This window comes from Prionailurus bengalensis, chromosome B3 (genome assembly GCF_016509475.1).
Source record: "Prionailurus bengalensis isolate Pbe53 chromosome B3, Fcat_Pben_1.1_paternal_pri, whole genome shotgun sequence".
NCBI lineage: Eukaryota > Metazoa > Chordata > Mammalia > Carnivora > Felidae > Prionailurus > Prionailurus bengalensis.
This window is the reverse complement of record NC_057355.1, coordinates 105,709,697-106,286,412: the sequence shown is the minus strand read 5'-3', so window position 1 is coordinate 106,286,412 and position 576,716 is coordinate 105,709,697. Positions and strand designations below refer to the sequence as shown.

General features: G+C 39.2%; 8 protein-coding genes, 1 long non-coding RNA gene, 2 other non-coding genes and 2 pseudogenes across 22 annotated transcripts; 6 read left to right on the top strand and 7 right to left on the bottom strand.

Moving 5' to 3' along the window:
* Nucleotides 1–30,413: 30,413 nt before the first annotated feature.
* On the bottom strand, nt 30,414–40,549 carry DACT1 (dishevelled binding antagonist of beta catenin 1). 2 transcript variants are annotated; one of them, XM_043556268.1, is made up of 4 exons: nt 39,939–40,549; nt 37,576–37,708; nt 36,674–36,829; nt 30,414–33,471 (listed from the first exon to the last, which is right to left on the bottom strand). In XM_043556268.1, exons 1-4 carry the CDS (start codon nt 40,281–40,283, stop codon nt 31,583–31,585), a joined length of 2,523 nt encoding a protein of 840 aa, XP_043412203.1. In that variant the 5' UTR covers nt 40,284–40,549; the 3' UTR covers nt 30,414–31,582. The 2 variants fall into 2 exon arrangements, with proteins under 2 accessions (XP_043412203.1, XP_043412204.1); XM_043556269.1 differs by having other exon boundaries at nt 30,414–33,360.
* Nucleotides 40,550–115,378: 74,829 nt separating this feature from the next.
* Nucleotides 115,379–228,252, bottom strand: KIAA0586 (KIAA0586 ortholog). Of its 5 annotated transcripts, none has more exons than XM_043556262.1 (31): nt 227,168–228,252; nt 226,180–226,250; nt 223,337–223,406; nt 221,416–221,485; nt 215,511–215,685; nt 214,537–214,758; nt 212,395–212,548; nt 209,818–209,985; nt 208,262–208,385; nt 202,460–202,592; nt 201,489–201,706; nt 200,995–201,067; nt 199,500–199,727; nt 198,369–198,543; nt 193,671–193,868; nt 192,029–192,216; nt 188,964–189,071; nt 187,713–187,793; nt 183,189–183,382; nt 181,628–181,746; nt 177,362–177,561; nt 173,293–173,452; nt 172,510–172,729; nt 171,719–171,975; nt 169,562–169,638; nt 164,393–164,527; nt 161,735–161,912; nt 153,961–154,010; nt 152,034–152,142; nt 123,657–123,722; nt 115,379–115,723 (listed from the first exon to the last, which is right to left on the bottom strand). In XM_043556262.1, the coding sequence occupies exons 1-31, from the start codon at nt 227,364–227,366 to the stop codon at nt 115,572–115,574; spliced, it is 4,572 nt and encodes a 1,523-aa protein (XP_043412197.1). In that variant the 5' UTR covers nt 227,367–228,252; the 3' UTR covers nt 115,379–115,571. The 5 variants fall into 5 exon arrangements, with proteins under 5 accessions (XP_043412197.1, XP_043412193.1, XP_043412194.1 ...); XM_043556258.1 differs by having other exon boundaries at nt 153,961–154,115; nt 227,168–228,248; XM_043556259.1 differs by having other exon boundaries at nt 153,961–154,115; nt 202,460–202,568; nt 227,168–228,247.
* Nucleotides 228,253–228,473: 221 nt separating this feature from the next.
* TIMM9 (translocase of inner mitochondrial membrane 9) lies at nt 228,474–244,671 on the top strand. 3 transcript variants are annotated; one of them, XM_043556266.1, is made up of 6 exons: nt 228,474–228,675; nt 231,239–231,327; nt 234,233–234,286; nt 242,059–242,123; nt 242,498–242,593; nt 243,743–244,671. In XM_043556266.1, exons 4-6 carry the CDS (start codon nt 242,085–242,087, stop codon nt 243,875–243,877), a joined length of 270 nt encoding a protein of 89 aa, XP_043412201.1. In that variant the 5' UTR covers nt 228,474–228,675; nt 231,239–231,327; nt 234,233–234,286; nt 242,059–242,084; the 3' UTR covers nt 243,878–244,671. The 3 variants fall into 3 exon arrangements, with proteins under 3 accessions (XP_043412201.1, XP_043412199.1, XP_043412198.1); XM_043556263.1 differs by lacking the exon at nt 234,233–234,286 and having other exon boundaries at nt 228,481–228,675; XM_043556264.1 differs by lacking the exons at nt 231,239–231,327; nt 234,233–234,286.
* On the bottom strand, nt 244,333–251,757 carry TOMM20L (translocase of outer mitochondrial membrane 20 like). Its single transcript, XM_043556267.1, has 5 exons — nt 251,451–251,757; nt 251,277–251,320; nt 250,318–250,399; nt 245,311–245,453; nt 244,333–244,386 (listed from the first exon to the last, which is right to left on the bottom strand). Exons 1-5 carry the CDS (start codon nt 251,584–251,586, stop codon nt 244,333–244,335), a joined length of 459 nt encoding a protein of 152 aa, XP_043412202.1. The 5' UTR covers nt 251,587–251,757.
* Nucleotides 251,758–264,759: 13,002 nt separating this feature from the next.
* Nucleotides 264,760–329,770, bottom strand: ARID4A (AT-rich interaction domain 4A). 2 transcript variants are annotated; one of them, XM_043556255.1, is made up of 24 exons: nt 329,542–329,770; nt 328,400–328,456; nt 326,302–326,412; nt 324,699–324,764; nt 323,611–323,701; nt 315,443–315,522; nt 315,259–315,353; nt 313,169–313,301; nt 309,988–310,067; nt 308,102–308,178; nt 307,534–307,700; nt 294,522–294,594; nt 293,318–293,412; nt 293,072–293,169; nt 292,300–292,531; nt 287,543–287,793; nt 284,835–285,032; nt 279,860–279,944; nt 278,825–279,026; nt 276,104–277,237; nt 275,271–275,375; nt 270,899–271,105; nt 270,142–270,288; nt 264,760–266,618 (listed from the first exon to the last, which is right to left on the bottom strand). In XM_043556255.1, exons 2-24 carry the CDS (start codon nt 328,403–328,405, stop codon nt 266,515–266,517), a joined length of 3,837 nt encoding a protein of 1,278 aa, XP_043412190.1. In that variant the 5' UTR covers nt 328,406–328,456; nt 329,542–329,770; the 3' UTR covers nt 264,760–266,514. The 2 variants fall into 2 exon arrangements, with proteins under 2 accessions (XP_043412190.1, XP_043412191.1); XM_043556256.1 differs by having other exon boundaries at nt 278,885–279,026.
* Nucleotides 275,383–276,097, bottom strand: LOC122469151 (annotated as a pseudogene).
* A 108-nt stretch (nt 329,771–329,878) lies between the features above and the next one.
* LOC122469152 lies at nt 329,879–348,766 on the top strand. Of its 2 annotated transcripts, XR_006293396.1 has the most exons (5): nt 329,879–330,387; nt 331,531–331,584; nt 334,315–334,397; nt 339,972–340,167; nt 348,418–348,766. It is a non-coding gene; the product is annotated as an uncharacterized LOC122469152 (long non-coding RNA). The 2 variants fall into 2 exon arrangements; XR_006293397.1 differs by lacking the exon at nt 339,972–340,167.
* Nucleotides 348,767–349,852: 1,086 nt separating this feature from the next.
* On the bottom strand, nt 349,853–370,777 carry PSMA3 (proteasome 20S subunit alpha 3). Of its 2 annotated transcripts, none has more exons than XM_043556257.1 (11): nt 370,641–370,777; nt 366,297–366,379; nt 363,607–363,730; nt 360,318–360,419; nt 359,927–360,000; nt 357,327–357,399; nt 355,612–355,677; nt 353,467–353,513; nt 351,487–351,554; nt 350,654–350,718; nt 349,853–350,008 (listed from the first exon to the last, which is right to left on the bottom strand). In XM_043556257.1, the coding sequence occupies exons 1-11, from the start codon at nt 370,659–370,661 to the stop codon at nt 349,964–349,966; spliced, it is 768 nt and encodes a 255-aa protein (XP_043412192.1). In that variant the 5' UTR covers nt 370,662–370,777; the 3' UTR covers nt 349,853–349,963. The 2 variants fall into 2 exon arrangements, 1 of the variants encoding a protein (XP_043412192.1); XR_006293395.1 differs by lacking the exon at nt 349,853–350,008 and adding an exon at nt 350,058–350,195 and having other exon boundaries at nt 350,437–350,718; nt 370,641–370,771.
* Nucleotides 370,778–375,069: 4,292 nt separating this feature from the next.
* TRNAK-CUU lies at nt 375,070–375,142 on the top strand. The gene has a single exon. It is a non-coding gene; the product is annotated as a tRNA-Lys (tRNA).
* Nucleotides 375,143–379,519: 4,377 nt separating this feature from the next.
* On the bottom strand, nt 379,520–406,452 carry ACTR10 (actin related protein 10). Of its 2 annotated transcripts, none has more exons than XM_043556253.1 (13): nt 406,100–406,452; nt 403,639–403,711; nt 401,087–401,169; nt 400,210–400,318; nt 396,340–396,447; nt 394,020–394,087; nt 393,302–393,381; nt 389,288–389,323; nt 387,100–387,179; nt 386,947–387,020; nt 382,905–382,986; nt 381,677–381,878; nt 379,520–380,386 (listed from the first exon to the last, which is right to left on the bottom strand). In XM_043556253.1, exons 1-13 carry the CDS (start codon nt 406,174–406,176, stop codon nt 380,205–380,207), a joined length of 1,254 nt encoding a protein of 417 aa, XP_043412188.1. In that variant the 5' UTR covers nt 406,177–406,452; the 3' UTR covers nt 379,520–380,204. The 2 variants fall into 2 exon arrangements, with proteins under 2 accessions (XP_043412188.1, XP_043412189.1); XM_043556254.1 differs by lacking the exon at nt 406,100–406,452 and adding an exon at nt 405,650–405,819.
* Nucleotides 406,453–411,828: 5,376 nt separating this feature from the next.
* Nucleotides 411,829–411,947, top strand: LOC122469653 (annotated as a pseudogene).
* Nucleotides 411,948–446,923: 34,976 nt separating this feature from the next.
* ARMH4 (armadillo like helical domain containing 4) lies at nt 446,924–575,412 on the top strand. Its single transcript, XM_043556252.1, has 8 exons — nt 446,924–447,075; nt 456,836–458,270; nt 460,767–461,021; nt 464,339–464,551; nt 487,077–487,334; nt 566,134–566,165; nt 573,746–573,880; nt 574,117–575,412. The coding sequence occupies exons 1-8, from the start codon at nt 446,932–446,934 to the stop codon at nt 574,183–574,185; spliced, it is 2,541 nt and encodes an 846-aa protein (XP_043412187.1). The 5' UTR covers nt 446,924–446,931; the 3' UTR covers nt 574,186–575,412.
* On the top strand, nt 553,227–553,333 carry LOC122469677. The gene has a single exon (XR_006293572.1). It is a non-coding gene; the product is annotated as a U6 spliceosomal RNA (small nuclear RNA).
* Nucleotides 575,413–576,716: the final 1,304 nt, after the last annotated feature.

Below are 576,716 nucleotides of genomic sequence, written 5' to 3'. Positions count from 1 at the left end.
CAAGAAAGAATATTATTGTATTCTCTCTCTAGAGAAGGGAAATGGATCTTAATTTTTAAAAAAAGAAGAAAGAAAACAAAGAGAAAACGGAAGTCCCCCATCCATTCTGCAGACTGATTTATAACACCCATTAGGTTCAGAGGAATATGAATTGCTATGTGTCCAAAGCATTTGACCAGGACTTATATTCTATTCCAAGAGTGATAATAAACGGGGTTGGGGGTCCTTATGCCTCAAAAGAAGGGAGAAACTTATAAGAGATTATGTGTGCCCAAGCTAACTTGTGAGAGTCCCATTCCCCTGATAGAATGAAGGTCTAAATCCATGCATTTAAAAATTGGAATCTTCGGGGGAAAAGAAACTAGATCTCAACCCTGAATATTTTATTTCATCTCCCTGAGCTTCTATTTCCTGTAAAATGAGAGGGTTGAACCAGATGGTCCCTGTGATTCCTTCTAGTACTTTATTTCTAGAATTCAGTGAATTTTAAATTGGATATTACAGATATCCAAGAGCCCCCTTCCCAGCCTCAGATTCTATTACAAAGAAACAGATGAAGGCCACATCTTAGTTGTGAAAGGATCAAAGCTACTTCTTTCTTTCTTTCTTTCTTTCTTTCTTTCTTTCTTTCTTTCTTTCTTTCTTTCTCTTTTTTTAAACATTCCTGAGTGGGTTTCTGATCCTTGAGTCCAAAAATTCATTTTAAACTCATCCAGTTGTTTCAAAATCCTGGTGAACAAATTTAGTTAAAAGAAATGATTTATGAGTAGCATGCCAGAGGTCACTTCATTAACATGTTCAATTAGGAAACCCACTTGGAAGAGGGAATTGAAAGTAGAAGGGTGAAAAGACACTTTGAGCAATGAGGAAACAAATCATCTACTGAGAGAAGTACTTGCGTCACAGACAACGAGTAAAGTGCGAGTAGCGGAGACATGTTTTTAAAAGCAGCAAATCAGTAAGGGAACCACACTCCAAAAGAAAAATGGGCACAAGATTACACTTTATAAGAGAGAAATGACCGATGAGCATGAAAAGATGCTCAGCATCAGGGTGCCTGCGTGGCTGGGTCGGTTAAGCTTCTGACTCTTGATTTAGGCTCAGGTCTTGGTCTCACGGTCTTGGGATCAAGCCCCGAGTCAGGCTCTGCACTGGGCATGGAGCCTGCTTAAGATTCTTTTCCTTCCCTTCGCTCCTCCCTTACATGCATGTGCACATGCTCTGTTTCTCTCAAAAAAAAAAAAAACACACTAAAATTAAAAAATATTTTCAGGGGCGCCTGGGTGGCGCAGTCGGTTAAGCGTCCGACTTCAGCCAGGTCACGATCTCGCAGTCCGGGAGTTCGAGCCCTGCGTCAGGCTCTGGGCTGATGGCTCGGAGCCTGGAGCCTGTTTCTGATTCTGTGTCTCCCTCTCTCTCTGCCCCTCCCCCGTTCAAGCTCTGTCTCTCTCTGTCTCAAAAATAAATAAATGTTGAAAAAAAAATTTTTTTTTTAATATTTTCAGAGAGATACTCAGCCTCGCTAATAATCAGGGAAATGCAGTTAAAAACAACAAAGACTATTTCATTCCTATCACTTCGGCAACAATTTAAATGACTGACAATACCAAGGGTTGGTGGGGCGCCTGGGTGGCGCAGTCGGTTAGGCGTCCGACTTCAGCCAGGTCACGATCTCGCGGTCCGTGAGTTCGAGCCCCGCGTCGGGCTCTGGGCTGATGGCTCAGAGCCTGGAGCCTGTTTCCGATTCTGTGTCTCCCTCTCTCTCTGCCCCTCCCCCGTTCATGCTCTGTCTCTCTCTGTCCCCAAAATAAATAAACGTTGAAAAAAAAAAAATTAAAAAAAAAATAAAAAATAAAAAAATAAAAAAATACCAAGGGTTGGTGAAGATGTGTAGACATAGGGATACACATGGCTGGTCATAGTATAAACAAAAACAAACATTTTAGGGGCACCTGGGTGGCTCAGTCAGTTAAGTGTCCGACTTCAGCTCAGGTCATGATCTCACACTCTGTGAGTTTGAGCCCCATGTCGGGCTCTGTGCTGACAGCTCAGAGCCTGGAGCCTGCTTCAGATTCTGTCTCCCTCTTTCTCTGCCCCTCCCCTGCTCATGCTCTGTCTCTCTCTGTCTCAAAAATAAATAAAAACATTAAAGAAATTTAAAAAAAAATTTTGGAGACAAAATCTAATGAAGTGGAAGACATACATACACTAAAGCCTAGTAATTATATTCCTAAGTATATAATTCAGGGAAACTCTAACATAATAGTTCAAGCTGATAGCTTACAAGAGTATATTTATAATTGCAAAAAATGGGTTACAATCAACATGCCTATCAAATAATGAAAAGGTAAATAAATTTGGTATAATCCTATAATGGGATATTACGCAGAAGTTAAAATAAATGAGCTTTTCAGAAACAGATCAACAAACACAAAGAACAAATTTATGGTTGCCAGAGGGAAGGGGGTAGGGTAAGAGGCAAAATGGGTGAAGGGGAGTGGGGAGCACAGAGTTCCAGTCACGGGATGAATAAGTCGTGAGAATAAAAAACACAGCATAGGGAATATAGTCAATGATAGTGTAATAGTGTTGTATGGTGACAGATGGTAGCCACACGTGTGTAGAGCATAGCATAACATGTAGAGATATAGATGGGGGCACCTGGGTGGCTCACACTGTTATCTGTCTGACTTCAGCTCATGTCATGATCTCACAGTGAGTCTGAGCCCCATATCAGACTCTCTTCCGTCAGCACAGAGCCCACTTGGGATCCTCTGTCCTTCTCTGTCGCTGCCCCTTTTAATATTTTTTTTATTAAAAAATAAAAGAGCCCCTCCCCCCAAAAAAGAATAAAAAATAAAATAAACATTAAAAAACACATAGAGATATAGGGATGTGGAGTCACTATGTTATACATCGAATATAACATTGTGTGTCAACTATTCTCAAATAAAAAATTTTAAGTAATAAGTGAAAACAAAATGAATGAGCTTTTTCAGCCACATGTACCAACAATAATTTATAAATGTCTAGTCATATGTATTTATAATATTATTTCATTTATCTAGTGCTATAAAATGTGCAAAGAACTATATTATTTATGGATACATATACATGTAGTTAATATATAAAGTCATGGACCAGAATGTATTTAGGGTTGATGTGTCTGATATCAGGAGAGTGGAAACATCTGATGAAGGAAACTAGGAAATCTGAATAAGAAAGTGTTCACAGGGCACAGGGGATTTCCATGATGTTTTGTTTATTTTAAAAAAGAGGAAAAAATGTTCTGTGGATAGAGTAGGGAAATTACCAGATGAGCCTGGAACACCTTGTGATAACAGAAAGTAAGGAAGTACTCAACAAAGATGGGGCATCTAGAAAGGATGTAGAAGTCATCTGGAAGGAGCTACCGATGGCCAAATCTAGGATACTTTGAGTGGCAAAATAATGACAGTAGTGGGACATAGCTTATAGAATAAAGCAAATTTCATGAGTCCATATTGATGTAACTAACTAACTAAATGGGAGAGAAAGCATGATGGAAATAGAAAAATCACCATTTGACAAACACCAAAGTAATAATTGTTGCATGCAGGAATCACCAATGGATGCCTAAATTGGGGCTTAAATTGGTAGGTAAAAGATATGATGAAAAAGAGAACATGTTCGGAGTCTCGATGTATTCTGCACAAGATATTTATTAATATTACTAATTACAAAGAGGAAAAGAGTAACTTCACAGGGGAGAAACCCAGAAAACATCTCCTTAGCCACGTGATCAAAGTGAACATAACCACTAGTGGAACATATCAACATTGAAAACCTGATACGACGCACTCAAAAGGACACAAAGTCACTTCTGGGTAGTCTTGCTAAAATGTATAACATGAATTTAAACATAAGAAAACAGCAGACAAATCGAAATTGAGTCAGTCCACAAAACAAATGACCAGTACTTTTCAAAAGCATAGGATCATAAAAGAAAAAAGAAGACTGAGGAACAACCCTAGATGCAACGTAGGATCTTGAACCAGAAAAAGGACTTCAGTGGGGAAAAACTGGTGACATCTGACTGAGGTCTGTGCACTAGTTAAGGGTATGGTATCAATGTTAATTTCCTGCCTTTGATCTTTGTACTATGGTTATGTAAAGTGTTAACACATTTGAGGAATCTAAGTGAAGGGTTTATATAGTCTCTGTCTTGTTTTTGGCAATATTTTAAGCCTATAATTATTTCAAAATAAAATGTTTTACAAAAGCTGAAGCAAATATGACAAAAGTTTTAATGGTAAGGAAGTATCTATTATCTATACTCTGTGTATTTAAAATATTTTATGGTAAGAAAAAAATGAAGGATGGGTAAACTTAAAATCTGACTATAAAGAATTAGAGAGTCTAAAGAGATGTTGTAATCACAGAGCAAGTTTTAAACAATGAGTCACTGTGGTGAGGGGTTTGTATCTGCCAGGAGCCTTGATAGAAAATTAGAAATTCAAACACTAATGTATTTGGTAGCCCTGGTCTTCTAACTCTCTTGTAAGCAAAATGCATGATGTTGATTTCCTGTCCCCCTGCTGGTTTTCTCTCCTGGCTCATGTTAATTTCACTGGGCCTGCTACTACTCTAATATTTTTCCTGATTTGCTTTCCATCTAATTCCTCGCCAGCCTAGAGGTCTATGGGTTAGCTTATTTTGCAGCTTTAGAAGTAATTGTCAAGTTGTAGGAAAAAAAAACATCTGAACAAAAATAGGAAAATCAAGCATACAGACTATTTGTGAGGAGATGATGAGCTGAACTTTGAAACGCTGAACTTAAATGGCTTCATCATGACCTTCAAGTGGAGAAGTTTTGCCAGCAGCTAGAAATGCAGGACTGGAATGTGGGACTGCTATTAGCAAATGACCTGGGTATTTGGGGATTATCTATAATAAGACGTGTGACCTGATAAGGTTTGTGGACTTAGAACCTTAGAGAATACCTACATTTAAAGAGCAGGGAAAAGAGCCTTTATTGGGAAGGTGGGAATGGAAACAGAATAATGCTTTATTACCAGTACTGTTAATTGATGTAAGGAGTTCAAGAAAGATGAGAACTAAGTAAAAACCAGCAAACGTGGTTATTAGGTGTGTGTGGCCTTCAAGGCATCGGATTCAGCAGGACAGTTAGGGAGGGATAGGACTGCAAAAAGCTAAGGCCAAAGTGAGTGGGAATGAAGAAAAGGAATGGATATGTGGAGGTGAGGAGGAGGAAGGTGGGGTGAGCATCAGCCTTTATGGAAAGCTGCACTAAGGGAAAGACTGTAGGGGTGCCTGGGTGGCTCAGTCGGTTAAGCAGTTAAGCGTCAGACTTCAGCTCAGGTCATGATCTCACAGCTTTTGAGTTCCAGCCCCACGTCAGGCTCTGTGCTGACAGCTCAGAGCCTGAAGCCAGCTTCTGATTCTGTCTCCCTATCTCTCTGCTCCTCCCCTGTTCACTCTCTCTCTCTCTCTCAAAAAATTAATAAACATTAAAAAAAAATTTTTTTAAAGGGAAGGACTATAGAAAAAGAAACATGGGCACACTTGTAGGAGAGAAGGAGCCAATGGAGAAGGAGGGAGAAGTACACGCTAGCAGGATGGAGGAAAGCCAGGGAGGAGCTGAGAGACAATGCAGGCCATAGATGGAGAGGTGCACCAGGAGGAAGAACTGAACCTACCATCTGCAGTGTAGCAGTGAGAGAAAGATGGAAAGTGAGGATCTGGGAGACAGAGAAGAGAGACACGGAGGAAGCCTTCACCTAGAGTCTCTGGGAGGTCAGAATCAAAGTCATTTGCTGAAGAAAGAGTACAGGGGACAAGTTGAAAAAAAGAGAGGTTGAGGGGGAAATTGCGATTTTAAATAGAAGTGAAATCGACTGCTACTCCATTTTCTCAATTGATTCTCAGGCAGCCCTGGAGTAAAAAGGATCGATTTACATAGCATTTAATAAGGCTGCTTGTGCATTTGTTTGGTAACACTATTCCAATAACTGTGTGACATGACTGGGATGGATCTCACTAATTACGTTTCGTAAATGAAGAAATCAAGGTGCTGCAGTTAAAGGCCTTCCAAGGTTGTACATCAACTCAAGGTAGAACTCTGTTCTTTTCACCTCGCTTTGTTCACACTACAATGCTTTGGAAGATTGTGCTACTTTACACAAATTACATGCAGCCAAGCAATTTTTTTAAAGCTCTCGAGAAACGCTGCCAACGTGCGCACTGTCAACAGAATCATGCCTAATAATCTTCTTAGTTGAACAAGATTCTTCACTAAATTTGTTTCATGGTTAGATGGGGGTCGGGAGCAGATGGTAGGTATCGAAAGCAGCTCCTTACAGCTAAAAGCTGTTGGCAAGAGCATTAGAATGTACAATGATGAACGACATAATATTCAATTTGGGGAAGGTAGTTGAGCCTAACAGGGTGACCCCGGGGTCAAACTCAGGCTTAGTCCTATTCATCATTTCTTGTGATTCTTTCAGCATGCATAACCAAATGTTAACAGAATCTGAAGACAATCTTAACTGATTGGTGAGAGAAATATACTAACAAGGCAGGGAAAGAAAGTAAGAGGAGGTTGATGTGGTTTAAGGTTTAAAGAAAAGAAGCGAAGGTAAGGAATTGCATCAGGTTTAAAGTGAAAACATTTTTTAGGAGACACCTGGCTCTTTATCTCAGGGTTGTAGTTCAAGCCCCATGATGGGTGTAGAGATTACTTTAAAATGTTAACTGAAGAAATGCATAAAACGTGAAAACATTTTTCACCCAAAAAAGAAATGCAATTGTATAATGTACAGAATTGTTGAATCCCTATGCTGTGCACTTGAAACTAATATGACATGGTATGTCAATTAAACTTCAGTTAAAAAGAAAAAAAAAATTGGCCAACTTTTCCCCAGAAAAGGAAGTAGTAGGGAAGAATCCCTAAACTCTTTTTTTTTAATTTTTTTTTAACGTTTATTTATTTTTGAGACAGGGAGACAGAGCATGAACAGGGGAGGGTCAGAGAGAGAGGGAGACACAGAATCTGAAACAGGCTCCAGGCTCTGAGCAGTCAGCACAGAGCCTGACACGGGGCTTGAACTCATGGACCACGAGATCGTGACCTGAGCCGAAGTGGGACGCCCAACCGACTGAGCCACACAGGTGCCCCAGAACCCCTAAACTCTTGGAAGAGGACCAAGAAGAACATAGAAGATGATCAGAAGAGAGGTAACAAGTGTTCATGCAGACAAGACAACAAACTGTCATCCAAAAGGCTCAACTGAGTCTGGAGTTAAAATTGCAACTGACATGCTATCATTTGCTTTACAAAAAAGTGGGAGAAAGCATGGATTTATGTGTTTTTGCATGTATACAATATGGACATACACACAGAATATCACTGAAAGGATAGAGAAGAAAATAATAACACTGATTACCTGCTGTGAAAGAAACGGATGGCCCACAAGCTAAATGCAGCCTACAGATTGTTGTATGTGGCCACATATTATTGAAACTTTGAATATCTTTAGGCGAAGTATAAGTGCTCCGGTTCGGCATAATGCTTGTCAGTCTCTAATTAGCCTTATATCCAGCTGATTTCACACATTTATCTGCCTGGCCCTTGGGGGAATTTAGTTGGCAGCCTCACACATGCCCACACTCACAGACACAGCCATATATGGAAACAGATAAACATAGAAACGGCCTTTACAGATATATATGGATATATTTCGAAGGGTTAGCAAGAATGATCTCTGAGTAGCTAGATTATGGGTGACTTCTATTTCTGACATGTCTAAATGTCCTGCTCTAAACAGATAGCATATTTATACAATAAATAATAAAAGAGGGTTGATCTTAAGTTCATGTTTAAATTAACATGAGTTAGCAGTCTCTAACCAATCACAATCATGGCCCTTCCAGGGAGGTATGGGACAATGAACCTGATAGATTTGGCTTTCTGTTAGCCCTTTGCTACCCCTTTGCCTATGCCTTTGTACCTGTCTTCAACACCAGCCAGGGCAGGTGAATGTATTCTATGGATAGATCATGCACATTAACAGATAAAGCACACCAGCGGGCCTGGTGTTCACCTCACAATAAAGGAAATATTTTAAGAGAAATTTTTTAAATTTTCATTTTCTTTAATTCTTTTAATGTTCATTTATTTATTTTGAGAGAAAGAGAGAGCATGAGTAGAGGAGGAACAGAGAAAGGGAGAGAGAGAGAGAGAATCCCAAGCAGGCTCTGTGCTCTCAGGGCAGAGCCCGACACGGGGTTCGAACCCACAAACCACGAGATCATGACCTGAACCAAAATCAAGAGTCAGATACTTAACTGACTGAGCCACCTAGGAGCCCCTTAATTTTCATTTTCATAGGTAATATTCTAATAGGTCATTTTTAAATTATTTAATAATAGCCCATTCCCACAATCATCCAGTTCCCTGACACAGAGGCAACCAAACTTATCAGGTTTTATACATATTATTTCAGAGGTAGCCTATGCATTAAAGTAATTATAAATATATAATCTTTGAGAAAGTGTTGCCCATGACAAGTCCATTGTTTTTTTCTGAGTATTATAAAAATATATTCAAAATGTATTTTTTAACATAATGTGAACAGAAGTCACTTTCAATCTATTGTGGAAAAACATGATGCTTGCCACAACAGGTACGTGTCTATTTCATTATCATGGTGGCCGCAGGCACCAGTGGTTTTCTCACTCTTCCCGGTGCAAGAGAAGCAACGAGACAAGCAGCTTAACCAAATATTTCAACCAAGCAAACCAACTGCCTTAGTGCTTTTAATGAGATTCCTCTAATCTGATCATTATTGCCCCATTCCTTTTCCGTTGCTGACAAAAAGCCTATAGAGAATACCTAGTCTCAAAAGTGAAATGGGCTTCATTGTGAAAATATGCAACCTTATGGTTTTAGTGACCATTTATCTTTGTCAGAGCTAAGCGAATTCGAATCCAATCCATCATATTTCTACCTCCACATCTCCTACTAAACAATCCTGAGAAGACATGGTTGTGCCTGCTTCTCCTAAGTCATTTATCATTTTTAAAAGGGGGGGGGGAGAGAGAGAGAGAGAGAGAGAGAGAGAGAGAGAGAGAGAGAGGGGTTTCGCGCATAATTAAGAATCAAGAGCTCCCCCTGAGGATGCCAGGATTCTAACTGTGGCAGGTGTCTCTGCCGAGGGAGTTGGAAAAGGGGCTGGGATGTGTGTGGACGATGGCCCAAGTGAGATAAACATCCTTTCTTTAATAATCCATGCAAAGACCACGTTCAGAAGATTAGGGGAGAGGCATTCCACTTTATCATCAGGATGTTACCGCATGACTGGTGACCTCTGTGACCTGGTCCCGACTCTGGGGGACGGAAGTGTCTAGGAAGCAGGGGCCAGCTCTCTTCTCTCTCCTGCCTCTTCCCTGCTGCAGTCTGTGGTGTGATGGAGGCCCGCTGAAAGGTGAGCCTGTCACACAAGTCTCTCCAACAGCCTGCCAGAATGTCGAGATATGACAGGAAAGGTCATGACGCCCAAACAGAAGTCTCCCTTGGGATTTTCAGCTGTCACTATGCAGGGGAGCAAGGCTGTCTTCTACTTATTCCAGAACTTGGAATGTTGACTTTCCTGACTCCTCTTCTGACCAACCCTCCCTCCCCAGCTCCAAATTGGGAGGGCATGCTATCAGCGACTTAGAACGTTTGCGTTCAACTGCGCTAGGAACCAGGCCTGAGAGGTCAGGCAGTAGGGGGTCAGTCCAACTGCTGAGGATTCCCACAGTCCTCCCTATTTCATTTTGCTTTGTCTCTGGGCTGGCTGGCTCACTCCTCACAAGCCCATAGGTGGCCCGAAAGTACACCAGCCCTACCTTTAGGAACAAATCCTTTGCTCTCCTGAAGCCATCTGACCTCATCACCCCAACACCTCTTTAACAAGATGCTCTCTCTCCTGCATTGTTCTCCCTCTCCAAGCTTCTTTCTTTAGCGAATCTAAAAACAGACGTCAGGAAGAGATTAAAGTTAAGCATATCTACTTCAGGATTCTGCCAATCACTTCCACTCACCCACCCCCACTCCTATTTCACTCTGTGTCCTCAGTGCTTACAGCCAACAGACCCTAACAGCACAGTACAGTTTAATGGTAGGACGTGAATACTGTCTCCCCTTACCAGGGGACTCAGGTAAAGCACTATTGCTTCAATGGCTACATGACATCTGCCCCCTTCGCCCTGCTGAGAGAAACACACGCACAAAAATGTGCATTTCTATTTGTTGTAAAAATGTTTACAAAGTAATCACCTTAGTTTTACTTTTTTAACCAATTAAGGGAATGTATGCCATCTAAAGTATAATGTATCGAGACAGCCTCACTTTGGGTGAGCATGTATGCTTTTCCCTCACTGAATGTGGGCAAGTCACATAGATTCATAGCACCACGGACTTACTTTACATAGGACAGGAGTTGCTTTCAAAGGACCCTTACTCTTAGATTTGGGGTGCCTAACTGAAAGCAAAGCCTAAGCATGATAAGGGAGAGGGAGAGTACCTAAGTAACTCCCAGGATGGCCTTGCACCCAAGGGATATAGGGCTGGATAAATACTGGAGACCTGGCACTCAGTTTTTGCCTTGGGCCACTTGCAAAATCTTGTCATCCAAATCTTCCTCGTCTGATGATGGGGTTACATCCCAAAAAACCTATCGTAAGTTGAAAACATAAGTTGAAAATTCATTTAATATATGCAATCAACTGATCATCATAGCTTAGCTTAGCCTACCTTAAACATGCTCAGAATCAACAGTTCTGAACCAACAGCTAACGCAAAGCCCATTCTACAATCAAGGTAATGTATTGAATGTTGTCCTGAAAGTGAAAAACAGTACAGCTGTATGGGTACAAAATGCTTGTTAGTGTACGGGTCGTTGACCCTTGTGACCCCGTGCTGACTGGGAGCTACAGCTGGCTGTGACCACCCGGAATCACAAGAGAGTATGGTGCCACATATCTCTAGACCAGGAAAAGATACAAATTCAAAATTCGAAGTATGGTTTCTAGTGAATGCGCAATCACTTTTGCACCGTCATAAAGTCAAAAAATCTTAAGTCAGATTGTAAGCTGGAAACCATTGGTACTGGGATAAAGAACATTATCATAAGAAAAACAAGAGAAGCTTGACGGTTTTAAGACTAGTGCTTGGAGATAATCTGAAATTAGTATGAAATGCCCTGTCTAATGAGAGTACCAACATTTCTAAAAAGATTTCTGGGTGAAGGCCTGTAAGGGCAGACATTGCCTGAGTAGCAGCCAGATCTCCGATGCCAACATCAGTTATTCATCCAAAAAAAAAAATGACTGTGGGGTGCCAGGGTGGCTCAGACAGTTAAGCATCCGACTTCTGCTCAGGTCGTGATCTCGCAGTTCTTGAGTTCGAGCCCCACATGGGGCTCTGTGCTGACAGCTCAGAGCCTGGAGCCTGCTTCGGATTCTCTGCCTCTTCCCAGCATGCTCTCTTGCTCTCTCTCTCTCTCTCAAAAATAAATAAACATTAAAAACAAAACAAAACAAAAAAGAATGGCTGAATTCCACTTCTGGCAGCCTCACCGTGCCCTTGACTTTTTCTCTGGCCTCTCACTGCCTGCCCACCCCAAAGGGAAGACACTTCCCTAGCCTCTTAGATCTGGGTCCACCATACACTCCTGGACCACACAAGCCATTTGCAGCAGCCCAGGCTGCCTTGACGCCTCTGCTGTCCCCTGTCATCCGACCCTTTTGGCAGCTGGTGGGTTCAAGCAGCACCCTGTCTTCAAAGATACGTCTCCCCTGAGTAATGGGTGCTGTGCAACCCTAGCACACCTCTGCACACAATTCTTGGGAATCTCACCCAAACCTAATACAGAGAAATAAAACAAAACGGGAGTAAATATAATATTGGGTCCATAACAACTTGTGCCAGATATGAAGTTTCTATCATTAAGGACTAAAATGGTGAGGAAGTCAGTAGAATGGAAAAGAAGGCATTATATAGCGTGGTTTAAATTGACGTCCATTTGGAAGCAAAACAGTCTATCGGTGTCAAAATGGGTGGTGCATACAAATTTTGTGGGTAATTATCAGAAACAGACGTTGTTTATTATTATTCTGAGGCCTTATTTTTTGTGACAGCTTCATTCTTCTAGAAAAGAATCCTGCTCACCATTAAACTACTTTCAGCTGGTCAGAGACACCAGCAGCCTAGAGAAGGACTTGCAGTTGAGAGATGAATGGGCCCGGGAGAGGAATCAAAATGTGAGGTTGAGTTTTACTCTCATGACTTTCTAGGCACTAAACAACCCATTACAACACTCCTCTTTCATTGTAATTTTTTTTTTTTTTTTTTTTTTTTTTTTTGCCATGGTGTCTTTGCCTGGGAAACATCTGAAGACATTTTTCTTGATAGTACTAGATGAAAGTTTCAAGTTTCAATGGACTTTTTGCTATCATCTGAAGGTTCCGTTGAATGCATAAGACAGCCAACATTCAAAGCTAGTTTTGAGGATTTCATCGCCAAATGTTACCCACCCCCCAACCTTCACTTTATGAGCTGAGCGGTATACTTAAATCACATGTACCTGAATAAGGTAAATGTTGAGTTTAAAGAATTAAGAGGAGGAATTATAAATCATTTTTCTTTTGCAATTGGAAGGTATATATTAATTTTATTTTAAAAATTAAATCATATGATTGAAAACAAAACAAATAAGCATTTCAGTCTCATATCTGTGAAATAGTCGCTGGATGCTCTGAAGGCAGGAAGCAGCTTGGACGTCATATTATTTAATCATTTTCTAAATAAACAGCAACATATGCCCCAAACCTAAAAGTCTAACATAAATGTACTTTGTCAGCTAGACACTGAAACTTGAGACTAATGAACAGAAGGTAGAAAATTATTTAATGGCACAATATGGTTGTAACCCTGAGAAAATACCAAAGAGCTTAAGAAGTCCCTTCAGACACTGGCCAGACAAAACAAGAGCTTCTCTGACCCAACAAACAATCTGTCCCCAAACTGAGAAGGGCTGACAGACCCTTCCAGGTCACCACCCTGCCTGAAGACAGAGCAAACATCATTCCAGAGAGACAAGAATCACCCATTTGTCCAAAGAGCTCCTCCACTTTCTCCCAAAAGCCATCAAGATGCCTGCAGCCTCCACGGCCACTACCTCCTACTTTTCATCCAGCCTGAATCCGTCTTTGCTGTGATTCAAGTCTGTTCCCTCTTGGTTTATCCTTAGTGAAGACAAAGAACAGTCAGTCTGTCGCCATCTTTTCACACTGATAATCTATCATATACTTAAGACGATTTTGCTGTCGAATTGTGGACTTTTTCTCAATGAATTATTCCCAGTCCTTTAGCCTCTCCTCTCGGACCTGTTTTTAGCTCTTCAATCGTACCTATGGCTCCCCTTCGAACAGACTTCATGCTGTCCCCTCCCAACTCGGAGTGCAGGCCTGGACACTGTATTCCACTGGTGTGCTGACAATGCCGATTAGAATAAGGTTGTTTCACAACACACCAAGCAGAAACACAGAGAGGAACAAACACTAGAGACAGAAAGGCCTAACAGGCTTCCAGTCTTTGCTTCTAGGCTAGTCCCAAGATCCCAAGGCACCTTGTCTCCTAATAATAGCTACTTTTGCTTAGGTTGACTTCACTATTTTCTGACACTTGCAAACTTTTTCTCACAAGTACAACATCTGTGTTTAACAGCTGCTTCCAAATACCACTGCTTTAAGACTGACAAGGCCCAGGTACAGGGCAAGGCAGAAAGAAGTTCTTAATAGCAAAATGCTAAAGCATTTGACCCTTTCTGGAGACTATCCCAGATATTGCCTCTTCCGTCTTTGACCCACCACCACTTAAGCTTCACGACTCCTGAGGATTTGATACTTCTAGCTAGCTCTACCTAGATGACTGGTCCATTATCTTGGATGATAACACCCAACTCAACATTCCCAATTGTACAGCCATGGCCCCTTTCCCAGCCTTTGCTAGGGTTACAACTACCTGTTCGATGCCAACATTTCACAGAAGCTGAGAAAAATATAAAGTACATCTCACTGTCTGGGCCTAAAACATCCTACCTACTTGCCTTCTGCTGATTGATCCACAACTTATCCCAAAGTCACTGGATTCCTTAGCAATATCTAAATCATCAAGGAATTTGCTATGCCAATAGTTAGCAGTGTAACCTTCAACAAAGTGCTTTATGATTCTCTAGGTCTGTTTCCTCATCTGTTTTCAGACTTTTTTTGTTTCTCTCAGCACTGGCACCTATGGACACATAGCCCAGGGGCCAATAGCCTTGACTGTCAAATCACAAGACTCCCCTTACTCCCTGATCTCAATTCCCCTTTAAAAAGCTACTTATTTTAACTCCATGACTATTAATAGACAGAATAGCTTCCAGGCAACGCACCTCCAAAAGACTGTCCCCTGGAAACATGTGGCATCTTTCTCAGTCTTTGAATTTTCCCTTACCAAAAAAATAAAAAGGATCCTTCTGAATATGCAGAATTCTACTTAACATGTGAAACCTACTCCAACTCTGGCTCTTTTACCTAAAAAACCATTTTTAGCATTTTGAAACATTTTTATTTCCATACTATGTAACAGTTATATCTGCAATTATTTCCCTTCCTCCCTTCCTTTCTTTCTTTCATTTCCCTCAAGTTTGTATCTCTGCATTAATCCCCCCTGACTTCTTCTGTTTTTATCTTCAGTTACTTCCCCAGCTTATCTAGCCTAAGGCTACCCTTACCTTTCCAAATTCCCATTCTGGGATCCTCTAAGAACTTAACCAGGTTTTATTTTCATTTAATTTCCCATCAATGATTAACACTGCTCCTGAGCAGTGAACTTCTATTTAAATAATCAGCCATATCAGGGGAGAGGTAACATGGCTTACTTGGACAATTTTGCTGTACGCATTTTGTATCCTATTTCTGGACTCCCCTCTGTAGTCTACCCACAGTTGCTGGGACACTACACCCAATCCATTATCCAGAAAATGGAAATAGTTAATTCTAAGTGATTTATTGCAGCCCCATCTCTTTCATAATGTCATAAAAATTTATAACACTTAAAAGCCAATGATCCCTGAGGTCATTTATCCTCTAGAAAGAACAAGTTTGGTCTTGTGGAGCAGAATCTATTTCAGGTGCAGTTCTCATATTATAAGACATGTCCCTCAGTGCACAACATCAGGGCAGCCTGCAAGCGCCCAGCATCCATTTGGTGCCCTGATGGTGCAAAGCCCATTAGATGGAGGCAGGTGGGCTCTTACCATTCAGAGGTAAGGACCAGCATTTCAGCAACTCACTTCAGCCTCAATGTCAGATGTGGTTTCACAGAGAGATAATGATCCCCTTCAAACAATAGGAAATCACTGAGAAAAGTTATTATGTCACTGTTAAAAAATGTACTTGATTATCCCACCCTAGCTGCTACCTAATCTGAGTTTTATTTCTAGAGGCTCCTGAGTGGGAAGACTTAAGCGCTTGCACATTCCTAGCTCATGAAGTAATTGCATTCAATGTACACCAGATATTGGTAGCAGAATGCGAGCAACTGGTGAATAAGGGGGTGAGGTAACTGAGGAATGAGGTAGCAGTCAAAGAAGGCACAAATCTACACCCAGTGCGACAGAGCTCTGACCCCCTAACGCCAGTTGGAGAAAAAGGAAGGATCCAACAAATGAGGGCTGCTTACAGAACACCAGCTGGCCTGACGTGACTTCTCCGGCACCATCTGCCTCCAAACAGGCTCTCACCTGGGCTCCAGGCTGCTTCCTGGGGGAGCCCCAGGCTATGAGCAATACTGATCCCCACTGATAGCCACCTCTCCAGAGGGCCTCCTTTGGGAGCGACCAGTTGTCCAGGTATTAGATTCAGTCTCTCACCCTCAGGCAAGCGTGAAACTAACCTTCTCTGATGACCTTCTTTCAAGCCTTCTGCTCCCTGTCTGCTCCTGTAAGTAAGCAGTTCTCTTAAATTCCTGATAAAAAGGAACACAGACATATTTCATATCACTGAAAGTTGGGCTTTCCACATTGCCCCCACAAAATATTATGTAGCCTTTTGAAATGATGATGCAGTTATACTTACTGACCAAAAAAGAGTTCACGCTAGATCGTTAAATTGAAAGTGTAGTGAACATTGATCTGACAGTATTTTTTTTTAAATAAATGTTTATGTGAATATTTTTTGAGGCATAAAAAATATTAACCGTGGTCATCTCTGGAGAGTGGAATTATAGGTTATTTTTTTCATTTTGCCCACCCATGTTTTCTAATTCTTTGATGAATGTCATTTTGCCCACCCATGTTTTCTAATTCTTTGCTGAATGTGTACCGTATGTATAATTTTTTAAATAAGTTAAGAGAAAGAAATCCAGTCTCTAAATATGTGGAACAATTTTTTTCCCCTTTTTTTTACATTAGGGACTTTTGAGACAGCAGTTGTTGAACAGGGACACTACAGTTCCCTAACTCTGGGAGAAATCTCCATTGGCCACAAGAGTTCCCTAAGAGTACTGTGCCCCACAAAGGAACAGTGGAGCCTTAGAAAGAAAATTGAGGCCTTGGAGAACCACTGATTAAACACAGCAGAATTGCAGGAGGCTTGAAGAGAGAAGTCCAAGTAACATGACTTTAAAACTTTGTTTAAAGGAAATAAAAGCACCCTTTAAATAAAATATATTGATTTTGAAACCTTGACTATGACCTTTTCTTGATGATCAAAAGCAGAATTTTACTCATAACCACCATAATTTTCGTTTTTTATTTTTACCACCACTACATAATATAAAACATCTGCTGCCCTTGGACTATCCTCCAATTTGCCCACTACCCTCCATGTATCCAGGCCCACGCCTCAACCACGATGCTGTTTTTAACTGTATTCTTTCTGTGCTTCCTATCATCTCTACAACTTGTTTGGTTTCAATAATATAAAACCTTTATGTGATTATTTAAAATTTAATGTGTATATGGCTTCATCTCCTAAGAAGATTTAAGTGTACTACCAAGAGATCTTGTGAGCTGTCCCCAAATACATTTTTTCCTTCTTCCAGAGTAAAGGACTTCCAATTTTACCTGGGGCACATAGCCAGCCATAACAAAGTCCACATTTTCTAGCCTCCTTGCTGTTAGAAGTCACAATGTGATTAAGTTCTGGCCAGTGTGAGATAAATAAAAGAGCTGTGTGCAACTTACAGGAAGTGCCTTTCAAGAAAGGAAGTGTGCTCTTCTTTTCTTTTTCTTGGAAATGTTGATGTGATGGCTGGAGCTCAAGCAGTCAGCTGGGACCCTGAAGTGAAAGTCAGATGCCAGAGAATACAGAGCAGTAAGACATGGATACACTGGGCCCTGATGATATTATGAGCCTTCCCTAACTGCCTGGGTTGTTTTCCTCTAGATTAATTTCATGTAAGAAATAGATTTCTGGGGCGCCTGGGTGGCGCAGTCGGTTAAGCGACCAACTTCAGCCAGGTCACGATCTCGTGGTCCGTGAGTTCGAGCCCCGCATCAGGCTCTGGGCTGATGGCTCAGAGCCTGGAGCCTGTTTCTGATTCTGTGTCTCCCTCTCTCTCTGCCCCTCCCCCGTTCATGCTCTGTCTCTCTCTGTCCCCAAAATAAATAAATGTTGAAAAAAAAAAATTTATAAAAAAAAAAAAAAAAAAGAAATAGATTTCCGTCCAGCTTAAGTCTTTGTTACTTAAAAGACATTTTTTTAAGCTTATTTATTTATCCTGAGAGAGACAGAGACAGCACGAGTGGGAGAGGGGCAGAGAGAAAGGGAGACAGAGAATCCCAAGTAGGCTCTGCACTGCCAGCACAGAGCCCAACATGAGGCTCGAACCCACAAAACAGTGAGATCATGTCCAGAGCTGAAACCAAGAGTTGGACCCTTAACTGACTGAGCCACCCAGGTGCCCCTCGTCTTTGTTATTTTGAAGTTTCTGTCACTCACTGATGAACCAAATCCTAACTGGTAAAAACGATGAACACATTTTTATTCAGTCCACAAGTATTTCTTGAGTACCTACTGTGTGCCAAGCACTGTCCTGGTGCTGTAATATAGCACTGAACAAAGTAGACAGAATCCCTCTCCTCTTTTCCACTCTTGGAGCCCACATTCTAGCTCAGCATCCACATAGCTCCTAACACAGTGCTATGCACATGGGAGGTACTGAAATAGCTGATGAATAATTCAACAATGAGCCCTCCTGTTTATCTTTTGGCTTAAAACTGATTTTGTGTTCATAAATCTGACAACCTTTGTACAAATAATGCTCAAGGGAAAATTCACAACTACTTTTTAAAAAGAAACGTCATTGGGGTGGCTGGGTGGCTCAGTCAGTTAAGGGTCCGGCATTGGCTCAGGTCCTGATCTCACGGTCCATAAGTTCGAGCCCCGTGTCGGGCTCTGTGCTGACAGCTCGGAGCCTGGAGCCTGCTTTGGGTTCTGTGTCTCCCTCTCTCTCTGTCCCTCCCCCACTTGCATTCTCTTTCTCTCAAAAGTAAACATTTTTAACAATTTTTTTAAAAAAGAAACAAAATTCTTTAACCAAACTTTCCTGTTACCATACTCCCCCCTCCACCAAAAATAGGCAAACACATTAACAAAGCCTATTGTTGCCTTTTGAGTTATAATAAACAATGACAGAGCCATTTTGATAGCTCAAAATAATGCACTGTAGTGTTAAACATACTCTCTATGCATCCATTTCCTTATCCATAATGAGGATATGTATATGACTGTTGTGAGAAGTAAATGAGATAATGTCTCAGAAGCAGTTAATAAATGTTAGCTATATTCAGTTGATAATAACTATTAACAGCTTTAACAATAGTCATAATCCCTAATTTAGTAATTCCCTTTCTGGGATTCTATCCTAAAAAAATAATCCTAAGTATGAGGGGAAATTTTATGAAAAAAAATTGCTCATCCCAGAGTCATTTTTAATAGGCACAAACCAGAGATTTAGTGGCCTTTCCCTGCCACCCTGACTTTTATCCAATGGAGAGCTGAGGCCTTGTGCTCTGGCCCAAGCCAAGATCTATAAACCTAGGACTAGCTGGGAAAATATAGACAGGGTTAGAAGCAAAATGAACAGAGAATTTAAGTTCAGCTTCCTGGCAAGTTAGCCTTACCAGAAGGAACAGTTCAAAATGTCAAGTACATCAGGGTAGAGCAGAGCAAGAGAGCCAAAATGAAGCTTGACCTCTGAGATCAAGCTCCTTGAGGGAACAGTCTAGAATGTGGATTCTGGAGACATGCCCTGAGAACGGGTGGGGAAAGGAAGGAAGAACATCTCAGGCACAGTTGGTGGGTGGGCCAGAGTTGCTGGGTCCCGAATAGAAATAAAATAAATTTCCATCATGGGAGGAATGGCTAAATAAACTATTGAATACAACAATAAAATATTATATATCATTTAAGTACATATATAATATATATTTAATATATAATATAAATATATATAAATATATACACACATATATACAGTATATACTTATATATAAGTTTATATATAAGCATATGTATGTATGTGTATATACATATACATATTTTTATGTATAGGATAGCAACTATGGCATATGCATAGAAAAAATACTTAGAGGAACCACATCAAAATATTAAGAATTGTTTGATTAGCAGAGTAATGTTGATTTGCCTTATTTTTGAGACAGAGACAGAGTGTAAGCAGGGGAGAGGCAGAGAGAGAGGGAGACACAGAATCCGAAGCAGGCTCTAGGCTCTGAGTGAGGCTCAAACTCATGAGCCATGAGATCATGACCTGAGCGGAAGTCAGATACTTAACTGACTGAGCCAGCCAGGCACCCTGATTTGCCTTTTTTTTTTATTTTATTTAATGTGTAGGTTTTAAATAACTTTTAACTTAAAAACTTGGGTGTGAGGACAAACAGAAAATTAGGCACAATTATCTAAATGTTACAATGCTATCTTCCACAAATTTGTTTTTTAAGAATAAAATATGTGTGTCTTAGGCAATGAGCCATATTTTCAGCCTCTTAAATCCTTTCCTCTAAATATCAACTAATGAGATTCTGGAGAAAGAATGTTTCTCCCTTGGCCTAGTTTTGGCTTTGGGGGAATAACTGTAACTCTTTCCTAACATGGGATATCATTTAGGGGACAAAGCTCAAAAAAGTCATTTATGGGATAAATGCTAGTGGCCAGCAAATCAGTGGGTCCATTCCAAAGATTCTAACTTCGTAAACCTTATTCACACATTACATAAAGAAATACAAAAGAAAGCAAAGGCTACAAATAGAAGGACTGTTACATTCTTCACATTGTATGTTCTTTTCATTCCTATTAGGAACTTCTTGGCAGAATGGGTGTCATTTCAGTCTCTGAATTCACCAGAGCACAAGTTCGTCTTTGATTTTGGTAACTCTATAGCTATGATCAGAATCAATCAATCCATACAACAGATTCACCACGTGATTATCAATTTCAACCATTAGGCCTACTAAACACTTCCCATGAATGCTCTGAATCAACTGAATTTAGGCAAATATTTAGAATAACATCCTTTTATCAAGGATTGATTTTGAATTTAATTTTTTAATTTTTTAATTTAATTAATTTATTTATTTATTTGAATTTTTAAATTTTTTTACAAGTTCCTCTAAACACTTGAGGAAATGTAAATGTGTCCTAGATATTACATATAAATGCGTTTACATGGGAAGGCAGAGACCTTTCACTTTAAAAATCAAGTGGCAAAATAGCAAGTAAAGTATGATTTCATTCTAAGAACCAAAATACATATATATGCATAATTGGCTAGGGATCTGGAAGGATATACAACAAAAGGTACATAGGAATCCTCTCTGAATAATAAAAATAGTGTTTCATATTCTTATTTTTTGCTTATTTGTATTTTTAAATTTTCTATAATACACATATACTGTATTTGTAATCATAAAAGATTATTTTCAATAAAAAAAAAACTCCGCTTACAGTTGAAAATAGATTTCTTTATTTCCTGCTTCTAGCTAAGTACAACATTCAGAATAAAATGTCAGAACCCACTAGAAAGCCAGAAATGTGGGAATAGCCTCCACTTAAGGAATATAAATTTAAAAAGAAAATCTCATGGGAAAAAGATGCTTCTGCAAGATTTCCCTGCCCAAGTTTGCCAGTTCAAAGACCTAACACATTTTGTATAAGAATTTAATAAATACATAGACTTTAGGATTGTTTACGAAAACCAAATTCTACTCTGATCATTTTGTTTCATGAAACTCTCTAGGCTGCAACTCTATATCCGCATGTCTGCTTATAGCATTTCCTTTAAAATGTAACAGCTAGAGGAACTAGTGATATATAGGACATTTTTTATATTTTGGTAAGCCTGAAATATTCATCTGTTATACTTAAATATAAAGGTAAATTATTCATTGACCACTTCAGCTGTAATGATTCTAAAGCAGCTGTTATTTACCTAGGCAACAGTCCTCATATTAAAATAATTCTCTGAATCAGCTCTTGGCTCCGTGCTGCTACTCCTTATGTTTAACAGATAGATTGTATCAGCTCCAAAAAAGCACTATGAGCCAAGGAATAAATAACCATTTTCAAAAGCATAATAATATACCATAGTTATATTATAGTTAGAGATATGATGATCAGGTAAATAATTAAAAGCGACAAGTCTAAAATCAAACAAAATGATCCCAAGGAAACAAAAGGCACTTTTATGTCACCTTTCCAGCATTATATGTACATATAAAGAATGTGTATATATATATATTTTAGCCCCAAAAGAAAAAGTAGTATAGAAATAAATTATATAGCTGCCCTCTACCTTCCAAATTAAAGGTTTCCACCTAGAAATAAGTAAAACAAAATTGACTGTGCCAATCCTAAACACCACTCTCCTCCTCAACATTGATAAAAGATTTTCTTGCTTTTAATGACTCATACAATGATATGACATTTGAAAACCAGAACACTGAAAGCCTATATATGTTTATGTGTTTTCAGAGTAGGTGGGAAATTTGGTGGGGGGGGGGGGGGGGGGGGAGGGGAGCACACATTGATGGGCTCTCTGGCAGAACTCTTCTGGGTCCTTGAATTCCATCCATATAAAGATAAACGGGTCGGGGCGCCTGGGTGGCGCAGTCGGTTAAGCGTCCGACTTCAGCCAGGTCACGATCCTGCAGTCCGTGAGTTCTAGCCCCGCATCGGGCTCTGGGCTGATGGCTCAGAGCCTGGAGCCTGCTTCCGATTCTGTGTCTCCCTCTCTCTCTGCCCCTCCCCCGTTCATGCTCTGTCTCTCTCTGTCCCAAAAATAAATAAAAAACGTTGAAAAAAATTTTAAAAAAAAAAAAAAAGATAAACGGGTCAGTGGATTCTGGTTCTGCCATGGCAGTGTGAGCCCACTATAGCCTAGCCCTCCTAATGTTTACAATTAAAAACTCTGATAAAAATATGAGAGCTGGAAGGAACTACCTGGACACTGTGAAAGTAACAAAAGCAAGTGGCTCTGGGGGTATGGGTGAGTTTTCCATTTGCTTCCTTTTCTCATGCCGCTTTATCCTGAGGACAGGACCCAGTTTCAGAGCAGTGTGTGCTATAGGCAGCTAAAAGTCCAATAGAAACGTGTCTTTTCTATCCAGAGGAACCAGGAAATGTTAAGCCTATGGGGTGGAGTGAGTGGGAAAAATTCCCAAAGAGGAATGAAGTATAGAAAGAGGTTCCCTAATTCTGTATATTGGCTCCATCTACCATCTGAGCCAAGCATGCAAGGTACAGATGTAGCAAAAGTTTTGAGAATTTTTTGTTTTAAGTAGGCTTCATGGCCCAGCATGGAGCCCAATGAGGGGTGGAGCCCAACATTGGGCTTGAACTCACCACCCTGAGAGCATAACCCGGGCTGAGATCAAGAGTCAGAGGCTTAACAGAATGAGCCACCCAGGTGCCCCAAGGCTTTGAGAATTTAAATGAGATATGAACCACCTGCACAAGTCGCAATCTAATCCCTGAACTATATACGTGCAGGACAGACACAAAGTGGTACAGCAAAAGCTTGTATGAATTAACTGAGACTTAAACCACTGCCCACAAAGGTATGAAGAACTTAGGTCAGAGCCTAAATGGGTTGATTACCTGCTAAAGCAAAACCATCAATATTCTCCTAAGGATTATAAAAAGCTCAGACAGAACCCATATAATATTACATTGACAATGTTCAGAATACAATCTGAAATTACTTGACAACCAAAAAAAAAAGGAAGATGTAATCAATTCTTAAGGGAAAAACAACTGATAGATGCCAACCTGAAGATCACCTAAATGGTGAAACTACCAAAGACTAAAGGAGCTACTATAGGGCACCCAGGTGGCTCAGTCGGTTAAGTGTCCAACTCTTGATTTCAGTTCAGGTCATCATCTCACAGTTCATGGGATTGAGACCCGCCCATGTCGGGCTCTGCACTGACAGCACAGAGCCTGCTTGGCACTCTCTCTCTCTCCTTCACACTCCCTATCCCCCACTCACATGCACACCCTCTCTCTCAAAATAAACAAACTTTAAAAAAAGAAAATAAAAAATAAAGGAGTTATTGTAACTATGCTCCATGAGGTAAAGGAAAACACATTTGAAATGAATGAAAAGACAGAGATCTCAGTAGAAAAATAGAAATTAACAACAACAAAACACTCCCATTTGGAAACTTTAGAACAGAAAAATACATTATCCAAAATTATTTAAAAATTTTTCGTTGGATAGGTCCGATAGAATGTAGATAACAAAGCAAAGTGAAGATAGAGCAAAAGCAATTACCCCAACTAAAGAACAAAGAAAAGATCGAAAAAAATGAACAGTTTCCAGATCTTTAGGATAATATCAAAGAGCCAAGGATTAGAATTCTACGAACCCATCCCTAAACAAATAAATGAAGTTAACAAGGTACACGGATCAAGGTTAATATACAGTATCAATTGTATTCTTTTATGCCACTGGCAACTGGAAAATAAAATTTACAAAACTTCCATTTATATTATCACCATGGGGCACGTGCATGGCTCAGTTCGGTAGACATCTGGCTTCAGCTCAGGTCATGATCTCACAGTCTGTGAGTTCAAGCCCCTCATCAGGCTCTGTGCTGACAGCTCAGAGCCTAGAGCTTGCTTCAGATTCTGTGTCTCCCTCTCTCTCTGCCCCACCCATGCTTACGCTCTGTGTCTCTCAAAAATGAATACACATTAAAATAAATTTATATTATCACCAAAAGTCATAAAATACATAGGAATAAATCTAGCAAAAGATGACCAGGACCTATACACTAAAAATTACAAAACCTTGCTGAAGAAAATTGAAGACTTAAATAGAAAGATACAGCATACTCATGGATTAAAAACTCATTATTTTTAATTTTTTTTAATGTTTATTTTGAGAAAGTGAGAGTGAGAGAGAATCCCAAGCAGGCTCTGGAATGTTGGTGCAGAGCCCATCCTGGGGCTTGATCTCATGAACCAGGAGATCATGACCTGAGCCAAAGTCAAGAGTCAGACGCTTAAACGACTGAGCCACCCAGGCACCCAAAAACTCATTATTTTTAAAATGGCAGTACACTTGTGCAAACTATATTCCATTTGATACCAATAACAATTTAAGCAGGGTTTTTATTTCATTTCTGTTTTGTAGAAATTGACAAACTGATTCTAAAATGTATATGACAATGCAAAGAATCTAGACCAATCAAAGGAATTAAGAAGGAGAATGAGAAAAGCGAAGTTGGAAGCCTTGCCTTACCTGATTTCAATACTATAAAGCTACAAAAATCAAGACAGTTTGGTATTAAAAAAGGCATACAGATAAATGCAACAACAGAATCCAGAAATAGATACATACATGTATCAATTGTTTGGTTGAGTGTGTGTTTACAAAAGTGTCAATTCCTAGGGGAAAGTTATTTCAACAAATAGTTACAAATTTTTATGTTTTATTGTACATTTGGGAGACAGAGAGAAACAGAGCATGAGCAGGGGAGGGTCAGAGAGAGAAAGACACACACAGAATCTGAAGCAGGCTCCAGGCTCTGAGCTGTCAGCACATAGTGCAATGGGGGGCTTAAACTCATGAACCATGAGATCATGACCTGAGCCAAAGTCGGACACCTAACCGACTGAGCCACCAGGCACTCCTCAACAATAGTTATAGATCAACTGGATATCTGTTTCGAAAAATTGAACATCTATTCTTACTTCACATCATACCCAAAAATTAACTCAAAAGAAGGTCAATGGCCTATGTGTAAACCTAAAATCATAAAACTTCTAGAAGAAAAACTTTGCAACCGTGCATTAAACAAGATTTCCTAGATGAGACACCAAAACCACAAACCATAAAAGAAAAGATAGAAAATTGGACTTGATAAAAGTGTAAAACTTTTGTTTTTATAAGGTGCCATTAAGAAAGTGAAAAGGCAAGCCACAGACTGGGAGAAAACATTCACAATATTTATCAAAGGACTTGTACATGGTACTTATAAACAACTCTTACAATTCCATATGAAGACCAATCACCCAGTTTTTTAAATGGACTATTTGAGCGAACAACTAACCGAAGATATATAGAGATGGCCAATAAGCACATGAAAAGATACTCACCATCATTAGTTATTAGGGAAATTCAAATTAAAACCACAAGGAGTTACCGTTATACATCCACTGGAGTGGCTGAAATGAAAAAGACTGAGCATGTCAAACAATAGCAAGGATGTGGAGTAAACAAAACTCTCCTACCTTCCTGGGAGGAATGTAAAATGGTACAATCAGTTTGGAATATATTTTTGTAATTTCTTAAAAAGTTAAAAATATACCTGCCCCAAGACTAAGACATTCTACTCCTGCACATTTAACCAAAAAAAACAATGACGTCTTTTCCCACAAAGACCAGTATGTGAATGTTCTTGACAGCTTTTTTTTTTATAATAGCCCCAAACTGGAAATAACCCAAATGTCCATCAACAAGTAAATAGGATAAACAAACTGTCATGTATCTACACAAAGGGATACAACCCAGCAATAAAAAAGGAATGATCTATTGAGGCATAAAATAGCATGGAAGAATCCAAAAATCATTATGTGAAATGAAAAATTCAGGCAAAAAAAGAGTACACTACATACAAAGTAATCATTAGTGACAGAAAGCAAATCAGTGGTTGCCTGGGGAAAGGTGTGGAGGGAGAGACGGGTTAGAAAACGTATAGAGGCAACTTCTGAGAATGATGGAAATGTTTGTTGCATTGATTGTAGTGGTTACATGGGTGTATATATATGTCAAAACTATTCAAATTGTGCAGTTCAGATACGTGCGTTGTACTGGACTTCAATTGCATCTCAATAAACTTGTACCAAAAATAAGAGGGGGGAGGGAAAATCCAACTTATTGACAAAGGCAACAAGTAGTTAGTTCATTGCTTCCAGCCATATGGTGAACTGGATAACCTAATCATCTCACTGCAAAACAGAAATGATTGATAAATTATTAACAAATATCCTGTGTATTAACTTCACTAAGAAGAAAGACACCCAAGTTTAGTCTACTCTGAAAGAGTTGGGAGAGAGGTTGCTGGTGCCTTAATCAAGGGGCTTTGGTTTAGACAGGCGCTCAGGGACAGGAAGTTGGCTTGGATTTCGGACTGAGACTTCCCCATAATCCTGAAAGCAATGAAGGGCTACACCCTCAGTAAAAGGTTGGTCCAGGAAAACATTCTACTTGCTAGCCCAGGATGAAAATAAGGAAGCTCTTCTGCCTTGGAAAAGGTCTTCTCTGAGAACATGCCTGTCCTCACGTGGGTTCAGGATTTGAATACATACTACCTCCACAGTCAGGTAAACCAAAGTAAAGAAATTAATCTAAAAGGTAGCCCAGGGGGCACCTGGCCAGCTCAGTGGAAAAACCATGTGACTCTTGATCTCAGGGTTGTGAATTCAAGCTCCACACTGAGTGTAGAGATTACTAAAAATAAATAAATAAACTTAAAAAATGTTTTTAAATTAAAAAAATAAAATGTGGCCCAGGCTGAAAATGTCCCTGAAGCACCTGACGGGAAAGAAACACAAAACTTCCGTGTATGGTAAAATCTTGAATCAAGCCTCACAGGATGCACCCAATAATACCCCACTGGAAGTGAGCTCACAATACAAAATAACAAAATACACTAGAAACATAGAAAGGCAGTGTGTGTGCAAAGGTATAGCCCTCGGGTTAACACTTTTGTTGCTAAAGAGTAGAATTTTTCTAAGCAGAGCAAACAAGTAGGCCATAAAATCTCGTGCCTTTTTTCTCAGCGAGGACACACTTAGAACCCCATTAAAAAGAATTAGGAAATATATCTACTATACAGGTCCATGAAATGAAGGAAGCAAGTTACAGAATAATATATAATACATATAGCTTGAGACTTCGTTTTGAAGAAAAAATATAAAGCTTATATATTTCTATGTGCATATAAGACAATATGGAAATATATACACCAAACTTGCTGGAGTAGGATTTGAGGAGGATTAACAGAGAATTTAAACACCTGTGCTTTGTTCAGATATCATTTTTTCTCTTTTGAAAATGAGCATTTGCAATTTATCTCAATAAAGGAAAATAAAGAGATTTTTGTGTGTGTGACAACAATGGCAACTATTTTTGTCACTGAAACAGACAAAACCCAATTTTCCAAGCGCAGTGCAACTGCTGGGTACAGAGAAGTCAAGCAGGAGATAGAGGAGGACAAAGCCGGGGTTCTTTGAAAATCCTGTTTTTCACGCTTCTCTTCGTTTGGCGTTCTGTCACCTAAAATGTAATTATTCAGAGGCTGGTTTTCAGAAAGCGTCTCCTTCCGAGAATAATGCTCATTGAGAACAACTTGGAAATGATTCAAGAACTGACTGCAGGTCACAGTTGCCTTACGCGATAAACTTTATAGCCTCCCCCCAAAGAGATGGGATCACAGCATTAGAAAAGATGGTGAGATCATCTCCTTGCTTGTGCTTGGCTTAAATTTAATCAGGTAGTCAAAGAAATTCTAGTCTAAGCAGAATGATTGGTTGCATATAAAATCATATGAATACTAAAAGACTAACAACATTTTGAAGAATTGAGTTGTCTGAGATGTCTTGCTAAAAAAAAATGTCTTGTTTAAAAAAAGATATCTTACCTTTATAAGCCATGGAGAATCACTTGCTATGTTCCAAAGTTAAAAACCTTCTTAGAGATAAACGGCATATAAAATATTTCCAAGACAAAATTTAAAAATCGAATAGTTAAGGAATTTTGGTAATTTGGTAATTTAGCATTGAAATTTAGTATCTGAATAATTATAATTGAGTACAATTCATAATAAACATAAGAATTATGAGATCGAGCTGATTCTAGTTTCCTGTTCACAAAATCATCCTCCGATTGGCCAAATTTGGGACATGTTGAGCATCAAAAATAAACAGTAACTATGATTGTAAGATACCCAGTGAATAAAAATCTAGGAGTCCATTGTAATATTCAAAAAAGAAAAAGGGAATGTTATAGAATGTTAGCTAATAAAGCTAGAGGGAAAGCTCTCTAGAAAACCATCATTTGGAATCCCTAAGGCAACAACTGATTCAGGCAAGGATCAGCAGTGTCAGCTAAATCCATCAAGTGGAAGGTTGTGAAGAATATCCATATAATATGGAAGAATCACCCACAAATACTAACCACTTGCAAAGAGGAAAAACACCTTTATAATGGAGAAATCTCTGCTCACCAACTTAATCAAGGGAATCACTCTTGAATTCAGTAATAGTACAGCAACCTGATAGTTTCCCACTATGAAGCAATGAAAACACACAAGCTCACTAATGAAATCCTCTTGCCAAGAATGTTTAACCTGAATCCAATCAAGCCTTACTGGGTTCATGGGAAATAGAGGGACTAGATGTTAAAAGACAGCATCAGGAAACACCCAAATCCAGAATGTGGGCCCTTCTGCAAGACAACTGTCCTGACTTTAATAGCCCAATGTCATTTTTAAGAAAGGAGGGGAGACTATTCTAGGCTAAAAAGACTAGAGATCTAAAACCAAATGCAATATACTGACTGAATCCTGACTGGCACAAAAGGGAGGAAGCTGCTGTTAAAAAATTCTGAAACAAATTGGAAAATTTGGATAGAGATTAAATATTCGATGATATTAAGAATTATTATCAGTTTTCCTTGTGTGATCATGATGTTGTAGTTATATACAGAAGAGTCTCCTTATTCTTAGGAAATACATGCATGGGGCGCCTGGGTGGCACAGTCGGTTAAGCGTCCGACTTCAGCCAGGTCACGATCTCGCGGTCCGTGAGTTCGAGCCCCGCGTCGGGCTCTGGGCTGATGGCTCGGAGCCTGGAGCCTGTTTCCGATTCTGTGTCTCCCTCTCTCTCTGCCCCTCCCCCGTTCATGCTCTGTCTCTCTCTGTCCCCAAAATAAATAAACGTTGAAAAAAAAAAATTTAAAAAAAAAAAAAAAAGGAAATACATGCTTAAGTTTTTAGATGAAATATCACAATGCCTGAAATTTACTTTAAAATAATGCAGTAGCATGGTGGAAGGAGGATTGCCAAAATCTGTCTTTGATCTTTAAAATCAGCAATATGGTTTAACCTAATATATACAGAGTTAAAGCAGTATAGCAAAACGTTAGCAACTGCTGAATTGCTACACAGGTGTTCACTGTGCTATCATTTCCACTTCTCCATGTTGGAAATTTTTTTATACTAAAAAGTTGGGGGATGGGTGAAATTCTCAAAAATTATCTTCCTTAGAAAACATCTACCAAATTTACTTCAAATTTGAAGAAGTATCTTAACTAGTTTTTTTTTTTAATGGGTATTTATTTTTATGGAGAGAGTGAGAACAGGGGAGCGGGACAGAGGGAGAGAAGAGAGAGAGAGAGAGAGAGAGAGAGGGAGAGAGGGAGAGAGAGGGAGGGAGGGAGGGAGAGAGAGAGAGAGAGAGAGAGAGATAGAGAGAGAGAGAGAGAGAGAGAGAGAATGAATGAATCCCAATTAGGCTCCACAATCAGCTCAGAGCCCAATGCACTTGATCTCAGGACCAGAAGATCACCACCTGAGCCAGTCAGTTAAGCCACCCTGGCGCCCCTACCTTAACTATTCTAAAGAAGTGGTTTGCTTTCCCTCATTTATTGACTCACCATTCATTCGAAGACTACACCTAAAACCTGCTTTAATTATTGCAAACATTCTAATGCTAGAATAGAAACAGAAATACCAAAATCATCAGCACAAGATTTAGATGCGTAACTGGTTTTATACCCAAATAACAAACTTAACAGCAGTAAAACAAATTGTTTATTACAGCATAAAATGCGTTATATTAAATTTACACAATGATATATAAAAACACATACTGTTTATATCAAACAGTAATTTAACATCAATAGAAATATAAAAAACACTTGCTACTCATGCACAAAACATGCATATATTGGTATAAAAAAAACAGCTTTACACAATACTGTTTACCAAAAAAATTTTTTTTTAAAAAAGCCCTTCCAGACAGGGTCAGTGGTCCAATCTGGACTGGATTGCACTAATATGTTCAGGCCAATGTTCAGGTGGCACAGTGTTCAGTGAGCAATTCTGGGCTTGGAGTCGCACTCAAAGGTTATGTCATTAGAAGTGAATTTTTCTGTACCCAAGGACCAAAATGTTATCCCAAAGGCAAGACCTTCCAGGAAGAAATGGCTGGATCTGCTGCAACTCAGAGAAGGGGAGAAAGGCATCAAAATGTTGGCTAATCAGCCCTAAAAGGGTAACTGTAACCAGGGCCTAGGCACCAAGTGGGGCAAAAGCTTTAGGGAATCCCTTTAAGGTTATTACCAGCCTCCCTTATCCAGGTCACCAGCTCTGGATCTAGGGTCTGGTCTTCGAGTTCTGAGTCCAGTTAACCAAACAGTTCTGGGAAGAAAACAGAATGGGGATACAGCTAAGAAAGGGAGACGATATAAAAAATTCCAGAAAACAATGACTGTCCGTCGTACCTACTTCCCACACTTGTGTGTGATGCCTCTCAACCGGAAAACTCTCGTGGAGACACTGCCCTAAAGACCCAAGAAGCAAATGTATGTCCCAAATTCCATCCACCTGACCTTCAGGTCAAAAGTAATCTGAATCTCATCGCAGTAAGACTTGAGCATCGAAACCTGCGCCTTCACCGATGCTCAGAGTATTTCGAATAAAAATCACCTGCTACCACAAAACTCGTTCACTATCACCACCAGCAAAACTCAGTATTTACTCCTAACCAGCAAAACATTCTTTACCTTCCATTAAAGGCACTAGTGTCCCTACATGATGAAGACGAGACATAATTTACCTCAACAAAAGGAAAAGCATTCCAGGGAACTGTCACACAGAAAAAGAAGCCGCCACCTTGCTCCTGGGTAACTAGACAACAGCCCATCCTCCCCCCCGCCCCCCTCCCCCCCCAATGATGTCCCTCAAACGGTCGTCATCAGTTTCAGGGAGCCGGACCGAAAGCGGAGGATCTTCTTCTTGAGGTTATGCGAAGCCTTGATTTTGACAAAGGTTTTCGTGGGGTTGCCGTGGAGGTCTGGGCCTGCGACCGCCTGGATGGGGAGAGTCTGCACGAACTGGGACCAGATGAGGCCCCCGCTCTCCTCGGAGTCACTGGAGCTCGTGCTGTCGCCCGCGAACTCCCCCTCGCTCACGCTGGACTCGCTGTCCCCGAAGCAGTTGGTGGTGTAGTTGCTGCGCTCGTCCTCGCTGGTGTCCAGCACGGTGGAGTGGAAGAGCGACTCGCACTCGGCCGAGTACTCCGAGTCGCTGGCCACGTACGCGTAGGGGCTGGCGTAGGGCAGCGGCACGGCGGCGGGGTACAGCCCCACGTGCTCGCGCCGGCCGCGCCGCGACCGCCGCAGGGCCTCTTCCAGGGACACCTCCGCGGCCGAGCGCCAGCGCCGCGAGTCGGTTCGCTTGTGCTTGGGCTTGGCCACCAGCGCCTCCCGGCCGTGGCCGTGCGCCCTGGCCGCCCCCGCCCTGTGGCCCCCAGCCAGCGGCCGGCTGGGGAGGCCCGCCTCGGGCTGGCCGCCCCCGCCCTTCCTGCCCCGCGACGAGGCCTTCCTGAGCTTCTTATTTGTATCCACGTCGTCGGGGAACCGGCACTTCTTGCCGGCCGCGCGGCTCTTCTCCCTCACGGCGGGCAGCGCGCCCTCCGGCCCGTGGAGGGCCTGGGCCCGGTGCTTCGGGCCGCAGCCCCGCGGCCCGGCCGCCGTCCGGGCGCCGCGATGGGGCCGGCCGCCGGGCTGCGGGCCCGGGCCCGACTGCGCCTTCACGGGGGGCGCTTCCTCCAGGCTCTGCGAAGAGGAGCCCTCGCTCTTGAAATCCAGCGCGGGCCGCTCCTCCACCGCGAAAGCCGCGGCCAGCAGCGCCGCGGGGGCGACAGGGGGCGCTGCCGGAGGGGCGGGCGGCAGGCCGCCTTTCTGGGGCATCTTTTTCAGCGGCTGCCCAGCTTTGCTCTCCTGCGGCGGGGCCGGGCCCCTCCCAGGGCTCTCCTTCGGAGAGGCAGCGAGGACCTGAATGCTGTCTCTGGGGGAGTCCCCCGTCACTGCGGCGGGCCCCCGAGCGTGTTCCTGCGAAGCGGGCTTGGCATTCTTGGGCAGATGCTTACTTGGAAGTTCAGCGGCAGCGCCCTCCGGCGGGGACAACCTCTTGCTTTCCAGTGGTTCTGCCTTCGAGTCTTTGGACCACTGCTTCGGCGGGGAGAACATCCCACTGTCCAAAGAAGGGCCTCCGCCAGGGGGCAAAAGCACCTGTTTAGGATTCTTAAGGTTCCCGCCGTTGCCCTGTAAGACGCCCCCGGTCACTCTGACACAAACGCTCCCGTTCCTCAGAAGCCCCTTCGTGGGGTCAGCGTTCACACTGGTTCTTGGTTTGTTGGTCCTTACGGGGTGTGTTTTTTTCTGGACCAGGCTCAGAATGTAGCCGTCCATTTTCTTACTGGACGAAGGATGGGGAGCAGACCACAAACTGCTTGGAGATGGTAAGGAAGTGGCTGTCTTGATGGCGTCCGGCTCAGATCCATCACAGATGTCACCGGCATGGTTACCAAGCCTCTCCTCTTCCCTCAGAGGGTTGCCCGTCAGGCAAAGGAGAAACATGGGGCTCTGCACGGCCACGGCGTGAAGCGGGCTGGGATAGCGATACACATCGTTCCCGTTTTTAGACACCAGATCACACTGGTACTTGGGATGCACATCTGCAATGACACCAAGGGAATTAAATTGTGATGTAGAGGGGGAACGGCAAACCGCCCCTGAGGCCTGGTCTTCGCAGCGGCCTTCTTTGTATTCCAGCCGTCCTATGAGATCTGAAAAACATTTAAAGGATACACTCTGAAGAACTGAATCGGTCAGCACCAGCTTGACTCAGGCCAATTTCTACGAAAACACACTCAGGGGGGGAGAGAGAGAATGCTAAAGAATCAACAACTATTCCTACAAGCTGTTCTAGTTCTGTTTTTTGGGTTTTTTTTTTTTTAATGTTTGTTTATTTTTGAGAGAGAGAGCGGGGGAGGGGCAGAGAGAAAGGGAGACAGAATCCGGAACAGGTTCCAAGCTCCAGGCTGTCAGCACAGAGCCCAACGGGGGGTTCCAAGTCACGAACCATGACATCATGACCTGAGCCAAAGTCAGAGGCTTAACTGACTGAGCCACCCAGGCGCCCCTTTTTTAAAAAGAATTTTTTTAATGTTTATTTATTTTTGAGAGAGAGAGAGAGAGAGCAAGCTGCTCTACAGCCCACACTACTGGATGAGGGAAACAAATATTTAACAAAGATATCTGTAACAAGATATGATACATCCTCTGAGGGAAAAATATTCAGCCATTAAAACTCCTTTCAAACTATTGAATAATATGCGGATATGCTTTAAAGGTTAATGAAAAGCATGATATAATACCAGACTATGATTACGATTTTAGCCAGACTATATATGTGAAGAAAGTCTGAGATGAAGCACCCCAAGATGCCAATAGCACTGCAGTGTAGTGAGAAAGCAAGTGAGATTTACTTTCTTCTTCATTTTCTATTTTCTAAATTTTCAGTAAGTATGCACTGCATTTATAAGTAGGAAAAAAAACCCCTTATTTTTTGAGTCATTCTTTCTCTGGGCCCTCTGTGTTCTATTCTTGTTTTCCTTTTGAAATACTGCAGATAAACTGTACTTTCTCTGAGCTTTCTCCTCATATTTTTTTTTCTTTTAGGCTCAATTCTTAATGACATGTTCGAGTATAACTGTCAGTTGAAAGGTCAAAGAAACTGATCAAATTTCACTGGAGAGTAACCAAACGTAAATAATTATCACTTTATATTTTTAAGAATGACACTAAAAAATAAGGCAATATTTTTTAATTTTTTTTTTTACATTTATTTATTTTTGAGACACAGAGAGACAGAGCACAAGTGGGAAGGCGCAGAGAGAGAAGGAGACAGAATCTGAAGCAGGCTCCAGGCTCTGAGCTGTCAGAACAGAGCCCAACGCGGGGCTCGAACTCACAAACTATGAGATCATGACCTGAGCCGAAGTTGGACGCTCAACCAACCGAGCCACCCAGGCGCCCCAATAAGGCAATATTTTTAACTGGGAAGGAATTCTTGATACGGTTTTAAGAGATTGAGCTGTTGTATTAATGAATAAATTTTCACATCTCAAAAATGTAAATGCCAAAATACAATGAACTCAAGCTTTCTTGCTGAATTAAATGATTTTGATATCTTTCCTTGGTGACTGTTGTAAATACCAAATCCCTTTAATGAACTTAGAGAAAATCAAAGTTTTTATCACTACTTAAGATATCCTGTATTATATTTATTCACTCAAATATTGAAAACTTACTATGTGCCGGATTCTATGTAAATTATTTAAGTTAACAGAAAGTTCCATGACCTTCGATGATAATTAGAAGTCCTGGGGAAAAATACAGTCTGGATCCAGTAATGATACGATTCATTCGTAAAGCAAAGATTATTATAATATAAAATGTGCTGTGTCCCTACCCCCCACCTCCACTCCCAATAGCTTATGGCAACAAGGAGAAGAAACCTTTCTAGCTAATATCGTTGCTCATCTTTCCTCCTCTACTACCATATACTCGCCCTACTTAAAGCATTGCCCTACATTTACCCACACTTTACTATTCTGTCCCTTTTCCCAACTTACAGTTAAGGAATAAGACCGACATCTCAGTCTCCAAGGCCCAGTACAACTGTCTCAATTATGTGAAGATGTGGCATTTGGGAGATCAGGAGTCTGTCTTCAAAGAAAACCTACACCAAACGCCTTTAGTGGGTTTTAAAGTTTCCCTCTGAAACCAGATCTGCAGAGTGAAGGGGAGCAATTACCAATGAACTTGAGGCCTAGACACTCTAGATAACACAGATGTGTGCTTCCCCAAATGATTGCTGCTGACAGCACAGTGTACAAACTCAAAGACACCAGCCACTTAGCAGCCTCAGTTGTTTGGCGTTATGTTTGCATTGCTTGGATCTCAAAAGTTCAGCCTTACGCCCAAGTGGAGAACACAGACAAACCAAGAGTACAGTGACTTGTGCTATAGCACCTACAGCTCTCCATCTCCTCTCTGCTCTTCTGAGGAATCACAGTAAAGCAAAACTAAGAAAGGAGTCCCAAGTTTCAGCAACAATTCTGCCATTCAGAAAATGAGGAGCCCCTAGAGAACTGTTTTATAAAACCAAATTCCTCCTCTGTTCAATGAGAAGGTTGAACACAGAAATTTCTGAATTCCTAGTGTGGTGGGAAAACATGGACCTGACAACTGGTCCTGAGCTTGAATCCTGCCTCTGCCACTCGCTAGTATATTAACCTTAAACAATGAACCTGTTAATTAACCTAACTAGACCTCATTTTTCTGACATACAAACAGGAGCTAACAAGACTTGCACACCCTGCAGAACTACTGGGAGGATTCAAAGGAGATAAATATATGCAGAGCATCCAGTACGTGTTTGACACATAGTGGAAATGCAGAAACTTCCAATACCGACAATAGCATAACTCTCTCCTGAGGTCGCTCCAAGGATAGCCCAAAGTGGAAACAATGGCACACGGCCTACAGGAATCTCATCCCACCCACCTCCTAAAAGAAAAGACAAGCTGCCATCACGCAAGACATTCTGGAGAATGTGGAGGGACCACTGCTCCCTGAAGTGCCAAGCAGCCTGACAGACATATTTAACTTACTGTAAGCTTTAGCTTTAAATGATTATAAAAAAAGAGATCCAAAGTGGCTTTCCAAAGAAATACAAACAAGTCAAACTCACAGCAAAGGCTCACAAACAGAGCTCAAGACCTGTAATATTGGGACAGGATTTCTAAAGAGAAGCTGTCTTGCTACTATCACAATATAAAGCTATGTCATGAAACGTAGCAAGTTGATGAACTTCTCTGACCTTTTGTTTTTCTGTCAGTAGAAGGGGTTAAAGCTAGACAACCGTTAAGGGCCTTTCACCTTTTCCAGCTAAAAATGTCTATCAATTCTAAAAAGTCTTACCTGCAGATTTGGGGCAACCATCTGAGATAGTCAAGGTTGCCTCCAAGGGGCTGCAAAAGCAGGTGCTGGAATGACAACTGGATAAACACTCACTGAAGACCGAGTTAGAGGAATTGGAAAGGGATCCTGAAGCCCCATCACTCAGCTCATAAAACCCTACAAATAAAAACACCATTTGGAATTAAGATCATGTCAAGCAATAGCATACATTTGTGTTTAAAAGGAAAAGGGTTAATCATCTAGAAAAGGTAGGAAGGGGACACTTTGGTGGGGTGGGGAGCGATTCTGGTTCACTGGATTTAGTGTGAATTTCAAGTTTTATTTCAAGTAATCCTTAGGAAAAGGCAAAGAGCCCATATCTATGGATACATTTCAAAGCTACTCTCACCCTCAAACTGACCTGCCTTTTTGACCCCACCTTTAAAGATGTGCAAGGAAAGAGACTTAGATCTGTCAAAGCCCCAACTTTATCATGAATGTCTCAGAAAGAATAATTTGAAGAAAAAAATCTATTTAAGGAGCCAAATGGCTTAAAAGAAGAAGAAGAAGAAGAAAAAAAAAAACTTTTGAAGTGGTCTCAGGAAGTTGAAGTGTGACTAATTTTCTAGCCCAGTTCTGACTTTCTCAAGTTTCAAAGGAGGACTGCTCTTCCAGAAATTTGAATAGAAGCTTTTATTTTTAAACTCAGGAGACTCCAGTCAGATCAATCTCATTATTAAAAATTTGGTCATCTGGTTTTATTTCCCTCTCATACAACTGAATGGCAGACTGCTTTTTTTTTTTTTTTTTATTCTCTCTGCACTAGAAACAAACTCCATTGCCTTTTGCAGGTCTGGGAAAGTTAAACAGTGGAATGAAGTAGAACTCAAGTGCAGAATTCTGTCCTAGTGTCACACACTCACCTGAGCTGGGCCGACTGTCTGTCTCCAGGTGCTCTTCAGATGTCTTTTCTACATCCAGTCTCAGGTCACTTATCTGCTTGTCAAGTTCTTGCAACTGATTCAACAAACCAGCATCTCTTCTCCTCAAACAATTCTGATTGGGGGGTGGGGGGGGGGGGCAGAAATGAACACATTTAGGTGACAAAGAATCAGAAAGTCTGCTCTAAGTACTCAAATTGCCATTTGGAAAGTTCACTAAATCTTCCAAAACCAAAATTTTTACTGGATGACCTGAAATTAAAACAACAACAACAACAACAACAAACACAAAAAACAAAACAAAACAAAAAAAACTTCAAGAATATGTCCTATGTTTCATTTCACTTTCTCACATTTTGCGGTGCTATAAAGTTTCTTCATAAAAACAGGACTTGCTTTTTGTTTCAACTTACACAAACTCACTTTGTATAGGTTAAGGATAAGAAAACACAACGAGATTCTTTTAAATCCTCTATGTACACCCAATTTCTTGCAAAACAGTGCTTCACAGCAGACTCTTTAATTTGAAGTCAGAGTGTAACAGATTCCCTACAATACACTATACCCTTACTTAGGTGAGATTTTCTGGCCAAATGTCCTGCAGAGTTTTGTCTTCTATCAGTTGCTTTGTGGGGTTTAATCAGTCTTAGGGCCTTTGAAAGTGAGAAACGAATACTAATAGCCAGTGCCAAGTATAATGTGAGCTAGCAAAATCCAAAACCCTCAAGGGAAGGTCCATCAAGATTTGAACTCAACTCAGGTTTCCAAAGATGACAGATATGTAGTGCTAACTCACACTGCCACCTAGTGCTTCCTATTGCTGGAAAAGCAAAAGGACCAAAAAGGCATCTGGTTCAAATCGCCAATGCCAAGTCTACACATGAAAATAGTACCACAAACACTGACTGGACTGAAATTCTCCTGACGTGCTGCCTTGCTCCCCTCCAGGGACAAGAGGAATGTGCCACTCACAATCTTGAGATTCGTGAAGACAAAAAGGGGCTATTGTAAAAGACAATGCAGAAAAATGTCAATGACAAGGCATCACCAGCAAGAATGGAGTCAAACCAATGTTACGTGCACATCTGGTCGGCGACCAAAGAAAAGGTAAAATGCCAAATAGGTATTGTACAAAGCAGGATACATCCTTGAAAAACAGATGTAACAGGAGTATCTATTCCTCCTGTCCGTCCTTTGATTTAAAAAGCTTGCAGACAAAAACCTTATATGCCTTTTTACTACAATGAGTTTCTTCAGGAGAAATGAACCAAAGTAAAAGTACTGTGATGCTGAGAGACAGAGAGGGAGAGACTGGAGAGAGAGAAATTATCTGAAAAGACATAATACAAGAAACCCTTTGACAAATAACCACACGGCATCACTATGTTCGCTGTTGTAGGAGGAGGGACATTATCTAGCATGCGTCTAGTTTCAGACAGTATCACATGGCCAAAAAAGATTTTTTTTTTCCCTCTGTTTTCAAAACTACATTTTTGAGGTCACCGTAACAAAGCTGCCGCCATTATTCTGAGGCGGGGTCAAAAGCTGTTCATCAATACATTAAGCGCCAAAGTTCTTTTCCTTCCCCATTAATGAAGATGGCACAGGATGGCTGGCTGAGACGCTGACGGAAATCCATTAAGATAAACGCTGTCTTAAGAGCAGGTTCTCTCTTCTTCCCCCTCCACCACCAGTCACATAAAATATGAGGGGACGGGGCACTTTCCCCAGCCAAATTTCTATCATTTGCATCTGTGTTAGCTGCTTCATACAAAGGGCTTCTATATGAAATTAAGCAGCAGCCCGGGCAAAAGCTGGCATGCGGGGGAGAGCCCTGGGAGTGGCAGGGCGCCCTACGTGCGCTTCCGCGTAATCGTAAAATTCTGCATTGGACAGTTAACCTCGCCACAAGCCCCCTCCTCGGCTTTTGTCCCTTCTCGGCGGGAGGACACGAAGCGAAGACCTCCAAAAGATAGGGTATTTTAAAGGAGGGTTTGCAAACATTCGGGGAGAGGGGCGTTGCATTCGTCGAAGTGGAGAGATTTGAAGGTTACAACCAGGCGACTCCAAGAATCCCGAAGGCAGAGCGGGAGGGGAGGGCTGCCACCCCTCCCGGCAATCCGCGCGGGGTCGCCAGCCCCTCACCTGACACAAAGCGGGGACACGCCAGGAACGCGTGGGCGACAGCGGCCCACGCGCCGCGCGCGCCCACGCAGGAATGGGGGTCCCGGAACGTGGAGCGTCTCCCCGGCCAGAGGCGCCCTCGCGCCCACCCCCAGGCCACCTGCCCGAACCCCAGTCCCCGTGCAGGGACAGCCGTGCCCCTTCCTCCAGGCACCGCTTACCAACTGCTTCCGCAGCAGCAAGATATTCTCTTCCAAGAACTTCTCCTCCAGGCGGCTGCGCTGCGCCGCCTCCCCCGGCAGCTCCCCAGCGCGGGGCGCAGCGCTCCCCGCGCCCCCGGCGCCACGCAGGGCACCCCGGACCAGCAGCTCCTGGCGCTGGCGCAGGTACTCCAGCTCCGCCAGCCCGGCCAGCGTGGCCTCCTGCCGCTCCCGGGTGCGCTGCCGCTCCGTGTCCGCCTCGCCCTTCTCCCGCCAGCGCCCCTCGGGCTCCGCCGCGCGCGGCTCGCCCCGGGCCGGCGCCTGCGGCTCCAGCTCCCTCGCCGTCCCGGCCGCACTCGGCTTCATGGCCCCCACCCCTGCAGGAGCGCCCGTCACCGCAGCCGGGCCGCCCGGGCGGAGGAGCGGGCGCTAGGGCTGCGGCCGGGGGCTCATGCCGCCCCCGAGTCGGGGCGCAGCGACGGGGCGACGGCCAGAAGCGCCCGGGACCCGCTCGCGGCCGCGGGCTGCAGCCGTCCGGGCCCGGGCGGCGCCGTCCGCTGTCGCCGCGCGTCCCTCGCCGCGGCCCCGCAGCTGATAACGCCCTGCTCGGCGCTACGTCACGCGCGGCGGCCCGGCAAACCGCCGCCTGGCGCCCGCCTCCCCGCGCCGGCCCCTCCGCTCCGAGGCCCGCTCCCCCAGGCTTCCCCCTCTCCTGTCAGGGGCGCCGCTGGCGCTCAGCGCCGGCCTCCTCCTCGCTAGGCCCTCCCCGCTCCTCCCTCTCTCCTCCCCCGCTCTTCCCGCGGGCCGCCTCGCCCCCTTTTCGGGTTTACTGCACCCAATTTTTTGCCTCGCTCCTTATTGGTTCTTTTCCCCTCGCACAAAGCAAGGGGCGAGCGCCTCGAGCCCCAGCATCCTGTTACAGTCGGCCTCGCAGGCAGGGTCGCGAAGGGACGCGGCAGTTGGGCTCCCCAGAGAACTTTCTGAAACTCGACCGAGTTGCAGCACACAATCTTAACCCTTTCCCCCCACGTCCACTGTTCACATCCACTCACACTGATTTCGCTTTCTTTCACCTTGCCGAGCAAGGTACTGAGAGTGCATTCAAAGACCATTTCTTTGGCTCCGCTTTGTAAAGACAGGCAATACCCAAAGCACAGTGCGATATCGTTCTAAAACTGCCTCAGTCTTAGTTTTGTTGCTGTTTTATCTTTTCACGAAAGGCATGTAAAATTAGGCAGGAGGATGTCGCTGTAAAGCCAGGGGTTGCATCAACTCTTTCACAAGCCTGGGGTTTAATGTGTGTGCGCGCGCGCGCCTGCGCGCTTTGGTTTTTGTTTGGGCTTTTTATTGTTGTTATTTGCTATCTTGGGCAAACACAAGAGCTCAGACTCCGAAATCAGGCTCTGTGAATGTGAATCCTGTTCCAGCCTTGACTAGCTGTGCAAACAAGTTACTTTGCCTCTCTATGCCTCTCTTTCCCCAACCGTAAAATGGATTTACTAACAGAACCTGCCTGTTCTAAGAATTACATTATATAAGTATAAGTAATGTACATTACTGTTATAAGTAATATACATTATATAATATGTATTTGTGGGGCGGGGTGAGCGTGTGCGTTTACAACGTGGCAAGCTCGTGGATAGTAAGGATTATCTGAGTTGTGGCTTCCCCGCCCCCCCACTCCAGAGAGACCTATAAACTTGCCCCCTGAAGTAGCATTTGTGGTATGGTCACCTCTGTCCCTCTTGGAACACTGGTCACAGGGAATTTCAGTGGGATAGAGAGGTCTGGAAATGCCACTAGCTGGCTTGTCTATGGAAAAGCAACGTATCTGTTCTAAAAAGCAATACATCAAAAAGCCTCATAAATTAAATCCAACAAGTTACAATCTGCTGAAGTTCAGGCAAAGTGCTGTGTGAAGGAATGCATCCTCTATCATTATTTCAGACGCGAACACCGCTGCCCAGCTGCCCCTTCTACCCTGTGTGGTCTAACCCTCCCTCCAAGATCAGTTCACTTCCCTCTTCTGCACTCTGGTTAATTGTATGAATATCTGATTCTTAGCAAATGCTATTTGTTTGGTTATTTATCTGGGTGTGTAGACACATATCTATGTATGTAGGGTTTTATGTGTATTTCTTCTCTCCAATTATGTTATAAAAATTGCCTGAAGGCAGAGATTGTTTTAATACCCTCTTAGTATTACGGTACTCAAAACAGTGCCTTGCAAGGATCCAACTGATGTTCTCTAGAGACTCAAAAAAATGGAGGTTGATTGTAAATTGTTTCTACCTTAACATACTATCTAAATTAATAGCACCCATTTAATCTCTGCGACAAGTAGAATCAACTCAATACTTACTAAAAACAAAACAAAACAAAAATACAAAAGTTCCCTTGTCACCCTCCACTGACCTCTCCGTTGCTGTCCCTCACAGACATAAAAGAAACTATAACTACAACCATGATTCATAATTAACAAGGTTGTTTATCAGGTCTAAAAACAGAATTCTGTTCAAGTGTTCATCAGCATACAAAATCACTTCTACCCTGTGTGCCAAACGCTTTTCTCGGTAACACAGGAACTAATTTTCTTCCATAACTTCAGTGAGGCGCTGAGGAATAATGACAGATCCTGCATGCCAAAGGCCACTCACCCACGTCCTCATCATTGTCTCATTCTATTAATTTCTAAGCAAGCTTCCTGCTTTCTAGCTCTGAATTAGATTCCTTTTGGCTGGGTGGAGTCTATTATTGTGGCCTGGGTTATGTCACACATCGACAACTATATTTATATAGTTGAGGGGGGAGAAAAGCTGAAACATGTTTTACACCCTACTAATAAATCTTGCTAGAGCAGACAGACAAGTCGCTGTGTCTCGGAACCTCCCCCCATCCCACCCCCTCCCCACCAAATGCCACTTGGAGCTGGCTCATTAGTCCCAAGCAAACCATTTGCCATAACAGCTTGTACATCTCCATGAAAAAGTGTTCCCAGCAAGTTTAAGTATTAAAACTAATGTATTCAAATGGTTCCACCAGTAAAATGGTCACAAATAGGAAAAAGAGGTTATGCTTTCCAAAGTATCCGTTACACATTAATAAATAATGCTGTTCATTCACATGCCAATTAAAACAAACTTGGGCCGTCAAGTGAAATTAGAAGCAAGGAGCTCAATGCTGTAGCTCTTTGTTTGTGTAGGTTGTTTTGTTTTTTTTCTGAAAACTCCCAATGTCATCAGATTAAGTGTGACTAGCTGGGTTGCCCCTATTCTCTTCTTAACAGCCAAATTTTCTCCTCTCCAGTCTAGGCCTGGCTTTTCCTTCCTCTTTGATTCTTTGTTTTGGTGGCAGGTATCCCGGAGGCAGTTGAAGGTAATCACCCACTGCTCACAGCTCCCTTCTGCTGCCAGAAGGATCTCACTTCCTCCTACTGTTTGGATTTTTCTTTCTCTACTTTTTAAAGCAGGTGCTGGGTGCTTCTTCCTCCACGGATGCTACTTTGTTATCTCCTTTCTAGTATTGGTCAGCCCTAGTTAGTTCTTTTGCTTCCACGCCCCACCCGAGCCTCAGTTTCTCAGAAAAGCTGTTAGTCCCCAGCCGGAAAGTGTGGCACTCAAGATGGAGTGGATCTGCCACCTGGGGCACCTGGGGGGTAAGATTAAAGTTGCTAACGTGGAAAAGTCTTGACTCAATATGTCGTAGTTGGGTAGTTTATGCTTCAACATATTTCCTGGGCACAGCCAGGAAGAGTCCCTCAGATCACACAGTCTGACCCTTTGCCCTTGGGCAGAACCCTCCCACCAGCACCCCCACCAAAGTCTCAGAATCCTTCTACAAATGCCTTCTCCACCAGTGAACATTCTACTGCAGCCGGGAAAAATAAGGAGCATCAATTGCACGTTTTGCTCTCCGGCAAAGCAACAAAATGATGCCTTGCAGCTTTTATGGCCAAACAAACACAAATGATGTAATTGGGAAAAGCTGTCTCCAAATAGGAGGGAGAAAAATAAAGGGCAATCCTTTGAGTTGGGGTGATGACCACCATTCGAGGGTCTGGGATCAAAGCTCCAGCCAGACATCAAAGCCCATTTGAGTCTAATGCCAAAAGAGCCACAGTGAATTAAACTTCATATATAAACTAATTATAGCTTGACCCCACAATCAGTCTTCAGTGAGCGCATAGGGGAAAGAAAGCAGACATTGAAACAAAGGATCAAGAAAAAGGAAAAGTTGGTAGCAAAACTGGGCAACATCATGGCCCTGACCACTTTAAAACTCTTTCGAGGGCAGGGGGAATCAGGGAATGGTGGTGGAAACAGCAAACTTGTGACAATGCGGGTCTTGTTTGCAAGCCCATGAAACAGCTCTTTCCACCCTCACTGACTCGTGCACAACCACACACTTCATTACTCCTGGAAGAAAAGGTTATCTGTTAACTGTTTTAGCGTCGTTATAAAGGTTCCCTGTCGCCAGGTTTCTGTTGAAGAAGCACTGGATGATTCCATGAAGTTTGAGGGTGAGTTCTTCAGGAAGCTCAGCTTCCTGATACAGCACACCGTAAGTTGCAGACTCTCACTGTGGGGGTAACGTGCATCCCCGGATGGTCTTCATCACTGATGTCTCCACCAACCTCAGACTTCAGTCCCTTAGCTCTGACATTTACAGATGGAAGTTGGTGTGTACCAAGAGTGCAAACACCCTAGAACATGGCCTTTACTAATACCGTGAAACTACTTCATTCCCAGGCAAAATTTAAAGGTGTTTCAGAGACAAGTAGTCACTTGAAACAATTCTGGTCAGTGGGTTTTGCCCTTACTCTGCTGTAGTGGGACTGGTCCCTAATTAAGTGAAATTCTCCATCTCATGAACTCAAACTATTATACATGTAATTTGATAACCCACAGAACATTTTCAATCGTATTTATTTTAGATAAGCATTAGTGATTTCTTAATTAAAGTAACAAAATCTAATTATAGCCTGAGTCGCTTTCATGAGAGAAAGACATTTTAAAGCAGGCGTTCCTATAAGATAAAAACAAATATATGCCATTATCATTGCCTTGCACCTCTTGAAGTAATCATTCATTTATTCAACAGATATGTATTTCTAATACATGACAGGCACTGGGGATACAGTTGTGAACAGATCAGACAATTCCTGCCTTCATGAAGTTTATGGTCTAGAATTTTAACTGGCACGAATTAAATAATTACGTACATATATGTATGATATATACTCAAATATATACATATTTCCACATATATTTTCAAATATATGTATTTCTAAATATATTTCCAAATGTATATACAATTCCAAATTGTGAAACTACCACTGAATCAGCAAAATAATGTTTTCAAAGCAGATATATGCTGTAATTATATCTAAAGAGTCATACTCAAGTAAAATCACAAAAAAAATTATGGCATTTATAAAAAATGTTTTTTACAGGGAAAGGGATCTTATATTTTACTTTTTATTGTCTTAAAAAAAATTTACTCCCCTAAAAGCTATACTTAAAATGTCTATAGGGAGGGCAACTGGGTAGCTTAGTTGAACGTCCGACTCTTGATTTTGGTTCAGGTCATGATCCCAGCCAGGGTCTTGGGATCAAGCCTCGTATTGGGCTCATGGAACCTGCTTAAGATTCTCTCTGGAGTGCCTGGGTGGCTCAGTCAGTTAAGCTTCCGACATCGGCTCAGGTCATGATCTCATTGTTCGTGAACTCGAGCCCCACGTCGGGCTCTGTGCAGATGGCTCAGAGCCTGGAACCTGTTCAGACTCTGTGTCTCCCTCTCTCTCTGCCCCTCCCCTGCTTGCATTCTGTCTCTTTCTCAAAAATAAAATAAAAACATTTTTAAAAAAAGATTCTCTCTCTCTTTCCCCCTGCCCTTCTCATGCTCACTCTCTCTCTCTCTCAAAAAAAAAAAAAAAAAAAAGTCTATAAGGAGATACTTGCTGTATAGCAAAATAATTCAATATTTTCATCTAAATATCATTCATTGAAAGGTAGTAACTAGCATGTACAAGTAAACGTCAAGATAATGAATTACAAATCGACTACCTTTTCCTCAGAACAATCTCAGAAAGCAGAAAGAGAAAGCATGACTCCAACCCATAGTATTATGAGCAATTTCCAGTGTGGTTTCCGGATCATTTCCACACCAGCAAAGAGAAATGACTGAGGAGCAGCAGAGCTCTAGGTTACTAACATGAAAGCAGGGGCTTTTGCTTTAGGAAAGAGACAACTGGTCCAGTTCCTTCGTTCCCTTCGCTCCTATGAACCTAGCCTCTCTGAGGCCAGGCAGAAACCGAACCAGAACTCAAAACGAGCTTCCGCACTGAGTTCTGGGCCCATGTTTCCCCCCAACACCCACAAAGCGGCTTTAATTAAGATCCCTCAGGGCCGAGGGATCCCTGTGGAAAAGCCCAGAATGCCATTATCACCCTGTGAGAGGCTGAAAGCTCTCACTGCGGGCTGAGGCTTAGGTGGCCCCACGGGGAGCCTGCTTCCTCTAATCCCATTGCACCTTTGCAGCCGCAGCGTGTGAAGAGTCGCACATCTACTTCAAACAGAAGTTGGGCCTTGGGTATGTTTGGGCTGAGGGGAAGGCTGGGGGTTGAGAAGAGCGTCAGATTCAAAGAGAAGTCAGCTGGGATGACAGGCAGTGGCTGTATGCGGCTCCAGCCCCCAGAGACTGAAGCGGCTGATAGGAGGGCTGGGGGCTCCATTTCCATCTCTCTCTGCACCTCAGGGGTCTCTCCCTCCAGAGCCAGGATCCTTTGAAGTCTGGGAGGATGGTTTTGACGACAGATGGGACAATTCACTTCTGTTCGGTTTGGTTCCTGCAGACTGAATTCAGAGTCTTGAGGGAGTTTTGCCTGATGATGAAGAAACTGACATTTTGTTAGACCCAACTCTTCCGCCTCCCAGGCCCAATGGAGGAATTTAGTTGACCCTCTCTTGCCTTTCATAGAAGCTGTTTCCACAGGACCAAGAAGCTGATTCTAACCCGGCACTTCCCGGTGTGGTGAGAGGCTAAACAGTCGGGGTCAGGCCAGCCTGAATTTGAATCCAGCTGTACCCGGCTCAGCTCCTGGGTAGCGTTAGCCAGGAACGCTCGTACTGCCAACTTTGACCCTTCTCGGCCTCGCTGTTCTCATCCGTAAAATAGGGCTCCTAGCTAACCGTGGAGAGAGGTTGTGAAATGTCTAGGAATAAATGTTGGTCCCACACAGTCCAACTTTGGGACCCCAAAGTCCCAAATGTTATACACGCCCACACAGGATGGGCATTGAAAGACACCCCGTCAGATAGAAATCATAATTAACCAGTGCTTTGGCAGTTTTCATACACTGTTTGGAAATTTCTCTTAAAGCCTGCGTGTCCTATTGTTTCAGAACACTCCATTTTGTTTTGAACTGGAAGTAGGTCCGAGAGATTTCTGAGGAGTAGCACTGTGGTTTCTTTCTTCCACCAGCACTTTGGCCTGCCCACGTAGGACCCGAGGATCTGCCCTTAGAAACCATACGGGCCACTAGAGCAACGTGGCGTATTGGAAAGAGCATAAGCTCTGACCAGGGTTCAACCCCTTAACAAAGTCCTGTGATATCTCTGAGCCTCATCTGTAAAATGGGCTCACAGTTCATTCTCGAAGAGTAAATGTGAAGGACCTGGCACGTTAGTAAACACTAGAGCAAATGTTGGCTTCCTTCTTTCTTCTCCTTCATCTTTTATCTGAGGCATTATTTAGGTTACTGAGGTTTACTTAGCTCCTTCCTTTTTTGGCATAGCCTCTTATTATGGAAAATTTCAAAACACAAAAGTAGAGAGGACAGTATAATGAGTTTGCATGAAACCGCGACCTAGATTAGCAATTATGGACAGATTATAAACAGGCCCCATTTGGAAATGCATATTTTCATAATCTGGGGACTAGCAGATATAAAACAGCGTACAGGTCAAAGCTGTATCCCCATCACTAATTTAGTGCCAAGCATATAATAGGCACTCAATAAATGCTAGATATTATTACAATCATCATTATCATTTTTTTAAACTTATCCAGACATTTTTTTACAGACCTTATATAATACACCTTTCATCCAGAGGACACAAAGCATTTCCCACAATCTTTACGGTATATCATGATGTGGGAAGATGAAGTCACCCTGAAGCAATAGCAGTGAAGTGGTTCTCCCAGCCTCCCAGGATAAGACCCCAGGGACTGGCCCCGTGGTTCTGACTGCTGCTGTGCACCAACGACGTCCTCCCCGCTCATGTCCTAACTCCCGTGCACCAGTGACGTTCTCCCTCCTGTCTCCTGTCCTGTCTCACCTACTAAGCTTGGAAGTGAGCTCCTTGAGAGCTGAATTCATGCCTGATGCGATTTTACCCTCCAGAACAAGTAGCAGGATGACCGGGGGCGGGGTGCTTACTGTTCGTTTAAAGTCATAGAGTCTGGAACAAAGTACTACTAGGAAAAGAACTAGGTAAACCAAAATACCTTGAAAATTCGTTAAAGCATCCCCAGTGTCTAAATTGCACTCCCTTTGTTTGGGTCAGAGAGATGTTTTTTCATGAACAACTAAATCCACCGGTACATAGACTAAAACTAACAGATCCTTTTGGCCGTTATGCATAGAAACACTGAAGCCAAGAATGCGACCTCAAAAACTCAGAAGTAAATCTTGGCTTAATTAGTGTTGCCTCTCTTGTTCAATTAGATTTTAAACTCCTCAAGGGCAGGGCCAAATCCTACTGCATCTCTAACTCCCTTAGAACAAAGCTGGATACAAAGCAGATACTCACTCACCAAATGCTTGCTTAATTCAATCACCTTTCAGGGTAGGTTGAGACGGAATCCCCTGCCTATGACACACCAAAAGGACTTTGGAAATTCTATGTATAGATATTTAGAAACAAAACAAAATTGGGTGCTCTTCTCGTCTTTTTTAAGTTTGTGCCTCTGGGGGAAAAAATGAGGAAACAGGAAGAAGAGAAACAGTTCCATTTCTGAAAAGATAAGAATAAAGTCTGATAAAGACAAAAGGCATTTGAGGTCAGTAGAGTTAAAACAAACTCAGATTGCTCAGCCTGTTTGAAGTTGACAAGAAACAGGGAATGGCCCATCGGTCCATTATGGAGCACAAAGCAACTTAATCAGCATTTCATCAATGAGGCAACACCAGGTAGCCCAGCCAAGCCAATTGGCCCTGTGCAAAGAGCCCCGGGGGTTTTCATCCAGAGGGCACTTCTACCTGAGGGCTTCTCTGTGTCATGTGTGCATGTGAGGATGAGGACTGGAAGGGGTTATCGCTAATTTGGGGTTTATATTTTCTCATTACTTCTGGTAGTGGAATTCCGATGAAGATTCTTGAAAAACGGTTTCATTTTTGTTTTGTCATTCATTCAGATTTACTCCTTCGTGATAATCCAGAGCACCTCCCAGAGTCCTAAGCACCTACTAGGAGTTTAACAAATGTAATTGAATTAAATAGGGGCAAGAGGTAGAAATCACTAACAAAATATTAAATGCCATTTCCACCACGGATATACTCTGGCGAGGCCCCTTCTAACTGAAAGTGGTTTCCTTCCGAAAATGGGTGCATGGGACCCCACTTCTCTGAGCACAGAAAGGTTTACACTAAAAGCTGCCCAACCTCGGGGCGCCTGGGTGGCTCAGTCGGTTGAACATCCGCTCAGGTCACGAACTCACTGCTGGTGAGTTCGAGCCCCGCTTTGGGCTCTGTGCTGACAGCTTGGAGCCTCGCGCCTGCTTCAGATGCTGTGTCTCCCTCTCTCTCTGCCCCTAACCCACTCACATTCTGTCTCTGTCTCTCTCAAAAATAAATAAACATTTAAAAAAACTTTTTTTTTAAATAAACAAAAAAACCTGTCCAACCTTGGGGCATCTGGGTGGCTCAGTCAGTTGAGCGTCTGACTTCAGCTCAGGTCATGATCCCATGGTTCGTGGGTTCCAGCCCTGCATCGGGCTCCCCTGTGTCAGCACAGAGCCCGCTTGGGATCCTCTGTCCCTGTCTCTCTCTGCCCCTCCCCCACTTATGCTCACTCTTTCTAAAATAATCGTTAAAAAGATTTTTTTTTAAACTCTTCAACCTGGAACTAATCGAACACTGTAAATTAACTGGAATTAAAATAAATACTTTAAAAAAAAACCCAAAACATTCAAACCCCAAGTCCTTCTGTTCTACTGAACATGTACCTGGCAGACCCAAATATACTCTGACTGACTGACGCTGGGCTCTTCCCAAGATTTTTCCAGGAAGCCAAGAGCTTACCTTGCCAACTGCCGGCTGCTGTGGCTGCAGCTGCTTGAGTTAGCACAAAGGGAGAGAAACCTGGTTCTGGTGCACAACGGGTGTCCCTTTATGCATCAGGCTGCCCCACGCACCTGCACCTGGGGGATTCACAGGCTTAAAAAAAAAACACGGATTTTAAAAAGCCCAGAGTTGACATGCACACCTTTTCCTTTCCCTTTTAGCTCATTTCCACATCAAAGAATTAAGTTTCCCTGTTTTCAATAGAGCTGAGCCAGTTTTCAAATTACAACACATACCACTCTGGTTATCTACACCAGTGTGCCATCTGACATTGTCCAAATCATGTTCATCCCACCCTTACCCCCTCCTTCCTCTTTAAGTATCTCCCCTCCGCTGCGGATCCTAAATAAGCAGCAGCTTGGCAATGGAAGGCCATGGAAACTAAAGCGGATCTTTGGCACAACAGAGCCTGTTGAGGAAACCCAGAAAACAGAGATCATGTGACCCCAATGCAGGCTTTGATCATTAATAACCCAAGAGGGGAAGAGTGCAGGTAACACAGAGTCTGTATTCCCAGGCATCACTAGGGACTTGCTCCAATCCTTAGTCTTTACAAAAATAATTTGTCATCCCATAAAATCTGTCTTCCAAGAAAGAATAAAATTAGCTTTTTACCTTTCCCCCATGTTATCACAAACAACAAAAACTCCAAGCCAGGTGATTATGTTCCAGTCTTCTGTGCACCCCCTTCTCCCCATGTGCTCGAACTGGGAGCCTATCAGAAGAATGTGAATAATGATGCTACCTTTCCTATTGACCTAGCTGTTTATAAACAAAGCTTTTCCTTCTAGGAAAGGCAACGACATTTAAATTGCTGGAAATTATCAGCCTCAACTCATCTGAATTTCATTGTAGTGCTACTCATTCAGGAAATGGGACCCATGAGAAGTTTCCCTTTTTTCCAAATTGCCTCCAGATGTGACACGCAGAAGAATCTTTATTAAAATATCACACGGTAGCAGTGCTTTATAATTTCTTCCTGTGTCACCGTAGTTAGAATATGAATAAAAAACCAGTGGTCATAGAAAAAAGCTCTAGGTGTTGTCTGGGATCAGCTTTAAAATTGCAACAGCCCTCACCCTGCCCTCCCTTGTTCTGTTTCCACAGTATTTAATATCTCATTACACTATATAATTTATTTACTTATTATGTTCATTGTTTATTGCCTGTCTCCCTTGCCAGAATGCATGCCCCCAGAGCAGAGATCTGTGTTTTGTTGCCTGATGTACCCCAAGAACCTAGAACTGTACCTGGCATACTATGCTTGCCCAAATAAGTATTGTTGAGTGAATGAATGAGTCAGTTTGTCAGCCTTTTATTATATAAAAATCTCTAGTCCTGACCCCCAAATTAGCACTAATGTCACATGTCCTTTTCCATATAGACCACTAAATTGTCACAAGGATTATCTCAATCTTATTTCCAGATGCTCTTCACTTTCTCTCATCCCCTCTACCCTGTCTCTCTCCCCAGAGTATCAATTTTAGTCAATGACAACACGATCAACTACTCCTGAGACTAAAATTCTTGTTCTATTACCCTTACCTCTCCTTCATCCCTTAGATCACTAATTTATCAAATCCTTAAGATGCTTTCTTCAAATATCTCTCCAGGTTGTCCCTTCCTCTCTATTCTCATATCCCCTGTCTACACAATTATCACCTCAAATAGATTCCTAATTGGCCTCCTAGCCTCTAGTCTCTCCCCCCTACAGGTTCTTTTGCATATCATAAGCATCGTTTTGAACATGTCAATCCTCTTCCAGAGCTGGCTGTGATCTGGCCCACCCAGCAAACCTGACCTCCCTGAGTGGTCAAATGGTCAGGAGTTAAATCTTGAAAAAGCAGAAAGTGTTGCATGGCAAATGAATTATGGTAGGTAGGGGTAGAGAAAGGAGCAGAGGAGAGATCATAACTGCCAGGCTAATGAATTTGAACCCCATCCCAGAAGCCAAGAAGGGCAAGCCGCCAGAAGTCACGTACATCAGGAGAATAACCAGACGGAAATGGCGTTTTCAGAAACATAGTATGGCGAGGGGGTGGAGGTGCCATTGGAAGGGAGACTGGCTGGAGCCAGAATTCATGGACTAACTAATTGCAAGATATTTCTAACTATTAATTCAAAAAGATATTTCTAACTATTAATTCAGTAATAATCTATCATGTGCACACCTTATCTCTGGGGATACAGTGGAGAGTAGTTATTTGGTGGGGTTCTGGGAACAGTTAAGGAGAAAGCACCAAAGACCAGTAATGATACCCAGTAACAAGCCACCCACAGCCTCTGTCCTGGAGTCCACCTGGCCACTTCTAGCCCCAAACAACCTCAGATTTAATGAAAATAAGCACAGCTAGCCAGGCTAGGCATCACTACGCCAACAGTCTTGCTCAGAGCTGCTGCTCCTGAAGACCTGGTCACATGTTAATTAGAAAAAGAAAGGAAATGTTTTCTGTAAGTCGGGAGTCAACAAGTTTTTTTTTTTTTGCAGATGGCCAGACGGCAAATATTTTAGGTTTGTGGACCTTATACTATCTGTCACAAGTACTCAGCTTTGTAGTTGCAGCACAAAAGCGGCCACAAATAGCACATAAACAAGTGAGCGTGCCTGTGTTCCAATAAAACTTTATTTATAAAAACAGGTGGTAGGCAGATTCGGCCCACTGGCCACAGTTCACTGACCTCTGCTCTAAGATGTTAGGATATTGTAAGTGCAACACTCAGTTTTAATTAGAGGAGTAGCGTAGAAGAATATAAAGACAATGAGTTTAAGGAGCTCAGAAAGCTGGTATAGAACCCTAAATTTACAACAAATCTTGGGGCATTAGGAAAATAAATTACAGTTTCCTAATGCATAAAATGAGACGCATGATGGCATGGTGGCCCATAAAGTCAGACTGCATGGGTTCAAATTTCAGCCTTGCCACACTCTACTTTTGTGATTCGGGGCAAGTTCCTTAATCTCTCTGAGCTTCAGTCTCAGCTGTTTTCATGGGGATAAAAAATATAACCTTCTTCATTGAAAGGATTAAGAGAGACCATGCATATTAAATACCTGGGACAAAGCAAGCACTCGAAAAACGATGAACTATCATTATTATTATTTATTATTATTATTATTGTATTACCGTGAAATTTCCCAAAGAGCAGCTATTGATACAATATGTGAGAGTATTTGTTTTCTTATTTCTAGAGATTAAAAACAGAGAGGAGTTGTTCTGTTTTTATACTTTTGTACTTCCTAAACATTTTTCACACATTACTGGAAGCTGAACTCACCTTGTAAACCAGTCTCCGCTTTTTCAGATGATTGCCTTTAAGTGGCTTTCAAATTCTGAAGATTATCATGCATAATGTATTATGCTTATGTCAAGATTAAATTTTTTTCCATTGATTTTTCTCCCGCCTCCGTCAGGGTTTTGTCAGACAGGACTTTGTGTCATGAGGAGGCTGCTCTTGCTTTCTCCGAATTGTGAGCACAAAGAGTTTCTTTCAGACTTGGTGCCTTGAAGCCAACGAATGTGATTTTTGTCTCCAGTTACAACCAAGTTAAAATGTTCCAGTACGCACTAGACTTCCCTTCCCAAGCTAGGCACGAGAGTGTCCCCATCTATCCAATGCCCTCAGGAGAAAACAGGACTGAATTGCGGGCGGCTCCTCCCAGAGCACCCTGTCCTCCTGGCTGCTGGTGCAGGCGCTGAGGAAACAAAGGCCATTCGTGACCTTCAGGAAATCTTCCGTTCCAGGGCACTGTGACCACAGTTTAATTGTAATGCACAAGTAACCTTTCAAAGTGTACAAAACAATGTATATTATCTTTCACATTGCATAGCACATATCAAGAATAACATTGCTCCATGGGGCGCCTGGGTGGCGCAGTCGGTTAAGCGTCCGACTTCAGCCAGGTCACGATCTCGCAGTCCGTGAGTTCGAGCCCCGCGTCGGGCTCTGGGCTGATGGCTCAGAGCCTGGAGCCTGTTTCCGATTCTGTGTCTCCCTCTCTCTCTGCCCCTACCCCGTTCATGCTCTGTCTCTCTCTGTCCCAAAAATAAATAAATGTTGAAAAAAAAAATTAAAAAAAAAAAAAAGAATAACATTGCTCCAAAACATGTTAAAGTGGGTCCTTCCCCCCCCCATCCGGGTGGCTCAGTCGGTTGAGCCTCCGACTTGGGCTCAGGTCATGATCTCACAGTAAGTGACTTTGAGCCCCACACTGAGCTCTCTGCCTAGTGCAGAGCCTGCTTTGGATCCTCTGTCTCCCTCCCTGTCTGCCCCTCCCTCCCTGTCTGCCCCTCCCTTGCTTGTGCTCTCTCTCTCTCTCTCTCTCTCTCTCAAAACTAAATAAACATTTAAAAAAAGCAACATGTTAAAGCAAAGATGGTCTTATTTAAGACTCTCTAGGACCGTCTTTTTCGGTTGGTCTTTATTCAAATGCACCTCAGAACTCTTTGTGGCTACTTACAGAAAGATCTCTTGAGCCAGAGGCATGGACTGTTTCCTTCTAGTCATTTCACCACTAGCAAGTAAGCACCGTGGCCTTCTCCTTGCCTGCTCAGAGGGTGACAAGCTGCATTTCAGGTTGTCTCAGACAACCCAAGCCACTGTAAACACCATGCACTTTGTTAGAAGTAATCAGCCACGGGGGCAAAGGCAGTAAACAGTAATTAATATGCAAATTTGCAAATAACTTGCCCCTTGGTGCTGAGGCTTCTTTGTTTGTTTGCACAGTCATCGTGGACAAACTGGGGTTTGTCTCCGCTGTAATTAGCAGGATAAATATAAAATTATGACATTAATGGTTAGCTGGCTTTTTAAAAATGGTAGTATACCCCTGCTGTGCCTGAGATGCTGTAGCTCAGTAGGGGGTTCCTTCGAAAATGAATTTTAGAATGCTGAAATACCCGTTTTAATTAAAAGGCAAACACTGAAATGAGTTTGTCACTTCAAATATCGTAGTCACCTGGCAACAAATCATCAATGCATATATTAACAATTAGTATTTGTTAATTATATCGGTTGACCTTACCCCAATGCAAGGAAAAGAGGATCATTCTCTTATAGTAACAATAATAATAATTAATATTTATTGAGGCATTGTGCTAAGCGCTTTTCCTGCATGATTTCACTGAATGCTTGCAGCAGCCAGACCAGGTAGTGCTTTTAATATCCACATACGGACACGGAAGCCGAAGCTTCAGGCAGGTTTTGTTAAAGACAAATTTTTCTGGGGGCATCTGGGTGGCTCAATCGGTTAAGCATCTGACTTCGGCTCAGGTCATGATCTCACAGTTTGTGAGTTCGAGCCCCGCATCAGGCTCTGTGCTGACCTCCTGGAGTCTGCTTTGGATTCTGTGTCTTCCTCTCTCAATGTCCCTCTCCCTGCCTCTCTCAAAAATAAATAAACATTAAAAAAAAAAAAGATAAATTTTTCTGGGTCGGTCTGTTCTCTAACTGTGGTGCCCTCAAGATTCTAGCTGTAGCCCTCACTTTTTTTCTGGTTCTCTCTTCCCTGAGAAGGTCACCATTTCACTGTTTTCAACTCATGGCCCAGCAGCATGTTGATGATGCTTCTACCTTATCGCTAGCTCTGACCGGTCTCCTAAGTGCTAGTCCGCAGCAGACTTGAACTCTGCCAACCAACTAAGCCCAGTTTCCACAGCCTGCTATTGAAGGCTCTGTACAGTCTGACCCAGCCACTTTCCAACTTTTATTTCCCATTTTAGTCTTTCATTATCAATTCATTATTCAGTTTCATTATTCAGCTCCCATTATTTAGTGCTAATTGGTAAAGGCACTGTATTTATCCCTCGGGTGAGGTGGGATAGGCAAGGGGGGAAAGTGACATTTTAGAAAGCATCTGTTCTCAAGGAGGTTTGGGTGAGAATTCGAAGCAACGATCAAATTCTAAACTAAAGACTTCTGATTGCCCCTGTTGTAGACAGGCAGGAATAGGAAATCACTGCATCTCTTTCCATAGCACAGCCCAGTGCCTTCAATATAGCGTAATGCCACACAGCCTTTGGTAATGGTTTTCTTCCGACATGATCCATACACCCCTGGAAGCTTCTTCCTTTCTTCCAAGTTTCAGCTCTAGGTTGCCTTCCCACCTCCACCCCAGAAAGCCTTCCCTCCTTCTCCCAAGCAGATTAGACCTCCTCCAGCTCCTCTCCTTCTCCACCTTTCCTTTGACAAATACAGTATATCACACCATGGTATATTTACGTATTCGCCTGGCCATTTCCCCACTAGACTGTGGGCAACTCGAGTTTAGCACAAGGATTCTTTCCCGGTCTGTGTCTCCCATGCCCACAACTCTGCTGTCCCCTAACTGGTGCTAGTTGCTCTCTTCAAGCAAGCAGCCAGACAGTGTCAGACCTGCTGACAAAGTTAGGATGTGCCTTCAGGGAAGAAATGAACAACTCAAAGGGGAACGGCTGCCTCCAGGCAAGACATCTCCAAACTTCCAGCTGAAGACTGAGGGCTGGGAACAGGGGAGGAAGGTCCAGTGAGATGACGTCATCAACTGTTCACTCCAGGAACTTCCAGAACAAAACACCACACACACCGCCCCGGAGGCCTGCTCTTTGAATCTGGCAACATTGGGCAGGCTTTCTTGGGAAGAAGAGAGGTAGGATTTATTCTACATTTTTAGAAGACAATGATGAGATGATGGCACCTACTACTGCCATAGTAGCCTTTTGAAGTCCATGAGACCTTGACCTCAATGGATGTTCGGATAGATATATACACCATCAGCTTGAGCGCTGTGAGGCCTCTTTCTGGCATTGTCTGTGGCTTTAGAGTGCAGTGCCAGAGACTGGTGAGGTGGGAAGGAATTGTGAGAGTAGGGGGAGAAAGCATCCCCGTGTTTTAATATGCGTTCAACCTCTCCCTCTTTCCCCCATAAGACTCTCTCCCATCAGTCACAGAAGACCACCACAGCATCAGTTATTCTCAAAGGGTAAGAGAGTGCCCCCAAACACACGCTCTCGGGGTGTAGACACAAAGTCGTGGGTTATTCTGCTAAAATTAATACTACAACGCCTTAAAATTTTTTTTTCAACGTTTTTTTTATTTATTTATTTTTGGGACAGAGAGAGACAGAACATGAACGGGGGAGGGGCAGAGAGAGAGGGAGACACAGAACCGGAAACAGGCTCTAGGCTCCGAGCCATCAGCCCAGAGCCTGACGCGGGGCTCGAACTCTCGGACCGCGAGATCGTGACCTGGCTGAAGTCGTACGCTTAACCGACTGCGCCACCCAGGCGCCCCTACAACGCCTTTAAGTTCCTAGGACTGACCTACACAGGTTTGTTCTCTAGTTTTCCACACTTCTTCTCTGGGTTTTTGTAAAGCCTTTGAGCAGGGTGCAGGGTATAATGGGGTGGGGACTGAGAAGCCAGAGAAGTCTGGCGGTAGGCACCACATGTAAAGCTTGGAGAACAGCACTGGGGCATAGTAAGTGCTTGTATTTCCTTTTACTGTCACTAGAATGTGGCCTCCAGGAGGGCAAGGATTTTGCTGTATTTTTCGTTTCTGTATCCCAAGCACCTAAAACAGTCCTGGCACATAGAAAGTACTCGATAAATCATTGTTGAATGAACTGAATGAATACATTTTGCTACCATCATTCCTCACAGGCCTGGAGGCCACCAAATAATATCACTTCCAACTGTCTTACTCACCTCACTCCTAATAATCAGATTCTGGTCCTCCAGTGTCCTGCAGCCTGTAAAGGTGGGGCCTCAATAAAGAGCATGGCTTAGGAGAAATGGCACTATAGTGAGAAGGAAGAGACAAATTCTGGGACTAGCTCTGCCCCGACTATATCTATGGCCTCAGTTTCTCTGAACTCTCAAATGCAAGGGTTGGAACTCAAAAATCCAAGCATATGAGTCAGCCAGGGCACTAACTGTTAAAGCTACCTGACCACACGCTAGATGTGAAGCTTGGTAGCTTATTTGGTAAAACTAGGTTGGCTTACAAAGTCATGCTCCCAGGAAATAATTGTCCACCCAGAATAATGTCCCTAAGAGCCACCAAAAATAATTCTAAACGTCTGTAATTCTGCTCTTGAATTACAGTATCCTGCTTCTCCATTACCACCAATTAGATGTTTTATTACAATTTTCACTCAACACTCATGAAGAAAAGAGGTACTGACCTGAATGCATGTGCTCCTTCAAAAAAGTACTCCCTGCCCCTTTGAAAACTTTGAAAACCCACACATGCCATGTGGTCATAGAATGGGATGTTCATTATTGCTGCCCCACACCTAGGAAAGAGGCAAGTTGGTGGAACAGCACATTCGAGATTCATTACTGTCAGTTCAGTTGAAATTCCATGTATCAGCACTCAGGTTAGGTTGTTTACGTATCAATTACTGTAAGAGGGGAAGGCAGGCATTCTTCAGGTGCCTGTACAGTTGATGCATGAGTAATAGAGAAGCCCACACCACATATGGTACACAAGATGAGCTTTTTATCTGGGCATCCTTGAGGACACCAAGGTGAGGCACAAATTATTATTGGTGGTAGGGCAAGCACTAGTGAACACAGGGCTAATGGAACTCTTTGTGGGACAATCTCATGTTAGTTAAGCCCAGCAAAGAATCCAGTCTCCATTCTTCCCTCGTCATAAATTCAACGTGACCTGTAGGATTAAGGTAATGATTTGCTCCAAGAAACTCTGAAACGTTCACAGCTCTGTTCTGAGGGACTTGGAATTTTCCTTCTTTAGACTGGGATCTTGGTCTTTCCTCTAAGTTACGGCACCTATGTCTAATGAGGCTTCAGATTAGTTAGCTTTTAATAATACAAAGCTACCTTCTTACCTGACGTAATCTTGGCTTACCAACATGGAAGTAGGTGTATTAGCAGCCCAAGGTTTATTCTCTGAACATAGTGAGATTTTTTTTAATTTTTATTTATTTTTGAGAGCGAGACAGAGCGCAAGTGGTAGAGGAACAGAGAGAGAGGCAGACACAAAATCTGAAGCAGGCTCCAGGCTCTGAGCTGTCAGCATAGAGCCCGTTGGGCTCGAACCCACGAACTGCAAGCTCATGACCTAAACCGAAGTCAGGTGTGCAACTGACTGAGCCACCCAGGCACCCCTGAACTTAATGAGATTTTATTGGGCATTTAAGCCTGTAAACAGTTCTGACCTAGGTTTCATCCACATTTGGAGATTATCCGTCCTTTCTTGACAGATTCCGGTTATGTGCCCGGGTTTGAGAGGAAGCCATCTTATTGCTAGCTGTTGGCTCTCTAGCCTCTCTCTGAATGTCTTTCCATCTGCTCTGCTTTCTGTCTAGACCCTCTTGAACATTCATTCTTTCATTCAGTAAACAATCACTGAGCACATGCTAGGGGTCATGCATTCTGCATGGCACGGAAAAATTTCTGGTGGCCACGACTTCTGCTGCTGTTTCTTCCCTCACCTCAAACTTGACACTTAGCAGTTCAACCTTTACCTCCTTTAGTATTTTTATTATGTTAATAATACATTCTCACTGCAAAATAGGAAATACAGATGGGAAGAAAAAATAAAGACAATTGGTGTTTGAAATCATTTGATCATGACTTGTTCTCTCCAGATAAACAGATATCATAATACCACATACAATATAAAAGGGCCAATACACTTTTGTGTGTTTAACGTTGTATTTGAAAATAATTATAAACTCACAGAAAGTTGCAGAAATTTACCTTTCACACAATTTCCTCCTATCAGCATCTTACGTAACTCTGGCGTGCTATCAGTACCAGGAAATTGCACTCATTTGTGCATGTGCGTGTGTGCGCACGTGTGTGTGTGTGTGTGTGTGTGCGTGTGTGTAGTTCTATGCAGTTTTATCACATGCAGATTCATATAACCATCAGGGAACCACCTCATGCATGCCTCACAGTTGCATCACCCTTGTCTCTAATCCCTGGCTACCATGAATATTTTCTACATAGCCATAATTTTGCCCTTTTGAGACTATTACAGAAATGGAATCATGCAGTATATGACCTATTGAGACTGGCTTTTTAAACGTGGCGTAATGCCCTTGAGAGCCTTCCTATTTGTTGCATGTATCAATAGTTCATCCCTTTCCACTGTTGAGTAGTAGTCTATGTCATGGATATACCACAGTTTGTTTAACAATTTAAGGACGGTGGGGTTGTTTCTGATTTAAGCTATTACAAATAAAGCTTCTATGAACATTTGTAGACATGTTTTTGTTTGGCCATAAGTTTTTATTCCTCTGGAATAAATGCCTGAGAGCAATTGCTAGTTTGTACAATAAATGCATTTCTAGTTTGATAAGAAATTGCCAAACTATTTTCCAGAATGGCTGTTATTAGAAATCCAGTTTCTCCACATCCTCACCAGCATTTGGTATTGGCACTATTTTTATTTTGGCTCATCCAAGCAAAGGCATTTCTAATAGCAATAGTATCTCAGAAAGCTTGGAGATGAACACAATAAAATTTAACTTTCTTACTCCTTTTTTTTTTGAAAAAAAGACTAATAATCTTCACTTCGAATATGCAAAGTTTTATCTAGTAATGTTTATATCAGATTCTATATCATTAAATATTTCTTTAGCTTTTCTTACTTGAAACAAAATAATAGAAGAGCTCAGTCTGGCATTGGCAATTAATTCACTCATCTGTCACATTGTAAAAACATTAATTGAAGATATTTTGACAAGTGTCCAGGGTTTATGGGTGAATACTAGAATATCAGGGAGCAGGATTGGGTTCTTCATCAGTAGGATATCCCTATGTCTCATTTTGCTTACAGCAGTCCTGATTTATGCTCATTGTGCAATATATCATGTGGTTTAGCTTTTTTCCCTAGATTTTTCATTCCTTAAAGAGATATAATTAGCTGCATTCAAATAAGCTGGGGTAGATCCAAGAGGCTCCCACACTTCATATTTCCAGCTTCTGTCAGGCCATATCTCACAGTATGTGAGATGCATGTTCAGTGAACAGAGTTCTCACTGAAACCCCTGGTTATATCTCAAAGACCACAAGTGACACTCTGTCTCTCTTCTCCTGATCTTTTCTTTTTTTTTTTTTTAAATTTTTTTTTCAACGTTTATTTATTTTTGGGACAGAAAGAGACAGAGCATGAACGGGGGAGGGGCAGAGAGAGAGGGAGACACAGAATCGGAAACAGGCTCCAGGCTCTGAGCCATCAGCCCAGAGCCTGACGCGGGGCTCGAACTCCCGGACCGCGAGATCGTGACCTGGCTGAAGTCGGATGCTTAACCGACTGCGCCACCCAGGCGCCCCTCTCCTGATCTTTTCCATGTGAAACGTAACTAACATCTCCCTTGAAGGATGTACACAGGGCACTGATTGATATAACAAAGGGAACTGAGACAAAAGTAACCAAGGACTTCTAACTCTTTCAGATCCTAGGGATGGCAGAAGTTTTTTGAAGTCGTTGCCCTGCTTGCCACTTGCCAGTGGTGCTACGGCCAATGTCAGAGCCAGAGAGATAGTGGGATCAACAATGAGTAACATGAAACACAGGGACACACGACTGTAACTGTGTGTGAGAGAGTCAAGAAATTAAAGTTTTAACATGGTGGTTTTGTCATTTATTGTAAATCTGCAACTATTTATTTTGATAACATGTATTTATACTGCAATAAATCCTTTTGGCAGCAATGAACTCAATAGGAGTAAATTTAATAAAAAAATAAGTACTAAAAGTCTGAGAAAGTTGTTCATGAACATGTTTTTCAGACAAAATGTTTGCTGACATTTATCATTCTTCATGGAGATCATAGTGATATCGCTGATGAGATGCCAGCCAAAACACTAAATCTGCTAAGGAAACAGTACCAATGCTTAATTGTTATATTTGTTTAAGTTTATTTATTTTGAGAGAGAGAGAGAGAGAAAGTGTGAGCAGGGGAAGGGCAGAGAGAGAGGGAGAGAGAGACAATCTCAAGCAGACTCTGCACCGTCAGCGTGTCAGGCTTGAACTCACAAACCGCGGGATCATGACCTGAGCCAAAACCAAGAGTCAGACTCTTAACCAACTGAGCTACCCAGGCACCCTGGGTAATCGTTATTTTAAGAAGAATGTGCTGGAAGAAAAGTTTACTACTAAAGCTTCAGGAGATGCTTTTACACATCACTCTGTGAAGCATGACTTTTTGTTTAAATCAAATGACAGTTCTTCTAAACGTGTTTCGATATATTTTGTATTCCAAGTCTTCTTGCATACATAAAGTAAAACAAGAGATGTTATGTGTTGTCCCCATGAACAGAATCATAGTTAAATGCCACCAGTTTTATATTAGTGTCCTCACTTACATCAAACACGACATCTTTTTTTTTAATGTTTAATTTAATTATTTTGAGAGAGAGTGAGAGAGAGCACACCAGCAGGGGAAGGGGCAGAGAGAGAGAAGAGAAAGAATTCCAAGCAGGCTCAGTGCTGTCAGCACAGAGCCCAACACGAGGCTGTATACCCCGAACCGTGAGATCATGACCTGAGCCAAAATCAAGAGTCAGATACTTAACCCACTGAGCTACCCAGGCGCCCCAAGAAATCTTTTAATTGTAATATTGGTTCAATATTTTTCATCCAATTCATGGAATCAGAGTAAAGCTTTTAGATTTTAATTCTTCCACACCTGCTATTACTGCGAATGCTATTGACAATTCCATTTAAAAGTTTGAAACTAACTGAGAACAAACTGAGGGTTGATGGGGAGTGGGAGGGAGGGGTGGGTAGGTGATGGGCATTGAAGAGGGCATCTTTTGGGATGAGCACTGGGTGTTGCATGGAAACCAATTTGACAATAAATTTCATATATTTAAAAAATTTTTCATATATTTAAAAAAATTTCATATATTTAAAAAAAAAGTTTGAAACTAAAACTAAAATTATTTTTATGATGGTAATAACACAATGGACACTTGAACAACACAGGTATGGGGCACTGACACTCTCCACAGAGTGTTACTTAACTACTAACGGCCTACTGTTGAACAGAAGCTTTATTGATAACATAAATTCAATTAACATATATTGTGTATGTTATATGTATTATATACTGTGTTCTTTCAATAAAGTAAGCTAGAGAAAAGAAAGTGTTATTAACAATATCATAAGGAAGAGAAAATACATTCATAGTACTGTACTATAAAAAAAATTTGTGTATAAATGGACCTGCACAGTTCAAGCCAATGTTATCCAAGGGTCAACTGTACAAGTTTTGGTGGGGCAGAACATCATGGTAAAAAAACAGTGTTCTCCAGTAATCGAGCAGAAATGTACTATGAATTATGATAGTGTTTATATATCTTATAGCCATATTGAAACAAACTGATTCTATCAATTCTAACAAATTAGATTCTACCAATTGAAAAAGAAGCTACAGGGGCGCCTGGGTGGCGCAGTCGGTTAAGCGTCCGACTTCAGCCAGGTCACGATCTCGCGGTCCGTGAGTTCGAGCCCCGCGTCGGGCTCTGGGCTGATGGCTCGGAGCCTGGAGCCTGTTTCCGATTCTGTGACTCCCTCTCTCTCTGCCCCTCCCCCGTTCATGCTCTGTCTCTCTCTGTCCCAAAAATAAATAAACGTTGAAAAAAAAATTTAAAAAAAAAAAAAAAAAAAAAAAAAAAAAAAAAAAAAAAAAAAAAAGAAAAAGAAGCTACAATTAACAAAATGGACAAATATGATTACATATACATAACTTTGCTGAACTACCACAAAAAGCTGATGTTGAACACTCTAAATTATGTCAGCATGGTACTACATGCATTCCTTCTTTTCTGTCTGATATTTACAAGATTTCAGAAATGCTGAAGCCTCTGAAGAAATATTTTCTGTATCAACCTATATGCCTGTCAATGACATTGAACATTTTTATAAGCAATTTTCTAAATTTGGGTTCCATTTTATTAAAAATTAGTTGGAAATATTTAATCAGAGTATTTATTGAATGGAATGCCAAATATTTCAGCTTCTGAAGTGTAATGAAATCATATTTATTGAAAACCAAAGCTTATCAATGCAAAGATTTTGAAATGTATTGTTATATAAGCAAGAGAGAAAATGAACAATTTAAGAGAGTTTAAATGATTCTCTGATATGATTTCAGATTCTATCATTGTGGTTGGGAATATTTCATTTTGTACGAAGCATCTTTTCATAAAATTCCTGTTTTTATCAGGATAAATTTATATACTGTACCAGGATGGAAAGAAATTTGAGAACATCTATAGTTTTGGAACACCTAAACTTGGCAAAACATTCAAAAGAGTCATAAATAGAGAAAACTTTATTCAGTGGGCTTTGGTTTGTAAAATTATTTGTTGAAATAGTTACTTTAGAGACAAAAAGATGGTCCATATGAAAATATTTGACTTGAAATATTCAACTGGATATTTCAGTTGAGAACAAATAAAAAATTAATTTGAAAAATATTTCATGTAGCAAAATTTACTCTGAGCTTAACAAGTGCCTCGGCATTGGTACAGTGAGTATTTTCTCAGACAAAAGTCAATTAAAGGTGTTAACAATTTTAAAGTTTATTAATTTTAAGATGCAATCTTTTTTTTAAAATTTTTTTTTCAACGTTTATTTATTTTTGGGACAGAGAGAGACAGAGCATGAACGGGGGAGGGGCAGAGAGAGAGGGAGACACAGAATCGGAAACAGTCTCCAGGCTCTGAGCCATCAGCCCAGAGCCTGACGCGGGGCTCGAACTCCCGGACCACGAGATCGTGACCTGGCTGAAGTCGGACGCTTAACCGACTGCGCCACCCAGGCGCCCCTAAGATGCAATCTTTAAGATGATTGTAATTATATGTAAAACTTTAACTTAAGACCATGTTGAGCAAAATATATTCATCAGAAAAATACCAATGGCAGAATATTAGACAGAATATTATGAAACTGATTAAAGCACATTAACATATACCAAGAATATGTCATTTTTAGAGTTCAGATAATAGATATAAATAATTAAATTTTTTATGTATGATGATACCTTTCTTCTTTCATTCTGTAGAAATAATTTCATTTTTAAAAATCGTTTGTGAACAGACTTTATAGATCTGCCATTCTAATAAAATTAACATGTAGGTCAATACATACACACTTTTAAAAATACGTAATTATTTTTAGTGCCCCTGTCATTCTTAAGTGTCTAGATTTGAAAAAACAAAAGTGTCAAGATTTAAATGATGAATTATGTGATCACTCTTTCCATAAAGAGGCATTTTCAGACTGATATGGCAAAAAGTGGACTACAGATCGTTTGGTGGCTCAGTTAGATCAGAGTTAGGTGATCCTAAGATGAGGTAATGGACGGACTACAAAACACTGACTACACCAACAATGGGCAAAATGCCTCCAACGATGTCCACCAAGTGTTCGACGGTTCCTCCGGCCTTGTGGAGAAAGAATGAAACTCAGTTTAAAAAGTGGCTCTGGCAGCCCCCAGAGAATGCTCTGTTTCTCACCGTACACAGAGCAGAAGGGGATCAGAGATGATCTTCAGTTCTATGAAGAGTTGAAGAAAGGGATCGCAAATAGTCCTTAAACCCATGAAGCCCAGCAGGGAAGGAGAGGCACAGCAGAAACTTCTTCCATGATACTCCTCATGCTTTACATGATAATCTCACTTCAATAGTCCAAACTGTTGCGTTCTAGTCGAGCCACTGAATGATTTATACCAGACTGCACCCCACTGAGATAGTCTTGGCACATTGTGGGGCTAATTTGTAATTTCACACAAACTTTCCAGGTTTAAAGAGCAGCAAGCATAGTAGAAAGAATATAAATATTGAAGTTAGATACCATTTCACCAGCTGTGTTGTCTTGAGCATCGGAAGTCCTTACCTGTACAATGAGAATGATAATAATAATACCTTATATGTAAGAGAATAATTTGCAGCGGAGAGGAGGATTTGCTATTTAAAACACAACTATTCCTACTTCCATCCCGGGGAAGGAAACAATTTTCTCTGAGTAGTTCAAGTTTTTGCCCAGCAAAATATTTTGATGGGAGCCTCAAACTCTGTCCCTGAGCATGGGCCATGGTTTGGAAAGATATCAGAGAAAAAAGGGGGAATTATAGAGAGGCTAAATTTCAGATACAAACAGCAACTTATGGGAACTATTTAATCTTAATTTCTCTTCTATGAGCTGCCATGGTCCCCAGCCCCACCCCTCTCCTGCTATTACTCTAGGCACTTTAGCAAATGTGTGGTCCATGCGACTGCCTTGTAGGAGTTGTGTTTTGGGAAATTCTAGAACAGGAGCACCTTTGTGGGTATGTGACCTGTACAGTTGCATCGCACTCCAAGCTTAGAAGGGCCCTAGGCTTGCTTTAATGCTCTCTTGTTGCCATCTTGAAATTTTAACTATTTTTGGCCAAGGGGCTCCAAATTATGTAGGTAGCCTGTTCTGTTCCAGAAAGAGGATCTATGTCTTTGTTGGGGTCTATGGGTCTGTGGGACAGATAAAGGAAGAGCTCCAAAAGGCCAGAATGAGAATTCAGTAGGCACGCTAAATCAGAGCTAACAATGACCACAAGAATCTATCCCAATCTTGGTAACAGCATTGGATTTCCACGGACTATTAGGACATTCAACCCAATTTTATAAATTTCAAAAGTAGGCAAGTCCAATGTTTTCTATATTACATTAGCAACTATATATATATATATATAGAGAGAGAGAGAGAGAGAGAGAGAGAGAGAATATTATATTAATATATGTTATGTTACATTAATATATTTTTATTATATATAATTATATAAATTAGCAATATATAGTATATATATTAGCAATATTGTATCCAACATGGCTGTTCTCTGGTTATGCTCAATACATGGCTGGTATTATTGTCATTTTAGGGTCATACTTATAGCAGTAATGAGAAAGTGTGAAGTATGAATATAATGCCTGCATGTGTGCACACATGTGTTTGGGTGCCCCTCTAATACCAGGATTTCCAGGGCCAGACCTACAATGAAAAGAAAGTGTTATAGGAAAGTAGAGGGGTACAGGCAGTGAAAGCAATTCTACTCTAAGTGTTTACAGAGAAATGTTTAAAAAATTTTTTAATGTTTATTTTATTTCTGAGAGAGAAAGAGAGAGAGAGAGAAAGAGACAGAGACAGAGACAGAGCATGAGCAGGGAAGGGGCAGAGAGAAAGGGAGATACAGAATCCAAAGCAGACTCCAGGCTCTGAGCTGTCAGCACAGAGCCCGACGCAGGGCTCGAACCCACGAACGGTGAGATCATGACCTGAGCTGAAGTCGGATGCTTAACTGACTGAGCCACCCAGACACCACTGGAGAAATGTTTTTTAACACAAATAGTAGAGCTATGGCCCAGCCTTACTGCAAACATCATGATTGGGGCATTTTCCTCTGAGGACACTAGGGAACAGAAAGAACTCAGTTTATTCCAAACATAGGAGAGGCTGAGTCCTTCCCTTGGATCTTTGGCTCTTATCAATATTCTTATCCTGAAACACCTTTGCTTTTCCAGTCGAGGTTGAAGAAAGTCCTGCTAATAGACTCGGCTTTCTTTACTCCCTAATATCCTCTGGAAAGGAACAATTCAACGTCCAGGATGACTACATGGAAAGACATTCATGTCAAAGTTGTCCAATAAGGGAAAACCTTAAACTCTTGAAACAGGGACCTTCAACTTTGGGATATGATTCAATGATGTACACAGACAACATAGGACATTTGCTTGAGCATTAATCTATGTGATACAGTCCTGAATGCATGCCAGTGGATGCTCACTAGCCTCGTTCCAGTTCTTATCCAGAAGGAGAATGTAGAATATAAGATGACCTTCAGTGCCCCACATCCTTGAGTGTCGGTGGGACCTGTAACTTGCTTCTAACCAACACAATGTGTCAAAGGTGATGGGACATCACTCCCATGATGATATTACACAGTAAAGATGAAGAGCTTTTTTTTTTTTTTCAGATGTAGTTAAGGTCTACAATCAGTTGGCTTTAAATTAATCAAAAGGCAGTGATCCTGGGTGGACCTGATTTAAGTTGGTGAGCCCTTTAAAAGAGGCTATAGTTCAGAGGTGTTGACTTGGAAGAAGCAAGCTGCTGTAGATTCTATGGTTGCAAGAAAATGAATCCTGCCCGCGATGACAGAAGTTGGACGAGGACCCCAAGCCTCAGGTGAGATCATACCCCCAGATGGCACCTTAATTTCAGCTTTGTGGGACTGTGAGCAAAGAAGCCAGCTAAGCAGGACCCAGATTCCTGACTCATGGAATTGTGAGATCATAAATGTATGCCATTTTAAGTCACTATGTTTCTGGTAATCTGCAACACAACAATAGAAACTTAATAGAGAAGAGTAGAAAATTAGGAGTGAGGGCCAAATAGGAAACCCAACCTACCAAGGAAACCATGAGCTAGATGATAATTAAAGCTAACTAGAAATGTTCAGCCACTAAGAAGCCCAGCATGGGACTGCCTGCTTGACAGGGAAACAGAAGTGAGAAAGGCAGGAATAGATTTCTTTTCAGATCTGAAATAAATACCACCACTCATCTGATTATCATCTGAAGTGCATCCATAATCATAGTTAGTTTGCTATTTAAGTCCGATTTCTTTTTGCAGAGTGAAGGGAAAACAGAAACATAATCTCAAGGTTATTGATTATGTTCAGAAGTGTTTATGTGCAGCAGTCAGCAACTCTGGCTCCTTTGCAATGTCTTTGAAAGACAACAGTATTTAGACCCTACTGCACTCCCATCCAACTCTCTAATCAGCTAGAAAATCTGAAGATACTCTTTCAGAGAGTTAAAGAGAGCAGTGTGGGAGTCCTGGGATCACTGAAAAGCACTACGTGGTCACTGATTTGCTCACATTCTGATGCTCAGCGGGAACTAGAATGAAGAGAAGGGGAGAGAATCGGGCTCCACTCATGTGTGGAAACCTGGAGAAACCTTTAGTCATGTTTAACATTGGAGCTCCCAGGCTAAAGGAAATATATGAATATATATGAAAGAGTTTACCTAGAGCAGGTTGCCTTCTTTATGCTTTAGTTCTTGAAAAGCTGTGAATCAATTTTGTCATCAGTTGAATCTCATTTTAAATGCATCAGGGAGCTCAGTATTTGGCGGAACTCTACAGTAAATCAAAGTAAAGTAAATTAGCTTTTTGTAGAGTATATACTTAGGCAACACCAAGGCTTCTGTTGTATTGATATGAATTTTTATATATCAAGCCTTTTTACAGTGGAGAACTGGGTCACCCAACGCTACGCACAAACGTTTCCTTTTTGCGAAGCGCGGTGCCCACAGAGGCCTCTGCTAATGTGGAACGGTCCCAGATGGGCCTTGTTGGAAGACAGCAATATGAACACGGTTTGATCTAGAAAAGAGAAGGTTGGAAAAGAGAAGGCTGATGGGCCATTTAAAAGCCATGTGCACCAGGAGGGCCATGGATGCCAGAGGCCTCTAGGTGGGATACGAACAAACCTCTAAATGAGGATGTTAACGAAAGAAAGCTCAGGTCTTAGGAGACAGTGTCTTACATTTTGCTGTCTGATTCCAAGGGTTCAAGTCCTGGAACCTCAGGGCACTTGCTGTGTCCCCCGGGGGGTAGTAGCACTTCTGCCATCTCTTGCCTGTAAAATGGAAATTTTTAAAAATCCCAACTTCATAAGGCCACTGCTAGGATTAAATGCAAGAACGCAACAAAGTACAGGGTGCTTTTTAAGTTTTTAATCAGTGTTAGCTGCTTCTGTTTGGAGTGATAGAGGTTCCAATTATTAAAAACATTGAGTAAACCTAAAAAAAAAAAAAAAAAAAAGATAGTGCTGAAGGAAATAAACACGCCATAGGAAAAAATGCTAGTTTCTCCAGCAGGAGAATGCCTCGGGCATTTTCAGTTCAATGACGATGTACTATTTCCAATCATTATCTCATTTAGAATTACAATGAAGAATGTTGGGAATAATTAACCCCATTCTATAGTCCCAGGAGCCTGTCATTGCAGGTAGGAAGGATTAGGTACCAGCTCTGTCAGTCTTGGCACATGAGCGTCTTTCCCCCAGTGATACGGATGTCATCCAGCCTCTTTTCTGGCAGGTTCAGTAAACTTCCCCACCCGCTGCATAGTGGCAAGGATGATGTCTTGCATTTGCCTCATGCTTGATAACACTTTATAGTTACAGAATAGCGGCAGCTCTCGAAAACACCCAGCCCTTTGAAAAGCTTAGAGATGACAACAGCAATGAGTGAGGGTCCCTTTAGAGCCCAGTGTGGTAAACCCTCTCTCCGAAGGAGCTGCCAGCCTAGAAGCCCTCTCTCTCCTTTGTTAGGAATTCCAGTCACAAAAACCTACAATAAAATGCTGCAGGCGCATCAATAAAGGATATAATGAAATCAAATGAGTCTTGTTCCTTACATTTACATGCAAAGTATATCAAAGGAGCATCCAGTTCGTCCCTGAGACCAACACAATGGATTCTTTGTGTGGGAGGAGAGAAGATATATGAAGCTGAATTAGGAAGCAATTCCAATTAAAAGGGCTGTGTTTAAAGCTCCAAAGACAATGCAGCCTTTGCTAGACAGTTAGCTATTAGGAGTGTCTGGCTGCTGAGGTGGTTTTATGGTAATTGGACGAGGGCTGGGTGGAAGGGAGCACAGTAATACCACCACGGGGTCCCAGCTCCCGGTCACACTGCCTCCCTCCCAACCCACTCCTGTGGGACCCCAAGGATGATAATACCTGCCTACCCGGGGCCGTTAGGAGGATTAAGAGAAATAAGGCATATGAACCACTTTGGGCAGTGCCAGGCACTTGCTAAGCACTCTGCCAATGTTTGCTACTTTTGTGAGGATTTCCTCGGCAAGGCCCCGCAGGGAGCTGGCCCAGGCCAGAATCACCCAGAGGACTAGTGAATGGGACCCTGGAAGGGCTGGCCCTCGGAGGCCACGTGCTACGTGGTGAAGGGAAAGTTGTCCCTTGGAACAAAGCCCTCTTGAAGTCAGTACTTTCTTTCCTAGAGATATGGAGTGCTTTGTGCCAATATTGGATACCTGGGACGCGTACCGTTTGAATTGGCGTCCCTGTTTCCGACACCTTTTGCATATTTTATAGCTTCAGGATCAGAGAGTGGGTAGACGGCACCTCAAATTATTCCCTGCAGCAGGTTGTGTGCAATTTTTTTTCCAGATTCTTCATTAATCTTAAATGGGATCCACCTTTTTGAAAGTGAGCACACGGGCTGCCTTATGCCACCTGTTTGTAGCTGAAACACAAGAGCATATTGGTCTGTGTGGAAAATTACATTTTTTCTTGCAATTCTTTAGATTTTATTTTTGAAAAAAAAAAAAACCCAACATGTATCTTATGTTTTAAAACTATATAAAACCCCCAGAAATCCAGGGCCCCTGTCCTGGGCAGTGTCAATATCCCCTAGAGTGGGGGCAGGACTCCAAGATTAAGGTAAGGGTGGATGTGGGGGAAAAGGACACACAGTTTCTCTCGGGCTGGGCTGGAGGGAGACAGGAAACAATGTCTTCCTTAAATCCGAAGGGAAAGTATACACTCTTTCCTGGGCTCACGGCTGCCCTCTCTCTCATATGGTCACAGCCTGATACAGCCTGAAAGGTCTAGGAGGTAGGTCTGAACCCAGAGCCTGGTAAGCATAGCATTCCTGCCCCTGAGATGACAGGATGATGGCCAGCTGGCAAGGGAGGACTCGCGGAGGCTGAGGCGGCCCCTGGAATCCACTTGGAAGACAATCAGGTGATTCAGCATTTGGCTATCTCCCCCTTGCTGGTTCAAGTCTATAGGTACCAGAAATTCTCAGTTTTGTAAACTTAATGTCATTCTTCATCTACCGTGTTAACAGGGTAATAATTTCAACTGGGGACATGGGTCGGAGGAAGGCTGAAGCACAAACTGAACCCTGGTGAAACTGTGGAACACAAGAGAAATTCAAAATCAAAAGAAACCACTGAAGACTGTGACAGACACGAGGTGCCTGAGGACCCTCACGTGCACTGGGAATAAGGGAGAGAATAGCACAGTCCCCACTACAATTAGTCACTCTACGAAGCAGAGGATACGTACCTGGATGCTCATTTCAAATATGGGTTTTATTATCATGAAGACGTAAATGGGCCTAAATCACAGCATCTCTCACGTGAGAAAGCCCCGAGGAATAACAGCATGAAGCTGTCACTTGTGCAGTGACATTTTAAAACCAGTTAGGAGGAAGGAAGAGGAATAGGCAAGGGGAGGCTACAAAAGGGGCTTTATTGCCATTTGTAATCTTGGATTTCTTTAAGAAAAAGGACCTAACGCAAGTATGGCAACGTGCTAGATGTCTGTTATATTTAGGTGATGAGTCACAGGTATCTGCTGTGTTTCTCTCTGCCCTTGGCTGTATGTTGAAAAGTCTTGCAAAATATTTTTAGATAATTGTGTAGATTTTGAAGGAAAGGCAACAGGGTTTTTGGCAACCAACAAGGGAGGAGTCTTTGCTAAAAAGGAATAAAAAGCTTCCTTTGAGGTAGCTTTTCAGAAGGACTCTGGACCCAGCAGTTCGTGTAAAGGGAGAACCTTTCCCTTTGATGCGGCCAAATGTGTTTTAAGTTAAAGGAGCAGAAGCCCTGGGACTGTGGCCTGTAGGAAGGGAAGCTGCCCCTGAACTCACCAGTGGCAGCCCCTGGCTTCTCTTCCCGGCTGCAGCGAGGTAAGGAAATATCATTCGCAGTAAGCGAACAAATAGGCGATCACACCAAACAATTGGTTTAGACAAAACGGTGATGAAATGGCAAGTAACTTGGGAAACGCTCTTTTCCGAAAACATCGGCGGGTATAACCAAGAAAACATGGTCGGGATACAAATTCAGAATTGGATTGTTACGTTTCTTCACGAGCAAAGAAGAAAAACGACACATCGGGACAAAGCAGAAAAACCCAGACAGAGTGAACGAATGAATTCGGCGTTCCCCCTCACCGCGACAGTGCCTCCCAGAGCCGGCTTATTCAGCAAATGTTGCCCAGGGCACCCCACACGCCATCCTCTGGTGTCAGGCCAGACTCTAAACACTTTCCCTGCTCACAAGAAGGCTGCTGTGGCGAAACTGAAATCTGAAAAACCACACAGTACTGATTGTGGGGAACCTCAAGCTGGTTGAGACCTTCATTTCCTTGTGATGAAAATTTCAGGGAATAAGTGGCAGAAAAAGAATAACATCAACAACGAACCTTGTTCACAAAACAGCCCTCTGACCAGGACTTCTCTGACACAGCAAAAGAGACTTTTTTTCTTCTAAATGTTTATTTTGAGAGAGAGAGAGAGAGAGAGAGAGAGAGAGAGAGAGAGAGAATTCCAAGCAGGCTCGGCGCTGTCACTGACACAGGGCTTGATCCCATGAACTGTGAGATCAAGACCTGAGCTGAAATCAGGAGTCGGATACTCAACTGACTGGGCCACCCTGACACCCCCAAAAGAGACCATCTGAAATTAGATTTTCTCCCCCAAATTGACCTGAGGAAGATACAGTTAAGGAAAACTTCCTCTGACGAGCCCTGCACACCCTGTCAGTTCTTAGCACCTTCTCCATAGTCGTGGCCCTGGTAGAGATTGTGAACGTAGAGATTGTGAACCGGTGGAAAATAAAACTGTTGCTCTTTGAACCCACAATCATATATTAACCTAATTTTCAACACACCGTGACTCTGAGAAGGGAACACAAATTGCGGAAGCCAAACCTGATGTACGTGTTTTCAGACAATAGAGACTAAATGTGACCCATCTCTCCAAAATTACCAAAGAGACCCACAGGAAGTGTTTTTGTTATTTTTTTCTAAGTAATTTAAGGGCTTATTTAAAACAAACATGGAGGTTGTGTTTCTTGGGATGCTTTGGGTTGCAAGTAACAGAAGTAACTTTAGTAAATGAATACACACGACAAGGATGTTTATGATACGGGGAGTCTCCCAGACCTGAAAGGCAAGAATATAGGACACCTCAGGAGGGACTAACATCAGGGAATCTTCTCCTTTCCTGTCTCTGAGTATGGCTCATTCTTCCTAGAAGAAGGCTTTCTTTGCTATTCAGTCCTCATGATAAATAAGAAATGGCCATCGATATCTTTCAAGTTCACACACTTTAAAATACCAGTCATCAGGGGTGCTTGGGTGGCTCCAGTGGTTAAGCATCCAACTTCGGCTTAGGTAATGATCTCTCACCTCATGAGTTTGAGCCCCGCGTCGGGCTCTGTGCTGACCACTCAGAGTTCCTCTCTCTCTCTCTCGCTCTCTCTCTTTCTCTCTCTCTTGAAAATAAAGATTTACAATTTTTAAAGAAAACAGCCATCCAATTACTGGCTAGCCCCTTACTCTCCCTCTTACACACAATCAACTATTGTCTTGGGTTCTCTCACTCAATTCCAAATGCATAGTTTGGGGATGCACACTGGTACAGCTTAAATCAGGTGTCTGTGGCAGTCACACAGAGGCCAAGAGAGATGCCAGCAGTGTCCGGAGAAGAGGAATGAGGCAAACTACATTCACTACACAAATGGTAACGGAGCAGAATGCCTTCACGCAAAAATATTTATGGAATACTTCCTCTGTGCCTGACACTCTTCTAGGTTCTGGGGATATAAGAGTGAACAAAAAAAAGACTAAGCTCTTACACTTGGAAAGCTTAAATTCCATTGTGGGGAGAACGGTAAGCAAATAATCAATAAAGAGCTAATGTATCAGATGGCTAATAAGTACAATAAATGGTTGTAATAGCGTTCTGGTAAATGTTAAATAACCAGCTTCCTGGAAGGTAATGGATTATTTCTGTAGTGTGAATACTTCCACCATGGTCAACTACCAATGTGATGTCACTGAACGTGTATTTGGAAAGAAACATGCAGTGGCATCCCGTTGCAGAGTAGCGTCACCACACAGGTAGATAAAAGAGACACAACCTCTAGGGTATAGACAACAGTAAAATGTAATAAAATAACCAGGAAGCGATGCGTTTTGAGGATTTGTTACCTTTTTAAAATATAATCCATTTCATTGTAAGTTGAATAATTTTTAACGATGGCTTTGTTTAATACCTGGCTCACAAGATTCCCGAGAATTGAATGATGAGCTCTCACGAGCCAGTGAGAGCCAGATCTGAGTCACTACTGGTGGTGAAGAAAATAAAAGCAGGTGGAGGGTGGGTGTTCCAGTTATCCATTTCTGTGCGACAAACCACCTCAAGACTTAGTGGTTTGGAATAAGAACTATTCTACTGCATCTCGCAATTTTGGGGGCCAGACATTTCGGCAGGGCTCAGAAATTAGGGCAGTCCTTCTAATCAGTAATATCAATTGACAACTGGTGTAGTCTTTAGGGTTCAGGATGGCTTTGTTCATGTGTCTGGTGTCCTGGTGGGGATGACTAGAAGGCTGGGCTCGGCTGGAACCGTGGACTGGAGGACCTGCAGAGGGCCACTTCAGCTTGGGTTCTCAAATAATAAAACCTAGGACAAACTGCTCAAAGAGGCAGGAAGTAGAAGCTTCCAATCCCTTAAGGCCTGGGCCTGGAAACTGTCCTGGCACCACATCTGCCTCTTCTATTGCTCAAAGCAACCACAGGACCTGTCTTTAAGTGGACAGAGACCCAGTCTCTCAACAGGAGGAGCATCAAAGACTTTGTAGCCACCTTGAATCCACCACAGATAGAGAATGGTGGTGGTAAAGGAGCTGTACTATTTAAAATATGATGGTTGGGAAAAAGCTTTTCCACTAACGTAATTTTTTTCCCCTGAAAACTGAAGGCAGTGAGAAGTGGACCATACGAAGAGATAAAATATGCTTGCAATTTTTGAGTCCAGCTTTTGGGAGCCAGTTCAGACTAAACCCTCAGACCCGAATCCGCTCTAAAGATGTCTGGATGGAAAAGTTTGAGAAATACCAGTTGGCCCAACTCCTTCATTCCCCAGGTGAAGGACACTGAAGCCCAGAGAACTCAAGCTCTTGCTCCCAGGCACCAAGCAAGGCCATGCTAGGTGATAGCACAACACGACTTGAATGCAGCTCCTCTACCCAGATCTCCTATTTAGAAGTTCAGTGCTTTTCTACTAGGTTTTTATCCAAGGGGTACAGGTGTGCTGTTTCGAAGGGACACATGCACCCTAATGTTTATAGCAGCACTATCTGCAATAGCCAAAGTATGGAAAGAGTCCAAATGTCCATCGATGGATGAATAAAGAAGATGTGGTGTGTATATATATATATATATATATATGTAATTATACACACACACACACACACACACACACACACACACACACAGAAACAATGGAGTATTACTCGGCAATCAAAAAGAACGAAATCTTGCCATTTGCAACTACGTGGTTGGAACTAGAGGGTATTATGCTAAGCGAAATTAGTCAAAGACAAATGTCATATGACTTCACTCATATGAGGACTTTAAGACCAGAACAGATGAGCATAAGGGAAAGGAAGCAAAAGTAATATAAAAACAGGGAGGGGGACAAAACAGAAGAGACTCTTAAATATGGAGAACGAACAGAGAGTTACCAGCGGGGTAGTGGGAAGGGGGATGGGCTAAATGGGTAAAGGGCATTAAGGAATCTACCCCTGAAATCACTGTTGCACTGTAGCTAACTAACTTGGATGTAAATTAAATAAATAAAAATAAAATAAAATAAAAACACACAAAAGTCCAGTGCTTTTCAAAAATAATATAAAAACAGGGAGGGGGACAAAACATAAAAGATTCTTAAATATAGAGAACAAACAGAGGATTGCTGGAGGGTCTATGGGAGGGGGGGGATGGGCTAAATGGGTAAGGGGCATTAAGGAATCTACTCCTGAAATCATTGTTGCACTATATGCTAACTAACTTGGATGTAAATTAAACAATAAATAAACTTAAAAAAAAAGAATAGAAGTATAGAGAGACCAACAAAGCTCAAATTATAAAAAAAATAAGTAATAAAAAAACAAAAGTCTAGTGCTTTTTAGAAAAAATAAATAAAATAAAGTAATAAATTAAAAAAATAGAAGTCCAGCACCTTTTTCTTATTATTACAAAACTCTTTCTAAAATCCGTGTTATCACATGATTTAGCATTTGATACTTTCTATCTTAAACGACACATGTTTTATATCATCAATTAGAATGTAAACTCCTCAAGGAGACTTACCTTCACATTTCTCTGGGGCCACTGTGTATCATCATGCAGTCTGTACTCTGCACGACTCAGACCGGCTTGGAGAGGGGTTGAATGGGACCGTGCACTGGAGCTGAGAGGTTGTGTGCTGTGGGGAGGGCTGCATTGTCCCAGAGGAACCGGCATCTTTTCTTCAGCACCTGCAAAGAAGAGGCAAGCGGTAGCCCTGTACTTCTCTTACAAAGTGCACATTGCATAATATAGTGCTAGGTACACAGAAAATGATGGAGGGGTTGGAGGGAGGGGGTGGAAGGGCCGTGGGAATGACGCCCAGATTCTTCCAAAAGCATCCTTACGGGCATGCTTTGATTATCTATTGCTGTGTAACAAATGATCTCGAACCTAGTAGGATAAAACAGCCATTTCATTGTGCTCACAGATTCTGTAGGTCAGGAATTTGGATGGGCATAGGAAGGACGAGGTCTCGTACCTCAGCTAAAAAAACATTTGGGGGCTGGAATTATCTAGAAACTTCCGTACTCCCACGGCTGGTGCCCAGGCTAAAATGACTCAAAGGCTAGCCTCTGCCGGGACTGTCAACAAGAGCACACTCGTGTGGCCTCTCTGGGTAACTTATGTTTCCCACAGCACGACAGCGGCTCGGAGGGATGTCACCTCAGGAGGATGTCCAGAGAGCACGCCTCTGAGAGAGCCACGTAGGAGTTGCATGGCTTTCTCGGCCCAACCTCAGAAGACGCAAGGCGTCACCTCCACAATATGTTATTGGCTACGAGCAAGGCACTGTGGCCAGCTTAGATTTAAGGGCAGGGTAATGAGACTCTGCCTCTTGACAGTAACATTGCAGATGATCACGTGGGATGAGAGAGGACGTGGCTATCTTTGGCGTATGCTGCCTGCCAAGGGACTCATCTCTTCGATAACCCAGTACCACAACAGAGATGAAGCAGTGAGCCTCTCGAATGTCCCCGTGATGCTCTTGGTGAAGGGCCATCTGGGGCAGGGGGCAGGGGTACTGCTTTCTGAGCACCTGAGTCCCCGTAAGCCCCCGTCTTTAAGGCTTGGTCGGGATGAGCTCAGCGCAGGAGAGGCCGGCAGCTGCTCAAACGCACCAGCTGTTTCTCACCCTTGCACTTGGTGGTGTTGCCATCAGGAAATTCTACAGACGGGCCTGACAACTTGAGGGTTTGCCTCTTTTTTCACCTTGTGGGCCACCAACTAACTGTCGAAGTTACCAGGTTCATGCCAGAGCCAGATGTTCTTAACAGATGTGCAAAGAAAGCGGTTCCCTTCTTGCATCTTTTTAAGTTGTCTGATGCTATAAGGTGCCTTTGTAGCCTAATTCAGGGTTGGACACCCCTGGCAAAGCAACTGTGGCCATTTCCTCTATTTTAGTACACATGAAATAACCAGCCGCGACCTCAAGACCTTTTCTTCTTAACTAATTGGGTGGCCTTCTGCAGCTGGACTATGGCAACCAAGGAAGTTTCAAATTAAAGATATACACACATATATAATATTATATATATGCTTATATTTATATATAATTTCTTAAGTTCTGAAATGTATTCCTCCCATCCCTGCCCATGCCTCTATCCCTCTCCGTTAACATAAGACTGACTAATTTGACACAAGTAAGAAAGCAAGGAGACATCACCATACATAATCGCAAGTACATTACAGTGACCTCATTCTATTTCTACCCCATCCACTCTACCTGGACCTCCTGCCCAGAGGATGGGGGAAAGCATAGTAGAGCTACAGAGTGTCACCAAATAGTAAATACCAAGTCTACTCTTTCCTCCCCACTCCTCGCCCTTTCTGCTGACCTGGAATTTCTCCAGCTGTGCTGTCTATGAAATGAGCTGTCACCACATCAGATCAGGAGAAGTGGGATGGAGCTGCACACTCGCAAAAGAAACCCTCCTGCTGAGCATTGGATCCCTTTCCTCGATCAGGAAAGCTAGACGCGCACACACAAACTACTTTCATTATTCAACTTCAACATAAAAGGTCACCGTTTCAAGCCTGCATTTAGCTCAGCCGCCCAATAACATCTGTTAAAACGAGGAAGCGCCCTCACGCATTCCCATTTCAACCCCCCGGCCACCAAGATGACTGTGTCTATCCAAGGTTGCAAAGAGGTGAGACTGAAATCAAGTCTGTTTAGGAAAAGAAATACTTCTGAAAGGACATGGCGGTTGCAATCAAATATCTGAAAGGAATGAGACCTTCCCCACAGCTTGGAAAAGCTTGTGCGGCACACGGTGCCACGAGAGGTCTATGTGAAGAGCTGACGGAAGACACACAGCTCTCAGTGGCTCTGACTGGGCCTGTAGCAAGGAGAGTGTGCGTGGGCCTTAGGAGCTGGTTGGAAATAAAGCATGAGAGTAACTCGGTTTTGTGACTGACACAGAAACTGCTTTCCTTGGCAACAAGGTGACCCCTGAGTATCAATGCATCCCTCCCGCCCCCTAGCCTGAAAAGATGCACAAGGCAGCAAGCCAAGGCTCTGGGCCCTTCTGACCTGGCAAGTCCTCCAGGGCTGGTGAATCCACTGAAGTTCACATCCATTAAATCCATTAGGGACAGAGGCACAGAGCAGCCAAATCTGCTTGTATCTGTGACCATGTGTCATGGCTAATTTTATGTGTCAACTTGGTTAGATCATGGTACTCAGCCTAATACTGGTCTGGAGGTTGGCTGTGAAGAAATGTTTTAGATATGATTAACATGGAAATCAGCAAACTTTTTTTAAGTTTTTCAGGTCAATTCCAGTTAACATACAGTGTCATATCAGTTTCAGGTGCATGATATAGTGATTCGACACTTCCATACATCAGCCAGAGCTCATCATGACAAGTGCACTCCTTAATCCAGATCCCCTATTTAACCCATCCCCCCACCCCCCCCCCTCTGGTAACCATCAGATTGTTCTCTATAATTAAGACTCTGTTTCTCTCTCCTCTCTCTCTCTCTCTCTCTCTGTCTCTGTCTCTCACACACACAAACATACACACACAATTTTCCCCTTTGCTTGTTTCTTTTCTTAAATTCCACGTATGAGTGAAATCATATGGCATTTGCCTTTCTCTGACTTATTTAGTAAATTAGCAAACTTTGAGTAAAGCAGACTACCCCCCCCCCCATAATATGGGTGGGCCTCATCCAATTTAGTTGAAACCCTGAAGAGAAAAGACTGAGGTCCCCCAAGGGCAATAATCCTCATATATTTAAAGTATATAATTTCATCAGTGTGCCATATGTATGGTATTCGTTGTCTATTGCTGCATAACAAGTTACCACAAACTTAGTGGCTCACAGCACACATTTAGCACCTCACAATTTCTGTGGTCCAAGAGTCCGGGCACACGGTTTAACAGGGGCCTCCGCTCAGGGTCTCCCAAAGTTTCAGTCAACATGTCTTCTGGGCTGCATTCTCATCCAGTGCCCAATTGAAGAAAAAAACACCGTCAAGCTCATTGAAGTTGTTGGCAGAATTTACTACTTTGTGGACATATGACTGAAGGCTCCAGAACACCCTCAGGCCCCAGAGACACTCACAGTTCTCAGAGGCCATCCATATTTCCTTACCACCTGGGCTTCTCCAACATGACCACTTCATCAAGCATGCAAGGAAAGTCTCTAAATTCAGTCTGCTAAGAGGGAGTGGTAAATAAGGTAATTACAGGAGTGACAACCAATCACTTTCGATAATATATTGGTCGGAAGCAAGTCACAGTTCCTGCCCATACTCAAGCATCCCTGCCCATGCACAAAGGAATGAACACAGGGAGGAGAGGTCATCGGGTCACCTCAGATTTCACTTGCCACATGTATACACCATCACTAAAATCAAGATTAAAAAATTTTTAATCACCGCCCCCCCCACCCCTGCCAAATTTCCCTGGGCTCCTTGGCAATCCATCTCTCCCTCTAAAGCAACCACTGACCTATTTTTCATCACTGTAGATTAGGTCTTTAGAATTTTATATAAATAAAGTCAGAAAGAATGTATTCTTTTTGTCTGGCTTCTTTCAGCATAATTATTTTGAGATTCAACCAGGTTGCTCTATGTATCAATAGTTCATTTATTTCCATTGCTGAGCAGCATTCCATTGTAGGGATGTGTCACAGTTTGTTATCCACTCATCTGTTGGGGGACATTTGGGTTTGCTCCAGTTTTTGAATATTACAAATAAAGCTGCTATGAATATTCACGTGCAAGTTGTTGTGTGGACATATGATTTCATTTCTCAAGTAAATGCCTAGGAGTGGAATGTCTGCCTCCTACAGTAGGTGAATGTTTAACTTTTAAAGAAGCTATCAAAGTGGTTGTATCATTTTACATTCCCACCAGTAGGGTATGGGAATTCTATGTCTTTACTAGGTTTGTATAATCAGTCTTTATAATTTTAACAAATCTAATAGTATGTCATTATGGTTTTAATTTGCATTTCCCTGATGACTAATGATGTTGAGCATTTTTCCACAAGTTTATTAGCCATTCTGGTATCTTCTTTTGTGAACTGTCTGTTCAATTCTTTTGCCAGTTTTTACTTTTTTTTAAAGTTTATTTAGCTATTTTGAGAGAGAGAGAGAGAGAGAGAGAGAGAGAGAGAGAGAGAGAAAGAGAACATGCACAGGGAAGGGGCTGAGGGAGAGAGAACCCCAAGCTGGCCCCATACTCCACACTGAACTCGTCGTGGGGCTCAACTCCACAACCCGAGATGGTAACCTCAGCTGAAATCAAGTCGGAATCCCAACCAAACGAGCCACTCAGGCACCCCCCTTTGTAATTTTTATTTATTTTTTTAAAATGTTTATTTTTGAGAAAGTGCACAAGCGGGAAAGGGGCAGAAAGAGAGGGGGTCAGAGGATCCAAAGCAGGCTCTGCGCTGACAACAGAGATCCTGAGGTGGGGCTCGAACTCACTAACCACAAGATCGTGACCTGAGCTGAGGTCAGACATTTAACAGACTGAGCCACCCAGGTGCCCCCTTTTGCCATTTTTAAATTGGATTTTGTATTATTGAGTTATAATAATTCTTTGTGTATACTGAGTAGAAGTACTTTGTCTGTACATGTGTTACAATATCCAAGATGGCTCTTTACCATGTCATGTCTGCTAATACTGGACTATCCAAGATGGCTTCTTCACTCACATGTCTGGAACCCAAGCTGGGAAGGCTGAAATAGCTAGGACTGGACAGGCACCTCTCTCTTCATGCCCTCTCCACTATGGCTCCCTTAGGTTTCCTCACAGTATGGTGATTTCAGAGTGGCTGGACATTTGATGCTGTGGTTGGATTCACCTAGAGGGAATGTTCTAGGAGACCAAGGCATGAGCTACAAGGCTTCTTGTGATGTAGCCTTGAAAGTCCAAGAACACTTCTGCTGCTGCACTCTGTTGGTCAAAGTTCAAAGTTAAGAGGATTAGACATCACCTCTCAATAGGGTATGTAACAAAGAATTTGTGGTCATAGAATCTCCCACACCTGGTATATTAGAGATCTCTACATTAGTGTAAGCTGCCAACTTATCCTCAATTGCTCAGGTAAACTCACTGAAATCATTAAATAACACCTAATAGCAAAACTGGTAGTTTCCCAAATGTTTGTATATATTTTATCTTAGGATATCCTCAGAAGAATCTTTTGAGTTAGGCAGGTATCCATTATTCTCGCCATCTTAATGAAGTTGATGAAACCAGTGATATTGATGGCTTAGTCAAGAGAAAAAAAAAAATCAAACCTAGAATCCAAGATCTTTGGCTTCTAGTGCAGTATTTTCTCCGCTATGCCACGCTGTTTCTGCGTAGGTACACATATTCTCTAATTGAACGAGTCCCTTCTTTCCTAGGAACACAAGGTTTGTGGCGGCCTCTAGTTACTAATGAATTATTTATTAACATATTTTCAGGTAGGAGGAGCTATCTATTTAAATAATTAGGTACTATTCAGCTAACTCATTTAAGAACCAAATGTTCTCTACTTGTAAGGAATGAGAATGCGTGAGGTGATTTAAAATTGCACCTCTGCTCAATGGCATTATTATACAGGTGATTAAAATATAAAGAAGTCAAAGTTTTATTTACTGACACAGAAAGAAACAATAGTCCACTGTAAGTGGGAAAAGCAAGTTGCAGAGCAGTTAAGTATGTGAATACACACACACACACACACACAAACACACAGTTACACATACACACACATACATTTGTTAGTATGTGCACAAAAATATCATCTGGGCGTTTATATAACTGCTAATAGTGTTGTATCTTAGAGATTCTGGACTATTTGAGTTTGGGTATACATTATTCTTGAAATAACCATAAAAAATATTTTTAAAATATACAATCCTTTGAGCAATACATTATAATTATCAGATTTGATGCATCTTCACAACTTTCCTACTGCTGAGTAGGTATACGTATAAACAAATGAACAAATAAATAAAACTTTAGATGGTATTATATTAAGGCAGAAATTCTACATTTGTTGATTCATTCCCCAAACAGAAGTGACTGTAAAAGTATCTTTTCAGTATCCAGCATTGGGAAATGTGTTTTTATCGTATTGTATTGTATTGTATTTATTTAATTTTTAACGTTTATTTTTGAGGGACAGACAGAGCATGCATGGGGGAGGAGCAGAGAGAGAGGAGACAGAATCCAAAGCAGGCTCCAGGCTTTGAGCTGTCGGCACAGAGCCCGATGCGGGGCTTGAACTCACAAACTGCAAGATCATGACCTGAGCCAAAGCTGGACGCTTAACTGACTGAGCCACCCAGGGATTCCTGGGAAATGTGTTTTTAAACAAAACAGTGCAAAAGTATTCTTTTTTAAAACTTTATTTTAGAGAGAGAGCACACACAAGCAGGGGAGAGGGGCAGAGAGGAGGAGAGAGAGAGAGAAAGAGAAACTTAGGCAGGCTCCATGCTCAGTGCAGAACCCCATATGAAGCCACGATGCTGGGATCACGATCCGAGCTGAAATCAAGAGTTGCTCACTTAACTGACTGAGCCATCCAGGTGCCCCAGAATATTCTTTGAGCTAAACATAATTGGCTTACGGGAACTCACTAGTTTGGAACTCAAAAGAGAAGTAATTCTTTCCAAACCAACAAGTGATCGTTTTTTGCAGATCTCAAAAGGCAAGTAAACAATGAAGGAAAAAGTAAATCAACTCAGGCATATATACACCTGCACATATATTAAATCTCACCTACAAAGAAAGCATTAAATTATTTAGAAATTCTGGGGCGCCTGGGTGGATCAGTCGGTTAAGCATCCAACTCGGTTTTGGCTCAGGTCATGATCTCACAGTATATGGGTTTGAGCCCCACATTGGGCTCTGTGCTGACAGCACAGAGCCTACCTGGAATTCCCTCTCTCCCTCTCTCTCTCTGTCTCTCAAAATAAGTAAACTTAAAATAAATAAAATAAAATACAAAAAATTCTTTAGAAATTCCAAATCAAAATGTGGCTCCTCCTGAACTGGTCAGAGGAGGATGTAGGGGATTGGATTGGATTGGACGTGGGGGATTGGCGAAGTTATGAGAGTAAAATGGAGGTAAAACTTCTTTTTTGTGTGTCTTCAATTTGGGAACAGGGTAGAAGTCCAGAGCAAAAGGCCCGGGTCTACACAGAAATGCCATCTGTGGGACAGGTGGTCCAGATCAGAGCATTCTGGATCAAGCCAGAAGGGGTGTTATCCAAATTGTTTGGAATATGAATGGCCAGGGCTGAGAACTAGAATCATTGCGTGCAGATGCCAAACATGAACTTGGTAAGAAGGACAGAAGGCCAACGATAATGATGGCATCTGCCATGTTTTGAGTGCTGGCGATGCTGGACCCTTTTCATATTTTATCTCACTCAGAGTCCACAATCTCCCTGCAAATAAGATACCATACCTCTTCCGGATGACAACACAGACTCAGAAGGGTTATATGGCACACCTAAAGCCCCAATGCTAGTAAATGACACTCAAAATTCAAGCCCAAATCCTTCTCAACACAAAATCCATGAGTTTTCTGGCATGCCAACCTACAGAAACCTAAAGGATTCAACAGAAATAGTAAAGTCAGGCACCCTGAGACTCAAGAGAGGAGAGCCAACATGCCAGATCAATCAGGTATACCTGTTCTGGACCTCCCCTATCAACAAGGCTATGCTGGGCATGTCCCTTTCATGTAATAGTTGGTGCATGCTGCAAGGTGGGTGTGATGTCTTCACAGAGTCATGGGGCAGAGAATTAAAATAAACAGGATGAAGGGTGCCTGGGTGGCTCAGTTGGTTAAGTGTCTGACTCTTGATTTCAGCTCAGACCTTGATCTCTACTGTAAAAGAAAAAAATGGGGGCGCCTAGGTGGCTTGGTCGGTTAAGTATCCGACTTCGGCTCAGGTCATGATCTCACGGTCCTTGAGTTCAAGCCCCGCGTCGGGCTCTGTGCTGACCGCTCAGAGCCTGGAGCCTGTTTCAGATTCTGTGTCTCCCTCTCTCTCTGCCCCATCCCCACTCATGCTCTGTCTCTCTCTGTCTCAAAAATAAATAAACGTTAAAAAAAATTTTTAAAAAATAAAAGAAAATAAAAGAAAAAAATGAACTTGATGGTGTTTCAAAGGCAGCCAGACCAGCTCTGCCAAGCATCAGGTTTGATGCAAAGAGAGAGAAGCGGAAGAGAGTGCCAGAGTCAGTGACTGACAAAACAAGCATTCACCACAGGCTCTGTCTGGATGCTTGTGGAGGTCCCTTTCCTAGGAGAGGATCACTCAGAAAGATGTGATGAGAACCCCTTGAACTTGACCAAGGAGGCAAACCAAGTGAGAAGTGCATTTCGAGAAGAAACTCAGTAGCCCATCAAGTACAAAAGAAAGGGTAAGCTTGAGGAGCACTGAGATTAGGCCTGGGGTTTGCCATGAGGACAACACAGATGATCTTTGACAGGACAGATCAGGGCCTCTGTGGGTATAAAACAAATTACAGTGACCCGAGGCCTGAGTGGAAAGTACTGAAATAAATGTTTGACTTTGTCCAGAAGCATGGTGACGAGAGTATACGGTAAGCAAGTCGGAGGCAGGGGACTGGTTTTGAATTAGAGAAATCGCAAAGGGAGTTATAGATGAGGGAGAAGGTGGGAGGAGATTCAAAGATGTAAGACAGAGGCGTGCATTGATTAGTGGAGCGTGGTCCCAGAAGAGTGGGGTGGGTTGAGTTTCTGTACATTGAAAGAATCTTTCCTTAAAGGGGAGGGAGGAGAAAAGTAAGAATGATGACAAAGCAGACATTTGAAGGGAGTTGTAGGCATTTCTTAATGGTGGTTAATGGATTCAGGTTTGTTTGTTTTTTTAACTATGCTAATAGCATGAAGGATAGACTTAATGCAGCAAGAGAAAGGTACACAATAGTAGACATGAGTTCAAGTTTCTAGCTTTGCCCCCTACCAGCTCTGTGACCTTGAACAAAATTTCTGAGCTTTGCTTATCTTCAAATTGGGATGATTATCCATGTCCTGCCTCCACGAGTGCACTGGAGCCAGTTGGCATCAACTATCCCAAGCCAATATGTTTTTTAAATTTTTTTAATGTTTATTGATTTTTGTGAGAGAGAGAGAGAGAGAGAGAGGGAGAGAGGGAGCATGAGCAGCAGAGGGGCAGAGAAAGAGGGAGACACAGAATCTGAAGCAGGGTCCAGGCTCCAAGCTGTCAGCACAGACCCGATGCAGGCCTCGAACTCATGAACTGTGGAATCATGACCTGAGCCCAAGTCGGATGCTTAACCGACGGAGCCACCCAGGCGCCCCCCCGCCCAAGCCAATATTTATTTCTAATTATTTAGAAATTCAGAGTGGTTAAGTCATCGGTGGTTTAAAATTGGATGTGGTGGGGGGGGTGCCTGGGTGGTTCTGTCGGTTAAGCATCCGACTTGGGCTCAGGTCATGATCTCAGGATTCTTGGGCTCGAGACCTGCATCGGGCTCTGTGCTGGCAGCCCAGAGCCTGGAACCTGCTTTGGATTCTGTGTCTCCGTGTCTCTCTGCCCCTCCCCTGCTCATGTCCTTCCTCTCTCTCTCTCTCTCTCAAAATAAATAAACACTAAAAAAAAATTAAATTGGATGTGGTGGGAGCTTTTACACCATGGAAACAGGCAAAATGTGACAAAGCAGGGCTTCCCTCTCCTTTCCCAGGGTTACCACCACACCACTGCCTGCTTCGCTGACAAGATACTGTCAGGCTAAAATGAGAGACTGGTTGTGAAAACCCTTTGCAAATAACCAAGCCCTAAATAATGTCTTTATCATTAATATTAACAAGTGTAACTTGTTACAGCGTAAGTTTTCATACATACTAATCGGAGTTTTATTTTCTGACTCCCCCTCCACCCACCTACCCTACCACCATTCCCAGCAGACTTTAGTATTTCCTTGTCTTGGCAAGTTTTACAGAGCAGAAAGCAAAGATCCTTGAAAGCAACGGCTCTTCCCGTTTCATTAAAGGACCGTACTTGCCAAAAGAGATCCTATTAAGTAGGGAGGAAAATGGAAACATCAAAAGGCTTCAAGGGGAGATTCAGAAGAAGACATTGCCAATGGACCGGGAAGGGGAGAGGTCTGTGAGTTCTATAGAAAGAAGGGCCCAGGCCTGGCTACCTCCCAGCCCCTTGGGAGGCACGAGTCCTTAGGAGATGGCTGTAGAGTGTAGGTTTTTGTAGAAAATCCACCCCCCAGTGTGTGTGTGTGTGTGTGTGTGTGTGTGTGTGTGTGTGTGTGTGTTGTGTGTTTCTTAGACTCACCTAAATATCCAGCCACACAAGACCACAGTCAGCCACACGTGGTTTCAATATACAAGACGGGAAATCCTGCCAGCAGGGGGGCAGCGGTGTTCCTTTCCCCTGGGAGTAGTCCCTGCAGCCGTCCATATGGCCATCACAGCTCTTTCCCCCAGTTTCCCAGGGTTCCAGAGCAAGAGAATGGGACCACACGAGGGGCATGTGGGATCCTCCCTAGCTGGTGACCCCTGTACCCCATAGGAGACAATATCTCTTGTAATAACTCCATGGCCACAGCTGCCAGGGTCCCCTCCAGGGACTTGTCCAGTTTCAAGAGTCTCTGCTCTCAATTAAGCCCAAAGCTGTGGCTTCCTCTGAAGTATCCAGTTCTCCCAGTCTAGAGACAATTTACCACTGACGGGTCATTTTTGCCAAAGTTACTATACCCAGTAATAACACAGCTGACACAGTGTTTCTGTCAGGTTTCCAAGGGAAACAGAAAGTTAACAGAAAGTAAAATTCTCGAGTAGAAAGGGATACAATCTTTTAAAACCTTTTATCCACAGTGGGCCCGAGAAGGCAGGACCCCAGACACAGGGACTCCTGGCCTCATCAAAGATGCCCAGGTCCCAAGCATGGCTCAGAAGCAGAGACCCTGAACATAAAACATAAAGGGCATCCTGCTGGTGAACAAACAGAAGTCTTGTCTCCCAGTCCCTGCCTATTCCACTGACTGCTAACTCAAACCCCACAAAAATTATAGTGAAAAAAAATCTCCTTACCCTCTCTATATACCTCAGGTTACAACTGCAGTAAGAATGTATTCATATCACCCTTGAGAGTGAGTCAGTTAACATTTGCAGGGCGGGCAAAAGATGAGAGATATATTAAGAGCAGAACAGGCGTGCACTGGGGGCTGCTCCGTCAGTAATCGCTAACCATTGTTTGCAAAGTATTATCTGTCCACTCCCAGTACATACAACCTCCGTGTTATAAGGGCATTCTAATCCCAAACTATCTTGTCACGGAAAACACTCCTTTTCAAGACACGGCATTATGCTGAATTGTCCTCTTAAAGGATTAATGAGACTCTCATAATTTGAAATAACTGAATGCAAGAGCCACTTTTAATATGTATTATGTAAAGGATTTTCTTTCTTTTTAGAAAAAAATATTTTAATTATAGAAGTCACACATTAGTGTAGACTCAATACAAAGAAAAATTCTGGGGTGCTTGGGTGGCTCAGTCAGGTAAGCATCTGACTTCGGTCCAGGTCAGGATCTCACGGTTTGTGGGTTCGAGCCCCGTGTTGGGCTTTGTGCTGGTGCATATGCATGTTCTTTCTCTCAAAAATAAACATTAAAAAAAATAAGGAAAATTCAGGGGCACCTGGGTGGCGCAGTCGGTTGAGCGTCCGACTTCAGCCAGGTCACGATCTCGCGGTCCGTGAGTTCGAGCCCTGCGTCAGGCTCTGGGCTGATGGCTCAGAGCCTGGAGCCTGTTTCTGATTCTGTGTCTCCCTCTCTCTCTGCCCCTCCCCTGTTCATGCTCTGTCTCTCTCTGTCCCCCCCCAAAAAATAAAAAAATAAAAAATAAAAAAAATAAGGAAAATTCAAACAATACATTTAAAGTAAAAGTCTCCCTGGCTCCCTACTCACTTAACTTCTCTCCTTGGAGGTGACCAGCGTATCAATTTGTGGTACACCCTTCTGTCCCCTTTACGCTACATTAATAATGCCTTCAAGTACTGCCTTTGGCTCTTGTAAAGTCATTATAGTGTACGTTATAGTCCATTCAGACGACTATAACAAAGTACCCTAGACTGGGGTGGCTTAAACCACAGAAATTTATTTCTCACAGTTCTGGAGGCTAGAAGTTCAATATCAAGGTGCCAGGTCGAGTTCTGGTGAGGGCCCTCTTCCAGGTTATGTTCTCACATGACCTTCCATGGGGCGAGTATATACAGAGAGAGAGAGAGAGAGAGCATGAGAAAGAGGTCTCTTGTCACCTCCTTTTTCTATAAGGGCTCTAATCCCATCATGAGGGCCCCATCTCATAGCCTAATCTAACCCTAAATATCTCACCTTTTCCTAATACCATCCTTTTGTGGATTAGGATTTCAACATATGAATTTGGGGGGATGGGATACAAACATGCAGTCCAAAAGAGTGTGCATTCCATATTCCCTTAGAAACCAGCAGATACACAGAGAACCGTCTGGAAAGTTTATCATTCTCACTCCTACCGTGCGAGGACACAAGGAGATGTTTGCAACCAGGAGAGCGCCCTCAGCTGACTGTGCTGGCACCCTGATCTTGGGCTTGCAGCGTCCAGAACTGTAAGGGATAAATTTCTGTTGTTTATTAAAAAAAAAAAAAAAAAAAGGTATCATCGGGAAATGTTAATAGCTTCAAAATTAGCTACACACCAAGAACTTGATACTTTCCCCTTAACAGGAGGTGTCTACAGTCTAGGCAAGGAACACCACCCAGTAGCTTCACTCTATAAACATTCTTAGCATCCCTGAGCCGTTCCAGCAGCCCCCGGCCCCTCCTGTGACAAGTCTGGAGAGAGCTGGCATTTCCAAGTGGTGCAGTTCAAGCTCCAGAGCGTGCAGAACAATGTATTCAGCTGAGTAGCCACGGCCACACCACTCCTCCCACCGCCTGCTCCCCGCCTGAAGTTTCCATTACCCACAGGCTTTGATCTGGTAAACAAATCTGATTCCAATCACGTGGCAGAGGGTTGCCTTCTCTCACTCTCTGTGCTTGGGAGAGTTGAACAATTAACAAATAGAAAGTGTTCTGTGACAGTTCATTATTTTGTACCTGATTTGGGGAGACTGAAAAATGGCCCTTTCAAACAATCTCTTTGGCCAATTTCCTTCCTTCCCTTCCCCCCAGACCCTAAATCCTGGGATTCCCCATAGGGGTTTTATAGAAACCAGCCCATCTGGAATAGTCTGCTGACAGAAAGTCAGTAATTGATGCCAGCCGGAGAAAGCACAACTTCTGCAACAGCTTTAATTCCAGAAAAGTCTTGCCTCTCTTGCAGCGCTCACCATAGCCAGGCCTTGCCTCATACGGCTGTGTAGCCTCAGCACCTAAACCAAATCTCCAGAATTTGGTACCCAATAGCTGTTTGTCAGACTGAATTAATTGCATTGAAGTCACTTGATCTCGCCGCATCTCACTCACCAATGGGAATAATCATACTTACTTCACAGGGTGGTTGTAAATATTGCTATTTGATCATATTGTTTGGCTCCCCACCACCCCCCAATCTGTTTGGTTTCCTGGTCCATAAAAGATAAATAGAGTACAGTTTTTTGAAGTGAAGTGTCAGAGAGGTTTTGACTTCAGTAGATGGGTGCTATGGAGGGTTACGTCATCTCTTTGAGTTCCAGTTTCTTCATCTGTAGAATTCGGGAAATGATGTCTATATTAGAGGGCTATTGTGAATGCTACATGAGAAGACCTGGAAAGCTCAGGGTACAGGCATTGTACATAGTAAGCATTCCATAAATGCTATTATTATGTGCATAGTCTGTACATTCCAGGCATGTGACTAAAACTCAGTAAACATTCGGTGAGCAAATAAACGAATGAGTGAACACAGCGGTATCAGTTACGAGTATGCTTGGTTGCATGTGATAGACGCCCTACTACACGGCGACTAAACCCAATGGATGGCTCTTCCTCTCACGTAATGAGAAGTCTGGATGTAGGCAACCCAGGGCTGAAACAATTGTTCAAGGAAGTCACTGGGGACCCAGGCCCCTTCTTAGCATGCGGTTCTCATCCTCAGATTTGCAAGACGCTCTACATCTGTGTTCCATTCAGGAAGAGGGAGGGAAAGGCTTTAGTTGCCTCATCGGTAAAATGGGAATGGGCTGGCTCTCTTTCCACTGAACAGTTCTATGACTCAGCAGGCAACTCAGGGTCAAATAAGCACCACTCGTCTGAGATAATATGCCTTTTGTGGATAGATTGTGTGTCCCAGAAATCAGTCACGTGGGTCTCAGTTCCACTCACACCTATTGCTCGAAGTGATAATTCTGAAAATATTTGGCAACATGAAGAAACATTTACAAAAATGTTAAGTGAAGAATGGGAGGAGAATTACTAAATTCTACTCCTGAAACCAATATTACACTATATGTTAACTAACTAGAATTTAAATAAAAATTTGAAGGAAAAAAAAAAGCAGCAAGTGGAAGACTGTTAACAGTACCTGCTGGCATAGGAAGTTTTCCCTAAGATATATATGTGAATAAAAGGAAGCCACAGGCAACACTTGCAGATGATCTCATTTAAAAAAATTTATAAAAAAATTGAGGTGCCTGGGTGGCTCAGTCGGTTAAGCATCCGACTTCGGCTCAGGTCATGATCTCATGGTTCATGGGTTCAAGCCCCGCATCGGTCTCTGTGTTGGCACCTTGAGAGCCTGAAGCCTGCTTTGGATTCCGTGTCTCCCTTTCTCTTTGTTCCTCCCCGACTCATGCTCTGTCTCCCTCGGTCTCTCAAAAGTAAATGAATGTTAAAAAAAAAAATAAAATAAAAATTAAAAATAAAATAAATTTAAAACTTTATAATAAAACAAAAAACTGGTTGGAATGAGTTTTACTCCCCAAATCAGGTAAAAATCAGGAGACTTTTACTGTTAGCACCACTACACTTCTATTTTTTTTACTTCTAATAGCATGTATATGTTCATATATTAGTTATCCAATAAAATTAGTCTATGTTAGGCGCCCATGGGCGGCTCAGTCGGTTAAGCTTCTGATTTCAGCTCAGGTCATGATCTCACACTCTGTGAGTTTGAGCCTCACATCGGGCTCTGTGCTGACAGCTCAGAGCCTGGAGCCTGCTTCAGATTCTGTATCTCCCTCTTTTTCTGTCCCTCTCCCACTCATACTCTGTCTCTCTCTCTCTAAAAAATAAATAAACATAAAAAATTTTTTAATTAGTCTATGTTAATTATTATACCTATGGTATAATGTAATTACATAAAATTATGTATGTACACAGTAAAACTTGGAAAGGACTCTAGGCAAATGAAAACAGTAGATGTTTCAGGCTTGTAAAATTATCGAAAAATTCCTTATTTGTGTTAATATTATGCCGCATGTGTAATAAATATTATTTCCTCCCACAAGTTGTTCACATGAGGCACAGGTAGAGTTTTATAACAATCCAAGGGGGGCATTTTTTAAAAGGTAACCATGGCTTTGCTGATTAAGAGATTAGACCAGTGCAGAGCCTCAGTTGGGACCAGTTTGGCAGAGACTATCTGCAATGGTGAAACCAAATTATTTTAGCTGACCTTGGTGATGAAAGCTCTCTCTAGTTTTGCTTTTTGTTTGTTTGTTTTTTCTTTTACCTCCAGCACCAAGAACGAAAAAACAAAGGACAAGAACTAAAATGATCAGTACTTCTCTCTCCCTGAGATCCTGACCATATGCAGCTCAGGGTGTTCTATGCTTAAATAGCATAGCTAGGCCGATCATCACTTGACAGGTGAGGAGGCTGGCCTAGGGAGGGCAGGGCCCCCCAGACCAGTTACTTAGCACGGCCCTGCCACACTGCCACATGATTTCCAAATGGGTGGACATTACCTGGATCATTAACTTTGACTCCCATATAAACCCAGCCACACTCAAAGAAGCTCAAAGCAATTTTGGGGAAGATTCCAAGTTGGACGCAGAAATGTTGGTCAGGAGGTCCCTGGGGGAATACCAAGTCCCTGCTGGAACAATTAGCAACCACTTACTGACTCATTAAGTGCCAAACACTGAGCTATCCAGTTTACATGCATGATCATCCTGTCTGTGACCTTGCAAAGTAGATATTACACACACACACACACACACACACACACACACACTCTTCATTTTACAGAAAGTCTAAATGACTTACTTGTTCAAGACCACATAGCCCATCAAATAAGAGAGCTGAAATTCAAAACCACCAACTTTGATGATTCCAAAATCTGTACTTTTAACCTGTGTTCAGTATTTTTCACATACATTTCCATTTGACAGTTTTGGTCCTTTGGAACAGAGAAATGCAGGTTTGGGGAGCATTTCTTTCGTGGTGGGAGAAAAAGACAAAAGTTCTCGCAACACTCTGAATGCTGCAAACAGATTCCATAGAAAAGTAACTAGGCTTAATTCTACCCAAGTGTGCACAACATGGCCTTTAGGCAGTTGAGTGTGTTTTTCCCCCCTCCCCCCAAGCAATTTATCACCCAAGCCACAGTAGCCTGTAATGTATGGCTTTAATATATTACCAAGGGAAAATGTTCTAATGATTTAGTGGGGTACACATCATTGGTATTATGAGGCAGCATTAATCAAAGTATGGAGTTGGCTTCTGAAAACCATTAGGTAAATCCCAAGCTCTATGCTTAATGTATTCACCTTGGACCACAGTCTGGAAGGAATGAAAAGATCTCATTGCTTTGCTTTCAAGTGCCCTCCTATTAGTAAAACTAATGTTTCTGTGTGTGTGTGTGTGTGTGTGTGTGTGTGTGTGTACATGTTACTTAAAATTTTTAAAGTGCATTTTAAGATGAACAACTGTTAAAAGGTCTCTTTACCATGTGTCTCTTTGAAGGAAGAAAGGCCAGCCCCCTAGTTGTACCTTCTGAGGAGGAAGGCTTGCCCTGGATTTCTAGCTTAATGGCCAACCACAAGAACTAGAATATGAAACCAGAAATCATTCATTTTTTTGTACTTTTTTTCATTAAGGTAGAATTTACATATAGGAAAATTCATTTTTTTAGTGAACACTTCTGTGTGTTTTGACAAACACATACAAAATTGTGTAATAACCATTACTACAGTGAAGATATAGAACAGTACCATTAGCAACCAAAATTCCTTCATGCCTTTTTTGTCTTTTTTTTAGATTAAAAAAAATTTAAAAATTTTTAAAAAGTAAAATAATTCTGACTTTTAGGGACATTGAGATGAATAGATTGTTTTACTTCTTAGGAAAATGTACTAAAGTAATGTTATTATCCATATTTGAATAATGAAATTTTCAATCCTTAGTAATGGCCAGTAGTAATTGAGCCAAAAAAGTTTTTTCTCCTTATAGCAGGAGACTACATTCACTCTCACAGAGAGTATGTTAGGTGAAGGACTGGAGTCCTTTACATTGTTAATTTTGCTTGTGCTGAGAACTATTAGGAAATATGGGGTTTTTTCTTTTTTTATGTTTATTTATTTACTTTTTTTATTTTTTATTTTTCCAACATAATACTTAATTTTATTTTTTTCAATTTATATCCAAATTAGTTAGCATCTAGTGCAACAATGACTTCAGGAGTAGATTCCTTAATGCCCCTTACCCATTTAGCCCATCCCCCCTCCCACAACCCCTCCCATAACCCTCAATTTGTTCTCCATATTTATGAGTCTCTTATGCTTTGTCCCCCTCCCTGTTTTTATATTATTTTTGTTTCCCTTCCCTTATGTGCATCTGTTTTGTTTCTTAAAGTCCTCATTTGAGTGAAGTAATATGATATTTGTCTTTCTCTGACTAATTTCACTTAGCATAGTACCCTCCAGTTCCATCTATGTAGTTGCAAATGGCAAGATTTCATTCTTTTTGATTGCCAATACTCCATTGTGTGTGTGTGTGTGTGTGTGTGTGTGTGTGTGTATACATACCACATCTTCTTTATCCATTCATCCATCAGTGGACATTTGGGCTCTTTCCATACTTTGGCTATCGTTGATAGTGCTGATAGAAAACATTGGGGTGCATGTGCCCCTTCGAAACAGCATAACTGTATCCCTTGGATAAATGCCTAGTAATGCAATTGCTGGGTCATAGGGTAGCTCTATTTTTAGTTTTTTGAGGAACCTCCATACTGTTTCCCACAGTGGTTGCACCAGTTTGCATCCCCACCAATAATGCAAAAGAGATCCTCTTTCTCTGCATCCTTGCCAACATCTGTTGTTGCCTGAGTTGTTAATGTTAGCCATTCTGACAGGTGTGAGGTGGTATCTCATTGTGGTTTTGATTTGTATTTCCCTGATGATGAGTGATGTGGAGCATTTTTTCATGTGTCGGTTGGCCATCTGGATGTCTTCTTTGGAGTAGTGTCTATTCATATCTTTTGCCCATTTCTTCACTGGATTCATTGCTTTTTGGGTGTTGAGTTTGATAAGTTCTTTATAGATTTTGGATACTAACCCTGTATCTGATATGTCATGTGCAAATATCTTCTCCCATTCTGCCGGTTGCCTTTTAGTTTTGCTGATTGTTTCCTTCGCTGTGCAGAAGATTTTTATTTTGATGAGGTCCCAGTAGTTCATTTTCACTTTTGATTCCCTTGCCTCTGGAGACATGTTGAGTAAGAAGTTGGTGAGGCCAAGATCAAAGAGGTTTTTGCCTGATTTCTCCTCGAGGATTTTGATGGCTTCCTGTCTTACATTGAGGTCTTTCATCCATTTTGAGTTCATTTTTGTGTATGATGTAAGAAAGTGGTCCAGGTTCATTCTTCTGCATGTCGCTGTCCAGTTTTCCCAGCACCACTTGCTGAAGAGACTGTCTTTATTCCATTGGATATTCTTTCCTGCTTGTCAAAGATTAGTTGGCCATACGTTTGTGGGTCCATTTCTGGGTCCTCTATTCTATTCCAGTGATCTGAGTGTCTGTTCTTGTGCCAGTACCATACTGTCTTGATGATTACAGCTTTGTAGTATAGCTTGAAGTCTGGGATTGTGATGCCTCTTGCTTTGGTTTTCTTTTTCAAGATTGCTTTGGCTATTTGGGTCTTTTTCTTGTTCCATACAAATTTTAGGATTATTTATTCTAACTGTGAAGAATGCTGGTGTTATTTTGATAGGGATTGCATTGAACATGTAGATTGCTCTGGGTAGTATTGACATTTTAACAATATTTGTTCTTCCTATCCAGGAGCATGGAATCTTTTTCCATTTTTTTTGTGTCTTCTTCAATTTCTTTCATAAGCTTTCTATGGTTTTCAGTGTATAGATTTTTCACCTCTTTGGTTAGATTTATTCCTAGGTATTTTATGCTTTTTGTGGAACTGTAAATGGGATCGATTCCTTGATTTCTTGTTCTGTTGCTTCATTGTTGGTGTATAGGAATGCAACCGATTTCTGTGCATTGATTTTATATCCTGCAACTTTGCTGAATTCATGAATCAGTTCTAGCAGTTTTTTGGTGGAATCTTTTGGGTTTTCCATATAGAGTATCATGTCATCTGCGAAGAGTGAAAGTTTGACCTCCTCCTGGCCAATCTGGATGCTTTTTATTTCTTTGTGTTGTGTGAGTGTAGAGGCTGAGACTTCCAATACTACGTTGAATAACAGTGGTGAGAGTGGACATCCCTGTCTTGTTCCTGACCTTAGGGGGAAAGCTCTCAGTTTTTCCCCATTGAGGATGATATTAGCGGTGGGTCATTCATATATGGCTTTTATGATCTCGAGGTATGCTCCTTCTATCCTTACTTTCTTGAGGGTTTTTATCAAGAAGGGATGCTGTATTTTGTGAAATGCTTTCTCTGCATCTATGGAGAGGATCATATGGTTCTTGTCCTTTCTTTTATTGATGTGATGAATCACATTAATTGTTTTGCAGATATTGAACCAGCCCTGCATCCCAGGTATAAATCCCACGTGGTCGTGGTGAATATTTTTTTTAATGTATTTTTGGATCCAGTTGGCTAGTATCTTGTTGAGGATTTTTGCATCCATGTTCATCAGGGAAATTGGTCTATAGGTCTCCTTTTTAGTGGGGTCTCTGTCTGGTTTTGGAATCAAGGTAATTCTGGCTTCATAGAAAGAGTTTGGAAGTTTTCCTTCCATTTCTATTTTTTTGAACAGCCTCAAGAGAATAGTGTTAACTCTTCCTTAAATGTTTGGTAGAATTCCCCTGGAAAGCCATCTGGCCCTGGACTCTTGTTTTTTGGGAGCAATCATTCACTTTTTAAAAATAGTTTGACATCACTTGTTAGAGGGATAGTTTATGAATACAAAGCTGCTGAAAAGCAAACTGTGATGAAGGAAGTTGCAGAATGGGGACCCATGGACACCAGATTGAGAACACGATTGAGGGCGCATGCTCTGTTTCTTCTCTGTGACACTGTCTCCTTGTTGACTATCCTGTTACACACACACACACATACACACAGTCTGGTTTTTCTGGAATGGAGAGAGCAGCCTGGCAAGAGTTGTCAGCGCTGAAAAGAAAGAGAAGAGGCCCCAGTATAAAGACCAAATGCTGGCACTCATTGTCTAAATTTTCTTTTTTCAAACGTACCACCCGGCTCTGGTCCAATGTAAGAATGCATTTCTTTGCAACTTGAAATACGCTCTTACTAGCAAAAATTGACCAAGCAAAATACAAAAGATGTTTCCGAGAGCTGAGCTCCCACTTCTAGATTTGCTCAGAGAACTTCCCTATGCTAAGGAAGACAAGAAGCAGTATCTTCAGAGCTCAAAGGGTCAGTATTTCCCGACTTCTTTCATGCTGCTGAGTGCCTACGTGTACCCAAGCAAGCCATCGAACCCTGTGCCCTGGGACAGATATGACGTGGCGAGTGGGTGGCCGAGCACGGGGAGTTGTTGATGAGAGAGACAGTGGACAATATCCTTTCCAAGGAAATGCCTTTCAAAGGTGAAGAAAAAAGCAAGAAAAGAGGTCAAATGTGATGGTAGGCCTGGGCAGCATTCAAATCTGATAGATAAAGGTCCCTGCACTCTTGAAGCTAAGTGGATGAGCAGACATTGATCAGATAAAAACATAAATAAAATGTTAATTGTCAGATAGCCTGCAGCCTCTGTACTAATCACCATTTCCTTCAAAAGACTCCCTAGACTGCATTGGGAAATGACGCTTCTCCAGAGCTTTGCAGAGTTTTGTTAGTCTCTTTCCTCCTCCTGCACAAACACCCTTATCTTTATTTACAATTTATTTTACTAGTTTACATTCTTCAAGACCAGATGCTCCACCTGACCTGAGATAAGCTCTACTCACCAGGAGAGTGTCGCTATTACGGACCGATTGCCTTGTCGTGTGCGAAGGAAATCTACTTCATAAACAGATCAGTAACTGGATAATTTAGAATTTAACACATCATTAAAAAAAAAAACTACCAGTGATCTCAGAAAGTGTCGGTGCATGTTCACGTGAGACTTTATTAACATGGCATTGTGCCTACCACCAACAGCTCTACACGCCATGTCCCTTCTACTGTATAAAAATAGTCCTATTGGGGCGCCTGGGTGGCACAGTCGGTTAAGCGTCCGACTTCAGCCAGGTCACGATCTCGCGGTCCGTGAGTTCGAGCCCCGCGTCGGGCTCTGGGCTGATGGCTCAGAGCCTGGAGCCTGTTTCCGATTCTGTGTCTCCCTCTCTCTCTGCCCCTCCCCCGTTCATGCTCTGTCTCTCTCTGTCCCAAAAATAAATAAACGTTGAAAAAAAAATTAAAAAAAAAATAGTCCTATTAATTTGACTTCTACACTCCTACCCACAGGTGAGGAAACATACCTGCATCCTGGACAAAGCAACATTTGACATACAGTCTGTGAAACTTGAAGAATCTGCATATTTCCCTTTCATTTTCATGTGCACTACATTCTCTAATGACATTTTCAGCTGCTCTCGAAATCATTTACGTGATTGTTTATTTACCCAAATGCACTTCAGGAGCAGAAAATATCTATGTCAGACAGGGGAAGAGGCATGTCGAACATCTTCTTTTACAAAGCTATTTCCCAATTCTCTCTGGTTTGTTGATTGAGCAGAATTGACTTGTAGGTGGTAAATTAAAAAAAAAAAACAAACCTATATTCTTTTTAAAAAATCTTTTTTAATGTTTATTTATTTTTGAGAGAGTGAGAGAGAGTGCACGTGTGTGAGCGGGGGAGGGGCAGAGAGGGAGGGAGACAAGATCTGATCAGACTCTGCACTGACAGCAGAGAGTCTGATGCAGGGGCTCCAACTCACTTACTGTGAGATCATGACCTGAGCTCAAGTTGGGCGCTTAACCAACTGAGCCACCAGGCGCCCCAGAGAAAAACCTATATTGTTGTTGGAAGCCCCATACGAGCCCACTGAGGCTACTAGTTTCTTGCCCCCTGGATAAAATCTTAAGTGGGCCCATAGGCTTATCCACTCACTCTTTGATAATAACTAATATAATCACATTGTTACTTCATACATTCTCATGAATTCTTAGATGGTAGTAAAATCGTGAGGAATATAGGCAGGCCCCGCAGCTATCCACTCAGTCCTAGTTAAGAAAATTCCTCTGATCACTTACAATCACAAAGAAATCACAAAAAGGGAAATGCTCTGTCTTACCTTGAGAATTCTGAGCTGCACTGAAAGTCGAAACCTCTCCCCTCCCAGAGATCACAGCTCTGCAGTAGGAAGACCTATAGTGGGAAGATTCTTCTGTTTCTTTGTTTCTATTTCTACCCTCCCCAGCTCACTAGCTTCCCCTGCTAGAAAGGTTGGAAGGTGGGGAGGCTAAGAGGAAAGAAGCATAAAAGATCTTACTTGACTGACACCAGTCTCACCTGGTGCTCCCTAAATTGGGTGAAAGGTTAAAGCTGACCACCCTGCTTGTGATGTGTTTCTGGGTTCTTCAGAGCTTGCAGCTGCAACATTAGACTATAACTCTCTTAACGTATGACATGCATTTCCTGCTGGCTGGTTGTTTTATTTCTTCCCTCAGCCCCAGGGAATTTAGAGTCCAGCCCCCTCTGGAGGTCACGTCACCCCTCTAGGTAGCCCTCTTGGGGGGATGTAAAATGTTTTCAGCAGGGCTCTCTCCCACACTGCCCACCTCTGATCCAAGGAAGAACACTCACAGATCCTTGCACCTTCCCCTCCCCCTCGGTGGCTTGTATAGGGAGCTCCCAACTTCGAGTATAGGACAGTTGCTCTCCCTCCTCTGCTGCCTGAGGGTAAATGCCATGACCTCTCACCTTGAGATTCCTAAGACAGCAGTTCTCTGGGCTCCCCCAAACTCCCAGGACACAACAAGCTCTCCAACTGGTCTCCTTGAAGCTTTTTGCATTGGGTTGGACCCACGAAACTACCACCATCCCAAAACAATCCTAAGAAGTTCTCCTGAATAGCCGGCATCAGCCTTTTACAATAATGAGATAGGTGTTGGGCTCTAGGTGATCACTACCCTCTCTGCACGTGCTCTGTTAGTCGGGTAGCACCTCACTTTAGAATGGAGGCATACTTACCGCCCGATATCTAGCCTTAGACTGGGAGAGTTCTTTTTATCTACTTGATACAGAAGGACTGATTCTCTCCACAGTTAGCAACTCAGCCCTCCCAGACATTGTCAGTGTAGCTGCCATACCAAACCTGAGTCCCAGAATGCCTCATTACACTGCCTGCACCCTGTGTGTTGAGTGTTGGGAACCATGTAGACCAAAGGGAACCATGATAAAATCACAGCATAACCGAGTTTCTTCGGGAACAAGACTCACTTTCTTGGCCTTTCTCAAACAGACTTCAAAAGATACCCATGGATTGTCTTGAGGGGTTGACAAACCAACGTTCACACAGGCAGAGCCCTATCCACGGGCTCACCCCCAAAACAGACACACAAAGAGGCTACCCTGCTCTCCTCTCTTAGGCTTCCTCCAGCCAGTTTAATGACTTTTATTTTGGTAGAACTGCTCTATACCAATTAAAAGTCCCAGCCAATGTCCTGGGCCAATTTTGGTCACTGAGCACCAGTCATTAGAGTCTAACTTTTATGGAAAGAAGACCTCTGAGGCCAGGTGAGCTTTAATTGCACCTCTTTTGTTAGTTCAGAGCTTCATGTTATGCCAAGAGAGCATTAGCCTCATACCTTGTTTATACTAGAGAAGAATGAATGGAACAGAATTGCTCCTTTCCCCCCATTGCTAAATCACCCTTTTCTTAATAGGTCAAAGCTAACTTCTTATAAAACCTTAACAATGAAACATCACGCTTGAAAGAAAGTCTCAGGTTCTTGGCACTGAGCATTGCCAACGCTTCACGGTTGGATTTTCCCCTCTCAGCTAGCTGTTCCCCTTCCAGCAGGAATGCTTTCTGGTTTTTATAGCCAAACGGGATGAGAGGAGCAAAAGAGCAAGAGGTATTCACGTAGTCGTGTTCCATTAAACTTCTCTAACACGCGCTTACTTACAGAATACCGTTGTGTATACATTTCGGATTTCAGTCCTCTAACGCAGGCCTGCTCGCAAGAAAGAGCAGATTAAAGAACCGATGTCTCTACGGGGAAGAGAAATAACATGTCAATTGTGTTTATTTGTTGGGTTACATGATTTATGCTTTCTCATGTGAAGATGGAACAGAGGGAAGAGGACACGTGACATTGTTTAGATAATCCCCAAAGAAAGTTGGAGTTCCTCCTTCAGGAAAAGGGTTGCCTTTCACTTAACATATAAATGGTACTGACAGCTCATGGGGAAGAGAAAGATTTCTTATGTTCTAAGAAATGAATTCAAGATGCACCTAATTTCGTCTCCAGAGCGAAGGATATTTAGCATTCTAAGGGAGAAAGAAAAAAAAAAAATGGGGGCGGGGAGAAATTCAGGAAGAATCCCATAAAAACAGGGAATTTAGGGACCCTTTTGTGAAGCTTTATGTTCATATAGATGTGAAAGGGATCAATGTAATTTGAGTTTAAAGTACATGTTTAAACGTCTTTAGTTGCCCCAAGCACATTTCAGCCTCACTTTGCTTCTCTTCCTAATTAACCCTTTGTCCTATCTGGGTGATTAAGTCAAATAAAACAATAATGCTGTGAAAAAACTTTAGAAAACTCTGACATGGAAAAATAAATATGTTGATAAAGTTTCTAAATAGATATTCTTTTTTACCTAGCTGTTCTTTTTTTTTTTTTAATGCTTATTTATCTTTGAGAGAGAAAGAGAGAGAGAAAGGAAGACAAAGTATCCCAAGTAGGCTCTGCACTGTCAATGCAGAGCCCTACACGGGGCTCAAACCCATGAACTGTGAGATCATGACCTGAGCTGAAACCAAGAGTTGGATGCTCAATTGACTGAGCCACCCAGGTGCCCTTCTTCTTCAATTGGGAAAACAGGTGGCCAAGAAGTGCCAATTCGAGCTCTGCTTGTATAATCCATGATTTCACAAGGCTCCAAATTGGTGCATATAATTATTATGAAAAAGTACCAAAACCTTTTGTGTATTAAAGGACTATGGTCTTGTGCTAGGTGTTACATTTATTTTTTCCTTAAAATCATCATCGCTGCTTTGCAGGAAGTTGCATTCTAAGAGAGAAGATCCAGATGTGAATGTGTAGCAAGAAAAGGAGAACCAACCCAAAACAAAACTATGCTTTACTGACTGCGCTTCAGAGGAGAAACATCACAACCTGTACATGCACTTCTCATCACTGATTAGTGTTACTGCAACAACGCATGCAGTGAAAGTGAAGATACAGCTATGTACCTCCCAGAAACCTATTGGGGGACAACTTACACCATGTTAGCACTTAGAGAATGGGAACCACATCCTGTCGTCCCCATAGAAACCCTCCTGTGGATGGTCTCCCTGTTCTAAACCAAAGTCCTCGAAAGCAATCACAGAATGAGGCTATCAATTCATGGTGAAACACACGTCCCTTTTCTTATTGGAAGTTTAAAGTCCCTGAGCCTTGACGTGCATTCATCTCACAAGCAAGAGCTTTGTTTACAACATTTAATAGCAAAGGGGTCTTAGGTTAATGCCAAGAACCAGATTATTACCTCTTAAAAACTTATCCTCCCAAAGGACAAAGACTCTTATTAGGAGGGGAAGATTTCAAAGTTGCTTTAGAACTGTACCTCTGGGTGTTATTTTTCAGGCATCATAAAGCATTTGGATTCAGCTGCTTTTTGATCCAAGTAAAACACTTCTAAAGATAAGTGAGGTTTGCTTCCTCAGTTAAGGATATCTTTAAGTGACAGATGCCGGATAATAAAAGGCCCTTTTCAGGAGCACATAAACTGGAACAAGGACAAACAAATTTCAAGACTGTTGAGAGATTGAGAAACCTAACAGGACACTTCACATTTAACACATTCTCAACGGACTTCAGACTTCCTGGCGGTTCCTGAACTATTTCCCATGAAGCAAGGCATCATATATCAGTGTCAAAACACACTCTGGCTGATACTTTCCATAGCACTAGGACAAGTCCTCAATAATGCAGGATACATGAGAACCAGCCTGCGGAAGAGGAGGCAAGTTTCACTTGTGTGAGTGATCTCACCGTTACCAGTTGTGCATATGCATTCATTCACTTGTTCATTCAAGAAGCATTTTCAGGTCTCTGTCCTGTGGTAATGGTTCCCAATCCTGGCTAACCATCGCAATCACTTGGGCTCTTCCACCAGCTCTTGATTCGGTAAGCGTGGCGGAGGCCTGTGCGTGGTAGTTTTTAAGTGGTCCAAAGCCAGAATTAGAATGACTCTTTGAGTATTTTAGGATATCATTGGTGAGAGAGGGAGTGAGAGTGCAGTGGGAGATCATCTTTTTTCTCCAAATTCTCGCTAGGGCCAGTGGTGGAAAGATCGATGACAGAGGAAAGAGAAGGAAGGAGAAGGCTAAAAAAGGAACGTGTGGCTACCCTTCCCTCACCACTTTACTGAGGCTCCTATTCCAGCTTCCAGTAATGTTAAAGTATCTCATAACAGACTAACTCTCTGGCCAGTGACAATTATAAAATCTGGCCAAAATACAAAAAAGCAATCATTGGAAGGCACTGAAGAGTGATCACCAGCAGGCAGGAGCTGGAGAACATTCGTACCTTGAAAGAAAGAAAACACACTTGTTGAGATCCGTATTTACCTGGCCACTTCCCAGTGCCCATGACCATGGAGGATACACTCAAGCAAAAGGGGCAGTCTGGCTGGGCTTGAAAGTCAGAATCAGAGTTCAGGGCTCTCAGAAAGGCTGAAAATTGAGCAGCAAAGATTTCCATAAAGAAGGGAATAGATGTGGAGGAGATGTGAAGAGCCTCAGTATTTGCATACAAATTCTCAAACCCTTAGCTGATCCTTGAAGTGCACATGTGCTGGGTGAAAATCTAAGAACACAGTGGAAAGCAACAGCTGGAAGCCTGAAGGAGCTGGGTTGAGATGTCAACAGTTGCCTGATCCTGGGAAGACAGTTTAGGATTCATGCACCTCCAACTTAGAGGCGCTTGGTAAACAATTTGAGCATTCCACTGAAAACCTCAAAGGGTCATAGCTTAAGAATAAAGACCGCACCCAAAGGTTAAGGGCTATGCTTACGAACGCTAACCCTATCAAGATTCAAAGAGATCCTTATGGACTCCTGCCTAAATTGCCCAAGACTTACTCAAAACTGAAGAGATCTCAGGTTCAATCCCTTTTTGATTTTTTGGTTGCTTGTTTGTTTTAGAACATGGGCTACTTCTGCTTGTATCAGTCCTTGCAATGCTCACATTGCTAAGAAATAAACCTAGTGGAAAATGATTTGAGACCTCAGATCAGTCAATACAATTATGATTCTTTTTTTTTTGTTTAATTTTTTTTTTTCAACGTTTACCTATTTTTGGGACAGAGAGAGACCGTGCATGAACGGGGGAGGGGCAGAGAGAGAGGGAGACACAGAATCAGAAACAGGCTCCAGGCTCTGAGCCATCAGCCCAGAGCCCGACACGGGGCTTGAACTCCCGGACCGCGAGATCCTGACCTGGCTGAAGTCGGACGCTTAACCGACTGCGCCACCCAGGCGCCCCATATGATTCTTAAATGTATGATATTCCTACAAAATACGATCTTGTCCTCCACGAGTAAATATTTGATGGCAGAGGATATATAGGTAGCCTTCTTTAGTAACCAGAAGTTAAGGAGAATTGGTACTTGCTTGCTTCATATACAAAAATCATGGGACTTGAGGACATATAGAATTATACTCATGTTTTTCTCAGTGTCCAAAACCAAATAAGTGAGCTTAATTTGAGTTTTCCATGAGAATCCACTCTAACACATCAGGTAGATATTAATTGCTGTGTTCTACTAATCTAAGTGGTTCACAGGATAGGATGACTTCAAATATCTCTTACTACAATAGGCAGAAGAGGGACATAAAATATCTAGAGAAAAGTTACAACTGGGCATAATTTTGACTTAAATAATTGGAAAATTGTAACTACATAATTGACACAATAACTACAAAATTCGAAACTAAATAATTTTGGTCATGAACTGTTCATAGGTAGACACTCCCTGTCTTCCAAACTAAAAATACTCCCTTATAGTCAAGACCCCAACTCAAAGACAACTGAGAGTATTTTCAGGATTACCCTTAGAAGAGCTTACCAAGACACGAGTTCAGAAGCATTCCCACGGGATGCTAAGGTAGAACTCTATACTTCGAATATCCCTAACTGTGACCCTTCCTCTCCGATTGTTCAGGAAAGACAAGATTGCCTGATGGGGAGTGTTAATTGGGCAGAGGTTCACACCAGAAGTTTATTCCCTATCTGAACAAATCTCTTGATCTGGTAGCTACAATATACCCATCCTGTATGGGTATACAATATACCCATATGGGGGCAGCAGTGACTAACTGACCAAAGCCTCTACACTAGGCTGATTAATGCTGACTTCTACACAAACTCCACATTCCACCTGCCAAGCAATCCCTGATACTTCTAGGCAACACTCAGGTTTTCTCTGTCAGCTAATTATGTCATACTGACTATGAAATCTTTCTATTACCCACTTTGCACACCTCAATTTAACACCATTCACATTTTAATCCCACCACTTACTACCCCTTCTAGATGAAAAGGAAACCATGACTTTTAATGGTACCTTCAGCATAAAGAATGCCTAGGTCCTATTAAAGCTAAACACATGCCTGCCCTATTACCCAGAAATATACCCAAAAGAAATTAGTGCATCTGTCCACCAAAATAAATATACAATAATATTCAGAGCAGCTTTGTTCATCGCAAAGAGTAGCAACAACCCAGATGTCCATCAACAGCAGAATGAATAAATAGACTGAGGAATATTTATACAATGGAATCCCACATGGCAATAAAAAATTAAACAAACTATTGATACATGCAAAAACATGTACGGATCTCACAGACATTATATTTCACACAAGAAGCCAGTAAGAAATTAGTATATACTATATGATTCCACTTACATTCAAAAATAAGCAGAACTAACTGATGGTGATAAAAGTCAGAATGGTGGGGGGCATCTGGGTGGCTCAGCTGGTTAAGCGTCCGACTCTTGATTTCAGCGCAGGTCATGATCTCACGGTTCGTGAGTTCGAGGCCTGTATCGGGCCCTACGCTGAGAACACGGAGCCTGCTTGGGATTCTCTCCCTCTCTCTCTGCCCCTCCCCTGCTCACACTTGCTTGCTCTCTCAAAATAAATAAATAAACTTTTTTTTTTTTTTAAGTCAGAATGGTGGTTACCTCTGGATGAGGAGGGGTGTGTTTTGACTGGGAAGGGGGCAGAAAGGAACCTTCTGAGGTGCTAGGAAATGTTCTGTCTCTATGCAGAGGTATATATACACACATGAAAATTAAATGAGCTCTCACCACTAGTACTTTTCTGTATAAATTATATACTTTGGCAAAAAGTAAGAACTATACACACAGAATGGCCAGGTCAAATCCTAATCCTGATTTAGTACTATTTGTAGACGGCTCTTATCTTAAAAATGACAAAGGCATTTCCTGTGCAAGATACGCTGTCACCACTGAACATGCAGCTACCAAAGCTGCTCCCTTGCTTAATGTTCCATCTGCCCAAGTAGATGAACTAACTACTACAACTTGACTTTGCACTATGGCAAAAGAAGAAATGGTAAACATTAAACGTAGAGTAGATATGAATTTTGAATCACTCATAGCTTTGGGAGGTTATGGAAACAAGGTGTACTTATTTTTACTCCTTAAGGTACCTTGATCAAAAATGGTAAAGATATTAACGATTCATTACATCTATTCAATATTTAAAAAAATACATCGTTAGGGTAGACACAGCAACATATTATCCCAGAAACTAAGGAACACCCTTATTAATTCATGTGCTAAATGAGCAGCTTTTATTATCCCAACTATACTTTCCACTAAACTTGCAAAGAAAATTGGCTCATTTTAGACAGACTATAAGTGACTCATAACAATCAACCCAACCTTTTCTGCAAAGCAATATTGGCAATTACGAGGACATATTCTCCATAAAGATAGGTTCTGGCAATCTCCAAACAGCTGCTCAGGAGGACCACGACCCATCTATGGAGGCTAATTAAATTGCCCCATGATTGTTTGCATAATGAGAGAATCTAATGAAGTTCCACAGTAAATACCTAACAAAATACGTTCTTCAAAATTTCACCAGGAATTGGCAGACTCATGTCTTACCTATAACTAATATAACCCAGGTAAGCCTGAAAAGGCAAAACAAAATACAGAAACTCCTCAAGACCCTGTGAGCATTATCAGTGGATTTTATACAACTACCCAGTTTTCAGGCAATAAATATATATCATCAATAGTCTGTACATTTTCAGGATGAATAAAACCCATTCCTTGAAAAGCTACTGATATTACAGAAGGGAAATAATGCTAGACTTTGTGTTCTGAACACAGGGAATTCCTACTCTCCTATCCAGTGGGTGAGGAACTCATTTCACTGTAACAGTAATACAGGAACTCTGCAGGATTTCTCTCCTAACACAAAAACTTTACTCTCCATTCACCAATGATAAAAAGAACAAATGAGATACTGAAGCTAAAACTTGCCTCAATCTGGAATTGACTAGCTACTGACTATGGGATAAATCTGACCTGCATACTGTTTTCATATGGTCCGTGAGCAAAAAATAAAAAATAAAATAAAAATAAATAAAAGTTTTTGCATGTTTTAAAAGTTTCTTTAAAAAAAAAACACAAAGAAGAGGGGCGCCTGGGTGGCTCAGTGGGTTAAGCGTCTATCTGACTTCGGCTCGGGTCACAATCTCCTGGTTTGTGGGTTCGAGCCCTGCGTCGGGCTCTGTGTTGCCAGCTCAGAGCCTGGAGCCTGCTTCAGATTCTGTGTCTGCCTCTCTCTTTGCCCCTCCCCTCGCACTCTCTTTCTCTCTCTCTCTCGAAATAAGTAAACGTTAAAAAAAAATTAAAAGCAAAGAAGAAAAAAGAACATGTGACAGCAACCACATGTGGCCTGCAAAGCCTATATGATGTTAACTAACCTGGCCCATTACTGAGAAAACTTGCTGACACCAGTTCTAAACTATCAAAAATTCTTAATCTGGCTTAGCCTAATGTTCTGTCACTAGTGTTAATGGCCACACAATCATCTCCCCGGGGACAAGATGCCCTAAGCGATTGAGAACTCCACCCGTTACTGTCTTTTGCTGCAGGCAGACTTAGCTAAATATTGTCAGCAGCTTATCTGGAATATCATCGTATCCTCAACATGTACAAGCCACCTTTTTGAAAGAGACATCACCTAAATCTTTATATTACTTCTAGCACAGTGGCCAGGTCTGCTAGAAAAGACATCAGTGTGCGTTAAATTGCAAAAATGGCCACAAATTCTTCCCACATGTATGCTCCTTTATCTGTGACTGTGCAGATCTTCCTAGGGAGAGACAGAGAGACAGACAGAGTCTATTTCTCTACTCTCTGAGTCTGGGCTTGGACATGTGACTTGCTTGGCCAACAGGGCATTAACACCATGATGTAAGCAGAGGCTTGCAAACTGCTTGCACATCTGAACTCACCCTCTCTTGCTGCTCTTAGGAACCCTCACACCAACACCGTGTGAATGAGCTCAGGCTAGCCTGCTATATGATGAGACACATGGCCCAGATACCTGCGTTGCCTTGCCAACGGCCAGCGACCACCAGGCATGAGAGTGAGGCCATCAACTACTAACAGAGTGTAAATGCATGTGTGCGACCTGACAGCATCAAGAGGAGCCAGGCCAATCTGTCCCCACTGAGCTCAACCAAATTGCTCATCCGCAGAGTTATGAATATATAAATGGTTGCTTTAAGCCACCTAGTTTTGGGGTGGTTTGTTTTGCAAACACAGTGATGCAGATGCAAAAATGCTTTAGAACATTACCAGAAGGAGGCGTTTTAGGCCCTATTGACAACAGTTGGAACAGTCCACTCGGGGGTTAATATGTCATAATGAAAATGAACTTCCAGGGGCGCCTGGGTGGATCAGTCGGTTAAGCGTCCAACTTCAGCTCAGGTCATGATCTCGCGGTCTGTGGGTTCGAACCCCGCGTCAGGCTCTGTGCTGACAGCTCAGAGCCTGGAGCCTGTTTCAGATTCTGTGTCTCCCTCTCTCTCTCTCTGACTCTCCCCCGTTCATGTTCTGTCTCTCTCTGTCTCAAAAATAAGTAAACATGAAAAAAATTTAAAAAAAAAAAAAAGAAAGAAAATGAACTTCCAACTCAGACCGACGGACTTCCACTCCCATGAGTGACTGCAAGTTGAGGTTAACCGGAAAAACTTCCCAAGGCAGATGGCTTCAAGGCACAAACAGCTTACGTGAGACCTTCAGATCAAGGAGATGACTTTGGAAGTGCCAATTCCACCCACGACAATGAAACAAAAACAGAACTTTTTTTTTTATGCCCAATTAAAGTGACTGACTTCCTTGTAAGATTATTAATGTGTAACTATGGGCTACTGCTTTCCTTTTCTATATTCTCTATAACTCTGCTTTTCTTCATTTCCTTTACCTTGTTTCTGAGAATGATCAAACCACGGCCTCCTCTGCTAAACTGACCTCTTACTGAACCTGTTACCCATTTTGAACTAGAGGTCACTCAAATCATGGGGACACCTCTGCTTTAATGCTGGCAAACAACCCCACCAAGGATAAGATCTGAACATCATCTCTATACTTTAGAACATACAGCAAATATTTCCAGACCCAGACACTCAGGCTGGTTGCTCTATAGAATTACACACAGCCAATATTTTATCCAAAGAGCAAAATCAATCAGCTCTTCAAATAATCCTGGGTGTCTATGGTACTTTCAGGACCCATGCAACTGTTGGAGAAAATGACCAAAGGAAATAAAAATACACAGCAAGCTCACCGAGAAATCCCATACAACAACAGTCGAAATACCTCCTATATTACAACTTACATACTTACTCTTAAGGTAACACCTTGTGAAACATAGAAAGGAAAAATGCCCTTGTTCAGAAAAAGTATGCTACAAAGTGTCGACTGAAAGAGTTACCACTGTCATCATAATTCAGGGGGAAAAGACATACACTTTCAACTCTATGTATAGATCATATCAATTATGTAGCCCCAGGCCTGCTCTTTATCTGTGACTTCTGTGTATACTGTTCTTGGGATTTCTTACTGGCTACTACGAAGTTTTTTTTTTTGTTTTTTTTTTTTTTTTTCAACATTTACTTATTTTTGGGACAGAGAGAGACAGAGCATGAACGGGGGAGGGGCAGAGAGAGAGGGAGACACACAATCAGAAACAGGCTCCAGGCTCTGAGCCATCAGCCCAGAGCCCGACGCGGGGCTCGAACTCACGGACCGCGAGATCGTGACCTGGCTGAAGTCGGACGCTTAACCGACTGCGCCACCCAGGCGCCCCATGGCTACTACGAAGTTTTAAATCCTGTTTAGTCCCGACCATCTGGGTCTTTTCAGAGGTCTCAAAGGAGTGACCTTCCAGAAGTTAGAGGAGTTTGAGGGGATTCTACCTTGGTTAGGGCTCCCTGAATTCGAGAGATGCATCAGGGACTTATCCTTCACAATGGCTGAAATTAAAAATGAGACCATACACATCACAGAGACCCGGGAAAAGAGCTTTGATTTGCTTGCTCCCTTGGCAATTAATGGACCATTACACAGTTTTACAATATTTATTGGCCTCACAACGGGGGGCATCTGCACTCTGGCTATATTTCCTATTGTTTCTAGGTAAACACTTCAGGACAAGAAAAAAAATGTCTTTAGAAAAGACAGACACATGCTGATTATTCTCAAAGGTTTGACAGTCTGAGACTTGGAATCTATTCTCCCAGCATGGGCGAGGCCACATGAAAAAAACTGGCCTTCTGAACTTTTCTACAACTATAATGATGGGATTTCTCATAATAATAATCCTGTTTGTCTTTCTCCAATGCATTTTCAAGATAGTCTTTAAGAGGGCAACGGAAGTGTGATGACTAAATGATGATTCTATATTAGAAGAGACAGAATTCCTTGTGTTCAACCTTCATACCCTAGGATGACAAATCCTTATATGGCTGCCCAGCCTGGTCCATAAGTATCGTTACCACACTGCATGCCCAATGCTCTTCATAGTTAATTTTTGTTAAACAGCACACATAGGAACATATGGTAGAAAGCAGTATTTCCGTGGGATTTCTCAGCAATATCACAGAAATACTAAGGATTCGGCTCCCACTATTGTTCAAGTTACTCATCTATTAGGAAATACCAGAACATCAGGGCAATTTTTTAAAAGATAAAAATGTTTCAACAGCAGAATTATTCTTGGATTAGGGATGGTAATCCACCATGAACTATTTCATTAATTTGATAGAAAAACATTTTGAGTTTTTCATAGAAAAGCCATAAAACTGATCTAAATACATGTTTAGCATTTAAAAAGCAAAATTAAGAGACCAGGACTAGGCAAGTGATAAGAAATACACTGAGCTAATCATCTTTTGAAAATCAAAACATTTATGTACGATTCTATTAGTGTGCACAAAAAGCAAATTTATTTTAGGATGTATACCAAGGGAACATTTTGAATGCCTGCTATCCTGGTGTTAAGGCACGTAAGCCCAGCAATATTCACAGCCTTGATCTTGACAGAGTCTGCCTCTTAGTAGCAAGTCTCCTGAAACGTTCATTCTAGAAGTTGGAAATTATAAAGTGAAGTTTTTCAAAGCTTAGAATATCAAAAATGCTATTTAATTTACTTTACACACATAGGTTATTCCAAAAGGTTTGAGGTGGTGGGAGAGGAATATACAGAGTAACACTAGCCAGAAATAATCCCACAAAAAAAAAAATACTGATGAGCAGACATGAAACTTGAACTTTTTTACTTGAAAAGTTCACGTAAACAAGGAATGGAATAAATAAAAGATTATACCTCTACCCTAAAATTTAGAAAAGCCGAGTTTCCTACAGTTAGAGGGGGAAAACTACCAACACCTTTAAAAAATGCTTTTGCTAAAATTCAAAAACATCCTTCTGAAAAAGAAGCTGTAAAAAACCAGAAACCGGGGGGTAATGTTTAAAATTAAGTAGTGTTCACCCTATCCAGAGATTTGTAGATGAATATCAAATATGAATTATGATCCAGAGAATAGCATTTTTCTTCTATTTGTTTAATGGGAACCATTACAAGCAGAACTGTCCAAAAGGTTATTCCAAAGAAAAATAGGTTCTAAAGTGAAACCTAAAAAGCATTTCAGTAACCAAATATCTGAGAGAAGCTTGAGGACCTGACATAAGAAACGTGTGCGGGGGTGCCCGGGTGGCTCAGTCAGTTGAGCATCCGACTTTGGCTCAGGTCATGATCTCGCGGTTCGTGAGTTCGAGCCCTGCATCAGGCTGGAGCCTGGAGCCTGCTTCAGATTCTGTGTCTTCCTCCCTCTCTCTCTGCCCCATCCCCACTCATGCTCTGTCTCTCTCTGTCTTAAAAATAAATAAAAAATTTAAAAAAAAAAAAAGAAAGAAAAGAAACATGTGCGGAAGGCTGACCCATTTCCATGCGTTCTTGCAGCTTCTGTCTTCATTGAGAAGAAATCCTCCAACTCTTCCTAAATTCCCCAGGCAGTGGACCCTACTAGAAGATTAAGGAATTTTTTATTGTTCTTGAGTAGTTCTTAACCTTGAATATACATTTTAATCACCTGGGAAGGTCTTTTTTATTTTTGAATACCAATGCCCAGGCTCTATCCCAGATCAATGAGATCAGAATCCCTGAGAACACAACGCAGGCAATTTTAAAGCTCCCAGAGGCTCTAATGTGTAGCCCAGGCTGAGACCCACTAAGTAACCTACAAAAATGCTGAGGAAAGTCAAGGATGACCATGCTTACCATGTGTTTGACCTTCAGTTGTGAAAGAAAAAAAAATGTTCAGGGAGACGAGTTTTCTTTTTTGCTAATCCTAGGCAACCCCTCTTATTGAGCTTACCCTCTAGTGCAAGATGCTTAAATTCCTCCAGATAATGACACCTACCATGACTGAGCTCTTATCTGGTGCCAGGCACTGTGCTGAGCACCACTCCCCACATTATCGATAATCCCCATTATCCTGCAACACAAGTATAAAGCCCATTTACCCGGGCAGCCATGAAGAGGGGCTAAGGTGTCCCTATCATAGAGCATGAAGAAAGCCGAACTGGGACCTGTGCTTTTGCTTTCTTTTAATTTTATAGATTAAAAAATTTGCCCTTTTGCTTTCTTTTAATTTTATAGATTTGTGCTTTGAAAGGTAATCTAATCACATGTCACAGGTTTAAAAAGTAGAAAGGTTTATAAGGTATATAAAAAGTAAACCTCACTCATATTTTTTTCCTGTCACAACTGAAGTTCAAATACACAGAGGCTTCAGTCATCCTCGACTCCATCAATGAGCTTATCACCCGGCTACTCAATCCCTGTCCCTGGAGACAAACCGCAGTTTCTCATGTATTCTTCCAAGGATATTTAATGCATACATAAGCAAATATATGTATGTGAGTTTATGTGTGTGTACACACCATCTATTTGGATTCTTCCCCACCCCATTTTGAACGACAGTAACTATTGTGTACACGGGTTTTTTTTTCATTTTAACAATATTTCTCAGAGACAATTCCACATCGACACATACACATTTTATGATTCTTTTTTGTACTACATAGTAAGTATTCCATTGTATAGATTTGCCATCACTTTTTTAGTTAGGCTCTTATTGATAGGCATTAGATTGCTGCCAATTATTTGTGGTTATTAAAACATTGGTATGAACAGCCTTGAGTAACATCATTTCATAATTAGAGATAATTATACCCACAGAATAAATCCTTAGATGTCAAGTCATGTTCTTTCCACTATTCCATGCTGCCTCAGGATTCTAAGAAACAACTCAGACTCACAATGATTCATATTTTAAATTACTTTATTTAAAAATTTTACCGAAGTACCCAAATTACGCTTTTTACTTTAACAAAAAATTAGAAATCATTTTTCAGAATATGCTCAAAAACCAAAATAGTCGGAGACATGGTTTTACGCCAGAGAAAAATGACTTCAAAACCAGTGGCACAAGTATTGTGCTGGTTCTCACTTCCCTTTCAGAAGGTATCTGCTCCTGAGGACTCCGTGTCCCCCTGGACGTTGCTAACGCTCAGAGACTGAGAGCAGTCCTCTGGCTTCACCGCGGGCAGCATCACAGACATCTTGGCAGGTGACGTCTGTGAAGTGAAAAGTGGGACTGTTTTACCACCTGTAAAAAAGGAGAAACTCATTCAGCTAAATAAGCATGTCCTGAGCATTTATGTGTTTTAAACTTTCTTAAATAATATGGGGGGATCAAAACAAGGATTGCATATGAGGTCATTTCTTTTCTCAAGGAGCTCAGAACTTGTCCGAAATGAACCACACCTTCCTTCTTTCCGCTCCCACCCCTAGACAATTATAGACAACATTTTAAAAGTATGTTACAATCTCAACTTTTATGCCCTCCCCCGCAACATTCATATGGTGAAATGTTAATGCCTGACGTGACTACACTATAGTCATAGTATTAGGAGGTGGGGGCTTGGGAGGTACTTAGGTCATGAAGGTGCAGCCCTCACAAATGGGATTTATAAAAGAGAGCCTGTTAGCCCCTTCCACCATGAGAAGGCAATCACTATGAACCAGGAAGAGGCGACTTGATTTTGGACCCCTGGCCTCCAGAACCGTGAGAAATAAAATTTCTGTTGTTTATAAGCCACCTGGTTGGTAGTGTTTTGTTATGGCAGCCAGAGTGGACTAAGACAGTACCCAAATGCCAAAAGTTGTGGTACACATGACAGATGCCAGGCAAGACCAAGTAGGGTGAGAGCCTAGACTTACCCTCTTACTGACTGAGTAACCTTGGCAAAATGTTTCAGCACTCAGAATTTCAGTTCTCCTATGTTAATAGTACCGACCTTGCAGCGTGTAATGAGGATAGAATAGTCTCAGTAAAGAGCTTGACAACAGAGCTCGGCACTTAGTAAGTGCTCAAAAACTAAGAGTTACCAGCACCACTGGATGGTACTATTTAATACAGTACTATCACTACTATTACCATCAAGTAAACAGCGAAGCCCAATTCAAAAACACATTGGACCAGCCCTAAAATAAGGGTTTGCTATTAAAGTTACAAAAAGAACGTGATTTTTTTTTTTTAAGCCATGACGTGAACCATCTGAAAACCATCTGAAGTCAAAGGTTTCCAAGGCACTTCACTCTTTTTCCTACTCCTAAAAAATGGACACTCAACTCATGTCATTAATGCTCATTTCTGAGGGTCTAAGAGTGCTGTGCTATTAGCTAACAGAACTGATAGAAGGAAAGCGACGTCAAAAGAAAAAATAATAAAGTGATCATTCAAATATCATTGACATTTGACTTTGGAAAGCATTTTTCCTTGTAAAATCGACTTTTCTTCATTATCTCTACATTTAGCCAAATATAGAAAAAAGCTTCCACCCCATGGATTGAGACTAGCGGGAGGCAATATAGAAGCTAGCTGGTGGCAGAGGAGACCAAGTCGGGGATGAAGAATTCATTAGTATGTTAAAAAAAAAAAAAAGTCCAGATTTGACTGTAAATGTCGTCTATCTGCCTATACCCTAATTCACTTCTTTACGTTTAAAGCACACTGCCTAAGAATATGAAGAATGCCAACTTGGTATTATTTAAGACCACAAAGATCCTCATTTCAAATTTTATGGTCTTACCATATATACCTAAGAATAATAAGTGTCTTAAAAACAAATTATCTTTAACAATCTTAGAGAAATCTGTGAGTCAAGAGTCGTAGTCATTTTTCTAAAGCTCCTTTATATTTTTCAAGTAGTTTTCACAGTAGTAAAGTGGATTCTCTGTTACATTTTTATAGGGACCACAGTAAAAGTAGACAGTTCTGGAGATTTCAATGATGACTCAATCACAGCTGTCCAAGAAAATCGGAATACTTGTAAAAGCCAAATTCCTTTCATTTTAGGAAGTCTTATAAAGGCTTTTAATATTATACCATTCCTTTTTGTTACTTGTGTCGAATTCATTTTTTTTTAATAAAAGAGGGTAGGGTAATAAGATTTGGCATCATTATAGCAACATCATAAACTGTAATACCATAGTATAATCTTTTAAGAAGAAAACAATTTTGATGTCAACTTAAATAGAATAAATTTTTACATAAAAAAAGACTTTTTGAAATTTAGCTTTGTCGGGATATGATAAAAACTAAAATTAAGACACAATAAGAACGCTTTTGAAAAAGATCAAAAGGGGCACCTGGGTGGCTCAACTGGTTGATCATCTGACTCTTGGTTTTGGCTCAGGTCATGATCCCAAGGTCATGGACTTGAGCCCTGTGTCGGCCTCCACATTCAGTGTGCACAAAACCAAGAGAAGTATCTAAAATCAGAGCTTACTTCCTCAATAAAGTAAAAACTAACATAGAGCATAACTAAAGCCAAAAGCAAAATTAATTTTCAGCCCAATGTTCAATGTTATCTTCCCCCAATTAGTCAGAAAAAATCCATTCCTTCAGTTGCTTGCATACCTGTCAAAAACCACACTGATACCAGATATTCTTCTTTTCTCTGTTATCTGATGTCACAAAACTGCTTTATATGTACCTTTATTTTCTATTATGTGCAGTAAATTACTGATTAAATTGCTCAATGATGTAACAAGAGCTATAACTATTTTTTTCAGATCCTGAAGAAATTTACAAGTCTCAGAGAACATATTAAATTTGCAGCCACTAAAGTTATGCTATTTTTCATAGTTAATGCCTCATATTTACACAGCAATTCAAAATTTTACAAAGATCTTGTTCCCATCATCTTCTCTCATCCTGACAGTAATTCTGAGAGACAGACAAGGCGACTGACGCCCAGAGACATTAAAGTGGGTTGTTTCAAACCATATTCTCACTAGCTAAACATCTCTACTAGCCTATTGTATGTGTGGAGCTGAGATGGTGCTGAGAGATTCACAGATGAAAAAGAAATAGTCCTCATCCTCAAGAAGCTCATAACCTAGGAGTGGCGACAGACATGTATAGTGATACTTAGTTTAAATGAAGTCGAAGTAGCAGTTGAAGTAGGATTTAAAAGAAAAAGGAAAAGAGAACAAAATTAAGTTCATGTAAAGTCAGCATGTTAAAGGAACTCTGTTCTGCTGTCCAAGTATTGATGGGATTGGAGGAATGGTGAGAGAGGAAGGCTGTAAAGGAAGGTCAGGGTCAAGTTCTGTAAATGATGATGAGTCACAAAAGATTCTGAACAGAGAAGTAAGATGACCAGATGCAGTTTAGAAAAGAGAATTCCAACAGCTGCGTGGAAAATAAGGAGGGAGGAGAGAGATCTATGGAAACCGTCCATGTAAAAACTGATGATACTTGCCAGTGGAAAGAGGTATTTTGGAGAGAGACTCAGAACTAATGAAGAATTGAGTATGGCTCTGAAATTACAGGGTTAGTTGACTAAGGCAGGCAGTAAGAAGAACACAAACAAGCTTGAGGCTATGGTGGTATACAGAGGTGTGGAGATACTGGGATTAGTTATATACCTGACCAGTGTGGATGCCTATAAGATGTGTGAATGGACTTTTCCAGCAGGCAACTGGAATCAAAGGTGCCAAAGACTGTAAGGCAGTTTTAGAGACAGAATTAGCAGTCATCTATATAGAAAAAATAATTAGAGTAATGAGAACAGTAATCACCTAGGAGAGAAAATAGAGAAGGGAAATGAAGACAAAACTATAAGGAAGGACAAAGAAAGGTGAAAGAAGAGAAAATAAAGAAAAACAAAAGGGAATGTCAGAGAGATAAGTAGAAAGAGACCCAAGAATGAAGAGTCACACAAAGTAACAGATGGTTTTCAAAAAAAAAAAAAAGTCTACTATAATTCATCTAATTAATTCATAACTGGCAGTGTTGAGGTAACTCATTGCTTTTTGTCCTGTATCAAGTATCTTCATTACCCAAAATATATTACTTTTAAAGGTGGTTAAAATAAATCCCATTGATGTAATATGCAACGGGAGGGGCAGGCAAGGAGAGAAGCAGTGACGACGTTTCAAGCTTTCAAGTCCCTTTATGATAGGTCAAGTCTGGGGCCCAAATGAGATCTACTGTCCAGTCACTTGGGAACTGTCCCATCCAAATTGTCAGTGTGAGGCTTCTGGAATAGGGCAGAGCTGGGCTCATCCATCTATCCAGTCAACAAATATCGACTGAGCACCGACTATGTGCCAGGCACCATTCCAGATTCTGGAGATTCAGCAGTGAAGAAAACAAAAGCTCCGATCTCACTGCCACCACCTTCCAGCTGAGTGTAGGGCAAATGACAAACAAGTAAGGAAATAAACACAGAACATGTCAGGAGGTGATAAGTGCTATAAAGAAAAATAGGTGATGGCTAAGAGGGATAGTGAGTGATAACAGACTCTGGGAAAGTTATGTAACTTCTGCAAACCCTAGTTTCCTCATCTTTTATTTTATTTTATTTTATTTTATTTTAATTTTATTTTTTCAACGTTTATTTATTTTTGGGACAGAGAGAGACAGAGCATGAACGGGGGAGGGGCAGAGAGAGAGGGAGACACACAATCAGAAACAGGCTCCAGGCTCTGAGCCATCAGCCCAGAGCCTGATGCGGGGCTCGAACTCACGGACCGTGAGATCGTGACCTGGGTGAAGTCGGACGCTTAACCGACTGCGCCAGCCAGGCACCCCAGTTTCCTCATCTTTTAAAGATAAGAGTACCTTCTTCAGGAGTGGGGGGTTTATGAGGATTAAATGAGATAATGCACACGCAGTGTTCTGTATAGTGCTGGCACATAGAAAGCACTCAAAATGGATTAGCTCTTACTTTTACACAACTGGAAACAACTATCCTAAGAGGCAATGGCCCTCAGGATGGACTGAAAAAGGCAATCTGCTTTAGAGGGGATTACAAATGTTTCAGTGAAATGCACTAAGAAAAAAACCCCATAGCTCCAGAAGGCCTCCAAATAGTTATGCTATTTCAACTCTGTAATTGTGTGTTAGTCAATGAGTTGAGTCAATAAAATGCACCATTTTATCTAAAGTGTTTGTAAATGTGCATTTTGGAAAGACTTTTTGAAGTGTTCATTTACACAGGTTAAACAGTCATTTTGAACTTTAAAAGAGAACTTTTAGACGGGGAGCATTTTTAAAAATCACTTTGATGACTGTTACCAGGCAAAAGCAGTAACCTTCATATCCAGTTATGGTCCTCACAGAATTTAATTTTTTTTAAAAGAAAAAAGACATCATATCTTAATAAATCATCATTAAATCAAACATAAATTTTCTACCTATATTAAATGTAGTTTGATGCTTTTAAAGTTTGACTTTAAAAATTTCCACAGTCATGTCGTTACTCTATGACGTAATTGTTTCAACAGCTGTTTTCAGAGTTTTTTTTTTAAAGAGACTACTCCTTGATTCCATGTACGTCATTTAACTTGGCATACATTTAAGCTGGGATACCATTGAGTCAGACGGCGTATTTGAAGCTTCCTAAGACATATTTTAATATATCTTTTAGATGTTTGAAAGTCAGTTATTTTTGCTTTAATAATATTTAAAATTCATAAAGAAATTTTGTTAGATATTGGATTTCTAAGACTAAGGAACAGAAAAGTTAAAACTAATTTATTCTAAGTAATACAAGTAATAATACAGGATTTTTTAAAGTTATTTATTTATTTTGAGAGAGAGAGTGTGTGTGAGCACAAGTGGGGGAGGAAGAGAGAGAGAGAGAGAGAGAGAGAGAGAGAGAGAGAATCCCAAATAGGCTCTGCACTGTTAGCGCAGATCCAGACGCAGGGTTCGAACTCATGAACCGTTGAGATCGTGACCTGAGCTGAAATCAAGAGTCAGACGCTCAACTGACTGAGCCACCCAGGCACCCCAATAATATAGAATTTTTAATGCCCACTTAAGATTTTGCCTATGAAGTTGTGCTTTATGTGCAAAAGAAATTTTTGCCTATATGTTGTATGTATATTTCTAAAAATATGCCTAACGCTGTAAAAGCTTTTTGGGTTTAGATAATGCATTTCATCAGTAGGTTTCAGATTCTGACTCTAATCCTCAAACATTTGGCAATCCATTATTCTATCTGTGTCACTTGCAAACTGAGAGGAATCCAAACAAAGCATTCTCTCCTAACACATGAGACAAGCAGAGAAAGAAGGAAAAGTTTCTTTAACAGCTTTATAGAAGAAGAGTATAGCATCTCAAACTCTTCATTCAGATTAAGTAACACACAAGGCACAAGTGATATATACGAATCTGTGGCATTCTTCTGTGATGTGATGAATAGATAGCTGAATGACTTTAAATTGTTTGGATTTGGGTTTTTCCACATGAAAACAAAGATTGGTTTCTTATAAACTACAAATTTAAAAGTAAAATTAAAAAGGAAACAAATGTAATCGTCTTTAATCCATGTACATAAAGGATCTTAAGCATGGATGAATGACCGGGATCTGCGAATGCCCTGAAAAATTATGAAGTTATTTTCACACAAGTACAGTCTGGGAGGGACACAGATGGTCATAGCTTTCAGTGCTCTAAAGGGATCGGTGCCCCGCAAATATTTAAGAACCACTGACTTAAAGGATATTCAGGCCCCATGTGCAAGTGAATCACATTCTTTGAGCTGTTTTTCCAGCACTAGTGGTGAAATACAGGAATTCCTGTCCTGTTAATTGTGGATGCCTTATTCTCTCTGAAGATAATTTGGTAATTTGCACTTACCAAACTGCACTGTAATTATTTATGAGTCTGTCACTTGCTCTGAGTAATATACCCCTTAAGAGCATGGACTGGGACTTCTAGTCTTTGCTGTCTGACTAGGACAGTAGGTACACAGTAAGTATCCGTGGCCTTATCATCTCAATCGTTATTTGCTTGTGGGTCTGTTCCTGTTGAACATGTGCTTCAGCAGGACAGTAACTTTGTCTTATTTACCTCCGCATTCTACAAAGCTTTAGCATAATGGTAAGCACACAGCGGGCCTTGCAATGATTGCTGAACCAAACTGATCGGCTTCCACCTCAGCAGTCTGTGGTTTCTCCTTAACAGCTTGCTTACATTCGCAGCGACCAGATCCTGTCTTTAAAATCAGCCCTGAGTTCCAGCAATGCAGTTGCTTCCCAGCTGTCTGTGAAAATGTTACAGTATTTCAGCTGTATTTTATTGAGCTCTTGAAGCATTTTTCCTGTCCACCCTGGGCTCATCTACTCTCCCTTTAATTCCTTGTTTAAGCAGCTGCTAAACTATCCTGCTGTATTCAATTCTCCTCACATACTTACCCCGGCTCTACAGATTTTGCAGATTTCTATAGCTTCAGTGCTTGAGAACAAATACTACGAGTCTATATGAAGAAGGTGCCTGGTCATTTGATGTGAAGTACAGTATGTGATATCTTATTTACCTGTGCTTTCCAGAATTAGTCCCTGTTCAACACTTCTTGTCTTACTTTCATGTTTAAAAGGGTGATTTAAAATGCTGCCTCGTCTCATTCCAAAATCTGTTCTAGACATAGAAATCCTATTGCATGTTTTACGTTTACTATTGCTTCTGTTTTTAAAATGAATTGACAAATGCTTATTTTGAAATGTATAATTTAGGATACAGATAAAGCAGTTCCTATAGGAAGAATAAATGTATTGGCACCTGTAAAAACAACTCCAATTCTTTTTCCTCTAAAAAGCAATAGTTAATGTGAAAGGTTTGTTTCTTCTTATGCCAGGTTCCAGCTGCTTCACTTTGTTTAAAACTGACTTCAAAGTTTAAACACTGTCCTGTCCCAACAAATAACCTCCCCCAGATGGAATTATCTTGAGTACTATCCTTAGTGCTCTGAATACCACACCTGCAGCCTTTTAATTCAACATTTTATAAACTTTCCAAAGGGAAATGAAACATTTTTTTCTGTCCTCTAACTTATGCTTTTTGCAGGGTTGAGTTTAGCACAGGGAGTTCTATTACCGGGGGTGAGTTTACAGATATTTGAGAAGAATCTAAAAAGGTGTAATTAGTATCTCAACTGTGCTGATTATTATGAAAGAAAGCATAAGAAAATGGAAAATCTGAAGAGCTCCAAGTTCAACGACTTTTAATGTAAAAATCTTACCTGTAAATACAGATGCGAGGTACAGATTGGGCTCAATTTGTGTCCGATCCGTATCACCTGATGAAGCTACATTGAAATTTTTTTCATAAGAAAATACATTAGGCCTAGAAATAACTATGATTCCTTCCTATTCACTAAAAAGAACACAAACTATATGCACTCCCACAGTTACTCTCATAAAACCAGGTAAATAGAAGCCTGATCTAATGGCCTTAATATAAAAAAGGAAGTTAAACAGCTGAATTTTAATCATTACCAATCAAAAAAAAACCCACTTTACCTAATGATTATCTCTATGCATCAAAAACGAGGGAAAGGGGGAAACGAAGAATCATTAGAGAATTTGCAATTTGTATTAACTAAGAGAAACTCATGGACCATTTCTTCCAAGGTTAAAAGTTTTTGCACATTCTCTTACTTAGGGATTTAATGGTTACAAAAAGAAGTTTAGACTCTCCCTTCACCTGGGCCAGTCTGGGGCATCCTGCCCAACACAATCTATGTGAATCAGCCAGTAATGTTGTCAGAGAACACAGAAGACCAGTACACTGTTACACCAAAGCCGAATTTTAATATCAAAATGAAGTAGGCTGGGGAAAAACTATGGCTAGGGAATTATGAAGTCAACTTAAATAACTGAAGAAAGAAACCTGTAGCACATGTTCTCTAGCCCACAAGGCACCCTGGGCACCAAGGGCTTGTGCCCGTGTTAATGGCATGCTGTGAACCTGTGCTCTGCAACACAATAACTATCAATATTCGTTATTTCAAGCAAATCTTTAGGGCAGAATGATTTGTAAAAAATTGAAAGATGGTGTAATCAGTATTTTCTGGTTTTCTCTAAAAATCAGCATCTCTCAAGTTTCCTTTACTTCACAAAAATTTCAGTGGATTTGGAAGAAGATATTTAAATGAACATTATTTTAAGCAATGCATCATTGATTAAAGCAAGCAATAGATTCTCACTGGTGACAAACATTCATGTTAGCTATTGTAATCATCCTGTTGGCAACCTAAAAATTAAGTATGTCAAAAAATTAAATGTAATACAGAGGAATGAAGAAAAAAAGCTTACAAAGAATGGTTTTAGAAGAAAATATAGTTTTATGAAGGTAAGATTGTGGGCAAATACAAGTTATCTGTTATATTGGCAATCTCCAAATAGACCAAAATTAAACATCCAACTCTGATATTGTTTTAAAATAATCTTTACATGTATGAAAAGTGCTTATTATGATGTTACTATATAAACACTGTCTATTTTCACTTCCTACTCTGCCTCTAAGTTTCTGAGAAAGAGGGAGAGGTTACTGCTTGGCCCCTTTACAGCTACCTTTCCGATTTTACACAGCACCTATAGTACAAAGGTGGCCACAATGGTACCAATCAGTCCCACCTCAGAGGCCCCTTCCGTTGAAGAACCACTTTGTGTGTGTGTGTGTGTGTGTGTGTGTGTGTGTGTGTGTGTGTGTGTAGCAAGTAAAATTAAGTGGCAGCCTGCTCTGAAGTGATTGCTTCAAGGCCCAGAATTTAAACTTCTCTATTGTGTTATAGTAAGAAAAAGCAACGTCATCCCCTTTTATACCAAACAGAGCTGGGTAGAAACTAAGAAAAGAAAAAGGAAATCTACCATAGGTCTAGCTAGGATTCCATTAAAAATTTTTTTTATGTGTCCATCATTATTATAGGAGGTGTTGTAAAAACCACAAGGAAGAGTAAGACAGTCTTAATCCTCTTTAACCATAAAGACAAAACTACAGAGTTGACAGTAGTGAGCAAATCTTCCAATTAATGCTCCTGTTCTACCTCAACTATAAGGGATTTTAAAGACTAACAATTAATTGAGCTCTCTGCCTGTTAACATCATACCACTTCTAGCTGTTAATGTTTCCATTCTGTAACTCGAATTCTTCTTCTATTCTTGGTAACTTCTCTTTGCCTCTTCTTGTTCTAGTGCCTTCTTTTTTTTATTCTCTTTAAGAAAGTGCTATATATTGTACCTGGCTGGCTTTGGAGAAAGGAGCTGTGAAACCTCTTCTAAACAGCAATTTTCAACAGGATTGGGGTAGGGAGAAGGGAAAATCTGAATCGTTTTGGGGGCTTTTTCTAACAAGGCCTCCCTTCCATTCTGATAGCTCCACCCTCCAAAGGAGGTGTTCTCCCTCAATGGAACTTGCCGCTGCAATGAAACACCTCGAAATTCTTAACAACCTAAATGTGAATTTTATACACTGCATAGTCTTTGCAATAAAAAGGAGCATGTTTTCTAATATTCAGATTCTTTGCTTAACAAAAACATTTTCCTGAAACTTACAAAAACAACAGCTTATTTCCGCTTTATTAAAACAATGAATTTTAACTCAAAAAAGAATAACTGTTTCATTACTCCAAACCAAAGCATACTTAAGTCATTTCTTTATATCCAACAAAGCAGCGTTAGTAAAAACATCCAAATGGAAATAATATGCTAAATCTGTTATTATTTTTAAGATGTGCCTTCAGTAAGTCATTTCATAGGCTGAAGTGATTTACTGCAATGCTGGGATTTTCATAAAAGAAAAGAAAAAATAAATGGTTTGCCTCCATTATTCTTCCTTATTTTCTCTAAGATGCCTAATTCAGTCCTTTATGTATAGTTGTTCAAGAAATAGCCAGCCGACCAATGTTTCTGAAACCTTTATATCATATGGATATACTACTCTGTGATCTTTTAGAAGTCATTTTCTGGAAAAAAAAAAAAAAACGCCCATTTTATTCTATTCAGTCTACACTGTAGTATGAAAGATAAAAAAAAAAAAAAAAGTTGATGGGGCGCCTGGGTGGCGCAGTCGGTTAAGCGTCCGACTTCAGCCAGGTCACGATCTCGAGATCTGTGAGTTCGAGCCCCGCGTCGGGCTCTGGGCTGATGGCTCAGAGCCTAGAACCTGTTTCCGATTCTGTGTCTCCCTCTCTCTCTGCCCCTCCCCCGTTCATGCTCTGTCTCTCTCTGTCCCAAAAATAAATAAACGTTGAAAAAAAAAATTAAAAAAAAAAAGTTGCAAGTAACTGACAAGCAGACATGATATTCGAGAGTCAGCTGTAAGCCAGTTAGCTAAGAGCACAAACCTGGAAGCTAAACTGCCTGAATGCAAATCACCGTGGCAATGGGGGCTAGCTGTGACCCCTGGGAGAAATACCACCACTTGGTGGGATACTACCATTTTGTGCTTCAATTTCTTCTTCTATCTCATGGGTTTCTTATGATCATTAACACAGATTATATATGTAAATAACAGAGCAGTGCCGACATTTATTACTCAACAAATGGTAGTTTTATTACTTTGTGGCTTGTGATTATTTCGAAATAGTTTTGGACAGGGAGATTTTTGTTAAAGAAAAAGCAACTTTGCTGCTCATATATTACAGCAGTAGAGCTGCAAGGGATCCCCGAGATCGTCTTATCCTTGCTAAGATGGTAACCAAGATTCAGAAAGATTAACTGACAAATCAAGGTGACATATTAGTAAGAGGGACTGAGCCCAAAGCAAAACAGTTCTTTCATCACCTCCCAACTTTTTCATACTCTTCTACTAGGCTATGTCTTCAGATATTGAGACCTGTCAGAACAATCAGAAATCCTCTCTTCTACTTTTAAGAAAATTACCAAGGAAGGAAACATAGTATAATGTTTTAAGATTTAAGAGCACAGCCTTTGCTTTCAGAGTTGGACTGCATTTGATTCCCAGTTCTGTCATATATTAGCTATGTGTTCTAGGGCAAAATACGTCAAGTCTCCGAGCCTCAGGTTCCTCAGATACACAATGAGAATAGTATGATCTACCTAACCGGGTTGATGATGGCTCTTAGCAGAGTACCTCACATATAGGAAGTATACACAAGTGGTACCTACTATGTGTGGTTGATATTATAAATGTAAACAAAACTCTGCCCAAAGTGGGAGACAGTCTTGATTCCTATAATAATTTCTCCTAACAGTAAAAAATAAAATGAAATAAAATTAAAAAGCCACTATCTCAGTATCAGAGTCATCTATTGTCATCTGTCCCTTTAACAAGTAGCTACCTCATAATTCACACTTGCTGGGTGAGGGAGTTCACTGAAAAGGTGAGTATTGTGCCTTGCAGGTGAGGATTCAAACACACTGTATACCCTGGCCAACGTGATTTAAAACTGCTTCCCAAACTTGTTGTCTCTTACACTTCCTCATCCTACTGCTCAAAAGTGAAGAAACATAACACTTATTGGTATTTAAGTCAAAGGCTGAGAAGGGAAATTTTCCAAATATTTGATCTACAAATTTCTATGGAACTTAGCAGTGGATAAAGCTAAATAAAAAATTGAGTCACAAATAACCTAAGCATATAATTTATCCTTTTTCCTTTACTGCAAAAGTCAAATGTGTTAACCTTTATCTAAATGTTTAAAGATATCATGACATCAAAACAAGTGATCTGAAATGGAACCCAAGGTTGGGAAAGCAGGGACACTGCTGAAAAAGCTTTAAATGAGGACACACACTGGTTACTAGGCTATGGTAGCACTTGTATACTATGCTTCTCCCAAACACTCACCTTAGTTCAATACTTCAGCTTTTTATCTAAATGGACACTCAAAATCTTGTAGCTACATGGTGCCCACTTGAAAGGAGGCCACATTGTTATATTTCTTTTCTTTCTTTTTATTACATGTTATTGTATTTCACAAGATGGTATTTAAAAGGATAGCAACCCGGGCTTTACAATGTTTGTACTCTTGTATTTACAATTTTTTTATTATTGGCTTGAAAGTTTATCTTTTGGTTTTTAATACTATCTTTAGTAAGAATCACCGCTACAGCAATACTTAAATCTATACATTATTATTTTAGATTATGATTTTAAATAAATTCTCTATGGATTATTTAAGAAAACTGCATGGCACTATATGGCTGTTAAGGATATAAAGTTGAAGGCGTCAAATAATAAATTTTTTAGCCCACAAAGCAAGAGTTTTTAAATGGGTGCCATCCAGAATATGAAACAAAAGCTAATAAGGAGAAATCTAAAATGAATAATGTTTAGAATACCTGGATGTTGTATACCAATTTGAGTTCACTGGGGAAAAAAAGGGACCATTATTAGAGTAGTTAAAAAAATATAAAAAGAAATTAACACCTTTTAAACAAATAATCTGGCCAGATTAAGTTACTCACTGGCCGCCTATCTAATATGTATACCATTCTCTCCAATAATAGCATTTTAGAAATCATATCTTGGCAGCGTAAAAGCTTATAGTCAACTGCCAAGGAGGTGACTGGTAATTTAAAAAATAGATGACCTACCTACCTGAATGCAGACCAAGCTTTACTTGAATGACATACATTTAATTATTAAAGCTCACTAAAAACCATTTAAGTACTTGCATGTATTGCTGTGTGGTGTTATGACAGAGTTCCTACCTTTTAGGGGCAGGAATGTCTAGAGGAACATTCCAGCATTAAAATTTGGTTGAGAACTGAGAGTTAGAGTAGACAATTTTATCTACGGTGCACTTCCTGTTGGTTGACTAGCCTGTGACACAGCTACTAAAACAAATTCCTGTCAGATAATTCTTTATAAAAGCATGCCGTAATGGTTTGAAAACAAAAAGAATCTTAAAAATTACAATAGGCTTGCCTCGTGAAAGAAGCCGTACATTCTGTGTGATTTCATTTATTTACAGGAGAAAACTAAGAGGACTAGTCACAGGACGGTGGTTATCCTCGAGGGGTGGAGGCTGTAACAAAGGCAACATGAGGGGGCTGTTGGGGGGTGGGGTGCTGGCGATGTTCTGTTTCCCCGAGCTGGGTATGGATTACACAAGTGAGCTTCGTTTTGGGAAATTCTTTCAGCTGTACACTCATGCTATGTGTATTTCTCTGTGTATATACTATACTTCTGTTGAAATTGAAAAAACAAAACAAAACAAAACAAAACCCAGTAGATTAGTTTCAGCAATTGAAAGGTGATTGCTTCACAGTTTTGAACTGTTTTCCAACAATTGGAACAGCCAAATAACTAATTTTACCAGCCGTTAACACCAAGTGAATAGTTGCTAACTCACAGGCCATACTGCTAATGACCAAGACAAATTCCTTTCTGTTTCTTTTCTTAAAACCTTGAAATACCAGGGAGCTGAAATTATTCAGAAGCGGAAGGTGAATTTTGTTATTGTTGTTGCTGTAATTGGGACTCCACAGGACTTACTACTTACGGGATACTTGATGCTCTGTGACAATTAGCTACTCAATGTATTTGAAATCATAAACTAATATCATTTTACCTAATCTTGAAAACATTTCTAAAACATTAATACCTTCTGTAAAAGTCATTTAATTCTTTTTTGGTGCAAGAGTTTTGCTGTTACACTTTATGAAGCAATGTGACATCAGAGCTACATTTAAACACAACTCTTGGGGCGCCTGGGTGGCTCAGTCGGTTAAGCGTCCGACTTTGGCTCAGGTCATGATCTCGCGGTCCGTGAGTTCAAGCCCCGCATCGGACTCTGTGCTGACAGCTCAGAGCCTGGAGCCTGTTTCAGATTCTGTGTCTCCCTCTCTCTCTGCCCCTCCCCTGTTCATGCTCTGTCTCTCTCTGTCTCAAAAATAAATAACATTTATAAAAAAATAAAAAAATAAAGAAATAAAAAAAACAACTCTTATTCAACAATAACTCATACAACTTTAATGACACACAGCCACAGATTGTTACAAAAGGTCACTGTTATCCCATTCTTTTTTTTTTTTTAATTTTTTTTTTCAACGTTTATTTATTTTTGGGACAGAGAGAGACAGAGCATGAACGGGGGAGGGGCAGAGAGAGAGGGAGACACAGAATCGGAAACAGGCTCCAGGCTCTGAGCCATCAGCCCAGAGCCCGACGTGGGGCTCGAACTCACGGACTGCGAGATCGTGACCTGGCTGAAGTCGGACGCTTAACCGACTGCGCCACCCAGGCGCCCCTGTTATCCCATTCTTGTAAGTGACATCTGATGGCTAACAAAACTGGAGGCAAAGTAACTCTCTAACAGTTACTAAGCACTTTGAACCCAAGTGCTTCTACAGTTTGCATACAGAACATCTATTTCCCGAGATGGAGATCCTTCCTAAATATGAAAACTTCTCCAGGGGCACCTGGGTGGCTCAGTCGGTTGAGCGGCCAACTTCGGCTCAGGTCATGATCTCGCGGTCTGTGAGTTCGAGCCCTGCGTCAGGCTCTGTGCTGACAGCTCAGAGCCTGGAGCCTGTTTTGGATTCTGCGTCTCCCTCTCTCTGACCCTCCCCCATTCATGCTCTGTCTCTGTCTCAAAAATAAATAAACGTTAAAAAAAAAATTTAAAAAAAAAAACTTCTCCATATTACAGCCTGTGACGATCACTAAAATGACACCGTATTATCTGTGTAGATTTTATAGTAGATTTTTGCCATATCTAGCCATTCCTAACTAAATTTGGAAACAAAAATTAAATGTGACACGGTGACCAGTTTACTTCCCCAAGGCCAGGCCAGGTACCTTTTGAAAAAGAGTGAAAGAATGAAAAATGAGCTTTCAAATCCAGGAAGCCACTAGAAAATAAAAACACCACCATTCCAGATCCTAAAATTAGAGCTTTAAGGACTTTCTGTTGACTAGTAAGTTTTTGGGGGGAGGAGGTGGGGGGGAGGGTGGACTCCTGCTCACTGTACACACGACACCGATGGGAATAAGGGCCAGTCCAAGTTCTACGTTACCATCACTCTGGGTAATAGCTCCAAGCTGCGAGGCACAGCTGTATAGGCCCTGCCAGCAAGGCCATCGCAGCCGTGCTTTGATAGCGTGGGGCCCTGAAGTGTCAGGATATAGAGAAGGCAGCAGTTGTTGGCTGTGAAAACAGTCTGATACAAACCAGATGGGAACTTACTAGATGGGCAACACAAAGGAAAACAATTGGCTCATTCAACAAAGTCAGGCCCCTGCCCCAGAGAATTCACAGAAGACAATAACAGTCACCCAGAGTTGATGCAAACAAGAAACAGCCATGTGGTTACAGTTTAAAGAATTGTTTTTCCTCAGACTAAACAAAGTTTTGATTTCTAATTCTTGTATTCATTAATTGTAGTTTGGTGAACGAGCCTTTCCGTCAAAGACAAATATTTCATTTATATAATATATACTTTTGTGACACCAAGAGAAATACATGGGGGCATAGAAACTAATTTTGTGCTGTTTCCTACAAAGTGTTATGAACATAGGCTAAGCTCTCTCAAGAAACTGGAAAACCTAGAGAGTGACTGCTCGTGCTGATGCAGCGATTAGAAAATACCCAACGTAGTATTTCCATGACTTCCTAAGTCTGATTTGTTTTGATGTAGGCAGAATGACACAAAAGGCAATAATCACAAGGTTCTCAGAAGTACATTTCTACCTAAATAATTTTTTCTGACTTCATTACATGGGAAGTATTATGGCAATTATATTCACAGGGAAAAAGAGCCAGCATTCTCCCTAACCTGACTGTGTGAATCTCCTCACACTAAAAAGTGCCAGTTGACAAGTACAACCGAGAGTAACAATTAGATTTTAGGGCACCTTTTTGGCAATGACATTTCACTTAAAGACTTCTATGTGTTGCACAACAGAGTAATTTGTTCTGGTATTTGAAAACATAGTATATAGCATTCTAGCTTAAAATAATTCACAGCTGCATCCTCCCCCCCCCCCCCCCCCCCGCCACTGGAAATCCCAGCACAACTTGGGCCTCTGCATTTACCACTAATTACAAAATACACCCAAGAAAGCCTTCTACCTGTAATCATCATTCTTTGGTGATGGATAGGAGCCTATCGAGGAAGCTGAAAATAACAGTATTTTCATGCACATGTTTGAACATATCTTATAATGAAGTAATCCTGTTTTGTTTTGTACATTTATAACAAAAAATAATGAGGTTTCACAGAATTGTGAAAATTAATGTTGCACCTGAGACACAGCTCACATTTCCAATTTACATGGGCTGTATTTCCAGACTTTTCACTAACTCTTCCTGCCCTAAAAACTGAGGTCGAACACTTAGAGATAACTTTCCTGTTGCATGAGATCTTTCATCCCTGGCAAGGTAATTCTGAAGTAGACCAGAGAAACAGAAGTGGGGTAACAACTTGGTGTGTGGAGGCTGATGCCGTCGTAAGCATTTCCAGCCATATGCATTTCCCCTTGCTCTCTGCTGCAGGCACATTCACGCCTTTTTTTTTTTTTTTTTAAGGTCTAAATTAGTGTGTGGCAATCGTGCTGGATAACTGACCATTTTGACTAAATTTACTCATCAAATCCAAGAAATCGGTCTCTGCTTATATTACAAGCTGAATTCCCCTGCAAAAAGCAGGAAAGGAAAAACTAAAAAGGGTTATTTATTGAAGTGTTACATAGAGGAAATTAAGAATAAATGTGTCAGTTCTGCTAAAACTTTGTTAAAATTTTTCTCAGCACATGGAATCAACTCTCTCACATAATGATTAACAGAGGCAGTTTGTCTTGGGCTTATCAGTAAATGTATTTGTTAGACCCTGGGTTAACTTATGAAAAAAAAATAAGCTGTTACCATTTCTATTATTAGGCGTACTGATAATTATTTTCACACTTCTTCAGAATCTGCCCATTTCTACCTAATGGGATGCTTATATATATAAAGATATCAGCATAATGAATTGGCATAAATTTTCTAAGAAAAAAACAAGTAATTACATTTAATAAGTTTTACTTCATAAATAGATCTTGATATGATTTCAGAGAGTAAGACAAGGGCCAAATCATGCAGGGTCTTTTAGGTCAAAGTGAGCAGTCTGGACTTTATTCTGATGCAAAAAGAAGTCTTTGGAGGTTTCTGAGCTGGGAGTCGTGTGATCTGACTCATATTTTTAAAAGATCACTCTTGCTTTGAGTGGATAATAGACAAGAGGGGAGCAAAAATGTATACAGGAGAGAACAGTTGAGAAATTTCTCAAGATAATACTAAGGTTGAAAAATGTTATGCTTAAAAAATCAACTGCACACCTGCAGAAGGCAGAAAACTTAGCTTGATATCAAGTCACTGAAAAAAACTCTTGGTCGGTTTTATTGGAACACTGGAAACCACAGTATCGAGCAACAGTATTTAATAACGTCTGTAAACATTGAGATAATCTAAGAGAAGTGAGGTTAACCTCTCCAAACCTCTGCTTTCCCAACTGTATAATAAAAGTAACAACAATAATAAGAAAAACATCTGTACATATTCACAAGTTTGCTGTGAGAATGAGAGCTACGCTACATGAGACTTCTTTGTCATCTGTAAAGCACCTGACAAATGTTGGTTTCATTGTTGTGTGTTTGGGGAAGAAACAGATCTACCATACTTGGTGATGACTGGGTTCTGTCCCAGCAAAACTTTACACAAGATATACTGATGGGAGTATGGTCAAATTAGTAAGGAGCTTGGGAACAATATTATATAAGGAAGAGTAAAAGGAACATAACACACAGACTTTGGATTATGATTGCTACCATCAAAAACTTGAAACACTGTCCCACTGAAAGACCAAACACCCAGTAGGACAAAACTAGAACCAAGAGTGAGAAGTTATGGAGAGGTGAATGTTAACACAGAAAGAATAATTAGTGCTTTCCAGCTGTAAAATGTATAGCAAACTAGCATGTTCCCTATACTGTGGGGTGATCATCTGTTCGGTCTAATTTCCCTTTTGCTGGCTCCCTCTCATTTCTCTCTTTAAATCTTGACAGTGTCGGGATCTTAAACCTGGGATGCTTCTCTTCCCTTTCTGTACTCAGTCCTTAGGTCATCTCCTCCATACCCACAGCTTTAAATAGTGTCCACACAATCAACTCTCAGATTTACAACCCCAGGCCCAACCTCTTCCCGAGCTCAAATAACAAACTGCCAACCCGATTCTTCACTTGGAGATTTATTAGGCTTCTCAAACTTCACATGCCCTATGCAGAATGACTGGTTTTCACCTCAGTCTTCCCAGTAAATGACACCATCATTCACCCGGTAACTTTTGGAAACTTAGGAGTAATTAATCCTTGCCTGTGCTATCTACTACACTACACATCTGATCCACTTTAATAAATAATTTTTGAAATGAACTCATTCTTCAGTAATTCTATCAGGTATACCATCAATATATAGAGCCGGAACGTGACCACTGTGACACCCCCACCGGGGCCCATGCCACTACCATCTCTCGTCTTGATTACCGCAAGTCTTCCGGTTGGTCTCCCTGTTCCCAGTACTGTCTTCCTATAGTGTGTTTTCCAGCTAGCTGCCAGGGTGATCTATTTAAAAATGTAAATTAGAATTTGCCATTCTCCTGCTCAAACCTCCCACAGGAATCTCATCATACTCAGAATAAAATCCAAATTCCTTCCCAGAGACTTACAGGGCTCCATGTGATCTGCCTACATTTCGTTTCTCATTTCCTATCACTGCCCCCCTTGCACCCTCCCCTCCAGCCACGCTGGCCTTCTTGCTGGGTAAGAAACAGATCTACCATACTTAGTGATGACTGGGTTCTGTCCCAGCATAACTTTACGCAAGATATACTGACACATCAAGCTCATTCCCACCTCCAAACCTTCATTCTTCCTAATCCTTCTAGATGGAATACTCCTCCCCAGGGGTTTGCAAGATTTCTTCCTTCGGTTCATTCTCTGCAAATGCAACTCTTTCAAAAGAAACTTCTCCAACCAAATGTTTTAAAGCAGCAAACCACTCACCTTGTTCTCTTCATTATTCATGACCCTGCTTTATGACTTTTTAATTGACACTAGAAGTGCAAATCGCTATCGACGTTATTTTTTAAATAAATAAAGCAATACCTTTAAAAAATGTTTTGTTTTTATTTGGAAATAATATAAAACTTGGAGCAAAACTGCAAGAATAGTATAAAGAAAGAAAGCTCATATATCACTTACCCAGATTCACAACTGTTAACCTCTTCCCCTGTGTTTTAGGTTCGTGTGGTATTTATCCATGACTACATTCAGGTTATGCACTCTTGGGTAGAATACTACACGGAAATGTTGTGTCCTGCTCAGATATCCTACCTGGATAGCACACAGCGTTTATCTGCCCCCTATGGTAATATTAATTTTGACTGCCCAATCAATGCACTAGCTTTTGTTTTCCCTTTCAACTAATGAACCAATCTATGAGGAGATACTTAAAGACCACGCAAATATCCTTCTCCTCATTAAAACTTCCTTCTACATTTAGCATTCACTGAGGATTCTTGCCTGATCTAATCTTTACTAGGGTGGTTGCAAAACGCTGGCTTTCCAATATTAGTGCTCACTCCACATTTGTCTGTTGACACTTGGCATTCTTCTGTAAACCCTTTATTTTTTTTCACAGCATTTATTGTCATCTGAAATTTTTGTAAATTTATTTACTATTTATAGGGATTTCCACTTTTATGTTTACTACAGTATCCCAAGGTGGTGAACAGTACCTGGCACATAACAACTACTCAAGAGTGAATAAATGAATGAATGAATGAATGAATGAAGAGAAAGAGAATTGTTAAAAAAAAAAAAAAAGGCCCCTGCACTAGATGGGACAATAGAGTCAACTAATACATTTGATCCAATACACATTTACTGAGAACCTACCATATAAGGTGCTGTGCTATAGAATGTAGGTGGAGCAGGGATGAATGAAATAAGGTGACTGTGTCTAGGAAATTTCCTTCCTAGAGGAGGAGACAGGCTGTAAGAAAATACTCCTACAGAATATGACACTAATGAGGGCTAGAAGTGAAATATATGCCAAACAGTATGGGCCCTTCAAGGACACAGAATGGATCAAGAATGTCTATAGGGGATGGGGACGTTGTGTCAGAGGGCAGGGGAGGGGACAGTTCTAAGTAAAGACACAGAAAAAGGCATGGGGGTGGGGGCGGGGGTGGGGTGGGAGCTCAGAAAATACAGGGAATAGGGGGATGAGGGGCTCAGAAGGAATAGAGTGATGAGGTGTGTATGGCTACACATTACCTGAAGGATCATGAAGCCCATCCCTCATTCTGCAGATGAAAAATAAATGATCCTGCTTATTCTACACTCATTCCCTGTCCCCCTATTTGCTTCTCCCTTTTCTCACCTGAGTGCCATCCCTAACCTCTTCTTTCCCCTCCTCCCCCTTCCCTCTCCACTATCTCCTTACCCCCCTTTTCCCTTCTTCTATTCCCTCCCTTTCTTTTCTTTTCTTCTCTCAGGATGACATCTTTCCCCCTCTCCCTCTGTCAAGAGTAGAATGAGGTGGGATCGAGGTTGCAGGTGGAAGTTACCTTTATAGAGGGAAAAAAGCATAGCTCTTTCTTCAACCCCAAAGTAAAAAATATGAAAAGAAGAATTTGGGGACAGAATAGCTATAAATCTTCACATTCGAAAGAACAGACCTCAGAAAAGCAAAAGCATGCATTAAAAGAGAATTGAGGGATAAACCTGGGATTAAGGATTTGAGGTGAAGGGCTGGAATAGGTGCTATCTGGGAGTGAAGGTCAATATGAAATTAGTAAAAGAATTCCTGGGGAATGGCAAAAGTCCCACTCAAGCCCCACGGTTTGCTAACAGGCTATAATTACACAAATAGCATCATCATCCTGCAGGATTTGGTGAGCAGAGAACAAAATCAGAGACTCTTGAAAGTAGGAGGAATGCAGAGTGGGGATTAGCAGAGATCAAAGAGACATCAAGTCTTGCATGGTGATAAGACAGAACTGAAATGGGTCAACCATATAGGTCAGGCAAGATAGGAGGCCCCAGGAATAGCCAGTCAAGAGAAGTAAGACCAAGTAATTGGAGGTCCCACTACAGGTGGGAGAAAGAACACATGACCAAAGTGGTTCTGTTTAACTGAGGCACTAGCTACTTCACAGTATCTGCTCCAGTGTCCCATTATGCAAATTAGTCATGTTAGGGGAGGAAGGAAAAAAGAGGCATTAAGCTGTATAACAAATAAGACAATTATCCCTACACACTCCAAGGAGCACAGCTGCTCATTATTCCAAATATATAGGCTCATCTTTGTTTACAGTTAGATGGGGAAAGGCTAGGGCCAAAGGCAAAAATTTGGGGGCATTTTACATAAATAAAATCTTATTCTATAGAACATCAATAATAATAGTGGTAAAAAGCAAAATTATTTATGGATAAGAAACTTTATTACCTTTTCTACATAATAAAATAAATTATGTAAGTATAGGAGTGCCTGGGTGGCTCAGTCAGTTAAGCATCCGACTTTAGCTCAGATCATGATCTCACGGTTTGTGAGTTTGAGCCCTGCATCGGGCTCTGTGCTGACAGCTCGGAGCCTGGAGTTTGTTTCAGAGTCTGTGTCTCCCTCTCTCTCTCTCTCTGTCCCTCCCCCGCTCATGTTCTGTCTCTCTCAAAAACAAATAAAAATTTTTTAAAAAGTAAAATTTAAAAAAATTATGTAAGTACAATAAAAAGGAAAAAAATGTTCACAAGAACAAAAAGGAAGGTTACTAGGGGTGACAATGAAATTATGTTGCCTTTTGCCATTACAGGTGTATGGGGGGGGGGTATTTCCTAAGAAATTTAATCGTTTTCAATACCTTCATGTGTACCTGATACTGCCCCTAATCTTTTTTAATATATTTTTTTAGTTTATTTATTTATTTTGAGAGAGAGAGCACAAGCAGGGGAGGGGCAGAGAAAGAGGCCAAGAGAGAATCCTAAGCAGGCTCCACACAGTCAGCGCAGAGACCCACGTGGGGCTCAAACCCATGAACGGCGAGATCATGACCTGAGCTGAACTCAAGAGTTGGTTGCCTAACTGACTGAGCCACCACCCTGGCACCCTTGCCTCTAATCTTAATCTTTACTTTTAATCAGGATGCCACAGCTCATATATAATTGTTGAGCTCTTGAGTTATCAGTTTCTCTCTTGGATTTAAAGATGAGAGAATTGCTGACAGAATGAATTTACTAAAATACTCACTTGCCAATAGATAGGATTACAGATTGGAAATCCCCTTGGTTTAATAAGCTTCAGTATATTTAGTTGCCCAGCATGCAAGTCAATGGAAAGTTCTGTAAAATAACCCAAGATTTTATATATATCTTCAATATATTCACTGGAGAGTGAAAAATTGTGTTGAAAATCAGTTTATCTCCCTAACACTGTACAGACATGTCCCATCTATAACATTTTCTTGCAAACATCCTTAAAGCCCAGGACCAATTAGAGGTTCAATTCCTAGCTGTTAAATAAGAGCTGATTACAACATGAGTATTCCAAAAGGAGAAGCATCCTAGAGACAATCCTGCTAATCACAGCTAATATTTTCATAGCTCTTAATACGTGTCAGGTCCTATTCTAAGTGCACTGCATGACTCTACCATATCAACACACACACACACAGACATTAAGTATCTTACCCAAGGTCACCAGCTAAGGATTAGCGGAGCTAGGATTTGAACCCAAGGCAGTCTGACTCCAGAGTACAAGCTTTATGTTGTAGTGCTTCTAATTCTATAGTAGAACAGAAGTCACAAGACTATCTGGAGTCATTAAGCAGTATTTCACAAAGGGTGGTCTTCCTCCTCCTGTATCAAAATCACCAGGGATCCCAGTTAACATTCTGATTCTCAGGCCACACCTCAGGCAAACAATCAAATTCTCAGGGAGAGGTGGGGATCTAGATTGAATTCAGAGTGCCAGAGATTCCTATGTCTGTGAAGGTTTGACAACCACTGTATTAGAGACTAACAAAGAAACAATCTAGTCGTAGTTCATCCTGTAAGTATAGTAAGTCTATATTACTTCTCTATTCTAATTCATTCTGAATTGAAATAACCAAGCTTCTTTTTTTATTTAGGGTAGAAGTGGGTTAGTAGAATAATCTGTTAGTTGAAATAATCTATCTAATTTTGTTTTATTTATATAAAACTAAATTTGCCTAGGGGCGCCTGGGTGGCGCAGTCGGTTAAGCGTCCGACTTCGGCCAGGTCACGATCTTGCGGTCCGTGAGTTCGAGCCCCGCGTCGGGCTCTGGGCTGATGGCTCAGAGCCTGGAGCCTGTTTCTGATTGTGTGTCTCCCTCTCTCTCTGCCCCTCCCCCGTTCATGCTCTGTCTCTCTCTGTCCCAAAAATAAATAAACGTTGAAAAAAAAAATTTTTTTAAAACTAAATTTGCCAAAAAATTAAAAGATTATTATATTGATTAGAAGAATAGCATTTGTAACACATTAACTTAGAACTGCAATTAGTTTTCTTTGGGGAATGGCAGTGTAGTATAATAGAAATATTCAGAAATATTTCAGTAATATTCAGAAATATTACTGATCTAAGAAGATCAGACGCTACCACTAATCGGAGTTATGATCTTTGGTTCTATTGAACTGGATGGTCCCTCTGCCTTCAAGACTTATGAATCTAGGGGCGCCTGGGTGGCTCAGTCAGTTGAGCGTCCAGCTTTGGCTCCAGTCATGATCTCACAGTCCGTGAGTTTGAGCCGGGCATCAAGCTCTCTTGCTGTTGGCACACAGCCTGCCTCAGATCCTCTGTTTCCCTCTCTCTCTGCCCCTCCCCCCGTTTGCACACTCTCTCTTCTCAAAAATAAGTAAGTAAACTTAAAAAAAAAAAAAAAAAGACAAATCTACCTCACTGATAACCTACATTTACCTGTACAATTATTACTTTGGAAAATTAAATTATTCTTTAGTGGCTGATGAATAAAAAGGGCACTAAGTTAATCTATTACTTTAAATTATATTTTACATCAATTTGATTTCAATAAAAATCATAAAACCTTTAAAGTCAGGTTTCAGGAAATCTGGCTAAGGACAATGAAAGGGTTGCAGAGGTTTCTGGAATGTTGGCGAGTCTTCAAAAACAATGCTGGTGTATGCTTTTGGTGAGAGGTGTTTAACGTCAAAGACTTGAGAAAAATCTAAGCTCTCCATGTACAGTGTACAATTAATTCTACAACAGGAAAATTAAGTAATTTCCAAACTTAAAACTCTTACATAGAAAAGGAAATTACTTTTAGTGCCAACAAGTGAAAATGTTATGGAAATCCTTGAGCAGTTTTCAGTGTCTTATTTAACAGATCTTCCAGATCAATCCTTTTATATATTTTGCTCATTCTGATGGAATATCCTTAGTTACGCACATTTATCTCCATGATTACATACATGTGTGTGCGAATAAAGAATTATATATAACATATATTCTTTTACAAAGGTGTAAATCCTTTCTTGTAGGAATAAACAGCTGAAATAATCATCTGTGTTAAAAATCCATTAATGTGCCAGAAGAGTGTCTTTTCTCCCATGGGTTATGCCCCCCATCCTCCAAACATCCTCACATAAAATGGAAGAAATGTATACACATAAAGACAGTCAGCAGTGGACCTAACACGTGTTTTTTTCATCAGTGTAAGAAAAAAGTGACAATTTGACAGTACGATTACATAAAGGTGTTTCTCTTTTCATATTTAATAGCATTCTAACAAATTATTGGAAATGCAGTGATTCCAAAAATTATTCCTCTTAACCACCCTTTTCTTCTCTTTATCCCTTGAGAGTAGTTGCTTTGTCTTATTCCTCCCTCTAGGTCCGCACTGCCTTCTACAGTCCTAAACATGAAAAGCATGCTGGGAAAGGTTGACCAAAGAATGAATATACACTGGAATATTATTCAGCCATAAAGAGGAATGAAGTAATGATATGTGCTACACTATGAACGAACCCTGAAAACATGTTAAGTGAAAGAAGCCAGACACCAAAGTCACATATTGTATGATTCCGTTTATATAAAATGTACAGAGTGGGTAAATCCACAGAGACAGAAAGCATGTTAGTAGTTTCCAGGAACTGGGGGAGAGGAGAAAAGAAAAGGAATACTAACAGGTATGGGGTTTCTTTTTAGAACAAAGGAAAGGTTCCGGGATTAGATAATGGCCATGGTTCCATAACTTTAAAAAAAATACTAAAAACCACTAAATTGTACATTTTGGGGCACCTCGGTGGCTCAGTTGGTTGAGAGGCCAACTTCGGCTCAGGTCATGATCTCACAGTTTGTGAGTTCGAGCCCCGCATCAGGCTCTGTGCTGACAGCTCAGAGCCTGGAGCCTGCTTCTGTGTCTCCCTCTCTCCCCCACTAACGCTCTGTCTCTTGCTCTCTCTCGAAAATAAATAAAAACATCAAAAAGATTTTTTTACTTGTATACTTTAAAAAGGATAATTTTAAAATAAGAATTATATCTCAATTTTTAAAAACAGAATGAATGAATGATGCCATACTATTCTCTTTTCCTCTAGAGTTCAAGAAGACTGCCCACTGACTAATATGTAACCTGATTTAACTCTTCCTACCCTTGGGCAAATTCTTGGCTGCCCCCACCCTGCTCAACTAACTTGTCCTTGAAGAATAAGAAAACATTAATACTACAAAAGAAATCATACAATGTTTTAGAAAAGCAGGTAAAAATCTAAAAGCAGCCTTTAGATTATTCCACTATAGCTCACTATCTACATTAAAGGTGTCAGTAATTAGAAAACAATTGGGATGATATATTTTCTTTTCTCTCTTTTCTTCTTTCTTCTTTTTACTAAATAACAGAATTAAATGTTTGTGGTCAGTAGCAAATGATATTTAAGTTTGATTCAATAAATACTTACTGATTACTGTGCATTAAACACATTGGGAAACATCATCTCTTAAATAACAAACAAGATAACCTATCTTAAACAAACCACAGAACTATCAGTTTCTCTGACCTTCTGAATAATCAGTCTAGGCAATGTAGAGATGATAAAGGCAGTTCCTTCCAGAAAGCTGTTAAGTCACATAATAAATATGTATTAAATGCTTACTCCACAAAATGGTAGGAAACAAGGAAAAGAATATCAGCTTTGCACTCAGGTAGGTAAGGGCTAGAATTCTATATCTTCAGTTTCTAAAACTGCGCTATGGGAAAGTTAGTTATCCTTCACAAACTTTATCCTTTTTTTTATAAAAGGGGAATGGAACTACCTGCATGTCATGGTATTTTGAGGAACAAATGAGATAAAAGAGAGTACCTAGCAGGCTGATAGCAGAAATTATCAGTAAAACTATGATCATGTTCAGGGCACAAAAAAGCTGGGGTTGGAGTTAAAGATAAATAAGTCATTTGCAATCGGAGGTTCAGTAAGGACTCAGAAAAATGGAGCTAGATGTTGAAAAAGAAAGACATGCAAAGTGGGGAAAGAAGAAAATTACACATAAAAGGAAGATAACACGCAAAAACATCAAGGCTTAGAAGTGTAGTGGGGCGGGGCGCCTGGGTGGCTCCATAGTCAGCTAAGCGTCTGACTTCAGCTCAGGTCATGGTCTCACAGTTTATGGGTTGGAGCCCTGTGTCAGTATCGGTGCGGACTCTCAGAGCTTGAAGCCTGCTTCGGATTCTGTGTCTCCCTCTCCCTCTGCCCTTCCCCTGCTCATTCTCTGTCTCTCAAAAATAAGTTAACTTTAACAAAAAGTTAAAAAAAAAAAAAGTGTAGTGTGTGAGAGAACTCAGTATTTATTGAACTGGACTGGGTTAATGATACATTATATTGGATATTGGATGTGCCAGTAAAGTTTTGAGCAGACACTTCTTTCTTTTCTGAAATCTAAACATGTATTTTCAGATTAGCACATACTATCTTCTCTTCTGTTACTAGTTAGTTGCTATTAATTACAAAACTTAAATGTCCCAGGCTTCTAGCTTGAATAAAATGTATTCTCAAATAAATACCTAGAAATCCAATGTATACTATATTGAAGATACAATGTATTATAAAAGTATAGCCAACTATCTCCTCCTGAAGTGTTAAATACAGAAAAAAAAGATGTGAATAATTGTGTGTAAAATACTCAGTGTCACATTTAAACACCTTTTAACAACAAAACCTTTTATACATTCCCATGTAACAAACTTTTAACAAAAATTAACTAAGAAAATTCATAATAGAAAAGGGTCAGCAATATTTAAGTTAGCTTTACTGAAGCATAATTCATACCCAGTAAGATTTACTTTTTTTTTTTTTTTTTTTTTTTTTTTTGAGAAAGAGAGAGAGGAAAAGAAAGGTCACTAGAGAACAAGGGGTGGGGGGGGGGGAGAGAGAGAGAGAGAGAGAGAGAGAGAAAGAGAATATCCCACAAAGGACAGATAGAGAAGTGGGGCTCACCGGGGCCTCGTGTTTTACCTCAAAAGGGGCTCATGCTCACCCGATGAGGGCATGAGCTCACCCGATGTGGGACTCAAACTCACGAACTGTGAAATCATTGACTGAGCCACCCAGGTGCCCAAGATTCACTCTTGACAAACACATGGTTATATAACCACCACCACAATCCAGATCTAGAACATCTATATCACCTCCAAAGTTCCTCCTGCCATTTGTAGTCAAACCCTGCTCTCACTCCTAGAAGCCACTGATCTGTTCTCCTAATATAGATACTTTTGTTTTTTCCCAAATGTCATATAGCTGTAATTGTCACATAAATACGGTATGAAGGCTTTTGAATTTGGCTTCTTTCATTTTATAGAAAGCAATGAGACTCATCCATGCTTTTATGTATATCAGCATTTCATTCCTTTTTGTTGCTGAGTTCCATTGTATAGATGTACCATACATTGCTTATCCATTCACTTGTTGGAGGACATCTAGGTTCACTTCTTGGTAATCATAAATGAAACTGCTAAAAATTGAGTACAGGTTTTATGTGAATATAAGTTTTCAGTTCTCTTGATTAAATACCTAGTATATGGACTGCTGGGTTGTATAGTAAATTTCTATTTAATTTTAGAAGAAACTGCCAAACTGTTTTTCCAAGGTGGCTGTAGCATTTTGCACTCCACCAGCAATGTACAAGAATAAGAATTGCTCGGCCTTCTCATCAATGTGTGATGTGACCAGTTTCTTTGATTTCAGCCGACCTAATGGGTAGTTAGTGGTTTCTACTTTTTAATTTGCACCTCCCATTAGTAACTAATGATGTTTAACATCTTTCTGTGTGTTCATTTGTCATCCATATAACTTTTTTTAGTGAAGTGTCTATTCAAATCTCTAAACTCATTCTTACTACTGAGTTTTATGTTTTTAAAACATATTTTGGATTCATGTTCTTTATCAAAAAGTGGATTTGCAAATATTTTCTCCTAATCTGTAGTTTATCCTATTTCATTCTCTTAACAGTGTCTTTTGAAAAAGTTTTTATTTTCATTAAATCCAATCAATCAATATATGCTTCTAGGAACTATGACTTTTCTATAACATCTTAAAAATCTTTGCCCAACCACAGGTCACAAAGATTTTCTCCTATTTTTCTTTTAGAAGTTTTAGTGCTTTTGGCTTTACATTTAGATTTAAGATCCATTTTGAGCTAATGTTTGTATATGTTTGTGAGATATGGGTCATGGTTCATTTTTTTGCACATAGGTGACCACCTGACCCAACACAATTTGTTGAGATTATCCTTTCTTCATTCAATTCTTTGCTATTTGTGAAAAATCAATTGATTATAAATGTATGGACTATTTTTGGATTCTATTCCACTGATCTATCTACCTGTTAATCTTTATGCCAATACTACACTATCATGATTACTGTAGCTTTAGAAAATGTTTTAAAGCCATAGTGTAAATCCTCCAACCTCTTCTTTTTAAAAGTTATTTTGGCTATTCCAGGCCTTCTGCATTTCCTTATGAGCTTATCAGTATCTACCAAAACCTTATTAGAATTTTGACTGAGATTGCACTGAATCTATGGATCAATTTGGGGAGAACTGACTTCTTAATTTTGAGTCTTATCCATTTATATAGGTCTTTGATTTCTCTCATCAGATGTTTTTGTAGTTTTCAGCACACAAATCATGAAAATATTTCATTAGATTTATACCTAAATATTTCATATTTACGTTGCTATGATAAATTATAGTTTCTAATTACAATTTCCAATTTTTCATTGCTAGTTCAAAGAAATATCACTGATTTTTGTACATTGATATTGTAGCCCCTGTGAACTTGATAAACATGTTGGTTCCAGTAGGATTTTTGTAGGCCTTGTGGCACTTTATATAATCATGCATGACCAAATAGAAGTAAGTTTATTTCTTCCTTTCTAATCTGTATGCCTTTTTTCATTTTTCTTGCATCACTGCATTGGCTAGAACAGCCAGTATGATTTTGAAAAGGAGTAATGAGAGCAGACCTCATTGCTTGTTTCCAGTTTTATTAGGAAAGCATTTAGTCTTTCACCATCATGTGTGATGTTGACTATAGGTTTCTTGTAATGTCTTTCCTTTATAATGTTGAGAAAGATTCCTCTGATTCTTGGTTGAATACTGTAATCATAAAAAGATGTTGAATACTGTCAAAAGCTTTTCTAGATCTATTGAGAAAAATCACATTTTTTTTTTAGTCATATTCATATTTAGTCAAAATAGCAATGAATTACATTGCTTTTTGAATGGTGAACCAACCTTTCTTTCCTGGGATAAACCCACCTGGTCCACTTACTGTCTTTCTATATATTGTTGGATTCAATTTGCTAATATTTTATAGAGAAATTTTTTGTCTATGTTCATGAGAGATATTGGTCTATAAATTTCTTTTCCAGAAATGTCTTTGTCTGGTTTTGGTATCAGGGTATTGGTAAAAAGAGTTCTTTTCTATTTTCTGGGAGAGTTTGAGTAGAACTGGCATTATTTCTCTCTTAAATATCTGGTAGAATTCTCCAGTGAAACCATCTGAGCCTCAGGTTCTCTTTATTGGAGGATTTTAAGCTAAAAATTCACTTTTTCTTTAACAAATATAAGATTACTTAGTTTATTATCAGTTTCTTCTCAAGTTGGATAAAATTTTTCCATTTTACCAATGTTGCCAAATTTATGAGCATAAAGATACTAATATTACTTTATAATCTCTTTAATTTCCATAGGATCTGTAGTGATTTCCTCTCTCTAACTTCTCATACTAATGATTCATGTGTTTTCTTCTTTTTCCCTCATCATTCTGGCTAAGGTTTATTGATTTACCAGTCATTTCAAAGAACCAGCTTTTGGTTTCACTGGGTTTCTATTATGTTTAGGTTTTCAATTTCATTCTGTTCTTTTCCTTCCTTCTGTTTATTAGAAGTTTAATTGGCCTTCTTTTTCAGGTTTCCTCCATTAGAGGTTTAGAGCACTGATTTTAGACCTTTCTCTTCTATTATCATGTAAGCATTTATGCCATAAAATTCCCTCTAATCACTGCTTCAGCAGCATCCCATGAATTTTGGTACGTGGTGTTTCCATTTTTATTCAGTTAAAAATATTTCTTTTTTTTCTTTTAATTTTTTGAGAGACAGACACAGAGAACAAGCGGTGGGGGGTGGGAGGGAGAGTGAGGGAGACACAGAATCTGAAGCAGGCTCCAGGCTCTGAGTTGTCAGCACAGAGCCTGATGTGGGGCTCAAACCCACGAACTGTAAGATCATGACCTGAGCCGTAGCTGGATGCTCTACTGACTGAGCCACCCAGGTGCCCCAAGTTCAAAATAGTTCTAATTCCCTTTGTAATTTCCTTTTTGACCCAAGGTTTATTAAAATGTGTGCAATTTAATTTCCAAATATTTAGTAATGTTCCAGGAATCTTTGTTATTCATTTTCATTTTCATTCCACTGAAGTCAGAGAATATATTTTGTATGATTTAACTGTTTTAAATTTACTGAGGTTTGTTTCATGATACAGAATATTGTCAATCTTGGTTAATGTTTCAAGTTTACTTAGGAAGTAAAATCAGCTTTTTAAAAAAAATTTAAGTTTATCTATTTATTTTGATAGAGAGAGAAAATATCAGTGAAGGAAGGGTAGAAAGAGAGAGAATCCTAAGCAGGCTCCGCACTGTCAGCATGGAGCCTGATGCAGGGCTTGAACCCATGAACTGTGAGATTCTGACCGGAGCTGAAGTTGAGCACTTAACTGAGCCACCCAGGTGCCCCCAAATCAGCTGTTTATCAACTAGGTCCAATTGGTCAATATTGTTGCTTAGATCTTCTACATTCTTATTTATTTTATTTTTATTTTTTTATCAATTTTTTTTTTAATTTAAATTTTGGTTAGTTAACATACAGTGAAATATTGGTTTCAGGAGTAGAATTCAGTGATTTATCGTTTACATACAACACCCAGTGCTCATCACAACAGGTGCCCTCTTTAATGCCCATCACCCATCTAGCCCATCCCCCCCCCCCATCAACCCTCAGTCTGTTCTCTATTGTTAAGAGTCTTTTGTGGTGTGTTTCCCTCTCTTCTTCCCCACACCCTTCCCATATGTTCATCTGTTTTGTTTCTTAAATTCTATATATGAGTAAAATCATGTGGTATTTGTTTTTCTTTGATTGATTTATCTCGCTTAAATGCTACATTCTAGCTCCATCCACGTTGTTGCAATTGGCAAGATTTCATTCTTTTTGATAGCTGAATAATATATATATACCACATCTTCTGTATCCATTCATCAGTTGATGGACATTTGGGCTCTCTCCATATTTTGGCTATTGTTGATAATCCTGCTATAAACATTGGGATGCATGTACTCCTGAGCATCTGTATTTTTTGTATCTTCACAAAATAAAATGCTTTTGCACAGTGAAGGAAACCGTCAACAAAAACAAAAAGGTGACCTACTAAATGGGAGAAGATATTTGCAAATGATATATCCAATAAGGGGTAATATCCAAAATAAAGAAAGAACTTATATACCTCAACAATAAAAACCAATCTGATTTAAAAATAGGCAGTGGATTTAAATAAACATTTTTCTAAAAAAGACAAGTGGCCAACAGAAACATGTAAAGATGCTCAACATCCCTAATCATCAGGGAAATGCAGATCAAAGCCACAATGAGATATTACCTCACACCTGTCAGAATGACTAAAATAAAAAAGGACAAGAAATAACAAGTGTTGGCAAGGATGTAGAGAAAAAGGTACACTGTTGGTGGGAATGTATATTGGTACAGCCACTGTGGAAAATACGAGGTCCTCAAAAAATTAAAAATAGAAATATCATGTGATCCAACAATTCCACTACTGGATAGTTATCCAAATAAAACAAAAATACAAATTCAAAAAGATATTTGCACCTCTATGTTTACTGCAGCTTATTTATAACAGCCAAGACACGGAAGCAATGTAAGTCCCCATTGACAAATGGATAAGAAAGATCTCTCTCTCTCTCTCTCTCTCTCTCTCTCTCTCACACACACACACACACACACACACACACACAGGAATATTACATAGCAATAAAAAAAGGGTAAGATTGTGCTATCTGAAACAAGGATGGACCCAGAGGGTATTATGCTAAGTGAAGGAAGTCAGACTGAGAAAGACAAATATGTATGATTTCACTCTTATGTGTAATCTAAAAAAATAAAACAAGTGAATAAGCAGAATCAGACCTACAAATATAGAGAATAAACTGATGGTTGCTAGAAGGAAGGGTCGGGGGGGGAGATGGGCAAAACAGTTAATAGGGGGGAGTGGGAGAATCAGGCTTCCAGTTATGGAATGAATAAGTCATGGGAATAAAAAGCACAGCATAAGGAATATAGTCAATGATGTTGTAATAGTGTCTGTCATGTGATGACAGATCGTAGCTACCCTTGTGGTGAACACAGCATAATGTATAAACTTGTCAAATCACTATATTGTACCCAGAAAACTAGTGTAACGTTGTGTGTCAACTATACTCAAATTTTAAAAAAAGATACTAAAAAAAATAAAATAAAATAAATAAAAATAAAAAAAAGATACTGATAGAATGTAAAAAATAAAAAAATAAAGTGAACTATTTTAATACATTACTTAATAGAATTTAACTGTTCTTGGGTTTATAACAAACAAGCAGATTTAAAACTAGTCTCTTATTTATATGGAAGAAAGTCAACTTGCCCAGAAAAAGCAGTAAAAGTTAACTTGCATAGTAAAAAGGAAAAAAAATTAAATGACTCACTGAAATCACTTAAATTGTTATGTTCACTATAAACCCATTAATCAGGACTTAGAATCAGAAAATGGTATCCTGTGGTCAAAAATACAACCAATGAATTCAATACCAAATGAAAAAATTTCACTCTTAGATTCCAAAGATAACCATCTGTCAGATCAATTCAATTTCTTTTTATATTAAAAGCTGAAAGTTATAATCAAGGGGGGGGGGGCGGAAACAAGGATTTTACAGACTTGTCGGAAGCATAGTGCTGGAACTCATGTCCTACCAAATCTTCAGTCAATTTGTAATGATCACTGAAACAGCTGCTACTGCTAGTGAAGCTACTTGATTCTTTATATACACATATTAAACTAGTACACATTTCAAAGTGAAATATAGGATACTTCTTCCCAAAACAGTCATAATTTGGGGTTCAAGTATTCTTAGAAGCATTTAGCTGCCAGAAAAGATGTGGTTTTGATTCCCTTGTGATAAGGTGAATTTCCTTCATTATCTTCAAGGCCTGTATGAGAGATAGGATTGAATTCCTTCAAGGTCACCCAAAGTCCTGAGAGCCCTAGAGGATTATTTTGGCATTGTGACTCTCCTATTCTCTGAAACATTTGGCAATGTCTTAGAGTTTCATCAGAGAAAAAAATAAAACCCACAAAATTTATGGGAAAAAAAAAGTCATAACTGACTATATTTGCCAAGGCAATCACATTCATTAAAAAAGTATTCAATATGGAGATCTGTATCAGTTATAGAGTGAAACACTTGGCTTCTATTTTCAAATGTTCTATTTATAGCTCACTGGGTATTTATTTGTCTCAGTCAAAGCTGATATAGGTCTGATCCTCTAACTTCTGTATTATATATAAAATTAAATGAAAAAAAATTATATATATTAAATCTAACCATTCTAAACTCTTCTAAATAAAACTTGCTTTAACCAGCTAACACCTCCGTTTCTTTTATTCATACAATTTTTATTGACTTATTAAATGTTAATTAGACACTATTTAACAACATTGTACTTCATGACATTTTGTTGTAAGCCAACAAGAATTTATTGCCATCTTGTGGTCATTCATGTATGTGTGAAACTGAATGTCATTTTCCTGAAGAGAGACACTTACTTTAAAATCTTACCAAATTTTCCCATCACCTGAGAAAAATGATCATTTTATCACATACAATATCTCCCAAGGAGACAAAATTTACTAATAATTTTAAGACATTACAATTTTTTTAAACCTAACTTAAATATATAGTCTTTGACCGTGAATGGTAACAGTAGAAGGGCATCAAGTCAGTCCTGCCATTATCTTAGAAACATTCATTTGTTCCTATCTATATACTGTTTTGATTAATTTTTAAATACTATAAGAAGAGTTTTATAGCCAAGTTTCCATGGGATTCTAAAATACAATATTCACATTACTGTACCATGGTCAGGTTAAAAAGGTGGTCAGGAAGGCAAAGTTCTGAGAGGTGGGAGCAAGAGAGGAACAAAAAACAAAAGTAAAAATCTAAACCTCATATAGCATAATTTTAATAAATATCTTGAGTATGTCCTTGTTTTGGGTCTTTCCTGTAAAACTAAATGTATAGTTACATTTGCAATTATACTGGCATTCAGTAAATGAGATTAAAAAAAAACACAATCATAAGAGCAAAGAAAACTTCTTCCTGGATTGTGGAAATAAAGTTTTAAAACAGAAAATATCTTAATTTCTACTGCCAAATTTCAGAGTTTAGGTTATATTAAATTTAAGTGACTAAGAAGCAAGAAGGTAAATAAAGCAGAAAGCCAACAGTCTTTCAGAAACATAAAGGAACATCAAAATGCTATGATGCTGACTATAGAATTGAAGTTCAACCACACAACTGGTCATTTACATAATGTGCATTCAGTGTGAGAATCCTTTGTTTTTTTTTAAGTTGTGTTTATTGGTCAGCATCACCCACAACACTGAATAGCCTTTACAAAGAAGCACCTTTACAGCCACAGCCCCTGCCTTTTTCACATAATTTAAAATAGACAACTCTGACACAGATACAGACCTATAAACAGATAAAAAGGCAATCAACTGCATAAGAACCAAAAGATAAGATTAAAGGAAAAACACTACCTAAGAGTTTTTAAATTCATTAGAAATGGAGTTTATTGGTACAAAGAACAAATATACAGTCAAATATGATACGAGATTCTTTATCCCAATGGACTAAGAAAAAACAGAAAACTTACAGACAAGAATGTGATGTAGACAAAAATAAAGAATTTTCATCATATACTTGTTCAATATCAGGGCAAGCATCAAACTATTATATTACAAGAAAATGAATCTTACCTTGTTGCTGTGAAAGTGAAATATCAGATTTACTTCTTACACGTATTAAACGACTTTGTGCAGGCTTGTGTTCAACTTGTTTCGCATCTTGGTCATGCTTTTGTTGGTACTAAAGAATTTAAGACGTGAAGTCATAATATTGTTTTTTAAGTTACTTTAAAAAGTTTTGAGCAATTAAACTATTTAGTTGTTTCTTATATAAAATTTGAATATTATACATGTCCTCTAATTGCTAAATGGGTAATAGAGTACATATTACTAGAGAAAAGACATTGGAAATAAAATCTTTCAAAAGATTTGGATAATATATACAGATTTCAAATATTCAAATCACTTCATAATTCAAAGCTCCTTATAAATCAAACTATTCTAGATATATACACATGATGGATTTAGACAGGATAAAAACTTAATGTGGTTGTTAAGCTCTCCCATATAACCATTTTTACATAAAATGAAAATCTGCATAATGCACTGCAATTTTCAAAGAGCTTTTCTATATAGTAACATCACTTAATTCTCACAAGCATGAGTACTGTTATCCTCCTTTGACATTCAAGAAATGTGCACTCCACCACAAGCCCCATCATCTCTCTTCCTAGTACCTATAACCTAACCAAATTTGAAATTTACAATAGTCACAAATTCTTTCACAACCACACATCACAAACTGTGAAAGCCATTTTATTTCTTCCTTTTACTATTTTATGGTCCTAATTATGAATGAGTGCCTGAAAACAGCTATCAGATATACTTTGACAGGACTTTAAAAAGATAACCTCTTGATTCTTATCAGCCATGAGTTGACCCACAAGCTGAACCCAGGCAATTGGAAGCTCCTTACTCTGGTCCTGTCCTTGGAATATGCGTCCCACCTACTATTTCCATACTGGCAGTCATTAAAGGACATAGCCTTGAGAGGGGAAGGTGTTATGACACCGTCTGGACTGAATACCTGACTGAACCCAATTAAGGCTTCTATATAAACTTTTAAGATTCTGGTGGCTGGGTGCAGAGATCTACCGGTCTCACAAGTGCCCGAGACAGGTCTGGTAAGTAAGTCCCCTTGCTTATTTAAACCTGCCATCTGCCAATCTGGAGTGGTATGTGTCTTTATTCGGTCTCTCCTTGCTCTCCATGAATACGGGCCAGTTTTAAACTTCACCCAGGAAACTCCTGAGGTTGCAACCAGCAATACCAACCCCATGCAATGCTATGCAATATCATGAAATACATAGTGAATTGAATAAACTAATCTACAGTGAGAAATCCATTGCCATTACACAGATACAAAACTGTTTTTAATAACGTGAGCATTTCTTTACATGCTGGAGAGTAATTAACCTATTTTTTTAGTACAGAAGATTACATGGGCCATTGGCCTAACTCACCATGAAATTGCTTATGTAACAGCTTTTGCAAAATTTAATATAATAAATTTTTCTTGAGTACCTGCGATATGCAAATTAATGAGCTAGATATTTCATGATGACACAAAGTGTCAATAATAGCTACCTAACCAGCATTATATATATGTATATGTGTATATATATATATACACACACACACATGTATATATATACACATATATGTATATATATGTATATATGTATATGTATATATATGTATATATATGTATATATATGTATATGTGTATATATATACACATATACATATATATACATATATATATATATGCTATTTTTAATCTCTAAATAAAGAGGAGAAAACTAAGGGTTAGAAAAAGGCTATGTATTCAAGGTCATAGCTAGGGTCCAGATGAGCTAAGAGTTGTATCCAGGCTTGAATTAACAAATAAAGGAAGCATGGATTGAAACTGACTCCAAAGACTAATCTCTTGGCAGTGCATCATGCTAAGCCAATATTATTACCATTCTCATTTTAAGTAAAGTACAAGGATTATTACCTGATGATTATCTTCAACTGCTCCTGATAACTGAACATCATTTTCTTGCACTGTCAAAAGTGTTGTGGGAAGAGCAAGGTTAGAATTTGGCTGCAACTCCAATTCTCCCAAACTCATTGGACCATGACTAGCACATGAATCTTCATAAACACCACCTGTTGTCAAATATATAAACAAAAAGTTAAAATAAATTGTTTAATTTGATTTCTGCTCAGGTCATGATCTCACAGTTCATGAGTGCAAGCCCCACATTAGGCTCTGTACTGACAGTGTAGAGCCTACCTGGGACTCTCTGTCTCCCTCTCTCTCTGCCCCTCCCCCCATCACACGTGCATGCACATACTCTGTCTCTCTCAAAAATAAATAAGTAAACAAAAAATAAATATAAATATGTACTAAATAATGAAAATCTCGCAAGAAAATCTAGGGGACTATAGGTATAAACTTGTGTTAGAAGAGACCATAAAAACACAGAAAGTATAAAAGATAAAAATAACTAGGGACACCTGGGTGGCTCAATCAGTTGAGTGTCCGACTCCTGATTTCAGCTCAGGTCAAGGCCTCATGGCTGTGGAATCGAGCCCCACAATCAGGGTCTGCACTGAGCGTGAAGCCTGCTTGGGATTCTCTCTCTGCCTCTCTCTATGCCCCTTCCCTGCTCATGGTTTCTCTCTCTCTCAAAATAAATAAACATCTTAACATATACATATAGAAATAACTACATAAAAATTTTTTTAGCTATATGGCAAAGAAAGACCATAAATAATGTCAGTACAAATTTAGAAAAAGATATTTGCAATACAGATGTTAAAAAACATCAAAAATATAGAAATAGCTCTTACAAAGTTATAAGAAAAATTTAGAACCTAATAGATGGGGAAAGAATTTAAGTAGGCAATTCACAGAGAACAAATCCAAATGGCCAACAAACATGAAAAGATGCCCACAGGCAGCCAGAGACTTGTAATTTCCACAGGACTTACTGTGTAAAAACAAATGCAGGCAAGTGGGCATTCTATCTTAACTTGTAAAATAACAGTGTACACATACATAGTATGTATCCATCATGAATGTTAAACATGTGAGTGTGTCTATGGATAAAAAGAGGAAGATTACATATGAGAATCTTAACAAGAGTTAGCTGGGGTAAGGCATATGGGACAGGAGAAAACATGAGGATGAGAGGTGGATGGAAACTAATGTATGACATAATCACATTTTGTTTTATGTAAAATTATACATGGTTAATGTATGGGTATAAAGAAAAAGTAATTAAAAAGACACAAGGTAAACTTTGATAAAAGACCTAAATGTAAAAACTCAGAAGGTATATAATCAAACATCTCTTCCAAAGCATTCAAAGTGCATAATAGCTTTCAACTCCTGTAACACCCTATCATTTAACATATATTCACTGGCTATGTCCTAGGTGTTACACACTCTGCTAGACAACAGGAATGGGACAGTGAACCCTCAAGTGAGATTACAGATCAGTGTGACAAAAGCAACTTTAGGCAGGCTACAGAGAGCACATACGACAGGTATCTAACCCAGTGATAAAGGGTCACCATGACAGCCATCATAACAATGCTGAATTTGCTCAAAAACACGATGGTGTCACTTCTACAAAGTATGCTCATGGAGTATGAGTGTTTCGTCTGTATAAAGTAACTTAACCCCTTGTAACTATCATGTCACTCACATCAAATTTATCATAAGTTGGGGCACCTGGGTGGCTCAGTCGGCTGAGCATCCGACTTCGGCTCAGGTCATGATGGCGCAGTCTGTGAGTTCGAGCGCCGTGTCGGGCTCTGTGCTGACAGCTAAGAGCCTGGAGCCTGCTTTGGAATCTGTGTCTCCCTCTCTCTCTGCCCCTCCCCCGCTCATGCCCTGTCTCTCTCTCTCTCTCTCTCTCTCTCTCTCTCTCTCTCTCTCTCTGTCAAAAATAAACATTAAAAAAATTTATCATAACTTGAAATCCCTAATTTTACTCTACTAGAATCTTACTGCTAAGCAAAGGCAACCTCAGACTTAGAAACTTCAACTTTCAGAGAAGACTAAGTCAACCCAAAATTGCCAGTGCCCAGCAGCAGCTTTGGGTTTGTCATGTCTAATAGGTTTTTCCATTTGTAGGGAATGGATGCCTTTAGCATTAATTCTAATGCTTAAAACCCCACTCATCCTTATGTCCTCATAATTCTATCCTTTCTCCATATTCCTTTCTCTTAGTGAATGGAAATTCCCAGCTACCCAACCATTCTAGCCAGAAACCTGGAAATGTCTTAGATCCTTTCTTTTGCACTTCTCATATTCAAACTAAATCTTGTCCATTCCCCTCCTTAACTGTCTCTCAAATCTCCCTTTTTACATTTCCTCACTGTTAAGTAGTGTTTCACCAGCTTTACTGCAACAGCTGTCCAGTCAGCCTCCTTGCCTCCAGTCTTAATACTCTCCTCTATTCATCACACTGCACCTGAGATGATCTTGCTAAATAAAAGGCAAAGATGATCATATCAGTCATTTACTTATAATCCTTATGGATCTGTGAATATCAAAAAACATTCAGAAGTGATAGAAATTCAAAACTAAATTTTCCATGGGAATAAATATAAAGTAAGATTGGCATTTTGTGCACAAATGGATCCATATCATTTTAGAGTGAATCCAAAAACTACTTCATGTATTATCTAAGATTTTTTAGGATCTACTTTCTGCTCACTACTCCAATCTCACTGCTTCCTAAACTCTAGCTCATTAATAAAGTACTTATATTTCCTTAAGTCTTGCTATTTTTTTATTTTTTATTTTTATTTTTATTTTTTCCTCTTGTCTCATTGCATATTCTGCCTGGAAGTTCCCTCCTCATTTACTACATGGCAAACATCTATTCATCTTTGAGAATCCATTTCTTTTTTTTCAACTTTTTTTATTTATTTTTGGGACAGAGAGAGACAGAGCATGAACGGGGGAGGGGCAGAGAGAGAGGGAGACACAGAATCGGAAACAGGCTCCAGGCTCTGAGCCATCAGCCCAGAGCGCAACGCGGGGCTCGAACTCACGGACCGCGAGATCGTGACCTGGCTGAAGTCGGACGCTCAACCGACTGCGCCACCCAGGCGCCACGAGAATCCATTTCAAGTAAGCCTCCTCTGATGTTTGAAGTCTTCTTGTGATTGCCCTCTCCAGGTACAAGTGACCTATATCCCATCCTACATGAACTTCTTCAAGGTAACTATGATAATTTATTGCATGTTTGTGCCCTCTCATCTATTACTTCTACCAGAGGAAAAAAAATCATTATCGACAGGGCCTTACTAGGTTTTATATTCCTAGCTTCTAGAATGTGCATAGAGCATAGCAAGCACTCAAAAACTATTTTCTGAATGAATAAGTAAATGAACAAACTGGAATATGCTTATTATACTCCACCATTAAGATTTGATTTCACATCAGGTCTTGTGGGAAACTGTCTCTGAGGCCTCTCCTGTGGGTAGAGTCCTCCCCTGCACGCCACAGCTGTTTGTGTTGTTGTACTAACCACACAGCATTACTGTATAACCTTTCTTGTATTTCTTGTACACTATTTCTTGTATTTCTCTTACACTAGTTTGTAAACTTCCTTGAGAGCAGATATCCATCATTTCTGTATCTCAAGTGTCTAACACTGTACCAAGTGTCTACCATTGTACATAATATAGTACCAGATACATAGTAGGTATTCAATACAAGCTTTCTGAGTAAATGAGAGCTACGATTAGTAGTGTATCTCAGAGTCCTCACAAGTTGTTTAAAAATATCAGTTTACATTTTAGGGGTTGTTTTTTTTTAATTTTTTTAACGTTTATTTCTGAGAGACAGAGAGAGACACAGCATGAACAGGGTAAGGGCAGAGAGAACGGGAGACACAGAATCCAAAGCAGGCTCCAGGCCCTGAGCTGTCAGCACAGAGCCCTTCGTGGGAATCGAACCCACAAACTGTGAGATCATGACCCAAGCTGAAGTTGGATGCTTAACTGACTGAGCCACCCAGGTGCCCCTAGGCGCTTTAAGACACTTCGTCAAAGCTAATTTTGCATCTTTTGTTACTCAACCCAAACTGAGAACCTCAGGATTAGGAAGAGTGGTAGGGGGATAGAGGTTGCAAATAGGACAATTTCTGAAAAAGGTGCAGAGGTAGGGAGAGCAAAGTAAGAATAGATGAGCCTCTGTAGGTAAAGTTATTTAAAAAATCAGTATAGGGCACCTGGGTGGCTCATTAGGTTAAGCATTCAACTTCGGCTCTGGTCATGATCTCATGGCTCATGGGTTTGAGCCTCACATCAGGCTCTGTGCTGACAGCTCAGAGCCTGGAGCCTGCTTTGGATTCTGTGTCTCCCTCTCTTTCTGCCCCTTCCCCACTCACATTCTGTCTCTCTCTCTCCTTCAAAAATAATTAAACACTAAAATGTGTGTGTATATATATATATATATATATATATATATATATAAAAGGCATGAGATTAGCCGCCAACAGAAATAATGACACATGGTATTCATTCTTCTCTAGTAACCATTATGTAGCAAAATACTTGAAACAAGAGGAACAAGTGAGTTCTCAATGGGGCATAGTCCTTTTAGGCAACTGTGGATAGTTTGTTTCTATGAAGTACATGTAAGAAGGTATATTTACATACTCCAAGAATTATTAAAGAAAACAACACTTACGAATTAGTCACTGTGGTGACTACTTTATATGTGTTATCATTTACTACCCCTAATAACCTTAAGGGGTGGATACTATTTGTGGTAACCAGCCTCCAAGATGGCCCCCTGAATCCTGTCTCCTGGTATTCATAAGTTTCTGTCCTCCCCTACTATATTATTCCAGGATTGGTCTGTGTTATTGATAGGATGTGGTAGAAACGATGGCATGTCACTTCTGAGATTAGGTTATAAAAGACATTGTGGGTTACATTTTGATTGCTTACTTTCTCTCAGATCATCTGCTTTGGGAGAAGCCAGCTGCAATGTCATAGGCAGCTCTACACAAAGGTTCATGTAGTGAGGAAATGAGGCCTCTTGCCAGCAGCCATGTGAATGAGCCTGAAAAAAAGATACTCCAACCCTTGTGGAAGCCTCAGCCCCAGAAAACAGCTTGACTGCAACCTCACAGGAGATCCTGAGAATTACCCAGCTAAGACACTCCCAGATTCATGACTTTCAGAAATACGTGAGATAATAAATGCTTGCTGTCTTCTGCTGCTAAGTTTGGGGGCGATTTGTTATATAGCAATAGATAACTAATATACCAATATTATCCTCACTTGATAGATGAAGAAACTCGGGCTTGGAGATATTAAGTTACTTGTCCCAAAATACACAAAGTTGGAATTCAAACTGATATCTGAAACTCCAAAAGCCCAAATTCCTAGCCACACTCTGCCATATTGCTTCATTTATATGCTCAATCTTAATGTTAAGCCACATTACTTACTATTTTTTCCTATTAAGCAAATATCTACAGTGTACCTACTATTATAAATATACTTTACTGTACATAATATGCTAGGTGCTACCAGATGTATTAGGAGGGACATATCCAATAGGATATATCCTCATGTATTTTATTCTATAATAATTTAACAAGTACCTAGTTGTTCTCAAGTACCTAACAGCTCTCAAGAGATCTGTGAGAGCCACCTAGTGTCAATTCTGTTTAACTGCAATCTGCACAGTTAGCTGGATACAAATATAGCAAGCAAAGGGGGAAAGAAAAATAGAGGCAAACTCTTTTTCAGAAAAAGAAACAGACTCCTACTTATAGAGAACAAAGTGATGGTTACCAGAGGGGAGGTGGGTGGGTAATAGGTGAAACAGGTGATGGTGATTAAGGAGTGTACTTGTGATGAGCACTAGGTGTTGTATGGAAGTGCTGAATCTCTATATTGTACACCTGAAACTAATATTACATTGTATGTTAAGTAACTGGAATTTAAATTAAAACTTTAAAAAGTCACATTTTATGCCATTAAAAAAATTTTTACTGTTTATTTTCGAGAGAGAGAGACAGACAGCATGAGTAGGAGAGGGGCTGAGAGAAAGGGAGACACAGAATCTGAAGCAGGCTACAGGCTCTGAGCTGTCAGCACAGAGCCTGACGTGGAGCTTGAACTCATGAACCATGAGATCATGACCTGAGACAAAGTCAGATGCTTAACCAAGTAAGTCACCCAGATGCTCCTATGCCACTTTAGATCCTACTAATTTAAGAGAATGTAAAACATTTAATGCTCTCACTATGTGCACAAAATGAGAAATAACTCCAATCTTACTTCACATTTATTCTCCTGGAAAACTTAAGTCTTGAATATCTCTCAATTCTGAATGACAAAAGTGTTCACTCAATATAAAATGGAGGTTTTAAATACCCTACAACAATGTTTTTCTGACTTCATGCATTTCCTTTTCTGATTTACAGAGAAATATGCATACCTCTAGAAGTCCTTTTCATTTAAGAGAATGCAGCAGTGGGCATGGAAGAACCAGTAAATGAGAATATATTTGATCTTCATTAATCTGATGATTGCATATTTGCAAATCCATCTACCCAATAAAATTTATTTGGAACCCCAAAATCAATAGTCACAGTGCTTATGTGGTCACTCACAGATATGTGTAGACCAGTAAAAAACTTTTGCATCACCCAATATACACTTCACCTGCTAAGGTTGAACAAGGTGATGCTCTGCTTTATTTCAGCTCTTATACTGTAAACAAGTTGGTTTTTTTGTTTGGTTTTTTTTTTTTGGTTTTTTATTTTTGCTGTCTGTGTATGCTCTGTTCAGATTTTTGTGCATTTTTTTTGTTGGTGATTTGTGGTTTTAAGTGGCCCCCAGTCATACTGCTAAAGAGCTATCGGATACCCTAAGTGCACAAAAGCTGTGATGGGCATTAGAAAATGCATGGATTGGATAAGCTTTGTTCAGGCATGAGCTACAGTGTTGTGGACCCTGAGCTCAATGTTAATGCATCAACAATATATATTATAATAAGTTCATTTAAACAGAAACACAAAAACACAGATGTGGTCATTTGACAAAGATGTTATGATCAGAGGCTTGCAGGAACCTAGCCCTGTATTCTCCCCTAGGAGCAATGGGTCAGTATTTACTAATTCAGTGTTGCTGGTGAACACATAACTAATCACTGAATATGCTAGTGTTCGGTATGCTCTGTTCTATTTTTATTTCCAAAATATTATAGCAGAAAGTTTAGCTAATGAGGTTCTAAAATAGTCATGAGTGCACTGAGCAATGTGTCAGAAATTCATGCAACGTAAAGAGTGAATTTCTACAGTATCATCTAATTTAACCTGTCCTAAACAAGGCATGTTCTGTCATCAGTTTTGATGTTCTAATTATATTTGTCTAATATGTAGTATAATAAATATGACTATTAAAATTTTTTAAGTGAATGCATACTACCAAAATTACCTCATGTACCACCCTCAAATACTAACACTGACACCTGAATCACATTTGGGAAAATATTGGTATATATTCCACAAAAAGTCATTACTAAATTTTTTAATAATGGCACTTTTCATAATTTTTAATAAAAAAAATTTGCCCGCACTTAAAATAATTATTTTCTTAATTCAGATTAAGATCGCTACTGTAATTATAATACAAAACAACATAACATTCAGTATGAGAACAATACAAAAAAAGTGTGATGGGATTCAAGTGAATATTCTAATAAATGATACATCAAGAAGCAGTATTTTGATGTATACCTGTAACTGTGTCAAACTGCTGAGATAATGGGTTAGGAGCACATTTTTGATCCAATGACTCTGCATTAGTGGCAGGTGGCTGCACAGGGACGGAATGTCCCAGTAGGATGTTCTCTGCTGCTGCTGTCAGCCTGGGCCTTTGTCCTTCACTAAGTTCACCTGCACTGTATTCCAAGTCCTGTAAAAGGTAGAAACAATGGTTTCAAACCCTGTGTTAAAATCAAGTCAAGGGGCACCTGGGTGGCTCAATCAGCTGAGGGTCCCACTCTTGATTTCGGCTCAGGTCACAATCTCATGGTTTGTGGGATCGAGCTCTCCATTGGTCTCTGCACTGATAGTGCAGAGCCCCCTTGGGATTCTACCTCTCTCTGCCCCTCCCCTGTTTGCGTGTGTGCATGCAAGCTCTCTCTCTCTCAAAAAAAACAAAAACAAAAACAAAAACAAAAAACTTAAAAAAATTAATAAAATCAAGTCAAAACAACAAATCTTTGTCAAGTACAATGATCCACGCCACTTGACTGCTTGCAAGGTATTTTAGAAAGTGTTTATTATGCCACATATACACTATGGAAAAACAGGTGTAAAAATTCCTTTATTCAGGCATTTAGCAATAGGCTTTGTTGCCAAAATCTTGTTTTTTTGAAGTTAAATAACCATTACCTGCTTTTCAAACTCCAAATTAGGTAGCAAAACACATAAGAAAAAAATTATTATTTATACTAAGTATTGGCACACATTACACATTGTTCATAGAGCTTAAAATTAAAAATGATAGAAAATTTACCTCTCATTCTTTATGAATGAAAATTGTCTGAACTTGTCAGGGTAAAATCTATAGTTAAACAAGTATGATGATGAGAATATACCTTAAATGATAGAAACATTACCCCTATCCAAACAATTATATTTTTTATAAGTACACAAGTTGAAGAAGACTACTTTAACCATATGTAATAAAGTTTTTTTCCCTGGGAAAGTATACAAGTACAAACACATCTCTTTATCAAATATATGAAGTAAATTTAAATACTTAAAAGAACTGGGGCGGCTGAGTGTCTCAGTTGTTTAAGTGTATGACTTTGGCTCAAGTCTTGATCTCGTGGTTTGTGGGTTCAAGACCTGCGTCAGGCGTTGTGCTGACAGCTCAGAGCCTGGAGCCTGCTTCAGATTCTGTGTCTGTGTCTCCCTCTCTCTCTCTCTTTTTCTCTCTCCCTCCCTCTCTGCCCCTCCCCCACTTGTGCTCTGTCTCTCTCTCTCTCTCTCTCTCTCAAATATAAATAAACATTTAAAAAAACTAGAAAGAATTAATAAGACTTCTATTTTCTTTCTGGATTAAAAATGATGTATCTAATCACTACCACATTTTGTAACTCAGAAATATTCTAACTATGAGTTTGCTCATCAAGAACTGAATAAAAATTCCAAAGTCTGAAAGCTCTCATGTTTGTCATTTAAATGGGATTTAATTTCAACCAAGTGTTTTTACTAGAATATATTAAGAAATCACTGCCGAAACATCTTTGATGGCTCTATTGACTGTAAAAACAAAATCTAACTTCTTAGCTCAACATTCAAGATTTTCTACAATTTTCCCCAATTCTGGTATACCTCTACCTCCTCTAGGTCCCTAATCTGACTCTTCTTGAGCAACATCAATTACCTCAACAACCTTTAAATAGAAAAGGAGTATTCTGCAATATAAAACATTTAGAGACTCTTGGGCAAAGTATAGAATGATGGAAGATATACTTCCCCTAGAAATTAATTAGAAATATTTCACAGTGCCTATTTTACTCTGCCACTACCATATAAAATATTGTGCAATAAACAGTACCTTTTCTATTGTGAATCAATTTTCTAGGGTGCTTGTAATTGCTGAGCTATTTAACACCTTATAGTCTATGACCCGACTGAAGCCTTAGTTTGCCCACTCACAAAGTGCTCTCATACTCCTAAGTACCATTGATCTTGGCAACAACCCAGGCTGCAGATACTTGTACCCAGAGTAACATCAGGGAGCACAAAGGCCCAGCTAGGGTGAAAGGTTGCAGGCAAAATCTGGCCAGGATTCATTCCTTCACCCTCTTCCCCTCCAAACACCAGGACTGGATTATAAAACCTCCATATTCCTTAGCTTATGACCTCCTTGCCCAAAATCTCTTAATAGCCTCTACAGTAGTGCCCAAGCCTTTCCACAGCCTAAAAGGTTCTTCATGATCGTCTGGTTCAACCACGTTCTCCAGACTTATCTCTTTATCTAAAGTGCTATCACACTGAGATATTCAACACTTTCTAAATATTTTCATTAGTTACCAACTTTGATTAATCATTAATCCCTCTTCTCCCCACATGACTATAAACTTACTAAAGGTAGGGGTCCTATCTCCTTCACATATTTACTGTATGTGTCTGGCATCTAGTAAATATTCCGTAAATGGGTGAAGAAAGAGAGAAAGAATGAATGATCCTCACAAATCATTTAAAAGGGCTTCAGCTTTTTTCAACTAGAGAACAAGAGGGTTAGAACGGATAGTCTGAATTCCTTTCAACTGTAAAATTGTAGCGCTCTGACTTCAGGTCAAAGTTACAAAAGCTTTTTTTTTTCTGTATTAGGATCAAACCAAGAGGAAAAAAAAAATCACTAAGGTTAATAAGTACCTCTGAAGGGTAGACTGCTTGCTGCGAAACTAATGACTCCTGGGTCATTTTGGCAAGAAGAGAAAGAATTCCATCTGTAGGAGTCTTTTTATGGGGCATCCTAATCACTTGTCCTTCGCTGGGAGGATCATCTTCCTGAATGAAATATAAAGACAATGAATAAGGCAAAGAAACTCTATCAAGCAATTGTATTTTTCTTGATTTATGATTAATAAAACGTAGCAGTAGTTATCATGAAAATGGCCTATTAGCACATTATGGAAAGAAGGCAGACTCTATTTTCATTTAGTTCTCATTTCCATTTGACTATACTAACAACCCTCTAGTTTGCCTCAAACAGAAACACCACCATAAAGTCATTTGATTACAATTAAACTGGAGATTTATTATAATAAGCATGAAAATTGGACCCCCTGTCCCAAGGGATTGAGTTTAAATGATTCACAGATGTTTTATATAGGACCATCAAGTTTCTGGCTCACAGTTTCCTGCTTCCTATTTATGCAGCACCTGAAGCAACACCACAGTGTGGTAATGGGGGCGAAGCACCATCTTAACACTACAACCTGGACCGCAGGCGAAAATAAAAACCTGCAGAAATATGCTAAGGCGCCTATAGACCTTCGAGTGTCCCTTCCAAAAGGGCTGATCTCTGGTACTTGGCTAGGGAGCAGGTACTGAAGCCCTCCCTGGAGTACCCAGACTAGGCTTCCTGGTGCTTCAAATATGACCCATCCCAAAGATGAAGGGCAGTGTGGGCCTCAGAGTCAGAGAAACTGGATTCCTCTGTAAATACAACTATTAACAAGAGTTTTACTTCCATCAATAGTATTTTTTACTTATTTTACTATTAATGAAACAAAGTTTATTAACTCTAGATTGCCATAAGTCTTTATCCCCCAGCTGTATATAAATAAATGTCTCTTGGTGACATGACTTCAAGTTATTCTTGGTTTTTCAAGATGGTACTTCTGCATTTGACTTCATTATGAATTTGTAGACATTTATTTTAGGCTTAGCAAAAATATCAAATTAGAGTTCAGTTTCAAATGTAGAAAAAGAAAAGGTGTTTTCATTTAGCCCTGGTTTGGTTTAACCATTTACTTTAAACAAACTTAAACATGCTCTGGCACCATGATAAAGTTCTAAGAATGGATAAAAATGCCATAATGACATAGTAAGTAAGCCAAATATCAGTTTAATGCTTCTCTGAAAATAAAGACATCTCATTTATGCCTTCCCCACATATTATTTCATAAAAGTGATTTCCACTCTCTTCATAATGGACTTAATTACTTACAATAAATAATTACTGTTAGAGAAGTAACTGTTCCATTAAAATCTTACAAAAACTCTCCTTAATGTGTTATTTTACCCCCTGTACAGGGTAAATTGTTTTTAACAAATTTTATCACTTGGGTACATTAATTTCCAGATTAAGCATCTTTATATTGTAGAGATATTAAGTATTAAGTATCTTTAATAGTAGGAAGATGCTACCAAGCCCACAAAGCTGTCTGTTGGACTTGAGCAATGCCCCACCACACACACCTAGCCCCTTGTAACTTCAGCTTTAGGATTTAGAAAGCCTCTTATTAGAACTTAAAATTTACAATTATCATCTTAAAATGAAAAGGTCTCATTATATTATTTATATAATATATAATAATAAATATATAATTATAAATACATAATAAACATTAAATATAATTTATATAATAAATAATTTATATTATAAATATAAACAATAAATTGTATAATAAATATATTTTATTTATTTAATATTTTAAATATTTTAAATAATAATTATAAATATTTAATATTTATTTGATATATTTGTTTATATACTTATGTTATATATTATATGTATTATATATTTATAAATATATAATTGCACATATATATAATTATATATAGTATTTTATAGTATTATATATAATAATATATATAATGTTTACAATACAAGAATAAATATTAAATATTTATTTGTTTATATTTATTTATTATATAAATAACAGAGAGCTGTGGATCTGTCACTAAATAGCTATGTGACATGGACAAGTCATTTAACCTCAACTTCATCTGTGAAGTGAGTAGTCGCATATAACAAAGGATGCACATGAGAACACTGGGAACTTTTTCAAAATATATATGCCCACAAACATGCACACCGTACAACCCACATGACCTACCAAATCCACATATCAGAGGATGGTACCAGCAGGCATACTTTTTAAAAAGTTCCCCTGGTGATTTAATACACATTCTACCTTACATCACTTCAAGTGGTTGCTTTAAAGGAACTTCTAGCATTATGATTATAAAGGGATAGAAGGACTTTTCAAAAAATATACCAATCTCTTTGTTTTCATTATGGTCATGTATAATGACACAAATGGAAAGACAACAATGCCACCAGACTTTACTTCCAGATTTACCCAACCCCTTGAAACTACTAAAAAGTAGATGAAGTATATGAAAAATTGCATTTCAAGACATGGGACATCAGGTGGCAAAAGACAGTGATTCCTGAGAGATGGAAAACAAATCAGGAGAAACGTGCGGCTGCTCCAGATTACTGTCTGTGAAAGTTTCCAGCCTGCAGCACAAGCGGGAGAACCCTGGCAGAGCTCAGTGGCTCCTGAGCTGAGAAGACAGGACTGAAACTCCAAGGAAGCCAAGACAGCAGGGGGTTCATAAGACAGGCTACCAGAAAAGTGAAAGCTGCACAGGGAGAGAACTCTGGAGATCTGCAGAGGGTGCCCTTGGAGCACTAAATACTGATCAGCACATGCATGCAGGGTAACCACATGAGGCTGGATGAACAAACACATGAGAAACGATTGGCTCTAATAGTGCCCAGGGCGTGTACACAGGCTGGAATAACAGCCGTTCCCACCAGGCAGGCTGGGAAACTACATTTAAGGCACTGGTTGCAGTGCATAGAAGGGTCTTGCCTCCAAAGTGGGGAGTGAGTACTGCTCTGGTCTTGCCCAATGAATCTTCAAAACAAGACTCAAAGGGGTAAAAACTGTCTTTAGGTAACTTAACTATATGTTTGAGCAAAGTCCAAAGCTCTTTGCAAATTCCTGTAAAATGTAATTCCTATAAAACATGGATGCGAAAAAGTCAACACAAAATTTTAGCAGGTCAGGGGCACCTGGGTGGCTCAGTTGGTTAACCGTCTGACTTCAGCTCAGGTCATGATCTCACTGTTGGTGGGTTTGAGCCCCGAGTTGGGCTCTGTGCTGACAGCTGAGAGCCTGGAGGCTGCTTCCTGTTCTTTATCTCCCTCTCGCTCTCTGCCCCTCCCCCACTCACACTCTGTCTCTCTGTCTTTTGAAAATAAATAAATGTTAAAAAAAAAAATTAGCAGATCAAATTAAACAGCTTTTCTTAAAAAGTTTACCATACACCTACCACATTATCCATCCATTCCACTCCTAGGTATTTGCCCAAGAGAAATGAAAGCATATGTCCATACAAAACTTATACACAGATGTTTATAGTTGCTTTATTTGTGATAGTCAAAACTGGAATAAATCCAAATGTCCAGTGACAGGTAAATGGAAAAGTTGTGGTACAACCATCCAACATATTACTACTCAGCAATAAAAAGGAATGAACAATAGTTCACCCCAATAGGGGTGACTGGGTGGTTCAATCAGCTAAGCATCCGACTCATGATTTTGGCTCAGGTCACGATCTCACAGTGGTGAGACTGAGCCCTGTGCCGGGTTCTGTGCTGAGCATGGATCCTGCTTAAGATTCCCTCTCCCTCTTCCCTCTCTCACCTCACACTCTTTCTCAAAAAAGAAAAGAAAAAAGAGAAAAAAAAGGGAATGAACTATGATACACACTATAATACAGATGAATCTCAAAATAATGATACTGAGTTAAAGCAACCAGGAAAAAAGATATCCATTTCTGTTGTTTTGGAAAATGCAAACTAATCTACAGTTACAGAAAGCAGACCAACAGTTGTGGTAGACGTGGTGGATGAGAGGACTCATAGGAGATGAGGAGGAGGGATTACAAAAGGGCATGAGGCCACTTTGGGGAATGATGGATGAGGATATAGTCATTATCTTGGTTGCAGTAATGGCTTTACAGATGTATACGTATGTCCAAAATCATCAAACTTTTTTTATTTTTATTTATTTATTTTTTCAACGTTTATTTATTTTTGGGACAGAGAGAGACAGAGCATGAACGGGGGAGGGGCAGAGAGAGAAGGAGACACAGAATCGGAAACAGGCTCCAGGCTCTGAGCCATCAGCCCAGAGCCCCACGCAGGGCTCAAACTCACAGACCGCGAGATCGTGACCTGGCTGAAGTCGGACGTTTAACCGACTGCGCCACCCAGGTGCCCCCAAAATCATCAAACTTTTTTAAAAAAAAAGAGCAACAATATCAGCAATGCTTAGCAAAGGTTATAGATAAACATAGATGAGAGCTGAGTACAACTACCTGTCCTTGCTTAGATTGCTGAAAATATATATAAAAAGGAAAGATTTCTATTCCATCATAGTATTTCAAAAGAAAGTTCCTATTATCATTTCTGTATGATATTTATGTATGTGATAATTGATATTACATATAATATGAATTGATATTACACATATTATAATAATTATAATATATTTTTCAATGCCTATTTTTTATTCCATAGTGCTATGTAATAACTAGGAAGTGATGGTACCACCCACTGTGTCCTATTTCAGTTTCTTTTTCTTATGCCAATGAATTGAATTATTTTTAGCGCAAAGAATTATAATCCTGGTTAGGGGAAAATAACAAATATATTATAAGAAAGCTGGTTTAAACAGATAATATCCTGTTTGAAATATTGTAAAGGCAATATATCCATATGACAATTTGTACTGAGCTAGATTTTCATCATATAATTACATTACTTGTGTATTTTTGAACTACTGGAGCCACGGAGATTAATAGTTTTCTTTTCATTCTCACAATTATGATAATTAAATGTGCAAATATGATAATGAAATGTGCAAGAAATCTTAAATTCCTTCATGGATATTCTGTTAAATTTTATACTTATAACTCAAATATTTGAGAAAAACCCTAATCAATGGCAACAAGTGTATCAAAATACTCTTTGTGTCAGAATTCAATGGGGGGGGGGGGGCGGCGATAATTTCTTACCATTTCAAGGGCATCATGCAGAGTACTGGATAAGCTATCGTTTAGGTTTGTCAGACACAGTCGTCCATCTCCTAAAACTAGGAATTACAACATAAAAATTCAGAAAACAGAAGAAACATAAATTCAGTAAATAATCTGACCATAAAGCCATTACATTTAAACTTATACAATAAAAATACTGCTCTTAAATAATAATTCACAAGCTACTCAATCTCACCAGTTTTTTTTTTAAGTATATTTTATAACAAAGATGAGAGTTTTGTTTTACCTACCAACTGGTCATAACTTGAGACACTTGAAATTGAGAGGCACTCCTAAATACTACTGATGTAATTAAAATGGATTAAAATTAAAAACTGATTAACCTTTCAGGGCCCCTGGGTGGCTCAGTCGGTTAAGTGCACAACTCTTAATTTTGGCTCAGTTCATGATCTCATAGTTCGTGGGTTCAAGCCTCGCATCAGGCTCTGTGCTGGCAGCATAGAGCCTGCTTGGTATTTTTTCTCTCTTCGTCTCTCTCTCTCTCTCTCTCTCTCTGTCCCTTCACTGCTCACTCTATCACCATCTCAAAATAAATAAACATTAAAAACAAACAAAAAACTGAGTAACCTTTCTAAAGAGCAAGTTGGCAATGTATCAGTATTTTTTTTTTTAATGTATCAGTATTTTAAAGGTGCATACTCTGCTTTAGCAATTCCACTTCTAGGTTTGTATTCTTTTTTATTATTATTTATTTAAAAGTTTTTATTTTAATATTTGATTGATGCAGGGCTCAATCCCATGAACCGTGAAATCATGACCCGAGCTGAAATCAAGAGTCAGATGCTTGGGGCACCTGGATGGCTAAGTCAGTTAAGCATCTGACTCTTGGTTTCAGCTCAGGTCATGAGCTTCTGGTTTGTGAGTTCGAGGCCCACATCAGGCTCCATGTTGACAGTGTGGAGCCTGCTTGGGATTCTCTCTCTCTCTCTCTCTCTCTCTCTCTCTCTCTCTCCCTGCTCCTCCCCTGCTCATGCTCTCTGTTTCTCTCTCTCAAAATAAACTTAAAAAAAAAAAAAAAAGAGTTGGATGCTTAACCAACTGAGGCAGCCAGGCACCTCTAGGCATGTATTCTTTTTAAAAAAATTTATTTACTTATTTATTTTTTAACATTTATTTATTATTGAAAAACAGAGAGACACAGAGAGTGAGCAGGGGAGGGGTAGAGAGAGGGGGAGACACAGAATCTGAAGTAGGCTCCAGGCTCTGAGCTGTCAGCACAGAACCCGACATGGGGCTCCAACTCACAAACTGCGAGATCATGACCTGAGCCAAAGTCAGTCGTTCAACCAACTGAGCCACCCAGGTGCCCCTAAAAAAAATTTTTTTTAAATGTTTATTTATTTCTGAGAGAGAAAGGGAGACAGCACACAAGCGGGGGAGGTGAAGAGAGATTGGGAGGCACAGAATCCAAAGCAGGCTCCAGGCTCTGAGCTGTCAGCACAGAGCCCAACACGGGGCTTGAACTCAGGAACCATGAGATCATGACCTGAGCTGGTCCATCACTTAACCAACTGAGCCACCTAACGTGTCCCTCTAGGCATGTATTCTATGGAAATTATCAAATAGGTGTACAAAGTGTACTAAGTGTACACACATATGTGTATGTGTGTAAGAAGGGTCATCAGAGAGTTCTGTATAATATGGAAACATTGAAAACAATCTACATGCCGACCACCATGGCATTGTTTTAACAGACTACACACAACTAAAAAACTGAGGTACAGCTACATGTGTTGATATAGAAAGATGTCCACGATATATTATGTTAAAAAAAATGCAGTTTAAAAACAATTTATATAGTATGATTCTATTTTTAAAGCTAAAAATACACATACACATGTATTTAGGTATCTACATATGCAATAGAAAAGAAAAAGACTGGAGGGGTATATTTCAAACTATTAAGAGTGGTATTATTTCTGGAAGGTGAGATTTATGACCAAGATTTTACTTTCTGAAGTTAAGGCACAGAAGAGTTAACTTGCAGAGTCTATATTCTTTCTATTATACCATGTTTAACCTTGAAAATTAAGAAAAAAGACTTGACACAGAAAACTATTACTTGGGAATTATCATAATCTAACCAGTGAAATCAATTAATACAAGTTAACTTACTCTTGGGAGCCATTTTTTGACCACAGTTAAGTAAAATCTCTCCTTCAGAGAGGGGTCTATCTAAAGTCTCAGTTTCAGTGACAGTAATACTCAAGCTGCTCTCAGTTGTTGATGAATCAGAAGCTGGCATCTGTATGAGGGAAGGGACATTGGTGGCAGCAGAAAGTGGCATAAAAGGAACTGGAGGTTCTGGAGGTGCAGGCTGAGCAGGGAAATCCACACTCTCAGGTTCTTCATCCTTGGCCACAGACATTACACTAAGAAGAAAAAGACATATTGTGAACTTATTAGGTCACTGAAAGCCTATATTAATTTTTATATAAAAAACAGATTCAAAGAGCTCCGTTAGCAAAGTATTTCTATAATCTGCACTACTGTAATTACCAAGATTTATTTTTCCAAAATTGTTTTCATGCTTTAATCATAGGCCATCTTGAAAGTTGTACCATCTCTACAACAAATTTACAAGGTGATATAAAAGTTAACTGGTCATTGTAAATGAAGATTCATTCACTCTGGGGAGAAATCATTTTCTATTTTACTAACAATATTATAACAATATATACCTTTAATCTGTTTCATAAAAAGATCTTTTGAAATGATAATTGAAGGTATAAATAAATTTGGTGAATTTTTTAAAAACTTGAAGTTTATGAAACTTCTTTCTACTAAAGTATAAAGTAGCTTATGGTTTACAAAACTTCATTTATCATTTCTGATGTTTTTAATGGGTCACATATGTCAACTTAAGATGAAATGCAGTTACTGAAAGTAAATATGTTATCATTTACATAGCTTTTGGGTGAAGTTCTTCTTGAAGAGAGTTAGGATTCTCTTCTTCCAGGGGCAGGTCTCCATCACTCCATGGCTTAGGACGCCCTGGGCCTGAGATCTTCAATTTCTCAATGGAAATCTCTGACAAAGTTGGGGTAAGAGCTGCTGCAGGAGGAGGTGTAGTAGCAGGAGTAACTGCTGGAGTATTAACAAGTGTCATGGCAGACATATCATTTCCTAAAGATATTTTGTTTAAAGAGAAAGGAAAAGATAAAAGTCAATAAACACTCCATAGGAAGGCAAGATACGTTGTTTCAGGAATCTCTTAATATTTTGGCATACAAATAATGGTGATAATAATTAATAATAATAATAATAATGGCTAATAATGGGGAAATTCCCAGGTTTATTTAGTAAAGGATAAGAAAACAATCTTGAAAAGATATCACTTTTAATACTACCATGAACTTAAAAGCAGTATAAGTGTGCATTAGATCACATACTCTTTTTTAATAGTTTTTTTGGTTTGTTTTTTTTTTTTAAGTAATTTCTTTGCCCAACATGGGGCTCAAACTCACGACCTTGAGATCAAGAGTTGCATGCTCTACTGACTGAGCCAGCCAGGTACCACTAGGAAATTAAGAAACCAATTTCCTTGTCTCTTTACAAGAAAAAATGATTTACTAAAACCTAGTAAACAGTAGGTATGTACATATTAATCCACAAAACATAAAATAAACCATGAAATCTTATTTAGTAGTTATTAGATTAAAACTAAGTTATAGAAATAAGGTTTCTACCTTTTTCAGCAAATATTTCTTTCACAGGAATAGCTAAATCATGATCTGAATCATAGGGAGAAGAATCTGGAGTTTTTACCAACACACTCTCCTTAGGAGGTGATGAAGGTGAACGAGGAGGAGTTGGTTGTGGGGTAGGCACTGGGGTACACATTCTTGCCTAAAATAAAACAAGACAAATGGTGCTTATAATCACCCATATAAAGGTAATGTAAAACAATGAAATAAGCTCATTTAGAGATTTAACAGAATTTAAATGGAGGGGAAGAAATGGAGCCCTAACTTCCCTGGCTCTTGAACTTCCTCTAGCTGCTAAGTTTCAAGACTAGCCTGCAGAAAGCCTCAGGCCATTAAAATAGCTCTGACTCTGAAGTAGGCCTCAAAGAAATCAGAAGCTCGCTCTTCTAATATTGATAGGAAGACACAGCTGAATATACAGCTGAAGATCAAATGCAAACACAAGCTGGGTAGGCCATGTAACAGAAAGGAAGCATTTTAACTGACAAGATATCAAGAGAAGCTTTTTAGCACAAAAGATCACAGCCTGTAAAAAGCAATGGAAGGATAAAAAAAAAGTAGGGGGGTTGAAATGAAGACAATATGGAGATAGAAATACTGGGGAAGAAAAAAGTAAACACTTTAAAATTGATTTGTTAAATGTGTAATCATTCAAATGGGTCAGAATTCAAAAAGGTACACAAGAAAGATAATGAGTATTAAATCTCCTTTCCTAGCCATGTCCCGTCCACCTAGTTCCCTTCCCCTGAGTCATCCAACATAATCTTGACTTAAATCATGTCTACAGATTATCGACAGAACAATTTCCTAAAAGTGGGACTGCTGTTTAAAGGGTTAACTGCATTTTTTATTTGAATACATATTGCCAAATTTCCCTCTACAGGGTTATGTTATTGTACACTAATCACAAGAAGATATGAGAATTCCCATTTCCTCAAAGTTTTCTACACAATGGCATTATCAAACTTTTAGAGTTTTACCAATCTAATCAGTAAAAATGAGGTTTCAGTGATTTTTTTCTTATTACCAATGATATTGACCACCTTTTTATATGTATATGGGCCATTTGTATTTCTTTTCTGTGTGTGAACTATCTAGACATGTCTTTTACCTATTTTTTAATACACTGTCTTTTTCTCCTCGTTCTAAAACATCCTTATATAGGAGGGTAATTAGCCTTTATTCTGTACTCTGAGTTGAAAATTGATATACAATTTAGAAACCATGAAGTGTATTAAAAATTCTACAGCACTGCTGGGGCGCCTGGGTGGCGTGGTCGGTTAAGCGTCCGACTTCAGCCAGGTCACCATCTCACCGTCCGTGAGTTCGAGCCCCGCGTCGGGCTCTGGGCTGATGGCTCAGAGCCTGGAGCCTGTTTCCGATTCTGTGTCTCCCTCTCTCTCTGCCCCTCCCCCGTTCATGCTCTGTCTCTCTCTGTCCCAAAAATAAAACGTTGAAAAAAAAAAAAAAATTAAAAAAAAAATTCTACAGCACTGCTTAATAATTAGCATATTCTCAACTCTTATTTTTAAATGAAAGAAATACACTGTTTTTTTTTTTCTTCTTGGCTGCATAAAACTACAGCAACAAATGCACTGTTTTCATATATAATGCCACTTGACCATCATCATGAGAGGATCTGAAGGTATTCTACTAGTATTAGTAATGGATAATGATGATAAACAGTTATTGAGTACCAAATTCTAGACACAAGATTAAGCTATTTTCATTCATCATCTCACTATATCTTCCACAAAATCTTGGCTAAAAAGATAATAGTATGATAAAGATACAAGTCTCTCCAAATAAAACCAATCAAAACTGGATCAATTCCCATAAAAATACCAACAAAATCTTTTAAAAGCTAAATTTTAATGTATATTTGGAAGATCAAAAGGCCAAGAAAAGCCATGACAATTCTGAAGATAATGAACAATATGGCAGTGGTGGAAGGGAGCCTGCCCTCCTAGATAGTAAAAAGATTTCTGATAAAGTCTTGGTCATTTGAACTCTATGCATTTTCTTTATTATACTTGAGACTAAAGTAACAGAGCTGAGGGTTCAAATTCAGATCTTCCCAGTGCCAAAGTCCATGCTCTTAACAACTGTATATACTGCCTATTTATACTGATTTTTCTACATTTTCTCATTCAATCACCCTCATGAGAGTATATGCAGCATACGGGCAGAAAGCAAACCAGTGTAATTAGTACAGAGAAAACCATAACCCCAACAACATCTGCACTGCTTGCATTACCAATGAACTAAGAAAGCGCAAACCCAAAGTATGTACCTAATCTCGTGCATAATCACATCACATCAATTACATTATACCATCTCCATAAAATTCAAATATGTAACTTTATGCTGTTTTTTTCAAGTTTATTTTAAGAGAGAGAGAGCATGTGCATGTGTGTATGCAGGGGAGAGGCAGAGAAAGAAGGAAAGAAAGAGAATCTCAAGCAGGCTTTGCACTGTCAGTACAGAGCCCGACTCAAGGCTTGAACTCCCAAACCACAGATCGTGACCTGAGCCGAAATCAAGAGTCAGACACTTAATTGACTGAGCCACCCAGGCGCCCCTGTAACTTCATGTTTATACCTCAAATGACTTAGTTTAAATGTTTCACCTATATAAAATGATGCCCTCATGATCTATGAAATCAGAAGTGACTACAAAGTTTTAAACAGCTGATAGTAGTATAGAGTCCATATATATATAACATGTATAATTCCATGTTGCTATAATAGATTAGAAACTAACACAGTATGGCTGATGAAACAAACAACAACAAAAGAACATAAACTATATTTTATTTTAAAGATTAAAAATATCAGTTTATATAATAACCAAAAGCAACATGTGACCATTGGCTATATCTTGAATCAAAAAAAAAAAAAAATCCTGGGGCGCCTGGGTGGGGCAGTCGGTTAAGCGTCTGACTTCAGCCAGGTCACGATCTCGCGGTCCGTGAGTTCAAGCCCCGCGTCAGGCTCTGGGCTGATGGCTCAGAGCCTGGAGCCTGTTTCCGATTCTGTGTCTCCCTCTCTCTCTGCCCCTCCCCCATTCATGCTCTGTCTCTCTCTGTCCCAAAAATAAATAAATGTTGAAAAAAAAAATTAAAAAAAAAATCCTATAAAGGTTATTTTGGAACAATAGGGAGATTTGAATATGGACTCTAAATTACATAGTATTAACATTCAATGTTAAATTTCTTCAGGAGTATGATGATGGCATTTTGATTATGTAATAAAGTATCTTCTTTTTGAGATATTGCTGATGATCAGAAGTAAAGTGTCATGATACCTGCAACTTTCAAATGATTTTTAAAGAGTATGTAACATATGAAGATAGATAAAACATGTGAAAAAGTTATCAATCGGGAGCTCTTGGGTGGCTCAGTCGGTTAAGCGTCCAACACTTGATTTCAGCTCAGGTCATGATCTCATGGTTTGTGCGTTTGAGCCCCACATCTGTGCTGTCAGTACAGAGCCTGCTTGGGATTCTCTTTCTCTGCCCCTCCTCGGCTTGCTCTCTTTCTCTCAAAATAAAAAAAAGTTATCAACTGGTAACTACTAGGTAGAAAGTATACAGATTTTCATTGTATCATACTTTCAACTTTTCTATAGATTTAAAAGTTTTTAAAATAAAATGCTGGGGAAAATATTACTATAATACCATAGCAACAACAAAAAATCAATCTCCACCACAAACTATAATCTTATTACAACACCTAATTTACAATTTGTCCACAGTATTTTTTTTAATGTTTATTTACTTACTTATTTTTGAGAGAGAGAGCGTGAGCGAGCAAGCAGGGGAGGGGGAGAGAAAGAGGGAGACAGAGAATCCCAAGCAGGCTTTGTGCTGTCAGTGCAGAGCCCAACACAGGGCTCGAAGTCACGAACCATGAGATCACAACCTGAGCTGAAATCAAGAGTCAAGATCCTCAACCGACTGAGCCACACAGGCACTCCCATCTTACTGGTTTTTAAGAGATGTATCAAAAATTCCCCAGGACTCCAAGTCATGAAAGGAAAGTCACTCCTACCGGCAAGTATGTGTTGCTTGTTGAAACATCTCCAGAAACACTTGGGGCAGCAGGCCCTTGCTTTTTTGCTTCTCTATCACCCAGCATGACAGCAATGGTCTCAGCAAGAGCTTCGTTCACAAAATGGCTAATCATGTCTGAATTCACAGGAACCCCAGCATCAACAAAAAGCTGGAGGACACCATTGCTTGTTCCTTCCACTAAAAAAAAAAAAAAAAAGAAAAAGAATTTCAAAATAAGCATGTAAGAAACATACCTGCAATCCAAATCTTAATTCTTAAAATTTTAGAGATGCACACTGGGTGTTATATATAAGTGATGAATTCTACTTCTGAAACCAATATTATACTGTATGTTAACTAAAATTTAAATTAAAAAAAATTTAGAGATACAAACATCTGTGTTTAAGGGGGTAGGAGGAAGAATAAAAATGAAAATACAAAATTATTTATTACAAAAGAGAATAAGATGACAACTTACATAATGAACATCCTTTCTAAACAAATCAAAAGAGTGAGGAAAACACCCAGGTGAAAACTTTACTCACATGGCCTCTTCCCTACCACTTCAGAATTTAGTGATGGAAAGGATTTGCAGTCACTTAAATGTTCTCATCTGAAAACAACTCACATTTATTTCCAAGAGTAGGGTAACAGGAAACCCTATGACAGATCTTGGCCAAAATACAAAGACACAATGACTTTGGGGGATTTTAGAGAAACAGTAGCTGCTTTATAAATATGAAAACAAACCTTCCTTCTTTATAGTTTCAGATACATCAGTTACCAGCACTACAGACTAAACCTACTCAAACTTGTATAGTGGTTTACATGCTTGATATCAGAAGCTATATAGGTAGGTATATTAATATTCCAAATAGGTAATACTTTTCATTTGTAAAAATGTTCATAAAATGCAGTAAAAAACTTCCTTAACAGACTTTACTAGATTTAAAGTGGGTATATTTCTAAAGCTCTGTGTAGAGAACATGTAAACAATGATCTATACAATTTGATGGAGATGTCATCTCTCCAAAGAGAACTTCTTAATTAGTACAACTAAGGCAGCAATATCCAGAATTCCCTAAAAAGTGAGTACAGGTGTTTTAGGATCATTTGTTGAGGGATAAGTAACAGCAATTTACTCTATAGTTACCATATTAAAGATTATCAAATTTCAAATTTATATTTGACAGTATATGTAGATATATCTTTTCAGTTCTCATAATTTATTGTTTTAGCATGACCAGAAATCAGAACATCTCTGTTATAAAAGCCAAAAGCCCTACCCAGACGAAGGCAAAACAAAAACAAACACACATGCTTTTAAATAGAAGACAGTAGGATCTAAAAATCCAGTTTGGAAATTTTAAGATTTTCATCCAGGAAAACAAATTTCCTGGATAACTTTGTTGGTCATTTCTTTCTTCCTTCCAACAAGTGATGAAAGAAAACCTGGGGTGGTAGCAGTGGAGGAAGCATTCAAATTATACTAAACAGGAATAATTAGCCAAATGCAACAATCAGTTGTGTGGAGTGAAGTTAGAAAATTCTGTATTAATGTAAACAGAAACAAAGAGCGGGTCGGGTTAGAAAAATGAGATACATTTGGGATACGTCAAGTTTGAGATGCCAGTGGAGCATCAAGTAGAATATTCATCAACAAACCAAACTGCAAGCTCACAGCCTAGATGTGTGCCTTAGGAGTCATCAACTGACCAAGGGTAACAAATGGCAAAAAGAGACTGAAAAAAAAAAAAAAAAACAGAAAAGAAAGAAGACACAGCACAGAAACTTAGGGAAAATTTTTATTCAAGTAACAGGAAGAAAAAGATGAGGAATAAAGTCCTAGAGAAATTAAAAAGGTGGGAGGAACAAGAACAGAATAGATTCTAAGAAACCAAAACGAGGAGGACATTTTAAGAATTAGAGGCGGTCGAGAGTGCTCATGCTAGAGCCACGTAGGAAGATAAGAATTTGGAAAAAAGGTTATTCTTAACAATCAAATTCTGTGAGAGAGGAGTTTCATTAGGGGAAGGGCAGAAAGCTCTGTAAGGACTAAAGACAAAGTGGCAGTGAGAAAGTAAAAGCTGTAAATATGGACTCAAGTCTAGGGTTTAGGCAGTTAAAAGATAGTCTAGTCTATGGAGGAAGAAAAGTAGGTAATTCTGGATGGGAGAGAAGAGGGAAAAAAAGAGGTAATAATACATAGGAATGTTTAAAAAAGAAGAACAACAAAGTTGGAGAATTTACACAATCCAATTTCAAGACTTGTTTTTAAATTACAATGGGCACTGTTGGGATGAGCACCGGGTGTTGTATGGAAACAAATTTGACAAGAAATTTCATATTAATAAAAAATAATAAATTACAATAATGTGTGTTATTGACATAAAAATAGACTTGCATATCAAGGGACAGAATAGAAAGCCTAGAAACAGATTCATACATATTTAGCCAACAGATTTTCAGCAAAAGTGTCAAGGCAATTCATCAGGGAAAGGATAATCTTTTCAACAAATAATGCTAGTAACATTAGACTTCCATATGCTGAAAAAAAAAATCTTTGTATATGGTATAAAGTAGGGATCAAAATTAACTCAAAATGTACCATAGAACTAAATGTATAGTCTGAAGCCATACATCTTCTGAAAGAAAAGATAGGAGAGAAAAGCTTACTGATCTTGAGAAAGATTCATAAGTAATACACCAAAAAAACCACAAACTATAAAAGGAAAGTTGATAAATTAAAATTCATCAAAATTAACCTTTTGGTTTTCAAAAGATAATGTTGAGAAAACAAAAAGGCAAGATAAACTAGGAGAACGTATTTGCAAAATATATCCAACAAAGGACTTGTATCGAGAACAAATAAAGAACTTCTACAACTCACTAACAGGAAGAACACAAAACTCAATTTAAAAATGGGCAAAAGATTTAAAAAGACATTTCACCCAAGTGAGTATAGACATGGCAAATAAGCACATGAAACAATGTACATCATCAGTCATTAGGGAAATGCGCATAAAAATCACAATGAGCTATCTCTACATACTTACAGAATGTCCATAATTAAAAACACTAACGAGACCCAGTGGTGGTGAGGATGTGGAGTGAGTGGAGCGCTGAAACACTGCTGGTTGGGAATGCAAACTAAAACACCCTCTCTAAAGACATTTAGTAGTTTCTTACAAAGTTAAACATCTATTTGCCATATGACCAAGGGAAATTAAAAGATGTATCTAAAAAATATGCTTGGAAATATCCACATCAGAGCTTTATTTATAATAGCCCCAAACTAAAAGACTACAAATTTCCATCAACTGGTAAACTGATTAACAAATTATGTTACAGCCATATAATGTAGTATTACTACATACATAAAATGTGATTGTCAAGCATGATGCTAAATAAGGGCAGACACAAAAGACAACCTACTGTATGTTAACATACATATAAAAATCTAGAAAAGGCAAAAATACAGAAGGCAGATCAGTGGTTGTTAGGGCCCAGGAGGCATGGAAAGGAGTTAGGAATGGACTATAAAGTGGCAATGAGGGAACTTTTTGGAATGATGTGTTTTTCTACATCATGATTATGTGGCTAATGTACAGTAGTGTTCTTTTATCAAAACTCATCAAACTGTACACTCAGAATTGGTGAATTTTATGGCAAGTAAACTATACCTCAAAAAAGCTGATAGAAAACGAGGCAGAAGATCAGGGGAAGAGGGGGAGGAGGAAAAGGAAGAAGAAGGAAGGGAAGAAGACAGAAGAAAAGGAAGAGGAAGGAGAATACGAAGAAGAGAATGATATGGGTTCCATAAAGAAAGAGGCTTGTTTATCCATTTAGTGAATACCTAAAGTCTTATTAGGTGTCAGTCAGAGGCTAGGCACTAAAGGAGAAACATCGGTAATCCTGAGTAATTAATAGTCTAGTAAGTGAGGCAGATATGTACACCAATCATAATCCAATCTGATAATTCCATAACAAAGATATATACAAAGTGCTATGGGAAATAACAGAGAGATTTGGGGTGGGAGGGATGGAGGGGTGGAACAATAATAATAATAATAATCTGAATGCTGCAGTATGAAATAAGGGGATGAGAGAACCTCCACTACAGAGAACAGGGAAGGGATTATTAGAAGGAAGAGCTTATCTTTTGTCAGCTGAAGACTACTTGACCTCTAAGATACATAAATCCACAACTTGAAGGTTTTATCCTTTAATAACAAAAAAATTTTAAAGATTCCATTTCACTTACCTATGTCAGAAGTCAATGGTTCACTTGCCTCACTGACTGAAGCACTGACATTAGCTACGGACTGTTGTTGGATTGGAAAGAGCCCAGAGATAATTCTTGACATTATTTCTTGTTCTACCCTGGGGGATAAAAGTTGAGGATTCCTAAATTTGATTGAAATGTATGAAGTGTTAGAAATACCACCCTTAAAAATAAACTTTACCCATGGACACTAACATTTACATATGAAAGTAGTGATTCTGAAAGTTGAATCTGGAGAGAAGAAATAAATCAAATATGTCTCCTAGCAAAATAAACCACATGAAACAGAATCTCCATGTGGGAGATAGCTTTAAATTTGATTTAATGAACTTTCAGATTACTCTAATGAAAAGTTTAACAGACCTCCTAAAGTCATAATAAAGTTTAGGTCAAGAATTATCTGACATATCCTGTACCTAAAATGTTAGGTTCCCTACTTGGAAAGCACCCATATAAAACCACACAAGATAAGAATTAGAAAAGAAGTCCAGCTGCCCCCTCTTCAAAGAAATAAATATATAGACTGTGATACAGGTCATTTTCCTCTTTAAAAGTTAAGATAATTTATTTCCAAGATCACTTTTAGGAAGTAGAGAAAGAAGAGGAGGAAAAAGAAGGGGAACACAAGGATACTGCTTCTGTACATTTCTTTAGAGCAGCCAAGAGGCTGATATAAACTATTATTAAAGAAGTAATAGATATTCATTGTAGATAAATTAGAATATATGTAAAAGTTAAAAATAGATAAGGCTCACACATAATCTCAGATTCAGGGACAAACACAACTAACAATTTGGCATACTGTTTTTCAAATTTTTTCCTATGCACATTTATTTTTGAGGGAAGTCTTGTAATTATTAATATCTTTCAACATCACTAAATATTCTTGATTAATATCTTTCAATTTCATTAAATATTCTTCTAAATTTAATCTTGATAGCTATTACTATTCAGGTGTTTATTCCATAACTTCTTTAAGGTTTCTCACAGGTAAAAACAGGATAAAAATAGAGTTCCTAAGTTTACAGAAGTAACAAGCAGAATAATGCCTTGTTTATAGTAAACACTGTAGGTGCTAAGTAGTGTATGGTCTAGTAGCAGAACCATAATTATATCCTTAGGATAAATTTCTGGCAGTGAATCACTGGATTAAAGAATATGTACAGAGGCACCTGGCTCATTTGGTGGAGCATGTAACTCTTAATCTTGGGGCTGTAAATTGGAGCCCACACTGAGTATAAAGATTATACTTTTTAAAAAATCTTAAAAAAGAAAAAAGAATATGTACATGTTGAAGGCTTTTGTTACTTAACAATAGCCTCTTTTGCCATAGTAGAAAGCCAAAACATAAATATTCAAGAAAAGAAACAATACCTTCAACAACTAGTTAAAACCCTCACATCACATCAAAGAGTTTACAGTAACTGTAGCAAAGGAAAGTTTAATAAACAAAAGAAAACAAGGAAGATTTCCAGCCAAAACTTAATACTTTATATTTCCTACTACGATTCTGTTTACACCAACACTACTGTAAACTCACCACTGAATTAAGCTATTTTCCAATGTTTCTTTTCTCTGAATTACTTTATCCAGAATATCAGTAGTGGGCTGAACAGTAGAAACAACTGGCGGAAAAGGAGGACCATTATATTTTGTAGAAACAACTTTAACACTCCTGTTAAACTCCAGAATTGGTTCAGAGTATTCTGGAATTTCATCGGGTTTTTCCTCTTCCTGGTAATAATAATAATAAAAATAAAACCTGTAATATTTCTGTATCTGTTTAACATGTACTGGTGACAAGTACAGACAGGGAACTTAGGTCAGTGAATTAACCAGCACTTCTACATTAATCAACCGCATTTCTAATTAGGTGGTATCATATTATTTATGATATATACACATTTGTCATACAGATCAAATTGAAGACCCTTAGTTATTCAATTATTTTAAAACCGAATGTTCATTTTAAGCAGTCATAAAACAAATTAGATAACATGGTTATTCCTGCATAAAACACTTCAAAATTTCCCTCTAGAAATTTATTAATTTATTATCATAATAAAACTGATGTTTCCAAATATAACTGCTTCTTCTTTCTGAAACTAAAATTTACATTTACATATGTAGGTAGGTTATCTTACACATTATTTGTACCATCACATCATGATCAAAGGACTCACTTCTGAAATTTTTAAAATTTTCATTATGAAAATATCATATATGCTTAAAAGTACACAAAATAGTGCTTGTACACTGTATCTGTTATGTATAAATTACACATATCCCATTTATCTGTTCCCCAGCTTTAACAATTATCAACTCAGCTAAATTGTGTGATCTATACTCTCCATCTTCTTTACCCTTCACATAAAATTTTGAAATAAATCATAGATATCATTTTACCTGTAAATAATTTAATATGAGTATCAAAAAAATTAGGACTCTTTAAAAATTCTAACTAGGGGCGCCTAGATGGCTCAGTCGGTTAAGCATCCAACTTAGGCTCAGGTCACGATCTCACAGCTTATGGATTCTATCCCCGTGTCGATATTAAAAAAAATTTTTTTTAAAGAATATTAAGAGACCTGCAATGTATTAAAGTTTTTTGTTCCCTGGTATGTCTTCTCATGTGAACACCGCATGAGTGTTTCAAAGACAAGAATCTTATTTATCTTTATATGTCTAAGGCCTAGCAAAGACATTTGACAACTATTTTTTTCAATGTACAAGTTAAAGGAATAGTTTTAGAAATAGCAAATGGTTTGGAGTTCAAAGACAAGTGTCCCTACCTCGGCTTTGCCACTTAGTAGTTGTGGGCTTCATTTCCTGATGGAGGATATTTATTAAGTTACAATCTTTATTTAGTTATTTTGTTTGTTTATTTTTTAATGTTTATTTTATTTTTGAGAAAGAAAGCACGAGTGGGGGAGCGGCAGAGAGAGGGAAACACAGAACCCAAAGCAGCTCCAGGCTCTGAGCTGTCAGCACAGAGCCCAAGGTGGGGCTCCAACCCAACTTGGATCAGCTGTCCAAAGATAAGGCTGGGAAACTAACACAGATCATCCAGCAGAAGGACGTGTAGATACAAGCTCTTCACGCAAGAATTCTAGCATTGGCTTAACCAACTGAGCCACCCAGATGCCCCATGATCTCTTAATATTCTAAAACAGGGTTTGATTTAATGATGAACAAAACTGGCCTTAGTTCTGAAAGTTCTGAAAGAAATATGAACAAATGTCCTTAAATTCTATTGACATATTATTATTCAAGCAGGTTCTATGATCTTTTCCCATCCATCATAGTTCACTTCCTCCTATTTTTCCCTTTCTCCTATTTTACCCTTTCTATCATTTCTATAACTCTTCCTGTTATACGGGCTCTTCTCTTGGATTTTAGACCCCTCACAACTTTTTCCCTCAATATGAACTAACTGGTGACCTTGCCAATAATCCAGAAATCAAACAGATAAATGTAACAGAATAAAGAAAGGACAGATTGGAGGGAGGGAAGCCAAAGGAAATGGAATGGAGGAAGAAAACAGGAAGCAGGAGAGATGAGATATAGATGGGAAATAGCTGGTAATCATTAAGTTTCCTGGAGGCAGCTAGGTGATCTAGATGAAGAGAACACTGTACTATCCAATAATAACCATAATTTTAAAGTAACATATATTTATCTAAAAAGTAAAGTGAAGTTTCTCAAAGCACTGTAACATAATATTGATGGTCAAAATATACTCAAACCATCAGGAACACGGCAAGGATGTGTCCTCTCACCAGTCCTTTTCAACATTGTACTAAGTCCTTGCTAACACAAATAGACAATAAAAGGAAATAAAAGGTATTGGGAAGGAAGAAATAAAACGATCTTTGTTTGCAAAGGAAATGATTGTCTATGCAGACATTCTATTGTCTACATAGACATGTCTATATAGATTAATCTATTTAAGAACTAGAAGAAAAAACAACTCCTGGAACTAATTATTGATTATAACAAGTTTGCAGGATACAAGGTCAACATAAAAATATCAATCATTGTCCTATATGCCAACAATGAACAAGTGGAATCTGAAATTAAAAACAAATACCATTTACATAAGCATCCAAAAAAAAAAAAAAAAAGAAATACTTTAGAATAAATCTAACAAAACATGTACAAGAACTATTTGAGGGAAAGTACAAAATTCTAATGAAGGAAATCAAAGAAGAACTAAATCAATAAAGAGATATTATACTATGTTCTTAGATAGGAAGACTCAATATTGTCAGGATGTCAGTTATTCCCAACTTGATCTATATACTCAAAGCAATGCCAATAAAAATCTCAACAAGTTATTATGTGGTTATCAACTGACTCCAAAATTTATATGGAGGGGCAATAGAACTAGAATAGCCAACACAATATTGAAGGAGAAGAATAAAGTTGGAGGACTGACACTATTCAACTTTAAGATTTACTATAAATCAATAGTAATCAGGACAGTGTGGTATTGATGAAAGAACAGTCAAAGAAAAGAATGGAACAGAATAGAGAGCCCCAAAATAGAACCACATAAGTACAGTCAGCCGATCTTTGACAAAGGAGCAAAGGCAATACAATGGAGCAAGGATAGTCTTTTCAACAAATAATACTGAACAACTGGACACCTACAGGGAAAAAAAATGAATATAGACACAGACTTTATACCTTCCACAAAAATTAACTCAAAATGGATCCTAGACTAATTGTAAAACACAAAACTATAAAAGTCCTAGAAGAGAACATAGGAGAAAAATGAGATAACTGCGGGTATAGCAATGACTTTTTAGATATGCCACCAAAAGGATGATCCATGAAAGAAAAAATCAGCTGGACTTCATTCAAATTAAAAACTTCTGCTCTGTGAAAGACAACATCAAGAGAATAAGAAGACAAACTGCAAACTAGGAGAAAATATTTGCCAAAGGACAAATCTGATAAAGAACTCTTATTCAAAATATACAAAGAACTCTTAAAACTCAACAATAAGAAAACAACCCAATTTTGAAAATAGCACTCATCAAAGAAGATATGCAGATGGCAAATAAGCATATGAAAAGGTGCTCCACATCATATGTCATCAGAGAATACAACTTAAAACCACAATGAAATACCACTACATAAAATCTGGCCAAAATCCAGAATACTGACAGCATCAAATGCTGACAAGGATGTGCAGGTGCTGGTACAGGAAAATGGTACAGCTACTTTGGCAAACAGTTTAGTGGCTTCTTATAAATCTGAACATACTTTTACCATACAATCCAGCAATCATCCTCCCTAATATTTACCCAAAGGAGTTGAAAACTTATGTCCACACAAAAATCTGCACACAGATGTTTACAGCAGCTTTATGCATAACTGCCAAAACTTAGAAGCAACCAAGATGTCCTTTAGTAGGTGAATAGGTAAATAAATGTGATACATACAAACAATGGAATATTATTCAAAACTAAAAAGAAATAAGCTACTAAGTCATGAAAACATGGAGGAAGCTTACATGCATATTACCAAGTAAAAGAGGACAATCTAAAAAGGCTACACACCATATGATCCTAAGTATATGATATTCTGGGAAAGGCAAAACTATGGAGACAATAAAAGATCAGTGGTTGCCAAGGATTGGACATGAGTCAGGAAGGAAGGAACAGGTAGAACACAAAGGATTTTAGGGCAGTGAAAATACTCTGTATGATACTATAATGACAGATACATTTGTTCAAGCCCATGAATATACAAACATCATCAAGAGTAAACTCTAGGGTAAACTATGGACTTTAAGTGATTAAGATGTGTCAATGTAGGTTCATCAATTTTAACAAATGTTCCACTCTAGTGGGGGATGTTAATAGCAGGGGAGTCTATGCACGTGTGGGGGTAGAAGGTATATGGGAAATCTCTGTACTTCCCTCTTATTTTTGCAGTTTTAGTGAACCTAAAACTGCCCTAAAAAATAATAATAATAAAGCCTTTAAAGAAAAGATAATCATGTAAAAGAATGCTGGTAGAAAAATAATTTCTTATGGTTTCTAAGCTTTGTTACCTGTATGATATCAATTACTTCATCAAAGTTCGTTCCTGGAAACTTCACCTCTTCTTCATCTACCTTCATAAATTCTGAATTCTAAGAAAACATTTTTGAAAAGATTTTGTTGTGCTTAATATCTTTTTAATTCATGTATAATTTATCATATTTCTACCCACAACATAAACTTGTCATTTCATGGTCCTATTTTTAAATTTTAATGTCCTGTTTAGAATTGATTTCATTAAGTAAATGAAATTCAAGATAGTCCTCAAGCCATCAAGTTTCATCTCAATAGCTATCAAAAATTAAATATAAGTTTCTGTCAATGACTCCACCAACAATGCAATTTAAGTCAATTGATAAAGTTGATAGGATTGTAATTTCTCTCCTAGAGTTAAACAAAGTGTTTATATGTTAGATATATAAGTACACATATATACATATTCACAAAAAGACAGATACAGAATCAAATAAATTAGATAGTTATTTTACAAATTTAGCCTCTAGGCTTCACTTGATATAATCCAGTCCCCAAAACCATATTAGCTCCTTCCTGAGAGCAGAATGATAAACAGTCCAAAAAATTATTTGTAATCATATGTTTTAATAAACATCTGGTGAAAAAAATCACTGATGAAAAAATTCAATTAGGCATAATTGCCATTTAGGGTCAGTTCTACTTTACTATTTCGGATCATGAAAAATTGTTGGCGTTCTCCCTCTCCTTAAAATTGCATCCTTGATGACATTTGCTTACAATAGACGAAAGCTGGGGGAAATTACAGTATTATTTCACTGTATAGTAAAGTTAGAGCTTCATTATTCAATAGCAAATAAATACTAGGGAGAAATGCCAATTTTTGCATTGTATCAATACTATATTGAAAAAGCAACATCCCAAATCATGAACTCCAAACGTGACTATGAATTCACATTCAGGAACCTATAATTTAATTCCTTGTTTAAATCAAGTTTCTTCTCCAAAGAGATAGAAATCCTCTATTCATATATGAGAGTCTTACAACTTAAGTTACACATAAAAAGTTACACTAAGGATTATCACTTTCACAGTGTTTATAAACACAAGGATCTTAAAACCAACTTCCTTTTTCAAGTTCATCAGCAATTCCAGATTAATTTTGAATCCTTTCCTTAAAACCGAAATTATTATAATAGATTATAATTATAATGGGAGACTTTTCATGGAATAATATTAAACTCCATAGTCAGATATTACTCAAAACTATAAGATAAATTTCTGAATACCTGTATCCAGGTTTTCAGAGGAGGACGTGCTTCTTTGGGACTAGTCAGAGATGAGTCGACATCAGCACTACCATTCGAAATGCTATCAATATCCACATTGGGTAACACCTGAAACGGAACATAACATCCAGTTTATCATTTTGACTCAAATATTTGTCAATCTATACATTAATAACATACACTTTTTATTGTGAAGTCAATGCATGACAAATTTTTTGAGTTATGAAAGCATATTTTACAAAATTTAGAAAATAAAGGGGAACACACAAAATCCTACTATCTTTATTTTTTTAATGTTTATTCTTGAGAGAGAGAGAGAGCAAGCAGGAAAGGGGCAGAGAGAGAGGGAAACAGAGAATCCCAAGCAGGCTCCATGCTGTCAGCGCAGAGCTTGACATGGGGCTTGGACTCATGAACTGTATGTAAGATTACGACCTGAGCTGAAATCAAGAGTCAGATGTTTAACCGACTGAGCCACCCAGGCACCTTCAAAATCCTAACACCTTAAATTATTTTCACTCTTCCTTTTATCTTTTTACTATGTACTCATGTATGGCTAAAATCTAACACAGTTTCATTTCTTTTTTTTTTTTTAATGTTTGTTTATTTTTGAGAGAGAGGGAAAGAGCACAAGCAGGGGAGGGGCAGAGAGAGAGGGGGACAGAGGATCTGAAGCCGGCTCTGTGCTGACAGCAGAAAGCCCAATGCAGAGCTCAAATTCATGAACTGTGAAATAATGACCTGAGCCAAAAGTTGGACGCTTAACCAACTGAGCCATCCAGGTGTCCCCAAAATAATTACATTTCTGATTTCTCATTGTAATTAAAATCATAAGCACCTTTCTTGATTCCGTAGAATCTTCATAATTATATATTTTTTAAGTTCATTTATTTATTTTTGAGAGAGAAAGAGACTGCAAGCACAAGTTGGGGTGGGACTGAGAGAGAGGGAGAGAGACAATCCCAAGCAGGCTCTGCACTGTTAGTGCAGAGCCCATTGTGGGGCTCAAAACCACAAACTGTGAGATGATGACCTGAGCTAAAATCAAGAGTTGGACACTTAACTGACTGAGCCACCCAGCTCATAATTATATTTTAAATAACTGTGTATTTCAACAAATATACATGCCTTAATTATTTAACCACTTTTCTGTTGGCAAACATTTAAGATATTACTAGTATTTCCACTATTATACATATCACCATAAAAAACTTCTTCATACATACAGGGTTTTTTTACCCCTAAACTTTGAATTATTTCATTATGCTAGATAGACAGAGACTAGATTAAATTCCAAAGTCACTGACCATAAATATTTAAAAGTCTTGGTAATTAATGCCAAAATGCAACCCAAACAAGTTCTATTTAATGTCATCAAAAACAGGGGTGCCTGGGTGGCTCAGTTGGTTAAGCATCCGAGATGGCTCAGGTCTTGGCTCAAGTCATGATCTCATGGTTCGTGAGTTTGAGCCCTGCCTGGGGCTCTCTGCTGACAGCTTGAAGCCTGGAGCCTGCTTAAGATTCTGTGTCTCCCTCTCTCTCTGTGTCTCCCCTACACACATTCTGTGTCTCTTTCTCTCAAAAATAAACATTAAAAAATTAATGTCATCAAAAACATAATTATGTTTTACCGCTTTGTCCAAATTAAATAATATAATTGTTTAAGTAATAAGTTTTTAAATGGAAGTATATCATTGTTATTTTAATTTGCATTATCTTGGTGACCAGAAAGATTGAAATTACTCATTTTCTTGGTTATAAACTGTATTTCCTTTTCTGTATTTATGTTCTTTGAATATTTCCAGATTTGCAACAGCTTTCTTATTAATTTATGCAAGTTTTCAGATTTAAAAATTGATCCTTTCTAGCATATTCCTTTCATCTATTCTCACTGTAGTTTTCCTTTTTGTATCGGAATTTTTTACATTAACTTCAGTTTTAGATTTTATAGATTCAAATCTATTCTTTTATCATATGTAGGTTTTCTTTCTCATATCCAGACTTAACTTTAGCCTTGATAAAAATTCCATGCAATTATCTTCTAATTTTGTTGTTTTTATGTTTTACAGTTATACTTTCACCTATTGCCTATTTAGAATTCATGTGCCATACAGTAAGAGGGTAGAGTCTTAAACTGATCTATTTTCCACACTGTTAACTAATTATAAAATATAATATTCCGCTTACAAGAATCCTATTGCCCACTGATACATGAAGTATCTACCACATACTAGACTCTTTTTTTAATTTTTTTTAATTTTTTTAAGTTTATTTATTTATTTATTTGACGCAGGGCTAGATCCCACGAACTATGAGATCATGACCTGAGCCAAGATCAAGAGTTGGATACATATATGCTAACAAACTTGGATGTAAACTTAAAAAATAAATTAAACAAAAATTAAAAAAAAAAAAAGAGGACACATAACTGACTGAGCCACCCAGAGCCTCTCTTTTTTAAATAACCAAAGCTATTATCTGAAATACTTCGTTATACAGGTTCAAAAATCAAAATGATCCTTAAATCTTAAGTCATTAAATAGTATCAAGTCATTACATAATCATTAAGTAATATCAAATAAAATATCAAATCATTAAATAATATCAAACATCAAAATAACCCTTAAGTTCAAACTAAAAAAAACAGACAAAAAAATAAAACTCATGCCTTGTGATGGGGCTTTTTTAAATTACAATTTGACTTAAATTATACATTAACTTAGGAAGAATGGAAACTTGAATAATTAATCTTAACATATAAGTTCCCTTTCTATTCATTCAAATCTTGTATATATTTAAAGTCATACTCATTCTTTTAAAATTAATTATAATACACTCTTGAACTGTTCCCTTTGGAATATCATCATGTCACCTGGATATGAATCACTAGTTTAGAACAAGTAGCTTAAATCATGTAGAACAAGGATCGAGACATCGTGTTAATATCATAGTTTTAAAGAACAAAAGGCCCATGATGAAAGCAAATTTTTCACAAAGCAATGTAACAGATTTTAAGTGCTAAATTTTCTTCCCTTAAAATTGTCTATTCGTGCACCCTGGCATACCTGTACGGTAAGCTGAGGAGGATCCTTTTTTTCTGACTTCATTTCTATAACTGCAATGTTAGGTTTCTTTACTCCAGTTTCCGTTTTTCGAGATGATGGAGGAATAGAAGTAGTCACTGTTACAGGGTGTGGCTTGTTTACAATTACTCCAGTGGGTGGCATGGAATCACTATTACTTTGGGTTTGTCCTAAAGAGTTTGGGGCAGAGATGTGTTGACCATTTCAGAAATAAAGGGTAAAATCAAATACGTAACCTGGATGTTTATGGCTGAATTCTCATCTAAAAACCGAGTGCTAACTGCAGTCATCTCTCCTTCTATTATCATCACCGTCAACATACTCACCATGGCTTCCCTTCAGCAGTGACTCACACTTACCAGGCACCCATATGTGCCAGACACTTCACATACACTATCTGGCCCTCAAAATAAGCCTAGGAGGTGTTCATGTTATCCACATTTCACAGTTGAAGAAATAGGTTTAGAAACAACAGAATTGGTCAAAGTTCATGCCTGTTTATAAGTGACAGAGCTACGAGTAATATGTAGTGCATTACATCGGATTACTTTTATTCTCAAATCTTCATAGAGCAACCATGGACAGAAATAAAACCAACAATAAAATACTAGTGATTGACTACCAATAAATAGCTATTTGGTAGTTATCACAGCTGTCAGAAACTTAGCTTTCATTTCAAAAGTTCCACGTATTTCCTACATTTCAAAGTAAAGAGGGACAATACAGTACATTCTTTAGAAGCGTAGACTCTTTATAAAGCCAGACTGACTGGGTTTGAATCCCAGCTCCACTCAAGTTATGTGGCCTTTGACAAATTACTTAATTTCTCTGTGCCTTGGTTCCTTCATCTATAAAACTGGTATATTACCATGGGTTTTACAGGGTAGATTAAATAAATTGGTATATATAAAGTGCTTACGTCTATAGCTGGCACACAGCAAGGATTAGCTACTACATTAACAGAAGGCATGTTTGAACAGACACAGCTACCAAGGTGACATGTCACTAACCCATAATATCATAAATGAAAAATTCCCTCCTATGTTGGAAAATGTCCATATTTAAATCATTCAACAAAATTAAGAAAGAATAGCAAGGACACCAAAAGAAAAAAAACTGCTAACTATATTTTAAGAGTTAGTGTGGGAGCAAAAATGATTTGTTAAATTTTTACAGTCATGAGTCTGAGAGACCTCAGATAGGTAAATAACCAACTATTGGCCTAGGAGACACAACCACACAATTTTTACTTACCACAGCCTAGTTCAGAAGTACATAAAACTTACTTTAAAGTACTTCACCTAACACATGACACTGAACTACTTAGAATGTTTGAATTCTTTAATTATTATGAATATCTAGAACACATCTAAACATTTTATTGCCTTGTTTCATCTATAGCAATGTACTATAAAATAGCAAAGGAATGTTTCCTGTGAATGAAACTTTGGTGAGAGCCCATTATTTCAGAGACTGCTATTATACAAAATAAGACACATTCTGAGGCCCTACCCACAGATACAACACATAGATGAAAAGGTAAGGGACTATCACGTCATTTTGAAAGTTCTGCCACTGTTGATAAGAATTTAAAATTTACCCTGTGTATTTTGTTGGGACTTACCTAAAAGAATAGCCATCGGAATTAGGTGACCTTCCAGTGTACCTGAAAGAGTAGGCATTTCTCTGCTTGGGCTGAACAAGTAATGCTGATCACCAGGAGGCAGCATCATAGGAATGGAGTGTTGCGATTTAGAATCCATTTTCACAGGTTTCATTGCATAAAAGTCAGTTTGTGTTCTTATTGACTTTACTTTAGTGCCTATAATAATTATCAATGGCAGATACTTTAAAATATTGTTTGAACACCTACTATCCAGCCAGCTAGAAATACAGATCTTTACAGAAAGATCTCCTTCTATATAATAAAGTTACAAGGCTCCCAAATAGAAGTAACATATAAACCAGGGGTTGGCAAAACCTTTTTCTTAAATGGCCAGACAGTAAACATTTTAGTCTCATGAGCCATGCAGTCTCAGCTACATGTCAATTCTGCCACTACAGCATGAAAGCAGTCATAGGCAATGCACAAATAAATGTGTGGCTATTTCCAATACTATTTATAAGAACAGGCAGCTGGGGGTGCCTGGGTGGCTCAGTTGGTTAAGCGTCTGACTTTGGCTCACATCATGATCTCATGGTTCATGAGTTTTGAGTCCGTGTTGGGCTCTGTGCTGACAGCCTAGAGCCTGGAGCCTGCTTCAGATTCTGTGTCTCTCTCTCTGCCCTTCCCCAGCTCGTGCTCTGTCTCTCTCTCAAAAATAAATAAACTTAAAAAAAAACAAAAAAAAAAAGAACAGGCAGCTGACTCACAGGCCACCGTTTCTGAACCAATGAATATATGTAATAACTTCTTCAACTATTATGACAAGACAGATTCAATGACTAGGAAAAAAATGTTGAGTAAAAGATTCAGAATATTCAGACTGTATTATTTATTTAACCCATTACATATTTTCCCTTATGGGTACAAAAAAGTTAATGATCATATTTGGAATTGGATTTTTTTCATCCTCTCATTACATCTTTACCCATGACATAATTCTGAATAACCAGCCTTTAACCTTTGAAATTATGTACAGATAATCAAATTATATACCTATTAAAATCTTATAGGAGTCAATATCATTATACACTTTTTCTATTCCTATGTATGAAAATCTATAGACATTAAATCCTGAGTTCTTTTTTTTAATTTTTTTTTTTTTTTTTTTTTCAGTAATCCCTACACTCATCCTGAGGCTTGAACTCACGACCCTGAAATCATGAGTCCCATGCTGTTCCAACTGAGCCAGCCAGGCACCCCTAAATCCTGAATTCTTAAAAAATTAGAAATTTGTCTGATTTCTACAGAACCTGAGGAAAGTGAAGAAAAGTAAAAGTATAAAGGAAAATAAACTATTTTCTAAATAAACTCCTGACATTACTACCTTTTTTCTTTTTTTTTTTTTTTTAAATTTTTTTTTTCAACGTTTATTTATTTTTGGGACAGAGAGAGACAGAGCATGAACGGGGGAGGGGCAGAGAGAGAGGGAGACACAGAATCGGAAACAGGCTCCAGGTTCTGAGCCATCAGCCCAGAGCCTGACACGGGGCTCGAACTCACGGACCGCGAGATCGTGACCTGGCTGAAGTCAGACGCTTAACCGACTGCGCCACCCAGGCGCCCCTTACCTTTTTTCTTTTAATATGGGAGTAATTTTATGAATCTGGACCGTTAAGCATAGATTTATGATCCTAGGAAGAAACATTTTAGTACCACATCTGTATTTTTTTCATTCTGTTGTCTAGTATTCATTTATTCAATTAAATGAATATTTTTCTTGAATGTTCATTTAAAATTTTTTCAGCATTTTATATGTTAGGCATTGCCTCAGACACAGGAAATAGAGTAATTAATAAACCAAACGTACTCACTGAGTTTACAGTCTAGTAAGGAAAACAATCGATAAGCAAATAAAAATATAAAATCAGACATTTTCCTAAAGAAGGCATACAGGTGGCCAATAAACACATGAAAAGATGCTAATATCATCAGGGAAATGCAAATCAAAACTAGAACAAGATTATCACCTTACACCTGTGAGATGGCTAAAATAAAAACACAAGAAGTAACAAGTAAATGTGGAGAAAAAGGACCCCTCACGCACTGTTGGTGGGAATGTAAACTGGTACAGCCACTGTGGAAAACAGTATGCAGTTTTCTCAGAAATTTAAAAAATAGAAATACCATATGATCCAATAATTCCACTACTGTATATTTATCCAAAGAAAACAAAAACACTAATTCAAAAAGACAAATGCACTCTTGTATTTACTGCACCATTATTTACAATAGCCAAGATACAGAAGCAACTCAAGTGTCCATTGATAAACAAGTGGGTAAAAAAGATGTGGTGTGTGTGTGTGTGTGTGTGTGTGTGTGTGTGTGTGTATATATATATATATATATATATATATAGGAATATTATGCAGCCATAAAAAAGGATGAGTTTGTGCTATTTGAGAAAACATGGATGGACCTAGAGGGTATTGTTTTAAGTGAAGTATCTCAGAATGAGAAAGACAAATACCATATGATTTCACTCATAAGCAGAATCTAAAAACAAACACATAAACAAAAAGCAGAATCAGACACATAATAACACAGAGAATACACTGATAGTTTCCAGAGAGGAGGTGGATAGAGGGTTGGACAAAATGAGTGAAGGGGAATGGGAAATACAGTCTTCCAGTAATGGAACAAATAACTCAGGGGAATAAAAGGCAGAACATAAGGAATATAGTCAATGGTACTATAACTGAGATGTAACAGGACAGATGGTAGCTACACTTGTGAACATAGCATAATGTATACACTTGTCAAATCACCATGTTGTACACCTAAAACTAACGTAACATTGTGTGTTAGCTACACTCGGAGGAGAAGAAGGAGAAGAAGGAGAAGGAGAAGAAGAAGAAGAAGAAGAAGAAGAAGAAGAAGAAGAAGAGCAGCAGCATATAAAAAGCAAAAGGAAAAAGGGGCTCCTGGGTGGCTCAGTCGGTTGAGCATCCGACTTCATCTCAGGTCATGATCTCATGGTTCGTGAGTTCGAGCCCCGCGTCGGGCTCTGTGCTGACAGCTCAGAGCCTGGAGCCTGCTTCAGATTCTGTGTCTCCCTCTCTCTCTGCCCCTCCCCCACTTGCACTCTGTCTCTTTCTGTTTCTCAAAAATAAATAAACGTTTAAAAAATGTAAAGAAAAGATTTAAAAAAATAAAAAGAAAAAATATATATAACATCAGATTGTGAAAAGTGCAATTATGAAGAACAATAAGGCAGGGCAAGGGTACACAGAGGTACAGGAGATCGATTTTGGATAGGATGGTCAAGGTAGACCTCTCTGAAGAGCTAACCTCTCAGAGGGGAGATCCAAAGAACTGCAGGAGTAAGCCATGCACATTTCTGAGGGATAAGCTGTCCAGGTAGAGAAAATAACAGACAGCAAGACCCACAGATAAGCATGTTTCTACAGGTTCAGTCACTTCTGCCATTAAAAGGGTAACTTAATAAAATTATTTTTGGAATTTTAAGTATTTTAAGACTTCAAGTTATTTTTTGCAATGGCTTTCAAAAGCCCAAATATAAGTTAATAGCAAAGTCCCAATAAAGAAGAGGAAATAGGGTAAATATCATCCGTAAGCTATATGCTTTACTAAATCACACCAGTAGGATTTCTAGATAAACTGACACCCTATATATGATCACCTAACCTTTAGAAATGAAAGGAACAGAAAACTAAAGCAAAGCCACAGCTCCAACTTCCAGAAAGGGTAAGAAACAAAACTGAGCTGGTATCCACTAGTTATCATACTGCATATTGTTGAAGTGGCTTACTGGCTGCTAAAGTACAAGCTGAGGCACTTCAAAATGTAACCAAAGTCAACAGACTCAACGTTTATTGAAGAGTTACGTTTAAATACACTAGGGAAATGGCAGATGTGAGTCAAAACATATAGTAGTAAGTGAATTTTTTTTTAAGTTTATTTATTGTGAGACAGAAAGAGAGTGAGTGTATGAAAAGAGGCGGCAAAAGAGAGAAAGAGAGAGAGAGAGAGAGAGAGAGAGAGAGAGAATCCCAAGCAGTCTCCGCTCCGTCAGTGCAGCACAGAGCCCAACATGGGGTGTGATCCCACAAACCACGAGATCATGACCTCAGTGGAAATCAAGAGTCAGATGCTTAACTGACTGAGCCATTGAGGCACCTTTGAAGTTCTTTTTTGTGGTATACAAAAGTACTAAAACCTTTTTTTTCACCTTTACTACCTAAAGTTCTTTGAGAATAAAGAAAACTGCAAAAATGCCCATAAGCACTTTTATGATAATAGACAGCTGCTATTCTTCTTTCAGAAAGAACGGGCTAGAACAATGTCTTCAAGGAAACGTCTACTTTCCCTAGATTATAATTTAAATTGTTCAAGACATCATCTCATAAATGCAAATTTTATCATGCTTTATATGAAGCTACCACTCAATCCTGTCTTGTCCCACTTACTCCTATCTTGTGACTTGAATCTGATCTACATTTTTTCCCATTTATTTGTATTTTATGCCTTGAACTGGTCTATTTCTTCTTACTCTCTTAGAAGGAATTGTTTTCCATCCCTAAGCATTATATAATTTGAACTGTATTTAGGAATGATAAAAAAAGAAAAAACTAACTTTACGTATTAAACTGATAAAATAAAAAATGAAGTTTACCACAAAAAAATGAGGTTCCTTACCTTTAACTTGTTCTATTACTTTTGGTCTCTGGGGTTTGGACTTAGGAGATGGAGAATTAAATCGGAGATACGGTCCTTTTTTAAGAGTGCTGCGATGGCCCTGATAAATTGGTTTTCCATAAATTTGTAACATATAATCCTCATCTTGTATCACTGTGGTTGCTTTTAAAAATCCCTAAGTACACAAAGTTATTCGACTCACCAAAAAAATGGTTATCAAACACATCTCATTTTTCTAAAGCTTTCTTTTGTCACTTTCGTATTATAATAAGAATGACCAGGTCAGAAAAGTCCTCTACTTTAAATGGCTCTTAAATTCTGGGTATAGTTTTCACACTACAGCTTTAACATTTTAGGGTTTTCGAAGGCATAAAAATTAAGTATAAAAACCATCCACTCAAAAATCATAAAGGCTCTTATACTACTAAGCATATTTTCAGCACCAAAAAGTAAGGTTTAAATACATTTTATATAAGTATAAATATATATTGAATCACAATAAGATAACATAAATCATGTCTTTAAGTGATTTTCTACATTCCTAATCCTGTCTTCAATCATAATCTAAATGCCACAATAAGGTAGCATTTACTAAATTAGATCTACTAAGTGCTAAGCATTGAATTAGATGCCTTATTACTGTGCCCAACAATCCATGTTTGGCATTAAGAAAGTTACAGCCTAATTACAGCAGCCAAAAACGTTCCCTCTGTAGCACTGAATATCATACCTCACAACCACTAGGCACTAGACATATTTGTTATACTGAAAAATAAACAAAAAATATGTATATTCATATAAATACATACAAAGATGAAACCTAATTCTTAGTACCACAAACTAGAGAATCTAACGTTTGGACCAGATGATCTCTAGATATACCTGCTATAACTAAAATACTCTGATTCTAAGTGTGAGATCTAAGAAGGAGGAAACTATGTATTTTGTGCACTGCTTTTCCACATTATGAATATCCAAAATCTAAATATCAATAGTTTAAAGATAGTTTACATTTCTATAGTCTTTCATATTTTTAGTTGCATTTTAATATTTGCTTTATTATTTATAGCTTAAAGGAAATGATCAATTATAATGCAATATTCATGTCACAAAATCAGAGTAGGATCTTACTTCTTTTCTCTCTTTCTGTAAGTTTGAAGCAGGAATATTCCTCATGAGTGGATTTCTAAAATGCTCCTCTTTTTGTTTCTGAGAATGTTTTCTTTGAATTATAGAATTGTTTGCCGTTTTGTCTTGTATGTTAGTTTTAACATCTTTACTCATATTCTGAACTTTCTTGGTCCTTTGATTCTTCTGATCAAATCTCTTTTGTTCATAATCTTTTCTTGACAGTTCATCCTTAACATAACCAAAATTCAAATTACTTAAAATCTATCCAAGAAGTGGTTTCACATCTAAAGTATTAGAATTTATTTTCTATTATAAAAATATAATTTAGCAGATTTAAATGCTTTATAAATTAATTATATTGCCTTATATATGAATAAAAACTCTCTGGAAGAATAAGGAAAACCAAAAAGACTGATGCCTTATGGAGCGGGGGGATGAGAAATAGATGAGGTACAAGAGTAGCAAGGCAGCTTTTCATTACAAATCTTACATTTTTTGATGTGTGAACCATAGGAATATAGTAAATGTTCAAAGAGTTAAATTTAAAAAAATAAACTTCAAAAAAAGTAAACAACTTTGTAATACAACTCTGAAATAAGTATTTATAAACTAAAATCGCTTGAAAATTTGAACATACTTTGTAATGAATTCACAGTATTAGTATAACATATATTGCTAGCTGTCTACACAGCTAAAACTAATCTCCCAATCTTCTATTAGTTCAATTTTTTTTGTGTGCATCATATAGATAATATCATTTCTTCATAACATTAGAGATATACATTCTTAAACAACAAACTTTATAAATACATTTTAGCATTTATTGCTGTGGAAACCGAACTGACACTTCATCTTGCTACCATTGTGAGTAAGCATACACACACATCTTACAGTCAGAAAAAAACACTTTGCACCCCAAGATGAAAATAACAGGATTACCTTGTCTACTTGTGCCCCCTCAAATATTTAAAATTTTAAAAATTTCCTTTAAATTACTTAGCCTCTAATGAAAACAGCTCTGCTTGATTTTTGCAGTGCTAATGTCTGAAAATACACTGTGAGCTTTGGGAGGTGAGAAAGTAGGGCCTTTTTCATCTGGAACTGACTTCTATAAACTTAGAAACCTAAGAAATCTTGTGTAGTATTTTCCCTTTAAATAACTTTGGTGTTTTTACTTTGTCAAGTCAGTGCTTCTACATCTGCGGTCTTGAAATGTTTTTGTAAGTATACTTTTTTATTTCTAAATGCTTTTGCTAAATTTTCTTTCAAATTACTCATATTTTCGTGATTGTCCAACAATTTTCCAGATAAGAGCCATATAATTTACGAGAAAAAGCACTTGCTAATAAGTAAAATGAGACTCATTACTAAGTAAAGAGTAACAATGAAATTAAAAATTGTAAGCAGACTTATATATAAGGAATATTTTGAGAGTAAGTATGATACTTGGAAATTATCTGAGAATTCACCTAATTCTGTTTTTTCCAAAACCTACCTGAATTTCTGCAGAAATAGTCTTAATCCACTCATCTACTGTCTTTCTGATGCGGATCTTCTCTAACATCTCTCTATAAAAGAAAAAAGAATGGTCTTAAATTAGCATTTAATATTCTAAGAATAGAGCCGAGATCAGATCTCTTATCTAGTTTTGAATCTACTGTGTAGCCCAATAGGCTTCATTTGAAAAAAAAAAAAAAAAGCAACGTTATTAGTTTTCACCAAATGTTTGAAGGATGCTTGAATAGGTCCCAAAAGATATATACCAAAGAAAGAAAAAAAAGGGAAAATTTCACATCTGTAAAAAGTAATAGCAACAGGTAGATATCTAAATACCAACTTTATAATGAGTCCACATCATCAAAGGAAATAAAGAACCTTTTCAAAACACTGAAACACATTAAGCAAAATGAAATGCATAGAAAAAACTTAAGAAAGCCTAACAACTGGCAGTTTCACAAATAATCTTGGGATGCCAACACCCTGTCTTACCTGTTAGTAGATAGAGCATTGATCAATGAATACATGGCAGCTCCATCCTTTGCACGAATAATAGCTTCCAGGTTTTCTTCAAGGACTTTTTTATTGTTTTGTACTCCTCTCAAAATCTTCTCAGCATCTTTCAAGACAGATCTGTTATTGGTTGTTTGAAGCTTAATGGAATTCTGTGGAAGATCAGCAAGTCTTGACATAATCAGAGACTCTTTTGGCTTAAAGGAAAAAGGCAAACATGTTACCATATAAAGTTCATACTAATTATTTTAACGCAAGCAAGAGCTCTTGCTATAGTTGGGGCCATACACTATGCCAATACAGTCTAAGGACTCCATGTGTCAAACTCAAGAGCTATAAAACAAGTACTTGGCATAAGTAACTACACTTATGGTTAGCATTTCATAACGTCTATTTGTTGAGCCACTATATTGTACTCCTGAAACTAATATAATATTGAATGTCAACTATACTGTAATTAAAAATTAAAATTAAAAAATAAAATTGGTAATTAAGGTTTCTTTCTATTTGGAAGTATTAATGTGAATGTTAAGTGAAATAGGGCTGGTTAAGTCTATAGAAGTGCTGGGCAGTCCAGTGGCCAATAAAAGTTTTATCTGGGAAAGAAAGCAAAAACAAAGTAAGAGCAAGTTGGCACTAGGTAAGCATGGCAGACACTTTGGACCAGAAAAACAAAGGTCATTCACAGTTCTCTTTCTCCCTTTTGCCCTCTCCAACAGAAGGCGGAAAGCTAGCAGTGGCCACGTAGCATTCCTGGCAAAGGGCTATAAGTAGACATCACTTAGGGCTTCTGGAAAAGTTTTGTAAAGAGAAAAGACTGGGCTGGCCTATCTTTTTCAGTGCCTTGTCTTCATCCTTCTGCTTGCTTTCTGTCCTGATAACTTTTATATTTCTTCATAATTTTTACCTTTCTATTCCTCATCAATTTTAATATCTTGTTCCCACTTTACCTGGACTATGCCATTTGTTTCTTTCCTCTTTTGGCCAGGATCATGAAGAAAATCATCAGACCTCTGCACAGTCAATTTAGCTGCTCCTAGTTCTTCACAGGAAGGAAATCTTTGAGAGGAGAGAGTGTCAATGCTATGAAAGATTTAAAAATAGAGTTTCCTAAATTGTCATAAATTTAGCAAACATTTGAAGACATAAATCTTTGATGCATTCTTAGTTATACAGTTCCATTAAATGGTAAATGGTGTTCCATTAAATAGTAAAATGAAATTAATCAGTCAAGTGATTAAACATATGAAACACAGAAAATCACAAGACACAAAATTACTCAGACCAGACTGGTTTAGTAGGAAAAGAGCAGCAGGGTAGAGTACGAACCTCTAAAAGACCACTCCTCCATAAAAGCAAAGAGAACACAGACAAAAATGGTCAAAATCAGCTTTTTCAGAACTCTGGAAATTAAACAAAGGCTTGCAACAACTCAAGGAACATTTCATCAAGAAAACAGCTGACTCTCGGTAAGAACAGCAAGCTTTATGGCATTTTTTATGGCGTTTATGCTTCATTCTAAGACCCTTTCCTTAACCCTGTGGTAGCCTTGAAAATCAGCTTTATCACCCCTCTAGCTGTGAAAAACAACAGCCTAACCACCACTCAAAAGGGCAGAACAGGTTTGGAGCTCCTCAAAAAGTGCCATTCACAGGATTTCTCTTTATTTTCCCAGACTCAGAGCTAGTTCAGTGAGAAGCCCTAATGCCAGGTCAATTTCTGAAAATAGTAGCAACTGTTTAACATCTTAGCTGCCCGAGGTGGCTATAGCAGTTGAGGTAAACAAGGAATGACAATAGACTAAAACTCGGGGGGTATAGGATATCTATGGTGGAGCTTTGAAAAGCCCTAACTGGGGATCCAGAAGGCTATGTGCATATATAGGCCTCCATGAATGCCCAAGCACGCTCTGAGAAAAGCCTAATCTCATATGTCAGGCTGACCTTGAGACTCTGTGCCAGAGCACTTAAGGTGTGCCCCAATACCACATGTATGCATTCACACATGTTGTGTATCCATACGTGTGTGCACATGTGCATACACATACATGCACACACACACAGAGCCCCTTGATACTCAGAGGGAGACTTACAGGTTCAAGGTAGTTAAGGAAGTCTCTTTCTAATCATTAGTAGACTTAGCTCACCAAATAGAGAACCACCACACATGACAAAGACCACAAGCTTTACAGAACTCGTCACTAAACAAACTGCAATAAAAACAGCAACAACAATTGCTAGGCGATGGAAGAATCTGATTTTCAGAGTTGCCACATTGTATTATTTGAAATGTCCAATTTTCAACAAAAAGTTATGAGACACACAAAGAAACAAAAAAGTATAGCTCGTACACAGGAAAAAACATAGTTAACAGAAACTGTCCTTGAGAAATCCCAAATATTGGACTTCCTAGGCAAGGAATATATTAGCTATTACTAAAGGAAAATTATATTCAAAGAATTAAAGGGAAGTATAAGAATGAAATCTTACCAAATAAAGAATATCAATAAAGAGATAGAAACTATTTTAAACAAAGAAATAAAAACCTAAACAGAAATTCTGGAGTTGAAAAATACAATAACTAAAATGTAAAATTCACTAGAGGGACCAAACAGCATTATTTGTTTGAGTAGGCAGAAAAAGAAGTAGTGAACCTGAAGATAGGCAGAGATTATCCAATCTAAGAAACAGAGGGGGAAGAAAAAGAATGAAGAAAAATTAAGAGCCTCAGATATCTATGAGATACTATCAAGCATACCAACAAACAACATAGTCCTAAGAGAAGAGAAAGGTTATGTGTACTATTTAACTCTATAAAGAAATAATGACCAAAAAAACCCCATATTTAATAAATATTAATCCATTCATCCAAGAAGCTCAAGAAACTTCACATAGGATAAACTCAAAGAGATCCACACCAAGATACATCAGAGTCAAACTGTCACATGCCTAAGACAGAGGGAGAATCTTGAAAGCAGAAAGAGAAAAATAACTCATCATATACAGAGGTTCTTCAATAAGATTAACAGCTGACTTTGTATCAGAAACCACTGCAGTCCAGAAGGCAGAGTTGACATATTCAAAGCGCTGAAAGAAAAAGAATGTAAAGCAAAAATTCTATATCCAGCAAAACTACCCTTCAATAGTAAAGGAGAAATAAACACATGGATCAATGGAATAGAATGGAGAGCCCAGAAATAAGCCCATACTTTTATATAGTCAATTAATCTATGATAAAAGAGGTAAGAATATACAAATTGGGGAGAAGACACTTTCTTTAATAAACAGTGCTGGAAAAACTGGACAGCTGCATGCAAAAAAAAGAAAAAAGAAACTGCACCACTTTCTTATACCATGCACAAAAATAAACTCAAAATGGATTAAAGACCTAAACATGAGACCTAACACCATAAAACTCCTAAAAGAAAACACTGGCAGTAATATGGTTGATGTTGGCCTTAGCAACATTTTTTTAGGTATGTCTCCTTAGGCAAGGGAAACAAAAGCAAAAATAAACTATTGGGGCTACACTAAAATAAAAAACTTCTGCACAGTGAAGGAAACCATCAACTAAATGAAAAGGCAACCTACTGAATAGAAGATATTTGCAAATGATATATCTGATAAGTGGCTAATATCCAAAATATGTAAATAATCTATATAACTCAACACCAAAAAAACAATCTGACTAAAAAAATAAGCAGAAGACCTGAACAGACACTTTTCCAAGGAACACATACAGATAGCCAACAAACACATGAAAAGATGCTCAACATTGCTAATCATCATGAAAATGGAAACCAAAATGAGATTATTACCTTACACCAGTCAAAATGGTGAGTATCAAAAAGACAAGAAATAAAAAGTATTGGCAAGGACATGGAGAAAAAGAAACCTTTGTACACTGTTAGTGGAAATGTAAATTGGTACAATCACTATGGAAAACAATATGAAGGTTCCTTAAAAAATTAAAAGTAGAAATACCATATAGTCCAGTAATTCCACTACTGGTATTTACCAAAAGGAAAAACAACAATAACAACTCTAATTCAAAAAGATATATGTACCCCTATGTTTACTACAGTGCATAATACCCAAGATAAGGAAGCAACCTAAGTATCTATCGACAGATGAATGCATAAAGAAAATGGAATATTAGAATATTGCTCAGCCATAAAAAAGAATGAGATCTTGCCATTTGCAACAACGTGGGTGGACCTAGAAGGTATTCTTTTAAATGAAGTAAGTCAGAAAAGACAAATACCATATGATTTCATTTGTATGTGGAATCTAAAAAACAAAACAAATAAACAAAGAAGAAACAAACCCATCAATACAGGGAACACACTGGTGGTTGCCAGATGGGAGGGAGCCAGGGGAATGGGCAAAAAGGTGTAAAAGGGAGGGAAATGTACAGGCTTTCAATTATGGAATTACTAAGTCAGGGAGATGAAAGGTACAGCTTGGGGAATATTATAATATTACAATAGTATTGTAGTAGCACTGTATGACAGACCATAGTTACCCTTGTGGTTAGCACAGCATAACATATAGAGCTGCTGAATCACTATGCTGTATACCAAAAATTAATGTAATATTGTATGTCAACTGTACTGAAAAAAGTAAAGGATAAATTAAGACATTCCTAGGTAAACAAAACAGAGAATTCATCACTAGCAGATTTCCCTTTAGTATTTAGGACATACTAAAGAGTCTCTCGGGGTCAAATAAAAGGACACTAGAAACTAAGTCAAATACATATGAAGAAATAAAGAGTACTGGTAAAAGTTAACTATATAGGTAAATGTAAAAACAATATAAAATGAATTTTTGTTCCTAACTTTTTTCTATCTTATTTCAACAACTGTATAAAGCAATAATTATCAAGCTTTATAGATGGGTTTATAATGTATAAAGATGTACTATGTATTACAATAGCAGCAGAATAAAAAGAGGAAGGGAAGGAGTTATACTGGAACAAAGTTTTTGAATCCTATTGAAATTAAATTGGGGGTATTAATCCAAACTAGATTGTTTTTTGTTTGTTTTTTTTTTCAATGTTTTTTATTTATTTTTGGGACAGAGAGAGACAGAGCATGAACGGGGGAGGGGCAGAGAGAGAGGGAGACACAGAATCAGAAACAGGCTCCAGGCTCCGAGCCATCAGCCCAGAGCCTGATGCGGGGCTCGAACTCACAGACCGCGAGATCGTGACCTGGCTGAAGTCGGACGCTTAACCGACTGCGCCACCCAGGGGCCCCCAAACTAGATTGTTTTAAATTAAGATGCTAATTGTAATCCCTGGGGCAATCACTCAGAAAACAACTCAAAATGTATAGTGAAAGAAACAAGAGAATAACATTAGTATCTATTTTATATAAAGGAGGCAATAGAGAGAAATAGTAGAATAAAATAAAAAGACCTACGACATATAGAAAACACATGGCAACAAGGCAGACATAAATCTTTTATCAGTAATTACATCAAAAGCAAATGGCCTAAAACTGTACACTGTCTTCACATGAAAATACTAAAAATGTGGCTGTTTATTACTATAGTTTCCATGATACTCAAGATAAATAAAATTATCATGACCTAGATTTACTTGATTTTTTAAAAACTATTATGTCAAATTTCAGACAGACACAAAAGTACAAAGAATAGTATGATGAGCTCCATATACCCCTATCTACATTAACCATTCACTCATGGCTATCCTCATTTCATCCATACTCCCAATCCAGTTTCCTCTACCCCACAATGGATTATTTTTGAAGCAAATCTCAAATATCATTTCATCAGAAATAAATAATCTGCATTCATTAGAAATTAATCTGGGGGTAGGGGCACCTGGGTGGCTCGGTTGGTTAAGTGTCTGACTTCGGCTCAAGTCATGATCTCACAGTTCGTGAGTTCGAGCCTCCCGTCGGGCTCTGTGCTGACAGCTCGGAGCCTGAAGCCTGCTTCGGATTCTGTGACTCCCTCTCTCTGCCCCTCCCCTGCTCACACTCTGTCTCTGTCTCTCAAAAATAAATGAACATTTAAAAAAAAAACCATTAAAAAAAAAAAAAAGAAATCTGGGGGCGCCTGGATGGCTCAGTCGGTTAAGTGTCCTACTTTGGCTCAGGTCATGATCTCACAGTTCTTAAGTTTAAGCCCAGTCAGGCTCTATGCTGACAGCTGAGCCTGCTTCAGATTCTGTGTCTCCCTCTTTCTCTGTACTTCCCCTGCTTGTGTGTGCTTGCTCTCTCTCTCTCTCTCTCTCTCTCTGTGTCAAAAATAAATAAATAAACATTAAAAAAATAATCTGCATTTTGAGAAAATTAGATACATTCATTTTATACCTATAGTATAGAAAAGGGCTAGATATGATAGCAGCAGAAAATCGTAAATCTAAGATTACTTTTAAAAGCAATGCTATACAACGGGGCACCTGGGTGGCTCAGTCAGTTAGGCGTCCAGCTTCGGCCCAGGTCATGATCTCCAGGTTCGTGGGTTCGAGCCCTGTGTCGGGCTCCGTACTGACAGCTCAGAGCCTGGAGCCTGCTTAGGATTCTGTGTCTCCCTCTCTCTCTCTCTCTGCCCCTCCCCGACTTGTGCTTGCTCGCTCTCTCTCTTTCTCTCTCTCTCAAAAATAAATAAACATTAAAAAAAATTAAAAGCAATGCTATACATTTTTCAAAATTCCTAAAGACATTTTAGAAATAAACAAAGTTCTTTTCAATATAGTTTTTATTCTAATGTCTTGTTTACCTGTCTCTGCTCTCAGGATTCCATTCTGTTTTTGACCTATTTAGTAAGGTTTTATCTGAAGATTCACTTTTTCTTGTCGAAGAATCATGGTTATTCAAAATCTGTTCCAATAGTCTTACATTTCCTACAATAAGAGAAATACAGTATTATATTTAAAGTACCAATTCATTCTTTTTATATAAGAGCTCACATATGTTTGTAGGCTTTAAATACACTCATCAAGTCAAACCAAATATTTATAACTCATGAAAACTACACTGTTTAAAATTCAGGCCTGAATTTATTTCTATCACAGAAAAAAGGAATTTGAATGAGACATATCATCATCACAAAGCCCAGTAAATTGTAAGATTTTTATCAAGAGTTAAAGGGAGATTTGACTGCTTTAAAAAATTTTTTTTAATGTTTATTTATTTTTGGGAGACAGAGACAGAGCATGAATAGGGTAGGGGCAGAGAGAGGAGGACACAGAATCCGAAGCAGGCTCCACGCTCTGATCTGTCAGCACTGAGCCTGACGTGGGGCTCGAACTCACTAGCCGTGAGATCATGACCTGAGCCAAAGTCGGACACTTAACGGACAGAGCCACCCAGGCACCCCTTTGACTGTTTCTTTACAGCAACTGTTAGTTGAATCTCTCCGTTAGTCTCATCTTTAATGAGACTACATAACAACTTTTATCTTTTGGTAAAGCTGGTTTAGCAAAGATTTTAGTATCTTTAAAACTCTTTAAATGCATCCAAGACAAGGCTTGAATGCATTTAAGTGATTCCCAGAATAAAAGCTTATATTTAACATTTTTACTTACTTTTACTAGGAGGGCTTTATTTTAAGGGTCTGTAACAAATTATTATTTCAGGTCACTTATAAAAGTTCTTGTCTGGGGTGACTGATGGCTCAGTCAGTTAAGCGTCCAATTCGATTTTGGCTCAGGTCATGATGTCATGGTTCCTGAGATGGAGCCCGGCATCAGGCCCCATGCTGTCACCAGAGCCTGCGTAGATTTCTCTCATTCCCTCTCTCTCTGCACGCCCCCCCCCCAACCGCTCGTGCTGTCTCTCTCTCTGTCTCTCAAAATAAATAACCTTTAAAAAAATAAAATAAAATAAATAAAAGTTCTTGTTTGCTATTAAATAGTTAGTACCTTAACACTTTTTCCAACTGAACACAGTAATAAATGTAAATTTCTCTGAGTTTCACTACTGAAATTCACACCTAACAATATAAGAAAACATGCTCTAATGATCAGCCTTACCTTTAGTAAAGTATTATTTTTATTAATAATAAAACTTATTCATTAAAGGCTTAAGTAATAACCTGTTGAAAATAATCAGAATAATTATAAACGTGTATCTCCAACTCCTTCTACAAAGAATCTAAAGAAGCTTGATTTGCCCAGTAAGTATCATTTAAAGAGAAATACTGAAAATAGAATTCCTACTATCATTACTACTTGGTGCATAAGAGAATTATAAAATCAGGGGTGTGGAAATCTGTTTCTAATTTGAGGTAGGTCTAGATAAAGTAGTGGATGCTAGTCAAGATTGTTTTATTACCTGAATGACCTACTGTCTCCATATTTTCTTTTTCTTCCATGGGATTTCCCCTCTTTGAGATCTTATCATCCTTTGAAACCGGTATAGGAGCAAACCTTCGAGGTGCTGGTGTCTCCAATGGAGATTTCTGTTTATCAAAACCCATATCTTCAACCTCTCTAGAAGGTGCTTTAAAAGAAAGTAAAGGAAATAAATTCAATTTATTTTAAAAAGAACAACAATTTTGTAGAGTGTTACTCTTCCCCATATTTTAAAAATAAAGCAAATTATATAGGATATACAAATTACAAGTAAATAGAAATAACTCCATCCTCACTAGAAATCAAAAGAAATAAAGGCTATAAACATTTTACACTTACAGCTAATAAACAAAAAAAATAAAAAACAATATGACAACATGCAGTACTATTTAAGCTGTAGTGAAAATGGCATAGCCAGACACTGCTCCTGGCATGAAAACTAATAAAACCATCTGGCACTAAGTATAGGAAGTCTTGAAGTTTTTATACACTTTGATCTAGTAATTTTACTCTTGGGAATTTATCCTGAGGACACAACCTAAAAGAATGACATTACATATATGATGACTTCATCACAGTATTATTTATAAGGAAAAAACTCTAAAATCTGCCTGAATGTCCAATAACTGTTAAGTAAATTGTGTTTACAATAAACTATCCTTTCATCATCAAAAATTAATATTATGAAGATGATTATGTAAAACATGGGATATACTTTTGATATGCTAGTAAAAAGCAGTACAAAATTATATTTATGCTACAACTGCAGTACATAAAAATAATGTACGCCCAAGAAAAAGTATTGAAAAATAAAAAGTTTGGGCACCTGGGTGGGTCAGTCAGTTCAGCATATAATACCTCTTAATTTCTGCTCAGGTCATGATCCCAGAGTTGTGGGACCAAGCCCTGAATCAGCTCCCGCTGAGTGTGCAGCCTACTTAAGATTGTCTCTCTCTCCCTTTGTCCCTTTCCCCTACTCATGCTCTTTCTCTCTCAAAAAAAAAAAAAATAAATAATAATAATAATAATAATAATAATAATAATAATAAGTAAAGACTCCTGGGTAGCTCTGTTGGTTAAACATCTGACTTTGGCTGGGATCATGATCTCCCAATCCGGTCTGTGAGTTAGAGCCCCGCATCGGGCTCTGTGCTGACAGCTCACAGTCTGGAGCCTGTTTTGGATTCTGTCTCCCTCTTCCTCTGCCCTTCCCCCACTCATACTCGCTCTCTCTCTCTCTCAAAAATAAACATTTAAAAAAATTGAAAAAAATAAGTATATAAAATAAGTTAAAAATGTTAAAAAATAAAAATAGAAAGTTTAAGTTTACATTTACTCATTTTTTAAAATTTTTTTTACTGTCACTAAAATATACAAAGAAAGACAACCAATAAAACATGCATTTTTCCTTTAAAACTCAAGTCTAGGGGTGCCTGGGTGGTTCAGTCGGTTAAGCGTCTGACTTCGGCTCAGGTCATGATCTCACAGTTCATGAGTTCGAGCCCCGCATCGGGCTCTGTGCTGACAGCTCAGAGCCTGGAGCCTGTTTCACATTCTGTGTCTCCCTCTCTCTCTGCCCCTTCCCTGCTCATGCTGTGTCTCTCTCTGTCTCAAAAAAATAAAATAAAATAAACATTAAAAAAACTAATAAAACTCAAGTCTAAAAAAACAAAATTATGAGCCAGTAATTCTCCAGAATGGAGAATGAAATGTCCACTTCTTTTGAAAGCATGTAGCTGGTTCATCCTGAAACCTGAGTTCTGGCCAAATACACAAACTCACCCTCAAGTCAGGTGACCAGAAGCAGGCAAGTCATAACCTTTCTGTGCTTCATCTTCCTCACTTCACAACTTAAAAACTGACTCATACTACTTTCACAACAGTTTTGTAAGGACCACTTATTTGTGGAAAAATATAGAGCAGCTTACAAGTCTGAGTCTTTAATGCGCCTATAATACAACAATGGTCTAACGTATCAAATGTTGAGGATATTGTACTACATGGATCTGTGTATCATAAAAGGGATAGCCCTTGATTTCTATTAATTCATTATTCAAATATCAATAATTTATAAACATATTTATTCACTTATTTTAAATTCCAGAGCTTTAATACAAATTGGTCATGCGTTCCTTTGTTGTTACTATAAACAAAGATTTTTTATATTCTATTACTAACTGTGAAAATAATTAGAAATAGCTTATTATTGTAGTAAGGTGGTTTCTCTCCTGAAAGAATCAATAAAAAGAGTAAATATGCAGTTAGGGAATTGGAAAATTGATTACAAGCATTTGTGATACTAGACAAATGAATTTTTCTCAACTTGTAAGTGCTTCTGACAATTTATGAAGGTTATTAATTAAAAACATACAGTAGGACATGACCCCTAATTTGACTGAACAAGTTCTCAAATGACAAAAAAATTAACTCACAAGAACTAATTTTGTAGAATGAAGACTTAGTCTTCCACCACCTAGTAAACAAGTTTTTGGCTGCCATACTATAAAGAAAATTCATAGCTAACATGTTTTATTCACAGAGAACTACATATTTTTACCTTGTCTGGAAGCAAATGTGTTATGTGAAGACAGATTACTGCTACCAAGATCAGAATAGTCTGGTTGTACAGAATACTTTTCCATCACTCTGGAAGGAGGCATACTAACAGGCTGAAAACTACCGGTCTTGAGCGCAGCACTAATGAAATGGGTCTAGGAGACATAAAATTATTTGATCAATTTCAAATACCATTTAAAAGAGCTAGATGACAGACTACATTAAAACTTACTAGAGGACTTGAAAAAATGTATTAGATTTAATAAGCAATAAAAATACATATATTACAAGCAGTTACGCACTGCAGCAGTGATGTCACTGGGTTAAGCCTGGCTCTGTGGTGTGACCTTATTCATTTTATTTAATCATTCTAAACCTCAGTTTCCTCCTTTCTACTTCTGAGATGGCTCAGGAGCCACTGAGGCATGCTAGGAGATGACCAAAAGGATGGAGCCCTAGACCTCTACTTCAACCAGAGAATTTCAAACCAAAATATCTCATCTTTTATATCCTGCATGATTTTGTTTGAAGGATTAAAAAACATTGCTAGTAGGCACTCAAATTAGCAGCAGCAACAATAACGTATGCATTTAAACATAAACAGGAACTACAAGGACAGCAGTTCTCAGTACTATTTATTAAAATACCTGGAATGTGTATGTATCTTACCTAATAAAACTAATTTCAAAAGAGGGTCTCATACCAGGTAAAGGAAAACCTAACAAGACTTACAGTTTTACAGAATTCTTAAAAATGTGTAGACATCTCTCTACGTAAAACATATGGGACAGACTCAACAAATTATTTATCGAATTACTAATATACCTAGTATGTCACTAAAACTTCAACTTTCTCTGTAATTAGAAGCTTTATAAATAAGATGTCTGAATTAGAAAAGATCCCATTCTTCCAAATTAAATGCAGAAGCAATTTATTATTTATGGAAGACTAGATAAATGGCAGACAGGCATATAACGAAGACAAGTAGGACCCTTTCCTTAAGAAATCAATGTGCTTTTCAAATCTGTCATCTCATTTTACCCTGAACAAAAAAATAAATAAATAAAAGGTTTTTCTGAGTAAAGAAATCAAGGCTCAGAGAAGTGCAGTTATTTGCAGACTGAAGACCAGTCTTCTAATAGACCCACTCCTAGCTTCTCATGAGACACCATGCTGCATACACAATTTTAGTTGTGCATGTAGTACTTACTAAAACCTTACTTTGTATGGCCATAACCACTCCACTGAAAATAAAATCTCAACTACATGGAAAGCTCAAGCCAAGTTCTATTAAGAAGTTTTGAAAATTATAGCAGATTAGTGTTTACTCTGTGTTAACATACTGAGTTATAAAAAACTTATTTTTCTGTATTCTTCTGAATGTGATATTTTAATTTTTTTAAGTCTTAAACTTACACATTAATTAGACAAAAATAAAAGTAAATTAAAACCAATGCATTTATAGTGCAGGTCATTCATTCACTTAAAGAAAATGTGTGTGTATATGTATAGCGCCTGAGTGCGGGGTACTATCCCAGGACTTAGAAATTCAAAAATAAATAAGAAACTGTACTATCAGCTCCTTGTGAGGATAACTCTTCTTTTTATAATATCCCTGTGCCTCATATTCAAAAGGCAATTAACTATGTTCATTCTTTTAATTAATTAAATGCAGAAGCAATATGTATACCAGCTGGTTACTCATCTCATCAGAATCATTACAGAACTTCCTATTCCCAGGTCCCATCTCAGACCTGCTGTCTCAATCCCTGAGAGGTACAAGCATGTGTATTTTTATAAAGCATTTCAAGTGATTCTGATGCACATTCTCAGGCTAACAACCACTGATGTAAACAAGTCATGGCAATGTAATATTAGCATTGTAAAAATGGTATGAACAGAAATACCACAAAAGAAGGAAAAGCCAACTCTAAGGAAGTGTCTTACAGAACTAATGATACTTGAACTTGAATGTGCAGAGAAGTCTCCACATGGAGAGGAAGAGTGATAATAAGCAAATCATTATTTAAGAACTAAAGTTGCAACAATCTAATGAGCTATTACTGCAATCATCAACAAATATCAATTTAGGGACGCAAGTGATAAAAAACCATGAGATGTGTGCTGGCTTTATTACAGATACCTGAATATCTATTTGTTGCTGTTGTAATTTTTCAAGATGCCTAATGTGCTGTTCCATAAAAACATTCATTTGCTTTTCATGATCATGACAATGTAATTTCTCGTGTTTATTCTGAATACTTGTTTGTTGCTCTGTAACACGCTGTAACTGTTTATCAGTCTCCTGTAACTTATTGAGTAATTCTGTAACAGAATTGACTTTTGCTTCCAAATCACTCTGTACCTAAAATAATAAAATATCAAAGGATATAAAAAATACGATCAGTTACTAGAAATGTTGTTTAAAGTGATTTCTAATAAAAATGATCAAACCGGATTTTTACTCTCTAAATCTCTGATGATTTTATACCTTTATTTTTAGAATCACAGAAATAAAAGGCAAAAGATAGCTATTCTGAAGTAGATCTTTTCTCTCATTAAGAAAATAACACATTTGCAACAAAAGAATTTTTATAATTCCAGAAATAAACAGTAATTAAAAAGAAGCAAATAACACAACAAATTAGCTTTAGAAACTTCACTCATCTCAGACTGAATTAGGTCAGCAGCCTGGAATCCTAGTCTTAGATCAGCCACCTATTAGCCTGGGGACCTGTGTCACTCTGTTTCTCAGTTTTCCCATTTGCAAACTGAGGCGGGTAGCACAGACAATCTCGGGGTGCCTTTCCAAAATAAGGATGAGCAGTTGTCCCAGGTTGCCCAGGACTTGGGGGCTCCCTGGATGAGCCTGGATCGGTGCTAAATCCAGGCAGTCCTTGGTCCTTTAGCATTATCACAGCATGGCGGGGGGAAGGGGGGGTAGGTCTCAATGCCTGAGAGGTAATATACAACCACCAACAGGAAAATTCTTTCAAAGTGAGAGCAACTAGAACAACCTTAGTCTATAGTTGGATACAATCACTTGTAGAATCAGTTCCTAATAAATAATTTTACATTTCACAAAGATGTTGTGAGTATCTGGGGTAAAATATATACTTTTATCAGCGGAGCTGCTGTTGCAATGGCAGCCGCAGTTGCTGCCGCCACGGTTGTGGCTGACTCAATTCCACTGGGTGACGTTCTAGTCTCCTGAGTAACAGCGTCCTTTTCTGTGCCTGCATCTTCTAAAAGCTGTACCTTTACTTCTTTAAAAACAGGCATGTTTTGAGTTCTGTAAATAAAAAATGTATAACAATATATTCAGCAAGCTACATGGAACCATTTCAAGAAGCACCTAGAGTGGTAATCTGCTGAAGGTGGGTTTTCTAGATTTTTTAAAACATTAAATCACTTGGTTTTCCCTATAAGGATCTTACCAGTCATTTGGTTCATGAAATCTATGAAAGGTCAAGTCACTAACTAAACACTAAAGAAATAAAATAATTCCCTGAAGGCTATGATATTTCAGATAACAAGGCTTACATATATGAAAAAGACATGAGCACAATTACCAAAATACATAATCAAGAAGTATGAATTCAAATCATGTAGAAAAAGTTCTAAGAATTCAAGTACTATGTGTTACTTCCAAAGAAAGACAACCTAAGATAAATTTTTAAAACTGCTAAAAACTGTTTTTAATTCTAGCTTATTTAGGTTTAATAGATGTCACACAATTTGTTAAAACGGGGCACAAAATACAGTTTTAAGCAGCCTGGATTAAAAATGAGAGCAAATAGATACATATTTATAATGAAAGATTTAACTAAATACCAACAAAACAAAACAAAACTGGTTGATTGTGTTCTATATTTGGCCTGAAAAAAAGAGAGAGAGAGACAGACAGACAGACAGAGACAGAAAGGAACCACGGATGGGGCACCTAGGTGGCTCAGTCTGTTAAGCGACTGATTTTGGCTAGGGTTATGATCTCACGGTTCATGAGTTCAAGCCCTGTGTTGGGCTCTGTGCTGACAGCTCAGAGCCTGGAACCTGCTTCAGATTCTGTGTCTCTGCCCCTCCCCCGCTCAAACTCTGTCTCTCTCTCCCTCAAAAATAAACAAACATTTAAAAAATAAATAAATAAATAAATAAGGAACCACTGACAAAACCAGAGTCCCTAGTGAAGTCCAAATAAGATCAGAAGGAATGCACTCCATCTCTAGCTGCTGGACTTTCCAGCTGATCTCTAAGAAGACCCAGAGCAGCTCGTAAACTTACTCGCTTTGATATTTCCTCATTTTGACTAAGAGCATCTGTCTCAAAATTTTGACATTATCTTCCACTTCTCTATCTTCCACTTACCTTCTCACACCCCATGGAGTCATCAAGTTTTGTCAATTATTTCATCACAATTGCAGGAATGATGTCACAGAACTACAGAGGCAGGGGGAACCCAAAAGGCCACCGATCCTAACTTCCTAATTTTATAGATGAAACGGAGGTTCCCAGAGGTAACAGGATTTACTTGATCAAGGTCACAGAACAGTAAGGTAGGGTTGGTAAGATCCTAGAGATCTTCCCACAACATCTCACTCTCTCAGAATAGTACTTCTCCCTTCGTGCTTCTCCTTCTCTGGTAAAAACAAAAAAACAAAAAAAACAAAAAAAAACAAAAAAAACCCAACTTCATCACCTCTGGCCAACTATTTCATTCTTGCAGACTTTACTCATTTAAAAAGTCCCCAAGTACATTTCTCCACCATTCAACAATCTAAAATTATTCCTTAGAGACAAATGGGTAGGCTAATTTCTTCTGTTTGACCTTCCACACATACTATTCTCTGGCCATGCCCTCGCCTCCTATCACTTCACAGACAACTCTCAGCAGTCACACTGCTCCTCACTGGCTACACCACACCCTTCCCACAGCTGACTCCATGCTTCTCACTGATCTCTCAAGCTTCCTCCATTCAACTTTCTTTAAGATCCAACACGAGCCTTCCCCTTTTCAAAACCCTGTCCTTAAACACTTCCAATTGATCTGTCCCTTCCTAGCTCCTTTTGCTTTTACTGCCCACACTACACAATTGAAGCTTGATAAGCAGCCATCCCATGGTTTAAATGTCTATGCAGAACAGTTTCATAATCTATTAAATGCAATACTGCTTCCTATCACAGTTCTAATCACTTATTCCTCCACATACGTACATATTCTCTCCCCAACTAAGCTCTAAGCAACCTGGGGCGGAGGTGGGGGCAGAGAAGGGGGATTTCGTAAATGCCAGACAGCAAGTAAGAAAGAACTAAGCATATAGCAGGCTCTCAATATAAATCGGAGTAAGTGGCGTTGAAAAAAATATAATTCAGATATTCCTGCCTTTTACTATTCTTGTCTTAAGTCTGAATGTGTTTACCCTTTAAGATCGTTCATTCTACATGATTACATTAAATTAATCAACAAGACGGGCGCCTGGGTGGCTCAGTCGGTTAAGCGGCTGACTTCCACTCAGGTCATGATCTCACAGTTCATGAGTTAAAGCCCCACGTCGGGCTATGTGCTGACAGCTCAGGGCCCGGAGCCTGCTTTGGATTCTGTGTGTCTGTCTCTCTCTGACCCCCCCACCCACACTCTGTCTCTGTCTCAAAAGTAAATAAACATTAAAATAAATAAAGCGAAAGTAAATTAACCAACAAGAGAAATAACAAGGTAAAACTAGACATCAACTTCTTTATAGGCTTTTAAGTTTTATTTTTTCTAATTATCAAATTAAGTCCTCAACGTAACAAATGTAAATAGCTATGAAGTGTAAAAAACCAGGAAAGAAGAAATTTTTTCTTCAGTTTTTTTTCTTTTTTAGAATTTTTTTAAAGTTTATTTATTTATTTTGAGAGAGATAATCCAAAGCAGGCTCTGCACCAAGTGCAGAGCCAACATGGGGCTCAATATCATGACTCTGAGATCATGACCTGAGCCAAAATCAAGAGTCAGATGCTTAACCCATTGAGCCATTCAGGCGCCCCAGAGTCCTTTCTCAGTGAACACTACTACTGACCATGCATTTATACAAACCAAAAATCTGGGATTCATCCTTAGCTCTTTCTTCATGCTCACATCTAATTGTCAATTCCATCTCTAAGTCATCTTCCAATCCGTCTACTCTTCTCCAAACCAGCATGCCCTCACTCTACCATCCTCCAATGTATTGAGGACCAACTGAATCTCTCTCAAAGAGATGCCTACAAAATTTGTAGCCAATTGGTTTCCTGGACTGAATAGTTCAGTCCTCTTCCAATCCATCTATTTTTTTATTTTTTTTTATTTTTTTTTTTTTTAGGAGGAGGAGGGCAGAGAGAGACAGAGAGAGAGAGAGAAAGAGAGAATCCTAAGCAGGCTCTGTGCTGTCAGTGCAATGCAGAGCCCAATGCAGGCTTGAACCCACGAACCACGAGATCATGACCTAAGCTGAACCCAAGAGTCAGATGCTTAACTGATTGAGCCACCCAGGCACCCCCTGATCCATCTTTTGATGACTGCTATCTGAATGAGCCTTTTAAGAATTATATATCATAATTTAACATTTTAAGATGATTTGTCACTTCTCTTCTTTAAAGTTTATAACCTAGCCCCTTGCTTCCTCTCCAGCTACACAGTAAGGGCATTCTACCCTGTTCTAGATGCTCTGACCATACTCTTCATTCCTGGCTCCAGTCTATTACTTTTTACTAGTACAGCTTTAGAGCATATCATATCAACTGGGGCAAATTTTCCATCATTCAAGTTCCTTCCCCCCATATTAGCTATTCTCAACTATGTGTATTCCCTATGTATGTAATTATTATGTATATATATCCTCAACTGTATGTCCTTCCAGGTAAATTTTAGGATCACTTTGCCAAATTCCATCTACTATTCTCTAAAAACAATAAATTCAAGGGGCGCCTGGGTGGCTCAATTGGTTAAGCATCCAACTTCGGCTCAGGTCATGATCTCACGGTTGGTGAGTTCAAGCCCCACATATAAACTCTCTGTTGTCAGCACAGATCCTGCTTTGGGTCCTCTGTCCCCCTCTCTCTCTGCCCCTCTCCCATGTGCTCTCTCTCAAAAACAGATAAACATTTTTAAAAACCACAATAAATTCAAGTGACACTGACTACAGCAAAATCTATCTCTTGAGACATAGATTGTCTTTTAACCCAACAGGGGTCATTTTTGTATTTCTGATTCAGTTATTATTCTATACATTGCAGTCAGCTTCTCGACGCCTTTCCTAGTTTGTTTTTGCTTTCGAATTCTGTTCATTCATTCTGAATGGGAAGAGACCTACTAAGAAGTGTAGTGTTCAATTACTGTTCACTGTCTATTTGTTAATAAACAACTTCTCCCTCCCTGATCTGAGAGTTCGGAGAGATTTCAGTTCGAAGAGTTCTAACTTGAAAACAAGTTGATAAGGTCCCTACTATGGTTGCAAGCAACCTCTTCTTCTGGGGGTCAGCTGGAAGGAGTGGTAATCACTGTCCAAATGAGTCAGATGTAATCTGTGATTTTTGGTTCAACTATAGACTTTGAAAGACCATACCACAACTCATGCCCTTACTTTCACTTTTTCTTATATATTTATAAACTCCAGGATATAATTTACCATCCAAGTTCCTTTCCTAACCACTATACCACATATTGGGAATCGTTTGGTGAACAAAGGTAAAAAGGAAAAACATGATGAGGACAAACAACCAGCTATTAAACTCTGGCTGGCTCAGATCACCCCCTTGTGTTTTAGAGATAGTATTTACTTTTGTTAGTCCAATGCTTCCCAGTGCATAATATGTATGCCATGGACAACTGTAGGTGAAAAAATAATAAACTTTTAAACAGTTTTTATTTAATAGTTATAAATAGTTTATTTATTTAAATTCTATTATTGAAAACACCATACTGATTTTCCATTTACTGAATATAAAATTTCCTTTTTTAATAAAATGAGAATTCAAAATGAACTAAACATTTTTCTTATTTTCTAAGGGGCCTTCCAGACTGTACCATTTCAGGAGTAGGATACATTTAACCTAAGGATATGTATCTCATCCCATCTCCACTAATGATAATAATAATAAAAATTGCCTCCAGGGGCGCCTGGGTGGCGCAGTCGGTTAAGGGTCCGACTTCAGCCAGGTCACGATCTCGCGGTCCGTGAGTTCGAACCCCGCGTCAGGCTCTGGGCTGATGGCTCAGAGCCTGGAGCCTGTTTCCGATTCTGTGTCTCCCTCTCTCTCTGCCCCTCCCCCGTTCATGCTCTATCTCTCTCTGTCCCAAAAATAAATAAACATTGAAAAAAAAAAATTAAAAAAAAAAAATTGCCTCCAGAGTAGTGAAGACATATGCTTATCATGGTGCTGTTGTCAGGGTTGGTTTTGTATTTCATTGGTATTTAAGATAAACTTGGGAGGGAACATTTAGATGGAGTAGTAGCCGTGGTCTCCCTTCACTCCATCCAGATGCTAACCTTGTCCCTTTCTTAAATCTTGACAAGGAAAGTCTAAACGTCCTTGGATAGTAAATAGTAAGTATTACGTATTCGGAACTACTTGACCATTGCTACAAGTAGTATAGTGAAGTGATTAAGAGAGCAAATTCTAGAGGCAGACTGCCTGGGTCTGAATCCTAGCCCAGTGAATACTTCCTAAATGACCTGCGGAAAAATCAATCTCTGTGTGCTTCATCTATATGCATCTGTGTGCACATCTATGATGTGCCATCATGTTTCCTCATCTATAACATGGGGATTCTGTAAAATTGAGATGTGATGGAATATACTTCATTGGATTTTGTGAGTATTGAGTTAATGCTTAGAACAGTACTTCTTCTATACTAAAAATTGTTATAGCTGTTGAGTATTTTATGTGTCCAGCACCATAAAAAATGCTTTATACGTATTTCACACATTGAAAAATGAAACTAATCTTTGAGAACCATATAAAAACATAAGAAATGGCCCACTTAATTTTTGTAAATGAAACTTACTTTTGCTTTAAAACTGCTCTCAGAGCATCCTTCTGCCCCATGGTGTACCGAGAAATAAAGATGTCATTTGCTGCAAAATTGAGACACAAAATATACTTCAGATTCCTAAAAATTTGTTAAATTTTAATAAAGCTACCAAAAAAAAAGCTTTTTAAGAATGTTTAGGAATTCAGCAATAAGATTTCTTAATTTTAAAAAATGTGAGTAGTAGCCATGATCTACTAAATGACTACAAAATGACTGATTAATAATAGTCATAACCCGGGGCACGTGGGTGGCTAAGTCGGTTAAGCATCTGACTTCAGCTCAGGTCATGATCTTGTGGTTCATGGGTTCATCGGGCTCTGTGCTGACAGCTCGGAGCCTGGCGACTGCTTTGGATTCAGTGTCTCCCTCTCTCTCTGCTCCTCCCCTGCTCACACTCTGTGTCTCTCTCTCAAAAATAAATAAACATTAAAAAATATTTTTTTCAAAAGTCATAACCCTAGACCCTAGGGGAAAAAATATAATAAAAAACACGTGAGGCCAAAATGGAGCCATTTGCTCAAATTCAAAAACTGTGGATAAAAATAAAACTACATAGAAAATGTCACTACATTAATTTCTTCAAAGCATATTTTTAATTTTTTAATCTATTATCTTACCAGACTATTCAAAACTTAAATTCAGAATTTATAAATTTTTTTAAGTACTTAATCCCAAATTTATGCAATGGGTTAGTAATAAAAACATTACCATTACCACTGCAAACCTTTTTCTGGATTTTAAAGATTCCACTACTAGCCTAATTTGGAAGGAAAAACTAATTAAAATGAAATAATCAAAATAATAAGAAAAAAATGGGGGTGCCTGGGTGGCTCAGTCGGTTAAGTGGCTGACTTCGGCTCAGGTCATGATCTCGCGGTCCGTGAGTTCGAGCCCCGCGTCGGGCTCTGTGCTGACTGCTCAGAGCCTGGAACCTGTTTCAGATTCTGTGTCTCCCTCTTTCTGACCCTCCCCCCTTCATGCTTTGTCTCTCTCTGTCTCAAAAATAAACAAACATTAAAAAAATTTTTTTTTAATAATAATAAGAAGAAAAAAATGTAAGTTTATTTAATAAGTATCTTTTAGGGGCGCCTGGGTGGCACAGTGGGTTGGGCGTCCGACTTCAGCCAGGTCACGATCTCGCGGTCCGTGAGTTCGAGCCCCGCGTCGGGCTCTGGGCTGATGGCTCCGAGCCTGGAGCCTGTTTCCGATTCTGTGTCTCCCTCTCTCTCTGCCCTTCCCCCGTTCATGCTCTGTCTCTCTCTGTCCCAAAAATAAATAAATAAATAAATAAATAAATAATAAGTATCTTTTAAAAAAATCAATGAACATCTTAAAAGCTAAAAACCTAAAATCTTATCCTTATAAAGAAACTCCTGACACATACAACACAGATGAGCCATGAAGACCTGCTACCTGAAATAAGTCAATCATAAAACTAGAGCAGGGGGGGCGCCTGGGTGGCTCAGTCAGTTGAGCGACCGACTTCGGCTCAGGTCATGATCTTGCAGCTCATGAGTTCAAGCCCCACGTCAGGCTCTGTGCTGACACCTCGGAGCCTGGAGCGTGCTTCGGATACTGTGTCTCCCCCTCTCTGCCCCTAACCCACTCACATTCTCTCTCCGTCTCTCTCAAAAATAAATAAACATTAAAAAAAAAAAAAAAAAAAAAAAAACTAGAGCAGGGGGAAATGGAGAGTTAGTGTTTAATGAGTACAGAGTTTCAACCGGGGAAGATGAAAAAGTTCTGGAAATGGATGGTGGTGATAACTGCATAATGTGAATGTATCTAATGCCACAGAACTGTACACTTAAACAAAAGAGAGAGAAAGAGCTAGTTTCTGTCATGTGTATTTTACAAGGGGAAAAAAAAAGGAAAAGGAAATCTATCCTTTTACCTTTTTGTCTGTTGCTCTCTTCCAGTTTATCCACAGGCAACCCCTGCACTGCAACGTCTTTAGGAAAATCCTTTGGGATGTGAAAGGAAGAAATGAAAGGCTAAGATATCTTTATGATTTATTACTCATCAAGTAGCATTTACTAGCTATGTGACTACTGTGTTCTAGGAGGACAGGATCGTGTGTTTTTATAGACTTAATTCCCAGAACCACTGCAATGCTTAGGTACCTTGAAGGTACTCAAGGATCAGTTGAATGAGCAAGTAAATGAACAAGCAAGCAACTCTGGCCCTGAAATTCATACTCAAATATCCATTTGCCACTTCTAGCAGAGAGAGTCATTTAACAATTCAGTTGCTACAGTTTAATGTGAAAATCTGATTCACTGTGAGTCAAAAGGAGTACATAAGGATGGCCAACACATAAAACAACATCACAAATTAATCACAGCATTCTTTATCACTGAGCTCAAATATGGTCTCAGAAGGCTTCTCTACTGGCAACTAGCTTTCTGTTCACATGTGTAACCCTAGTCTTCATCTTTAAGATTCTATTCAGTGCTAAGACACCATGACTTTTTGAGTACTAGGTTCACTCAACATTGCTCTTCACCTTCCTTAGACACATCTCTTTTTTTTTTTCCTGCTAAAGCAGAAAAGGGTAAAGAAAAAATCATTAAAAGAAAGTGATCCCCTGACAACAGGTATTAACTTCCAAAAAAATAGTTAATGAGGGGCACCTGGGTGGCTCAGTCAGTTGAGCATTCCACTTCAGCTACTATCATGATCTCACATCTCATGGTTTTTGAGTTGGAGCCCAACATCAGGCTCACTGCTGTCAGTGTAGAGCCCGCTTTGAATCCTCTGTCCCCACCTCTCTCTCTGCCCCTCCCCTGTTCATGCTCTCTCTCTCTAAAATAAATAAAACATTAAAAAAAATAGTCAACGAGGTTAACAATACAATAGAATACAGTATCTGGGGAATTAATATAAAGGCCTCCTACAAATGAATAAGAAGCATAGCATATAAATATGTAATTCACAAAAGAAGAAGGCAATATACATGAAAAAAATTTCTCCTTCAGTAATAATAAAAGAATGCCTTCTTAACCTATCAAAATGGCAACTTTTTTTGGTCTACTTTTAATGCCCTGTATTGGTAAAGCTGGGGAAAAATAATACCACTAATTCTGCTCATGATCTTGCTGAATAATGTATATTGATACAGTCTTTCTAGAGGCAATTTAGAAACATTTCAAGAAGTGTGCATATCCTTTGATTTAATAATTTTACATCCAGAAATTAATCCTAATGAAATGACCTGAAATATACACCAGAATGTAAATCACATGGTTGTTTATATTATCAAAAATTGGGGGAAAAAACTTAATGTCAAATGACAGGAACATGAACAAATAAATTATGGTACACATACACTGAAATTCTATGAACCCATTAAAGTTTCTAGGGAAAAAAAAAAATCAATGGCATGGAAAAATATCTCTAATACTACCTAATAATAAAACAGTATGGTCCTATTTCATAAAGCATGAAGGCAACAGTTGTTGACTTCAGCTACAGAATTTCTTCTTTCCTTTTTCTCTTTGTATTTTCTACAATGAATTTTAAAGTTTTTGTTTTCTTTCTACTCATGTGCAAGGACTGGCCCAAACAGGAATAGGGATATCTCACTTTCTGGTAGTGTAGAGAAATACATATGAATAAAAGAAGATAATGAATAAGCTTATAAATATGAGCATATCAGGCACAAACTCCTTTAGTTTCCTCATTAAAATAGCTTGATCAAGTCAATCCACACTGTAATCTTAGCACTCATTTATGAAACAAAAATGTGATACAAAGACAAACTACAGTTTGTATTCAAGAAAAAATGATAATGAACTGGATTTACTTTGCAGGTGTATTTTACCTTAAGCAATCTACACAAAACAAGCTTTGAGTCCATATTAAATCTAATGGAATCCTAATCATCTTCCAAAGATCATCGATTTATTTTCAATTATATAGTAATAGCATATCCATGCATCTGGGAAATTATTTAGATGATGGAATTCAAAGACCATTAATCATTAAAAAAGGTATGCTCAAAAAAGAACCAAAGAATACCAACCCAAAGGCTAGGCATTGACTAAGGGACCAGGTGCAGCACATAATTATACGTTTTTATTGTGAGTGTTTTACAAAGTTGATAAGTAAGCAGCTTTAATTTCATTCTTACCAGGAATGAATTTCAATTTTCAAAATTATTACATTGTGAAACTCTCTTCTTTAAAGACTTGTTTAATGGGCAATTTATAGTCAACATTATGATTGGTGATCAAAATCTAATTAGATTGCATGAACAAAATATATTTATCATCAAATATTTTCAGGATTATAAAGGTAAAGATGAGAATTTCATGTTATTATTTTCTAAAGACCACTCAAAAAAACCACACATAAAACCTCACAATAGCTTGAATGATATATAATCACACCTCACTTTTTAAAAATGATGTTCCTACTGTTTCTTTACCTTTACCTAACAGTAAGTTAAGTCTCTAGTCTAGAATATGTTTTCCTTAGCTCAGAGCAGAGCTTCTTTTCAGTTACAGTATTTCTCTCAGTGTTCAACATCTTAATAACTAGTATTTTTTATTCTATGGAAGATTGTTTAATGTCTCAATGCTATTCAAGTTGCAACTGTAGTATGTAAAACATTTCTTTGTAAGTGAAATTTAAGCAAAAACAAGGCCTGTTGCTCATCAAACATAATTTAAGAATACATTACTTAACAATACTGAAAAGTTTAACATGAATGGAATTACAAATTCTTTTGCTTACGCTTTCCGACACAGTAGAATTTTCTAGTGGAGCATGCAGATAATTTCTAGCAGAAGTCAAGTCTGATGAACCTAACAAAACAAAGGAATCAATTTGAGTGATTTTAGAATCAGAACCTTTTCCTTTAAAAACTGTACAAGTATGATTCAAGAACTGTCAACTCCATATTAATGCAAAATCTATACTGGAAAGCACTTTTCATGCAAAAAAACTTAAGATGTAATTAACATATATTCTGATGAAAGTTTTACAGTTGATATTTAGGAAAATAAGGGTCAGTACTGACAATCAAGTGGGATAAATATGTTTTAAAATATATCGTTACACTGTTGGATTTGGACAAAGCATGGGTAGAATCATTAGCCAGGAATAAAATATGTACATGATATAAAAGCAAGACTTCATTATGTCATACCTTCCCTCCCCAAAAAAGCAGCATTATATAAGCATTTTTTTTGTTTTTGCACATATATTTATTAATTTGATCTTTACAATTATCAGTGAAATGGGCAAAGCATATGTCTTCTTCATTTTCACTGAACTCCAGACAGGTTAAGTGAATTGAAATACGGAAGCCATCAAGAGGCAGAAGTTAACGCTTTTCTACATGCCAAATTGAATAACACTATCCAAACAGAAGGTAGAGCATTTGGTAAAAACCCCTATTGATGAACAATAAGCACATCATACTAGTTAAGTGTGTCCACCACAGATGTGAACAAGAACAATATGCAAAAACCACACAAAGAAAAAACACAATGGGAAATGTTTCATTCATTCCACCTATTCGATGTTATATAGATTAGACCGGCTGTGCTAGCCATTTCCCCATGGAAAGGGGTCAGCTTTCAAACATCTATACAAACTAGATGTATCTTATGTTTGAGAATTTAAACATATAAAATCCTCTAAATTCTGAAACGCAAAAAACGAAATGAAAATAAAGACTAAAGATTTACAAAAGTGAGAACTATTCGGAGTCACATACCACATAACGTTCCATTCAAGCTAGCCTCGGTTCTAACAGGAAGACGTTTATTTGCAGACAACGCTGGAGGAACACAGGGCAACTCTTCTTTGAGCAAAACCGAATAATCTCCCTGATTTGGAGAAAGTACCTCACGAAGCCTCCTCGCTGGTATTTTAACCCTTTTTTTCTTTTCCAGGCTAAACTCAGATCCTTTCATATTGTGCAACAAAACTAGCCCCACAGTTCTGAATACAATTTCTTCTAGGTCCGTAAAACTTCAAAACAAAATTTTCACCGCTTTGGGGACTTTGGGGAGAAGGAACGAAGGAGGAGTAGGATAAACAAAATGTGAATTTCAAGTGATTTTAAAACATCCAGTCATCAACCTGTAAATAAATCAATGTCTAAATAGACTATACAAAAAGCTAGAAATTTCAATTTGGTATTTAATCCAGGATTAGAGACTACTAGAACACCATATTTATCCATTAATCCCACTCAGTTCCACTAATGCATACGCCAGGGAATCTGAGAGTAGGGATGATAAGAGAAAGGCCGCGTGAGCAACAATAACCATAACGACACTCCCCAAATCTATAACTGGCAGTGCAAAACCAGATAGTGTTAAGATTCGTTGGTGGGACTCAAGCAAAACTGAAATGCTTTAAAATCACCCATATAAGAAGCTTAATAGCTGTCTTCCGCCAGAGTTTTACACACTCCTCCAGATGCAACCATCGGACACCTAAATTCACCCCTCCCAGTCAGCCGAACGCTCGGCGACCGCGCAGTCACAGGTATAATCCGACAACAGCTTCAGCTGCCCGCGAGTCAACGTCCACTTCCCTTTAAGCCGGCCCCCCTGAGACTCAACACGCATGCGCGCCAAGATAATCATCCAAAACAACCAACGAAAAAGCCGAAAGCTCTCCGGTGTTCGTCCATCCCTCTCCGGGTGGAAACAAACTCCCAGTGTAAAAGGCTTAAGAACGTGTGAATTTGGTCGTTTTTGTTTTGTTTCTTGTTTCTTTTAAGACACTACACTGCCCCCACGAGATTTAAACGTTGAATAAAACTCGAAATTCCCATCGAAGGCCCGCACAGATCCCGACCTAGTTGGAAATACCACTCCTGTTGCTTAGGGACTGTTTACAGTGTAGCTCCTGGAGACCGTTAGGGACGCGGGATTAAGTAAGTAAGTTTTACAAAAACTTTCGACTGATTCGGGTTATTGTTGGCCTGGAAGTCAGGAAAAGAGAGCACTGACAAAGCATACAACTACAAAACTTAATCACCAAAGGATTTTAGAATTCACTGGGGATAGCGGCTTTCCTTCTAGAGTTCCTGCGTTATAACGAATCCGCGTCGAAAAGTCTAAGGGCTATTTGACATCGCCTCTCCCACGTGTTCTCTTCCATCCAGCGGCTGCGGCGCCCGCCCTGACCCAGACCCTCCGCCCCTAAACTGGACTGGCAGCGCAGCCCCCCAGCCTCGCACTGGTGTCGGATGCGAGCGCCTGTGCTTAAGTATGGTCTCTTTTCTCTGCCCTTAGAATCCCGGGTTCCCAGGCGGGGGGCGGGAGACTACGCTCCGGAAAGGTGGAAGGGGTCTCTGGAGGAGGCCTCCGCGTGTACTTGGGACTGTGGGGAGGAGGGGGGCGGGTTGCGGAGACTGCGTCCCCAGAGCAGGTTTGGGACCTTCCCGGGGACCTTCTCGTGCTACCGGGGTGAGGGTCGGAATTTGAGGCCCTGAGCCTCCTCCAGCCCGGGTTTGGGGAGTCAGTGTCTTGTTTTGGAACAGTGAGTTAGATTGTAAAGCCTCCACGCAGTGACCTTGAGCTGACAGGCAAGAGACCCTCTTTTTAACTGAAAAATCTTCTCTACAGACAGAATACCATGGACAAACACCCCTTATCTGATTTGCTAATTTTTGAGAACGCACTATTTAGACGTTTCCTTTTACGCATTACTAAAGGTTTTTAAAGCCATTAATCAAAGCAAGAAGTGTAATCTGTAAAAGCTAAATAGCAGAGTTTCTTTATTTTTACATCTCCGCTGTCTACTTTCATAGAAAAATCCCTAGGATTAAAGGGGACCTTAAGGGCTCAGCTTTGGAGAACCTTTTAATTATTCTTAATAAGTTTCTGTAATTATTTCAGTTACATTTCTCTCTTCATAAATGGGCTCTAAGGTACCTGTTTGTCCACAATTTGTTTTAATGTAGGTGAATTAAAAGATTGACAGTGTCAGAGACTTTGAAGATGACTTAATTCCCTTATTTTCTAGGTGAAGCTTAAATATTAAAAAGTGACCTTTCCGCTGCAGTCTACAAGGTGTGACCGTAGGCATAGAAACTTATTAAAATGACTTGGATAAATGATTTGATTTGGATCTTACAAACCCTTTTGTATCAGACCTGAAACCCAAGTAGTCTTGCCCCCATCTAGTCTAACTCATGGGCTTATGTTTCAGGCCTGGAAGCCATGCTTTAAACCCAAAAGCAATAATCTTTCAAAAGTAATTTTTGCTCTGCTTAATAATAAGTTGAGTTAGGGTTGCCAGTTAATCGGACATAACTTCCTAAACCTGCTCAGATGTGGCAGAGTCCTATTTTATACTCATCAGACAAGTTAGTTCAATTCAATTTAGACATCTGACCTATCAAAGACACCGATAGCCCTGAAACAAAAAACATGGCTCACAAGATTGTTTTCTTTCATTTCTGTTGTTTTGTTAACATCTTTACTTGCTTCTGGTTTCCCACTCTCCTAGCTCCATACATACCTATGTAAGTAGATACACCTTTTTTGCTGGTTTGTTTGTAAGTAAGTTTCAGACATGATGACCTTTAACCCTAATTTCTTCACCATATATCTCCTTAAGAACAGTCTATTACAGGGGTGCCTGGGTGGCTCAGTGGGTTAAGCCTCTGACTTCCAACTTCCCCTCAGGTCCTGATCTCACAGTTTGTGGGTTCAAGTACCCCCTTGGGCTCTCTGGGCTCTGCTGTCAGCACACGGCCGGCTGGCTTTGGATCCCCTGTCTCCCTCTCTCTCTGCCCCTCCCCCAGTTACAGTCTGTCTGTCTGTCTCTCTCTGTCTCAAAAATAAGAAAAAAAGAACAATCTGTTACATAGCCACAATAAGATTATCACACCTAATAAGGTAACATATTCAGATTTCTCCAATTATCCCAAAAATGTCTTTATTTTTAACTCAAATATTTTTTTTGATTCAAGGTCCGAAGTTCACACATTGCTTAGTTGTCATGACTCTTTAGTCACTTAATCTACAGCAGCCTTCTATTACTTTTCTTTATGGCTTTAACTTTTTGAAAAGACTAGTCTAGGTGTCTTACAAATTGTCCCACATTGTGGATTTTCCTAATTACTCCCTCATGATCAGAATCAGATCAAACATTTTTGGCAAGAATACCACACAGTTGATAATGTGTCTTTACTGGTTATGGTGGTGACTGCCAGATCTTTGCCATATAAAGGGACCATTTTTCTTTGATGAAAAGTAACTTGTGGAGATACTTTGAGACCATGGATATATCCTGTTCTCCAACTGTCACCCAGTAGTTTTATCATCCATTCTTGATCCTCACTTGAATTACAAGATTACCAATTACCAGTACCAGTCATGCAGAGACCAGGGTCAGGTATTGTGACAATGGCCGAGGACAAGGACATCAGTAGAATAACTTACTGCAAACTAAGTTTGAACAGAAGTAGAAATTTGGCTCCAGAACTGGTACAAATCTGCATAGGGTTCCAAAAAAGAAATTGCATCTCCCCTGTTAAATCCTGGTTAGTTGGGGGGGCTTTTTTGTTTGTTTTTTTTAATATTCAAAATTTTCTGGGAATTGTTTGTCTTGTGTTTACCTAAACATACTACCTGGGAAGATAAGGATCTTAAGTATTTTTAATACATCTCATAATACATCTGCCAAGGAATTATAACCTCAGAATAGATTGAGGAAACTAATTTCACTTATTGAGAATAATTTAGCCGTCAGAAGCTTACAATTCATCAAACAGAGCTTGAAGGGGCCTCAGCAGTCATACTGTAATCCCCTCATTTTTCAGGTAAGAAATCAGGCTTCATTGGAGACATTCAAGCAAAGGTTGGACAACTAATTTTCCAGAACAAAAAGGAAACTCATGCATCAGAAAAGGTTTGAATTGATGACTGATAAAATCTCTTTATTCTTAAGTTCCCTGGTTTTATTATATATTTTGACACAAAAATAACAGTATTGTGATCATTCCCAAGACCTAAGCCAGAGATTCTAGAACTCATCCCTTCCTTCTCTCTCTAGGTTTCAGAGATATAACCATAAGGTAACCTCTGATTGAATATTTGCCTCTACAATAACTAACATTTGCTGTAATAGCTGAAAATTAGGACTAAATCAAAGGGGAACCCCATTATTTCTACCTATTTTCATCATCAGGTGGTGTGTGTGGCTGTTGGACTTTGTTAATCAGCATGATTTAGGATTAAATAACTGGAAAACAGAATGCTCCAAGACATAGAAGACACCAGACTAGCAAGTAAATGTGAAAATCATCACTCCGTCATTTCCAATATTTTCTAGGAGCAAATGCCTGTAATTAAGTATATCCGTGACGACAGACACAGAAGAGCTTTGGAGATTTAGGCAGACTTGAGAAAACCAACTGTTAGCTCTTGAGTTCAGTTGTAGATCTGGGAATTGAGTAGTGGAACTATTTTTCTTTTCCAAATTCTCAAGAAATAGATTACTCATACTATGATAAACTTTATTTAAAGAGGAAATATATACTGTTAATTACTATATATTAAAAAACAATACCAAGAAAATAATTTTTAAATAAAATTCATACCAAGAACATTTGGAGCATTCCTCATGTATGCATTAGTAAAGACTTCCCAATAACAACCATCATTTGTCACCATGAGTTGTATATATACTAAGGGGCAAGTGGGGTAGAATCAGCACAGTGTTACCAGTCTCTGAAACTTAACATTTAAATATTTCAGACCTGCCACTCTTAACTCTAGTTAAAAAGTGATTATATATGAATTTTAACCTGAAGAAATAAAAGGATAGGAGTAGGAAAAAGAACTGGATTTTGACATCACAATCTGCAAACATGCAAATTTCTAAGGTTTTTATAAGTAAGGAAATCATCTGTTTTTGTTTGTGTAGAAACATCAATGTCTTGTACAGTGAGTTTACTGTACAATTCAGCAATTCAAAAGGCTCAGTCTTATTGATGTCCTTTTGTCATTTCAGCTAGAGGCCTGTTGGTAAACCAAGCTCCATAATGCATATTTTATTGCTCTTGTATTTTTTAAAGTTCTCGTAAAACAGTGGTTTCATTTAACACCTATTTTCACAAAAGTTATTTTACCAGTTCTTGGATCGTTTCAAGCTGTTTTCTGAGTGAGAAGCCAAAAGAAATTTAGCTCTGGACATTTGCTAACACTACACTGAACACTGCATCTTGCTCTTTGGCAAGGATTAGACAGCTGAGCAACCTTTTTTTTTTTTTATGTTAAACTTTTTATTTTGAGATTATTGTAGATTCACATGCAATTATAGGGGAAAATGCAGAGTTCCCTTGTGCCCTTTACCCACTTTTCCACAATAGTAACATGTTACAAAATATCACATACAATATCACACCCCAGATATTGATGATACAGTCAAGATACAGAACATTTCCATTACAGAAGTCTCTTCATCTTTTTATAGCAATACTTAATTCCCTCCTACCCCTGTCCCCGCCTTAACCCCTGGCAACCACTAATATATTCTCTATTTCTGTAAGTTTGTCATTTCATGAATGTTATATATATATAACATTGATCCTCACTTGAATTACAAGATTACCAATTACCAGTACCAGTCATGCAGAGACCAGGATTGGCTTTTTTCACTCAGCATCATTCTTTGGAGATTCCTCCAATTTGTGTGCATCAATAACTCATTCCTTTTTTGAAATCTTGCCAATTGGAACGACATGGATGGACCTAGAGTGAATTTTGCTAACTGAAGTAAGTCAGAGAAAGACAAATACCATATGATTTCACTTATGTGAATTTAAGAAACCAGATAAACATAGGGGAAGGGGGAAAGAAATAGGGAAATCTTAATAGACTCCTAACTATAGAGAACAAACTGAAGATTGCTAGAAGGGTGTTGGGTGGGAGGATGGGCCAAGTGGGGGTTGGGCATTAAGGAGTACAGCTGTTGTGATGAGCACAGGGTGTTACATGTAAGTGATGAATCACTAAATTGTACTGAAAACAGTATTATAGCCTATATTTACTAGAATTTAAGTCTGAAGAAAAAACTCATTCCTTTTTACTGCTGAGTTATTCCATGGCATTGGTGTACCAATTTAACCGTTCACTTACTGAAGAACATCTGGATGGTTTCCAGTTTTTGACTGTTACAAATAAAGTTTCCATAGCTATTCATGTAAAGGTTTTTGTGTGAATGTAAGTTTTCATTTCTCTGTGATAAATGCCAAAGAATACAATTGCTGGGTCATTTGGTAGTTGCATGTTTAATTTTCTAAAATACTGCCAAACTGTTCACTGCAGTGACATTACAATTTTACATTACCACTAAGTGAGTGATCCAGTTTTTCCACGTACTCACCAGTATTTGGTGGTGTCACTATAAATTTTAATAATTTATGTTTTATTAAGTTCCTGATCCATCTTGAGTTAATTTTTATATAACTCACACATAAGTGAGAGACTTCGAGGCTAAATTTTTTCCTATGGATATATAATTGCTCTAGCACCATTTGTTGAAAAGGCTATCCTTCACTTAATTGCTTTTGCACCTTTACTAAAAATTAGTTGGGCATATTTATGTAACCCTAATTCTGGGTTCTCTGTTCTGTTTCACTGAACTATGTCTACCTCTCCACTCATAGCACACTATACTGATTACCGTAACTCTATAATAAGTCTTAGAATCAAGTAGACCTCGTCCCATTTTATTCGTTTTTTTAATTTGTTTTACTATTTTAATCCCTTTGGTAATATAAATTTTAAAATAAATTTGTCTATATTTACAGGAAATTTCACTGGGACCTGATAGGAATTACATTAAGCCTGTATATTAATTCTGGGTAAATGGACATCCTTACTATGTTGAATCTTCCAATCCATGAATACAATATGTTCTCCATTTATTTAGGTCTTTAATTCTTTTTCATCAGCATTTTATATTTTCCAGCATACAAGTGCTATACATGCTTTGTTAGATTTACCCCTAAAATTTTTAAGGGTTTTTTTTTTTTTTAATGTTTATTTATTTTTTTTTAGAGAGAGAAGAGCACATGAGCATGAGCGGGGGAGGGGCAGATGGAGAGGAAGCAGAGGATCCAAAGCAGGTGCTGCACTGACAGCAGTGAGCTGGTTGCAGGGCTTGCAACTCATAGACAGTGAGATCATGACTTGAGCCATAGTCGGACGCTTAACAGACTGAGGCACTCAGGCACCCCACTGCTAAATTTTTCTTGAGTGACTCTTAATGGTATTATACTTTTAATTGTCAGCATATTCATTGCAAGTATATAGAGATAGTTTTAAGAGTTTCTTTATAGATCCCTTGGAATTTTCTATGTGCACAATTATCTCATCTGCAAAGAGAAACAATTTATTTTCTTCCTTTACCATCTGTATGTTTTATTTTCTTTTCTTGCTTTACTGCACTGGGTAAAACTTCCAGCAGTATATTAAGAGTAGTAAGAGCAGATCTCATGCCTTGCTCACAATCTTAGGGGAGAATATTTAGCCTTTCACTGTTACTTATAGTTTTTTGTAGATACTCATTATGAAGTTGAAGAAGTTCTCTTTTCTTATTTTTCAAAGTTTTTTTTAATCATGAATGGGTGTTGAATTTGTCAAATGGTATTTCTGCATCAATTGATATGATCTAATGATTTTTCTCTAAATCCTGAAGCAGCCTTGTATGTCTAGAGTAAACCCACTTATTCAAGGTGAATAATTCTTTCATATATTGCTGAATTACATTTGTTATTATTTTGTCACATACTTTTATGTCTATTTGATGAGGATATTTTACTGTAATTTTACGTACGGTCTTTGGTTCTGATATCAGGATAATACAAGTTTATAAATAAGTTGTTAGATTTTTTTTTTTAATTTTTTTAAATTTACATCCAAATTAGTTAGCATATAGTGCAACAATGATTTCAGGAGTAGATTCCCCCTTAGTGCCCCTTACCCATTTAGCCATCCCCCCTCCAACTCCTCCAGTAACCCTGTTTGTTCTCCCTATTTATGAGTCTCTTCTGTTTTGTCCCCCTCCCTGTTTTTATATTATTTTTGTTTCCCTTCCCTTATGTTCATCTGTTTTATCTCTTAAAGTCCTCATATGAGTGAAGTCATATGATTTTTGTCTTTCTTTAACTAATTTCACTTAGCATAATACCCTCAGTTCCATCCACGTAGTTGCAAATGGCATGATTTCATTCTTTCTGATTGCCGAGTAATACTCCATTGTATATATATACCACATCTTCTTTATCCATTCATCCTTCGATGGACATTTGGGCTTTTTCCATACTTCGGCTGTTGTTGATAGTGCTGCTATAAGCATGGGGGTGCATGTGTCCCTTCAAAACAGTGCACCTGTATCCCTTGGATAAATGCCTAGTAGTGCAATTGCTGGGTCGTAGGGTAGTTCTATTTTTAGTTTTTGAGGAACCTCCATACTGTTTTCCAGAGTGGCTGCACCAGCTTGCATTCCCAAGGTTGTTAGATTTCTGCATATGGAGTTGTTTGTAGTGCTATTACCCTTTTGATGTCTGCATGGCCTATGGTAATATATCCAGTTTCATTCCTTATCATGATAATGTGATTTTTTTATTAGCCTTGCTAGAGGCTTGTTATAATACTTGTTCAGAGAACCAGCTCGTTGTTTCTTTGATTATTATCTGTTGCACTTGTTTTCATTAATTTCTGCTCTTCATTATTTTGCTTTTCTTTTTCTAGGTGCTTGAAGTGAAAGTTTAGATTATTGATAGGGGACCTTTACTATTCTCTAGTGAATGCCTTTAGGTGCCAGTTTTCCTCGTGGCTGATTTAGCTGTGTCCCACAAATTTTGATATGTTTTGTTTTCAGTTTCATTCAGTTCAGTAATTTTTTAAAAATTTCTCTGAGACTTCTCTTTTGACCCATGTATTGTTTAGAAGCAGTTTATTTTCCAGGTGCACCTGGTGGCTCATTCAGTTGAGCATCCGACTCTTGATTTCAGCTCAGGTCGTGATCTCACAATTCGTGAGATAGAGCCCCGCATTCGGCTCTGTGCTGACAGCATGGAGCCTGCTTGGGATTCTCTCCCCGCCCCGCCCGCCCTGCTCAAAAATAAATAAACTTTTAAAAGAAGTATTTTTTTCAAATGTTTGGAGATTTTCTTTTTGTTACTAATTTCTAGTTTGATTCTTTTGTGGTCAGAGAACACATTCTGTGTGATTTCAATTCTTTTAAAATTTGTTGAGGCTGCTTTTGTGGTCCAGAATGTTTTCTGTGGTTTCAGAAATGTGGTCCTGGTCTGTGTTTCATGGCTCTTGATAAAAATATGTATCCTGTGGTGTTGGGTAAAATGTTCTATAAATGTTGACTGATTCCTGTTGATGGTGTTGTTTTTCTATATCCTTGTAAAATTTCTGTCCAGTTCTATTAATTGTTGAGAGAGGGATATTGACATCCCCAACTAGATCTGTTTCCTTTCAGTTCTATTAGTTTTCACTCTGTACATTGTGCAACTCTCTTGTTTGGTGCAAACTGCTGTGTTTTCTTGGTAGATTAATCCTGAACGTCTCTTTCTGTCTTGTAATTTCCTTTGTTCTGACACCTACTTTGTCTGATATTAACATATGCACTATTTTCTTTTGATTGTTTGTTTGACAGATCTTTTTTCATCCTTTTATTTTCAATCATTATATTGGAAGTAAGTTTCTGATAGATAACATATAGTTAGTCATGTTTTTTTAATCCATTCTACCAATCTCTTTTAATTGATTATTGCTTATATTTAATGTAATTGTTTATTAGGGCTTAAAGTTGCTATTTTATTTTTTGTTTTCTGTTTTTCTTGCCTTTCTGTGGATAACGAGTATATTTTGGAATTTCATTTTGATTTATCTATAGTATTTTTGAGTGTGTCTCCCTATGTATCTTTTTTAGTGATTGCTCTAGGTACTACATGATATATACATGTAGTATATATCAGTTTCAGTAAAGTATAGAAACTTTACCTCCTTTTACCTTCACCATTTATAATATACATTTAGAACCACATTAGACAGTCTTATAATTTTTGCTTCAAATGTGAAAAACACAATTTAGGAAACTCAAGAAGAGAAGGAAAGTGTATTGTACTTACTCACATTTGTTATTACTGTTTTTTCCTTTCTTCTTGATGTTCCAAGTCTCCTATTACCATTTCCTTTCTGTTTAGAACTTTAATCCTTCTTTTAGGGTAGGTCAGCTGGCAACAAATTTTAGTTTCTTTCATTTGAGAATGTCTTGATTTCCCCTTCAGTCCTGAGGTATATTTTTGCTAGATACAGATTTCTAGATTGACTGATGTCATCCTAATTGTTTTCCCCTGCAGGTGAAATGTCACTTTTTCACTTGCTGCTTTCAAAAATTTTTATCTTTAGTTTTTAGAAGTTTGGCTGTGACATCCTGAGGTAGACTTCTTTGCGATTATGCTCTTTGCATTCATTCGCTTCTTGAATCTATCTGTTCAGTTTATTTTGGTTATTTTATTTTTCACCTCTTGAAATTTTCATTGGGTTCTTCTAATGTCTTGTTTGTTTCAAGCATATTCATAATTGCTCATTGAGGTGTTTTTTATAATAGTTTTAAAATCTTTGTCAGATAATTCTAAATCTGTCATCTCAGGATTGGATATATACTAACTGTCTTTTTTCATTCAGTTTGAGATTTTCTTAGTTCTTGGTATGATGAGTGAATTTTTATTGTAACCTGGACATTTTACATACTGTATTATGAGGCTCCAGATCTTGTTTAAACTTTCTCTTCTAGCTGGCTCCTTTTGACACTACTCCATTAGCGGAAGTGGGGGCAGGTACTGCTAGGTGTAGAGTAGAAGTCCAGGTTTCTCACTCTGTCACTTAAGGTGTGTGGGGGCTGGTGTGCTCCTCATTACTGCCAGGGCAACTGTAGGAGTTAGGGCTCTCTAGTAGGCCTCCATTGGTATCACTCTGGCTTAGAGGGACTAGCATGTCTCATTACTGCTCCCACTGTCTCCACTGACACCAGAGGAGAGAATGTGGACTAATTACCATATGACAGTAAAGCTGGTCTTGAATCTCAAAGAGGCCTCCTTTGTTACCATCTGGAGAGGAGGGAGAGGGTACCTCATTACTGCCAATTGAGGTAGATGTCCCCACTCCTCATGTGGTTTCCACTGACACCTGTTGGGGGTGAAGGGCCCTCATTAATGCCCAGGAAGGAAAGAAGTCCTTGCTTCTAATCTCCCTTCTCTGAAGTGTAGGGGTTGGAATGCCTTATTACAGCCTAGGAAGGGTGGAAGTCTAGGCTCCCAGCTTTGGCTTAAGTTGATTGGAGGTGGGGGGAGAGGGGGGCTGGTTGGAGATGCAGGCCACAATTTTTTTTTGTTTGCCTGGAGTATAGCTATTATCGTTTAAAAGTTTTCTGTCTTGGGGCGCCTTAAGAATCCAACTTCAGCTTGGGTCATGATGATCTCAGTTTGTGGGTTCGAGCCCTGCATCAGGCTCTGTGCTGACAGCTCAGAGCCCGGAGCCTGCTTCAGATTCTGTGTCTCCCTCGCTGTCTGCCTCTCCCCCACCATGCTTTCTGTCTCTCAAAAATAAATAAACGTTCAAAAAAAAATTTTTTTTTAAGTTTTCTGTCTTATAGGCTTCCCCTTTCCTGGCCCTTTGGCTAGAGAAGACCAGCTTTGGGGTCATGGAGGGCTTTGTTCCCATTGGCATCTGCTGACTGCTGGCTTCTTCAGCTCTAACTCTTTGCAAAAAAGAGAATTCACCACTATTTTGTTTCTCAGTTCCCAAGGGCCCTGGCCAATACACTTTCTTCTCTCCACCTTTTAGTCTCAGGTTTGTCTTACATTTAATGTCCAGGGCTTTTAGTTGTATTTAGTGAGAGGAATTGGGAAAAGCACATCTCTCACTCCCATCTTCCCAGAAGCACTAGTCCTAAACTGCATTGTATGACATACTTATAGAATCCTCTGTCTCTTTGGTTAGTGGTTTTTTATAACAGCACAGTAACACCTAAAAAATTGTGACCTGCAGTAACTGTTGGTATTTTTGAGGTAGTTTATGTGGTAAAAACATATACAGTTGACCCTGAAAAACAACACGGGTGTGAACTACACAGGTCCACTTTTATGCAGATTTTTTACAGTACTGTACTATAAATGTCTTTTCCTTATGATTTTATTAACATTTTCTTTAGATTACTTTATTGTAAGAATACAGTACACATAATACATATGACATACAAAACACGTCTTAAGTGGCTATGCTATCAGTAAGGCTTCCAATCAACAGTAGCCAATCAGTAGTTAAGTTTTGGGAGAGTCAGAAGTTGCATGCGGATTTTTGACTGTGTGTCGGGTTGGTGCCCCTAACACACACATTGCTGAAGGGTCAACTGTATGTTGTTTACAAAGTGAAATAAAATAGGAATAAAGAGCATTCTTGTTAACGTTTTCAGTGTTTATGGAACGCTAGTTGCCTCATGTTGGGCTAACCTAAAACCTCTAGTGCATTATTTGTAAGGGATATAGAGGAGGTTTAATAGCAAAGATGGTCTATATCATGTTACTGCTAAGCCAAAGATTCTCTTAAGTATAGACAATTATACTTTTTATGAATCATTACTTCAAAGAAAACTATAGGCTAGAACATCTGGAGTAGACAGGTGCCTGGTTGGCTCAGTCAGTTAAGCGTCCAACTTCGGCTCAGGTCATGATCTCATGGTTCGTGGGTTTGAGCCCCGCACTGGGCTGTGTGCTGACAGCTCAGAGCCTGGAGCCTGCTTCGGATTCTCTGTCTCCTTCTCTCTCTGCCCTCCCCACTCATGCTCTGTCAGTCTCTGTCTCTCAAAAATAAATGTTAAAAAAATTATTTAAAAAAAAGAAGAGCAGGGGCACCTGGCTGGCTCAGTCGGTTACGTTTCCGACCTCAGCTCAGGTCATGATCCCCTGTTGCTTGAGTTCAATCCCCACATTGGCCTCTGTGCTGATAGATCAGAGCCTGGAGCCTGTTTCAGATTCTGTGTCTCCCTTGTTCTCTGCTCCTCTCCCACTCACACTTTGTCTTTCTCAAAAATAAACAATATAAATATCTTAAAAACCAGATAGAAAAGAATGAGTACTTTCCCTTGCATATGAAAAAAATGTCAGTAATATGAACTTAAGGGTAAGGAAAAAAGAGGAGTAAAGAATAAATGCAAAAGAGCAGCAGGTGTATACGTGGTTGGAGATGCTGCAATGGAATTACTACTGATTGTATTAATCAAAATGAAAAATTTTTTTCATGATAGTAAAGTACACTTTGTCCTGTGCTGAAATTTCCTAGTTTTATCTCCATATAAGCTTCATGAAAATTTCCTGCTTTTCACAGCCACTTTAGATATTGACAAGTCTGTAAGAATGATACACACTTTCGGTTTATCATGTTTGCATTCAGTATCAGAAAACTCAAAGCTAAATATAATGCCTAGAAGTTCTGTTAGTTTACAGTATACATGGTTAGTATTTGCTTATTCTTCCCTTTTCATGCTGTTTAATTTCTACTTTTTTTTTTTTTTTTTTTTTTTTAATTTTTTTAACGTTTATTTATTTTTGAGACAGAGAGAGACAGAGCGTGAACGGGGGAGGGTCAGAGAGAGAGGGAGACACAGAATCGGAAACTGGCTCCAGGCTCTGAGCCATCAGCCCAGAGCCCGACGTGGGGCTCGAACTCCCGGACCGCGAGATCGTGACCTGGCTGAAGTCGGACGCTCAACCGACTGCGCCACCCAGGCGCCCCTAATTTCTACTTTTAAAAAGCTTTATTTTATATAAATCTTTCATATGAGATGTTCATCTATTGTAGAACTAGCCAGAACAGAACAAGTAAGTAATGGGATACGTTGTTATATCTGGATTAACTGAGCCTGGGCTCTCCATTTAACAATGTGAAAATCCTAGTAATTCAGAAAGGCTTTTTTCACTTATCTTCACTTCTCTGTTGCCCCCAAGTTAGATCACAAGTGTCATAGGTTCAAAAGTTTCTAATAAGTCTCTGTGATTACACTTTTTGAATTGCAGAATGTACAACTCCTGTACTTCGGTTAAAGTCTTAGAAAACTGAGTATCTTTCATTACAGTTGTTGATTTATAAATGGATGGTGCTTATGAACAATTAATAGAAGCTTTGTATTTATGTAGAGATAACAGAAGGATCGTTGTTATGTTAGGTCAGAGTTACATTAGGAACCAGTGGAATAGTTATGTACTTGAAGAAGACATCAGAGATCTCTTGGTTTCCCTTAAAACTACTAGGAATGAGGCTGTGGCAAGTGACTTTGCAAGGTAGCAAAGCAAGCTGTCTTAAAACGAGATTTAGATAAACGGGGCCCACGGCCAGCATTAAAAAAATCTAATTCTAAACTATAGCGTTCCTTGTTGCCATTAATGACCTGGGAGGATGGATATAATTACATACCCCATTAGAAATTTATAAAATAAAGAAAATAATTTCAGGTAAACTTCATTTCTTTTAATAACCTGTATTTGTTTTAATACCTAACTCTTCAGTGAGCCAAAAAATATTTGTTCACAGACTAACTTTTCCTTAATTTTTAAATTAGGTGACTAATAAACATATCAAAAGAATATGGCTGCACAAATACCAGAATCTGATCAGATAAAACAGGTAAGGTATTACAATTAATGAAAAAGAATTTTGCAAAAAATTTAAGGCACTTCTGGGTGCAACCATGTCAGTCAGTGATCTCACAAAATAACTTCAAATTTCATTTCCAAAAATGGATTTTAAATCATATGAAACATTTTTTTTCAGATAATTTGACAGATAATGCAAAAAAAAATATTTAACTAGAAAATTTGACTATGTTTTATAGATCATACTCTACAGGCCATACTATACCCACCTGAGTGAAGGAAAGAATTTTTTATTTCAAGTATAACAGGGTATTTTGCCCAAATACAAAACATCAGTAATTAAAGTTTCAAAACATCTTTGTTTTAAAAAAACATATATTAAAGAATGCTCTGATTTGTTCGTAGTTTAAAGAATTTCTTGGAACCTACAATAAACTTACAGAAACCTGCTTTTTGGACTGCGTTAAAGACTTCACAACAAGAGAAGTAAAACCTGAAGAGGTATGAAAAGCACCGCCCACTAAAAACTCTGAAAGCTTGTCATAAACAATAGAAATGAGATCCCCCTCACCATTTCGCTTGTTCCTAGTTATTACAGGAATGTGGTTTTATGTTCCATTGCTCAGAGGAACTGAAGCAGTCGAGACCCATGGCCTTGAGTTAAATGATCCCAAATTTAATATGACAGTCCTACCGTACCATGGCAGATTTTGGTTTTTTAGCTAAGATGCCTGGGGCTTGCTAAATTATTGTTCCATGGCAAAGATTCTTACTAATTAGCTTTCAGTCAAGATGGCCTGGCTAGAGGGGCGCCTGGGTGGCGCAGTCGGTTAAGCGTCCGACTTCAGCCAGGTCACGACCTCGCGGTCCGTGAGTTCGAGCCCCGCGTCAGGCTCTGGGCTGATGGCTCAGAGCCTGGAGCCTGTTTCCGATTCTGTGTCTCCCTCTCTCTCTGCCCCTCCCCCGTTCATGCTCTGTCTCTCTCTGTCCCAAAAATAAATAAACGTTGAAAAAAAAAATTTTTTTTTTAAAAAGATGGCCTGGCTAGAGAAACTTGACCCTGAGAATTCAGGTTAATTTTGGAAAAAGCAGAGCTTAAATTTGGTGGCTTATATTGCATAGGTGGATTCTGAAAACTTAATCCTCTCAGAAGTCGTAACTTTTAATACCCTCATCAAAACATTTATATATTGGCTGAAAGTGATATTCATTCATGCCAAGAACATATAACTAGCAATCAGTAAATCCTTGTTAAGTAAATGACAAAGTTTGAAAAATGCTAAGTATAATATTCTTGTTAAAAAGAAGTGTTGAAATTTAAGAATATTGGGAATGGAGCTTCTCATTAAAAAGGAACAAACTACTGGGCCTATGTTTTAACAATCAGAATGAGATATGCAAAAGGCAGGAACATTACCATTGTTTTTAGTGCTTACAAACTAGTAGGCATTCAGTATATATTAATTTTAGTAAATGGATGAAACTATTCACAATTGAAAGCGATGATCACTCACTACTCAATACCACTTAGTTCTCATATATTCAAAGAAAAGAAAAGCACCCACTGGTTGTTTATGTAAAAATACATGCATTGTTTAAAAACATTAATATTTCTGTGTTGCCTCTTGGATCTTCTCTTTTTATTTCTAGACCACCTGTTCAGAACATTGCTTACAGAAATATTTAAAAATGACACAAAGAATATCCATGAGATTTCAGGAATATCATATTCAGCAGAATGAAGCCCTGGCAGCCAAAGCAGGACTCCTTGGCCAACCACGATAGAGGAGTCCTGATGGCTGGACTTTAGATGAAACACTGCCAGCAGCTGTTGTGATGGAAATGAGGATTCATCTGATGGAATCCCCTGAAAGCAGTAGCCACCATGTTAAACTGTCATGACTGTCTGGCAAGTGGGAAACAACTAGAGAAACAAAATTGCTATTTACCATGAATAATCAAAATAGAAGGTCTTATTGTTCAATCAAAATAATAAGATGCAACATTTGTTGAGGCCTTAAGATTCAACAGCTTGGTAACTTCATTAGATAAATAAACCATTGTTTCTTCAATTGTGACTGTTAATTTTAAAAGCAAAATAATGTGTTCAATCATGTATGAGATAGAAAAAATTTTTTATTACTAAAAGTAAAATAAATGGAAATATCACTGAGCAGTTGTTTATACTATATATAGTACCATAGTATTCTGACTGGACTGTGGATACGTTGAAGTGTTTTTCAATCACGATCATCCTCCAAGTATTCCTGTTCATTCATGTCTGTCTCAAATTGCTGGTAAATACATAAAATAGTTACTTGCTAATAATTTCAATGCACAATCCTTTTCTTGCCTCCCTTCTTGCATCAGGATGGGTATTACACATTCTTATCCTAGCCATATTTTCATATATCTTCAGGAAACATCCCATCTGAGATTACCTTGGGAATATTTAAGAGTTGACTATTATGCTCTGGTGAAGACTGTGTTTTGTGTTTTGTCCAAAAGCTGAGAGTCTAACAATATACAGTGTATTCTCAGCTATGTCATGTGATCAATGCAATAAAAAGTGAACCGAAGCTATAGTAGTGTCTTAGAGCTAAAGGAATCCTAAAACAAATCCAAACATCTGCAGGAAAATTCTAGTTGATGCATAAGTATACCAAGCAGTTTGGAAAATGTACATAGACTAATACCTACTAATAATTGGACTTATGAATGGATTTCATTTGATACCAATCTAAACTTGCACTTAAGAGAGTACTAATTATAATTAGCCTATATGTTTACATTATCAAAGTGGTTTCTGTTTTGTCATATTATTTGAAGCCAGAAGTATTCTGCTTTGATAAACTAAGGTTTTCTGTATTATATCTAATATTGAAGCTATTACATCATATAACTAACAATACCATTTATTTTACAGGCTTCTGTTGACATTGCAGTCACTAATTGTTGTGTCTTTGAAAGTACAAAAACAAAATATTAATGCTATCTTTAATGTTGAAACATCTAGGAGACTCAGCAAAATAAACAATTCATTATAGTTAAAGAAACATGAAAGAATATGCTTGTTTCCCTCATAAGGCAAGAAAGCAACCAAAAATTCAGAGATTTTACTCATTTAAAACCCTGGGCCATCCACACATAAACTGCTATTTTTATGTAATCAAGCCTAACATGGTTAATTTAGCAAAGACAATTAAGTACGTGCTTACCTGGCAAATAAGGGGAATTTTGTGCAACAGCATCTCAAATACCTTAGGAGGGAGTGTGTGTTTGAAAACCTTCAGAAGTTCCTCTGGTTGTCCACACACTAAAAGGGCATTGCTGAGATGTTCAACCCCCAATCGATGGTCTCCTAAAACAGATTGATAAGGTTTAAAGCAAAATTTTAACGTTCTTCAAAATATACCTTCCACAAATTACCAAGAAAACACCAAGTATTAAAATGAAAAAAGCATATCAAACTACAGACTATATAAACAAGCCTGCTTGGGATTCTCTTTCCCTTTCTTTCTCTCCCCTTCTCCCACTCTTTCTGATTCTCCCTGGTTCATGCTCTCTCAAAATAAAAAGAGTAAAGACTATAAATGGGACTATAAATGCTGAGCTGTCAATTAGATTCACTGTGATCAGAGGGGCCTGGGTGGCTCAGTCGCTTAAGCATTGACTTTGATTCAGGTCATGATCTCACAGTTTGTGGGTTTGAGCCCTGCGTCAGGCTCTATGCTGACAGTTCAGAGATGAGTCTGCTTCGGATTTTGTGTCTCCTCTCTCCCTCCCCTGCTCACGCTCTGTCTCTCTCAAAAAAAATAAACATTTAAAAAATTTTGATTCACTGTGATCAAGCTGCAAGATGAATAGTCTTATGATCCAAATTACTATTCAAAAGTGCACTCTTGGGAGTGTCTGGGTGGCTCAGTTAAGCGGCTGACTTTGGCTGAAGTCATGATCTTATGGTTTGCGAGTTGGAGCCCTGTCAGGCCCTGTGCTGACAGTGCACAGCCACGTTGGATTCTCTGTCCCCCTCTCTGCCTCTGCCCCGTTCACACTCACTGTCAAAAATAATGTTTAAAAAAAAGTGCATTCTTACTTTGCATGTTCTGCAATGTGGGTTTGCGAGAAAGGGGTGTTGAGTATTTTTTAAATGTTGTGGTCCGCTGTTACTAATAGAAGATAGGTTATCTTTAACTCTACATGTGTGACTGATGAAATATAAATGAAACACCTGATGTTCTGGCTAAATAAGAATTCAAAAACAAATCCTATTATCAATGAGTTTAAAACAGGGTTTAGGGTAACATGAATTACATATATAGGAGAAGAAAAGAGATTTATGAACTTTGACTTCTAAGTAGTTTTAAAATGAGTTTTAGGATGACTGGCTGTAAAGTAAGAATGAAAAGTTGTGTAATGTGGAAGTTAATCATAGAATTTTTTGTTAATGTTTGAGAGAGAGTGGGGGAGGGAGAGAGAGAATCCTAAGCAGGCTCTGAGTAGCGCCAAGCCTGATGCGGGGCTCAAACTCATGAATCGTGGGATCATGACCTGAGCTAAAATCAAGAGTCGGATGCTTAACCAACTAAGCCACCCAGGCGCCCCAATCATAGAATTTGTTTGAGTGAAAACATGTAAACACTTAGTCTCACTACTTCATTCTAAGAAACTGAGGCAAAGATCAGTGAAATGATTTAAAGTTTCAGAACTATTTAATGCCATAATTAGTAATAGAACCTAATTTTCTGAACCTTGAGAACACAGTGTGCTTGCCTCTCAGGTGTTTCATGATTTTCCATTTGTTGGTTGAAATACTTGGTCATCTGAAGATAAAAGTGCATGACAGAAAACAATGTTCCCAGATTTGTATGAAGTTTAAACTGAAAAACCATCAGAAGAACATGACCTAACTCAGACTCACAAAGCAAACCTTGCCTATATTACATAAGTTTTAAGAGTTAAAGGTCTTGTGTCTAGACACCTAATTTTACGTTTTCAACCTAAGAAACTTTCATTGCTGGGTTTTAAGTAACTTTGTAGGCATTTAAAGAAGGTATTTTTTAGATGGAATACTGCACTAGTATTTCACTGAAAGGTTTATTTTTAAATTAATAAAATCACAGCTTTATAGACATGACACATTAAGTCAAAATACTTTGATCGTATTGAACCTTTTAAGGAAAAAGATATAATAGTGCCTCCTCTCAAATTGATAGAGCTAATGTGACACAAAATCAATTTGGTCAACTAAGTCAACCAACCAATAAATTCAATCAAATCAGCTAATCAGAAATTTCAATCAAAATTATTGGCTCTGTGGTCCTATGTGGACACAACCATGATGAGGACTATACTACCTGACAGCGAAGGAACGAAAATTGGGGGTGGTGGCAGAAGAAAGTGGAGAAAATGGAAAAGACTACAGAAAACTAGGTGAAAAATCATATTAGAATGCTGGTCCTCAGTGTATTATAATAACCTAGGGACATTTTAAAAATATTGATGCCTGAGTCCCACCCCAGAAATTTTCATTTAATTGGTTTGGGGTTTGGTGGGATTTTAAGTAAGCAACCAAAATGAGAACTCCATTAGAAGTAAAATAGGGACATACATAACCCTTAAATAACTAACCAATTTAGGGATTTAACAGAAATATGTTATCCTTAAGAGGTAAAACTTTTAAAACATAAGTTTGCAATCTTTGTTTTAATCATCTCAATATTTGTAACATATTCACCTCTATGACATGAAGACTCTTAAACATAAAGTGAATAAAGATGTGTCATAAAGTAACTGTTTTTAATTTATAATTCCTACTTTTCTCTCCATATTTACACTATCCCAATTCAAAAAATGTTAAAACACAAAGATTCTATTTTAATTTCCCCCTATGTCCAAGCAGTATCCACATCTAGGAATTAATCCATATTTTGTGAGGCCCCTAGTTTATATATTTGGGGGGGGGGGGCTTTTCTTTTAAAAGATTTTATTTTTTTAAGTAATCTCTACCCCCAATGTGGGGTCCAAACTCATGACCCGGAGATCAAGAGTCACATGCTCTACTGAATGAACGAGCTAGGCACCCCTGGGGGCCCTTTTAAGACAAAGAATATAAAATTTTATTTTTTTTAACGTTTATTTATTTTTGAGACAGAGACAGAGCATGAACGGTCAGAGAGGGTCAGAGAGAGAGGGAGACACGGAATCTGAAATAGGCTCCAGGCTCTGGGCCGTCAGCACAGAGCCCAACGCGGGGTTTAAACTCACGGACCACGAGATCATGACTTGAGCCAAAGTCGGACACTTAACCAGCTAAGCCACCCAGGCGCCCCAAGACAAAGAATATAAAAAAGAAAAAAGGAAATAAAAAGATGATAAAATTATGAATACAAAATTGGTAGGACTCCTCCCAGAATATTCAAAAAGCCCTGTGCAAATGAAGGTCCTTAAAACTTATGTTTTACTTCCTTGTATAAAACCATTCCTGTTTAGGGGCAGCTGGGTGGCTCAGTCAGTTAAGTGTCTGACTCTGGCTCAGATAATGATAATCTCACGGTTCGTGGGTTCAAGCCCCACATCAGGCTCCATGTTGACAGTGTGGAGCCTGCTTGGGATTCTCTCTCTGTCCCTCACCTGCTCACACTTTCTCTCTCTCAAAAATCAATGAATAAAAAAAACTACTTCTGTTTATATCATTTAAGTCAGTTCTAACTATTAATTTTGTCATTAATATTTAAGATATTTTTAGCCCACTTATAAAACTTCCTAAAAGAAAAGACTAATATTGAATATTAGAATTTCAAATTATAATGATTAATATGCAATAACTCTGAATATTTTTTTCATTTCTCAAAACCTTTATCATGGTTTTAAGCCACTGAATTAAAGTAAAAATCATGAGTATTACTACTTGTTGTCCAGGATCCTGACTTTGTTTTCATAAATTCTGGAGGATGCTACCTCTTAAATGCAGGTAAAAAACAAAATTTTTTCAAAAAAGACAATCAAAAGAGCCAAAATAGGTACAGGCACTATGATGAGAGGAAATCTGCAAAACTTGAAAGAAGGATACATAAATGGGTATAATGCTCATTTATCCAGCAACATCATTCATCCCTTACATAAGAAGCCTAAAAGCAAATTACTTTCCTTCCCAGGGCTTAGCACCAGAACAAAGACATGATTACTATACACAATATTTATAAAATACTTACATCATCTACCATCATTTTACCTGACAATATTGTGAAGTCTTCTTAAATCTATGTGGAAATAGGTTGGGATAAATTATAATTCAAAATACAGTCCATGGCCATTAAGTCCAAGGTAGCCCCTACATATATCACCATATTAAACATACAAAAATGGTCATTTACAATGATTTATAATCAACAATAAGTAATTATTAGGGCATCTGGGTGCCTCCGTTGGGCATCTGACTTCAGCTCAGGTCACGATCTCATGGTCCGTGGGTCTGAGCCCCGCATCAGGCTTTGTGCCGACAGCTCAGAGCCTGGGGCCCGCTTTGGATTCTGTGTCGCCCTCTCTCCCTGCCCCTCCCCACTCAAGCTCTGTCTCTCTCCATCTCTCAAAAATGAATAAACATTTAAAAAAAAATTTTTTTTAATAATTATTGGGGTGCCTGAATGGCTTAGTTGGTTAAGCATCCAACTCTTGATTTTGGCACAGGTCATGATCTCGGGATTTATGAGATCAAGCCCCAAGTCCGGCTCTGTGCTGACAGCACAGAGTCGGCTTGGGATTCTCTGTCTCCCTCTCTTTCTGTCCCTCCCTCACTCTTTCAAATAAATGAACTTAAAAAAATAGTAATTATTTTATTAAGAATACTCTTCAAAATGCAGGAAAATTTTTATAAAACAGTTCAAACTTTTAAAAATTTTAATTCATACAACATTTAGTAATTTGGAAAGTTCATTTACTTAGAATTTTACCTGATGATAAATGATGTGTTAACTGTATTTGGCTTTGCTTCTCCATCTGTCCATTTCCTAGACTGCACCATCAACCTGAATGCTCAGTATAATATGGTAGGGATGAACAGTGGAATCAAGCAAAAATGCTGGGGCAGTTTCTCTTTAACTAAAAAGCAAGTTAGTTAACACAGCTAGCTAGTTAAGTTTTTTGACATACAAATACCAATCAAATATTTTTTGAACCTATATTATCAAAAGTAACCGCTTACAAAAAAATGTCTACATTCTCACCTCTGGATAACCAAAGTTCTCCCATTTGTACCTCTTGCAGAAAAAGTTCTTGCAATTTTTCATTCTTTGCTGGATCCCATAACTAAAAGATTCACGAAATATTTAGCCATGAGTAATGAATGTAAGGTATAGGGTTACTGATCAAAATTATTTAATTTTTATTTAAAAAAAAAAAACTGTATCTTGCACCCAGTCTCTAAATCCAAAGTATGATAAACATAGTTGTTCTTTTTAATATTTAAAACAACTCAAAATGGAGTTAACAATTTTAGGTGATTAAAAAAATACATGGCATATCGAAATTAAGTTGAGATGCTTGTAATAACTTTCATCTATATTTGACCTAGCTTCTACCTACACATAGCGGAAATCCTAGTGTAATTAACTACAGCAAACATAGCTTCGCATGTTGCCAATTTGTTTTCTTGCCTAGGGTATTAACAGTGCTTGTAGATTTGGCAATGGGCACGACGAGCGGTTGGCGGGGCAGTGGGTGGTGGTGTTCAGAGGCATGCTATGGTTTGCGTCAGCCTGGTTCATGAAGGTAACCAGCATCGCAGGATGGCGTCATCACTGGTACCAAGCCCAGGGCTGGTCTTTAAAGGTAGGTACAGTGGACAATCCTTGACCCAAAGTATCAACTCTACTGCCAGTCAACTTCAGCTCCAGTCTGGTCTATCTGGAGACTTTTTATGTTTTATGTTTGCTGTCCCCAAGAATTCTCTTTTTAGAGCGGGATGAGCTTTGTCATAACCCCAAATGGTTCTTCTTCTCTTCCTTTTCTTTCGTAAGCAATTAAAAACTACGCCCGCATGTAAGCCGGGCGCGGGCAAGCAGGCGGAAGGGCGCTCCGAAATACCCGCTCATGGACCAGACTGGGACCCTGACGCCGAGCCAGAATCTGCACGGCGGGGAGGTTACGCACTATAACTCCACCTCGGCGTCGCTAAGCACTTCACCTGGGCGCCCCGTCCCTCTGCCTTCTGGTGCTGGGCTCTTCTTTCTGCAAACACAACCGGGCACGTGCCACTCGGGAGCCATCCCGACGCCCGCGTGCGCCCCGCGAAGCCCTCACCCCGTGGGCCGGCTCGCCGCCCGCCCGGCCGCGCCACCGCCGCAGCCGTCGCACTCACTGTCCCGCAGGCGGCGCCTGAACGCGGGGTCTCCACGCCGCTTCCGGTCGAAGTACACACAGTAGCCGAGGAAGGCGACGACGCCACAGGCAGCCAGAGCCGCCAGGAGGCAGAGGACGGTGCGGACGCAGGGCATCCGGCCGCAGGCGTCCAGGAGCCGAGCGTTGGGCGCGGGCCGGCGAGGGCGGGGAGCCGGCCGCCAGGGGGCGTCGGCGCGGCACCCATCCTGGCCTCGGGGCTTCCTGGGCGTGCGGCCGCAGGCTTGCGGAGCGGCGCGTCGACGCCTCGCGCCGCGGCGGGCCGAGCGAGGAGGAGACCGGGGGCTCGAGAGGACGAGCGTGCGAGGTCTCGCGGCCAGCGAGTAGCCGAGCTCTGTTGGAAACAGGTCTGTCGCACTCCAAATTCGGAACCCCTTACCCAAACGCGCTCCCGTCCCTGTGCCGACGGCACCCACTCAGGCACATCACAGTGTGTCAGGAATCTGGGTAGCTGGAACTGGATCCTCCGTCAGGCCCCTGTTGCCTCACATGCGAATTGAAGTTGATTCACTTCGGTCAACTCCTAGCGCGCAGCGCTGCCCGCTAAGCACCTGAGCCCGTGCCCCCAACCTGGTCTGCCTTGTTCCCGAAAAAGAACTCGGCCATCCCACGTCCCCGACCACCTTAGCTCAATAGTGGGAGGAAAGAAGACTTCGGAAGCAATAATATTAGCCCGGGGTGGGGGGTGGGGGGGGGGGGTGGGGAGGGAGTGAATTTTCTGGGCTGGGCACGACAAAGGTCCCAAAGCAAAATCGGCTCTGAGAGACCCATGATACTTAACTAGCCTAGATGTGTTTCCTTCTAATATTTGTTTTATTCAAACACAGAAAAAAAATGGAGGTAAGACTAACCCCAAATACAGAGCTTTGATTTTTCTACTGAGCCAAAAGGAAGGCATAAGGACCTAAAGAACCAAAGGACCTAAAGAAGTAAATGACGTATCCTTCTTGTTAGGTTATTGAAGTGCTGTTTACAGCTTACATTATTAGTGTATGTTCGTCACTGCATGACTGCCCTCGGTCGCCAGAAGCAGCCCAGGCCCTCACAATTTAAGAGTTAGCAGGTGTAAGTCACATATAATTATTTTGTTGGGTATGGTGTGTTCCTTCCTCTGTCTTCTATTTGGGAACTTGGGCTGATGTCAAAATCTGGTTGTAATCAAACAGAAGAGAGGACGACATCAGCATCCAGTGTTACTGGTGAACTGGGAAGGGTTTTTGGTTCAGAATCTTGGAGATGGGTTTAGCTCAGCTCCAAATGATCTTTTTCCAGGCTGGCTGCTCTCAATCTTCACCAAAATCAAGATAATAATATCTATCATCTCAAAAGTTTCCTCGGGCTCCGGCTCCCTTTTTAATCTCTTCTTCTGCCCTTTGTTTCCCACTTCCCCCGCCATCTCCTGTTTTCTGTCATTATGGATTAGTTTGCATTATCTAGATCATTATATAAATGGAATCATACAATATATAATACTCTATTGTCTGCCTTCTTTCACTCAGCATAATTATTTTGAGATGCATCTATGTTGTTTTGCCAATACTTCATTTTTATTGATAAGTAGTATTCCGTTTTATGGATATACTATAATTTGTTTAACCATTCATAACCAGTCAGCTATTGATGAACATTTGGATTGTTTCCAGTGTTTGGCTATTACTGCTATAAATATTTGTATATAAGTCTTTATATGAGCACATATTTCCTGTTCTCTTAAGTAGATAGCTACAGGTGAAATGGCTAGATCGTACGGTAGGACTATGTTTAATTTTTTAAAGAAACTGCCAAACATTTTTCCAAAGTGGTTGTACCATTTTGCATTCCCACCAACAGCGTATGAGACTTTCAGTTACTTCATATCGTCACCCACATTTGGTTGGCCAGCCTTATTAATTTTACCATTCTAGAGTGCTACCACGCCAGAGTGTGGCACCACACCAGACTGCCCCATTTGTTATAACTGATAAACCTACATTTACACATCATTGTCACCCACAGTTTATAGTTTACACTAGGGTACACGCTTGATGTACCAATGTGTGTTTTGACAAATGTATAGTAATATGTATCCATTATCATGGTAATATGCAGAATAGTTTCACTGCCCTAAAAATCCTCTGTGCTCCACCTATCCATCCCTCCACCCCACTCCCCAGCCGGTGGCAACCACTGATCTTTTTACTGTATCAGCACTTTTACCTTTTCCAGGATATCATATACTTGGAATCATACAATGTGCAGCCTTTTCAGATTGACTTCTTTCACTTAGTAATATGCATTTACGCTTCCTTCATGTCTTTTCACGGCTTGATAGCTGACTTCTGTTAGTGCTACATGATTCCCACTGTTTGGATATACCAAGGTTTTTCGTTCACCCGCTGAAGGGCATCTTGATTGCTTCCAAGTTTTGGCAATTATGAATCAAGCTGTTGTCAACAACTGTGTGCAGATTTTTCAATTCCTTAGTTTTCACCGTCAGTAAATATAATACTAAGGAGCATGATTGCCAGATTATATGGTAACAGGTGTACTTTTATAAGGAGTTAGAGGCAGCTAGACTGTCTTCCCAAGGGGCTGTTCCATTTTTGCATTCCCACCAGCAACAAATGAAAAGTTTCTGTTGTTTCACATTCTTGCCAGCATTTGCTATTGTCGGTGTTTTGGACTTTTGTATACTAATAGTGTAGATATATCTAATTGTTTTAATTTGCATTTCCCTGTTAACATATGATGTGGAGCATCTTTTCATGTGGTTATTAGCCATCTGTACTTTTTTGTTTGTTTGTTTGTTTTGGCCATCTGTACGTCTTTGGTGAAGTGTCTGTTAAGGTCTTTGGCCCATTATAAAATCCAGTTTTTCTTATTGTTGAATTGGAAGAGGGTTTTTTTTGTTTATTTTGGATAATAGTCTGCTTTGATCTGAATGGTTGTGGACCCCTGAAATTCGTGTTGTTAAAATTCTAGTTTCTAATGATGTTATTAGGAGGTGGGGGTTGGTAGAGGTGATTATATCCTGAGATGGAACCCTCATGATTGAGATTAGTGCCCTCATAAAAGTGGCTCCACAGAGCAACCTAGCCTCCTTCGCCCCAAAAGGCCCCCCCAACCATGCTGGCACCTTTACTGGACTTCCCAACCTCCAGATCTGTGAGATATAAATGTTTATAAGCCACCAAATTTATGGCATTTTTGTTATAGCAGCTCAAATGTACTAAAACAGTCCTTTGTGAGATACATCTTTTATAAATATTTTCTAGTTTGTGAGTTATCTCATTTTCTGTATGAACACCGTTTACATGTGCTTTATTGGCCATTCGTATATCTTCTTTGATGAAGTGTATGTTCAAATCTTTAGTCTGTTTCTTTTAACTGCATTTTTAAACTTTATTTATTTATTTTGAGAGAGAGAGAAAGTGCACAAGCAGGGGAGGGGCAGAGAGAGAGAGAGAGAGAGAGAGAGAGAGAGAGAGAGAATCCCAAGCAGGCTTCACACTGCCAGTGCTGAACCAGACATGGGCCTCAAACTCCTAAACCATGAGATCACGACCTGAGCCAAAATCAAAGTCACATGCTTAACTGACTGAGCCACCCAGGCACCCCTTGCATTGTTTTTGTTTTTTAATTTTTTAATGTTTAAATTTATTTTATTTTTGAGAGAGAGACAGAGTACAAATTGGAGGGGCAGAGAGGGAGACACAAAATCTGAAGCAGGCTCCAGGCTCTGAGCTGTCAGCACAGAACCCAATGTGGGGCTTGAACTCACTAACCACAAGATCATGACCTGAGTCAAAGTTGGACGCTCAACTCACTGGGCCACCTAGGTGCCCCTGCATTGTTTTTTTAATTGTTGAGTTTGAGAGTTTTTTATCTATACAAGGACTTGTATAGTCCTTTTTATCTATACAAGGACTATACAAGTCCTTGTGTAGATCTTTTTATCTATAAAGGACTTTTTATCTATAAAGGACTATACAAGTCCTTTATCTGATATATGCTTTGCAAATATTTTCTCCCAGGCTATTTCTTGTCTTTATTCCTTTAACAGTCTCTTTTAAAGAGCCATAGTTTGGGGCGCCTGGGTGGCACAGTCGGTTAAGCGTCCGACTTCAGCCAGGTCACGATCCCGCGGTCCGTGAGTTCGAGCCCCGCGTCAGGCTCTGGGCTGATGGCTCAGAGCCTGGAGCCTGTTTCCGATTCTGTGTCTCCCTCTCTCTCTGCCCCTCCCCCATTCATGCTGTGTCTCTCTCTGTCCCAAAAATAAATAAACGTTGAAAAAAAATTAAAAAAAATAAAAATAAAGAGCCATAGTTTTTCATTTTGATTAAGTACATTTATCAATTTGTTCCATTTATGGATTACGCTTTTGATATTGTATCTAAGAAATCTTTTGTCAAACCCAACTAGGCATAAGGTGACAAAGATCTTCTCCTATTTTCTTTTAAACGTTTACAGTTTGGGGCACCTAGGTGGCTCAGTCAGTTGAGTATCCATCTCATAAATTCAGCTCAGGTCATGGATCCCCAGTGTCATGGGATCCAGCCCTGCATCAGGCTCCACACTGGAGCATGGAGCCTTCTTAAGATTCTCTCTCCCTCTCTCAAAAAAAAAACCCAAAAAGTTTATAGTTTTAGCTTTTGTGATCATTTGGAATTATTGTATATGGTGTGAGGTACGGTTCCAAGTTATTTTTTGTTGTTGTGTATATGGTCTTCCAGTTGTCCAGCACCATTTTCTTTAGAAGACTATCCTTTTTTTCATTATATTGTCCTCGTGCCTTTATCAAAAACCAGTTGTCCATATATATGGGGACTTATTTCTGAACTCTATTCTGTTTCATTGTTCTATTTGTTCAAAATGCTGTTCTTAATGCTGTTTGGTTCATAATAATTCTTGAAACCAGGTACTGTTAAGCCTCCAACTTAATATTAAGAGTTGTTTTGGCTATTTTGGGTCCTTTGCATTTCCATACACATTTTATAATTAGTTTGTCAATTTCTACCAAAAAAAAAAAAAAAAAACCCTGGGATTTTGATTGTGATTGTATTAAATTTGAGAAGCAAAGAAAATCTTAACATTAAGTTTTATGATTATGAGCAAGATGCATCTCCTTATTTAGACTTTCTTTGTTTGGCCTTAGCAATATTTTGTAGTTTTCAGTGTTAGAGGTCTTTCCCATCCTTTGTCAGATTTATCCCAACATATTTCATATTTTTGATGCAATTGTAAGTGGAATTTTAAAAATTTTAATTTCTCTTTATTGCTAGTACATAAAAATATGATTGATTTTTGTATATTGATCTTGCATACTGCAATCTTGCTAAACTCACCAGTTTAGATGTCTATGATCTTTTTTGTTCGTTTGTTTTTTATTTTGCCTGAATGCTCTAGCTAGAAACTTCAATACAGTGTTGAATAGAAATAGTGAAGAGTGGACATCCCTGTTTTATTCCTAATCTTAGAGAAAAGAATTCAGTCTTTCCTCATTAAGTATGTTATTAACTGTAGGTTTTTCCTTCATTGGGTTGAGGAAATTCTCTTCTGTTTGCTGAGTTTTTTTCAGGAATACATGTTGGATTTTGTCAGATGTTTTTTCTGTATCTTACGGTTTTTTGTTTCAGTTTAATATGATGAATTATGTTGATTTTTGAATATTAAACCAACCCTGCATTCTTGGGATAAACTCCACTTGACCCATGTTGTGTTTTCCTTTTAATAAGTTGTTGGATTTTACTTGCTAAAATTTTTAGACTTTTTGCATATGTATTCATGAATGGTACTGGCCTTTAGTTTTCTTTTCTTGCAATGTCTTTGTCTGGTTTTGGTGTCAAAGTCATACTGGCCTCATTGTGTGGGTTAGAAGATTCCCTCTTCTTCAATTTTTGGAGGAGTTTAAGTAGAATTAGTATCATGTCTTTCTTAAACATTTGGTAGTATTATGTCTTTCCTTAAAAGTGAAGATAGCTGGACCTAGAGTTTTCTTTGTGGGAAGGTTTTTTTGTTTATTTGTTTTGAGAGAGAGAGGGCAGGCGCAAGTGAGAGAGGGCAGGCGCAAGGGGCAGAGAGACAGAGAGAGAGAAAGAGAGAATCCCACGAGGGTCAGAGAGAGAGAGAAGGAGAGAGAGAGAGAAGCAGGGTTCACCTGGGGCTCATGTTTTACACGAAGTGAGGCTTGAGCTCACTCAGTGTGAGACTGGAACTCATGACCTGTGAGATCATGACCTGAGCTCATGTCAGATACTTAACGACTGAGCCACCCAGGCACCCTGTGGGAAGGTTTTTTTTTTTTTTTTTTTTAAATTTTTTTTTTCAACGTTTATTTTTTTGGGGGGACAGAGAGAGACAGAGCATGAACGGGGGAGGGGCAGAGAGAGAGGGAGACACAGAATCGGAAACAGGCTCCAGACTCTGAGCCATCAGCCCAGAGCCCGACGCGGGGCTCGAACTCACGGACCGCGAGATCGTGACCTGGCTGAAGTCGGACGCTTAACCGACTGCACCACCCAGGCGCCCCGGAAGGTTTTTAACTTCAATTCCATTTCTTTCACAAATATAGGATCTAAGTTGTTGAATTCATTTGGCATAAAGATGTTTGTGATAATTCCCTTTTTATTCCTTTAATAGGTATAGGTACAATAGGTAGTGATGTCATCTCTCTCATTCCTGATATTGGTAATTTGTGTCTTTTCTGTTTCCTAATCAGTCTGGCTAGAGGTTTGTCAATTTTATTGATCATCTCAAAGAACTAGATAGTTGTCTTTTGAAATCTGTTACTGTCAAATTGTATCTATTCTAAAATTCTGCTCCACTAGAGCAGTACCTATACTGAAAGCACTTTATTGATATTTGTTGAACCAATTAATGAAAAAAAAAAAAAAAAGAACCACTGATTTCTGCATGTAAAGTCATCTTAATACTACCACATTCTTTTAGATACCAGCCATTCCCTTGTCTCTTACTTATGTCAGTACCTTAGTACGGATAAGATATAACTGAGCAGTATCTCAAGGTTAGGTTAAATGCTTTGAGGATATATATGACCCAAGAGAACGCTAAAGGGAAATGAAGCTAGCAGCTAGCATCGAGGAGGGAGGGAATCTTGAGACAATAAAGAAAATACATGGAAGCTGAAGACAGTGAATCAGAGAAAGTGTGATAAAACTGCAAGTCAGGAATGGGGCGCCTGGGTGGCACAGTCGGTTAAGCGTCCGACTTCAGCCAGGTCACGATCTCGCGGTCTGTGAGTTCGAGCCCCGCGTCGGGCTCTGGGCTGATGGCTCAGAGCCTGGAGCCTGTTTCCGATTCTGTGTCTCCCTCTCTCTCTGCCCCTCCCCTGTTCATGCTCTGTCTCTCTCTGTCCCAAAAATAAATAAACGTTGAAAAAAAAAAAAAACTGCAAGTCAGGAATCGTGGGATATTAAACTAGCAACTTAGGATGAAAGAATATACCTTCTAACAAGAAATGATAGTCACATAACATGTAATCCAAGAATGATTACCCAAAGTCATTACAGTAAAAGTTTCAAGTTAATAGCATCATTTTCAAAAAGGTATTGAGAACTGCTCAGATGTTAGAGGAAAAGGGGTACATAAATTGGCTTAGGTAAATTATGAAAAATAGGGTTTCTGTTTATACTCCCCATTTAATATATTGGACTGGAGGGTACCTGGGTGGCTTAATTGGTTAAGTGTCCAACTCTTGATCAACTCGTGGTCATGGTCTCATGGTTCATGAATTTGATTCCCGCATTCAGCTCTGTGCTGACAGTGTGGAACCTGCTTGAGATTCTCTCTCTCTTCCCCTCCCTCTGCTCCCCCCCCCACTCACGTGTGTGCATAGGCACGTACGCACGCTCTATCAAAATAAATATATAAACTAAAAAAAAAAAGAACTCTGGTTAAAGGAACCAGGAAAAGGTCATGACACACATACCTAGATGGGGAAAAGAAATCTCTCATTGCTTTCACCAACCTAAAAACAAAACAACACTGACCTGTCTAGTCTCTGTACTAGCTAACCACAGTGACCTTGGGTTTACATGTTCCCTATATATTTGTTTTAGACATTGCTGGGTTTTTTTTGTCCAAACTGCACACACTTAAAATGCACTTTTATTAATTTTCACATATGTATGTATATATGTGTGTGTGTGTGTGTGTATACACACACACACACACACACACACACACCCATGAAACCATCACCACAACCAAATTAGTGAACACATCCATAACCCCCAAAAGTTTACTTGGGCCTCTTTGTAATCCCTTACTCCTACCCTATCCACTACACATTCCTTACCAGTTTCCCAGGAAACCACTGATTTGCTTTCTATCACTATAGATTATAATGTATTTTCTCAAATTTTATATAAATGGAATTATAAAGTATGTGTACTCTTTTGTCTGGCTTAAATTTCACTCAGCATAATTATGTTGAGATTATCTGTTTTGTTGCCTATACATCAGTTTGTTCCTTTTTATTGCTGGGCTGTATTCCACTTTATGGATATGCAACAATTTATCCATTCATCAATTGATGGACATTTGGGTTGTTTCAAGTCTTTGCACCTACTATGTGTGCACATGCTTTCATTTCTCTTAGCTGAGTATCAACAGGTGGAATGACTGAGTCATAAGTTTAACTTTTTAAGAAATTGCCAAAATTTTTCCCAAGTACCTGTACCATTTTGTGTTCTCACCAGTAGGGTGTGAGAATTCTAGTTCCTCCACATTGTCTCCAACTCTTTCATGGAAGACAATTTGGCAATATCTGTTGAGATTAAAGCTGCACAAATACTTTGCTCCAGTGATTCCACTCGAGGAATTTATCCTATAGGTATTCTCACATATGTGTGAAAGGACATATATATAAGGCTGTTAGCTACAGCACTGTATTAAAAATGAGAACAGAGCAAAATGTCCATCATTATGGGTGCAGATAATAAATTGTGGTATGTTGGTATCTGTGTGTTGCTGTAAAAATAATCAGGAAAGCATAGTTGTTTTTGGAAGGATAACTGATAACACCAGTTGCCTCTGGGAAGGGGAAAGTAAAGCCAAAGGTAGGAGATCGTCACATAGTCTGGTGTCCTATTTTGAACCATCTGGATGTATTACCTACTCAAACAATAGATTTAAAACTTTTTAAATGCCTCTGAAACTAAAGCAGTTATTAAAAACAATTTTAGAATCTAAACCTTTCCACTTTAGAGATAAGAAATCTGACACTTGGCAGTGATCAAGTGATTTGCCATGTTCAAATAGTTAGGTCAAATAGTTAGTTCAAATAGTCAGTTATAAATGAGTACTGATAAGTCCTATTAAGAATCCCACACCCCATAAGTTCTCATTGTAGTCATTTAAAACGATGATGTCTTTGTTAAAAATGCAACCATGATACCCAGGGAGCAGAAGCTTAAGACACGAATGTAATGGAACAAATACTGACTAGGGAACCCGAAATGGGCGGGGGTCCTAATTCTGCTATTTATTATTCCCTGGTTTCTTTGTAGTATTTCAATTGATTAGCCATAATTTATTATTTATGTTTTATTAACATTTATTTATTTTTTGAGAGACAGAGCGTGAGCGGGGAGGGGCAGAGAGAGGGAGTCACAGACTCCAAAGCAGGCTCCAGGCTCTGAGCTGTCAGCACAGAGCCCGACACGGGCTCAAACTCGCAAATCGCAAGATCATGACCTGAGCCGAAGTCGGATGCTTAACTGACTGAGCCATCCAGGCACCCTGAATTAGCCATAATTTTTTTTACCCATTCTTCTGTTAATGGACATTTAAGATGTTTGGTCAGCACAAACCATTCTGCAAAGAATAGTCTAACATAAACCTCTTGGAGCATACACCGTAGATATTCTCTAGGATATATGGAACTGTTTGGTCAAGGGGGTGTTCCCCTCATCTTTACAAACCAAAATAGATGTATTAATTTACACCTGCACACACTACATGGGAGTTCCTATTTTTTTTAAATACTTTCTAATGCTTGAGGTTGCAAGACATTAAAAAAATCTGTGTGACATCATTAATCACTAAGGAGATGCAAATTAAAAAAAAAAAGACACAATGAAATACCACTATGCACCTATTAGATGGCAAAACAAAAAACCCCAAATGAATATATCTAATGCTGACAAGGATGTAGTGCAACTGAATTCTTGTGTATCACTGCTGGGAATGCAGAATTGTAGAGTGCACATACAATCCAGCAACCTTACTTCTAGGTGTTTCCCCAAGGGAATTGAAAACCTATGTCCACGCAAAAGCCTGTATGTGTATACTACTAGTGGCTTTATTCATAATTATTAAGTGCCTTACAAAGTTTTAAATTTCAATGGATTTAGATTTAGTTTCGGTTTTTGAGAGCAGGTTTGGATCGGGATCCAAGAGAATTTCTGAGAGCAGTTACCACTTGGTGGGAAAACTGCCCCATCAAAGGAAAACCACCAGTAAAGCCTGAGTGTGTTCACAACTGTTTTGTCAAAGCTTAGCTATTATAAGGGCAGTCTTGGAGATAATGGCTACATCAAGGAAATGGTTTAATTGCCAGAATCCCTTATGGACTGCGGAGGCACATTCATCGTTTGAAACCAAGAGAAACTTCAGAGTTTGCTATCCTCCATAAAAAGGTTCGGGGACCGAGAAACAGTTCTCTAGAGTATAAATATGTCTTGGGATATAGTGGAAAAGAAATTACTTGCAGGATTTGCAGATAAAATATAGGATGCACAGTTAAATTTCAATTTCAGGTAAGTAACAACTTTTACATAGGGCATACTTACACTAAAAAATTATCTGTTGTTGGTCTGAAATTCAAACTTAGCTGTGTGTCCTGTGTTTTTATTTGCTAAATCTGGCAACCTAAACTGGTGAGACTCTTGAACCACATGGTCTTATTTAATGTAACTTAGCATTGAGAAGAAATCTAATTACTTGTGTGGAATAATCATTTATTTACGTGGAAGTTTTAAGCTTGTCGTGGAACTTTTCAAAATGAATTCTGATGATACAGATTACAAAATGAAGATAATTTCATAATTTTGTTAACTTCAAATTCTAAAATTATAAACACTGCCCTTCTTACTCTGTTTTAAAAGATATTTAAAAAGATATAATGGGTCTAATATGAATATATAAAAAGGTTGTTTGTGCTTAACAAGAAAAAACGTCATTTGGTTTTGTAACAAAATGTAAAGACCTACAAAAAAAAATGTCTCCTGTGTGAAAACACCAAGCATATGTTAGAAATTCTGCATTAGTACAGACTCCATTGTAAGAGTCCTTCAACCTTCACTAATGATGAATGCCATCACATACCGTTGTCTTCCTGTAATGGGATAAAAATCTGTGTGTAACCATGTGGAGTAATGGAAGAGGGAAGAAGACACAAGAAGGAAAAAAATTCATCAGTTTAAGAATATTTTGAGTTGAGGATTAGATGGTTTAACACGTCTCCCCTGTTCAAATGATATTTTCACATTATTCCCTTGTGAAAAGAACCACAAAGACAACTTATAGATGTCTGACTTGTACATAAGAATCACTGGTAGAAAACAGAAACAATAGCAATTCAAAAGTAATTTTTTTCAACTTAAGTAAACATAGTTTTTGACCATCTTACCGTGTATTGGATGCTGGATCAGGCATTTTGTGGGATACGAGTATGACTAGGTACTTAAGGAACTAAACATCTGGTAGGGTAGAAAAACGCATGCATAAGTAAACACAATACAAGGCAAGTTGTCAACTAAAATAATAGGTTGAAAATGCAATCAGAGCATAAAAGGCAGTGATATTCTGGTGGTGGTAAGTCAGCAAAAACGTCATTGAAAAGTGGCTCTTGAGATGGCTCTGGACAAGTAGGGACAGAGTGGTGGGGAGAACAGAGGAGCAGGAAGAGGCAGAGCTGGGCAGGTGCATTGTTTGGGTTTAAAGCAGCAAAACTGCTTTGAATACATGAAGTGGGAGGAGTTATTTATAAAATGAATGTCTCTGCGTGACCTGGCTCCTGCCTCTCTCGACTCAAGTGTTTTTGCCCTGGCTCATTACCCCCTTGCTCCATGCACGTGGAGCGCATTACTCTCCCAACCTGCATCCCTAGCCAATTCATTATCCTCACTGAGGGTCAGTTTTACTGTTGCTTTCTCTGCAAAGCTTTCTCTGACCACCTTTACCTTCAAACTAGTTGGGCTCCTATATCGTATATCATGGCACCCCATACCTTAATATGTTTGTCACACGTATAGTTAAGAAATAAACATGTATCTCATTAGATTATACATTGCCTAAAGACAAGGACCTTTTTCTGTCTTGTTCACTGTTTTAACTTCTGGGCCTTAGCACAGTCCCTGGCACACAGAAGATACCTGACAAATTGTTGATGAATGAATTATGGTAATACGTTTTATGTGTGGTTGAATATAGCTTCAAATGCTTTCACAGTGTTGACAGTTCTGTTAAATTACAGGCGTTATAAGAAAGTTATATTTTAGAATTTGTAAGAAATATATAAGCAAATTAATAGCTTAACCCGTATGGATTTCTATAACTTAAAGCAATTTCATAGAAGACAGTGTGTGTGTGTGTGTGTGTGTGTGTGCTATATACCAAAGTTCAAACATGTTTTTTTAGTGAAGGGCAGGAAAACTAGAAATACAACAAACAATAAAGGCACACAACGGAATACTGAAATAAACCTCGATAATCTTCAAATACCTTTAGTGACAGCACCTTCTATTTTAAAGAGTATCTTTATACTTTTTTAGTCACATGCAAGTGCTATCCTAAATTTAGCTAAATTCAAAATATGCCTCATATTTGAATTTAATAGTCAATATTCATTTACTTTCAGAATCCTCTCCAGCTTCAAAATAGAAGGATTTTAATAGTGCCCGTATACCCATTGAATGAATATGTAATTGTGCTCTCTGCAGCAAAGTCCCAATACTTCATTACTAGATTTATATTGATTAGAAGGGATGGCATTCAAGCTGGTAACCAGTTATCTCATTTACTGAATCGTTAGTGAAGGAAATCATTAAAATATCCCACGTATGAATCTACGGTTGCCTCCAAGTTCCAACTAGATTTGAATGACACACTTTTTTCATTTTTATAATTAAGTACTAGAAACATTTTATTGTAAAGACTGATGAATATATCGAATATGCTTTGTTTTATAAAGTCTGATTTTCCAACTGTAAGATACTGGCACTTGGGGAAAAAACAATCACTTAAATGAAAACTAAAAATATAAAGCCTATGTTTAAAACATGGCCTTTATTAATACTGCCCACTGAGCTCCATTTTTATTTTACATTGAAATACTTCTGCTTTGCAAAGAAAAGACAGGAAAGTGCATTTTACAAGAGTACTTTTTTTCTTTTTAATTCTCTGCGAAAATGGAAGGAATCTGAATCACAAGTTCACAATGTGGTAAAATGAAATTAAGAAACAATGATTTCAGTAATGCTATGCCATCACTAGTGTTTGGCTCTGACTTTGTTCTTGTAAATCAGATCCTGATATACAGTCTAGAGCATCTAGGTTATTACTCTACAGCATATTAAACACAGAAAAGGAGGTTTAAAAAAAACCCCTTTCAATGTACAAACATGAATTTAAAAACTGATTTTAAAAAATCACCTTTTTACATAATGTATATGGCAAAAATGCTTTAAATACATGATTTTGGAAGAATTATTTACAAAATGTATCAGTCTGTGGAACAATTCACAGACAAAGCATACATAGTTGCTTTACTTAGTTGTTGCATCTCAACTTTGGGAGATAAGAAATTTATTCGGCAGTACAGCAAACATAAAAACTATGACAAAGTATTGTAAGGGCAACCAAAAATTTGATCCTCGAAACAGTTTAAATACTAGGACTGCCAAAGTTTCTAAACGAGGACATACTTTAATGATGCAGATGCCCATTTAGAGTCCGTGCTGTCTGAAGGACGGAGACGCGCTCCCTTCAGCGCGGGCAGAGCTGCTGGATGCAACCTCCTGTGAAAGGGACAGCTGAGAGCTATTGTCATCCAAAGAGTGAATTAACCTAGAATTTTCTTTTTTTCCATTTTATTAATATTTTAAAAAATACATAAAAATACAACATCCAATGTCTGAATAAATATATTTAACAAGTTGCAAGATAATACCTTATTTTACACAAAATTTTCAGCTTTAGAAATCTTGTTAAATAACTTCATTGTTGTTATATATTTCATTTTTGTCTTTTTGTAACAAAATAAAAACTCTGAAATTACATAGAAAAAAGACAAAATATTTTTGTCAAGGGATAAGATAGTCCACTGAAAACTTATTCACAATTCCACTGTAAACATTAATAAACATTAAAATATTTGCATAATTGTGTGCTCAAAAATCCTATAAAAAGTGGAAGACTTATTACAACTGTAGTTTTCAGTCAACTACACTTCCTTTCACAATTTATTTTGTCCCATTTACACCTTTAAACCTGGGCACACTGCTGAACATATACTTTGGCAGTTCTAAATAGCAAGTGCTTCCACAAAAATAAAAAAACAACAGCAACAATAATTAAAAAAAAAAAAAAACACAACATAAACCCCCTACTCACCAAGTGTTCAAATACATCTTAGTGAAAGTGCAGCAGTCACTATTCAGCTGGATAATATTTTGATGTTTATCATGTGCACTTGCTTGTCTATGATTTCTATAACATTTGAAAGCTTTATTATACAAATTCAAATTTGCTAAGTGCCCTTTTTCTATCTTCACAAAAAATGAAAAATTAGGAAAAATTATGACAAATATGGCAGGCTGCCTAACCTTCAGTTATTAATCAGCTTATTGTTTGCAACAGAAAAAAAAAGAAAAGAGAGGGAATAGATACAATCCAGCCTGGAAAAGTATACAGGATATACTTAGCAATGTCAAACCAGTTGAGTGCTTTCTGTGGTTGTATTTCAGGGTTTTGGGATTTATGTCCATGGCAGCAAACTGCTGGGAAGGCAGAGAAAGCGTTCATCACCTGCATTCTACAGCAAGCACATTTTGTGGGGGAGATGATGATGATGGGCTCATTCCAGTGTCTGACGAAGCAGATGACATGGAGGCTCCTGCATGAGACACTGCGGAAGCCAAACAACTACATTAGACCCAAAACGATCAAAGATACCTAGCCACTGGCAAATTAGAAATACATTTACCATTCATTTCAATCAGTCCCCTTAAATGGTGCTAAAGGAATAACATCTCACAGAATTTCCTGTAACCAGCTAACCACTGGTTTCCTATCCTTATCCTGCCCGACAGACCTAATGGACACGACATTCCCACAGGCGACAGTAGTTATCTAGGTCAGGTATCAGAATCATAAGGATCGGGATGGAAGTGTAGTTGTGTGATTAGAAAAAAGTCCTCACGTGACTTTAACATAACGCTCCAGGAGGAAATAACACAGGTTAAGGATCACCACTCTGTGCATTTCGTACTTTGCCATTTTTTTATGTATTTTATCTTCTCTTTCTTGGCAACCCTTTCCTATCTCCAATCTGCCAATCTTTGCCTAATTGTTCCTAAATAAGAATTTAGGAAAATTAAAAATTAAAATTAAAAATTTTTGTTTAAGTAGATCTCTCTCAGTGTATACATGTACTATCACTGTGACATGTAACTTGTTATTATAAATTCTAATATGCAGAAGTCACTCAATGTCTCACTTTAATAACTCACTTCACACTAAAAAAAACTGAGAAAACAAAAAAGGGAAGGCTGTAATGAAAGAATCTTTTTTTAGTTGTGTGAAACTCCTATCACCTTTAGGAAATTTAAAGCAGGTCAGGGTGCTCTGAAGAAATTTCAATTTGTTAATTTGCTTTTCTTTTTGTGTTTAGAAGTTCTGTAAAGACTGCCTGCTATTTACAGTCTTTAAAGAAAAGGACAAACATGGAAAGCCTGATCTCCTTCCATTAGCTCCGTCTTATTTCTAGGAGTAAAGATTGCTGGACTTGGACTGGATTCAAGACCACATATAATACAACTCATCTTCTCAGAAATATATCCCCGGAGTCTCTGCATTGGCAGAAAAGTCTCAATATGGGCAAGCCTGTCAGGTAATTTACCTTTTTGTAAGAGACCACCTTCCCAAAGCCCTCCCCTCATGTACATCCTACTTCTGAAATAGTTGGCTCTCTCAGCCTGCTCTGCAGTGGTCATTCTATAGCTTTCACTCATCACCTTGGTATTTGCCTCACTGTTTTCCTAGGTAGGATTCCTTGTTTGCTGGATCTCATGTTGTCTTCTTAGCTTTCTAGTTTCTAGTTTGGCTTCTAGTTTCTAGTGCTACCATTGAGAAATCTGACACGAGAAACCTGATGCTGTTCTGAGACCCTTTTTTTAGATATTTTATTTTAATTTTATTTATTTTAGAGAGCACATGCATGAACACAGGGGAGCGGCAGAAGGAGAGAGAGAGCCAGAAGGAGAGACCATCTTAAGCAGGCTCCATGCTCAGCACAGAGCCCAACTTCGGACTCAATCCCACCATGTCATGATCATGACCTGAGCGGAAATCAAGAGTGGGTCACTCAACCAACTGAGCCACCCAGGCGCCCCTAGATATGCCTTTATATGATAAAATTTTAGGATCTTCTTGTTACACATAGGATTCTGAAATTTCACAATGTGCTTTGGTGTGATTTTTTTCCCCCGTTCTTTAGAGAGATTACGGTGAATTCTTTCAATCTCCTAATTCATATCCTTTATTTCTGGAAATTTTTCTTATAATAGTTCTTTGATGACAGTGTCCTATGTTTATTCAGTGCTTTTTCTAGAAATTCTGTGATTCAGAAGGTGTATCTCTTGGCCAGATCCTATACTTCTCTTAGTTCTTTTCCCCTATTGTCTTTTTGACCATCTACTGGCATTTCTTTAGCTTTGCTCTCTCTTCTATTACATTTTTTAAATTCCTATCATATTTTTAATTTTTGAGAGATCCTTCTTGGTCCCTGAATTGTATTACTAGTACCATATTTTCGTTTCAAGACTGCAATACCTTTCCTGCGTCTGTGTCTAGCTATAGTTTGATGTTCTGGATAGGACACTGTTTTTTCCAAGGTCCTTTTTTTACTCTCATTTTCTACTTTGGTTTCTACCTTTATGTAGAAGCCTTCCTATCTGCTCTTGTGGCTTCCATATTTAAAAGGAGGATATCAAAAAGCCAACTGGAAGCTGTGCACAAGTATGCAGAGCTTTTCAGTGATGGGCAGTATATATGTACTGATTGGCAAGGATCTTGCTTTTTGGTTCAGGAACCTCCAAATGTTGGTATCTGTGTTAGTCATTCCTCTTGGGTTGAACAGCTTCTCCAGAGGAATTCTTCAGTCTCCTCCCAAGAATGAGCATAAGGTTAGTTGTCAGCTTTCAGGAAGCCAAAAGGATAAGAGTTACAGTTGGAAAAGGGATAGGAATCTCATCATTCAGTATTGTATACTTCTGCTCAAGCTCCTTATTTCTGGTTTTGCACTTAACCCTCACCTTCAGTTAAGACTGGTGTACCTGAAGTCTACAAGCCTATTCATTCCCCTCTCCCTCCAATAAGTTAATTTCTTATTTTTCTGCTAAAGCTGCAGAAAAGGGTAGTTTGTTTCACAGCATGGGACGAAAGAATCCAATTTCTCCTTCCATTTTCAACCAATCATTTTTAATCTCACATACATCCCTGCTTTCTGGGGTGATATGATATAGACTGGCTTGCTTCTTGTTTTGTCCTAATGCAAGGATAAACAAGCTTAGGTTTTTGCATTCTGCTAGGACAGTTACAGCTATCTGTCTGCTTCTCAGCTTGTAAGAGTTAAGCTGTTGATATGTCTTGTCTACTGTGGTCTGCTGCCCCCTTATCTTGTTCTTGTGGGTACAGGGCTTTTCTTTACTCTTATTTTATAGTGGGGCTTGGGGATGGATCTGATGTGAATATACCAATGTTTAGCTATAATTCTGTGCAGTTTTAAGGTATAGGCCAGGCATTACTCTCTCTCCAAGATTAATCCAAACTAATCTCTCCTTCCACCAAGTAGTATCACTCTTGGGGCCCTCCTCACACACTCTCCCACTAGAAGTTAAGATCTTTTGAGATCAAGGTCCGTATTTCATTCATCTCTGTACTTACCACCTGGAAGAGGGCCTAGCACATAGTGTGTATGCATTAATGTTGTTGAGCTGAACTGTTTCAATGAATGTTGTTGAGCTGCTTAGGAAATAATTTATGATCCCAACAAAATAGTCTCTTTGAAGATAAGCTCATATGTCCATTAATTTTGGTGAACCTCATAATAACAGATATAGTGCCTGTTAATAGGTAGCCAATAAATGTATGCTGAACAAAGACTGAATTTCAGAGGGAGTAACTCTTCTTGAGAACCCATCACATTTAGTAAAATCACACATTTTGTAGAACAGTTCATAGTCCTTTTCAAGAATCTCATCCTGATTAATTCAGTTGTTGACTCACTCATTTCAACAATAGCACAAAGACAGCATAAGGAATCTAAAAACAACAATGTGTACTATATATATTCAAAGACTAACCTAAATCTTCAAAAATGATAGTATATATTTGAAAAACAGAAGGAAGAAAAATTACAATCAAATTACCTTCTCTGTCTTTCTTTTTTAATCTTTTTCTCCTCCTGTCTATGGTTGCCACTTCGGATTTCAAAGACATGTAATATTTTCTTATTTCTTGTAATTTTTCTTGCAGAAAAGAGATTCTCTCTGTACTGTTCATATTATCTAATTCATCTAAAAGGGAAAAAAAAAGTTAATTTGGTTTAAAAAAATTACTTAAAAGAATATGGCAGTTCTATCAAAAATCCAACTTATAAATCCTCAAAAGCTTTATGAAAACTTTTACATATTAATAGCTAAATAAGGCTCTATAAACAAGTATGACACTAATTACATTCATGAGTAAGATTTCTGTATGTAACTCAAATTTCTTGTACTAAATATATATTACTTAATGATGTATTACTTAAATGATCAGCAAATAACAAGAAAACATCAACACACAGCAACTGTGATCTATAATTATATTTATCTAAATTGTTTCTTTGTATAGATGATTTTTTTCGTTTATTACTTATTTACAATTACCAATACTAGAAAGGGTATTTCAGTTTCAATGATATATACAAATCACCATCTTATTTTGTAACTGGAGATCTTTCAGGTTAGTATTTATCAGGTTAGTATCATGAAAAGATACAGATTTATATTTAAGTGGTAATTACTGATAAGGCAACATTTGGAAACCTACATAAATGAATTTGGTAATCATTCTTTCTCATTTTGACATTTTAAGGTAAGTACCACTTTACAATATACATTCAGGTTTTCTAAAGCTTCTTACTGAGTTGAAAGCTCCATTTATATGTTCTAGGGGATGAATTTGGATGTTTATCCCTGTGTTTATCTTTTTCTCCATCTTTGATGTGAGGAGAAATCCTTGCAGGAGATCGTGCAAGCTTCTGTGGCTTAGACACACTAAGATGCTTTACTGGTGTACATTTACTTGAATTGTCCAGGACAGGAAGATCTTCACTATCACTGCTTTGTCCTATAATAAGAAAAAATTGATTCAGAGATTATAAATGATAAAAATCTCAAATATCAAAATGCAGCAGACCCAGCAATTGCATTTTTGTAATATCCTACAGAAATAAGTGTACAAATGCACAAATTTCTTTTTTTAATGTGTATTTATTTTTGAGAAAAATAAAGAGCGTGAGCGGGGGAGGGGCAGAGAGAGAGGGAGACACAGAAACCGAAGCAGGCTCCAGGCTCTGAGCTGTCAGCACAGAGCCCAACGCAGGGCCTGAACCCACGAACCGTGAGATCATGACCTGAGCCGAAGTCTGGTGCTTAACCGACTGAGCCACCCAGGTGCCCCACAAATGCACAAATTTCTTAATAGCAAAGAAATAGACATCTAAATGCCCACCAGTAGGAAAATGGTTAAAAATTATACACGGTTGATCACTGAACAACGTCGGGGTAGGAGGCACCGACCCCCATGCAGTCAAAAATCTACAATTACTTTTGACTCCTCCAAAACCTATTTACTAATAATAGCATGCTGTTGGCCAGAAGCCTTACTGATAACAAAGTTGAGTAACACACACTGGTATGTTATATACAACATTATATACTGTACTCTTATAACAAATTAATCTACAGAAAAAAATGTTAGAAAATCACAAGGAAAATACATTTACAGTACTGTAAAAAAACTGTTTATAAGTGGACCTGCACAATTTAAACTTGTGTTGTTCAAGGGTCAAATATACTACTGAATACTTTGCTAAAGTGGTTAAAAAGAATTAGCTAAAGTTTATAAGAACAAAAATGGCAAAATATCCAATATATATTATTAAATGAAAACTCAAAGTTATGACACAATATGTGTAGTATTGCCCCATTTATGTTTAAAACCAAAAACAACCCAAACTGCATAATTGAAGAAGGACAGAAACACCTGATGTATACACATCCTTTAACATATATATATGTTTGCATACATATGAATTGCATAATTGTTTGCAATTCTATCCCTCCTCACCAAATTTGTACTTAGAGATGCTTTTGCTCTTCACTTCATCATAAATTAGAATTGTTTCCTTCCCCCCCCCCCATCTTCTATATCCTACTTCCACCCTACTCTCTCTCAAAAGCCAACCTTGCCTTCTGACAAGGCAAGGTTGAGGGTTACCCACTCAATTTCCCAGCCTCTCCTCTATCTGTATCTGTCTTTATTGACTTTTGGGGGGGGGGGTGTCAAAAAGAGAGTGTTTCTGAAGACTACTCTCTTCAGCTGTACTCTTAAAACCATCCACTCCCAGCTCCCCTGGAATATCTCAACATCAATTATCCATCTTCTTTTAGCTTCAACTTCTTTTCCCAGAGTCTGCCAATATGCTTATATCTTTCCCACTCTTAGAGGAGGTAAAAAGAAAACTTCCCCTTTTAGCTGGCACCTCCTTCCTTCTCTTTTAAAGTAAAATTTCTTGAAAGAAACTTTGTTATCCTGATTTCCACATCTTCTAATCACATTCCTGTGCTCTTGTTAGGGTCCCAACATTTACAACTCAACAAATCCAATCAATGTATTTAATCTTATTGCATATCCAATAGCATTTGAAACTTTTTTATTCAAACCCACCGGCATTTACTGATTTGCATTTGTCTCAGATCAGTGCCCATACAGATATCTCACATAATTCTGTTGGTCCTTTTTCTCTTTTTACATCTCTTCCACAGGAATCGCATCTTCTTACAATCCTTTACACAACCATCTTCTAAAAACAGACTCTTCGAAGCTCCACACCCCTATTTCCCCAATACTGGGTATCTCTAACCCAACATTCCCTGAATTACTTACTCTTCCAACAGCCTGCTGCTACTCCTCTATCCCATGTGTCCATTAGCCAGTCCCTCATATGTAACTAATAATGACTGAGTCCTAATGATTTCACTTCCCATCTCTTTAGTTCATTTCTTCTTGCCAAAGATTAAGCCAGATATTCTTTCCCAAAAGTAAAACTGATGATCTCCTTTCTTCCTTTTTAATCCTTTTTACTTTTTATTTTGAGACAATCTTCAAACTTAGAAAAAAGCTGTAAGAACAGTTACCAAAAAATGTTTTTCTGACCCATTTGAAGGTTAAGTTGCCCTGCCACACTTGAGTATTTGGTGTTTATTTCTTATAAACAAGAACATTCTCCTCGTGTTATCTGCAAACTGGCCCCCAACTTAGCAGTTTATATGTCATATTTCTGAGTGTTGGAATCTGGGAGCAGCTTGGTTGAGTGATCTGGTTCAGGTAATTCTTGTGATGTGGCAGTCAAGCTTTTAGCTGAGGCTGTGGTCTCTGTAGACTTGACTAGAGCTGAAGGATATGCTTCCAAGACGGTTTACTCGCATGGCTACTACTGGCGGGAGGCCTCAGTTCCTTGCTGGCTGTTGGCAGGATAAGCTCAGTTCCTCACCATGTGGACCTCTCTATACCTGCTGTGCCGTCATGACTTGGCAGCCAACCTTCCCCAGAGCAAGTGATCCAAGGGAGAGCAAGGAGGAATCTGGAGTGCCTTTCATGACCTGTTCTCTTGAAGTCCTACTCTGTCACTTCATTTGTTACAAGTGAGTCACTAAATTCAGCCCACATGCAAGGGAAGGGAATCAGGCTTTGCCTCTTGAAGAGGGGACTATCAGCAAATTTGTAGATCTGTTTTTAAAACCACCACACTCGGGGCGCCTGGGTGGCGCAGTCGGTTGGGCGTCCGACTTCAGCCAGGTCACGATCTTGCGGTTCGTGAGTTCAAGCCCCGCGTCGGGCTCTGGGCTGATGGCTCAGAGCCTGGAGCTGTTTCCGATCCTGCGTCTCCCTCTCTCTCTGCCCCTCCCCCGTTCATGCTCTGTCTCTCTCTGTCCCAAAAATAAATAAACGTTGAAAAAAAAAATTAAAAAAAATAATAATAATAAATAAATAAATAAAACCACCACACTCTTATAGAACCACAATACAACCATCAAAATCATGAAATGAACACAAATCTATTATCATCATCCAATCTTCCTATCCCATACAAGTTTCTCTACTTGACCTGGTAATGTCTTTTGTAACAATAGGATCCAGGTGAGAATTATATGCTGCATTTAATTGTCATGTCTCCTAAGTCTCCTTTCATCTGGAACAGTTCCTCTTTCTTTGACTTTCATGACCTTGACAATTTCTCAAATTGCAGACCAGTTATTTTACAGAATACCCTTCAGTTTGAATTTGTTGATGGTTCCTCATGATTACATTCAGGTTATGCATCTTTGACAGGAATGTCACAGAGGTGCAGCTGTGTTCTTCTTGTATCCTGCCAGGTAGTACATGATTTCCTCTTGTCCCATTACTGGTGGGGTTCACTTTATGTGACAAACGTAGTATCTGCCAGGCACAATGATGTTATTCAGTTGCCCTTGGTAATTCCTACTGCCTCTCTCTTCTCATTTCCCATCGCTCTTTCTCTCTACATCTGTATTGTCCAGCCACAGGTGGCTATGGTTCAGAAATTTTCCTTTGAAATGGCTTTGATCTTGTATAAAATTATATGCTCCTTCTGTGGAATATGTATCTACTATAACCTGGAATTTTCCTTTCAGACTTGTATGAAGGCTTATTTTAGAGATAAAACTTTAATTTGTCAAAATCAACCATGTTTATTTCTATTATATTCTATGACTTAGTTTTTATTCCTTATGGTACAAAAATCTTTCTCATGTAATCTGTTGATTCATACTGATTTGTTAATTTCTTCGTTTATTTCCACATGAATTTCATTATCCCCCATTTTAAAAATACTATGATACTATTTAGGAATCAGCTTTTCTAGATTAAAGTAAACCATTCCATTCAGAAATGTAAACTTAATCTGTTTTTACCACTAGAGCAAATATTACTTTTCTATTATTCAAGATCCTCAAATACATTCCTCAGTATTAAACTGCTTTACATAAGAAATACAAACGAAGTAAACATAAAAAAATAATCACAGCTATTCCAGCTTCACATAAAATTGATCAGCCCCTTCAGATCAAAAACTAATGGGAAAACTGCTATTTTCAGAACATAATAAACCAAATTTATTTTTAAATTGACACAAATGATCAAGCCAACAAAATGCTGAAAATATTAACTAAATTTATGCTGTCTAAAGCCAGCATTGGAAAGCACCAACCTGTTCCATTCTTTTCACTTTTGGCTACAGCACTTGTTCGCTTTGGGGTACGCTTTTGCTTTTTTGCCAATAATCCACTATTTCCATCATTTGGCCTTTTCTGACCTGAAATAAGGGGGAAGAGACGACTTGAAAAATACATACATTTTGGATACCATTAGTTTATTATAAAAGACATGGAAATTATTTACAGGATGAGAGATTTCAGTGGAATGGGCAGCTTCACATGATACCATTTCAATAATAATTTATTTCAGTCTGCATATTTTCTGAGAATGTCACCCTCTCTAAGAAATAATCCTCGTCATCTAGACCTACTCTAGTGCCTCCATATTCTGAGAGAAGAACTTTACCTCCAACTTTGACGCTAAATGCTTGTTATCTCTCCACCTTTCCCTTTAGAGCCCAGTCCAACAGCTACTACTGTTGCTTGCAATACTTTTTCTTGAGAGTTTTGCAGAAGCATAATGCCTCCATTAGTTGCAGTTCTGGCTGTACTCCTTTCAACTAAAACTCGGTCAAAGGGGGAAGAAACTTTCTAAACGCCTGTCCTGCCATAACTCCGGCCGTTGCAGTTGGTCTTCTGCGCTTGAGCCACCACCACCGCCACAAGAGCAGCTGTATTATTCACCTGTCTCCTCCACATGAATTTCTCGATGTACATTTTTTTTTAAAGGCATGGGAAGGGAAAGTGGGGACGTGACGTACAAAGGAAAGAAAGAATAGGAGGCAGGGAGGGTGGGAACTTTACAGATCAAGAATGCCTAAAACTCTTAACTTACTAATTTTGGGGCTGAACGTAAAGGCTGATGTTCTCCCTAGAAAGTTCTTACCCTTCTCTCTGTTCTCTCTTTCTTGAACAATTATACTACAGGTACCAGAGGCAACACCGGCTTCAAACCCATTTGCAGATTCCCTCTCACAGAGACCTTCTTGAGATTCTTCAGCAATGCTATCAACTTCAATGGTTATGTCACTCTCACTTTTTATACTTCGAGACTCATCTTGACTGAGAGTAAGTGGTGAAGCTACTGAAAAGTGATGCTGTACAACAGGAGGTAGGGCAGGTGGAATAGAAACAAGAGAGTTAGACTCAGAGTTTTCAACTACTACATCTTCAATACTGGTCTTATCCTTCTCATCCAAATCATCCAAGTCTACTTCATGGCAAACCAAGGTCTCAGGCCCAATCAGAGGCATTGCATCCTCTTCTTCTTTTAGTGGAGTATTTACAGTTTCTTCAGCTGGACTATCAAATTTTTCACTAGTCAATTCTTGACTGCGTTGGTTGGACTCTGCGATTAATGATGGCATTTCTTCATTTTCTACTTCAAAATGTTGTTCAAAATTTAAGTTTTTCATTCCCTCAGATGCAATACAGTCACTGGTCTTTTCTTGAGATACGCTGTTTGTCATTTCCATTCCATTCTCAATTCTTGTTTTTTTCTCTGGTGATGACTGTCCCAGTAATTTCCGTTTCAACTTTTTTTCTTTTGCACACTGGTCAATTTCATCTTCAGCAGTAGAGGAAAAATTTTTACTGTCTAGTGAAGAAAATTCTAGACTCTGAGCTTCTATATGAGATTCACTTCCTGCTTCATCCTGGCTAAATGATGAAATCTTTATAATTTCTAAAGAAAGATCTTTTGTCTTGCTTCGTCTTCCCTTTCCTTTAGGAGATTTTTCAGCCTCTTTCTTAACTTCTTCTCCTTGTTCCACTTTACTTCCAAAAATCTGTACTATTTGTTCATTCTCTCCAACTTCTAACTTCAGTGTTTCTAAAGGCTGCATTTGTGTCCTTTCGTTTTCTTTTAATATATGTGCAGCAATCTTTGGATTTTCTTCATCTAGTTTATCGTCATTCAAGTGTTCATTTTTTTCTAGTTCTTTAATATCAGGAGAAAGTTCTTCATTCATCAAATTCTTTTCTAAAAGGTCTTCTGTTTCACTATCAGATGAGCAAGAGTCTGCAAGAGGAAATATTACTGTATTACAAAGGTTTCTGTCTTAATTACCAATGTAATTTTAGAATAAAAATTCTACCACTCTAAATCATACACCACTGAATACTTCCCTGTAGAAATTCCTGATAAATCATACATTTGGGCCCAAAAATGGGGGGGTGGGGGGTGGTAAGTTGCAAAAATAACTCCATGTAAAAACACATTACACTGAAAATATTACTATCTCAAGTCTATAAAAGAGCTAGTTTGGGCTATGAAAAAAATCTCAGAAATTGGGCTATGAAAAATCCTCAGAAAAAGCAAAGGACTAGTACTGAGATAGTAAGTTAATACATTAAGTGGTTTGATCTGAGGTCTAATAGATATTGATTAATAAATGTAATGGGCATTCTGTGTCTCTAGAAAGGAATATGACATTCTATTTTTTAAAATTCTGAAAAGAAGAGATGCACAAAATGAGCAGTTTGAATTCCCAAAGATTTAAATATTCTTTTGATTTAAAGACATAAAAGTATAGGCAAGCTACCTTCTTGCAAAAGAACTCATTCTCTTTAAGTTAGAGAATTTTTTAAAATAATAAAGTAGGGGTGTGAGAATGTACAGGAACTGTAAAATATAAAAATTCTGCCCACATGGTACTCCTATTGTAAAGAAGTCCAAAAAGGCAAACTCAAATAGACAAGCTTCATTTGGTGGACATCTTGCATTTGTGTGTTATGATAAACTTCCAGTAGATGGCAGTGATGAGGAGGGAGCAAGCCCTTTTCTAATTTACACACAAACACCACATGGACGAAAGGTAGTCCTAGTTCAGAACAGCTTTTTTCTTGAAGGGAGGAAAAAGTTTTGATGAGACAAGGATTTAACATTTTAAATTTCATGGGAAAACATACAAAGGTAGAAAGGTGAGAAAAAAGTTAAAAGCAAAATAAAGTATGTTCACCTATACTCATCACAAAACATGCCTATACCACGTTAGTTTCTGCGCTTTGAACACCTTGGTGTCAGCTTTGTTGAAATATCCTGCGTGAACAGCACTGAATTGTAGGAGACACTGGTGCATGCTCTGAAGGACAGTGCAGCACACAGTAGGATGCATGACTTGTCAACCCATCTTCTTTCAAAATAGAATACTCCTACAATACTGACGACAAAAGTATTCCAATTAAAGTAAGACATCACTCAGTCGTAAGTAAACATGAGAGACTAAAATATTTATCTCAGGGGCGCCTGGGTGGCTCAGTCGGTTAAGCGTCCGACTTCGGCTCAGGTCATTTTCTCACGGTCCGAGGGTTCAAGCCCCGCGTCAGGCTCTGTGCTGACAGCTCAGAGCCTGGAGCCTGTTTCAGATTCTGTGTCTCCCTCTCTCTGACCCTCCCCCGTTCATGCTCTGTCTCTCTCTGTCTCAAAAATAAATAAACGTTAAAAAAAAAATTTTTTTTTAAATAAAATATTTATCTCAAATCAAGTTTTGTAGTTTAAATTATATGAGATTAAAAACTTAGATGACTTTCTATGAATCTCTCACACAAGTAAAGTTTTATTGTATTATTGATTTTTTAAAAAATCAACGATCCTCAAAATTAGCACCTTCCATTCCATTTGACAGAGGTGAGCTGTCTGGCATACTGCTGCGAGCACTTCTGGTACCTGATTTTCCTTCACTGTTTGGAGTCTTAGACAAACCATATGGCATGTTTGATGAAAGGGTAGATTTTAAAGGAGGTCGTCCTCGTTTTGACTTCTGCCTCTCCTCATCCCTCTTTTCATCCTTTTCACTGTCTTCTTTATTCTGGGTAACAGCAACAAAACGTATGAGAAGGGCCGATGCCTTAGAAAAAAATGAACATTCTACCGACATTCTACTTCTCCAAGGAAAACCATAACTCAAAAAAGGTTATATATTTTATATGTCAACTCTTAGTTCGTGCTTATAGAAAAACCAAAAACAAGTGGTTTTCTAACATAGTTATAACTATATGAGTAAGATAGTCTATGGTTTGTAACACCGCAGTCCCACGGTGAAGGCCAGAGTCCATACATTAGAGAACTGAACGACTACTCGGCACCCCTCCTTGTTCATTATTATTCCCTGAGGACAAGAAAGAGACCTGCCATCAAACAGACAAAACCTTAGGTGAATTTCTACAGCACAGGCTGAAAATTGAGGGTAGGGATGTTGAGTACAACTAGCCAGCAGGTATGTGTTTTAGCTTTATCTAGTACTAGCTTTCAAGACAGTTGTCTGCAAAAAAAAATCCTAAAATCTGACAACCCTGAGTCTGCATCCCACAAGAGTGGTGAGTTCCATCCTCTCTTGATGAGGAATGTGTCCTCTTTTTTGTCACCATCAATCCTGTTTTACCCTTTTACTATAGAGCCCCTATAGACATTTGAGTTTGAAGCCTGTCTCCTAGGGAGTCCCTGGTTTTTATCCTTCCTTAAACAATATGGTAATGTGTTTACATTTTTTACTTTTTAGCTTCTGGGTTACCAGAGAGAAAATCACAATTACCTTAAAGAAATCAAGACGATTATTACAATGAGAAAACAAGATTTATAAAACACAGTATAATATAAATAATACCTATACTTATCATAAAGGATAGGACTCTATATACATACTTTTGCTTTTTTCTTCTGTTTTTTCTTTGGTCCACCTTTGTCCAAAGGCCAGATTATCCTGTCAGCCTTCACCCATTCATCATACCTTAAAACAGAGAAAAAAATAAAACTTCACAGTAATACCTTATTTGAAATGTATGCACCAAATGAAACAGCAGTGAGGAAACTAAAGAGTTCAGTTCTACTGTTGGCAGAAACATGAAGAGCACAGGGGCTGGTGTATTGGTAACAAGTACCAGCCTGTACGAGGTGCGTTGTAAACCTGCCACCACCAGGACAAGGCAAGAAAATTTCTTAGGGTAAATGAGCAAGAAAAACCTATGCAGATTCAAGACTGTTTAAACGGCTTTTATTTTCTGTACTGAGCTTTTGTTTCCCACAGATCTGAGCTTAACAGAATAAGTTGATGTTACACTGGCATTCATTCTATTGACCAAATAATGAATGCAGAGATAAGTGAGGTGAATTCACATTTGTAACATGATCAGTTCCAGGTTTATTTATGAAGTCCTTTTCAGCTCTCTTTTCCTCCCAGAACTCTATAGCTGCTAGTATTTTTTTTTCTTTTGATGTTTCTTTTTGAGAGAGGGAGAGACAGAGTGTGAACAGGAGAGGGGCAGAGAGAGAGGGACACACAGAATCTGAAGCAGGCTCCAGGCTCTGAGCTGTCAGCACAGAGCCCAATGTGGGGCTCGAACTCATGAACCGTGGGATCATGACCTGAGCCAAACTTGGATGCTTAACCGACTGAGCCACCCAGGCGTCCCACATAGCTGCTAATATTTCTTTTTTTTTTTTTTTTTTAACGTTTATTCATTTCTCAGAGACAGAGACAGAGCATGAGCGGGGAAGGGACAGAGAGAGAGGGAGACACAGAATCTGAAGCAGGCTCCAGGCTCTGAGCTGTCAGCACAGAGCCCGATGCGGGGCTTGAACTCACGAACTGCGAGATCATGACCTGAGCCGAAGTCGGATGCTCAACCAACTGAGCCACCCAGGCACCCCTATAGTTGCTAATATTTCTAATAAAATTTTATTCTGAACTGTTACCTCTAAGACTCTGAAAAATTTTAGGGATCTTTCATTTTTTTATTAAAAATTTTTCTAAAATGTTTGTTTTTGAGAGAGACAGAGCACAAGCAGGGGAGGGGCAGAAAGAGAGGGAGATATAGAATCCAAAGCAGGCTCCAGGCTCTGAGCTGTCAGCACAGAGCCCAATGCAGGGCTCAAACTCATGAGCTGTGAGATCACGACCTGAGCCAAAGTCAGACGCTTAACCCACTGAGCCACCCAGATGCCCCAAGATCTTTCATTTCCTTTAAGTTTTTATTCTGCTTAGCTCAAATTGAAAACTCCTCATTTCCCTTATACCTTCTTCCAAAATATTGACATCACTTTTAAATTTCAACACAGTCCACATTACTAATCAGGGCAAATAAGAAACTAAACTTTCTACAACTAAATGCCAGTTCTTACACTATGTAAATATATAGGTATTTATAGAGCTTAATCAAAATCTAAAATGTGAACACTCAGGCAAAAAACACTACAGGCAGTCCTTACTTTGAACTGCACCATGTTAATGGAAACCATACCCTCACTTTGTAACCGAGTTACCACGGAGCCGTGGGAAGGAAGGACACAGTTCCAATATCCACATATCGGTTGACATAAGACCGTGACTTACCTACACTATGGTTTGGAAAAACGATTTCCTCCTGGACTAACCCAATATATTCATTTTACCCGGCTTTATTCTTACTGTATTTCATAATAATCACTCACTTGGACATTTACTGAGGGCCTACTAGCATGCCGGGCACTGTCTGAGAATACAGTGTACACTGTAGAGAGTAGTAAGAAGACCCTGGCTGTCATGCAGCTTGCAGTCTGGTGTAAAAGGCAGACATACAGTAAAATCGAGGACAGTCTACTAAATGCAATAAGAGGGTTATTTATGTATCTGGTCCAAGGCACAAAGGAGTAACTGCCCAGTTTCAAACTTTTACGGGACCTATCACACCACTAAGAAGCACAGGTCTGATTTAGAGTACACCTCTGATTTAGAGGCCACATGGCCTGGTCACCACAGTATGTCATGCGGGTAACTCCAGTATTAATACTGCCAACCAAGGGTGGTCCCAGAATCTCTCAACTACAGACCAGCACTCCCCTCACAATTGCACATGCTACCCTGTTTTAGAAACCCAACTGGATTCTCTAGGAGCTACAGTGGCTCTGTTTCCATCAGCAGACCGCAATTATACTAGCTTTTAGGAGTACAGAAGGACAATGAAAAACCATGAACCGTATCAGTAACCAGTTAGGTAACTAGTTGGGAAGATAACCAGTGAGGAAGAACGTGAGCATATAATAAAATGACTGTTGGGGCGCCGGGGTGGCTTAGTTGGTTAAGCATCTGACTTTGGCTTAGGTCACGATCTTGCGGTTTGTGAGTTCGAGCCCCGCGTCAGGCTCTGTGTTGACAGCTCAGAGCCTGCAGCCTGCTTCGGATTCTGTGTCTCCCTCTCTCTCTGCCCCTCCCCTGCTCAGTCTCACTCTGTTTCTCAAAAATGAATAAATTTTTAAAAATAAGTAAAATGACTTGAGAAAAGTCATATAGTAAAATATTAAAAAGATGAGAGTAAAGGATAGGAAGGGGACTTTCTAGAAAGATGAGCAGACCCACACAGAGTAAGAGTGGATGGCTGGAACTGAATGGAAGCAGAGAAAATCAAAGGCTATAATGTGCTACAACTGCAAAGACAGTGACTCAGAGCTGACAAGATAGTACCCCTCTCCCCGAATTCAATATGTGCATACAAAACAACAGATCTCTAAGATCACTAAAGAGTTTGCACAGAACTGGTGAATCATGTTGTATAACTGAAACTAACAGGACAATGTATGTCAACTATAAATATTGAGTAATAAGCATGTTTTAAAAATTAAAGTTTGTGGGGCACCTGGGTGGCTCAGTAAAGCATCCAACTCTTGGTTTTGGAGCAGGTCATGATCTCTCAGTTCATTATTTCAAGCCTCGCATCGGGCTCCAGGCTACCAGTGCAGAGCCTGCTTGGGATTCTGTCTCTAATCTCCCTTTCCCTCTGCCTCCCCCTGCTCGTGCTCATATGCTCTCTCACTCTTTCTCTTCTCAAAATATATAAACAAACTTAAGTTTCTTTCTAGTGTTGGCACAAGTGTGAAGAACATAGGGACCAGTCTGAGAAATTTTAAAGTTTTATATGCTATTCATTAAACCCATACTTTTTTTTTTTCTTAAAGTTATTAGAGAGAGAGAGAGAGAGAGAGAGAGAGAGAGAATGCATGTTGGAAACAGACAAAGAGGGGGAGAGAGAATCCCAAGCAGGCTCCATGCCCAGTGCAGAGCCTGATGTGGGGCTTGATCCCATGATCATGAGATCATGACCTGAGCCTAAATCAAGATTCGGACGCTTAACTGACTGAGCCACCCAGGCACACCTAAACCCATATTCTTAAAATGATGCAAAATGAAAGAAACCTAACTCTCCCTCACTACAGAAAACAGTCAACATTTATTGAGTACTTACTGTATGCCAGGCACTGTTCTAAGCACTTTGTATGTTAATACAGGTGTTAAGCACTATTTCTCACAACATTTTATAAAGCAGGTGCTTTATCTTACCCAATTTAGAGGTGAAGGAATTGACACATAACAGCACATTTCTAGTATGTAAGGAAACCTTGAAGCACTCTGGCTCCAAGCAAATACAGGGCAAGCAGAGATATTAAACGCATAAGGCTTTCCAAAGGGGAAAGAGAAGAGTAGAGGAACTGGCCTGGTACTATCAGCTACAGAACTGATCTGGACTTAAAGCTACATGCAGTTGTTCTCCTGTTGAACATCAACAGTTTCACAGAACATCAACATCAGATAAGTCTATCCCATGACCATGACAGATCAAGACAAAAACAAGACCACTTCATAATAGTATCTAAACACAGGATAAAAAGGAATATTATCCAACCCATAAAAATGACCAACATCCTTTTATCTTGAGTGACTAACTGCTGCTTCTTTATCAATTACAATACTAACCTTGGTCTAGTCTTCTCTTCTTCTAGATAAGATTTATTAAGAAAACCAATCACACAATTATCACCACTTCTTGACCACATCCAATCTACAGCAAAACCCACTTCCTTAAACCCTCCCTAAAATCATCTAACAAGCTCAAATCTGAGTCCTAACATTTTTAAATTAATCAACTTAGAATTATAATACTTGATACAAGCTTGATTTATTTTTATTTTTAAATTTTATTTATTTATTTTAACATTTATTCATTTTTGACAGAGAGAAAGAGACAGAGTCTGAGTGGAGGAGGGGCAGAGAGAGAGGGAGACACGGAATCCGAAGCAGGCTCCAGGCTCTGAGTTGTTAACACACAGCTCGACACAGAACTCCAACCCATGAACTGTGAGATCATGACCTAAGCCAAAGTCAAGACACTTAACTGACTGAGACACCCCGGTGCCCCGATATGAGCATGATTTTGAATAAATGTAATAGACAAACCACCTGCACCATTGGGAGCTGCAGGCCTGCCTCCCTGCCCATGGTCTGCAGGATGTTTCCATAAAATCCTGGGCTACTGCTGTTTCCAGAGGCGGTGCCTTGGACTTTCATGAATTCATCTAACACTCTCTTGATGAATGCCCCATGGTATCCCTTACTGTGTTCTCCCTCACTGCAAATGAGCAATAAACCCAACCTGTTCAACTACACATAGGATCTTGGTGACCCTTGCCTGAAGTACTGACACAGCTAGTAAAGCACTGGAGATGTTAAAAGTCTTGGAAAATTCAGATAAAAGGTATGCTTTGTAACCATTTGCTTTATATATACCATTTTCTTTGGTTCTTCACAACATTAATCTTTTTGAACCATGGAAATAAATTTCAATAGTAAGAAAATACGTTTTCTGCTTACCTGACATTCCATCCATAGTAATGTACCAAGTATAAAACTTCTCCATCATCAATTTCAGTGCTTTTAATACTAGCTTCATAGATTTTCTGCGTTTTTCCTCGACCATATTTTACTTTCACTTTGGTTCCTGTTAGGCAGGGTTCCATGTCTTCCTCATCTTCCTCCCCATCAGAGTCACATTTGCTTTCAGTTTCTTCCCTGCAGCAAGTTATAACATTGATAATGCTACTAATAATTTAATGGAGAACTAATATATGCTAAAAGAATTCAACATGTAGAATAGTTAAAACCTAAGTATTACCTTAATAGCATGTCAGTGGAGGAGGAGAAGAAGGAGGAGAAGGAGAAGATTTTTATGGACTACCTACTAAGGAATTTATTTATTACGTAACGGTGCACTGTACCACAAGTAAATCCATATTTCTTAAAGGCCAATCAATAATCACAGTTGATGATGTAGTCAAATTAATCAGTTTTGATAAAGAGCCATGTGCTTTGAAAAACTCTTTAGGATTCATATTCAACTGCCACCTTATTATGTGAAAATTATCTAAAGATAGTTTCTAACTTCCTGCAACTAAATTGTCTTGAATCTACTTTACTACCACTCTGCTCAATTTAGAATGGTCTTTAGCATAACTGTTTTATTTTAGTGGGCAGAATAATGAACAAGGGCTATCTACCTCAGTAACCATATCTTTTAAACTAGTTTATATTTTAAAGGTTTTCCTACCGTAACAAAGAAACAACAGATATTTGAATATTAGGTCACTTGTTGAAACTGTGGGATAGCACCAGGAGAACAAAGCTTTGTGTATCTCATACTGATTTCTGTTGTGTTTTTACTCCTCTCCCACCAGCTTTTGTTTAAAATAATCAGGTATAAAAGAGATTGACATAGGGAGGTCTGACAATATTTCAGTATTTTTTATAAACAAAACATTTTGTATTAACCCTCCAAGGATTTAGAAGAGATCTACACCAAAGATCATCCTAATGTCATGAATGGTAAATGTTTCTTTCAGAGGAGGCATTATGCTCTAATAAACGTGGGGCATTTATCTGGGGAGCACTAGGGGAACCGACATGAAGAAGCTTTGACAACCTCATTTGCCCTGAGGAATGTTTTATCTCGAAGGACACATTCAATATTATAGTCTGATAAGGTAATTTCAAAATATTAAGAAACTACTTAAAACAGAAATGTCTACAGATAAAAAAATCTCCCGTTTCCATGATTCCTGTTATAGAATGAGAATACGAACTATGTTTGTCTATATATTCAATCTTTATTTAATAGAAGGGCATATTTTTTTTCATATTCAAGTCTGAAATTTTCTCTGAAACAATTACTTAATTCTATTTACATAGCAACTATAAAGGCTTTTAAAACCACATATTACATATATATAGATATATATATACACACATCTATATATATACATATATACACATATATACATATATATACATGTATTACATGTTTTATGTATTAAATACATATTACACATATTTTGATGCTTATTTTTAATAAAACTTCAAACTATAATTAGCCCTGATTTAAGTGGTTCACTTTTGCTTAAATTTATTGTCCAAATATTTGAAATTCTGCACTCACATCATTATATTCAACTCCAATTTTCTCCTCCCAGTTTTCCTAATCCTATTTCGATACAGAACCTTCTTTATTCACTCATCTAATTCACATGTAATTGTGATAGCTCTTGTACCTATTTGGACTGAATCATAAAATCACCTCTCCCACTCACCAATCATTCCTATTTTTACAAGTATTTTCTCAATGGTTAATTTTTAGATGGGTGTCAGCCACTAGTTGGATGCAGCAGGCTACTTTTTCCCAATTTTACTTAAACTTCTAGAAAATTTGTCATCATATAATGTAGTAATCAAAAAGTAACTATGGAGAAGAGCTCATGTTACAAGAACGTGTGTTATGCTGTTGTTGCTGAATTAAGATTCATTTTTTAGTAGCATATAAAAATTAGTAAATCCATTTGACAACACAGAAATGGCCAACTAAACACAGTCGGACATTAATTTGCTCTAGCTGGACTGCCTAATCTTTGGTAATGTTTAAGTCAGTTCAGTCCATACATGTATAATACATGGAAAAAAAATACCAACACTCAACAGCAAACAGAATGGACATTAAAAAACTGAAATTTATTGGTGTGATGTGGGGCAAGAATGTATTTTCCAAACTAGCATCAGGGGTGCATGCCACTTATTCTAATACAATAACTTGAAAAGAAAAATGTCTTAGATAAAGCTAACACACAGAAACATCTGCTAGTACTGTGCACCCATGTGTTTGTTAGCTTTCCCACATTGTACCTTTTTTAAAATGGAATTTTTGCTGTCGCTGTTTCCTCTTGTCCACTTCCTCCATTTTTCTCCAGCTCCCTTCCCTGCTGTCAACTGCAGGACCTTTCTTTTGACTGGGTGGCGCAGCCTTCTGTGAGGCCACTGTTTAGGGCACAAGTGCTATTAAAATGGTGCGACCAGTATATTCTCCAATTCCGAAAGGCGATACACATCATCTTCACAATGTGTCTCACCTTCACTAGACAAGAGGAACGGAAGTCCCAATAAGAAAACATTCCCTCAAACCTGAATCTCTAAGCAGGATCAGAGCGCTGCTGTACCCCAGACAGGTGCTTCTGGAGAACAAATATAAGATAATGTACCTCTCTTGGCTTTTTTCTTCCTCTTCATCTGAGTCTTTATCAGAATCCTCCTGCTTTTTAATTTTCTTCTCCTTTTGCTTTGGTGTATTTTTTCTCCCCAGCAGTAACTCGTTTTCTTTTCTCTCCACGGTTTCATAGTCCTCAACTACATCTTTATTCTCTGTATCATTGTCTTTCAATTTGTCTTCTGTCTTGTCTTCTTCAATTTCCTTTTTAATAGAATTTGCATCTCGAGCTATTCTCCTTCGTCCCTAGAAGGGGTAAAAGCTTTAAAATAGCTATCACTACAAATGGGGGAAAAGGCAGAAAATGTTTCTTTTTCGTAAAGCTTCACAGCAATGACTAGTCTTCTCTCAGGCTTGAGACATAACAATGACAGCCCATCAATTCCTGGGCACTTTTCCTTTCAACCCATATAAATTACTTAATTATGTCCATGTCTACTATGATCCTTGGCTACATACTACATTAGAAGTAAAAATCTCTTCCTTTGTTCACATTATTTGATCTCACTTTTGTATTTCTTGACTACAATAAAATTTTAATTGAATCAGAGTTGACATGTTAATTTCAGGTGTATAACACAGTCAATTGACAATTATATACATTATACAGTGCTCACCATGGTTAAGTATAATCACCATTGGTCACCAGACAGTTATCCCAATAGTATTGAATATATCCCTTATGCTGTACTTTTCATTCCTGTGACTTACAACTCCAAGTTTGCACCTCTGAATCCCCTATACTTACTTAGCCCATCCGCCCACTCCCTCCCTCTGGCAAACACTAGTTTATTCTCTGTATTCATCAGTCTGTTTCTCTTTTTTCGCTTATTCTTTTTTCCTTTTGAGATTCTACTTGTAAGTGAAATCATATGGGATTTGTCTTTGTCAGACTTATTTCACTTAGCATGTTTTATCCCACTTGCAATATTTCTTGGCTACAATGAATGTTCTAAAATAACTAAACATCAATGATACAGGTTAATAATAGTACTTTTAAAAGATTAACCAGCAAAAAAAAAAAAAAATATTATGGACTCTTAAAGCTCTGTGGTCTCTAATTCCACCATTTTTAAGATAATATTTACATTATCACTCTATTTCTGTGTGACTACATTTTAAAAGGATTGAATTACATCAATGGCCAACAAGCGAGCGGATTTCTTTGAATGAGTATGTAGAGAGCTCACTAGGCCGGCAGGAACTTGTCTTCCCCCAGAAGCTTTCATCTAGCCTCTTGCATGCTCGACTGACCATGAAACTGGTGAGCCATTTTATTCTGTCCTAAGTTCTCCTTCAAGTCCACTTCTACACACTGGCAGAGTTCCCCTCTACTTGGAATAAAGTGAGGACAGAAAAGGGGCCAACAACTCAGCACTAGAAAACATTATAATTATATCTCAGTATAATACATTTTCCCTAGTTCCTAACTATGTGTTATTTAAACTTCAAAGTTAGAAAATAAGTTTATTTTTTTTTATCACAAAGAACTAAAGGGTAGGTTCCATGAAGACAAGGACTCTCTTATTCACTTCTATATCCTATGCACATAGCAGGTGTTCTTTATTTTTTTAAGTAAATTTTTATTTAGTTTTATCTTTTATTTTTATAAAGTTTAGCAGGGGAGGGGCAGCAAGAGAAGGCAGGCTGTGCACTGCCAGCACAGAGCCCAGCACGGGGTTGAACTCAGGAAATTGTGAGATTGTGACCTGAGCTGAAACCAAGAATCAAACGCCTAACCATCTGAGCCACCCAGGCGCCCCAGCATATGTTCTTTAAATACTTGTAGGTAAATGAATGAAAAGAACTGTTCTCTATCAAACTTCAGGCCTGTATACCTGTGTTTCAGAAGTCTCATTTTAATTTTTAATTTTGATTAATTTATTTAAATAGTTTTTAAATAATTTTTTTAAGTTTATTTATTTTGAGAGAGAGAACAGAAGCAGGGGAGGAGCAGAGAGAGAGGGAGAGACAGAATCCCAAGAGGCTCAGGGCTGCCAGTGCAGAGCCTGACATGGGGCTTAAACTCACGAGTCATGAGATCATGACCTGAGCTGAAATCAAGAGTCAGATGCTTAAGTGACTGAGCCACCCAGGCCCCCATTTATTTATTTTGAGAGAGAGAGAGAGAGCACACACGTGACCAGGGGGAAGAGCAGAGAGAGAGAATCCCATGCAGGCTCTGTGCTGTCAACACAGAGCCCAATGAGAGGCTTGACCCCACCAGTCATGAGATCATGACCTGAGCCAAAATCAAGACTCAGACACTTAACCGACTGGGTCACCCAGGTGCCCCTATTTATTTATTTAAGTAATCTCTGCCCCCAGTGTGGGGCTTGAACACAGGACCCTGAGATCAAGAGTCACATGCTCTTCCCAGTGAGCCAGCCAGCTGCCCCAGAAATCCCATTTTTAGAAGTTTGCTGCTCATTCATTCAAACGAGGAATTTTTATAAGCACATTTATTACAGAATTTTGTAATCATAAAAAATTGGAGAAAATCTTAAGGAAGGTAAATTTATGGAATATCCATAATATGCAGTACTCTACAGGTATTTTACATAAGATGAGAAACATCTTTATGTAACATCTTTTTATGTTAAGTTTTAAATAAAACTTAAAAAAAAGATGAGGAACATCTTTATGTAATGACAAGAAAGTATGTCCAAAATACATATAATGGGAGTTATTATTCAGTCTTAAAAAGGAAGGAAATTGTGACACATACACAGATTCAACCTGCAAGACATTATACTGAGTGAAATAAGCCAGGCACAAAAGGACAAATACCGTATGATTCCACTTATATGAAGTACCCAGAATAGTCAAATCAGAGACAGAAAGTAGAATGGCTGTTGCCACAAGCTGGGGGAGAGAGGAATGGGAAGTTACTGTTTAATGATGAGTTTCAGTTTTGCAAGATGAAAAAAGTATTGGAGATGGACGGTGGTGATGACTGCACGACATGTGAATGTAGTTAATGCCACTGAACCATACACTTAGAAGTGGCTAAGATGATAAATTATATGTGTACTTACCACAGTTTTTTACAATTAAAAAAAATGAAAAAGAAATCAAACAAACCAATTTGAATGTTTCATGAAATTCACTAGAAGATTCCATTTACTGGATGATGGTCAGAAGACAGTTGTTTATTTTTTTAACGTTTGTTTATTTTTGAGAAAGAGAAAGAAAGTGCGAGTAGGGAAGGGACAGAGAGAGGGAGACAGAGGATCCAAAGCAGGCTCTTGGTGACAGCAGACCCCGACGCAAGGCTCGAACTCATGAACCATGAGATCATGACCTGAGCTTTGGACACTTAACCAAATGAGCCACCAGGCACCCCAAAATGGACAGTTTTAAAAAATGGTTTCTGAGCAACTAAAAGAGGTAAGAGGTGATTTCATCTCCTCTTTCATTAAATAGGATTTCACTGAAAAATAAGACATAATAGTAACTGAACTTCTTTGATAATGTGATAATTTTTTCTCCTAAAATTTAATAAATCCTATGTAGACATCATTTAGCAATGATCAAAATAATGGATGACAACTTCTGCAAAGGACTTAAATAATAATGGAGAAGAGCAGAGTTAGAAGATAAAAGCAGTGTGCACATGACTAGAAAATAAGATGAAGCATAATAAACTGCCACAAGAATTTTATGTGCAGTGTGCTGTGAGGTAACAGAGAATGAAAAGAACCCATCCAGTTGGAGGCACAGGAATTATAAGGAAGAGATTCATTCATTCAACAACTATTTAGTAAGTTCTTAATGTAGATGAAGTACTATTCTAGATGCCTGGGATCTGCCAATGAACAGAAAAAATACTAATCCCTGCCCTCATGGAGTGTGAATCCAGTGCAGAGTGGGGTAAAAGAAACAAATATAATAAAGAGAATATGAGTAAGTAAATTACAAGTAAAAGGAGCAACATTAGAGGGACTGCAAATGCCAAACAGACAAGGCAGATTACAATTTTAGATAAGGTGACCAGGATAGGCTTCAGTGAAGTGACTTTTTAAAAATTAAAAAAAAAATTTTTTTTCTAGAAAGCGAGTGAGAAGGACAGAGGGAGAGAGAGAATCCCAAACGGACTCCATGCTCAGCACAGAGCCCACTGTGGGACTCGATCCCACAACCCTGGGATCAAAACCCTGGCCAAAATCAAGAGTCAGACACTCAACCAACTGAGCCACTCAGCCACCCCGAGTGAGGTGACTTTTTAGCTAGACTTAAAGGAGGTGAATATTTGAGACTGACCCCAGATGAGAATGACTTAAACAGACATAAATAGAAAACAACAGGAGAAATGGTTTTTCAGGAAGAGTAACAGGCATATTTAGAAAAAAACAGGCAGGGGCGCCTGGGTGGCTCAGTCAGTTAGGCGTCTGACTTTGGCTCAGGTCATGATCTCACATTCCGTGAGTTCAAGCCCCGAGTCGGGCTCTGTGCTGACAGCTGAGAGCCTGGAGCCTGCTTCAGATTCCATGTCTCCCTCTCTCTCTCTCTCTGCTCCTCCACTGCTCACACTCTCTTCTCTCTCTCTCAAAATAAAGATTAAAAACAAAACAAAAAAAATTTTTTTTAAGGAAAAAAACAGCCAGGCTAGTCTGCCTAAAGCACAACTCAATACTAGAAAACAAACTAGGTTCACTGAAGTATTTTTGTGTATATCTTAAAATGTCCATAATGAAAAATTTTAAGTAATGTTTAAAATAAACCAGATAAAACTAATTGTTAACTACTTACCCTTGGAGATTTTAATTCTATTTCTTCTCTTTCACTTTCACTGTTTGAATCAATATTCTCCTCAGGTTCACTCTTCACTTCTACTAAAGGCATTTCTTGATCTACTTTTAGAGCCTCTTCCATTGATTCTTCTAACTCTTTTTTTTCCTCTTTTACTTTTGGTTCATGGTGGTGAACAGTTCTGAACTGAATATTTGCAGAACGGCAGTATTCCTCAAAACCATAGAGATACCTAAACAAACAATATTTCATTTTAGGAAATCTTAGTCTTTACATTAACTTGAATACTATATTATTAAACATTTTATTTTTAAAAAGTAAAACTTAAGACTTTTTTTTTTAAAGTACTTTTTTTATGGTACTGACTTCTTGGTTTTATACAGGATTATAAACAGGAATATTGATCATACAATTTCTTCCTAAAAAATCTATGCTTGTGATAACTGAACATAGCTATCATAGTTTTGATATGAAAGTTGTTCACCACAGAAGATATAGCTCTAGAACACCTATCATCATTTCAGACTGTTAACACTACCTGCATCCCTAACTCTGAAAAGGAAATTTAGGACAACATGAAAAATGGAGTAAAGCAGACTTGGTGCAATGAAATAATGTTCAATCCCAATCATCTATTAACCTGAACTTTTTTATACACTTTCTATAACTTTAATGTTCTTTGACTGATGTGTTCTTGTTTAACTGTTAACAAATTAAATGGAAAATATTCCCTGTAATATGTATTCTTTGATGAATAAACTATACTACTTACTTTCTATAAGCAGTTTTTACATTGTAGGAAGCAGCTGAATTCAAAATAGGAATGCCAAGGTCCATATAAATTTGCTTCCATACAGCACCACTATCAATCTGGAAAATTAAGTTTTTATTTGTTAACATTTACAAAGGGAAATAATCTTTACACTAACATTCTATGTTCATTAAGAAAATGTGTTTATTACCTAAGTGCAGAACAGTACATTAGATGATTTAACTTTTTCATTACGTCCTTACTTACATTGTCACATCCACCTTGATGATAAACCAGTCTAAAGAGTTTGAAGAGATTGAGATCTTTATAGCCCAAAACAGGTGGTTTGTTGATTGGAGTACCTTTTTAGTATCAGAAAGTAGAAATAAAATTTTTATTCAAATGGAAAATACTGTTACAAAGCTATCAATACAAAGCTTGCCAATTTCTCATTTCCCAAGTTTTATTAATCAGAAGCATCTATTTAAAGAACCTTTAATTATGTAAGACAACATAAAATATTCTCTATATTCTGTATGAAGTATTGTGATGCTCTTTAGATTCACTTCTATGACTAATAAGATCACCCCTCTCACAACTAATATAATCACCTGTCAGTGGACTGGGTACAAGTAAAACCTACAACTACAAGGTACAGCTAACAATGATGTTGGCTCAAGAGGCCTCTGTAAGAATATACACAATTTTACAGGTGTAATTTAGAGCATGGATCCATTTTCCCTGCTTTAACACAAATATTAAAACTGCTGGCAGTAATCTGAAGGATGATATCTGAGAGCCACAGAGTATCTAGGACAAATTTGTCTCAGGATTTTCTAGGACTAATATAATGTCAAAAAGTAGAATTTATAAAGGCTGTATTTCTTTTAACTCTATTCAAAATCCTATTCTATTTACATCGGACTTGATCTCCTAATTTGTTTCTTTTTTTGAGATCAAGGATGAGGCTAGTTTATTACTGCAAACAGCATTAGTAATTAATGGATATGTAAATTAATATTATGACTGTTCACCTTCCATTAGTGAAATATTATTATAGTATTTTTTGGTTTTATAAATCCCAAGTAGGCTAAATATAATTATATCCAAACTATTTTCCTATACATTTCTGCTCAAACTATTTTCCTATACATTTCTGCTCATTTTATTTCAAATGCTTAATTATTTTCAACTGTAACTGATTCTTAGGCTTTACTTGAAATCCAAATCCACGATTCTAACAAAAATAATGCATAAACCTAGAATGTAAAACTGTAAAAGAAATGACTAAAAGAAATGACTGCTTTTTTTTTTTTTTTTAAGGAGGCTCCTCAGTAGGTGTTCAACACAAGGCTTGAACTCACGACCCTGAGAACAAGACCTGAGCTAAGATCAAGAGTCAGACACTTCACTGACTGAGCCACCCAGATGCCCCAGAAATTACTGCTTTTAAATAATGAGCATGAAATACCTCTGTCTTCCATAAACTTATAAAGCTGTTGGAGGAAGTTGTCCCTCTCTTCAGGATCAAGTTCTTCCTCAGGCTGTAAAGGTAAAATATATAAATATATAGAATAATGAATAGAGCAAGATATATCGTCTTCTTTTTTTGTTTGTTTTATGAACCCAGTGTAAGAGGAACTTTGACGGAGCTGGAAAATATGAATTTCCTCCAAACTTTACAATGCCAGATTTTAAGTCATATTTTCATAGAGCTGATCTCATACAACTGTCAAGATACACCATCTCTACCTTTTACCCATCTATCACTCCAACCCTACCCCTGAATATAAGGACTAAGATGAGCCATGAGGAAAGGTTAGGAATTGGTTAAGAATGTTTTCACCTCATTTGTTTTGTTTTTTTAAAAAAATCCACCAAAATACCATGTGGCCCACACAAATGTATTGACAGATGAGCACAATAATTGCAAACATATTTATTATTTTAAAATAACCCACATACAAACATTAAAATTTTGTTATTGTTGAATGACTATAAACCAGAGGTTGCAAAGTCACATGGCAAAGGTTTTTTGTTTGGATAGCACAACGGTTTAAAGAAATGCATATACAACTACATTTAAATGATATTTTGTCCCAGGCCCCGCAATCCCTTCTTATATCACGTAAGTCTGCATTTTCCATTTGCCCTCTTGCATGGCCTTTTAAATAAGACTTTGCAACCCTTGAAAATAAGAAAATGAAAATTACTTCTTAGGAAAGGAAACTAGATACATAACCACAAATTAGTTCCTGGGAATGGGAAAACAATGGAAATATTCATGTAAAAAAACCTACTTCTACAAATACCAATTTAAATTTTATTTTCTTACTAATTATATAAACCTATACAATGCTGAACTTGGCTATAGTCAAATAGATTTTGATAAAATATCCCCTTTCCTGATAGACTACTTCTAAATAATATGTGGGAAAATTCTGATTTAAAATTTAGAAATACTATATGGAAAAACAAACAAAACACTAATATCTTTAGCCCAAATTAAATTATTATAATTTAATTTCAGAGTACTGTTTTTTTATGTTCTAAAAGAAAAATTTAGATTTTTGTCATTCAAAGTATATGTCTTTGCATATTCAAAGCAAAAGCAACTATCAGCCAATAAGTATTGAGCATTCACAGTCTACAGGTTCCTTAAAATGATGTATTAAGAATTTTAATCACTAATAATATAGCAGCCAGAATCAATACACATGTAGTTGGTTAAAATATATAATTTTAAAAAACCATGAGGCAATCAAGGGGAAGAGAATAAAATCTTTTAGTACATTCATTCAGAATGAGCACGGGAGTACTTTCAGTTTGAACAAATATAAAGAAACGTTAAGTCAAAGTTGTAAGCCTCACCAACGAGCAACATATAGAATTAATCAGTACAGAATTAATAGGGGTCATTACTAAATGTTCAGATCAAAAGATGGCAGCTTTTTCCCCATGTGAATTTTAAAAGTCTTGCTTTTGCAAGGTTATTAGAACAACTCCCAATGAGTTAACTCAAGAAAGAAAGAAATTCAGCAGCCCAAGAATCATTGCAGTATTATTTTTAAGGACTTTGGTATAGGGGAAAAAAGTAACACCTTATGCCAGACTGCCTCTATGCTTTGCCTGTCCTTCATAATTGCAATATTCTCTCCTCAAACCAACACCTCATTTCCAGTATTTATGATCTGGCAGAATTCAAATAAGACCATTGTATCCAGTATATGTAAAAAGTATTTTTTCAAAAGGCACTGATTTGAAATCAAAATTTCTTCCAAAAACAAGTAAACAAAATGAGCCCATCAACTGCAAATTAGGTATTAAGGTTGTAGTAAACATTTCATAAATTATTACTAAGAATATAGTTTTAAGTATATAGATAAAATTTGGTGTTTTAAATACATTTGACTTAAAAGTTAGCAAGGGTGCCTGGGTGGCTCGGTCAGCAAAGCCTCTGACTCTTGATTTTGGCTCAGGTCATGATCTCAAGGTTTTGTGAGGTTGAGCCCTGAATCACGGAGCCAGCTTGAGAGTCTGTCCCTTTTATCTGCCCCTCCTCCACTCATGCCAGTGTTCTCTCTCTCTCTCTCTCTCTCTCTCAACACCCCCAAAATAAATAAACATTTAAAAAAAAGTTAGTGGATGCCCAAGAGTGTATTAAGTACCGTGAGAAATTATGGCCATAAAATTCTAAGGTCAGGTGCAGTTATCAGATGTGAAAAGAAGACATAAATGAATAAAAAATTCTGCTTATAAATAAATACCTGCTTGAGAGGAAATTTACTTTCCACAAGAAAAGGGTAAAGTTATAAACACAGTTTTTAAATTTACCTGATGGTCTTTGCAAAAATTAAAATTGCTTCATCTCTCATAACAAGTAATTCTTCACAATCTTTTTTTTAAAAAGCTGTGTTGTCGGTCACCTTGGACTATAAACTGCGTATGCTAGAAAATGCCTCCAGCTAGAAGAATCTGCCTCTATGGCTTTTGTATGGGGTCTCATGGTATGCTCTCTCTGTTCAAGGTATTTTTTTTTTTAATGCAAAGCTTTTTTTTTTTTTTTTTTTTTAGATTTACTTATTTAAGTAATCTTTGTGCCCAGCGTGGGGCTTGAACTCGTGACCCTGAGATCAAGAGCTGCATGTTCTACTCACTGAGCCAGCCAGGTGCTCCTGGCACCTGGTATTTTCATACCTATAGCATCTCTCTCCTGGTCAATAACCAGAAGGTATTGCATTCTTCAAGGGTTTTAAAGTGGGAGGGAGAAGGTTGTAATAATGAGAGGGAAAGTCCACTAGACTGCTGATAAGCCTTCTTCCCTTCAGTCAAGCATATGAAGGGGAATTATGCACCCAGTAAAATGTCAGAATGGAGAACAGGGTTAAGGATATAGAAGAGGCACGATATAAGATCATAATTTCAAGAAATTTACAACTTTAGTTAGCATCAGTATATACTACCTAGTGTTACAAAAGGTAGTTGTGCATCTACCTATATATACTAGTAAATTATGAATTTTCTGACTTTAGAAACTTTATCTTCACATTCAATTCAGACACTTACTGATGGCTAACATGCAGGAGTCTGGGAGGGATATACAAAAGATGCTGTGATTAAAATGAGAGGAGGTAGTACTTTCTACTCTGACCCTCTGAGTCTAACAGAGGGTACAGCAATGTAAAACAAGCCAATGTGATATAATGGTAAAAATACTGCAAAATACATAAAAGAATACAAGAAGGATGAGTGGTTGGTTCAGCTGGGGATGGTGTGATGGTGGTTCTATTAGGGAAAGCCTCAAAATGTGAACAGCAAATAGCATAAACAGCAAGCAGCATAAACATGAAGCTGGCAAAGACAGGCTATGATTAAGAAAGGACTTTTTAATGATATGCTGGAGAATTGGAACATGAACCTGAGAGAGGTGAAAGGAATTATATCAGATTTGTGTTCCTGCCAAGGGGCGCCTGAGTGGCTCAACAGTTAAGCAGCCGACTCTTGATTTCTGCTTGGGTCTCAGTCTGGCAGTTCATGAGATCGAGCCCTGCACCAGGCTTCACAATGGGCATGGAAGTCTACTTGGGATTCTCTCTCTCTCTCTCTCTCTCTCTCTCTCTTTCAAGTTAAATAAACAAACAATAACTTAAATTAAATTAAATCAAATCAAATTAAAATAAAATAAAAGTTCTCTGTCAAGAATGAGTTTGATGGATTGGAAGGGAAAGGGAAGCTCTTTGATGGTGGAAAGAAGACCCTCTACTCCAAAAGGAGAAAGAGAGAGATATAAAGGCTGAGACTCTTCTTACTTAGTTGAAGGCTCAGTTATTCGTGTTTGTAATCCTCCATGTCCCCCCACGTTGTAAGTGCTAGATAAATTCTGAGGTTAGAGACATACCTATTTTACTCACAATCTTATCACCAGGGACTGGCATTTAGCTTAAGTACTCTGTTATTATGTGAATGAAAACAATGTCTCTGAAAATGAACTAGGGAGATTTTCTTCAATTATTTCACATTAGCTGAGTTTCAGAGCTAGCATTATTGGTAATATAAATGCAACAGGAGTCAGATAAAATAAAAAATAACAGCCGCTGAGGATGTTAAGTCACAGGTCGCTGTGGCACAATCACTTATTAGCATTCACTTCATTCTGTCCTTATATACATTAATCAGAAAATGATTATTCATTCAGAAATGGCATGGATTCTAGTTAAAGATGCACTTTCTTTTTAAAAATCTTTAAAATAAGATAATACCTTGTTTTTGCTGAGCTATTAACTGGGCGAAGCAACTCTCCAAAACACAAAAGTATACAGAAAGTGTCCAGATTGTCACAATATGTAGTTAAAGATGATGCATGTTACACAGATCCCCTCAAACCCATGAAACTTATACACAATTCTAAAGAGTAGGTCTGGAAAGTTTTTTATCACATAAGAGATTTGAACCACAAAAGCTGACATTTTGAGGGTGCATAAGGGTGTGACTAAATTTGATTTTTGTAGTTTCCCTGTACTGCACTGTACATGAAGTACACATCTTTTGTTGATGGGTATTCCATTGCTCACGAACCCCTACAGGCATCCTTAATAAACTATTAATGATTATACAACAGTCTTCCTTTCTTAAAAAAAATATTATATTCCAGTACACCATGCTTATTTTTCCATACCAAAATATACTGTTTTTGTGAATTAATGTTATTTTGGACAACAGCAGCTTCATACACCTACATGCTGCTGCCACAACCCCTCCCTGGTCCTCTTCACGGGCACTCACTTCCCCACCCCACCCCCACCCCCGGCACTCCACCACTAGTCTTCTCAACCCTTCAGTTCTTACCACCCCTTGATCTTCCATCCCCCACCCCACCTACTCCAAAACAAAGAGGCTCAACTCAGGAGTATTCCACAGCAGGCAGATTCTGCTGGAGAAAAGGAGGTATTAAGACGGGGCCCTGAAAGCTCTACTCTGGGGAACTAAGTACTACAAGAAGCACACCAGAAGTGGCAACTCTGAAGCCACCTCTGGCTGGAGGACTGACGTGAAAGCATCAGTGATACCAGTAGCTGCTCAGGCTTTTACCGTATAAAGTTTTAAGTGTGAAATATATTGAATAGCCTCATTTGTTTTTAAAACAGTGCAGTAAATGCTAGAACAACTTATTAGTGGGGTTAATGTATAGAACATTTATAGGTCATACTCAACCTTAACTCAGGCAGCGCTTCTATTTGTTCCCACACAGACGTCTGTTGGATTCTTTAAATCTCAGCTATTGCTTATCATTTTCTGAGTTTTTTAAACTTTCCCTTTTATTTTCCCTATTGTATTTAATACTGATAAAGGGAATGGGCAACGCAAAGGTGATACTCAATGGAATGCACCTGGCAACTCAACAAGCAGCTTCTGAGCAAAATCCCAGTGTGTGTCTATGGGCAGGTGGGGTGTTAAAAAAAAAAAAAAAAAAAAAGTTACATATTGCTGGAGAATAGTGGCAGGGAGAATAGAAAAGTGGGCATGGGTCAAATCTGGAAGGGCCAAACTTATAAAAGGCTATGATAAAAGACCTAATCCTCATCCTGTTGGTGCTGAGGCCATTAAAGGGTTTCTAGAAGGAACCATTTATGTGTTAGAAAGATGTCTTTGAAAAATGGGTTGGAGGGGAAAAGACATATCAGAAGACACCTGAAATAAGTGGGACAAGATACAAAGGAGAAGGAATATTAGTCAAGAACCTTTATTGCAAGTGACAGAAAACTATCCTAAACTAGTTTAAGCCAAAAAGAATTAATTTATAAGCTCACAAAATTATATTAGGAAATGAGACTGCCTACAGAGTGCACTGCCTAAAAAAAAAAAAGAAAGCTATTATGAAGGGAAGGTAAATTACCTTCCAAAATGAACTTTCGAGAACCTTACAACAAATCTTCCAACACTTTATTTCAAATAGCAATATGTTAGGCTAACTGCAAGGCCCACACTCATTCATTTATTCAGAAACTAATGGAGGTTTACTATAAGCCAAGCTCTGTGCTAGTTGGTGGATATTCATATTAGTGGGAAAAGGAAAAAACTACAATGAAGAAACCTGACATCCTGTTTTCATAGACCTTACAATGTAGAGGAGAGAAAAATTTTCTTACAAGTCTGTGAAAATTTCTGTAATCTCTCTATACCTCAAGTTCCTCTCTCATAAAAAAAAATACTGTTGTGAGAATTAAATAAACAATCGTACTTTAAAAACCACTAAGTCTCCAACACTAAGCTGAGAACTTTATTTGGTGTGGTCATCTTTACCTGTTTGTATCTCCTACAAAAGCTAAATATTTTTTTTAATTTTTTTAATGTTTATTCATTTTTGAGAGAGAGAGACAGAGCGTGAGCAGGGGAGGGGCAGAGAGAGGGAGACAGAATCAGAAGCAGGCTCCAGGCTCCAAGCTGTCAGCACAGAACCCGACATGGGGCTCGAACCCACAAACCGCGAGATCATGACCTGAGCCAAAGTCAGACGCTTAACCGACTGAGCCGCCCAGGTGTCCCCAAAAGCTAAATATTTTAACTGTGGTATAATGAAAGGTATCTCTTCACTGATGATGTATGTTTGCTCTGGCACAATAGAGTCAGAACACCTCAGTGAAATATAACAAATGAAAACCTAAATTTTAAAAAATACCCATAAACTGAAAACTTAAAGAAAAAAAGAAAAAGTAAGCCCCCCACAACATTAAGTTGTTAGGTAACTCTGGTGATCGATAGATCAAAATGGGTATCAGTAAAGCCTGGCTCCAAGTAGAATTCTGAAGAACTGTCCAGAAAGTTATCATATGCAAAAACTATCAGTTGACAATATAGATTTTAGAGGAAAGAAACAGAAAGCGCACAATCGTAATAGGCATAGGTCATTTAGGATAAGGGCTAAATGCCATGACAAGGCCGTATTAAAATATAATAATTAAATCTCAAGCAAATATGAAGGTAAGTAATGCCCAGTATACGACTTTTAGAAAGAGGTGACATTATTCAATATGTCTGAAGTACTGTATTTCAATGTAAAAGAATAAATACTGCAACCACTTCTGTGTCCTAAAATCAATTTATTCCAGGAGGAATCCCATTTAGATTTCTCATTTTAAAAAATCTACTAGGGAGCCTGGGTGGCTCAGTCAGTTGAGGATCCGACTTCGGCTCAGGTCATGATCTTGCAGTTTGTGAGTTCGAGCCCCACATCGGGCTCTGTGCTGACAGCTCGGAGCCTGGAGTTTGCTTCGGATTCTGTGTCTCCCTCTCTCTCTGCCCCTCCCCTGCTCATGCTCTGTCTCTCTCTGTCTCAAAAATAAATTTAAAAACATTAAAAAAAAAATCTACTTAGAGTCAGTGCCGAGAACAGACTGGAGAAGGCCAGCAAGGACATGGGAAAGTTACTATTGCATTAGTGTAGGTAAAGGAGAATAGTGGCAGAGAGTAGAAACTGAGGGAAGCAGAAAACCTGAAAGCCATCAAGTAGGCAGAAGAAAGAGGATTTGGTGTCTCATTGGTTAGAGAGGCAAGAATGGGAGGATTAAGGTGACTGCCATGTATCTGGTGTGGGTAACTGGTAGATGTGCTTCTATTCAAATAAACTAGAGACAACCACGGAAAGGACTGCTTTGTGGGCAAAAATGAAAACAGTTCTTGTACATAAAGAGTTTGAGAAATAAGAAATCCTCATTGGCAGTTTAATATGAATGTCTAGGGCTAAGAAGAGACATCTCTGATGTACATATAGATTTGGAATCATTACATCACTTAGGAAGTAAACTAGAAAAAAATGTAATGTCATGGATGTCAGGTGATTGAAGAAGGTAGGCATGTCAAAAATGCTGAAAACTGCTAAGGAGTCAAATGAGATCATGACAAAAATTTGTTGGATTTAGTACAGAAAATTTGTTGAAGGTCACTGGTGACCTTAAGTTGTTTTAGCTGTGGTGGGGGGGTATACACACTAGAGTGAATTAAGAATGAACAGGAGGTCAGGAAATAGAACAATGTATATAACTGAGCAATCTGGTCCATCAGGGTGAGGAAAGAGGGCAGTATCTGGAGGGGCTGCTAGAAGGTTGGGAGAGAGAGAAGCATGTTTTTAAAAAACTGGAGAGAAGGAACCAGAACAGAATAGGCTAGAGATCCTGGAAAGAAAAGAGACAGTTCATAGACTAAGATAAGGAAAAAGGGAATGAGATCCAGAGCATTAATTGAGGTCCTCATCATAGAAAAAGGCAATGTAACATATTATCACTTGTACTTAAGGGAAGGAGGGCAGGCAGGTGAGGTATAGTGCATGCTCTCCATCAGAAGCTCCTAGTTTCTTTTTGAAGTTGGAGTGGAGTGAGGCAGGGCCAGAGGACACAGGGATTTGATTATAGAAACTGGGAACTGACCAATTGTGTTGAAGGCCCAGCAGATGCAGTCATAAAATTTAGAGTGTACACTTAAACAGAGTATTTCAAGGATCGCATAAGAGGTCACGACATATTCATTATGTGGCAACATATTGTTTTAGAAGTTCAGAAAGCAATGTGACAACAGCCTGCCCAAAACAAATTATTAGAAGATTCTTGAATTACATCAGACTTGACTGAGACTAGTAGTAATTTTCCCCCCTCCTTGAAAAGGTACACACTTTCTACTTTTAATCATCCAACAATGGTTTGGATACTATCACATCTAAGGCTTTAAATTCACTCAACCCTCTCTCATGCTACCACAACTATGAAATACTTTGATATGAGAAGGGATTTTTTTTTTTGTAAATACATACAAATTTAGCTATAATTGTGTCTACAAATGTGCAATCCTCATTAATCTGATTAGGTGAACCAGATTTGGTTAGTCTTATGCTAATTTTGTGAGGAAAGATTTTACCAAACACATCAGGACATTTTTGTTTGCTTGCTCAATAAGCTGTATTTTAAGACTTTTGCAAATAAGTTATTAAATCTGAATGCAAGCTAAAGTCTCAATTATTGATTGGAAGTTGACTTTATAGGACCTGCTTACAAACACTTGATTGAGTTATTAGATATACCTAAAACACTAACATTACCTTGAAATTTTTCTTTAAATTTTATTGACTTAGCATAATTTTCCCGAGTTACCAAGCATTTACTCAAAATGATCTTGAAAGATCACTAACAAATGCCTTTACAAAAAGACATAAATACAAACACCACTAGATTTACATATAAGAAAAAAATTCCAGTTTCCATGAATAAAAAAACCACAAGCACTTATGATTTTTGCAATAGTGGAATGTAATTAGGTATGACTGGCATTAGATCTGACAGTAATTCCTAGAAAATTCAAAAATCGGAGAAATGGATGTCAGTACTTCTAAACAAACAAAAAAAAAGTATCTCATAAAAATGCACTAAACTCTTATTTTCATTACTAAATATGAAATTAGAAGAGATTTTTGAAAGGGCCCAACACATAAGGCTACTTATAGCAAACCAAAAGAATAAAACAGCTGCAACTAGTCAAATTCCCTTTTAATAAAAATGTCTTCACCTATTTACTTTATCCTTAGACAACTCTCCTCCATTCATCCAAAGTGAATTTAAGGAAGGAGTAAATGAATAATTGACATCATTACTTATGTTTACATGGACTTTTCAATGAATTTCAAAGCTTAAAAGGAAATCAGGAGTATCTTTTCTAATATAAAATTTTCCTAATAAAAGACATTTAAGTAATACCCACAAAAATATTCTCCAGGGCTTTTTTTGAATGTAATTACCAACAGGTTAAAATTCAGTCATCAAATATAGATAGGACCTACTTCCTGTTAGACTCGCAAGTCTTTTCCACCCAATAACAGTACAAAACATATTTCTTGCACTCCAATCCTGAATCACCAATGCTCAGGAATTCAAAATAATATTAAATAAAAAAGATGCTCTTCCACATGGTAAAGCCATGAATCTCAAATCTCCTTATTTAGACTATTTTAGGGTACTCAAAGCATCAAATATAAAAGACAATGTCCATTGCCCATTAACACTGCAGAAGTATCTAACACTTGTATGATTCTACTGCATAAAATTTACAAACATCAAATTGTAGACTAAAGTACTGTTACAGTGATTTACAGTCTGTTATAAAAGATCTTTGTGATCATTATAAAGCAACATTAAATTTTCATGACAAGCATACCATTATTATGTTTCAGGAAGAATATGATCTATAGTATAATACAACAGCCTAGCCTCACCTATGTAGTAAAGGCCTGTAATGACTAAGCCAGGTAGGCCCTGGCTTATCAGACTTTAATTCATTTTATACCATACCCACTTTTTCCCCCTTTGTTTTATGTAGATTAAACTGCTTCTCAGTTTATCAGTACATTAAATTTTTTAGAATTACTGTTCAAGACAAATTAGAATGATTCAGCAACTAAATGTTAAGTCCAAGAGCAAGAAATGCAGCTGATTTTTTTTTCTAAAGCAACCAAAATCTCACTCAAGAAATGTACCTCCATGGCCAGAAAAAAAAAAAAAAAGAGGAATTAGTTCCTGTCAAGCAATTCAATAAAGTATATGCTATGAAACTGACCATCTGGAAAATAATTTAAATTAACGGTCAGACAACTCAGTGCCTTAATACTGTAATTTTGCTTTTATTTTTCAGTAGATAAAAAGCATTCTTCACTTAATTTTAACAGGTTCATAATTTAAATAACACATTTTAAGAAAATACTATCCCTTACAAACGTCCTTACATCTTTAAATTTCTTTACTTATTACCTGCAAACAATAGGTAACAGAGCTTGCCTCTGCTCTTCATTCTTTTTTTACTAACATTTATGCACAGCTTGAATAAAACGTTATGATTTTTTGGAAATTAATAGCTGTAATAAGAGCACTATTTACTAATTACTATTTTATAGCCATCTTTTCCAACCTTACTACAGAGCTCTTTTTACTCTCTTTGTTTAAAATTTCAGGGTTTTCTTTTGGGGGGTGGGGAGTAAAGAAAATGCATTCTAAAAGGGACACCAATTAAAAGTATTAGCAAAAATAGGCCAATCTTCTTTCAATATTTGGCAATATCCAGATCCTAACTAATGCTAATTTTTTTTAAAAAGCAAAACCAGACTGCAACAGTTCACACCCTGAAAATGTGGCCTATTTACCCTGAAAACACATAATCTATAAATAAATACAGATAAAATACAAAACTCACATTTAATATTTAGACTTTAAATCCTGAATTTTGCTGAACTGTCTCATTATCATTTTCATTTCAAAATCTAATGTTTCAGAAAAATAGCCTTCATCCTCTGATATTCTAAAAATAGACTCCTACTGTCTCTTTTACAAGAAACAATTACGCTTGGTTATGAGTCCTACCATTATTAGCCACATCATCAACACCTAAAATTCTTATTTAACCCCGTTTTTGGCAATCCATATGGTAACTAAATATATTTTAGAAAAAAAATCTTACCTATATGCTGCATTTTCTTTCAAATGCAAAATGGTTAGATTCCCCTTCTACTTAATCAGTACAGTGTCTGAACATTTTTCAGTCTGACTTGCAAATATTTGCTTTCCCTCTTAGGGCATAGCATCCGCAGGGTTATACAGCACTACTTACATTCTCTTCCACATAAAAATCAGACATTACATGAAAGGAAAAGAAAGACAGCCCATTTCAAAGCATCTGGCAAACCTCCATTGGCAACCTGCCAAGCCTCTGCTAAACCTTCCTGTCTTTCCGAGCATGCTCACTTAAAACCAACAGCACGTTACTATGGCAACTCTGTAGGCAGCCTGTAAGTATGAACCGCCATTCTGATTTCAGACTGCAAAAAACCAAATACTGCAGGGGAAGTAAAAGGAAAGAAATATCGCATGCCCTTCATCACATATAAGTATACTCATTTTATTTAACAAATTCACATCTGTATATGTAAAACAGAAACAAGCATTCCACATTTTCCAAGCAAATGTTTTTCAGGCTCAAATAGGTCTTCTTTTTGGTAAACTCATTCTCTTTGTCTGCCCCTAGGTCTCTTTACCTCATAACAACCAAAAATATACTGGACAGTTAGTTTATCCCACTGCTGTATAAACAGATAACAACATTCATATAAGCAATTATGTGGTAGTCCATAAATGATTTCCTAAAATTATATATATATATATACATATATATATACACACACACACACACACACATATATATAAATATTTTTATATATATATATTTATATATGTGTGTGTGTATATACATATACACATACACACACACACACACACACATATATCCTAAATGACATGGTAATATCACACATAAAAATTAACACTTATAAAAACAATCTCTTTTCTCTGATTTATCTATCAAATTGCCAAATGAAATATTCTCTCGAGTTGGATAAGATTTTTTTAATCACCTATATCCTTCAGATACTATGAAATGTCTCAAAGAGGTGAAGTTGCCAAGTTAAGACAGACCAGATCTGAGTTCAAATTCCTGTTCTCCACATTTGAGCTGTGCAACCTTGGGAAAGTTACTTAACCTTCATGACCTTCACTTTCCTCACCTTTAAAGTAAGATAATACCAGTTATACCACATGGTAACATTTTAAATGAGTTGACACATGTAATGTTACATTTCTTTCTCTATGGTTATTTAAAAAGTTTGTACTTGTTGATTATTTAACCTGAAAAGTTCTTTGTAACCTCATATCTGCAAAAAAAAATTATTTCTCATTTACCCACTATGTTGGAATCCAAAAAACTCCCCATCCCCAAATCAATTTGGGCTAGAAAAAGACAGAAATAAATAAAGAGCATCTAAATGAGGGAAAATATACAAAGGTAGTAATTTTACTACTACTTTACTAAACACTTTAACCAACTAAGCCACAGCGCCACCCAGTAATTTTTCTTTAGAGTATTAAAATGTTTTTACATTACAAACATAAAATTTCACCTACCACCTCTTCTTCTTCTTTTTTGGTTTCCTTTTCCTTCTCTTCATCATGTTCTTCAGCTGGACCATCTTCATCATCACTACTGGATGATTCAAGGATTTCACTTATATCCATTTTCCAATTATCAGGAACAATTCTGGTTTTTAAGAAGATGCTTGCTTTCTGAAGCCCTGAATGTAAACAGTTATTATGGACTTAGCAACACAGAATAATAGAAAACATTCAGAGTCAGAAGATCTAGATTCAAATTCAGCTGTCACTTATAAAATGATATCATTAACTTGAACATACCTAAGTCATAATGTTTTATTAATGTTTATTATTACTCTAGGGAATACTGTTAAAAATATTAATGGTAAAACATGAAAAGTTAAACTTAATATTAAAAGTTAAACTAAAAACTACAAATAAAATATTTTATCCAGATATTTAAAAAATAGCCATCAAATAAGAGTAGATACTAACTCTAAACAATTAAAATGGCACCAGAGAATATTCAGCCTTGGTTTAGCCACTATTTGCCATTTAGAGCCACATCATGAAATAATGGATTGATTCATTCTTATTTTACCTGGTTTAGCAGAGAGCTCAGATTCAGGTAGATTGAGAATATCTATTTCCTTGATATCCTTTCTTGCTATAGAATAACTAATTATATGGAAGAATAAAGGGGAGAGAAACCATTATTAAATAAAAATTATGACAAATAATGTTAACACATAGAAGAATATAAGCCTCAAAATCAAAATTATTTTGCCTATAAAATATTTTTAAAAGAACATGCATATCCTTTTAAAAGAACATGCATATCAGTTAAGTGTCCAACTTTGGCTCCGGTCATGATGTCTCAGTCCATGAGTTTGAGCCCCAGACCGGGATCTGTGCTGACAGCTCAGAGCCTGGAGCCTGCTTCAGATTCTGCATCTTCCTCCTCTCTCTGCCCCTCCCCTGCTCGCACTCTCTCTCAAAAATAAAGGTTAAGGAGTGCCTGGGTGGCTCAGTCAGTTAAGCGTCTGACTTCAGCTCAGGTCATGATCTCACAGTTTGTGAGTTCAAGCCCCGTGTCAGGCTCTGTGCTGACAGCTTGGAGCCTGGAGCCTGCTTCGGATTCTGTCTCACCCTCTCTCTGCCCCTTCCCTGCTCATGCTCTGTGTCTGTCTCTCAATAGTAAATAAATGTTAAAAAAAAAAAAATTATAATAAAAAATAAAAGTTAAAAAAAAAAAACCATGCACCACACATATCCTAATCCTTAATAAAAGGCAAGACATAATATAGGCAAAGCTAGTATCCTTTTTTTAAATGTTTATTTATTTATTTAGAGAAAGAAACAGCGAGAGAGAAATCCCAAGCAGGCTCCTTGCTGTCAGCACAGAGTGGGGCTTGAACTCCCCAACCATGGGATCATGACCTGAACTCAAACCAAGGGTTGGACACTTAACTGACTGAGCCACCCAGACAACCCCAAAATTAGTACCTTAATTCTAAAGATTGACATATTCAAAATACACTAATTTGAAAGCTTCACATTTGTAATATTTCAATCTACGCAACCCTCCCACACACACGGTATGGGATACTTTGTATCAGCATATTTGCCTTATTGAAGATACAATGTCTATTTTGATCTTTACTATTTCTCTTTTTAAGTTTATTTTATTTTTGAGAGAGAGCATGAGCAAGAGCACCGAAGGGACAGAGAGGAGACAGGATCAGAAGCAAGCTCTGCACTGATAGCAGAGAGCTCGATGCAGGGTTCTAACTCACGAAACGTGAGATCATGACCTGAGCCGAAGTCAGATGCTTAATGAACTGAGCCATTCAGGCACCCCTGATCTTTGCTATTTCTTAAATTTACTATTTAGTTTAGTTAGTTAAATAAATAAATAAATAAATAAATAAATAAATAAATAAATAAAAGAATATTAAAATATTTTTATCATTGTAAGATATATTAAATTTTCCACAGTACTTCTCTCTATATATACTTATACATACAAACACATGCACTTTTTTTTTTTTTACATCCTTTGTGGGAAACAAAACAAAGCTGAGGTTAAAGAAAGTTTCTAAAAATCTGACTTAATCAGGAAAAAAGTCAAAATAATTATTTTAGTAATATTCCATGAAAAGTTCAATAGTTCATAATATGAAATAGTACACATAATAAAAGTACCAAGCTTTTACAATTAAAGAGAAAACCAATACCATGCTGTATAAAAAAAAACTCTTTAAATATTATTACACATTGTTTAGTTTTTACATAACTAAATTAAAATTAGTTATTTTAAATTAAAATTAGAAAAAAATAAACTACGTTTAAAAAGTCAAAGCATAATATGTAATGACAGTTCATGAAACGATCAGACTTTTCAAAATAAAGTGTGGACTATGGAAGGATCTATCACTGTGATCTCATTTTTTTTTTCTCCTACCATAATACTATTAAGTGACTCACAATTTAGAATCGATAAATGATCGAACTAAACACTGGTCTTTTTTCACTGTGATGTCATCATTACAGCTGGGAGATATTACCTGAAATATAAAATAAAGAACAGGATTGGTGCCTAATTTCCCTTGCTCAAAAAAATATACATTTTTAAAAAGAGTAGTTCTGGATCCCCCTCACTTCTCAAATGAATTATATTTTGTTAAGACAGAGTTTAATTATTAATAATTTCCATTATAAATGAATTACTTAAAAAAGAAGGTTGCCTTGTGATTTTTCTTTAGCATATTGGTTTTCTGGATATTTAATTTATTCAGTTATTAGATTATACAATAAATAGTTAATACAATATAAATATGACCACCACTTTAAAAAATTTGATTTCTTCTAAGCTACGTAATCATTTCTTGTCCAAAAAGTCAAACATATGATCTGTGATGAAAATGTGGCATAGTATAATTTTTAAAAATATTCTTGAATCAAGATCTATTTTGAAATCTGCTATTTGTTTAAAATAAATATCTATCTAAGTTCCCTTTCTTACCAGGGCATTACAATTTTTAGTAATGAAAGCAAATCAAAGAAAATCTAAGAACTTTTTAATTTCTTAACTTTTAAAAGTAACAAATGTCTGAACATTAGTAAATAGCTAATCTCTATATATTCTTTATGGCACTTAATATTTTTTAAAAATAAAGTCTACCAATGAATTGCTGAAATTTACCTGCTCATTATCACCCCTAACACTAGCCCCCCTCTGCTACAATCTAGCACCACCCACAGAACTTTATGCAATGATGGAAATGTTCTGTTATCTGCACTGCTAAGCACTTAAAATGTGGTAGTGCAACTGAGAGACTGAATTTTTAATTCTATTTAATTTTAATTAAATTACATGTAAATGTAAACAGTCACGTAGGACTCATGGCTATCATATTAAACAGTCTATATCCAGATAATTAAAAATTCTTGGCTGTTGTATCAGCTGCCTTAACATCAGATGGCAGTAAATATTTGTGTGTTTGTTAGACGCTGGTAATTATTAGACAAATAGTAGAGTTGTGTCTGCCCTTAAGGAGCTAATGGCACAATGAGAGGTAAACACAAAACAACACCATGGAGGATAAGTACAGAGATGAAAACACCTAGGAGGAAGACTTAACCCAATGTGGGGAAGGAAGAGGTATGGCAGCAAAGGCTTAAGATTAAGTCTTAAAGGATGAGTAGGCACAGCCCAGGGCTTAATTACCTCACCTGTGAACCACTATAATGGCCTCCAAATTGATTCCTGTCATCTCCAGTGTTTCCAACAATCCGTTCAACACACTACTGCCTCATTAACATTCCTAAACATGCAGCTCAATAATGTTACTCTTCTGCAAAATTCTATGCAGAATTATGGCCACATTCCTGGGGTGAACTTTTAAAGACTCTTCTGCCCTAGATCCAAATTATCTTCCCAGTCTTATTTCCTATTATTCCCCTATTGTTGTTTAACATTTAGCCAAAATGGATTTCCAGAGCAAATAGTTCCATGAGCAAACCCTTTGCTTTTCTGCTTTTACTGTTTTCCTCTAAGTCCTCTAGAGAAGCTCTGCTTAACTAACTTTAAATCTGTCAAGGCTCAGTTCAAAAGCACAAGCTTCATGAAGACTTTCTGGATTTCCTTCAATAAATGTAAATTTTCAGGACAAGAAGTCCTAATGTTGAACATATACTATTGTATATAAAGTTACTTGAATTATTCTCTGCATTAAAATTACAATATTAATAAAATGTGAGATTAGTGTCTTACTCATCTTTTATTTTCTACATTCCCTGGCAAATAAGTCTGGTGAGTAAATGAAGGGATTAAAAAAATCTCTTAAAAAAAATCTCTTGGCAAATTATGACCTGAATATTCTGAATCCAAACCCATTTACTTGTTTGCCTGTACAACTGAAAGACTCAAAGGATTTTCAGACTTTTTCTAGGTAAACTTACCATATATAGCAACTGAGTAATGTACTTACATGCACACAGAAACATTAAAAATTGGCCTCGGTTCACTAAAGGATTCTAATCTAATTCGGGACACATTTTGTGCCAGCACTGTTGTTAGAGATATATGTCATATCAAAACTCAGAAAAGGGGAATAGTTATGTTAGAGTAGTTAAGGGAGACTGAAGAAAACGTAGGCCTTGAGCTGAACGTTAAGACACTTAAAAGGAGAGGAGTACAAAAAGGAGAAAATGGAGACAGGTATTACCAAGTATTATTGATTCCTCTCATGAAATAATTCTCTTGCCCATCCCTTCTTCTCATTCCTTCCCCAAGTAAGCAAAGATTAGATTTCCCTACCAACCCATCCAAGACTTACTATTTGCAAAACCTAGGTGTACCCACCCTTCCTTTCCCCAATGCTCCCTTTCCTACTCCAGTGTCTGCGCCAAGTTTTAAAAATGACTATATAAACTTTAATTGCTATTTAATCTCTTAGATGTATACAACAAGGTCCTCGAGAGCAATGTGTTACAAGGTTCATAGTTTTCTCTCTTCGAAGCAACTTAGAGGTGGAACTCCCTGCACATCCTCAGTAAATACTAATTGATTTAAGGCAAAAGGGTAAAGGTTTGGAAGAGAAGTGTTTTACACAGGGAGCAGTTAAGAGAGAACCTGAGTATGAAGCTTACACTGAAAATGGGAAACTAAGAGCTAGGATAGCCTCAGAAATCCATCTAAAGAATCCAGGATTGATCCATTAGGCAGTCTGTGAAAGTTTTTTGGGGTTTTTGAGAATGGGACTACCATGATTAAATCAGTGTTTAAAAACTACTCTATAGAAGTTGCTTCTGGAAAATTTGTCTAAATTTAGCAAAAAACCCAAGAATCAAGTTAAAGGAACTTGGAAGAAATTACTATAAATCAAGTGTAAAATGGTAACAGGAATAGGATAAAAAGAGACCACTGCACACATTTTCAAGGAAGAACTGAAAGATCCCAATAAATGACTGATTATAGAAAATTAAAGGAAATAACAAAAGAAAACAGTGAAGTATGTGAGACCTAAGTAGGATTGCTCAATGTTGCAATAAAGTCCAAATTAAATTTGGGTAATACTTTCAAAATATTTTAAATGCTTTCTAAAGATCCATGTTAAACAAAATTATAAATGGTTGATTAATTCTGCAAAGAAATCTTACTTACCAAAGCAGGATACCCATCAGTCTTCTCAGATGTTGATATCACACTTACAACTTTTCCTAACAATTCGTCATTGAGACGTCGCTTATCGTCATCTTCCTCTTCACTACTTTCTTCTTCCTTTTCGTCTTCATTACTAAAAGTCAGAATAACTCTATCATGATCTTAACATAAACCACTGTTGAGACAGAGTGGTGTGAATTTAACATGTACAATTCAATTTCTAATCTGGATGACTCCAGAGTAAAAGTAGCCTCTTACTGAAACTGAAGAGATGGATTCTTCCCTAGTCCCAAAGTAGTCCTGAGCTGTCCATGGTGACTCTGAGTCCATGCCATTAGATGAATGAGGATTTGGACTTAGCTCTTATGCCAACCACCAGCTGGGACAGAAAAGCCTAATTATGTCACCATGAAGTACTTACTGTGCCAAATACATTTTTTTAAAAAGATTATCCTTCTACCTTTTATATATGCCAGATGTAACTCTATTTCTTAACAGGTTATGAAAGGATCTCATCAAAAAACATGTGAAGGTTTATTTAAATTAGCTTATCTACACAATTAAACAAGCAAACAAACCCATGGTGAGGAACAGTCTACAAAATGGGCCTGTACTCTTCAAAAATATCAATGTCAGGAAAAGACCAAAAAAAAAAAAAAAAACAAAAAAACAAAAAAACTGAAGAACTTTTCCAGATTAAAGGAGATTTAAGAACTATATAAACTAGGATGCCCAGGGGTACCTGGATGGCATAGTCAGTTGAGCGTCTGATTCTCGGTTTCAGCTTGGGTCTTAATCTCACATTTCATGAGTTCAAACCCCATGTCCGGCTCTAAGCTGACAGCACGGAGCCTGCTTGGATTTCTCTCTCCCTCTCTGCCCCTCCCCTGCTTGTGCTGTCTCTGCCTCTCTCTAAATAAGTAAATAAACTTAAAAAAAAATTATAAAAAAACAAAACCAGGGTGCCCCGGTGGCTCAGTCAGTTAAGTATCTGACTTCGGCTCAGGTCAGATCTCATGGTTCCTGAGTTCAAGTCCCGCATCAAGTAAGCTGAGCCCTACTTGGGGTAAGCCCTTGCTTCTCTCTCCCTCTGCCACTCGTGGTATTCTCTCTTTCTCTGCCCCTCGCTCTCTTGCACCCTCTCTGTCCAAAAAAAAAAAAAAAAAAAAGAACCATATAAACAAAATGTAATGCATGATCTTGGGTTAGACCCTGGATTCAGTGGATGCCTATAAAGGCTATTATTGGGACAAGTGGCAAAATTTAAAATATGGACTATACATTATTAGATAATAGCATTTTATTAATGTTGAATTTTCTGAATTTGATAATCACACTTTGGCTATATAAGAGAATTTCCTTATTCTTAAAGTATTTAAAGGTAGGTCTGATGCTTATAATATACTTTCATAAGGTTCAACCAATTAAAATTATCATTAGGGCGCCTGGGTGGCTCAGTCAGTCGAGTGTTGGACTCTTGGATTTGGCTCAGGTCATGATCTCATGGTCCGTGGGTTCGAGCCCCGAGTCAGACTCTGCACTGACAGTGTGGAGCCTGCTTAGGATTCTCTCTCTCCCTCTCTCTCTGCCTCTCCCATACTTGCGTGTGCATGCTCTCTCTCAAAAAATAAACGTTAAAAAATAGTAATAATAAAAAATAATCATTAAGTTAAAAAATAGCTACATATCCACAGAGGGAATGATAAAGCAAATGTGCCAAAAATTTTAACAATTACTGAATCTAGATGATGAGGATATGAAAGTTTATTGCACAATTTTTAAGTTTGGAATGTTTTTGAAATAAAAAGGTTAAAAAATACATATACTCACTTAAAATAGAAAAGCACATCGTATCAATTAAGAAATTTGGCAAAGTAACTCAAGACAAAAATACCCCTTTTTGAAAAAGGAGTTATGATAATTCTCAGAGTAATGGGAATAATTAAGAACAAGGTCTGCTCAAGGTAAAATGTCTAACATGATGATACAAGATACTATGGAAAAGTTACCTGAACAATTTTAGCCATCTTAGAAGACTCATTTGTTTAATGTTGTAATAACTGTAATATTACTGTATATGAAACACTCACACAGGAAGAGATGACCTCCTTCCTCTGTTCGTCTTCTTTGCAATTACAGGAGTTCCAAAATGCTCTGGATTTGTTAAGGGAAGCTGGTCAAGTGTCTAGATAAGAAACAACAGACAAATTAAATCACATCTTGCCTTGATGTTAGAAGTTATTCAACTCAAAAAGTCCATCCATGTCACCCTACCTCACTCTCGGCAAAATGTCTCTCTCCTTTTAAGCAAAGTGAAGTGCGTCTCAGTGTTCTCTCATCACCATCATCAAACACTACAAGAAGCAAGAGATATCAGAGAATTTATCCACACTAAGTAAACATGTCACTGCAGAGAACAATATTGCTGCTATTTAATTAAGGCTTAATATTTGTAAGAACCATTATTTGTGTTTTTTTTTTTTCAAAAGCTTTTAACATGTACACAGTACATTTCTCATTCTGTTGATACTGAACACAGGTTACATGGCTGCTCCCAACTGCCTAAGTGTCTCAATTCACTTAGCAACCTAATCAAAGCACCAGTGATTAAATTACCTTTAATCCTGGAAGAATGAGCAAAAAAAAAAAAAAAAAAAAAAAAAACCTGGTTTACAAAAAAAGAAGTATTATGGGTTTTGTTCAGAACAGTTATCAATGAAGTATCTCTAACTTCCAGAAACTGTTTGACTTCTAGGAATGCTTCTTGGATTATTGTACTACCTCTACTTATTTGCATGATAACTTCCTTTAATAGAAGTCTATTGGGTACCAAATTCTAAAGTCATAAGATTCAACATTTTTCTTTTGCTGGAGAAGGATTAAGAAATTTAGAATTAAAGGTTGAAACAAGGAAACATCAGAAAGATGAAATTTTCTTAAATTTCAAAAGTCAGTTATAATTGCACAGAAGCTTTCTCAGAAGTTTTTACTTTTACTACATTAAAAAAAAATTTTATAGGCTTAATTTTCCAGAAACATACTCTTATTTTAACATCTAACAGTTATCAAGTGTATTAAAAAGAAAATGCTCTCAGAAGACACCTGATTGCCCATCATTATGAAGAAATAAAATATAAAAAGGTGGAATCCTTACCTCAGATACTTATAATGCAAACACGTATCAATATATGTTTGTGTATTGTATGAAAATAGCATATACACAGGAAGGCATATACACAGAAATAGTTATTTTAAGATGTAATCCCAACTTCCATAATTCTAGATGCTTTTTCATTCTAACAGAATAAATTAATGTTAATAAAGGGAAACTCTACATTACTTTGCTTTAATAATATTTAATCATTAACTTACTTTTTTCATGCTAAGAACTTATGTAAGAGCACTCAACTTCTTCAGTATTTATCTACCTCAATCAGTTCTTTCTCCAAAAGTAACGACATCTAGTTTAAATTCTCTTACATGCAGGAGACAATGCAGAGAAAATGAAAAGTTCCTGAAGCACATATTCAGAGAACCATGTTTGCACAAAAGGAGCCGTGTTGTACAGTCAATAACGCAGAAATTAATGACCGCTGCAAACACAATGACAGGATAAAACACAATATCCTCCAACAATTACATTACTAATCTACACTTGATTAACAGTGCTCTAAACACTTGTAACAAAATTATGATTCATATGGTGTCATCAAATCTAATAAATACACCACTGTTCTTTTAAAACTTCAAGATCATGAAATTATTATACCAAACTTAAAATAATCCTTCATGTTTGTATTAATACCCATAAGTATATTAAAGAATAAAAGCTTAAAAGTTCCAATTTTCCTTAAAGGCTACAATATATAAGATGGTAACAACGGACACACACATACACACCCATGTGCACACACATTTAAGTGGAGGTGTGAGGAAGGAACATGAGAATATCAGAACAATCCATAATATCAAATTTATGCAAAATGTTTTCCACAGTGTTTCATCATTAATCAATGGCAGCCTCAAATCAAAATGTTCTGAGAAATTTCAACAATTTAAAATCTTTAATTCTTGTTTTTTTAAAATAATCACTTTAAGGGGTGCCTGGTTGGCTCAGTTAAGTGTCCAACTCTCGATTTTGGCGCAGGGCTTGATCTCACAGTTGGCGAGTTAGAGCCCCATGTCGGGCTATGTGCTGACGGTGTGGAGCCTGGTTGGGATTTTCTCTCTCTTCCTCTCTCTGTCCCTTCCACATGCTCTCGCACGTGCTCTCTCTCTCTCAAAATAAATAAATAAACTTAAAATAATCTCTGAAATAATCAGATTTTTGAAGGAAAAAATATTTTTAACGTCAACATACTTTATATCATGGATAGAAATGATGTAAGAACCAAAAAACCTTCTCAAAAGAGAACTGTGGCACCAACAACAATTTTATGATTTTATATAAGAATGCTTCCAACTTTGAGTGAACAAAGAGAAACAATTTACTTTTTTTTTTTTAATTCACGGACTATACAAAGGTATGTATTTGAGTACTTTATACAAGTCTGAAAACCTACATAACTTCTCAAGATTTTCTGAAAGACAAATAGAAACCCCAACAACACAGTAAACCTATTAATCAAGACATCCCCAATTATCAAAATCATGAAGAAGTTCCATCTAGAACAAGTTTCCTCTATAACTTCCTTGTTAGAAGTATCATCTAAAAGAACACCAAACACTCTTCAGGCACTGAAGAGTGACTCTGGCATTTTAATAAGAGTGAAATAATTAATTGGTATATATAAACTGGTGTATATAGTATATTTAGCTTTTAAGTTCAAGATGTCTATTACAGTATGCCAAGAGGAAAAAGTCTGACTATAAGGATTTAGTAATTCTATGAAATGTTTTCTACTTGACAAAAATGGTATTTAAATAGACTATTGAGTGCAAAACATACAAAAGCAGTATCTCTGTTATTATGTTAAATACAGATACAAAAACTTAATTTGAAAATGACAAAGCTAAGTCTCTCTCAATAATTGATCAGGCTAGATAAAACAATGCTAATGCAAACAAATATATGAAGCCTAACTCTACACTTGAGAATTAAAAGAAACAAAAGCAACAGGGATCTATCTAACTACTAAATACAAAAAGATCTACCCATGAAAATAGCACTGTTAGATGCTGGAGGATAGTAAGAGAACAATAGTAAATTAACTTTATCTCTCCAAAGATGTAATTGGCTATCACCTATTAAGCTTCTACCATGTCCTAATTCTCACAGCAGCCTCTGCCAAGTAGGAATCGCTATCTTTTATAAAGAAATTGAGAATCAGAAGGCTAATCAATGAGCTACAGTTTTGTTAAGGGGGAATCAAAATGCATAATAAATAAGTATGGGGCAGAGGCATAAAATGAACACAGGAGAGAAGTCAAGAATTCTGACTTTGCAAAAAGAAAATATTGTTGTATCTGTGTATACCAGTTAAAATTAATAAAATATTTATGTATACATTTATATATTAATTAAAATATTTCACATAGTGGATAAAAACTTTAAAATTACATACTCTAGGTAAAACCAATAGTTTTGTTCATAAACTCATTTGTGACATAGAAATCCCTCTGCAGCCAAGGTCCAGAACTTCAGAAATCAAGAAACTTAACAAATGTATAATGATATTGACAAAATATCATGGGAATGCTAAGTCTTTTGGAAGGCCATTTAAACAACAGGTTAAAGCACATCACAGGAAGGCATAGATTTCTTTGTTGCTTAGTACTTCCTAAATGATCTTCTAGTCCTGGTTTTGAAAACATTTGTGGTTGACTCTGATTATAAAAACACTTGTCGTAAGAGGTTCTAACTAAATTAAAAAGCCTTGGGGCACCTGGGTAGCTCAGTTGGTTAAGCATCTGACTCTAGATTTCGGCTCAGGTCATGATCTCACAGTTGGTGAGTTCACGTCCCCAGTTGAGCTCTGCACTGACAGCACGGAGCCTGCGTGGGATTCTGTCTCTCCCTGTCTCTCTGCCCTGCTTACGTGTGCTCTCTCTCAAAATAAGTAAACATTTAAAAAAAAAAAAAAAGCCTTAGTAAGCCTACAGCACATTCTACAAAAGTCAGTCCGTTCACCAGTTTAAGCTAAACCTCCTCTACTCCATGAACCATAACTTCCATGAGATCTGATACAACTGATGTACAAAACAGTAACCAGAAAGCATGAAAAAATCTTGAGTCTTAAAAAGCATTTGTCAGGGGCGCCTGGGTGGCTCAGTCGGTTGAGCGTCCGACTTCAGCTCAGGTCACGATCTCGCGGTCCGTGGGTTCGAGCCCCACGTCGGGCTCTGGGCTGATGGCTCAGAGCCTGGAGCCTGTTTCCGATTCTGTGTCTCCCTCTCTCTCTGCCCCTCCCCAGTTCATGCTCTGTCTCTCTCTGTCCCAAAAATAAATAAACGTTAAAAAAATTTTTTAAAAAAAGCATTTGTCACAAAGATATATAAATAATCAAATTTTAGTGTAAAATTTTATATATTGTACATATGAATATACATTTTGTATGTAAATTACTAAAATTAACAACAATTCTGTCCTTTACATTTTCCTTATTTTTCAAGTACAATGTGTTATTTTTATATTCCAAAAAAAGCAAAAGAAGAGCTATTTTTTTTTTTTTTTAATTTTTTTTCAACGTATATTTATTTTTGGGACAGAGAGAGACAGAGCATGAACGGGGGAGGGGCAGAGAGAGAGGGAGACACAGAATCGGAAACAGGCTCCAGGCTCTGAGCCATTAGCCCAGAGCCTGACGCGGGGCTCGAACACACGGACTGTGAGATCGTGACCTGGCTGAAGTCGGACGCTTAACCGACTGCGCCACCCAGGCGCCCCAAGAAGAGCAGTTTTAGAATGTTTTATGGACAGCTGTATTTACCAGGAGTTAATGGCAACATTCAAGTGGAGATACAAATTCCAATCCTAATTAATACCTTTGAACCACTAGAAAGGTAACCATACACTTCTATACATTACAGATTCCTTATCTTTAATGCAAAAATAAGAACTGCCAATTGAATAAACTATGCTAGGGAAGCACTGTTTTATGTTATGAAGAGGAAATATTTCCAAGGCTCAAAAAACAAACAAAAAATCCATAAACTCAGGCCACTTATTATTCAACATTAAAGAGGAAGGTAATATTAGATTTTTAAAAATTAGCTCATATTAGATCTATAGTCTCTTTCATAATTGGTTATTTAGGTATCGTAGGAAAAGTACCTATATTACGTAAGTTAATATCAGACTCATTAGGTAGCTTTTGATCACCAATGATCATAACTCTTATTTGATCTAAACCAGTAGTGTGGTATCCTCTTTTCTTTTGTTTTTAATAGTCAAATTTTGAGATCTCTTAAAATAAAAAAGTGATATGGAGATCATTAATACTTTGTATGACTTTCTGATTCTACCTATGTAACACTTCACTAGGAATTAGAAACCAAGAAGAATTTCAGAAAAGAGGAATTAAACCCAACAGGTAGTAGTCACTCAATTAATTGAAAAATATAGAAGGCTCATGACCTGTGAGAGAGGACACATTTTATTTTGCCATCTTTTAGGCTCATTATACTCTAATCATTCTTTATGTGGGCTACATGCTTCAATATCTAAATATTCTTTATAGCAGAGAGTGCTATATTGAACATACTTAAGTGAACAGTGCCTGTTAACATCTTAGATTTTTTAGGTCACTTGCCATCATTACAAAGATGCAAAAAACTTAAATATTTTGAATTTTTCTCCTGAATAAGTCTCCATTTTTTCTAAGTATGGACTACTTTACTAATGTGTAATACCTGCATTAAATTCACCCAATGTAATTATAAAAAGAAAGATTCTTGGATTGCCATCCCCAGACCTACTAAATTGAAGAGATTTGGAGTCCTCAAATCCTCATTTTTTAAACAAACACCAAGTGATTCTTATGTACACTAATGCTTGATACACGAATTACATGCAATTAAGATGCTAAGCTCTTTCAGAAAAAGAATTATACAGTTTCTTCTGTAATTACTCATCACAGAAAATCACCACAGAGAATGCTCAATAGCAACTAGCTTTTAGAAATGCTAAAATGCCATTCATGTAAAGGATAAAGATCTGCTATTCTGGAGTGCAGAAGTCCCAAATGTGAAAACATGAGAAGTATCGCTTCTGCAGAATCACAAGCATTATATCAGTAAAACTTCACAAGTACTGTGAATGCAGCCTTGATATTAAATATCAAATAGGATGCAATATTAGTATTTGAATACACATCACATAATCTTGCGTAACTCTGCACGTATCAGTGCCTGTAATTTTTTTTTTACTTTTGAGAGAGAGAAAGAGAGCATGAGCAGGGCAGGGACAGAGGGAGAAGGAGGATCCCAAGCAGGCTTCACGCTGTCAATGCACAGCTGGACGCAGGGCTCAAATTCACGAACTGGGAGATCATGACCCGAGCCAAAACCAAGAGTCGGAGGCTTGACCGACTGAGCCACCCAGGTGCCTCTCAATGCCTGTAATTGTTATCACTGCTTTAATATAATAAAATTGTATTTACTTAATCTCTAAAAGTTAACATTAAACTTAGTTTTTAAATCTCTAACAACTAGCAACAGCCACGACCAAGCTTCCTAAAAATACGTAGATCATAGTAACAGCACCATTGTGAACTGACACTGCTTTCTAAGAGGCCCAAGAAGAATAAAAATGGTTAGAAAATAGTAGTTACGTACAACAAACTGCTACTACTAATAGAAGCCACAGAGTAAGACAAGAAGTACAATTTTTAAACAAAGCACATTCTTCACAGCTTTGAGCATCACCTGAAGATGAATGATTTTTACCCAAAGCCACAAATCAAGTAAACTAAAAGTAAACCTACAGGATCATTTCCTTTCCTTCTTTAAGGAAACCACAACACCATAATTACACCACTTATACCAAGATATAAATGTAAAAACCAAACAATGCTATAGATGTTCAGTATAAAATAAAGGATGGATGTTATCCACAGGATTGTGTAGTTTGAACGTACCAAGAGATTAGGAAATCTTAATCATTACTATTCTTATCAACATAATAACAGCAACTATATAAGTAGTACATTTAAGTTTTAGTTTACATGCATTAAGACACTTGTTGCTACTCCCTAAAGTTTTTTAAAGCAAGCGTAAGCTTATGCATGGAATGTTAAGTATGCATTCTCATTAGCAGCACATGTATCTCTCCTTTTTTTATAGTGAACATTTAAAAAATTTTTTATATTTATTTTTGAGAGAAAGACAGAGCAAAGTGGGGGAGGGGCAGAGAGAAGGAGACACAGAATCCGAAGCAGGCTCTAGGCTCTGAGCTGTCGTCAGCACAGAGCCCAATGCAGGGCCGAATCCACAAACCGTGAGATCATGACCTGAGCAGAAGTCGGACGCTTAACCGACTGAGCCATCCAGGCACCCCTCTTTTTTTTTTTTTTTTTTTAATGTTTATTTATTTTTGAGAGAGAGAAAGTGTGTGTGTGAGCAGGTGAGGGGCAGAGAGAGAGGGGCACAGAGGATCTGAAACAGGCTTTGTGCTGACAGACAGGCCGATGCGGGGCTTGAACCCAAGAACCACAAGATCATAACCTGAGCCGAAGGTGGACACTTAATTGACTGAGCCACTCAGGCACCCCACAGGAGCACCTATATCTTTTCTGAAAGGTGTTGAGACTTGACTAAATGAAAAATCAAAAATTAAGCTATGATCATCTAAACTTGAATCTACTCTAGCCAGAATTTTTTTAGTCTTTAAATTTTGTGGTAACATCTGTATTATCCTTATGTAAAACAAGCAACAATACATTAAAAGATTGCAGCTGTGCAACCTTAATTGTAATTACAGGAAAAGTAAAAATGTCTGATTACTTACAATACTAACTTGTACTGACTTTCTAATGGAAGAAAAATAAGCATATAACTTAACTTTCTTGAAAAGAAATATCTAGGTAACCTAAAAAGAAGTACATTCTTTTTGTTGTTGTTGTTTTAAGTTTGTTTTGAAAGCGAGAGAGAGAGAGGGAGAGGGAGAATCCCAAGCACGCTCTGTGCTTTCAGAGCAGAACCTAACATGGGGCTCGAATTCAACAAACTATGAGATCATGACCTGAGCCAAAGTCAAGAGTCGGACTCTTAACCAACTGAGCCACCCTGGCACCCCAGGTACCTTCTTGGATCAAATAGCCACAAGTGACCAAAGAGATATTATTTTTGTTACCAGCAGCCATCATTAAAATTTCAGCCAACTATATCAAGTAAATTGACAGTAAATAATACCTATTTCTGCCAACATAATGATTCAGTGTATTTACAAAATAAAAATATATGCAACTCCAAATTAAATCCTATGTATTAAATGAACTACTTACCCACAGTATACCAACTAGCATCTGTCAACTTGCTGATAATAGCTTCCTGAAAGGATCCATCAGATGTCCTTGTTTCAACAATAGCTCCAACCTAAAACACAAAATTGAAATTTCATTATCAAATTTAAACAGACCAAATCACTCCCATGAACTATATGACCTGGGTTAAAATAAATACATTTATGATAATTCTACCTTATATACACTGACTTAGATCTTTATCATTTATAGCACTCATGTATTTATCATGCAATCTGAACCCCAAAATGCTTTGGCATTAGTAAGACAGTTGTTATTATTATCCTTATTTTACACATTGAATATTGTGGCTCGGATGAGAGGATGAGAACACAGTCTCTTAAGTATTACTTCAGAGCTTTTGTACTATATCACATTGCCTTCAAGGGAATTGTGTAATATAAGAATCAGAAAACCATAAGATAGCAAAAGTAGCTTCAATTTTCTTTCACAGAAATATTGAATACTGGATTCACCATTCATATTTAAGGGACCTTTTAGATAAAGGTTCACCTGAGGAGAGAGGGATGGACCAGTTGACCTTCTTTCAGCTTCCAGACCTTTGTCTATCAGATATTAACCGAAGTGGTACTCTGACATAACAAAGATTTATTACATAAACTTAGAAATGTTTGGCCAGAACATGGATGGAAAACACAATATAGGTACTCACTAAGCTAAATTATGAAGTCAACATACTTGGTAACTTAGAACAACAGAAGATTCAAAGTTATAATGCTAGTATATTATTTAGCAGAGATATTAAATATCTCTGACGACAATGTAAAAAAAAAAGAGGTATTCAATCTATGAATTAAAAACAAAACGTGGCCGAAAACTCATGTTTATATATACACTAAAATTACTGTCTGTAAGATGATTTACCTTTCTAAAGGATATAGCCAATGTAACATCATAACATATTAACTCTACAACATTTCATTTGTATTTTTGTTTTCTGATTAACATACTTATAAATTTTAAAACGGTCTACAAATATAAAATTTAATAATTTACTGTATGTATTTGTGATTCATGGTTTCAGATTTTAAACTGAAGAATATACGTACTCTTAAAGGACCCTTTACTTGATCGTCCTGCACCAATTGTGTAGTATTATCCTGTTTCAGGAGTACCTGGAAGACATTTTGTACAATAATTTGCATGTTAACTTTTAAAACAACATGTTTATGATGTCTTCAATCTATGCTTTCTTACCATCCTGTGGTTACTTCTGTTTTAATACTTATTACATTGTCTAATATTTACGTTTATTGTCTCTCTCACTAATTGTGAGCTCCTTGAGGGCTACAATCCTCCTTCGTCACTATAACCCCAGCAGTTAGCAAATGTCAATGAGTATTACAGGCACTTCATAAATGTTTGCTGAATTAATGAACTATACAAGATTTATAATTTGAAGTGATTGCTATAAAAGTTTAAAACTGCCTTCATTGTTCTTTATCAACAAGTTATAAAAAAACAGTATCAAACATTATTGCCCACATACAAGGTAAACAAATTAAAACCAGAACCCTGTTGGTCCTTTATAAAGTAAACTGAAATAATAATCATGATATGTATTTCACATACAAATAAGTATTCTTTTTTACTACAGATTCTCCCAAATATATACAGGGCAATCGTTCAAATAGATCAAGTACCCAAATATGAAAATTGAAATTCTATATAATGTATGTATGATAAGAGCTCCCCAATCACTGTATTGACTTTAAGTAAGTATATCTAGAGCCACAATACTAACAGAAAGTTTAAGCTCTCAAAGAAGTCCAAGTAAATATTTAGTAGTCAAATCCCATATAGCTGACATGGTAAAAATGCCAAATGAAACAAAGAAATAAATGTCAAATGATATCTTAACAATACTTGAAGAAAAATTCCACCAGATCAAAATTGAAACACAAATCTCATAATAATCACAGATAAATCTATTTCTCTACCACACAAATCATACTCTTCTAATTCACTGGTTCTCAAACGTCAACATGCAGCAGAAACACTTGAAGGGCTTATTAAAACACAATCACTGGACTCTACTGCCAGACTTTCTGACTCAGTAGGTCTGGGGTCAGGGCCTGAGAATCTGCATTTCAAACAAGTTCCCAGATGAAGCAGATGCTGCTAGTCCAGGGCCACACTTTGAAAATACCTGCTCCAGTTCATTTACCCATTCAACTATTTTTAGTGTCTACTATGTATCAAGCACTAGTCTAGGTGTGTAAGTGATCAGGTATGTAACTTTTTTCTGGTCATAAAAGGACCTTAAAAATAAAATTCTTAAATCATTTTTAACATGGTCTTTAAAACAATTCCACTAAATTATTTTTCCTAATCACTTGAAATCATCTCTACCTGAACATTATGAAAGGGGAGAAGAGAGATCACAGCCTAAGTAAGCATGCCACAACAGCAGAGAGCCAAATAAAAGGAAGTCTCATGAACGTGGTATTTTCAGAGAAGCATTTTGGAATAACTTCTCATTTCGAGTTCTTTATTTCTCAATTCTTAATGTGTTTTTCCTATAGATTTGTATATAACAGTGCTTTCACATAATAATGATTCAGGAAGTCATGATTCAGTAAAATGTTGATTTGCAGTCTCCCCCTCCCCAACTCTCCTCAATCCAGGTTGCATGAAAAAAAACAAAATTACCTTAACTTTTACCAGCCTTTTCACAGTCTTAATTTTTGCCTCACAGAAGGCACCTCGGTACTTGGCACTGACATCAGTTCCCACTGTCAGGTAGGCAGGCTCATCCGCCGCCTGATGAAAGAACACAAAATGTGAATGTCACTAGTATTTTCCCCTACACTCCAACCTTAAGCCACATTAAAAGGTTCTACATTTAAAGTGCTAAGAATATTAACAGTACTGTTTATTACTAGCATTAATAATTTGGAAAATACCCCTTAAGCAAGCACTTGCATTCCCCTACTGCATAAACTATATCCTGACAACAGAAAACGTTTAAGTTCTTAGTAACTGAGAAGTATCAGCAAGGAAATATGATAATGTTTTTTCTTCCAGATGTAAAATGTTTCAACAATTGTATAATTTAAGAAATGAACACATTAAGAAACAAACAAACAAACAAACAAACAAAAAAAAAAAAAACCGGGCACCTGGCTGGCTCAGTTGGTAGAGCATGCGACTCCTGATCTCGGGGTTGTGAGTTCAAGCCCCATGGTAGGTGTAGAGCTTACTTAACAATAATAATAAAATTAAATTAAAAATACAAAATAAAAAAACCTCCAAAACCAGAAAATGTATACTCATAGTAAGTGTCTCATAAAACTTTGAGTTATTCACTTATGGCCTCCTGGAAATTGTGTTTTAAAATTAGAAGAAATATCACTGTTAAGATTAATACTAACAAGACATGGTTAAATGTTTAATAATATAGCTACATTAAGGCAATATCTCTTTGGACACAGTATATCTGCATAGATAAGAAATGAAGCCAATCCTTTTGATAAGGAGAGCATTATCTGGGGGAATCGTTAGCTAAAAGCTACATATTAAAAAATCTAAGTCTAAATTCAGCTGATGAATGCAGAGATATGAACTGATGGCTCAAAACTTGGAGCTGTACCTAATTTATCACACTAATCTTCTTGGTGTAGAAAAAAATAAACTTTACTAAAAAATATCTACTTTTTAGCAAATGGTCATGATCAGAATGATACATTGAAAGATGTGGCAAATTTCATGCTACCATTCATCTTAATCTTGATGGTAAGAGAATGATAGCTACTCTTTGTCATTTTACCTTTTTTAAAAAGTTAAGTGTTTTCATATAGGCTCAATTCAATGGAGCTAACACTGCTAAATGCAAAGGTAACAGTGTACACTTTAGAAATGATACTTTTAAGTAGAAAATGATGTTTCCTTTTCCAATAAGTTTTTCCAAGTAACAGTAAAAGAAAGTAACATGTCATTTCCAGAAGATAGGAAAACAAGAAAGTTTAGGGGAATGCTGTATTTCAGAGCTTAATACACTGAGACAGTAAATGAGTAAGGAATCAAATACCTTTTAAAGTCAGTGCATTTACAGATAATGCAAATTGAAGAGGAACACTCTGGCAAATAAATATCTGATCTGAAACATTCAACGCCACTGCACTACACAAACCTATACCTTCCTTGCCCTTCAAACATCACATACAATGTTTGCACTACTAGCTGTCTTCAGAAGAGTATCTTTTCAGGTTGCAGTATGTTTTAAAATATTTACTACAACAATTGAACTGAAACAAAACATTATTAGCTTTAGTCCACCTTCAAATATTTTAGCTACAAAATTTCAGAGAAGAGCCGATATGATATCTCCCTTGCACAATCCACATATTCCTTCCTTAGAAAATCATGCTGGCATTGAGGAAGAAAAAAATTTCAAAAAATCCCCCAAAGAACCAAACAGGACAAAAGCTTTACTTCTGCAAAGGCTGCTGCCAACACAGGAAGTGTTTAAAAATACTAGCCCAATGGACAACAATGGAAAGGCTGCACCAGCCTTTCCAAAGTGCTAACTGCTTCAGAGAGGGGCCGGACTGACTGCATTAGACACAATGATCATTTCTCACTCTTTCAACACGTCCTCATTTTCAGAAAGCGCTGCTTAGTAGAGGAATCAATTTCAAGTAGCGAAAAAAAAAAAAAAAAAGAAAAAGAAAATGACATTCCACAGCAGCAGCCTCACGACAAGCAGTGTCCAGGGCACGAGGTTCAGAGCAGCGTTGACTCCACTTACCTTCATTTTCACTGGCGATCTGTGGGGTTCCAGCTCAGCGAGCTATCTTCTCCGTCGCTAGAATCATGGGGAGGGGAAAGACAGGCACAGAATCAGTCAACAGAGGGGAGCGACCCAAGGAAAGAAAGTAAACAAACGCCAGCGGGGAGGGGCAGAACCCTAACCAGCGAAGGGAGCCGATCCCCCGGAGGGCAGCCAGGACGCAGGAGCTGAGGAAACGGCGAGAACCCCTCGGGCGCCAAAGGGCAACCCGTTCCTCCCCGGAGTTCGCCAGCGGCCCACCGCGCCCCCGCCTCGCTCGCCACTTTGACCCGGAATGCTCAACTCGGAGCCCCAGGTCGGAGCGCTCTGGAAAAGAGCAGGGCGCCGTTTGGGCTTCTCCAGGTTCCCCCCAGGCGCGGTAGCCGAGCTTTCGCGCGGCCGCCCCCCTGATACCCCGACTTCGGCCCGCGCCCCGCCTCCGCCGCTCGGCCCCCTCGGCCCGCCCCGGGCCCGCGGTGGCGGCAGCGGAGTGTCACGGCGCCATTGCTCTCCTTCCTCCGCTCTGCACCATGTCAGAAAGGAGAAGCGCTTCTTCACCGATGGGGCAGGGGCCGCGGCCTTCAGCCCGGAGGCGCGAGAGTGAGGGGAGACCCGCGCGAGGGAGGGGGCTGGAGGGGGGGGGGCGGAGAGGAGGAGGGAGGTGGCCCGGAGAGGGTGTGGGAGGGGAGGGGAGCCGCACAGCGGCAGCCGCCGCCTCCTCCCCGCGCCCGCCTCAACTTTTTGTACAGCCCAGAGTGGTACCTGCCCCTGGCCCCTCGGGTCCAGCCACAGACTGCACAGGAGAGGACGCGCTGCGGAGTTGGGGGCCGGCTCCCCCAAGCAGCCCGCTTCTCATCGCACGGAAGCAAACTTAGCGGCGCGGCCAGCCCCACAGCCATTTTCCCAGGGAAGCAGCCGAGGAGGAGGCTGCGGCGGCGGTTCCTGCAGTTGCTGCCGCGGCTCCACGACCTGCCCCTTCCCCTGCGCTCGCCGCACCGCTTGCCCAGCACCCCCTCCCCACCTGCGAAGCTTCCAACTGCACCGGGACCCCGGGCTGCTAGCAGCACGAGCTGCTACTGCCGCTTCGTCCACTCAGTATCCCCCACTTCCCTTCTCCTCACCTACTAACTGCGGGTGAAGTGCGCGCTGTCAGCTTCCGAGTCCTCCGCCCCACTGACCCCCGTGGGCCCCCGTCCGGGCAGCACCACTCCCGGCCGCGGCGGCAGGTCCTGCGCCCGGTTCCCCACTCGCCCGATTTACTGCCACAATCCACCAAATAACAAGCTGTTGAGCAGACTCGCTTCTACACGAACTCCTATTGGCTGCTCATGACGCCGAAGAGCTTTGGATTGGAGCTCGCTACCTGCCGTCCTCATTGGATGTAGCTAAGAAACTTCACGGATTGGTGCGAAAAACAGCAGGTAGGACATCTTCCACTTATGATTGGCTGTCTCCGAAGGCTAACGTTACTGGAGAATTGGGTATTGAGTAAGCAGGTTCTGAAAAATGATTGGTTGAGACGACTCCGGATGTGCATGACTGAGCACTGATTGGTAAATTGAAGGGTCAGGAAGAGCAGTTCGGCACGAGGATTGGCGGCGAAGTGTCCCATGGAAACCGAACCCGGAGCTGCGGCCAGCATTTGCACGGGGGCGGGGCAGGGTCTTTCCAAGGCGCCTGCGCTAAACCGGCTTCTCGGCGCCATTTTGTCTGAGCGGCGGTGGTCGCAGCTCTATCGCATTTTACGTTTCTGGCGAGACGAGAGCCGACTGTGTATCCTGTAGATTCATTTTAGTGCGGCACCTATCCACGGTTCACTCCAGGACAGCACCTTGTGAAGGTCGGAGGAGTCGCGAACCTGTCAAAAGGTCGGTTGGAAGCTGTGGCTGTCCGAGTGACTAGGGGATGGCGCAGCTTTAGCGGCACCGGCACCGGAAGTGGACGGGCCGCGCGGCGGCCATGGCAAAGTAAGTTCTCCCTGCGGCGGGGTGGGGAGCAGGGGGCGGGATGAAAGGGGGCGAGGCCTCCTCTCCCGCCGCGCGCGAGAAAGGGGCGGAGGGGACGTGCACGTCTCTTTCTCCGGGCTGATCCTTGGCACCCCTCTCGAGAGATTTTCTGGATTCTCCTCTCTGATCAGTTCTTCCTCCCTTTGGAAGTGCATTTCGCGAATTTGTCATATTCCCTACCCAAGTGCCAGCTCTGTGGGCGCCTCATTAATTAACACGGGGAAGGCAAGGTGCTTAGACCTAGCTGAGTCGGGAGAGAGGTTTCCGCGTGCTCCTCGCGCGATTAAGCTTTGAGGAAGCTGCGGAAAGCAGCGGGTTGTGGAATCCACCAGCTGGCCCAGAGCCTGCTACTCTAACCTCAGGCGGCTCTGCCGCTTAGCACAAAGCGTGTGCTACTTTTTAAAAAGGAAACAGTAGTGGTTTTGTAGGGACTGAAAACACTTTAAATAAGAAGACCTCCCCGATAGGACTTTGTTCAGGGCAGCCATTGATTTTGTTCTGTTAGCAGAATCTTTGTGTTCTGTTAAAACACATTTGAAATGGTGGAAACGGAGTATTAATTGGCAAGTTCTAAAGAATGAAATAAGGAAATGTGAAATATCGTCGATAATCCACGCTACGTTTATTCAAAATTAATACCTGACTAGATTTTTGCAGTGATCACTGCAGTGATTTTTCTCAAAATTACTTACTAAGAAAATGGGAGTGTAGCTGTTTTTGAGTGACCTAGTCATGCTGGTCTAGGTAGCTGTTTAAACTTATTTTCGTTAGGGGCGCCCGGGTGGCCCAGTCGGTTAAGCCTCCGACTTTTGATTTCCGTTCAGGTTCTGATTTCACAGTTCCTGAGTTCCAGCCCCACTTGGGCTTTGCGTTGACAGCAGGGAGCCTGCTTGGGATTCTCTCTCTCCCTCTCTCTCTCCCTCTCTCTCTGTTCCTCCCCTACTTGTGCTCTCTCTCTCTCTCTCTCTCCAAATAAATAAAAACAAGCTTTAAAAAAAATTAAACTTAAGTCTTGTAGTACCTTTGTTACTGCTGCATCGGTGGGGATCCAGCCTAGAAAATGGCTGTATGATTTAATCATTTATTGTGGATTTTTTTTGGCAGGTGGTCTGAAGAAAACCAAAATCTCTCAGTGACATATCCTAAAGTATTACTGAGGTAAGTTTTAATTTCTGTGAATAATCTTTAGAATGGGTAGACTTAAAATTTTACAGACCACTGTTGTCTGCCAATAAAGCCATAAATACAAAAAGGAAGAATGGTGGTTGAAAGAAGTTTGGTTTGACCAGGGGTTTAAATGAATCTGTAGGGGCGCCTGGGTGGCTCAGTCGGTTAAGCGCCCCACCTCAGCTCTAGTCATGATCTGACCGTCCGTGAGTTTGAGCCCCGCATCGGGCTCTGTGCCGACAGCTCAGAGCCTGGAGCCTGCTTTGGATTCTGTGTCTCCCTCTCTCTCTGCCCCTCCCTTGCTCATGCTCTGTCTCTCTGTGTCTCAAAAATAAATTAAAAAAAAATAAATAAATAAATAAATAAATCTGTATAATTAGCTTCCTGATGTGATACTGTAGAATGAAATCTCAAAATTAGTACATGTTTATGAATTTACCCATTTGTGTAGTTCCCATTTCTGGATTTTTTTGAGTACTTAATATTTTTGTCATAGAATAATATGAACATTTTCATGGTTTTTTTTTTTCCTACTTAAAAATTTGGCACATAGAAAAAATATGTTAGTAAAAGTTTAGAAGTGATTGTTTTTTTTTTTCCTTAAGAAAATTATAAAATGATACAATACTGCTGAACTTCCCAGGGAGTAATCATCTATAATTCTACTACCAACTTATACTATCTGACCCAAATAATGCATGTCACTGGGCATTTGGAAATTACTAAAAAGCCTAAAGAAGAAAAGACCAGTCTCTTGTATTTCTTCCACCAAAAGGCAATTATAGTTTATGTTGTAATTCTGTGTGACACAGAGGGCTCTTTATTTTTCATCAGTGTTGTTTTATAAAGTAAAGGTCATTTTAGTCATGGTTATCTTGTCACTCATTTTTTTCTTTATAGAAAAAACTAAGAACATAGGAAATATTTTGCACTTTTCATAGTTGCATAGTCTTCTGTAAGATAGATATAATTTATATAATTGGATGATATTTTAATTTTTCTATAACAGCAGTGATAGAATTGGTATCTTGGTGCATGTTTTAGAAAAGATTTTGTCTGAGAACGGACTGTCTGTGGCTAAAATTTTTAGGCATCTAGATCTTTCTTTACATTCCTGGTTATTTGGAATAAATCCCTAGAAATGGGAATAAGCTAAAAGGATTGTGCATTTAAGGCTTTGTACCGCTGCCCATCAGAAAGCTTTGCTTTTACTGTACCTACATTTTTTGTTGTTCTTTTTCCGTTTATTTTTTCCCTCAGTTTTTGTTTTGTTGTGGATTTCTTTTTCGCTTTATTTTTTAAATTTTCTCTCGGGTCTTTTATTCAAGTAGAATTATAATTTTTAAAATAAGTTTAAGAATTTTTATGGGACCTTACAAGTGATTTTTTTAAAACTAATTTATTTTTCACTCTGAAATAGGTAGGCGTTTGTATAGTGGAACATTTTGCTGCACAGAAGTGACATTTAGAGGATACTAAAAACTACTGTTTTTATGGTATAGTTTATTTTATGTTTCCTCGAAGCCTTCCTTAAAGTTTTCCATCTTTATGGGCATTTTCTGTGTGCTTTTTTACCCTCACAGGAACCTTTATATGTCTCTCATCACATTTGCTGTGCAGTTCTTAGGCTCTTCCCTAGTTTGAGACTCCATTCCCAGAGGGCAGCAACTGAGGTTTTAGTCGCTGTTATGTTTCCCTACTTGATACATGATAGGTGTTCTGTCAGTCTTTTTTATGAACCTGTATGTGCTTTTGTAAAGTATATGAAATAAACCAGCCTAATGTTTTCTTTAACAGTAATACTCTTCTAAGAACTTGTAATGTGCCACAGATGCTGTATTAGCCTTCAAAATTGTTTTAATGATCCAAATACTTGTTTTAACATTGAATTGATTTGTAATTGCTAATACAACATAGATTTAGCGAGCCCGGTAAGAATCTTAAGGGCATTATGATCTCTTAATGGGAGGTGACTGTAGATGAATATTAACTGAAAAGTCACTAGACCATCTCGTAGGTATTAATGAGAAAAATTAATTATGATTGATTTGTTTTTTTGTAACCATTGAGTCCAAACTATTAGAATAATGTTCCTTACAAAAACAAAATCACAAAAATTTTTAAGTGTTTCTGTGATAAAAAGGTATTTTGAAGGCAGAATGTTTTATTTATTTGGGCAAGGCTTCAAACAAGGCTTTATAATTAGCTTCTTGAGGTAGTATTTTACACTGAAATCCCCAAATTAGAACATTCCAGTGGATTTGTTTACCCATTTATGTGGTTCCCATTTCTGGATTTTTAATGATGGAACACTCTGAACATATTCATGATTTTTTTGAGCCCATGTTAAAATAGGTGACAGAGGGGCGCCTGGGTGGCGCAGTCGGTTAAGCGTCCGACTTCAGCCAGGTCACGATCTCGAGGTCCGTGAGTTCGAGCCCCACGTCAGGCTCTGGGCTGATGGCTCAGAGCTTGGAGCCTGTTTCCGATTCTGTGTCTCCCTCTCTGTCTGCCCCTCCCCCGTTCATGCTCTGTCTCTCTATGTCCCAAAAATAAATAAATGTTGAAAAAAAATAAATAAATAAAATAGGTGACAGAGATCTCATCAGTGAAAGTGTTTAGAAGTGAAATTTTTGCTTCATTGTTTTTTAAGATTATTAAATAGACTATGTTCTGAGGATTGTGTCATACTCAAAACTAAAGGAAGTCTTTGTTTTTTAGAATAAACCTCATTTTGTGGGAAAATGAAGGAAGATGTTCCAGTTTTAAAAGACCTGGATCTACTGTTGAAAATTCTGTTTCTGGTATGTAGTTTTACTTGTCTTTTATTTAGTAATTAAGATCAGTAGTTAGTATGTTATATACATATGTTACATATGTGTGTATCTTGAAAAATGATAGAATTTGTTTCACTGTACAGTTTCTATAAATGTCTATGTTGAGAAGTAGAACAGATTGATTGCTGTGTTGAACATACCTGCTTTGCTAATGGTTTTGTTGTTTTTTGGAAAGTTACATAATTTGCTTTTTTGTAACTAAGCTATCTTTGCAATCCCTGTGTGGTCTTTTGCCCTATTGGTAGTCACTGCTGATTTTATGGCCGTGTGGAGGCATAGATTACTGGGTGTTTTCACCCATAATGTAGACTAGAGTGAAGGCATATTTTAGGATTTGGGTACACGCTGATCTAGGGATCTGCTTATGTTCCTACATGGCAAGGATCTATGCTAAAGGAGCTTACTATTAATAAAAGAAAGAATATAATTAAACATGTGGAAAGTTAATGGAGTTATTGCAAAAGATTCAATCAGTGCAGGAAAGTTTTTAAAGATTTAAATCATGGCTTACAAGATAATTTATCAAAGTTCAGTATACAGTTGAGATTTAATTGTTTTTTAAAATACAAATTGTTGGGGTACCTGGGTGGCTCGGTTAAGTGTCCGACTTCAGCCCAGGTCATGATCTCGCGGTTCGTGAGTTCGAGCCCCGCATCGGGCTCTGTGCTGACGACTCGGAGTCTGGAGCCTGCTTCAGATTCTGTGTGCCCCCCTCTCTCTGCCCCTCCCCTGCTCATGCCCTGTCTCTCTCTGTCTCAAAAATAATAAAAATATTTAAAAAAAATAAAATACAAATTGTTTTATAATGCAGAATGAAAAGAAATTTGTTTAGTGATCATTGAAGGTTTTTCAGGGCTAGTGAGAGATCATTTGTAAAATTAGAAGAAAGGAAGATCTCGGACTTTCTTAGTGGGTGGAAAATGGTGATTAAGAACGTAATTATATAAAGAAAGTTATGTTTGGGGAAGTGAATAAACCATTTCGGAGAGGATAAATGACTAAAGATTACATTGGAAAAATTGCATGAGGTCAGCTTGTCAACATTTCTAGAATTAGCTTCACATCGATTGTGTGGGGTGCTTGTCCTCTATACTGGTTTGGGAACCTTGTGAGGGCTTTGAAAGCTGGGATGTGAGCAGAAAATAAAGATTATTTTGTTTTAGTCTCACATCTTAACAGATCACAATGCAACTAAACCCATCTCTTTTAATCCCACTCTGATAACATTGGTTTGTTTTTTTTATTTTTTAAGTTTGTTTAATTTGAGAGAGAGCGTGAAAAGGCAAGTGGGGGAGGGGCAGAGAGAGGAGATGGTGAGAATCCCAAGCAGGCTCTATATCAGCAGCACAGAGCCTGATGGCAGAGCTCAAACTCAGAAACTTTGAGGTCATGACCTTAGCCAAAGTCAGACACTTAACCAGCTGAGCCACCCAGGTGCCCCTAACGTTAGATTTTTTAAATGTCCTTGTCCTTATGCATATTTTTCTTTATTATTAATTTTTACTTTTTTTTTGTTCCTTTAACGTTGTAATAAGCATTCAGTGTGACCACACAGTACCCATTATAATTTTGATGTGTGAAAACAATCCATCAAACTGTTTTATCTTCAGCTTCATTTTTGTATTAATTGACCATTTAGGTTTCAGGTTTTTCAGTATTCTGCATTTATCATCTATGTGCATATGATATTTTCAGTCTTTTGGACCATTGTTTCAGGATTGATTGTCACCCTCTCTGTGACATTAGCTACCTGAATTGGGTAGTATATAATTATAATCACTTTTGCTAATTTGTAAGTGCAAAATATGTCGAGCTCTCCTTTTCCTTGTGATATTTTTGTTGTTAACTAGTGAATTAGGACCTTTTTCTGCAATTTCAACTTTTTTTTTTTTGGGGGGGTGGGGGACAGAGAGAGACAGAGCATGAATGGGGGAGGGGCAGAGAGAGAGGGAGACACAGAATCGGAAACAGGCTCCAGGCTCCGAGCCATCAGCCCAGAGCCTGACGCGGGGCTCGAACTCCCGGACCGCGAGATCGTGATCTGGCTGAAGTCGGACGCTTAACCGACTGCGCCACCCAGGCGCCCCTGCAATTTCAAGTGATTCTTGGTACTAGACAAGTTCTCTCTTTAAGATCTCTGTCCATTTATGTGAGAGTCTTGATGTTTTATTTCTTTGAGTTGTTTATATAATATTTAGTAGTAATTGGCTGCAGATATTTTTCCTTATAGATTTCTTTTTCAATTTTAGTTATTTTTGTTGAGGGTTTTTGAATAGGCACAGAGGGATATGATGTACACAAAATGTACTATTTGGAAGTCACTTGGAAACAGTGTCCAGTGTGACTGAAGAAATGATACAGGAATTGGAGGTAGGGAGACAAGATATTTTTGCAATACATCTGCATGCATGAAACTAGAGTCAGACGGAGAGAGGGGAAGGAATAAGTGAGCAAGAAATTTGAGGGGAAAAAAGAGTTGACAGTATTTGATCTCTACTTGATTGTAGCAGTAAAGAAGAAAACAAAACACTCAAAATTTTAAAGAACAGGGAATAGTTCATACCATTAACAAGTTTTGTAGGTCAGAAAAAGACACTGATGTGTAAGGAAAATGAAATCAGTTTTAAACATGCTAGTTAGAGCTTGAAATGTCTGGTAAGCATTTATTCTTCTTTTATCAAAGTGCCTCGGAAGCCCTAATTGGGACAAGGCATATGATGGACCTTACATTGTTTTTTATATTTTGATTTCTAATTCCATTCTTCTATTAGATTTTAGTGGTTTTATCAAGTCTTTGTTTCTTTTTTTTTTAAGTTTGTTTTTGTTTTGAAAGAGAGCATCAGCTTGAGTGGGAGAGAGGTAGAGAGATGGGGAAAGAATCCTAAGCAGGCTCCATGTTATCAGCATGGAGCCTGATGTGGGCCTCAAACTCACGAACTGTGGGATCATGACCTGAGCCAAAATCAAGAGCCAGACACTTAACCCACTGAGCCACCCAGGCGCCCATATCAAGGCTTTCTTACTTCTGATTTTTGAAGTACAACTTGGCTGGCTCAGAAGAGCATTCAACTCTTGATCTTGGGGTGCTGAGTTTGAGCCCCACATTGGGTATAGAGATTACTTACATAAGTAAGTGAACTTTAAAAAAAAGTACAACTTGAAATGAAAAATTAAAGTGAATTAATAAGTAAAATAAGTGCAGGGAAATCAAATGATTTGCATACTAAAGGAGAAGTTCTTCATTATTGAAAAAAAATAGTTTTAAGGTAGCATCTTACAAAAATACATGTATGCTTTTAAATTTTTTTTAATGTTTATTCATTTATTTTGAGAGAGAGAACCAGGGAGAGGGAAAGAGAATCCCAAGCAGGCTCCACGCTGTCAGCACAGAGCCTGACTTGGGGCTCGATCTCAAACTGTGAGATCATGACCTGAGCCAAAATCAAGAGTCAGTTGTTTACCCAACTGAGCCATCCCAGTGTCCATTAAATTGTTCAAATATATGGGGTGAAATATTTTTCCCTCCTCTTTCCCAGTGGACTAAATTTTGTGTGTTTTCTTTTAACTTTAACAAAATACAGAGAAGTAACAGATGTGTGTGGAACATGAGTGTTTAGCCAAGATTCTTTAAATATCTAAAATCTAAGTAAAGATGTTAATTGTCTTGTTTTCGGAAACCACTTTTATTTCAAGAGATGAAATTAAAGTGCTCAGTGTAAGGAAGGGCTTTAACAATGAGAAATGTCAAAACATGTAATAGGCTAATTTTTGAGTGTTCTTCAAGAGAAAGAGCTTACTTTTATCAGTTAATCTCCCTTGGTGTCTCTGCCCTTCTTTTCTTAGGGTTTTAAAAAATGTTTTCTGCTACTTACCAAGGAAAAAGTTATTATTTTGTCTTAGAAAAAACAGGCTTTTTAAATAATAGTTCTGTATCAATCACAGTACTCAATTTTTTCCCTCTTTGTTTCTGATTAGCCTTTTTAATCAGTTTTTATAAAACTTAATCCATTTGGGATAATATATGAGGTTATGAAATTTGAGCCACTTCACTATATATATCAGGACTCTCCTTAGGGTGCCTGGGTGGCTTAGTTAGTCAAGCATCAGACTCTTGATTTTGGCTCCCGTCATGATCTCACGATTCTTGTTGGGCTTCACACTAAGAGCAGGGAGCCTGCTTGGGGTTCTCTCTCTGTCCCTGCCCCACCCCCACTTAATAAAAATAAACTTAAAAAAAAAAAGCTGTCTTTGATCTCATTTAAATAGGTATTTAAAACTCTTCCCATCATATTGCTAGCTTTGAGTTACAAGACATAATCTGTTTACAAATTGAGGAAAAAGTAATACATTTAGAAATATTTGTGCATAAGTTTTCAGCATTTTTAATTTGTAACAAATACGTGGTTTTGTGTATGTTTTCATTGCTTTTTATTAATCCCTTAACTTTGGTACCTTTTATTTTTCAAAATAAGTGATTGGAGCTACCTGCATGGGATTTAGGCCTTCACCATGTCCCCATTAGAACCATAGCTTTTAAAAGTAGTTTAGGGAGGGGTGCCTGGATGGCTCAATTGGTTAAGCATCTGACTTCAGCTCGGGTCATGATCTTGTGGTTGGTGAGTTTGAGCCCCGTGTTGGGCTCTGTGCTAACAGTTCAGAGCCTGGAGCCTGCTTCGGATTTTGTCTCTCCTTCTCTCTCTCTCTCTCTCTCTCTCTCTCTCTTTCTCACTGCCCCTCCCCCACTCATGCTCTGTCTCTCAAAAATGAATAAATGTTTAAAAAAAAATTTAAAAAGTAGTTTAGGGAAAGCAAAGAAGATACTTGCAGCATTAGAATGTGTAGCTGTTGGGGCGCCTGGGTGGCGCAGTTGGTTAAGCGTCCAACTTCAGCCAGGTCACGATCTCGCGGTCCGTGAGTTCGAGCCCCGCGTTGCGCTCTGGGCTGATGGCTCAGAGCCTGGAGCCTGTTTCCGATTCTGTGTCTCCCTCTCTCTCTGCCCCTCCCGCGTTCATGCTCTGTCTCTCTCTGTCCCAAAAATAAATAAACGTTGAAAAAAAAAAAATTTTAGAATGTGTAGCTGTGGCCAGGCTTTTTGTGAGATGGGTGGTTTAGAGCACATTTCTTAATTTCTCTGCCTCATCTGTAAAATGGGGAGGATATGAGTAGAACTGCCCTGACAGTTTAGTATTAAATGAGTTAGTACATGTAAAGTGCTAGAATAATGCCCAGTGTTTAGGAAACATTCAGATATTAGGTGGTGTTAGTGTGTATAATGCTGTTACATAGGGCCTGTCATTCTAGCAGCTTTTAAAACAATACATTATATTTCCACATACAAATAAAGCATGTAGACTCTTTGCCTCCCATTCTAGACCTTACTGAATGTCATATCAGTCTGTCTCTAAACTAATTTGCTGCAGTCACACTAAATCTTTCACGGCTCCCCTATACAAACTCTGTGTTTTCCGTGTTGTTTTTATTCATACTTTCCCCACAATCTAGAATGCCCCCCAATCAACACTAATTTTTTTTTTTTTTTAGAGAGCAAGCACATGTAGGAGAGAGAATCCCAAGCAAGCCCCACGCTCAGCATGGAGCCCGACCCGGGGCTCAATCCCACAACCCTAGGATCATAACCTGAGCCCATAATCAAGAGTCAGATGCTCAACTAATTGAGCCACCCGTGCACTCTGCAAATGCTACTTTTTGAGTGAAATTTTCCATGATCCCTCTTTAGGTAATTTGTCCCTGTGAATTTCATATATTTTCTCTTAACATGATTCCTGTCACTTTCTATATTACATTTTAGTTTCTTATTCACTCACATGTTCTTCACTAAGTTAGGACAATACCTTATCCATCTTTGTAAGTTTAGAACCTGTCATAAGTGTTGGCACTTAGGAGGCACTCATTTGTGGAGTGGAAGTTTGTAAAATATATAGCAAGCTTAGAGGTGATATTTAATGAATGAATGCATGCCAGTAAAAATGTGCTTTGTCAGTGTTTGTACACTAGGAGCCTCTTGCCTGATCAGTTACTTAAAATGAGATCGCTTGAGGTTTTAGGAATTGAGTCTGATTCAATGTAGGGAGCAGAGCACTATGGGGATTATCCACAGGTGAAGAATTTTCATTGGAATGTTTTCATGCCATTTTTAAAAGTATATCTAATGAACCACCAGAGGGACTGGGGGTGGTGTTGCTGTTGTTGTTGTTGTTTTCATGGATGTACCCACCCACCAAACTTCCTTATCACCAGTGGTCCAAATTTATTAAAAGTTTGGCCAGGACTAAGGGTACATCTGCTGCCAATAACATAATATACAAACCACCTGGCTCAGTCGGTAATCTCACTTTACAAATACATTTTTTCTTATCACCATTATGCCTCTAGGCATGAAAGTAGAAGTAGTCGGAGAATAGAAGCTGGAGAGATGTTTCTGAGGACACTGATCTTTGGTTACTATAATGTTGATAGGGTCTGGCCTCTAGCTTTAGAAGAAATGGGACTGGTGGAAATGAGTTAAGGTATCAGGCTGATATTAGGCATTCATGAAGCTAAAGTGGCAATTATGTTACTCTTAGCTCAAAAATTCTCAGAATTTCTACAGTAGTTCAGTGGGATGTTGGATTGAATACGCATCTTAATATAGGAACGCTGGATTTGAAAACCGTATGTTCTCTGTTCTAATCATAAGCATGTTCTCATTGGCTGTGACCTGGGATACATTACTCTGCTTGAGTGTCTGCTGTTAGAGATAAAGGGCACGGGCCTAGATACTTACAGCTCTTAATGTACTTAAATCCAGCACCATATTTTTCAAATAAGAATTCCTGAGCACACTTCTGATATCTGTGTCTGAAAGGTTAACTGATTGATATTTAACAACCCCTGAGAATCTGAATCATTGAGGCATTGACTCAGTAATTTTAGCACTTAACGAAGTTGCTGCTATTCCTATCTCATAGGATCAAATTCTGACAGAAGCTTTAATGTCCTACCTACCTCATTGTTGTAGTTAATAGGCATTCTCATTATTTTCATTGTTTGGCAAAACAGATATTTGAAATAATAAGGAAGATCACTAATGAATGTCATAGTGAAGTTTCTGTTTTGTCTATGTATGTGTACTGCCCACACACAAAACAAAGTACAGCATACTCCAATATTTTCTCCTGTATGTTTTTTTTAAGTCTGTTAGGACTGACAAAATTCATTTCCTGACTTACTGTGGATCTCAACCTGCTTTTTGGGTGGGAAGAATGGACTAGATAATAATCCCTTACATCCCGTGTTAAATATTCACTAGGCACTTCGATACAATGTTGTACTCCTAATTGTGATAGCTTAAAAGTTAAGATACAAATTGTTACCTGGAAATGCTTCTAGTTTCAACAGCAGCGGGATTGGGGTAGGGTGGGGAGCAGCTGAAAGACATGGTGTCATGGGGTATGGGAGCAAGGGGGAGTTTTCATTTTCTTTTCGTTGGTTTATAATATGTTTGGTAGTGTGTTTTTGAGTCTGCTGATATTAATGGCCCACTTAGGGACTTATATTTATTTGTATTTAGGGATACCTTGAATCCTCTGGAAACATAAACAAAAATCTCTTCCCCAAGTTGGTTCCTTCAAACAAAACAAGCTGTTTTTTTGTTTTTGTTTTTATTTTTTGCTTTTAGTATTTATGTTTGTTCAGTTTATGTGCTGTCATAAAACTGCCTGCAGTGTTTGTATAATTTTGGTGACTTAGATCGTGGTACACAAGACAGGGAGGGGATTTTTATATGAGAGAACACAACAAAAATAAAAGTCATCTTCCCATTTCTTATTCGTTTATGTACTATGTGATACTGTCCTTAAGACCTTTAAATTGCTGAGGGAACCTTGGTAACCAAGGTAAATTTTGTCTGTTTTCCTCTCAAATGTGAAGTTCTGCATTTTATTACACAGTCACGAAAAACTAGTCTGTTACCAGTAAGTCCGTAAACCACAGAACTTGCTCCTTCCTATATGCTGCCAAGTACTTCCTGTTTTGTCAGATTTCCATTTAGGGAAAAGAATGGATTTAAAGTAGCCTCTCCTGAGTTTTGTTTAAAGCGTCTCTCCTGAATTTCATTTTGGAGGCTGTCCAAGTATCTAGATGGGGGGTGGGGGGTGGCACATCATGTCTACAATGAAGTCATATGTCAGAAAGCTTCATTTGGCTTCATATCCTGAAACAGGGCTGCCAGGAAGGAAAAGAAACTTTTTGTTGTCAGAAATAATTAGTGCATGACTTGCCAACATTGAGGCTTGCCTTTAGGCTTTCCATGTCAAATGTGTGTCAGGTACTGAATGAATCATTATATTGCCTGTGAAGGAAGAATCTATGTTCATTTCTAGTAGACTTTTTCCTCTAGAAACACATAAAAACTTCCATTCAGCCACACATTTAATCCTTTTTCCATAGGGACAGGTTAAAGGTCAAGTGGTGATTCAAATAGAAATTGGCTACATTGTGAATATTGAATATCTTTAAGGGAAGCGTTAACAATTCTTTTGCAACTAAAATGGTAAATAGAACATTTAGCTATACATTACAAATTATCTTTTTTTATCTTATGAAATGAACTTTTAATTAGGTGTTAATAGAATGTGTTAGTGGAACATATTTTCAATGTAAACCTGAATCCCTTCCTATTGATGGTAAGGGAATCTTGTATTAAGGTTCTTTTGCAGTGGTGGGACCAAGTTCTATGAAATTTCTCTGACCAAATTAACCTGACCTGCCTTAAGTCAGAGCTGTTTCTCTTCGTTGATCCGTCAGTAAAATATGAAAGATGCTGTTTAATCCTTGAGCACTTATGCTTTGTGTCCACCCTCATATTGGAAATGTTCAGAAAACTGATGCTCAATCGTAAGATATTCAATACCATCTACTATAAGGTTTCTACCAGAAACTTCCCTTTTCATCATCTAGATACATATTCCTATTTCTGATACTTGTATTTCTTTAAAAATCCAGTGAAAGAAAAGTTTCATCAGTAACTGTCAGTCCCTATAGCTTCATCCTCCACTTTGCTCTGTAACAGAAATCTCCTCTCTTGAAACCCTTTAACTGTTTCGGTTAGTTCTTCTTTTACTAACCTGTGTCTAAATCAGTGATTCTCAAATTTTAGTGTATTCATAAGCATCACACCAGATACTTGTTGAAAATACAAATCCTGGGCCTCACTTCAGACCTCGTGAATTCAAATCTATGGAGAATTCTTAGGCATGTGTTCTTTGAACCAGATGGAGAAACTATTATCTACTCCATGCATTCCCACTGTCATCTAGATTATGTTCCTCATAATCTTATATTGGTTAGACTTTTTACTTTGTTTCGGTTAGTGGCATCTCAGAAGTTTTTTTCTGGTAACTATTGCCATCTGTAGTTCTTCTCCTAAATTCACCGATTGGAGAGTTCATCTACCAGATCTCCAGGAAACTGCCCCAGATTCTCTTTCTTGTTTGTCAGAATTTATCTTCTTCCCCCTTCCCAAAGCACACATTTGTAGTTCAGTGGATACATACAGTATATGTTACTCATACTAAAACATGCATACATATTCTGATACAATTATCTCTGCTTTTCAAAAGTCTATATCATACCACATCTCTTTTAACAAAAGACCTACATTAGTACCCATTTTTGCTACCAAAAGCCAGAAAAGACTAATACAGTTTATTTTCAGGGGCGCCTGCATGGCTCAGTCACTTAAGCGGGTCATGATCTCATGTTTCAGGGATTCAAGCCCCACGTTGGGCTCTGTGCTGACAGTTCAGAGCCTGGATCCTGCCTCAGGTTCTGTCTACCTGTCTCTCTGCCCTTCCCCTACTCAGGCTCTTATCTCCCTCTAAAAAATAAACATTAAAAAAATTTTAAAAAGAAAGGTTATTTTCAGGGTTTGGGAATGCTCAAAAATTTTTCAATGTAAATTAATGGTAATTTCTTCACTTTATGCCATTTTGGCTTATGAAAGGTTTTGTAGGAACCCTCTACTTCATACTTTTCTATATGGCAGGGGAAACTTGTACCTTGCTAATGATTTTTAAATGTGTTTTTCTTACCAGGAAAGGAATTATATCTTATTTTTAAACATTTTATATATAATCTTTCCTGGCAGTCTGATACACTTCAGGCCTCCAAATGATTGCTTGTTGCCGTCTAGTTGCTGCTCACCCAGACCAGTCTACCTACTAAAGGTGATGAGTTATCCTCTTTATACCTACAATTCTTGTATACCATTTCCCTTTCTCTAAATTATCAGTATTTTCTTGGTGCTGTTGTAAGAATAATTCTCTCTTCATACATTGGTCTTAAAGCCTTGTTGGGTTTTCGTGGTTAAAAGTTTTTAATAGTTCCCTTTCCCATATCAGTTGTATAGTTGAACTCCTTTATTTAAAAAAAATTTTTTTTTCAACGTTTATTTATTTTTGGGACAGAGAGAGACAGAGCATGAACGGGGGAGGGGCAGAGAGAGAGGGAGACACAGAATTGGAAACAGGCTCCAGGCTCTGAGCCATCAGCCCAGAGCCTGACGCGGGGCTCGAACTCCCGGACCGCGAGATCGTGACCTGGCTGAAGTCGGACGCTTAACCGACTGTGCCACCCAGGCGCCCCGAACTCCTTTATTTTTAAATGAATTTTCCTAAAATGCTATTTTGTTTCCACATAGTAAAAATTAAAAGTTCAAATCATAAATTTCAAACACAAACTCAAGCTGTATAAGGACCCCTTTACTCTTCAGCAGCCTTTATGCATTAACTACAGTACACCAGCGTTTACTTTTTAAGAGTTGGTGTTTAGGAGTAGAGATACATATAAGTAAGGTAGTTCCCTCTTAAAGGGGTGGGATAGTTTAAGAAGGAATATTAGGGGGGTTTTTTGTAGTATGAATTGTCTGTTTAAACCTTTTGTCCATTTTTAAAAACTGGGTGGTTTTCTTAATTGTTGAATTTTGAGAGTTCTTTATACATTCTGAATACACATCCACTGTCAGATGTGTGATTTGTAAATATTTTCCCCTTAAGAGTTTGTCTTTGTTTATTCATTCTCTTGGTGTTTTTAGGAGAGCAGCTTTTAATTTTGGTGAAATTGAGTTTGTCAGTTTTCATTTATACATCATTTGGTATGGTATCTAACCAAGAATTTTTTTTTAAACCAGTCTCAGAGATCTTCTGTTTTCTTCTTAGAAAGTTTTAGTTGAGTTTTGGTATATGGTCACCTTGACTTACGCATTTGGTACAAGGTATGACTTGTTTTCTGGTGATTTTGCATATAGATGTCCAGTTATTCCAGCACCACGTGTGGAAAAGCGCTGTCCTTCTCCACTGACTTCCCTTTTCCCTTTTGTCAATTGACCATATTTGTCAGTCTCTTTTAAGACTCCATTCTATTCCATTAATAATGTTTATTACATGAACTTTATATTATAGTAAGTCTTCAGATCAGGTGGTGTTGGCCTTGTCTTCTTATTCAAAATTGCTTTAGCTATTCTAATTCCTTTTCCTATATAAATTTTACAAACCACTTGATTTCCTGCCACCCCCAAAAAAGGCCTCTTGCAAATTTGATTGGGTTTTACATTGTATCTATAAATCAGGTTAGGGAGAATTGACAGTGCTGAGCCTTCTGATCAGTTTATGTAGTTCATTGTCAATGTCACCATTTTATAATTTTCAACATAAAATCTTATACAAATTAAAGTTTATACCTAAGTAAGTATTCCTGGTTTTGATGCCATTGTAAATGGTACATAATCCTTATTTTATAGATGAGGAAATTAAGTAAGTTGCCCGAGGTGACACAGTTATTAAGTGACAAAAGCCAGTTTGAAACCTACATTGGCTTATCAGCTGCTGTCCTGGTTTTAATTACAATGTTAATTTTTTACTCTGAAGCTCTTGTGATTAGTGGTAGCCGAGAGGAAGCTCTTTTTTCTTTTATCAAGAAAAATCCTGTCATTATAGTGCTTCTATATAAATAAAAAAAAAAAAAAATCCCAGGGAGTTTATATATTTTCTGAGTTTGGGGTTTCCAGATCTTTCCAAATCATAAACCATGCTCATCTTAGTTTTAAAAACCCCTGATGGATACAGTTTTGATCCAGTGTTTTTAAATAGTATGCATATCCTGCAGTTAACTATTATGAATTATTTCAATATTTTAAATATGTACCTGTAGATCAGATTAAATGAGACCAAAGAAGTGAAGGCATTTGATTCTTAGTAGATGTTCAATAAATGCTAGTTAAATCTAAACAGGTAAGTTTTGAAGTACCCATTATTTCTAATGTCATCTAATGTAATGTTATGCAGAAAAATTTGGCGTTGAAGGTAAACTTTAAATAACCCTGTACTTTCCATAGGGATACACAACTACAATCTTTTAATAAAAGTAATTCAAATGCTCAAAAAAAAAAAAAGTATCTTTAGCATTTGAATGCCTACTGTGTTGCTGCTCACACCCAGTGGATACAAAGACAGGATTTCTTGAACACCTCTCCCATGGGCTGGGATGGTGGGGAGGTACACTTAATTTATTAAAGTGAACACCTTAATAGATGCACACACAATATCAGTGGTAGAATAAAAGTTTTACTTGGTGGGGGTTAAGAGTAGTTGCACTCATACACATTTCAGTTTTGGAATTCTTTTTTTAAAAAGAAAATAGTTGGACCACTTTTATAGGACACACATAACAGGGCCAAGAGGGAGAAATCTGACAATCACTTTAGAAGGCTTTCTTTGGCAGGTGGTGGAAGTCCTTAGGAAAACCACTATTAAATAGCCTAAGCATGGCAAATACAATGTAGGACATGACAGAGTGCAGGAATGCAAAATAAAATAGGTCTGGGTTCCATTTCCAAAAATAAGGAATTCAAAATTTAGAGAATATCTGAATGTTCTACATAAGACTTGATTTTTTAATTAAAGGGTATTTAATCTTACTGTATTAAATTGTCTTGTACTTACAGTGCAACAGCTGATGATATTCACATTTCCTAAAACTTTCTATTTAAATCCAAGTTAGTTAACATATAATGTAATAATGGTTTCAGGAGTATATTTAGTGAATGATCAACTTACATATAATCCAGTGCTCATCCCAACAAGTGCCCTCCTTAATGCCCAGCACCCCTCCGGCAAAGTTGTTTGTTCTCTGTATTTAAGGGTCTCTTAAGGTTTGTCTCCCTGTTTTTGTCTTATTTTTTTCTTCCCTTCCCCTACGTTCATCTGTTGTGTTTCTTAAATTCATGTATTTCTCTTTCTCTGACTTATTTCTCTTAGCATAATACATTCTAGTTCCGTCCACATTGTTGCAAATGGCAAGATTTCATTTTTTGATCATGGAGGAATATTCCATTGTGTGTGTGTGTGTGTGTGTGTGTGTTACACACACACACACACACACACACACACTATACGTACACACACATACCCCACATCTTCTTTATCCAATCATCAGTCCGTATGGCCATTTGGGTTCTTTCCATAATGTGGCTATTGTTGATAGTGCTGCTGTAAATATAAACATTGGGGTGCATGTGCCCAAGATTTGATTTTCATTTGTGGATTTTCTCTAGTTTCTTAATAGCATTTGGGTAAGTGGGTGTTTTTACAAAATGAGAAAAAAAACATTAATTTGTAATCTTAATTTGAAGAGTAAAACATACTGGGGCACCTGGGTAGCTCAGTCAGTTGAGCGTCTGACTTTGGCTCAGGTCATGATCTCACAGTTTGTGATTCCAGTTTGTGAGCTCCAGCCCCGGATCAGGCTCTGTGCTGACAGCTCAGAGCCTGGAGCCTGCTTCGCATTCTGTGTCTCCCTCTCTCTCTGCTCCTCCCCTGCTCACATGCTGTCTCTCTCTCAAAAATAAATAGAGATTTAAAAAAATCTTTTTTTAATAAAAAAGAAAGGAAAACATACGACCTACAACTGATTTTTCTCTTTTATTTTTCAGGTCCCTTTATGAATGATGGAAATAGAAGCAAATGGATAGTCTTAATCAGATAAGTGCTTTAATAGTCTAAATATATTTTTTATAATCCCTAACCTAAAACTTGATTCTTTAAAACATTTTTGATTTCTCTTTTCAGGTGCCCATATCAAGAGAGTTTACAGTAAATAAGGTACTGGATCTTTTCTGAAAATAAATTTATAATCTTATCAAAGTAAAATGTACCAGCTTTTTTCCCCCCACAAAGGCTAATCAATATTTCAGTGGTGCAATTACAGAGTGCCTCCCACAGTTGAACCTAGATTATTAATTTTATATATAATATGTATGAAAGTCTCATAGCTGAAATAGGTATATCTGTTTATACAGTTTTCCAGTTATCTATGTTACAGTATCTATAGTTTTTAGGTGGCTTCTCTCTTCAAAGTTAGAAATTTCTTTAGAACCAGTGTCTATTCTTTTAAAGGGCTTTTTTTTAGCTATACTGATGTGAATTTTTTGTTTCAAGGAACCTCTGTATGCCCATCATGGGGCTTGAACTCCCCACCACCCCTGAGATCCAGAGTCACATGCTGTACCACCTGACCCCAGGTGCCCCTATACTGATGTGAATTCACAGCACAATAGAATAAAATGTAGCAGGTAGTTTTATTTTATATAAAAGCTGTGGTAATGATAAATAATCTTGACTTGTTTGTATAGTAGTTAGCTACTCATGTCTAATGATTTGCTATTTGAACTACAGAGATGTTCAAAGTCCAGCAGTATCCTGCTGCTAAACTCCAATGGGTACATGACCTTCTTAGGAAAGCATGACAGTTGAGAGTGATACTGGCATGAACCCAGTAAAGGGTGTGTAGACTTGGCATACTTGGCCTGAGTTACAAACTGTTTCTTCCTGCTTTGAGTACTGTTCAGGTTATGACAGTGGTTCTTACAGGCCTCAATACCAATTGTAGTCTAACTTCTTATTTAGCATAAATCTGGGTACTTTAGTTGAACTTTACAGATCAAGAAATTTTTGAAGTGACAGAATAGGGACTTTGTGGCTCCTTAAACCCACTCCTCACCGCAATAAAAGGGAAAAAAAATTCACTTTTGAGCCTAAAACCTTTCTTATGTGTCACACTTCAAGGTTAACAGTGGCTGCTGGCCAACCGTCATTTTACTAAATGTAAAACAGAGTAGCGGCATCAAATAATACCTACCGAGTTGGTAGGGACTTACTTCACAAAAAGCCCAGCGATAAATGATCTTTAGATTCTAGGCGAGTGATGAAATGGAACTCTGAATGAATGATTCCCAAGTTTCTTTTTGTAGTATTTTCACTTAAGGAATTTTTTTCAGTAAACCTAAACCAACATTTTAATGCCAAGTAAGTAAATATGTACTCGGTTACTCCCACCAATTTTGTTACACAGGTATCAAACTTCAGTCGTTACAAGACAAAAATTTAATGAAAACTGGTCAGTGGATATATAATAATCCACAGGGCTAAAGAGTTACACGGGACTGTATTAGAAATTTAAAATAGATGCTGAAGCAAATGTTACATATTATCATCATCTGATTCATCTTCTTCCTTCAGTGATTCCTGTTAAGAGAAAGATAGTGCTTAAAATCAATTTTTAATATTGTTGTAACAGCCTGAATCTAATTAAGGTTAAATAAGCACGTCGCTGAAAAATGAACACTTAGAATAACATACCCAACTAAAGAAAAGGATAATTAAGTTTATCTTGCTCTAACAGTGAACAGACTATATACTCTTGATAGAACACATGGAGGGGCGCCTGGGTGGCGGAGTCGGTTAAGCGTCCGACTTCAGCCAGGTCACGATCTCGCGGTCCGGGAGTTCGAGCCCCGCGACGGGCTCTGGGCTGATGGCTCAGAGCCTGGAGCCTGTTTCCGATTCTGTGACTCCCTCTCTCTCTGCCCCTCCCCCGTTCATGCTCTGTCTTTCTCTGTCCCAAAAATAAATAAACGTTGAAAAAAAAAATTAAAAAAAAAAAAAAAGAACACATGGAATGAAAGCATTAAATGTCCTGAAAAACCTTACGTTTTCACATGCAAAATTTTTGGAACCAGGGCAAACATATCCCCATTGAGGATAACCTAGAAAATTTTGGTCCTTGGTTCAGTTTGCCTCAAGTATTATTTAATAGAAATCAATCACGTTCCTTTATTATTCAACACTTACTTTCATACCTATAGACAGTTTTGACATGCTGCAGCTTACCTTAGCATACTTCTCTGCCTCTTCCCTTATGTCTTTTGGAACAATTTCATGTCTTCCTTTAGTTACTGCAAATTAAGCCATATAAATGAATTAGAAATGAAGCCTATGTTGTGATTTGCAATACAACGTATCCAATCCATAGGTAAGATTCATCTAATGTTAAAGTTGTTTATGGTAAAGCAGCCCTATTCATTATAGTTTTTATTTTTTTATTTATTTTTTTAGTTTATTTTAGAAAGAGAGAGACAGAGTACGAGCAGAGGAGGGGCGGAGAGAGAGGGAGACACAGAATCCGACGCAGGCTCCAGGCCCTGAGCTGTCAGCACAGATTCTGATGCAGGACCCGAGCCAAAGTTGGCACTGAGCCACCCAGGTACCCCATATTCATTATAGTTTTTAAAAACCCACTGGAAAGAGGCCAACTAACCAGCAGCAGAAGAGGAAATGAATAATTAGTGATATATTTGGACAACAGAACACTATACAGCAAGGCAAATGAATACTGTACATAACACAAATAATTTACACAAATGGAATGTTGAAGAAAATAAATCAGGGATAAAAAAATAAATATATACTGTGTAATTCCATTTACAGAAAATTGAACGACAGGCAAAACTACCTATGGGAGAAGGCAGAGGACTATGAATTCAGAGAGGCCTAAAGGGTGATCTGGGGAGCTGGTCTATTTGTTGACCAGAGAGAGCACAGTGGTTACATGAATATGTACATGTACGTCATTACCAATTTTTAAAATTAGAAAAAGGCGCCCAGTGGTAAATTAGGTTTAGTACAGATGACTGAGAGCAAATAAATGTACAAAAATAACTTACTTTCACCAACCCAGCTTAGCTCTAGTTCAAAAGCTTTATCCTTAACTTCATCATGTACTATGTAAATTCTAGAACACAAAAAAGTTTAAAATTAACATTTGGTCCTATACAAACATGCACAGTCAGCACAAATTAGATCATCTGTCCCTAATATAACCTCAAAAGAAACATTTCCTCAAATGGGAAAAGGCCAATCGTTACTTTTGCCTTTTCAGGATATTTGTTTATTCCTTTCATTAAGTGATTATTTTTTAAACTAACTTAGTAGTTTGCAGTTATTACTGGTCCCTCCAGTCTGAAGCTTCTTGGCAGGTATCTTTTTAAACCTCTTCTCCATTTTATAAGCACTATATGCCCATTAACCTGGCCTCTAAACTATAATACATAACAAATTACAACAAACAAGAAGGCACTGTCATACAACATATTAAAACTATCATATCAAAACTTTCTTTACATTTTCCAGCATCTTTACACAGTTTACTTTGGAGGATATTTTTAAAGCCTTGCTATAGTATGAGAAAGCATCTTAATTTTCTAGACTAAGTAAAAGATACATAGTGCTCCATTTTACTAAATGATAAGGGATGGCTTTCTTACACAGAACTAATTAGCATCTGCTGTTACACCTAAAAATAAAAAGGTGTGGTAAGGGCTGTTTTCCAGAAGCATTTCTCTGTGAAGGAATGGGAGTTTATCACATTTAAACTGTTGTACAGTTCAGTAAGGATTCTTTATTTTCCAGGCAGTTGTCAGGTAGTTCCCAGTGTTCCTCATGTTATTAACTGACAATCACAGAATGGGTTCTGCTTCTTAACTGGGAAGTGGAAGGGTCTCTTGGTAAAAGGGAGGAGGAAGGCAGGTGATGTGGCAGTTGGAACAGTGGTGACAGGACAAAATTATATAACACTTCCAATATTTTATTATAGCTATCAATTTAGAAGAGATTAAGGCTGTCATTTAAATATATAATAAAGCCTCTTAGATTTTTTTCCTTGCATGTATTATTAATTATAAAACCTGAGGCACTTGCACAAACTGCTGACTAGACCATGTTGATGTAGTTCTCATGTGGAAAAGAAGAGCCGTGAATCCTCTGGAATATTATGTTTATTACTTTTAAGTCTAAAAAGCTGGCTGCAACTCTTAGCATTTCATTGGATTTTCTGAAATACCACATGCTTATTATTACATTCTTTGACCTAGAAGAACCGTGAATTCTGAAGCATGCCACTCAGGACTTTGAGGTTACTTACTGCAGTCACATAAGCATTCTATTCTATGTACCTGTAATATGAACCACTTCAGGACTTCTTAAAGCTGTTTTTAAATGTATTGAAATACTGTTTTGTTTTGTTTTTTTGAGACACAGAAAGTGCCCAAGTGGGTAAGGGGCAGAGGAACAGAGACTCTTAAGCAGGCTCCACACCCAGCATGGACCCCAAGCAAGGATCAATCTCACAACCCTGAGATCATGACCTGAGCTAAAATCAAGAGTCAGACGCCACCCAGGTGCACCTGCTCTCTTCATCTTCTTAAAAAACTTTCATGATTAACGTATCTTGCCCAAAGAAACAGACTGTATAAATGAGCCAGCTTCGTGGTTCACGTGTAGAAATAATTTAGCTATAAAACCTAAAAATTTGTAAGCTAAGATGCCTATTACTGGGACCTCTGAGATTTGAAAGGGTAGAAGCTATCAAATGAAGTGCTTACAGGTCCGTTGTATCCTCCTCCTCGTGAATTCTGTCACCTAATAAGAGTTTTATATTAAAGCTATTTTTCCCCATCCCATTTGCTGAATCACGAGGTCTGTTCTGTCACTTGAAATATGGATATTTCTCCGTAATGAGACATTATTAGAATGTTACATTCACCTTAGGCACTAAATTATTTCCAAACAAAACAGACCTCTAGAATTAATGTATAAGGTAAGATCAAATGAAATACTTGTCAGTGGTAATAAAAATTTCAACTTACATTTTTGCAACTTCTTTAACGACATCACGGCAGGTCATTTCTTTCATCTATAGAAAATATTAAGTTATGAGTCGGGAGAACTTCCCACTTATATAACTATTTTCAGATTCTTTGCACAAATTTTGTCAGTACCCATGGTTTTGAACTAGAGTCTCAGACATAAAACCAAAAACATAATACACTGAATTTAAGAATACCAGTCTTACTAGGAAATACAGACCTAATATGTGGGACTGACTACAAAAGCAACTGGCATGGGCTCTTAAAAAAATAAGCACTGGGAGAAGGTGAAGACTGAAATGTGAGCCTTAATTATCATGGTTTGAAAAAGTTGCAAAATGAAACAGATTACTGAGGTGGTTTGACTACAGACTGAATACCTAATACTATCGTCTGTGTAATAATGTTATTCTACAGAGATGAATGCTGAAGCATTTAGGGATACAGCATCATGATGTCTGTAATTGTTTCAAACAGTTCAGGAAAAAAAAAATGGGTAAAAATATTAGAAAATAACTTTTCAATCTAGATGAGGAGATTTGTTGCACTATTTATCTTTCCTGTTTACATTTTTTTCATGTTAAATTGGGGGGAAGTAAATGAAAAGAATGCCTGTTTCTTTATACTTCTGCCCTTATAGGTTATAATTAGTGAATTGTACCATAATAATAAAGACAAACTTAAGTAAACATGGAAAAGCACATTTTAAGTGACAATTATATTCTTATATATGTTCATGAAATTTTTATTTTATGACATAATATTCTTAGTTAATAACATCAGAAGAACAAGCCAGAGCAATGATGTAGATCATGGGTTGGCAAACTCCTTTATAGAAATAAAGAGCCAAATAGTAAATATTTTAGACTTTATGGTACATATGGTCTTTGGTCTGTGTTCCAACTCTTAAACTCTACTACTGTACTGTGAAAGCAGCCAGTGACTAAACATGACTGTGTTCCAATAAAACTTTAGAAAGCAGACAGTGTGCCATAGTTTACTGACCTCTGATTTTAGAGTGTGTTTTTGTCATTAAGTATACACATGTTCCTCAAAGTGATATTCATTCTTAGCTCAGATTTGTTTATTACAATTTGACCTCAGAAAGACAGGATAGATGACTGCTCTGAATACTGTATTTTCAAATTTCCACATAACATTCAGGAGAGATGAAAGCAAGAGGGAAAAGAGAAGGTAGGAACTTAGCACCACACCAGAGGGGTGTGAAAGGACGTGGTCTAAGAATCATGAGGTCTGTTCATAATCGACATATACTATGACTCTAGCCAGTGTGTTTCACATAGAATTGAGCTAACCTAAAATGACCTCTGAGGTCTTTTTGTCAATTTTACTAAAATACCAAATATAAATTAGGCTTTTGTAGGCCTATAATTTGGCATAAAATTCTAAGCACTCAAAAAATGTTTTCTAGAACCTGACCTGAAGTTGAATGGTTGAGCAAGTTTCCAGTTCAGAATATTAAATATATATGAAATTTTTTTGTCATTTACCACAATACTGATAAAATCCTGTCTTTAATGGAAGTTTCTGATAAATAATAAAGAGTGGATACTGTTTCAATGTTAAGTTGAACAGTTTGACTAAAGGGAAAACCAGGACATTAAAATTTTTTTTTACACTAATAATTTATGGCTCTTGGGGGAACAGAAAAGTGGGCAGTTTTAACAGGATGGGGTTTAATGCCTTATCTAACTAGGAACAAAGGAAAGAGAAGCACCAGAACACAGACTCTAAAGACTTTCAAAGTTCTCAACCTAAGGGTCACAGAGTTCCATGAATGGACCTCAAGGATTATGAAATTATATGAAAATTTCCATGTGTATTTTTCTGGATTAAGGGGTTTATCATTAGCCATCAAAATCATAAAGGGCTCCATGACACAACTCTGTAATTATCATACATATCTATAGCACATATATCTATATATATATCGTATCTGTGTCATACCTTATCTGTATAGATAGATATGACCAGCTTTCTTATTCAGCCTATTACATTCAGAAAGCCCTGCTCAAAACAGGAAACCACACTCTATGTAATCTTAAACAGTTTCATTTGTTGTGATAAAACTTCACTACATGAGGGTAACGTCATAGGAAAATTCAAGCATTAAGTATGTATTACCTGAAGCTTTTCTATTTCCGTCTTTGCAGCTTGCCTGGCTTTGCCAATGGCACAACCCCAATAACCCTATTTAAAAAGAACACACACCAAAATATACAAACATAGTTTAATTAAATTGCTATACTATTCTGAAATCATTAGTAACTACAACTGTTCCTATTCAAAGGTTAAGAAAGAATGTTAAATGATTTTCAAAAGTAAATATGGAGAAATACAAACACATTCTAATGAACACCAAGCTGAAAAAAAAAATGTAATTCTAGAATTATCTGGATTATTTGTATTAGAGGCATATACAAAGAAAAACACACACTTCATGAATGAGACGTTTTTCAGAGTAGGAATGGAAAAATTCTTAGTATTATGACAAAAAGTTGAAATAATTACACAGTTCAGTATTCTAAACTTTCAATTTTTATTATATTGAAAATTTTTTAAAGGATTCCCATTTATACTTGTGTATCATGACAAAATACAGTTTTTATTTTTATAATTTTTTTTTTTTTATATTTATTTTTGAGAGAAAGATAGCATGAGCAGGGTAGGGGCAGAGAGAGAGAGGGAAACACAGAATCTGAAGCAGGCTCCAGGCTCTGAGCTGTCAGCACAGAGCCCAATGCAGGGCTCGAATATACGAACCATGAGATCGTGACCTGAGCCAAAGTCAGACGCTTAACTGAGCCACCCAGGCACCTATAGTCTTTTTTTTTTTAATTTTTAAAAACCATAAATACCTCAGAAGAGAGATAAGGTAATTAAAGATGCAAGAAATGACATTTAAATTTTTTTTTTTTTTTTTTTTTTTTTAAAGTTTATTTAGGGGCATCTGGGTGGCTCAGTCAGGTAAGCGTCAGACTTCAGCTCAGGTCATGACCTTGCAGTTTGTGGGCTTAAGCCCCGCATCAGGCTGGGCTCACTGCTGTTGAGCGCGGAGCCCACATCGGATCCTCTGTCCCTTTTCTCTCTCCCTGCCCAGCTCACATGTGTTCTCTCTCCCAAAAAAAAAAAAAAAGTTAAAAATTGTATTTACTTTTGAGAGAGAGTACAAGTAGGGAAGGGGCAGAGAGAGAGGGAAGCCCAAAGTAGGCTCCACACCACCAAAGCTCACTAACAATAAGATCATGAGCTGAAATCAAGAGTTGGACACTTAACTGCACCAGACTCCCCTAAAATCTTTTTTTTAAGGGAAGGTATTAGTATTGGTCTGAAGACTTGCTAATATTTGTCACAATAAAGGAAAATACCACATATTCAGATTTTTAGGTTCACTATTTAGTTTCTATGAACAGCATATTGAAAGCCATAAATCAGGGCACTTGAGTGGCTCGGTCAGCTAAGCCTCTGACTTCAACTCAGGTCATGATCTCATGGTTTGTGAGTTTGAGCACCATGTCAGGCTCTGTGCTGACAGCTCAGAGCCTAGAGCCTGCTTCAGATTCCATGTCTCCCTCTCTCTCTGCTCCTCTCCTACTCACACACACACACACACACTAGCTCTGTCGCTCTCGCTCTCTCAAAAATAAACATTAAAAAAATTTTTTAAGCCATAAATCCTTCCTTTGCCTCATATCCACAGGTTGTTATTAATAATAAACAAGAAATGGTTACTTTCCTTGAATTTTAAAAGAAATTTCATGTAATCCAAATATATGACTTACATGCTAATGAGATACCATTAAACTAGAAATAGAAATTCATGATTCAAAATTACTCACATATGAAACTCCTGATGGGTCAATCATGTAGAGCTGTGCACCATCATTCACACTGTAAGACCCTAACATGAAACTGCATGAAAGTAAGTTAGGTTTAAACCATAGTTCTTAAAATACCATAAAAATACAATAAAAACAATTATACTTTCTAAGATAAACTACTAATATACATATAAGTCCTAATAAACACTTTGATGAGGTAGTTTCAATAAAAACTAGTATATACTTGAAATTGTTCAAAATTTGTGTGGCTTTGGTTAGTATTAAACTTACTGGTGAAACTGATCTGAGAAGACAGCAGTGTAGACAAAGAAGTAATGACAGGTGAAAACTAACGAGAAGACCCAATAGGTAAAGGAATAAACATGAAAAAGCCAAGATAACAAAACTAATGGGAATACATTCAGTCTGCCTCAAACTCTTGTTCCATCCTTTATTCTTTCTTGGATATTTCCCCAATATTCCTCCAGTTATTTTTCTACAATAATCCAGACTGATGTGTTTTTATATGTGACAAAATCAGGCCATTAAATAATCATGATATTAGTGATTTTCTGAAATTGTGATTTAGTTTGCCTTAAAAGGAGAAAAGAAACCAGTCTCATCTTAAGTATCACTTCCTATACAGACTACTATGACAGCCAACTGTCCAATTCCCACCCCTACAATCATTTCCTTCCATCTTCCGTGAGACTTATCTCTCAGAATATATAACTGATTATCATAACCCTTCAACGTTTCCTTGTATGGAACATAGACTTCTGTATGATCTTGCCCGTACCTACATCTTCAGTATCCTTCCACATACCAAGTATGCTTGACTACCTCTACGTTACCTGAAATGCCCATGTAATTTCATACTAGTCCCTTTGAATGAAATATTCTTAACCATTCCACCTATATTTCACATTCTTTTCCTTGCCATCTCTTCATGAAAGTGTCCTTTCCCTAACTGATGCCCCACTATAGTCAGTGCATTTCTTCATCATATCACCTATAAAATTGTATCAATGGTAACTTACTCATTTTTGTGTCCTACCCCCTCCCACATCTACGACTGACTCATAGTATATGCTCAATAAATATTTGCTGAAAAGTTCTCTCCACTATTTTTACTTGCTTAAAAATAGAGAAATGAATTCAGAGTGCTGTTCAAAGGTTTAATAAAAGTTGAAAGGTATTAAAAGCAAAGGGTTTCAATGTAATTTAAGTGAGAACCTGAAGAACAACTAATATAAAAAATGTCCACAGGCCTATCTTATGGCTAGAATAAAGCTCAGGTTTTCTCTAACATCTGTCCTCAGTAATTTAAATATGACTGATTATAAGCAACTCAAAGGTAGGACTACAGCTAATAAACTTTCTTTCCACAACATTTTAACAGTGGAAGCAGTCGGATGTTAGTAAATGTTTTACCATGATCAAACAGAAATGCTTATTTTTTTTAAGTTATAAACTAAAGTCTTTTTAGGAAAATCTAGAGTCATGACAGGTCTCTGAGCCCTATTTAAATATTTACATGTATTCCAAGTCTCAATACAATTGAATCTCAGCTTTCCTCTCAGAATAAAAACACCAGCAGTTCATCTTAACCGAAATAAAAAATTGTGACTGAGAACTATGAAAGGCAATTTTGTGTGGACTCACTCTCGATTGCTAAAAAAAAACTCCCAATTAAGAGCATTGAACCTAACCGCTTAAAGTATATCAGATGGAAGTTAGTAAGAAAACTGCAGTGTTAGTTTAGTTGGCTACCCTAATAATGACAACAGAGGATGTAGTTAAAATCAGTTTGTTGCCTCCTGAGAATGTTGGGGTCTGACACCAGAGAATTTTTTTTTAATTTTACTGAGAAATAATTAACATGCAGCACTATACAGCATATAGCATGATGGTTTGATTTACACATATTGTGAGATGATTACGACAGGTTTAGGAACATCCATCATCTCAAAAAGATACAATGAGGGGTGCCTGGGTGGCTCAGTCGGTTAAGTGGCCCACTTCGGCTCAGGTCATGATCTCACGGTCTGTGAGTTCGAGCCCCGCGTCGGGCTCTGTGCTGACAGTTCAGAGCCTGGAGGCTGTTTCAGATTCTGTGTCTCCCTCTCTCTGACCCTCCCCTGTTCATGCTCTGTCTCTCCCTGTCTCAAAAATAAAATGTTAAAAAAAAATAAAATAAAATAAAAAGATACAATGAAGAGAAAAAAATTTTCTCCTTGTGATGAAAATTCTTAGAATGTACTCTCAACAACCTTGCCATATATCACATAGTAGTGTTAACTACAGTCATCATAATGTACACTACATCCCTAGCATTTATTTATCTTAGAGCCTTTTACCTTTTGACCACATTTCTCCAGAGAATTTATTATAATCAAATTAAAGTTCTTACTATCAGTTCTATGTTTTCTCGTCACTTCAAATTTGTGGTCTTTTTCACAATTCAAAGTTTTTATTTTGATGTACAGTTTTATTGGATCACTGTCCTAATACTTCTTGGTCATAGCTCATTTTTAAGGGTACAAAAAAAAAGGCTAAGATACCAGGGCAAACAGATACCTATAGTCCAGATCTGACTATGTCACAAAATTTCATACCTGCAGCCAAAAGGTCTAACAGCACTGTAGAGTGTATATGCATGTACATACATGGCCACTCTGTCTGCAAGATGCTATAAGGGAGAAAAACAGAAGAGCTTATCAGTAAATTTCTATTACTGTTCAAAAGGTTCCTCAACATATTAGCAACTTAACTTTTTTTTTTTTTATGTTTATTATTTGAGAGAGAGAGAGAGAGAGAGAGAGACAGAGAACAAGCAGGGGAGAGTCAGAGAGAGAGGGGGAGACACAGAATCTGAAACAGGATCCAGGCTCTGAGCTGGCAGCACAGAGCCTGACGCGGGGCTCGAACCCACAGCCTGCGAGATCACGACCTGAGCCGAAGTCAGCTGCTTAACCGACTGAGCCACCCAGGCATCCCTCAACTTACTTTTAATGGAATGTTATAGCCAAAATTAGATCTGAAGTTGGAAGCTTCTTCTCTTGCAATGTCTGCTAAAGATCGCGCATCCGCCAGCAAACCTGCTACTGCCTGAAAGAAAGTAGGTACCAATTTAGTAAATAAATACCTTCCTATCACAAACCAAGGAAAGTGTGTAATTACTGTAGGCTTACTTAATATTTTAACAAGCATCACCATTAGAAACCATTTCGCTTAAAGGTCTTTATAAGGCACTCTGGCATTTTGATGGGATGGGATGAAAAAAGAAGTATGGAATTATAGTTCAGAAATTTACCAAGTGTGACTTCATTGTTTTGTTCAATGACATTCACAAGCAGTATTTCTGTAATTAATCCTCCATGTCTCCCAATTTACCAGTCACTCTAAGCAACAAGAATAAAACTATCGATCTTGATCAGGACTGATCTCTATTTAAAGCAGTTCTATGTCAAGTTACTAAAAGTTTGGGTCTAAAAGCCCAACCTCAAATCTTTTTCAGCTTATTGACTAATAAATTGCAAGGACAAACCAAAACATGACAAACCACACATCTTCCAAGACTGGTTAACTGCAATTACCAAACCATGTGCTGAGTGAGATATGCTGGGGGCACTATAGTGAACTCAGTTGTGCAACATTTGGAATTTGGGGGGATACAGATGTTGAAGTAGCTCAGTTTCAACATTAGATCATTCATACTCCTTTTTTTTTTTTTAATGTTTATTTTTGAGAGAGAGAAACAGAGTGCAAGTTGGGGAAGGCCAGAGAAAGAGGGAGACACGGAATCTGAAGCAGGCTCCAGGCTCTGAGCTGTCAGCACAGAGTCCGACGTGGGACTCGAACTCTTGAACCATGAGACAAGATCATGACCTGAGCTGAAGTCGGACACTTAACCGACTGAGCCACCCAGGCGCCCTGAGATCATTCATATTCCTTTCAATGCCATCATACTGTTGAGCACCTGGGTTGTTGTGATAAAAAATAAGTATCATACAAAAATCCATTTGGAACAGGAAACGGGGGGGTGAGGAGAGCGCAGTTTAAACTTAAATGTAAAGTTTAAGAAGTTGTGCAGTGCATGTTAGTCATTGTTATTCTTTAAAAATAAAAATATTTTTCGGGGCGCCTGGGTGGCGCAGTCGGTTAAGCGACCGACTTCAGCCAGGTCACGATCTCGCGGTCCGTGAGTTCGAGCCCCGCGTCAGGCTCTGGGCTGATGGCTCGGAGCCTGGAGCCTGTTTCCGATTCTGTGTCTCCCTCTCTCTCTGCCCCTCCCCCGTTCATGCTCTGTCTCTCTCCGTTCCAAAAATAAATAAACGTTGAAAAAAAAAAAATTTTTAAAAAAAAAAAAAATAAAATAAAATAAAAATAAAAATATTTTTCTAAAAAAATAATATTTTTAATTGTATGTGTATTTTTTCTTTTACGGTTATTAAATTTTGGGGACATAAACACTAAGTTGTTTGTAACTAAATGCATAATCAGAACCACTGGGTGGTTCTTTTGGTGTAGGTAAACCGACAAAAAAAATTACTGAAACTCAGTACTAGGAACCAAGAAGTCCAGGAATTGCCAGCTTATTTACAGAATTTAAAAGTAAGTGATATCAAAATAATAGCCACTTTTCTACTGCTACCTACTAATAGTAGTAACGATGAAAATTCCTAAAACACAGCACTCATTTCATGCTAAGCATTTTACTTAATTTTAACATCGTAATAACTGTTAAGAGATAGGTATTACTACTGCCCTACTTTTGCAGGTGAGGAAACTGTTTACAAGAATTTCCCCAAGGTTATTCAGCCAGTAAGTTTCACCATTTAAAGAGTCTTCTGTTGCTTTGGAGAAAGCCTACTGTGAAGTCCAATAATTCTCAAACCACTGAAGGTAACTGCGGAGACGAAACATTAATCCTTTATTGTCTCCAACCCTCTTCAACATGAAATGTTTTGCCAATTTCCAGCTATAAGGAATGCCATCAGTTTCCTGGCTTTAAATTAACAAATGAGACAAATTTTAAAGTTCTAGGGCAACGTTTTCCCATCACTACCTTTAAGGACACACAACTTTTTTCAAAACGCACCTACCTAAATTTTTCTTCTACTAAGAAGAATGTATAATTCACTAGTTTCTTCCTATCAGCTAGGTTACAATCTGGGAAGTTACATCAAAACATACCAGTTTCATACTGTATGTCAACTATACCCAAATTTTAAGAATAAATAAATATAGAGGTCCACATGACAGAAGAAAAACCATTACCAGATTCACTGGCATAATAAATTTGGGAGAAAAAACATGTTCAGAAAAAATAATCATTGAAGAAGCAAAAAAATCTGTAGCTTTATAGTTTACCAGCTACATTTTACACCTTCATTGGCGACCTACGCTGCCAAGATCTCTTTTCTACACATACTTCCCACCCTTTTGTGTTTGTAACACCTATCATTTAGAAATACCAAAGGTAACCGCAGTATGAGTGGGTCCTATAGGATCTCACCCTGCAGAATGGACTCTGGAGTAACATGTAAGCCAGGCAGACCCAAGTTTGAATCCCAGATTACTTCTTTACCAGCTGTGTTTTCTTATCTATAAAAATGGGATTAATATTACTTTCACTGGGATATCAGACACAGGAAATTTATGTGAAGAGGTTCTAGCACAGTATCTGGCACACACTTGTTCTCTTTTCTTCCTTGTCTTTTCAGTAACCAAGGTTAGAATCAGTCCTTTGCTTTTTTTGCTTTTACAGTCTGACATCTATATAGAATGACTTCAGTATATACCAGTAGTGTATTTATGGCTTCACTTGCAATTATGCAGAGCAGTAACTAAATACAGCTGCAAGACATAGAACAGCGTTTATTCCTTTCATTAAACATCGTTTCTTGGTGCTCCATTTTACTACAATACAAAGATACAAAAAGCTAAAAATTCTATGCCTCTCAAGCTTATACTTTCACTGGTGATCTACACTGCCAAGATCTCCTTTCTACACATACTTTCCACCTTTCTCCCCTCATTTTCTTAAGGCAATTTTTCAAATATATCTCCAATCAGGTTACAAGAACGCTACCTTTCTTCTGGACAGTGAACTATTCACAAGCCAGTATCAGTAATCACTCTGTGATTACTTCTGTGGCTGCTCTCTGATTGGTTTCTGCCTCAGTTCTGACGTAATAAAGGAGTTCTTATAATCACAGTTTAACATATTACGGTTACTTCACAAGAAAGAAATTGGACAAGACAAAAAGGAACATTTTAAAATGTGACCTACCATTCCAACATGCCGATCAACATTAAAAAGTCGTTTGTTGGAACCTTCTTCATAAAGTTTAGAAAGGACTAACTTTTCTACCCCAAAGACAACGCCATCTTTACATCTGATTCCAATAGCTGTACTGGAACAAGTAGAAAAAAATCAATTTTTTTAACTGAAAATAAAAGGAACTTCATAAACTTTAAGTTTAAAAAAAAACCATAAAAATAGGTAACATTTTTTAAAGCATGCTAAATTTAAATTTAAAACAAATACATTTGAAAACGAGAAAGAGGACAACCTGAAGTGTGATAAATTAGGTCCATGTAAATGTACATCATGAGATGACCAAAAAAATCTAGCATATCATGACATAAAAAGATATTAATACTTGTGAGAAAAGATGCCAACAAAATAGTACAAAATGGCACAGTGTCTGACACATGATAATACACTATAATAAATGTTGACTTAGCTCATGTTCATTAAAAATGGTACATAAAAATGCATAGAAAAGACAGGTTATATACAAACCAAAAAGTAAACAGTGACTAATCTAAGTGGAAAAATTAGAGTTCTTTTCTTTTGCTCATTTGCTTCTTTTGCAACAACCAGTGTTTATAAAACTATATCAAAGAATATACATTTTAGACAACTGCTGAAAACAAAATGGATCTTAATCTCTTAAGTAAAATGTGGAGAAATTATATGCTACCACTTCAAGATGAAAATATATCATTAACTTTGTTCTTCTAATTCTTTTTTAATTTTTTTTTTAACATTTATTCATTTTTGAGAGACAGAGACAGAGCAGTAGAGGGGCAAAGAGAGAGGGAGACACAGAATCCAAAGACTCCAGGCTCTGAGCTGTCAGCACAGAGTCTGATGTGGGGCTCGAACTCACTGACCACAAGATCATGACCTGAACTGAAGTCAGACACCTAATCAACTGAGCCACCCAAGCGCCCCTTTTTTAAAAATTTTTTTAATGTCTGTTTATTTTTGAGAGTGAGAGAGAGAGAGAGAGAGGAAGAGGGAGGGGCAGAGAGAGAGGGAGACATAACGTGAAGCAGGTCACAAATGGCAAGTTCGTGAGCTGAGCAGAAGCTGGACGTTTAACCAACTGAGCCACACTGGCACCCCTTCTAATCCTTTTAATAAAAAGGGAATTCTGATGGAAAAAAACCAGATAAATGAACAGAGCCACACATAAATTTCACAAAAAATTTCAGACACTCCTTCTCTCACAGATCAGGTATCTTCAATGGTTCCCCTTTTGAGTTTAAACTCCTTGGTCCAGCTTTCAATCCTGAGAATCTACAAAGCCCATGTAGCTTATTAAATTTCCTATTATAAATCCCACACACTACTGAATTCAACTTCACTATCTTCCCTCAAACACCTTATGTTCATTTTTGCTTTTATGTGGTACTAGCAAAAAGTATTTACATGTGGACTTTACTAAAATTCTGCAAACGGGCACGTGGGTGGCTCAGTAGGTTAAGTATCCAACTCTTGATTTTGGCTCATGAGATAGAGCCCTGCCTGGCTCTGCTGACAGCACAGCCCTGCTTGGGATTTTCTCTCTCCCTCTCTCTCCCTGCCCCTCCCCTGCTCTCTCTCAAAATAAACACACTTAAAAAAAAATAAGAGTAAAATAAAATTCTGGAAACACTTCCCTACTCCACCTCTAATCCAAAAGATTTCATTATATAAATGAAAAAATTTGGCTCAAACACCAACACTATTTGTTTACCAGGCAAAAAAAAAAGTCCTTCAAGAGGACTTTTTAAGAGAATGAGACATTATTAAATAAATTATTTTTAAAAAGTCTTTTAATTCATCCCAAAGCTGCTTTAGATTCCAAGATACAATGATCATGTAAGTATAACTGACTGCACAATCTCTTCAATAAAGGACTCATAAAATGTGTCAACAAGCTAATAGTTCAACCAAGATATTACAATGGTACCAAGGAATCATTTTGGCACATTACACTAAACAATAAAAGACAGAGTGAAGGAAATGAGTCCAACAAGAAGATATCTTAGTGAGTCCCACACTTTTGGGGTGTGCCAGCAGAAAAGAATTTAAAAAAATCCTGCTGGATGTGACGAACTGCATAGGACACTTCAAACACAAGGAAATAAAAGATAAAATGACAGGGGCGCCTGGGTGGCTCAGTTGATTACGCATCTGATTCTTGATTTCAGCTCAGATCATAATTTCACAATTCATACCCCCATGTCGAGCTCAGCATAGAGCCTGCTTGAGATTCTTCCTCTCCCTCTTCCGTTCTCCCACTTGCACTATCTCTCTCTCTCTCTCTCTCAAAATTTAAAAAAAGATAAAATGACAAAGTAACAAACCTAAGAGCCAAGCAAACAATGCTATAAATCAAGAATTTTAAAAAGGAAAATGGGCTGGCAAAGATGATAAAGGAATTTGGTTATATACACTACATGTGAGACATGGTGGAATGTCTAAGTGGATAACTTGGAACCAACGGGAAATATAGGACTGAGGCTCATGGAAAGACCTGACCTAAAAAGAGACCCGGAAATGACCAGTAAGTTGAGATTATTTTAGGGCACCTATTATTTTGTACCAAAGTAACATAAAAAGCCTAATTACCAAAAATATGGAAAAGGAGATACTTGATACCTGATTAAAACATGCTAAATTTCAAGTAAAACAATGTTTCTTACCTACTATTTTCCACAGCTTTCATGGCATATTCAACTTGAAAAACTCTTCCATCAGGAGAGAATGTAGAGGCTGACAGGTCATACTGGGAAGAAAAAGGTAACAATAAGCTTAAATTATGTATCTTTTGCAATAATAACCTTATCGTCTTTATTTCTAAATGCCTTACACATCAGAAAGATGAGGGGAAGGAAGGAGTGTTAAATCTCAAAGATTTTGCTTTGAAGAGGAAAAGGCAGCATGTCAGAGCGGCAAAAGCAACTAAGAGAAAAGCTAGTTTAGATTTCTGCTCCTGAAAAGCAACAGATACAAGTCCAAGGTAAAGTCAGATGTTTTCCGCACTGAACAAAGTTGATTTTTGTACAAAATGGACATGCTCTGGGCTCCAGATCACCACAATAAAGTGAGTAAAATAAACTTTTTGGATTCCCAGTGTATATTAAAGTTATGTTTATACTGTAGTCTACTCAGTGTGCAGGAGCATTATGTCTGAGCTGTTAGTGAGTTGTAATCACTGATCACAGATCACCATAACAAACTTAGGAGTAATGAAAAGGTTTGAAATATTGCAAGAAGTACCAAAATGTGACACAGAGACATGAGGTGAACAAATGCTGTTGGAAAAAGGGCAGCAACAGACTTGCTCAAAACACAAAATGGCACCAACAGACCTGCTCAAAACACAGTTGCTACAAACCTTCAATCTGTTAAAAAGAAAAAAAAATGCAATCTGTGAAGTGTGTGCCTGTACTACGGTATGGTAGAATCAGAACTGTTGTCAGAACAGGTTAATTCATTGCTGTGGCACTAACAAACTGAAAGACCTTACAGAAAAAAATACAGCATTTAAACATTTAATGAACATCTATTATATACAGTCACTATAAGAAATTACAAAGAATTGGGGCACCTGGGTGGCTCAGTCAGTTGTATGTCTGACTTTGGCTCAGGTCATGATCTTTCTGTCCGTGAGTTCGAGCCCCACATCGGGCTCACTACTGTCAGCGCAGAGCCCACTTCAGATAGTTTGTCTCCTTCTCTCTCTGCCCCTCCCCTGCTCATATTCTCTCTCTCAAAAATAAATAACACATTTATTTTTATTTTCTTTTTTAATTTTTTTTTCAACGTTTATTTATTTTTGGGGGGACAGAGAGAGACAGAGCATGAACGGGGGAGGGGCAGAGAGAGAGGGAGACACAGAATCGGAAACAGGCTCCAGTCTCTGAGCCATCAGCCCAGAGCCTGACGCAGGGCTCGAACTCACGGACCGCGAGATCGTGACCTGGCTGAAGTCGGACACTTAACTGACTGCGCCACCCAGGGGCCCCAAATAACACATTTAAAAAGGAAAAAAAGCAATTACAAAGAATACTCACTTTTTTAAATGTTTATTTATTTATTTTGAGAGAGAGAACGAGCAGTGGAGGGGCAGAGAGAGAGGGAGAGAATCCCAAGCAGGCTCCAAGGAGTCAGCACAGAGCCCCATGAGGGGCTCAAACTCACGAACTGTGACATCATGACCTCAACTGAAATCAAGAGTCGGAGCTTAACCTACTGAGCCACCCAGCAGGCGCCCCTACTCATTCTTTTTTTTTTTTTTTTTTTTTTTTTTGAGAAAGAGAGAGAGAGTATATGTGTGGGGGGGAGAGGGGCAGAGGGGGAGAAAGAGAGAATTTTAAGCAGACTCCACGCTCAGCACAGAGCCTGATGCAGGGCTTAAACCCACGACCCTGGGATCACAACCCGAGCTGAAATCAAGAGTTGAGGGCTCAATCTACTAAGCCACCCAGGAGCCCCAAAGGATACTCATTCTTGAAGTCTTTCATTTTCAAATGAGACCACACATAAATCTATGTGCTGGAAATACAGCAGTAAACTAGAAAAAGGATTATGATGAAAATAAGACAGGGTGAAGAGACAATCTGAGTGCCTAGTGCAGACTACCTGATCAGGGAAGGCCTTGCTAGAACATATGTATATTTAGCTATTTAGGTGCAGCCAGACCTAAATGACAAGTAACTAGCCATTTAGGATATGGAGGAGCCATTGTGGCCTTTGGCATAAAAATCTTAGGGTAGAAATAAGGGTAGCACAATGTGGGAAAAGAAACAGGCCACTTGTCTTGAGCACTAAGTGGTGGAGAGAAGAATAAATCATATCAGAGGCATGTAAAGGCCAAACTATTTTGAGTCTCCTAAGGCTGATGTATGAAGTTTTTATCTTACTGTAAATGCAACAGGAAGTCACTGGAGTTGAAGCAGGGGTGGAGGGAGTGATACGATCTCATTTTTCTAAAACTTCATCTGGAACATGAACTATAGAGAGAAGGGTGGAAGCAGAGATCAAGTATTCCAAAGGTGGTGGCTTAGACTAAGGGAAAAGAGATGAAAGACTATATTTGTGAGGGCAAAGTAAAAAAAAAAAAAAACAAAAACAAAAAAAAAAAAAAAACACAACCACCTTGCTAATGGATTGGCTCTAGGAGAGAAGAAATTAAACTTGACGGGTGCCTGGGTGGCTCAGTGGTAGAAGTGTCCGACTGGATTTCAGCTCAGGTCATGATCTTGAAGGTAGTGAGATCGAGCCCCACCTCAGGCTCTGTGTCATCAGTTTCCCTCTCTCTCAAAAATAAACAAACATTTTTAAAAAATAATAAAAATAAATTAACTTGAATCATAGACTTTTTTCATTTGAGCAACTAGAACTGGACCATTCACTGAGCTGAAGATTGTAGGAGATGCAAAATGTAGGGGAGGGGAAAACCCAGAGCTCTACTTTGGACATGTAGTTTGAAATGCTTATTAAACAATCAGGTGGAGGGACGCCTGGATGGCTGGGTCAGTTAGGCATCTGACTTCGGCTCAGGTCATGATCTCACAGCTCTGAGTTCGAGCCCCGCGTGGGGCTCTGTGCTGACAGCTCAAAGCCTGGAGCCTGCTTCTCATTCTGTATCTCCCTCTCTCTCTGCCCCTCCCCCACTTGTGCTCTGTCTCTCTCAAAAATGAATAAATGTAAAAAAAAAAATTAAAACAAAAACAATCAATCAACAATCAAGATAAATGTCAAGTACACAGGTCTTCATACTTGGAGTTCTTGGAAAAAGCAAAGACCAAAGTGGTCTTCACTTCAACAGTGGTACTTCCTGAGACTCAATTTCCTGATCTATTAAACCAAGATCCTTAACTCTACTATGGTAATACCAAAATATCTCACATGTTTATATTTACCAAGTATTTTTTAAAGGGCTTTCAGAACAAAACACTATTAATTGAAGGTAATAGTAATGTAGTGGCGAAGTCAATTTGCTACAACATGCATAACTGAGCATCTACTAATCTAAAACCCTTGTCATAACTTTAGTATCTCATAACCGAATGGATTAAATCATTCCAATTATCAAACTAGGAAAACCAGTACCTGGGCTTAATGCTGAGTATCAAAATCTTGTGAACACTGGGAACTGATGAACTTAGACACCCATTAGTCTATGCCTGTAGTGCACACAACGAATAAATACTTCTAAATAAAAACTAGATTACCTATACGGAGAAATACATAAAAGGAATAAGGAAAAGGCTGCAGATGTGCGGTACGTTTAACACAGGAAAGTAGTAAACTGAACAAGTTAACAAGTCCAACTCCAAAATCCCCAAGTCTGTTAACAGAAGCGGTTAAGTACCTAGCTAATAATTTAAATGTTTACCGTACCGATACCTCAAAGTGATGTTAAGTAATTCGTACAGGAAAAGCTGGGACAAAGGCAAAACTTTTGTAAAGCCTCCTTCAGATTTCACTTTTGAGACAATGTTTCTATCAACTCTGCCCCGACAGGGGTTCCAGGGACTCCTGCAAAGCGGACGGTCAGTACACTCGAAGGCAACATGGGGAAGGCCCAGTGAGTCAGCAGCACCCTGGGAACTGCAAAGGCGGTCCATGGAAAGCTGCGTCCCAGACCTTGGAATCTAAAGCCGCCTTGCCTCGGCGGTTCTCAAGAAGCTGTCTCCCAAACGCTTCACACCCTATTACAGGCTCCACGAGTTTCCACTTTCGGTTTCCCTAAGCGGCCAAAGAAAGTGACTCAGCAATCCAAAGCGTCTCCCAATCACACTGCTGCGCCGCCCAGCCCGCCACACCTGAGCTGAAGAGCTTCAGGTCACGGTCACCCTAAATGAGGGGCCTACAAATTAGCAGGAAAGAATGCTGGGCACCAGACAAGTGGAAGCGGCCCACCTGGCCGAAGGCAGTCCCGGCGCACGCCGAGGCGGCGCACCCCAAGCGGTGTGTCCAAGTTCCCTTCAACGCTAATCTGTTGGCTACTCCATTAGGTCAAGAGGCTATAAACTCACCCCAGTCCCGATTGAGCTCATCGTGCAGAAACCTCCGGGACGCGGAGGGCTTCAAGGCCTAAAGCGCTCCCCCAATACCGCAGCCCGCAGACTAGTAACAGGCTCTCTCATTGGCTGCTCTTTCAACCAATAGCCTTGTCCTGTATGGCTGGTTCCTCTAACATCAGCCTGGGAAATAGAGGATTGTGGGAAAAGGAGGGGCTTGGCGGGCGGGCGGTGTGCGTGTACGGAAGCAAATGAGGTGGGGGGAAAGGAAGAAAGGCAGCCGGGGTTCCTTATTACTCAGTTTGTGTCCCTAGTGTCGTTGAGTCGTCAGAGTCATCGGGTAGTTTGAGGAGGTGCTTCATTCCATTTCCTAGAAATTATTATTTACCTTTAATCTTATCCCTCTTTTTCGCTACTTTATTCTTTCTTGAAGCAAAGCGGAGAGATGCTGTCACACTCTTAACAAAGACCAAAGAAAGTGGTATGGGAGAAGTCTCCCTTCACCCTTGGCATCCTGGTTCCCACCCAGTATCTTGGTAACCCTTTCACCCACCTGTTCTTACAAGAAGGAAGGAAGTTTCACTCTAAATGCACGTTTGAGCTCAGGTCGGGATTTTACAGAAGAATTACTATCTTTTCTATGAGTATGACTCTAGTAAAATTAAGGATAAGACTGATTACCTATTGAGCTCTAGCAGGTCCCAAGTACTCTGTTGAACACTGTTGATTAACCGGTGAAGGAAACAATCCCATCCCATTAAATGGGAGGAAATGGGCGTAAAAGAGGAAATAGGGAAAACAGTTGCACCTTGTACTTAAAAAGGTAAGAGACAATGGAGGCCTGGTACTTAGGGAATAACTTTCTGATTGGCTAATATTTAAACTGAAATTTAGGATTGTTATGGGAATATAAGCTTGTTATAAGAACTGCCAGGTCAGTCTGGCCTGTCACAGTTGTCATGATTCTAGCCTCCTTCAATCTGGAAAATATTTGCTTAATATTTCTTCATGTTTCACGGCATTAACATTTTTGAAGAATACAAACCATTTATATTATGGGGTATTCCTCAATTTAGGTTTGTATGATATTTTTCATGATAGGAGTCAGGTGGTAAATTTTCAGCAGGAATGCCTCAAAAGTAACCTTGCATTCATATTATAGCATTGTATTAGTAGGCACATGATGTCTGTTCTATTACTGATGATGTTAACTTGCTAAAGATTTCTCCACCATAAAGTTTCTATTTTGCTCTTTGTAATTTATAAATATCTTGTGAAGAAATACTTTGAGACTACTCTTATAAATATCCTACTAGTAGCTCCTCAATCTTTTACCAACTAATTATAGTATTCCATGATTCCTAGTTGGATGGATTAGTATGCTTGCCTAATGGTGATTTTCTAATTCCATCATTCCTTCCACATATGTTATTGCCTTTCTGTTGTCAGGTCATTAGTTTTTTAAGCAGGGGAATTATATGATCTAATTTAAGTTATTAAATTATCTCTCTTGCTTCAGTGTGAAGACTGATAGATAAGGAAGACTATTTGGAAAGCTATTGCAGTCTTTGAGCAAGAAGTAATGGAGAGTGTTTTGGACAGCGGTAGTGGCAGTGGAAGTAGAAATGTGTTGATGGATTTTCGGTATATAGGGCTTGCTGAAATACTGAATGTAAAAAAAAGGGAGAAGGAAGAGTTTCAGTTGCTTCTTTCTGCTAACGAAGCATTATAATTAATGGTTAGTTTTTATTCTTGAACAAATGGATAAAAGCTTTGAATTTATTTGGAAGACTAGCCATTTAATTTACCTATCCTTCATTGAAATATTCTAGTTGCCACCAAAACCCATAAAATATCTAGGAATAAATCTACCCAAAGGGGTGAAAAATCTATACACTGAAAACTATAGAAAGCTTATGAAAGAAATTTAAGAAGACACAAAAAAAATGGAAAAAATATCTCATGCTCCAATATTTAACAAATTGTTAAAATGTCAATGCTATCCAAAGCAATCTACATATTCAATGCAATACCTATCAAAATAATACCAGCATTCTTCACAGAGCTAGAACAAACAATTCTAAAATTTGTATGGAACCAGAAAAGACCCCGAATAGCCAAAGCAAACTTGAAAAAGAAAACCAAGCAGGAGGCATCACAATCCCAGACTTCAAGCTATACTACAAAGCTGTAATCATCAAGACAGTATATTACTGGCACAAAAACAGACACTCAGATCAATGGAACAGAATAGAGAGCCCAGAAATGGACCCACAAATGTATGGCCAGCTTATCTTTGACAAAGCAGGAAAAACGATCCAATGAAGAAAGACAGTCTCTTCAGCAAGTGGTTCTGGGAAAACTGGACAGCAACATGCAGAAAAATGAACCTGCACCACTTTCCTACACCATACACAAAAATAAACTCAAAATGGATGACCTAAATGTAAGACATGAAGCCATCAAAATCCTTGAGGAGAAAGCAGGCAAAAACCTCATTGACCTTGGCCACAGCAACTTCTTACTCAACACGTCTCTGGAGTTTGGCTCAGGTCATGATCTCACAGTTGGTGGGTTCAAGCCCCGCATTGGGCTCTGTGCTGAGCTCAGATCCTGGAGCCTGCTTCAGATTCTGGATTCTGTGTCTCCCTCTCTCTGCCCCTCCCCTGCTCATACTCTGTCTCTCAAAAATGAATAAATGTTAAAATTAAAAAAAAAAATTAAAAAAGAACCATTGATGATAAATAAGGAAAAAAAAAAAGAAATATTCTAGTTGCATTTTTTTGATGAGGGGTTTTAACAAGGGTATTTTGACCAGGGTAAGCCAATAAAGTGCTGAAGAAAACTGAAGAATATAGTCTTAGGAGGGTTCATTTTGGAGGTCAACTACAAGTACTTTAAATTGGTTAGAAGTTCAGTTAAACTTTTAACTAACTTAACTACTTGTGTACGATAAGCATTATTTGAGTGCCTAGTGCCTACTATATTTTCATTAATAATTAAGATTTTGGTGCCCTTTCTGAACTTGTCAGATGAATTGCCTATTTGGGGGCTGGACTGTTAATTTGTCTTGTATCTTGGAGGAATGCATTGAATCATGGTTCCAAGTTCTTTGAGTATTTGCCTGATTCATTAGAAAACTTAAAAGGGGTGGGTATGGATTTATTTGTTTTTATTAAATTACTCCAAATTACCTTTGGAAGTAGTGGATATAAAATTGGTATGTAATTTACACATATCTTTCTTACAGTAAGCTTTTTAAGTTTATCACAATCTGTTTTATACATCCATCTATTAGAAAACATAACACAGTGTTTTGTGTATGGTAGCCACTTAATGAATGTGTTGAAAATGCCAATAAATACAAATTCATTCCCCAGGTACATTCTGTCAACTTATAAAAAACCAAAACAAAACATAATTTGCAGTTGCAAGAATAAAAACTGTTAGTGAATAATTGTATTTTAATATTTTAGGCTTGAATTTTTAAATATTCTACTTAAATCCTAGGCATACTTTGAGTACTTAAATATATAATATTATTTTATGCCATACCTAATTATTTTCTTAATTAAGTAGCTCAGAAAAAGTGATGGCCAATGCGTTAAATTTCTAAATACTGAAATTTAAGAATTCTTTATTCTTTGTTACATACAATTAGACTTTAGGTGGCCCCCATCACAGCGATTTGCAGAGTTCCTTGTCTAAAGAAGTTCACTAATATTTCAGGATATGTATATTTCCATAGGAGATTAATCCATTGTCTCGGCTTGTCAAAATTTGATCAAAGTCCGTTCTTCTCTTTTCCTCTTAGAATTAATAATCTTTACTGTAGGATTCAGTGACTCTATAATCCTTTCCTCCCAGCTTCTGTCATTTGAATCGGATGGTAATAACAACCCCTGAGGGTCCTATGTCTCCATCGTCAGGCAGTTACCGAAAGAGACCTTATTTTAATTGAACCAGAATCCCCTTCTTCAATTTAACTTTCCTTGACTAGATCTCATTAAAGGAAAATTAGCTAAGCGCTACTGTTCTTCCGTGAAACTAACGTCATAGAGGTTGGACTTAGTTTACTAATGCTGCGCCCCAAATTGTAGGAATCCAATCTGCCATTTGATAGAAGGCAGATAGCCTTAAGTGTTTCTGTAAAAAACATAACATATTGGGCAGTAAATATTTTAAAACACTTAAAAAAGAGTCAATGATTCTAATAATACAGACTCTCGTAAGTTTTCAGTGATCTTGGGAGACACACAAAATAAAAGTATTAAATGTAAGTAAAATTAAAGAAATGTTTTTAAAGAATTCTTAAAAAGAATTCGGAATTGCATATTTAATAATGATACAAAAATTTTTATAAGTAAAAAGTAATATAGAGAAGTAAAACCAAGTGTAGTTGAACACTGATCAAGAGACAGAAAAACAGCGCTCTTTCGCAGGCGCCCGGCTAGCTCAGTCGGTAGAGCATGGGACTCTTAATCCCAGGGTCGTGGGTTCGAGCCCCACGTTGGGCGCAGAAGCTTTTGGGCTTTAATTCTATTTCCCCTTGAAATATTTTGGGGTTCCTTCAAATCATCATAACTAAGAAGAGTTCTCTAAACTGAATTAATGCTTTAAGCAAATCTATGGAAAAAAGACCATTTGGCAAACGAAACCGCTCTCGAGCTACGCTTGCACATTTGAAATCAAATGATTTTCAGCGATGCTGAACCACCTCCTTAGAGCACAGACGAAGCCGAAAGGTTACAGTTTAAAGTTGAGACTGGTTTTCCGTGTTCCTATGCATACTTGCATAGTTGTTGGTAGAGGGCGATTTTTCCTTTTATGGGAACAAAATTACGAACCCCAATTTTGGCAGCTTTCAAGAACTAAGAGATCCTACGTAAAAGCAGTTGGCGGGCGGATGGATAGGTGGGGGAGGACTTGGGAGAAAATGTCTTCCTTCACGTCTATGTTTATTTTACTTTTTCTTCCTCTCAGTATAGGGCGTGTCCTGAGGAAAGGGGCGGGGGGGGGGGGGTGCGAGCGAGGACTATCCCCTGGAGAAACAAACATGCCGTGAGAAACGTTTCTTTCCGTGTTGGCATCTACACTGACGGTGCCTCTGCAAGGTTTCTTCCATTGTTCCTGGGACTGTGCTTGGGATCCATCCATCCAATTGGGTGGAAATTAGGAAGTTAGCATTCTGTTAAAGGTGAGGCTCTTTGGGCCAGAAGCACAAAAGAACGGAGATGTGAAAATTCGGAGAGGCAGTTCGGTATCTGGGGAGGCAGGATCTCTGCCTTCTTCACTGAGACGTTTGACCGCACGCGGGCGGGACCGCCGGCAGGAGGCAGGTTCCCGGAGCTCCCGGACCCCGCCGGGAGGGGAACGAGCCGCGTTTCACGGAAGGCAACCCCATCCGGAGCACCCGGCCCCTACCTCCGCATGTTATCCACCGGTTTTCCTCCTACTAAACGACCAATTTTTCCCTCTCCCTCTCCCCCCCCCCCCGCCCCAACAAACGTGCTGTTATTTATCTTAAAACAGAGTAAAAACTGACCTAATTTTCCCGCAGGTTACCGTTCTATTTCTCTGCAGTCTTCCGTGCTCACCCTTCTTCTCCCATCTCTTAATGCTGACAATCCCCTTCAAATAATAATAATAATAAACAAAATAAATAATATTTGGCTTAATACACATTGCATGGAGGGATGTGGGGTGTCTGTTAAGAGGGTATTAGAAAGAACCTATTATAGGATCTGGGCTTTACTTGGTTAATATTGCAGGGGTGGGGAGTCCTAACAAGTGAGGGCCCCTTCTGGATTGGGTGTTCTCAAGGGCAATTCTATGTTGTTAATAAAACCTATCTATAGGGAAAGCAGACCACAGGAGAGATAAAAGCTGAAATTGACAAAGTCACTCAGGTGGCAAGAGGATGTTTGCTGTTCCCAGTTGGAGAGTGACCAATTTGTCTAAAGTGGATATTCTGTGAGATGACAAGGGTAAGTGCAGGCCTCCTGCACTTCTGACCAGGTGACCATCAGCCGGGGAGTCTCACAATCCTCCAGGTTGATTACTTCCCAGAATGGCTCACAGAACTCAGGAAAACAGTTTGCTTATTCCTGGTTTATTTTGAAGGCTACAACTCAGAACAACCATGTTGAAGAGGTGCATAAGGCAAGGTATGAATGGGAAAGCTCAGACCTTCCATACTGTCTCCCAGCTCGTCATCCTGGCAGTATGTGGATGTGTTCACCATCCTGGGAGTTCTCTGAACCCTGTAGGTTAGGGATTATTAATGGAGGTTTCATGAGGTAGGCACGATTTCCTGTCCCTCTCCTCTCCCTAGAAGACATGGTGTATTTGCATGTGTATGTGAAAATTCTAAGCTTCTAATCATGGCTTGGAGATTTCTGGTGACCAGCCCTCATCCTGAAGTGATCCCGGAGCCCTCCAAGAATTGCCTCATTAGGAAAAAAAGACACTCCTATTAACCAAAGAAATTCTTAGGCATTTGGTGTAATGCTCCTAACACCCCCATCACACAGGAAATTACAAGGGTTTTAGGATCTCTGTGTCAGCAACCATGGGCAGAGGCCTAATATAAATTTACACTTGCCTAATTTCTTTCTTCAAATAATGAATGAGCCAACCACTGTTCTCATCGGCAACTAGCCCACCACCCACTTTACCCTACATTGTTTTCCCCATAACTGCTCTTACCTTCTAACTTACTGTGTTAGTATCTGATTCTTTACTTTCTCTACCCCTTGGAACGACAGCTTTTTGTCTTTGCTCACTAATGTAACTCAAGCGCCTAAATTAGCTTCCGGCAGATGTTCAATAAATATATGCTGAACTGCTGAATTAAGTAGGGTGTATTCATTTCCTAGGGCTGCCATCCCCAACTATCACAACTGGTGGCTTAAAACGGAAATGAACCTGCTGTAGGCTTTCTGGCGTCACCAGCAACCCCTGGTGGGCCTGGACTTGTAGGGGCGGAGCTCCAATTTCTGCCTTGGTTAATACCTGTTTTCTCCTTGTGTATCTGTCTCATGGCATTTCTGGCGTCACCAGCAACCCCTGGTGGGCCTGGACTTGTAGGGGCGGAGCTCCAATTTCTGCCTTGGTTAATACCTGTTTTCTCCTTGTGTATCTGTCTCATGGCATTTCCCTCGTCTTATAAGGATACCAGTCATATGGGATTGGCGTCTACCAAAATGACATCTTAATTTGATTGCATCTGCAAAGACTCTATTTCCAAGTAAGGTCATCATATTCAGAGATACTGGAGGTTAGGACTTCAACGTTACTTTTCTGCGGCACACAATTCAACACCTAACAGGGGGCTCCATTCTTTAAACTCAACTGGTAGGTGTCTATCATTTTATAGCCAGATACCTATAAAGCTCTATTTCAGTCAGAGATCTTATTTTTCATCTTATTCAGTGTTGAAAACTTCTCGTAAATAACTCAAATTCAATAAAATTTTAAAAATTAAGTTTACTACGAAAAAGATAATGTTAATACAGTAGTGAATCCATGGGGCATGTGGGTGGCTCAGTCAGCTGAGCGTCCGATTCTTGATTTTGGCTCAGGTCACCATCTTGCAGTTTGTGGGTCCAAGCCCCGCATTGGGTTCTGCACTGTCAGCATGGAGCCTGCTTGGGATTTTCTCTCCCTGTCTCTCTGCCCCGCCCTCCCTCTCGCTGTCTTGTTAAAAAAAAAAAAAAAAAAAAAAAGAAACTTAATCAACAGCGAATCCATACTATTAACAACTAATGGTATACCTACTCCTGGCAATCCCACTGAGAGGTTTCAAAGCTAAGAAATAAAGGGGCTTTGTCTCATGAAGTTTATATTCCAGAGATGTGCTTCTGGGGAAGATGACTACTTTTGGGGAAAGGGTGCTGTGGAAGACTGGCAGGTCCAGAGGATAAAAGAATCTCACTTTTCAGAATGAATCCATTAGGAAACTGGACGGCAAAATTGATCTTTCATAGTTTTATTTGCTGCTTTTAATATGGTTTTCAACTTCTTCATGACCTCATCCTAAATTATAATTCGCAATGCCTCATCTCCATGCCAAATGTTTTAAGACTTTGTGTAGAGAATTCAGTTCACATAGACTAGAATAACTCCAGTTAAAATTCTATTCATCCTTCAGGAACAAGGGCAACAGCCTCCTCTATGAAGCTTCCTTCAACTCTCTGGTCAGGATTATCTACATCAGTAACAAGAAACCAATACCCTTATGGCTGCTAGCACATTCTGTCTGTCATCAGTTTGCACCATCCACTTCTATTAACCTGACAACCTCCTAAGGGCAAAGGCTCAGGTCTCATTATTGTAGCATTTACAGTGTCTAAAACCACTAGATGCAAAGTGGACAGACCAATAAATACTGAACGAATCTTCGTCTTCTGCTACTCAGTCTTGTGCTACTAGTCTTGTGGTGATGAAGTATAGCCAGAAGTGTTTTTAAAACACACACACACACACACACACACACACACACACACACACACTTTCCTATTCTTCATGCCAGGAACCAGCTCTTTCAAGTATCAGCTGGAGCTGGTATCTTCACACAAAAAGCATATGGCAAAACTAGGAAGCACCCAGAAAAGGACAATCAAAATGAGTAAACTATGAGTAAGAATGGACATGGGATATATAGACCAGGAAATGTATCAAGTCCTACTCTGGCTTAAGAAATATGAGTACATTCTTCAGAAATAGGTGTATACGTATTTTCACAGGCACGTGGAAAGAATAAAATAAAAATTTCAGTAAGAAGTAGTTTGTTAAAGACAAATGAAGATGAACAAACAAAGATAAAAATTAAACAATGACTCAGTACGTATTTGCAAGCACCCCTATCCTGAGAAGATAAAAAGCACAAGAGATTAAAACATTATGAATTTCACGTTTATAAAGCAGTTACATAAAAATACATAAAATGGAATGTCTTTGCATAAAAACGAAGTATCTTTCTCCTTAGAAATGTAGAATTGTTCATAAAGGAACTGTAAAGTTACAAAGTAAACATCTGCACATGTTGCTTAACCAATGTTTTAACTATGTTACTAAACATTCTCAGTCCAAAGAGTCAAATATATTCCTGCAAAAGCAGCATTGTAACATGGACACATAAATACCAAAACAAAAGAATCTGAATAGACCCAGCTTAATATTTGAAATATCTGGTAATGGTAATATTATTTATTCTTGAAATAATTGCTGAAAATAATGAAATTAATGAACTTTCCAACGCTCAGCTCAGATTATGTGAATTGTGGAGGGAAAATGTTATATTCCTTTTGAAATTAAACTGTGTAACAAACTTCCAAAATTAAACCGCTTTACTATATTTTATTGATATAAATACAACAAATTTCATTAAGCATCAGCTACCATTTTACCACTACACAAGAAAAACAAAATTCAAAAGAATCGCAATGCAAAAAGTCATTACAGAAATGTTTTCATTGCCATAAAGTCATCTCTAAGAGCATCCTATATACTTTGTACCATTTGCTTATAATCGATTAGATACTTGATATGAAGCAAAGCTGAATTTTAATCAAACTTTTATTTCTCAGTGGAAAATGCTCTCTTCATCAGAGGTGGCTGAGCTTTTCCGACATCAAACATCATCTCCAACGGAGGGTTGTTAAGAGAACACCAATCAGGTATACGGCCTGTCTGATTATAATATTCCTTTGAGACTGAACGGCTCCCAAGTATGTCTTGTAGTGCACCAAAAATAGCTCCTGTGTGGTTAAAAAAACAAAACAAAAAAATGAAAAAAACCAAAAAAAACATTTTTATTTAAGATGTAAATTTTTACCAGAAAATTTTATGTACACACACGTCCAACTCATTATTTGACGAGAGAAGTGCTGAAATTCAGCAATGCACACTCTTCAAATTAATTGCAGCTGTTTTGTATCCTATATTTTGAATAACAGGGTAAGCCACAATTCCTGTGTTGAAAGTGACTTAAATGGCCTATAGCAGACTACAGTGAAAATGCTAACAAGCATTAACTGTGTCTAAAAGCAGGTGAGGTAGAGTGGAGTGGAAAGTATTTTTAATTCTGTGTAAAAACAGTAAATAATACTTTCAGTTTTCTTTGCCACAATTCCAAGATTGTATGTCAATAAATAAAACAGCACTGTAAAACGTAATAATCACCGTTATAATGCCACCCAAGTCTCTGCTAAAGACTTTATAAAGACCCACAAGGTGGTCTTTAAAAAATAATGCAGTAACTGGGGCGCCTGGGTGCCTCAGTAGGTTAAGTGTCAGACTTTGATCTCAAGGTCTGTGAGTTCAAGCCCCATGTTGGGCTCTGTGCTGACAGCTCGGAGCCTGGAGACTGCTTCTGATTCTGTCTTCCTATCTCTCTGCTCCTCCCCTGTTTTCTCTCTCTCTCTCTCTCTCTCAAAAATTAATAAACATTAAAAATAAATAAATAATAAAATCTCAATACTTTTTCTCATGATCAGGATACCCATTAGCCGTAAATGCATCATAAAACACATAGCAGAATTATACAAGTATACACATCCATACTTGTTTTTCTCTTCAATGTACATATATATGTACTAGCTCTAGGCTATTTCCTGATTTCAACGAAACTATCATTTCCTATGAACTATCATTCAATGAACTCAGTCACAAAATAAAGTGTAATTATAAAATAAAGAGATCAATTCTCATATATGGCTCACAGGTTAGCTTTAGAAGGAACTAAAACAAATGTCTTGAGCAATGGTAGCAGCACTGGAATAAAGGCACAGCTATCACTATTATGAGAAATGATTTTCATTGGATGAAGTTTATTTAAAAAATTAAAGTGCAAACACCAAGAGAAATAGGGATATAACTCTGAAAATTAACACTTCAAGGAAAAGTCAATGTTCAAAGAAAATTATTTAATAGTTCTATTAGTTTCTTACGTGAATGATTTTTAACACTGAATCTATTACAGCCATTAATATACCATTCAGGAACCAATCACTATATAATCATCTATATTGTAAAAACTAAATTCTTACCTCCCAACCACGCCACACAATTGGCCTTTGCAGGTGGAGTATGGATTCGGAATGTCTTGGTGCCGAGTACTTTTTTATATTTTGGTTTTTCTACCAAATACCTTATTTCCGCCAGCAATCTGTGGAGAAATCCTGGCAACATCGACGTGCCACCTATGACTACCAAATTCTCTGCAAGCTGCTTTCTGGTGTCTATTGGGCACTGTTATTGAAGAGAAAGAAAAAAAAGAATTTATCCTTAGCTGTATAAATAATGCTTGACTGGATTCAAGAAAATATACAGATTATGTGTTATAAATTAAATAGGTGATCAGTACTATTACCACAGAAAAAACGCACAGCAAGGTTTCTTTAACAAGGGAGTTTTTCATGTAGCAAATATAACCACGAAAATATTGCTATATACTTACACGAACTTGAAAGATTTTAAAATCTAACAGTTTAGAATTTAAAGTTCCACAGGACACACAGTATATGTGAGTAATCTCATTTTCAAGACAGAATGACTGAGTCGAGCAAAGAATAGGAGAAGAAATAAAAGAACTTCATTACTTTTTTTAGTAAAGAAAGTATATGATAACTTCACAGTATTATATCCAGAGCCAGTTGTCAAGTGGGAAGAAAACATTCTTAGAAAAACTGTTTCCACATCAGTTCTAAGAATTAGAATGTTAAAGTCTTTCACTGATGCTACATTTTTCATAAAAGTCTCTGAGCAGAGCCCCAGAGGTAGACAGTATCTTCCAAATCGATGGTATTTCACATGGAATTCTGCGATTCCAGTCATTAAACAAAGAAGACATTATCATATACCCTATGGAATTTAAAATTCAATACTACCCAAACCTGCACTTAAGGAAACTACAAGCTGTACCAGGTACAAACCAAAAATCTGATATTGTTGCTAGGGAAAAAATACACGATAGCACTTATTATCCCTGAGTTTGAAATGCTGTTAAGTACCATCTTTCAGTGCCAAAGTCAAACTCTGAAACTGTAACATTTAGCAGAAAAGCTAACATTGTAACCAACAGCTAAAATAAAAATGCAGAAGATAACACGTAAAAATTTCCTCAGGGCACCTGGCTGGCTCAGTCCGTACAGCATGTGGCTCTGGATCTCGAAAGTGTCAATGCAAGGCCCACATTGGGTGGAGAGATTACTCAAAAACATCAGTTTCTCTAAACGGCTGTAGTTAAAATGGAAACTTTTTGCAAAATCAAAATACCTGTATAAGAGAATCCAGTATTAAAGTGGCAACTGATTTCTCTTCATTATCTTGTTCAAAAAGAATTTCCACAACCGAATCTCTAGTGAGATTAAAAACAGAGAGTGCTTTGTTGGCATCATATGATAGAAAATATATCATCGGTTCTATTTTTTAAGTACCAGTACTATGTTAACATAGAATAATTATGAAAACAGAAGGTGTTTGGGGGCACATGGGTGGCTCAGTCGGTTAAGCGTCTGACTTCGGCTCAGGTCATGATCTGACAGTTTAGAGGCTCGAGCCCCACAGCTCAGCTCTGTGCTAACAGCTCAGAGCCTGGAGCCTGCCTCGGATTCTGCGTCCTCCTCCCTCTGCTCCTCCCCCACTTGCACTCTGTCTCTCCCTCTCAAAAATAAACATTAAAAAAAAATTAAAACACGAGGTGTTTGCATTTGTAAATGAGGAGACCAGCACCTGCCTCACAGGTGTTTGAGGTGAGGATTCAATGAATCAATAGAACAGTGCCTGGTACACAGGAGGCCCTCCTTATGTATTAACTGTAACTATTATTATGTACAGATTAACAGACATTTTGTCCAGTTATACTTCCTTAAGCCTAATAACAGAAAATAAGTGATTCTATAAAAGTTAGTTAAGATTCAAGAAACAGATCTGGGGGCGCCAGGGTGGCCTAGTCAGTTAAGCATCCAACTTCGCCTCAGGTCATATGTCACAGTTCATGAGTTCGAGCCCCGCATCAGACTCTCTGCTGTCAGCATAGAGCCTGCTTCAGATCCTCTGTTCCCCTCACTCTCTGTCCCTCCCCTGCTTGTGTGCACTCTCTCTCTCTCAAAAATAAAAGTAAACATTAAAAAAAAAAAAAGATCTGTAGTGATACAAAAGATTTAAAAACAATCCCCTCCCCAAGCATTTCTCTTGTTTTTAAAAATAACGTATGGCAAAGACTGCTAGTTGCCTCATAAAATACCCAATTTCCATTTTCCTATTTGTTCTCAAAAGAACCCATTTTGGGATAGCACAAGGAAGGTCTTTGTGGTGATGGAATAGTTCTATATCTTAATTGTGGTGTGATTACAGAAATCTACGTGTGATAAAATTATACAAACTATATATACATGTTACACTGATGCCAATTTACTGGTTTTGCTATTGTACTACAGTTAAGTAAGGTGGAACCATTGGGAGAAACTGCGTGAAGAGTACATGAGGCTTTCCTATATCATCTTTGCAATATCCTGTAAATCCTGTAATTTGAAAAAAAAAGAGCTCCATTTTTAGGCTGGATATAATGCCCTCCTCCAGTTGAAACACTGTATTTACCTGCCTCCCTTGCAGTTAGATGTGTAGCTAAGGAACAGACAATGAGATGGAGGCAACTAGCTTCCTCCTAGGGCTGCTTGCTTTAAACACAGATATAGTAGCTTTAACTGTATCGACCACCCTGGTATCTAAGGACAGGGCTACCCCCAAAAGGATGAAATGAAGGATGTTTGGGTCCCTGGTGGGAGCTGTCATACCATTCCTGAACTATCTACCTCTGAGCTTCTTTTAAAAGAGAGAGACGGGGCGCCCGAGGGGCTCAGTTGGCAAAGCACCGACTATTGATGTCCGCTCCAGTCATGGTCTCACAGTTCGTGAGTTCAAGCCCCGCATGGAGCTCTGTGCTGATAGCATGGAGTCTGCTTGGGATTCTCTCCCTCCCTCCCTCTGCCCCTGCCCAGCTCACCTCCTCCTTCCCTCCCTCCCTCTCAAAAACAAACAAACAAACAAACAAAGCTGAAAAGAGAGAGACAAACTCCTATCTTGGTGAAGCCACTATTGTCAGGTTTGTGTCACTGGTGGCCAAACTAAATCCTGAGCAATGCAATACAAAACTACCCACGCATACACATATATAAACACTATTTCTTAAAAATAAGATTTAGATCAGACTATGCACACCACTCTGAAGCTTTCTTGAATCTTCTTCAAAACATAAAATTCTCTTCATGAGACTCCACCCACTCACTAGCTCCTCATGTCATCAGTAAGGTTACTGAGGCCTGCAGTATGCTGAACACTCGTAGGTAGTCAGCCACTTGCTGTAATGCCTGCAGAATTCCACTTCCACCAGTTGAGTTGAATGCTTACGGAACAATAGTTTTCTTGTTCCAAGTCTTTTATTGCCAATAGATTTGATATTGAAATTACGCAATTTTACTGTTACTTAACCCACAAAATACTAGGGGTAGAAAATAAGTTGTTTTTCTCTGTGAACTGTTGAATGCTTCGAAAAGACAATCATTTTTAAAATCTTTTTAATACAGGTAATCCAACTATAAAAGTCTAAAAAAACCACCAATAAGAATTCTGTACCAAGACGGATACACAAATAACTTTAAGTTCTCACTGCACTTAAAAATTCCAATGACCCTTCTGACTTACGAACTGTGTGTGTGGTCTGAACCGTGTCTAATTATGTTTCAATGGAACTCGATTTTTAGTAGGAAAAAACATATGAGCAGACAACTGTAAATCCATTGGGTCTGAAATGTGAGACACAGTGTTTTTTTATTCCCAAATAACCAAAAAGCTATTATGAACCAAAAAGTTGCATATTCATCTCCTTCAACATTTATTTTCTTCTTGTATTTTGGGCTCTACTATACAACCTGGAGAAAATTTAAAATAGTAACTTAAGGAGTATAACCTAAAGAAGAGGGAAAATGATAAAAGCTACTACCAAAAAGTATTACATTCTCACTCTGTTGTTCTCCTACCCTACCATCTGTAACATCTGTGTATTCATGTTCACCCTTATAGTATCTCAACCTCAGAACCAACAGGATCTTTAATATCTACATAATTCTTTTCTGTGGCATCTTCTGATCTAATATTTTACAAATGAAACTTATAAATACAAATTTAATTTTTTATTTTTTTATAAGAGCTACAAACTATTTATTTTTACTGTTATTTTAGAGAAAGTGCACATGTGACCAGGAGAGGGGGCAAAGGGAGAGAGAGAGAATCCCAAGCAAGCTCCACACTCCGTGCAGAGCCCGATGCAGGGCTCGATCCCATGACCCTGGGATCATGACCTGAGCTGAAATCAAGAGTCAGATGCTCAACCAACTGAGACACCCAGGTGCCCCTGTACATACAAATATTATAAAGCTTGTATATAAACAAAATGCTATTGTTACCAATATAATTATGTAAGTCTGTAACTTATATAGCATCATTGGATAGAATAAAGAAAATGAAAAAGTGAATTACTAACTGGTCCTTACGATTTAGCATATTTGGAAGAACGCATTCCTTCTAACATGACGTTTCAAAGCAGGTGCCAGCAAACTATGGCCTGTAAGCCAAATCCAGCCCACTTATCTTTGTAAATTGGAACACAGCCATGCTCATTCATTTACATATTGTCTTGTGGCTGATTTTGCATTCCAAATTGTAGACTTGAGTACTTGCAACAGAGACCATATGGCTCACAAACCTCTTTACAAAAAAGGTTTGCTGAACTCTGTTTTAAAGTATTGTACTTTATTCTCTACCTTGAAGAATAGTTCCATTACTTCTAAATTACTATGAAGAGCAGGAAAAAAAAATTTAAAAAAAAAAATTTTTTTTTTTCAACGTTTATTTATTTTTGGGACAGAGAGAGACAGAGCATGAACGGGGGAGGGGCAGAGAGAGAGGGAGACACAGAATCGGAAACAGGCTCCAGGCTCTGAGCCATCAGCCCAGGCCTGACGCGGGGCTCGAACTCACGGACCGCGAGATCGTGACCTGGCTGAAGTCGGACGCTTAACCGACTGCGCCACCCAGGCGCCCCAAAATTTTTTTAATTTAAATATTTTTATAGAATTTTAAAAACTTTACACAATAAAACTTTTCAAAATTAAGAAGTTGAATAAAATTAATCATGAACAGGGAGGCGTACTGAAAAACACATAAAATTGTTAAATCAGCAATATTAAAGGCTTATATATTTTTAAAAGCCAAAAATTCATTTTAGTTCATTATTTTGCTCATAAAAATTAAGGTCTACCTGATTGATCCAAGAACATGTAAAATCTTCTCTCCATCTAATGGGTAGTCAACATTTGGGGGTGGTGAGGGACGCTGAAATATAAATATCATAAGCATAAATACATAGGTTATAACCTCTGAAAAAAAGAATATACATTTATTTTTAACTTACCTCAGTATTCCCATCAATATTAAATTTTGCTGCTTGGATTTTTAATCCACGTTTCAGATCACTTACAAAGCAAGTGCGCACTTACAAGAAAGAAAAGGAGATTTTGTTATGGTTTGTGATTGAATCGATCTCTGTCCCAGTTAAAACAATTCTATTCAAGTGGACATCCTGGTCAGCTATTCCTTCAGATTTTACAAACTATCTCTGCCTTTAGTTTGGTTATGAGAATTTATTCACAAATAAAAAACTTTTTCATTCACTGAGGAATAAGATATGTTGTGTGCTCATCTTTCATAAAACCACATTAAAAATAAAACACCTCTGAGAAAACTATATTTTTTATATTCCTGGCATAAAGAGTACCATAATAAAATTTAGTATTATGAATATGTAGCTATTCTGAGTACCATGTTCCTTTGAACCACTGCTATCCCTAATCTTAAGTATCTATTTGATTCTTTTTAAAAATCTTGGTTGGCCAGGGTTGCCTGAATATCTCAGTTGGTTGAAGGTCCAACTCTTGATTTTGGCTCAGGTCATGAGCCCAGGGTCACGGATCAAACCCTGTGTCAGGCTCCATGCTCAGTGCGGAGCCTGCTTAAGATTCTCTCTCTCTTCGTCTGCCCCTCTCCCCTGTTTGCATGCACTCTTTTCTCTCTAAAAAAATAAAAAATAAAAATAAAATAAAAATCGTGGTCAGAACGAACGCAAGGCTAAATTTTGCTCTTAGCTGCAGTAAGGCTCCCTTAGTTTAGGGTTTTTTGGCGTATTATTTTCTACCTCTAGCATACCCCAACACTACCATTTTCCCTCTACTACCCCACTTTTTTTTCACTTTGAACATTTATTCTGTCAAAAGTTATTTGAGTTGCAAAGTACCTTTTATAACAAGCTGCTTCAAAATATTTTCAGAAGGTAAGGAATAAAAAATGTTTAACTAGAAACGAAATTAATGTTGAATGTGAAAAATCTAATGACTTGGTTAATTACTTGCAAAACACGTTAAATATATGTATCCTAATAAGAGTCTTTTTATTCGTTAAAACATATTGAGAATCTACAATATACTTATATGCTAATAGTAAGCTAGGTGCTCAAGTTACTCGGGTATTATCTATTTTATTCAAGTCCTCATAAATATCAAAGCAAGATAAGTATCTACATATTGTAAAACTCAGGTATTACAATAAGTGAAGAAATTTTAGGTAATTATATCACATAAATAAACAACATAATGAAGAACAAGATCCATCTTTCAGCTCCAGCTCTAACCCTACCTACAGTATTACACTGAACAAATCACTTAATATTTCAGGGCCCCAACCACACCAGATTATCTTCAGGTCTCATTTAATTCTAAAATCCATTATTGTCTGATTCTCTCTTATGAATTTTACATGACATTGTCAGTACTGAAGAATATGAAATTATATTTTAAATGCTTTTCCTTTCAGTGAATCAAAATACCAGAAAACTCAATTTAAACATTATCATAAAAATACACTCTAGCAAAGAAGTAATATATCTTTTTAAAGCAACTCCAAGGGTGCCTGCATGGTTTAGCTGGTTAAGCGTCCAACTCCGGCTCAGGTCATGATCTCACGGTTCGTGGGTTCGAGTCCCAAGTCGGGCTCTGTGCTGACAGCTCAGAGCCTGGAGCCTGCTTCAGATTCTGTGTCTCCCTCTCTCTCTGCCCCTCCCCCACTTGTGCTCGCGCACGAGCGCGCTCTCTCTCTCAAAACTAAAAATAAACATTAAAAATTAAAAAAAAAAAAGTGAATCCAATATATTTTGGCCCCAAATATAGAACTTCTAAAGTCAGTAAAATGATTAACCTTGTATATATGTATTTAAAAACTAGAGTAAAAAAAAATTCTATACAACATAAAACCAGTGGCTTTCTTAAGCAGTTTATTCATACTGTGCAAACTATTAATTCCCTGGAATTACTGTATACTCTATAATTGTAGTTTCTTCAATAAGACACCATAAATAATGGCAAAAGCTTCCATAAATCTAAAGGAAAATAAACATTTTATTTACATTATCACATAGCTTATCCTGTATATTACTTTTAGGATATTACATTATCAATTGAATATATGTTGTACATCTAAATATTTAGAAACACATGCCCTCTAAACTAATACTTAAGGATAAAAGGGACAAAAGTGGGAACTGAGTTTACCTTTAATGTCCTCTAGGACACCTTCTGGAATTGAACCTAAAACAGAAATTTTATTTAGAGAAGTTTAATAATAAGCAAAACCAGTCCATTAAATTGCACTCACATTTCCACTTTCCATTTGCACAAAATTTTTTAAAGAGCTAAGTACTGTAGCTTTTTAAAAGCCAAATAGAAACGCCACCATTTTTCAAAGCCAAGCCAAAGCACAGAAGTTGAAGCCAGATGTGCACCAAGTCCTACCAGATATTACACACTCAAAACTTGGATAAAAACAAGATCTAATAATATATTAGAATAATTGGCACCACATAGAAATTGACCACAACAATCCTTTCTGCTATAAAAAGATTTGTTGGGTATCTTGTGGTAAACTACTTAGAAGAAATAGGAGTTATTAATTTTTCTTGTACAAAAAGTGAGGTTTCAAGTTTGCTTATCCTTCTGTGATGTCGGTAATATGCTAACCTAATACTTATTTTTAGAAAGGATCAGACACAGACTCTCAACTTTTTTTCAAGGTAAAGGTGACATTTAAAAAAGTGAGCAAGAATGTATCTATTCAAAGATATCTATAATTTAGGGAGCCTCTAGAAGGTGGATGTTTGGATATATTACCATTTTTATGTGATTTTGTTGCTAAAAATCTAGTTCTCTAAGTCATACTCAGAAACAAAATTTTCTAACCTAAAATTAAAATCTTCTAAACTCAGACTTTTTAACTCATTGTTAATTACGTAAAAATATTCTGATTTATAAGAACAAATTATTTATATCAAAGAAGACAGAAATTTATAGCTGAAAATGGAATCATTATTTAATAAGGGTAATCATGCACTTCTTCCATCTGAACTTACATACCTTGTTAGCTCTATCTTTAAGTTATGGCAGCCACTAAAACTAAGTATTAATATAAATTAAACTTGAAAGCCACACCTTCAAAATATTAAGCCATAACCCTTAAAAAAATATTTTATCACGTTGTTTTGAGGAACAAAAAACTTTTAGCCCTAGTTAAGTATAACGTTAGAATTATTATTTACCATTATCTTGTCCTTCCCAAAATCTTACTTTTGTGTGTTTCATAATATAGTAATAGTGGTATACATACAACTTACAAATAAACACACATACGTATTGAAGGTATATGCTCAAAAGCTTTTTACTGATGGGGTCAGTGTGTGATCAAAAACTTTGAAGACTTCTATCCTTAAGTGTTGGAACGTACCTCACAAAAGGATAGAGATTTCCAAAAAAATTTTAATTTGGCTATGAAGAGATGAGAGAAATGTAACTATAAGTGCTAAAAACTGTAACATTCAATTAATGTTATATTTTCTTTAGGCATATTCAAATGAATTTCAAAATGTAACAAAGAAATTTTGTAACACGAGAAACAGTTTTCTTTAGGCAAAAAAAAAAAAAAAAGTAAAGCAGGCTTGAAAATAAAACCCTTATTTTAGCTGGGGGTAGATGCTAGCCCCCTATATTCTTACATAATTTGCTTTTAACTGTACACTCTTTGTTGAATCAATGTACTTGGGTTAGTCTTTATAAGTTACTTTAATGTATTTATTCTTTTTGAACTAGGTTCCAAAAACTAAATGAAAAAACTCATTCAAAGTTCATATAAGGATACCCACATATACATGAGATTTGCCTCTCCTCCTTGCTAAGAACCTTGACAAGAGATATTTTAAATGTATTTGCATTTCTGATCCTCCTACACGTGTCCTTCAGCAAACAATGATATGATTTAATTCCTCAGTCAGTAGGACTGCAAGGCTATCACAGACTCAGATTTAGGAAAATATGTCACAGAAAGATTAGAATCAGAGACCACGATGGTTGGTTAAAGGGTATCCAAGAATGTACAGTTCAGAATTGTAAGGAAATGTTATCATCACTTTTAAAGATCTTTATTAAAAATATTTCGAATGCTACATTAAACTCATTACCTTTGGATACTTTTGTCTTCATGACATACTAAAAGAGTAACAAAATTTACCTGCAACAGATAAATTAGGGGTGCCTGGGTGGCTCAGTCAGTTGAGTGTCTGACTCTTAATGTGATGACCTTGTCTGGCTTAGGTCATGATCCCAGGGTCCTGGGATCGAGCCCATGCTTAAGATTCTCTCTCTCTGGGGCACCCTGGTGGCTTAGTCGGGTAAGCGTCCGATTTCAGCTCAGGTCATGATCTCACGGTTCATGAGTTCAAGCCCTGTGCCAGGCTCTGTGCTGACAGCTCAGAGCCTGGAGCCTGCTTCAGATTCTGTGTCTCCCTCTCTCTCTTCTCCTCCCCTGCTCACATGCTGTCTCTCTCTCTCAAAAATAAATATTTTTTTAAAAATTTTAAATAAAATAAAAAAAAAGAAAAATATATAGAAGAATGCAATTATTATCTTAACTACCAAAAGAAAAACAGGAAAACAATATAAGCAAGGATAAACGTCCTAAAAACCTGTCTTTCTCTTTCCAACATTTATTTAGTGCCTAGGTAGTATACTAAGTGCTTCAGATTGAAAAACAAGTAAGACAGATCCCTAAAGTGTACTGAAGGAAATTGGTGAGTTAACAGGTAAATGAGGATGTGTCATATGTGCTGTAATAAATGCTGGTGAGGGCTTAACAGAAAGGGGAGAAATTTATTCCGCTTGGGGGAAATGCGAAAGGCTTCACAATAAAATGACACTCTGGCTGAGTCACGTAGAGGGATGAAAAACCCAACCAGGCAAAGAAAAACATCCAGGTATGAAGGCTCAGGTTTATGGGAGGACTAGTGGTGCCTGGAAAACTATACGAAATTTACTGTAGCTGAAAAAGGTGCACAGGGTTAAGTTGAATAGTTAGGGCTACAAGGTAGAAAGCCAGATTGGGAAGAAATGTGTTATCAAACAAATAATTTGGATTTTAAGCTGTGGAGCCAGCAGAAACCCTCAAGCCAAAGAGCAAGGTAATCAAGTTTGTATTGTGGAAGTTACTCCTGGCAACAGTAGAAAATAGACTGAGTATGTCCAGAGAATAGTCTCCTGAAACAATCCAAGCAAGAAACAATGAGGGTCTAGTTTACAATGTCTTTGTTTTCAGATGGTCAGTGGTATAGATGATAGAGAAAAGGAGATGAGATTAAAAAGAGATTTCTGAGGGAGAACTGAAAGGATTTTTAACTCCCAGTTTTCTAAAATGGGAGATAAGGAAGATGGCATCTTTATCTGATAACAATTTGTTGAAATAAATATGGAAGAAGAGATAATGTGTTCCCATTTTGAAGGTCTTAAATGTGAGGTACCTAAACCTGCTTAGTTTACATCTAATAATCAGTTGGAAATATGAGTATCAAGTTTAGAAAGGTCAGGCCCAATGACACATTGGAGAATCAACAGCATATTGATGTAGCTGAAGTTATGGAAACAGATGAGATCACTGTTAAAAACCAGTGGGGGGGGGAATAGAAATAAAAGAACATATCCCTAGGGAATATCAGTAGAGAAAGCAAAAACAGGGGGAACCAAAGAATACCTGGAGAAATAATAGAACATCATAAAGCAAGAGAGCTCAGCATGCCGAGGGAAGAGATAATATCAAGAGTATAGGACAGGGGCACCTGGGTGGCTCAGTTGGTTGGGCACCTGACACTTGTTTTGGCTTGGGTCATGATCTCGCAGTTTGTGATTTCGAGCCCCATGTCAAGCTCTGTGCTGGTGGCATGGAACCTGCTTGGGTTTCTGTTTCTCTCCCCACCCCCCAACTTCTCTCTCTGGCCTTCCCCCCAAAAATAAACTTAAAAAAAAAAAAGAGTATATGATAATCCACAATGCCACAAGTCTAGAAAGTATGACTAAGATTAAATTACTGAACTTGATTAAGAGGTGAAGAATAACCCTATAACTGAAGCAATGTCATTAGAGTGACGTGAGGGAAAAGAGAGTAACTATACAATGGGGCAAAAAACCAATATGAGCCGAAGAATGAAAAGGGAATATAAACCAGTATTAAATAGTTGAAAATAGTTTTACCCATCACAGAGGGAAGGCTCTGCTCTTTAGCAGCACCTGTGTCAACAGTACATTGTTCCAGTAGCTGAGTTTCCAACTCCCTGAAGGTTAAAAAAAAAAAAAAAAGGTACTGGAATTAAAATATTGCACTTGATATCTTCTCTTAATACTTTTACCACATCATAGTGGGTTATAATGCTTTACACAAAAGTGGTTTTATCCTTAAAAGATGAATACATCGGCGGGGGGGGGATGGGCTAAATGGGTAAAGGGCGTTAAGGAATCTATTCCTGAAATCATTGTTGCACTATATGCTAACTAATTTGGATATAAATTAAAAAAATAAAATTAATAAAAAAGATGAATACATTCAAGGCTAAGAGAGAATGGAATGAGTGACATTAAATGTCCATCAACCTTCTATTGATACTGTCAAAATATTAACATGTTTTGGGGCGCCTGGGTGGCGCAGTCGGCTAAGCGTCCGACTTCAGCCAGGTCACGATCTCGCGGTCCGTGAGTTCGAGCCCCACGTCGGGCTCTGGGCTAATGGCTCAGAGCCTGGAGCCTGTTTCCGATTCTGTGTCTCCCTCTCTCTCTGCCCCTCCCCCGTTCATGCTCTGTCTCTCTCTGTCCCAAAAATAAATAAACGTTGAAAAAAAAAAAAAATTAAAAAAAAAAAATTAACATGTTTTTGTGGTACAGGTGAAGCAAATGTGCTAAATCCCAAGAAACTTACTTGTGAAGAGCTTTTCCTCCTAGAGGGAGTGCTCCCCAACAATTCAGTACTGGGATCCCTTCATATATCTATAGGGTAGTCAAGGATGTAACCATTTTAGGAGATAAAATGTGGCTTCCTTGGTATTTTCCTTACCTTCTGCGTATTAAGTCAGCTTTGGTAACAGGTTCTCAATATTTTTAAGAGGTACAAAATATCAGTCTTTTTTCAAAATTTTCTCCAAAGACAAAGGTTACACACACCCACACATACACACACAGAATTCATTAGTTAGAACTGAGGTGTCTAATAAAGTAGCTACTGGCCACATGTGGCTACTGAGCACTTGAAATGTGGCCGGTTTGAATTCAGATGTGCTGTAAGAACAAACCCAATACCAAATTTAGAAGACTTAACACACACATACAGAAAGCCCTATAAAATATCTCATTATAGTTTTTATACAGCTTATGTGGAACTAATAGTTTGAATATATTGGGTTAAATACAGTAATTGCATCTTTCACTTATACTTTAAAAATGTAGCTACTAGAAAAATTTTAAATTACATATGTCTCACGTTGTATTTCTACTAGAGCTGAGAGGATAGTGGACAATACTGTACTGAAGATTTGCTACCTTATTTTCCATATTGTCTGTAAGTACAATGTTTAAAAAATATATATATTGGTAAGAGCATTGGCTTTAGAAACAAACATGGTTATATACCTTGGCTATATGCTTATATGACCTGCAGTCAACTATCCCAACTTTCCATCTTCTCATTTATATAATAAGGAGAATACTACTTGCGTGGCAGGATTGTTACAAGATATAAACACAAAATAGTTTATATTTAAAAAGCTATTACCAGGGTGCCTGGGTGGCTCAGTCAGTTAAGCAACGGATTCTCGGTTTCAGCTCAGGTCATGACCTCAGGGTTCATGTGTTGGAGCCCCGCCCCCCACAATGGACTCTGCACTGACCGTGTGGAGCCTGCTTGGGATTCTCTCCCTCTGCACCTCTCCCTGTCTTGTGCATACTCTCTCTCTCTCAAAATAAACTTAAAAAAATATTTAAAAAGTTTAAAAAAGATAAATCAAAAAGATATTACCTAACTTAGTTCTTTAGGAGCTACTGATTCTTGATTTCATGCCCACAAGCATTTCTTCTAATAAATACGTATGTAGATATCAAAACTGCTCAAGAATCATGGATTTAGAGATTTCAATCTCGTTTTCACTGGAGCCATGTGCACTGTAACATTTCTAACAGCCTTTACCTATACCCTGCTTCTAACGACAAGGAATGCACCAGCGTATTCGGTCACTAATTCCATTTTCGGACAGCATGAATTACGAGGAAGTTCTTCCCAATGGTGACTGATACAAAAACTATGGCACTTGCTGAGCAATTATTACATGCCAGATCATATGCTAAATACTTTACATACATTACCCCATTTAAGTCACACAATACCCCTCCAAGAGGTGGAAATATTTTAATTCTCATCTCATAGTTGAGAGACCTAAGGCCCAAAGAGATTACTTGACTAATATCATATAGATAGTAAGAAGCATAGCTAAGATTTACCACTTACGTATTTGATTCCAAAACCAACATCATAAACCCTACACGCTATTGCCTCTGGAATAGCCTGCAGAAATAGAAAAAGGAGAAAACATACTCATTTTCCCACAGTAAGTCCTTCAGCTATCTGAAGGCAGATTTCATGTTTTGTTTTTTTTTTTAATTTTTTTTTTCAACGTTTATTTATTTTTGGGACAGAGAGAGACAGAGCATGAACGGGGGAGGGGTAGAGAGAGAGGGAGACACAGAATCGGAAACAGGCTCCAGGCTCTGAGCCATCAGCCCAGAGCCTGACGCGGGGCTCGAACTCACGGACCGCGAGATCGTGACCTGGCTGAAGTCGGACGCTTAACCGACTGCGCCACCCAGGCGCCCCAGATTTCATGTTTTTTCTTGATTTAACTTTCTCATTTCACTTTCTCCAATTACTCCTTGTATTACCTTTTCTTAGAATGTGACTAAGATAGTCAAGTCCTATGACACATCCTAATTAGCTGATGTTCTTCTTAAAAACTGAACATGATATTCAAGAGGTCTGACCCCTGGAGTATATACTGGGACCATGTCATAATGGTAATTTCCACCAAATTTAAGTCTCATGACAATCTTGTGAATTTTTTCTACATGGGAATTCATATTTGTATATGGTAACCCAAAACAGTTTGATACCACAAACACCAATCATAATAAGCCTAATTACTGGGAAAGTAAAGTAAAAGCTGTGAAATAAGCTGCTTGACAAAAAAAGATACAGGTAACACGAGGCTCTCCCTATATCCACAATCCAGGACCATGGCCGAATTTATTCCAAGTGTCAGAAGAGCCATTAGATGACTTGGAGCAAGCAGGACAGATGGAACCTGGGAAAGAGCAAAACCAAAATAACAATTACAACAACAAAACCTGAAGTATTAGTAGTTGAAGATGCTTCCCTTATATTTCAAATATACTTGAAAAAATTCACAGTAACATTATATTTATGATAGCTTTTCAACCATTTTATGGCTGTTTGCTGATTTATCTGAATTTACATAATCTAACTATATACCTTAATAAATAAAAACACTCCTGAGGCGCCTGGGTGGCTCAGTCGGTTAAGAGTCCGACTTCAGCTCAGGTCACGATCTCGTGGTCCGTGAGTTCAAGCCCCACATTGGGCTCTTGGATTCTGTGTCTCCCTCTCTCTCTGACCCTTCCCCGTTCATGCTCTGTCTCTCTCTGTCTCAAAAATAAATAAATGTCAAAAAAAAAAATTAAAACAAAACAAAAAAAGCCATTCCTTAAATCCTTTAAGTTGTTTTTATTCCAAATGACAATTATGAAACATTTTTATTAATTCTTGCTCTCTCTCTTTTGGAGGAAAAAATGAAAGAGATAAAAGAAGAGGTACAGAAACATAAATTCTAAGGAAGATATTAAATTAAAAAAATAAAGAGATGCTTCTGTCATCAAAATGAAAATTAAGAAAAGGATTCTTTTTTATTTGTTCTATTTTAATTTAATTTAATGTTTTATTTTACATTGGCGGGGAAAGAGAGAAAGAGAGCATGCGACACGAGCAGGGGAGGGGTAGAGAGACAGAGACAGAACCTGAAGCAGCCTCCAGGCTCTGTCCCACCTGTCAGCACAGAGCCTGATGCGGGGCTCAAACTCATGAGCAATGAGATCATGAACCAAGCCAAAGTTGGATGCTTAACCGACTGAGCTACCAGGCACCCCAAGAAAAAGATTCTTGATTGTCTTTACTTACAAAGTTTGTAATATGAACTCTATCTATCTATCTATCTATCTATCTATTTTAATGCTTATCTTTATTTTTGAGACAGAGAGAGACACAGCATGAGCAGGGGAGAGGCAGAGAGAGAGGGAGACACAGAATCCAAAGCAGGCTCCAGGCTCTGAGCTGTCAGCACAGAGCCCAACGTGGGGCTCAAACTCATCAACTGCAAAATTATGACCTGAGCCGAAGTCGGACGCTCAACTGACTGAGACACCCAGGCGCCCTGTATTTATTTTTTTTAATTAATTAATTTATTTTCAGAGAAAGATAGAGAACCCAAGCACATGCATGAGCCAAGGAGGGGAAGAGAGAGGGAGAGAGAATCCCAAGCAGACTTCGCACCGTCAGCACAGAGCCTGCCACAGGGTTCGAGCTCATGAACTCTGAGATCATGACCTGAGTTGAAATCAAGAGTTGGACACTTAACTGACTGAGCTACCTGGACGACGATGAACTCTAGTTCTAAAATATAATATAGCAGTTAAAATTAAATTGAAGATCTACAAAAATCTTTGGTTCTATGTGACATTTTTCAGTGAGAATTTTCCAGATCTGGTGACACCTCAAATATTAAATATTCAATCAAAATATGAAAGTTCTCATAACTAAATGCTAAAAATAATGGCTGTAGTTCCATTATCTAAGTAGACACAGCAGGTTTCCAGCCACATACAAGATAAGGATACCAACACAAACCCACTTAAAGCTCTAAATGTAAATATACTCATCTGTTTTATTCAGATAAGTGTTGATGCTGTTCCTGTTTTGTGTTTTTTTCTAAACGGCAAACCAAATCCCTAAGTTTATGACATCAGTAAGTACAGGAGAATATGTAACCTGTTTCTCTGGGCCTGCCTTACTAAACTATAACTTAGAAATATTAACTGTTCTTTACTCATAAACGCATTGTGATTTCTGATATATTTTGAGCTCAGTAGAATATATGAAAAATAAATTGTTATGTGCTTAATTTCTTTCTTTCTTTTTTTTAATTTTTGGAGAAAGAGAGAACGCAAGCAGGGAGAATGGCAAAGAGAGAGGATCTTAAGCAGGCTCCATGCTCAGTACAGAGCCCGACACGAGACGAGATCCCACAACCCTGGAATTGTGACCTGAGCTGAAATCAAGAGTCAGATGTTCAACTGACTAAGCTACTCAGGCACCCCTGATTTCTCACCCATTATACACATTTTCTACAATCTTCTAGTCTCCCTTGTTGAAAAACCCTAAATGTGTATGGCAAAAATTTTCAAAAATTTGAATAATAAGGATTCTGGCCTAAAATGAAATATAATCATCTTAAACCATAATTTTGGTCTTTAAATAATCTTGACCCCTATACAATGAAAACTATAAGTAATATTATCACAATCAAGATTTGAGAGTCATTCCTAGCACTGCACACTTACTCTAAGGGAGACATTATTTGAATATTAGATATAATAAGATATAATACGAATTTTTTTTTATGTAATAGGAATTTCTTGGTATAGTAGGAATTTTTTTTATATGTAATAGGAATTTAAAGACTAACATGAAAGAACTAAAGAGTTTAGAGCAGTCAGAGTAACTAAACACTGGAAACCAGAAAGACCTGCAAAAAAATACATCATAAGCTCCATAGTAAAGAATGTATCTTTTAATTCTAAAAAAGTCCCCTAACATAAAAACCTATATTAAAATAAATAAATAACAGAAATACCAATAAGAGGGGCACCTGGATGGCTCAGTTGGTTAAGCATCCAACTTTGGCTCAAGTCATGATCTCACAGTTTGTGAGTTAAGCCCTATGTTGGGTTCTGTGCTGACATCTCAGAGCCTGGAGCCTGCTTTGGATTCTGTGGCTCCTTCTCTCTCTGCCCCTCTCCCTCTTGTGCACGCTCGCTCTCTCTCTCTCTCTCTCTCTCTCTCTCTCAAAAATAAACATTAAAAAAAAAAGAAAATATCAGTAAGAAGAAATCTTCAGTTTTCTAAGTATTAGATGAAATGCTGATTACATGTGAAATAACCATACAAAGAAAAGAAAATAAATGGTTAATTTAAAGTGGTTTGAGTGTATTCTCACCTGGTTTCTTAAATGGATTGTGTAGTATATACAATGAAGGAAGTTAAATGAGGATCTTTTAGTTTAAGCTTTAGTATCTACAAAAAACAACAACAGGGGCACCTGGGTGGTTCAGTCCGTTAAGTGTCTGACTTTGGCTCAGCTCATGATCTCACAGTTTGCCAGTTAGAGCTCCCCCACTGGGCTCTGTGCTGACAGCTCAGAGCCTGGAACCTGCTTTGGATTCTGTGTCTCCCTCTGTCTCTGCTCCTCCCCCACTCATGCGCTCTTTCTCCCTCAAGTAATGGGGCGCCTGGGTGTCTCAGTAGGTTAAGCATCCGACTTCAGCTCAAGTCCTAATCTCGCAGTTCGTGAGTCTGAGCCCCACATCAGGCTCTATGTTGACAGCTCAGAGGCTGGAGCTGCTTTCAGATTCTCCATCTCTCTCTGCCCCTCCCCTCCTCATACTCTGTCATTCTCTCTCTCTCTCAAAAATAAAAATAAACAATAAAAAAAATTTTTTAAGAAGGCAAAATAATGAATCTCTTTAACAACAACAACAACAACAACAACAACAACAACTGGGGTGCCTGGGTGGCTCAGTAGGTTAAGCATCCAACTCTTAATTTTGGCTCAGGTCATGATGTCACAGTTGTGGGTTCAAGCCCTCTCAGTGCAGAGCCTGCTTGGGATTCTCTCTCCCCTCTCCCGCCCTCTCTCTCCCTTCCCTGCTCTCTCTCTCAAAATAAACAAATAAACATAAAAAAAATTAAAAAGAAACAACATAAAAATAGGTACCTCAAAATACTTGAAAAGAACACGAGTGAGTGTCTCTCTGAAGTGGGAAGGACATAATACCGACTCGATAACCACAACTCGGCGGTCTCTAGGATTCACCAATAGATGCCTGGAAGGTGACAGCTTTCATTTATAAACGTAAATAAAAGTTTGTATTTATTTTGGCACATAGTGCAATTTTGTTAAGAAGAGAAAGACATCTTCATTTTATTACTTGGTAAAGATAACATTCCTGACCTCTTATTACATGCCGTGCACTGTGTCATCATCTTTGTTAACGCAATTATCTCAGAAAACAAAAGTTACAGCCTAGTCTGAATACACACTTGTGTATTTTTAGGTTACGAAAGTAATATATGCTCATAAAACTCCAAATATAATAGAAGTTTATAATTTGAAAAGTACAAATATTTTACACTTCGACTACACAGAAACTACCACTTACAGCAGTTTGTATATCTTCATTATTGTCCATGTGTATGCACGTATTTTAACAGAAATATTTATTCCATAGATGTTGTTCTGCGACTTACTTTTTTCAAATATCAATATATCTAAGACAGCTTTTATATCACTACATATACAGAACTCTTTTTTAATGGCTATAAAGTGTTTCACTATATGGATATATAGTAATTTAATTACCCAACCTCCGTTATAAATGAACATTTAATTTGCTTTCAGTATCTCTTATGCTTGCCAATCATCTAGTCTTCAAATATATTTTGGAAACGGCTGAAAATAAACAAGTAAAAATGGTAATGGAAGACAACTCTTTTTTGCATCAGATGTAACACAAGCAAATATCACTATGACTGGCCTTAGGAAAATCTAATCACAAAAGCTGAGGGGGGAAAAAACCATAACTACATCTTACCTGAAATACAGTATGTGGATGAATTCCTTTAAGTAGGAATATAATTCTTCTGTATTGATATTATATTGAACAACTTTGATAGGCTACAAAAAATTAAAATGATTTATTAATTTATAATAACAAAATAATTTCAAATTAACATATGGTTATTTATTGTACTAATCCATTTCCCAGTAATAAATCAAAAGTAATCTGTATTGAGAATAAACACAAACCCTAAATATAAATTAATCACTTAAATTAGGAATCTTTAAGAATTGACTCATCGAAGATGACAGTACTTTTGGTTTGTGGGGATAAAAGTATGTGTTCACAAGCAGAGAGCTATGCTTATTCGAATTTTTCCTCTATCTGGACTTACCATTTTGCCAGGACTGATAAAAATCAGCACTGATTAAAAAGTAAGAAAAGCCTCCTCAAACACTCCAGACTTGGTTCAGGGCCTGCAAGTCACTCTCAAAGCACCAACACTTTCCTGTTGATAAGATCACCCCACTTAATTACTCGTAAAATGTGTACCTTCCCAACAGACTACCTACTCCAAGGGCCAAGCATATGGTATTGGGCCTATGATACATCTTCCTTTAATTAACACAGTACCAGGCACAAACTACATGCTCACAAATACGTGTGGTAAAAATGAGAACATACACTATTAGCATTACAAGAGTAAAGGCAAACACTCCCAAGCCATGAGTGCTAAGTCAACACCAATACATAACAAGGACTTCAGTTATGATCCTCAGAAAGCTCTAAGTACTCTGATGCATCACTGGCAGACCTCTATTTACTCTTTTAATGACAATACCAGTAGCTCCGCTAATTTCATGATTTTATGTAGCTTAAAAAAGGTTCCAAACCATGTATGGCTGATTGGAGATTAATCTTCACAGAAATCTGTCTTTTCCAGATGAAGATAAAAGCTGAAAGAAGTGGGGCGCCTGGGGGGCTCAGTCGGTTGAGTGTCCGACTTGGCCTCAGGTCATGTTACCGTTTGTGAGTCTGAGCCCCACATCAGGCTCGCTGTTGTCAGTGCAGAGCCTGCTTCAGATCCTCTGGTCCCCCTCTCTCTACTCCTTCCCTGCTTGTGCTCTCTCTCTCTCTCTCAAAATAAACAATAATTAAAAAAAAAAAAGCTGAAAGCACTAAGAAAAGTGTCAAGGAGAATGTTAAAGTTCTTAGTCAGGAATCTATCTAGTAATTTATCAAGTATCACATTAAGATCAAGTATTATAAAGCAAAATAACATAAAAAGTGAATAGACAGGAACTTCCATCACATTTTGAATACCACACCACATATATCTATTACATTAACGCTTACCCAAGGATTTGCAGAAAATTTTGTAATCAATAAAATGATTCCCTAATCAAGCATAATTAAAAAGCTTTCTGAATCAACATATTTTGTGTTGATCTTAATGATCATCCCCATGCCAAATATAAACTAATGTACTAATCTATTCTGCTACAACATGTGTTTTATAAAACCAAATATGATCATATCCCATTGTTAAATAAGGGAATAATGTCTGCATAACATGTAATTTGTATTATGTTCGTTATTAGTTCATGTAAGGCAAGAGGAGCTAAAATTATAACAGTTATAACTCTCATCAAGAAAGAGAATTATCAACTCAGTAACCAAACAGGTAGGCATCCTTTCAGATCTATTTTTCAAAAGCTTAAATGATTTTCTGTACCAGAGGCTCCTTTTCCAAAGCAGACCCTTTCATGACTCTTCACTGGGCTGCATTTCCTCTTGGTTCCACCTTAACAATAAATAGCCCCATTGTCCCCACACCCTATCATCTGCCCAATCTCAACACCCACTGACCAAAGTTTTCAATCCATCATTTCATTTTATTTTTACTATCTCCGAGAGAGCCTCCAGTCACTCTCAGTTGCAAGCCAAAGCTATTCCAATTTTTTCCTGAGGGATCAATTATTATTTTGCAAAGTTACATGGGTTTTATATGGTCTCCCTCAGCCCTACTTTTCCCATTTGTGATCAAAGGGAAGTCCTTCAGGAATGCAAATATTAAGTTAAGGCAGGAGCATCTGTATTTGATTTTAATAGGTGAATTCTATGGCACGAAAAATTATTCTTCCAATTGTTCTATAAGTCCTAATCTGTCAAATTAGCTTTGGCAGGAAACTTTTAAAATGAAATAATGATGTAAAAATTTTTTCTTGGAATACAGTCATAAGTTATATATTTAGCACTGTTCTAATCAAACTTACTTGAAGTCACATAAAAAATACTTTACAGGGGCACATGGGTGGCTCAGTCAGTTTGGTTAAGCATTCAACTCTTGATTTTGACTCAGGTCATGATCTCACGATTGTGAGATCGAGCCCGCATTGGGCTCTGCGCTTACGGGCAAGAACCTGCTTGGGATTTTGGGATTCTTACTCTCCCTCTCTCTCTCTGTCCCTCCCCTGCTCATGTGTGCGTGCTCTCTCACTATCTCTCTCAAAATAAGTAAATAAACATTTAAAAAAAAGTTTACAGCACAGCATTTGTTTTGCTAAATTGTTAAAAAAAAATACCTTAGGCAAGCCAGCTTTTTTTATCACACTAGGAATTATGCATCTTGGACCAGTTTCTCCAGCAAATCCACACCTGCAAATAACAGAAAATTGAAACATTCAACTTATAACATTCTTTCTGTGTATTTGTCACAGAAGCAAGTTTTTCTACCTTTGTTTCAAAGCAGCGGTCACAAAAAACATATGAAAACATCTCTGATGTATTCAAAGGGGCAAAGAAACTAAAACGAAATACCATCCAATCCATTATTGTGTATTATAGGTAAAAAAAAAAATTGTTTCAAATTAGTGATATTGTAAACCAGTATACTATTTCAGAATTTCAGATCAGCCTGTACTTTTTTTTTAGTTTTAAATTTTACCTAGGGTGCCTAGGTGGTTCAGTCAGTTAGGCATCCAACTCATGATTTCAGCTCAGATTATGATTTCACAGTTCGTGTTCACAGCGTGGAACCTGCTCAGGATTCTCTCTCTCTCCTTGTCTCTGCCCCTCCCCTGCTCTCTCAAAATAAATAAACTTTTTTTAAAAAATAAATTTTACCTTAGTTTCAGGGAGCATATCTCTATAACCCTCGATTTCTACTACATTATGGGATTTTATTTCACATAATGAAATCCCATAATGTGGTAGAAATCCAGGGTTATAATTATGAGTTACACATAATTCCATCATTCTAATATTATTAGCTTCCATATTGATGTGTTTGCTTTTGGTCTATTTTTTTTTTACACTATGCATATTTGACATAATCACGCTGTTCACACATCATGAACTCACACAATAAACTTCTGCCCATATTATTATAGTCTTCACTGTTATGTATATTCAATCCTTTTATTATTTACTTATTTACAATGTTTATTTATTTTTGAGAGAAAGAACACGAGCAGGGGAGGGCAGAGAGAAAGGGAGACACAGAATCCAAAGCAGGCTCCAGGCTCTGAGCTGTCAGCACAGAGACTGACGCAGGACTCAAACCCACGAACTGTGAGATCATGACCTGAGCTGAAGTCGGACGCTTAATGGATTGAGCCACCCAGGTGCCCCCTAATTCATCCTTTATAAAAACAAACAAAAAAACCCAAAAAGGATTCTCCTGAGTATTTAGGTATTTCCATGTATGTTTCATGTTAGTACAACAAAACTTTCCAAAAAATGCTGCTAAAAATGATCACCATGTAAGTTTAGTTTTAACATTATCTCCTCCTGTCCTGTCTAGTTTTCAGTACTGCTCTCTTATCCCCAAATAGTTCTATCTTCTACTAGTCACATCATGTTTACTTACACCAGTTCTCAAATTCCCCAGGATGCAACAACCCACTGGTTGATTTCAATTCCTTTCTTTTACTTCATAAATTCATCTTATCACCCTCCTGTTGTCTTTGTCAATAATCACCTTCCTGTATAGTAGCTTTCTGCTTCTCATTTCCTCATAGCCAGAGTAATTATCTTTGTCAGTCTCAAGGTACTTATTATGGTATTAAAATAAGCCTTTAAAATAAGAAAACATAAATAAGGGAAGATTTTGCATTGAACACTAAGAGAATGTCATGGATCAAGAACTATGTTTAATCCAATTCTGAAGCACCTGAAGTCTAATTCTTAAATAGGCGGTTTTGACCCTTTACTCAACAAATAATTATTAAGCACCTACTATATATTAGGCAATGTTCAGATATATGTATAAAGATTTTCAGATGTTTCTATTTCAAATACCTATATGAGGCAATTCTGGCTGTTACTTTCCTCTCTCTTGAACCTAGTACAAGGGCTCTCAACCTGAAGTCCAAGGACCACTGTGATGGTTCTCCAAACCCTGAAACGCTGTGCAAATATTTTAAGGTTTGTGCATCTGTGGTTTTCTTTCGGTCGTCAAAGGAATCTATGCCATCCAAAAGATTGAAAACTAATACTCTAGTGTTTACAAGTTGCCTTTTAAAACGTCAAATTTCCTAATCTAAGATTTTGGGGCGGAGGGGGGGCGGTGCAACAAAGGATCTCGAGTCTTACCTATAGGGCTTCACCTCTTTGTTTATGTGTGCAGTTTCTCTCATTTGACTTCCTACTCTTGGGGAGCAATGGCTCTGTCTTGTACTCGAATTTCCAGTACCAACAGCCGCTCCACTCAATAAATTATGTCTACGTTAGTTCGGTTGCTACCTTCCCAAGCAAACAAGACCAGGATAAGGGTCTAAGTCATCGCTGTCATCCTCTGCATGGAAGACACCAGCGGAGAAGACAATTCTCTCGAAGCCTCCTGGGCCTCCCCAACAGTCAGAACCGGATCCTCGGGATTCGTATCGCTCACAGTGAAAGTAATACGGGCCGTCATTCGCGGAGGTGCGGGAGGAAAAAGTGGAGACCCGGCGACCTGCCCAGCGAGCCTGGGGGGACCCGGCCCGGGCCTCGACCACCCGCCCTCCCCCGGGGACGACCGCAGCCAGCGCCGCCGCCACTCACTTGGTAAAAGCCTCTCCTAGGTCTATCACCACTGCCGTTTTCTCCCCGCCGCTCCCCAGGCCTTCATACAGAGGCATGGTAGTACGGAGAACAGTAAGAAAGAGAGCACGGTCTTGGAACCCAACAGCTTCGGCTCTCGGAGGGGCGGGGCCGAAGCGACAGCGCGCGGGCGTGGCGACGGCGGGGACCTCAAGTGGCCGCGGCGCTCCGGGCCCGGGCTGTCACAGGCTCTGCCTCATTCCACGTCGGAACCAAATCCTCCAAGATGTCCCCGTCGCCGGTACTAAGTTAGAAGAGACACGGGCGCCGGCGGATCGGGGTGCGGGATGAGCAAAGGGCCGAAGCGATCAGGCGCGCCGGGCACCCCTAGTGGGGCGGAGTGAACCGGGTCCTTTCCACCGGCCACGCCCTCAAACAGCGCCTGGGGTGGAGGCTTCCCCCGCGCGGCTGCCGAGGCAGGGATCTCTGGTCTCCAGGTGGGGGTCATTGAACACACACAAAAAAACCCCGGACCTTGATTTGTGCTGTCTTGGGGCAAAATTTGTTGTGCCAGGTGTTTTACCTATCGTTTATGCTTCTCAGGAAATGATGAGAATAAGTGTTATCTTTTTACCTGTACGAACTGAAGCTCAAAGAGATTAAATAACTTTAAAAAGTTTTTTTTTTCCCCTGGGGTGGTCATTCCGCTGAAAGTTTTCGTTGTAATTCAAAACAACAACAACAGCAAACAAACCAGGGAAGTAGTGTCAACGAATCTCTATGCAGGAACAGACAGGGTGGTTTAATGGAAGGAACATTGAACCGAGGGTTTCTGTTTACTCAGAAACTGAGGAGCTAGCTGTGTAATCCGAGGAAAGTTAGTAAATCTGTGCCAGGACGGGCACACAATTGGAATTATATAATATGGAGTGTTTACAACTTTATTGTTTCACAGCTCTACTTTTTTTTTCTGCTGAAATTGCCCATGGAAACGGGAGTTAGTGGGGTAGGTTGCTGCCTTGTCTCTGAACGATAGGAAGAGGAATGACCCGTTCACCCCCGGTATGTCTTCCTTACCTGTGTGGATAAGGGATAAGGTCTTTTCCATAGTAAGGGTTAAGGCTGTACAATGCAAAAAGTTAGACAGTGTAATTCATGTAGAATTCACTGATCAGTGATCTTCCTGAAAGCAAATTGCCAGAGGTCAGAGGTTGAAGTTGGAATTGTGCTAGGGAAGGAAGCTTCAAAAAGACTGGGAAAGGATGAAGCATTTTGCTTCACAGGGTCAGTACTCGGGTTGAAATTCTGTTTCTTCTATCGAGTTCCTAATACATCTGATTATCTATTTTCTTATCTACAAACTTTACTGCTACTTCACAAGGTATTTGTGAAGATCGGTTGAGATATATTTAAGAAACAGTTTTGAAACTATGAAGTGTTCTCACCCATCCTGTGTTGTCCATGACTGTTCACCAACTGTGTTAGTTTCCTAGGGATGTTATAACAAAGTAGGACAAACTGGGTGGAATTTGTCCACCCAGGAGAAATTTATTCTCACAGTTCTGGGTGCTAGAAATCTTAAAGTGTTGGCAAGGTCATGCTCTCTCTCTGAAGGCTCTTGGGGAGGATCCTTCCTTGCCTCTTTCTAGCTTCTGGTGGTTGCCTTTAGTCCTTGGTGTTTCTTGCTTAATAGATGTATCACACCAATCTGTCCCTGTGGCCACCTGGCCTTCTTCCCTGTGTCTATGGTCTCCATGTAACAGTCTCTTCCCCATGTTTTCTTATTTTCCTCCTGTGCATCTCTCTGTGTCCAGATTTCCCTCTTATAGGAATACCAGTCATTGAATTAGGGTGCTAATCCTAACCCAATTTAACTTGGTTATATCTGCAAAGATCCTAATTCCAAATAAGGTTTCCAGTGGACAAGAGTTTGTGGGGGAATACTTTTCAACCCAGCACACCAGCTAAATATTGGTGTTCTCCATGGTTCTGCCCTGAGAGCCCTTCTTACTTTATACCCTCTCCTTTGACAATCTCTTTCATTCCCATACATACAGCTAGACTCATGTTTGTTGACTTCTGTTTGCTAGGTCTTTGCCCTCACAATAACTTTATGAGTTAAATATTACTTCTCCCTTTTACAAATGAGGATACTGAGGACAAGAGAGGTTAAAAATGTGCCCAAGACCTCTTAGCTGGTAAGTGGCAGAGCAGGAATTCAAACTCAGACTCCAGAGCTCAAACTGCACTGCTTAATTATAAAGTAGTTATGCATTAACTCAAATATGTATGTTATATCACAGAATTTTGAAACCTTAGTATATGAAATAACCTAGGAGGGTTTCAAGTCTAAACTCCAACCAAATGCAAGACTCTCCTATCTGTCTGTGATGAGAGTTTTCTCCCCAAATGTTTCCAGTGATGACTAGTTTCAATCTACAATGTACTGAAAATGCATTTGGTAATACGACTAGGGGTTTAAATAAAAGGAAAATGCTATAAGGATAAACATTTAAAGAAGCCCAACTCTTCCATCAGCTCGATATAATGGATCAGAGTTGAGCCCTAGCTCTATTAGCTGAGTGATTTCAGGTAACTCCATTAAACTTTACAAATTTCCTCATTTGCAAAATGAGGAAGATATATAGGCCTAATAATCGAAAGTAGGTTGAATGGAATCTGCAACCCTTGAGCTAATACTCCATAGTCTGTCTCCCCTACTCTCCCTGCTCCCTTTTCCCAAGCCAGGCATTCCTATTCTTCTAACTATTCCTATTTTTGCAGTTTTCAGGCCACTCATGAGCCCATTTACCCACTTCTGGAATTTTCCTATTTTGTTAATGTGGCCCATAAGTTATACAACACCCAAGTTACATCTGAAGAGTTCATAGTATGAGAAGGCACAACTCTCTTGCTCCAGCTTCTGTGCTTTATTAATTCATAGAGTGCGTGTCTGTGTTTTATTTTCAGTCACATCATACTATTGACTCGGTTCTCTCCAACCTTGCAAATAAAAACCTAATGTGTACCAAAACTTGGATATTTATACCTCTTTCTGTCAAATTCGATTTGGCTTGTGTGGGTCCATCTTTCCAGCCTTTCCATATCGTGAAAAAACAAAAACCCAGGTCTTTTTGAATCAAAACTCTGGCATTTGACCTACAAAATATAGTACCACTCACAAGTTTGAGAAGCATGCTTTCAAGTTTTTCAGGGCATATTATATGCTAGAACCAGAAACTAAAACAATAGGAAAGAATGGTCTACTCACAGACTATATTGGAGAGATGGACATATAAGGTAATAAATACTATTCTGGAAATATATAGACAGTATTAAAGGAGGAGGGAGGAAGGGAACCAATCAATTGCCTACAGAATAGTTGCAGCAGCTTCAGGGAGGTATCCATTCATCCATTCTTGAATTCAAGCTGATGCTCTGTTAGGCACTGGAAGTACAAATATAAAACAATATTTCTAGTCACATTTACAGACAAATAAGCAAACTTTTAAAACGATTGATAAAAGTTAATGCTTGGATGAACATGGTGCTTTAAAGGCAGAGACCAGGGAACAACTTGAAATTTTTCCATGGGAGGTGGGACACAATAAATGAACTTTAGAAGCCTAGTGGCAGTGTTCCAATTGACCTACAGAAAGGGCATTCCAGATTGAGACAACTGCATGTGGCAAGAGTTTGTAAGAAATTTGGTAAGGCTAGAGGGGTAGGTGTCAATTGGCAAAATTGCCAATTGGGTGGTGGGTCTAAATCATTAAGCCCCTTACTGATATACTGGGGACTTTGGACTTTATGCTATAGTTATTAGTCACCATTCAAAATATGTTAAGCAAGGGAAAGACGATGTCATATTTGTGTTCAATTTGATCACTTTGCATTCACTTCTATTTTTATTTTTATTTTTATTTGTTTTTTTAATTTAATTTTGTTTAAATTTACATCCAAATTACTTAACATATAGTGCAACAATGATTTTAGGAGTAGATTCCTTAGTGCCCCTTATCCATTTAGCCCATCTCCCCTCCCACAACCCCTCCTGTAACCCTCAGTTTGTTCTCCATATTTATGAGTCTCTTACATTTTGTCCCCCTCCTTCTTTTTATATTATTTTTGTTTCCCTTCCCTTATGTTCATCTGTTTTGTCTCTTAAAGTCCTCATATGAATGAAGTCATATAATATTTGTCTTTCTCTGACTGACTAATTTCATTTAGCATAATACCCTCCAGTTCCATCCATGTAGTTGCAAATGGCAAGATTTCATTCTTTTTGATTGCCGAGTAATACTCCATTGTTTATCCATCCATCCATCGATGGACATTTGGGCTCTTTCCATACTTTGGCTATTGTTGATAGTGCTGCTATAAACATTGGGGTGCATGTGTCCCTTCAAAACAGCACACCTGTATCCCTTGGATAAATACCTAGTAGTGCAATTGCTGGGTTGTAGGGTAGTTCTATTTTTAGTTTTTTGAGGAACCTCCATACTGTTTTCCAGAGTGGCTGCACCAGCTTGCATTCCCAACTTCTTTTATTTTTATTATTATTTTTAATGTTTATTTTTGAGAGAAAGAGAGAACACAGGGAAAGGGCAGAGAGGGAGGGAGACAGGATCTGAAGCAGTCTCCGGACTGTGAGCACAAAGCCCTACGTGGGACTCAAACTCACAAACCGAACTGTGAGATCACAACCTGATTCAAAGTTGGGTGCTTAACTGACTGAGCCAGCCAGACACCCCGTCTTTATTTTTTTTTAAAGTTTAGTTATTTCGAGAGAGAGTGCATGTGAGTGGGGGAGGGGCAGAGAGAGAGAGGGAGCTAGAGAACCCTAAGCAGACTCCATGCTGTCAGTATGGAGCCAGACATGGGCCTCAAACCCACAAACCATGAGATCATGACCTGAGCCAAAATCAAGAGTTGGACACTTAATGGACTGAGCCACCCAAGTGCACCTGTGTTCACTTTTTTTAAAGTGGGGTAGACTGGGGCACATGGCTGGCTCAGTCTCTAGAACATGTGACTCTTGATCTTGGGGTTGTAAATTTGAGCCCCACATTGACTGTTGAGATTACTTAGAAAAAAATAAATAAAATCTTGGGTTTTCTTTCTTTCTTTCTTTCTTTCTTTCTTTCTTTCTTTCTTTCTTTCTTTCTTTCTGAGAAAGAGAGAGGGCGCAAGTGTGTGAGGGGCAGGGAGTCTCAGAAGGGTCAGAGGGAGAGAGAAGGGGAGAAGAGGGGCTCAAGCTCACCTGATGTGGGACTCAAACTCATGAACCATGAGATCATGACCCGAGCTGAAGTCAAATGCTTAACGACTGAGCCACCCAGTGGCCCCCCAAAAGAAAAATCTTTAAAATGGGATAGACCAGAGTGAAATGGAGGGGACTGAGATTGTGGTGAGAAACCAATTTGCAAGCTATTCCAAGTGTCCATGAGAGAAATGATGACCATTAACTAGGTGATAACAATATATATGCAACAAATTACCTTTAAAATGTTCCCCTGGGGCGCCTGGGTGGCGCAGTCGGTTAAGCGTCCGACTTCAGCCAGGTCACGATCTCGCGGTCCGGGAGTTCGAGCCCCGCGTCGGGCTTTGGGCTGATGGCTCAGAGCCTGGAGCCTGTTTCCGATTCTGTGTCTCCCTCTCTCTCTGCCCCTCCCCTGTTCATGCTCTGTCTCTCTCTGTCCCAAAAATAAATAAACGTTGAAAAAAAAAATTTTTTTTAATGTTCCCCTAGCTTTGCACAGTGGCAGTATCGTAGCCAATGAGGTTTATCCGAGGCGCGATTATTGCTAATTAAAATGTTCCCCATATGGGAGAAGACCAAATTTTATATTTAGTAACAATAAAATTGCGATAAAGCATTGATCACAATTTAGAGCTGTTTTTTTCAGACACTGTTAGAAAAATATTTAATATCTGATCTAATGAACTAAGTTACATGGTCAGAAGTTCTTTATAGTTCCAGTTACACAAGTCCCTCCAAATTAGTTTTTTTTTCTAATATACAAGACTTAATCAGAATTTCAGATCTCATAAGGTAGCTTTATTTTTCAATTCCTTCTGCAGGTTATGTCCCCAAAATGAAGATAATAACTAATCCTTAAACCCATATTGAAAACTGTTCATTCTTAGTCGTCAAAATCCTCCTCAAAGCTAACAATTACTTACTGTTTCAGGAATAACTTGTCTTCTTTAAAAAAAAATTTTTTTTTAATGTTTATTTATTTTTGAGAGACAGAGACAGAGGAAAAAAAACCAACAAAACAAACAGCACAACTGCAGAAGGGCCACAGAGAGAGGGAAACATGGAATCCAAAGCAGGCTTGAGGCTCTGAGCTGTCAGCACAGAGCCCCGTAGGGAGCCTGAACCCACAAACAGTGAGATCATAACCTGAGCCCAAGTCAGGCTTAACCGACTGAGCCACCCAGGAATAACTCACCTTCTTTAACTCAGAGACCCATGTTGGGTCCAGAGTGGCTGGGAAGGTGACCCAATCTTAGGCTTCTTGAATGCACCATAAAAGCTCTTCAAAGTTTAGTCAAAGAAGAGTTTTCATTAGTACCAATGACTCAAGCAGTTGCCTTTAGAGCTAGAGATCTGGAAGTTTTCTACCCCCCTCTCATTCAATCTTTTCCTATCCCAATCAATTACAAAGTTCTATAGTATGGTAAACCTTATCTATTCCCTTCCTATTTTGCAATCAGGATTATAACAATACCTGCTTAATTGATCTCTCTGTCCCCTCCACAGTCCATTGTCTGTACTGCAGGCTGAATAAGCATTCTAAAATGCAAATGCAATCATTAACACTCTTTGCTTCAAATCTTTCAATGATATTCTGGAGTTTTAAGATAAAGCAGTAGCTATAATAACCTACCAGTAGTTTCCCAAATATATCCTGCTGCTTCACACCTCCCATATTGTGCTGAGAATGCCTTCTTTATCTAACATCTTTGTTCTTTGTCTCTCCAAACTTTGCTGAAGTATCACCTCCTCTGAAAAGCTTTCCCTGACCTCTGGTCTGTCAGTGTATTTAGATCTTTATCTGGGCCTCCATGACATCCTGTGCACATTACAGAACACTAAAATATTTTTGCCTATTTAGCTTGCTGTTGTCTCCCTCGTGCCTAACAGAGCATCTGGAGTATTGTAGGTTCTGTATAAATTATTAATGAGTAACTAACATTGATTACTGTAATCTCTTATTTACTGTGCCTTCACCCTGAGAGCAGAGATTTTGTAGACCAGAACCTACCTGGAACTGAGTATGGAATAGGCTTTGGTAGTTTTTTGAATGGATGACAATGGCATAGAAAGATGGCCAGCTACACTGCCTCCCATCTTACCTTGTAGCCAGTTGGCAAGGCAAGTGGGAAATTGCTTTAGACTTTGTATGTAGCTGCCCATCTGCATGATTGACCACAATAGTGCTCTTGAATCTGACCTCTCAAAGAATATTTCATGACACATTTCATGAATACTCATGACACGTTGTAATAAAACTTCAAAAAATGAGCCAGAGCTCACAATGAGCTGGAATTACGGTGGTGTGTCCCCTTTGAGGAAAGAGAAGTAATTCACTAGAGAGTAGAACCAGAAACTGTGTTAAGGTCAGGACATATCTGGGCTGATTTATCACACTCTTCATTCTTGTAGAACTACATAATGAAAATTTATTGCTAACTATAAGGTATGGCAAGATCTTGAACTATCAGTCACAGAATCCATTACTCACAGAATATTTAAACTTACTTGTAAAGGCAGAGAATATTGACTAAAATATTTAATAAATATTTTAATAAACCATACATTGAGCCATAAATACATTTGTTTGCTGAACTAGCATCCTATTTTATTAATATTCTATTATAAATTATTTCATGCCGTGCCTACAAATGAAAGAATAGAAATGGAAGTTTTCTGGTTTCCCCATATTCTTACCTCAGGCCAGAGTCAGGATTGGAATAGAGCCTACTGACTTGGATTTGTTTGTATTATTGCTAAAATGAGAGAATGAAGTTTTTGTTTGTTGTTTTCTCATTATTTTTTTCTATTAGTTTCAAACAGAAAGTTTGATATTTTATTCTGAAAAGATAGAGTACATAGAATGGTTGGATATAGACCTGATTTTTAAAAAATAGGTTCACAGTAGAATGACTTAATTAAGAGTGTCTATTTGTGGGGTGCCTGGGTGACTCAGTTGGTTAAGTGTCTGACTTCAGCTCAGCTCATGATCTCATGGTTCGTGAGTTTGAGCCCCGTGTCAGGCTCTGAGCTGTCAGCATAGACAGCAGGAGCCTGCTTCTGATTTTGTGTCTCCCTCTCTGTCTGCCCCTCCCCTGCTAGTGCTCTGGGTCTCTCTCTCTCTCAAAAATAATATAAATAAAAATTTAAAAAAAAGAGTGTCTATTTGTTACAGTTATGTTACTCTAAGTATTTGTTTACATTCAGGGCAGTGATGGAAGGAACATTATTCCTTAGATAACTGATCCATGCATAATAGCTTATGGTTTTGTTGAGAAATCGGTAAGATATAATAAATGCTAATGAAAAAAACTATTTGGGGGGAACTTTTGATAAATTACATGTTTTTATTATAGAAAATTCCTCTTTTATTAACAATAGCTTTGATTTTTTGATTATCTAGTACATGCAGGCACAGTGCTATATCCATTATCTCATTCGATCCTCACAAATCCTCATTAGTCACCAAATGAAAAATAATTCTTGCTCAGAGAGGGTAAGTAACTTGTATACGTTCATACCACTTGTATGTGATGAAACCTGGGATTGCTTTTTCTATCGCCCCACACTGCCTTTTGAGAAAGATGACAGCTAAATTATAAATGCGGACATCAGGCACACGGAAAGGGAAAAAAAATCCAGAGCCAAAACATTTAAATAAATGTGACAAGATGCATCTAAAATTAAACAGCGCATTGAAGGGTGTGATTTGTTCAGCTACAGAGAAACTATTCCCAGACAGTCTAGATTATGTCTCTAATCAATATGCTTGGTGAGGGAAAGCTATTCCATTTTTTGAAACAGATCCCACACATTTTAGCTGAAAATAGTTAGTCATTTCATAACCAAAGGGGGAGAGTAATCCTTTAACGTCCATATGGCATACGTTTTCTGAGCTTATTTTTGAATTTCCTTCAGTTCCTTAAACCCCAGCCTGACGGGATCACTTGGCAATGAGAAGAAACACTGCCATGTGTGTCCTATCAGGACACGCATGGAGCCCCTCTTCTCCAAGTCCTTATCTGACAGAGGTTGTTTTGCCATCTGGGCTTATTGCTTGAAGTTATAAACAAGTCACAGGAACAATGACTGGAACTTTTACATTAAGCAATCGTTGTTAAAATGTTTTAGATGTGATCGTGGTATTGTAGTTACGTTATTAAAGACTTCTCTGATAGAGTTGCATGATGAAAAATTATATGATGCTTGAGATTTGCTACCAAATAATATGAGGAGGGGCAGATTTAATTTATGGATGGGGCAGATAGGCCTTGGGTCGGAGGTTTGGGGGCCTGCGTAATGGCTGGTTGGGTTTCTTTTGAACATTGCTTTGCCTACTTTTGCATATTAAAAAAGTAAAAATTTTTAAATTTTTTTTTTTCAACGTTTATTTTATTTTTGGGACAGAGAGAGACAGAGCATGAACGGGGGAGGGGCATAGAGAGAGGGAGACACAGAATCAGAAACAGGCTCCAGGCTCTGAGCCATCAGCCCAGAGCCCGATGCGGGGCTCGAACTCACGGACCGTGAGATCGTGACCTGGCTGAAGTCGGACGCCCAACCGACTGCGCCACCCAGGCGCCCCAAAAAGTAAAAATTTTTAAAAGAAGAAATAAAAAAATACAAGATTGAATCCATTCTTGGGACGTGTGTTCATTCTGTGATAATTTTTACCTTCAAGTACAGCATTTAGGCTATCTATACATGTAGTTCTCAAAGTATATTCTGATAGGGTTGCTTGTTATCATGGGGATCGGTGCATATGGACAATATTTACATCAGGATAACATTGTTTTTCTAAATTCTTTTTTAAATCTTTTTTAAAAAAGTTTATTTATTCACTTATTGAGAGAGAGAGAGAGGGAGAGGGAGAGAGAGAGCATGAGAGCATGAGTAGGGGAGGGGCAGAGAGAGAGGGAGAGAGAGAATCCCAAGCAGGCTCCACACTGTCAGTGCAGAGCCCCATGTGGGGCTCAAACTCGCAAACCGTGACCTGAGTTGAAATCAAAGGTCAGATGCTTAACCCACTGAGCCACCCAGGTGCCCCCAGGATAAAATTTTTATTCTCATTTTGTCATTTGATACTTCGATGTAATATTCCTCATTGGATGTCCTCCCAAATAGCATCATCCTTCTCATTATTTCCTGGGACATTTACTGTGGTGGTCATCATTGTCATTGTTATTGTTTTGTGGTACTGTTGTTTTGTAGTGGCAAAAATCTGGGAGTGTGTGAGTACATTTTTGTGGAGTGTGGCAGGCACGCATCCTGTCAAAGTTGTTTGTGGTTTGGAATAGTTATGATGCATTGGGCTAGTGACTGGGTCTAATTATAATGTCTTTATCCTTTACCAATCACCAAGAAGACACTTTATCCTTCACAAAAAAAGAAAAAAAAATTGGCAAAGCCTAGCTTCACACCCTCTAGAGAAAAATAACATGACTTACTGTCTAAAGTTGTCAGTAGGCACATAGATGGCACAGAGAGAAGATTGTCAATGTATGCCTGTCATTCAGGGGCAAAGATCAAAGCAAAAGCAAAGCAGCAGGTCAACTATACTTACATTAAAAAAAAAGTAAAACTAAACCAAACCAAAATCAAAACCAATCTGAACAAGCAAAAGCAGTGACAAATATCCGTCAACTGGTGAGTAGATAAACAAAGTGTGGTATAGTGATACAATGGCATATATTCAGCAATAAAAAGGAATAACCCACTCGTACATACTGTAACAGAGATGAACCTAAAAATCATTATGCTAAGTGAAAGAAGCCAGCCAAAAACCCCCCACATATTGTATGATTTATTTTATATGAAATGTCCAGAAGTGACCAATCTATAGAGTTAAAAAAAATATGTTAGTTTTTTCCTAGGGCTGAGGTGGGAACAGGGATTAATTGTAAATGGGCAGTAGGAATTTTATTGGGGTGATGAAAATATTCTAAAACTGGACTATGGTGATAATTGCATAGTTCGAGAAATTTAATACATTTACTAAAAATCATGTAAGTGTATACTTAAAACCGGTGAATTTTATGGTATGTGAATTATACCTCCACAAAGCAGTACCGAGGACTTGGTTTTCACTGTACATTTGACATTGCTGAACATGTGAGATGCAGTAGTTATCAGAGCTGTAAAATGGGATGGCCCCTGGACAAAGTTTGCTTGTCACATGTTACAACATTACAAATGCCTACTCTCTGATTCGGAACTCCAGCACCAAGAAGTTTTGTACCAAAAATTGCTGGTGGTGTTGAATGTCTCTTAGAAATACATCTGCATGGCTTTCTTCTTATCATAGGGGAAAAGGATTCCCTTCTTTTTTTCAAAGCTAATCCCTCCAGTTGGGCTCTGTTCTTCATTCCCTACTCTTCCTCCCTGACTTTTCTTTCTCAACTACCTGTCTCCTTTTCTTTTCCATCAGCATCTTTCCAAAAAGGAACATCTTCCCTCAAACTATCTTTTCCTCTGGCAAACACCCTCTTTTCCTTTCCTTTCCTTTCCTTTCCTTTCCTTTCCTTTCCTTTCCTTTCCTTTCCTTTCTTTTCCTTTCCTTTCCTTTCCAACTAACCTTATTGAAAGACCTGTCTATTTTTTTTCATCCTCCTTACTTTCCATTGTTCCTTAATCCATTACAGTCTAGATTTTGCCACGTGACCAAAATTTCTCTTGCTTGACACATCAGTAATTTCTTAGGTTGCTGGATCCAATGGATACATCTCCCTTTTAACCTATATGACCTCTCTGTAAGTTTTCAAACTGTTTGACTCCTCTCACCTTGAAACTTTCTTTTCCCTCACCTTCTACAATAATACCCTGTTTGGGTTTATAACACTTTATGGATATTTCTTTAGAGTCTTCTAGTATTCTGTCTATCCCTTAATATATGTTAACCACCATTTTGTCCTTGGCTCACCTCTCTTCTTACCTCTGTATACTCTTCTTGAGTTATCTCATCCTTCTCCATGACTTCATTTACCGTCTTAGACTCATGGCCACTCACACACTCTCCAACAATCTATACCTCCAGCTCAGATCTATTCCCTGTGTTTAAATTTAAAAAGTTTTTAAATCTTTTAAAATTTATTTTTGAGAGAGAGAGAGACAGACAGACAGACAGACAGACAGAACGTGAGTGGGGGAGGGGCAGAGAGAGAGAGAGGGGGACACAGAATCCAAACCAGGCTTCAGGCTCTGAGCTGTCAGAACAGAGTCTCATGTGGGGCTTGAACCCATGAGCTGCAAGATCATGACTTGAACCGAAGTCAGATGCTTAATCGACTGAGACATCCAGGTGCCTGTATTCCCTGTGTTTAAAACCTACAGTTTTCAATTACTTACTGATCAGTTCTTTGTAGAAGTATCACAACTGTCTTAAATTCAACAGGTCCAAATCTTTACTACTTACAATCTGTTGAAAAGTGGCCCCATAGCCTACATTTCTTATTATTCTGAAGGACCTCTTTCCAGGAGCCCAAACTGGAAACCTAAAATAGTCATTCTCAACTCCTCCCTTTCTTTACTTCCAATATTTAATCAGACACGAAGTCCTGTGATTTCTTTTTCTTGTATATCTCAGGTCTGTTACCTCCTCTTCATCCTTACTACTACATTAGTTCAGACCTTCACCATCCTCTCTTTCACTCTCTAATCTTGCTTTTACAAGACCACAACACGGTAACCACAAGGATTCTGTGGGTTCTGTGCACTGTCACTTGGGACTTTATGATCAGTAAATCCCTGAGAGAGAAATTTGGTGAATACTGTCTTTGCAGAGTTCAGGGATCATAGAGCTGCAGGACTTAGAGATGGCATCAAAGATGGCTTCAGCAAAGTTGACCCAGTGGCAGTGAAGCTCCTAGCAAAAGTATAGCAGTTATCCACACCACTCATCAGCGGCAGTGTCTTAGACACAAGAACAGACAGAATGTCAGTTCATTTAAAAGTCAAGAGTAAGATGAACCTTAGTGAGACCCAAAACCTTGTCACCTTGCAAAGAGAGTATCACCTGGCCGGAATGAAATGCTTATTGATCTTTTTCTTCTTATAGTAGCCTCATCTCATAGGAATTAAGGTATCTTGGACAGAATGATGGTCCCACGGATGGCAGTTGGTACAACCCAGTGGGTGACAACACAGTGGTCACAAACAACTTCAGTCTGGGTTCTTGACTGCTCTGGGTCTGTTTCAGAATGGACAAGATCATCAGGGCCTAGGGGCGCCTGGGTGGCGCAGTCGGTTAAGCGTCTGACTTCAGCTCAGGTCACAATCTCACGGTCCGTGAGTTTGAGCCCCGCGTCAGCCTCTGGGCTGATGGCTCAGAGCCTGGAGCCTGTTTCCGATTCTGTGTCTCCCTCTCTCTCTGCCCCTCCCCCGTTCATGCTCTGTCTCTCTCTGTCTCAAAAATAAATAAACGTTAAAAAAAAATTTTTTTTTAATTAAAAAAAAAAAGATCATCAGGGCCTAGAAACATTGTCCTGGAAAGGAGTAAAAAAAAAAAAAAATCTCAGACTCCTTGGTAGGTGAGGAAAAGAGATCTCCTCCAGGGAAATAACCTCCATGGCCTTGAGCAGCTTGAATACCAAGTACCTCTCCTGTCTTCGGCCTCCAAGAGTCTGGCCATCACTGCCAATGGCTTCTGTAAACTGCCTCAGCCCCCTACTGGAGTCCTTCCCAGGGCTCAGGGCCCAACCAAAGGCCTGATACTCTCATCTGCCATTTTGTGTGTTTTCTAAAAACCAAAATCACTCACCATTTTTTCCCATGTATTAGAACTGCTTCTTCACTAATCTTCCGGCCTTAAACATTGTCCTGTCTCCTGTCTCTTCACATTTCTCACTTAGTTTTATTTCCTTACATTGCTACGCAAGAGATGTTTACACACCCCAACCCTGATCATATCTTCTTCCTGCTTAAAACCCAGAGCCATTAGGATGAATTCCAGATTACTTAGGATGGAAGACAAAATCCCTCAGGACCTGGTCACTGCTCATCTCTCCCTGGCCTGGTCTTCCCACCATTCCTGTCTCAGAACCATGCCAAGCATACTGAACTATGAGCAGTTCCCTAAAGATGCTATGTTTTTTTGTTTTTTGTTTTTTTCCCTTCAGTTCACGGCTATGACTTTGTACACTGCTTCCTTTCCCTATCTGGACTGCCTTCATCCTTCAGGATTTAGTTCAGACAGTCCCTTTGCCGGAAGTCTTCCCTAGCCTTCCAGGTTATACCAGGTAACCCTTCTTTGGGTTCCTTTAGCCTCCAGTACTAACGTTTTATTACACCATCTTGTAATTTTCCCTTTTTCTTCTTTATCTACCTTCGGACTGCAAAATCTTTGGGTCTGAAGATGGTGTTTTAACTTCGCATTCTCAGAGCTGGACATACAAAGTATTCAATAAATGTTTTTCTTTTTAATGAATCAATGATGCATAGAATAATGAAGGAAGGAAGGATATAATGAATAAATAAAATAGAGCCTGTAAATTTTTCTCTTCATTTGTAAGAGGTCAAGAAGGCAAGCCAACTTACCTTCAGAAAGGAGGTCCAGACTTGTTGCTCTAAATGACTACTGCATAGTATATAAAAGGTCTGCAGAGAAGGAAATTACATGAAGGTTTAACTTCTTAAACTCAAAGACAGCAAGTTCCCTTGATCCTTTATTTGTTCTGACCTTTAACGCGACTTTATTATTCATAAAAACAATTAGCATCTAGTTTTGGACTTCCAAGACATAAATACTTTGATTTGGGAATTATTACTTCCTCTTGCATATGAGAAAAGGAAATCAGCAAGAAAACTGACAAGAAGTGGGTTATTTCAGGGGTGCCTGGCTGGCTGAATTAGTGACACATATAATTCTTGATCTCTGGGGTCATAAGTTTGAGCCCCACGTTGGGTTTAGAGATTACTTGAAAATAAATAAGCAAACTAGTTAATTAATTAATTAAAAAAGAAGTGGGTTATTTCAGTGGGTATCATGTTGATGAATGCTACATATTTCTCTTTCTCTTTCTTTGTTGTTTTCTTTCTTTCTTTCTCTCGGTTTCGTTCTTTCCTTCTTTTCTCTTTCTTTCTTTCTTTCTTTCTTTCTTTCTTTCTTTCTTTCTTTCTTTCTTTCTTTCTTATGCTACCCACTTCTTTCTGTCTGCAGTCTTTCTTTTGTATTTACCCATCAATGTACACCACTCTGCAAATATGTCATTAAGCATATCATCCTGGGGCAGCACTTCTTTCCAATTATATCAGTTAATTATGATTCAGTGTTTGTTTCTAGTTCGGTAAACAGGACGTGAAAAAACGTCAAACTAAAGTGGCAGATGTTTTGCTTTTGACATAAAAAAAAACACCTTTTTTTTTCCTGGAAAACTTCAAACAGGCTTTGTAGTTTTAAACAATATGAAAGCATTTTAAGTACATAAGATAAAAACACTCCTTATTAAGTTATTTTCTTGGAGAAGCATTCATATTGTATAGAAGCATATCAATTAAAATACACATACATGTGCGTTATTTTACACAAATGTGATCATTGGTCCTAAAAGGTTTTTTTTTTCACCTCATATTTTTTTTTTAATTTTTTTTTCAACGTTTTTATTTATTTTTGGGACAGAGAGAGACAGAGCATGAACGGGGGAGGGGCAGAGAGAGAGGGAGACACAGAATCAGAAACAGGCTCCAGGCTCCAAGCCATCAGCCCAGAGCCTGATGCGGGGCTCGAACTCCTGGACCGCGAGATCGTGACCTGGCTGAAGTCGGACGCTCAACTGACTGCGCCACCCAGGCGCCCCAATTCACTTCATATATTTTTGACGTCTAAGCCTGTACCTATACTCTTACCTTTTTTTAATAGCTATAGCTTTAATCGTTTCCCATGGATGTATTTATTTATTTATTTATTTATTCATTTATTTTTATTTTTAAAATGTTTATTTTGAGGGAGCAAGAGAGCGCACACGAGCTGGGGAGGGGCAGAGCAAGAGGGAGAGAGAGAATGCCAAGCAGGCTCCAAACTGTCAGTGCAGAGCCCCACGCAGCGCTCAATCTGACCAACGGGATCGTGAGGTCATGACCTGAGCCAAAATCAAGAGTTGGGCACTTAACGAGCCCCTCAGGTGCCCCTGAATTGGGGAGTTCTATTTCCATCCAGGATGAGGCAGGTGGAAAGTATCACTTCCACCCTAACTATAATAAAATGTGAGATTAACTACAAAATCATAACATTACTTGAACCTATCAAAAAGTTTGTAATGCAGGGATGTCTGGGTGGCTTAGTCAGTTAAACATCTGACTCTTGATTTTTGCTCAGGTCATGGTTTCACAGTTTGTGGGATCGAGTCCGCTTTGGGCTCTGCACTGTCCTTTTAGGATTCTTTGTCTCCTTGTCTCTCTGCCCCTCTTTCACATGTGCTCTCTCTCTCAAAAATAAATAAATAAACAAACAAACAAACAAACAAATAAATACACACATACATACATACATACATTTTAAAAAGTAAAAAACAAACAAACAAACAAATAACTTGTGATGCAGAGCAACTAAGCAGCTTGAAGTCCAAGAAGTAAGACTCTTTCCAAAGAGATAACTTTCTTTAACCGTAACTGGGGCTAAATACCTTTTCATGTGGTTATTTGAGATTGCCTACTTATGTTCTTTGCCATTATTCCATTGAGCTGATTGCCTTTTTATTAGTGGCAACACCAGAATTCTTATATAGGAAGAACTTAAGATGAGCAACCTTGTTGGCAAGGTTAAAGCTAAGGACCTTGCCTTGAAATTGTGATTGCACAGTACTTTACATAAGATTGCGAAAAAGTCAATTGTCCTTATCAAGGAATGGAGGGCAGGTAATGGAAATAGCCTCCCATCTCCCAGTCCCTCCTCGATATTATCACTGCTTTTATTTTTATAAGAGCTCTTTGTTTATTAAATACATCTGTCTTTTATGTTATGTTCGTTGTGAATATTTTTCCTTGTTCTTCTTTCAACTCTAGGTAATGTTTACCCTTTATAATTTAAATATTTTATATGAAATATTTTATCATTTATTTATGGCTTCTGAAATAACTGTCACATGTAGAAAATACTTCCAAGATGCAGGACTATAAAAAATTTTACCCATTTTTTTCTGGTACATTTATGGTGTCATATGTTTATGCTTAAATTTCTGATCTACCTGGGATATATTTTTGGCAAGAAAAAAAATACAGAAATACAGCTTTTAAAAAAATGATTAGCTGGTTTTCTCATACAGTTATGATTTTTAAAAATGTTACTTCTAAAATTCTAGAGGGAAATAAACACATGGGCTTCCTTTTGTTGTAATTACTCAGAACTTGTTCCTACTGCTTTGCAATATTTCAATGAATACACTCTTTTCCCAGTGTTTTCCCGACGTTCCAAATACGTCTTAATGCAAATTAACTGTTGTTAAAATAAAGTGATCTCAGAAGAGAATAAAATATATATAGGGATACATAAATACATACAAATAGTTTGACATGAAGTTGACTTTATTGTCACCAACACAAGATAATTCTTTGAGAGTAATTTTTACTATTTTTTGTGTGCCTTTCAGCAACCTTGCCCCAAAGAATGTATTATCTAACTGTTAAGATAATGTGATATATTTAGGTGATTTCTTATTGGTCCGTTTAAAAATTTAAAACAACGTTGGAGTACCTGGGTGGCTCAGTCATTTAAGTGTCTGAGTTCAGCTGGGGTCATGATCTCATGCTTCATGAGTTCAAGCCCCGCATAGGGCTCTGTGCTGACATCTCAGAGCCTGGAGCCTCCTTCAGATTCTGTGTCTTCCTCTCTCTCTGCCCCTCCCTTGCTCACACTCTGTCTTTCTCTCGCTCCAAAAAAATAAATAAACATTAAAAAAATTTTAAATAATGTGTATTAAAGTATACTGTTCTTTAAAATATATATATATATATATATATATATATATATATATATATATATTTCTTTTTTTAAGAAAATTTTTTTTTCAACGTTTATTTATTTTTGGGACAGAGAGAGACAGAGCATGAACGGGGAAGGGGCAGAGAGAGAGGGAGACACAGGATCGGAAACAGGCTCCAGGCTCTGAGCCATCAGCCCAGAGCCCGACGCGGGGCTCGAACTCACGGACCGCGAGATCATGACCTGGCTGAAGTCGGACGCTTAACCGACTGCGCCACCCAGGGGCCCCAATTTCTTTAAGTAAACTCTACACGCAATGTGGAGTATAAACTCATGACTCCAAGATCAAGAGTCAAATGCTCTTCCAACTGAGCCATCCAGATGCCCCTAATGTATAGTGTTCTTTTTTTCACTAAACTTTTAAAAATGTTTTTATTTATTTTTGAGAGAGACAGACAGAGAGAGAGAGAGACAGAGCACGAGTAGGGGAGGGGCAGAGAGAGAGGGAGCCACAGAATCTGAAGCAGGCTCCAGGCTTTGAGCTGTCAACACAGAGTCTGACATGGGGCTCGAACTCAGGAACCTAAGCTGAAGTTGGAGGCTTAACCAACTGAGCCACCCAGGTGCCCCCTAAAGTATATTGTTCTTAAAGGCAGGGAATATGTTTAGTCAACATCATAGTGATACTGAATAAGTAATTTTTGAATAAATAGATGAATGTCAAGCTGTAGAATATATATCCTAAAAGGTATATTGGTGATCATTAAAATGTGAGCTGTAGACTTTAAAAAGTGAAGTAGGTTTCATCCTGTGATTGGGGATTTTTTTCTATAGGTTTTTTTTTTCTTCTTTAATTAAGGAAGAAGAAACCTAACTCATATTAATGTCCAGAGTTTATATATTGAGCATATTTTAGTTCCAAATATATCAGGAGCCAAAAGATAACATTGTACTTGGATACAAAAGAACTCAACTGGAAGAATGTTCTCATTTATTAGAAGGATCACAAGTAAAATAGATTAGTCAAGCTAGCCCCTCCTCTGCTAAGTCTTGGGAGTTAACAACCCAGAATATTAATGAATAAGTCTGTGCTTCTTTGCCTATGTCCTTGAGGCAGAGGGACGGTGACAAGGGTGTACTAAAGTGGGAGGAATGAGCTGGAAGACAACCAGTATAAAACAGTATAGAATGCCTCAGTCCTGATCACCTGAAGCTTTTGAGCTTGGCATTAGATATTCCCCATAGAATGAGGCCCTAAAATTTTATCCTACTCCCTTGGCCCTCTCCCCAACTGGAAAGATGGGGCGAGGCCATGCCTTGGTTTAGGATGCTTCATCAACACTTCATTTGAAGCCACATCTAACCCAGGGGAAAGCATGACTTGGTGATCTTCTATTTTGGGGCTTGGGGGAGGAAATTGGTTGATTGATATCATTTTTATTGTCTCTTTTTTTTAAGTGCGCGAATTTAATAAGTGCTTAATTTTGTTTGTGTGGGTGGGCTTGGGAAACTACTACAGGCTGTAATTTTTGTGTGTGTCAACCTACAGAAGTCATTCTGAACAAAAACAACCTTAGCTTCGGCAAAATGTAGGCAGTAATTAAGGTGAAGATGGGAGCTTTGTGCTTAAATTATTAACAGAGTTTCTGTGATTTTCCTTACCATTGCAGCGTTGAACTGGGAGAACAATGTGGTGAGATTTTAAAGCTCTTGGTTCCTGGAGAGAAGAAAAAGCAGCTTCTCAAGGACATAAAAACATAATCATTCTCATTTTTTTCTTTTTCTTCTTTATTTAAATTCAGGTTAATTCACATATAATGTAGTATTGGTTTCAGGAGTAGAATTTAGTGATTCATCACTTATATATGATACCCAGTGTCATCCCAACAAATGCCCTCCTTAATGTCCATCACCCAGTTAGCCATCTCCCACCCACCTCCTCTCCAGCAACACTGTTGGTTCTCTAGAGTTAAGAAAGAGTCTCTTGGGGCACCTGGGTGGCTCAGTCGGTTGAGCGTCCGACTTTGGCTCAGGTCATGATCTCAGGGTCCGTGAGTTCGAGCCCCGCGTCGGGCTCTGTGCTGACAGCTCGGAGCCTGGAGCCTGCTTCCCATTCTGTGTCTCCCTCTCTCTCTGACCCTCCCCCGTTCATGCTCTGTCTCTCTCTGTCTCAAAAAATAAATAAACATTAAAAAAAAATTAAAAAAAAAAAAGAAAGAGTCTCTTATGGTTTGCCTCTCTGTTTTTATCTTTTTTATTTTTCCTTCCCTTCCCCTATGTTCATCTGCTTTGTTTCTTAAATTCCACATATGCGTGAAATCATATGGTATTTGTCTTACTCTGACTTATTTCACTTAGCATAATACATTCTAGTTCCATCCACATAGTTGCAAATGGCAAGATTTCGTTCTTTTTGATTGCTAAGTAATATCCCATTGTATACATACCACATCTTTTAAAAAATTTTTTTAATGTTTATTTATATTGGGGTGCATGTGCCCCTTTGAATCAGCATTTTTGTATCCTATGGATAAATACCTACTAGCGCAATTGCTGGGTTGTAGGGTAGTTTTATTTTTAACTTTTTGAGGAACCTCCATACTGTTTTCCAGAGTGGCTGCACCAGTTTGTATTCCTACCAACAGTGTAAAAGTGTTCCCCTTTCTCCTCATCCTCACCAACATCTGTTGTTTCCTGAGTTGTTAATTTTAGCCATTTTGATGGTTGTGAGGTGATATCTCATTGTGGTTTTGATTTGTATTTCCCTGATGATGAATGATGTTGAACATCTTTTCAGGTGAAAAAAGAATTCTCATTAAGTGCCAACAATTGTTAAAATGTTGACATATATTTGTTGATTGTTATGTACATATGTAAAATATGTATTTTTTAATTTAAAAATGTCTTTTCTTACCATTCCGACTCTATTATCATACAATAGAAAGGTGTTCTTTTTTTTTAAGTTTATGTATTTATTTTGAGAGAGAGAGAGAGAGTGCAGAGGAAGGGTAGAGAGAGAGAGAGGGAGAGAGAGAATCCCAAGCAGGCTCCCTGCTGTCAGTGCAGAGCCTGATGCAGGGCTCGAACTCACGAACTGTGAGATCATGACCCGAACCAAAATCAAGATCAGGATGCTTAACTGACTGAGCCGCCCAGGTGCCCCAGAAAGGTATTCTTCTGCTGTTAGTTATCACCCCAAGGGGTTTTCCTTTTAATATCTTTTGTGTTTTTATTTCTAATTACAAAATTTAAAAAAAAATTTTTTAACATTTATTTATTTTTGAGACAGAGAGAGAGCATGAACAGGGGAGGGTCAGAGAAAGAGGGAGACACAGAATCTGAAACAGGCTCCAGGCTCTGAGCTGTCAGCACAGTGCCCGACGCGGGGCTTGAACCCACGGACCGCGAGATCATGACCTGAGCCGAAGTCGGACACTTAACCGACTGAGCCATCCAGGCGCCCCTCTAATTACAAAATTAATACATGCTTTCAATAAAATAAAAAAAAACAGGAATGTACAAAGTAAAATTTTAAATCCTTCTTTTCTCCATTCAGTCTATTTCTTAGAAGTACTCACTAATAAGTAGTGGGGTGTCCTTTCAGATATATTTTCTATGTGTGTAAAAAAATTTTTTCAGGACCCTGTTTGTATTGTTGAGAAGTGACAATGTTGCTTTTGGGGGGATGGTTTTTATTTTGAATCAATTCCAAACTTGTAAGAAAGTTGCAAGAATAGCATAAAAACTTTTCTTCCCTCAGATTCTCCAATTGTTAGCATTTTACCACTTTTATTATTTTCTTTATGATTTTCTTTCTGTATGCATACATACTACTTTTTTCTAAACCATTTGAAAGTAAGTTGCATTCATGATGCTCTCTTTCCCCTAAATACTTCAGTGTGTATTTCCTAAGGACACTCTCTTTCATAACCATAGTACAAGTATCAAAATCAGGAAATAAACATTGATAAAGTATACTGTTATCTACCCCATAGCCTTTATTCTATTTCTCCCATTGTCCCACAAATATTACTTTTTAAATGTATCATATTTTTTGAAAGGAGTATATTAAGAGATATGTGCCTTGGGGTCCCTGGGTGGCTCAGTTGGTTAAGCATTCAACCTCGGCTCAGGTCATGATCTCGCGGTTTGTGAGTTTGAGCCCCATATTGGGCTCTGTGTTGACAGCTCAGAGCCTGGAGCCTGCTTTGGATTCTGTCTCTCTCTCCCTCCCTCTCTCTCTCTCTCTCTCTCTGCCCTCCTGCTTGCACTCTTTCTCAAAAATAAATAAACATTAAAAGATAAATTCGGGGCACCTGGATGGCTCAGTCGGTTGAGCATCTGACTTCGGCTCAGGTCATGATCTTGCAGTTAGTTGTTTGAGCCCTGCGTCAGGTCCTGTGCTGACAACTCAGAGCCTGGAGCCTGCTTCAGATTCTATGTCTCCCTCTCTGCCCCTCCCCCGATCACGCTCTGTGTCTCTCAAAAATAAATAAACACTTAAAAATTAAAAAAAAAAAAGAGAGATGTGCCTTAAAATTTTTGTACAGTTGTTCAAATGAATGAACTGCTTGACTAACCAGAGGGGATTAGGGCACTTCTACCTTATCTCCACATTTTTCTCCTCCTCACCTCCCACCATAAACACACACATGCCCTTCTCCCCTTTCCCCTTTCTCACTGGCAAAATCCCACCCTATGGTCAGAGCCTCCTATTTGACATTTTTCCCAACCCAATTCTCATTATGTGCCCTTACTTTTGCTTTGTTTCTGTGCCCTTAGCTTTCTGCACAAGGCTGCTTTATAGCATTTCCCATTATACCATCACAGTTTAGACTTCTACCTGATAGTTACACTGGTAACTAAGCTAATGCAGATTGGGGCCCTCCAGCACCTAGTTCAGAACTCTGAAGAAAGCATCTTGAATCAAATGCTGGTTTAATTCTATGTGATCTGTAAGTCTTTTTTTCTCATGATGGGTTACACCACAATGAATGAAATACTAATTGCCTTCTTGAAAGTTGCATTCTATTTTTTATTTGACCTTAAGTGTGTCATATTGAATAAAGGGGAGAAAAATGTTATAACGTAAACACCTAGCTGAACTGAAAACTACGAAACATTGCTGACAGAGCACCTAAATAAATACAAAGACATTTGTATTTATTGTATTCACGTGCTGAAAGACTTAATACTGTCCGGATGGCAATACTACCCAAAGCTAACTATAGATTCAACACAATCTCATTAAAATGTCAACAGAGGGGGAACCTGGGTGGCTCAGTGGGTTAAGCATCCGACTTAGGCTCAGGTCATGTTCTGTACGGAGCCCACTAAAAATCCTCTGTCCCCCTCTCTCTGTGCCCCTGACCCGCTTGTGCTCTCTCTCAAAAAAATAAATAAACATGAAAAAAATAAAATTTCAACAATGTTTTCTTGAAGAAATGGAAAAGATAGTCCTCAAATCCTACGGGATTGCAAGGGGCCCTGAATAGCCAAAAACAATTCTGAAAAAGAACAAAGTTGGAATATTCCTAGTTTGAAAAACTTATTACAGAGTTATAGTAATCAAAACAGTGTTCTATTGGCATCAGGATAGACATACAGAGCAGTGGGATAGAAATGATTGTTTGGAAATAAACCCATTCCTGTGTGGACAATTGATTTTTTAAAATTGTAATAAAATACGCATCACATAAAATGTCTCATCCTAACCATTTTTAAGTATACAACAGTTCAGTGATATTAAGTCATTCACATTGTTGTGCACCCATCACAGCACCATCCATCTTCAGAACCCTTTTCATCTTGCAAATTTGAAACTCTGTACCCCTTAAAGAGTAATATATAAACTAATTTTTGACAAAGATGCCAAGTCCATTCGATGGGGAGAGAGCAGACTCTTCACCAAATGGTTCTGGGACAACTGGATTTCTACATGGGAAAAAATGAGGTTAGACCATCCTACCTCACACTGTATACAGAAATTAACTCAAGGTGGATTAGCAACTTAAATATAAAGGCATAACCCATAAAACTGATAGAAGAATACAGAGAGGTAAATCTTCATGACCTTGGATTTGGCAATGGATTCTTAACATGACCCTAAAAGCACAAGCAACAACAAAAAAAGTGGACTTCATGAAAATTAAAAACTATCAGGCACCAAAAGACATTATCAAGAAAATGAAAAGACAACTTAACAGAATGTGAGAAAATATTTGCAAATCACCTACCTAATGAGAGTTTAATATCCAGAAGATACATAGAACTCTTGTAACTCAACAACAAAATGAAGAACAACCTAATTTAAAATTGGGCAAATGAATTGAATAGACTTTTCTCCAAAGAAGGCTTACAAATGGCCGGTAACCATGTGGAAAGATGTCAACAGCATCAGTCGTTAGGGAAACGCAAATCAGCCTACAATGAGGGGCACCATCTCAGTCAGTAGAATGAGTGAGCATGTGACTCTTGGTCTCAGGGTCATGGGTTCAAGCCCCACATTGGGTTTGGAGCTTACTTAAAAAAAAATCAATAAAGTAAAATATTAAAAAACAACTTTAATGAGATGCTACTTCACACCTACTACAACGGTTATAATTTTTAAAAATGGAAAATAAAAAATATTGTTGAAGATATGGAAAAATTGGAACCATCATGCCTTGCTAGTGGGAATAATAAAATGTTGTAGCCTTTGTAAGAAACAGTTTGGCAGTTCCTTGTAAAGTTAAACACAGAATTATCATATGACCCAGAAATTTCACTCCTAGGTATATACTCAAAAGAATTGAAAAGTGTGACTCAGACAAATACTTATATACCAATGTTTATTGCAGCATTGTTCGCTATAGCCAAAAGGTGGAAACAACTGAAGTGTCAGTCATCAGACGAATGGGTAAACAAAATGTGATCTATCCATACAATGAAACTTGATTCAGCCATAAAAAGAAATTAAGTTCTGATACATGTGGCAACAGGGAGGAACCTTGAAAACATGTTAAGTGAAGGAAGCCAGTTACAAAAGGTCAATTACTGTATGATTCCACTTACATGAAATACCTAGAAATGGCAAATTCATAGAGTCAGAAAGTACCTTAGGTGTTCCCAGGGGCTGGGGGTTGGGGGGGAATGAGGAGTTACTACTTAATGGTTATAGAGTTTCTGTTAGGAGTGATAGAAAAGGAAAAAAGTGGTGATGGTTGCACAACATAATTAACAGCATTGATTTTTACACTTACAGTGGTTAAAATGGCATATTTTATATTATATATATTTTATCACAGCAAGAAAGCAACTAACTGAACCCACCTCAGTCTGAGCTCCATATGGTTATTAGAGGCTACTTTCTAGAGAGAGTGAGGGGAGAGACATCAATCCATAAATCAGAACCAAGGTGAGGAAGAATGTCTTTATAAAGGTTAGAATCTAAACTTACGGGTTTTCAATTTTATTTTGCATCGAATTCACCGGTACTAGATGTTTTGTCCTTACCCACAGAGATTCTAGTTCTTTAAGTCTGAGGTGGGCTGGAACACTGATATTATTAACAAGCTCCCCTGAGGTGAGTGTGAGGCAGAAACTGCAAAGAATTTGGCTTCTGCTGCTGCCTGGAAAGCCCCTGACTGCAAGATTCCATCCAGTCTTTGCCCTTTTAATGCCAAGGTTAGGTTCCTGCTCTCTGTCCCTCCCTGCTCACAGCGAGGGCTCTGGACTTCCCTCTGCACCCCCAGCCTGGGGACCAATCAGAGGGGCAGTGTTCTGCTGACTCAGCACCAGGTCACAGTGACTCAGCACCGGGTCTCAGCTGTTCCTCCAGATCTGATCTCGTCGTCCAGCTCCAACCTTGCTCCCATTATCTATCCCAGTTTTGATAATTGGGTCTTTGTTTTGTCACCAAACCCCTGTCCTTTTCTTACTAGTTTTGTCAGGGAAGACTATCCTGAATCTTGGTCTCAGGGCAAAGGTTTTCCTGTCTTGGCTTAGTATTTTCTTTCTTTCTTTCTTTCTTTCTTTCTTTCTTTCTTTCTTTCTTTCTTTCTTTCTTCTTTCTTTCTTTCTTTTATTATTGAAAGCACTCACTTTCAGCATCTTGTAAGCCCCAGTCCCTCCCCATTCCCAATCCTTCCCAATATGCATACTTCCCATTTAAATCCCCTTTCTTCTCCACTTTATCTCCAGGGATTTGGTGCCATCCTTAGGCACCTTTTAAATGCTAACTTATTTATTTTTCAGAGAGAGAGAGAGAGAGCAAGAGCTAGAGACAGAGAGAACACACACACACACACACACACACACACACACACACACACACAAGCAGGGGAGGGGCAGAGAGAGGGAAAGGGAGACACAGAATCTGAAGCAGGCTCTGAGCTCTGAGCTGTCAGCACAGAGCTCCACACAGGGCTCAAATCCACAAAACAAACCCTAATGAACCATTAAATCATGATCTGAGCTGCAGTTTGATGCTTAACTGACTGAGCCACCCAGGCGCCCGCCCCCCCCCCCTCAGGTCCCCACTTCTAACTCCATTTACCTTTTCATGAACATTCCATCCTGCAGGTCAATCCCAGCAAGCTGCAGTCCAGTGGAAGCCTGTCTGTGAATGCGCTGGCACCTAGCCCTGGTCTTCTTCTTCTCCAGGACTTGACTTCTCATGACTCCCTGGTCCTGGGCCCTGCCCAAATGCCTGCTGGAATACCCCATTACCTCCACTGCTTCCTGCTGCCCACTGAGGGGAAGGGAAAGCTACTTTGTAGATGGCATTCAATGTAACAGATCATTTTCACTTCTTTTTGGGGGGATTCGAGTATGTATGGCACAGAGAGGTAAGGTAACTTGCTTAAGGTGAATCCAGTTGGCAGATGGCAAGACTAGGAAGTGAACTGTGCTGGCTTTCTCTTGCAGGTCTGGACCACCCATGGGGGTGGGAGTTACAGGTGGGAGTGGCAGGGAGGTTTCAGGTCTCTGCTGCTCCCTTTCTGTCTCAGCTCACGCTCCCATGCCAGGCAATGCTGGAGGGCACCAGCTGCCTCCCCTGGTTTGTGGAGTATTTGCGGTTCCCAGGCCAGCATGAAGTGCCTTTCCTATGCTCTTTATGGTCTTGGGGGAATGGACTTCCTAGTTCCTTCTGTGGATGTAAAAGATTAAAAAGTATGTCTTTTGGGGTGCCTGGGTGGCTCAGTGGGTGAAGTGTCTGACTCTTGATTCGGCTCAGGTCATGATCTTCAGGGTTCGTGAGTTTGATCCCTGCATTGAGCTCTGTGCTGGCTGTTCAGAACCTGCTTGGGATTCTCTCTCTCTGCCCCTCCCCCACTTGTGTTTTCTCTCTCTTTCTCTCTCTCTCTCTCTCTCTCTCTCTCTCTCTCTCTCTAAATAAACTAAAAACAAAACAAAACAGTGTTGTTTTTTTTTAAAGTATGTCTTTTAGGATGGATATTCATAGTAACTAAACTCCTAAAAACCCTGAAGTATCTCAAAAAAAGCTGGGGAGTATAGAGTGATAACCTTCAATCTGTAACTATTGACCAGCACATTTTTTTTTAGAGCTTCAGCCAGTTAGACCTACTTTGATCTCATTGTCAACAGAAACCCACTTCTCACCTGCTCAATATACATATAGAGCAAGAAAGGAGCCCCAGAATTGAATATCTCAATTGTCCTATTTAAAGAGTACACCCCAGAAGGTAACTGGTTCATTGTCAAAATGCCCAAAGCATAGCTGAACTGTTTGAAATTTTCTGTAGGGAAAGGAGCCTTTCTAGGATTCTGATGATCCTGTTAACTCTTCACACTTGTCTGGCCCTCTACAAATTTTTTCCTGGATTGCTCTATGGAAAGGGCAAATGCAATTTCCATCCCAGCAGAATTTAAAGACCAGTCCTATGTATGCAACTATTTTAAGGAGGCAAATTTCAGTTCCAAACATAATTTAGTCAATTTCTATTATTAAAACTAAAATCATTCTAGACACCCAAGCACTAAACCTGCAAATGATTTTTTAATTCTCCCAAGTCTGGGGAGTCCCCCTATCCAGCTGCCTCTCCCCTTTTTCCAACCACTTGCTCAGAAAGAAGCCTTCCTCTTGCCTTGGGAGTTAAGGCCAACTTCCTTGGAGTGACATCCACGGCAGTCACAGTCTGGTCTCCACTTACTACGCCAACCTCATTTCCCACGACTCCTCCCATACAAATTATGGTGCCAGAGCATGGATGCTCTCAACCCCATGCCTAATTCATTCCATCCCCTGACCTGAATGCCCCACACTTGTAACCCTGAGCCCTAATTTTCCTGCCATGCTAGCTTGAATCTCACTTTGTGGTGAAGTTCCTGATCACATTAGCATACAGTTCTCTCTGCTTTCTCGCTTCCTCCTTTGTCACATAAATCGCATAATACTCTACTTACCACAGTGATCCCGAAATCTAGTTAAGTATTTGGCAGAGTGGATAAGAGGATAGGGTCTGGAATCAGACCATCTGAGCTGGTATCCCAGCTCTGCTTGCTGTGTGCCCTTTGACAACTTACTTAACCTCTCTGAACTTCAATTTCTTCATCTGTGAGATAAGGGCAATAACAGTACCTCATAGGGTTGTTACATATAAAGTTATTTATCCTTTTATGTAGATATTCTAGCTTTTTTACCTACTGTTTGCTTTTTGAAGGTAAGTATTGGCGACTGATGCCACTCATTTCAACTACATCAGAGTGTTCTGGTTCAGGTACAAGAATATATAATTGAGGAATACCTGATTGAGAAGAGCAGCACCATCTTGCAAATGTAAGCTGTAGGATAGTATAGATGGCAAAAAGCCCAGAAGGAGAGAAAACAATGCTTGGCCCTGGGAGAGAGGGGGGACGAGGGGGGTGGGGGGGGAAATGTCAGCAATACTCCTGGAGGAAAGAGATTTTCAGATCCTTAGAGAGGGGAGATAAGAGGATTTTGGCCAGTGGATTTGAGGCCCAGTTCATTTCCTTTGGAAAGGGAGTGCCTTCAGCCACCTGGAGGGGTCCTCTGATTCTAGAGTGCTGGAGAAACTAGCTCAGGGCCTGGGACTCTAGGAGGTAGGACTTCCTACAAGTAGGATTGATGGGTGGCTCATGATTGGCTTGAGGCTCAAGGCAGCAAAGGAGAAGAGACTACCATTTTCTTTTTGGGATGCCCAGCCCTTGGAAAGGAGAGAAAATTTCCATCTGATAATGCAGACTGTGAACTTGACTGGTGTGTTTCTTGGGCTGAAATCACTTAGGGTGCTTTGGTGTGCAGCATAGTGGTAGTGTTAGTGGTGATAGTGGGGTGTGTGTGTGTGTGTGTGTGTGTGTGTGTGTGTGTGTGACTGGATTGCTGGGGGGTTGTATATGACAGGCTGTGTGTTTGTGGAGGGCATTCAGGCTGGGGAATGGTACAAGCTGGGAGGAATACAGGCCGGGAGATCCATGTTGGGGGAGGCGAATGACCTGGGCTACAGAATGACTCAAGCTGGGGTGATCTATCTGGGGAGATTCAGCTGGGGGAAGATAGACTGAGGGGATACAAATTGGGGATCAGGCTGGGGGAGGTTGTGTTAGATTTCTAGTGCTGTGTAACAATAATCACAAATTTAGCGGTTTAAAACAACACCTGTTTATTAATTCCAGTTCTGTAGGTCAGAAGTCCAGGCCTAATATAGCTGTCTCTACTCAAGCTATCAGAAGGCTAAAATCAAGAGGTCTGCTGGGCTGTGTTCCTTTTTGGAGCTCAGGGTCCCCTTTCAAGCTCACATAATTGTTGGAATTCAGTTCCTTGTGGTTGTAGAACTGAGACCCCCATTTTCTTGCTGGCTGTTGGCAGGGGCCACTCTTAGCAACTAGAAGGCACTCTAGTTCCTTATCACATGACCCCCTCCAACTGCCCTCTCGTGCTTCACATTGCTGACTTACCTGTGTTAGCTTCCTGAACCAGATTTAAAGGGCTCATATGATCAGGCCCACCCAGGTCATCTCTCTATTTTAAAGTCAACAGATTTGGGGGCACCTGGGTGGATCAGGTGGTTAAGCGTCTGACTCTTTAATTTGGCTCAGGACATGATCTCATGATTCGTTAGATCGAGCCCCGCATTGGGCTCTGTGCTGACAGTGAGGACCTTGTTTGGGATTCTCTTTCTCTCTCTCTCTCTGATCCTCTTGCATGCATGCTCACTTGCTCTCTCTCTCTCTCTCTCAAAATAAATAAACACTTAAAGCAAACAGATTTGGGTCTTAATTACATTTGCAAAATCACTTTCCAGGAGCATCTAGATTAGAGTTTGATTGAATGTCTGGGAGAAGGTGTCTGTGCATCAGGGGCCAGGAATCTTTGGGACGGTCTTACAATTCTTCCTTTCACAAGCTGATACAGGCTGGAGGGACATACGCAGGAAGATGTGGTCTGGTGGGGAGAGATGCAAGCTAGAGTTCATTCAGGCAGGGGGGATTCAGGGAGGGATTCAGGCTGGGGTGACTAGAGCTGAGGCATGATATGGGTTGGTGGGGAGAATATGGTGGGGATGCGTAGGTTTGGGAAGATACCACCTGGAAAGTGATAGGGGCAGAACAGGGTGCAGGAGGTTAGGCTTAGTACCAGCAAAGAGACGGGGTGCCTGATAGATGGCTATTCTGAACCTGAGTGCTATGACAGGGCATGCCCAGGTGTGATGGGGGCCTGAAGAAGGACACTCAGTCCAGCCTAGGCCATCAGGATAGTTTCCTGGAGGTGATCCTCAAGGTGAGTCCTGAAGATGAATAAACATCCTTAGCCAGGCAAAGAAAGGTGAGACAAATGTTCAAGTCAGATAAAAGAACATGAGCCCAGGCACAGATGCATCAGTGTAGATTATGATGCTTAGCTGCAAAGCCAAATCTTTGATTAAGCCATTAAATACATTCTCTCCCTTCGAAACAGGATAATGCCAGGCAGCCCTCTGCAAGAGAGGAAGAGTTCCTGAGTGGGCTTTGCAATCTCTTGCAGTTTCAGTGTCTCATTTGATGAATGAGGAAATTGGAGCAGAGCTATACCTCCATAACTATAAAGTGTTTCAAGATCCCTAAATAAGATAAACATATTGAGTGTCTGTAATAGGCCAGACACTATTACAGTTTGAACCTATCTTCAGCTGTGTAAGTGAGGTAATTGCTTCCAGTTAAGTGATTTTTCATAAAATGCTAAATCAATTAAATAATAGCATAATCTTGGCAAATTACAAAATGTTTTCTGCCTGTTTAAGAACATTTCTGTTTGCAGGGGAAAAAATTCGGTATTAACAGGAACTTTCTATTACTTAAACTTGAGAGCATTATTGATTAAATTTCTTTGGTGAGATTCTAAGAAAATTCTGCAGAATTATGCGAAAAGAACCACTCTAAAATCTATTCCCAGAAAATTATCCTTTCCATCATAAACTTGAAATTTAAACAGGGGGATATCAATAGGCTCACTTCTGCTCTCAGAAACTTCCTCGAGGGAAAAAAAAATTCATTAGGCATCAACTCAGGAAATACCTGGTTTTACACCTGGAAATCAATACCTCATCACCGACTCTGCACTATGTCTCACATAATAGTATCTATGGACAACGTAATGGGTGTTAAGGACACTGTGCTAAGTATTTTCCATATTATCTCATTTAATCTTCCCAACAATCCTAGGCTATCAGAACTATTACTATCTTGTTTTGAAGCTAAAGGCACAGTCCTAGTTCCTAAGCACTTACATTCTAGAATATTTGTTTGCTCTCGTCCTAGAAAGGCCAAGAATCTTCAGGCAACCTAAGCAGGAAGTTCTCTTTCCTTCTGCAAGGCACAGGCTCAAAGGCACGGCCAGAGTCTACTATCAGGGAGAGCCACTTGGTGGTTTTTTTTTTTGTTTTTTTTTTATTAAAAAAATTTTTTTTAATGTTTATTTATTTTTGAGACAGAGAGAGACAGAGCATGAACAGGGGAGGGTCAGAGAGAGAGGGAGTCACAGAATCTGAAGCAGGCTCCAGGCTCTGAGCTGTCAGCATAGAGCCCGATGCGCGGCTCGAACCCACAAACCGTGAGATCATGACCTGAGCCGATGTCGGACGCCCAACTGACTGAGCCACCCAGGCGCCCCAGGGAGAGCCACTTTGTAAAAAAGTACCACTGGTGGACTCTGGCCTGAAATGGGCTTTTATGGGGAGAAGGTCTATCCCATATTCCCTCTCTAAATATGTCACAGTTCTGCTTCAACCAGGGATGCTATTAAAAATACTTGGAATGGCACTGAGCACTACACTAGCCAATCACAAGAGACCTCCAACTCTGCTAGACATTAATGGGCCCCCCTTTCCTTGGGGTGATGGGGAGCTGGTGGGGGGCTGAGACTGGGAAAAAAAGGGCATTGGGAGGGAGGGCTTGGGAGTAACAGCTTGTAGTAATGGATTTACACCAACTGATACGGAAATGCTTCATTATTTTAACAACCATTGTGTATAAAGTAAAACTCCACCTTGGCCTAATCCCACTGAACTTTCCAGAAGGAAGGACTTCTCTCAGACATATCACCCCGAGTCCTCAAAGTTGCAACCTTCAAGGCTTTTCTTGAAGAAGGCTGGAAGAGGAAGGAAGGATTCTGAGTCTCCTCTCTATCCCCTGACTCAAGTGCTTTGTCCCTCATTTCTCCAGTCAAAAGTGCACCTTTGGGCCTGGAGGCAGAAACGGAGAAGGAGGAAGAGGGTGGAGGTAACCATCTTGGTCTCCATTTCTTTCTCTGTGATGGGGAAAAATGTTTATATCTTCTAATATTTTTATTTCTTCCATGTCTTTATCATTTGCTTAAGATGCCCTTCATGTCTGCCACATTTCTTCCTCCCACATAGGGGGATAGAGAGAAGAGGTAAAGCTAATTGCTTGTATTTGTGCCTTGGGCAAATGAATGGGCCTATAAAAGTGCTCATGAACGCATTGTCCCACGTGGGATTGAGTTATAGTCTTCAAGGCTGCCTCAAACTCAGCAGCACACTGGAATTCAAGACTCTGAAATCAAAAAGGATAGGGCCAAAGTGTTCAGGCTAGCATCTTCAAAAAAGGGAACAATATACACCATGGAGAAGACCTTAAATTTCAAAAGCAGCAGTACAGAATCTGGGAAGCAAGAAGGATGAGGAAAGAAAACCAGAGACATAGAATTTACAGGAAAATTGGAGTCTGAGAGGGATAAAAGGTGTGTGTGTGTGTGTGTGTGTGTGTGTTTGTTTTTTATGAACCAAGCAATATCTGGTCTGAGGGAAAAGTGCTCATCCATGTAAGGTGGCTGCTGAGAACAATGTCATAAAATGAACATCAGCTGGCCATGGTAAGTGCCTTAAAATGGCTTTTACAAAAAGAGAGATGGAAGGAAAACAAAACATGTCACTATGCCTGAAAACCACTTATAGAAAGCTCCTAAAAGCAAAAAGAGAAAAGAAAGAACATTACGTGATCATCCCATTTATCTTTACTGGGAATTTTTTGGAGACAAATTCATTTCTTCTTTTGTAGTATTGCCTCACACTTTGGACCAGTCCAAAAGGAAATAATTTCCTCTGTATGAGACATATTTTCAATCATTCTGATTCTGAAGGAGATTTTTTTTGCCTTTGGCTATTTTTGTAAATAAGTTACGGAGGAATTGCTTTGAGCAGATTCTGCAAAATGCGTCTTTTATGTCTACTTTATATTGTAGGTCTTGACAAAGAATAAATAAAACAAAACACAGTGCTCCAGCTATTTCAAAGGATCTAGGCCTAGATGGAATATGAGTACTGGATTCACCTTAGAGCAGTTTTTTTTTTCTTTTTTATCTTACATGCAGGGCATTTCTTGTTCCTGAGCAACTCCTTTTTATTTAAAACAATTTTTAAAACATGTTTATTTATTTTTGAGAGAGATGGGGGGCAGGGTGGAGAGGCAGAGAGAGGGAGACAGAGGATCCGAAGCGAAGCTTGAAATCACAACCTGCTAGATCACGACCTGAGCCAAGGTCAGACGCTCATCCAACTGAACCACCCAGGTGCCCTTCATGAGCAACTCCTTTTTAAATGAATGTAAACTTTACCAATGAAAAAGACTTCATACTTGTTGTTAGAAGGAGACTTGAAATATCAGTTGGCTCAGTTCTCTGGTTTCAAACAGGACAGGTACATGCATGGGTTAACCGCGTCTCATAGGATGTAAAAAATAATTAAATCCCGAGTCTCAAAGCCCCTTACATTGGACTATATCTTCCCAATTTGTATGAGATTAATATGTTTCATTCTGAAACTTATCACACTCTATATGTTAGTAGTATTCGGTTTGTGCTTCATAGTTGTAAAATGATGAGCATTACTGTGTTTATTTTGGTAATAAGCTTATGGCCATAATTAAATAGTCGACAAATACTTTTTTGAACAGCTGCTATGTCAAGGCACTGCCGTAGTTGTTGTGGGAGATGTGAGACTATATAAAACACACTGTTTTAATTCAGAGGGCTTATAGTTTTGGGGGAGAGGAAGATGGTTACATAACACATGTACTAACTATATTAAGACGTAGACTTTCCACATAGGCTTTGTCAGAAAGTCCTCATCTGTAGTAGTATAATGAAAAAAAGATGATAAAAAATGAGTACTACTTTAGAATTAAAAAAAAAAGTTTATTTATTTTGAGAGTGACAGAGACAGCACAAGTGGTGGGCGGGGGGGCAGAGAGAGAGGGAGAGAGATAGAATCCTAAGCAGGCTCTGCACTGCCAGCACAGATCCTGACGTGGGGCTTGAACCCACGAACCCATGTGAGTTTATGACCTGAGCTGAAACCAAGCGTCAGATGCTTAACTGACTAAGCCACCCAGGTGCCCCAAAATGAGTACTACTTTTAGATTGTGAAAGAGGTGTATCAGGCAATGTTATACTATGTGTATAGTATGTGTAATATTTATGGAAAATTTAGGATGTCTAAAGAGTTGAGTTCAGTTATGTATCTCCACCTATACCACATACTTTCCACAAAACAAAAACACGTGTTGACTGATTAATCATGGAACTAAACTCTGTGCCAAAATAAAGGCATAGCCCACATTAAAGGATTTGCTGCTTATTACTTAATGACTATGAAACACAAACTCAATTCTGCTGTCATCTAAGACAGTTTGGCCAGGGGAGCCTGGGTGGCGCAGTCGGTTAAGCGTCCAACTTCAGCCAGGTCACGATCTCGTGGTCCGTGAGTTTGAGCCCCGCGTCAGGCTCTGGGCTGATGGCTCAGAGCCTGGAGCCTGTTTCCGATTCTGTGTCTCCCTCTCTCTCTGCCCCTCCCCTGTTCATGCTCTGTCTCTCTCTGTCCTAAAAATAAATAAACGTTGAAAAAAAAAATTTAAGACAGTTTGGCCAGAAGAATCAGCCAAAATGTACAGAGACAGGGACTTCAGCAGGAGGATGAATGCTATGGTGAAGGAAAGTCTTTTTTTTTCTTCTTTTTTGGCAACGATGTCCATGCCATATGAAAACTCTGGTAAACTGTCGTTCAGATTGTTGGTATTATTCGGGATTTGAGCCTCAAGTATATCTTCATTGTAATGGCATTGGTACTCTATTGAGAGTATCCTGTTCTCTGCTTTTGCTGCCAGGTGCTGCAGATTGAACTTACTTTTGTGTATTTTGAATGTGATGTTAATACCTGCAGCATATTTTCAAAAAGTAAAATAAGCAACATTTGTTGGAAGGCAGATAATAAGCAATAGTGCAGTTAGCCGCGGTAAATATATTTGGTAGTTTCCCCACACTTACAACTATTCCCGTAATTTCTTCGTTGAGTGAGCAAATGGTGGTCCAACAGAAACCCTAGCTAGAATGAAATTAAACCTTTTTAAAAACCTAGAACATGGGGTGGCTCAGTAGGTCGAGTGTCTGACTGTTAATTTTGGCTCAGGTCATAATCCCAGGGTCATGGGATCCTGTGTCGCCCTCCATGCTGAGTGTGGAGCCTTCTTAAGATTCTCTACGCCCACCCCCAGCCCTTCTCTCCCACTCGTGTGTGCTTGCTCTCTCTCTAAAAAAAAAAAAAAAAAAAAAATAGAAAGAGAGAAAGAAAAAAAAAAGAGAAACCTAGAACAACAGAGAATATACAACCTCTTTCACTAAGCTATTCCAGTCTCTAAGAACTTTCTCTGATAAGAATGCTTCTTTGGGCCTGAGCTTTGCCATTTCTAGTAAAGCCATTTTCTTTAATTCTATCCTTACTAGATGCAGAGAAGAGTAAACAATCTTTCTTTGCAACATAGGCAGTAGATAATGTATACCATTAAGTCGATAATAAATATCTCATACCCATTATTTAAGATAAGGAATCTATTAAAATCATTGATTTCTTTACCATTAGGCATACAAAAAAAGAGACAAGGATGGAGATGATTCTTTTGTCTGACATAGTGAAAGGCAATCCATAAGTTTTTCAAGAGTTATAAATGTCACTTTGAATACAGTCATTCACAATGGCCAATTCATTTAGGATTAAAGGATATATTCCATAGGAGATATTAGACCTCTGATGTTCAAATCTCTTTAAAATAATTTTTACAGTCTCATAAGGACATTATTTATGACTGCGGGAAAAAAAAGGGATGAGATTTCTTTCTTGTAAATGTTTTTCACCCTTGACTTTATCTAAAAAGTTGCTGTTTAAATGGCTGTGCTGTTAGCAATTTTGTTTTTGTACCTGCATTAGTAGTCCTTTCCTCTCTCATCATGTTTTTTCAAGGCAACAGACAAAATTTCCTTTGTTAGAATTGAATCAGAAAGTTCAGGGCCTAAAGAACTCTAACACTTAATAAGAGAATGTAGAAAATAAAAGATTTGAAAAAGAAGGGATTGTAAAGCATGTAATATCCTGCTTCTATAATGAAAACGTTTCTTGGGGAGAGTCGAGAGGCAAGAGGATTCATCTGGGTGTTTGCAAAATAAGACGTAAGTAATAAAAATAGATAAATATAGTGGGCTGTTAACAGTTAAAAGCAACGACAGCTGTTCCAAAGCTTGCTTTAAGGACAACCATTTTCTTTTCTTTTTTTTTTTTAATTTGTTGTTTAACGTTTATTTATTTTTGAGACAGGGAGAGACAGAGCATGAACGGGGGAGGATCAGAGAGAGGGAGACACGGAATCTGAAACAGGCTCCAGGCTCTGAGCTGTCAGCACAGAGCCCGACGCGGGGCTCGAACTCACGGACTGTGAGATCATGACCTGAGCTGAAGTCGGACGCTCAACCGACTGAGCCACCCAGGCACCCCAAGGACAACCATTTTCTTATTGGATTTAGTCTACTTACCAGTCTTTCTAATAAACTGCATACTAAAGACATAATTTAGTAGGAGTTAAAAATCTAAGCTCATTAGCACCGAAGTAGGTCATGTCAAGTGTTCTGAGGATTTTGGATGCAATAAAAACATCTATCAGAATTAATAAAACAGATTCTAACATCATTACCATTATTTACATCATCATCACTATAACCATCAAATATTTATTGAACACCCAGGGTAAGTAGAGTATTCTTAGCAATACTATTTTATACCCAAGTCTACTCCTAGGAATTTCAGCTTAAGAAATTAAAAGCAACCAGGAAGTCCTCAACACAATTAGGGTCAGAGAGTAGCCTGAACAGAGAACATTGGGTGGGAGATGCTGGAAAACTTGTGTTTATAAACTTTTAGGAAGGTCAGAAAGGAAAGACTATCTTTATCTTCTGTAGACTTAAATGTCCAATTTGCAAATGACTCCTACTTTGCATAGCTCCTGTCCTTCCCCTTCCATGGCTGGACCTCTTTGTTGGGTGCCTTGGCAACCTATAAGAACAAAACATCCAAGAAAGGAGTTTCGGGGAGTTCAAAAATAAAGGGAGAGAAAGTCACAGAGAAAGACAGGAATAGTTTTAAGGGGGTTCCAGGTAAACTCAGCCTTCCAGGAAGATTTTTCCTCAGATGCTTCTTTCATTTCATTTTGTCCTATTGCCTCAAATGCTTGTCACTGGTGTAATTTCAAATGCAATTTCAAACAAACTAAAACTGAAAACATCCTCAGGAAGCAGTGGTGCAGTCTGGGGAAGTCCTGCCAGCTGGGTTTCAAGAGCCCTTATGAGAGCCTTAAGTGGTACTTATCTCGTTGACGTCAGTCCCACCTGGGGTCTCCTTTTCTATTCTGCAAGACCAGAAACCCAATTTTTGTGGGCATTGAAAGTGGATTTGTTACAAACACACATAATCCAGCTCACATATATTTATTTCAGCAGTGCCTTGTGGGCATTGTACATGGAAATCAAGCTGTCAGATAGTTAATTGGTACTTGGGAATCAGAGTAAAGAGAATTCGTTAATATACTGTGAAGCATTTCTACCCAATTTGGTGACAGCCTCACCAGAGACACCATAATGCTCGAGTCTGCATTGCCAAGACTCTCTTTTCTGGATGGGGTGTGAATGGACATTGTCCATGCCTGGGGTTGGTTATCCAGTTGTTTGCTACATGCGATCAATTCCTTCCTTTCTGACACAAAGATTTTTACCAACCAGGACCAAGTAATCATCTAATACTGCAAAATTTATCAGATAAAATACAGAATGCTCAGTTAAACTTGAATTTCAGGCAAATAATATTTTTTAGTATAAATATGTTCCCAAACTGAGCAGACATTCTCTATTTTTATTTACTAAATTGGGGAACCCCAAAACTTCATTCCTGAGCTTCCTTTCTTATTACTTTGATTGGAGTTTTGGGTGTTCCCAAATTTTCTTAACACACACATACCATTTCTTTCTTTACTCATAAAAGGCTAATAACATTCATTATGAGCAGATTTATTGATTTGACTTTTAGAGTACAACCTTCCCTGATTTACAATTCGTGTGTGTGCTGGGGTGGAAGAGTGGGTCTTATTATCATTGCCATGTACCAACAGCAGCTGTTGGGACAAATTGCATTAATTAGAGTTGTTTAAAGCAATATACACCATTGGGGAAAGGGTAAAGGACTAGTATAAATGAGTTCCAATAAGATCACTTTTACCGTATAGCTGAATGATTATATTGAGGAAAAGGGAAATAAGAATTCTACTACGGGAGAAGGGTGATTTTAGAGAAGGGAAAACTTTGAGTGTAAGGCAGATCTGGGGAGTGGAGCCTTGTAGCTGGGACTAAGAGTATTATTGGTCTCAAAGGAGAACATTAGGATGTTAGGGATGCAGAGCAGAAGGCAGGAAGAAGTCTAAGAATATTTGACTATTTCACGTATGTGTATAAGGCTGGCCCTAGATGCCTGGGGAGCTGGAATCCCTTTCTTCTGTTGTCTTCTGTTCTGTTGGTCCTCTGGTCCAACCTGACTGATCAGGTTGTTATTTATTAGTACTATTCTTTATATGCATTTGGGTCAAGTAGACCCAATTTTGGGTCTAGTTGGGAATCTCACCATACTATATAACATCGTTTTTATGAGATGTGGTACACATTTCAAACAACTGAAATAAAAACAGAATGTTGGAACACAACTTGGTCAGGCTGGGGATGGCTTATCCACCTGGCGGGTATTGAATTCAGGTAGAAGGACTGGTCACAGTATAATGTATCACACTGAATATACATAAAAAACCAGATCTTATGTATTCAATTCAACTCAATTACATTACATTACATTACATTCAACAACTGTTGACAACTCTTCTGGAAATGCAAAGATAATCTCTTCTAGAGAGAGGTGGAATGGGTAAGGTAACAGTGCACATTTGACTATTGTGTTAGGTGTATGGGGTCAAAGGTAAACAAGACCTTGCTCTGTCTTGAAGGTGTTTACAAATAGTACAAAACAGGACTAAGACCACTATTATAAAGAAGGGAATGAATAAATACAAGAGATAACGTATGTGAAAAGTGTTTTTGCAAATGTCAGGTTCTGTGGGGGTTGTTCTAGAAAAGGCCTTTGGATTCCTGACCTCTCTTTTTTACCCCTAATGAGGGTTAACGGAAGTAAACTGAGTCGTTGACAGATTCAAGGATGGTCATGAATTCCTGGTGGCCACAAGACCTTTGGCAACTTACCTTCAGCCTCGGCTTTCTTCCCTGTTACATGGGGATTATCATTATTTCTTTCAGGGTTACTGAATAGATGGAGCAGGTACTGAGTGAAGCACCTAGCGTTGATCTCGGCAGGACTAAGGGCTCAATAAAGCATACTTCTTAGTCGGCGTTTGTTGTTAACTTCTCTGAGAAGCGAACACTTTGTTTGGGACTACTTTACAAGAGCCTACTTAGAGGCACTCCTAAGCCGCACAGTTCACACCAGGAATATCCTGCAGCCTGCAGCCTCCGACGTGCACCCTTTGCCCTCTCCAAGGACCAGAGAAATTCGGCTCTTCCAGCGGAAACAGAGCCCTGGCCGAAGGCACCGAGGAACTGCTGCCACAGAAGGCCAGGCTTCGAAGAGGGACAGCAGGACTGGGGGGGGGGGGGGGGAGGTGTCTCCGGAGGGGTCCCAGGAGCCCGGACCAGAGCGGGACCCAGCCCGGCCACTCGGCTCGGACCGCGAGAGCCGAGGCCGGGACGTGCGCGCCTAGGGGCGTGAGGCGTCGGCATAGGGTGTCGGTGCCAGCGGAGGCGGGGCGAGCACATCTCCCCGCCGCCCAATCCCCAGCCCTCGTCGCGGCCTCATGAATAAGCAACAAAGCGAAGCGTCCTCCTCCTGGCGTCCCAGACGGCTGAGGGAGCCGCCGCAGCTGCAGGGGCCGCGCCGGGGATGCCCAGCGCGGGCGCCGCCGCTCTCCTCCGCGCGCTGCTCGGCTGAAGGCGCACAGGTGAGCACGGGCCCGGCTCCTGCCGCTCGGGTGGCCGCGCCTGCAGACGGGGCTCCGCGCAGAGACGGAGCCGGAGCCCGGGGCGGCGCGGGGTCGCCCCGGGAGCGCTGCGGTCCGGGGAGCGCGGCAGCCCGGGGCGCTCCAGGCGTGCGCCCAGAGCCCCCACCGGAACGCTGTGCCCCGACGCGGGGTGCGTGGGGGGCAGCTCGGGGCGCGCTGGGCGCGGCGCGCAGGCCTCGGAGGACTCGCCGCACTCCTCGCTCCAGCCCAGCCTCCCGGCTCCGCACCAGCGCGCGGGCCTTTGTGCTGGCGGGGCTTGCAGGGCTGGCTGCTTTTGTGTGGGCTTTTCTTTCTTCTCTCCCTCCCCTCCCAGTCTCTCGGCGGTGGTAGAGAAGTTCCTGAAGACTCTGATCGGCTCCTTTCAGAGAGCATCGATCGCTGTGTCCCCGGTGCCAGTCAGTGTCCAGCAGCCAAGGAGCGAAAGGGGGCTGCGGTGGCCACTGAAATGTGTTCTGCTACTTTGCAGAAGACCAACAGTTGAGTGTTTAGTGCAGAAATGTCACGGAACCTCCTTGCTCAGACCCTGACCGGTCCTCCAGGACACGGCAGGAGGATGCTGCTTGGAAAGGTCGCTTAATTGGAAAGAGGGCTTGTGGGATAGACACGGAGGAGGTCAGGCTCTGCCTGAGACCACGGAATGGCTGGGAGGTGTTGCCTGGAGGTGCCTGGATATCAAATGTGCCTCCTGGTCACGGACAGAACCCGACCTGTGTAGATTCCAAATATGTAAGCCATGGCTGATGAGCTGGCTGAAGGTAGCCGGGGTGAACAAAATATAGGACTCTCAAGAGTTTGGAGTTCTCAAAGATGAGAAATCTTTGCCTTCCCGAGCCGAGCCCAAGGACCTGCCGGGATCTTAGCACCTAATTTCTGTGCAGAGGAGAGAAGACAGGATGCTTTAAAGTGTCTGCATTCTTTCTCTGGAAGTTTTAGTTCCAAACTTAAGGGGGAGCAGGAGTGGTTCACAAAACCATCCATAGAGCTCTGAAGGACTTCTCTAGGAAGCAACATGTGTGGTGAGAATTTGCCTGCCTCCCCTTCTTTTTAGTGTATTTCCTTGATCACACATGATGCTGTTGGACTCTAAGGAGTATTATTGAAGCCAAGCTTATTTAAAGTCATTGACTGATTTCTGCTCACTTGCCGGCAGAAACCCTCTGTAGCATCTATTGAAAGAAACTCAAAACTGGGGTTAGATTTCACAGTAGCGCAGCATTGCTGCTTTTACACACAGTAGTGATTTAAGAGTGATCTGACTTACACATATGCCTAAGGTAGAGCTGTTGGGTTTGTCATAATAATGAACCAAGCACTTATACAGCTGACTTGATATTGATTGTGTTTATTCACAAAATTCCCAAGACTCACCAAGTCTAAGGTAGCTACGGCAACAGAGCCAATTAGGGAAACGTGGATTTGTCTTTGTTTTCATAGGAGGCTCCTTATCTTATGTTCTGGTGTTTCCTGCTAGACTTTTTAATATCATAATTTGCTATTACAGAAATGGGTTAATGCATGGATAGAACCAAATTGGGAAGATAGGCTTACCTGTTATAGAAAATTAACACTTTTGAACCAAAGGTGTACTTATTCTTTATTTAGCAGATATTTGCCTGAAAAGTTGTGTATGGAATTGAATTTTTTGTTCGTTGAATTTTTTTTTCTTACATAAGGAAGCTGGGTTTAATCTCTGTAGAATGAAAACTCATTCTATAATTAAGATGTGTGGTCAATCCTGTTTTTCCCATATTGTGTTTACGGGTGATTGTAAGAAAAGTATCTGAATCAAGTTTCAGCTTGAAATGTGAGATATTATGTTTATTCCTTGAAATGTCTACCTGGGGATTACTTTCTCCAGTAAAATCGGGTTTACTTTCTCCATGTCAAATCGGGTCATGGAAGAGAATTGCATGATGGATGGAGAAGAGCTTGTTGACCAAGATGGATTAGGATAGGATTCTGCAACCATCAGGCAATTCCCAGGTCACTTTGTCTACGTGAGAAGCCGAAGGAGGAAGCTCCATGGAAATGTCTACAGGGAAAAAAGACACTATGGATGTTTCAAATTGCTCACATTTCGGTAGTTTGAGGGGATTGTATGCCAATATCACACTAATATATCTTAAATTGAATGATACTTAAAACTTTTTCTTCAAACTGTTTTCATGTCTGTTACCATGTTTTGTGTCTTGTCCACCCTTTGAAGAAAACAGAATGAGCATTGTTACCTCCATCTTGCAACAAGGCAGCTGAGTTTCAGTGATTTGCCCAAGGTAGAGCTGGAACTTGAAGCCAGTATTTAAATCTTCAGTTCAGCTTCTTTTCCCAGGGATAGGATGATGCACTAGGGGCCACAGGCACTGACATCTTCATTGGTCTGCAGTGCTGCATTGTGGAGAGAACAAAGCTCTTGGGCTCAGTATGTATAACCTAGTTGTGGTCTGCGGGGATGGTAAAGCACTTTGCTGGTAGTTGCCAGTGTAACCTTCTTGACCCCAGCTTACTCATCCTCTTCCCTGTCAGCACTGATGCCGCTTTGCTCCTAGGGAACCAGGCTTTTCTTTGTAGTTATTCTGTTCTCCCTTCTTCCACTGTGGCCAAACATGCTGCTGAAAGGATCCTCTGTCATTCCAGCTACTCAATTTAAAGTGAAGGATGATGAGGTCCAGATGATCTTAAAGCCAGTATATTAGGCCAATGACACTTGTCAGTAGCACAGTGAATCAGAAATGGGGTACCGTAATGCCATGTGCCACAGCTGGGTCAATAGGGTCAGAATCTTGATAAGCTTGGCTTTAGACAAATTAAATAGCATTGGCGAGAGAACCTTAAGGATTAAAAAGGTAAGACAATGACAAGTTAATTATTGAGGATCAGGGGATGTACAAAATGGAAAGATAATTAAGACACAAACAAAGAAGGGACAGAGTTTTCCTTTTCCCCTCATCAATCAAAGAGTCGCTAATTGGTTTTTATTTTTATTTTTAATTTATTTTTTAAGTTTATTTATTTACTTATTTTGAAAGTGTGTGTGAGAGGGAGTTAGAGAGAGAGAGAGCAAGAGCGAGTGGGGGAGGGACAGAGAGAGAGGATCCCAAGCAGGCTCCGTGTTGTCAGCACAGGGCTGGATGTGGGCAGGGCTGGATGTGAGGCTCCATCTCACGAGCCATGAGATCATGACCTTGAGCTGAAAAACCAAGAGTATGACGCTTAACCTACTGAGCTACCCAGACACCCCGCTAACAGATTTTTAAAAGATGAGATGATAATTGGGAAGCAAGTCGATCTGAAGCTCTGAGGCTCGTCACTTGTAAATGCTGATCTATTTTTTTAAATGAAATTAACTCTGAAAACCTAAAATATAGCAGAAGTGAGAATGCAGGTAATTATTACTATTATTAAAATGATACATGGAATAAGTAGCCAGAATTGGCCAGGTCTGAACAAAATACACATTTAGACATGGATAGACCATGCAATTTCATTGAAAATCTTACAGTATTGGGCGCCTGGGTGGCACAGTCGGTTAAGCGTCCGACTTCAGCCAGGACACGATCTCGCGGTCCGTGAGTTCGAGCCCCGCGTCAGGCTCTGGGCTGATGGCTCAGAGCCTGGAGCCTGTTTCCGATTCTGTGTCTCCCTCTCTCTCTGCCCCTCCCCCGTTCATGCACGGTCTCTCTCTGTCCCCAAAATAAATAAAAAACGTTGAAAAAAAAGTAAAAAAGAAAATCTTATAGTATAAAATGGACACTCTGAGCATTCTTTTTCACACTCTTAAACAGTTATTTACGTTCGCTTCACTGCAGCAAATATTTATTGAACACCTCTCCATGCCTACCATTATTAGTAATTATATGGCAGACAAAGGAAGCTAAAACACCAGTGTTTGCATGCAAAGGACCGAATCTCATTTGAGGTGGCAAGACTTACGGACGTGATGATTTGTGCTAGAGAAGTTGGGAGAAGGATGGGAAGAGATTGGGCTAGGCATTTTTGTGACAGCAGTTAGTAAACAGGATGTGGGGGGAAGGGGGCAGGGTTTAGATACCTGGGTAGGGAAGGAGGGAGTGTTCTGGCTAGTGCAGTGCTGTGAGCAAAACTTAGGAACCTGGAATGAGGATGGCAGGTAAGAGGGCAATATACTCGGTAGGTGATGGTTTGTAGGGGAGTTAGTGGTGTGGGTTGTCTTATAGATACGGAATTTGGCGGTTGTAAACTTCGTGACATTAAAGGATGCGTTGGGCAAAAGGGGCAACATGAAGTTTGACAGAATTCACAAGTTCAGAAACTAGCATCCTCACATAGGCAGGTTAGTTGTCCTCTGTAAACCTGTTGCTTTCTCAGCTAATAAAAAATGGAGATAATGATAGAGCCTATCTCATTAGGTTGTTGTTAGGATTAAATAAGGTAATTTACATAAGGCACTCACAACACCTGGCATGTAGCAGCCTCCAAATGGTAGCCATTTTTGATTGGTGATTGTCATTTTTATTGTTAAGAATAAGCCATCTGGATTGTATAAAATGGATTGGAGAGAAGAGAGTTTGAACAGGATCATTGGTTGAAAGGCAATTAAAATAGTAACAGTCCAGCGAGGTGATGAGAAGGCCAATTCCAAGAGACATTATGGGGGAAGGATCCACAGAAGTTGTGAAATCTAGACTATAGAGAAGAGTTCAGGATGACACCAAAGTTTAGGTGAAGAAGACGGTGCGCTTGAGGTGGTATCCAAGTTTCTTCCAGGGGACAGTGAAAATCTAAGATGAGGCAGCTTTCTTCCCCAAACTCTATACCAGCTACTTACGGTATTTGTGTTTATCCCAAGAAAAGGAAAATATCAGGCAGATTGTTACCAGCTTTTTGGCATTCTCTATAGGCCTCCTGTGTCTTGAGTACTCTTAGGGCAATGTTCATGTTCCTTACATACTACCCATGGAACTCATTTCCTTTGGCAAAAAGGAACTTTGCCAGTGATGAGAATGTTTTAACATGCTGGTTGCCTTCTGTGTCTACGTGTTGGTAACACACAAAATCAGCAGTAGACATTTCAGTTGGAAACGGTGTTGAAAAAGCATTTTAAAAAATCCTGGTTATTAAATCTAGCAAGACGGCTAAATCTGTATTTTCTTATGTTGTCTTTCATTTGTCTTTGTAACTTGACCGTGCCTCAACTTGACAAAGAAACAGGTTCTGGACTGTATCTATTTAAGATCAAAGACAATGGTTGACAGAACAGCTTATCTGCCCACTGGTGGCAGAAATGCAGTAAATTGTTCAGTGGACTGCCGAGCCATGAGGATACCCCGATAGCAAATGATAGACAAAGTGCTACTGATTTGCTCTGAAAGGCATGCTTTTCAAGCTATTATTAGAAGCCAATACCACTATCAGCATTTTGGTTAGAGTTTATTTACCTGAATTAATATGTGCATGGATGGATATAGTAGAAAGAAGGAGCAGCCATGGTGTGAAAGAAAAGTTAGAGAAATATTCTTTTGTATGTTAAATGTTCTTGAATTGAGTTCATTTAAGATAATGAAGACACATGGGGTGCCTGGGTGGCGCAGTCGGTTAAGCGTCCGACTTCAGCCAGGTCACGATCTCGCGGTCCTTGAGTTTGAGCCCCGCGTCAGGCTCTGGGCTGATGGCTCAGAGCCTGGAGCCTGTTTCCGATTCTGTGTCTCCCTCTCTCTCTGCCCCTCCCCCGTTCATGCTCTGTCTCTCTCTGTCCCAAAAATAAATAAACGTTGAAAAAAAAATTAAAAAAAAGATAATGAAGACACAGAGTACTAATTAGCAATTAAATTTCCCCACCCTCTCCTTCCCCAGAAAAGTAGGCTCTGGACATTCCTCTGTTTGTTCAGTCAATATTTACTGAGCATTCCCTCTGTGCCAGGCACTTTGCCAGGGAGGGGGTACATGTTGAGGAAAAAAAGAAAAGGCCTACAGCCTGTGATAGATGATCACAGATGATTATTTAGTTTTAGAAATATTGCCATTGCATTGACAACGGTCAGCCTTTTCTTATTTATTCTCTAACGTCATGCAGCTCTCAGTGGAGGACACCATACTCATGGGAGTGGCTGTCTGAACTTGTGCTTTGAAAGATGGAGAAAGGCCTAGAACTTGAAGGTCATTTACCAATTTATCTGAGTTGCAGGCATGTTCCCTGCTGTCATCCTTATAGGCTGTCTCCTCTGCTTCTTTTAAAGTTCGGGCATCGCTTTGAATAGTGGGGAGAAGGAACATATGGCTGCAATACACAGACATAGAATAGGCTTGCAGTTCACCCCCATTTTTTCTGTAGTTGGATTTAGAAAGCAGGTGTCTGACACTTAATTACAGAAGGAAAGTCTTTGAGAGCAATGGCAGAATTCCCTTCGCACAAATTCTAAAGCTCGAGATCTAGCTGGAAATAAAACCTTAAAGGAATATTCTGTTTGGGAAAGGCAATTGAGGCTATATTAAATCTCTATGGTTTGACTCCCCAAATCTGATTTGTTTATAAAATTCTCCTCTCAGTCTGCATGACTCTAGAACATATAAATAAAATGTGAAACATCCATCCAGTCATTAGAGTGCCTTGCCTACCTGATGGCACAGTTGTTGGAACATGAAAACATTTGCATTTTAATTCTATGCCCTATAGATAAAATATAAAAATGGATTCATGGAAGTAGAAGGGATTTATAAGATTATTTTGTTTAACTCCTCATTTTATCAAAGGAAAAACTGAGGCCATTTGCACAATATCCCATAGCAAGTTCTAGTAGCAAGAAAGCTAGGATTCAGGAATTGTTTTTCTCATTCTAGTCCATATCCCTCTAAATAATAGTCATTCATGATGGCCTGTTTTTTTCAGGTTTTTATCCAGAAGCATGGGATCATGTCGACCAAGTTTTTAGGCCACACCCTACATTGTCTGGGATGTTTAGTAAGATTTCATTGAATGGGAAAAATATTTGTTCAGAAAAGGGCAGCTCTTTGAATAGATCAGAGTGTTCTTTACTTTTACATATGTTTCATAGTTCAAGTTGTACAAAGACGTAGTTTCATCAACTGTGAACATTCTTGTTTACAGTGCTTCTATATTTTTGTCTTTTTTTTAAATTTTATTTTTTACATTTATTTATTTTTTTATTTTTTGAGAGACAAAGAGAGACAGCACAAGCGGGAGATGGGCAGAGAGAGAAGGAGACACAGAATCCAAAGCAGGCTTCAGGCTCCGAGCTGTCAGCACAGAGCCCGATGCGGGGCTTGAACTCACAAACTGTGAGATCATGACCTGAGCTGAAGTTGGACACTCAACCGACTGAACCACCCAGGCGCCCCCTATATTTTTGTCTTAAGTGAGGCAGCAAGCCAGATACTATTACTAAATGTGTTACCTGGCTACGAAGTGGGATTCTTTAGGGGTCATCTAAAGTATGATGATAACTGATGTTCAGAATGTTGACATGTCTTGGCACATGCTAGTCCCCCTTTTTCAAGTATCTTTCCCATATTCTCTCCTTTTAAAATGATGCTAGCTCCCTGTATGTCATTTAATATTTTAATAAAATTGTTGCAGGCTCTCATCCCACATAGAGGGAAACTTACCATCCCTCTCGCTATCTCTGAAGACTCTTGAAGGGGTGTAGTGACTTCTATTTCTCCTAGTCACCTCTGGCTTCAGTTTTCTTCTGTTGCTAAATTTATGATCCTTGATATATGCTGGTCCTTTTCTGCACATGGCACCTCATGACATCTTCTCATTCCTGTAGTCTCCCAAAGTACTGTGGATTCAAGATTTCTGTGTGACAAATTGTCCCTAACGTGGTGGCAATAAATGGTTATAATTTCATCCCACTTCTGTGCACAAGTTCAGACAAAGCACAAGTTCAGAGTAGCTTAGCTGGCTGGTTCTGGCTCAAGGTCTCTTAAGCAGTTATGGTCAAGATGCTGCAATTGTCTGAAGGCTTGAGTGGGGCTGGGAAGATGACTTCAAAGGTGACTCATTCGTGTGGTGCTGGTGGTTTGTCAGGAAGCCTCAGCTCCGAATCTGGGGATTCCTCTTTCTTCATGTAGAAAAATTCAGCCTTCTGTTTTCTCTTCACCTGTCTAGATCATGCTCTAAGGACTTGACCTTTTCTTGGTCTCAGAAAGACCTACAGACTAAACAGGGAAGCTTTGAGCTTCTTAAGGGGAGATGGACCAATGAAAACTTACTTTTTATACTTTATGTGTGCACATTATGTGCTTAACCCAAATAGTTTAATGATTACACATGAAAGAAAGAAAAAAATACAGCTTTTATAAAGATTACGTTTTTATTCTAGAATTTTCATTCTTAGGTTTAATTTCCTAGAACATCTACAGCATCTGAGAGATTTCTGATGATGGAAAAAGAAAGAGCCAAAACAGCAAAGTAGATAAAAAAACCCCGAAACTCATAAATTTGGGGGGGGGGGGGATTAGTAGTTTTGCTAGAGTTTTAGTTTTAATGAGAGTGTGAGTAGTTTTTTAAAAAATGCACCAAATCTTAATCTAATGATAATGTGTATTCAGGAAATGTTGCTAATTTAAAATGTATTTCATTTTCTTAAAAAGTTTTTTTTTCTTTTTTTTTATTTTTTATTATAAAATTTTTTTTTAACGTTTTATTTATTTTTGAGACAGAGAGAGACAGAGCATGAACGGGGGAGGGGCAGAGAGAGAGGGAGACACAGAATCGGAAGCAGGCTCCAGGCTCTGAGCCATCAGCCCAGAGCCTGACGCGGGGCTCGAACTCACGGACCGCGAGATCGTGACCTGAGCTGAAGTCAGACGCTTAACCGACTGAGCCACCCAGGCGCCCCAAAAAGTTTTTTTTTCTTAAAAACACCAATTTACATTAACTCTTTCACCATTTCTACTCCTTAATTTTTGAAACATCAAGGGCATCAAGGGTTTGCCTTTCATTTTTATAGTTGTTACAGAGAAAAGAAATCATTTAAGTGTTTTAAAGAGGAATTTTAAATGAAAATCATTTACATACTTAAAAAAACCTCTTTTAAAAGTTTATTTATTTATTTTGAGAGAGAGAACAAGCAGGGGAGGGGCAGAGGATCTGAAGTGGGCTCTGTGCTGACAGCAGAGAGCCTGATGAGGGGCTAGAACTCACAAACTGTGGGATCATGACCTGAGCCGTAGTCAGACGCTTAACCGACTGAGCCACCCAGGCGCCCCTACTTAAAAAACTCTTGAATGTAACTGGTATTCAGTGTTTTATGATGATGTCTTATAAGTTTTAAACCATAGTTGAAAGATCTCTGAATGTAATATAAATAAATGTAAGGTTTACTTTCTATATCTTGGACATATTGCCATTTTGGTAGTCATTTGCTTATGTGATTAATAGAAGAATTTGGGGAGACTATTGCAAATGTGACTTCAAGGGTAATTTTTTTCAAATAGGTATTAAAGAAACAACGAACTTAGTCCTTGAACTATGTGTACCTTTTCTAGAGAGCTTCAAGTTAAATCAGCTGCAAAATTCAGCAGGGAAAAATGAACTGGGTTATCCAGTTCTCAAAGGTACAAAGAAGTAGAACAGCCGTCTCTTCCATATCATCTCTGAGCACCACGCCAAGGAGATGATTTTAACTTCTGACTTGACTTAAAGGGGCTTATTTACAAAATACATTTATATGACAGTTTGATATGCTTTATTTTTCTGCAGGACTCAATTACTGGAATTGTCAACTCTGCCAATTTATGTGCACATTTCTCTTCCACTATGAGCAGACCAATTGTATTGCACATTTGTCTGGCATTCTGTGGCCTTCTACTTCTCAACGTTGCCACACAGTGCGTGGCCTTCCCCAAAATGGGAAGAAGGGAGATAGCACATGGTCTTGCAGAAACAGGGCAGCCAGAGAGGATGAACACAGATGACCCAGAAAATGACTCTGTTACTTCAAAGTGCACTCCCCAGTTGGTAGTCTCTGAAGACCCAATGATAGTGTTAGCGGGGCCATCAGCAACATCTTTAAATAAAGTATTTCCTATTAACAAAGAAGCTCATCCAGTAGGAACTGGGCTTATGCAGCCTAATAGTCCTGACATTTACACTGCTACTGAGACAGTGATTCCTGTGGAGGAGGAAGTGTTTGGGTCCAGCCAGCCAGAGAGAGTGTCTCCTGAAAGCCGACTCTCCAAGGCCATGCTAACCAACCCTACTGCTGCAACCGCACCTCTGAATATGGATGAGAAGGAGGAACTCTTCAGTAGTACCCTCATTCAGCCCATTGCGGAAGGGACCACAGAAGCAACACTGGGTTTTCTGAAGCATGTGGATCATCAGTTGTTTGCAACGGAAAGTCAGGAAAGAGTTAGTCTGGGACATTTCCCTTCCTCTGATGTGAATACTAAAGAAATGCTGACCACCAATCCAAGGACAGAGAAGTTTGAAGCCGACGCAGAACATAGGGCAACTCTTTTCCCTGGTGCTGAGCCCGCAGCAGGCATGGCACCTGGAAGCCCCATGCCTGATAGGGAGAAGCCTTTGCAGATGACAGCTGATCATACCCAGACTACCGCCACCAAGCACTGGCTCACAACCTCTGAGTACACCCTGAGTGTTGAGCCAGAAACTGACAGGCCGCTGGGAGCCCCAGGAGTCACAGTGAGTGTCAGCACTGCTGTTCCAGCTGCCTCTGTCATAAGTGATGAGTGGGATGACACTAAATTAGAGAGTGTAAGCCAGATAAAGATCCCAAAGCTTGGAGACAATGTGGAGACCCAGGTGGGAATGGAAACGTCTCAGACAGCCCGAGTAACAGATAACGATGCTATAGAAGGTATGGAAGAGGGTGAACCTTTGACAGAGGTTGCAGATGTGGCTCTGGGGCTGCCGGAAGGGGAAGCCCACATGGGGACAGCCCTGCTAATGGCACCCGGGGAGGAGCGATCATCTGCCTTCACGGATCAAAGTTCCTTTACTCCCACAAGTTTGATGGAAGATATGAAAGTCTCTGTTGTAACCCTCTTCCAAGATACTGCAGACTTCATGGAATCCACTAAGGAGAATGATGCTATGTTTTTCATAGAGACCACTGTCTCCATCTCGGAATATGAATCTGAGGCGCATCAACTATTGGGACATACATTGAAAGGTAAAAGAAAGAAAGAACAAAAATAAACTTTGGGAAGGTTTTGATTTGAATTTCTTACTTTTTAAAATTGGTATAATTGACATATAGCGTATTACTTCTAGGTCTCATTTTATGGGTTTTTTTTTTTTGAGCGAGAATTTAGAAGTTATTTAAGTTTTGATGAAAAGCAGAAGTAAACAAATACAAAATGTATTTTATGTAGAAATTACACCCAAATACAACCTCTGCATGTAGGCCATTCAACAGGAAACAATTTGTCCCCACCCCTGTCATTTGGCAATTTTGGGGACATTTTTGGTTGTCATCACAGACAGGTGCCAGGATATCTAGTGGGCCAAAGAGGCTTGTGAACATCCTGCAGCATGTAGGATAGCCCCCCAACCACAAAGACTTTTCTGATCCAGAGTGTCCGTAGTGCTGAGAAACCCTGAAATAGACTGATAGTTTTCACACATGTCATTAGGAAAACGTATAACTATTCAGGAAAATGTTGAAGAACTAGCTATATGTTTAAATGGTATAATAAACAATATAGGATATTATTTACATATAGGTGTAAAAAATACTCACATACCTGATAATTTCTTACCAAAAGCTTTCGGTAATATTTATCTTAACAGCATTAACCACCTGAGTTCTTTGATTTTGTTTTCCCAAAAAGAAATCCCTCTAGAAATAAGAAAAAACCCCAATACTGATGCATTCTCTCTGTTGGCTTAATACTGTAGTACTTCCTCTTGGCCTTTATATCTGTGACTGTTATGAGCTGATGAGCCTTACGTTTGTTGCTGACGGATAATGTTTTTCTTTTATTATGTGTAGTTGGTCAGATAAGAGCATGAGGAAGGACAGACTTAGTATACATGCATATGCTCATTCCAAATTGTTTTGGAATATGTTCATCTTGTTATATCAGCTCAGTAGCTCCATTAATGGAAATTTCAAATTAGTAGTATGTTTTGTAAAGTGTTGAGATTGAATTAAAATGGTAAGATTGAATTTTACGTGTCCAGTTCAGGTTTTAAGGACCGAAAGACTTAGTATACTGTACATTTTCATAGAAGCTTCCAGAAAATGTTTTGTAAGTTGGTTGTTAAATTCCATTGAGGGAGTTGGGTCTCCATTACCATGAAGATATTAGATGTGACTGAATAAGAAGTTTACTTCAGTTTTCCATAACAGTTTAAGATATTCCTGGAGCATTAAGTCATATAGTTCCAGATTATTCATCGCATAATTGAATCTCTGATACTTATGTATTAGAATTGCATAGCTTGTATTAATACAGCCTAAAATGTAAAATGAATTCGATGATTATATGGTTCTTATTTTGATTATTGAATATGCTCCTTAGTCATAATTGTGTCACTTAACTCACTTTCCACCTAATGTGACAGCATAGTTAGCACAGTGGTTAAGAGCACTGACTGTAGGCTTCTCTCAACCTAAATTGTTTGTAAAGTGGGTAATAATAGCTGATATATTGGAGTATGTGCTAAGTTTTATACGTGTTATCTAATTTAATCTTTCTAACAACTCTATGCGATAGGTACTGCTATTATTTCCAATTTACAGCTGAGGAAACTCAAGGCCCAGAGATGCTAAGGAATTTGTTCAAGGTCACACAGCTAGTAGAGGCCGAGCCAGAATTCAGACCCAGGCAAATTGACTCTAAAGCCTGCATTCTTGACTGCTATGATGTATGGCTTCCATGGAATGATATTAGTACCTACCTCCCCTTAGTACATTTTAGAAGATAAAATAAGATAATGCTTACAATATACTTGACAGTGCATGTATGTAGCATATAATAGAAACCCAGTAAACATTCGTTACTGTAATTATTATTCCTTTATTCAAAATGCTAACTTCTTTTTCCCCTTCAGAAGTGCAAATGTGAAAATTAATAGATATAAATGCTTCTGAGAATTTTTAAAAATTATTTTTAATCTTTATTTATTTTTGAGAGAGAGACAGTGTGTGAGCAGGGGAGGGGCAGAGAGACAGGGAGACACAGAATCCGAAGCAGGCTCCAGGCTCTGAGCTGGCAGCACAGAGCCCGATGCGGGGCTTGAACTCACGAACCGCGAGATCATGACCTGAGCCAAAGTCGGACGCTCAACCGACTGAGCCACCCAGGCGCCCCGAGAATTTTTGAATATAACTTAGTTCTGTATAATTTGTTTCTTGACAGACTGGTTATGTTGATATTCATAAAAGGGAGCTCAGCTGTTGACCTTCCTATTTTGTTTTGTATTTTATTTTATGTTTTTTATGTTACTGTATTTATCTCTGTCTCAGATTGATTCATTGCTCCTGAAAGCAGCAACACTGAAAACATTTATTTACTGGCATTTTGTATCTGAGCGATCCATTTGCTTTCCCATACCCTGAAATAGATATTTTCTTTTTTTTTTCCAGTTTATTAATTATAGAGTGACTTTTTAAGGTACAGGGAATTTGTCTATTTTAAAATGTTGTATCCCCCCTTTTAAGACATCCTCACTCAAGAGATGACAACAGTTGTTCAAGAAACAGAAGCCACTTTATCACTGGTGACACAAGAGCAGCAGGTTTCTACCCTCGAGGTTACCAGAGAAAATGGTAAGACTGAGGAAGGAGAAGAGCCCCCCTCCACCACATCTGGTGTTCCTGCCGTTACTCAGCTGTCGAGGAGATGGGAGCCTCTGGCCACGACACTTTCCACTGCGGCCACGCCTCTGTCTTTTGAAGTTACTTCTGCTCTGGAAGGTTTGTAAGGGAGGGAGAATTTTGGGTGTGGATCTTGTCTGAGTTAATAAGGAATAGAATGAGTGAGGCAGATGTACCCCCATCTGCCTGCACTCACCTAGAGAATGAACAGAAAATGCAGGTGAATGCTCTGTTGTCTGGGGAGATGTGGCAAAGCCTAAAAGGATGAGGGGTTAGTTCCCAAAGCAGAGTCTCCTGGTGGCTCATCACTGGGGCCTGTGAAGGCCAGGCTTCCTGAGAACTCTCTCCTTGTTTGACAGGCCTGGCTGCTAGGAGCCAGGGGGTGGAGTGAAAACAGTGAGGACCAGGGTTTGAATCCCAGCTTTGGCCCTCACTAGTATTGTGGCCTCAAGCAGGTTTCTTAATGTCTCTAAGCCTGGTTTGTGCATCTTTATTATTATTATTTTTTAAAATTTTTTAATGTTTATTTTTGAGAGAGAGAGCGCATGCGAGTAGAGGAAGGGAGGAGAGAGAGGGAGACACAGAATCTAAAGCAGTCTCCAAGCTGTCAGCCCAGAGCCCAACGTGGGGCTTGAACTCATGAACTGTGAGATCATGACCTGAGCCGAAGTCAGACGCTTAGCTGACTGAGCCACCCAGGTGCCCCTGGTTTGTGCATCTTTAAATAATGTCTACCTATCTTTTAAAAAAAAATTTTTTTTAATGTTTATTTATTTTTGAGAGAGAGAGAAAGAGACAGAGCATGAGCAGGGGAGGGGAAGAGTGAGAGAGGGAGACACAGTATCCAAAGCAGGCTCCAGGCTCTGAGCTGTTAGCACAGAGCCTGATGCAGGGCTTGAACTCATGGACTGTGAGATCATGACTTGAGCTGAAGTCGAACGCTTAACCAGCTGAGCCACCCAAAAGATGCCCCTGCCTATCTTTTATGTTAATTTCACTTAGTTTATTTTTGAAGCTAATTTTTCTATTTTGAGAGGGAGAGAGAGAGTGCATGTGTGCGAGTGGGGGAGAGGCAGAGAGAGACGGAAAGAGAGAATCCCAAGCAGTTTCCATGCTCAGCACAGAGACCACGACCTGAGCTGAAATCAAGAGTCAGTCACTCACCTGAGCCGCTCAGGCACCATGCCTACCTATCTTATAGGTTATTTTAAGGATTTGAAATAATGTATACAAAGTGCTTTCTATAAAGGAGGCCCTCAAATGCTCTGATATCTTAAGGACAGCAAAGTTTTCAAATCTTGGTGATTATTGGAATTGCCTGGGGATTACAAAAATTATTAGTTAATTATTTTTGGACCTCATGTCTCTATCTCATTATTTGTTGGTCTAAGTAAATAGGCTTAATTTATTAGCTGAGTTTTTTTTTTTTTAAATAATGTAATAAATATCTCCTAATCCTGTCTCTCCAAAAAACCCCGTAGGGCCTGGTTAGTAACCTACATGTAATCCTATATCTCAACTTCCTCCTCTGACTAGTAACTGTCATCCTGAATCTTGTGTTCCTCATTTCCCTGAATTCCTTTTAGTTTAGTTTTATTAAATGCATAAAATTATGCATTTAAACATTTCAGCAGTTTTTAACTTTATAAAACAGTATTGTGCTGGAGATAACCTTTTTGGGACTTACTTGTTTTACTTAATAATCTATGGCTAAAATTTACCTAATGTGGTTCTTTTGTTTTGACTGTTTATAATGTTCCATTATGAAAATAGATTGCAGTTTATGCATCTAATCTTTATCCAGTCTCTTCTAGCAATTTGCATTTGGGTCATTTCCAGGTTTGGCTGTTGTGAACACTGATTGCTGCCATATGCATATTCTCTTGCATATTCTCCATTGTACATGTACAGGAGTTTCTCTTGGTTATATTAGCAAGGAACTGAATCGCTGGGCTCTAGGTATGAATGTTTGACTTTAGGGGGCAGTGCCTAATTGTTTTCCAAAGTGGTTGCACCAATGTGTACTCTTAACAGCCATGGATGTGAGAGCCTGTGAATCCATATCCTGGGAGTTAAAAAAATAGTTTTTTGGTCTTCACCATCAAGGAGATTCTGATTCAGTAAGTTGAGATATGTGGAAAGCATGAAAATCTATTTTTAAAAAACTACCTCAGAGATCCTGATGATCTACCAGACGTGCAAAATAATACTATCCAAGGGTTTTTTATATAGGGGAAAACCTGGAGCTAAATCTGGCTGCTTTGAAATTGAGCATATTCTAGGGGCGCCTGGGTGGCGCAGTCGGTTAAGCGTCCGACTTCAGCCAGGTCACGATCTCGCGGTCCGTGAGTTCGAGCCCCGCGTCGGGCTCTGGGCTGATGACTCGGAGCCTGGAACCTGTTTCCGATTCTGTGTCTCCCTCTCTCTCTGCCCCTCCCCCGTTCATGCTCTGTCTCTCTCTGTCCCAAAAATAAATAAACGTTGAAAAAAAAAAAAGAAATTGAGCATATTCTAGACACATACTCTTACTCTTTGGCTTAATTTTTAAAAGTAGTTCTTGGCATGGGGCGCCTGGGTGGCTCAGTTGGTTGGGCGTCCGACTTCCGCTTGGGTCGTGGTCTCGCCGTCTCGCGGTCTCGCCGTCTCGCGGTCCATGGGTTCGAGCCCCGCGTTGGGCTCTGTGCTGACAGCTCAGAGACTGGAGCCTACTTCGGATTCTGTGTCTCCCTCTCTGTCTCTCTGCTCCTCCCCCATTCATGCTCTGTCTCTCTCTCTGTCTCAAAGGTAAATAATCGTTAAAAAAAATTAAAATGAAAAAGTAGTTCTTGGCATATATTTTAATAATTTTTAAAACATATTTTATTAATGTTTATTTATTTATTTATTTTTGAGAGAGAGAGAGAGAGAGAGAGAGAGAGAGTGTGAGCGAAGAAGGGGTGGAGACAGAAGAAGACAGAATCCCAAGCAGGCTCTGCGCTGTCTGCACAGAGCCCCATGCAGGGCTTGAACTCATCAACTGTGAGATCATGACTTGAGCCGAAACCAAGAGTTGGATATTTAACTGACTGAGCCACCCGGGCACCCTTAATAATTTTTTGTTAAATTTTCTATCTTTTCCATCGTTCTATCTAAAATTCTGCAAAGTCCATAGTATTGTCAATGGAATGAGTGGGATATTAAAATTTAAAAAGAAAGTTCTGATTTGAGACAATACATTTTCCTGGAAGGTAAAGTGTCTTGCCTTGCATAGCTGGATTGATGCACTATGGGAAGAGGGAGCTGGCCTAAGTGCCAAACTTACTGTATATAAGATACTGGTTTCATTAATCATTTGTTACTTAAAAAGAAAAAAATACATGTATACATTTCCCCTACTGATCATCTTTGGGTCAAGTCCTATCTCTTGTGTTTGACAGATCTAATGGACACCATCACAGGGCCAAATGAGGAATTGTTCACACCAGTTATGGGCTCTCCAGTGACTCCGCCTGGAATATTGGAGGAAGCACCCAGCATTTTCCCAGCACTTTCTGATTCTGAGGCACCCTCTGAGACAAGAACCATTGTTCCATCCATTAGCCATGTTAATACAGCTGCCTCATTTGGCCTGGAACAACTTGAATCTGAAGGTACCCATACATTGAAGAGAATCTTTTCTGTGACTGATTGAGTCACTGAGCAAATGTTGTTTTGAAGATTAAGGAGAATGTATTCCGTATGCAGTGTAGATCAGGGGTCAGTAAACTATGGCCCGGCCAAATCTGACCTGCCATCTATTTTTGTATGACCTGCAAGTTAAGAATGATCTTTACATTTTGAAGTGATTGAAAAAAAATTAAAATGAGAATAATATTTTGTGATCTGTAAAAGTTAAATAAAATTCAAATTTCAGTATTCCTGAATAAAGCTGTATTGGGACCCAGCTACACTTGTTCATTTACATATTGTCTGTGGCTACTTCTGTGCCAGATTAGCAGGGTTGAGTAGTTGTGACAGAGACTGAATGCCCACAAAGTATAAAACATTTATGATATGGCCCTTTACTGAAAAAGCTTGCTGGCCCCTGGTCTAGATCAATCGTTCTTAACTGTAGATGAACATTAGGATCACTTGGGGGAACTTTGAAAAAATCCTAATGCCTGATTCCTCCCAGTGATTCTGATTCAGTCGGTGTAGGATACGATCTGGTGTCCACATTTTGAAAGAGTGCTTTAGATGATTTAAAATCTGCCAGCTGGATTGAGGATATTTGTTTATAAGGAAAATTCAAGTTTCCCCACCAGATTTTCTTAGGTAGAAGTTTTAATGTGGGTTGTATTTTCACAGCACTGCTCTGGTTGTTAGTGCTGGGGTTTTCTTCTTTATGACCATCTCTGGGATGTTCATAGGATGTTGTACTATTTGGAGATGGGTAGTCTCTTTACCTGTTAAGACTGAGAAATTCATGCCAAATTATACTTTCCAAGACACTGGCTTTGAGCGTGAAAAAGATGCTCGGAGCACAGCTGTACATCCACAAACAAGAAGACTGGAAATATGATGAGAGGTCATTTAATTAATCAGCGTTTTGGCAGGCAAACAGCTTTTGGTTGGAAGTGCAGAATATCCAGAGATTTGTAATGCTGAGTTTCTAATCTAGAAGACAGGTAAGCTTTTGGGAACTAAATTATCTGTGGGTTTGATGCAGTAAAGACATAGGATGTGGTGTTATTTAATATTTTGTCTGCTGTATAGCAGGGAAGGTGGTTCATCCAGGTTTGCAGCAGACTCTGTCACAGACTTTCAGGGTAACACTGGCAGTTTTCTGGCAGAGAAACATGACATTTTAGGAGTAGTGTGGAGAACTCCATAGTAGAAGGCTGGTTTAAGAAATGGATCAAAGCAAGCTCAGAGGCTGATAGCTCTTGCACTCCACATTGAGATAAAAACCGTATGACTTTGAGATTAATCTCATATTAGCTGTCTGCTCTCCTTGACGCCATCTGGAAAAAGCAGGTTTCCCCAAATTAACCTGCGTTAGAGATGACAGCTTTACCCGGCAGGGCTCATTAAATCAGAGGGAAAAAAATATATTTGTGAGTAATCCATACTTGTGAAACTGCAATAATTTTCTAAATTTAGTAGATGATGGCAGTTGCGTTGAAATATGTGAGAATTTTCTTGACTTGCCTAAGATGTCCTGGAGTTTTAGTGCTTTTCTTCTACACAATTCAATTCCAGCTTCTTTTTGAGAGTATATTTTTTCGGTTTTTGATCTAAATTATGATCCTTGTCAAGGCTTATGGAAGACCCTTTTGGTTTAAAAATCCTCTGTCAGCTACATTGTTGGGCTTAAGATAGGGTTTTGAATAAGCACACCTTTTCTTCTAGAACCCAGGAAGTGCACGATGTATGTTTAATTAGTGTACATTAATAACATCACAATTAGTTTTATGTTGGTGCATCTACTTCTCTGGAAGCTGAAGTGACTACACTTATTTAAACAGATAAACCTACTAGATTTCTGTGTGTGTTGGAGGCCTGCGGTTTCAAGGCATGTTTTTCTGCCTTGTCTTTGAGACCTTTGGGTGAAGGATTTTAATTCTATCATAGGGTTATACGCAGAGGAAGATAATGTACTCTTTAAAAAAATACTTTTTAAAAAATGTTTATTTATTTTTGCGAGACAGAACGCGAGTGGGAGAGGGGCGAAGAGAGCGGGAGACACAGAATCCAAAGCAGGCTCCAGGCTGTGAGCTATCAGCACAGAGCCTGATGTGGGGCTCGAACCCATGAACTGTGAGATCATGACCTGAGCTGAAGTCACACGCTCAACTGACTGAGCTACCCAGGCACCCTGAAGATAATTTATTTTTACTAGAACAGAGGGTTGTGTGCTACATCAAGTTACCTACCTTTGAAGTTTTAATCTCTGTGATGTGTTGACAAATGACATACAGTTTTCCAGTTTAAAGATGTGTGTTTATTTAATTATATTATTAAATTTTTATATGCTATTTTAGTATCTTCTTTCCCACTAGGGGACAGAAGCATTTCTCCAGAGAATGGAGTATTTTTCTCAATGGGATATGGGCAAGACATGCCATTATTAGATACCAGACATCCAAGGATCAACAACCTTTGTGGAAATTTCTGAATGTTTATCCTTCAGGGGATAATTAGGGGCTCAGACAAACCTCAAATTGTATCTACTTGGCCCCCTGTCTTCTTTGTCTCCTCCTTTACGGCTCTACAGCATAATCACTGACTGTCTTAGTTTTCTAGGGCTGTCATAACAAAATACCACAAACTGAATGGCTTAAAACAACAAAACTTTATTCTCTTGTAGTTTTGGAGCCTGGAAGTCTGAAATCAAGGTGTAGGCAGGGTCATGTTCCTTCCAGTGCCTCTAGATGGGTAATCAGCCCTTGCTTCTTCTAGTTTCTGATGAGGCATTCCGTGGCTTATGGCAACATGATTGCAACCCCTGCCTCCATGTTCACGTGGCTGTTATACCTAAGTGTGACTGTGCCCAAATTTCCCTCATCTTACAAGGACACCAGCCACTGGATTAGGACTCACTCCAATAACTTCATCTTATGTTGATTGTATCTGCCAATAACCTATTTTCAAATAAGGTCACATTCACAAGTATGGCAGGTTTTGAATATGTGTGTGTGTGTGTGTGTGTGTGTGTGTATTTATATATTTTATATATTATATATATATATATATATTTATACACACACAGAACACATACATACACACATACACATACATATAATGGGGATGCAGTTCAGCACATATCAGGGGTCTGTTTCTGAGAAGTTCACCAGGGGGTTCTGAAGGCAGACGTGCTCTGTCTCTGCAATATCCACTTGAGAGATGCGCATTTGAGAGCAGGAGAAGTTGTGATGTGTTCTACATTTCTCAGTCTCTGAAGAGACTGCCTCTATATGTGCATTCCACCTTGTGCCTATTTTAGTAGGTTTTTTACCTTGTCAGCAAAAATAGTTTGATTTTTGAAGGGATAATGGTTTATCTGTCACCTTGCGTGACACACTTTAGTTCCTTGTTTATTTTTTTTATTTTTTTATTTTTTTATTTTAGGGAATCAATGTTTTCAGGATGGTAAAAAATGCATTATACTTGTCTCAGGCATAACTCCACTAGGGCTGCATTCATCATTTTTTAAATACAAACATGACAAAAGTGTTCTAATTTTTTATTCAAAATAGCATAATGGCAAGTTAGTTGCATATATATAACTACATAAATTAATTTTTGGATATGATCTCTGTATAGGTTGATATCCTTTTATTGTTGAATATTCATGTCTTTCTCTGCTCCAAAATAGAAACTTAACAATTTCTGATTACTTATGAAAATTTACTTGGAGTTTTTTTAATCTTTAGAATATTTAGAATATTTTAGAATATTTTAACCGTAATATTTTAACCCTAATATCAAATGGACTAGGTCTTTCAATATTTCTTACCTAGGGAAGTTTTGCTTTCTGTATTTTAGAAATCCAACTGAGGATATCCATTTACTCTGAATAAATCAGACTTACTTTAGTCTTTCTTATATTCCCACAGAAGATGGAAATTTATCTGTGCTGTAAAATTGTAACAATAATTCTGTACGGTGGAAGGTTGTTGCTTTAACAATTCAATATTCAGCAAGAAATCAATTGTGGGTTTATTTGTACCAAGAACTAGGTTTCTAAGTACATGTAGGAGGTAAGAGTACAAAAACAAAGATTTCCTAGATCTTGTGATTAGGTTTTGGTAATCCTTCCTCACCTCTCCCACCCCCAGACTTCCTCCCTTAATGTTTGGAAGTCAGTATTTGAGCCTTCCAGCTAGTGGTAAATGGGAAACTACTTGGTGCTCACCATGGTGCTGACCAGACAGACTTGGGAACAGGATGAATTAGTTTAGATTCTCCCACGATGACTCTGGGTTAGCTTACTGCTCTTCTGCAAGAGAAGAAGAAATACCAGGGTCTCTGGGCTGATCTAACTGATCCTATTTAATGTCCTTCTGTAGGCATAATAGACTGAGTGTTGGGGCTGTATGATCCAGTGCTGTTATCCCAGACAGTTCCCATTTACTATCGGCTTCATGGAACAAACTCACAGTAATTGACTTGGTAGAGAATTACCTTTTTTGTGAAACTTATAATGTATGTTATATGTACATATATAACATATTACCTTTTTTATCATATCAAGAGATTTTTAATTTTTAATATCAACAGGAACATCCCATTTAACCTTTTTTTTAACATCTTGATTTTTTAAAAGTAAGACCAAATATATGATTTAACTTTAGTTTTTTCTTTTCTGAGGCTTTTTCCTTCTTTTTGGAAGACCATTTTGGCTGCCCTTATATTTAGGTTTTTAAAAAAACTGCATTTTTGACATCTTTTGCCAGTCAGGCAGCACATGTAGGACAGAAAGCTTCCACTGTTATGTCATTTGTTGCTTAATCTATTTTGGTGACATCCATTTTCCTGCTTTTGTGAGTGGGGGGTGTGTGTGTGTGTGTGTGTGTGTGTGTGTGTGTGTGTATGTATTTAATTTCATGGATATTTTCTACATTCTTCTGAGAGCATTTCCACTATATATATGCAGCACCTTTTAATTTCCTCTGCTGAAGAGATAGTGCTGTTATCTCTCCTTTCTTATTCAGAGTTGCCAGTTCTGTCTCTGTTCTAGGATTCTCTCTACTGATAACATAGAAATTTCAGATGAAAGTGATGTTGGAAAAGTATGCCTTCACTCAGATGACTGATCGTTCTGGCAGTGTGGAGGACTCATAGTTGCTACCTAAGACAAGATGTTTTATTTTCTTTATTGGTCAGTCAGAAATGAATTGGGAAATACGTTCTTTAAGTGGCATTGTGGGAAAGTCTCAGAGATGCTTTTCTTTACTAGCTCCATTGAGGATGCTTAAAAACTCATGTAGAATTTATAGGAGAAGTGTTTGCTCTTCACATGCACTTAATTCACAAAATCAATATTTTTGATCTTCCCAGTATGCACTCCTTTTCAGAGAGTGTTTTGCTATTATTTTCTCAATTCTCATGTAACTTTTCAACTCAGAAGGCAGCTAGAATGGATGAATGAGACAGAGTATTTAAAATCTCATCCTGAGGCTGTATTTATGAACCGAAGTGGATGTGATTTGCCTTTGGGTGCTGCTCATTGGAATCTGGAAGGAAAGATCAAGTAGAGGAGTAAGTTTGAATTGTCTGTTACTTGTAATACTGCAGTGTGAGGTTAAGGATGGTCACTCTGTGTTAAGAATGGATACAAGTTTTGGCTTTTGTTCTTGGAAATGCTTTGGATTTCATTTTCATTTCGTTTTGTTTTTTTTCAGTAACAAAGCCTCTTAAATGATATGCAAATGGGAAGATGAGGAAAAGAGTATTTGATGGAAAATGCCCTTTGTTGGATTTTTATTTTTAGTGGTGAATTGATTTGGTGAATTAAATGCTGAATTCTCCCCCCTGCCCCCATGCTTGTTCTGGCAAAAATAATGGGAATTTAATAAAAAACACCAATTTTATACTATTAACCTGAACACAGGAAATGTCTAATACTATTGCCATGTACATTAGGGAAGGATGAGCTTTTTTTTTTTTTTAACTTGTTTTTGTATGTGCATCGTTTTCACATATATTACATGTCAGATTACAAAACACAGAATTGCTGGTGATTTCAGTTATCGATTGTCTCTTATACTAAGTCACTTTGTCTTGTCCTGAAGTCATCATACTTTCTCTGGTATTTATTATAGATCTCTGTTCTTAAGTACTAATATGTTGTTTAGGAATAGTATAGTAAATTACTTAGCACCCAGAATGGTCATCCCGTGTTTGCTACTACTAATGCTCATATAGCTAATGGTATTTTAGAAATCTTTAAAATCAATATTATGATGTATTACCACAAAGTTTGCTTACAAATTCTGCTGTTAAAGAAAGATAACTGACATTCATTCTGTTTTCTAGTATGCTTTCTTATCATAAGGAATTCATTTGTTGGTATAATCACAATTAAACAAACATTATTCTGGAGCTGATTTTTTCCATCCCTTTTTTTTTTTTTTTTGGACTCTTTGTTGCCCAGCACTAGAAAGTAGAAAGTTAGCACTGCTTGGTAAAGCTCTCAACCTTAGACACACATGAAATTTTACATCATGGCTCAAGATGACAAAAAGATTTAGCCCTATATTCAGAGGTTTTGTTCATTCATTTACATGCACATTTAGCAAGTATTTGTTTGGTGATTCAGATAGTAAGAACAAATGGGAGTAGATCTTACATAAATGTTAGTAGAAGAGTTAAGACAGATACCTAAATAACAGAAATAAAAGGCAGAAGGTGGGACAGTATCATACAAAAAATTACAGAAAAAAAGGACTTTGAGAATTAGGAATGAGAGAGAGCTTAGCCCCAGCTTAGAGAAATAAGAAATTGATATTTATGCTTGTGAGTCTTGTGTGTGTATGTGCATGGGATATTTGTGTGTATAGATTTGCATATATGTATATATATAGTATATATATATATACACACACACATACACACACTCATTATTCTGTTGATATTTAAAAAAAAATAAGTGATGACAAACCCCAAAATATGGAAAACATTCTAAAGGGTGGTGAATAGAAGACCACATACACCACACAATCGGTTTATAGACATGTAATCAAGCATATTTTTCTAATTTAGCTTATTGGTTTGATGAATTATTTTTTTCCTTAATGTTTGTTTATTTTAGAGACAGAGAGAGAGAGAGAGAGAGAGAGAGAGAGAGCAAGCAGGGGAGGGGCAGAGAGAGAGGGAGACACAGAATCTGAAGCAGGCTCCAGGCTCTGAGCTGTCAGCACAGAGCCCCATGTGGGGTTCATACTCACGAACCATGAGGTCTTGACATGAGCTGAGTTGGACGCTTAACCACCTGAGCCACCCAGGCGCCCTTGATGAATTATTTCTTAAGAATAGTTTTTTAATAACAGAAGCAACTGCTTTTCAATGTAGAAGAGGCAACCAGGTGCTCATTCTCAGGCTAACAAATACTTGATTTATTGGAAGCTGTACCATGTCTCTCTTGAGGAGGATTTTCAGAATCCCAAGCAAAAGGATCTGTTCTGAGTGATTCATCTGGGCTCATACTCCAGACTGACAATCCCTCTGAGGACTGGTCTGAACAGGGCTCTGCACGTGTGGTGTTTTCGTGCAGTTGTTGAAGCAAATATGTAGCCTAAAACCACATAACAGGCTGTGGAGATTTCAAAGGCATTTCAGATGTTTGCAGAAAATTAAGGCACTTTTTTAAAGGCATGATCTTTCAGTATGAGGCTAGACATAGCTATCCTTTTACTGGTGTAAACAAGATAATTTTGTTGCATTGGAGTACAGGCAACACAAACCTTAGCAATGTATAAAATAATGTAAGGATATTATCAACTACACTTTATCAGGCTGTATTCATAACCCTGAAGTTGTTTCAGCACCAGACTACCTCTTATCACTTAAGTGTATACATAACCCCAAAGGAAAAGATTAGAATAAAAATACAATGCATCAATTTGAATGGCCTTACAAGATTTTAAGAACGGTCACACTTGGCAACATTGCATTTGTCTTCAAAGATTTACATTGATTCTGCCTAAATTTACCAGTGCCTTTTCTTCTTCGGTCATACTACCTCTGTGTACATTGTTTGATATCTCTAAACAAAATAATCTATGGAAATTTCTTCTATAAAAAATGTGTAAAGAATCTCCAATTTTTTTTAAAATTTATTTTTGATTAAAAAATTTTTTTGATGTTTGTTTTTGAGAGAGAGACACACACAGAATCCGAAGCAGGTTCCAGGCTCTGAGCTGTCAGCACAGAGCCTAAGGCGGGGCTCGAACCCACAATCTGTGAGATCATGACCTGAGCTAAAGTCGGATGCTAAACCAACTGAGCCACCCAGGTGCCCCAAATCTCCAATGTTTTAATAGAAGAAGGAGATTCTCCAGGAGGGCAGAGGGTCTGATACTGCTTCCTCGATTTTCTCAAGGTATCTGCTTCACATGTTCTCTGAGGGGTCCTATTTCTATTAAAACTCTAGCTTGAGGGGCGCCTGGGTGGCTTGGTCGGTTAAGCGTCCGACTTCGGCTCAGGTCATGATCTCACGGTCCGTGAGTTCGAGCCCCGCGTCGGGCTCTGTGCTGACAGCTCAGAGCCTGGAGCCTGTTTCTGATTCTGTGTCTCCCTCTCTCTCTGCCCCTCCCCTGTTCATGCTCTGTCTCTCTCTGTCTCAAAAATAAATAAATGTTAAAAACAAAACAAAAAAAAACCTCTAGCTCGAGCATAGATGAAAACCCTCTCACTTGTTCCAACTGAAATTAGTAGAATTTTTAAAAAGACTCAGCTCAAACCTAAAGGAACATAAAATAAAAGAAACACAAAGTGAATTAGGCTCACAAGGTACAAATTTCTCTCTGATCTTACCTTAGCTAATAAGCTCCCAGGACAACCAGGCCCTGACCCATTCCACACTCTGAGAAGCTTTTTTATATTCTGTACCCAAAATACTAGAATAATTTTCAAGCACCTTGCTGGGCTTTCTGGCTACTAAGCTCTTGGCTTGTTTGCTATACAGAGGGTAGGCTTCTTTTTTTGTCTTCCTCACCCCTACCCCCACATGGAAGAGCCAAGGCCAAGATGTAAAGTTTCTCTGGGGCCCACCACCAAGTAGGGAGTCCCCAATCCCACATCCATATTATCTGTCCTGCTTTGCAGATTGAAGGACACACTTTCCATCCCTGGGCAAATGACAGCCAGACAACTGTCATGATTGACACCATCCCACCCTTACGAGGAAAGTCCATCTCTGTTAAAAGCATGGTATGATTGATGTCTAGGCAGTGCAAGACTGTTCTCAACATACAAGAAATATACCTGTATGATAATAGGCTCACTCTATCACATTCTGTAATAAATAATACTTAGTGCTATGCTACTCTGTAAACAGAATGCAATGGAGTTAAAGTTGACAGAGGACAGGAAGGAGACATAGAAACAGTTAAGCCTAAACTCATCCTCCTTAGGGGCCTCTCAGACCGCCTAGCCTACAGCGAAGAGCAGTACAGACTAGTGGATAATAGCTCTGGTTCTGGTCTTACATGGACAGTCTATGTTCAAGTCTTAGCTCCATGATGAGTGAGCGTTGTGATATTGACCAAATTGTTTAATTTCTTTAGACTTCAGTTTTCCTATCTGTGTATAGGAGGGCTATTGATGTTCCTATCTCTTGCTGTAAGAATGAAATGAGGTCTTGCATGTAGTAAATACTTACTTGACCTGGAGTAAATGCATAATAAATATGAGTATTTTACATCATTTGTCAATGAAAATTACATATCACTTATCATGCACTACTATGTATTAATTGTTACAATGAGATATTCACATCCTCTCCATGCAACCATGGGACAGGGGCCAGGTGGACATTGTAAGTAAGCAAAGAGGAAGGCACCTAAGACAGCAGGGAGTGTTGAGTGTGGTGTGGTGGGATCACACTCCCTCTGATCCAGACAGATCTTGTTTGTATTGTTGCCAGAAGTATGTGAGCTCACTGATGCCAGATCTTGGAAGTTTTTCAGGATAAGCTGAAAATTTTGATTTTTATATGAAATATTCTGATTTTTATTTTTATTTTCCTTTTTTAAATATTTTTATTTTTTTAACGTTTATTTATTTTTGAGACAGAGAAAGACAGAGCATGAATGGGGGAGGGTCAGAGAGAGAGAGGGAGACACAGAATCTGAAACAGGCTCCAGGCTCCGAGCTGTCAGCACAGAGCCTGACGCGGGGCTTGAACTCACGAACCGCGAGATCATGACCTGAGCCAAAGTCGGACGCTCAACCGACTGAGCCACCCAGGCGCCCCGAAATATTCTGATTTTTAAAGCATCAGCAATCAATTCACATGTTTACCTATCCTGTTTCATTTTTATTAGTATGCATACCCAAAAAAGAGTCTCTCTTCCTCATTGATCATCCGTTTGTGCTCTTAGATGAGTTCTTCAGACCTCCTTAAGGGCGGGTGGACAGGGTCTGATCCTTCTGTCCACATTGGCCTGTAGGTACCAGGCGTTGGGTAAATGATTAGTGATGGAGTGTATGGTTTAAGGACCATTATCTTGTTTAATTGACGTGCTTGCTACATGTCCTGCTTGTTGTTGTTATCGTTTGAAATCCAGGGCTTATTCTGGGTCTGAAGTTGAACACTTTTTATGTGAATGAAGAAGTGGTTGCCAGTTATATTCTGCTAGACATTCAGTGGGAATTTGTTTAGATTTCTGGCATCCCGTTGTGGGGTCGAACATTTTTCCTTTCCCTTCGCTGGAACGCATACCAGCATCTGCACTCAGGCAGGTAAGAGGGGATTCAATAAACTTAAATGATTCTTTAAATCCACTCTGGGAAGCCAGAGCTGGAAGTTCTTAAGTTCTCTGGGGTTCATGTCGTTAGTAAGCTTAATAATATAAATTTTGTGTATATATTCTATATATCCAGTATTGCATGATAAAATATAAAAGCAGTTAGTTGGCAGGAATATTTAAGATTTTAGCAATGTAATGGAATCCTATAAATTTTGAGTCATCTTAACATTGGGAGCTGCTGAATTTGGTGGATATTATTTCAGAAGCTGCTGGGGTTCCTCGACCCCTTACGATACCAGAGAGCCATCTGCTGGAGATTTGTTTCATATCCTCAAAACAAGTTTAAGTTTTCCTTTTCTGGCTTTTAAGTTTTCTACCCAACTTAATGCCCCAGTTAAAACATCTGGAAACTAAAAGCAGGGTCATCCAAAGTGCATCAGTCTCTCTTTTACTGTGGAAACCATTGTGTTACAGTGGCTTTTGATTATATTTGCATAGGGGTTGCCAGGAAAACACACGCCAACAAATGTTTCTTCTTTTAGAAATATCTCACTGGGATGTGTCCGAATCACTCCCTTTAAGGGGGAAGCAGGAGAAAGACTAATAGGTACTCAGCATCTGCCCAGCCAAGCCACCCCGTTCCCCCCCCACCCCCATTCTTTCTTTTCTTCCTGGGCTCTAATTTGTTTACCTTAGGATTAATGTTAAACTTTGCGAAGGAAATTAGAGGGCCGTTAAAAAGAGAAGTGTGACGCTTACAAGACGATGATTCAGACTGATGACTGCTATTTCAAAGAGGCAGAAGGTGCAGGCGAGATCCTCTTCTTCCTGTAAATCAAAGAGAGACAGTTTAGGTTGGGTAGAGTATTACTGCTGGGGTTCTTCCTACCTCCATTATTGGGGTGATGTATTCACAACCAAGGTTCTCTTTGACTCATTAGTAATACTCTGGGGATGCTAGCTACATCTCTAGCTTCTGGAAATCCAAAAATGTCTAAACTGTGACAAAGATGGAATGAGAGACACTGAGGACCTTTGGTGGCAGCTGCCTATTAAATTAATGGGGACCAGACTTTGTAGCAGAGTGAGATCACTCAGGCTGCGACCATGGGGTGACTTTTCTCCCATATGTCCTATTTGATTTCATGGAGAGTTAACCCATGGTTCTGGTCCTGAACAAAATTAAAACTCTTGGTTGTGATAACCTTAGGCAGAAGTGTTTGCAACAAATCAAACAGGCCTGACTTAGACAAAAATTCTGGGTTTAATAAAGCCGTTTGAGGCTCTGCTCCGATATTTAAGCATGCAAGGCAGTTACAACACTAGCTCTGTAGGCTGTAAGGAAAACAAAGCTTATCAGTCTTGCTTTCTGTTGAGCCAACAGTGTAAGCTTAGGGGATAATGCCTGGCAAGCATTTTGAGTCCCTCGGAAGAAAACCCCCATGTAAGTTCGAAGTATTGTTATGGGTTATAAAATAGCTGTTAAGAGAGTCTGTCAGAGAGTGGCCAGACAGATGAACTTGGCTTAGAGAGGATACTGTCTAGACAGATTTTTATTTTTTTGTCTCTGCTACTTGCAATAGGACATTTCTCTGTTGAAGTTGTGGACACACTACTTAATATCACCAGGCATCTCTTAGCCATGTGGCACTTACCTGACATCTCCGTTTAATGTTTTACAACTTTCATTTTACAGCTTCAGCTCGCCTCAAGCCCAACAATGAGAAATTGAACCAGGTCGCATCCCTGTTGTACACTGAGCTGTCTACTCTCCAAACACCTATGTTTGTTCTTTTTGGCTGACACCTGAGTCAGTGTTTCACCGTGGTTAGGTGTCACAGTTTTTGACAGTGGACATAATCAGCAAGTGACTTGATCTTAGTAAGAATACTATGGAAAAATCCATTAGCTTCATGGCAAGGCACCTCAGTCAGTGCCTGACGGTGCATCTTGAATTCAGTGGGAGACCCTGAACCGATGCTGGTTCAGCGAGAGTGAATGAGGATTTACGTAATGTGTGTCACGTGCTTGGGAGTGGGAACGGTGAGAAGTGGTGGGAGGATATTGTCTGTCACTAGAGGTGGTTACTCAGAAACCGTCATTACTGCCCCCTTGGCGGCGGTTCGCGTCACTGCGATTGTTTGGTATTACGAAGTAATCAGTGTCAAGTCAGCCTGGGATTAAGGAAGTGCCAGTTGCCAGGATGCATTTTCCGTTCCAGGTCACACAACGAGAAGAAATTCTCAGGCTGAACTCTGTGAACCTTCCCTACCTGGACTGCAGTGTTTTCTCAGGGATTCTCAGGGCGAACAGAACTTTAAGTCTTTGATCACTGTTACTGGGTATCTGTTAACATACGGTAAACCGAGAACAGTTGCTTCTTTTTAGAGGTTCATGGTTTTCTTTTTCTGTTATTTTAATAGGAATACTTGTGTGCGCATGTTTTACATTGACCTACATACTTATTTAGGATTCAGGTAAACGAAAATAAAATTTTAGGTGTAACAAAATTACAAAATTCAGAAAGTATTACCTGATAACTTTTGAATACAGCTTGGTAGTGTTATTTGAATGAGTTCTTCCTTTAGATTTCGTTCTTTGGATCAGGGATCCTGTTATTGTTTTTGGCACAGTTTTATTTGCTGAATGTTTATTTCACGTCATTGCCCTTTGCGTTCAGAGGTGTTCACGACATCCTTGTTGGTCTTGGGTGTAACTAGTTGAAGGCCTGGCTGAAATACAGATGACTGTCTCTTTAGTTTTTATGAATGGAAAATGAATGCGTAAACTGTGGTTTGCTTTGTACCTGTTCTCATATGTTCTTATATGTTGCCTTTGTGCTTGTTGCAAGATTATTCAGAGGAATGTGTTCCTGTTTATTAATTGTTACTCTGTGTATCTTTAGATCTAGGCAGTTGTTAAAAACCTGGATCTAACTCATTGTTTATGCATTCATTCATCTGTCTATCCATTCAACAAATACTTCGTGAGCATTGCTGATTGCCAAGCACTGTGCTCCTCATTGGTGCCACAACAGAGGACAAGACTATCCTTCCTTTATCCTGTGGTTTTCCACCTTTCTGCGTCAAACTGCAATAAAATACATTACTTTGGTAATATTAGGAAAGGTGATCATGCCTTTCTTTGTTACCGATTTGTAGGAGTAGTCACTGTTCCATGGGAAATTGTAGCAGGGTACCGGTGACATACTACTAAAAGTGTTTAGCAGCTACAAAAATGATTGTAGGGGCGCCTGGGTGGCTCAGTCGGTTAAGCGTCCGACTTCGGCTCAGGTCATGATCTCGCGGTCCGTGAGTTCAAGCCCCGCGTCGGGCTCTGTGCTGACAGCTCAGAGCCTGGAGCCTGTGTCAGATTCTGTGTCTCTCTCTCTCTGGCCCTCCCCCGTTCATGCTCTGTCTCTCTCTGTCTCAAAAATAAATAAACATTAAAAAAAAATGATTGTAGACTCCTACAAAATAAGAACATTGTCTGGTGGACAAAGATAACTAGGAAATAAGGTTAGACTAAAAGAGAACTCTCACTCTTGTCTTCCTCCTGTCTTCTCTGCATGCTTCCTGAAACTTCCTTTTTCTAGAGCTGTCTTGTCGGGCTTGCTACATAAGTCCTCAAGTGTGAAAAGTGACAAATAGTAAACCTTATAAGTTCCTTTGTGTTTTGAAGGGGGGGATGGGTGGTACAAGGGGAAGGCTTTCCTCCCTTATCCCCCACCGCAGTCAGGGGCCCTCTTTTTTTTTCCAGTAGAAATTGTATGCTACTCAATACTGTTTCTGGAGAGAGTATTCCTCCAAGAGAATACTCTGACGTAGAGTATACAACTCATGTCGGGCATTTCGGGACAGGAAGAAGGGGAAGGAAGGCTCTACCAGGGTGTGTGAGTGGAGGAGAGATTATGAGACACGTTGACTTAAGCAATGTCACTGAAATCACATTCTGAAGGTAGTGACCTTCTCGTCGGCCTAGACTTGCTTACATGCATCTCTCTTTTTAGGATGTGAAAGCATGGAGTAAGATGACTTTTGAGGTCCTTTTCATTATGTTTATAGCTCTGTGCTTTATTTTGTCTGACTTTGTTGAGGTATAGTTGACAGATAAAGCTCTAAGCAAGATATTTAGAGCGTATAATATGGTGATGGTACACATAACATTGTAAAGGGATTCCCACCATTGGATTGATTAACACTTCCGTCACTTCACGTGTTTACTCTTTTTGCGTGAGGACATTTAAGTTTTACTCTCTTAGCACATTTCAGTGATATAACACAGTGTTATCAACTATTGTCAGCACATTATACATTAGGCCTTTGGACCGTATTCATCTCATAGCTGAAAGTTTGTACCCTTTTACCAATATCACCCTATTTTCTTTACACTCTAGCCCCTGGCAACTACTTTTCTACTTTCTGTTTTTGTGAGTTACACTTTAAAAAAAAATTTTTAGATTCCACCTATAAGTGATACCATGTAGTATTTGTCTTTCTCTGTCTGACTTATTTTTTTTTTAAAATTTTTGATGTTTATTTATTTTTGAGGGAGAGAGAGAGAGAGAGAGAGGGAGGGAGGGAGGGGCAGAGATACAGGGAGACACAGAATCAGAAGCAAGCTCCAGGCTCTGAGTTGTCAGCACAGAGCCTGACGTGGGGCTCGAACTCATGAACCGTGAGATCATGACATGAGCAAAGTCAGATGTTTAACTGACTGAGCCACACAGATGCCCCCCTGACTTATTTCACTCAGCATAATGCCCTTCAGTTTCATCCACATGGCAAATGACAGGATTTCCTTCTTTTTAAAGGCTGAATAATTTTCTGTTATATGTGTATCACATCTTCTTTATCCATTTGTCTGTTAATGGGCACATAGGTTGTTTCCATGCCTTGGCCATTGTGAATTATGTTGCTATGAACACAGGAGTACAGATATCTCTTTAGGATAATGATTTTGTTTCCTTAGGATATATACCCGGATTTGGGATTGCTGGATCATATAGCTCTATGCTTTAAGGAGCAGGGATTAACTGAGCCCATTGAGGGCCAAGTAGAAGTTGTCCTTGGTAGGTGATAGTGGTCAGTGGTCAACAGTTCAATGATGAGAGCTGAAAACTGAGGGCTCGTTGCTCTGGTTTTGTCTTTGTGTTCCTAGGGGATTGATTTCATGTTGTCAAAATCATTCCATCAAGTACAGCTCTTTTAGGTTTGTGGAAAGGAAAGGTAGCTAAAAGTGATTTTATAGTGCTTTAAAAATAAAGAAATGTTCTTTTTGGCCTATGATCAATTTCCGTGTACAGGAGGAAGGTCAGTGAAGCCACCAAATAGTTTTGATGATCCCTGATAATTTTCTCCAAATTCCAAGGAACCCATGCTTTTTCTTTGCTTTAAAATTTTTTTAAATATTTATTTATTTTTGAGAGAGAGAGACACACAGAGACAGAGCATGAGCAAGGGAGGGGCAGAGAGAGAGGGAGACACAGAATCCAAAGCAGGCTCCAGGCTCTGAGCTGTTAGCACAGAGCCCATGCGGGGCTTGAACTCACAAACTATGAGATCATGACCTGAGCTGAAGCCAGATGCTTAACTGACCGAGTCACCCAGGCGCCTCTCCATACTTTTTCTCTATCCAATTTCTTCCTCGGCTTCTGTTTAATTAGAGTCCCTGGTCCATATTCCCCCCCCCCCCACCCCCGCCCCCTCCAGCTTTACTGGAAGTATGTGAGTTTAAGGTGTACCACATGATGATTTGATACACTTAACATGTTGCAAAATGGTTACCCAAGAAGGTTAGTTAACATTTCCATCTCTTCACATAATTAACTATTTTTTGTGGTGATATTTAAGATCTACTCATAATAATTTTCAACTATATAATACGATATTTTTTTAAAATGTTCATTTATTTTGACAGAGAGAGAGAGAGAGAGCAAGTGAGCGAGCACAAGCATGAGTCGGGGAGGAGCAGAGAGAGAGAGAGGGAGAGAGAGAATGCCAATATATTCATCATCCTTCTCATGAACTGTGAGATCTCATGAACATCATCGATCTCATGAACTGTGAGATCATGACCTGAGCCCAAATCAAGTTTAACTGGCTGAGCCACCTAGGCTCCCCTGCCGTATTGCTAATTATAGTCACCGTACTGTACATTAGATGCCCAGAACTTATTTGTGTTATTGTTGGGAGTTTGTACCTGGTCCATCTTTAGCCACTCCCTTCACACACAACCAACCATCCATCTCCTTTCCCCACCCCTCCCCCACTAAGCTCTCCTCCCCAAATCTGCTGCTCTGTTAAATCTGCCTACTCTACCCTTCCACACAGGCCTGAAGCCAAGCAACCGAACGTGGCTGGAGAAAAACACAACCGTCTTAACATGTCTCACTTTGAATTTATGATGCCGCATCTCACGTGGGCCCACAGGGCTGCCTGCCAGTCCTGCCACATTTTCCAGGGGAATTCACTGGCCCGTTTTCCACAATGACTATTTCACACTTTCAAACCACCAACATTTCTTTTTTTTTCCCTTCTTAGTTTCTCATTTGACTGAGAAAATCAAAGAAAGACGAAGGCAACTCTCACATGTTCCCGCCAGCAGATCTATCCTTCTGCCTACACCTGTGCCCACTGCGGTGGAAGGTGTGTGGGAGCCGGCCCGTGCGCTGGATCCCATCCCTTCCCAGTGTTGGCATGGAAGGCAACCTTACATAGTCGCCACCATGGGCAAGGCTTAGTTCTGAGTGCCTTAGGTGTTCACTAACACAGTCCTTACCACAGCCCTGTGAGGTGTAGGAATCACGCTGGTTTTACAGATGACCGAGCTGAGGCACAGTAACTTGTCCCGAATCCCACGGTCATGGTACGTTTGCGTGGCTCAAGTCCACATATGCAACCACGCTGCCACACCTCGTCTCCAGACATTCTTCCAGCAGCCCTCTCCCCTCCCTCCTGAGTCGTCAATATCCCCCGCTCTGCCAGATCTTACCCCGCAAGTTACAAGCAAATTCTAGCGTCTCCTATTTTAAGCTACCTTGGACCCTGCATCTCTCTCCGGCTACCCCCTTCTGTCCCTGCTCTTTTTTTCAAAAAATTTTCATGCGCTTTCTTTTCTTTTTTTTTTTTTTTAGTATTTGTTGCATCTACTGTCTTTTTTTCTAATTTTCTTTTCAACCACTCCTGTCTGGCTTTTATCCCTGTTATTCCACGCAGACACCTTGTGTCAAGTCACTAATCACCTCCAAAGTGTCAGAGCCAGAGGTAATGTCAGTGACAGAATTCTCAAATTCTTACTCAGGCCCTCAGAAATGTTTTATTCCTTTGGTTCCCTTGATACCGCACTCGTTTTGGTTTTTCTCCTACCTTGGTGGTCACTTCTTTGCTGGATCCCCCCTCTGTTGGCCAACTTCTAACTCAGGGCTTGGTCTGGATCACGTTCCCTTTTTCCTTTTGCCACACTCATTCTCTTGGCGATCTCAACCAGTCTCAAGGCTGTCAATATCATCTTTTTTTTTTTTAATTTAATTTTTAATTTTTTTTAATTTACATCCAAATTAGTTAGGATATAGTGAAACAATGATTTCAGGAGTAGATTCCTTAATGCCCCTTACCCATTTAGCCCATCCCCCCCTCCCACAACCCCTCCAGTAACCCTCAGTTTGTTCTCCATATTTATGAGTCTCTTCTGTTTTGTCCCCCTCCCTGTTTTTATATTATTTTTGTTTCCCTTCCCTTATGTTCATCTGTTTTGTCTCTTAAAGTCCTCATAGGAGTGAAGTCATATGATTTTTGTCTTTCTCTGACTAATTTCACTTAGCATAATACCTTCCAGTTCCATCCACGTAGTTGCAAATGGCAAGATTTCATTCTTTTTGATTGCCCAGTAATACTCCATTGTGTGTGTGTGTGTGTGTGTGTGTGTGTGTGTATATATATACCACATCTTCTTTATCCATTCATCCATCGATGGACATTTGGACTCTTCCCATACCTTGGCTATTGTTGATAGTGCTACCAAAAACATTGGGGTGAAATGTGCCCCTTCGAAACAGCATACCTGTATCCCTCGGATAAATGCCTAGTAGTGCAATTTCTGGGTCATAGGGTAGTTCTATTTTTAGTTTTTTGAGGGACCTTCATACTGTTTTCCAGAGTGGCTGCACCAGCTTGTATTCCCATGTCAATATCATTTCTAAATTGATGACTCCTAGATTTCTATCTCTAGCTTTGATCTTCCCAAGGCTTCTGGCGTTTCCATTTGGAAGTCATAGGCATAGCAATCACATAATTAATCTGTCTCAGATAAAATTCTTGATTTTGCTCTTTACCCTTCAGTTCCTAGCTTTAATAAAGTGAGACCTTCCTTCCACATCCCACATCGTAATTATCAGCAGGACTCTCTCTACCTTCAGACTGCCTTCACATTACATCCTAAATCTGACCATCTCTTCCAACATCCCTTGTCCAAAGCACTGTCATCTTATCCCCTGCGTTTTGAAATAGCCTCCTAATGGGTCTCTTTGCTAATTTGAAATAGCCTCCTAATTTGTTTCTTGCTCTGATATAGTCTGTTTTTCATCCTGCAGTCAGTCATTGCTCATAAATATATATCAGATCTGGCCCCTGCCTACCCCCTCACCTCATTTCCTGTCCCTTCCTGCTTCCTGGGGCCCAGTCTTTGTCATTCTTTGAACACAGCATACATCTGCCCCAAGGCTTTTGTTTTTGCTGTTCCTTCTGTTCTCTGCTACTGGGAATGCCCTTCCTGTAGATATTGACCTAAATTAAAGAGTATTAATTATTTTGGTATAATCTCTTTTCAAACATTTCCTTGATCTCCCCCTCCAAAAAAGCAGGGACTGGAACTTTCCATCTTCTTTTCATTTTTTAAAAAAAATGTTGATATATTTTTGAGAGAGGGAGAGGGAGAGAGAGAGAGAGAGAGAGAGAGAGAGAGAGAGAGACGGAGAATCCCAAACAGGCTTCTCACTGTCATTGCAGAGCCCAACGTGGGGCTCGAACTCACAAATCATGAGATCATGACCTGCGCCAAAATCAAGAGTCAGATGCTCAACTGACTGAGTCACCCAGGCACCCCTTCTTTGCAGTTTTAATCAGAGTGTAATGTTGTATTATGTATCTGTTTGCTATGTATCCCCTTGAGTGCGTATCAGCTCCATGAAGGCAGAGACATTATTGCTTTATTCCTAGTGCCTGGAACTAGGTGCTTGATAAATAGTTATTCAATTTTTGGAATAGTGAGAGGTATTAAGTCCTACAAAGATAAGGGATATATAAGAATGAAAAAGATTAGGTGTAATATTTTTTAAAAGTTAAAAAAAAAACCCTGTAAATGATAGGTGAAAAGGAATGTGCATGGAGAAAATTGTCTAGAAGTAGAAAAACAGAGCTCAGAATTGCTGGGTGTCTCTAATCTTCCCTCTTCCCTTCTCCACCATCCCGAGAGAGCTCCCTGTTGCATAACTGCCATGTCAAGAGCCAAGAGAAGAGATCAAGGGGAAGGCCTTCAGTGAAGCTTCAGGGACTTCAGGGGTGCATCCGTGGTGAGGGTGGGCCTCAGAGTATTCTTAGGAATTTAAAATTGGTGAAACAAAGTCAAATTGGGGATCTTATGTTTCCTAAACCTACTCCTCTTGAAGCATTGAATGTGACAAATTGTGAATTCAGCTCTTATGATGATGGTAACCACAGTGATTTTTTTTTTTCAAGTGGTGCTTTTCTGACTGTCTTTGATCAATATCCTATTTCCTAATCTCCTTTAAAGTTGGAATGAGAATAATTGATGCAATTGTTTCCAGCTCCTTGGGTCCCTCCTCCAACAGGAGCCAGGAGTGGTATATATACCTCTCACTTAACATGTTGTGAATTCTACTCACTGATGGGGAAGAAGAGTAGAAGGAAAATTGTGCCAAAGTAATGAATTCTTTTGTTTAGTATTATAAGATATAAAAGGATTGGAACATTCCCTTTAAACCCTGTTAGTATTTTAGTATACTTTTCTAATGGGCAAAGCTTTTCTCTTTAATTGGAGTCTGGTTGACACACAATGTTACATTAATTTTAGGTGTACAACATAGTGATGCGACAAGTTTATATGTTGTGCTGAGTTCACTACGAGTGCAGCTATCACCTGTCACCATACTACACTATTACATACCATCGGCTGTGTTTCTTCTGCTGCACCTTTTATCCTTGTGACTTATTCATTCCATAACTGGAAGCTTCTATCTTCCATTCCCTTTCACCCCTTTTGCCCACTTCCCATCCTTTTTCCTTCTGACCACTATCAGTTTGTTGTCTGTATTTATGGGTCTGTTTCTGCTTTAAGTTTGTTTGTTTATTCATTTGTTTTCGTTTTTAGATTCTACATATAAGTGAAATCATATGGTATTTGTCTTTCTCTGCTGACTTATTTCATTGTGTCTGCTGGCATAATACCCCTTAGGTCCATCCGTGTTATTACAAATGGCAAGGTCTCATTCTTTTTTATGACAAATATTCCATAGTGTGTGTGTGTGTGTGTGTGTGTGTGTGTGTGTGTATACACCCCACATCTTTATCCGTTCTTCTATCCATGGATAGATGTTTCCATATCTTGGCTATTGTAAATAATGCCGCAATAAACATAAGGGTGCATAAATCTTTTTGAATTAGTGTCTTTGTTTTCTTTGGGTAAATATCCAGTAGTGGAATCACTGGATCGTATGGTCTTTATATTTTTAACTTTTTGAGGCATCTACTTACTTTTTTTCCACAGTGGCTGCACCAATTTGCATTCCCACCAACAGTGCACAGGCTTATTTTTTCTTCACATCTTCAACACTTTTATTTAATGTTTTTTTGATTCTAGCCATTCTCACAGGTGTAAGGTGATATCTCATTGTATTTTTATTTGCACTTCCCTGATGATGAGTGATGTTGAGCATCTTTTCATGTGTCTGTTGACCATCCGTATGTCTTCTTTGGGAAAATGTCTATTCAGGTTTTCTGCCCATTTTTTAACTGGATTATTTGTCTTTTTGGTGTTGAGTTATATAAATTTTTTATATATTTTAGATATTAACCTAATGGGGAAATCTGTAATGACCTCCAGAAAACAGGGAAGGGATATTCCCTACCTTTGTACATGTAAATATGACCAATAAATATTTATATTACCTGAACTTTGACTCTAAGTAAACATGCTGCATAACAATTATCTGACATAGCTGTGATTTTGAAAGTTTAAAACATAGGTATATGGTGAGCACATAATCCTGCGGTGCTCACATCGCCCAACTTTAGCTATAAAATTTGTATTATTATTATCAACATCATTATTATTATTATTTTAGAAAGAGAACATGCAGTCAGGAGGGGAGGGAAGAGAGAAGGAGGGAGGGAGGGAGGGAGGGAGGGAGAGAGAGAGAGAGAGAGAGAGGAAGAAAGAGAGAGAGAGAGAGAAGGAGAATCTTAAGCAGATTATATGCTCAGCATGGAGCCCAACACAGGGCTTGATCCCGCAACCCTGGGATCATGACCTGAGCCAAATTCAAGAGTCAGGCGTTTAACTGACTGAGCCACCCAGGCGCTCCTAAAATTTGTTTTAAAAGGTCAAGCACAATTATTTTGTAGTGTTTGGGTCATTTCAAAAGATTCATATGTAGGCACTTACTGTATTCCTTTATGTTTCTTGTTGGTTTCTTTTTTTCTAGAGGGAGAAGAAGATGAGGATGAAGAGGATGAGGAGGAGGAAGATGAAGAAGAGGAAGATGAGGAGGAAGATGAAGAAGATAAAGATGCAGAGCCCCTGGATGAGAGCTTGGATGGTGATGCTGAGCTGCTGGGGTTTACTCTCCCTGGCGTCACGTCTCAGGAACCTGGTTTAGAACAAGGAAACCTGGGCCCTTTGGAGGGAGCCACCTACCAGGTGCCAGACGCCATCGAGTGGGAGCAGCAGAATCAGGGCCTGGGTAAGAGGCATGCATGTTTCCCTTTTCCAACTCCCTGTCCTTCTTTTATTTTTCTAAGGTGGCAGCTTGCTTTCTTGGCATCGATTATGGGGCAGAATGGATTTTCTGGTTATGTTTATGGGTGGTTCATTTCAGAAAAAGTTATCACTTTCTTTTTATAGGTTTATATTTAGTGCTGTTAAATAGCCAGGCTCCAAACAGTCTCCACTAAGAGCACAGTTACCTAATTTTTGGAGGGAGTTCCATTTCTTTCCTTCCCAGCTGGAAGACAGCTATAGGTTTTGGGAGGACTTCCAAATGGGGAGGGATGTGAGTAACCAGTGTGCTGAACAAACAGCGTGAATGGTCTGAAGTCAGAAAACAAATACGTGGGGTTACCTTCTGTCCCTGTAGAATTTGGTGCCTAGCGGAAATTCCTCCCCCACTTCTGCGTGAGCTTTCACAAGCTTGTCACTTTGCTGTATTCTTATGGCTGCATTCCGTTGTCAGACAGTCTCCGTTCAGCAGCCAGCGTCTGGACACCCATGTGGTCGCTGTCTCTTGGGTACAGCCCAAATTATCAATGAGAGGCTCTGTGAATGCAGGCTCACCTCCCGGCTGACACTGTCTTCCTGGTCAGCAGGGAAGCTCCCCTGTCTGTCTCCTCTTGGCTTTTTCTGGAGAGATGCTATAAGCTCTGGGTGATTCCTTGAGGCCTTACTCTCTTGACCTGAGGTAAGGTGGCCTCTTCTCCAAAGAAGAACCCTCTCTAAAATTTTCTTGGTCTTTAACAGCCAGCCCCGTTTGTAACCTTCAAGTGTAGCCGAGGTTAGGTTGAAAAGTCACAGAACCGGTGTTTGGCGATTTCATTGAAAATGTGGATGCTGGCCTGGAGCTTTGCTCAGGAATATCATACTAGTGTATCTTGGTGCCTCAGTTGAAATGTCCAATTTAGAATCCTATTGCATATGATTTCTTTTTTAAATATTTATTTACTGGGGCGCCTGGGTGGCTCAGTCAGTTGGGCATCCATCTTAGGTTCAGGTCATGATCTCACGGTTCGTGGGTTCAAGCCCTGCATCGGGCTCTGTGTCAACAGCTCAGAGCCTGGAGCCTGCTTTGGATTCTTTGTCTCCCTCTCTGTGCCCCTTCTCTGCTTGTGCTCTGTCTCTTTCAAAAATAAAAACATAAAAAATTTAAATATTTATTTTTGGGGGGGGGTGCGCGCCGAGAAAGAGGGAGAGCAAGAATCCCAAGCAGGGATTTGATGTAGGGCTCAATCTTATGAACCTTGAGACATGACCTCAGCCGAAATCAAGAGCTGGGTGCTTAACCGATGGAGCCACCCAGATGCCCATGCATATAATTTCTTAAAGATTGTTCTCCTCTCCCATGAAAACTCTCTTTTTTAGACTGGTGGTGAGAAAGGGTGAGTGCACTAAAATACGTGTAGAGCTGGGAAATTGCTGTGTCAGTTTATTGCATGGGTGTGTAGTTTAAAATAAGCTCTCTCTGTCTTTTTCTAAAGCTCAAATTGGACTTGTAAAATTTTGAAGGTTTGCAGGCAAAGGAGGAATGCTTTTCTTTGATGAACTGTCCTTTCCATTTGGTTAATTAGTTCATCCAACAAAACTGAATGAGCATCTACTCTGTTCCTGGTACTTTGCATGGCACTGGGGACACAGAGGAAAAACAAGAATAGTGCCTTTTTGGGATTAGAACGGAAATCATTTCATAAAGGTTTCAATGTGGGGAAGGTGAGTTCTATAGTAAAAGTAGGTTATAACAGGGCAAAGCAGAAATACTGAAGGGGGCCCTATTGTCCTCCTGTCTTGCCTCCTTATTCCAGCCTGATGCACAGCTAAGTTTTCTTAAATTAGTGATACCAGTTTAGTGATTTGTTACGGTTTGAAAAGTGATTCCCACAAGGAATTTTTTTTAATATATCAGGTTTTTCTGCTAAAAATAATAATTTACCATTTCCCTAGATGTCTCTTACCTTTTATTGTCACTTGCTTTCCTGATAAATTCATTGTATCCACATGTTTTTAGGACTGAGTTTCCTGGGAACCCAAACAAGGAACACATCTTCCAAGCTGTTTTGTTTTGTTTTGTTTTGTTTTGTTTTGTTTTGTTTTGTTTTGTTTTGTTTCTTTCCACCGTGGGAAGACTGTGTTTGAGTAGTGTCTGGGACTAAACTTTTATTTGCTCATCAGCTTTTTCTTGGAGTGACAGGAGTATCTCCTAGTCACTCATAACAGTACTAGCTTCTGGTCGACATTAATTCATACAGTTTTCTAAGTACACTCAGGTCAGATGAAACAGAGGAAAACCTCTATTTGGATTTGGAAAACCTTCTGTGATGGACTTTTGTGGTAGGTAGAATAGTGACTCCCTAAAGATGTCTATGTCCTGATCTCTGGAGCTCGTGAATTTGTTACCTTACATGGCCAAAAGGACTTCGCCGATTATTAAGTTAAGGATCTTGAGATGGGGAGGTTATTCTGGATCATCTGAGGAGGCCCAGTATAATCACAAATGCCTTTATAAGGGGGAGGTAGGAGAGTCAGAGGCAGAGAAAGAGATGTGATGAGAGAGGCAGAGGTAAGAGTGATGTGGTCATGAGCCAAGGGATGCCAGCAGCCTCCAGAAGCTCGGAAAGACAAGGAGATGAATTCTCCCCTTGAACCTCTAGAATATAACCATGTTGACACCTTGGTTTTAGGCCCTCAAGACCTATTTCAAACTTCTGACCTGCACAACTCTCAGATAATAAATTTGTGTTGTTTTGAGCCACTAAATATGAAACTAACACAGATTTCAGTAAGCGTTTCATGGAAAGCATCATTTTAGCAAGTAGAACTGCAGGGCAGCTCTAGTCAGAGTGTGAATCTTGTAAACTTAAGTATAGTTTTTTCTTCATGAATCATTAAATATGCAAAAATTGAGGGGCGCCTGAGTGGCTCAGGCAGTTAAGCGTCCAACTTGGCTCGGGTCATGATCTCGCGGTTCATGGATGTGAGCCCTGTGTCCAGCTCTGTTCTGAGAGCTTGGAGCCTGGAGCCTGCTTTGGATTCTGTGTGTGTGTGTGTGTGTGTGTCTCACTGCCCCTCCTCTGCTCGTTTGCTCTCTCTCTCAAAAATAAATCAACATCAAATAAATTTTAAAAATGCAAAAATTGAGACCTTTTAAAAAGAATTCTATTTAATATAATACCATTCTAGTTGACCTTCTTCATTTTTGCTTTCAGGCGGGTTATTTTATTTATAGATTATCACATCCTATTTTACAATATGAATGGTGTTCCAAAGCAAATGCTAAAACCCATATAAACCTTTAAAAATGAACAGATTGAAGTGGGTAGCTGGGATTGGCTAAAAATAACACAAACTCTTTGAATAGATTATAATTTCATTTCCTGTGAAATAACATGAGCAGAAAACTTAGATGACTTTCTAAGGCAAAGCAGTAGATTCATGGCCTCAAATTCTCAGAACTTCTGTTTTCTGCATTGCCACATACACATCACCTCTAAAGCTTTGGAGGGAGAGAGCTCAGCTTCTTGATCTTGCTGTTGGGAGGTGTGAGTGGAATGAACTGTATGTCACTGAGATAGAATTAAGAGTGAAAATCCCCTGTTATAGCAGAGGTGGATCAATTGATTGGTATATAGGAAGTTCTTTTTTTTTTTTTTAATGTTTATTTATTTTTGAGAGAGAGACACACACAGTACAAGCAGGGGAGGGGCAGAGAGAGAGGGAGACACAGAATGGGAAGCAGGCTCCAGGCTCCCAGCTGTCAGCACAGAGCCCAACGCAGGGCTCAAACTCACGGACTGTGAGATCATGACCTGAGCCGAAATTGGATGCTTAACCGACTGAGCCACCCAGGCGCCCCATATGCAGAAACAATTTCTTCTCTTATCTAACAAGTTCATTTTCAAATTTATTGGCAAGGACCCGCACAGAGTAGACACTATGACTCACACCACTTCTAATCCTGTTATGTATTATAGTATGTCATACAATTCTGCTTAAAAAAAATTTTTTTTAATGTTTACTTATTTTTGAGAGAGAGAGAGAGAGAGAGAAAGAGCATGAGTAGGAGAGGGGCAGAGAGAGAGGAAGACACAGAATCTGAAACAGGCTCCAGGCTCTGAGCTGTCAGCATAGAACCTGACGCAGGGCTCGAACTCACGAACCCTGAGATCACAACCTGAGCTGAAGTTGGACCAGACCAGCCTGCTTCGGATTCTGTATCTCCCTCTCTTTCTGCCCCTCCCCTGCTTGTGCTCTGTCTCTCTCTCTCAAAAATTTAAAATCCGTATGATCCAAGTTGAGTCAGCATATCCATTTTATTTATTTATTTATTTATTTATTTATTTATTTAAAAAGTTTACTTCTTTATTTTGAGAGAGAGGTGAGAGAGATAAAGAGAAAGAATGAGCGGGGGAGGAGGAGAAAGAGGGAGAGAGAGAGAATCCCAAACAGGTTCCACACTGTCAGTGAAGAGCCTGACCGGGGGCTCCATCCCACGAACTGTGAGGTCATGACCTGAGCCGAAACCAAGAATCAGTCGCTTAACCACCTGAGCCAGCCAGGTGCCCTGACATATCCATTATAATGTTTAAACATTTCCGGTGCAATTAGTACCTGCGGATTCTTCCCTTTTTGCATTCTGTATCTGCCAGGATGCCTTTAGCTATCGGTAGCAGGGACCGTAACTTAAATTGGTTTAAAGAAAAAAGAAATGTATTTTCTCCAAAACAAGAAGTCCAGAGACAGAGCTCTTGGGTCAGTTGACTCAGTAGCTCTGCTGTCATCAGTGACCCAAATTTGCCCACCTTGCTGCACTGTCCTGCTTGGGGTGCTGACTTTGCCCCTGGACTGGCCTCCTTACAGCCGTTGGGATGGCTGCAACAGCTTCACGTGTCACACCGAGAAAAGACACTGTCCAGGGAAACCAGGAGGCTATCTTTTCACCGTATTTCTTTCTTCAGAGACAGGAAGCTTTCCAAGAATCCCCCAGTAGAATTCTTGCCTCCAGTTGGCTGGGGTTAGGTCACATGCCCATTTCTAAATGGTCGTTGCAAGGGGAGTGTGGTCACGTGGCTGGTGGAATGGGTGGAGGTGAGTGTCAGTCACCAGGCCTATCAGCCAGGGTTCATGTGTTTTTCTGTTCACTTCCTTGTAGCTGATACTATCCACGTCCCTTCTATCCTCTAAGAATCCCATGACCAATCTTGTTAAAATAATACCTTCATTTTCAATATGTTTCAAATTCATAAGTTCTGGATGAGAGCCTGAGGGTGGCGTTGTTCCATTTTCTTCCTCAGGAGATCATTTTGGCCGCTTCAGTTTGGTTGATGTTCTGGATGGACCGTGCTTTCAAAACCATCAAGTAGTTAAGTGCAGGAGTATTATAGCTACCTTCCCTTTCATTTCAAAGCCTACATCTAACATTGGAACGGGCTTTTGATTTAGGAAGTGGAATATTTTCCCCTAGAGGTCTTTAAAAATCATGATAAATATTCAGTTAATAACCTGGGGATGTTTGTGGAAAGCAGAACAATGAAGGGCTCTCATGTATCTATTTTTTTTGTCAGACATTTGGTGAGTACCTACTACATGTGTGCTATGTGCTGTGGGAATACCGAGAGGCTAACATATGAAGAGGGAACTTAGCATGGGTCCAGAGAGTGGTCCCATAGATGTGAGGTCAGTGGCTGAGCAATTCCGCAATGCAGGACTAAATCATCACTTACAACCAGGGGCTGCTTTGAGTAGCAGCCATCTGGGAAGTGTGACTTCAAGGGAGCTTTGCATGATCTCCTAATTTATTTCACCCTCTCTGCCTTAACATGATGCCTACTTTTCTTTCCTTTTTTTTTTTAATTTTTTTTTAATGTTTATTTGTTTTTGAGAGAGACAGAGACAGAATGCGAGTGGGTTAGGGGCAGAGAAGAGAGGGAGACAGAGAATCTGAAGCAGGCTCCAGGCTCTGAGCTGTCAGCACAGAGCCCGATGCGGGGCTCGAACTCACAAACCGTGAGATTATGACCTGAGCCGAAGTCGGATGCTCAACCGACTGAGCCACCCAGGCACCCCTACGTGATGCCTACTTTTCAATACTAGAGCCTTACCTGGGATTGAGATTATGTATCTTGAGAAGGCCTTAGAAAAAAATGCAGATCTGTCTGGGCAGGGTACCTCATTAGGATATTATCATTTATATTTTATTATTAATTTATCAGGTTCATTAGCAGGTGATGTAGGATGATTTTAAGATAAAAGAGAGAGGAATACAGGACAAATGTGTTTTGAATTGGTGGGAAGGTAGAATGAATTGTAGGCAAAGGTGTGGGGGTTAGGCCCTATAGAAACAGCACTTGGGGCACACAAGTGGCTCAGTTAAGCGTCCGACTCTTGATTGTGGCTTGGGTCATGATCTTAGGTTCCGTGAGCGTGAGCCCTACATTCGGCTCTGCACTGACAACGTGGAGTCTACTTAGAATTCTCTCTCTCTCTCTCTCTCTCTCTCTCTGCCCCTCATAAAGTGCAACATAGGCTATGGCAGCAAGGGAAAATGCTCCACGCAAGTAGTGGGAACTGTGAGATTTCAAACATCTATGTATTTTGATGTATAACATGTTAAACTGTGGATTAAAAGGTTGCTCAGGAAGCTGCCAGGGCCAACATAAGTAAATATGTGTATGGAAGGGGAGGGAGGAGCAAAATTTTGTCCAATGTAACCAGCACAAAGTGAATGGCAGATTGGCTAAAGCCTCCAGACCAGTGGCTCTGGATCTTGGCTGCACATTGGAATTACCTAGAGAGCTGTACAACACACTGAAGCCTGGGTCTTACTCAAGAGGACAACTGCCCCATACTGATCGACTGCTTGTTGTTCCCTTGGGGTAAGGCGGCTTCTGTTCATACAGGAGAATGGAGAAAGGGGATTTTAAGAAGTGTTTGTGTATTCTATGAATAGAATCCCCATTGGTAGAGATTTACAGTGCTTTTAGTGATCTTTTGTGTATTGTATTAGCGTGTCTTACGGAAAAAAAAAACAGCCAGCTTTATACGGTGACAGAGAGATCAAACTTAAATTCAATACCTATGTTTTAATTTTCCCAGAAAGCCCTTGGTCACATTACAGACTCCTAAATCTGCACTGGAGACGTTTGTCCCCAGACACCTGCATCTGGGAAGACTGAGCATCTTCCGACATGAGTTTCCTTGGTGGGCACGTGCCAGTTGCCTGGGGTTTCTTTGTGTCCCGAGTTGGTAGCCAGGGTTTCTGGATTTGAGGCTCATGCCATTCGCCCTTCCTTTGGGAAGGACTGAATTGTTTTATTTTTCCTAGACAAAAGGAGCGGAAGACTTGGGACCTCCTTTTTCACATAGGCAAGGCACCCTGGTGCCCAAGTTTAAAATAGAGATTGTGATCCCTCCCTCTCTCTGCTTCACGAGGATGAGCCCCTAAGAGAAATTAGGTCTGCAGAGGAGGACATCTTCCAAGGGCAAGATATTATTTCTTCATAGATCTTTCCATTTGAACTGTTGATTACTTGCAGATTAGTACTAGTTGGGGATTCTAGGGGAGAAAAATCTGTCCACACGCCTATGGTGAAAGATTCAACAAACTCATGATTTCCGTAGGTTTTAAAAACACTTATTTCCTGAAGTTTCCATTTACTTATTTTTATCCCTTTGTATTGGAGGTGTTTTTGTCAGAAGCCTTAAATCCTCTTTTTAGCACGAGGAAGGTTATAAATAGGTTAAATTCATAAAAACGAATAGACATCCTTCCCGCTGACCCTTTCCAACTGTGCTCACAAATGTCTGCCAAGGACCACAAAACAGAAATTCGTATGAACCAAGTAGAAAGGTGAGCTGGCCAAGCCAATGGAAAATCAGATGCTGGCCTAAAAACAATTTAATGTACTCTTGTCTCTTTCTTTCATTTTGATGTTCATGACACTTCTGAAGAGCAGTTATGCGTATTGACTACAGTCAAGCTTTTGTGTTCCTTTAACACAGGAAATGTTAAGCTGTTTGGAAAGGGGGAAAGATTGATGGCAGGGATAATTTTGTGGATTGTGCTAATTTTTTTTTAAGACAATGATTTTTCAAGGCTGTTTTTGCACCAATGATCTCAGACTGAACTGAGGCTTCGGGAGTTCATTAATTCCAAGAGTTCTAGGCAGAGCTCATACTGTTAACACACGCACATACACACATATGCACACTCACAGTTCGGTTTGTGCAAGTCAGCTGTGGGACACTGCACGTTCCCTTCTCCTCCTAAGTTTTCTTTTGAGAAAATGAGCTGGGGAAACCCATAAGATAGGGTTAGTAGAGACTGTCTCTCTAGCACAGAGGCAGCGGCGACTACCTGTGTGTGCAATTTTCTATGTCCAGAGCAGCTAACTCCCTTAGACATAAAGCCTCTCTGGGCATATTCCTGTGTTGCGGAAGGGAAATCAGTCTTGGTGGTTAAAATAAAAACCTTTGCACCAGCTGAGTCTTTCCGGTAATATAGTAGTAAGTTCTGTGTGATCTCAAAGAACTGCCAGCCTCTCAGGCTGGCCTCAGGAAGCCAAAGCTATTTTCGAAATTCAAAGGATTAGTGGTGCAAAGCAAAAATACAACACGGCGAAAGTGAAGGAGGGAGTAAATGTTAAAACAAGGACTCAGAGATTTAGATCAGGTAACTTGGAGATTCAACAGTTTGTGGATCGGAGGCATTTCTTAACATGTATTTGTCTCTTTTATATACCACTGGTATATTCAAGGACCTCCATGATCTCTCTGGGGTCTACGTTCCACTTCACTTTTCCTGACCTCTGCCTTCATCAGGCTGTAGTCACTGTCACCAGAACATGCATTTCTGCAGACATGCATTTGTCTGCATGCAGCTCTTGCAGAAGCCTTCCTGGCAACCCTAAGTCATGATGAGTCCTCCTTTCTGAAACTCCTCCAGCATTTATTGTCAATATTGCTCAGTTTCTATACACTGCACTGTCTCGTTTTGCTTATTATTTTTGGAGAGCCTCACAACATCTAGCACTTGGCAGTGAGTACTGTTGGTTGCTTAAAAGGGGTTGCTTAAAAGCTCTTCCAGCTGGTAACCATTCTGGGCCTGAAACTTTCCAGCACAATTGGGAGGAGGGGTGGGCATGCTTTATTGCACTCGGCCAGTTAAACAGTAGTCCCATATGTAACTATCCTGAGTAGCAATATGGGGCTGAGGTGTGGTTTTCAAATGGAATTCAGCTCAGGTCACCTGGGTGTTTCAGTTGATTAAGTGTCCGACTGTTGATTTTGACTCAGGTCATGATCTCATGGTTTGTGAGACCGAGCCCCTCCTCGGGCTCTGTGGTGACAGTGTGGAGCCTGCTTGGGATTCTCTCTCTCTCTCTCTCTCTCTCTCTCTCTCTGCCCCTCTCCCACTCATAATCTCTCTCCCTCTCTCCCTCTCAAACTAAATAAATAAACTTAACAAAATAAAATGGAATTCAGCTCAATTAATGGAAAAAGCATTAGCTCGATTCATGGAATAAATGGTAACTGATCAGGTACTGAGGGCTTTCCATAATGCTTAAAACTGACATTAAGCTTAAATATCACATGGCAGGTAGAGCTTCATCTGATAATAACTTTTTTCTTGTTCTCTCTACTTACTCCAGAGTAGTTTTTACATCTATTTACAAAGCCTTTAGCAATGAACTAAATATAGCATGCCTTTGGGTCCCATAGAGAGCATAGATAGCATTTTGAAGGCCAGGTTTTCTGGAACACAATCTAACATTTTATTTTACTTCTCTAGCTTTAGTGAGATGTCATTGACATATAGCATTGTGTAAGTTTAAGGTGTATAACGTGTTGTATTGATATACTTATATATTGCAAAATGATTACCAACATACTGTTAGCTAACACCTCCATCATATCACATAACTACCATTTCTTTCTTTCTTTCTTTCTTTTTTTTTTTGGTGAGTAATTTAACATTTTAGAATATTTTTTCAGAATGAACTTTGAGTGATTCTACACTGTAGAACTGATCAGACCTTGGAAACATTGGGCCAGTTACCTCATTGTCTTAGCATCTGAATCACATAGAATCAGAAGACTGCATTCCCACAGTGAACTATCATTTAGAAAATTTCCAAATAGTGAATTAGGTGGCTTGATGGAGATAAGGCCTTTGATAGCTTCTACCAAAGAATATAAACAGTCATAGTATCAGCTAGATGAAAGTGAGAAATTAATTGAACCTGATTCTCTTGGCTACTGGATCATAGCTTCCCCAAGTCAGAGAATCTGATGGTCTTTTTTTTTTTTTCAGTTTATTTTGGAAGAGAGGGATAAAGCACATGAATGGGGTAAGGGGAAAGAGAGAGGGAGAGAGAGAGAGAGTTCTAAGCAGGCTCTGTGCTGTCAGCACAGAGCTGGATGCCAGTCTCGATCTCACAAACTGTGAGGTCATGACCTGAGCTGAAATCAAGAGTTGGATGCTTAACCCACTCAGCTACCCAGGCACCCCTTGGTTGTCTTTTTGTATCTCGCTTCTGGCTGCAGGAAAATTATAATTATAATTATAGTATTTTAAATGCTTTAGGGTACTTCTTTGAAAAAAATGTTCTCTTTTCATGTCTTTAATGCCCTGTACGAGGTCCTAGATATTGGGTTCTTGTATCAAAGTTTCCCTAAAAATAAATTTGGACTGTTGATTATGGAGATCCTTCTGGAAACCTACACTCAAATATCTCAGCTCCAAATTACTCATCTTTATTTATTCAGTGATCTGTATGAGATAATAAATAGACTTAATGCTTTACAGAAGCTGAAGCCCTTATCTGAATTTTTGTAATTAAATTTCATTGAATTGGAGAATTAGGAGAAAAAAAAATCACATTTCTTTCATTAGGAATGAATTTCTTATGTGAAAACTCAGCAGTCACTTTTCCTTTGGAGAGCTAGAGATGGAGTCTTGGAACTAAGCCAGAAGATAATCTCTTCATCAGCTACAGTTAATAAAAACATTAATAAGGCACGTTACATCTGAGGAGAGTGCTGTGAACTGAATCCTTTGTAATCAGAATGCACTTGTAGACTCAGTTGGGGAATTATTAACATGTAAAAACATCTAGTAGGCTCTCCTGAGAATTAAACAAGAAGAAATACTGAGAGAATTGGGAAAATTTTCAGAAAGGAAGAAATTAAGTATAAATTGCCCTCTTCGAAAAATACAGAGGGAGTGAACAAAGGTGATGTTAAAAAGCTTCCAATTGTGCTAAACCAAAATTGCGAAAGTGGTGGAAACTGTGTCCTTATTTCCTGATTTGCAGTTACATGCTGCTAAATTAAGTTGAATTACTTCATCAAATGCTATTGGTGCGCTGTATTAAGAATCAGACTATTTGGAGTCTCTCAGACAATATTTGTTTTACTTCCTCTGGATCAGCAAAAGAATGCATTTAACTTTTGCATTTCAGAAAATAGAGCAATTTGGTAGTTTTTCCCTGTCTCCAACCGAGACCATAAAAGAAGGATGCTAAAGCCTCAAAGCCAAGCTTAGTGGTCAGGGGAGGTTGAAGTCAGCTGGTGAACTTGTTCATTTCATTTTGGCGTTTGAGAATTAATAACCACAGGGTGCTGCCTTTCCAACTCAGAACTATTCTGCTTTTCTGTTGGACAAAAAGATTCTTTCACAGAACCTGGCACAAAATATAGATATATGGTCAACAAGGGGTCCCAGTTTCAATTCATGTGGAGAATCTTTAAAGTAAACTTCACAAACATACAGATTATCAAGACCCAGGGAAGGAATTTAAAATGAAGGAGTGCTCACAGTGGAGGGGATTTTGATTTACATCTTCCATCTCTAAGTTCTCCTGCAGGGCTGAAATATTTCTGAAATAATGGGATTTGATTTTTAAGCTGCTTCTTTTGAAAGAAGACAACAGCTGTTCAGAGCAGGATGGATTTGATGGATCCTTGGGGATAAATACCCAAAGTAATGTTGGGTATTTCCAACTGCATAAGGTCTGATGTGAGATCAGCCATAGGCACCTGGTGAACGACTACCTGGGTTTGTTTATCGCAAGCCTGATAAAGTTTTGCACATCCTGCAGGACCAAGACCTTGGGTTTTTGAGCCCTGCCACAGGCAAGGAAGCAGATAGGTAGGGGAGGCCACTCACAGAGTGTTAAGGTGAAGAGTTATTGCCAAGTAGACCTTACTACTCAGGGCTCAGCCATTGAAACCACAGAGACGACTTATTGACTTAACCCACTAATAGAAAAGGGGTGGGGGCAAGCCATGGGAAAACTATGATGCACGGGAGTTTGTTTTCAGAGGACTCTTGTGGGCTTTTCCTCATCCATCTCCCTGGTCACCATGTCATCATCCTCACTTTGCAGTCTTCCTCTGAGCTCAGGTGATGGCGCCGTAGGACCTCCCTGGGATTCAGAGTGGCTTCAGTCACTTAATCCCTACCACTGTATCAAACGCTGTTTCTCTAAGACCTTGGTTTTAAGACTTTTTGAAGGACCATCAATAATTCATAGTTGTTAAAAGATACATTTTAAAATTAGGATTAATCATGATTCTCATTGAGATATAAAATGAAAATGTCAAAGATTTTTAAAATCTCATTAATTAATAAAGGAACCAGGCAGATGCCTCAACCAGTTCAAAGCACAGATCAAAGAGTCACAAATTTACATGGAGTCAAGGTCTGTTAAAATGAATTTAGAAATGGATACAGGGCTGGGTGCCTGGGTGGCTCAGTCGGTTAGGTGGCTGGCTTTTGATTTCAACTCAGGGCATGATCTTGCAATTGTGGGATCAAGCCCCACATTGAGCTCTGCTCTCTGTGTGGAGCCTGCTTGGGGTTCTCTGTCTCTGTCTCTCTCTCTCTCTCTCTCCCTCTGCCTCTGCCTCTCCCTGGCTTGTGCTGTCTCTCTCTAAAAAGGAAAAAAAAAGGGATGCAGGCCAACTTTTTCCAGTATTTTCCCTTGAGAAGAATTATTTGTATTGCTATGCGCTATCTACGATTTAAAGATTTGTAAAATAGTCCAAAGCCAGTGCAGAGCCCTAATGGAATCACATAATTTTCAGGGGCTCTAGCACTCCATTACAAGATATTCAATAATCTCCTCCTTATTCTAAAGATTACATTTTTTTTCCCTTACACACTAAAGTAAGAATACCTTGTAACCCTAATTTGTTTGGAAACATTTATATCGTGAAAGAGTAGTTGTTAACTCAAAGAGCTAAATGGTGGACATTGGATAAGTGGGAGTGTATCTGTCAGGGAGGGCCAGTTGCTGTAACAAACAATTCCCATCTCAGTGACTAACCACAATAGATTTATTACTTGCTCTTCTCACAGTTCCCATAGTCACTCAATTATACTTCCATCACGTGTCTCCACATCTTTTTTGGGCCTAAGCAGCTTCACTGGATCCTCTGTATCTAGGCAGAAGGCAGGAAAAAGAGAGAACTTGGGGAAGTGGGCTGGGAACTCTTTAGCTTGGAATGGACTTACTTTTCTTTCACTCAGATTCTGTTGGTGAGAATTGGTCACATGACCCCATGGGCCAGATGGTCATGGCAGTGATAAATGTGGCTTAGCTGAAGCAAAAGCAGCTTGGTGAGCCCTTTGCGTTTTCAGGGGTCTGCTTCTGTGTGTAATTCTCCTCCTTCAAAGACAATCCCCAGAAAACGGTTTGCTATTTATAAATTATTGCTAGGTCATTAGTGATGAGCAGAATAGTGTCTGCTCTCCAGAAGCATGTGATTCATCGGGAAGAAAAGTCTGTAGTATGAGGCAGGATGTGATCTATGCTGTGGGAAAAAAATGCTCTGAGTGTACCAAAGGGTGAAAGAGTAATCTCGACCAGGAGGAACCATGGAAAGCATTAGAAATAACACTAATGCTTGGCAGTGGAGAGCCTAGAATTTGGAGTCAGGAAATCCTAAATTCAAGCCTTTGTTTAATCACTATTGACCCTGGATGAGTTTTTAACTTCTCTGAGCCTTGGTTTTCCTAACTCTAAAAAAGGGCATAGTAACACTTAGTGCCTAGAAGTTTTGTAACATTACATGAGTAAGTATACGTGTGCAAAATGAAGCAAAAGCTCATTTATATGAGATCTTAAATGTTAGGTTGATTTCAACAGACAGCAAAGGGCAAGAGGTCTGCTGAAATAAAGGCCCGTGGGTTCCAATCCTTTCCTGCCTCCCTCCTCATGGAGCTTTTATATGTTGGGAATTACTAATACGATGTTTTTGAGAAGAGGGAGTCCACTACCAAAAAGACATTTGAAAACCTAGATATTTTTGAGAGTATAATAATTGAACTCTTTAAAAATCTGACAAGGATTTCTAGAGGTCTTTGCTGATCTATTTTTTTCCTCCCCGACAGTGGTCTGCCCAACACGCCGTTAACTGTTTAACCACTGTAGTGTAAAGCAATTGTCTGCCTTAGAGACGGCATAAATAATTATTAGAGTTTTCACCTTTCAAATATTATTTTTTCCAGCTATAGGTAAGGTTTCGGTTTCTTTTTCCCACATTTTTGCCTGTAAGGTAAACATGGAGGATAATTATATAATGCTGTTAGGAAAGAAAAAGAAATCACAACATGACTACCTTCAGAACATTTAGCATAAAGGCAGTAGCATTAGGATATGAACTTGAAAATTGAGTGTTTTATACTACTTAGTTCATATAAGTCACATTCAACTTCTCCACACTGTGAATGTCTTAATATTTTTATATAGCTGAGCATAAAAAAAAAAGGCAGTGAACATTAACATACATACAAATTACTTGGGGATCCTGATACAGTGTGGGTTTTTTTTTAATGTTTATTATTTTATTTTATTATTTTTTTTTCAACGTTTACTTATTTTTGAGACAGAGAGAGACAGAGCATGAACGGGGGTGGGGCAGAGAGAGAGGGAGACACAGAATCGGAAACAGGCTCCAGGCTCTGAGCCATCAGCCCAGAGCCCGACGCGGGGCTCGAACTCACAGACCGCGAGATCGTGACCTGGCTGAAGTCGGACACTCAACCGACTGCGCCACCCAGGCGCCCCTGAACTATGCCACTCTCAACTAATATGTTTAATCTTACTGACCAATCTTACCATGAACCCAGCTACCCCAGATAAATCACTTCCATGGTTATTATTTTTGCTTATAGGAAGTGTGGAATTTTAGGACTTCCCTGTGGCTGCTTAGAGTGTCATGCCAAGGAAGCCAGCACCCGGCTCCCTTCGGCTAAGGGTCGCAGGCTGAATCCTAAAAAGAAGCCACATGAATGTGCTGTTTATCACAGGAGAGTCCCCGTCAGAGCAGATTGGAACAGAACGAGTCTAGCCTTGCTCTAGAGAGAAAAATATCCAAGTATGGACTTCCAAGTACATGTTTCTTCAGAATTTTTATTGAACACCTGCCTTTTACATAGCATTTTTATGGGCACATAAATATAGAGTAAAACTAGCAGTAGTAGCTCTCATTAACTAGATGCTTGCTCTACATCCATCCTGCTAAGCACCGGATTTACTTTACATAATTCAGGTTTCATAGTTACGTGTTACTATTCTCTGTTTACAATTAAGGGAACCACAGGATGTGCCTCAGATCAAAATGGCTCCCAAATTTCCATGGTCTCAAAATAGCTATGGTAATTCCAGGCATCACATCCCAATATGATGATATCCAGCAGAAAAGAGGGATCATCTCTTTTTCACCGTCTTTTTTTTTTTTTTTTTAATTAAAAAAAATTTTTTTTTTCAACGTTTATTTATTTTTGGGACAGAGAGAGACAGAGCATGAACGGGGGAGGGGCAGAGAGAGAGGGAGACACAGAATCGGAAACAGGCTCCAGGCTCTGAGCCATCAGCCCAGAGCCTGACGCGGGGCTTGAACTCACGGACTGCAAGATCGTGACCTGGCTGAAGTCGGACGCTTAACCGACTGCGCCACCCAGGCGCCCCTTTCACCGTCTTTTTAAGGAAGAAAGACTCCCAGGAGCTGCTCACAGATCTTTGTTTATCTCGTATTGGCCATGGTTGTATCATATGCCCATGTGCAAACCAATCACTAGCAAAATAAATGGAACTACATTGGTCCTGGTGAATTAGCCAGGCGTCAACAGAGTACAGCCTTTGGGCCAAATCTGGGCTGATGACTGTTTCTATAAATTTTTTTTTTTAATTTTTTTTTCAACGTTTATTTATTTTTGGGACAGAGAGAGACAGAGCATGAACGGGGGAGGGGCAGAGAGAGAGGGAGACACAGAATTGGAAACAGGCTCCAGGCTCTGAGCCATCAGCCCAGAGCCTGACGTGGGGCTCGAACTCACAGACCGCGAGATCGTGACCTGGCTGAAGTCGGACGCTTAACCGACTGCGCCACCCAGGCGCCCCTCTATAAATTTTTATTGGCACACAGCCATGCCATTTGTTTACCTATTTTCTGTGGCTGCTTTCACTGTACAACGTCAGAGTTGAGTGGTTGCAACAGAGATCTTACAGCCTGCAAAGTAAAAAATACTTACTATCTGACTCTTTCCAGAAAATGTTTGCTGACTGCTGGCATAGGCCAGTCAGGAGCCATTTCTTGCACTAAGGAGGGGGCCACATAGAATTAGGGTTCTGTTAAGAAGGAAGGAGTAAGTGGCCGTTGGATAGGCAACCAGCAGTGAATGCTACTGAAGGGGAACCTTTCTTCCAGTGAAGCAGATGTGCTTTGAAGGACATTTGTGTGGGAAGGTAGCTGTAAGGTGACAGTACAGTATCTTAGATTGAGGCCAAGTGGAATATATTTGGTGAAAGTTAAAAGTAGAAGGAAACAGGAGTGATGTCCCTTAGGTCTTGACATGTGAGGAATAATGAACAATTCTTCCAAAACCAGATCACTAAACTAGTGCAGGATCTTATGTCGTTCCCAGGGGTCATATGTGACAAGGGAGCACCAACAGTGGAACAGAGCTGTCCCTGAGCTTTTGCCTTGCCCAGATGATAGTGTTAACTTCTGAAGACAAAGGAAACAAGAGGAAGTGCGAATATGATCAAGGCAGCACTGAGTCGTAGCTGAAATGTAAGCGGCAATGCCCATTTGATGTTAGAATAGGAGAGAATGCTGGGCTTACTTAGCCACACCTCGGGATTCCAGCAAAGCAAAAAGAAAGCCAAGAGAAAAATATTGTTTCTATTCATTAAGTTTATTTTATTTTTTTAATGTTTTTATTTATTTTTGAGAGAGGGAGAGAGACAGAGTGTGAGCAGGGGAGCGGCAGAGAGAGAGAGGGAGACGGGCTCTGAAGCAGGCCCCAGGCTCTGAGCTGTCAGCACAGAGCCTGAGGTGGGGCTCAAACTCATGGACTGCAAGATCATGACCTGAGCTGAAGTCAGACACTTAAACGACTGAGCTACCCATGCGCCCCATCTTTCCATTCACTTTAAATGTGTACATAACTCACGAGTGATAGTAGTTTCTAAAAATTTCTGTTCTGAGAGTACAACTGAAAATGAACTTTATGAGGAAGCTAAAGGTGGAATTAAAAAAATGTGGTTTCAGGAGGAATTTGGGTTTCAGAAAAAGGAGACAGTATACGTATGTGGGAGCGGTGGAGTCAGAATGATGTAGATTATATCACTTGCTAGCTCTGGGAACTTGAAAACATTAGTTAACCCCTCTGAGCCTCAGTTTCCCTATTTGTAAATTAGAAAAATAATATTAAACCATACAGAGTATTCCTGGAGGCCAGTGCATCCACCCTTGCTCTTGACCTCATTGTTTTTTCACTTTGAGATATTGTTGTTTCTATCAGTTTTCACTCTTTAAAATCTTTTGATCTTACAAAACCTTTTATAATTGGTGTGTCGTTAATGACTTTTAGCTTGTCGGGGCTTTTAGATTGTTTCCTTCAGCCTCCCCATCCCACCTGCTCACCAAATACATACAACCTCCACGTCTGTGGCCCCTTCACTGGGCTTTGAATGGGCTGGGACATTGGCTGTGGTGTGGAGGGTCCACTGGGGTATTCTGAAGGGACTAAGCAAGATTACAGCATGGCCAGACATCACTGCTGCTGGCTAGGCAGGGAGTGAGACCTTGGTGCAGACAAAACAAGGTCCTGGTAGGTGACCACCAACAGGAGAAGTGAGTGACTTCAAGCCTGGCTTCAGCAGGGATCCTTGGCAAGGCAGCTGGTCTGCAGGAGTCGGTAGACATTCAGGTGAGTCCTGGGCACTCGGGTAATGCTCTTTCAAGTCCCCCCTTGCCAGGTCTGCTCATTTTGGGTGGTGGCGCTGTTCCCTTCTTGCTCAGCTTCTAGAGGACCGCCTTTCAAACCTCCACGGTCCTGTTTGTTAACCCTCTTCCTTTCCAGCCTTTCTTGCTTTCAGCTTCAATACTCACTTTTATCCTTCTTCTTTCTATCTTCTGAAAGTTTGTTCTCGTTTCCTTCCTTCCTTCCTTCCTTCCTTCCTTCCTTCCTTCCTTCCTTTCTTTTCTTTCTTCCTTCTTTTCTTTTCTTTTCTTTTCTTTTCTTTTCTTTTCTTTTCTTTTCTTTCTTTCTTCTTTCTTTCTTTCTTTCTTTCTTTCTTTCTTTCTTTCTTTCTTTCTTTCTTTCTTAAACAGCCTTATTGAAATAAACTTTACATATCATAAAATTCACTTGTTAAAAAATATACAATTCAGTGTGCTTGAGTATATTCGTGAAGTTGTAAAAATATCAGCAAAATCAAATTTTAGAACCTTTTCGTCACCCCAGAGTCACCCTGAACCCATACTAGTACTTACTCTCCCTCCTGCCCTCAACCACCGCTGCCCCCAGCCCTACACAACCAGTAATCTACTTTCTGTCTATAGATTTGCTTATTTTGGACATTTCTTATGATATGAGGTCATTTGTGACTGGCTTCTTTCATCTAGCATAGTTTTTTTTGAAGTTCATCCATGTTGTAGCATATGTTAGTACTTCATTCCTTTTTATTGTTGAATGATATTCTGTTGTGTTGATATACCATATTTTGTTTTTCCATTCTTCTGTTGAGGAACATTTAAGTTGTATCTACTGTTTGGCAATGATGAATAGTGCTGCTAAGAACATTCATGTACAAGCTTTTCTGTGGACAGATTTTTAAATTTTTCTTACATAGATTCCTAGGAGTGAAATTGCTGGGTCATGTGGTAACTCTGTTTACATGTTGGGGAACTGCTGAAACTCCTTTCTAGAACATTTGCACCGTTTTGCATTCCAGCCAACAATACATGACGGTTCCAATTTTTCCGCATCTTCACCAATACTTATTATTGTCTTTTTGATTGTAGCTATTCTCACGGGTGTGAAGTGACATCATTGTGTGAAATGACATCATTGTCTCTCTTTATAGAGATATAATTTATATTCTGTACAATTCACTCATTTAAAGTATGCAATTGAATGTTTTTTTTTTAGTAAATTACAGATATGTGCAACCCTCACCATAGTCAACTTTAGAACATTTTCATCACTTCAAAAAGAAACTTTGTTCAGATTGTAGCTTTGATTTGCACTTTCCCAATGACTAATGATGTTGAACATTTTTTCATGTGCTTATTGGCCATTCACATATCTTCTTTGGAGGAATGTATTTTCAAATCTTATGCCCATTTTGAAATTGGGTTGTCTTTTTTTTTTAATGTTTATTTATTTATTTTTTTGAGAGAGAGCACGCACAAGTGGGGGAGAGGTAGTGAGAGAGGAAGAGAATCCCATGTGGGCTCTGCGTGGGGGCTCAGTCCCATGAACTGTGAGATCATGACTTGAGCCGAGATCAAGAGTTCCACGCTCAACTGATTGAGTCACTCAGGTGCCCCTGGGTTTTCTTCTCATTATTGAGTTGTAGGTTTTTACTTTCTTGATGGTGTCATTTGAAGCACTGAAGCTGTTAATTTTGAGGAAGTCCAATTTATCTTCTTTTCCTTTGTGCTTGTGGTGTTGTGTCTAGAAAATCATTATTAAGGTCATGGAGCTTTCTCCTATTGTAGTTTTCGCTCAAAAAATCCATTTTGAGTTCAAATTTGCATATGATGTGAGGTAGTCCAAATATGTTCTTTTATATGTAGATACCCAATTATCCCAGCACCATTTGTTGAGGACTTATTTTCTTTTTCTTAAACCCATTTTTAGGAGCAGATTGGAGTAATGTTAGCAAATGGCAAAAAGAAAGCAGAACTTTACAATGCTGTTTTGCTTTTGTCTTTTTATCAAGGAATATAGTCTTCACACGATGAGGAAGAGCAATTATTTAAATCCTAAGTAGGTGAAGAGACAGTAAGACATTAACTATTTTAAATGGGTTGTAAATATTGTAGATAAATTATATCCCAGGATAGTATCTAAATGTAGGCTGTGGCTGCTTAACCGCTAGCCTTAATGTTTGTGGAGTAGGGGTAAATGGGCAAGGCACTTACAGCCTGAAGACAGTCAAACAAGATTTCAATTTGCATCAACAGAGAATGGTAGGCTCTGGAAAGTACACACAGGAAAGCTTGGGATATTAATCCCCACAAAATTGTCTGTATCCATGGAAAGGATAGTGTTCATTGGAAGCCTGAATAGGTTCACTCTGAATAAGTAACACCAAACTAACCTCAATTTGTTTGTTTCATGGGACTGATAGACAATAATATAGAAACCGTGTACCTAAACTTGAGCAAAGCTATTGCGTATCTCACAGGTATCCCTAGAGACAAAATGGAGAAATATACTCCGCGTAACAGTGAAGTTAGCTGGATTTGATGATGGTAGCCCAGATAGTACATGAAGTAACATCACTTGGAGAAAGCCATGAGCCTCCCTGTTAGAACTTGACCTGTTCAGACCTTTTACTAATATTGGATGAAAATACAGAGGGTATGATAAACAGCTAGAAGGAATACATTGGATGACAAGGGTCAAAACTAACAAATAACTCAAAAGACTGGCCGAACCTAATAAGGTGAAAGATATGGGAAATAAAATGTGAAGTCTCATACTTAGATTACTCAAGCTCCGAATAGAGACTTCATTTAATAAAAAGTATTTCAAGGGGGAAAAAGTCTTAAGTGTCAGAGTTGACAGCATCTCATACTGAATTAACAATGTGAGTTGCCTGCAAAGAGAATGCATCATTTACTGCAGTCTACTATTTGGAAAAAAGAAAGTTGGACTCTAACTTCATAGTGCCCGCTATTGCCAGTCTTCATGTGCCAGACTCTGGCTAGGGTTGAAGACCCAGTGAAGGTTGTTAGTTTGTAGGAGTTTTTTCTCTTGGTTCTGAAAACAGGGGTACAAATCAGAGTTTCAGGTCGAAATAAAAGACATTCAGTCCTTTTCTGTCACTGAGCAACTTATGAAGGGAGGAAAAGTTGGTTAGATTCCTTCCTTCCTTCCTTCTCTCTTCTTCCTTCCTTCCTTTTTTCTTTCTTTCTCTCTCTTTCTTTCTTTCTTTCTTTCTTTCTTTCTTTCTTTCTTTCTTTCTCTTTTTCTTTCTTTCTCTTCCTTCCTTCCTTCTCTTTCTTTCTTCCTTTTCTTTCTTTCTTTCTTTCTTTCTTTCTTTCTTTCTTTCTTTCTTTCTTTCTTTCTTTTCCTTCCTTCCTTCCTTCCTTCCTTCCTTCCTTCCTTCCTTCCTTCCTTCCCCAGATTCCTTTAAATGACCCTAGACAGCAGTGATTCTTAGGAAAAGAAAGGATAATGACTCAAATATCTAAGGGGTCATTCTCCCCTGGCTTCTTTGCCAAGTGCTTTCCATGCCTATGGGCATCTCTTCCATTTCCATACGCTTTGAGACCTGGAAGCACATTACACTGCTTGATGATGAGGACATTCTTCAACGACAAAATGATAACATGCACTTCCTCTTACATGTTTTATATGTACCAGGTATTGGCTTTGATGATAACATAGAAAACCTGATTTAATCCTCACAGTAACCCTAGGAGTTAGATAGTAATATTTTCTCCATTTTACCTATGAAGAATTTGAAGATCAAGGCCATATATCCAGTATGTGGCAGAGCCAGGAATTAAACCCACATCCATTTAGTTGTGAACGTGCTTTTCTTAATATATAAACCCAAATGCCCCTCACAGTTTTGTGAATCCTTTCCAGTACCATACTGGAGCTAGCTCATAAAAAGCAATTGTTCAAGTTTCAGGGATTTTGTAAGCCAATTGTTAAACCCATCCATTATTATTATTTTTTAAATTTTTTAATGTTTATTTTTGAGAGAGAGAGGCACATACAGAGTGTGAGCAGGGGAGGGGCAGAGAGAGAGGGAGACACAGAATCCGAAGCAGGCTCCAGGCTCTGAGCTGTCATCACAGAGCCCGACACGGGGCTCGAACTCACAAACCGCGAGATGGTGACCTGAACCAAAGGTGGCCACTTAACCCACTGAGCCACCCAGGTACCCCTAAACCAATCCATTATTAAAAATCAAATTATATAAACTTACATAAGTTGTAGTAAAATGTAGGTAAACATACGGAAAACTCTTCACTTCCTAATTATTTTACTGCATTTTCTGTCTGTGCTCTTGAGGTTATTTCCATCACTTTGGTGGAAATACTATGTAATAGTGTGCTGCTGTGCATCTTTTTTCCAATTTACATTCAGTGCTGTCCTATTGGTAGCTTGAAATTGGCTATGGTCGGGGTGCCTGGGTGGCTCAGTTGGTTAAGCATCCGACTTCGGCTCAGGTCATAATCTCACGGTTTGTGAGTTCGAGCCCCATGTCGGGCTCTGTGCTGGCAGCTCAGAGCCTGGAGCCTGCTTTGGATTCTGTGTCTCCCTCTCTCTCTGTTTCTCCCCCAATCTCACTCTGTCTGTCTGTCTGTCTCTCTCTCTCTCTCAAAAATAGATTAAAAAAGGGGCGCCTGGGTGGCACAGTCGGTTAAGCGTCCGACTTCAGCCAGGTCACGATCTCGCGGTCCGTGAGTTCGAGACCCGCATAGGCTCTGGGCTGATGGCGCAGAGCCTGGAGCCTGTTTCCGATTCTGTGTCTCCCTCTCTCTCTGCCCCTCCCCCGTTCATGCTCTGTCTCTCTCTGTCCCAAAAATAAATAAATGTTGAAAAAAAAAATAAAAAAAAAAAAAAATAGATTAAAAAAAAAAGAAATTGGCTATAGTGAATATTTGTATCACAGAAGTGAGTAAGTGTTACAGATCGAGGCTTGATTTACTGTTTTGTTGACTGTTTAGAACGAAAAGTGATGGAGAAAATGTTAATAATGCAGATTGCACTTTAAAAAGTGTGTTGAATCTAGTGTCAGAGCTGAGGGTAGCTTCAGCTCAGTAAATATAATTTGTACCAGGGTGAGGAATAGTTGAGCAGTAGATCCCACATCAGACTTAATGGCAGTAAATTCATTGGGAGAAGAGTTAGTGGAAGGGGATGCAACTTCCCGTGTCATCCCAGAGATGAACTACAACCTTAGGCCGGTTGCAGGTAGACTAATTTGGCAAAAACCAATGAAAGCATTCTTTGAGAACCAACTGGCTGTGTAGCATTTACCCTAAAGAACATTATGCCTGTTTTTGTTACTTGCACATGGTGTGCTGTGCATCCTTTCTATCAGTAAAATTTATAATAAACACACACATGCCTTTTCTCAGGAGAGCTCGTTGTTAGGCATCAACCGATGTCACTGCCACCTTCACATCTCTGGTCTGCAGTGGAAATGAAGAACTTGTACAACCATGCCCCTATGTTGTTCTTCCACAATTTTCTGTTCTCTGGAACAGAATAATCTGTGATTCATTGGTCTTTTCCTATGGGTTTTTTTTTTTTTTTCAACGTTTATTTATTTTTGGGACAGAGAGAGACAGAGCATGAACGGGGGAGGGGCAGAGAGAGAGGGAGACACAGAATCGGAAAGAGGCTCCAGGCTCTGAGCCATCAGCCCAGAGCCCGACGCGGGGCTCGAACTCCCGGACCGCGAGATCGTGACCTGGCTGAAGTCGGACGCTTAACCGACTGCGCCACCCAGGCGCCCCTCCTATGGGTTTTATTTTCCAGGTTTCCTTCGAGCAGCATGAAATCAGGCAGAAACCTCTCTTTACTGGAGGTGTGCAGAACTAGGCACGTGATAGTGTTCTAGAAAGAAGATTACTCGTGCTGGGTGGGAGACCTGCCTCACTGGGGACCTCGAATGAGCATGAGCTGGCAATCAGGAGGCCTGGCTTCCTGCAGAAGGTTGTCCCCATGAGTTATCTTAAGCAAAAACTGGTGCAGCCATTCTGGAGAACAGTGTGGAGCTTCCTCAAAAAGTTAAAAACAGAACTACCCTACGACCCAGCAATTGCACTCTTACGTATTTACCCAGAGGATACAAAAACACATATCTGAAGTTGTACATGCACTCTAACATTTATAGCAGCGTTACTAACAATAGCCAAACTATGAGTCCATTGGAGTCAAATGTCCGTTGACAAATGAAGTTATTTTATTCTTTTTTTTTTAAGTTTATGAATGTATTTTGAAAGAAAGAGCACAAGCAGGGGAGGGGCAGAAAGAGAGAGGGAGAGAGATAATCCTAAGGGGGTTCTGCACTGTCAGGTGTGGGGCTCAATCTCACCAACCCTGAGATCATGATCTGAGCCAAAACCAAGAGTTGGATGCTTAACTGACTGAGCCACCCAGGTGCCCCGAAAAGTTATTTCACTCTTCAGCAAAAGTTTGAGTTAAGGTGAATTTGACAGTTCTTTGTAAGTTTAAACTCTGCATTTCAATGGCTGCTTCTTGAACTTAGGCTATTAAGTATTGGACTTCTTGGTTTATCAAGAGACATGCAAATATAGTAGAATTTCCTCAGTGATTCACTTTAGAGATTTAAGAAGTAATAGTTCTGTAAATTTGTGTGATACTCTTATAGTTTACTAAATGTTTTAACACATATTACCTTGTTTGTCCAAACAGTGAGATAAATGGGGAGCTATTAACACCCCCATTTTACTGCCGGGAAAGAAGGGGCTCAGGGTGGTTCATAACTTGTTCCTAGCGCATAGGTACTTGGCAGAGAAGCTAGGTCTGGGGCTGCCACGTCATTTTCTCCATCTCCAATGTCCTTTCCCTTCCATCTGCTTAAACATAAAATTCCATTGAACCTGTAATGAGCATGTCTTGATATGTTTTCTAAGCACAAGTTGAAAAAAAAAGTGTTTAAAGATAAATTATAGCTTTTAACGTTTTTCTGAAGACATCCATAAATCCAGGCTTTCTTTCATTTTTAAGTTTATTTATTTATTTTGAAAGGGAGAGTGTGAGCAGGGGAAGGACAGAGAGAAAGAGGGAGAGAGAATCCTAAGCAGAGCCCCATGTGAAGCTCAATCCCATGAATCGTGAGATCATGACCTGAGCAGAAATCAAGAGTCAGACGCTCAACTGATTGAGGCACCCAGTGCCCCTAAATCCATCCTTTCTGAGATCAAGCAAAGAGGTGAAGAGGACGTAACAGTGGGTTGCTTGCTAGGATGATAATCACTTTAGACCTCGAAGGCATTGAGTTGCGTGAGTGTGCACACACCAGAGTGGGTGTCAGTTGACAGAATGACCTGATGAGGGGACAGCTGCTCAGGGAGGGTGGTATTTGACATTTTATTTCACGCAAGAAACACAGTCCTGTGTAAAATTTGGGGTTCTGTAAGCATTTTGATTGCATGAGTTGGGGTATGTTTGTCTATAATCATAGGCAATGCCCGCCTCTAATATTTTTTTTTACACTTTTTATTTTTTTTTACACTTTTTATAGCAGTTTGGCTTTAGTGATGAGGCTAACACAGAGTGACTTCTTTTTTAAAAATATTTATTTATTTTTGAGAGAGAAAGAGACAGACTGCAAGTGGGGGAGGTCAGCAGAGAGACAGGGAGACACAGAATCCAAAGCAGGCTCTGGGCTCTGAGTCAGCACAGAACCTGACGCGGGGCTCGAACTCACGAACCGTGAGATCATGACCTGAGCCGAAGTCTGATGCTTAACTGACTGAGCCACCCAGGAGACCCTGCAGAGTGACTTCTTAAGTGAACAATGGCACTGGAAAAATAACAGGGTTAAATTATTTTGGCAACATGACATAAGGATGTTTCTTTAATTTTTTTTTTTTCAACGTTTTTTATTTATTTTTGGGACAGAGAGAGACAGAGCCTGAACGGGGGAAGGGCAGAGAGAGAGGGAGACACAGAATCGGAAACAGGCTCCAAGCCATCAGCCCAGAGCCCGACGCAGGGCTCGAACTCACGGACCGCAAGATCGTGACCTGGCTGAAGTCGGACGCTTAACCGACTGCGCCACCCAGGCGCCCCGACATAAGGATGTTTCTTATACTCTTTTAGGTTTCCTGATTTTTTTCCCTCCCTACTCATTTAGTTTGGAGTTGCCATATTTTTATGGGCCAGATTCCCAAAGAGGTAGCAATTTGTCAAGGCCAAATGTAGATATAGAGGTGGTATTCAGATAAAGAGGAGTTTATACTAGCAATGCATTTCCTCTAGCGAGGGATTTCTGCAATAATCATCCCCCTTCATCATTCAGCAAGGTTCCAGTGAGAGGCACTATAGCCAGGAGTTGGGATTAAGGGCTCTGTCCCTGATTTGCTCTGGGATATGTTAATGAATATACACTCAAGTTTCCTGTTTGTAAAGTGGAGATAACAGTCTGTAAGACTCATTATGCAGGATGATGGGGTGACACCTGGACGCCCTGGGGTCTTCTCTCAGCCACCACCTGCAATCAGCAAGTGGAAAGATGCATCTTCCTGCATCTCAGCAGTAGATGTCGCTGCAGTCAACTAAAACTACAGGAAAGCTCTGGCCGAAGGATTCTAGTAGAGGAAAAAGGAAAGGAACGCTAATCGCCATTAAAATTAACAGAGCATCTAGCATTCTTCCTCACCCCCAAACTCAAATCCTTTGCAGTATACTACTGTTCATTATTTTTAACAGCCCAATAATGCTCAGGTCTTTTCAGAAAAAAGTTGATTCAGAAAACCATTTCATTCCATCTTTCACTTATTTACCAATTCATTCATTCAAGAAGTACTTCGTAGGCCCCTACAATGTGTGAGGCTCTGGGCTTACAATGATGAACAGTACAGACAATCTGGCTTTATGGAGCTTCCTGCCTGGTGGGAAAGATAGGCAATCAAGGAGGTGATACACCAGGCGCCTGGGTGGCTCAGTCAGTTGAGTGTCTGACTTCGGCTCGGGTCATGATCTCGCGGTTTGTGTGTTTGAGCCCTGTGTCGGGGTCTGTGCTAACAGCTCAGAGCCTGGAACCTGCTTCAGGTTCTGTGTCTTCCTCTCTCTCTCTGCGCCCCCGCCCCCACTCACACTCTGTCTCTCTCTCCTTCAAAAATAAATAAACGTTAAAAAAAAATTAAAAGAGGTGATACTAAAAAAATGAGAAGTAATTATAGTACAGAGAGATTAACGTAATCATAGGGCATGTGCTAGATGAAAAGAAGCAAATGACAAGGGGACTTGGCTGAGTTTAGGGGTCAGGGATGGTCCTGGGATAAAATGGTGTTTCAGAAGATGCTCATATCATGCATCAAGGCACCAATTAGAAAGCCAGCATCTGGCATGGATTCTCATTCTGGTTCATTTTACTTCCTTTATCACCAGCACCATCTGAAATGCATAAAAATTGCCTTCCTTCCTAATTTTACTTAGGTAATTTGGAAGGTCTAAAAAACTAACCATGATTTGTATTACTGCCATGACCTCTCCACCGAGATATTAAAAACTGCTTCATGTCTTTTATATGTCAGACACTTTGACAGATAGTCTTGATTATTTTATTAGTGTATGATATATGGAAGTTAAAACTGAATGTTGAAGCAGTCTGTCTTCCCTTGTTTCTATATTCATTCCTCACTGGGGTGTTTGGATTAAACAAAAGCTTCATGTCCCATCAGGATGTTGAAGTTAGCCTAAAACATAACTGTGGGCCCAGCTTTGGTTACGCTCACATGACCTGGCTAGAGGGAGGGGCTGGACATGCATTAGAACTTGGACATTTTAAGCAGATAGTAAAAAAAGAAATATTGATAAGAAACATGAAGTTATTCTGTTTAGTAGTTGCTATATCTCTAGCAACTTATGAGTTATATTTTGAAAGCCTAAATTCAATTTATTGCATCCCAAATATTGACTTTTGGATGAATAAAAACAAGTTAGCAAATCTGAATGCCTTATTTTTAGAAGAGTAAAAAATTTGTAGTGTAAAGACAGCAGAAATGTATTCTGATGGATCAGCAAAAACTTTTCTTGCCTCCTTTTCAATTAAGATTTGGCAAAACTAAGTTTGTTTTTTTAAAAACTTAACTCTGAGGTCTGCACTCAACTGCATTTAATTCATTCAAAAAACATTTACACTCAGGAAACAACAGATGTTGGTGAGGATGTGGAGAAAGAGGAACCCTCTTGCACTGTTGATGGGAATGCAAATTGGTGCAGCCTCTCTGGAAAACAGTATGGAGATTCCTCAAAAAATTAAAAACAGAACTACCCTGTGACCCAGCAATTGCACTACTAGGTATTTACCCAAGGGATACAGGTATGCTGTTTCTAAGGGGCACATGCACCCCAGTGTTTATAGCTGCACTATTGACAGTAGCCAAAGAATGGAAAGAGCCCAAATGTCCATTGACTGATGAATGGATAAAGAAGATGTGCAATGGGATATTACTCAGCAATCAAAAAGAATGAAATCTTGCCATTTGTAACACCATGGGTGGAACCAGAGTGTATTATGTTAAGTGAAATAAGTCACTCAGAGAAAGACAAATATCGTATGATTTCACTCCTGTGTTGAATTTAAGAAACAAAACAGATGAACGTAGGGGAAGGGAAGGGAAAATGAAATAAGATAAAAACAGAGAGGGAGGAAAACCATAAGAGACTCTTAAATGCAGAGAACAAACAAGGTTGCTGGTGGGGTGTTGGGTGGGGGGATGGTCTAAATGGGTGATGGGCATTAAGGAGGACACTTGTTGGGAGATGAGCACTGGGTGTTATATGTAAGTGATGAATCACTAAATTCTACCCCTGTAAAAATTATACATATATGTATTAAAGTTTATTTTGAGAGAGAGAGAGAGAGAGAGAGTGCACGTGAGAGCTTGTGTGCATGAGTGCGGCGGGCGGTGGGGGGGCAGAAAGAGAGGGAGAGAGAGAATCCCAAGCAGGCTCCAAGCTGTCAGTGCAGAGCCCGACTCAAGGCTTGATTCCGCAAACCATGAGATTATGACCTGAGCTGAAATCAAAAGTTGGATGCTTAACCAACTGAGCCACCCAGGCACCCCACTTAATTCTACTCCTGAAACCGATACTCATGATATGTTAACTAACATAAATTTAAATTAAAAAAAAATTGTTACATTACAAAAACCAGGGCCTCAGGGTTAGTATGACTCCATCTATTGATCTTTCCCACTATTTTCCTTAGAATAAAGACAACAAATGTTCCAGGGTACCAGGTTACAAAATAAATTGGTAAGAGCTGAATGTTCAGAACGGCAGAAGGCCTAGCTGTATATGATTTTGCTTAATTTACAAACATGTCTTCTCTTCTATTTCCATGCTCAGGAAGTTCAAGTATTTGATGCTGTCTTGATTTATATAAGGAAACATTAAATTATCATGGGAGGAGCCCTGGGGAAACTTCTTGTGTTGCTCTATTCTTCTAATGTATAGTGTCGTCTTTGGCAGCTCTTTTGATGGCTCTCAGCTGTGTTTTTTTTCATTTACATAAAGGGGCTTTGGATGGATCTGAGGTCACTGTGTAGAAGCCCCTTTAATTTTCCTTTGTGCTCCCTTCTTTTTGACTCAAAAAAAAGAGGCAACTCACCCCCTGCCCAAGTCTAGCCCTTCCAGCTGTGATCTGGATCCTGTCAACTTCTGCCTCCCCTTTGAGCTGATAGGGGTTCTGAGCCATTTGGCAACGCTCTTTGTTAAGTTATAAACCAGAGTGTCATCTCGAATTCCCCTCTATTCACTCAGTTCCCACATCCAGTCAGCAGCAGAGTCCAATTAATTCTGTCTCCTAAGTTGCTGGTGAACTCACCCTTGCTGCCCATAGGGCCTTCCTTCGGCCAGCATTGTCTTTTGCCCAGACTATTGCAGGAGCCTCTTTACCCATCTTTATTGTGGTGTCTTCCACCTTCCAGTTCATTCTCTGCACTGTTTTCAGTGATACTTTTCTGAAACACAAATCTGATTGTCTGTTGAGCAGCAACTACCCACTAAACAAATATTTATATTGTGAAAGGGTGTTGTGCTAGGTTCTAAGAGACCATCAAATTGAATAAGACAGCACAGTCCTATTTATTTATTTACTTATAGCTAGAGCAGGGGAGAGGGTCAGAAGGAGAGAGAGAGTCTTAAGCAGGCTCCTCACTCAGCACAGAGCCCGATGCGTGGCTTGATCCCACAATCCTGGGGTCATGGATTTGAACTGAAATAAGGAGTCAAACACTTAACTGACTGAGTCACCCAGCTGCCCAGCACAGTCCTGTTTAAATGAAAACCTTGTGTTGGCTACCTCATTTACCTATGGGATAAATTGAGTTTCCTTTGTATGGCCTCTGAGGCTGTGCACATTTTGGCTTTAAATCTGCCTTCTTAGAAACTTCTCTTCTGCTATGTTGCTTCTTGATATGTGTGTACTTCAACTTCACATTCTTGCCACACTGAACTCCTCTTATCCTGAGCATGCAATGTTCTTCATGTTTCTAAGATTTTGCATACCAAGGTCTCTGTCTGGAATTCCTTTTCCTGCTTCTCTCGTGTCTGTCTGTGGAATGCCTACTCAGTCTGTAATACCTGATGCAAATGTCATCTCACTTGGGAGAATTCTCGTGAATTGATTACTTCCTTGTTTCTACTTCTACAGACCTTTGCTGACAGTGTTATATTGTATTTGTTAATGTCTGCCTTCTTCATAAGATTGTGAGCTACTTGAAGACAGGGAATCAAGCTTTATTCACTGTTGTATTCCCTGCACCCTATCTTAGTGTATAACACGTGTCAGTGGCTCCACATGCAGTTATTGGTTGACTAAAATAATTGAGTGAATGCCTTTGCATACACACGTGGGTAGGAGAGGTTACTGCAAGCATTTCTCATCTCAGTGGAAATGTGAGTAACTGTGGAAAGAAGAAACTTAGAAGTTACAACTGGCTGTTGATCTTCTAGGTAAGGTTCTTTTTTTAAAGTTTGTTTTTTTATTTTGAGAGAGAGAGAGAGACAGTGTGAATGGTGGAGGGGTAGAGAGAAAGAGGGGGAGAGAGAGAGAGAGAGAGAGAGAGAGAGAGAGAGAGGATCCCAAGCAAGCTCTGCACTGTCAGTTCAGAGCCTGACGTGGGGCTTGAACTTACGAAACCATGAGATCATGACCCGAGCCGAAATCAAGAGTCAGATGCTTAACTGATTGAGCCACTCAGGCACCCCTAGGTAAGGTTCTGATATCTGCAGATGGCCAGGGGATCTTTGGACTCGATCTTTAGAGTCCTCTTTAAGCTGTTAGAGTTGATGACTTTATTTTGGCTCTATCACTTCAAATCCAAGAGTCAAAACACTTTCCTTGTAATACTTTTGCCTGCTGGCTGAGAAACAAGGGTAATTTGCTCAACGTAAGCTGTCACTATCTCTTTTCTTAGATCTCTGAAATCTACCTTGTGTCCTTTAATGACAAAACATTAGGCTCATTCCCAAATGAATTGGTTGTCAGGTTGTCATCATGAAGGCTAGTGAAATGTCTCAGTTTCAGCTGAGCAAGGCAAATACGATGCTGTCTTATCATGACAGGCATGATGACGGGATGTTCCAAAAGCGAAGAACATCTTTCAAGGCTACAACACTTCATGTGTAGGCAATTACTCTAGTCAGTGAATAGTGATCAATATGTAAAGCTTAAGGCGGGAACATTAATACTTCCTTTAATGCAAAAGCATCAGCAACTAAAGGGATTTTTTTGAGGAGGTTAGGGACTGAATCCACCACATCATTTCCAAATGTGGAAAGTTGATTTTTATAGTCAATATGCAGACATATCCATTAAGGGATGTGAATAATAAAAAAGAACTAAAAGCTTTTTGAAGGTCCCTTTTCAGCATCTGCTCGTCTTATATTCTTGCTTCCTGTTAGTCCTTTAGCACCTATGTCACATCCATTATCATCCTGAAAAGAAAAATCATTCAGGCCACTTCAATGTTTCAATGACATATAGTCCATTAGAATTCAGAAAAAGCCAGCACTTTCCAAAGAGAAATATGACACTCTCTTTCACTTATTCTTTCTCTCTTTTTTTTTCTTGAAGTGAAATTTCAGCTTCTCTTGGGATTTCTTATTTTATATATTCATAAGGTGATTATTTTAGCAGAAAAGGACCTGTCACTCCTAAAACCACCTGCTTGGTTGGCTAATGGGAGTAAGGCAGGAGTTAATATTAGTCCATTTCCCCATTTTTGTTTGTTTATTTTGATTATGAAGCAGTAGATGCTCAAAGCAAAAATTTTGGGTAAAATATATAACTTTGGCATTATGCCCAGAAACAGCTGGGTTAGGCTTCTGGCTCTGTCCACCACCTGAAAGAACACTGATTTACAACAGATCACAAAATTGCTCAGAGGCCAGGGGGTGGTGCAAGTGTTTTGCTACCATTTCCCTCTGGTGGCCTTTCAGGCTGTTATGACTTTCCTTATATGAGTGGTCAGAAGTCCCTCTTTCTTGGTCTCCTCTCTTATTCTTTATCACTCTCCTACTGGGGCTCCAGCTTCACCCTGTGGTTTTGATTGGATGCTCCATAATCAAAGACTTTTCAGACTCACAGTCGTCTCCCTGGTGTCTAGAACAATGCCTACCACGTAATAGGCCCTGGATACATTTTTGTTGACTAAATGAAGTTTTCAGAGAGAAGTACTGACCCTGAAAAACAAACATCTCTATTGCCATCATTTTCATCTCTTATTGTGTCGTGTTGGTGCCTGAGGCCAGAGGGCCCTCTTCCTACCAGGAGAAGATGGGAAGGCACAATCTGATGAACGGTGAAGAAATCCTTTTATGTCACTTTTTAAGTGTTTAAAGAAGATGGGAAAACTCACCCATGATTCCTCTACTCAGAGGAAGTAAATTGTCTTCCAGTCCAGGAATTGTCTATTTTCCAGTCCACGCATTTTTTCCATAGTTGATATTATAATTTTTCCACTTTATATCCATGCATTCTAAGTTACATTATAGGTTCATCAAGTAAAATATATCTGCTGAAATTAGTAGTTGCTGTGTTTATTTTATTTGTGATAGTGTTTTCCTTTGAGTCTAGTGATTTTTTTTTGCATTTGAATGCTTCCAAAATCATGGATAAGTCTTACAGTCAATGTGTATCTTGAATGTCAATGGTAAGTCTTATCATCAATGACCTTTTAGGATCCATGAACATAGTATCTAGAAGTAGTATGTGTAGTAAGTTGCTTTTGGTTTTTTCCTTTTGGGAAAGTGACCAGACTGAACTTTTATGTTTCAAAATTATTTCTCTGAACCCTTCAAAGCCTTCTTAGTCCCTACTTATCTCTAGTTACTCTTTTTTCCTTTGTATCAAAAAAATTTTGCTTTATTGTGGCAAAATTCACATAGCATAGAATAACTACTAACCATTTTAAAGTGTACAATTCAGTGGCATTTAATACATTCGCAATGTTACATAACCATTACCTCTCTTTACTTCCAAGACATTTTCATCACCCCAAAAGGAAACCCTGTACCCATTAGGCAGCTACTCCCCCATTTCTCTCTTCTCCTAGCCCTGGCAACCTCTAGGTTGCTTTCTGTCTCTATTAGATTTATCTATTTTGTATTCCCTATTTACTCTAGAAGGCAACTATGAAGAACAGGATTAGGTTTGTCATCTGGTGTGTAGAGGCACAGGATGCATGGGCATGACTGTGGCACATTATAACGTGTATACAGACCAAGATATTAGTATCAGGATTGACCACAAAATGTGCATGTTGTTGACAGTTGTTGAATTATATTGGAATTTCTGAAGATCAGTGGGCATTTTTGTGAAAATAAACAAGGCTACTAGCAAGCAAGGCTATGGAGATGAGGTAACGTTAGGAGGAAGGCACAGCTTAGCTGGGTCCTCTGCTGTAGGATCTCCACTGTAAGGTGTCAGCTGAGACTGGCCTCATCCCAAGGCCTGACCGGAGAAAGATCTGCCTCCAAGCTTACATGGTGGTTGGCAGAATTCAATTTCTTGTGAGTGGTAGGACTGAGGACTTGGGTTTTTGTTGGCTGGAGACTGGAGGCTTACCCTCAGTTCCTTGCCATGTGGGCCTTCCCACAGGGCAGCTCACAACATAGCAGCTTGCCTTAAGAAAGCTAACAAGAAAGAAAGTCTGCTGGTAAGGCAGACATTACAGTCTTATGTAACATAATCATAGAAGTGACATCCCATCACCTTTACCATATTCTGTTGGTTAAAAGCAAATCATGGTTTCTGCCCACACTCAGATGGAGTATCAGGACACTCAAGGACATGAGTATTAGAAAGTGGGGATAACATGGAAGCATATTGCTATATAAATGGGTCATCCAGTCACTCACATCTATCGGCAGAGCTGGTTTCTACCCATCCTCCCTTGAAGAGTAAATTAGGTAAGGAAATGGGTTATTCGAAAGGACAGTGTGGGCACGAGAGGAAGCTCTGTGAGAGTATGCTGTGTATTTGCAGTGATGCATAGAAATCACAACGACTCACCATTTGTATAGATCTTTCAAAGGGAACTGGAAAAAATAAGTCCCCGGAGAAGGTCTTAAATGATGGTGATGTCTGCTGGGCTCAGCTGGATGTCTGATTTGAGTCTTGAGGCTTGAGGGGACAGAATGGCTTCAATCACACAATAAGGCAATGCAGATAGATTCTCAGAAATCAATGGCATTGTTTGCTAAAAAGTTATCCTCCAAGGTCCAGTGTCAGCCAGACTTATTCTGAAGAAATTCTGAAACCATCTAAAGGGCTCTATTTTGATGCAGAAAGCTTGAACTGTACTTTGCCTGGCAGTGTACTTTTTGCGAAATGTTTTTGATCTAAATGGAATTACCTTGCTTGATCAATAATATCAGGTGTTTGACTTTGCTCTGAACTGCTCTTGAATCTTTAAAAAAAATCAATGACACCTAGCACAATATCACATATGTGGCAAGCACTAAATAAGAATTTACTAAATTAACAAAGGAATTATGAAGAATATTTTATACACTCTGGTGGCATTATAGGAAAGAAGTCTTTCAAAAAGTTTTGAGTAATAATTGACATTATTGAAAAAAATATTGTGCTTATTTAAGAGCACTCTTGTTCCCTGATAATGTTGATGTCTTCTGCTCCAGCAGGGAGGTATTATTTTTTACTTTGAATACCGCAGTGAATACAGTGGTTGCGAATCTCAAGAGCAAAAGTAGTGAGAATCACAAATGTCTCACAGCTTTAGACATCGTTTGACAGCTCCTACCTGCTCCTTCTTTATAGTGTATACTTTAAAATTTTTATTTATTTTGAGAGAGAGAAAGAGACAGAGAAAGAGCAGAGGAGGGGCAGAGAGAGAGGGAGAGAGAGAATCCCAAGCAGGCTCCACGCTCAGCAGAGAGCCAGACAAGGGGCTCAGTCCCACGAACTGTGAGATCATGACCTGAGCCAAGAGTCACACATTAAACTGACTGAGCCACCCAGGTTCCCCCCGATAGGTATTTTTAATCAGAATTTTTGCTAAATTTCCATGCTTACGATGCTATGACAAACTAATCAGGAAGGAACAGATAATAATTAAACACTTTGGGAAAAAGTAATGAACACATAAATGTTATAAGTGGTAATTTCTTTAACATGATAACTAATACTCTGCTGGAATTATTTAAGTAAAATTTTAATGCCAATGTTTTAGGTATCAATCTGTTATTGATATTTTAAGTCTAGCTAATTCTTAGTTTAAAGTAGTGGATTATCTGCACTGATAATTTACTCCCAGATTGGTTTTTGTTGCTAATCTAACTTTTTAAATTTTAGTTTATTTTGAGAGAGACAGAGACAGCACAAGTGAGAGAGGAGCAGAGCCAGAGGGAGAGAGAGAATCCCGAGCAGTCTCTGTGCTCTGAGTGCAGAGACTGACGTGGGGCCCAAAGTCACCAAACAGTGAGATTATGAACTGAACCCAAATCAAGAGTCAGATGTTTAACCAACTGAGCCACCCAGGCACCCCAGTCTAACTATTTTTTAAATGTTTATTTATTTTTGGTTGGGGGGAGGGGCAGAGAGAGAGAGGAAGACAGGCTCCAAAGTGGGCTCTGTGCTGACAGCAGAGAGCCTGATGCAGGGCTCGAACTCACGAATCATGAGATCATGACCTGAACCAAAGTCGGATGCTTGCTTAACTGACTGAGCCACCCAGGTGCTCCCAATATAGCTATTTCTAGGCTACTTTCTTGGACTGCTTCTTCCATTTGATCTAAACTGAGGGATTACAAACTATTTTTAAGAATTGTCTGGGGGCGCCTGGGTGGTGCAGTCGGTTAAGCGTCCGACTTCAGCCAGGTCACGATCTCGCGGTCCGTGAGTTCGAGCCCCGCGTCAGGCTCTGGGCTGATGGCTCAGAGCCTGGAGCCTGTTTCCGATTCTGTGTCTCCCTCTGTCTCTGCCCCTCCCCCGTTCATGCTCTGTCTCTCTCTGTCCCAAAAATAAATAAAACGTTGAAAAAAAAATTAAAAAAAAAAAGAATTGTCTGAAAATTTTTCAATTAAAAAAAAACGATCAAATTCTAGCCAGGTGGAAAGTTTTTGTTAGTTTCAGTGTTTACACAACTGCTTGCCTCTGTCAGTGTGTGTGATTGAGAATTAACCATGCAGCTTGACACAGGCATCGATTCTACATTCTTATTGATCAGGGGAGACATGAGCTAGCGAGGTTGTGATAGATGGATAGTACCAGAATGTTCCCGGCAAAAGCTGTGAGACTGTGTCCTTCTCCGACTCATTAAATCAAAGCAGAATACTAAAAATGATATGCCAGGCATGGCAAGCCTTTCTTAGGATGCAGATAGTCAGATTTTCTCCTCATTTGGAAAGAACCATGACTTGACTACTGATATTTAATTAAGTGCTATTTTATTTATTTAGTTTTTAAATGTTTATTTATTTATTTTGGTAGAGAGAGAGAGAGAGCATAGTGGGGTAAGGGCAGAGAGAGAGAGAGAGACAGAGAGACAGAGAATCCCAAATGGGCTCTGCACTTTCAGCGTGGAGCCTGATGCGGGGCTCAAAATCATGAACTGTGAGATCATGACCTGAGCCGAAACCAAGAGTTGGATGCTTAACTGACTGAGCCACCCAGGCGCCCCACAAAAATGTTATTATTTTTTTTTTTTCAAAGTTTTTTTTTTTTTGGGGGGGGGACAGAGAGAGACAGAGCATGAATGGGGGAGGGGCAGAGAGAGAGGGAGACACAGAATCGGAAACAGGCTCCAGGCTCTGAGCCATCAGCCCAGAGCCTGACGCGGGGCTCGAACTCACGGACCGCGAGATCGTGACCTGGCTGAAGTCGAACGCTTAACCGACTGCGCCACCCAGGCGCCCCAAAAATGTTATTTTAAAAGAGCATATAGATTATCTTTACCATTTTTATCTTTGAAAACCCTCCTTTTGGACTACTGGCTCTGGGGTCATGGGTTGAATTGTATCCTCCTCCCCCAGATAGATATGTTGAAGTCCTAACCCCCAAGACCTCTGAATATGACATTTGGAAATAGGGTCTTTGCAGATTTAATCAAGATGAGGTCACTAGGAAGGGCCTTTAATCCATTGTGACTGATGTCCTATTAGAAGAGGGAAATTTGGGCACAGACACATGAGGAGAAGGCCATAGAGACAAACACACACAGAGAAAGCGCCATGTGAAATTGCACTGATGCTGCCACCAGCCGGGGAACACGTGGGCCTACCAGAGACTGGAAGAGGCAGACTGGAAGAAGAGACTGGAAGAGACTTCTTTAGAGTCTCTGTTGGGAGCATGGCCCTTTCAACTTCCTTCCTTCCTTCCTTCCTTCCTTCCTTCCTTCCTTCCTTCCTTCATTCCTTCCTTCCTTCCTTCCATCTTTCCCAGTGTAGTTAACCTACAGTGTTACATTAGTTTCAGTGTACAACATAGTGATTCAGCACTTCCGTATATTTACTTAGCGCTCATCAAGATAAGTGTACTTCCAAGCCTCACCACCTGTTTCACCCATCCCCCCACCCAACTCCCCTCTGGTCACCATCTGTTTGTTCTCTATAGTAAAGAGTCTGTTTTTTGGTTTGCCTCTCTCTCTCTGTTTCTTTTTTCTTTTCTTTTTTTTTTTTTTTTTTTTTTTGTTTCTAAAATTCCACATATGAGTGAAATCATTCAGTATTTGTCTTTCTCTGACTGGCTTATTTTGCTTAGCATTATGCTTTCTAGCTCCATCCATACATACCACATCTTTATTCATTCGGCTCTCGATGATGGACACTTGGGCTGTTGTAAATAATGTTGCTATAAACATTAGGGTGCATGTATCCCTTGGGATTAGGGTTTTCGTATTCTTTGGGTAAATAGTCAGTAGTGCGATTGCGGGATCATAGGGTAGTTCTGCTTTTAATTTTTTGAGGAACCTCCATACTGTCTTCCACAGTGGCTGCACCAGTTTGCATTCCCAGCAACACAGGGGTTCCTTTTTCTCCACATCCTTGCCAACACTTGTTTCTTGAGTGTTTAATTTTAGCCATTCTGACAGGTGTAAGGTGGTATCTCATTGTGGTTTTTATTTGCATTTCCCTGACGATGAGTGATGTTAAGCATTTTTCATGTGTCTGTTGGCCATCTGTATGTCTTCTTTTGAGAAATGTCTGTTTATGGCTTCTGCCCATTTTTTAACTAGATTATTTGTTTTTGGGTGTTGAGTTTGATAAGTTCTTAATAGATATTAGATACTAACCCTTTATTGGATATGTCTTTTGCAAATATTTTCTCCCATTCAGTAGGTTGTCTCTTAGTTTTGTCGGTTGTTTCATTTGCTGTGCAGAAGCTTTTTATTTTGGTGTAGTCCTGATAGTTTATTCTGCTGTTGTTTCCCTTGACTCAGAAGACAAGAAAGATGTTGCTTTATGTCTAGAAACAGATGCTATGTATCTAGAAAGATGTTGCTATAACCAATGAAATGGTCCAATGAATTTACTACTTGTGTTCTCTTCTAGGATTTTTACGGTTTCACATCTCATATTTAGGTCCTTATTCCATTTTGAGTTTATTTTTGAGCATGGTGTAAGACAGTGGTCCATTTCATTCTTTTGCATGTAGCCGTCCAATTTCCCCAACACCATTTGTTGAAGACACTGTCTTTTTCCCATTGCATATTCTTTGCTGCTTTGTTGAAGATTAATTGACCATATAATTGTGGGTTTATTTCTGGGCTTTCTATCTGTTCCGTGGATATATGTATCTATTTTTGTGCCAGGACCATACTGTTTTGATTACTACAGCTTTGTAATATAACTTGAAGTCTGGAATTGTGATACCTCCAGTTTTGTTTTTCTTTTTCAAGGTTGCTTTGGCTACTTGAGGTCTTTTGTGGTTCCATACAAATTTTAGGACTGTTTGCTCTAGTTCTGTGAAAAATGCTATTGGTATGTTGATAAGGATTGCATTAAATCTATAGATTGCTTTGGGTAGTATAGACATTTTAGTAATATTTGTTTTTTCACTCCATGAGCATGGAACGTCTTTCCATTTCTTTTTCTTCTTTAATTTCTTTCATCAATGTTTTATAATTTTTAGAGTACAGGTCTTTCACTTCTTTGGTTACGTTTATTCCAAGGTATTTTATTATTTTTGGTTATTTAGACGTTTTAACAGTATTTGTTTTTCCACTCCATGAACATGGAACGTCTTTCCATTTCTTTGTCTTCTTTAATTTCTTTCATCAATGTTTTATAATTTTTACAGTACAGGTCTTTCACTTTTCTTTGGCTAAGTTTATTCCTAGGTATTTTATTATTTTGGTGCAATTGTAAATTAGATTGTTTTCTTAATTTCTCTTTCTGCTGCTTCATTATTAGTGTATAGAAATGCAGTGGATTTCTGTATATTGATTTTATATCCTGCAAGTTACTGAAGTCATCTTTCAGTTCTAGTAGTTTTTTGATGGAATCTTTAAGTTTAGGATTTTTATCCTGAATGGATGTTGTACTTTGTCCAATGCTTTTTCTGCATCTATTGAAATGATCATATGGTTTTTTATCCTTTCTCTTATTGATGTGATGTATCACATTGATTGATTTAAGAATATTGAACTATCCTTGCATCCTGGAATAAATTCCACTTGGTTGTGGTGAATGATTTTTTTTAATGTATTGCTGGATTCAGTTTGCTAATATTTTATTGACAATATTTGTATCTGTGTTCATCAGAGATATTAGCCTGTAGTTCTCTTTTTGTGTGGGGTCTTTGGTTTTGGTATCAGGGTAATGCTGGCCTAATGTAATCACTTTAGAAGTTTTCCTTCTTCTATTTTTTGGAATAGGTAAAGAAGAATAGGTATTAACTCTTCTTTAAATGATTGGTAGAATTCGTCTGGTCCTGGACTGTTGGGAGTTTTTGGATTACTGATTGAATTTCGCTGTTGGTAATCAGTCTGTTCAAATTTTCTATTTCTTCCTCCTTCAGTTTTGGTAGGTTATATGTTTCAGGAATTTATCCATTTCTTCTAGATGTCCAATTTGTTCTGTGTTGCTGGTGGTTATGTCTCTTCTTTCACTTATGATTTTGTTTTTTTTGAGTCTTTCTCTCTCTCTCTCTCTCTCTTTTTTTTTTTTTTTTGATGAGTCTGGCTAGAGGTTTTTCAGTTTTGTTGATCTTTTCTAAGAACCAGCTCCTGGTTTCATTGATCTATTCTGTTGTTGTTGTTGTTGTGGTTTTTTTTTTGTTTTGTTTTTTGTTTTGCTTTTTTTTTTTTAGTTTCTATATCATTTATTCTGCTCTAATCTTTATTATTTCTTTACTTCTGCTGTTTGGGGTTTTGTTTGTCCTTCTTTTCTTTTTTTTTTTTTTTTAAATTTTTTTTTTTTTTTCAACGTTTATTTATTTTTGGGACAGAGAGAGACACAGCATGAATGGGGGAGGGTCAGAGAGAGAGGGAGACACAGAATCGGAAACAGGCTCCAGGCTCTGAGCCATCAGCCCAGAGCCTGACGCGGGGCTCGAACTCACAGAGGGCGAGATCGTGACCTGGCTGAAGTCGGACGCTTAACCGACTGCGCCACCCAGGCGCCCTGTCCTTCTTTTCTAGCTCCTTTATGTATATGGTTAGGTTGTTTATTTGAGGTAAGCCTTTGTTACTCTAAACTTCTCTCTTTGAACTGCTTTTGCTGCATCCCAAAGACTTGAACTGTTTTGTTTTTATTTTCATTTCTGTCAATGTAATTATTGATTTCTTCTTTGATTTCTTTGATTTCTTGGATTTCTTCTTTGATTTCATTGTTTAGTAGCATGTTACTTAACCTCCATGTATTTGTGCTCTTTCCAGATTTTTTCCTGTGGTTGATTTCTACCTTTCAACATCTTGATTTTGAATTTTTAATCTCCAGAACTGAGAGAATACATTGCTGTTGTTGTAAGCCACTCAGTTGGTGGTACTTTGTTATAGTCCTAGGAAGCTAACACATCCTCTTTTGAGCTCCTGCTTTCTTCTTCTTCCCTTCATAGCCAAACTGCAAGTTGGCTAGATTGCAGCACCACCAAAACTGTTCTTGCTGAGAGGCCTCCCAAGAGGGCTAAGCCTACAGAGCCCATTTACCAGGGTTCAAATCCAGACTCTACTTCCTGCTACCTGTGTGAACTTAGGCAAATTGTTTAACCTTCCTGTGTCTTATTTTGTGCTTATCAATACAATGAGCCTATCCCTGGGGACTGTTTTAAGGCTTCAAAGAATTAATATAGCTAAAGTAGTTAGCATAGTTCCAGGCACATAGCTAGCACTTAATGTGCACTTATTTCTATTAATATAATTTGTTATATTACAACACATATGTTGTCCCTTTCAGCTCTTACATTGTTTGACTCTCTGCAGCATTGGATTCTACTAGCTGTTTTCTCCTCCATGACTCCTTTGTTCCATTACCTTCTGGTTATCTTTCCTGCCTCTGGCTGCTCCTTTTATTAAGGTTCTCCTAGGAAGACATTGTAGCTTGTGGATAGAGTTCAAGTGTTAGAATCTAACACTTCTGGGCTCAGTTCTCAGCTTTATAATTATTCAAGTGACTGACTGAGCAAGTTCACCTTTATGAGCCCCAGTATTTTCTGGAGAAAATAGTGATAATCTTATGTCCTTGGATTTGTGTGAGGAGTAAATGGGTTAATATAAACAGAGGACCCATTGCAAGCTGGATTCTGACTTTTACCTTCACCTTTGGTTCATCCTCTGACCTCCTTGTTGAAAGCCGGAGTGCCAGGCTCTGCAGTTGGTGTCTTTCACAGCTGCAGGGGGGAGTCCTTTACTTGAAGTGATATGTGATACAGCAGCCTCCCTCCTCCCCCCAACTTTTGTTGTATAGATAGATCTCTGGAATATTCTTAAGGCACTGGGAAAAGCCTTACCAGATTGAAATTTCCATCATATTTCGTGTGTGTGTATGTGTGTGTGTGTGTGTGTATGTGTGTGTGCGTGTGTGTGTGTGTGTGTGTGTTTTAATTTGAGAGAGTGAGAGAGAGTGCACAAGTAGGGAAGAAAGGTAGAGGGAGAGAGAGAGGGAATCTCAAGCAGACTCCATGCTCAGTGCAGAGCTCAACACAGAGCTGAGTTCCACCACCCTGGGATCATGACCTGAGCCGAAATCAAGAGCCAGACATTCAATCAATTGAGCCACCCAGGCGCCCCCATATTTCATGTTTTAATCTCAGCCTCTACATTCAATGGTTACAGGGTCCCATGGTTTTGATTTCTCCTACAGCTCTTATAAATATCTTCTTTTTGAAGAAACCAGACTATAGCTTTGAAGGGGATAGCAGGGGAACGAGGCATGATGTCTGATGGAAATCGTTAGTTTCTACCCTGATTTCGGAAAGGATTGATTCTAACGCAGCCTGGTGAGTTGGGCTGAGCAAGGCAGAAATCCAGAAGTGGTTCATGTGTGGTGTTAGACAGGGAAGGTTGTCACCAGTGGGAGGTGGGCTAGAGGTATGAGAATTGGATTCTGGCAGTAACATGCCAGGATCAACCCTTAGAGGAGGCACTGGCATAAATCAGGAGGGATTTCAGGGGCTGGCCAGTGAGTTGGGACTCAGAAAAGGTCTCTGATCTTAGAATGAGCAACTGATCAGAATTGAGAATTTGGATGCTTTGGACTGAGCCTGCTCAGAGCTAGGAAGTAAGAGCTGCAGGAGACTGTGGGCCAAGATAGTCATGGAGGAACCTCATCAGGAACATAACATGACATCTGGAAAGCAAATTAATTCTAAGCCTTACCAGTGGGGCCAAGGGGCTGAAGCAGGGCTGTTGGTAAGGGTTCATCTGTCGTCATTGCCTTGGAAACAAAGATAGGCCAAGGCTGCATTGGTGGTCCCAGCTGGGAAGGCCTGGAGAAGGAGAAAGACAGGGGAAATAAAACTAATAGATATATAGTTCATCATTGTTTGGGACCATTAGGAAAACACACAGAGGAAGTTTGGGAGTCTGGGAACTATGAAAACATTTTCTTTTCTTTTTTTTTTTTAATATGAAATTTATTGTCAAATTGGTTTCCATACAACACCCAGTACTCATCCCAACAGGTACCCTCCTCAATGCCCATCACCCACTTTACCCTCCCTCCCAACCCCCGTCAACCCTCAGTTTATTCTTAGTTTTTAAGAGTCTCTTATGGTTTGTCTCCCTCCCTAACTTTTTTTCCCCTTCCCCTCCCCCATGGTCTTCTGTTAAGTTTCTCAGGATCCACATAACAGTGAAACCATATGGTATCTGTCTTTCTCTGTATGACTTATTTCACTTAGCATAACACTCTCCAGTTCCATCCATGTTGCTACAAAAGGCCATATTTCATTCTTTCTCATTGCCAAGTGGTATTCCATTGTATATATAAACCACAATTTCTTTATCCATTCATCAGTTGATGGACATTTAGGCTCTTTCCATAATTTGGCTATTGTTAAAAGTGCTGCTATAAATATTGGGGTACAAGTACCCCTATGCATCAGCACTCCTGTATCCCTTGGGTAAATTCCTAGCAGTGCTATTGCTGGGTCATAGGGTAGGTCTATTTTTAATTTTTTGAGGAACCTCCACACTGTTTCCAGAGCAGCTGCTCCAGTTTGCATTCCCACCAATAGTGCAAGAGGGTTCCCATTTCTCCACATCCTCGCCAGCATCTATAGTCTCCTGATTTGTTCATTTTAGCCACTCTGACTGGTGTGAGGTGGTATCTCAGTGTGGTTTTGATTTGTATTTCCCTGATGAGGAGTGACATTGAGCATCTTGTCATGTGCCTGTTGGCCATCTGGATGTCTTCTTTAGAGAAGTGTCTATTCATGCCTTCTACTCATTTCTTCATTGGATTATTTGTTTTTCAGGTGTGGAATTTGGTGAGTTCTTTATAGATTTTGGATGCTAGCCCTTTGTCTGATATGTCATTTGCAAATGTCTTTTCCCTTTCCATTGGTTGAAGCGAGCGTTGGTGGTATAGTGGTGAGCATAGCTGCCTTCCATTCCATCGGTTGCCTTTTAGTTTTGTTGATTGTTTCCTTTGCAGTGCAGAGCTTTTTATCTTGATGAGGTCCCAATAGTTTATTTTTGCTTTTAATTCCCTTGCCCGTGGAGATGTGTCGAGTAAGAAATTACTGTGGTTGAGGTCAAAGAGGTTTTTTTTTTCTGCTTTCTCCTCTAGGGTTTTGATGGTTTCCTGTCTCACATTCAGGTCCTTCATCCATTTTGAGTTTATTTTTGTGAATGGTGTAAGAAAGTGGTCTAGTTTCATTCTTCTGCATGTTGCTGTCCAGTTCTCCCAGCACCATTTGTTAAAGAGACTGTCTTTTTTCTATTGGATATTCTTTCCTGCTTTGTCAAAGATTAGTTGGCCATCCATTTGTGAGTCCAATTCTGGAGTCTCTATTCTATTCCATTGGTCTGTGTGTCTGTTTTTGTGCCAATACCATGCTGTCTTGATGATTACAGCTTTGTAGTAGAGGCTAAAGTCTGGGATTGTGATGCCTCCCGCTTTGGTTTTCTTCTTCTATATTACTTTGGCTATTTGGGGTCTTTTGTGGTTCCCTACAAACTTTAGGATTGCTTGTTCTAGCTTCGAGAAGAATGCTGGTGCAATTTTGATTGGGATTGCATTGAATGTGTAGATTGCTTTGGGTAATATTGACATTTTAGCAATATTTATTCTTCTAATCCATGAGCACAGAATGTTTTTCCATTTCTTTGTATCTTCTTCAATTTCCTCTGAAAACATTTCCCCTTTGTACATTTGCTATACATAGTGTATGAAACCCCCATGGCAGCCTGAATACTTCAGACATACCTTTCTCCATGGTCTTGATTGCTCTGAAGAAGCAGTGGCCTTTTGCAGCTAGAGAAATTTTTTGTAAATAATACCCTGACTCAGAAATGCTCCATGTGATTGCCTTATTTTACATCTTTAAAAAAATTTTTTTAAATGTTTATTTATTATTGAGAGACAGAGACAGAGCATGAGAGGGGCAGAAAGAGGATAAGACACAGAATTTGAAGCAGGCTCCAGGCTCTGAGCTGTCAGCACAGAGTCCGATGTGGGGCTCGAACCCACCAACTGTGAGATCATGAACTGCACATGAAGTCGGATGCTTAACCAATTGAGCCACCCAGGCGCCCCTATTTTACATCTTTTAATACGGATTCACTGGGCACAGTTCTGATGGGATGATCTACACGATCAGTGTCATGGTTGTCCAGTTATTCCTTGCTAGCAATATCTAGATCTAAGACTCACACATGCTGCAGCGTCCAGTGATCAAATCATGGTTTTGGAGGAACATCAGTTATGAAGGGGTAAAGATCGTTTCAAAATCTTTATAACCCTACCAGGCCTTTGCTGGTGTTTGCTAATGTTGGTCAATTTATCTGTTAGGATGAGGACCAAATTGCCTTCCACAGGTTCTGTGGAGATAGAATAAAGAGGTAGATTGGTGTAGTGCGGGCACAAAGCCAAGAACAAGCTATTCCCTGTTAGTGATGGTTATGAGGCGACAACAGCAAACCTTACTCATTAATGCTGCTTTTACTACCCTGTTTAAGAGACTCTAGAGATGAATTACTCAGTCTTCTTAGTGTAGGCAGACAAGTGAAAGAGTGAACAAAATGTAGCTCAGGAAAAGTCAAAGTAAAGGTGAAATTATGATCATATTAAATAAGATTGAAAAATGAATCCAATATTGATTAAAATGGACAATAGTCCAATGGACTTAATATGAAGACATTGAAAGCATTTTTTCTTTTTGCAGATTCCAGACAGTTTTATGTTTTAGTTTGTCTGGATATCACTTTGTTTTCTGTGTATTGACAACATGGCTTAAAACTGTAAACAGCCTCTTGACAGATTCTGTTACTTACCTTTTCAGTTGCTTGAAATCTGGAGCCGTGGTCACAAGGGAGTCCACCAGGCTCTTCAGAAATACCAGGGAACTCACACATAATGCAGCATCTAGGGTTTTATATTCTGCACACATTGAAGTCTGTTGCCTTTGGAAAAATGAACCAGAGTATAAAATTTTTCCTATGCATTAATAACTGCTGACTCTGGTCAAAGTCCATAGACTGCAGCTGGTCATTAATTCCCCATAAACGCCATACGCAGAGAGAGTTATTGCTTCAGAGGGTTTTCAGCGGCATATTTTTGGTGAGTGATGTGGCATGAATGGGTATTTACAGGGTACTTTTGAGATGATTAGTGTCCAAAGCGTTAGTTGAGACATTTCCAATAGTCCATTCGGAACCCTATCTGTAGGCAGCAGCTGAAGAGACATGTTGAATCTACATTCCTAGACCTTGGGAATGCATACTTAATGCAAAAGGCTGGCCGTAAGTGTTGACTTTAAAATTAGAGCTCACTGTGTGATGAGATTTAGTGTACCTGCCAGGGGGCTTCTGAAATCTCGCCCCGCTGTCTAGGGTCTGACAAAGGGTTTGGCAGAGTGGCCTGGCATCTGGCATTCAGCAGGTCCACCTCGAGCATGACCTCCCAGATTTATATGTACCCTGGGAAACATGAAACATCAGAAAGGCCACTGAAGTATTTTATGGAGCTTTCTTCTGTTCCTGAACACTCTCGGCCTTACCCTGTGCTAATGCTGCTGTCTTCTGATAATGGTTTGTATCCCACAGACCCTTCCCTTTGTGTCTCTTGGATGGGTTATGTGCCCATTTCAAACTGTGTGCTCTTTCTGCCTCTCTCCCCCACATTGCTCAGCATTTAAAGACTCCTGCTGTAGGAATTGTTTCCCTCCTTCATGAGTCCATAGGGGACTTGTCCCAAAGACTCTCCCCAGTTCTCTTTCCATATGGCCTATGATTCGGTATTCCTGTGCTTACTTCTTTGATTTAATCTAGTTTAATTTATTAGCAAGGCTGCAGTGAAAAACAATGGTGGAAAAGAACCCAATTTCCTATCTTTCCATGCTGGGACAGTTATTAGTACCATCTCGCGTTGCTGAAGAAGAATAAAGAAGCAGATCTGAACAGGAGAAAGGATAATGACCTATAGCACTCTGAAGCTCCATGCATTTGAGGTTGTGGGTATACTATGGTTGTTGCATATTGCTTGTGTAAACTTTCACACTCTGCTGTTCCTTCAGAGCAACACAACCCTTATTTCTTCAGCAAGCTCTTCTGTTGGGTTCACACTTGAGAGTAAAAGTGTCACATAGGTGGTAGTGCATGGGTGACAGCATGCATTTTTGTACATTTGCTGCAGACTGTTAGAGCTGTTTCTTTAGAGATCGTCTGTCTGGTTTAGGTAACACATTTTACCATAGAGGACACTTAGGCCCTAATAAGCTAAATAGCTTGGCCAGAGTTATAACCTGTGAAAATCCCAGATCTCTTTCTATCAGTCCAGTGTTTCTGGTCATCATATCTATCTGCCATGCTTATTACATCCGCCTGATCCCTGTCCGTCAATACACACACATACACACACATGGACACACACACACACACACACACACACACACACACGAGGTATAGCATTTTGGAAAAGAGCACTGGCTTTAGAATCACTCATACTTAGGTTTGAATTCTACTCAACAGTAACTATTTATAGATTTAGCCAATTCATCCTTCTAAGCCTCGTTTTTTCTCCTGTGCAAATTAAAGATAATAAGATTTCCAGGCTCAGGGTTGTTGTGAAGATTAATTAATTTAATGTGTATGTGGGTTGTTTAACAAATTGGCACCTGGTAAGTGCCCAATAACATGTCTGTCTGTGCAATAAAATCTTTGGCTATGTCTCCATCCATGTCTACCAGGAACTGAGCTGAGTCAAGGGATTAATGCAAAGTGATACTTCTTATTATAGCTCTTGTACAACTTCATTTAACCTCATTTTAGTTACATTTTATTGGTTATATACTAAGATCAGCTAGGGTGAGGCTGGGTCATCATAACAAAGAGACCCAAAAATAGTTCAGTTTAACAAAGAAGTTTTTTTTTTTTCTTTCTCACATAAAAGTCTGACGTAAGCATTCCAGGTTGGAGGGTGGCTTTTCTCCATGGATGATTCAGGGACGCAGGCTCCTTCTTAAGTTGCTGCTCTGCATCTGCTAGGGTGTGGTTCATGATGGGATTGCACCTGTGGGGGATGGGGGAGGGGTGTGTAAAGGAGGCTCGTTTAGACCCCAAAGTCATATGTCACTTCCACAGAAATTTCACCGGCAACAACATAGTCCCAAGGCCACTTGTAATGCAAAAGAATAGAAACCCAGGGCAGTGGGGTGGATGTGTCCAGCTACAGTTCTGTTGCTATAGAAGAAGGGGAGAATGGACTTTGGTGGGCAACTAGCAGACTTGGCCTTAGAGCCAAATTCCAGAAAGCTAGTACTGCTGAGGGGGCCATGGCATGCTAGAAGGAGTTAGGCAGGAGCGTGGTTTCTCACTCTGGTTCTCTCAGGTGAAAACACCTAACTCCTGGCACCTCCGTTTTTTGGGACTGTTGAGCTCCAGGATTCCCTCTAGCGACATGAAGCCCTCTCTGGCCACCCTGCCTCAAGGGCTCTCTTCCTAAAGCTTCTCTTCATTTTGCATCTTATGGCACATAACTCATACAATTTTATTTGTTATAATCAAGCTGCTCATGGCACTTTGCAGGTGTCAGAAGATAAAAAGAATCTATAGGTTGGTTGATTGGTTGGTTGATAAATGTGAATCGTTTGGAGCTCATTGGAAAAAGAAACTATGGATATGAAGGCAGAATGATTTTTTTCAGGAATGAAGCAGAGCTGAGGGAATAAGCTCAAAGGTCTTTTCTGGGCTCACATTTTATGATTCTATGACTCAGCAGCTCTTAAGTTGGGAGGAATCCCGTCTTGGTTCCCTCTGGTGACATTCCCTCTAAAAGATTTTTATCATTGAGTTGAACTTGATGAGAATTTCCATCTCCTCCAGTGGCTTCTGTAAGGTCAGTTTAATACATGATAAGCTTTAAAAGAAAATGCTCTTATCAGTATGAATAGAGCTATATTTTAAAACCCTTTAGCATTCCAGGTAAGGGTCTGAGTACTCATAGGATATTAAAAATTCAAGGACATGTAGTTTGCTGAGCTTTAGAATCCCATTTTGTACGTTTAGGTCCTAAAACAAATCCCTCAGAGATTCACATTAAAAACAAGGTATTAAGCATTTATTCTATAAAAATCTGAGTGTCTGCTTTGAAGTCAGCTTCCATCAACTTTGTCACTGGTGGGCAGTGACTGAGTGCCAAATAATGTAAAGCGGTGCTTCTCCAAACTTCATGGAGCATTTGAATCATCTGGGGGATCTGATTAAAATGCAGATTCTGCTTCCGTAGTTATGTGATTGCATCTGAGATTGTGCCTTTCTACCAAGCTCCCAGGTGATGCCCTGATGCTGCTGGTCCATGGACCAAGCTTTGAGCAAGGAAATAAGGAATATTACCTGTTAACATGCCGCTTTAAAGATGCTCTGTTACTAGTTAATTACATATGAGTTAATTATGTTGCCTTACATTAAAGTTGTTTGCATATGTGATCTGCAATACCTGAAGAAGATTCTGAAACCAGAAAAGAGCCCTGTTTATTTCACCTCACTTTCTCCTATGGATTTAGCACACTTTCATGTGCTTCATAAGCCTTTACAACTATCTGTTTAATGAATGATTGAAAAATTTAACCGAATGCTTATTTTTGTTCCAGGCAGCAAGTAAAGGATGCATACATCTGCCTCACCTGGGACATATTTTGTTGCTTTCTCTATCGGAATTAGTAAATCAGAGGAAACGTGGCCCCATAGAGGATCAAATTGGAAATATTTTTTCTTAGTGCTTTATTTCCTTTCTGGAGTGAAGACCACTGATACATGCGTTAGCGAGCACATGGCTTGAGCAGTCTTCAGGACTCCAGGAAGCCATAGTGGCCATTTCAGTTGAAGTCCCACAGGCTTCCATTGCTTTTTCCATTTAGCCATGGCAGTGTGGTCTGTGTCTTTCTTGAAATCTAGGTCCAAGAGAAAGGGTGCCTCCGTGGTCAGACCCAGGACAGGTGGGGAATAATGAGCGTTTTTGGTTGTCCTGGACCAAACAGATGAAATGGAAGCACTTTGGTGAGGCATGAAAATTATATATATTTTAAAAAAAAATTTTTTTTTTCAACATTTTATTTATTTTTGGGACAGAGAGAGACAGAGCATGAACAGGGGAGGGGCAGAGAGAGAGGGAGACACAGAATCTGAAACAGGCTCCAGGCTCTGAGCCATCAGCCCAGAGCCTGACGCGGGGCTCGAACTCACGGACCACGAGATCGTGACCTGGCTGAAGTCGGACGCTTAACCGACTGCGCCACCCAGGCGCCCCGAAAATTATATTTTAATCTAAATTTTGAGTGTGGTATTTTTGTGCTCAAGCCCTCACAAAAAATTCTGTGTAACACTGCAGGCCTTGGTAGTCTTACTGGCAAATGAAGTTCCCACATAATTGCTTTAGGGAAAAAAAGGAATGCCTTTGCATTTAATGTAGTCAGGAAGCCATATAGGTTTAACCTTGTAGGTAGCTGACTCTTCATTGCATATTACAAGATGGTTTCAAAGCTTTTCTGATCACTCAGTTGGTCAACATAGAAATGGAAGGTGTGGGGGCGCCTGGGTGGCGCAGTCGGTTAAGCGTCCCGACTTCAGCCAGGTCACGATCTCGCGGTCTGTGAGTTCGAGCCCCGCGTCAGGCTCTGGGCTGATGGCTCAGAGCCTGGAGCCTGTTTCCGATTCTGTGTTTCCCTCTCTCTCTGCCCCTCCCCCGTTCATGCTCTGTCTCTCTCTGTCCCAAAAATAAATAAACGTTGAAAAAAAAATTTTTTTTTAAAAATAAAAATAATAAAAAATAAAAAATAAAAAAAAGAAATGGAAGGTGTGGAAAGTGGCCTTGATAATGCCATAGAATCTATGTGCCACTCAGCTCCCTGTGAGAAGTGAAATGGCTTATGCGATCATTCATAAATTCACAGGTAGAGCATCACTCACGTGCTTTACCAGACTGTGAGCCCTGGGACGACAGATTCTGCGTCTCAGTTTTCTTACCTGTAAAATGAGGACAGTAGAAGAAACACCCCTTGAATGGCACCGAGTCTCAGTATTAATTTCTTAGCATCCCAACTCTAAGAGGCCAACTTGGTGGCTCTTTAGAGCTTACAATGTAGCATATGATAACATGTATAAATTCACATAACATATGTATAAATGGCATAGGAAAGTGAAAGACATTACATAAAGACACATGCATGATTGTCTCAAGAGGATGGTGATGTGACCCGCAGCACATGTAGACGTTCTTTCCTACCCAAAGTAATAGAAACTTGGGTGAGAATCCAGCGGTGCTAAAGATACCCCAGCAAGCTCCCAGACACTGTGACTGCCCTCATGACAGGGCACAGACATTTTAATAAGGAGAAAGGCACAGATGTTAATCGAGCAATCACCAGTCTTTAAATTACAATTATGATGAGCACCATGAAGGAGAAGAGTAGGTGGCCAGAGATCTTACAGTAGGGGCAGTGACCTGAGGGGGTCAGAGAAGGCTTTCCTGGGCAATGTGTTTGTGAACTCAGGTGTAGACAAAGAGGGGTAGAGGCTGAGAAAGAAGGATTTTGGGCAAACACAGTGGATTTGTGAAAGGCTGGAGGCAAGAAGTATTTGAGGACAGGAATGAAAGCCAGTGTGCCTGGGATTAAGAGTAAGATTGTGGTGGCTGGTGAATCAAACAGGGACCAAACCTGCAAAACCTTGCTGCTAGGACAAAGAATTCAGGATTTCATGCTGTGAGTCATAGGAAGCCATTGAAGGGTTCGAATGTGCTATCTGAATTTTAAAGGCATCACTTTGGCTACAGGATGTCTTGTGAGGAAGGCTATATAAAAAAATGGAGTAGAGGAGGATCAAGAACAGATGCAGGGAAGCCAGCAAGGAGCTTGTCACAATAGACTGGGCAAGAGGAAAGGTGGCTCTTACTGGGACAAGGAGAAAGTGGATGGACTCAAGATTAAATTAAGAGGTAGAATGAAAAGGTCTCCATGATTGGATCTTGGAATGGAGGGAAGGGAAGTGTTCAAGGTGACTCGTAAGCTTTTGGCTGATGCAGTTGGGTGGGGAGTGGTGTCATTACTGAGATGGGAAGACCAGGGGAGGACCTAAGTTTGGGGTACAGTAGGGGTGGGAAGAGGAAGAGATCAGGAGTTAAATTTTGGGTGCATGAGAGACACTTGAAGGAGAGAGATGTCTGGAGCTTAGAGGAGAGGCTGAATTTGAGTTATATATATATATTTTTATTTTAATGTTTATTTATTTTTGAGAGAGAGAGAGCAGGGGAGGGGCAGAGAGAGGAGAGAGAGAATCCTAAGCAGGCTCCGTGCTGTCGGCACAGACAACAGAGACTCAGGGCTCGAAGTCATGAACTGTGAGATCATGAGCTGAACTGAAATCAAGAGTCAGTAACACACTTAACTGACTGAGCCACCCAGGTGCCCCTGGGCTACATATTTTATAGTCATCAACATTGGTTGGTAATAGGAGTAAATGATAATGCCTGGGGAGCAAGTTTAGAGGGAGAAGGAGGATGGTGTGGAACAGAGAAACTTTAATAATTGAAAGGTGAGGTAGAGTAGGTCACACCCCTAAAGGAGGCTGAGGAGGAGTAATTGGAGATCGGACAGGTGAGAAGCCCGGTGTCACAGAATGTAAGGAAAGGATTGTTTCAAGATGGAGGGGTGTGGCCGACTGAAGGAATACAGCAGAGTAGTAAACAGACAAGCACACAGACAACAATCTGAAAACACTTTGATAGAAAGCCCTGAAGTCGAGAGGCAGCTCAAATCAAGAACTTCTAGAATGCCCCACGCACCTAGCTTTTCTTTGGCTTCCTCCTTATAAAATTGGGATGGCATTGGAGTTGTTTTGAAAGCTGCAGGAGATGGTTGCAAAATATTTAACCCAGAGCTGGCACCCTGTAGGTGTATACTAGAGGTTAGCTGATATAATAATGAGCAAAGGATCATAATCCTCCTTGTTGAAGTGGGTTTGAGTAAAGCAGCCAAGACTATACTCCAACCTCTGCAGACCTTGGAGGAGGGTCTGTTTGTCCCAGCCCCTTTCCATATTACTGCATCCGCAGGGTCAGACAGTGTTCTACTCACAGCATTTGCCTTGCCAGTTGGAAAATCAAGGCACAGAAGTTAAGGCTGCCTGGAAAGTGCTCCACTTGAAGCCAACGAGTTAAAGGCGAATGTCATGTTGTGGGACCTGAGAAGTGCACTGTAGACAAATTACTGAGAAATCCAGGTTTGAGTCAGTTGTTTTTATTCCCTGCGTGAGAATCTAGGTGGATACAAAAGGCATGATCAAAAATTCTTCTGGGTAGAATCATTCACTCTCAGAACCATAGGAACATTGCATCATAAGAGGAACAAACTCAGATTCAGGGTCAGGATTCAATAATTGTGACTTAAAAAAGCAAATGTTGTTCCCATTCTGAGCTCTAGTGGAGGTGCCTAAGTTGTTAGAGGGTGGGCTTGCTATGTGGCACTTCATGTTGCAGAGTCATTCATTTTGAAATCCCTCAGGGTAAGGGAGACTCCTCTCCACCACCCCGAGTTTCCACAGGAGTAAAGATACTTGTTAATGAATGCCTTCATTCGTTATTTGTGACAGCCATCTTTGCCACCGTGGGGACTTAACCACTTGTCATATTAATTCTCACTCGGTCTTCTCTGTGAGATTGTAAGCTCCTTGAAGGCAGGAACTGGGTCCTGAAATCTCTGTAGCTGCCATCCAGCAAGCACCTGGTCACAGAAGAAGGTCAATAAATTGTTGAAATGAGTCAACACAGAATTTACGTAGGCTTATCAGGTTCCAAACATTTGGTTCTTCTGGGCCTACATCTTCCTTTCTACTTTGTAACCTAAAATAGACACTACTTGTGGTGCAGAAACCATCAAATATAAAACTTAGTGCTGACACAGACAGAGAGGCTCTTTGAAAAAAATGTGAAATGTGAGTATCTATGATTATGACATTTTTTTATAGCTCAGAAGCAAGTATATCTTGCAGCCGGGAAAGATCGTCTATTCTCAATGGCATGATCTTTGATTTTGTGTTGTTGTTGTTGTTGTTTTCTCTCTCATCAGTGAGGTTTAATGCTATTTTGATCCTAAGTCCCGTGGGTTGATTTTCTTATTTATGAAGTCAAAGGTTTACTTATGGGCACCTAACTTTTATCATTACAACACAAACCCAGTTTTAGGAGGGCTCCTATTCATTATGTCCAAATAAGGTTTTAGAAAAGCAGACCATTCATTGGAGTTACAGCAATCATTTAATCTTGCTTCACCTGTGATCGAGTCTATACCAACTTGATCTAGCTTGATGTCTTTATATTTTTAGAATGTGAGAAGTATTAGGGAGCAAAATTCACTTAATGACCTGGTAGATGACAAGATAAAAGATGCAATTGTCTTTGAGGAAGAAGCCTTGGATTTTTCCTATGGTGAGCTTTTGTGACTTTAATTCTCCAGAGAGTTGAGTGTCACTTTTATCTTTCTTGTGAGGGGTCCTCTTAGGCAACTTAGGTAAGTTTATACACAGCTGACTGGGGTTCCTTTTTGCAGGATTCTACTGGAGCTAAATAGGCAACTGTAACAGCTCCCTCCCTGTCATACCCAAGGGTGCAGATGTTTTCCTTTTCTGCTTAGAGAAAACATCTAAGTTTTCTCTAAACTAGATGAGGCAGAACTCTGCTCACTCTGCCTCACTCTGCTTCAGACCTGTTTACTCATCCAGTTTCCTTGGTTTCTTCCTATTGGTGTCTACCCAGATTTTTCTACTCTACCTCGCTTTTCTGGATGGATGCCTATTTAGGTGAGTTGCCTGGCTTTTTGGCTTGCTGAGTCCCTAAGGCCCCTATTTCCTGTCCCCATGCAATGCAACTTCCCACCCCTCATTCAAGCTCCTCGTTACTGCAACTCTTGCCAACCTGGATCCATTCACTCAGATTACTACTTACTTGTTGGGAGTAGAGAGAAATCAGACTCTACTACAAGTCTTGGAATGCAAATACCTCCCTTGAAAAGTATATATAGTTAGTGTTGAAGAACACAGAGTCTGGATCCAGACTTTCTGGGTTCAAATCCTGGGTCTGCCCCTTAGGAGCTGTGTGATCTTGGGCAAATTGCTTACTGTCTCTTGCCCAGTTCTATCATGTGCACAATGGAAATAATGGTTGTATCTACCGTACATGGTTAATATGAAGAGTAAAGAAGTTAGTGTATATAATAGACTTAGAACAGTGTGTCTGCTATATAATAAGCATAGTATAGTGTTAACTATTACCAAGCATTTGAAGTCAATGTTCACTGAATTCTGACCCTGCCAGGAAAAGGCAAATGGAGTAGATCAATATTTATCAAAGGGAGGTCCACAAGTTCACTATAAGAAATTTTAAATCCTGTGCTCACATTTGGATGATAATGTGAACACCCCAGGGTAAGCCTGTATTAGATTATTTAATGACTCCTAATAGCTGAATATGCATATGATTGGAAAGCCTGCATTTACCTTGTGCCTATGATCATGTTTTCAGGAAGTGAAGACCATGGTATCGAGGCAGGCTGCAGGAGGGCAGGCCGGGTCATGGTTCTTGGAGAGAAGAGTGGAGGAGGATAGTCTCCTGCAACATGTATGGCCTGAGCATGCAGACCTGTCAGGGACTGGTTCTGTGACAATCACTGACTGCCGGTGTCATTTTGGATTTTATTGGGATTCTATTTAATTTATGAACTTGTTTTAGTTTTATAGTCATATAAAAGAGCTACCAGGATTAGGGGTTTATATATAGACTTCGGTATTTATTTAAGTAACATTATAATAAAAACAATTTGTTATCACCTGAGGATCATAAGCATTTTTATCTTGTAAAAAGGGTCTGCCCACATATTCCCCAAACTTGAGAAAGACTAGACTCTCTGTGGTTCCCAAATGCCAGTTCACAAACTGTGTTTGTCAGGTTACAAAAAAAACTGGGGGGAGGTATGTGGGCAACTTTAGAAATATAGACTTTTGGGGGAACCTGGGTGACTCAGTCGGTTAAGTGTCCAGCTTTTGCTCAGGTCATGATCTCATGGTTCATGAATTCAAGCCCCACAGTGGGGGAGGGGGCAGAGAGAGAGGAAGAGAGAGAATCCCAAGCAGGCTCCTCAATGTCAGCATGAAACCCTACACAGGGCTTGATCTGTGCTGTCAGTACGGAGCCTGCTTCAGATCCTCTGTCCCCGTCTCTGCTGCCCCTCCCTTGCTTGCTTTCTCTCTCTCTCTCTCTCTCTCTCTCTCTCTCTCTCTCTCTCTCAAAAATAAACATAAAAAAAAGAAATAAAGACTCTTGGGCTGTGTCCTGGGGCGGCTGGGCCTGTGAATCTGTATTTTTGCGGAGCTGTCAGGTGATTCCGCTGAGCAACAAGTTTGGGCCTTTCTGGGGCTGATGACCTCTCAATGTTCTTCATAGTCCTGGGATCTTACAATTCAGGGTCTTTGTCTTCAAAATTGAGATAATCACACTTGTCCCTGTCTTGCTGCACAAGGGAGCAGTGAGAATTAATGAGGCAATTTTCGTAAGTGTTCTTGGAAGAAAAGTACCATTAAAGTGTAATATATCGAGGCCAGAATTGAGCTGGATCGCCTCAGCATGCAAATTGTTCCATAGGAACAAAGAGGTGACTCAGGGCCTTAGCATCATCAGCAGGCTGAGTTTTGCTACCGAGGATCCAGTTTCTGAGAGTGTTGGACCATCTCCAGCATGGACTCAAACCCCATGAAACCTGGCACATTAACATGAGATTTATATATCAGTAACCTGGTGGTAGCAGAGGCGGGAAGGCTGGACGGGGAAGTGTCGGGGGGAGAAGCCCTAAAGCTTATTGTATCAGTTTCCTGGGCCGCCATAACAAAGTTCCACTAACAAGGTGGCTAAACACGAGAGAGATTGACCCTTTCAGCTTTCTGGGGGCTAGACATGGAAATCGAGGTGTTGGCAAAGTTGGGTTTTTCTTGAGGCTCTGAGGAAAAGTGTGTTCTGTGCTCCTCTCCTAGTTTCAGGCATTACGGGGAATCCTTGGTGTTCCTTGACCTGTAGATGCATCATTCCCATCTCTGCCTGTCATCACATGGCCGTTTTCTTCTTCCTGCCTGTCTGGGTTTTCACGTGGCCCTCTCCTCTCAGTGTGCCTCTCTCTTCTTATGGGGATACAAGTCGTATTGGATTCAGGGCCCATGCTACTCCAGAAGGACCTCATTTTAATTTAACTAATTACATCTCAAAGCTCCCTATTTCCAATTAAGTCACATTCTGAGGTACTGGCAGTTAAAGCATCAACATATCTGACATATCCTTTTGGGGGACGCAATCCACCCCTTACCTCCATGTTTCTATTTACATAAGGAAGCACAGGATATTTTACATTTTGGAGTGAATTCTTTTCCCAAAAGTGTTTTTCTTAAAGAGTTTTTTTTTTCTTCAATATATGAAATTTATTGTCAAATTGGTTTCCATACAACACCCAGTGCTCATCCCAAAAGGTGCCCTCCTCAATACCCATCACCCACCCTCCCCTCCCTCCCACCTCCCATCAACCCTCAGTTTGTTCTCAGTTTTTAACAGTCTCTTATGCTTTGGCTCACTCCCACTCTAACCTCTTTTTTTTTTTTCCTTCCCCTCCCCCATGGGTTTCTGTTAAGTTTCTCAAGATCCACATAAGAGTGAAACCATATGGTATCTGACTTTCTCTGTATGGCTTATTTCACTTAGCTTCACACTCTCCAGTTCCATCCACTGGAACTTTTGTTGCTACAAAAGGCCATATTTCATTCTTTCTCATTGCCACGTAGTATTCCATTGTGTATATAAACCACAATTTCTTTATCCATTCATCAGTTGATGGACATTTAGGCTCTTTCCACAATTTGGCTATTGTTGAGAGTAAAGAGTTTTTTTCTTAAAAAAAGTTTTTTATGTTTATTTTAAGGGGTGGGGAGAGAGCCTATCAGTGGGGGAGAGAGCAGAGAGAGAGGAAGAGAGAGAGAATCCCAAGCAGGCTCCTAGATGTCAGTGTGAAACCCTACACGGGGCTCAATCTCATGAACTGGGAGATCATGACCTGAGCTGAGATCAAGAGTCGGATGCTTAACTGACTGCGTCACCCAGCGCCCCCACAAAAGTGAAGCGCAGAGGGCATTACACCTTAGAAACCATGCTATATGTCATGGTAAGGTCCCCCGGGTGGCCCATTACAGCTGATTTAGCTCACAATGTACCAGAAGTAGGAGTTCGTCTAAGGGCCCTGTAGAATCTAACCAACACACCAGAAGAGGTCCCAGTCAGAAAATGTGTTCCAGCTTTCCACTTGAGGTGTTACGAGCACATCTCTCTCCATCAGCTCTTAGAAGCTTCATGTTTGTTTATTTCTCTCATCTTGATTCTTCTGCGCTCGTTTACATTTCCCCTTTTGTGGAGTGTTCCTGTTCCCTATTTATTTTAATATTGGTTCTAATATTACCTTTTATGTTGTTATTATACCTGAAATCCCTGGTGGAAAGGGTGGAGAGTGGGGAAGGGAGATGCTCTGTGCTGTAAACACTCTTTTTCCCTCTTCCGCATTAAGATTTACTTGCCACAATCCTGTGTCTGCAGCACCTTCTCTTTGATTCTGAGTTATAGCTGGCCACCCGGTGTATTAGCTTCTCTACTGTGCATGTGGAGCTCCTGTGTACTCACTTCATACCCATAGGATTTTGTCAGAGGGGCTCTCAGGAATGACGGTGGGGTATTCTAATGGGTTGACATTGTGTAATCTTCAAACCGTCTTATTGAAATAAAGTCTTTGTGGTGGCTGTAGCTCTCAGTTCTCTTGTTCCTGTTCCAAGTTCCTTAATGAGCCACTGTCATCTGTTCAGGGAGGCTAGTCCTTGGCCTTAACCCTATGTGAGCCTTCCTTTGGATGACAAAGAGTTGATGGGAAAGATTTTTTTTTTTTTAAATTTTTTTTTCAATGTTTTTTATTTATTTTGGGGACAGAGAGAGAGCACGAACAGGGGAGGGGCAGAGAGAGAGGGAGACACAGAATCGGAAACAGGCTCCAGGCTCTGAGCCATCAGCCCAGAGCCTGACGCGGGGCTCGAACTCACGGACAGCGAGATCGTGACCTGGCTGAAGTCGGACGCTTAACCGACTGCGCCACCCAGGCGCCCCGATGGGAAAGATTTTTAAAACAAAATGCTCTGAAAAGCCCTTTTATGCAATCAGGTGTTAGGTATTGGTAAAGCGTTGTAAATGTAGAATGTCCAGATATTTTCAGAATAATCAGGTCTGAATAAACCCAGTTGAACAGGCCTTTCTTTTCTCCTTGATTAAAAGGTATTGCATGGGGTGCCTGAGTAGCTCAGTCGGTTAAGTGTCTGACTCTTGATCTTGGATCAGATCATGATCTCACGGTTTGTGAGTTTGAGCCCTGCATTGGGCTCTGGGCTGATAGTGTGGGGCCTGCTTGGGATTCTGTCTCTTTCCTTCTTTGCCCCTCTCCTGTTCTCTCTCAAAATAAATAAAAACCAAAAAAGGGGAGGAGGATTGCGTTTGTTCAGATCTTCTTGGAAGCAGGATCAAGATGGGGTTGTGTGTGCAGGAGATTTATCATGAGGACACCTGGGAAGGATGAAGGGAAGGGCAACGGTGTAGGCTGGGAGAGCTTTCAGATGAACTTTTCGGTGCCGGTGTGACTTCTGTGAGAGGACAGGTGGAAGGAAGGAGGACAAGGGGAGGAAAGGACAGATGGGAATGGACAGATGAGGAGAGGAAGGACAGTTCTGAGAATGTCTTGGCCAGGTTGATTGTGAGTTCTTGAGGCAAAGTTGCCTACTGGGGGATCCCTCTGTCCCACGGGAATGAACCTGCACTGGTACCCTGCCATGTTCAACCAACATATGGGAGCCACGCAGGGGAAACGTGGACACTGCACAGGTGTGGTTGTGGATCCAGGTGTGTGTTGGGGCGGGGGAGGAAGGTAGCCTATACTCCCCCACAGTGAGAGAGCCAGGCAGTGCAATTATTTGGCTTTTACAGGGATCTCCTGAGGGGTCCATGAAGTTGGATGACAAAAATGACATTCTTATTTTCGCTAACTTCTGACTGAATTTTAGTGTTTTAATTATGCGTGGAGCCAGTAGCCATGCCAGTAGCTGTGTGTCTTCTCACTAATAAATATCACAGCTATTTTTATATCAACATTATAGTTATCACGGATAATCTCAATATGTTATTTATGCTCATCATTACTTTGAAATCATGGTAGTTACTAGACCTGCCACTAGACCTCTTTATTTAATGACAGTGAAAAGGTGTATTTACTATTGTATCACTAATTTAAAACATAATTTGATAGTGGGATTTGAATATAATTATTTCGTTAGAGTTCTATATATCTTCTGTCATGCATTTATAAGCATTATTCCAAGAAGGGGTAATCCATAGTCTTCATCTGACAGAGAGGTCCACTACTCAAGAATTGTTAAGAACCCCTCCTGCAGAGACTACTCGGTAGGATCATATTAATTATATTAGCTCGGTTATCTTTTATCTGGCTCCAAATGTGTGAGGACAATAGCCTCAGTCCCCACGAGAATGTATTATTGTAGAAGATGATTCATTAATTCAACAAAGAGTGTCTCCCGCGTGCCAGGTATTGTGTGGTGTTGGAGCCACGGCAACAAGCAAGACAGACAACCCCTATCTCAGAGAGTTTAATCAACTAACATGAAAGGCAGTCATGGAACAAGAACAATTATGATTGCATTACCAGGTTAACAATACAGAACAGCAGGATGCTCTGGGTGCCCCCGGAGAGGGACCCAGTGTAGGGGCCAGAGCAGACCTCTTTGAAAAGCACTCTTTTCAGCTGAGCCTGAAGAACGAGTAGAGATGGGTTGGAAGAAGAGGGGTGGAGACTGAAGTTAGAGCAAGTGTGAAGATTTGGAGGTGTGGCATGCTTAACTTGTAAGAACTGAAATCGTGCGCACCTCGTAAGCCACGTGAAGTTTAGATTTTTCCCTAAAGGCAGTAGGAAGCTTTGAAGGGGTTTTAAGCAGGGGGTGATGTGATCAGATTGCCTTTCAAAAATACTGCTTGGAAAACGCCAGTGAAGGCTCTCATGGTACTAGGGTGAAAATGAAGGCAGCCTCCTGTGAAGCGTGTGGTGGGAGAAAGCAGAATCAAGCAAGACTCTTCTGGTTATCCTTATATTTGACTTCTTTTTGGCCCTGTGGGAATGACTGGGTCTTGAATTTTAATTTGTCACTCTGTCCTAAGCCACATTAAAATCTTGGAAGCCTTTTTCTTAGACTTAAGATGTTCAGAGTAGCTGCAGTTCTCTCTGAAGTCTGTTGCAGATGCCTCTGTGTGAACCTGAAACCTCACACAAATCTCGGGAAAATATTTCTCGATAATGTAGAGCCACGGAGAAAGTGGATGTTGTTTGGTAAGTTCTTAGCGTACATTTGTTACTTGCTACAGCACCGATGGCCTTTAGACTTCTATATTAAGAGGAAAGTAAACTTATCATGAATAATGTAGGTGGTTATATTGCCAATTAAATGAAAGATCTCTGGCTGCTTCTTCAGAAGAAACTCATAATGGGCTCAAAGTTTGTTTGTTACTAGGTAAAAATAAGTCCATTTTGGTTGATGGCTAACTCAGGACCATGCACAGTTAGGCAACTCATAAAAGTGTTCGTCTGGAAATGAGTCTCTGGGATAATCAGATTTTATTTCTAGTGTCTAATTGATGCCCAGAGCTTTGGGGTTTAATTATGTCTGCTGAAAAAATACAATTCAATTTCTCTTCCTCCCTTTTATACATAACTGCAAGCTTTATTTTAATTCATAAATATGCAAGGTGTTGCAGATATTTTCTGACACAGTACCTGGCATTATTTAGATACTTAATAAACGTTGGATTCTTCTTGTAATGGAATGAATACATATCAAATAAGAAACTTAGGTAAGAGTTTCTGGCTCTTCTGTTTATGGTCTGGCAGTTGGATTTGAATATTTTATGGTTACTCCAGAGAAATAAATAATTTAAGTGGGAAATTGTTTTCATAAGAGGGGACTCCTGTTTTGCAGTCATCTAGGCAGGCTGGCTTGAATGTAATGTTGGGTGTTTGTTCTAGTAGGGAGTGCGGTAGGTGGGTATTTTATGGGACCTGTGGCAAGAAGAGCTGAGTATGTGTGATGGACTATGAATTACACCTTTTCCCTTCTGTATGGTATCTACCCAGCTTCCAGGAGGGCCCAGATAGCTTCTTTACCTCCTCTTCGATCACCAGCTGGTGTGTCTGTCTTTTTTCACTTAGCATTATGTTTTCAAGGTGCATCCATGTTGTAGCATGTATCAGTATTTCAATCCTTTTTATGGCTGGTAACACTCCAGCATACGGATACGCCACATTTTGTTTATCCGTTCATCTGCTGATGGACACATGGATTGTTTCCACCTTGTGGCTATTGTGAATAAGGCTGTTATGAACATTTATGGACAAATATTTGTTTGAGGACTAATTCTTTTGGGCATATACCCAAGAGGGGAATTGCTGAGTCATATGATAATTTTATGTTTAAGTTTTTGAGGAACTACCAAATCGTTTTCCACAGTGGCTGCAAATGTTACATTTCCCCCAGCAACGGACGACGGTGCTGATTTCTCCACCTTCTCACCAACGCTTGTGATTCTCCATTTTTTTTTTCATTATGGCCTTCCTAGTGGCTGTTGAGGTGGTGTCCCCTGTGGTTTTGGTTTACATTTCCCTAATGGCTAATGATATTCAGCATCTTTTCATGTGCTTGTTGGTCATCTGTATACACGCTGTAATATGGATGAACCTCGAAAACGTTACGCTAAGTAAAAGAAACCAGATGTAAAAGGTCATATAGGATTCCATTTACATGAAATATCCAGAATAGGTAAATCCATAGATACAGAAGAGAGATTAGTGGTTACTAGGGCTTAGCAGGAGGGAAGAATGGAGAGTGACTGTTTAATGGGTACAGGGTTTCCTTTGGGGTGATAAAAACATTTTGGCATGAGATAGAGGTGATGGTTATAAAACGCTGTGAATGTGCTGAATGCCACTGAAACGTAGGCTTTAAAATGGTCAATTTTAGGTTACGTGAATTTTACCTCGATAAATAAAAAAACAAAAACATCTGGTTAGAAGTTGAGTCTGCCTGTCCAGTTCCAGCAGTATGAGACAGAGAAATTCTGCATAAAGTAAAACAAAAATTTTGAATATGTACCTGAGCTTGAAAAGAAAGCCATTGTTGCCACCGGCAGCAGCTTGAATCCCAAACAGTAGCCTCCTGAGCTAGAGCTGTGGTACCCCAGGGGAAGCGTGGGCCACATACAGAAGCTGAGATGAGGGGTAGAATTTAACATCAACGTGGGGCCAATTGACAAGCCTTGGGCTGGTGTAGGGAAGCAGCAGGGACTAAAACCTTTGCATAAGGAGGCGTTCTGGAAAAAATGCCTCTTTGGTGAAAGGGGATCTAGAAAAATCCCCCACATGAGCCAGGGGAACAGCAAGGAAATATCACTCTTCCTGATGCTCTGAGTCAAGGGAGAAAAATGACACTGAAGCCCAAGGACTGCCTTCATCATGCAAGAACCTATAACTGAGAAATTACTATACAGCCAGGTGGTAGGTTCCAGCCCCTGGTGAAGCCCCTGGCGTCCTTGGCACAAGCAAACAAGAAACTACTCATCTATAGTGACACTTCTGCAGTGCAGGGTGGACAAGATACCCAGGGAAAAACAAGCCCCGGTGACAAATGACAGTTTGCACAAGGAAAGAGTCCAGCATGAGGGAAAGGAAATAAGCATCACGGACAGGAGGATTAGAATCTCAAGAACCCGGCAAAATAGAGGTATGTCTAAGATGGTTAAACAATGAGGACTTTGAGATTGGCTCTACTGCCTTAATAAAAAGTTTCCCCGTATAGTTGAAAACCTGCTCCCAGGGAGCATGTGCAAAGTTTGCTTGTGAGATTTAGAAGGAGCAAAGGCAGGGACTGAGATTGTTCACCGGCTGACTATCCTATAGTGGTTTGGAGAGACCTTTAGATTTTTTCCGAAGGATCAAGAGCTCAGGGAAACTTTCTTTCCAAGTAATCCATTTAAGATGGAAGAAAAGCTCTTCCTTTGAGTATTAACTGTGGTGCTCAGGTGCTCTTAACCAAAGATTTGCCTTCATTTCTCTCAAGGGTGCAGCTTGGTATTTGCCCATTATTATGAGGAGTGACACGTTATGAACTGGTAAGTGGAACTTTTGGGAACAAACCTTGAAGCTGCCTTGAAAACCACTTTAGTACTCATTCAGCTCCCCATGTCTAATCGACATCTGTTGGCCGAGCCTTGGCACTAGGGAAGTGGGAGCTTCATGTTGACCAAGCAGAATCATGCCAGCAAGTTTAGATGACTCGTTGGTAAAAATGAGACTTCAGGGTTACCTGGTCACTGGCTAGTCTTCTCTTTACCTCACTCTATGCTCAAGCCATAGCTTTTGATCAGTGGAAGCCCCACATTTGTATGTAGGGGAGAAGGGTGTGTGGGGACCTTGTCATGAAGCTAAAGTGGGCTATCACTTTCCATGAACTTGAGAACAGGGGACTACAGGCAGGACTGATGGACACTAGGTAACTAATGGCCTCACATCTATCTTGAGATGGGAAATTTTACATTCAGTGGATCTGGCAAGCAACACACACACAAACTTGACTTTGCCCCAGAAGCCTGATGAGACTGCACTTCAGAAACAATAATCTTTCTATTAAAAATTAAGTATCGGGGTGCCTGGGTGGCTCAGTTGCAGAGTTGGTGTCCAACTCTTGATCTTGGCTCAGGTCATGATCTCACAGTCGTGACATCGAGCCCTGCATTGGGCTCCATGCTGGGCATGGAGCCCGCTTAAGATTCTCTCTCTTCCTCTCTCTCTGTCCTTCCCCATCCTCTCTCTTAAAAAAAATGAAATATGTGCTCGCTTCGGCAGCACATATACTAAAATTGGAATGATACAGAGAAGATTAGCATGGCCCCTAAGTAAGGATGACACACAAATTCGTGAAGCGTTCCATATTTTTAGACCACTTTCTCGCACCATTCACAAAAATAAACTCAAAATGGATAAAGGACCTGAATGTGAGACAGGAAACCATCAAAACCCTAGAGGAGAAAGCAGGAAAAGACCTCTCTGACCTCAGCCGCAGCAATTTCTTACTTGACACATCCCCACAGGCAAGGGAATTAAAAGCAAAAATGAACTACTGGGACCTTATGAAGATAAAAAGCTTCTGCACAGCAAAGGAAACAACCAACAAAACTAAAAGGCCACCAATGGAATGGGAAAAGATATTTGCAAATGACATATCGGACAAAGGGCTAGTATCCAAAATCTATAATGAGCTCACCAAACTCCACACCCGAAAAACAAATAACCCAGTGAAGAAATGGGCAGAAAACATGAATAGACACTTCTCTAAAGAAGACATCCAGATGGCCAACAGGCACATGAAAAGATGCTCAACGTCGCTCCTCATCAGGGAAATACAAATCAAAACCACACTCAGATATCACCTCACGCCAGTCAGAGTGGCCAAAATGAACAAATCAGGAGACTCTAGATGCTGGAGAGGATGTGGAGAAACGGGAACCCTCTTGCACTGTTGGTGGGAATGCAAATTGGTGCAGCCGCTCTGGAAAGCAGTGTGGAGGTTCCTCAAAAAATTAAAAATAGACCTACCCTATGACCTAGCAATAGCACTGCTAGGAATTTACCCAAGGGATACAGGAGTACTGATGCATAGGGGCACTTGTACCCCAATGTTTATAGCAGCACTCTCAACAATAGCCAAATTATGGAAAGAGCCTAAATGTCCATCAACTGATGAATGGATAAAGAAATTGTGGTTTATATACACAATGGAGTACTACGTGGCAATGAGAAAGAATGAAATATGGCCCTTTGTAGCAACATGGATGAAACTGGAGACTGTGATGCTAAGTGAAATAAGCCATACAGAGAAAGACAGATACCATATGGTTTCACTCTTATGTGGATCCTGAGAAACTTAACAGAAACCCATGGGGGAGGGGAAGGAAAAAAAAAGAGGTTAGAGTGGAAGAGAGCCAAAGCATAAGAGATTCTTAAAAACTGAGAACAAACTGAGGGTTGATGGGGGGTGGGAGGGAGGGGAGGGTGGGTGATGGGTATTGAGGAGGGCACCTTTTGGGATGAGCACTGGGTGTTGTATGGAAACCAATTTGACAATAAACTTCATATACTGAAAAAAAAAATGAAGTATGAAGACCACACTATTTCCTTTTTCACCAGTGGATTGAAAATCCGATAATACAAATGTGAAGAGAGAAGTATAAGAGTGAGTTGGGAGAATTTCAGGTGCCCTGATCATGGACTTGATGCCGTGGAATGATAGAACCATAGATCAGAAACCTCCACGCTCAACAGAACTTTCAAGGGAGTTTCATGCAAAGCCCAGTGACTTTTTTTGTTCCCTCTCAATCAGGTGTAGAGGAGGGAGGGGCATGACAAGTTGTTTTCTCCCTCGTGAGCAGTTGTATATCATGCTTCTCTTTTTGGGAAAAAAAAAAAGCAAACATGGAGGGGTGCTTTCTTCATTTATGCATCATGTATTTCCATATGGATGAAGTTCATAGCAGCCTTCTCCTCACTAGAGTTTGTAGCCATACAGTTTATAGTTCATCAGTATGGTTAGCATTTCTAAGTGATCCCGGGAAGATGTGCAAATGATTACAAGACATTCTCTTTGCATCCTCCTGGTAGGTACTTAGTATTGTTCCTCAGCTTGCAGTTAACTAAAGACATTCTTAATGTTATGTGAAAGTAGAGGTTAGGGTATTTGGGCTGTTTGTACCCTTCTCTCCAAATCTCAGTGCAGAGCCTTCAGGATTAATTGCTTCTCAGATGCACGATTGCTGCTCACTTAGCCCTATGCAAAGAAGGACGTCATTCTATTCATCGGCATCTTGCTGTTCTGTAATTATGTGAAGAGCAAATGATTATGGATAGAGCTTCTCTGTGATTGTTAAAACAGGTAAATTTAGCATCGTTAGAGAATAGTGTGTAGCTGGAAAAACTTAAGACTTACAAAATCATGCAGACAATATTTAAAACAGTAAGTTTTATTTTATTATTCTTAAAGGTGTTACGTAAGTTGGACAAAAGCTTTGCTGTTCTTGGGCTGCAAGAGACACTTATGGTGAAATAACAGGGAAGAAAAAGAGCTGGTCTCCATTTATTTCTTGACACCGTAGAAACCCTGTAATTGAAATTTAGTTACATATGCTTTGAACAAAAGACAGTGTTCTGACATTGCATTTTTTATTTAGGTGGAATATACATTTTTCTTTTCATTGATTGACAAAAAATAAAGCTTCCCACCTTATTGAAAGATGAAAATGATCTTGAAAATTTCACTAGTAAGGAGACTGTATAACCCTTTCAAAATCAAATGTGAACTAAGTGGAACTAGGTATGAAGTACATCTTACACAATGCTTTATGGAAAGAGTATATCTTATAAATCCAGGTAGCCTGAGCCCTTCAATTAGAATTTAGTTTAAATCATTGGAGACGGCGTCTGCCTTGGACTTGGTCAGCTTGCCTTTCTTTCTTGTGCCTTACTTCTGTTCGTTTTAAGAGTTTGTTTTAACTTACAAAATAAATAAAGTTGGTGTGGTGTAGGGGAGGCCTACCTATGTGGTGGCGGAACTAGACTGGGATCTTAGTTTGAATTCTCCATAAAAGCAGACCCTGAGTCTGGATTGGTGTGCAAGGAGTTGGTGTGCGAGGATTGGTGTGGAAGGATGGCGAGGGGGCGAGGAAGTGAGACAGGGTGGCTGGAGAGCCAGCAAAGGGGGCGTGCATGAGGAGATTATTACTGTGGCTCCTTGCTCTTAGGGGATCCTTGAGAAGCTGTATGGAACACACCTCAGGGGGGAGGAAATCTGGGGAGTTTACCCAATGTGGGAGGCACAATAGTGCTCCTTCCCAAGATGTCTACACCCTAAGACCCAGAACCTGTAAATATGTTACCTTTACAAAGGGTACTTTGCAAATGTGATTGAATTAAGGACCCAGAGATGGGGAGATTATCACAAGGGTCCTTATAAGAGAGAAGTAGGAGGGTCAGAGTCAGAGAAGAAAATATGACAAAGGAAGCAGAGTTTAGAGAGAGCGAGATTCAAGTGTCGTACGGGTGGCTTTGAAGATGGAGGAAGGGGCCATGAGCTAAGGACTGCAGACAGCCTCTAGAGGCTGGAAAAGGCAAGGAAACATGTTCTCCCTTAAGGCTTCCAGAAGGAACCAGTCTTGCTGACACATTGACTTTAGCCATGAGACTGACTTTGGATTTCTGACTTCCAGAAGTATAAGATAACAAATTTATGTTGTTTTAAGCCATTGAATTTGTGATAGCTGCAATTGGGAGCTAATATACTCACCAACTCATGGCCCTCATTGATTAAAGATGGCTTCTAGAACAGTATTTCCTCAGTGCTTCTGGCTAGCCCCATGTGGGCTCCTATGACTGGAAGATACCCTCAGGCAGAGAGACCCTTAGGCCTGCATGGGAAGGAAGTGGTCTGTGGGGCACCAATGGGCTTGGCTTTACTTGGACAAAAGACTTGATCGATAGAATGTGAGAAGTGTCCTCATAAACACTTGAAACTAGCTGTTTCAGGTTGTTTCGTATGAACAGTCCAGGTTTCTGAGCTCCTCTGACTATTCCTTCATCTCTTCCTCTGGCCTTCTCTTGGCCTTTAAATACTGGAATTTCTTGGTGTTGTGACCTTGGTCTTGTGCAGTCTTACTCAGTGATGGTTAATTTTATGGGTCAACCTGACCAGGCCATGAGCTGCCCACACATCTGGCCAAACATTATTCTGGTGTATCAGTGAGGGTGTTTCTGGATGAGATTAACATTTGAATCAATGGACTGAGTAAAGCAGATCACCCTCCCCAGTGAGGGTGGCCTCATCCAATCAGCTGAAGGCCTGAATAGAGCAAAAAGGCTGACCTTTGAGCAAGGGAGAATTCTTCCTGCCTGACTGATGTCCCCTTCAGGCTGGGACATAGGTTTTTCCTGCCTTCAGACTCATATGGAAATACCAGCTCTTTCTGAATCTTGAGCCTCTAGCTCTTGAACTAGAACTACATCATCAGGTCTCCAAGATCTCTAGCTTGCTGACTCACCATGCTGGTCTGATCTTGGGACTTATCAGCCTCCATCACCACACAAGCCAGTTGCTTAATTTCTTATGATAAACTCTCTCTCTCTCTCTCTCTTTCTATCTATCTATCTATCTATCTATCTATCATCTATCTATTTATATCTACATATCTGTATATATATATATATATATATATATATATATATATATGTATCTATATCTATCTCTCTCTCTCTATATATATATTTCTCTTTCTCTGGAGAACCATGTCTAATATACAGTTTATACTCCAGGGTGATCTTAGATCTTATTCACTCTTTGGACTTCTGCTTTCATGAACATTCTGGTGAACCCCAAACCTGGTCATCAGCTTGGATTTCTCCATATCCAAAATCTTAACTGCCAACAGAAACATCCCCAGGGATATTGTGCAGATACTTTAAACTCCACATAGTCAGAATGAAATCGTTATCATGACCCCAGGAATCTGTTCCTGCTTTCTATATTCTTCTTTTTTCATGGTGCTACCATGTACTCTTATCTCATACTCAGTATCTTCAGCATTGCTCATTCTGGGTTTTAACTTTCATCTCAGGATTTCTGCCACCAGGGCTGTTGTTCTCCAATGCAGAGCAACTCTGTACACAGGACTGAGTTGGGAAAATTCTCAGGCTAAGATAGACCTAAGATGGAACTAAGATAGATCTAATTTATTTTCATACAAAGACACACACACACACACACACACACACACACAAATAGTGGGGGAGAGAAGACATATATACAGAGAGCAACAGTCATATAGACCAACAGACTCAGAGAAGGAGAAAAAAGGGGAAGAAAGAGACAAACCAGAGTGAGAGGCAGAGTTGGAAGGAGACACACATTGAGGCAGAGAGAGGAGGACATTTGTCAGAGAGAGGAGACAAGGAGAAGCAAATAGAGAAAGAGCAAGCCGGAATAACAGATAGGTGAGCTGATACACGTCCCACCCCAATCTGGGTATGCCATTATCTCCAGAAGTTGAAATAGCCCTATCGTGTCCTCTGACATGGCCACACCCCTTCCCAAAGCAACCCACTGGCATACTGAATAGGCATATATTTTAGCCACAAGGGTCTGGGTCCAGATTCCAGCTCAGTCCATTTTTAGCTGTGTGGCTTGCGGCATTTTACTTAAGCTTCATTTTCTTCATTTGTAAAATGGGGGTGATAATACCTACCTTGCAAGCTTTTAGTGAAGTGTCCAACAAATGTTAATTATTAGCTCAGACAAACCCTGGGTCTCCTCTTGCTCCCATCCCTTTCCTCTTTAGTGAAAGGGAATTTATGGGTCTATCTGGGATAAATGTAGCCACTAAAATTTTGTTATTGGAAATAAAGGAAATTACTTTGCAGGCAGTCTGTTAAAAACCAACCATACTTACAATTGATAGGATACGTAGAAATGTTATTTTACCTGCAATTTCTTCATTACTCTCTCCCTCTTCACTTTTTTTCCCACTGGATAAGCTAGGAGAGGGCAAATTGCTCTGCCTTGGATGCTACACACGCGAGAATACTAGTGGACGGGAGGGAGAACCTGCCGGTTTTTTTTCTTTAACCGAAGTACAGTTGATACGCAATGTTACGTTAGTTTCAGGCGTACAACATAGTGATTTAAGAAGTCTATACTTTATTCTTATTTTTTTAATTTTAGAGAGAGTAAGTAGGGGAGAGGGGCAGAGGGGGAGAGAGAGAATCTTAAGCAGGCTCCACGCTTAGCACAGAGCCTGACACAGGGCTCGATCCCATGACCCTGGGATCATGACCTGAGCGGAAATCAAGGGTTGGTCGCTCAATGGACTGAGCCACCCAGTGCCCCTAAATAAAATTTCAAGAAAGAAAACAAACTAGAATCAGTGAGGTTAGAATGGATCTGTAGTTGTGGGCTGAGGAATTATCTGAGTGGAAGGGCCCTAACCTCTTGTGCTCATCTCTGTCAGCAATCCAGCATTAACTTCCATTTGCAAAGGTCTACAGAATTGTCTGGGGCTCTTTTAGCTTAAAAGTAGTAAGAAATTGGAGGGTATTATGCTTAGTGAAATAAGTCAATCAGAGAAAGACAGATAGCATACGTTTTCACTCGTGTAGAACTTGAGAAAACTTAACAGAAGACTATGGGGGAAGGGAAGGGGAAAAAATAGTTTCAAACAGAGAGGGAGGTAAACCTATTAGAGACTCTTAAATACAGAGAACATACTGAAGATTGATGGGAAAGTGGGAGGGGGGAGGGGAAAATGGGTGATGGGTATTGAGGAGGGCACTTGTTGGGATGAGTCCTGGGTGTTAAATGTAAACGGTGAATCACGGGAATCTACCCCCAAAACCAGGAGCACACTGTATGTTAGCCAACTGGACAATACATTGTATTAAAATAATAATAAAAATTAAAAAAAAAGAAATTATAAATAATTTGGAAAATTCTAAATATTGAGGGAATAAAAGAAAATCACCCATAATTCTATAACCCATTGAGGAATTCATTTAACACTTAGATGTACATTATCCCAATTATATACATAATATTTTTATCCACAAACTTGGGCTTATGTTATATATACCCTATTTTTTTCATTTGTAACGTATCAAGTATTTTTCTTTAAATAATTTAAGTTTTTGTGTAATATACTTTTTTTGTGTAGATATAACCTAAGGTTTTGTTTTCCTGTGAGTATTTCAACCAATTATCTATGGTTGGCTATTAATGTTGTTTACATGTTATTTTCCACTACAAATAATGTTACAGTAAATAGCATTTAACAAAAATGTTTGTGCATATCACTGATTGTTTAAGATAACTGGAGATTTGGATGAAAAAAATTAAACCTTTAAAAAACTTTTAATATAGGGGCGCCTGGGTGGCGCAGTCAGTTAAGCGTCCGACTTCAGCCAGGTCACGATCTCGCGGTCCGGGAGTTCGAGCCCCGCGTCGGGCTCTGGGCTGATGGCTCAGAGCCTGGAGCCTGTTTCCGATTCTGTGTCTCCCTCTCTCTCTGCCCCTCCCCCGTTCATGCTCTGTCTCTCTCTGTCCCAAAAATAAATAAATGTTGAAAAAAAAAATTAAAAAAAAAACTTTTAATATAGATTGCAAATCCCTCCTCACATCTCCAAAAAGTTGTATCAGTTCATACCCCTCTTGTCAGTGTGATGTGTCTCTATTTTAAAAATTGCAGTGTTGATTCTCCTCTTTATAAATCATCTTTTCTTCTTCTGATTTTTTTGTCTTGACTTTGCATTCCCTTATCAATTTTTATTCCTTCAGTTTATTTATTTATTTAGGGAGAGTGTGTGCACACACGTACACAGGAAAGGTGGAGGGAGAGATAGAGAATCTTTTTTTTTTAATGTTTATTTTGAGAGAGAGAGAGAGAGAAAGAGAGAGAGAGAGAGAGAGAGAGAGAGAAGATGAACGGGGAAGGGGTAGAGAGAAAGGGAGAGACAGACAATCCCAAGCAGGCTCCACACTGTCAGTGCAGTGTGGGTTCTAGAGGGGCTTGAACCCACAAACCATGAGATCATGATCTGAGCCCAAATCAAAAGTTGGTTGCTCAACTGACTGACAGGCACCCCATTCCTTCAGTTTTAAAATGTATAAATGCAAAATTTATTTTGACATTGACTCGAACATTTTATTGAAAACAGTTTACAGAATCCTCATGAAAAAGAGTCATACTTATTCAAAAATTCTGAACTCACTTGAAAGCAATATATATTCACCAAAAGAAGGAAGAAATATTTATTAAGCACCTGAGTGCCCAATACCAGGTGAAAGACTCTTGCAGATGCCTGAGAAGCACAAGACATGACCCTCAGGGGTCTCATGATTTTAGGTGGAGAAATACAACCAAGCTTGCATATTTTAAAGAACAGTCTTTCTCAACCTTTTTAGACCCATGCCTCCCCGAATACTGTCTCATTATCTTCTATGTATCACCGACCCCAGTAGCCAAGAACATTTGACCAAGCTTTCTTTTTGTAGTTTGTGTCATAAAGAACCAGATCCATTGAATGTGCTCTTTCAAACTCCCTGTATGCAGACACATGTCCTGTTGTGATGTGCCTTCCCTCCCCCAGTGGAGAACTGCTGCCTTAGAGAATTATACAAAGCAGGACTCTGTGAAATTTACACTAAGAACCTGATATAGAGACAGTTTACTAGTGAGACCTGGCTTGATAAGGCGTAAGTTAAACTGTTTCTCTTGACAGCGAACTTCCTATAGTTTAAAAGTCTGTTGGTGCACCAGACCCTGGCTTGATCTGTGCCTCCTTTTCCTCTTCTCCGAGCTGCCCTTACTCTGCCATCCACAGGTAGTCCCATGGCCCTTTTCACCCCTTCCACGAGGTGCTCACTCTTTCCTTTTTCTACCTCGCTCTTATTTTGCTCTTTATATAATATCCAGCCCATTCCCTGATTCCAAGTGTCTCGCTTCAGAGTTGGCACTCTGCCTTGGTCCCAGTAATTGGCTTTCCTGCTCTGTGCCTTACCTCTCCATCCCTGCACTGTTACTTGTCATTCACTTCTCATAGACCTGATGGTTTGCTCCTTTCCTCACTGGAGTTAGCCAACCCCCCCCCCCCCCCCTGCCGACCCCATGCCTTTTACTGACCCCAGTGTAGAGCGCAGTGCCTGGCCAACACAATGTGCATAATAAATATTTGCTGAATGAATAAATGAATTGGAAGCATTCTCATGCTTGAATTTAATTTTATGTTGAGACATGTGGAAATAGTCATGTTTCATTTGTCTTTCTCCCCTCCTGCCCCAGTTTTCTTATTTTTGTTTTATTACTTCTCTACACCAGGTGCTGTACTAGACATGGGGCACTTGTTATTTCTAATCTTCACAACAGTCCTGCAAGACAGGGGTTACCATTGTCATTCTACATATGAGGAAACTGAGGGTCCAGGAGGTTCATTAATTTCTCCAGAGTCACTCAGTGAATCAGTGGTTGACTTCACTTCTCCATGGAACCACTAACTCTTAGTCCCATTCCTGGGGTTCCTGCCCTTTCTTCTTTTGGCCTTCCCATGACTGATCAATTCCTGATTGTGCACCACTGTCTTTGCCGGAATCCTGCTTGAGACAGAAGGAGTGAGGAGGGAAGGGTAAACCCAAGAGGTCTTGCCAAGATCTTGACGTGAGGGATTGAAGCCAGGGACTGAAGGAGATAGAAGAACCCAGGGTATCTCCACATTTTCAGCCTGAGCGAGCAGAAGAGTGGTGGTGTCCCCAAAATAAATGGGTAGCTAAGAAGTCTTACTCCTTGAGGTTGTTAAGTCAGATAGTGGTTGGAATTTCAGTGACTCTTAACTCCCTGGTTAACCATGAACAAGTCTCTTAGCTTCTTTGAGTCTCTGTTTCCTCATCTTTTCCCTGAGCATAATCTTACCTGAATCTCATGTTTGATATTGGTTTGCTGATCAAATGATGCACTAGATCTGAACCTGCTCGGTAAGGGGTCGGGCTATGTGCGTGTGTCAGCTGGCATCATTACTGTCAGATATGTTATTACTAGAGTCAGACAGTAAATGGAGACACCGACTTCTTGGGTAAAAGCGTGTCTGTATCAGGGGTCAGCAAACTGACCAGTCTAGCCTGTTACCCTATGAGCATTTTTTTATCACCTTTTTAAAAAATGATTTTTGTGTCACCTATGAGCAAAGAAAGTCTTTTACATTTTATTTTATTTTATTTTTATTTTTTATTTTTAAAAAAATTTTTTAATTTAATTTTGAGACAGAGAGAGACAGAGCATGAGTACGGAGGGGCAGAGACAGAGGGAGACACAGAATCCGAAGCAGGCTCCAGGCTCTGAGCTGTCAGCACAGAGCCCGACGCGGGGCTCGAACTCACAGACTATGAGATCATGACCTGAGCTGAAGTCGGATGCTTAACTGACTGAGCCACCCAGATGCCCCTTTTGCATTTTAATATGGTTGAAAAAATCAAAAGAAAGATATTTGTGACCTATGAAAATTACATGAAATTCAAAGGTCAGTGTCCACAAATAACATTTATTGGAATATAGCCAAACTCATTTATTTATGTACCATCTATGACTGCTTTTACACGGCCACAGCAGAGTTGAGTAGTTGCAGCCGAGATTGTATGGCCTGCAAAGCCTAAAATATTTACTGTTTGGTTCTTTACAAGAAAACTTTGCCAATCCCTTGTCTATACTTTTTGGCAGCCGTTTCTAGGCCTGCCACTCTGTGTCTTTCCTTCCTATGTGTTGAAGCTCCTGGAGAGGAAAGGAAATGTAAGGAAATCTTGAAAGGTTTTATTTATCTGTTTACTAATTTCTTTGATAATATTTGTCTTCTTTTCTCCTTTTTGATGATTTTAAAAAAGAATTTTTATTCAGAGCTGAAATATTATTATAACTTTAAAAGGCAGTAAGGATGGGGGACCCTGGGTGGCTCAGTGGGTTGAGCATCTGACTCTTGATTTTGGCTCAGGTCATGATCTCGCTGTGGTGGCTCTGAGGCCCTTCGGACTCTGTGCTGAGCAGAGCCTGCTTGGGATTCTCTCTCTGCCCCTCCCCTGCCTGCACTTGCGTGTGTGCTCTCTATCTCTCTCTCAAAGTAAACAATAAAATAAAGTTTAAAAATAGGCAGTTTGGGGCGCCTGGGTGGCGCAGTCGGTTAAGCGTCCGACTTCAGCCAGGTCACGATCTCGCGGTCCGCGAGTTCGAGCCCTGCGTCAGGCTCTGGGCTGATGGCTCAGAGCCTGGAGCCTGTTTCCGATTCTGTGTCTCCCTCTCTCTCTGCCCCTCCCCCGTTCATGCTCTGTCTCTCTCTGTCCCAAAAATAAATAAACGTTGAAAAAAAAAATTAAAAAAAAAAAAATAGGCAGTTAAGGGTGAAGAACCCCATTGCTAACTTCAGACTATCCTTAACATGGCCATTCTAACACATGCCTTCATTTTGAGTGATGCCTCCTTCTCTTCTCAGCATGTGTACTTCCAAATGGTTGTAGTAGTGGTCTACTAACATTTCCTGCTTGATGTAGTCCTTTTCAGTGGCTTTTATGACTGTTACTTGATTATTGCCTTTTACTTACTTCCTTACTATCTATCTATCTATCTATCTATCTATCTATCTATCTATCTAAGAGAGCATGCACCAGTGAGGGAGAAGGGCAGAAGGAATGAGAGAGAGAGAATCCTAAGGAGACTCCACGCAGAGCCTGATGCTGGACTTGCTTCCATGACCCTGGGATCATGACCTGAGCTGAAATCAAGAGTCTGTTGCTCAACTGACTGAGCCACTGAGACCTCCCCCCGCCCTTTTTTTTTTAGATTGTTGCTTTTATTTTTTTTTTTTTTTACAGTCGTTGTGTTATTGTGGAGTGGTACTATCTGCAAGCTATGTATGCTTCAGAAATACTTCCTGTTCTTGCCTTTGGTGAAAATTTCCTTCTTCAGCTGTGAATGCAAATGCTTCTCTCTGGAGCCAGTGCCGAGCAGCCCTAGCCTGCCCACTGTCCCTTCCTACCTTACTTGGACATTGATTCAAGTGCAGAATACCCATTGAGCTTAAAAACTGAGAGATGTGAGGAATAAAGTAAAAGAGAAGATGTCAGATGAGACACAACTTTGATATTTTGTTTTATTTATTTGGTAGTGCATGGGTCAAGGATGAACTTGATATTATAAAGATGATTTCTTGTATCCTTCCCCAGACCTCCCTCTAAAGCATTCGATAGTAATGGCCACCTGGGTGGCTCAGTTGCTTTAGTGTCCAACTTTGGCTCAGGTCATGATTTCACAATTCGTGGGTTCAAGCCCTGCCTCAGGCTCTATGCTGACAGCTCGGAGCCTGGAGCCTGCTTTGGATTCTGTGTCTCCTCTCTTTACCCTACCCCACTCACACACACACTGTCTCTCTCTCTCAAAAATAAATAAACATGGGGCGCCTGGGTGGCTCAGTGGTTGAGCATCTGACTTCGGCTCAGGTCATGATCTCGCAGTTTGTGAGTTCGAGCCCCGCATCGGGCTCTGTGCAGACAGCTCAGAGCCTGGAGCCTGCTTCAGGTTCTGTCTCCCTCTCTCTCTGCCCCATCCCTGCTCATGCTCTGTCTCTCTCTGTCTCTCAAAAATGAATAAACGTTAAAAAAAATTAAAAAAAAACATTAAAAAATAAGAAAAAATAGTAATAAAAATATATTTAACAAACAAAAATACTCTCTGTTCATCTAGTGATGATATGAAGGATATGGTTATGCTCTCTGTTGCTTTTTAAATTTTATTTTAGAGACAGAGAGCATGAGGTGGGGAGAGGGGCAGAGGGAGATAGAGAGAATCTTAAGCAGGTTCCATGCTCATCCCCAGAGCCTGACATGGGGCTCAATCCCATGACCCTGGGATCATGACCTGAGTGGAAATCAAGAATCGGATGCTCAACTGACTGAGCCACTCAGGTGCCCCCCTGTTGCAGTTTTAAATAAATGAGAATCAAAACAAGACTATTACTGTCATGTTAATACTGTTGACTCTTTCATAGTATTTCATATAATGAAACCAGTGCATCAAATTAATTCAATACCATGAAATATAAGTTATCAAATTAACTTAATGAAATATAAGTAAAAAGATGGCTATTTACATTTTATTCTCTTATTTTCCCTAGTGAGAAGCTGGATGGAAAAACTAAAAGACAAGGTAAGAGAAGTATTTTCTTTCTTCAGATTTATCTTAAAGGGCACGGCTTTGTCAAATAAAAGATCTTCAGAGTAACTGAGCTTTAATTCATCATTCTGATTCTGGGGACCTACTCAGAGATGCAAGGTCACTTCCAGGTGGCCAGCAAGAAGGAAGACCCTCCTTTTAATTTCCTTCTTGTATGGTGCAGGGGACACCTTATTCTTTGGAGCACGATTCCTTCTTATGAAGGCATCCTGTCGTATGCTCAGCTGAAAAATATCCTTGATATATCAAGGTGGAGTTTCTTCTAGGAATCAGGAGTGTAATCCCATTGTATTTAGCATTTCTTGTCCCAGTGCAAGGCTTTTGTAAGCCTGATCCTCCTGCATAAGGAAGAAAAACCTTGGATTTTTGAAAAACATTTTATTATTATTTTTTTAAAAGTTTTTTATTTTTTATTTTTGACGGGGTAGAGGGGCAGAGAGAAAGGGAGACAGAGGATCCAAAGCAGGTTCTGCTCTGACAGACGAGAGCCTGATGCAGGGCTCTAACTCAAGAACATGAGATCATGACCTGAGCTGAAGTCCGATGCTTAACTGACTGAGTCATCCAGGTGCCCCAAAATTGTGTGATTATATTAATTCTCCTCATTATTATCTTTATGCTTCTCAGTAAAATTTAGCATGGATGGTTTTTGAGAATGAGGCTATTATTATTCATAGGTATTAAAAGTGATATTGAAAATTTTAAGCATATTGAGGTTACCGGAGGCCATTTTCATATCTGTAACGGGTCCAGTTGTCTAAAGGAGGTAGGATCAGATGGACCGAGTAGGATTTAGGGGGAAAAAAGCTCAAAGGTTAAGAACTGAACACATTAGTAGGGCTTCTTGTTTTTTTTTTTTTTTTTCAGGAGAAAATATGATGCAATGAAAAGGAAATAGGCTTTGGTAGATGAATTTAGGAATCCATATATCATTGTTTCTATAGAAAATATCCTTCTGAGTAAAAAAAAAATGCACAAAAAACCCTTAAGAGAATACATTTTTGCATTTAGTCAGTTTTGAAGTTAGATATTGCAAAATTTCTTACCTGTATCTATAGATAGCTTTGCCATAATTTTTAAAAATCTGTGCAGTTTTATAGAAAGGCTGTATTTTCTATTTCTGTAGACCCTTCTTGTCTCAAAGGCTTGGCACCTTCTCTTTACTCATTTTCACCAAGAGAAATAATTTTATGTGTGATCCTTAGTTTTCTGGATTGAGTTTTTCCAGCCCCCTCTCTATTTTCTTCTGTAGTGTTTTTTCAGTATGTCTTAATTAAAAAAAAAAAAGAAAAATAGTTGATATTCTAACCATGTTTGGCTTATTTGAGGTCCTGTTTCTTTATATTTTGACCCTCTTTTGGAGGTACTCACTGTAATCTTTCCCATATCCCCCCTTCCTCTGTGAGTGAAATATTATACACTTACCTGCACTGTGCATTCATATGTGCATACACATATGTGTGTATATGTATCTTTCTCTCTTTCCCTTCCTTTCTCCCTCACTTCCCCTCTTCACCTATCTAGCTAGCTAGTTAGCTATCATCTATAAAAGTCTCGTGAGTTATTATCTTCAGAAACTGTTTGGTATAACTATTGCCTCTGATGAAAGTCACAGAATCCCTTAAACCTGAAAACTAAATACTTATTTGACTGGCTCTTTGGCCCACCAGGACGTTTTCCCAGTTTTGCTTTATTTAATTTTACCCAATATTGGTATTTCTGCTAGTTGGTTTGGCTCCAGAAAGAATAGTGCTCTAAAAAGTTCTGAATTATTCCTTTTGCTGTTATTATTTTGGATTTCTATATTAGTTAGGATTAAGATCAGCTATGAGTGACAGAGAACCCCACTGACAATGGCTTAACCAAGACGAATTTTGTCTCTTGTTTATGAATCTGGAGGTAGCAGTCAGGGGTTAATGGGAAGCAACACTGTGACAAGGGCTCAAGCTCCTTGTATTTGATGCTCCACTATCTGTGGACATTCATTCCCAAGGTCACCTCATGGTCCTGGATGGCAGTTCCAACTTCAGTAGCTCTATTCTAGCCAGAGGAAGGAGGAAAAGGGAAGGCTAAGGTACCTCCTCCCTCTTAAAAGGGAGGATGGAGGCACTCTCATTCTTTTTTTTTTTTTTTAATTTTTTTTTCAACGTTTATTTATTTTTGGGACAGAGAGAGACAGAGCATGAATGGGGGAGGGGCAGAGAGAGAGGGAGACACAGAATCGGAAACAGGCTCCAGGCTCCGAGCCATCGGCCCAGAGCCCGACGCGGGGCTCGAACTCCCGGACCGCGAGATCGTGACCTGGCTGAAGTCGGACGCTTAACTGACTGCGCCACCCAGGCGCCCCGGAGGCACTCTCATTCTTAAAATGTGGGGGATAAAGGCTGTGCTCCCCTCTTAACGATCATGGCCTGGAAGTTGCACCTGCCACTAATGTATTATCTTCTCTCTCTCTCTTTTTTTTAAATTTTTAAATCTTTATTTTTGAGAGAGAGAGAGAGAGAGAGAGAGAGAGAGAGAGAACAAGTTGGGGGGGGGGGTGGGGAGGAACAGAGAGAGAGGGAGACACAGAATCCAAAGCAGGCTCCAGGCTCCGAGCTGTCAACACAGAGCCTGACGCGGGGCTTGAACCTGTGAGCCCTGAGATCATGACCTGAGCCAAAATCAGATGCTGAACCGACTGAGCCACCCAGGTGCCCCAAATTTATTATCTTCTTAGTGAGAGTTATCACATGGTCATAGCCAGCTAAAGCTGCACAGAAGGCAGGGAGAAGTGATTGTTGCCCAGCCTAAATGGGAGGTTCTGTTGCTCTGAAAGAAGAGGTGAATGAGTATTGAGGGACAGTCCCTATGCTCATTCCATCGTTGCCTTCTTTCTGGTTATATGTCCAAGTTAGTGATGGTTGTTAGGCAAATCTTAACTTGGCTGTATATCTTTTCAGCATCTAAATGTTTCTCAGAATTGGAGAGGCATGACAATTGTAATGGTATAATAAAGACCAGCTCTGTTGTTGTGTCATCAAGGTCATTCTATTTCTTTTAGCTTTGGGAAGTAATCTGGAAAGTGGATGACCCAGAGTATACTGCATAACACTGATTCTCACTGGCCCCACAGTGTCAGCATCACCTGGGAGCTCACTAGAAATGCAATTCTTGGGCCCCACCCTACACACACTGAGTCAGAAACTCTGGGAACAGGGCCCAACAATCTGTTTTAACACGTCTTGCAGGTGATTCTGGTACATGCTGAAGTTTGAGAACCACCATTGCAAAGCAATATCAGGGCGCTATCGTAATTCAGCAGATTTTAGGCAGTATAGCATATCATTTGTTTTTCTTATACCTTTCTTGAAAACAGATGTTTCTGAATAACTACATTGTCCTAATACTTTCTCATGAAAGTATTTCTCTTTTTCCTTTCTCATGAACAAAGCAAAACAAAACAAAGTAAACAAAACCAAAACAAACACACACTAAAAACAACTATGACTAGTAATAATTTTAAAAGTGTAAAACTTACTCTTTATTTGGAGCTATTTTCAAGTGTACAAAAAAGATACAAGAGTAAATACAAAGAATGCCCCTTTAACTTTTACCCAGATGCACTTGTTTTTAATATTTTATCTCATTTGCTGGTCTGTCTCCCCATTTCTGTCTCTTTCTCTGAACCATTTGAGGAAGAGTTGCATATACTATAGTGCTTTGACCCCAAATACTTTAGTGTGTATTTTCTACACACTAGAGTGGGAATATTCTGTTAGCAAACATAGTACAGTTATCAGCTTGAGTATATTTAATATTAATACAGTACTTTTTATCAAATCTGGCATCAGTTTTTTCAACAGACTCAAAATACTTTTCTTTTTTTTTTTAAATGTTTATTTATTTTTGAGAGAGAGGGAGAGCACAAGCAGGAAAGAGGCAGAGAGAGAGACACACATGGAATTGGAAGCAGACTCCAGGCTCTGAGCAGTCAGCACAGAGCCTGACGTGGGGCTCAAACCCATGAGCTGTGAGATCATGACCTGAGCTGAAGTTGCTTAACCGACTAAGCCACCCAGGCACCCTTCAGAATACCTTTCTAAAAGTATTTTTTCTTCTCTAGTAGAGGACCCAGTCTAGGATCATGCAGCACATCTGATTTCCATGATTTGTTAGTTTCCTATAGTCTGGAACATTTTTTATAGCCATCTTTTGTCTTTCACGACACTGATGTTTAAAAGAATATAGACCTTTTTTTTTTTAATGTTTATTTATTTATTTTTGAGAGAGAGAGTGTGAGCCGGGGAGGGGTAGAGAGAGAGAGAGGAAGACAGGAATCTGAAGCAGGCTCTGCGCTGTCCATGCAGATGCGGGGCTCGAACCCACGAACTGTGAGATAATGACCTGAGCAGAAATCAAGAGCTGGACGCTTAACCGATTGAGCTGCCCAGGTGCCCCAAAAGAATATAGACATCTTTAAAACAATATCACAGGGGCGCCTGGGTGGCTTCTAAGCGTCCGACTTCAGCCAGGTCACGATCTCGCACTCCGTGAGTTCGAGCCCCGCGTCGGGCTCTGTGCTGACAGCTCAGAGCCTGGAGCCTGTTTCAGATTCTGTGTCTCCCTCTCTCTCTGCCCCTCCCCTGGTTCATGCTCTGTCTCTCTCTGTCTCAAAAATAAATAAACGTTAAAAAAAAAAACAATATCACAGTCTTCATTTTAGGTTTATTGGGTGTTTTCTCATGATTAAACTCAATTTATGCATTCTCAGCTGGAATATACGCAGGTGCAGCCGTGTCCTTCTTAGGGTGTTACATGCGGAGGTTCATGTACATACAGTGCTTTTGAACAAATAAGAGGTAAGGGGCAGGATTTACAGCTTAAAAAATATGTACATGTTTCTTACTTGTTTTCATTTGTGCAGGAAACAAGTCATGGGTGATTTAAGAAGAGCTTCTTCTCCGTTAGTCAGTTTTTAAAGAGGAATGGTTAAAATATACTTGAAGAGGGGCGCCTGGGTGGCGCAGTCGGTTAAGCGTCCAACTTCAGCCAGGTCACAATCTCGCGGTCTGGGAGTTCGAGCCCCGCGTCAGGCTCTGGGCTGATGGCTCAGAGCCTGGAGCTTGTTTCTGATTCTGTGTCTCCCTCTCTCTCTGCCCTTCCCCTGTTCATGCTCTGTCTCTCTCTGTCCCAAAAATAAATAAACGTTGAAAAAAAATTAAAAAAAAATATACTTGAAGAGGAGAGGTTACTTTGATCCCATCTTGTAATTGTAATTTCAAAGCACAGTCAGTTATCTCTCTCTCTCTCTCTCTCTCTCTCCCTCCCTCCCTCCCTCCCTCCCTCCCTCTCTCTCTCTCTCTCCGTCTCTCTCTCTCTCTCTCTCTCTCACACACACACACACACACACACACACACACACACACGAGGGGACAAAAGAGAGGAAAGAGGGAGATACGAATTAAGTTTTGGTGAAATCTAGATGATTTAAAGCTCTAGAAACAAGAAGTCTAAATGTATAAATACCAAGTGTGGGAAAGAGTGACACTTTTTGGAATCTTCGTGCTTTTGGGGTGAAGTTACATAGTACAAGGAGACCCACACAGAGAGTGGTCATGCTGAGTTTCCAAAAGCTCAAACACCATCCTTTGAATGTACATCATCCTCTTTAGAGTCTAATCTATGGGACTTAAATGATCATATTTCGATATGTACATATGTTTCCATGCACTGGGAATGGTGGTTTTAAATTTTTTTTTTTTCAACGTTTGTTTATTTTTGGGACAGAGAGAGACAGAGCATGAACGGGGGAGGGGCAGAGAGAGAGGGAGACACAGAATCAGAAACAGGCTCCAGGCTCTGAGCCATCAGCCCAGAGCCCGACGCGGGGCTCGAACTCACGGACCGCGAGATCGTGACCTGGCTGAAGTTGGACGCTTAACCGACTGCGCCACCCAGGCGCCCCGGGAATGGTGGTTTTAAAACAATATACTCACACTTCTTGTGAGAGTAACAAAACTTTGCTCTTGTCCGGTGTTTTCCCACATGGAAAATGACAGTTTTTATAAGCCTTAAGTAGATCTGGAAGAACTTTAGAAAAAGTTTGGGTTTCTGCAAAGCATATTAATTTGTTGAAAAGTGACTGGGCATTGTTTCTTGGGGAAAAACACTTAGTATGCTGATGAACAATGCTATTGTTCTCAAATTAATGGAAAAATTTCCATATTCTGCTCTAACACAAGAGTCTGGAAAACAGAACCAGTGGTTGAGCCGGCTGTGTGCAGGAGGGAGCTGAGTTTTATAAGGTCGTGTGTATTCCTTTGATTTACTTTTGGAAATGTTGGGAAAGCTTCACAGTCTGCATACTTCAGCACTTTTTAGAAAACTTGTATTCTCTGTCCCTCTCTGATTTTGTCTCATTCTGAAAGGTACTAGAAATAGTTTGAGCTATAATAGAAATTTTAGAAATAGTCAAATAAATGAACAGACTCATGGGTCCCCCCCCCCCCCCCCAAATAATGCCTATCTCAAGTTCAAAAATTTAAGTTTTTTTTCGTATTCTGTCTGGGTGGGCCGCTAGAAGGGGCCTTCTTGGAAGGCAAACCAGTATCCTGTTTTTCTATGAAAGCGCTCTAGGTAGGTTACATAATGCTTATTAGGCCAATACATATTGACCAAAATGCAGGGAGCGCCTTTAGTATGATGGCCTTACCGTGAGCTTGGGAAGATCCTCAGCTACTCACCCAAGCCCAGGGATGTGTGAACATCACGCTGCTCTCTTATGAGCAACTTATTCGTAGTGACACCTCGGGGACATTGGAGACACTTCAGATACCAGATACCTCCAGGCTCTTTAGAACGTGTCAGTGTTGTTGGCAGTGATCTTTGTACCCTGCTCTGCCACTTTCTTTCTTTGAGTCTGGAGATGCTCAGAATTTCCTCTCAAGCCCCAACTTTGGGCTTGTCCCCTGGCAGATTTTTCCTTTCATATGAATCCCACTTTACGCGCATGCCCTCTCCTCTCCTTGTCTTTCCTGTCTGCGCCCCAACATCTGGCGTCCTCCGTCTTCCCTCTTGTACTGTAATGCAGCTGAGATTGTGAGAGAGAAGACCACCAAGGTTGAGGCCCTCCCTTTGCCCCCCAAGAAGCACAATATTCCAGCGGGCACTTCAGCCCCCTTGGAGCTTGTCTCAGGCTGATATTTCCAATTTATAGCATTTTAATAGTCCTGGCGTTCTTAGAAGCTTACTTCATCCATCTCTAATACAAATTATATTTCTGCCACCAAAACCTGATGTTGATTAATGTTCATAAGGACATGGCTGGTGCTGCCACTAGGTCTGGGTGATTTATTTCAATACTTCTACTAAATACTTGAACTCTCCAAAAATAATCCTACCTTTCTCTCTGTTGCCTTCTCCCTAAAAATACCTTTATTCTAGGTGCTATTTTATAGCAAGGCAGGTGGGAGAATTCCAGGTGTTAAGAACCTGGTGCCATCCAGCAAAAATGAGAAACCCAGGGCAGTGGTCCATTCAGCATCCTGATGTATGTTTCCTTTCCTGTGCAGGCTGGCTACATGTCTGGGATGCTGGTTCCTGTAGGGGTTGGGATAGCTGGAGCCTTGTTCATCTTGGGAGCACTGTACAGCATTAAGGTTATGAATCGGCGAAGGAGAAACGGCTTCAAAAGGCATAAAAGAAAGGTATGGAACCAACAAGAGCAAAACCTAATCAGTTGCAGAACATTCTTCGCTTTTCTAATTTGCTTAATAAAGCACATGGGGCTTAATGATGCATGAATGGTATTGACATGCCCAGTGGTTTGGATTAGCTGCGGCAGCTGCTCCTTCGTGTGTTAGTGTGTCTTTTAAAGGGGCCTGTTTCTCAGTTTTGCTCTGCAGCAGAAAGGGTTTAATGCTTTTCTGTTTTCTTTCTCCAGCAGAGAGAATTCAACAGCATGCAAGATCGAGTAATGCTCTTAGCCGACAGCTCTGAAGATGAATTTTGAATTGGATGGGAGTTTAATTGGGATATTCGACTGTGTTATCATTTTATTTTTTATTTCGGGGCAAAAGAAAGAACAACATCCTGCAACATCACTACAGTCAGGCCATCAGTCTTACTATCTTCTGGGCAGTAGATTTTTCTTGTACTGAGCTGAAAAGGCATGCTGTATACTTAATGTAATAGTCAGTGTTTGTTTTTCTTCTGTAGTGAATTTCCCACAACCGTAGGCTACAACTCATCAATATGCAGCGTTCATGTCGCTCACCAGGAGTTGCTAGGTAAATAATTTGTATTTTTCCAAAGGGCCTTTGCCTTGGTTTACCCGCACTAAGTATAACGATTATTGCTGCCAAGGTATGTTGGCTCTGAAATAGAAATCTTAACAAAGAATAACTTGTGATGACTGCATTCTGCCTACTTGAAGCTATAGGCTTCTGGGCCACAGTACATCCTACATTTGCGTCAAGACTAGCAGCAAGTTAGAATGAAATCTTTTTGTTGTTGTCAAGAAGATCTCTCGGCACATTAGGATTGTGTCTAGATTTGTATGTACCTTGCATTATATACTCCAGTCTCCCAGTTTTATTATTTTTCATCTTCTGTTTTTATTCTCATTCTTGGCAGGAAAAAAAAAGCACCAGAAATAATACATTAAGTTGACTCTCAGTCTTAATGCAAACTTGTTTTCTTAAAGAGTGCGATTGAGCCCAACAGACCTATCAGTAGATTCTTACACGTCTTTCATTAAGAGATGTTCTCTTTTGTGTGTCATTTGACTTTGCAAGAAGAAATGAGGAAGAAATCAGGACGAAAATGAGGGTTGGTAAGCTCTCAGAGCATTTATCTCTGCCATTTGGCTCTGTGCTTGTGTGGCCACTATTGCGAATTATTCAGAGTGCTGCTTTTCTACTTCTGGGGTCCTGGCCACGCAATGATTGGGCCAGCACTGGTTCTTGCTTGGCTTTATTAGACAACAGACATCCTGTGGTGGATGCAGGCTCATTGGCCAGAGTCCTGGCACATGATGGAGCTTATGAAAACCCAGCCTCTCCCAGGGCATCCTCTTCCGGGGATGTGGCCCTATGTTAGATCATTTCTCATTCCTTTTGCAATGTAATTCCTTGCCCTATCTTTTGGATCTGGGTATTCGGGACTTCTGGAAGTCAAGTTTTTAGGGATAGACTGGGCTCGTTGGCGTGGGGGAATAAAGGTTACCACTAACACTGTCCTTAGTGCCTGACACATAGAGAATCTGTTCACGTTTGTTGGAGCTTGCTGTGCCGCATTCGAGGCAAGTTGCAGTTATTCCTCACAGCTACTGTATGACGTAGGACATATGTTATGACTTAGGACGTATGTTTTTATTCTCCCCGTTGACTAAAGACAGAACTGAAGCAGAGAAGTGAAATGATCATCCAAAATTATGCCCAGGAGCAATCAGGACAAGGGCCCACTTGGACTCAAAACTGGGCACCCCTCTCATCGATTCAGTGCCTTTCCACATACTTTGCAGGAAGCAGTGACGTTTCAGAGTCCTTTAAAACCAGAAGTCCTTTAAAACAGGAAGCAGTGATGTTTCAGAGTCCTTTAAAAACCAAGATTCTAAGGAAATACAGGAGACCCTTGAACAACATGGGATTGAACTGCACGGGTCCACTTATACGTGGACTTTTCAATACAGTACTATAAATGTATTTTCTTTTTCTTACGATTTTCTTAACATTTTCTTTTCTATAGCTTACTGATTGTAAGAACACAGTATGTAAAGCATATAATATGCAAATTATATGTTAGTTAGCTGTTTATGTTATCACTAAGGCTTCTCATCAATAGTAGGCTATTAATAAGGTTTTTGGGGAGTCAAAAGTTATACTTAGATTTTCCTTTAAAAAATTTTTTTTAATGTTTAATTTTGAGAGAGAGAAACAGAAAGCAAGTGGGGGAGGGGCAGAGAGAAGGGAGAGAGAATCACAAGCAGGCTCTGAGCTGTCAGCACAGAACCTGATGTGGGGCTCGAACCCATGAACCGCAAGATCATGACCTGAGTCTAAGTCCAACACTCAACCCACTGAGCCACCCAGGCACACAGTTAGATTTTCAACTGTGCAGCGGGGGGGGTTGGCACTGTGAACCCCTGTGTTGTTCAAGGATCAGCTGTATGTAGTTGGTTGGCCAAGGAACATTTCACATGAATTTCTGTCTTTGTGAAATGAACAATGCCTTACTAACTTCCCTCTTATTCACACACGGTCTCTTCCTCTCCCACCTCAGCTATTTCTTTTACAACCACATAGATTTACTATCACCTATAGAGAACTAATAGAAAAAACTTTCTAGAATCCATTGTTGAATGATAGCTAGCATGCAAGAATGTTTTCATCAAATAATTTCTTTCTTTTCTTTTTTTCTTTTTTTTGCCAAGAGATGTAAGCAAATGTGTGAAGTTGGTCAAGAAAATGAGAAGCTCAAATACAGTTAGAGGTTAACAATTGACAAATAAGCTCAAAGTCGGGTTTTAAAAATAAAATTCAG

Bases quoted from the DNA above. Each gene is read 5' to 3' on its own strand.
- PSMA3 (XM_043556257.1), bottom strand. From the start codon at position 370,661: ATGAGCTCAATCGGGACTGGG. The intron at 366,380-370,640 runs GTGAGTTTATAG...TTTTCTTCCCAG, and splicing joins TGAGCTCAATCGGGACTGGG to TATGACCTGTCAGCCTCTAC. The intron at 351,555-353,466 runs GTAAGTTGAAAT...TTTGTGTTCTAG, and splicing joins GTTAAAGAAGTTGCAAAAAT to AATTTACATAGTACATGATG.
- ARID4A (XM_043556255.1), bottom strand. The intron at 323,702-324,698 runs GTACGTATATTC...TTTGTGTTTTAG, and splicing joins AAGTAAAGGGTCCTTTAAGA to GTTGGAGCTATTGTTGAAAC. The intron at 275,376-276,103 runs GTAAGAACTTTC...CCCTTATTTCAG, and splicing joins AAGAGAGAACAGAGAGAAGG to GTCAGAAAAGGCCAAATGAT.
- ARMH4 (XM_043556252.1), top strand. From the start codon at position 446,932: ATGAATAAGCAACAAAGCGAAGCGTCCTCCTCCTGGCGTCCCAGACGG. The intron at 566,166-573,745 runs GTAAGAGAAGTA...TTTCCTGTGCAG, and splicing joins TGGAAAAACTAAAAGACAAG to GCTGGCTACATGTCTGGGAT. The intron at 573,881-574,116 runs GTATGGAACCAA...TTCTTTCTCCAG, and splicing joins TCAAAAGGCATAAAAGAAAG to CAGAGAGAATTCAACAGCAT.
- TOMM20L (XM_043556267.1), bottom strand. From the start codon at position 251,586: ATGCCCTGCGTCCGCACCGTCCTCTGCCTCCTGGCGGCTCTGGCTGCC. The intron at 250,400-251,276 runs GTGAAGTGCTTA...TGAATCTTTTAG, and splicing joins CAGAGGGACGGGGCGCCCAG to TTATGGGATCCAGCAAAGAA. The intron at 245,454-250,317 runs GTGAGAATGTAG...AATCTGTTTTAG, and splicing joins AGAACTTTGGTTATCCAGAG to GAGACCATCGATTGGGGGTT.
- KIAA0586 (XM_043556258.1), bottom strand. From the start codon at position 227,366: ATGAAAGGATCTGAGTTTAGCCTGGAAAAGAAAAAAAGGGTTAAAATA. The intron at 215,686-221,415 runs GTAAGTTTCATT...TTTTATTTACAG, and splicing joins AGAGCAGTTTTAAAGCAAAA to AACTCAAAACATGCCTGTTT. The intron at 152,143-153,960 runs GTAATAATCCTT...TAAATTCTTTAG, and splicing joins CAGTTGAAGATAATCATCAG to TACCAACAAAAGCATGACCA.
- TIMM9 (XM_043556264.1), top strand. From the start codon at position 242,085: ATGGCTGCACAAATACCAGAATCTGATCAGATAAAACAG. The intron at 242,124-242,497 runs GTAAGGTATTAC...ATTTGTTCGTAG, and splicing joins AATCTGATCAGATAAAACAG to TTTAAAGAATTTCTTGGAAC. The intron at 242,594-243,742 runs GTATGAAAAGCA...TTTTATTTCTAG, and splicing joins GAGAAGTAAAACCTGAAGAG to ACCACCTGTTCAGAACATTG.
- ACTR10 (XM_043556253.1), bottom strand. From the start codon at position 406,176: ATGCCTCTGTATGAAGGCCTGGGGAGCGGCGGGGAGAAAACGGCAGTG. The intron at 393,382-394,019 runs GTAAGTTTCTTG...TTTAACCTTCAG, and splicing joins GGAGGAAAAGCTCTTCACAA to GGAGTTGGAAACTCAGCTAC. The intron at 380,387-381,676 runs GTAAGAATTTAG...TTAACCACACAG, and splicing joins TTGTGTGGCGTGGTTGGGAG to GAGCTATTTTTGGTGCACTA.
- DACT1 (XM_043556268.1), bottom strand. From the start codon at position 40,283: ATGAAGCCGAGTGCGGCCGGGACGGCGAGGGAGCTGGAGCCGCAGGCG. The intron at 37,709-39,938 runs GTAAGCGGTGCC...CCCCCCAATCAG, and splicing joins TGCTGCTGCGGAAGCAGTTG to AATTGTTTGAGGAGAAGAGA. The intron at 33,472-36,673 runs GTAAGACTTTTT...AATGTTTTTCAG, and splicing joins TGGTTGCCCCAAATCTGCAG to ATCTCATAGGACGGCTGGAA.